The sequence below is a fragment of the Dendropsophus ebraccatus genome, chromosome 14, assembly GCF_027789765.1.
Source record: "Dendropsophus ebraccatus isolate aDenEbr1 chromosome 14, aDenEbr1.pat, whole genome shotgun sequence".
Taxonomy (NCBI): Eukaryota; Metazoa; Chordata; class Amphibia; order Anura; family Hylidae; genus Dendropsophus; species Dendropsophus ebraccatus.
This window is the reverse complement of record NC_091467.1, coordinates 31,249,850-31,812,119: the sequence shown is the minus strand read 5'-3', so window position 1 is coordinate 31,812,119 and position 562,270 is coordinate 31,249,850. Positions and strand designations below refer to the sequence as shown.

Sequence of the window (562,270 nt, the reverse complement as noted above, 5' to 3'; positions counted from 1 at the left end):
AACCCCCATTAAAGGTCTTGTACTGCACTTGTGATTTTTAACCTCTTCAGGACACAGTAACATTTTTATTTTTATTTTGGCCTCCTCTCATTCTAAGATCCATGACTTTATCAATTCTCCCAATTTTATTATCTTTATCTCTGTGTCAGGCTGGAAAGAATACACCACTTCCTGCAGGAGATACAGCAGCTGGTAAGTACAGGAAGACTTGAGATTTTTGAACATTTGCAGTCCCCCTATGGGCAGTGGCTCTGAGATGATATTCATAGATTGCAAAACTTACCCTCCACGCCGTCCTTGCTGCTGCTGTCCTGCATTAGGAAACACAGAGTAAGTAGAGAACAGAGACGTGTCACTTGGAATATTGTTATAGAACAGTCAGTTTACCTCGAAGTAACTGGTCATGTTTAAATCCTTGATGTATCCGGATGTCACAATCTAAGAAATAAAGTAATAAAAAGCATGTTATCTTCTGAGCATTAAATGTCCTCCATACATTTCATCTATTAGGAGGGGTGAAGAAGAATCAGTAACATTTCCTGGACTATTTCTTATTTTAGTTTCTGGATTTTCCTCATATGTTTTTTCATTTTCATCGTATTTGTAACTAGAGTAGTATTTTTCTACTAATAACTTCCGTAGCTGTATAGATACTTGGTATTGTGAATGAGCTGTGTGATTGTCTTGGACAGAAGAATATACAGTGGTCCCTCATGTACAATACTGATTGGCTCCAGAACGACCATTGTATGGTGAGTATATCGCATCTTGAGACCAAAACTCTATGGAAAACTGGTAATTGGTTCTTTTTTTTTTAAACAATATTTTTATTAAACATTTTTTCAATAATACATTAACAAAGAAGGTAAAACAACATGTCGCATATGTAACTTCCATGAATTTTACAAAAGAATCCAAGTGACATGTCGAGTGTAGGGTTACATATGAATAAGAAAACAGTAATAAACATAGGAAATAACAAAAAACGGTAATTGGTTCTGAAGCCCCCAAAATGTCATTCCAAAATGAGAAATAAGAAAGATTTACATAAACTAAGCAGGTAACTAAAATGAATAAAGCAAGTCCTTATATACAATAGTCAGAAAGAGCTACTAGAGACTTTCTATGTAGAGGACCGGAGTGTTTTCAGGGTCCTGTACAGATCACACAGGGTCCCAGAAAAATAAAATTAAGCCGCCCTCACCTGGTGCCCAAAGGAGCAGCTCATCCTGGCAAAGGTAAAGGGCAACACAGGACATGTAGTATCACACTGTACTGTAGGGAGGCGCTACTAGAGCCCCAATCCAGCCGGCCGGGGGCAGATCAGTGTTCTGGGAGCCGTAGTCCCAGCTCCAGTGCTCAAAAGTGCCCGATTAGCCTGAGTATATAACTATTAAATACACAGATATGGCACTGAGGATGAGGGTAAGAGACCTCCCTTCATCCTCAATGCCCCATTCATAGAAGGGAGATATCAGCAGGTTAGATTAGTCTAACCTTCTCATAGTTTCCCCTTAATACAGTAACTCTTTATTCATTCTCTACCTTTAAGTCTAAAATGGGAAAACTGTCTTAACCCCTTAAAGCGAATGTACCACATTGCATAATAAAAACTTTTTAATAAAACCTATTTGGCGCTTACGTGTAGATCCTGGTAGAATCGTCCATTTTTTAACCCCTTAAGGTCAAAGCCAATTTTCGTTTTTGCGCTTTTGCTTTTTCCATTTTATGTTTAAAAGTCTATAGCGCTTGCATTTTTTCACCTAGAGACTTATATGAGTGCTTATTTTTTGCAAAACCAATTTTACTTTGCAATTACAGGCATAATTTTTCCATAAAATATGTTGTGAAACCGGGAAAAAATCATTTGCGCTGTCAAATTGCAAAAAAAACCGAATTTGTTTTGATTTCGGGGAGTTTTGCATTTATGCCGTTCGCCCTATGGTAAAACTGACTTGTTATGCATGTTCCTCAAGTCGTTACGATTACAACGATATATAACATGTATAACTTATATTGTATCTGATGGCCTGTAAAAAATTCAAACCATTGTTAACAAATATATGTCACTTAAAATCGCTCCATTCCCAGGCTTATAGCGCTTTTATCCTTTGGTCTATGGGGCTGTGTGAGGTGTCAGTTTTTGCGCCATGATGCGTTCTTTCTACCGGTACCTTGATTGCGCATATACGACTTTTTGATCGCTTTTTATTACATTTTTTCGGGATTTGATGTGACCAAAAATGCGCAATTTTGCACTTTGGGATTTTTTTGCGCTTACGCCGTTTACCGTGCGAGATCAGGAATGTGATTAATTAATAGTTCGGGCGATTACGTGTGCGGTGATACTAAATATGTTTATTAATTAATTAATTTATTTATTAATTTATATTTATAAAATGGGAAAAGGGGGGTGATTTGGACTTTTATTAGGGGAGGGGATTTTTTATTAATAAAAACACTTTTTAACTTTTTTTTTTACATACACTAGAAGCCCCCCTGGGGGGCTTGTATATACATAGCACTGATCTCTCATAGAGATCAATGCTGTGTATATACACAGCAAAGATCCATTAGATCGGTCATAGATTGCTATGGCCTGCTGCAGGCCACAGCAATCTATTGCCGAGCCGGGATCAGCGTCATTCCGACGCTGAGGCCCGGCACGGGCAGAAGAACGGATCTCCCCCCCGCGCGATCGCATCGCGGGGGGGAGATCCGTCCCACTAGACACCAGGGATGCACGGAGGAAAGCACTTCAATGCTGCTGTCAGGTTTGACAGCTGCATTGAAGGGCTTAATTAGCCGGCGCGGCAACGGGACCCGCGCCGGCTAATAGAGGCACTGCCCGGCTGCAGATTGCAGCCGGGATCGGTGCCGTTCAGAGCGGGGTCCTCTGAACACCCCCTGCGGCACCATGACGTATCAGATACGTCATGGGTCGCTAAGGGGTTAAACTGCCGCCCAGTTCCCACCAGTTTCTTGATATGCAATTAGGGCTGCTTGGTGCACTGGGGGCGAGCCCAGCACCCCCAGTTCACCATTATACTTCCCCTCAGTGACACGGCCAGACGCGGTCCTGAAGGAGGCGCGTCACCCGGGGAAGGAGATAATGATTGTTTGCCTTTATTTTTTTCCTTCTCGTGTTTAAAGGCCATACTGCTTTCATTTTTTACCTACAGACCCACATGAGCTCTTAATTTTTGCGACACCAATTGTACTTTATAATGACACACTTAAACTTAATGACACACTGTGAAATTGGCCTACAGGGACATATCAGCAGGTTAGATTCGTCTAACCTGCTAATAGTTTCCCTACAAAAGGTTAAGTAACCACGTATGTACAGGCTTCTCTCCATTCACTTCTAGGAGAGTTAAAGAAATAGTGGGTATAAACCTCGGCATATAAGAGCAGGGTACAGGGACTCACTTCCTAACATATGTGGTTCTCAGAGGTGAAGAGAATACAAAAGGAAATATCCCTTTAAAGGGGTCATCCAGGATTAGAAAAATACATCTCCTTTCTTGCAAAAACAGAAATCCCTGTCCCATGGTTGTACGTGGTATTACAATTCAGCTCCATTTACTTCAATGGAATTGAGTTGCAAAACCAACACCCAAACTGAGGACAAGAGTGGTGCTGTTTCTGGAAGAGTGCAGCAGTGTTTTTGTAACCCTGGGTAACCTATTTAAAGCTAATATTTCCCTTAAGAATGTTTACTTTCTCAATAAGCCATTGAAATGTGTAGAACATGTCCTGTATCAGTGTTTCCATACCTTTTCAAGTCAAGCACCCCATGAGATGGGATATTTCAACCGAGTAACCCCAAAATTGGGGGTGGTTATAAATGTTGACTAAATAAGGCCGAGATGAGACTGCCGCCATAGGCTCTGTATACATTCCCAGATCAGATCCCCAAAACAATGTGACTGACCTGTCCCAGCCATAATGCTCAAATACAGTGGCGTAGCTACCGCGACGCCCTCCCGATCAATCACTCTTGTGACCGCAAGCATTGTTTTGCTTGCGGTCACAAGAGTCCGGCTCCGTCTTCCCCCGGCTGCTGCGCGGCTGCCGGGGGGTGTCGTGTCTTATCCCCGGCAGCGCGCGCATCCCAGAGCTACCTGTGCGCCTTGGGCCCTCACTTCCGGTTCCGTGGGAGCGCGTTGTCAGGTGAGTTAAGTTTTGTTTTTTGTTTTTTTATCAGCCTGCACACGGGGGGGGGGACCATCTATGAGGGTGGGGGGAAAGAGGGGACCATCTATGAGGGTGGGGGGAAAGAGGGGGGCATCTATGAGGGTGGGGGGAAGGAGGGGGCATCTATGTGGGTGGGGGGAAAGAGGGGACCATCTATGAGGGTGGGGGGAAAGAGGGGGGCATCTATGAGGGTGGGGGGAAGGAGGGGGAATCTATGAGGGTGGGGGGAAAGAGGGGGGCATCTATGAGGGTGGGGGGAAAGAGGGGGGCATCTATGAGGGTGGGGGGAAAGAGGGGGGCATCTATGAGGGTGGGGGGGAAAGAGGGAGCCATCTATGAGGGTGGGGGGGAAAGATGGGGCCATCTATGAGGGTGGGGGGGAAGGGGACCATCTATAAGGGAGGGGGGGGAAGGGGACCATCTATAAGGGAGGGGGGGAAGGGGACCATCTATACGGGAGGGTGGGGGGAGAGGGGGCCATCTATAAGGGAGGGTGGGGGGAAAGGGGGCCATCTATAAGGGAGGGTGGGGGAAAGGGGGCCATCTATAAGGGAGGGTGGGGGGAGAGAGGGCCATCTATAAGGGAGGGTGAGGAGAGAAGGGGCCATCTATAAGGGAGGGGGTAGAGGGGGCCATCTATAAGGGAGGGTGAGGAGAGAGGGGGCCATCTATAAGGGAGGGGGTAGAGGGGGACATCTATAAGGAGGGGGGAGAGGAGGTCATCTATAAGGGAGGGGGTAGAGGGGGCAATCTATAAGGAGGGGGAGAGGAGGCCATCTATAAGGGAGGGGGTAGAGGGGGCCATCTATAAGGAGGGGGAGAGGAGGCCATCTATAAGGGAGGGGGTAGAGGGGGCCATCTATAAGGAGGGGGGAGAGGAGGCCATCTATAAGGGAGGGGGTAGAGGGGGCCATCTATAAGGAGGGGGAGAGGAGGCCATCTGTAAGGGAGGGGGTAGAGGGGGCCATCTATATGGAGGGGGGAGAGGAGCCCATCTATAAGGGAGGGTGGGGGGAGAGGGGGCCATCTATAAGGAGGGGGAGAGGAGGCCATCTATAAGGGAGGGGGTAGAGGGGGCCATCTATAAGGGAGGGGGTAGAGGGGGCCATCTATATGGAGGGGGGAGAGGAGCCCATCTATAAGGGAGGGTGGGGGGAGAGGAGCCCATCTATAAGGAGAAGGAGAGGAGGCCATCTATAAGGGAGGGGGTAGAGGGGGCCATCTATATGGAGGGGGGAGAGGAGGCCATCTATAAGGGAGGGGGTAGAGGAGGTAACCTATATGGAGGGGGGAGAGGGGGCTATCTATAAGTAGGGCAACATGGGGGGAGAGGGGCCATCTATTTGGGGGGCAACATAGTGGGAGAGGGAATACACAGAGGGGGGCATATACTATTAGGGGGTCACATAGAGTCAGGGCTACCCACTAAATGAGGGTGTAAAGGGGCCAATACAGATGTGCAGTGTGTATAGAGATGAGGATGGTGCCAGAGTGAGGAGACTAATATGTCTGTCTGGCAGATTCTGTGGATTCGTGGCTCGGAGAAGTTCTCATAACGGCCCAGGACGGATGGAGAAGATGGAAAGGAAAGAACTCCGATCAGAAAAGACGTCTCCTGTGAGTCACCTGATATAACTGCACTGTAATGTATATGGTGTATAGAGCCTGTGTAGAGCTGGGGCCACCTCTATATGACTGGATGAGGTGATTTAGTATACTGGATTTGGTCAGTAACAATATGGTGGTGATGGTAGTGGTTGTGGTGTGGCAGTAATGTTTCCTTCCTATATACTGGTATTGCTGGTAATATTGGTCTCAGTATACAGAATTTGGTCGGTAACAGTATGGCAGTAATATGTACGGTGATAATACTTTCTCTTCCAATATGCTGGTGTTATTGGTAATATCTGTCTTGCTGTATATATATATATATATATATATATATATATATATATACACACCAAAAGCATCACTTGGTCGTGAAAGGAGGAGGGTGGGGGGCCCAAGTTGGCCTCTCGCACCAGGGCCCAGGAGACATTAGCTACGCCCCTGCTCAAATAAATATATATCAAATAATAATGCCACAACCTGTAGCCAGGTATAGTGCCCCCTGTAGACTGAGAGAAGAAAAAACTACCTGGGTAGGTATCCTGTCGAAGCCAACAATTCCTTGACAACGAGTAGAGTATAAAACATAAAGTGGCTGATATATTGGATAAAATCAGTAAAAATGTACATAAAATAAGCAATTACACGTTTCGGGAGTTGCATCTCTCTTCATCAGATTGAATAAAGGGAGATCTCATCAGCGACCCCAAAGTTGGCAAATACGCATAAAGCTCAAGGGGCTTAAAGGTGAGAGTCCCCCTATACTTTCATTTCCCACATTTTCATGTAACAGAATTACACGAGGCGCCATCCTTCTGGCTCCTTTTTCCTCGTCTTATCTCTGTAGACTGAAACAATGTCCCCAGTGTCCACTAACAATCTCCCCTTCCCCAGTAGGATTGCCTTCTGTAGCCATTAAATATGCCCCCTTCCCCAATAATAATGCCCCATGTAGCCAGCTACAATGCTCTCTGTAACCAGACATAACAACTGTAGTGAACTGCAATCCTTCCTATAGCCAGATATGCCCCCAGTAGCTGGATATAATGCTTCCTATAGCCAGATATGCCCTCAGTATCTAGATATAATGCTTCCTATATCCAGATATGCCCCCAGTAGCTGGATATAATGCTTCCTATAGCCAGATATGCCCCCAGTAGCTGGATATAATGCTTCCTATAGCCAGATATGCCCTCAGTAGCTAGATATAATGTTTCCTATAGCCAGATATGCCCTCAGTAGGTAGATATAATGCTTCCCTATAGCCAGATATACCCCCAGTAGCTAGATATAATGCTTCCTATAGCCAGATATACCCCCAGTAGCTAGATATAATGCTTCCTATAGCCAGGTATACCCCAGTAGGTAGATATAATGCTTCCTATAGACAGATATGCCCCCAGTAGGTAGATATAATGCTTCCTATAGCCAGGTATACCCCAGTAGCTAGATATAATGCTTCCTATAGCCAGATATGCCCCCCCCCAGTAGCTAGATATAATGCTTCCCTATAGCCAGATATAACCCCAGTAGCTAGATATAATGCTTCCTATAGCCAGATATGCCCCCAGTAGCTAGATATAATGCTTCCTATAGCCTGATATACCCCCAGTAGCTAGATATAATGCTTCATATAGCCAGATATGCCCCCAGTAGCTAGATATAATGCTTCTTATAGCCAGATATGCCCCTAGTAGGTAGATATAATGCTTCCTATAGTCAGATATGCCCCCAGTAGCTAGATATAATCCTTCCTATAGCCATATATGCCCCCAGTAGCTGGATATTATGCTTCCTGTAGCCAGATATGCCCCAGTAGCTAGATATAATCCTTCCTGTAGCCAGATATACCCCCAGTAGCTAGATATAATGCTTCCTATAGCCAGATATGCCCCCAGTAGCTAGATATAATGCTTCCTATAGCCAGATATGCCCCAGTAGGTAGATATAATGCTTCCTATAGCCAGGTATACCCCAGTAGCTAGATATAATTCTTCCCTATAGCCAGATATACCCCCAGTAGCTAGATATAATGCTTCCTATAGCCAGATATACCCCCAGTAGCTAGATATAATGCTTCCTATAGCCAGATATACCCCCAGTAGGTAGATATAATGCTTCCTATAGCCAGGTATGCCCCCCAGTAGCTAGATATAATGCTTCCCTATAGCCAGATATACCCCCAGTAGCTAGATATAATGCTTCCCTATAGCCAGATATACCCCCAGTAGCTAGATATAATGCTTCCCTATAGCCAGATATACCCCCAGTAGGTAGATATAATGCTTCTTATAGCCAGATATGCCCCCAGTAGCTGGATATAATGCTTCCTATAGTCAGATATGCCCCCAGTAGGTAGATATAATGCTTCGTATACCCAGATATGCCCCCAGTAGCTGGATATAATGCTTCTTATAGCCAGATATGCCCCCAGTAGCTGGATATAATGCTTCCTATAGTCAGATATGCCCCCAGTAGCTGGATATAATGCTTCTTATAGCCAGATATGCCCCCAGTAGCTGGATATAATGCTTCCTATAGTCAGATATGCCCCCAGTAGCTGGATATAATGCTTCCTATAGCCAGATATACCCCCAGTAGGTAGATATAATGCTTCCTATAGCCAGATATGCCCCCTGTAGGTACATATAATGCTTCCCTATAGCCAGATATGCCCCCAGTAGCTAGATATAATGCTTCTTATAGCCAGATATGCCCCAGTAGCTAGATATAATGCTTCCTATAGCCAGATATACCCCCAGTAGCTAGATATAATGCTTCCTATAGCCAGATATACCCCCAGTAGCTAGATATAATGCTTCCTATAGCCAGATATGCCCCCAGTATCTAGATATAATGCTTCCTATAGTCAGATATGTCCCCAGTAGGTAGATATAATGCTTCCTATAGCCAGATATACCCCCAGTAGCTGGATATAATGCTTCCTATAGCCAGATATACCCCGGTAGGTAGATATAATGCTTCCTATAGCCAGATATGCCCCCTGTAGGTACATATAATGCTTCCTATAGTCAGATATGTCCCCAGTAGCTAGATATAATGCTTCACTATAGCCAGATATACCCCCAGTAGCTGGATATAATCCTTCCTGTAGCCAGATATGCCCCCAGTAGCTGGATATAATGCTTCCTATAGCCAGATATGCCCCCAGTAGCTGGATATAATGCTTCCCTATAGCCAGATATACCCCCAGTAGCTGGATATAATCCTTCCTGTAGCCAGATATGCCCCCAGTAGCTGGATATAATGCTTCCTATAGCCAGATATGCCCCCAGTAGGTAGATATAATGCTTCCTATAGCCAGATATACCCCAGTAGGTAGATATAATGCTTCCTATAGCCATGTCCCCCCAGTGCACTGATCTGCACCACGCCAGTCAATCCCTGATCAGCACTCTAGGGCAAAGGCAGTGCTCCAACCAGCCTTACCAGACACATTCCTACATTAAAATTGCACAGGAACTGCCCTGAGGATGAAGGTAAGAAACATATGCTCATCATCAGCTCCCTGTGCACAATAGAGAGATATCAGGAGGTTAGATTTCTCTAACCTGCTGATAGTTCCCTTTTAGGCCATGTTCACACACTGTATAATAACGGCTGCCATTTGATTTTAAAATAATAGCTGTTGTTTTCATTCTTCAATGATTAACATTGAAGTCTATGGAAACAACGGCCATTGGTTCACACAGTATATTAAGTAACGGCCTCTGTTTGCAGCAGCTGTCAAATTAATGACAGCTCTTAGGGCAGATGAAACACACCAGAGACATTTGGTCGATAGCCTTTAAAGGGGTAGTGCAGCGCTAAGAAATGATTCACAAAATAACACACATTACAAAGTTATACAACTTTGTAATGTATGTTATGTCTGTGAATCGCCTCCTTCCCCGTGTCCCACCACCCCTGCATGTGTACCCGGAAGTGTGGTGCATCATACATACCTGATCCGTGCGCACCCGTCCGCCATCTTGTGCCAATGATGTCATCCCACCCGTACACGTGCGGGGGTGGTGGGACACGGGGAAGGAGGCGATTCACAGACATAACATACATTACAAAGTTGTATAACATAGGGGGAGATTTATCAAACTCAGCCCCTTGCCCCTAGCAACCAATCAGATTCCACCTTTCATTTTTCAAAAAATCTGTGAGAAATAAAAAGTGGAATCTGATTGGTTGCTAGGGGCAACTAAGACAATTCTACAAACATACATGCTGGATCCGCAGTGAATTTCACACACCGAATTCACAGTGAAAATCTGCGGATCCCTTGCCTGTGATTCTCAATGAGAAGACATACTCGCATTAGAATTGACATCCCGCTGTGATTACGTGAGTGACAGCAATGCCGTCCTATCTTGGGAGTATGCATGCGTCGTTTTGGTACTTGTGTCATATCTCCAAATATAAACATCATTTTCTTTAACGCATGCACTATTATCGCCGTAGAAGTGTATGATTGCATGCGTGATTGTGTGGATGTAACTTCCCTTTAGTGCTGAATCAGGCATGTGACTATGAACACTTATTTACATGGGAATACTCTCCTTGGGTGTGCGCATGCGCTGTTCCAATATTGTGTGATATATCTTAATTGTTCTCTTATCCCCTTTGTACATACGATCTATAAACTGGAGACACATATGATATATGGTGATTTTGTGTATATTATGCCTTTTTAAATCCTATATATGTGACTATTAAGTACTCTATGGGTATATAATAACCTGGTAATATGCTATTATGCATGCGCCTGCGCAATGTATTTGGCTGGTATCGCGGGCGCCATCTTGCAAGTGGACACAGACTTTCCCCAATACATAACCTGTAAGGGCGGATATTATGTCATTGGCGCATGTGCAGTAGATGTTATAGGACGCGATCGGCGCCATCTCTGAGTAATCTATGAGGACGGATATTATGTTATTGGCACATGTGCAGTTGATATTATAGGACGCGATCGGCACCATCTTTTGAGACCGGCTTGGAGCCATACACCACTCCTCTTGGTATGTAATTATCAAGTTCACATGTATTTTTTGTGTATCCATGATATAAATATATGGTCCCTCTAGACTCACATTACCCCTGAGGAAGTCCGAGTGTACGGACGGAACGCGTGGGGCTCTTCAGACGACACCCCCATCTATCCCTACCACTTTGGTGATATACAGCTTTGGTCATTTTCTCTTACAGCTACTCTATTATCCTTATGTTGTATGCACATTTTTTGCTTTTCAAATATTTTTAGTTTCCTTTGATTTGATGTCTGTTTTGTGCTTTGACCTTTATATTTATATGTATATATTGCTTTACATGATAGGGATCAGATATATCATTCATGGGGTTGTTTGTCTTGGATTGCATTAGACCTTATGCTCTCCTTGGAGTTTGGGACTTTTAAGTGTTTTTAATTGGGACCTTGTTCTTATTGTATTGTGTACCTGATAAATAAAGTATGTTTATATTTTCATTATTTGGTGTGCCAATCTTGCCATTATAGCACATACCTCTTCTTTTTCTTACATTTAGCCATGTTAACCCCCCGCTGGCCGAAGCATATATTACCTGCTCCATGCTCCGGCTTGCTTATCACTGAATACTGGGGTATATTATAACTATAGGGGTGCATATTGCTACAAGGGGGCATATTATTGGCTAAAGAGGGTAATAGTACTTGCTTTGTGTGTAATCATGGCCGAGTGGTTAAGGCGATGGACTGGAATATTACTTGCTTCAGGGGGGAATATTACTGATGGCAGGAGGGCAGATCACTGGCTACCAAGTGGTGATATTAAAGGGGTTATCAAGCAAAACTCTTTTCTTTCAAATCAACTGGTTTCAGAAAGTTAGGTAGACTTGTAATTTAGTTCTATTAAAAAATCTCAAGTCTTCCCATACTTATCGGTTGCTGTATGTCCTGCAGGAAGTGGTGTATTCTTTCCAGTCCGACACAGTGCTCTCTGCTGCCACCTCTGTCCGAAACAGGAACTGTCCAGAGCAGTAGCAAATCCTTATAGAAAACAACTCCAGCTCTGGAAAGTTCCTGTCTCAGACAGAGATGAGAGCACTGTGTCAGACTGAAAAGAGAACAACTTTCCTGAAGAACATACAGCAGCAGATTTTTAAATGGAAGTAAAACCATTTCTGAAACCAGTTAATTTGAAAGATTTTCACTGGATTACCCCTTTAATGCAACATTTCTGTCTGTAGGGAGAAATATTACAGGCTGCAGACGTCTTATTTATTCCTGGTTCCATGGGGGGAGGGGTAATTACTAGCTGTATTGGGAAATTTTTTAGCTAGTTTTCGTTGTGTATTTGTGACAGATCTGCGTGAAAACAACTGTAATGCTTGTGGAATCACCGTATTGGAATATATTTAGTCCAAGTGCTTAGGGAAGCACCAGTTGATAACTGGTGATGCAAAATATATAGCAACGCATTGGCCATTAGAAAAATAAGCTCTGACCAGTTGTCCAAAATCACACATAGGAGGTGTGCCCATGGGCTAGACATAACACTGGGGGGGGGGAGGTTTATCAAAGTAAAGTAGAATTGTCTCAGTTGCCCCTAGCAACCAATCAGATTGCACCTTTTATTTTTCAAAGAGTCTGTGAGGAATGAAAGGTGGAATCTGATTGGTTGCTAGGGGCAACTGAGCCAATTCTACTTTACACCAGTTTGATATATCTCCTCCTAGTTGTTGTATAACTTTGGCTTTAAATGGAACAACCAGAAAGGGGTGTGTGTAATGGCCGCACATCAGCCACATCAGGCACATCAGCACGTCAGAGTAACGGAGCTTCTTCCATTCTGCTGCCAGCAAATGTCCTATGTGAGTGTTCTATTCTCCATGCAGTGTGGTGCACACAGCTTATTATGTCAGGACAAGCACAACCTGCATAGGCCGATTTATAAATGAATGATGAGAAATCCACAGAAACATTTCCCCATGTCTGACACTGACCGCACACTTTATTTTTATTTCATTTCCGATCACTTTATTAGGTTTTCTTTATATAAAACAAATGTAAATGACATAATACACCCATCATAATAAGAGTACATATACTAGACATAGGAAAGATAAAACAACTAATATGTATACTTGTACTTCACATACTGTACAAAATATACTCGGTGCAAATACCGGTAATGGTGGTTGCAGATTGTGATGAAAGCTACATGTTCCCACACCGCCTCCCATGTTCCCACACCGCCTCCCATGTTCCCACACCTCCTCCCATGTTCCCACACCTCCTCCCATGTTCCCACACCGCCTCCCATGTTCCCACACCGCCTCCCATGTTCCCACACCGCCTCCCATGTTCCCACACCGCCTCCCATGTTCCCACACCGCATCCCATGTTCCCACACCTCCTCCCATGTTCCCACACCTCCTCCCATGTTCCCACACCTCCTCCCATGTTCCCACACCTCCTCCCATGTTCCCACACCGCATCCCATGTTCCCACACCTCCTCCCATGTTCCCACACCTCCTCCCATGTTCCCACACCTCCTCCCATGTTCCCACACCGCCTCCCATATTCCCACACCTCCTCCTATGTTCCCACAGCGCCTCCCATGTTCCCACACCGCCTCCTTTGTTCCCACACCTCCTCCCATGTTCCCACACCGCCTCCCATATTCCCACACCTCCTCCTATGTTCCCACACCTCCTCCCATGTTCCCACACCTCCTCCCATGTTCCCACACCGCCTCCCATATTCCCACACCTCCTCCTATGTTCCCACACCTCCTCCCATGTTCCCACACCTCCTCCCATGTTCCCACACCGCCTCCCATATTCCCACACCGCCTCCCATATTCCCACACCTCCTCCTATGTTCCCACAGCGCCTCCCATGTTCCCACACCGCCTCCTTTGTTCCCCCATACCTCCCATGTTCCCACACCTCCTCCCATGTTCTCACACCGCCTCCCATGTTCTTACACCGCCTCCTATGTTCCCACACCACCTCCCATGTTCCCACACCTCCTCTTTGGACGTCATTTTGGGGCCAAATTCCAGGCGTATTATACAGATTATGGCCATAATTTCCATAACACGGCTGCTACTTTGCCCCAAAATGACAGCCGTCCAAAAGACAGCTGTCAAGCAGCCAAGAAAAGACTTTGTGGGAACATAGTCTCAGGCTGGGTTCACACTATGTTTTTGCAATTCGTTTCTTTTATGTGTTTTTGCAAAAAACAGATGGAAAAACTGATGCATTTTTTACAATGGAATTCAATGGAAAACAGATCAAAATGGACGCACACAAATGCATCAGTTTTTCCATCTGTTTTTTGCAAAAATGGGTGAAAAAAACAATTGCAAAAACGTAGTGTGAACCCAGCCTTAGGATTTTTTACCATAAGCTGCAAAACACACTGCAAATACTAAAAATGCCAAAATCAAAGGCAGACACAATGAGGGAGATTTATCAAACTGGTGTAAAGTAGAATTGTCTCAGTTGCCCCTAGCAACCAATCAGATTCCACTTTTTATTTCTCACAGATGCTTTGAAAAAATGAAAGGTGGAATCTGATTGGTTACTAGGAGCAACTAAGACAATTCTACTTTACACCAGTTTGATAAATCTCCCCCAGTAAGTACAGACTTAAAATCTAGATGCAGAAATAAAAGCCATTATGTGACATCCACCTTACCCGTTTTGTGGATACGTTAGTTAAAGGGTTTCTCCAGAGGAAAAAATGTTTTTAAATCAACTAGTGTAAAAAAAATTATAAAGATTTGTAAATTTCTTCTATTTAAAAGTCTTCCAGTCTTATCAGCTGCTGTATGCCCTGCAGGAAGTAGTGTATTCCTTCCAATCTGACACCGCGTTCTCTGCTGCGACCTCTGCCTGCGACAGGAACTGCACAGAGAAAACTTCGCCTGCTTGGACAGTTCCTGACATGGACAGAGGTGGCAGCATAGAGCATTGTGGCAGACTGGAAGGAATACACCACTTCCTGCAGGACATACAGCAGCTGATAGGTACTGGAAGACTTTTAAATAGAAGAAGATTTTTAAATGGAAATACCTTACAAATCTGCATAACTTTCTGACATTAGTTGATTTGAAAAAGAACAATTTTCTCTGGAGTACTCCTTTAAAGGGGCACTCCAGCAATTCTGTTTTTCTTTCAAATTAGCTGGTGTCAGAAAGTTATATAGGTATAATTTACTTCTAATTAAAAATCTCAAGTCTTCCAGTTTCTTATCAGTTGCTGTTTTGCCTTAAGGAAGTGGTGTATCCTTTCCAGTCTGACACCATGCTCTCTGCTGCCACCTCTGTCCATGTCAGGAACTGTCTAGAGCAGCAGCAATTCCGGTCACAGACAGAGGTGGCAGCAGAGAGCACGGTGTCAGAGTGGAAACACACCACTTCCTGTAGGGCAAATAGCAGGTGATCAGTGCTGGAAGACTGGAGATATTTAAACACAAGTTAATCACAAATAAATATATCTTTCTGACACCAGTGTATTAGAATTTTTCTACCGGAGTACCCCTTTAATTTATCAGATCGTTGTTGGCTTTTTTCTGTCACACAATTTTGGAAATGGAGAAAAAAAGCTTCAAATTATAGCACAGATTTAGCACGCAGCATCATTGTAACTGGGTGATTTTTTCTTCTTCTTTCAAATCCATGGTTGTCAGAAAGTTATATAGATTTGTAACTTACTTCTACTTAAAAATGTGTGTTTTCCAGTACTTATCAGCTGCTGTATGTCCTGCAGGAGGTGATGAATTCTTTCCAATCTAAAACAGTGCTGTCTGCTGCCACCGCTGTCCGAGCCAGGAACTGCCCAGAGCAGCAGAAAATCCTCATAGAAAACCTCTCCAGCTCTGGACAGTTCCTGTCTTGGACAGAGGTGGCAGCAGAGAGCACTGTGTCAGACTGAAAAGAAAACGCCTCTTCCTGTAGGACATTCAGCAGCTGATAGGTACTGGAAGACTTGAGATTTTTAAATAGAAGTCAATTACAAATCTATATACCTTTCTGAAACCAGTTGATTTGTAGGAAAAATATTTTCGCTGAATAACCCCTTTAAGGACAAACCAAAATGTGCCAGAATTAGGGGATTACAGTTTTGTGTAGAAATTCAGCTGAATGAAAACCTGCTACAAAATCTGTGCGTGACCCCCTCCCCCCCCCCTCAACAGACCAAACACATGACCATCTAACCTTACAGTATAGCTACTACATTATAGTAGCTATTTCCCATTATTTGTATATTAGACCTTACAACATATTAGTGTGCACTGTAATAAATACTTTATTCTTCACCATGAGAGATTATACAGCAGATCCTGATGCAGTGATAGGAGCCAATATCAGTGCAGTGTAGATCTGGATAGTCCTAGACCAGGCTCATGGCTTATGTGTGCTATGTGCTCTCCCTCTTAGATATATATATATATATATATATATATATATATATATATATATATATATATATATATATATATCAGAGGCAGTGCAGATCACATAGCACACACAGTGCATGAGCCCAGCCATAGAGCACACTGAGCACACAGCAGTTACCATGCCAACTAAGCCCCGCCCCCTACAGGGAAGATGGCAGAATGGCAGTTGGGAAATGGCTGAACATGGGGCCTGAGTGACACAGGGAGAGATTTATCAAACATGGTGTAAAGTGAAACTGGCCCAGTTGCCCCAGGCAACCAATCAGATTCCACCTTTCATTTTCTGAAGAGTCTGTGAGTAATGAAAGGTGGAATCTGATTGGTTGCTAGGGGCAACGGAGCCAGTTTCACTTTACACCATGATTGATAAATCTCCCCCAACAATGTAAGGTATTTATATATCCCTATTCTATCCATCTCCTCCCCATCACCACTGTCTCCTATGGGGGAGGGGGAGGGGCACCCATGTAGCATCACTCCCTGCACATAATAACTATTTATTACATTAGTAATATTCTATCTAACCCCTATCCTCTCCTAACTCTGTGTTGTATGGGGAATTGTAACTCACATCATCGGGGAAGAACGGCTGGTCGTCCATGTCCACTCGGTGGGGCTGGTCCGAATCCACGCCGACGGTCTTCTCCTCGATGGTCGTCCGCTGTCTGTCTCCAAAACCTCACAATCTCTCACAAAAACACCTAAAAACAAGAGAATGGGAAAAGTTAATGAAAATAATGAGGATAATACATGAAAAAAAACAAAAATCTGCAGGAGCCAATGAAGGAGCATACTTACAGTTCAAATCTCCAACTCCTACTGAAGCCTCTGTGTATGTCGCTGTGATGTCATCTTAAAGTCAATGTCACTTTGAATAAACTTTATAGATATAGGAAATTGACAAAATAAAAAAACAGCATTGTAATCTTTAATTACTATTTTATTACATAGTAAACAGTTGCCAGTTGCCGTGGAATCAGTATTTTTCAATCGGATGATTAAAATCTAGGTCTGTGCTGTCAGTATTTTATATGGTTTATACTGATATTGTTACTGGTGCATAAACAATAAAAAAATACATTGATCAAAAGAGTCAGAGCCCCTTCCCATAAGGATAGTGTCTCCCATATACTAACTAGAATGACGATTTTTAGGATTTTTTCTGAATACATTTCTTTATTGACAATAAGTAAAGGGGGAAACTACTCACATTAAAGGGGAACCACAGTGAAATGTTTTTTCTTTCAAATCAACTGGTGTCAGAAAATTATATAGACTTGTAATGTACTTCTATTTAAAAGTCTTAACTCTTCAAGTACTTATGAGCTGCTGTATGTCCTGCAGGAAATGTTTTTTTATTTTCAGTCTGACATAGTGTTATCTACTGCCATCTATGTTCATGACAGGAAATGTCCAGAGCAGGAGAGGTTTTCTATGGGGATCTGCTACTACTATAGACAGTCCCTGACATGAAAAGAGAAGTCAGCAGAGAGCACTGAGTCTGACTGGAAAGAATGCGCCACTTACTGCAGGACATACAGCTGCTGATAAGTACTGGAAGACTTGAGATTTTTTTTTTTAATAGAAGTAAATTACAAATCTATATAACTTTCTAAAACCAGTTGATTTAAAAAAAATGCCAGAGATCCCCTTTAATATTACATCTCCTACTCCTTTTCCCATCTGCTCTCGCTAAAGGGGACATTGTACCTGGCTACAGAGGTCATATCATGACTGCAGCACATCGTGAGGGACGTTGGAGAGGGCACAGAGGCAGCATCCAGACCCGGGATCCGGCCATGACAAGAGAAGAGGCAGACAGGGGAGCGGTGACGGACAGCTGGAGATTGAAGATGGCGCCAACACACCAGTACACAGCACTAGCAGAGAGAGGATAAGCCAGCAGGCAGCAATCCGGTTATAGTGTTTTGCCCAACACCCCAGGATCTACAATGCAGTTGGGGTCCCGGTTCTGAGCGCTGGAGACTGCAGAGGATATGGAGGGAGAAGGGGCAAAGATTGAAGCGGCCATAGAGGAAGACACTCAGCCTTGAACTAGCAAAGCACTGACACAGTATGGGCAGCATAAAGGAGGACATTTGTTTTTATATGCCATGACATGCAGAACATTTCTGAGCATACCCAGGCCTGTATTTAGAGTTCATGACCTGGGCCCTTTGCATGCTGAGCCCCCCCCCCCCCCAGGTTATATGCATGGTATATACTATATGCACTTATTTGTAACTCCCCCTCCCATACCTAAACCTGCTGTGCTGTGACACCTTCCAAGTGTCAGTTAAGGAGGGAGGGAGGATAGAGGAGACCTTCTAGCTATTAAGGAGCTTAGAGGAGCCTCTTTGACTCTTTGTACCAGAGAATAAAAGCATTTTCTATGCTGTGGAAGACAAATAATTTTAAGGTACAATAAGGGTACATTCACACGTACCGCGAGTTTGCAGCAAGATCCCCGGCAGATCAAGTAGTGTGAAGGTAAATGGGTCCCATACACGCAGCAGATCCGCTGCGTGTATGGAACCCGGCCCCTTTAACCCTGCCGGCTAGCCGCCCGCAACCGCTGCCCTGGCCACTTTAAACCCCGGCCGCCCGCCTGCAGCCCCGGCCCCGGCCCCGTGTATGTATTACCAGCTTGGCACCGCGGCTTGATTCGGGCTCCCGACTCCCCTCGCTCCTCTTCAGCCAATCAGTGCTGCCATACACTGATTGGCTGAAGAGGAGCGAGGGGAGCCGGGAGCCTGAATCAAGCCGTGACGCCGAGCTGGTAATTCATGCTCGGGGCTGGGACTGCGGGCGGGCGGCCAGCGGGGTTAAGGGGGCCGGGTCCCATACACGCAGCGGATCCGCTGCGTGTATGGGACCCATTCACCTTCACACTACTGGATCCGCAGCAGATCTCGCTGCAAACTCGCAGCAAGAAATCCACTGCGGATCCGGTACGTGTGAATGTACCCTAAGGGAGATTTATCAAACTGGTGTAAAATAGAATTGTCTTAGTTGCCCCTAGCAACCAATCAGATTCCTCTCTTCATTCATCACATGTCCTCTGGAAATGAAAGGAGGAATCTGGTTGCTAGGGGCAACTAAGACAATTCTTCTTTACACCAGTTTGATAAATCTCCCCCCATGTGTCTTTGTGTCTTCTTGACCTAACAGCATCTAACAGCGTCAGCAGTTTGGAATATGAATTACTGCTGACAGATTCCTTTTGTGAAACTAAGGCAGGCAAGGGGGTGCGGGAAGATAATAAAGAAAGTATACTTACCAGTCCCTGTAGCGCCACTCTCTGTTCTCTCCCCCAGCCGCTGAAAGTTTTTTTTGGCTGTGTTGTGCGTACATAACAGCCCCGGCTCCTCCAGCTGCCATGTCATGGACCGGCTGATGGATTGCCCGCTCAGCCAGTCAGTGACTACAGTGGTGTCCCGCCCCAGTGACTAATTGGCTGAGCAGGTGATCCATCATTGCAGCTGGAGGAGCAGCAGGAGGCTGGAGGCTGTCAGATATAATTAGGGAAGCACTATGGGGGTCACGGAGACTGGTAAGTATACTTTCTTCATTATGTTCCCGCTTCTCCTGCCTGCCTGAGATTTGTTTCATGGGACTTTTCCTTTCAAGAAACTTAAGTGGCACACTATGCTGTTTTCATAGAGTGACTGACAAGTTAGTAGCTGTGAGGTAGCATCGCTAGTCACATACAACTCTGTGCAAAGTCGCTATAATAATATACAATGTAATGTGGTTATATTTGGTGTATGTAGGGTGGGCCCCTAGAATCTAATTCCCTGGTGGCCCAAAGTACCCCAAGTGTTTTCATCTGCTATAGTGATGGTTTCCTCAGGGGATACATGCTGCTGGGAATAACTTGCAGCAGACAAATAGGATCATTGGCGCGCTATTTAATATGTTAGCACAGGACACGTGCCGACCACTTAAAGGGAACCAATCACGCTAAAAACAGCCATAAAGCTAAGGAAACGTGCTGGTACATCACCCAGCACGCTTCCCAAACATACCCTTGTAGCCTGGTTCGCATGTACACATAAACCGCAAACTTAGTTTAATAATCTCCCGTGCTGTATTTAAATTACCAGCTACGTAGTCATCTGGGCTTATGGCTGGGTCAGCTAGTCACGGTCCTGGGCGGGTTCCGGTTCTGTAATCACGCCCCTCTGGGCGTGTTAGAAAGCGCGGCAAGCTGAGGTCACCCGGGGGCCGGCATCGCACGCTGACCACGCCGACGCCCTTAATATGCTGCGCATGCGCAGTACAGGGGGAGAAGGCGCTGCTGTACTGCGCTTGTGTGGTGTAGTACAGCAGTGGCTTCTCGCGCTGTACTGCGCTTGCATGGCGTAGCAAAGACATCGGCACGGCGTGCTGGGTGATGTACCAGCATGTTTACTTAGCTTTATGGCCGTTTTTAGCGTGATTGGTTCCCTTTAAGACAATAAAACAAGAGTAATAAATGCAGGAATTACAGTCCAAAGAGTGACTGGAGAAGAAATGGCAATAAGCCATCAGGATTTACATGTATGATGTTTATTCGGTGGTAACTACATGTATATGATATAAGACTGGGTCTGCGGCCGGTGTGTATCCTAATCCTATCTGCAGCACAGACACGATGACCTCCTGCGGATTTTTCTTCTTTTTCCTTGTTTTCTTTCTTATTTTCTCCCTCCTCCTTTCTCTTATTAGATCACTGCTGGTCCGGCACTTTTCTTCTTTTCTTTTTTCTTTTTCTTTTTTTGAACAAGAAGCCAAATCTCCAGAATCGTTTTTTTCTCGCTACATCTTTCTTTTTTTCATAGAGGCCTATTGCCGCAGGATCCTTATTCTTTCTGTGGACATCAATAACTTCTGTTTTTTCCTATCAGCCTCCTCCGTTGTCTTTTCCAGGACTGTGAGGACTGCTACCGGTATTGGCATTTCTTCCTGGTCATTGGTCCGTTCCTCCTCACTAGGTACCTCCTCCACCGTGATAATAATGTCTGGTAGATCTGCAATGTAAGGGAAGGGAAAACATAAGAATCAGCTATACCTGCTGCTCCATAGACAGAATACAGGCCGCCATAAACAGCACCCAGAATTCTACTAACAGATTTACAGGGTAAAAGGAGGCACCCCCCCATTGTCCAATTCCAAAGCCAATTCCAGTATATGAGGTAAATGACAGCTATACAATTCCCTGTAATCCAAGTGTATGGCCACCATTCAGAATCTACATCTTAGGACCCCCTCTCCTTTATGATATAGTCATTATTTCCTGGTATACGGACAAATACTTCCTCTAAATCCTCCTCCTGTGGCCTCTGGCGGTGCCGGTGCCGACACCAATACATGGCGCTGTGAAACAAAATAAAATCCTTAGATAAACCTATATTAATTGGCACAATTCCTTTATCTCTTCATATATCACCCTCCCCCTATTATCTATATATAGCCCTTGCCTGGCTGCAGTAGTTGCTGCGCCCCCTATAGTTCTGATAGTAAATTACATGTCACCTCTGTTTCCCAGAAAATTGAGCAAGATAATCCATATTATATCTATATTAAGCTGCAATTGCCAAAATGCCTAAATGTTTCCTTGCCTACTCCCCCTCAGGGCTTCATGTACGGCTTTATAGTAGAGATCCTATAACCTCAGAGCCGCCTATAACCATCAAAGAACATAACCAGCAGGAACTTACCAGAAAATGATGACCAAAAAAGCCAGGATCAATCCAATAATCCCACCGATGAGACCTCCGCTTGGTAATAAACATAGACAGGGATTATTATGTGTTATTACTATTAGGAGAATATATATATATATATATATATATATATATATATATATATATTCACTGTTATGGCCTCCGTTATTCTCTATCCCCAAATCCCTGATCACTGTCAAGAAAGGAAAATACAGATATTAAATAAATTTCCCAGCTACATAGATTTAATGTCCTTTTGAGAATAATAAACTTCCTCTAATATGAGGCCATTACCAGATGACTCTATGATCTCCCCTTTTTCAATGTACAATGTGAAAAGTGATAGTATCACCAGAACTCTCTGCAGAGCCATCCTCTCCATCCAACTGCCAACTGCAGAGTAACCCCAGTGCATCCTGGACGCATAGAACCTGTCACATATCAGTGTGATGTCATCATAGAACCTTAAAATAGGTGCACCCATAAATTATCAAAATAAGTGTAAAATTTTATTCAACAATAATTCATTATATACAAAAAACTGGACAAAAACATCTAAAAACGCTTAAAGGGAACCTGTCACTGCACAGAGCCCGCCCGACCCCCCAGTGCAGCCCCCGGATACTTACCCTTTCCAGCGAGTCCTGCTCCTGGAGGCAGTACCGGGATGAAGATATCAGCGCCCAAAGCCGTGCGCGCGCTGTATGCAAATTACCTGAGATGAGTCCGATGACCCAAGAGAATTAATGGCGTCATCATTCCCTATGGGCGTCGGACTCATCTCTGAAGAGCGTGCGCACGGCTTTGGGCGCTGATATCTTCGTCCCGGGATCGTCTCCAGGAGTGGGACTGACTGGAAAGGGTAAGTATCTGGGGGCTGCATCGGGGGGGTCGGGCGGGCTCTGTGCCCGCATCCGCGGTGACAGGTTCCCTTTAAAAACCATAAAGGGTAAAATGTAAAAAGAAGCAGACATGATTAGCTTACTTCCACACCAGAGCGCTACTATTTTACAATTTCGGATCAAAACCCTGGGATCCAGAGTAGCCTACAGGGTCCTGGGTGATATTCTCATTATGTGATATTCTGTGATGTTGTTCTTTTCTACCTTTTCTTTCCCTAAAATTTTTTTTTTTTTAGGACATTACTTTGATTATAGGTATTGGTGATTAATATTTTAGTTCACACTACTATAGTTGGTTTATATTGGGCACTAGCACTACTTCATTTGTTGGTGTATATAATAATTTTTTTTTTTGTGATTTTCATTATATGAATTATTGGTTTCATGCATGTGCATTTTATTGAGGGAAAATTAGGATTTGCATCTTTTTTTTTGGACCTCGCAACAATATAATAGTAGCTCTCTGGTGTGGAGGTCAGCTAATCATGTCTCATTCTGTGGTGTGTCACCCCCGGTGTGGTATGGAGGTGATACGGCCAGTCACTTGCTAGATGGTAGGGTGTTACGCCACTCCGGTGGTGGTTGGCTGGGATACAGCCGGACCTTAAGATGTTATGTCGTGACGCCAGTGCCGGTTGGGCACACAGATGTGGGGGCACACCTGCTTTTAGTTTAGAAGGCCGGTTGTACCTTGTTTCCCTGTGGACAGCGTCCTGCCGAGCTTCTACGGGGTCCCTTGGGATGAGTGGTGTAGCCTAAGTGGTTGGCCTGAGTGGTGTAGTGACCCTCCCGGACTATTGGAACTGCCACCCACAGAAAGGGGAAATGTCCCAAGGCTGTAGTTTATACTGTGTTGGTGAGATAAAGAATCAGAGTCTCTTTATCATAAAAAAAAAAGCTTTTGTTTACTTGAAAAGTACTTGTGTGCAGCAAGTTATATAGCTTTTCCTTGACAGGGTATGATACACTTGACAGTTCCCTTGATAAAACACTTGATAATACAGCAACCAGATCTGTGATAGAAATACAGTGAAGGGTACAGTCGTGCTGACTAAGTAGCATGCTGAGAACGATTCAAAGAAGCAGAGTAGCAGAGAGGAGGATGTTGTGAGAGTCTCAACCCAAGTAGTACTGTGCTCTGCCGGGATGTTAGAGGATGAGGTAGAAGAATACTTGGAAGAAGAAGAGAATACCTGTGCCCGTGTTTTGACCTTTAGGTCTTCGCACCACCTTATGCCTACTTGATTTGGGGGACCCATCCTAGAGGGTGACACAGGCCCCAGACCTTGTTACCTGGGATGAGCGGAATGCTGAGGGTTCCCTGCTGACAACCGCACTGTGAGATAGAGTTCCTAGGCTTAGCACAACTTTGCTCTATCAGGATCAGTTCCTAGCTTACTGCTGTCTGTGGATACTGTCCTGTCCACTGTGACTCTCCTTGTCCACGGCATAGGCTGGGGTTAGCTCTGACTTGTCCTCTCCTGTGAGGGTTGTGTAGAGTAGACTGAGAAGAAACTGTTAGCTGTGTCTTGTCTTGCTTCCTACCCATACGAGGTTCTGACTAAGACTGACCCTGGAAAGCAGGGGACCTGGAAGAGGGCCAGGGCCCAGAGAGAAACACTGTAGAGAGCTGTCAAGCTTGCGTCCTGTCTCTATGATGTCCAACACAAAAGACTCCTGCACTTCCTCCAACCATGTGACTTTCTTCCCCAGCGTATTTAAGGTGCGCTGTGAGTGGGTGAAGAGTGCAATAGAAGACGAGAGAGGTGATAGGACAGAAGAAGGAAAGATTCTTATAGGTTCAGTGACATCTAGAGGTGAAACTTTATCATTACCTTCATTAGTATTTAAACAATAAGTACAGGCTTTTACAAAGGGTGTAACCAACAGCAACACCCATGGTGGGACACCACACTTCTTTGTACATTTTACTCTTTATGGTTTTTTTTTTTTAAAGTGTTTTTAGAAGTTTTTGTCCAGTTTTTGTATAGGATGTGGGTGCACCTATTTTGTGTTTACTCTGTTTCTGGTCTGTGTATGTGGTTTCTTGTTAAACAGAGGTAGCATCCCATTGTGCAATTGAAGGGGTTAGCTACCTGATTATAATGTTTGAGTAGAACTTTCAAGTAACTATGCACTGCTAAGCCTAAAGGTGGGGTAACTGTTACCTGGGTTCAACCTTGCCTACATCTGGGATCCTTCTAAGTCAGGACAATCTATAAAGTCAAGGATTGATCCTGTATTCCACTGGTATCTGCTCAGCCTTTTCGGGTAATCCTAGGGGATAGCTTCGCCCAGTAGTTCAAGCTTGGGACTCATGCTGACAGTCTCTGGACTCATTTGGCAAAATGCGGTATTCTATTCTGTTTACTTTCTCCTAAACATTTGTTTTTACGCCGTTCGTCCTGGGGTAAAACTGACTTGTTATTTATGTTCCTCAAGTCGTTACGATTACAACGATATATAACATGTATAACTTTTATATATTATCTGATGGCTTGTAAAAAATTTAAACCATTGTTAACAAATATACAGTTTGTTCCTTAAAATCGCTCTATTCCCAGGCTTATAGCGCTTTTATCCTTTGGTATATGTGTTCTTTCTATCGGTAACTTGATTGTGTATATGCAACTTTTTAATCACTTTTTATTACAATTTTTCTGGATTTGATGTGACCAAAAATGCGCAATTTTCCACTTTGGAATTTTTTTGGGCTTACGCTATTTACCGTGCGAGATCAGGAATGAAATAATTTAATAGTTTGGGCGATTACGCACGCGGCGATACCAAACATGTTTATTTATTTATTTTTACTTATAACATGGGAAAAGGGGGGTGATTCAAACTTTTATTAGGGGAGGGGGCTTTTTATTAATGATAACACTTTTTTTTTTTACACATATACTAGAAGCCCCCCTGGGGTTAGGGTTATTCCCCCTGGGGTTCTTCTAGTATAAGCACACTGATTTCTCTTTGAAATCTATGCAGTAAAATTATACTGCTAGATCAATGAGATAGGCACTGGATTGCTTTCGGCTGCTGCAGCCAAAGGTAATCGAGTGCCGAGCCGGGATCAGCGCCATTACAGCGCTGACCTTGGCCGGTGAGAGATGTGTGGATCGTCTAGTGGGGGCGATCCACCCCACTAGACACCAGGGATCGGGCTGCATAAAGGATTCAGATGCAGCTGTCAACTTTGGCGGACCATGCCTGCTAATTGCCGCAATCCCGGGCTACATGCGGCACCCAGGCCCGCGGCGGTTCAGAGCGAGGCGGCCGCAGGGCGTAGATATACGCCTGCGGTCGTTAAGTGGTTAAGTCAAGCAACACTTCTACCTTCTACTCTCAGTTACTACCTCAAGCACTAGCAACACCTGTACCTTCACCTATCAATTTTTTTTTTATATTTGTTTTCAACAGACAATAATACATAACAATCAATGGGACAGGAAAGAGAGGGAGTGGGGACCTATCAAGTTATTTAACCTGCCTTGCACTGGAGTTTTCAAGTAAAGTTATTCCATATTTAAGTGCTGGACTCAGCGATCATTTTTCTCCGCCGCACCTGCACCCTCACATTGTGCTACCCTTTGTAAGGCCCAGTGCCATCGTGACAAGTGCCCCAGTGAAAACACCAGAGCCCACTTGCTGTTGCTATCTTAGCACCCTGGAACATGGCACCAACTACTTTTTAAAAAATAAAATCAACTGGTTTAAGAAAGTTTACAGATTTGTAATTTACATCTAATTAAAATCTTCCAGCACTTATCAGATGCTGTATGTCCTGCAGGAAGTTGTGTATTCTTTCCAGACTGACATGTTGCTCCACGACAAGAACGATCCGAAGCAGGAAAGGTTCTCTAAGGGGATTTTTTGCTGCTCTGCACAGTTTCAACTTTCTGACACCAGTTGATTTAAAAAGAAAACTATTTCACTAGAGTACCCCTTTAACTGCAATTATTAAAGCCAAAGCCAGGAACTGGTTATACATAGAGTACAGGTCATAACGCAAATACAGATAATAACCTCAGCTACAGCCAAACCTCATAATGAACAATCCTGCTGCCAGACTCATAATACATACCTCAGCTGCTGCAGAACTTCATAATACATACCTCAGCTGCTGCAGAACTTCATAATACATACCTCAGCTGCTGCAGAACTTCATAATATTGCTATAATTCACAGTAGGAGGGACAATATTCTATTTAGGGTAGGATATTAATCTGAAGATGGGGCATTGTAGACCAAAAGCAACAAAAATATTCCGTTTCCTGTTGTCATTTCCTTAAGATAGCAACGTGAAGGTTTTGCTGATTTTTTTCCTTTTACCGTCTGGTTTGTTAAGCTCGGACTGAATATATTGAGGACATTGCTTAGCAACCTATGCAGTCAGGGAAGATAACATAGCCTGACCCCCATGATGCTGTGAACATCCTGCTGTGTCACCCACATTACATAAAGGTTTCCTGATACATATCAATACACAACACAGCACACGAGAGGGGTTAGACGTATGCGGGGCCACCGTGCTGGTACAGGTGTTTCTAGGAGGGAGGATGAGGGGAGCACCAAAGGTCAATAGACTGGTTGGAAGTCTCTATAGATATGATGGCAATGGAGTAATGCCACTCACCAACGTTTACCAACCTACTCCATTGTGAAGAGCCATAAGAGGAGCTGGGATGGGAGACAAGGTAAATACTAGTATTTTAACCCCCACCAATCCTTTCGAATTTGGGTGAGAGAGAATGACTGTGCAGTTAGGGGATTGGTATGTTTCCGGTACCCATGACTATTATGAATTATAACAATATCCATGATGGCAGGTTGCTTAGCGTGGACCAACACCTCCCCCCCCCTCCAAATAATCTTGTACTATATCCAATATATACATATTGGGAAAATAAAGGTAATCGTTGGGGTCAGAATATGGCTTTTTTTTCTTTCACTGCTTTAAAAAAACACTACATAAATTTGGTATAGCTGTAATTTTACTGAAAAGAAGAATAACAATTAGTACGGTTGGAAATAAAACACGTCCTTCAACCAAGGAGCGTTTTTTTTTTTCACCCTACAATTATAATTTATTTCTCATTACGATTTATAGTAAAATGAAAGAAGTCTTTAAAAAAGTATAGTTTCTTCACAATTTAAACAGTGTTTGGGCATTTTATATTCTTTGTATGTACTGATACTTTACTTTTCACACTGCTACACACTACTTAACAGCATACACTAAAATATATTGTGAGTGCAAGGGCTAACATTACTACCATACCCAGTGGTCACATGTACGGAAGTAAGATGCTTTGGTCGCATGTCATCTCTCAATTAGTCCAGCCCCTGTAAATCAAATGAAAAAATGTTCATCCTTGGCTCCAGTAGAGATAAAACTTTAATATTTTATTGATTCATATAAAACAAAATTTGGACATCAAAATCTATTTTAAAAAATGTGCAAACGCCAACGTGTTTCAGAGACACGCTGCTTAATCACAGCATAATATAGTAACACACATCTTACTTATATATACACTATACAAGACAAATCAAATTCACAAGACCTGCCCAAAAAGTGGGAGGAGCAAAAGCAATCAATACAAGGATACACAAGGTACAATATGTTAAAAAAAATCCATCCTTAAACTCATGCCAGTCTGATATTAATACACGGAGAGATTTATCTGACAGATCTATGAAGCCAAAGCCAGGAATGGATTTGGAATTAGGAGAAATCCCAGTCTTTCCTTTATGACCTGTTCTCTGTTTATAGTCTGTTCCTGGATTTGGCTTCAAAAATCTGTCAGATAAATCTCTCCGTGTAAACGCACCCTAAGTCAGACCATTTAGTCAGCTGTCCAGCTGTAACTTTTCTTAGTATCATGTGTAACAGCGTATACAGGGAGAGACAAGGAAATAGGAGATAATCCAAGACAAGCCATGGACCCCTGAAGTGTCCTATGAGCTCAACCTTATTGTCTGTAAAGGTCAAACCAAAGAAGAAGAATTTTTCTCCTCTTCGAGGCACGAACGTGTATTTCAAGCAAAGAGATGTTTTTCCTCTTGAAGATTTCTGCGTTCCAAGTAAAATCAAATGTTCCAAAAGTGTCTGTGAGAAGAGGAAGCAGAGTTCTTGCCGCGGGTAGCTTCAGTATCTGTGAATAGAACAAGACATATTGTGTCTGGGAGCCTCCGAGTGGAGCCCAGCTCTTCTCAACACTACTACATGGTAAGTCCACACTGCAAAGTTCTATGTTCTACAGCCTTCTTCTAGTCCAGGGTTGGATAATATTCTGTTTAAAGGCCCCTCGGCATTTACCAACACTGCTGAAAGTCTTCCATGTAAGTAATCACACTCGGGGTACAGTGCTGCAGATTTTCTGTGAGTAAGATTATTTCTCTCAGAGTATGTTACTCTGTAATATAACTATTTTTTTTTTTTTTTTAAAGTATAGTATTGTATGTACATTTTTGCTTCTGTTGACTGGCAGAAGTAAGGCGTGACGCAGTCCCCTTTGCTGCCACCAATGTTTGGGTCGGGAACTGCAGGGCTCAAAGCCCTTCATTTCCTGATGCCCTACTTACAATCTATAAGATGTATTATATAGTACACATGGGTTGGGGAAGGCTGCCCAACATGATCCCTGTGTCCAGAAGCTGTGTCTCAGATGCTGCATGGCTGAAGTATGTAAAGGGTTATTGTTTATTTGTGTGTCACATGGATCTGTGGACCTACGGGAGTATCTTCTTCTTCTGTTCTATCATCTCTCACTTTACTTCTCCTTTATGCACTCTTCACCCACTCACAGCGCACCTTAGATACATTGAGGATAGGAGGTCACATGGGTAAAGGAAGTGTAGGAGTCTTTTGTGTTGGACGTTGTAGGGGAAGGATGCAAGCTATAATGCTCCCTACAGTGGTCCCTTTGGGCCCGTGCCCTCTGCCAGGTCCCCAACCTAAAGTGTAGTCTTAGTCAGGTTCCTGTATGAGTAGAAAGCAAGACCAGACGTAGCTAACCGTTTCTCCTCAGTTTACTCTACACAACACAATGCAGTGTTAGACCTCTTACAGGAGAGGACAAGTCAGAGATCATCTCAACCCACGCCGTGAACAAGGACAGCCACAGTTTAGGACAGTATCCACAACAAAGCCAAAGAAGCTAGGAACTGATCCAGATAGAGCAAAGTTGCTAAGAACCTAGGAACTCTATCTCACAGCGTGTTTGTCAGCAGGAAACCCTCAGCATTCCGCTCATCCCAGGTAACAAGGTCTGGGGTCTTGTGTCACCCTCATAGGACGGGTCACCCGACACTGGTGGGCGTTAAGTGGTGCAAAGACCCGAAGGTCAAAACACGGGCACAAGTATTATCTTCTTCTAAAGTATTCTCTACCTTATCCTCCAACATCCCGGCAGAGCACAGTACTACTTGGGTTGGGACTCTTACAACATCCTCCTCTCTGCTCCTCTGATTCTTTGTACCTCTCAACACGCCACTCAGTCAGCACGACTAAAGTTTACAACATTTGATAAGAGTGTGGACAGAATTTTATCTGCCTCAGGGTCAATTAAACGGATATTACAATCAAAAATATTTAGCATTAATACGTTGCCCACCCAGCGACTCCCTCCCCCCAGGTCACTTGTGTACCCCTGAGCTCACCTATGGCCCCCACACTGTGCCCCCCCCCCCCCCCCCGCAGCTCAACCGCAGCGCCCCCCCGGGACGTTCCGTTTGCCCCCTCGGCTTCCTGCAGTAGTCCTGGTCTTTCCGACCATCAGTCCCAGTGATCGGTGCAGAGAGCTACTGCCAGCAGAGCCAGGGCGCACAGGGCAGGGCACAGACCGGCACTGGCCAGCAGCCTCATAGCGTCGCTGGGGGACTCTCACCCACGGCACAGCCCCCCACTGCCACTCACTCACCCCCGACACCCCCCTCCCCGTGCGCGACTCGCCCACGGCACCCATCCGCGACTCACTGGCGGCCCCCGGCAATCCCCCCCATTCGCCGCCCACTGGTGGCCCCCGGCAATCCCCCCCGTCCGCAACTCGCCCGTGGTACACGCGACTCACCCGCAGCACGCGCCACCCCCCCACCCGGGAATCTTCTGCAGGGGCAAACATCCCCCCCCCTCCCTCCCCGTGCAACTCACCTCACAAGTCACTCACTTAACTCTGCTATGCCGCTCACTCCACTCTGCTATGCAACCCAACTCTCCTCTACTATATCGTATGGATATCAGCTCTGCTACATCATGTACTAATCAGGCATAAGCATTTCACGACAGGAGATGTAGTTTTCTGGCCAGTGCCATGTTGGATATAGTTCGGCTTTTTAAAAAACTGTTAACTATGGAACGGCTAGCTTCACACGTAGCAGAATCAGAGCTAATTTCATGCTGTGATTCCCAATACAGTCAGTTTCTATGGGTTTACATACTTGCAGTATTACATAGGAGTAGAATAAGTGGTGGACCACCACTTATTCTACTCCTATGTAATACTGTTCTGTCTCTATATAATAAGTGGGGACAACAATCATCTATGATATATATCCACCTGGGACAACGCTTTATTTATTCATTGTTGATATTTACATACTCGCAACAGAATCTTCATACTGCTGCCAGTATGTAAAGCGCCATCTCCCCTAATCCACTGCTCCCTGGTGAATACTTTACCTGTCCACGCTCCGGTCTGCTTCTGTGGCTCCCGGCTCCCTGACATCCCACTCAGCCAATCAGGACAGCGCACTGATTCGCTGAGCAGGACGTCATTTAATGGCAAATAATGGCCATTATTTCAAAACAACATACATACAACAATAACAGCAATTGTTTGTGGCAGATAGCAATATATTTTAACACTACACAAAAGCTGCGATCAGCCGAGGATCGGGCATTTTCCTGCTCATTGGTTGATCGGCCCGTGTAAAAGGCTGCTTACATCTGACACAGTGACTAGTCCTTAATCAGTGATTACAGCCAGATGCTGATACAAGCATTTATTGTAAGATAACATAATCCAGCACTATGCAGCAAGACTGGTATCTGGTCAAGCGATCATGTAGGGTCACGTCTGACACACAAGAGCAGCAGATAAGATTGCGTGTTCACTTTATGTATCTCATGGTGAATAAGCCACACATGTCGTTTAAGCATTTAGAGAATAACATCTAACACAGACACATTCCAAATAAAATGTTTCCTCTGCAATACAGCATCAAGAGTCCATTCACTAGCTACAGGCTAAAATTAAAGGGGTATTCCACTCAAACATAACTTTTTATATGTTGCTGCCCATTAAGAGATACTAATAATTCCTTCCATACTTATTATTATCTATTCAGTCTCCTTCTCCCAGTTCTCAGATGCTGCTTTCTGCTGAAGACACAAAAACAAGTCCCTATCTAAAACATTGTAACTTCTTTGTAGTGGGAGGGTTATTGTTGCTAATGAACTCACTGTGATTATTCCTACCAGCATTACAAAGATGCTGCAATGTTGTAGCCAGTCAGGGACTTGTTTACATCAGTCTCAGAAGGGAGGGGAGGAGGAGAGAAATGCTCACACACAGATTTTTGTGTCTTCAGCAGAAAGCAGCAGCTGAGAACTGGGGGAAGGAGGCTGAATAGATAACGGTGTCATAAGAAAGAGGAACGGCACTCACCAGTTTGAGTTTTCAAAGCAGTCCAACTTTATTGTGACATCAGAGTAGGGAGAAAGGAATCGGGTGACCACAGATTGCTTTGAAAACTCAAGCTGGTGAGTGCTGTTCCTCTTTCTTATGACACTGTAATATACTTACTTACATAGACATCTAAGTTGGAACAGGAGCAGTGCCGTCTGCTATCTTTCTTCTATTGCTATACTGAATTAATAATAACAAGTATGGAGAAATTGTTAGTTTCACCATGGGCAGCAGCATATCAGAAGTTATGTTTCAGTGAAATACCCCTTTAGGCTACGTTCACACTGCGTATGTTTCCGTCCGTAGTGCGAACTGCGAATATACGCACATAGTTTTGAGGTTGATGCGTTTGCTGGGAAGTATACGATATACGCCCGCACAGTGCACACTACGTATGAGCTTACGGCCGGATCGTATACGGCGCAGTGAAAAATTAACAAGACCATTGTTTGAGGACGGAAATGTTGAAACTCACGGCCGTGGATTTCAGTGCGGTCCCGTACGGAGTACTTATTTCAGTCAAATTGAACTTGATTTTTCGATCCAAAATGTTCTGTGTGTTTTATTGGGCTGGGCGAAGATTTCCAAGTAAATGACCTGTTTCAGATCGCTACGAAAAAAGCTAGGGAAGCATAACTGTACTACGGGCGTATGTTCGCGGTGCGTACGCATCCGGCCGCATGTCTACTTTTCCCACGCCCGTAGTTTCAGCCGCACATGTACGGCGGCGTACGAACTACGGCCGGATTCATACGCAGTGTGAACATAGCCTTAAATGGAAATGTTTTTGATAAAATGACTTGCCTAAATTTTTGTTGAGTTTTTTTTTTTTCATCTTTCTATCTATATTATAAAATAATCCGGAGATTTAGCAGTTTTCATTCTCACCGCTAGGGCTAAAACTAAGCTAAGACTTCCTGTTCTGTCTGTAGTTAGAGGAGGCTGCTGTAAAGTAAACTGTACAGCATTGCAGCGACCAGTAAGTAGATGGCATCAATACAAAACAATGGCAGCTCCCTGTGGAATGACTCTTCAAAGGGTCACAGAGTACCCTCAATCTCATCTCAAGGTGACAGAGTCTATTGTTGTCTGTGTCCATGAGTTATGCTGAAAAGCATGTCACTAAATGCTGTTAACAGCAGCCTAGGCAAGATAGCAGCCCACATAATGTACAAAAAGTGAAATAAAAAATCTTACAGTCAGAAAATAGAAAGAGACTACAATATAAGAACAAGTTTTTAAATCGAACTTTAAATCAGTAAAATAAAATTTAGGTGACACATCCCCTATAACTTACATGCATGATACCCATTTACTGACCTTTAGGAAAATTTTAAAAAGCTGGCATGGAGGAAAGAAAGCTTCTCCTCCAGTTTCTCCTAGTGACCAGATAATAGTGCTCATTTCTGGGGTTAGCTGTCATTGACTTAATGTCCAGCATTTTTGCGAATGACCTGAAATCCTTCCCCATACTACACAGAGGGATAGTCGTTGGTTACAATCGCAATTGGGATTGTAATTACGATTGTTCATGTACTCTAGCATACAGGACAAATGATCGTAATAATGAATGAACGATGTGTACATACAACAAAAGATTTGCGAACAATTAACAGGGATTTTATGGTCAGCACAGAAAGTGCGATCAACGACGTACATACAAATTTTCGTTGGTTGATTGTTACCTGCATACCAGTTACCTTGCATTCGCAAGATAATCTTTCCATGTAATCATCAGCTGATTGGTGATTTAGGTTTGGACCTAGAATCGTTGGGCGCCATCCGCCCATCAATATGTGTAACAGCGATGCTCGGCCGGCAGCTGGCGATTTGCAAACAGTATACATTACCCATCCATGCTCCAGGGCTCCTCTTGCGGTCTGCTTCTTTTCGCACGTTGCAGCTCCAGAGCGGCCTGTCACCCGGTGGTCCTTGCATTTATTCTTCAATAATGTGGGAAGGCGTCCCCCTTAACTTGTCTTGGGTGTATAAGCAGCCCTGGGGACAGGCAGAAAGTAAATATTGTCATGCCCATAGAGAAGAGCATTAGTCATATATAAGTTGTACACCTAATACTGTAGGTTCTAGGATATTAGTTGGGGCTGATCCTGCTCACATAACCACGTATGGCAGAGTGACACTTAAATGTCCCAGCCTAGACATCATCTAGAATAAAAATATAATCCAACCCTATAACAATAGGTAGAATGAAAAGAATAAAGTAGTGAGAAGCATATTTCACCAAAAATAACTATACAAAAAAAAAAAAAATAATAATACTTAATACTTTAGTCTTTCTAAATATCTTCCCCAACTACTAGGTAAGTGTCTTTTTACATGGCCTGAAATGGGACCATGCAAGGACACAAGCCAGCACAGATGAGCGAGATCAGAACTTGTTAGCATTAGTGATGAGAAATCTAGTTCATTTTGGGAATTAGTTCACTATAAACTAGTTCATTTAAAAGATTAGTTCAAAAGATCGGCTCATTTAGTTCATATAGCTCATTATATCATTGGCTCTGGGATACTGATAAGAAGTCACTAGAAACAGATCTTCTCTATTACACACAGAGCCTTCAGTGCCAACTTCTCGGATGAGATATTATTGTGGTAAAATGATGACATTTCATTAGTTATTATTTTTGTTAATGTAGTCACTTATATAACAAGCTTCTAGTGTCAACTCTGCAAAATTATCATTTTATGCCCTATATAATTTACAAATGACTTCCGTGTTTTTTCAGCCTTTAAAACTTTATTGCATTTTTTTGTCTGAAAACTCTGCAGCTATAAATGATGTGGAAGTCAGTATAGTAATATGAGATACCATACCCACATTCATACCCCTCATACCCACTATACCCACATTCATACCCACTATACTCACATTCACTATATTAGTATATTCTGGCATGTGCTTTGTTTTATTACTTTCATTTTCCAGCATGGGGGATTGAAAAACAAATGGCAGCATGACAGTGATAGAGCTGGAGCTGCGCTGTGCTGGACTCTGTTACGTCCTTTGCTATAGTTCATTTCAAACTAATCTTTGCAAGAAAAGTTAAGTAAATCATTTAGGTCACTTTGAAGATTAGTTCATTTTGAACTGATCATTCCTGAACTACCCATGACAAGTTTGCATTGCCTTCAGAAATGCAGGCAGTAGCCGTGTAAAGGCTATGTAAATGATTGCCAAACTACAAGATCTGCACTTATTTACTGTGTGGGATCAGGGGGTGTAATAAGACCCTTAGGGCCTTTTAGACAGTCCAATATGGGTCTGTTTACAGAAGCAAACGGTTGCCGATCAGCAAGATCGGTGCTCATTTGCACTACCTTCAGTAGGCACGATCAATTGCGCCATCGGGCCACACAAATAATCACTGTATTGTTTGTGCAGAAATTTTAATAAATTGCTATTGGCCGCACATCCCCTGTTTACACAGGGAGATGTGTAGCTGTTAGTGATAAATTTTACCACCGCGTAAAAGATGCCATCAGCCAGTTACTGGATCTGCAATCTGTGAACCTAAACTCTAAAGATATATATATATGTATATGACAGGGAGATGGTAATATAGAATGTAGTGACTGGCCACAGGTGATGACAGGCTTGAGCTTAGACACAGGAGGCATGGCAAGATCTTTGGTTATTACTTGGGTGGTATTTTTAATACTGCTTATATCATTATCAGGCCTCTCTGCCTGTCAATCATCCCCTCAGAGCACACCGACAGGCTGAGACTGACGGTACACCATTGCCCCTTCACTCTGGTGAACTTATACTTATAACTAAATTAACTATGAAAAATGAGACATGACGCCATTACTACTTCAAGTGCGTGGGGGTAGGCCACAGCTATTTATTTATTTATTTTAAACCAAACAAGGTAAATGTAACCTGAGGGGTAGGACCTTGCTCGAACACCTTCGTGGCGAGGTCACCGGAATGCCAAAGCCACCGCCGATGCGGTGGGTATGTCCTTGTAGATCTGCCGGGTGGCCTCGCCGCTCCTTCTCCTTCCCCCTCAGCAAGGTCCTTCCCCCGCGCCAAGCTGTGACAAATGTAAACAGAAAAAACCAATCAGCAACTCAAAACCAACATAGCAGAAAATTAGGGCGGGTGGGTGGGAAAGCTGTTCCTCTCTCAGCCGACACGCTGGTGTGGTGACACGTGCTACTAGCCAGCTCCCTATATCAACTTCTGCCCTCCCCCTGCCCTCCCCTTCTCACATGACACCCACGTGCTAGGGACTTGCTGCGCTCCCTGTTCCCCTCAGTCACAAGCAGTGCCTCTTAATCAGAGCCACTGCTCCAGAGTGGTGACTAGGCACGGGCGGAGAGCTGCCCAGATGACTACCTCCCCGCCTCTGCCAGCAACGCACCCAGGTAATAAGACTTCTTTTTCTCCTGTATAAAGCTTCTGTTGCAGCCACGAAGGTACAGCGCTCCAGGGAACCATATCAGCTCAATTGGGCTGATTAGTTCCCTTTAAGGGTAGCTTCACACGTACCATATCGCAGCGGATTTTCTGCTGCAGATCTGCAGCAGATTTGACTAAATGAATGAACACAGCATCAAATCAGGGCCGTTTCTAGCACCGTGCAGGCCGGGCCACTGCACGGGGCGCTGACAGCTAGGGGGCGCCCTCCCTCACCACACACACCATCAGTGACGTTCTGCACAGGCAGCAGGCTTGGACTTCACAGCGCCCCCTCACACAGCACCTAGCTCCTGTGGCCTCCTTTGTGGCCTGTAAGTAAAGAGAAGAGGAAAATGGAGGCAGCAGGCACTTCCCACGTTCCCCTGCGGCTCTGCAGAGCATTCAGCACACAGGCAGCAGCTCCTCCCCCGACCCGGCCTGCACACAGCTGAAGAGAGCGTGTAAGTGCTGCTGATGCTGCTGTCTGCAGGGGGAGAGGGGAGTCACTGTGGGGGATCAGCAGTGTAGTGTTGGGGTGGAGGGTGATGGGCAGCTTCTTACCCCACAGTCTATACTTTATCTTCCCTCTAACTTCCCATCATCCTTTTCCCTTAGCTCAGGAGCCTCTGCAGCTTCAGTCGGGAGGAGGGGGTGGGGGAGGGTTATTAGCATAGGACCTCTGCCGATGGTTAAACCCTTCCTAGACTGCACCCAGCTACAAAAAGTTACCCCACTATATTTGTGTGTAAAGAGTTCAATGTGCAAAGGTATGTGTGATGTCCTATGGTATGTATAGTGTGCTGCTAATGCTCTATGTATGTGTGATGTCTTATGTTATGTATAGTGTGCTGCTAATGCTCTATGTATGTGTGATGTCTTATGTTATGTATAGTGTGCTGCTAATGCTCTGTGTATGTGTGATGTCCTATGGTATGTATAGTGTGCTGCTAATGCTCTATGTATGTGTGATGTCCTATGGTATGTATAGTGTGCTGCTAATGCTCTGTGTATGTGTGATGTCTTATGTTATGTATAGTGTGCTGCTAATGCTCTATGTATGTGTGATGTCTTGTTATGTATAGTGTGCTGCTAATGCTCTGTGTATGTGTGATGTCTTATGTTATGTATAGTGTGCTGCTAATGCTCTATGTATGTGTGATGTCTTATGTTATGTATAGTGTGCTGCTAATGCTCTGTGTATGTGTGATGTCCTATGGTATGTATAGTGTGCTGCTAATGCTCTATGTATGTGTGATGTCTTATGTTATGTATAGTGTGCTGCTAATGCTCTATGTATGTGTGATGTCTTATGTTATGTATAGTGTGCTGCTAATGCTCTATGTATGTGTGATGTCCTATGGTATGTATAGTGTGCTGCTAATGCTCTATGTATGTGTGATGTCTTATGTTATGTATAGTGTGCTGCTAATGCTCTGTGTATGTGTGATGTCCTATGGTATGTATAGTGTGCTGCTAATGCTCTATGTATGTGTGATGTCTTATGTTAGGTATAGTGTGCTGCTAATGCTCTGTATGTGTGATGTCCTATGGTATGTATAGTGTGCTGCTAATGCTCTATGTATGTGTGATGTCTTATGTTAGGTATAGTGTGCTGCTAATGCTCTATGTATGTGTGATGTTTTATGTTAGGTATAGTGTGCTGCTAATGCTCTGTGTATGTGTGATGTCCTATGGTATGTATAGTGTGCTGCTAATGCTCTATGTATGTGTGATGTCCTATGGTATGTATAGTGTGCTGCTAATGCTCTATGTATGTGTGATGTCTTATGTTATGTATAGTGTGCTGCTAATGCTCTGTGTATGTGTGATGTCCTATGGTATGTATAGTGTGCTGCTAATGCTCTATGTATGTGTGATGTCTTATGTTAGGTATAGTGTGCTGCTAATGCTCTGTGTATGTGTGATGTCCTATGGTATGTATAGTTTGCTGCTAATGCTCTATGTATGTGTGATGTCTTATGTTAGGTATAGTGTGCTGCTAATGCTCTGTGTATGTGTGATGTCCTATGGTATGTATAGTGTGCTGCTAATGCTCTATGTATGTGTGATGTCTTATGTTAGGTATAGTGTGCTGCTAATGCTCTATGTATGTGTGATGTCCTATGGTATGTATAGTGTGTTGTTTATGCTCTATGTATGTGTGATGTCCTATGGTATGTATAGTTTGCTGCTAATGCTCTATGTATGTGTGATGTCTTATGTTAGGTATAGTGTGCTGCTAATGCTCTGTGTATGTGTGATGTCCTATGGTATGTATAGTGTGCTGCTAATGCTCTATGTATGTGTGATGTCTTATGTTAGGTATAGTGTGCTGCTAATGCTCTATGTATGTGTGATGTCCTATGGTATGTATAGTGTGTTGTTTCTGCTCTATGTATGTGTGATATCCTATGTTATGTATAGTGTGCTGCTATGCTCTATGTACTGTATGTGTGATGTCTTATGGTATGTATAGTGTGCTGCTAATGCTCTATGTATGTGTGATGTCTTGTTATGTATAGTGTGCTGCTAATGCTCTGTGTATGTGTGATGTCTTATGTTATGTATAGTGTGCTGCTAATGCTCTATGTATGTGTGATGTCTTATGTTATGTATAGTGTGCTGCTAATGCTCTGTGTATGTGTGATGTCCTATGGTATGTATAGTGTGCTGCTAATGCTCTATGTATGTGTGATGTCTTATGTTATGTATAGTGTGCTGCTAATGCTCTATGTATGTGTGATGTCTTATGTTATGTATAGTGTGCTGCTAATGCTCTATGTATGTGTGATGTCCTATGGTATGTATAGTGTGCTGCTAATGCTTTATGTATGTGTGATGTCTTATGTTATGTATAGTGTGCTGCTAATGCTCTGTGTATGTGTGATGTCCTATGGTATGTATAGTGTGCTGCTAATGCTCTATGTATGTGTGATGTCTTATGTTAGGTATAGTGTGCTGCTAATGCTCTGTATGTGTGATGTCCTATGGTATGTATAGTGTGCTGCTAATGCTCTATGTATGTGTGATGTCTTATGTTAGGTATAGTGTGCTGCTAATGCTCTATGTATGTGTGATGTTTTATGTTAGGTATAGTGTGCTGCTAATGCTCTGTGTATGTGTGATGTCCTATGGTATGTATAGTGTGCTGCTAATGCTCTATGTATGTGTGATGTCCTATGGTATGTATAGTGTGCTGCTAATGCTCTATGTATGTGTGATGTCTTATGTTATGTATAGTGTGCTGCTAATGCTCTGTGTATGTGTGATGTCCTATGGTATGTATAGTGTGCTGCTAATGCTCTATGTATGTGTGATGTCTTATGTTAGGTATAGTGTGCTGCTAATGCTCTGTGTATGTGTGATGTCCTATGGTATGTATAGTTTGCTGCTAATGCTCTATGTATGTGTGATGTCTTATGTTAGGTATAGTGTGCTGCTAATGCTCTGTGTATGTGTGATGTCCTATGGTATGTATAGTGTGCTGCTAATGCTCTATGTATGTGTGATGTCTTATGTTAGGTATAGTGTGCTGCTAATGCTCTATGTATGTGTGATGTCCTATGGTATGTATAGTGTGTTGTTTATGCTCTATGTATGTGTGATGTCCTATGGTATGTATAGTTTGCTGCTAATGCTCTATGTATGTGTGATGTCTTATGTTAGGTATAGTGTGCTGCTAATGCTCTGTGTATGTGTGATGTCCTATGGTATGTATAGTGTGCTGCTAATGCTCTATGTATGTGTGATGTCTTATGTTAGGTATAGTGTGCTGCTAATGCTCTATGTATGTGTGATGTCCTATGGTATGTATAGTGTGTTGTTTCTGCTCTATGTATGTGTGATATCCTATGTTATGTATAGTGTGCTGCTATGCTCTATGTACTGTATGTGTGATGTCTTATGGTATGTATAGTGTGCTGCTAATGTTCTATGTATGTGTGATGTCCTATGGTATGTATAGTGTGTTGTTTATGCTCTATGTATGTGTGATATCCTATGTTATGTATAGTGTGCTGCTAATGCTCTATGTATGTGTGATGTCCTATGTTATGTATAGTGTGCTGCTATGCTCTATGTATGTGTGATGTTACATATAGTGTTCAATGCATATTGTGATATCCATACTGTGTAGTATACTAGTGTGTGTGTGTGTGTGTGTGTGTTTATATATATATACACACACATAGTATATATAAATGTATGTAAGTACATATCTATCAATCTGTCTGTATATACTAGAGTTGAGAGAACTTAGGGTAGCTTCACATGTACCAGATTCGCAGCGGATTTCATGATGCGAATTTGGTAGTGTGATTTTTAATGGGGTTACATATCCGCAGCAGAACTTACATTCCCCTACGAGTATGTAACCCAACCCCTTTAACCCCCTGTTGCCCGCAGCATACATTAGCTCGGTCCGTCCCAATCAGTGTACAGCCCCACTGCAGTCACTGATTGGCTGAGCAAGACTGACGGGAGCCTCACATGCAGCCGCGGCACTAAGCAGGTAACGTATGCTGGGTGGCGGCGGGGGCGGTTAAAGGGGCTGTGTTACATACTTGCAGCGGGATGTAAATTCTGCTGCGGATATGTAACCCCATTGAAAATCACACTACAAGGATCCGCTGCGCATTTTGCTGCAAACTCACAGCGTGAAATCCACTGTGAATGAGAGATAAGTGTGAAGCTACCCTTACAGTAAGTTCCAGAACCAGAACTGGATGGTGCAGCTGTTGATTAAGGCAGCCTGGAAAAGAAAAAAGATACAGCTACAGCATCCGGTTCTGGTTCAAACTTACCATGGGTACATCCACCTGTACCACATTTGCAGTAGATTTCACACTGCAAGTTTCACAGTGAAATCTGCTGCAATGCTGATTTCTATTACAGTCTATGGCACTCCATTCTTCCATTCTTGAGGCAGATTTTCATTCTGCTGGAAGAATGTATAGTGCCATAGTGGAAGTGTGTGTGTGTGTGTGGGGGGGGGGGGGGTATGCGCTTTTTTCAGAGTCGCCCTGTTGCCAAAATGGCCTAGAAACTGCCCTGCATCAAATCTGCACCATCAAATCTGCTGCGGATCTGCAGCAGATTTGATGGTGCAGTGTTCATTTATTTAGTGCAGTGTTCAATCATTTAGTCAAATCTGCTGCGGATCCATGGCAGAAAATCTGCTGCGATATGGTATGTGTGAAGCTACCCTTACAATGATTTTGAGGTCATCACAAAAGATGCGAGTGACATTTTGTTTGTAGTTTAATTGTTAATTTTTAATTTTTTGCACTATAATCGGCCTGTGTAGAAGGCCCTTAAAGGGGTTATCCAGCGCTACAAAAACATGGCCACTTTCCCCCTACTGTTGTCTCCAGATTGGGTGGGGTTTTGAAACTCAGTTCCATTGAAGTAAATGGAGCTTAAAGTGTCACTGTCGTGAATTTTTTTTTTGCAGAAATCAATAGTCCAGGCGATTTTAAGAAACTTTGTAATTGGGTTTATTATCCGAAAAATGCATTTTTATCATGAAAAAGCAGTTTGAAGCTCTCCCCCCTGTCTTCATTGTTCTCCTATGGAGAGAGATAAAGAAAAGACCAAAACAGGACAACAAAGAGTTAATCTACAAATCCCTCACGGGATATCTCCTGTGACAGTCACCAGTGACCTGTCTGAGCTCGGATTACAGCTGTCACCCAGCTCGTGCCTGTAATCCTCTGTTATCTGCTTTCTGCTGCCGGCTAACTCCCTCCTTCCTCCTCCCCCCTCCCCTCTCCCTAGAGCAGACAGGGGACGTCTCCTGCAACAAGTCACAATTTTCAGATTTTTCAGAGTGGATGAAAAAGAGGAAGGAGGAGGGGACCTGGGAAAAGGCTTTTTACATGCAGATAATGGCAGATTTGGCTAATAAACCCAATTACAAAGTTTCTTAAAATCGCCTGGACTATTGATTTCTGCAAAAAAAAAAAAAAAAAAAATACGACAGTGACTCTTTAATTGCAAACTGCACCTGAACTGGAGACAACAGTAGGGGGAAAAGTGGCCATGTTCTTGTAGCACTGGATAACCCCTTTAACTGTCTTACTTCATTACAGGTGTTCAGCAAAGGGGGGACAGTGTATGATAAAATAGTGATGGCCTATACTGAGAAAAGGCTATCTATATATTGAATAATAAAACCCCTCTAAAGCTCCTTGGCCACAATGCAAGATACACATCTGTGTAAGGTCCCTCACATACTATGTGCCATGTGTCTTCTTATGTGACAGGGAGCCTGTGTATAATTGCTACCTCTGCATCTTTTAAAGCTACTTCCATGACATAACTAGTGCTGTCAGCAGGTGGCAGCATTACAGCAAGAGAACCAGGATCCTGAAGAAGTGACCCTGCCACCTGCTCAAGAGGCCTCAGAGCAGGAGTATAGAGGAAGGGAACTACTTGGTCCAGGGTTCTGTGGCTGAAACTGTATAAAGGTGGCCATCTACGTTATGGGTGCATGTGCACATAGTGATACCTGTGCATTGTAGCCAGTTCTCAAAGAGCGTCCTCTTCACAAAGAAACAAACATACATTAAAACAATATAAAGATAATCTGAAAGATGTAAGGAAATGTCAGCATGGACATTTTGGTTGGGCATGTCCTCTAGTAGAGAAATTATGTCTAGCATCACTGTACTTAAAGGGGAACTCCGACAAAAAATCTTTCAAATGAGCTGGTTTCAGAAAGTTATATAGTTATGTAATTTCTATTCAAAATTCTCCAAAAGTCTTCCAGTGCTTATCGGCTGCTGTATGTCCTGCAGGAAGTGGTGTATTCTCTCCAGTCTGACATGGTGCTTTCTGCTGCCACCTCTGTCTGTCACAGGAATTGTTGGTGATTTGCTACTGCTATGGACAGTTCCTGTCATGGAAAGAGGTGTCAGCAGAGAGCAACGTGTCAGACTGGAAAGAATGCAGCACTTCCTGTAGGGCATACAGCCGCTGATAAGTACTGGAAGACTGGAGATTTCTTTTAATAGAAATAAATGACAAATCTACATAACTTTCTGATGCCAAATGATCTAAATAAAACCCTTTTTCTTTCCCAGAGTATTCCCTTAAAGCAACTCTGTACTCACAATCTGTCCCCCCCAAACCGCTTGTACCTTCAGATAGCTGCTTTTAATCCAAGATCTGTCCTGCGGTCCGTTCGCCAGGTGATGCAGTTATTGTCCTTTTAAATTTGCAGCCCCGTGCCAAACGGGAGTATCTGTGCCCTAACTTTGCATCACCCCTCAGTCCCTCCTCCCCACCCTGTTCATCATTAGGAATGCCACTGGAACATTTTCTCCATGCTGAACATTGCACAGGTGGCCTAACGATGCAGCCCATGTGCCGGGCTGACACAGGTGGGGAATAGGAGACAATCTGCCTGGAGCATTCCTAATGATGAGGAGGGTGGGGAGGAGGGACAGAGTGGGTGTGCCAGACTAATGCATACACAATCTAAGCCCCGGCCATTGGGCATGGGGCTGCCAGTTTAAATTAATTAATTAATTCGGACTAAAAGCAGCTATCCGAAGGTACAAGTGGTTTCGCCAGGTGCGGAATCGCCCAAACTATGAAATCACATTCCTGATCTGGCGCAGTAAATGGCGTAAGCATAAAAACCTGCCAAAATTGCAGGGTTTTTTTGGTAAATCACACCCAGAACAGATGTTATAAAAAGTGATCAAGTGAGGTAACGATTAAAAAGAACACTCAGCTAGCCCCACAGATCAAAAGATAATAACGTTTATAAGGATCAGAATAGAGCAATTTTAAGAACATTTATTCATTCTTAAAAACTTTTTAAAAGTAGTACAGTAAAATAAAATTATATAAATTAGGTATTACAATGGCAAACAGCATAAAGACAACGTATGGGTCTCTGCCTAACACAGAGCAAAAAAGACGTCTGACAGATTTAAGAGAGGTAAAAGAGAAGAAGAAGAAAAAAGATTGTCTAGAAAGTGACATCATTTTGTCCAGAGCCTTTTTACTGTGATGGTCGTACCCACTGTGCTAGTTACAGGTCTGCTGTGAGAAGAACATTGTGTAATATACAGGGAGGCCACTAGATGTCGATAGAGCAGCAGAGTATAAGTAACCTGCCCTGTCCATGGATGATCAGTGGTGCCAGGTATTAAGAGTAATGTAAGAAAAGTATAGGACAGAGGGAATAAAATTGTAGACAGATGAAAAAGATAAAACACTTCTCAAAGAATATAGCGTATATATAATCTCATTATGTATTCCCACAGATGATATCCCTATGACAGTGGAGAGGTGATGGAGATTATTAACATGGTTTTTAAATCTCTCTCTGGGATTTTCCATTTCTATAAAACCTTTTGCAATCAACTGTTTTCCTCTAAAGCATCTAAAATGCTAACCAGCTCTTTCAGCAAGGTCACAAATAGACTTCAGTAAAAATCTCCAAATTGTTGAGTATACAATTTAAAAACATGCATATGAGCGCACGCACACACAGTACTTTCCAAATGTTATGATGCCCAGACTTCTATATTAATCAGGTTCTACTATACCGATCTTCCAGATATATTCCTGTAGACACATTTAAAGGAGAAGTCCAGTGAAAATTTTTATTAAAGTAATGTATTGCGCCCCAAAAGTTATACAAATCACCAATATACACTTATTACAGGAGATGCTTATTAAGTGTTTTTTTTTCCCCTGCACTTACTACTGCTTCAAGGTTTCACTTCCTGGATAACATAGTGATGTCACTTCCTGGATAAAATGGTGATGTCACGACCCGACTCCCAGAGCTGTGCGGGCTGTGGCTGCTGGAGAGGATGATGGCAGAGGGATGCTCAGTATCCCTCCAGTGCCCTGTGTCCCTCAGTCTCCCTCTGCCATCATCCTCTCCAGCAGCCACAGCCCGCACAGCTCTTGCAGTCAGGTCGTGACATCACCATTTTATCCAGGAAGTGAAACCTTGATGCAGTAGTAAGTGCAGGGAAAAAAACACTTTATAAGCATTTTCCCGTAATAAGTGTATATTGGGAATTTGTATAACTTTTGGGGGCAATACAATACTTTAACCCCTAGACGACCCAGGACGTAGAGTTACGTCATGGAAGTCTGTCACCAGACGACCCTGGACGTAACTGTACGTCCTGGGTGTTTCTCCCGCTATGAAGCGCGCTCCGAAGCGGAGCACGCTTCATAGGAGGTGGGGGCCGGCTGCAGTGAGCAGCCGGGACCTCACCGGTAATGACACGCTGCAGCGATCGCGTTGCCACGTGTCATTAACCCCTTAAACCGGCGTGACCGCAGCATTTAAGTGTAAGTGACAGGGGGAGTCCCCTGTCACTTACAGATCGGGTCCCGATCGTTGAAACGGGCCTCCGGAGGTCTCTCACCTGCCTCCGGCGATCTGCTGCACTAAGCCTGCACAGGCAGGCTCAATGAGCAGATCGCCGATAACACTGATCAATGCTATGCCTATGGCATAGCATTCATCAGTGTAGAAATCAAACTAGTGTATGTACAAGTCCCCCAAAGGGACTTCAAATGTGTAAAAAAAAACAGTTCAAAACACTATTACACTAGCCCAAAACCCCTCCCCAATAAAAGTTGAAATAACCCCCCCATCCCATTATATAAATAAAACATATAAAAATAAATAAATAGATAAACATATAATATACCGTAGCGTGCGTAATTGTCCAATCTATTAAAGTATAACAAGCGTCATTGTGATCGGTGAACGGCGTACACGGAAAGAGGGAAAAAAGTGTGCGGATTACCGATTTTATGTTACATTATATATTTTAAAAAATCAATAAAAAGTGATCAAAACGTCCGATCTTCACAAATATGGCATTAATAAAAACTAGAGATCATGACGGAAAAAATGACACCCCATACAGCCCCGTAGGTGAAAAAATAAAACTGTTATAAGCGTCACAATAGGCCCATTTTATTAATATTTAATTGCCAAAAAAAAGGATTTCATAAAAAAATATATATATATAACACTAGAGAATCTGTGTAACCTGCATATGGTTGTGTTCGGACTGACCTATAGAATAATTGTATCATGTCGCTGTTACCATATAGTGCATTACGTAGACACAGGAACCCCCCAAACATTACCATATTGCATTCTTTTTTACGATTTCACCTATTTATATCTTCATAAATAATATATTTGGAATTCCATCATACATGTTATGGTAAAATGAAAGACGCCATTACAAAGTACAACTATTCCTGTAAAAAACAAGCACTTACATGGCTTGTAGATAGAAAACTGAGAGTGCTAGAGCTCTTAGAAGGGGAGGAGGGAAAAACGAAAACACTAAGATCAAAATTTGCGCGGTCCACTGGGTCATTTTGGGCCTGGTCCTCAAAGGGTTAATAAAAATTTTCTCCTTTAATGACTGGTCTACCATTCCTTTCCAGCAGGTGGCGATATTGTACATGCTCATTTGATGTATGTGTATGTTTATGAACTCTTTCTTATCATACCCTAAATACCGTATATCTGTGGATATGCAGGGAGACAGTGTCTTTCTGGACATTCCTTGTCTCGACCCTCTACCCAAGAAAAGCTAACAAAAGAAAAAAAAAATCGGGCTTCCGTCATCATCACCTTTATGTGCATTGTACGGGCCAGAATGCATCATTGTATTGTGCTACCATACAACTATACCTCAGGTAAAGTTGTGTGACCAGCAGGAAAAGTGGACAAGAGAGACACAATTATATCTCTGCCATATGTCAAAATTTAAAAGGAGAACTCCAGTGAACATAAAAAACTTGGCTGTAGGCAGGGGCAGGGGTTAACTCCGTCCAAAACGAAAACGTGGCAGCAGGCGGATGTGAGGGGGTAGGCACATAATAAAGAAGCTCTACTTACCTATCCCCTTGCCCCCATAGCACTAGCTTACCGCTCCTGAGCCCCTGTTGTGTTCCTGGATCTCATGCTCCAGCAACGTTGCGACCCAGCTGATGAATTAGCCAGTCAGTGACTGTGATGGGACACTGCTGCCGTCACTAAGCAGGAAATCCATCAGCTGGGTCAGGTACTTTCTCCTGAGTCATGGTGACAATGAAACCCAGGGTAAAAGGAGTTCCAGCAGGGTCCGGGAGTCTGTGACGTGGCGCTGCGTGGGCACAGGGACAAGTAAGTAGAGCTTATTATGTCCCCAACTACACCCCCCCCCCCCCCCTCCTCCTGATGGCACATTTTTATTTTGTCCCCCTTTAAAGTTAGTAAAACATGGCCACTTTCTTCCAGAGACAGCACAACTCTTGTCTCCAGTTTGGGTTGGGTTTTCCAAGTCAGTTCTACTGAAGCAAAAAAAAATTAATAAATAAAAATAAATAAATCATTGGAATCAACTGCTGCTCGAAAGTGCCAGGGATTTGTAAATTACTGCTCTTAAAAATCTAAAGTATTCCGGTACTTATCAGCTGCTGTATATCCTGCAGGAAGTGGTGTATTCTTTTCATTCTGACACAGCGCTCTCTGCTGCCACCTCTGTTTGTAAGAACCAGAAAACCTCTCCTGTTATCCAGGCTGGGAAGAATACACCACTTCCCTCAGGACATACAGTAGCTGATGAGTACTGGAACACTTGAGATTTTGTAATAGAAGTAAATTACAACTCTGGCACCAGTTGATTTGAAAGAAATTTTTTATTTTTTTTTGCTACCCCTTTAGTTGTAAACCATACCTGAACTGGAGACAAGAGTCTTGCTGTTTCTGGAAGGCCATATTTTTTCTTACACTGGATAACCCCTTTAAGGATCTGCTGCTGATTTATTGTTGACATTGTTCACATTGTTGTTGACATTGGGATTGTTCCACAGGACTGGCGCATAGCTAATGTGGTACCAATATTCAAGAAGGGGTCAAAGAGCGATCCTGAAAACTACAGGCCCGTAAGTCTAACATCTATAGTAGGTAAAGTATTTGAGGGGTTTGTAAGAGATGCTATACTGGAGTATCTTAATGAAAATAATCTTATGACGCAGCACCAGCATGGATTTATGAGGGATCGGTCCTGTCAGACTAATCTGATCGGCTTCTATGAAGAGGTAAGTTATAGACTGGACCTGGGGGAGGCTGTGGATGTTGTGTATCTGGACTTTTTAAAGGCATTTGATACTGTGCCGCACGAAAGGTTGGTCTATACAATGAGGATGCTGGGACTGGGGGAAAACGTATGCAAATGGGTAAGTAACTGGTTGTGTGATAGAAAACAGAGGGTGGTCATTGATGGAACATATTCAGATACAGTTATGTGCTAAATAATAAAACACTGGGTAAAACTACTTCCGAAAAGGACCTGGGGGTATTGGTGGACAGTAAACTCAACTTTAGTGATCAGTGCCAGGCAGCAGCTGCCAAGGCTAATAAAATAATGGGATGCATCAAAAGAGGTATAGATGCTAAAGATGAGAACATAGTTTTGCCTCTTTATAAATCACTAGTCAGACCACATATGGAATACTGTGTACAGTTTTGGGCACCGGTATATAAGAAGGACATAGGTGAACTGGAGCGGGTGCAGAGGAGGGCAACAAAGGTCATTAAGGGAATGGGTGGGTTACAGTACCAGGACAGGTTATCACGCTTGGGGTTATTTACGCTAGAAAAAAGACGTCTTAGGGGCGATCTGATCACAATGTACAAATATATGAACGGACAGTACAGAGATCTTTGTAGTGGTCTTTTTACTCTGAGGTCTGTAACCATGACAAGGGGGCATCCTCTACGTCTAGAGGAAAGAAGATTTTATCATCAGCATCGACGCGGGTTCTTTACTGTACGAGCGGTAAGACTGTGGAACTCTCTGCCACATGATGTTGTCATGGCCGATTCATTAAATAAGTTCAAGGGAGGCCTGGATGCTTTTCTTGAACAATATAATATTACAAGTTATGGGCATTAGATTTCCGGTGATACGTTGATCCAGGGATTGTTCTGGTTGCCATTGGATTCGGGGGGGGAGTTTTCTCCCTGTGGTGGGGTGGTTGTCGTCTCCCTAGTGGGGTTTTTTGCCTTCCCTGGATCAACACAGTAGGGTTTCACTAGGTTGAACCTGATGGACTCTAGTCTTCTTTCAACCTTATTTACTATGTTACTATATTGCTATGTTACTATGACATATACCACAGGACACCTTCAAGGATCTTGTGTGGCCTGTCCCCCCACAGGCCAGCACTAGGGGAGCCTACACAATATTAGGCAGCTGGTGATGATGTTATAGCTAGTTGGTCTTTGTATATACTGTATACACAATATTCATGAGGAGCTATGCAGTGTTTCTTCTCCTGATACACTATAATGTAACTACAAGCTACCTCTGTATACACAGGCCATGAGGAGATTTAGTTCACCCCCAATATCAAGGGCCAGCCGGAATATCCTGTTGGTTTGTGTATTTCTCTATAAAATCCTCATACACAATGGATAGAATGAACACATCACAGCAGCGGCAGATAGTGAAGGTAACAATATGAATGACTGTCAGGTGTATTATATCACCCAGATGACGGTAAAGGCAATAAGTGACAAAGCAAATTACACAAGAAACCCTTCTGCCATCTCTTACAATTACGGTTTGTACCTTCTGGCACAGCCGACGCTCTTCATTGTACTTTCCGGCCATTGTAAAGGCTGCAGCAATTTCTTGCTCATAAAGGTGTAGAAAGCCATTCATCTTTTCAAAGAACACTTTCAGCTTCCTCCTGTGTAACATAAATGAAGTCATTATAAGAGAAACCATTTGATAGAAGATGCTCTCAACAATAGAAATACAGGGTGAACTAGATTTGCTCTGGTTAGTAAAGTGGTGTTCAGGGGCTGGCTGGCAAATTTTAGCCCGGGGGGCAAGCACACAGCACTGGCCCATAAGTAGCAGGCTGGCGGCCCATCCTTTAAGGACCACTCTGGCCCTTACCTATAACATCTTCCTCATTTGTGACCAAATATCCTACTGTGCCCTGTGAAGGGATCAGAAGTCACTTTCCTGTATAAGTCTATGGGGCGGCTCAGCGATGACACGGAACGTACCCATAGACAGATGCTAGGAATGCTGGGTGACCTCTATCGTACTGAGTATATGATGCTGGAAAGCTGGTTGACCTTCATCAAACTGAGTATAAGATGCTGTGAAAGCTGGGTGATCTCCATCATACTGAGTATAAGATGCTGGAAAGCTGGGTGACCTCCATCCTACTGACTATAAGATGCTGGGAAAGCTGGGTGACCTCCATCATACTGAGTATAGGATGGTGAGAAAGCTGGGTGACCTCCATCCTACTGACTATAAGATGCTGGGAAAGCTGGGTGACCTCCATCATACTGAGTATAAGATGGTGGAAAAGCTGGGTGACCTCTATTATACTGACTACAAATACAAGATGCTGGGAAAGCTGGGGTTTCTGTATTTATTTTTACAATAGTTTATATCACTTCTGTGGTCCTGTGGGTATAGGCATTCCTCTTTTTAGAACACCCCCCTCGTGTGTGCACCCCCCATTAGTAAAAATAATAAACAAAACAACAAACACACATACTTATATGTATCCTCTATGTACTCCTGTATATATGTATCCTCTATGTACTCCTGTATATGTCTCCTCCTGTATATATGTATCCTCTATGTACTGCTGTGTATGTCTCCTCCTGTATATATGTATCCTCTATGTACTGCTGTGTATGTCTACTCCTGTATATATGTATCCTCTATGTACTGCTGTGTAGGTCTCCTCCTGTGTGTGCGTGTATATATATATATATATATATATATATATATATATATATATATATATATTCATGAGGGAATATGCAATGCAGGAAAATTTGGATCAGTGTAAATATATATATATATATATATACAGGAGGAGACCTACACAGCAGTACATAGAGGATGCATATATACAGGAGTACATAGAGGAGACATATATACAGCAGTACATAGAGGAGACATATATACAGCAGTACAGAGGAGACATATATACAGCAGTACATAGAGGATGCATATATACAGGAGTACATAGAGGATATATGATGTATCCTCTATGTACTCCTGTATATATGTATCATCTATATACTTCTGTATATATGTCTCCTCTATGTACTACTGTATATACTGTATGTATCATCTATATACTTCTGTATATATGTCTTCTCTATGTACTCCTGTATATATGCATACCCCCCAACTTTTGCTGGGGTGAAAGAGGGACATAGCCACGCCCATAACTGCGCTGTATGACCCCATAGCCACATCATCTATTACCATTATATAAGTAACAAATATTATCACCACTCCTTCACCACATAGTTACTTATACCACCATACCACTGGTGCCTCCATCTAGGTAGGGTGTAGTAGTGGAGGTATAGTGAATAAGGGGTGTAGTAGTACAGGTAAAGATGAGGGGTGAGGTAGTACAGGTATAGATATGGGGGGGTATTAGTATATATGTATCCTCCTGTGTAGGACTCCTGTATATATGTATCCTCTATGTCAGGGATAGGGAACCTTGGCTCTTCAGCTGTTGCAAAACTACAACTCCCATCATGCACGGACAGCCTATGGCTGCCCAGGTATGATGGGAGTAGTAGTTTTGCAACAGCTGGAGGGCCTTGGTCCCCTCCCCCTGCCCTATGGCCTGCTGTGTAGATGTCCTGCTGTGTAGGTACCTGGCTTCCTGCAGACACCATCTTCTCTGTCTTCAGGCTCTTCTAGCCCAGACACAGGAGAACCAGCTGGAAGGAGAGAGCGCACTCTGGTGGCCGGAGGAAGATACAGCAGTTTGCTTTTTACCATAAGCCTCATAGGCTTATAGAAAGCATAATGGCCATAAAGGGGGCGGGGCTTACCGTCATGGGGGCGGGGCTTTAGCGGCCGCTTCCAGCACAGACCGGATCCACAGCACAGCCACAGGTAAATATGACTGAAGAGGGCTGGGGCTGTAAGCAGGGGAAGCACTGAGGACTCCAGCCAGCTGTCAGCAGCCATGCGGCCCTGACAACTGGGGGAAGGCCGGCCCGGGGGGCATGTGCCCCCCGGCCCAGCCCGCCCCTGGTGGTGTTGCTCTTTTCCTATTCATGGACAGACGTTTCAGGGAGGGCGAAAGTGGGCATAGCATAGCAGCAGCCGTACATGAAGGGGTGGGCAGCAGGGGGTTAAAGGTTTTAGGCTGAGGAGAGCCACGTGGAGAGCAAGGGACAGGGAGCAGGTAGCCAGGGACACTGGGTTAGGCCAATCAGGGGATAGTTTGAGGAGTGGGTAGGCGTGTTTTGGGGGGTCAGATATAGGGGAAGGGGGGAGGGGCTTACTCACTCGCTCCTAGTGTCCGGACCTGGAAGCGCCCGCCCGCCCTGGTTTTTTGGCCGGTGGGGTGGTTGGCTGTTTGTACTACTGTTTGTTACGGCAGTTGGCGGAGGGGTGGTCGTGGATGGCACTGTGTGAGGAGGTGTTGGAAGTTTTAGTTAAAGGTGGTAACCCCTCTCCTTTATATCGTAAGGAGGTCGGGGACCTGGTTAGTGGATTACCGCTTAAGCGGTGTGCTTGGAGATTCCTTAAGAATCGGTGGAAGCAGTGTGGGCAGATTTGCCACCCCCGAGTCGGCGCAATGCGACGGGGGGGATCTAAGGTTTTACACTGCTGATGGGCCATCCATGACCTCCCTGTTTAAGTATACTGGGTTATATGCTGGTTATGTTTAGGGGGGGTTGTTTATATAAAGGATTGTTATATATTTATTGTTATTTAATTTTCAATAAAAGGCTGCTGTGGTTGTTAATCTCCAACGTTAAAGGGAACCTGTCACCCCCCGTGCCGGGGTGACAGGCTCCCGACCCCCGTTAGAGCCCCCTATACTCACCTAATCCCGCCGGGTCCCGCTTCTGGATGCGGTCGGGTGATGAAGATCTCAGCCGCTGCAGCCCAGTGCGCACGCTGAGAGATGAGTCCAATGCTCATAGAGAATGACGGAGCGCTGGACTCTCCTGTCATTCTCTATGGGTGTTGGACTCATCTCTCAGCGCGCGCGCCGGGCTGCAGCGGCTGAGATCTTCATCACCCGACCGCATCCAGAAGCGGGACCCGGCGGGATTAGGTGAGTATAGTAGGCTCTAACGGGGGGTCGGGAGCCTGTCACCCCGGCACGGGTTCCCTTTAAGCAGGTGTCGTGTCTTTATTTTAGGTAAGTGGGGTGCGGGGGGGTTGTAGTCTTGGGAAAGGTTACATGCACCCCCATAGTATGCCAAACCCCTAATCATGCTTTGGAGACCAAATGGCTCACTACAAGTGTGTGTACAGCCAGATGTAGGGCTCCTGCGGCCGCCATCCACACCAGGAGCCGACACGCTTGCATTTTTACCACCCGCCTGAGCACATACTGTACACCCTAATGTACATGAAAGACTCCTATCACAAACGCGTTAGTCAGATTGCTGGCAACAAGGATACCAGACACGACAGAAACCTCACATATCACAAAATGTAGCACATCTTGGAACGCTACTTTTATTACATTCAGTTAAAAGGATAAAAAAAAAAACAACCACAAAAGTTTAACAAAACCCCTGGTCCAAAAACAATGTCCATACAGGACACCAGTTACTCAGTATTAGCACTTCCCATCAAGTCATACACTGACCCTTCCCAATGCATTTCTCCATGAAACTCTAGCACAATTCATCAGGGGATTAATGGTCACAGTCACACTCATTTAACAGACTAAATAATGGACGTTATTTGCATAATGACGTCCGTTATTATGAAAAATGGACATTATTTTTATATAGTGGGAACCTAGCCATAAGGTACAATTTCACACTGGTAAAGTGGATAAATTCGTGTGGACACAGGTATGTAAGTGGGAAATTATGATATAAACAATGGTTCAGTACAGGTAAAACTAGTATCAGCGTGGGCTATCACAATATTAGCATTATCAGTGTATCATACTAGTCACAATTGCCAAAGAGTTATTGATAGGGTAAAAGATGGCTCATTCGAGCCTCTTACTGTGCCCCTAAGGCATGTGTAGTTACCAGCCAGGTCATCTTCAGCTCTACAGTATATCTTTTTTTTTTTTTTTTTTTACAGAGAAACATGTTGGGAAGGGTCAATGTATGATGTGCTTTCCATATTGTGCCAATACTTAGTAACTGGTGTCCTTTATGGACATTGTTTTGGACCCTGACACTACCAAACATAAAGGGGCTTTGTCATACATTTGTTGTGTAGCGTTTTTATCCTTCTAAACAAATATACTAAAAATGATATATTATGATGCGATACGCCTCGATGATATGTACATGAGAGGTTCCAAAGAGCTTACAATCTTATATACAACAGATACCCTGCTCCTAATAAACATTAGATATTGGTAAAACTGTCTGCATGTCTAATGTGCATAGAGGCCTCCCTACTCCCGAATAACAGATGATGTTGAGAAAGTGAAGGATCTGGTACGTTGATCAGATTAGAATGTGTACAGCTTCCTATAAATAAAATGTCATCTCTGTTCTCTAATTTCCCATCATTTACACATTATTACTTTTCTTTCACCGAGTAAGAACCCTATTATGGCTCCAATGCTGACAGTTGTGGGGGCCACCGGTTATCACTGACACCTCGGACCCACCACGGATGACACAGGCATAGATTCTCTGTGCCTGTGTCATCCATTGGACGCTAAATACCAGGGAAGTAGGGGCACCATCTGGGGAAGCTGCTCCCCGCACAGTACCACAAGGCAACTGTGGGTGCTGTTCCTGGACGCTATGGCACTCCTCCTTCCTCCTCCCAGATCAGCCACACTTCCTCCATCCACCTTCCACCCTCTCTCATCTTGCTCATGCACTACTTCCTCCTGAGGGAGTCAGGGGGCACAGACGATACACTTGGGGCTCTTCTCGGATGGCACCCCCACTCTATCCCTCTGACTACCTACTGTGATGATATTCAGCCTTGGATCATGCACATTACTTACATGTTGCCTTTTTTTGCACAGTTCTATGTCTTTAATGTTTTTAATTGGCACTGTCTTATTTTTTGTTTTGTACCTGTCTAAATAAGGTACTTTTATTCTTACACTTCATTGGGGTGCCAGTTATCCCTTATAGTCTATTGTATGTCTTATAGTCTATGCACTTATGTCTTTTTTCTTTCTTTGATATGTTCATACAATACCTGCATTGGCATTGTGCATCCACCTTTAATACATATTGGTAGTGCATTCCTCGCATCATGGATTAGGGGCCCCAGTTATCACTACTGACATCCAGGACCCACCAGGGATGACACAGACACAGATTTTCTGTAGAGAAACAGTGGCGGCACTCTCCCATAGGTACAAATAGTTTATTTCATAGGCAGAAACAAAGGACAGACAGTGCAATCCACAGGAAGAGCTCTTCCTGTGGATTGCACTGTCTGTCCTTTGTTTCTGCCTATGAAATAAACTATTTGTACCTATGGGAGAGTGCCGCCACTGTTTCTCTACATAAGAAGGTATGAATCTTGTTCCCGGCAGAGCACCCCCCGATGGTGTAACAGCGGTATGAATTACAGTACATAGCCCGGGCTTGCACTACGCAGGGACTGGTGTGCCAGCCGATACCTTTGGTTTGTCTGGACAGATTTTCTGTGCCTGTGTGATCGGAGGGGGGTCAGTCTGGGGGGGGGGGGGGGGGGGGGGGTCCGGGTAGCTGCTGGAGCTGCTCCCCGCACAGTGCCACAAGGCCACTGTGGGTGCTGTTCCTTAACACTTTGGCACTCCTTCCTCCTTCTCCCAGCTCAGCCACTTCTTCTCCATGCACCCGCCACCCTCTCTTGGTCGCACGCTGCTTCCTGTCAGTTCTGTCGGGTAGCAATTTTAACATGCAAGTCCTGCTTCTTGTCTTTTTATGGGGTTCTTCATCAACAAGTGGTCTTTGGTCAGATCAGGGGTGGTCCTCTAAAAGAGAGGCATTGTCCTTAGAAAATGGTTAAAGGGGTGTATATATAGGTAGTATATAATCTTTTTTTATCCTGGTATAATGTGAAATAGAGCCTAATAAGGAACTATTAATATTTTTTCAATCCCAACCTATAACCATATATTTCACCTGCTGACAGAAGCTCATGAGATACTGGGATGATTATTAACAGTTCAGTGTATTTACCAGATTTTCCCCCGGGATCAAAGGCTGAAGTGTTTGCTGACACCATAACTTCATTATCATAATGTACAAATTAATGATCTTCTGCTTTGTTGACTTCAGCAATTACACACAAGATATCAACATTCTGTTAATATTTCTGCTGATTTCCTCTTCTAATAAATAATCGAACATGACAGATTGGTTTTTAATTGCTAAACCTCGTGGGAGTTTCCAGACTTATGATATAATAGGCAACACTGAATAATCCATGCTATTCGGATTGGACCTAGTTGTACCAGTGGTTATGCCCAGACCTTTGAAGGGCCCCACTATGGCAGTAAAGTGAGTTCTCCCTTCCTCACAATCAGCTACACAACACAACCTACTTGGTAATCCGCAAAGGTTTCCTGGACTGTGCAAGCAGACGCAGGTGGGGTCACTTCCTTCACCACCCCTGGCCAGTGGTCACAAAAATATCCAGTACCTAAGTTAATTTTATTCTCATTGTGTTGATGGTCGTGGTCGTCGCTTAGGTTTATGTAACTAAATGCACTAATTTAATTTTACAATGCAACTCCCAACCTAACTGCAGGTCTAATAGTTACTATACACATAATAAATACATCTTACAAGAGGAAAATTGGATTCACGGGTCAATGTATATCCGCTGTAACAGAGGGCTCTAAAACATGATAGCTGGATGCCATAGCTTCAGTATAATATCAGCCTTTTATTATTATTATTCACATTAATTTTTGTATTTACTCAAAGCTCGAACTCACTCGATCCCGTAGTGGAGTAATGTATGAATGTGACACGCAAGCTTCAAACAGCGGAAACCAGATTTTCTACATGTTCACTTTCTTGGCCTGACAGATATATCCTTTTTATAAGGCTAAACATTTCCAGAAGTTAGCTCTAGAACAAGACATTACTCTGCTATCTTTGACATGTATTGTTAAGTTGTTGAACTTCCCACTACAAACCTCTGCTATTCATCACAAGTCCACTGGGAAGAATAATGGGCTAAAAACGAACAACAGTCTGTTAACACGTTTTGTTACTCCAACACAGCGATTATATCTTGCAAGAAGTGAATGCATTTTATCTACCACATCTATTTCCAAAAGGGACAACATTTCCAGCAAGTTTCTCACAGTCCATTAGATGCCTTTTTTTAGATAATCTGGGTGTTTTTTAAAAAACAAACAAAAAAAAAACAATGAAGATAATAGGTGAGAGTTTCCCTTCTGCCAGTTACACACTGAGTAAGCAGCAAGACTGCCCATTCTTTTTTTCTTGTTGTAAGAGGCTGTAATGCTTTTTATGCCACGCTTAAGTGTCATGGAGGTGTGGCCTGAGCACTTTAATGCTGTATGCTGAGAACTGTCTAAATATCTTCAGTTCTGGTATTTGTGAGATCCATCAAATCTTGTTGTAGAGCAATGAACATGTTTTTTTCCCTATCATTGGGCCCCCAAGAAAACCAAGTCCTCAAGAGGAAAATGAACATTCAGTCCCTAAATGAACAAGTAGCAGATGACATCTGGATGCCAGGCTCCGCTTATTTGCTTGGTTGGCAGTAAAGCTTTTGCCATTAAGAGAATGGGGGAACTTTATAGACTTATTAGCGGCACAGCCTTGTCAGCTTCAGTCAGTGGCATTAACGTGTCATTTGGGCATAGGAATAATAGGAGAAGGAAAACCAACACAAACAATTTATAAGGAAATTCAGCATTTTTCTGCACAATAGAAATATGAGGAGGCATGGCTCTGAACCTGGTGCAAACCATTAACGTAACCTGTTTCTTAGGCCGTTATCCCCTGGGACTTAAAGGGTTATTCCCGTCTCAACTAACACAGTTACATTTGTGCAAATATATTCATTTAGCAAACTTGCCTCCTTCTCCTGATATGCTGCTTTACCCCTCCCCATTGTTCTCAAGATTATTGATCACCACTCTGCTCTTAAAGCACTGGGCTGGCACTCCATGCCGCATTAGGGAAAGTGCCCTCACATCTCAGTGAGGCTACTAATGCAGAAGCATACCCCTCCGTTGGAATGCATTTATATAGCTTTATCCCATTCTACCTGTGTCCCTTGTATACACTGTGGGGGAAATTTATTAAAAGGCTAAAATGCCTTTTTTAGGCACAGATGGGCCCGATCAGCGTAAAAATATTCGAAAATGGTCTAGTTGCGAATATTTTATTTGCATCGGGCAGATCTGCGTCTCCTTTGCTAGTGGGGCAGAGAGGGGGCATTAAGGGGGGGGGGTGCGGCAGCACGCAGAGGGGCCATGGAGCACCCCTTTCTTCACACAGCGATAGGATTACTAATGCAGGAGCAACCAGTCTACTGATGAAGGTCTACATCAGGTCACATACTTTTGAATTTAAATGCATATTAAATAAACAAATCAGGTGCGGAGTACCTCTTTTTCATTGGGACACCTACTGCTGGGTTATTACTGCGGTGAAGCACGATAGGTAAAGTGTAGCTGTATAGAAATCTAGTGTAATATATATATAATATATATATATATGTGTGTGTATATGAATATATATATATATATATATATATATATATATACACACACACAAACAAATACAGTGGTGCCTTGGATTACGAGCATAATTCGTTCCGGGACTGCGCTTGTAATCCAAATCCACTCTTAAACCAAAGCAAATTTTCCCATAAGAAATCATAGAAATGCAGACAATTGGTTCCACACCCCAAAAATAATGATTTATTATTCTGAATAACATGTAAAAGAAATGAAACAAACAATGAGAAGCAGCAGAATATGTGATATTATAAGTTACTGTACAGGAATGGAGAGGATGGGAAACACAAGGGCTGACAGACTGCAGGGAGTAAGAAGGAATGAGCAGGACAGATGTGGGCACATATATGCAGCACTCTCTGTCCGGGGAGAGAGGGGTTACAGCTATGGAGAGATTACCTCCACAGTCCTGTCCCCTGATGTAAGCCCCAGCCTGAAGTGGATCTGCTATGATTTGGAAGGTGAGGGAGACTTCTTGGGTCAGAGTACAGGGCAGTAGACCCCGCTATGCAGACCATGCCCCTCCTCCACTCGCGCTCCCACCTAGTACAGAGAGCTCTTACACCAAATTAATGCTCTTAAACCAAGTCACAATTCTGAAAAACTGTAAGCTCTTAAAAACAAAAATGCTCTTAAACCAAGTTACTCTTAAACCAAGGTACCACTGTATATATTATTCAGGGGCATATAATCAAGGCATTATGGGAATCATAGTTTTGCAACAGTTGCAGGGCTAAAGGTTGTGCACCACTTCTAAAGGAGAGCTAAATCCCATACTGAAGGACTGTGTATCTATCTAGAGCCAAAATGAAGACACAAGAGCACTGAAAAAGAGGGTTGACTTATAGGAGAGAAAGGGCCCTATTATAAGGAGCAATAATCATTATCACACCGTGTAATAAAGACAATGATTAGCCGATGAAACGGTCATTAGCTAACTGTTTTTTGTTTAAACCTGCTTAAAAATCATAGGGCACTGGTCCTGCATCGCTATGCGTAGAGGTGTGCGGCCATTGGCTGATGACACTGCAAAAATAATAAAGTTCATACTTACCTATTCTCCCCTGTTGTCCTGCAGCTTTCCCCACTCACCGCTGACATTCTGGCCCGGTCTCTTCAGTGACTAGCCACTCAGCCAATTAATAGCTGCATTGGGTTTGGTCTCAGTCAGTGATTGGTTGAGCAGCCTGTCACTGAAGAGACCAGGCCAGAAGCTTCAGTGGAGAGCAGGGAAAGTCAGCAGGTCATCAGGAGATAATAGGTAAATGTGAACTTTACTATTTTTTTTTTTAGCAGATTGGTGCTCACTTGGAAATGTTGGGCCTTACTTGGAAATATGGGTGTGGTGTTCTAGCATGGGTGTTACAGTTCTATTCACCCTTTGTAAAAGTCTGTACTTATTGTACTTGTGTGGTGATGAAAGTAGTACTAAAGTTTGCCATTAGATGTCGCTCTGTTAGTTATGTGTATTTGGAAGCTGCACAGCTGAAGTTTATAACAGGTTATTGTTTCTTTATGTGTCACATGAATCTGCAGACCAGTAGGAATCTGTTATTCTTCTCTCCTATCAGCTCTCTCTTTGCTTCTTCTGTTTGCACTCTTCACCCACTCACAGTGCACGTTACATGCTGGGAGATAGTAAGTCACATGGGTGGAGGAAGTGTGAAGGTCTTTTGTGTTAGACATTGTGGAGGAAGGACGCAAGCTACAAAGCTCTCCACTAGGGATGAGCGAACCGAACTGGTACGAACCAGATTCATTACGAACTTTGCAAAAAGTTCGGTTCGGTACCGAACCGAACTTTCAAAAGGTTTGTTACGAAGTTCGTTAAAACCGCAACGGCGTCGCAAAACTGTATTGTTTTCACAGAATGGAAGAGGATATAAGGAATTATTACTCCTATAATCCCTTTTATCCTGTTATTATGTGAATATAACAGGAAGTGCCTGAGCGTCCATGCTCTTTCTCATTGTGTGTCTAGACTGCAGAGAGAGAGGAGCTCTGTGCTAGTTAGGGAGGGAAGTAGGGAGTAGATAGCTACAGGGAGGTAGAGAGAGGGAGAGATAGGCAGAGATAGGAAGTAAAAAACTTGTGATATCCAGGCAGAGATAGGGATATAAAAAAAAAAAAAACAGAGAAAAGTGAGAAGAGTCAGAACCAGCTACCGTTCTGTGACTGAGAGGAGACGCTAGTTGTTGCTGCTGTGGTGGGTGCCGTCAACCCCCGTATAGCTGCAACCGAAAAACTTCATTAAAAAAAAAAAAAAAAAAAAAAGTTTGTTTGTTTGTTTGTGATACCCTGTACATTGCTGCTTTGTTGGGTGCTGTCAACGCCGTATAGCTGCAACCCACAAAGTTGTTAAAAAAACCCCTAAAAAACTAAAAAAAAAAGGTTGTTTGTTCGTTTGTGCTAACCTGTACATTGCTGCTTTGTTGGGTGCTGTCAACCCCGTATAGCTGCAACCCACAAAGTTGTTAAAAAAAACCCTAAAAAAGTAAAAAAGAAAGGGTTGTTTGTTTGTTCGTTTGTGATAACTGCTGCTTTGCTGGGTGCTGTCAACCCCGTATAGCTGGCTGCAACCACAAAAGTTCATTAAAAAAAAGGTTTTTTTTTCCAACTTTTTTCATTGTTATATAAACTGCAACTAAACAAAACTATATCCTATCACACTCCCACTATTGTAGCTGCAATTATTCAGCTGTTAGAGCAAGGTTCGTTTTCGGTTCGGAAGAATCCGAACTTCACGAAAGTTCGCCGGATCAAACCGAACCGAACTTTTCAAAAGTTCGCTCATCCCTACTCTCCACAGTCGTCCTATCTGGGCCCTGGGGCTCTGCCAGGTCCCCTACCCAAGTCAGTCTTAGCTAGAACCTCGTATGAGTAGGAAGCAAGACAGTACACCTCTAACAACTTTCTTCTTAGTAACGCTGCTCAGCACTATGCACTGTTAAAACACTCTTAAGAGAGGATAAGTCAGAGACAAGCTCAATCCACGCTGTGGACAAGAAGAGTAACAGAGCAGGACAGTATCCACAACAAAAGCCAAAGAGCTACGAACTGATCCGGATAAAGCAAAGTTGCAGTAAGCCTATGAACTCTATATCGCAGTGCAGGTGTCAGCAGGGAACCCTCAGCATTCAGCTCATCCCAGGTAACAAGGTCTGGGGCCTGTGTCACCCATTAGGAAGGTTCAGCCGAGTCTAGTGGGCATAAGGTGGTGTGAAGACTAGTCAAGGTCAATACACGGGCACAGGTGTTATTCTTCTTCTTCTAAGTATTCTACCTCATCCTCCAACATCCCGGCAGAGCACAGTACTACATGGGTTAAGACTCTCACGACATCCTCATCTCTGCTTCTTTGTATTACTTAGCACACTACTCAGTCGACATGACTATACCCTATACTGCATTCCTACTACAGATTCGGTTGCTGTATTGTCAAGTATATGTCTGGGATTATTGTCAAGTGTATTACCCCATGCTTTATCAAGAGAAACCTCATAATCGTGTAACCTTGCCTCAAGCATGTATCTTCTCAGTAAAACAAGATTATTCAAGTTAAAGAGACTCTATGATCTTTCGCCTTCCTCCGACACAGCACACACCGCAACCTTGGGACACTTCCCCTTTCTGTGGGTGGCAGTTCCGATAGTCTGGGAGGGTCACTACACCACTCTGGCCATCCGTGATCACACTATGGCAAGGGACCCCGTAGCAACCCGGCAAGACACTGACCACAGAGGAAAAAGGTACATCCGGCCTTGTCAAATAAAAGCAGGCGTGCCATCACACCTGTGTGCCTACTCGGCACTGGCGTCACAAAGTAACACTCCAAGGTCCGGCTGTATCTCGGCCAACCACCTCCGACATGGAGTCACACATCACCACCTAGCAAGTGACCGGCTTCTCCTCCGATATAACATCACCCAAGGGGTACACCATAGGAGCCCTTAGTTACCTATAGGGGGGTACATTTAAATATGGTTTAAACAGGCAGCATAACCTGTAATATCCCTACGAGGTGAACCATCACCGTTCCAAAAGTGATGGGCACATGTTGAATGATCGTTCAGTTGACTGCCATGTTTAAACTTCCCAAACAAATCAGCAGTCCCACACCATTGTCTATGTAAGCAGTGTGATGGCCATCAAAAATCACCTGTGGTTTCATTGCTTCTAAGTTAAAAACATTATATCCTTGTTTAAATGTAAATTATGTCTGATGCAGAGACCTTCAGCTCTAGCCAACAAATCTGGTTGGGAAGCAATCCCAGGCCAGCAATCTACTTTTTTTTTCTGTTAATGTTATCGTCAGCAATTCTCCAGCTATAAAGTTCAGTTTCTCCAGCAAAATTATTGGAAAAAGTGACAAGTTGAATTTTGCAATAATTTACAACACTATAACATTGAATTGCTTCGCAGATAACACATCATGATACTCCTGTTCTATCTTTGTTGAGACTCAAAAGAATTATAAACAGCAGCGGAATGAGCTCCCTTAACCCCTTCAGGACCGGGCTAATTTTCCTTTTTTCCACTTTCATTTTTTCCTCCTCGTGTTTAAAAGCCCATAGCACGTGCATTTTTTTTTCACTTACAGACCCACATGAGCCCTTTTTTTTTTTTTGCGCCATTTTTTATGCTCTGAAATAATAAAAAAAATATTTGTGCAGTGAAATTGAAAAAAAAAGAATTTGTTTTCATTTTGGGGGTTTCGTGTGTACGCCATTCGTTTGATAGTAAAACTAACATGTTTTATATGTTCCTCAAGTCGGCTATGTTCACAGTAAGTTCCGTGGGAATCACAGCCGTTGTTACAACAGCCGTGATTCCCACGGAACTTCCATAGTGCTGCCTTCTGAGGGAATCCCGGCCAGAGTGTATACACATAATATACATTCCGGCCGGGATTTAAATATGTATATAGTATATAGTTAATACGGTTGAAAAAAGACACATGTCCATCAAGTTCAACCAAGGAGGGGATGGATACAGGGAAGGGGGAGGGGTGATAGGTTCTATACATATGCATTTATATTATTTTGCTCTAAGAACTTGTCTAGGCCGGTTTTGAAGCCCTCTACTGTTTTTGCTGTGACCAGATCCTGTGGTAGACTGTTCCACAGATTCACAGTTCTCATGGTAAAGAAGGCTTGTCGCCTCCGGAGATTGAACCTTTTTTTCTCCAGGCGGAGGCAGTGGCCTCTTGTCCTTTGAGGGGGTTTTACCTGGAAGATCTTTTCCCCATATTTCTTGTAGGGGCCATTTATATATTTAAATAAGTTAATCATATCTCCCCTTAAACGTCTCTTCTCCAGACTAAACAAATGTAATTCTTTTAATCTCTCCTCATAACTAAGATGCTCCATTCCCCTTATTAGTTTAGTTGCCCGTCTTTGTACCCTCTCCAGCTCTAGAACATCCTTTTTATGAATCGGGTTCCAAAACTGGACGGCATACTCCAGATGAGGCCGCACCAAAGCTTTATAAAGCGGTAATATTATATCCCTGTCCCGAGAGTCCATGCCTGTTTTAATGCATGACAATATCCTGCTGGCCTTAGAAGCAGCTGACTGACATTGTGTGCTGTTCTGTAGTCTATTATCTACAAGTACACCCAGATCCTTCTCCATCAGTGACTCTCCCAGAATAACTCCCCCCAGGACATATGATGCATGTGGGTTATTAGTACCCAGGTGCATAACTTTACATTTATCCACATTGAACCTCATTTGCCAAGTGGACGCCCAAACACTCAGTGTGTCTAAGTCATCCTGTAACATCTGCACATCCTCCATAGACTGTACTGTACTACAAAGCTTGGTGTCATCTGCAAAGATAGAAACATTGCTGTTAATTCCATTCTCAATATCATTAATAAACAAGTTAAACAGAAGAGGGCCCAGTACTGACCCTTGGGGTACACCACTTATTACCGGGGACCATTCGGAGTAGGAATCATTGACCACCACTCTCTGGGTACGATTATTAAGCCAGTTTTCAATCCAGTTACACATTAAATTTTCCAAACCAATAGACTTTAACTTACCCATCAGACGTCCATGAGGAACTGTGTCAAACGCTTTTGCAAAATCCAGGTACACTATATCCACAGCCGCGCCGCCATCCAGGCTTCTACTTACCTCTTCATAGAAACATATTAGGTTGGTTTGACAGCTTCTGTCCTTAGTAAAACCATGCTGGTTATCACTTATAATACTATTAGCCACTACATATTCCTGGATGTAGTCCCTTATAAGCCCCTCAAATAGTTTCCCCACAATGGACGTTAAGCTTACGGGTCTATAGTTACCTGGGGAAGTTCGAGAGCCCTTTTTGAAGATCGGCACTACATTTGCCTTACGCCAGTCCCTCGGCACAATACCAGTAAGCAAAGAATCACGGAATATTTCATACAAGGGTAGTGAAATTACAGAACTGAGTTCCCTAAGAACTCTGGGGTGCAATCCATCAGGCCCTGGAGCTTTGGTTACATTGAGTTTGTTTAATTTATCTTGGACCATATCTATAGTAAACCAGTTCAGTACATTACATGTGTTAGCAGCACTGGCCCCACCCACCTCAGTACTGGCCCCACCCACCACAGCTCCATCCTCTTTTGTATATACAGAACTGAAGAACCCATTAAGTAACTCAGCTTTCTCCTGATCCCCAGTTATTAATTCCCCGTCGCCATTATTTAGGGGTCCTACATGCTCTGACCTTGGTTTTTTTGCATTAATATATTTGAAGAATTTTTTGGGGTTTCTTTTGCTATCTATAGCTACCTGCCTTTCATTGTGAATTTTTGCTGCTTTTATTACATTTTTACAGGTTTTGTTGACTTCTTTGTAATGTTTAAATGCTACAGCTGACCCCTCTGATTTATATTTTTTGAATGCCCCTTTTTTCTCATTTATAGCCCTTCTAACCTCGGTTGTAAGCCATGTGGGATTGGATTTTAACCGTTTATATTTGTTACCCATAGGAATATATTTGGCAGTACAGTTATTTAATGTGGATTTGAAGATTTCCCATTTATTAGCTGTATCCGTATGTGACAGCAGCCGCTCCCAGTCTATGCCCTGAAGTTCTGCCCTTAACCCAGGAAAATTGGCCCTTTTAAAATTAAGAGTTTTTGCCCTCCCAACATGCTTTTCTTTTCTACACTTTAAGCTAAAAGTCACTATATTGTGGTCACTATTACCCAGGTGTTCATGGACAGTGACATCCCCAACCAGCTCAGCGTTGTTAGAAATAACCAGATCCAACAAGGCATCACTTCTAGTTGGCTCCTCCACAAACTGGCCCAGAAAATTATCCTGCAGGAGGTTAAAAAATTCCCTCCCCTTTGTGGTTTTAGCTGAACCGTGACCCCAATCTATATCTGGGTAGTTGAGGTCCCCCATTATCACTACTGTTCCCTCCCGGGCAGCCCGCTCTATTTGTCTATTCAACTGGCCATCTACCTCCTCAGTAATGTTGGGGGGTCTATAGATTACACCAAGAATAATTTTTTCCCTCTTTTCCTCCTTCTGTAGTTCTACCCACAATGCTTCCACATCATCACAGTCATCTCCCACTATTGCATCTATTACACTCACTTTAATATCATTTCTGACATACAGACATACTCCTCCTCCCCTTCTGCCCACCCGGTCCCTTCTGAACAACGTAAATCCCTGAATATTGACAGCCCAGTCATGTGAGGAGTCCAGCCATGTCTCAGTCACACCAACCACATCAATGGACTCCTCCAGAACCAAGGCCTCCAGCTCCCCCATCTTGCTGGCTAGACTTCTGGCATTAGTAACCATACACTTTATATTACCATCGAGTTTAACCGCTTCATTATAAGAAATGGGATTTATTACTGTGCTGTGGCTACAATCATCCTCACTGTTCATCCGCAACATATGGATCTCCCTATCCACTGGTCTTATCCTCCCCCCACAGGACCCTTCTCCTCCCTCCTCATTGTTCTGTCCCCTCTCTAACCTATCTGCCACTATATTACACACTACATTGTCCTCCCTCCACATCCCTAGTTTAAAAACCCCTCCACCCCTTCTAGGATTCTCTCCCCCAGCACAGCGGACCCCCTTCCATTAAGGTGCAAATTATCTGCGGAAAACAGATTGTACCCCAATGAAAAGTCAGCCCAGTGCTCTAAAAACCCAAACCCTTCTCCTCTACACCATGACTTGAGCCATGCATTTAACTCCCTAAGCTCCCGCTGTCTTTCCTGCGATGCGCATGGCACAGGCAGTATTCCAGAGAATACCACCTTGGAGGTCCTTCCCTTCAACTTAGCACCTAGTTCTCTAAAATTATTTTTAATAGACCTCCACCTACCTTGTATCCTGTCATTGGTTCCCACATGGACCACGACAGCTGGGTCATCCCCAGCCCCCCCAAGTAATTTATCCACCCTTTCCACCACATGCCGAACCCTGGCACCAGGGAGACAGCAAACCATTCGGTTGAGGCGGTCTTGGCGACAAATTATTCTATCCGTCTTCCTGATTATAGAATCCCCTACAACCACTAGCTGTCTAGGCCTACCTACAATACCATCCCGCCCACTACTAGTTGGACTGTTCCCCCGGCTGTTAGGGAGAACAGGTTCCACTAGAGCTGCCATTTCTGACACGGATGCCCTTGCATCATCACCTAACTTGGCAATTTTGCTTGGGCATATAGTAGGAGAAGTGGCCTTCCTTTTCTTGGATCCCTTACTGGTCCCTCTAACTACATTAACCCAGCTACTTACTTGGGCCTCCTGATCTATATCACCACCCTCCATCTCTAACCCACTAACTTCCTGCTCAGTGAGCCGAAGTTCCCTCTCAAGGTGGCCAAGTTCCCTCAGTGTTGCAATATGCTTCTCCAGATCTCTAACTTGAGCTTCTAGATGGGCAACATGCTCACATCTGTCACAGCGGTACTCACCCTGGAACACCTGCTCCAGTTGTGCGTACATGCGGCAGACTGCGCACTGAATGAATCCTTCCATCCTGCTAGCCATCATCCTCAGTGCAACAAAAACAGTGAAAAAGAAAGAGATTTAGCACTTACCAGAACTTGTAACTCCTTCTTTCAACTCCTTTTTTAAACTCCACTTATTTTCAACCACTTGTCAGCAAGCACACACAGTGAGTGCTGAGCCTTGATTTAAGCACCTGAGATCAATTAACCCCACCCCCAGGTGCAGAGCAGACCAGAGAAAAAAAAAACTGTTTGGACCTGTTTAACTAAGCAACTATGGCACTAGCTATCTATGCACTGCAGCAATGCACACCACACAATTGCACAAAAACAACAATATATCAGTCACTCCAAACCCACAGAATCCCTAGCGGCACCGTAAAAAACTGACATGTCAGTTTTCTGCGGCCGCTATTCATTGAATAGCGGCTGCAGAAAACCCACTCGCTCCATTGTGTGCAGTAGGGATTTCTGATGCGGGCGCGCACGGATGCTAAAGATAATCTGTTCAGTACTGCAGTACTGGCCGGGATGATCTTTTCAGAGACCAGCCGGGTCACGGAAAGGCTGGTCTCATACGTAGTAGGAACATAGCCTTATAACGTTTTTATCCTTTGGTCTATGGTGTCATTTTTTGCGCCATGATCTGTACTTTTTATGGTACCTTACTTGCATATATGCAACTCTGGATTTGATGTGACAAAAATGCGGAATTTTGCACTTTGGCGGGGTTTTGCGCTTACGCTGCTTACTGTGCGAGATCCAGAATGTAATTTCATACCAAATATGTATGTTTATTTATTTTTATTTATAAAATGGGAAAAGGGGGGTGGTTTTTTTATTAATAAAAACACTTTTTTTTTTTACAGTATACATTAACTTTTAGTCCTCCTGGGGGACTTTCAGTATTACTGCAGTGATCTCCCATAGAGATTACTGCAGTATACATAATACATCAATGAGTGATCAGATCATTGCTGTATTGCTTTGGTCTGCAGCAGACCAGATGAATGGACTGCCGAGCCGGGATCCCCCCACTAGACACCATGGATAGGGGGAAATGATACATTTAAATGCAGATGTCAGTTTTGACATACGCCCCTCCCGCATCAGGACTTACAGTTATGCTCTGATGTGGGAAGGGGTTAAAGGCATTTCCACAATATAAATACCATTGGGGGGTGCCCGCAATTCAATTAACCATTAACCACCTTTTCAAAAAATACATTCCTGCAGCTGTCACTATGGTACTGGTTTTTATGTAAAAAATGTGCGTAAAAATTGATCCTACACCTTTCAGTGAATTCTTTCACCTTCGTCAGGGATGGACCTGTACCACGCTGTCAAAAAAGTTCAGTAAATAGCAGGTGCCAGTGGTCTTGGCTATTACAACATTATAAAGTTGTCAGAGCAGCCACTGTCCTTATAATTGGCCATCGTCCCAGCCCTTCTAGAAGCTGAATCAATTCATGGAAACAAAAGTATCGTAAGGGTCCGTTTACACAGAAAGATTATCTGACAGATTATCTGCCAAAGATCTGAAGGCAAAGCCAGAAACAGACTATAAACAGAGATCATGTCATAAAGGAAAGCCTGAGACAGGGCAGTTTCTAGGTCATTTTGGCAACAGGGCGAATTTTGATAAAAGTGCCCCCCCACCTCACTCAGTTCCGCTCTGGGGAAGAAAGGGGGGCTTTTATCAAGATCCAGGATACTAGGAAGAAGCAGTGTGTGTATTGCGGCATAGAGCAGTGCAGCGCTCCTAACAGATAACGTTCTACTCAATACAAATTCATCATACAGTGACTCACAGGTGACGTCTTCTTTGATCTGAGGCGTCACTTTCACTTTTTCTCTCCATCCGGCTCAGACCACCATGACGGTTTCTTGCAGCTACAATTCATCTCTAATGAACCTGCCAGACAAACATCTGCACTTCCAGAAACTTCCTTCCCCTTTCCCACCTATAAGTTCCCAAACTGTATGCTGGGAGAGCTGGGTGACCTCCATTACACTGACATACAGGATGCTGGGAGAGCTGGGTGACCTCCATTATACACTGACATACAGGATTAGGGGAGAGCTGGGTGATCTCCATTATACTGACATACAGGATTAGGGGAAAGCTGGGTGACCTCCATTATACTCACATACAGGATGCTGGGAGAGCTGGGTGACCTCCATTATACACTCACATACAGGATTAGGGGAAAGCTGTGTGACCTCCATTACACTGACATACAGGATGCTGGGAGAGCTGGGTGATCTCCATTATACTGACATACAGGATTAGGGGAGAGCTGGGTGATCTCCATTATACACTGCCATACAGGATTAGGGGAGAGCTGGGTGACCTCCATTATACTGACATACAGGATTAGGGGACAGCTGGGTGATCTCCATTATACACTGCCATACAGGAATAGGGGAGAGCTGGGTGATCTCCATTATACACTGCCATACAGGAATAGGGGAGAGCTGGGTGATCTCCATTATACACTGCCATACAGGATTAGGGGAGAGCTGGGTGACCTCCATTATACACTGACAGACAGGATTAGGGGAGAGCTGGGTGACCTCCATTATACACTGACATACAGGATTAGGGGAGAGCTGGGTGACCTCCATTATACTGACATACAGGATTAGGAGACAGCTGGGTGATCTCCATTATACACTGCCATACAGGAATAGGGGAGAGCTGGGTGATCTCCATTATACACTGCCATACAAGAATAGGGGAGAGCTGGGTGATCTCCATTATACACTGCCATACAGGATTAGGGGAGAGCTGGGTGACCTCCATTATACACTGCCATACAGGATTAGGGGAGAGCTGGGTGACCTCCATTATACTCACATACAGGATGCTGGGAGAGCTGGGTGACCTCCATTATACACTCACATACAGGATTAGGGGAAAGCTGTGTGACCTCCATTACACTGACATACAGGATGCTGGGAGAGCTGGGTGATCTCCATTATACTGACATACAGGATTAGGGGAGAGCTGGGTGATCTCCATTATACACTGCCATACAGGAATAGGGGAGAGCTGGGTGACCTCCATTATACTGACATACAGGATTAGGGGACAGCTGGGTGATCTCCATTATACACTGCCATACAGGAATAGGGGAGAGCTGGGTGATCTCCATTATACACTGCCATACAGGAATAGGAGAGAGCTGGGTGATCTCCATTATACACTGCCATACAGGATTAGGGGAGAGCTGGGTGACCTCCATTATACACTGACAGACAGGATTAGGGGAGAGCTGGGTGACCTCCATTATACACTGACAGACAGGATTAGGGGAGAGCTGGGTGACCTTCATTATACACTGACATACAGGATTAGGGGAGAGCTGGGTGACCTCCATTATACACTGCCATACAGGAATAGGGGAGAGCTGGGTGATCTCCATTATACACTGCCATACAGGATTAGGGGAGAGCTAGGTGTCCTCCATTATACACTGACAGACAGGATTAGGGGAGAGCTGGGTGACCTCCATTATACACTGCCATACAGGAATAGGGGAGAGCTGGGTGACCTCCATTATACTGCCATACAGGATTAGGGGAGAGCTGGGTGATCTCCATTATACACTGCCATACAGGAATAGGGGAGAGCTGGGTGACCTCCATTATACTGACATACAGGATTAGGGGAGAGCTGGGTGATCTCCATTATACACTGCCATACAGGAATAGGGGAGAGCTGGGTGATCTCCATTATACACTGCCATACAGGATTAGGGGAGAGCTAGGTGTCCTCCATTATACACTGACAGACAGGATTAGGGGAGAGCTGGGTGACCTCCATTATACACTGACAGACAGGATTAGGGGAGAGCTGGGTGACCTTCATTATACACTGACATACAGGATTAGGGGAGAGCTGGGTGACCTCCATTATACACTGACATACAGGATTAGGGGAGAGCTGGGTGACCTCCATTATACACTGACATACAGGATTAGGGGAGAGCTGGGTGACCTCCATTATACTGACATACAGGATTAGGAGACAGCTGGGTGATCTCCATTATACACTGCCATACAGGAATAGGGGAGAGCTGGGTGATCTCCATTATACACTGCCATACAGGAATAGGGGAGAGCTGGGTGATCTCCATTATACACTGCCATACAGGATTAGGGGAGAGCTGGGTGACCTCCATTATACACTGCCATACAGGATTAGGGGAGAGCTGGGTGACCTCCATTATACACTGACAGACAGGATTAGGGGAGAGCTGGGTGACCTCCATTATACTGACATACAGGATTAGGGGAGAGCTGGGTGACCTCTATTATACACTGCCATACAGGAATAGGGGACAGCTGGGTGACCTCCATTATACACTGACATACAGGATTAGGGGAGAGCTGAGTGACCTCCATTATACACTGACATACAGGATTAGGGGAGAGCTGGGTGACCTCCATTATACACTGACATACAGGATTAGGGGAGAGCTGGGTGACCTCCATTATACACTGACATACAGGATTAGGGGAGAGCTGGGTGACCTCCATTATACACTGACATACAGGATGCTGGGAGAGCTGGATGACCTCCATTACACTGACATACAGGATTAGTGGAGAGCTGGGTGACCTCCATTACACACTGACATACAGGATGCTGGGAAAGCTGTGTGACCTCCATTACACTGACATATAGGATGCTGGGAGAGCTGGATGACCTCCATTACACACTGACATACAGGATGCTGAGAAAGCTGGGTGATCTCCATTACACTGACATACAGGATGCTGTGAGAGCTGGGTGACCTCCATTATACACTGACATACAGGATTAGGGGAGAGCTGGGTGATCTCCATTATACTGACATGCAGGATTAGGGGAGAGCTGGGTGATTTCCATTATACACTGACATACAGGATTAGGGGAGAGCTGGGTGACCTCCATTATACACTGACATACAGGATTAGGGGAGAGCTGGGTGACCTCCATTATACACTGACATACAGGATTAGGGGAGAGCTGGGTGACCTCCATTATACACTGACATACAGGATTAGGGGAGAGCTGGGTGACCTCCATTAAACACTGCCAAACAGGATTAGGGGAGAGCTGGGTGACCTCCATTATACACTGACATACAGGATACTGGGAGAGCTGGGTGACCTCCATTACACTGACATACAGGATTAGGGGAGAGCTGGGTGACCTCCATTATACACTGACATACAGGACTAGGGGAGAGCTGGGTGACCTCCATAATACTCACATACAGGATGCTCGGAGAGCTGGGTGATCTCCATTATACACTGACATACAGGATTAGGGGAGAGCTGGGTGACCTCCATTATACACTGACATACAGGAATAGGGGAGAGCTGGGTGACCTCCATTATACACTGACATACAGGATGCTGGGAGAGCTGGGTGACCTCCATTACACTGACATACAGGATTAGGGGAGAGCTGGGTGACCTCCATTACACTGACATACAGGATTAGGGGAGAGCTGGGTGACCTCCATTATACTGACATACAGGATTAGGGGAGAGCTGGGTGACAGGCGGTCCGTACGGAGTACTTCAAAAATAGCCGGCAATGATGCCGAATGCCGATGCCTCTAATAGTTAATATATTAAATTAATCAAACACATTTTCTTTGTAATAAAGTCCCTTTCGTTGGTCAATAATTTATTTCTAACGAATCCATCATTTTGCAATTAAATATACTGTTAAAAAAAATAGATATATAAATAAATGTATATTTATCTATATATTTATTTTTTGACAGTATATTGAATTGCACAATGATGGATTCGTTAGAATTAAATTATTGACCAACGAAACTGAATTTATTTAAACGAAAATGTGTTTTCTTAATTAAATATTAATTAGTACAGGAAGCTCTATAAGCCGTTAATTCATATGCCGGCAATAGAGCATTCTGTACTAATCATCACTTTACTTTAATGAAAACATCAAATGTTTCTTCTAATTATGTTATGACAATAGCATTATTAGAAGAAACATTTAGAATTATATGTGCGCTCAGCTGATTGGCTGTTCGGCTGAGCGCACATATAATGAGCCGGTCCGCAGTACAGTGACTTCATTGTGCTGCGGACCAGCGAAGAGGACACATCGGGGAGAGTATAGAGCTCTCCCCACCCCCTCCCCAGCACTGCACCCCTCCCAGCAAGGAAGGGGGGTCACTTAACCCCTTCCTTGCTGGGATGGGTGCAGTCTGACATCAGTCTGGCCCCCAGGGGGTTAAGGGGGATGCAATACATCCTCCCTTAACCCCTTGGGGGTCAGACTGTAAGCAGCGATCTGTAAAGATGCTGCATACTGTAAGGAGCACAACACCGCTCACAATGATGGGTGTTGTGCTCCTGTTTGTGTGTTTTTTGTGTGTTTCTCCCTTTTTGTTTTTCAGATATCGGTATCCTGGGGATTACGTCGGATTCCATGGACTACGTCGATAACCAGCGGTTGTTCTTTGAATTTTTTTTAATAAAATGGTTAATGAGGGGTGTGGGGGTGTTTTAATTTGAATAAAAAAATTTGTAAACTTGTGTCTTGTCTTTATTTCTTTACTTTATAGACTTAGTAGTGGAAGCCGTCTAATAGACGGAATCCATTACTAAGTTGGGGCCTAGTGTTAGCCGGTATAAAATGGCTAACACTAACCCCCTATTATTACCCCAGTACCCAATGCCACCAGGGGTACTGGGAAGAGCCGGGTGCCAGTGGTCCCGGAGCGTCAATATTGACCCTATGCGTTTTTTTTAAATTATTTATTTATTTAAAAAAAAAAACGCATAGGGTCCCCCCTATTTTTATAACCAGCCCGGTTAAAAACCAAACGACAGCAGCCTGGTAACACCAGGGTGGGAAGAGCCATTGGTTTAGGCCCTCCCCAGCCTAAATCTTACCAGCCTGCTGCCGCCCGGTCCAGGAGCGCCAATTTTGACGCTCCGGGACCACTGGCACCCGGCTCTTCCCAGTACCCCTGGTGGCATTGGGTACTGGGGTAATAATAGGGGGTTAGTGTTAGCCATTTTATACCGGCTAACACTAGGCCCCAACTTAGTAATGGATTCCGTCTATTAGACGGCTTCCACTACTAAGTCTATAAAGTAAAGAAATAAAGACAAGACACAAGTTTACAAATTTTTTTATTCAAATAAAAACACCCCCACACCCCTCATTGACCATTTTATTAAAAAAAATTCAAAGAACAACCGCTGGTCATCGACGTAGTCCACGGAATCCGACGTAATCCCCAGGATACCGATATCTGAAAAACAAAAAGGGAGAAACACACAAAAAACACACAAACAGGAGCACAACACCCATCATTGTGAGCGGTGTTGTGCTCCTTACAGTATGCAGCATCTTTACAGATCGCTGCTTACAGTCTGGCCCCCAAGGGGTTAAGGGAGGATGTATCGTATCCCCCTTAACCCCCTGGGGGCCAGACTGATGTCAGACTGCACCCATCCCAGCAAGGAAGGGGTTAAGTGACCCCCCTTCCTTGCTGGGAGGGGTGCAGTGCCGGGGAGGGGGTGGGGAGAGCTCTACACTCACCCCGATGTGTCCTCTTCGCTGGTCCGCAGCACAATGAAGTCACTGTACTGCGGACCGGCTCATTATATGTGCGCTCAGCCGAACAGCCAATCAGCTGAGCGCACATATAATTCTAAATGTTTCTTCTAATAATGCTATTGTCATAACATAATTAGAAGAAACATTTGATGTTTTCATTAAAGTTAAGTGATGATTAGTACAGAATGCTCTATTGCCGGCATATGAATTAACGGCTTATAGAGCTTCCTGTACTAATTAATATTTAATTAAGAAAACACATTTTCGTTTAAATAAATTCAGTTTCGTTGGTCAATAATTTAATTCTAACGAATCCATCATTGTGCAATTAAATATACTGTCAAAAAATAAATATATATATAAATATACATTTATTTATATATATATTTATTTTAACAGTATATTTAATTGCAAAATGATGGAATCATTTACATTTAATTATTGAACAATAAAAGGGACTTTATTACAAAGAAAATGTGTTTTATTAATTCAATATATTAACCATGAGAGACATCGGCTATAGTGCAGAGGATCGCAAACCCCGGTAATAGCGATTCATGTAAACTGTTTCCCTGCTTTCCCAGATGCATCCAGAGGTGTTTGCATCACTTTCTTAACATTTTATTTGTTATTTTTAGTTGAACCAGATTTCCAAGTAAATGACCGTATGTTTTGAGCCGCATGTCTATTTTTTCCCACGGCAGTAGTTTCACCCGCACATTTACAGCCGCATAAAAAATACAGCCGCACAGTTACAGCGTGTGAACCCAGCCTTATAACGCGAATCTGATAAATTAATGTTTTAAATAGTTTCCTACATTTAATTTATGACCAGATTATCTTTTAAAAGGGTATTCCTATTATCAAATGTTATTCCCCATGCACAAGATATGGGATAACTGTCAGATCGGTGGAAGTCCAACTACTGGGATGATCTTGACAATGGAGGACAAATATCCTCCAAATGGATCCAGATGCATCACTTCCAGTGTTTCATTCCTTGGGGCCTTCCCAGACATTATTGAGCTCAGCATGCGTGCTGTCCCTTCAATCATTTTGAGAACATGTGGATAGTAGATAACTTTTGATAGTGAGAGTACCCCTTTAAGGAGGAACTTATACAACGGTCTGTATTTAAGGGAGAAATCCGGGCTGGGGTGATTTTTGGCAAAGTGTTGGGGAGGAGGAAAGTAGTAACATGCACTCACCTCCCCTGCTCCAGTGCTGATACCGGCTACTTCTGGGTCTGAGTGGGGACCTGGGACGTGAGGTGTCAGGCCCGCTCAGCCAATCAGCATCTGAGGCAGGACCACACTACAGTTGTAGACTGGCTGAGCGGGACTGGCAGGCTACATCCCAGGTCCTCTCTTTTACAAGAAAACGGCCAGGGATCAGAGCTGCTGGCATCAGCACTGGAGCAGGGATGGTGAGAACATGTTATTTCTTCCATCCTCTCCCTCCCCAGTACATTGCCAAAAATAACCCCAGCACGGAATTCTCCTTTAAAGCGACTCTGTATCCACATTCTGCCCCCTCTTAACTGCTTGTACCTTCTTATAGCTGCTTTTAATCCAGGATCTGTCCTGGGGTCTGTTCAGCAGGTGATGCAGTTATTGTCCTAAAAAACAACTTTTAAACTTGCAGCCCTGTGTCATATTGGCGTGGCCTAGAGTGTCTGTGCCCTAGGCTTGCACCGCCTCTCTGTCCCTCCTCCCCACCCTCTTCACCATTAGGAATGCCACTGGGCAGGATTTTTACTGTTCATCACTTGTCTGAACACTGCACAGGTGCCTTAAAGATCAAGCACATGGTGAAGAGGGCGGGGAGGAGGGACGGAAAGTACAAGTAGTTTGTGGGGTGCAGATTGTGGGTACAGAGCCGCTTTAAGGGATATAAAAATCAGGTGTAAAAAAGCCAAGCTACAGGCATTAAGGAATGGTTCCTGCAGCCCAGTAATGGAGCACATTAGTGTGAGGTCTCTAATACTATGTGTGTAAAGTTCCCAATCTCTGAAGAACAGCCTCTTTAGTAGGGACAGATCTAAATCCCAATAAATATTGTCACTAAATTTCATCACCCTCCAATATTGTAGAAATCCAAAGTAATACACAATTCAAGTCCGTAAATCAGTATCAAGGGCGTAACTAGAAATGGCTGGGCCCCATAGCAAACTTTTCATTGCCCCCCCCCCCCCCCCGACTGACCACTAAAAGGTCAAGTGAAGTCATAACTACATAACTGCTAGCTCTGGTCAGGAGTGCTTGCAGTTAAAGGGACATTTGCAAAACCCAAAAGACCAGCAGGGCCACCCGGTGCTGCAAATGATGACGGCTCAGGGGGCCCAGTGTATTGCAGGAGCAGGCCATGGGGCCCCCTGATGCGGCGGGCTGCTATAGTGGTAGTTACGCCCCTGATCAGTATATACTGTAGTTTAACATGTGTCCTATATATTCATGTGTTATCAGGAGCCCATGCAGATGATTTACAGTTGAGATATGCTTCTCCTATATTGTGATATCAGACACAATTCATACAAAGAAGGATCCATAATCCTGAGGCTAAGTTGTTATCATATGGACACATTCACATTAAGCAATCTAAAGTTTTCACATGAGAAGGTATGTGGACAAGGGGTCACATCTAGATATGAATACTGTATCTCATATAATGTAGATTTCCCTAGCCCATAGAGTAACATTGTATTCTAAAGATAAAAGTGATGGCCTGTAGTTACCTATAAATAAACAGCTGCCATAAATAGACAACTGTATTTTCTGGCATATAAGGCGACTGGGCGTATAAGATGACCCCCGACTTTTAAGATGATTGTCAGGTCCGCCTTATACGCCGGAAAATGTTAACTGCAGCTAAATTTAAAAAAATAAATAAAAAATAAAAAAAAGAAAACATTTAACTCACCTGGGACCTGTTCCCGGCATTGGCACTCGGAGATGCTTGGCTGCCGGGAGAGCTTCGGGAGAATGAGAGAGGCGACAGAAGTTCCTGAAGGTTCATCAATCTCCGTCTCCAGCGCAGGCAGTGTACATCACAGTGCCTGCACCGGGAATGGTACGTGAGACGCACCGATGCTAAGAATGGGCCCTAGGTGAGTTAAATGTTTTTTTTTTTTTATAGTGGTAGCCCCATACAGTGGAAATGTGGCCATATTTGAGCCCCCTCACAGTATGGGGCGACCATACCCGGCGTATAAGATGACACCCGACTTCTAAGAAGATTTTTTCGGGGTTAAAGAGTTGTCTTATACAATGAAAAATACGGTATGTAATGGAGCCAGGGATCATCCAACGAACAAATGCAAATCGCTTATCGCTCAATTCTGACATGACAAAGATGCAGAGGTTACCACCTCAAAGAAAATGTGTTTTTCTTAAAAATTTAAAGAAGCATTCAGGGTCTAAGGGGGACATTTATTAAGTCCAACGTTTTTTACGCCGGACTTAAAAAATGTACCCGCATCTCCGGCGCTACGGAGATTTATGCGTACTGCCTCTACATAAATCCCGTGCGCGTCGGTGCGCACGGCAGAAAACCTACGCCACCTAAAAGGTGGAGTAGGTTTTCGGCGTATCTTTTGCCCCGTAACGCCCCCTCCACACCCCCACCCCGCCCCCCCTGGCGTACCCGGCGGAAAGTGCCGATATGCGAATATTTTATGGGCAAATCGGCCATTTGCGAATAAAATAATACGCAATTCGGCACTTTCCGCCAATACGCACCTTAATACATGTCCCCCTAAGTGTGTAAATAGGCGTTTCAGGGGTTATGCAGTTTTACTGTACCTATATGTTTTCCATATTGATTTCCATTTAAAGTAGTGGTGGGCAATTCATTTTCCCACATGAGAAATTGGAATGGTTTAAGAGGGCAGACTAGTATACTAGAAGGGGTATTCCACTCATGATGGAAAAAATAAGAGAGTATTTTGAGCCATCTCACTAGGGATGAGCGAACCGAACCGTTACGAACCAGATTCGTAACGAACTTTGCAAAAAGTTTGTTATGAATCTGGTAAAAATAACAACGTCGACGCAAAATTGTACTGTTTTTACAGAATAGGCCAGGATACAAGGGATTATTACTCCTATAATGCCTTGTATCCTGGTTTTCTGTGAATATCAAGATGTGTGCCGTCACCCCTGTTAGGGTGAGACCTTAAAGGGGTATTTCCCCAAAAATTATTTTGGCATTATTATGTTGCCCACCCGTAGCTTTCCATCTTTCCATTATAAACTTATTATGGATTATGCACAGTTTGGCTGTTATCTAGATGCATTCACCCCCACCAAATGCATAGAATCATCAAATCTGAGTCCAACCCAACACCGCTCCCTGCTCCTGGCTTTACAACCCCCCCTCCCACATCTCACCCGCCCTCATCAACCTCCTCCGCATCTAACCCGGCCCCCCGCATCACCCCCCGCATCTCACCCGGCCGCCCGCATCAACCCCCCCTCCACATCACAACTCCCCCTCCCCCCCGCATCTCACCCGGCCGTCCGCATAACACCCCCGCCCCCCCCCCCCCCCCAAATCTCACCCGGCCGCTCGCATCAAACACCCCCCACCCCACATCTCTCCCAGCTGGCCGCTCTCAGCTCTGCTACATCCTTAGCATTACAATCCTCTCAGCTCTGCTATATCATCAGCTTCACCATCTCAGCTCAGGGAAAATCAGTTAATATCTTTACGATAAGGTTCAAAAAAAGAAAAAAAGTTGAACCCTGTTTAGCCACAACAACAAAAAGTTTTAAAAAAAAACAGTAAAAAAAAAAAGTCCCATCACTGTCCGAGAAAAAAGTCCCATCTGCTGTCCCATCGCTGCACAGTTGTGTAGAAAAATGTTGGCGACTCATTGGGATTCTTGGTGTCCAAGATCGTGCACCCCAGTGCTGATGTCTGGTCCTTTAATTATGGGCAAGGGCAGTACATGTCTGTTACTGCCCATTGGATCAACATTCCCCCAGAAGACCACCAGAAAGTTAGCCCATTCTTGCCACTGTCACGTCCCCGGTGCTTTAGGGGGCCAGTTCTGCACAAGTTCTGCCTCCACCAGCTTGCAACCATCCACCGCTTTGACTGCAGTCCAACCTGCCCCGGTGTCTTACCAACGATGTCAGGCCCGGCACTCTCAAGCTGTCCTCCATTTTGTGAGCCTAGGTGAATGGAGCCACAGTGGGCAGGAGCTCCTCCGGACCATCAAGGAGGAGGAGATATATGAATGGCTGACCCAAGGTCAACTAAGGGTGGGAAGTGTTGTAGCCCACAAAGGGAGGAACCTTTTCTCTGCAGTGCAGCAGGGAGGGCTGCGTCATACACCTTGTATGGCACATGTGATAAACCTCATAGTGCACAGGTTTCTTCGAACCTCTTGTGCCAATTGTTGATCCCTTTTGAGGACGCGACTCTCTGAGTAGGCATCAACGACATCATCCCACTCGTCTATGTTCTTGAAAGTGTGGTGAACAGCATCATCAGCGAGGATTCCCAGGCCACCACTCAAAGGCTGAACATCCTCCTCCTCCATGAATAGTCTGTTCTCAATCATACTGGCCTGGGTGCAATTAGGTACTGCCTCCTCCTCCTCAAATAGTCTCTTTTCAACCATACTGGGCTGGGTGCAATCAAGTGGTGCTGCCTCCTCCTCCTCCGTCAATAGTCTGTTCTCCACCACACTGGGTCCAATACAGTACTATTACTGCTGGTTCCACTGTCAAATGTCTGTTTTCCACCCTACTGGGTTAAAGGAACTTTGTGCCCTATGTCCCGTGTAATTACTTACACCTTGGCAAATTTTTTTTCACTATTTTTGCACTTTGATTTTCTCCACTTTTTTCATTGTAATAGCAACTGCAACTAAACAAAGCTATACCCTATCAGACTCCTACTATTATAGCTGCAATTATTCAGCCGTTATAGCAAGGTTTGTTTTAGGTTCAGTTCATACGAATCCGAACTTCACGAAAGTTCGCCGGATCGAACCGAACCAAACTTTTCAAAAATTTGCTCATCCCTACATCTCACACCATTTTTTGTTTTTAAACTTTTTTGTATATATGCTTCCATATAGCCAAGATGGCGCCGGATGGAAAACTACATTTCCCATCATGCAACACGACACCTTCATTGGTCCGTATGGGCACAGACAGTAGATGGCCGGCAGTTTGACCCTGAGCCACCCTACAAATGGGGCTCGTACAGGATTCGTGGGGGCCCCATAGTAATGTGCAGAGTACAGCTGACACTCTGAGCGATTATCCTGTCGGGAAATCTCATGCAGGCTGGTCAGAGCTAGTTCGAGGGCCCGATGTGGCCCGCGGGCTGTACAATGCCCAGGTCTAATTTAAAGTGTACCTTTCACTAAAACTGACTCTTGACGTGTAATCAGACATTTTTTTTCTACTTTTGCATATCATTGGTGGGTAGTGGAAACTACCTGCATCCCAGGGTGCATCCTACACAGCTACAGTGGGGTACCATTGGTGCTGATGGACGCTCTTCTCTTGTTATGAATAGAGATGAGCGAATCACTCATCCAAATGAAGCAAAGCGCTTTGTTTGATCAGCGGCAGCAAGATGCAATAACTGCAATCCCAGTAAGAGCTATCTTGCAAAATTGTATCACTGAATCGCCTCACCTTCCAAAAATGTATAAATTCAAAGTATCAAACAAGTCAAGTCCATAAATCTGTATATATAGTTAAATATGTGTAATATATTTCTTCATACGCTATCAGGAGGCCACACAGATCACTCATAGTTGAGATATGCTCTCCCTGTATAGAGACATCTCACAATTCATAACAAGAAGTTTATCACAGGATCCATAATTTTCAGGTTGTTATCATAAGGACACATTACACATTCACCTTTATACAATCTAAAGTTTTCACATCAAAAGGTGCATCATATGGACAAGGGTCACTCCTAGATATGCAACTCCTACATGGTGTTAAGACAGAAAAGACGGCATGCTAGAAGGCATTGACCTCTGTTAGTCAGCTAGCCTGGTTTCAGCAATATGTCCACCAGGTCACTCCTCCATGACAGTGTCTAGTTGCTAGATAACAGAATGCCAATTCTTCTTCCACCATGGTTCTCATGCAGTAGCATTAAGGGGTAAAGCAACCGATAACCAATAATAATAGTAGTAAGAAGCAACGCAGTAAATCAAATAGCATCAATTAGATACCACTAATGGTGCATTTACATGGAACGATTATCGTTAGAATTTTTGCAATAACGATCACATTTGAGTGATAATTGGCTCATGTAAACACAGCGAACGATCAAGCGGCGAGCGAGAAATCGTTCATTGAGATCTTTCAACATGTTCTCAAATCGTCGTTGATCGTTCGCTAAAAATTAGCAGATCGCTTTCTGTAAACAGTCTCTCACCGATTCACACTGTGTAAGAGATAGGCTTAAGCGGTCTTAAAACAATCACAATAAGGATTTTTCCAAACGATATATCGTTCCGTCTAAACACTGATTGTTATAAAAAACACATTGTTACGTTCGATTGGGGGAATTATCGGCAGATAATCATTTCATGTAATAGCTCATGTTGAAAGGCAACGGTCGGTTGTCTTTCGGCATGTTTTAAAATCCTGATTACAATAGTGACATCTGCTGGCCGCTGCTCCATGCAGACCTCTGTTTTTTTCTATGGGCCACGCAGACAATCTAAAGATCGTCCAGGCAGCCCCTTCCTCAGCTCTGCATGGCCCCTTCACTCAATATCAGTGTGTGAACCTCTAGACCACAGCTCACACACATTTGGGGTCAGAGATTCAACTATATCTGAATGTTTCTTTCAAACATGACCTGCCTACAGAGGACTGATCTGCAATCAGAGACACTGGCTGACAGCTGAGTGAGCAGGAGGCCGGGCAGCATTGATTATTCATGAAGAAGAGGGAGGAGGAAGAAGTGGTGAGGCGGCCAGAGTGCGGCACAAACAGCTCCTCTTTGACACTTCATTACAGTAGGAGAACTGAGATTGTGTGATGATCCACTCCATGGAAAAACCACCAAAAGGCACCATGCTCACTAGGGGACTGCCAACTACAGCACGCTATCAGCACCTCAAGTAAGGCCGGGGTGCTGACAGATTCCCTTTAAGTCTATATTCACATGTCTGTAGTGCTGTCTGCAATTGCCACTGTACTGTAGTGCCCAATAGGGAAGCGCATGATTCGCAATGTCCGTTATCCTCTGCATAGGGAGCAGTTATTGCCATCAGCACTCTGTGTGCTAGATGCTCGAAGCAGAGCAAACGGTAATAGTGCCTGGTAGCCCACCCCCAGATCTTGTACTGTACATAAGAATATACAGTACAGGGGGGGGGGGCTGCTCTCTATAGCGCTGTTTGACACAGATGAAAAAAATATTCATGTCATACGCAACTGGTGTTGGATAGAATCAAGTGCATAGGGAGAGGGATGGATAGGGGCTTGGACTAAACAGGGAAGGGTCAGACACTGTGGGTGGCAGAAAATACAGTACTGTAAGAATTTAAATGCCTGGCACCGATAGTTGTCAGGCAGCTACTTGCTACTGACCTAGAAACCTCTCCATGATTCTCCTATAAGGACTGCACACAATTATTCCAGACATTTTATGGCTGGAGAAACAATGATAGCATTATCAAGTCAAAGACCACATGGGAGAGATGTAAATAGTGAAGGTTTCCCAAGGTTACTTACATAATCCGACTTCAGCCCTGATTGCAATCTTACCATCTCTATCACCATTTCCATAACAATGGAAATTTAACAGTGGAAAGTTAATTACAGAAAAAGACCGCAGAGCAGCTCTGCTTCCTGTACCAACCCCTAGATAATGCCCTGGTATACAGCTGTTATTCAGAGATTACGTATCATATCTCTCTATCAAATACGTCAAAACAGGAATCTAAAAAAGAAAATATGTTATTCTAGTAGCACTGCAGCCAATGCATCGCTATCAACCAGCAGCACTGAATATTCTGGCAAGTCAAGGTGCTATGGCTTGGCTTTTTTATAACCTCCGTTATGTTTGTCCCTCATCTTTCTCCCTTTGCCGTGTCCTTAGGGGCTACAGAGTTACCAGCCGATGACATTGCCCATTTAGAATCCTCGAGGCTGTAACATTTCATAGACTGTCGCAGCCAATTTATTGTGCTTTGAATTCTATTACCTGACCCTGCTTTTAGCCTGTGGCTCTATGCTCTATTTCATTGTTGTACACTTTTCGTTCCAGGCTGTTGATTTTACATTGTGTTATTTGCTCCATTATAAGCTGTTCACCACCATTATCCTCCTAGCATTCTTCACAGTCCTACATGCCACCTGTTTACAAAGAGTCGTTTTCTGCCAATTACCAAAGACAAACACTTTGAGGGAATTTATTAAGGCTTCTATGCTAGTTTTCTAGTGTACAAAAGTCACAAATATTTACACACCAGGAATTTGCATAAATTATGCCTGAAGTCTATGACAGCCTGTGGGGAAAGTTAGGATCCGACTTGATTGACACCTGGTAAGAGGTTGCCTACTGTTGTACACTGTGTATCTCAGCATCACATTGGGTCTCAGTCGTGAGACCTGGTACAATTAGTAACTTTTGACATTTCTGATGATGGGGCCAATGCAAAATGACAACAGCAGCTAGAACCAGTGCACCGGGCAATGCACTAATAGACAGGCTAGTTCTATTGCAGATAAAGCTCCTTGTCTTACAGTGACATGATGCTATAGTATATTATTGATGATTATATCTAGCTCTGTTTCTTATAGAATGTCTTTTTCGACAGACATTCACAGAAATGCTTTAACATACTAGGGACCGAGTGTCCTTCTCCACATGTTCCTAAATTCGAGAGCTGTTAAACGTCTTTCACTTCACTTGAGTTGTTGAAAGGAGGAATATGTATACTATACCTAAGCTTTTGTATGCCTAAAGGCCCCATTACACCAAGCGATTATCGTCCGTATTTGGCCGATAATGGCTTTGTGTAATAGCTACGGTTAAAAGGCAATGATCAGTCGACATGCACAATGTCTGATAATCCTTGTCTTTCAACATGTTAAAAATGCTTAAAGATAGCGAAGATCTGTTGGCCGCCACTATCACCTATGGGCTTCTGCACCTTCCCGTGACCCCCCCCACTCGCTGTGGCCGCGTTTACTAGCGCTGGCAGCGAGCGGGGAATAAGGAGCAAGTGAGCGCTGTTCTGACAGGTCGGCACTCGCATGCTCCTCCTGATTGTCCCGTGTAATAGGGCCTTTAGTGTGCAATACATAGTATTAGAGTATTGTATGCCACTTCACAATTGTATCTTCAGATACAGCTTCTCCAGCTTTTCCATACTGCCTTCACCAGAAGGAACTCTTTTGTGGGGACTCATCAGTTTTCATCTCTTCAATGAGTACATTACTATAAGATATGCTTTTGGTAGTTCAATTCTAAGGGTCCTATTCAACAGGCCGATGGGGGCCCGATCAATGATGTAAACAAGCGTTGATCTGCTAGTTCGGCACTCGTTTACTGGGCCTATTCCATGGCCCGATAATCGTTTAGCGAGGGCTGCAGGGACATCGTTACTGATGTCCTTGCAGCCCTTGTTTTAAACACCATGCATTACCTACAAATGTTGCAGGGCTTCTCCTGCGCTCCCGCAGTCACGGCCAGTGATTGGCTGAGCGGTCTGTCAGCTAAGACAGGCCGCACCGAAGCTGCTGCTGCGTGCGGGACCGAGAGGAGGAAGGAACGCAAGAAAAGACCTGCAACATGCTTAGGTAAAATATTGTGCTTGTGAGATCGTCGGTCGCGCACGCGCATTGCTATTCAACGCAGCGATGCGCAGTGGGTGCCCGATGATTTTAGACTTGCACCTAAATAAACGATCAGCCGATCATTGGCTGATCGCTGTTTCTGTTCCAATTCGGATTCATCAATAATCGCTCCGTGGAATAGGCCCCCCTTGTAGATATTTAGACATGGGTGTTGTCAATATGAAGATGCATAGATAAATAAATCCCATTGTGACTGTTGCATACTGTGCTTCTTTGAATTATGATTTGAAGCTACAAATTGGCCAAATAAGTTTTCCAAAAGGAGACAGGGAGCTGTTTCCACTGTTGTAAATATTTTCTTTACTTGTTGTAGCAACCAATAAATACCAAAATCATTAATATAAAATGGAACCAATGACCTTCCTTCGGGAGTGTGACTTGGCCCCAGTACCTTACAGCACTGGCCTTAGCATTAAGTTCCCAGTGTTCAGGCTGCCAATGAAGCATGATTTGCTGGGAATATGCACAAGCCAAAGAGACAGAAATGGCTGCACATCGCACCCATGGCTGACACGAAAGCACATTTAAAACCAACATCAGAAGTTAGTATATAATTTGGCCAAACCATATTGCCTCATGTACCACGTGCAGGTCTTCTGATACACATGAGTCCCTAACCAAAAAACATCACTGTGCTGGTCAGCTACCAGAATCCCCGCAAAACGTGCGCAAGCAGAGAAGGGGGGCCACGGAATGGCCCCGAAACCCCATTGTCACAGGACCAGACCCTAAAAGGCCCCCCCAGACCCCACAGGCGCCACCGGCAGAAAAAGTGGACGCCAAGCAACACAAGTGTGAACAAGCTCTTACCTCTCTCTCCATTCCTCTGCAGGTAGAATGGGAGAATACTAGGAGATCCTCCCCTTATGTACACAGGTGCTTCCTGCTAATTTGGATCACATGGGTCTTACAAAGCACGAGTGCTAGCCACAATGAAAAAAGGGACAGAATACATAAAATATGCACAAGCCAAAGAGACAGAAATGGCTGCACATCGCACCCATGGCTGACACGAAAGCTTATTCAGCTACATTTAAAACCAACATCAGAAGTTAGTATATAATTTGGCCAAACCATATTGCCTCATGTACCACGTGCAGGTCTTCTGATACACATGAGTCCCTAACCAAAAAACATCACTGTGCTGGTCAGCGACCACAATCCCCGCAAAACGTGCGCAAGCAGAGAAGGGGGGCCACAGAATGATTGCTGGGAAGAGGGCAGAGGCAGCGCGACTACTGCTACGGCGGCCCCTCCCTTATGTCTAGTTACTGGGCCCCTGCAACGGAGGATTAAACTTTGATATTTTGAAATTGTCACCCCATCAGTGTCTGCAGGGTACAGCATTGGAGAGCTGGTGATTTTTTCATGTTTTATTGTCCTGCCCCAGTCACTGACTGGCTGAGCGGCCAGTCCATCAACCGGGTCATGACCTAGACACCCCGGAGATCCCAGAGCCTGGCAGGGGTCCCGCAGCTGCTCACCGCCACTAACCGCGCACACAAGGAGAAATAAGTGCCTACTTGCAATCAATTTCCCCCCTCCCCCTGCAGGCTTCAGGATTTTAGCATTTGCCAGACTTCTCCTTTAAGTAAGGCATCAGGTCTTTGTATTCCTGGATGATCCGTTTAATACTATCTGCCTGCATGTTGTGTGGTTCTATGTATCAGGCTCCTAACTGCCCCATTCACTAGTCACAAAGGCTTAGATGGAACACTGCCAGCAATGTGCCCCAAGCTAAACTTTTGCAGCAGGGCCCATGAGCCCCTTGCTACGTATAAAAAAAAAATATTGCCTGATAGGTAGTGCATATAGTCTCCATTGCATGTGGTAAGGATGATGTCCAGGCCTCGTGCATTTTGCACTCAGTACACAGAGATATACTTAGAGTAAACACATACTTGATGTTACGGTGTATGGCTAATCTGCAGGTGATAACCTTTCTTATACCACTCATTAGCGGGTTCATTATACTGTGCTTCATCACATGGCTGATAATAGTATCGATCCAGTACTAGGAATAGTTTGAGTGATACTGACTTTGTACACTTCATTATCATGATTTACCTGTTTTATTCCATAGAGATAGCCAGTACATGTGCATGGAAGGACTGCATCTGATTCACTGAAATCATGAACATGTGCAGGAGATGATTCGTGACACTGTTAGGTCAGATTCACACACAGCTTTTTTGAGGAGTTTGATGGCGCTATTTTACCTTCATTTGTGTAATTGTACTAAAATTAGTCAGTTTTGTCAAAATCAATGCAAAAATGCATTATGCACGCAACAGGTTAAGACAGCCAATAGGCTACATTCACATGCTGTAAAAACAACGTCCATTTCACTAAACTAAGGTACCATATGTCAGAAAAAAATGTCAGAATCGCTTTAATAAGTTAAAGCATCCCAGAGCTATAATCACATAAAGGGAGACTAGTCATATTTGAAAAATGGGCTCTGGTCTTTAGGTTAGGCCCAGTTGTTTTTTTAGGACCGCATATTATGTAAAAAAGGGTTCCATGGCATCCATCCACAGACAGCTGTTTCGGGGTATTTGCCCCTCCTCAGTGTGGAGCAGGATTCTGGCTAACGGGGGCAATGAACTGCATATTATGTCCTTAATCGTCACCTGCAGTGCATTTTTTTTTTGCGAATCCGTAAAAAGTAGTAAGGTGGGAATGATCAAAATGACACAGATCAATAATTTTTGCAGACATTACAGACGTTATTTCAGTAATGTCTGCAAATTACAGATGCTCCCAACAACTTCAATGGGTGAGTCCATGTCGCAATTACGGCCTGCGATAGGATTACAGATCTGTAAAAGTATGCAGGCCGTAAAAACAAACTTATGGAACTTATGTGTGAATAAGGCCTTAAAGAGTTCCCGCAGAGGTTTCTGCTGTCCTATCTAAGGGCAGCATAAATTAGTGACAGAGAAGCTAAACAGAATGATATATGTAAAAGAGAACGGGTGCTACTGTTTGCCACCAAAAGCTTCTCCTGCCAAGTTCCTGTTATTATTTGACACTGTATTTGTATTGATTTTACTGTAATGCGCTTGATTTCACCATGCTCGGGCCTTTGTTCCCTGGAAGATAAGAGTTGTTAGAGGTATTTAGAGGGGGCAGAGGTCTCTGGCAATGGATTATCACTTCTCCCTACTGAAATAAACAAGCAGGTCTGGCAAACTAGAGCGTAGAGCGTGCGTTTGGGGGAGTCAGCAGAGATTGCAGTCAGCCAAACACAAAGATTACATGATTCATATTTTCAGGCTTCACTAAAATCTTTGGGGAGGATACAACTATAAGGAGGACTATACAAATTATTAAGATGTGAGGCAATGTCAAAGAGGCCTAAAAATACCAGTCTACTTTACCTTAATATATCTGGAATACAGCAGAAAATGCTACTTACAGGTTAAATGAATAACCAGTCTGTAATTTGTACCTGTATCTGTATTTTACATGTACCTCAATATGATGATGGGAGTATGGCCTAAGATACCCCAAGGATTGCTCTTTTATCCAAAAAGTCAGACAGTCCTAATTTACCACCACACACAATCATCTGCAAAAGGCTGCAGCACTGTAATTTACTTTTATTTAAAAATCACAAGTCTTTCAGTACTTATCAGCTGCTGTATGTCCTGCAGGAAGTGGTGTATTCTTTCCAATCTGACAGTGTTATCTGCTGCCACCTCTGTTGATGTCAGGAAGTTTTCTATGGGGATTTTCCACTGCTCTAGACAGTTCTTCACACGGACAGAGGTGGCAGCAGAGAGCACTGTGTCAGACTGAAAAGAAGACACCACTTTTTGCAAGACATTCAGCAGCTGGTAAATACTGGAAGGCTTGAGTTTTTTTTTTAAATAGAAGTAAATTACAAATATAACTTTCTGACACCAGTTGATTTAAAGAAAACTAGTACCCCTTTTAATAATAATAATAATAATAATAATAATAATAATAATAAATAAGAATAATAATAAGAATAATAATAATAAATAATACTAATACAAATAATAATACTACTAATAATAATACTACTACTAATAATAATAATAATAATAATACTAATTATTATTATTATTATTATTATTATTATTATACTCCTTCAACGCATGTATATGGTATTTATGAGAAACATACCTATACATTTATATAAAGGGGTTATCTGGGTAACAAAAACAATATTGTAAACAATCCCCCTTCCCAATACCACCCTATGTCTAATATACATATATAACCTAGCTTGCACCCTTTTCTTGTTTTTTTTCTCATTTTTCTCAGTTTTTGACATGTAAAATCCTCTACTCTAGATCCACTCAGACCACGCTCAGATCCCTCTTCCCCCCTCCCTTTGTGGTCTGACGACATGTGATCTCCTCTCTGGGGGCTGGGTTAGCCGTCTATTGACTTGGTAACTTGACCCCCAGGAGACATTATTTCCATCATCTCCATGCACCTGTGCTGCTTCCATCGACTTACGCTGCATTTACACGGAGCGATAATTCGCCCGATCGTACGATTAACGATTTCGAAGTAACAATTTTTTTTTATAACGATCAGCATTTAGACGGAACAATATATCGTACGGAAAAATCATTTTGCGATCGTTTTTCGATCGCTTAAGCCTATCTCGCACATAGGTTAAATCGGTGAACGACTGTTTACACGGAACGATCTGCAAATTTTTTGCAAACGACCAACGACGATTTGAGAACATGTTCAAAGATCAAAATGAACAATTTCTCGCTAGTCGCTTGATCGTTCGCTGCGTTTACACGTACGATTATCGTTCGAATTCGATCATTATTGTGCGAATTTGCACGATAATCGTTCCGTGTAAACGCAGCATAGTATGTGTCCCTGAGCCTAGGTTTCTTTAATATGAAATGTTATAGTTCTATCTCTGCTTGTTGTCAGTGAATGTCGGCATATGTACCTGTCTTTGTGTCACAGCTTTGTACACTGTAAGTGTTACAGTCTGGATGGAACTAGAACTCTTAGAGTCTGGATGGAACTAGAATGTTTTCATTCACAGTCAACAAGCAGAGGAGGCATTCTGTATGTGCACAGTCTATAGGAGGCATACTGTATGTGCACAGTCTATAGGAGGCATACTGTAGGTGCACAATCTATAGGAGGCATACTGTATGTGCACAGTCTATAGGAGGCATACTGTATGTGCACAGTCTATAGGAGGCATTCTGTATGTGCACAGTCTATAGGAGGCATACTGTATGTGCACAGTCTATAGGAGGCATTCTGTATGTGCACAGTCTATAGGAGGCATACTGTATGTGCACAGTCTATAGGAGGCATACTGTAGGTGCACAATCTATAGGAGGCATTCTGTATGTGCACAGTCTGTAGGAGGCATACTGTATGTGCACAGTCTATAGGAGGCATACTGTATGTGCACAGTCTATAGGAGGCATACTGTATGTGCACAGTCTATAGGAGGCATTCTGTAGGTGCACAGTCTATAGGAGGCATTCTGTATGTGCACAGTCTATAGGAGGCATACTGTATATGCACAGTCTATAGGAGGCATACTGTAGGTGCACAATCTATAGGAGGCATTCTGTATGTGCACAGTCTATAGGAGGCATTCTGTATGTGCACAGTCTATAGGAGGCATACTGTATGTGCACAGTCTATAGGAGGCATACTGTAGGTGCACAATCTATAGGAGGCATACTGTAGGTGCACAATCTATAGGAGGCATACTGTATGTGCACAGTCTATAGGAGGCATACTGTATGTGCACAGTCTATAGGAGGCATACTGTATGTGCACAGTCTATAGGAGGCATACTGTATATGCACAGTCTATAGGAGGCATACTGTAGGTGCACAATCTATAGGAGGCATACTGTATGTGCACAGTCTATAGGAGGCATACTGTATGTGCACAGTCTATAGGAGGCATACTGTATGTGCACAGTCTATAGGAGGCATACTGTATGTGCACAGTCTATAGGAGGCATACTGTTGGTGCACAGTCTGTAGGAGGCATACTGTATGTGCACAGTCTATAGGAGGCATACTGTATGTGCACAGTCTATAGGAGGCATACTGTAGGTGCACAATCTATAGGAGGCATTCTGTATGTGCACAGTCTATAGGAGGCATACTGTATGTGCACAGTCTATAGGAGGCATACTGTATGTGCACAGTCTATAGGAGGCATACTGTATGTGCACAGTCTATAGGAGGCATACTGTATATGCACAGTCTATAGGAGGCATACTGTAGGTGCACAATCTATAGGAGGCATACTGTATGTGCACAGTCTATAGGAGGCATACTGTATGTGCACAGTCTATAGGAGGCATACTGTATGTGCACAGTCTATAGGAGGCATACTGTATGTGCACAGTCTATAGGAGGCATACTGTATGTGCACAGTCTATAGGAGGCATACTGTATGTGCACAGTCTATAGGAGGCATACTGTTGGTGCACAGTCTATAGGAGGCATACTGTATGTGCACAGTCTATAGGAGGCATACTGTATGTGCACAGTCTATAGGAGGCATACTGTTGGTGCACAGTCTATAGGAGGCATACTGTATGTGCACAGTCTATAGGAGGCATACTGTTGGTGCACAGTCTATAGGAGGCATACTGTATGTGCATTCTGTTTGGACAGATGTTCATTCTTATTGTAATCCAAACTTGATTTTTAATGCAACAGAACTGCAGGTAAGATGCAGAAGTTATGAGAGGAGACAAGTCATGCTTCACTTCTTATCCTGCCTTCAACCTCAGAAATAGTGGAAAGATCAGCGCGGCTTTTGCTCCCCTCTTCCTCCCTCTTCTGGACGCACCAATATAGGCGACAGCAATGCGTGTCGGAAACTGGCCTTTGCCATGGGCTCAGGAGAGGAGGGGGCTGAACGGGGGGAGGTGGGTTATAGGAGGGGGATGGATGAGAAGATACTGCTTTAATTTGGCCAGAGGACATTAAATAATGCTGGCGACCTTTTCCAGAAAGAGTACTACAGCTGCTGGAGACACAGGGGGGCGACTGGAGTGGAGGGGGCACGGCAGCTCCCTGTTAATTTGTATCAGCGTTAAAATGATTATAATGTGTGCTGGAGGGCAGACCATCCCCCCCCTGCATACAGTGAGCATCAAAATGATATTTTAATGAGCATGCCGGCCTTCTCCAATCATTTCTCCTATGATTTTATCATGGCAACCTCCCTTGGCATTTCCAACAAGCATTTTATTAGGCCCTAATGAGAAGTTAAAGAAAGGGATGTAAAAGGTTACATTGCCTGAATAGAAGGAACACAGGAAGGAGAAAGGATTTCGCTGCCCCGCATTAACATTCTTCTACATATTGGTGACTTCTGGGTAAACACATTTTTACGTCTTTTGGCAGGTTGGTCGTGGCAGCTTTGTCAGTCATGTCATACCCACAATAACTTGTTGCTTGAAAACAGATTTATGCAGATGGCTCCCATCTAAGGTAATTCATCTCTAAGAGTCACATTACACGGAGCGATAATTAGCCAATTCAGCCGATTATCGCTCTGTGTAATGGAGACAACGATCAGCCGATGAAACGATCATTGTCTGATCATTTCTTTAAGCTAACTGAACATGCTACGTGTAATAGAGATGCATGGCTGACGGATGATGATTGTCCAAACAGTTAATAATTTACTTGTCCATGTCCCGGTCTTCTGTGCTCTGTATGCGTCCCGGCTCTGTGCGCTGCAGCATCAGAGCAACCGGCGGCTCAGCTAACGGCCAGTGTTTATCAGCTCAGACAGACTGCTCTGAAGCTGCAGCACATGGTGCCGGAACGCATACAGAGCACAGGAGAACAGCGGTAATGTGGACAGGTAAAGTATAAACTGTTTTAGCAAGGGCTCCATGGACCATATCCCAATCGTTAAGTAAACGAGCACTCGTTTACAATATTGATTGGGCCTTCATCGCCAGTGTAATAGGACCCTAAGTGGTTACCTAGAGCTCAGTGTCCCAGCACCAAGCAGAAGTGGACACCCCCCTCCTGTTTGCGCTATAAACACACAGAATGGGAAAGTTAGTTTGTTTACTGTTGTTGTTGTTTTTTTTTAAGAAACCTCATCCACCTCTGAAGTGTCAAGGAGGCGTGGCCAGGGCACTTTTACACTTGGTATTTTAATTTAAAGTGGTGTAAGTGCTGCTATTGATAAATCCCCCCCTCTATTTTTAGCTGAAACAACTGCCTAAGGGCAGGGACCTTACAGGACAGAACATAGGAAGACTCCATCCATTTATTCCCTGGTTTATTTTAGGATAAGATCTTGGAGTTGCTAAATAAAAATCTATATATTTTCTATGGATGAAAGGATTCTTTTAATTCCTTATTCCATATTCCCAGAGACTTTACAGGAAGGATTTTTCATCCCTTTGTGGCTTCCTCTCTTTGTAGTGAACTTACATGAGTTTGTGGAACAAAGCTCTTTGTACTTGTGATGTCTGACAAGTATATAAAGATTTATTGTATGCTTTCCTGTGTTGGGAACATACCACCATTCAAAACATCAGAATAGCTGTCAGTATAGGAATCTTTCCTTATGTATTTACACAGTGGGGTCACATTGTTATGACCACCAGATAATATCCAGAGTAACCAGCATTGACCGCAGCTAAAGATGCCGGAGTGACTAGTAGGTGTCACATGCTGACTGCAACAGCTGCTGGAGGGGGCACAGGGGAGGCTGGTCCCACAGATGCTCAATTGGGTTCAAGTCAGGGGAATTGGGTGGGTAAGTTAGTACTGGGAAGTCTTGGTCATGTTCTTCCAACCAATGTCAGACATTTCTAACTTTGTGACATGTAGCATTGTCTGACTGTCTTTCCTGGGGCGGACGGGATCAGCATATATGGGTGTACATGAAAGGATGGATTCATACCTAAATTGGCTGAGAGAGCCTCCACATGGATAAGTGCACAAGAGAATGCTAGATAAACACCCCACAGACCATGGGTCTCCAAACTGCGGCCCTCCAGCTGTTGCAAAACCACAATTCCCATCATGCCCGGCCAGCTAAAGCTTTGGATTTGGCTCTCCAGGCATGATGGGAAATGTAGTATTGTAACAGCTGGACGGCCGCAATTTGGAATCCCATGCCCCAGACCAAAATCCTGCGCCCACCAGCTTGTGTTCTTCCAGTAGGGTGTTCTCTGATATTTGTTGCATGATATGCCAATGTCCATTATATGAAGCATAAAACATGATTCATCAGAGAGGGCAACCCTTAGCCATCCTTGGCCAGATGGCTGTGGCCATCTATCTGCTTCAGAGCCCCATGCACAGTAGGGTTCGCTGAGCTGTGTTTTTTCATTTTGGCAGCGATCTGCTCCACTACAGTATGTTGGTGCACCCTCACACAACTTTGTAGCCAATGTTCACCATCCACATCAATGGCATGTGGCGCTCTGCAGTTTCCACATCACCTATTTACAACAGTCCACTCATGATATACTTTCACCACAGCAAAACACAAAACCGTTTACAAACCGCGCAGTTTCAGAAGCACGACCACCCTCGTCACAAAAGCTAATAATAACATTTCTGCAACATTGATAAATTACTCCTTTCATCAATCAGCAATGATAGATATTCATGCAGACAGCACACTTCTCATATCCCCACTAAGCCAGCGCACCACATGTGACAGCCTTCACGAGCTATGGGTTTCCGATGTCAGAAGTAGAAAGCGGTCATATTAATGTGACTGTAACGCCTGGAGTAGTGGATCCACATGGACCGTCACTAGCGATGGCACTAACCTCACTAGGGAGCGGAGTCTAAGGGGCTGCTGGTTTTCACCAGAGCCCGCCGCAAGGCGGGATGGACTTGCTGCGGCAGGCGACCCCCAGGTCGCTACCCCTGGCTTGGTTGCTAGTGACGGCAGGCGAGACGTGGCAGGAGCAGTGGGCAGGAGATGGTGCTGGCAGAGGTCTGTAGGCGTAACCGCAGGTGACAGGCTGAACACAGGAGCAATAGTGTAACAGAGGAGCAGGAACCAGGAACAAGGACTAGGGACCAGGTAGCGGACAGGAATCAGGAACAAGGACTAGGGACCAGGTAGCGGACAGGAATCAGGAACAACAGGGAGCTAGGCCAAATGCTATGGGAAGCATGTAGAGGCTCCAACACCTGAAGTGGGGCAGGGCTGGAATATATAAGAGAGTGTGATGTGCAGCAACCAATTAAGGGCGGAACTGGCCCTTTAAATCTGAGACAGCCGGCGCGTGCGCGACCTAGGAGGTGGGGACGCGCGCGCCGGCCGGCACAGTGAGAGACAGGAGCGGAGGAAGGTGAGGTGCCCCCAGGGGTCGAACTAGCAGCAGCGCCGGGTCCCTGCACAAGGACCCCGGCGGCTGCATGGGGCAGGAGGAGGTTGCGGCGGCGGCCCGGAACATGGGACGCCGCCGCGGCCGTGACAGTACCCCCCCCCTTTAGCCTCCCCCTCTTTCTTGCCTGCAGATGGAGGCAAATCAGTGATGAAGTCCATCCCTATGTGGTGCCAGGGAAGGTCTGGAACTGGCAAGAGCTGTAATAGGCCGGCAGGCCTTAGTTGGGAGGACTTGTTTTTGGCACAGATGGTACAGGAAGCCACAAAGTCCTTGACATCTTGGAATAGACTGGACCACCAGTAGTGGCGGGAGATCCGTTGCCCGGTCTTTTGGACTCCAGGGTGCCCGGCCACCAATGAGAAATGTCCCCACTTCAAAATCCTTCTTCGAAGCGCAGGGCGAACATAGGTCTTTCCGGGGGTACTCTCTGAAGAGTAGAGGTGGCGACTGGCACTAGGCGATCGGGAGGTATAATGTGGCGAGGGGATGTGGATTTGTGGATGAAATCCTTCTGTAAGTTCTCCCGGATGTAGGAGGACATGGCCTCAGTCACGGGTACGGAGAGAGGGTACACCCGACCTCGTGGAGAAGAAGTACCAGGAAGGAGGTCTATGGTACAATCGTACGCCCGGTGAGATGGTAGAGAGTCCGCCTCCTCGGCAGAGAAGGCATCCGCCAAGTATTGGTCTTCCGCCGGTAGGCCGGATAGAGGCTTGGCGGGGTCAGGTGATGACATAGAGTACTTGGTCTGAGGTGACTTCAGACACTGGTTGGAACAGTCCTGACCCCAACTGAGAATCTCCCCGGTTCTCCAGTCCAGCTTAGGGGCATGTAATTGCAGCCAAGGGAGTCCCAGGAGGATGGCGGGAGAAGAATGGGGCAGGACGTAGAAAGATATCTTTTCCTGATGTAAAGGGCCCACCTGGAGGACTAGAGGTGCGGTCTGGTAGTACACATGGTCGGTAAGAATCTCGCCCGTGACCGAGGAGATAGTCAGGGGTCTGGCTAGTTGGGTCACGGGTAGCCGCCATCTTTGGACCAATGTTGCCGCAATAAAACTGCCTGCTGACCCAGAATCGAGAAAGGCAGTAGTCTGGTGATTTTGTCCTGAGGGTGTCTGGATGGAAACTGGCATAGACAATCTTGGAGAGGTGGCATTCACACCTAGGGAGACCTGTCCCAGCGGACCTAGGTGCTGGCATTTCCCGGACGCTTGAGGACGTTGGGGACATCTCTGCCGAAAGTGATCAGGGCCACCGCAGTAGAGGCAGAGATTCAGCTCCAGACGACGAATTCTCTCATCAGGCGTCAAGCGGGCTCGTTCCGCCTGCATAGGAACCTCAGGAGACGGCTGGGACACCAGAATGTCAGGATTCTGGAAGACCGGCGCCAGCTGGTGATGGCGACGGGACAGGCTTAGTCGTTGTTCATGCCGAACCTCCTCCTCCCTCTCCGAAAAACGAGTATCAACCCTGGTGGCCAGTAGGATGAGTTCGTTCAGGGAGGTAGGTAGGTCTCGGGCGGAAAGCACGTCTCTCACCCGACTGGACAGGCCCGTCTTGAAGGTGGCTACTAGAGCGGCCTCATTCCAGTCTAGCTCTGCTGCCAGGGTGCGAAATTGGATGGCATAGTCGCCAACGGAGGAATTCCCTTGTGAGAGATTAAGTAGAGCAGTCTCAGCCGAAGACGCACGGGCAGGTTCCTCAAAGACGGAGCGAAACTCGGCCAGAAAGGTTCGGAGATTGGCAGCAGTAGGGTCATCTCGGTCCCAGAGAGGCGTGGCCCAAGCCAGAGCTCTACCCTCCAATTGGCTGATGATGAAAGCCACTTTAGAGCGCTCGGTGGGAAACTGACTACTTAAAAGTTCAATATGCATGGTGCACTGAGTCAGGAATCCCCTGCACAACTTGGGTTCACCACCGTATTTGCTCGGGAGAGCCAGTTGTAGTTTCGAAGAGGCAGCAGTAGGTGGTGAGCACTGAGCAGTAGTATGCTGCTGTAAGGCGGCAGTCAGTTGCTGGATCTGCTGCGACTGTTGCTGGATCTGTAGGGCCTGTTGAGCGACCACTCTGGCTACGTCACGGATGTCAGGCACCTCACCGGGATCCATGGTTGGAGCCTACTGTAACGCCTGGAGTAGTGGATCCACTGGACCGTCACTAGCGATGGCACTAACCTCACCAGGGAGCGGGGTCTAAGGGGCCGCTGGTTTTCACCAGAGCCCGCCGCAAGGCGGGATGGACTTGCTGCGGCAGGCGACCCCCAGGTCGCTACCCCTGGCTTGGTTGCTAGTGACGGCAGGTGAGGTGTGGCAGGAGCAGTAGGCAGGAGATGGTGCTGGCAGAGGTCTGTAGGCGTAACCGCAGGTGACAGGCTGAACACAGGAGCAATAGTGTAACAGAGGAGCAGGAACCAGGAACAAGGACTAGGGACCAGGTAGCGGACAGGAATCAGGAACAAGGACTAGGGACCAGGTAGCGGACAGGAATCAGGAACAACAGGGAGCTAGGCCAAACGCTATGGGAAGCATGTAGAGGCTCCAACACCTGAAGTGGGGCAGGGCTGGAATATATAAGAGAGTGTGATGTGCAGCAACCAATTAGGGGCGAAACTGGCCCTTTAAATCTGAGACAGCCGGCGCGCGCACGCCCTAGCAGGCGGGGAGGCGCGCTCCAGCCGGCACAGTGAGAGACAGGAGCGGAGGAAGGTGAGGCGCCCCCAGAGGTCGAACTAGCAGCAGCGCCGGGTCCCTGCACAAGGACCCCGGCGGCTGCATGGGGCAGGAGGAGGTTGCGGCGGCGGCCCGGAACAGTGACAGTGACTAGAGTGTGTACTATTGCAGGCTAACTAACATTAGCTTCCTAAAAAGTGTGGTCCCATCAGATCAACAGATTGGGAAAGTGTCCATCTTTTCTAATGTCTCTAGAATCAGCTGTTATAGTCTTCGTGAAGTTTACAAAGCTTAATATAGCAAAATAGATCAACGAGCACACTGCAGTGTTTGCAGATACAGTACTTCAGGTTTAATGGGAAGAATAGTGCAATTTTGTTCTTCCTGTCAAAATAATGGACATTATACGTCATTGGGCTTAATGTCCATCTATGTCCATCTGATCATGAAAGCATTTGAATTACAAATTGTACATATGACCTGTTTCAATAAATTCCTAAATGGTAAAGGACCACACACCAGAGCACTAAAATACAGATATAGACCCCAGGCTAGATTTCCCTTTATACAGGCCCCCCTTTTGTCCGCACATGCACCAATTTTACCAAATACAGTGACAATAAAGTTGTAGAGTCAAACATTACACAGGGTTCTTAGACAATGATTATAGTACAGTTACATCCAGTGATTCACAGGAGGCCTCTTTTCTGATGAAGTCATTCACCTTTCCCATCTTTCCCAACTAGCCCTCCCATGAAGATTACTTCAAGCCACAATAATTTCTTCAGAATTGACCAACAATTGACTTAGGCTTCTTGCTTTTTCAGCATGCTCCTCAGCTATAGTGTCTGAACACAGTAATGCATCTTTTTGCACCCCCTCCACCATACACATAGCAGTTAGACTCCTTTGTGCCCCCACATAGTAGTTAGGCCCCCCTCGTGGTCCCTCATATTTTCCATATTCTATAAAGGTAATGCATCTTATTGTTCTCAGGGAAAATAAGCTGTTGGCAAAATAAATGTTGAGCTGAGAGAAATCTAAAAAGTGTTTGGCCAGTGTAATGGATGGACCTGGCACAAGAAGGTGGATCCCCTGAATCACTGAGGAGTGCTCACTTACCTTCTCCAAAGAGCGGAGTCTAAGGAGCTCCTGGTTTTCACCGGAGCCCAGCGCAATGGGCAGGATGGGCTTCGCTGTGGGAAACTCCCACGTCACTACCCTCAAGGATGGTCCCTGGTGACCAGCAACTGATGGTAGTAAACGATTACAGGAGCCTGGAACTAGATGCTCTTCTTCTACGGTCACACTGCAAAATATGATAAGAAGGCGCTGTTCAGACTAGAGCTGAGCTGAGAATCAGAAATGAAACAAGATCCAAATGGCTATAAGGATGGTAGGAAGACAGGAAATAGCAAATAGTCAGGGAGCACAAACGTGGTATACTGACCAAAAACAACTGAGCACAGGTGTGGAGGTGGCAGCTATATATGTCCTCAGGTGAACAGGTTAGAATTCTCCAGAACCTGTGGACTGAGCTGCAAATACAGGTGAACAGGCTAACACCTGTCACTAGAGGGAGCCCAATCCTCCTATGAAGCTATGAAGCAAGCTCCGCTCCTGAGCTCACTTTATTGCTACGGAGACTGTACTTACTTCCCTGCAGCCTACGTTATCCTGGCGCCCTCCACACCCTTGATCATAGGTCAACATGGGCAGACACGCTTTGAATTTTCTTCACTGAATTTCCAAGTTGAAAATTACAGTAGCAGAAAGTGGATTAGGCTTTAACTTGTTCACCCAAATGAACATAAAGTTACATCTGTGGATAAAATGGGCACCTGTGCCAAGCAAAGAGGGTCCCGGCTGTCAATCATAACTGGACACCCGCCACAACTATTGTGGCCGGGATAGTCGGGGCAACCACAGCATCTATAGAGAGAACAGGGAAATCCCCCTCTGTTTTCCATCGGGACTCTGCGAAGCCATCAAAGAGTCCCAGATGATAACTGGAGCAGGGGCGTAGCTAATGTCTCTTGGGCCCTAGTGCAAGAGGTTATTTTGGACCCCCCTTCCACGACCAAGCGATGCTATTGGTATATATATATATATCTCAAGACTGATATTACCAATAATACGAGTATATAGGAAATATAATCCCCATACATATTACCGCCATACTGTTACTAACCAAATCCCGTATACTGAGACAATAATACCAGTATACAAGGGGCAAATATTACTGCCGCACCACAACCATCACCACCATATTGTTACTGACCGAATCCAGTATACTAAATCCAATAAAACACTGTACCAGATTACAAGTAACAAATTCCACCACATACTAACTAACACCACTGCTGCTACTAACTTATACCACCATATACTGACTAATACCACCACATACTGACTAATACCACCGCTGCTACAGAATAATACCACCGCTGCTACTGAATAACATCCACTGTACAAAGACCAATATCACCAATATCTGTACACCATATACATTACAGTGCAGTTATATCCGGTGACTCACAGGGGACATATTCTGATCAGAGTTCTTCCCTTTTCATTTTCTTCTCCATCCGTCCTGGGCCATTATGAGAACTTCTCTGAGCCACGAATCCACAGAATCTGCCAGACAGACATATTAGGCTCCTCACTCTGTCACCATCCTCATCTCTATACAAACTGCACATGTGTATTGTCCCCTTTGTGCCCTCATTAGGTGGGTAGACTGGCGTTATGTGATCCCCCTTATAGTTTATGCCCCCTCTGTGTAGTCCACTATAGTACATGCATACACCCTCCATGGAGCCCCCCTTATAGATGCCCCCCTATGTTATTTCCCTTTAAGATGCTCCCCTATGTTATCCCCCTTATAGATGGTCCCCACTGGCGGAACTACCGCCGTAGCAGCCGTAGCGGCTGCTACGGGCCCCGCCGCATCAGGGGGCCCGTGACGCGGGCCCTGGAGCTGACATATCCTGCAGCACCCGGCGGCTGAGCATGCCTCCCGGGTGCTGTAGCCGGGGGCCGTTCCCGTGCTCCTCCCGACCCGGAGACTCCTTTCCCCAACCATAGGGAAAAGGAGTCACTGGGCCAGGAGGAGCACGGGACCGGTCCACAGCGCTCCTGTCACCCACCGTCTGATGCGCGGCTGCCGTCTGATGCCGCGTCCTAGCCCCGGCAGCGCGCGTATCATAGAGTTCTGTGTGGGCTTGTGCTGCGGCCGCGACTTCCGGCACAGAGACGTGTGCCGGAAGTCGCGGCCACAGGCCCACACAGAACTCTATGATACGCGCGCTGCCGGGGCTAGGACGCGGCATCAGACGGCAGCCGCGCATCAGACGGGGTGACAGGAAAAAGGCTCGACGGGGGAGCGTGTTGTTAGGTGAGTTTTCTTTCTTTTTTTTTAAACTTGCTTTCCTGGGTGGGGTGGGGTGGTGTGGGGGGGAGAAGGGGGCATCTATAGGGGGGGGCATCTATAAGGAAGGGGGCATCTATAGGGGGGCATCTATAAGGAAGGGGGGGAGAAGGGGGCATCTATAAGGAAGGGGGGAGAAGGGGGCATCTATAGGGGGGGAGAAGGGGGCATCTATAGGGGGCATCTATAAGGAAGGGGGGGGGAGAAGGGGGCATCTATAAGGAAGGGGGAGGGAGAAGGGGGCATCTATAAGGAAGGGGGGGGGAGAAGGGGGCTTCTATAAGGAAGGGGGGGGAGAAGAGAAGGGGGCATCTATAAGGAAGGGGGGGGGAGAAGGGGGCATCTATAAGGAAGGGGGGGGAGAAGAGAAGGGGGCATCTATAAGGGGCGGGGGGGGGGCCCAATCAAAAGTTTGCTATGGGGCCCAGCCATTTCTAGTTACGCCCCTGATGGTCCCCCTATGTTATCCCCCTTATAGATGCCCCCTAGTTATACCCCTTATAGATTCCCCCTAGTTATTCCCCTTATAGATGCCCCCTAGTTATCCCCCTTATAGATGTCCCCTAGTTATCCCCCTTATAGATGCCCCCTGGTTATCCCCCTTATAGATACCCCTGGTTATCCCCCTTATACATGCCCCATGCCCCTCCTGTTATCCCCCTTATAGATGCCCCCTCCGTTATCCCCCTTATAGATGCCCCCTCCTTTATGCCCCTTATAGATGCCCCCCTTTTTATGCCCCTTATAGATGCCCCCCTTTTTATCCCCCTTATAGATGCCCCCCCTGTTATCCCCCTTATAGATTCCCCCCGGTTATCCCCCTTATAGATGCCCCCCCTGTTATCCCCCTTATAGATGCCCCCCGTTATCCCCCTTATAGATGCCCCCTCCGTTATCCCCTTTATAGATGCTCCCTCTGTTATCCCCCTTATAGATGCCCCCATGACCCCCCTTATAGATGCCCCCCGTTATCCCCCTTATAGATGCCCCCCGTTATCCCCCTTATAGATGCCCCCTCGTTATCCCCCTTATAGATGCCCCCCCGTTATCCCCCTTATAGATGCCCCCTCCGCTATCCCCCTTATAGATGCCCCCTCAGTTATCCCCCTTATAGATGCCCCCTCCATTATCCCTCTTATAGATGCCCCCTAGTCTGTGCAACGCAGATAAAAAAAACAAAAAAAAAAACAACAACAACTCACCTGACAACTCGCTCCCCCGTCGTGGCTCTTCTCTCCTGCAGGCTGGAACTGCCCTCGGCTGACGCTCAGCTCACGGCTCTGTCCCGTCCCAGCCCCGGCAGCACACGCACCACGGAGCTCTGTGTGCGCCAGAGCTGTTACTTCCGACACAGGGGGCGCGTATTAGTGATGTGCTGCCGGGGAGCCGAGCGTTAGCCACGGGTCAGTTCCAGCCTCCCTCTTGTGACCGCAAGCGAAACACTGCTTGCGGTCACAAGAGGGAGTGGGAGGGGGGCAGCGTGGTGGCAAGGGGGGGCCCTGCGGGTGGTCGCTACGCCACTGACTGGAGGCTTTGCTACGGGTACCCTCACAAACAGTTTACTTTTGGGTGTGCATGGCGTTTTTTTCTAGCTTTTTGTCTTTGTATTTGAAAGTCTCTTTGAGATTTTGGGGGTCAGCGTTTTTTCCCAAACATGGACTTCAATGCTTAAGTCCGTGTTCAGGTCAAAATGCAGCCCTGAATGCACCCACTCCAGAAAGGAAGGGGTTAAGTGACCTCTTCCTTGCTGGAGCGGTTGGTAGACATGGCACACAGAGTTTTCTTGCTGGGGGATGGGTGCAGTGCTGGGGGAGAAGGTGGGCCCTATTGATACTCACCCCGACGTCTTCTTGCTTAAGCAGAGCCTGGCACACTGAGCTACAAGTGTGCCAGGCTTTGCCTCTTCAATTATGGAGCCTGGGAATCAGCGGCTGCAGCCGCTGATTTGCTGAGATGACAATGCTCCAGCATCATCTCAGCCACTCAGCCGCTGATTACAAGAAGACAGAGAGAAGACTGGATGGTAAGTTAACCCTCCCCCTCCCGAACGGAGCACAGTCTGGTCCACAGGGGGTTTGTTTAACCCCCAGTGGACCAGACTGTTACCCACAGGATCAAACTCTGGCCCACAGGGGTTAAGTTAAAGCGACTCTGTACCCACAATCTGACCCCCCCCAAACCTCTTGTACCTTCAGATAGCTGCTTTTAATCCAAGATCTGTCCTGGGGTCCGTTCGGCAGGTAATGCAGTTATTGTTTAACCCCCTGGGGACAAGACAGTGGCGTTCTTCTCACAGAAAAGCGCCATATGCATAGGCCATGCCGTTTTTTTAGTGGAGCTGAAGACTTCCAAAGTAGTGTATGGGAGGAAAAAAAACGCCACCTCCTAAGCCTGCTGCATTTTGCAAAAACTGCCACAGAGTCGTAAAAATGCCAGAGAGGAGAGAATAACGGCAAAAAAAACTACTGGGTTTTTGTATGCCTTGTTTTATGCACAGCTGAAGGAAACACTGTGTTAAACTGTTATGTCACATGGTTGTTTTCCCTCTTTTTTCTATCCTATAGACACTCTCCTTTCTTTTGCACTACACACTCCCACCAATTACTGGAAGACTTAGTTTGCCTCTCTAAAGGGAGGTTAGTTCCTGGTGGGAGGAGTTCGGGTCATTCTTTAGGCAGTTCTGTAAGAGAGAGCAACAACAAGGCCATGACCCTTGTCAAGGACCAAGAGACTAAACTTTATTTCTTATGCAAGTAACAACAGCTAGCATGCAGTTCTAGACCCCTCAGGAAAAAGGACGATCTCTGAGAATCACCTTGTCCACGCCAGGGATACTCTCAACACAGTACAGTGCAGTGACCCAAGTAGAACAAAGTTGCAACTAGCCTACGTATTCTACTGCGTAATGCATGGCTCTTCTGAAAAGTTGTGGGAAGTCTGCTTCCCCCAGCGCAGGGATTTGGGGCCTCATACAAAGCTAAATTGGACAGGGCCATAAAGACGCTCCTCTACTCTCACTTCCATTGATCCAGCTACTTCTACCTCTCACCCTACCTTGCACCTGCAGTTACGAAAGCTTTGTTTTATATTGCACTGAAAAAGTACCTCAGTAAACGGACGCTATTTTGGTTAAGCTACTGAACTCTGTCAGTCATTTTGCACCTACACACCAAATTACACTTTGGCTATCTGAACCTCCAGAAAAACAGCGCCTGTCTGACTGGGGGTGGGTACCAACACCACTCCAGGCTACCGTGACAAGTGCCCAAGTGACCCACACCCACCTAGCAGCCACAACACTGCTGAAGCTACCCCAACCAACAGGCACAACGCTGCCAGCCTGCCACACAGTTCCCTAGTGGGACAGTAAAATAAGTGAAATAAAAATTTTTTTTAAAAATTAAAAAAAACAAAAAAACAATCCCCATGCCCCCAATGCAAATGATGAGATGTTTTTTTTGTTTTTTTTTCCTGCCACTAGAAAAAGACACAGTGTGCACATCAATAACTTAGTTGAGTATAAGAAATTTGGATATTGTATATAAGGAAACATTCCTGAAAACACTATGAAAAAACATGGAGCCATAACAATAATCACAACCGTAAACAAATGAAATAAACTGAAAAGACTGCCAGATGTCTATTGGCAACTCCAATCTCTGGGTTCCCAGGTTACCTCATTGGCACTTGAGCCAGTGACATTTTTACACAAAAGGTTATTGGTTGCCTGGAATAAACACTATTGTAGATGTCAGTACGCCTGGCCAGGCAGGTCTGCTCAGCTGGCAGATGCATATGCGTTACATATAATTTTAAGACTACAGCTTGGTGCTTTATGTCAAGCCAGGCCAACAGAGCACAAAATGTGACCCTGCCCAGAAGCCTGAACATCAGTCACCAAAATCCCGGAGAAGACCTGCAGCAACGGCGATATAGTAGGTAAGCAAAGTCGTGTTTTATATCATGCCCGCACTATTGCTGAAGGCATCAGATTAGAAAGACATACATGTGAATGAAGTATTCTCTTTGCTCCAATACCCAAACACAATGGGTTCAAAGAATTTCTAGCAATAACATTCCTATTGTCCTTTCACACAAATAACTATGAAAACGCCAATGGAAAAATGGAGAAGGAAGCAAAATCAGCATGGCACAATTAACCAATTATGTTACTGAGGGCAGAGTCATATAATACGTACTGTAGGTTAGGTAAGGAAAAGAGGAAATAAAGGATTAAGTCACAATTTCTCTTTTACTAGGGGTATCAGCCACAGGATATTATAAGAAAAAAAATTCTACTGTAATAAGATCAGTTTACCCACAGATGTAGCAGAGCTTAGTGTGTCATCCAAATGTTTAGTTACTTATTTCCTGAAATATTACAATGTATTGCACCAGACTCGCTCACGCAGCATTGACAAACTTAGCTTTACTATGTGTTTAAGGCTGCGTTCACACTACATATATTTCAGTCAGTATACGTATATTTCAGTCAGTATATTTCAGTCAGTATTGCAACCAAAACCAGGAGTGGATTAAATACACAGAAAGGCTCTGTTCACACAATGTTGAATTTGAGTGGATGGCCGCCATTTAATGGCAAATATTTGCTGTTATTTTAGAACAACGGCTGTTGTATTGAAATAATGGCCGTTATTTACTGTTATATGGCGGCCATCCACTCAATTTCACCATTGTGTGAACAGATTCTTTCTGTGTTTTTAATCCACTCCTGGTTTTGGTTGCAATACTGACTGAAATATACGTAGTGTGAACGCAGCCTAAACATAATTTCACTTATTTTATAAACTACTGAATGTGACTTTCTTAGTTGCCATTTTATAACCTGTCTGTCTATGGAGCTGTATGAGGATTTTTTTTTTTGTGTGTGTGTTTTTAATGTTGTGTTTTTGCCAAGATTTTGATGCTACTTTTCTGCAAATTGCTGTAAAATAGCACATTTTTGGTACGATTTTGATGGAATCACTGCAAACATTGCGCTATTTCAGCTCAATTTAGCTGGAAAAATTAACCATTGACAAAAAATAAACACAGACTAGACAGTTACAGAGAAAGGGAACTCCCTGTATACACCCATCAGCCCCTCTAGGATGTGGCAGAGTGAAGCCTAATAATGGCCTCCATGTAGGGAAACTTATTAGGGTGCCTTTACACAGAGAGATTTGTCTGGCAGATTTTTGAAGCCAAAGCCAGGAACAATCTATAAACAGACAACAGGTCATAAAGGAAAGACTGAGATTTCTCCTCTTTTCAAATCCATTCCTGGCTTTGGCTTCAAAAATCTGTCAGATAAATCTCTCTGTGTAAAGGCACCCGTACGGTGCGTTTACACAGACAGATTTATCTGACAGATTTTTAAAACCCAGGATAGGAACAGACTATAGACTGGGAACAGGTCATAAAGGAATGACTGAGGTATCTCCTCTTTTCCAATCTATTCCTGGCTTTGGCTTCAGAAATCTGTCAGATAAATCTATGTGTGTAAACGCACCATTAGGCTATGCCAGAGGCAAAGGCTAATAGCATAATCTCTAACATTTGAGCCTAAGGTGGAGATTTATCAAACATAGTGTAAAGTGAAACTAGCCCAGTTGCCCCTAGCAACCAATCAGATTCCTCCTTTCATTTTCCAAAGAGTCTGTGAGGAATGAAAGGTGAATTCTGATTGGTTGCTAGGGGCAACTGAGCCAGTTTCACTTTACACCATGTTTGATAAATCTCCCCATATATTTTTAAAGGGCATAGCCAATATTTGAGTATGCCCACTAGCAGCCTTAGTTAACGCATTCTATTGGATACTGTCAGTAGGTTTATACTGTGCTATCTGAAGGTTGCGTTCACACTACAGAATTGGGGCGGATAACCTGCCACGGATTCCTCCACTGGCGCGCATCTCCGCACGCTGTCCGCCCAAAAAATTAACATGTCAGCAGGAATCCCGGTGGTGTGGACAGTGTTTTGAAATGCCTCCCAGTTCCCACGCTCTGCAACATTCTTTGGCCATGCGCCGGCCGGGCTCTCTTGATTCTAACGGAGCCGCTTCAGAGAGGGGAGGGCATATGGTCAAACCAGGGGGCGGCCCCAGCACATAGAGTCACTGGGCCAGTGCATGGTGCTGAGTGTGGGAATTGGGCGGCATTTAAAAAAAAAAAAAAAAAACGTGCCACCTGGATCCCCGAACCAGCGTCGATCTGCTACTGTAAAAATAATAATAATAATAATAATGATGATGATTTTAAAAAAAGTATGTACCTAATGGTACATTCACATTAGGGATATACAATTATTGATTAGGAGTTTGTACAGAGAGATGGAAAGTTATATATTCATATAATACCCAATTTAATTAGCATAAAAAATAGTGTGATGTGTATGAGCGGTGCATATATAAACATTTTTAGGAGGTGTTATGCATATAACTTGGCTTGGGTCACACTTATCTATATAATTATTTTTAGGTTGTCTGTTTCTATAAAGAGCAGAGAGGCTATGGCTATGTTCACACACCGTCAAAGTGATGGGCATTTTTAGTGGACGGCCATGACGTAACTGCAAATATTATTATAATAATGTCTAGTGTTATAAAATAATCACTGCTTGAGAAAGGCTATACACATAGAGCCGAAACGTTGCATTGGTGTGAATAAAATGGATTTTTCTTCTTTGGAAGTGCGGTCTCCTCCATCTTCTTGAACTATTCATACGAACCTGGGTCCGGTTTGGTGAGACTTGCACCCATAACTTCTTTTTTCTCACTGTGCTGCTGAATTTTTGTTTTTTTGCATTGATAAAATAATGGCCGTTATTTGCTGTTAAATGACAGCAGGCCAATATCAAACGTGCCTACTTTCAGAAAATATGGGTACGTTCCCACATTGTGTTTACCCCATGTGGCCAAAACCACATCCCAATGGAGTCACCAGTAGCCATGCAATATTGCTATCATTGATTGGCAACATCACACAGCTATTGGTGACTGCACTTTTTGTATGTGTCAAAAGTTTGAAAACTGTCCAGGCTACCAGAGGTGCGAATAGTCCAAACACGCCCGGCAGCAAAAGGGTTCTTCATTAACCACCACCAATGAGAAACTACGTCCGTTTTAGGAACTTTACATAACTGCCTGTATACATGTGTATGCCTCACTGAGGAAGTTGTGACTCAGACAAGCATGTGCGTTAAGCAACCACTGTGGTTTTAGGAAAAAATAAATCACAGTCGTACAACTAAAAATGAGACATAAAATACATGCTGATAACTCACATTTTTTCTGTTTAAAAAAATCTAGTTTAATAAGCTAAAATACTGGATAGATAGAAATATACTGGATGGAGTCAAAAAGACAGATGAGGGATACCATGGATCCTTGGGCCATCCACAATCATGGAAGGAGGCCTAAAGTCTGTCAGCACAGACCACAATCTGGACCATGCTTTGGGAAAATGCATGAATTGTGGAACCCATGGTCATATGGATTGGCCCATACACTAGAATGGGTCACATACTGCCTGCAATTGCGTATACTGCACAGACCGTAATGTACGACCATGTAAAAGAGGCCTTAGGTTGTGCGGAATCATATGCTAGCATTGAGATTGTGTCAAGCTGCATTGCATTTCTAACATTTCTCCAGTTTATAAGTGTTTTATTTTTCTTAAAGAGAACCTGTCACCAAGAAACTTCTATCTAATCTATTGGCACCATGTTGTAGAACAGGTAAAGCTGAGTGGATTTATATACACTCACCGGCCACTTTATTAGGTACACCATGCTAGTAACGGGTGGTCTTCTGCTGCTGTAGCCCATTTGCCTCAAAGTTGGACGTACTGTGCGTTCAGAGATGCTCTTCTGCCTACCTTGGTTGTAACGGTTGGCTATTTGAGTCACCGTTGCCTTTCTATCAGCTCGAACCAGTCTGCCCATTCTCCTCTGACCTCTGGCATCAACAAGGCATTTCCGCCCACAGAACTGCCGCTCACTGGATGTTTTTTCTTTTCCGGACCATTCTCTGTAAACCCTAGAGATGGTTGTGCGTGAAAATCCCAGTAGATCAGCAGTTTCTGAAATACTCAGACCAGCCCTTCTGGCACCGACAACCACGCCACGTTCAAAGGCACTCAAATCACCTTTCTTCCCCATACTGATGCTCGGTTTGAACTGCAGGATATTGTCTTGACCATGTCTACATGCCTAAATGCACTGAGTTGCCGCCATATGATTGGCTGATTAGAAATTAAGTGGTAACGTGCAGTTGGACAGGTGTACCTAATAAAGTGGCCGGTGAGTGTATATATATATATATATATATATATATATATATATATCTTTATGGGAAAAGATTGAGTAGAACTTGTGATCTATTAATTGACATCCATGATGTTTTCATGCTAAGGAGTCCAGTCCATTGAGTAACACAGCCCACTGGACTCCTCAACACAGAATGGATTTTACTGAACAAGTTATGGTTATACCAAACCTTTTCCCACAAAATATATATCTATTTTCTCAGTTCTTCTTGCTCTATAACATGATGCTATGATGCTGATAGTATTGTCTTAGTGAAAGATTTATTTTAAGCCCTAAGGGTACAAACACACACACACACCGTATACGCAGCATATCTGCTGCAGATTTGATGGTGCAGATTTGATGCTGTGTTCAGTTATTTAAATCTAATCTGCTGCGTATCTGCTGCGTATCACAGCAGGAAATATGCTGTGTATACGGTGTGTGTGTTTGTACCCTAAAAGTTTTTTTTTTTGTGGTTGTGTCTTGTAATGCTTACAGTTTTTATCTTATGAAGGAAAATTCCAGTTAAAAAAAACAACTGAATATACAAAAAATCCCAAAAGATCTTATTTAATCAGTTTGTGTTTTTCTGTATCCCCACAAATATTTCTGGTAACTTCATAGACATTGCCTGCTCTCTGTTCTCGCCCCTCCTCCTGCCTCATCTTTTGCGAGGCACAGTTTGCCCTGAGCTACCTCGGAGACCTTCAGAGCATCCACAGGTCTCTTTGGCAACCAAGTGCTTAATGACTCCCTAGCTTTTCCTTGCTCTAATTCAGATGGAGAGTAGTCTAGTCCCCCGCCCTCCCAGTCCTTCATTACCCAGATACATAATGATTGCATCTTTACATGCACAATGCTCTTGGCAATAGCTATAAAACTATTCCATTACACACATAGGATAGAAACAAGTCAAAGACTGCTCATCACTTTGTAAATGGCAAGGGCTAACTTGAAGTCTCTTGATCCCAAAGCAAAATCTGGAACAGGGCAGCCGAATTTACATGCAGATTATAGTACAGAGGAACAAGCACCTGACCTGGTCCAACTTCTGAACACCAAATTACCCCCTTGGAAATACACAATGTAATGTCACTGCACAGGGATAATGCTAACAGTGATGTCACCGAGCCTGCATAATAAACAGAAAAAGCAACAGATAATAACCACAGTATGCTCAAAGTAGAGGTATAATAAAAAACAACATGGTCCCATTCAGAGATAATGATGAGCAGTTCTATCTCTGCAAACGGATAAAAAAGAGCAATATCAAAGGACAGGCAATAAAAAAGTAAAGTGACGGCACATAGAATAGCGAGGTCACAGGGAAAACATGATGCACAAAGTATTATCACCAAAGAGAAACAGCAATGATAGTACATGCATCATAAATACCGTGACGTCATACAAAAAGGGCCCAGTGACGTCACGGTGTGGAAATAAAACACACAGCTATCTCACAGAAGAAATTGAGTGAATGGCCGCCATTTAATGGCAAATATTTGCTGTTATTTTTAAACAAAGGCTGTTATATTGAAATAATGGCCGTTATTTACTGTTATATGGCGGCCATCCACTCAATTTCAACATTGTGTGGACAGAGCCTTTCTGTGTTTTTAATCCACTCCTGGTTTTGGTTGCAATATGAGGACCACAATACTGACTGAAATATACGTAGTGTGAATATAGCCTTAGACTAAAAAGAAAAAAACTTCATGCAAGATATGCAGCAGCTCATAAATACTGGAAAAATTATGATTTTTAAATAGAAGTAATTTACAAATTCGCATAACTTTCTGACACCAGTTGATTTGAAAAAGAAACAAAATTCTCTGGAGAACCCCTTTAAGTTGTTCTGTTGTACAACCACATAGAAATAGGCGTCTGTTTTTATACATAGTTACATTGTTAAAATGAATCTATGTTTATTATTTACCACTTGCATTGAGTGGATAGAGTTATAGAACATGTGAATAAGGCCCAAGAGTCCTATTAGGCAAAGCAATTTTTCGTTTTCGCGGCTTAACGATAAACGCTTGTAAATGAGAGCTTTTGGGAACCACCTGAAATAGTTCACCATAACACAGAGAACCATAGTTATTAATTATTACAATGGTTATTATGGTAGGTTACTCGTTCCGATCCCAGCAACAGAACGAACAATGTGCACATACACCGAGCGATTAATAATCATTTTATAGTCAGCCTAAAAGATGCAATCAACAACACAAAAGCAATTATTCATTGCCTGCACACGCACGGAAAGATTATAGTTTGAATTTAAACGATATAACAATGCCCCCCCCCCCCCATTTAATCAGGCCCTTAAAGGGAACCAATCAGGGATGATTGACAGGCAGAGAGGCCAGTAAAGGACCTCTCTGCCTGTCATTTATCCCCTCAGAGCGCGCCGACAGGCAGAGAGCGGTGAATAGATACGGACAGGGAGCCGGCCAGATGACTACCTCCCCGCCGCTGCCTGTCACGCGTCCGGGGCATTAAAGTCCTTTTTCCGGGAATACAGCTACTGCTGCAGCTTCGGAGGGTATGTGCCGCGACTGCTGCAGGAGCTGTATACAGCGGTTCAGGGAACCATATCAACCCGATTGGGCTGATTGGTTCCCTTTAAGCCCCTATTACATGGAGCGACAAGAAGGAACAAACGAGCGCCGACCTGTCAAGTCAGCACTCGCTTGCTTCTTGTTCCCAGCTATTACCTGCGTTGGCAGGGTAAGTGCAGGGGGGGCTGCCTGCGTGATCGCTAGATCATCAGGACAGCCAATAGGAGATAGCGGAGGTCTGCTGCCGCTGCTCCTATTCCATGGACCGACAGCAACAGATCGCTGATCGTATCCTGATCGTTGATTTTTCAACGTGTTGAAAGACAACGAGCAGCTGACAGCTTGTGCATGTTGGAAGATCGTTGTCCTTTATTATGCGGTGTTTACACGGAACGATTATCGTTCGTATTTGCACGATAACGATAATCGTACATGTAAATGCAGCGAACGATCAAACGATGAGCGAGAAATCGTTCATTTTGATCTTACAACATGTTCTTAAATCGTCATTCGCAAAAAAAAATCGCAGATCATTCCGTGTAAACAGTCGCTCACCGATTTAACCTATGTGCGAGATAGGCTTAAGCGATCGCAAAACGATCGTAAAACGATTTTTCCGTACGATATATCATTCCGTCTAAATGCTGATCGTTATTAAAAAAAAAATGTTACTTCGAAATCGTTAATCGTACGATCAGGCGAATTATCGCTCCGTGTAAACCCAGCATTACACTAAGCAATTAACGGCTGTAACGGTCGGTATCGGACAAATATGGCCAATAATCGCTTCACCTTTTCTCTCTTAATTTACGGTCCATGAATTGCTTCAGATTTCCTGCTGCCTTCTGTGCTTCAGGCTGTTTATTCTGTGTTATTATTGTGGATGCTGCCTCTCCACCCTCCAGCCATTGTCTATTGCATTCCAGGGTAATAAAATATCAACACCAACCTCTCGCATGTAAAGTTACGATTGAAACACATAAAATGCTGGCAGAGGGTCGTATTGAAGCGATAAACTAAATGTCTTATAAAGGTGGGAATATAGCAGGCCTCATTTATCAAAACTGTCAAACAGAACCATCTATAGACCAGAAGAAGGTTTCAATATGTAAAGTAGCGCTGTCAAAAAACAAAGGATTCAGTTTTTTTTTATGCATTTTATGTTTATTACTGCATCATACATATTGAATTATGGAGCAAAACTATTTTTTTATATACTTTTATAACAAATGTTGCCTAATGTTTGCCTGTACTTCTGCATTCCCTCACATATAGAATAGTGATGAGCGAATACTGTTCGATTGAATAGTGAGATATTCGATATTCGTACGAATATCCCACGAATATTCGATAAATATTCGATAAGCGTTTAAATCCTCCAGCTTCCGATTTCACCCTCCAAATGGTCAAATAGATGTTTTTCACTAATCGAATACTTGTTCCCATAGACTTTAATGGATCGAATATTTGATCGAATATTCGAATATTCACTATATCCATGTTTTCCAGGTAGTCTTAAGCAGCAAGCTGACTGTATATCACAGACCACTGCACTCTTGACCTTAATTTATTATGATGTCGGGAGCTCTGAAACAGCTAAAGTTCTATGCTGCTGAACTGACACGGCTATATTATTACAGGAGCACAGAGCTTTAACTGTTTCAGAGCTCCTGGCATCATCATAAATCAAAGTCAAGAGTGCAGTCCGTGGTATACAGTCAGCTTGCAGACCATATATCATGGACATTTGATTGGTAATCAAATGCAGCGTGCTCGAGGTTCTCTCATCTCTAATGGAGAGCAACATGTCAGGCAGCAGCCTGTTCTGTATGCGAGGACTACAGAATAGAATTATGCTAATTATGCTTGAACACATTATGCATTGGTAATATGTGGCTTTTTTATCTTGTAAGTAATGTGATTCTTTGACCTTGGCCCTCCAGCTGTTGCAAAACTACGATTCCCATTATACCTGGCAGCCAAAGCCATATTTTCGGCTTTCTAGGCATGATGGGAATTGTAGTTTTGCAAAAGCTGGAGGGCCAAGGTTCACTATTATTTGTCTAGGATTTCTATTGAAGAATGTGGGGAAAACACACAAAAACAAACCCCACATATTTACAGATAGCATTTTTCTATGCATGTGAGAAACAAAAGGCCACAAGCTAGGTGATAAATGTCCTTGCTACAGAATGCTGCATATAAAAAAAATTCTAGTTTATTTTACTATGGACCACCAGGTAACACTAGGAAGACATTTTTTTTTAATGCGGAATATAGCTTACTGTTTTTCTTATTTGTTCTCTTTTTTGTTCCGTATTTTAGGTTATACATATGTTGTCTGGTTTCCATCTCTATTTGTTCAGATTTCTTTTTTGATTAAAGTTCATAAAGCCATAAATACGAACATGTGACCATAATGCACGTAACACTTAGGCTATGGTCACACATAGTATTTCGGTCAGTCTTTGTATCAGTATTATGGTCAGTATTTGTAGCCAAAACCAAGTGTAAAACTTATAGGGCAAATTTATAATTGATATGATATTAAGATTAGGGGCATAGTTTCTGTGTTTTTAAACCACTCCTGGCTAAATACTGACTAAAAGACTGACAGAAATACTGTGTGATCATAGCCTAATAGTACTTTTACACGGAGCGATAATTCGCCCAATCGCACAATTAATGATTTTGAGTGAACAATGTTTTTTTTTATAACGATCAGCGTTTAGACGGAACGATACATCGTACGGAAAAACCGTTATGCGATCGTTTTGCGATCGCTTAAGCCTATCTCGCACATAGGTGAAATCGTTGAAAGAATGTTTACACGGAACGATCTGCGAATTTTTTGTGAACGACCAACGATAATTTGAGAACATGTTAAAAGATCAAAATGAACGATTTCTCGCTCGTCGTTTGATCGTTCGCTGCGTTTACACGTACGATTATCATTCGAATTCGATCGTTATCGTGCAAAAACAAACGATAAATCGTTCCGTGTAAGAGGACCATAAGACTGCAGTGCCAGTTTTCTAAAAAATGTGTGAAACCAGCCTTATTTAATCCAATGGGGATCATGACAGGTACACATTAACTATATTTTTTGCTGTGATATTACTGTTTTTTTTTTTTTATTGAAGAGAAAAAACAAATATGGACATGTGAGCTGTGCAAAATTAGAACATGCCGTCGCTCCCCATCAGCCAATTAGTGCACGGCAGCCTCATATGCAGCCGCGGCGCAGAGCAGGTAATGCATGCTCCGGGTGCGGGCTGTGGAGAGTTAAAGGGGCCAGGTTACATATCCGCAGCAGAATGAAAATTCTGTAACCCCATTCAACTTCACACTACATGGATTCGCAGCGGATTTCGCTGCAAACTTGCAGCGGGAAATTCCGCTGCGAATCCAATACGTGTGGAGGTATCCTAATGTGTTAAAGTGATAGGATCCACTGCTGTGCGCCACAGTATCTCACATCGATGGGATGTACAGCATTAGTGCTGTGTGAACCCAGCCATACTTTGCTGCGACACAATTCTGGCTGTTTGGCACACACAAAAATGTAGTTGACCATGTATGTTATGGCAGTATGTACCGAGCTTCAGGAAAGCATCACACAAAGCCCCCCCAGTGGGGCAGCATGGAGTTCAAAACCCACCACCAGGCCTAGCAAAGCACTTCACTAGTACTGTAATTTCACAACCATACTAGATATACAACTGTTCCTGCAAAACCCCATATCTATATATGTATATATTACTATGACACAATTTACTACGCTGTACTATTTACTGTACACTGTACACAATATGTACCATTTCATCTTTTATGGGGATTCTTTGGAATTTTAGTCATTAATGTTCCCGCTATCTCCAGCTATAATCTTAGGATGCCTAACATTTCATGTAGTTCCAGAGATATCGCTGTCTGATGATCATGTAAAGAGAGCCCATCTGGAGACATATATCTGTTCAGTACCAACGTCTTCATGCACATATGTACACTCTCTGTAGTACTTTCCACTCCAGTTCCAGGAGGAGGAGTGAGCCCAGGTGGTCCCATCAGTCACCCCACAGGTGAGTAATCCATGACGGTTCCATGTGGGGCACTAGAGGAAGAACCAGTGGTTTACCCCCTGAGATGAGGATGGGACTCCATAGCATTATGCATATTAGGTATGTGCACACTAGGGAATCCAGGCGGATAACCCGCCGCAGATTCTGTCGCTCGCTACCACTTGAATTTTTGCCGGCCCCATAGACTCCATTCTGTGGTCAGGTGGATACCACCATCCGCTCGAAGAATGAACCTGTTCATTCTTTGGGTGGAAAGCGAAATCTAGTGTATACAATGGAGTCTACGGCACGGACGGAGATGTGTGTGGGGGCCAGCGGCAAATTTGCAGTGGATGATTTGCCCTGATTCTGTAGTTTACATATACCCAGGCTGAGCATTTGGGCATTTTATCACAGAAAAACTGTCATTCCCCCTGCCCCCCCCCCCTCGGAGTCTTCTTTAGGGGAGTACATTTTAGTGGCCCTGTTCACCCATCCTTACGTGTGTATGGGACTGTGATCCATGCAGCAATAAGAAGAGGTCCTAGTTTGAACCTGCAATTGTGATCACTATGTTCAATGCAGAGGTCCGTTAAAGGGGTTATCCCACTCTACAAAAACATGGCCACTTTCCCCCTACTGTTGTCTCCAGTTTGGGTGGGGTTTTGAAACTCAGTTCCATTGAAGTAAATGGAGCTTAATTGCAAACTGCACCTGAACTGGAGACAACAGTGGGGGGAAAAGTGGCCATGTTTTTGTAGCGCTGGATAACCCCTTTAAGTGTGAACCACTACGGATACACATCTGTTGTGCGCAGGCTCGGAATGGCCCACAGGGGAGCAGGGGAATCCCCCGGTGGGCCCTACCCCATAGTGGGCCCCTGACCAAGAGGTGGGCCTCCCTGTTTAGCAGCTCCAGGATAACATATGATCCTCTAGCACTGCTGCACACGCCTGTGAGCTATGTACAATCATTTGTAACTCCCCCTCTAGCACTGCTGACAAGTTACTAGCAGTGAGCTAGCATTGCTGGTCACATACACAGCTCTGTGCAAAGTCGCTATAATAACGTGAAAGGTTTGGCGCTGGCTATATCTGGTGTATATTGGGGGGCCCCTAGAATCAAATTCCCTGGTGGGCCAAAGGTAACCCAGTCCGCACTGCGGATATGTGAATGAGGCCTAAGGCTCCATACGCTCAACTCAGATATAGTTTAGGGCTATGTTACCACTTCAGGAACATATTGGGCACACACGGCCGTCTGGTTAAACAGTCCGCTAATAATGACCATGATTATTATTAGCGGCCATCTATATTACAAGATGGCCGTCTTCCCTGATATTTTCTTGAATTGGGAACAAAGCCCTGAGCTGTAATACCACTGTGTGTGTGAGCCATGAGACATTTTTGTTTTCAATTTTTGTAACTGCTGCAAAATAATTACATTTTATTAACACATGTTTAATTCCAATTCAAAAGATGTGACAAAAATTGTTTGAGAAATACCTTTTTGTAGCACTTGATGTCCTGTTTCTTGCTGCACCAAGAACATATACTCACAATGGTATTAACCTTGAATTCAGAATTTATTAGGCTTTTTATACAGGACAACTGTCAGGATCAGCGGTTACAGACAAGAAAAGAGACAGTGGGCCCTGGATCTGAATCCCTTCCACTGACCCTACCTATTTGCCTCAGCCGACCCTAGGCGGTCGCGGACAACCACAAAGACGTTCCTTTCGCTACATAAGTGACAACACAGAACAATACGGACAGAGAAAACACAATAAGAATGGTGGAACAAGCCGGGTCAAACCACACGAGCAACGAGGTACAAATACAGCAATACAATGGATAGTCAAAAGTCAGGCGGAGGTCAGAATAACGAGTAGTCAGGCAGGAAGGAATTAGGACGCGGTTCGCAGGAGTAGACAAGGGGAGCTGGGACCAGGAGTGAACCTAATAGCCAGCGATTACAAGCTGGCTCTGATACTTACTTATACTGGATCTGGAGCCCGGACCAAAGGCTGATTGGTCCGGCCTCCTGAATCCAGCCATGAAACAGCTGCGGTACTGCAGGCTGAGTGGCCAAGCGATCCGTCACTCAGCCTGCAAGAACGCCGCTCAGCTGTTGTGCCGGCCGGCTGACAGTCACGTGACAGCGGCGTCCCTGGTTATCAGGGACGCCGTCGGGTCTCCGTGACGTCACTCGGCTCCAGCGGGCGGATCGACGGACCGCTCCTGAGCCGGCCACCGGAGCCAAGCAAGAAGAGAACGCCGCAGGACCCTGGTAAGGTAAGTTCCTGACAACAACAGGACATGCAGGACTAGCAGAAGAGGACACTTTTGCGTGCATAATTTGCCAGCATTGTAACATCATTAAGGGTGATGTGATATATCAACCAATGAAAGGAACCAAGTTTGAGGTACGAGGATTCTATATGTGTAATGACAAAAATCTAATTTATCTCCTGAAATGCCCATGTGGCCTATGTTATGTGGGTCAGGCTAGCAGACAAATCAAAACACGGCTTAATGAACACAAGTCAGCTATTAGGAAGTATAATAGCAATAAGAAAAATAAGGAGAAAAAGGAATCCAGGGAGACTACAGTAGCGCATCATTTTCATGAAAACCGGCACAGTGTGTGTGATCTTAGGTGGCAAGTATTGGAGCAGCTCGGGTTTTGTAATGATGTGGAGGAGAGTCACAAGCGATTGGTCCGGAAAGAATCATGGTGGATCATGAAATTAGATACAGTCAGTACCCATGGGCTAAAGGAAGTGTGTAGCTTCAAAGCCTATTTCTAGTATGTATGTGTAAGAGTTATTGGTTATATTCTCTTCCTAGATGGATCATGCGTCTATTTCTACTATAAATATAATTGTATAATATAATTAAGTAAAATGTAACCTTTTGTAACCTGGGTCATTAAGGGTTACTACATGGACTGCGGCAGATATTTAAGACGTTCCCAACCTGTACGTCCTCGCGCATGAGGAAGGAGAAGCCTATCCTCTGAAATGTCCTCCGTGAGAGGTCAGATGGTTTGGACTGTGGGAAGTTAACACATCAGCCTGTAAGCATGTCCTGTTGTCCTTTATGAGAAGCCTAATAAATTCTGAATTCAAGGTTAATACCATTGTGAGTATATGTTCTTGGTGCAGCAAAAAACAAGACATCAAGTGCTACAAAAAGGTATTTCTCGTACATTATTTGTCCCATCTTTTGAATTGGAATATACAGGGTAAGCGGACTTGGTCTTGGAGTCTGATTAGATGTGGGTGGACTTTCCATTATCATTGGCTAAGTGCGGTGTTGGTATTTTATTGATTAACACATGTTTTACCATGATTATAAAACTCCCCAGAAAACAACAGCTTATGTAAATATACCTATACCTATCCAATCTATTTACAATGTATGGCTATATTCACACACTGTTTTTATTCTTTGGGCCAATTGATGGCCGTCTTTTAGGATGATTATTGTTTAATGGCCGTTATTTCAAAATGACAGACGTTTTTATACATGGATGGGAACATAGCCTATATATGGAAACAGCTATCTGGAAATTACAGTGAGAGTCCTAGTACTATAACTATACTCGTACATTCCTTTGCATCTGCCAAAATGAATCCCAAGTGAGCGCCTTACAATTGTTATGAACAAATACCGCTCACAATGATTTAATTAAAAGCAGGCATTAGAAAACATAAACTAGAGACAGTAACATCATGTGTATAAATCACCCAGAGACTGTGTTCACTCATAGTATTTCCATTATTCTTGTTTCAACCAAGATTGGGAGTGGAACTGACAAGGGCAAAATTATAATGGAAAGATTTGTACAGTTTCTGTGTTTTTAACTCACTCCGGGTTTTGGTTGAAAGACTGATGGAAATACTGTGTGAACATAGACTTAGGATATGTTCCCACAAAGTAAAAATAACAGCAAACAAGAGACATTGTTTGCCGTCATTGTGTGAACATAGCCATGTCATTACAGTGCCGCGGCGATTCAAAGAGTTTCCCCGCTGCCGGTGTGATATTGATACATGATGCCGGTCGGGGAACAAATCCATTAGTTGCCTTCCTCGTACGTCTGCAAAATTGCGGATGTGTGAATGCCCACTAAGCCCTTCAGTTTCAGATCCCCTGCTCTGATCTGGTGATGAATAACAGTGATATACAGAACAGGGTCCCACCCCCCTATTCCCCCCATGTACCATATATTCTTATACAGAGGCTGCTGTGCTGTGTGATAGTGACAGGCAACCTCTGAACAGAGCAGGGGATCGGGAACTGCAGAACTTAGATAACACAAACAAACAGTTATAAAATTTAAGTTATATTGAAAAGTAATATAATTTTATTAAAGCAACATATTAGCAAAAAAAAAAAAAGAAGAAAAAGAAAGGGAAACTGCTCTGGTTTTGGCTTATCCCTCTTAGAACAAAAGGATCCGGAAGTGAAAATCCGAACCTTGTCTCCACCAACATCATCTGTGGGAGCAGAGTTGGGGGGCTTCCTTAGGCTATGTTCACACGTTGTAAGAGACCGGCTGTTCCGTGACCCGGCCATTCAGTGACAGGGAATAGCAGAAAACTGACATGGCGTAGGTTTCAGAATTTTCGCACGGACTCGATCGAGATCGAGATTTATGTAGAGGCAGTGCACCTCTACATAAATCCCCTGAGCTCCGAAGCTGCGGGGACATTTGTAAGCCCTGCGTGAAAAACGGCTGACTTCATAAATGTCCCTCTGTGTATACACTCCAGCCGGGATCCCATAGAAGGAAAGGTAACATATATTTTTGTAGATATACGTTGTGTGAACTTAGCCTAACTCTTTAAACTGTTGACCGAACCTGTCACCAGTGGCCGACTTCAGTATGAAGTGTGTAGGCTTTTTGACCACTGTCTTTAAAATGGCCGTCATTTTGGGACCAAATGATGGCCGTGATTATCTAAATAATGTGCATGTCCAATATTTGGATGCTCGTAATCAATTATGGCTGCTATTATTTATGGTGCCTTCATACCTACCGGATCCGCAGCCTATCTCGCTTCTGTGGATTCGCAGCGAGATCAGCTGCGGATCCAGTATCAATTCACCCCTATGATAGCACATACTCGCAGCGGGATTGACATCCCGCTGTGAATATGTGCTTTAACCCCCCGCTGTCCGCAGTCCTGCCATCGCATCCCCCATCCCTGGCTGCATCCAGCAGCCCGGGGATGACCCGCATCCCCCCATCCCCGGCCACATCCTGCAGCCAGCCGCCGAGAGCATACAGTACCTGCTCGGCGGCGCGGCTGCAGCGAGGCTGCCGGCTCCGGTCCCGCTCAGCTGATCTGAGCGGGACCGGAGCCGGGAGCCTCACTGCAGCCGCACCGCCAAGCAGATAATGTATGCTCTCGGCGGCAGGCTGCAGGATGCGGCCGGGGATGGGGGATGCGGCCAGGGATGGGTTATGCGATGGCGGGGCTGCGGACAGTGGGGGGTTAAAGCACATATTCACAGCGGTATGTCAATCCCGCTGCGAGTATGTGCTATCATAGGCGTGAATGGTACCGGATCCACAGCGGTTCTCGCTACGAATCTGCAGAAGTGAGACCCGCTGCGGATCCGGTAGGTGTGAAGGCACCCTTACAGTGTGTGAACATCTCATACATCCACAATGCAGTAATTACATAAAACCAATTTAGACCCCCCTGACTACAAACTGGGAAGCCCTGTAATAGAGTGTCCCCGCCTGACATGATGTATTGTTATTATGCTGGGAGTGAGGAAACTGTTTGAATCTCCACACTGCCACTGGATTTTTTGTGCCAAGACCAGATGTGGATTCACATGGGATTGAATATATAAAGGAAGGACTTGTACTTCTCTTTCCTGTTGGATCCACTTCTGGTTTTGGCACAAACGTTGAACCTACGGGAGTCGGGAGCCTTAGATGCAGCTGGAGTGTGGACCAGGTAAAGTATGCTCCAGACGGTGGCTGGTTAAGGGGGCCAGCATTTACATACTTGCAGTGGAAAGAAAATTTCGTTTGTGAGTATGCAGCCCCATTCAAACTGTATCAGGAATCGCAGCAGATTTTTCTGCGGAACCCGCAGTGTAAGATCCACTACGATTCGCTATGTGTGAAACTATCCTAAGGCTATGTTTCCACAATGGGATTTTACCACGAAATGTCAATAGACGGCTGCAATTAATAATCATGATCATTATTTGCGTCCGTCCTTATGAAAAAGCGGTTGCCATTAATTGATGCCCCTTTCCTGTATTGGGAACACAGCCTCATAATGTTTAACTCACTTTGGAATAGAAAAAGAAATAGCAAAGCTGCCGAATAGAAAAATGATGGTCGGCTATACGTGTGGGAAAGGATGGTAGTAAATTAATCTTGGAATAATTTATGGATTCCAGTTTTAATACTTCCCTTCTGCTGTTGAAAGTTGAAATCTCTCCTAGAAACCTCTTCACTTCCTCCTAATATAAAAAGCTTTGTTGTTCCCAAAATGTGGATCTACAGCTTTGTTGGGCAATATCTATGTAATGAAGAGCGTTTGATGTGTTCTCACCCAACCACATACAACGAATCATCTTTTACGTCAGTTTCCTGTTTTACCAACACCAATACATAATTGTAAGCCAGAACCGTCATTTGTGCAAAAAAGATTTCACATAGGTGCAAATGCAAATCCACTCATGCAACAACAGGTACTAAACTTGAGCAACTGTTCTGACACTTTCCTTCACTGTACTGAGAGATGCACAAAGTGGTAAAATGTCACATGTATGTGAACTGTGACTTTATTCACACCATGCACGTGATAAAAACTCCTCCTTAAGGGTATAAACCCACACACTGTATAAGCAGCGTATTTACTGCTGCGATACGCAGCAAACACGCAGCAAACACGCAGCAAATACGCAGCAGATTAGATCTAAATAACTGAACACAGCATCAAATCTGCACCACCAAATCTGCTGCGTATTTGTTGCGTATCTGCTGTGTATACGGTGTGTGGGTTTGTACACTTAAGCATTGTTGTTGCCAAAACACTGCATGTGGTATAAATAAAGTCACGCTTCACATTAGTGCTATCTCCATTGTTGTGTTGGAGGAAAGCTAAAGCTTCGTCTGTCCAGGCATGATGGGAGATGTAGTTTTGCAACAGCTGGAGGGCCGAAGGTTCCCCATCTCTGACTTACAGCCTCAGGCTAGGTTCCCACTATGTAAAAATGACAGCTGTGGTTTTCATTTTATTTTTTTCCCCAAAATGCGCAGAGGGAGGGGGGGAGGGACTATGATAAAAGTACAGAATAAATGTATACTGTATGCATAATTTATGTTGACAAATGTTTTCAAATAAAAAGTTTTTTTGAATGTTAAAATTATTATGTGAGACGGAACTCATTTTTATTAAAGAGGTCCTGTCACCCCCGTGTCGGGGTGACAGGCTCCCGACCCCCCGTTACAGCCCCTATACTCACCTGATATCGCCGGGTCCCGCTTCCTGATCCCGGAGGGTCACGGAGATACAGTATGAGCGCCTGAAGCCCGGCGCGCGCGCTCACAGGAGAGTCCGATGCCCATAGAGAACGACGGAGCATCGGACTCCCCATTCAGTCTCTATGAGCGTCGGACTCTCCTGTGAGCGCGCGCGCCGTCTCATATCTCCGTGACCCGACCCGATCAGGAAGCAGGACCCGGCGGGATCAGGTGAGTATAGGGGGCTGTAACGGGGGGTCTTTTCCCCCCAATGTGTAGAGTCGTTCATAGATAGATAGATAATATATATGAGATAGATAGATATGATAGATAATATAGATAAGAGATATGCTGCGTTTACATAGAGTGATAATTCGATAAATCGTACGATTAACAATTTTGAAATAACGATTTGTTTTTGATAACGATCAGCGTTAAGACGGAACGATATATCGTATGGAAAAATCGTATTGTGATCGCTTTGCTGTCTCACACATTTAAATCGGTGAAAGACAGTTTACACGAAATGATCTGCGAATTTTTTGCGAACGACCAACGGCAATTTGAGAACTTGTTCAAAGATGAAAATGAACGATTTCTTGCTCGTCGCTTGATCATTCGCTGTGTTTACACGGAACGATTATCGCTCAAATGCGATCGTTATCGTGCAAATTCGAACGATAATCGTTCCGTGTAAACGCAGCAATAGATAGATAGATAGATAGATAGATAATATAGGCAGAGATAGATAGATAGATAGATAGATATGAGATGGCGAGATAGATATAAATAGATAGATATATAGACAGGTAGATGTGTTTTTTCTGCAAATCGCACCTATTCTGGGTTTATTAATAAAAAAAATTTCTGCATTAAAAATAGCTTTTTTTTAATACAAAAGTGCAAATTACAATGAGTAACCTGATAAGAATCAAACTATGAATAATTATTTGAGTTTCTTCTCCCACCAACGCAATGTGTAAGAATTTAAAGTGTCCCTGTCATTATAAAAATAAAAACAACTTTTGACATATTGCAGAGAATCTCTAGATTTCTATCTATCTATCTCTAGATATAGCTGGGAGAAGAGTGTTGCCGAGGGCTTCTCTCCCCATGATCCCCAGCTCGCTGCATGAGACAAGCTCTATTATAAGTCTATGGGGCTCATCTCCTGCAGAGAGACAGAGTTCACAGGGAGGTGGCAATGAAGCAATCCGCCATGTTACTTCCACCAGGAACTGGCTGGGATGTGAACACTCAGCTTCCAACTGATAAAACCTCTTAACATGTCTTTTTGACATGTCAGTAGTTTTTCACGGCGAGAGGGACACTTTAAATAAACAAGTTCTGAGGAAGATTTGGGTCTTATAAATGCTGCTATAAGCCCATAGGGGGAGATTTATCAAACATGGTGTAAAGTGAAACTGGCTCAGTTGCCCCTAGCAACCAATCAGATTCAATCTTTCATCTTCCAAAGAGTCTGTAAGGAATGAAAGGTGGAATCTGATTGGCTGCTAGGGGCAACTGAGCCAGTTTCACTTTACACCATGTTTGATAAATCTCTCCAATAGTGTTCATTGCGGCTCCCAGTGGTTTTATTTATACATTCACCATAAATGGATTGACCCCTAGGAACTCTGTGTGCCAATGTACAGGCTCCGTGTACTGTACAGGCCTTTGCTGTGTCACAGTAGGAGCAGTGCTGGAAGTTATGAATGGCACACAGTGGCAGCTACACGGATGGTGTACACTGCACATCTAGTCAGACAAGACCACAAAATATCCTTATTAAGCCCCTTAGGGTATGTGAACAATTTGGAAAAGCGACGTAAAATCAGTTGGGGAATTCCACGAGAGGCGGATTCCACAACGGATTTTACGTTGTTTTTTCGAAGTGTGCACATACCCTGACAGGAGTTGGAGAAAGTAAATAGGCACATAGGTTTAGAAGTGGAAATGTTAAGACACTATTACACAAAGCGATTATTGGCCGTATTCGGCCGTTACGGCCAATAATCGTCTTGTGTAATAGAGGGCAATGATCAGCCGACATGAACGATGTCGGCTGATCATTGAAGTCATTTGTCTTTCAACATGTTGAAAGACAAACAACTAATATATATCAGCGATCTGCTTCTGTCGCTCCGTGGAATGGGAGCGGTGGCAGCAGACCGCTGCTACCTGCTATGGGCTGCCCGGACAATCTAGCTGGGCAGCCCCCCCACAGCTCCTCCCCCCCCCATCGGCTCTCACCCGCTCGCTGTTGACGCATGTGATAGCAGGGAACGATGAGCTAACGGGCACTGATAGCGCTCGTTTGCTCCTCAATATCGACCCGTGTGGGCAAGGAACACAACAACTGTAAAACATTTAAAAAAAAGTAAAAATCTGCTGGTCCTGTTCACACTCTACACATATGTTTTTGTACAATGTTAGGGTATATTGCCACGACGGAATATGCACAGAAATTCTTTAACCGGACAGCAGAACTGAACAGGTGGAACGTCAAGCAGAGTCTGCCGCGTGGCCTCCGCTTGGAATTTCAGCACATATTTCTTAGGCTGGGTTCACACTGCGTTTTTGCAATCCGTTTTTGCAATCCATTTTTTGAAAAAAAAACGGATGAAAAACGGATTGCAAAAACAGATGCATTTGTGTGCATTCGTTTTGATCCGTTTTTCCATTGACTTCCATTATAAAAAAAACCAATCAAAACGGATCAGTTTTTTTTTTTGACGGACACAAAAACGTTGCTGACACTATTTTTTTTGTCCGTTAAATAAAACGGATCCGTTAAACGTATGCTAAAATCGCAGTGTGTACCCAGCCTTAGTGGGAACATACGCTTAAAGATATACATTTAGGGTATAAACCCACACACCGTATATGCAGCGTATTTACTGCTGCGATACGCAGCAAACTCGCAGCAGATTAGATCTAAATAACTGAACACAGCATCAAATCTGCACCACCAAATCTGCTGCGTATTTGTTGCATATCTGCTGCGTATACGGTGTGTGGGTTTATACCCTTAGGGTGCCTTCACACGTACCGTATCGCTGCGTATGTATCACTGCAAGTTTCTCCTACATAAATCCACAGTAATACTGATTGCTATCAAGTCAATGTATGTGTATTACTACATGCGAGTTTGGTGCAATTTTTACATGCGAGTTTTGATTTGCACATGATTTTCACAGGCGAGTTTAACACCACAAAAATTGCAGCTACTTTCATGCGAGTTTTGTGCGAGTTGTGTGCGATAAATACGCAGCGATATGGTACGTGTGAAGGCACCCTTAATAGGTGAACAAAACGTTTATTACCATAACCCAGTGATGGCTAACCTTGGCTCTCCAGCTGTGGCAAAACTACAGCTCCCATCATGCCTGGGCAGCCAAAGCCAAATCTTTGGTTGTTCAGGCATGATGGGAATTGTAGTTTTGCAACAGCTGGAGTGTCAGGGTTAGCCATCATTGCCAAAACCACTAACTAGAACTAGGATGCTCTGCATTTGATTCCCTGCAGCTGCAGAACTTGGATGCCACCCTAGGGCTGCAAGGAAAACATGGATACAGCCTATGGACTCCCTAGGGTGGCATCCAACTTCGGCAGCTGCGGGGAATTAAATGCCGAGTTTGACAGGTCCGCTAAACACCAGTGCTAACATACTTTATACTGTTTGTTAACATATATTACACAGTTATCCATTTTTTTTCACATAATCTTGCAGGATCCCAAAGCGCGGCACACAAATAGTGCACATTTCAAAGGCAGCACAAAAACACTAAACACTAAACACAAACACTAAACACAAAAACACTGTAAGCACTAACCGACATGGCAAATAATTGCTGTTATTTTAAAACAATGGCCATTTATTATATTGCCATCCACTAAGACAGCATTCACACGTTCCGTGTTCCACAAGGTACACGGGCGTGAAATGCTTTTCAACGGCTTCCCCCTGGCCCGCGCAGCATCTATGATAAGCTGGGAGTGGGGGAACTGTACAGATATGCACTGCACTGTAATGACAATGCCGTGCGGCTGATTCATTCCAGTGTGGCGCATATGCATACAGTTCCCCCGCTCCCAGAATCTTATCATATATGCTACCCTGGTGGGGAGAATCCGTTACAGACATTACACTTCAGTGGAACACGGAACATGTAAACGCAGCCTTAATTTCAACAGCCTTTCTGTGTTTTAAATCCACTCTGGTTTTGCTTGCAAAATACCAAGCAAAAATACTGTGTGGGAACATAGCCTAATGGTGTCTGTCTGGTTTCCTGCTAGTTTTTTTACATCTGAACGCGACGCCTGAAGTTTGTCCAGGCAGTGCACAGGTTAATTCATGTAATCACTTGCTTCAGGTGTATATAGAGACAGCCATAGACAATGTGGTGTTTAGACAAATGAAGCTGCCATGTCCATAGTGCTCAGGTCTGCTGCATGAGTCCCCTGTAATATCTCATAGATGCAGTTACAGGACTGACTTTATATATAGTTTCATTATTTATTTATTATTTTATTGGCTGCGGGGATATCTACACATTGTAACCTGTGCAGGTAAGACATAAGCTGTATAGAAGACTAATTTAGCCTACTAACAAAAGAGTGCGGATAGCACCGTCTGCGGACAAGACTTGATGAAAATGAGTCTTCTGGTCTCCAGCTTTGTGGCTTGGAAATATCGCACCTGTTGAATATGCAGAATTATCAGTCATTCTTGTCAACAGTTTATACCAGTTACCATCTGTCTCTTTAGAAAGATGGGTGAAAAACACATCAGGCAGTAGACAGTAAGCTTTCCCTGCATCCTGAATGGCATCTGTGTTTACACCTATTAAAATGGAAACTCTGAATAATGCATTATTAGCCAAACATAAGGCTATTAATATATAACCAGGGAAGGAAACTGGTCATTATTGATGTTGCTCGGGGTATACAGAGTATTAAAGGGAACCGTTATCTAAAAAAACATGTCCCAAGCTGCTTACATGGCTACATAACTAGGCTACATAACTACAGTATGTTCTGTAAGTAGTGAGACCTGTAGTTGCAATCACCTTTTATAATAACTTTTTATTGCTGCTCTAAAGTGTCACGGAGGCGTGGTCAGGCAGACTGTATCAGTAGAATTAACATGGTGAGCGAATTTACAGTAATAGCAAAGCGCTTGTCAGCCTGCTGACTTTGACGTCCGCTCTGGGTGCCTGGAAAAGCTGGATCCAGTCCTGGAAAACTGGGAGAATAAATCTCCTATAGAGGGTGCATTTACATTGAGGAATCCCTGCGGATTCCGCCGCTGACATCTCTGCCCATGACATAGGCTCCATTGTATGGTCGGTTGGATTCCGCCATCTGGCCAAAGAATTGACATGTCAATTATTTGTGCAGACGGAAGAATTTGCCTGACCATAGAATGGAGCATATGGGACGGTCGGAGATGCGAACGGCGGAATCCGCAGGGATCTTCTCTGTGCGGATTCCTTAATGTGAACGCACCATAATGTTCTGACAGAGTGGTTACCTGTGTGATCCCTGTTATTGGTCTTTAGCGGGAGGTGTCAGCCGCTCCATACACCCCTTGTAAATGTGAGGTGGTAATACCCCTTTAAGATGGATATACTTCTACCCCAAAGTGTCATTATAATCCCTTTAAGATAAAATATGCATTAACAGTCTAGTGGCATGGTTCCATAAAATGAATGATCATGTATGCATTATACACTCAGGGTGAGGTGTGAGACTTCCACCCACTTGTCAGAAACATTGGTGTGATGTGCAGAGTTATTTGTATGACAAAAAATTGCTGTTTACTCTAGTTTAGAGTAAACTAGATTTCTCTAGTCTCTGCTTTCTAGGCTAGGGCTACACTTTTTGTCTTTTTGTAGCACTACAAGATTAATTTTTAAGAGGTAAAACCGTTTCTATATTGCTGCCCTTATATATAACATAATAGCCTAGTCTAAAGGCCCTATTCCACGGGTCGTTTAGAGGAGCAATATCGTTCGTATTCGGCCGATATCGACTGCTACGAACGATATTCGTCCCGTGGAATAGAGTGCAACGATCAGCCGACATCGTTCATGTCGGCTGATCGTTGCAGTCGCTTGTTTTTCAACATGTTGAAAAACAAGCGACTGATATAGCAGCGATCTGCTGCCGTCGCTCCGTTGAATAGGACCGTCGGCAGCAGATGCTGCTATATCCTATGGGCTGCCCGGACGATCAGCGATCCCCCGGGCAGCCCCCCCAGCAGCTCCCCGCTGCCCCTCCCGCACTCACCCGCTCGCTGACGCCGCGTTGAATAGCGGCGGCAGCGAGCGGGGAACGAGGAGCAAACGAGCGCTAATAGCGCTCGTTTGCTCCTACAAACGACTGGTGGAATAGGGGCATTAGGGCCCTACTCCACCGGACGATTAGCGTTTGCATAATCGTTAACGATTAACGATCTCAAACGACCGCTATTGCAAAAGACCTGAAAACGTTCACTCATTTCCATGGAACGATAATCGTTACTTATGATCGTAATTGCGATCGTTTTTCTTCGCTATTTATTCGCTATTGCGTTCGTATCTATTGCGAACGACCAAACAACGTCTTATTCAATGCGAACGATTTGTGAACGAGCAACGATAAAAATAGGTCCAGGTCTTAAGGCCCTATTTCACGGGTCGTTTAGAGGAGCAATATCGTTCGTATTCGGCCGATAACGGCCGCTACGAACGATATTCGTCCCGTGGAATAGAGTGCAACGATCAGCCGACATCGTTCATGTCGGCTGATCGTTGCAGTCGCTTGTTTTTCAACATGTTGAAAAACAAGCGACTGATATAGCAGCGATCTGCTGCCGTCGCTCCGTTGAATAGGACCGTCGGCAGCAGATGCTGCTATATCCTATGGGCTGCCCGGACGATCAGCGATCCCCCGGGCAGCCCCCCCAGCAGCTCCCCGCTGCCCCTCCCGCACTCACCCGCTCGCTGACGCCGCGTTGAATAGCGGCGGCAGCGAGCGGGGAACGAGGAGCAAACGAGCGCTAATAGCGCTCGTTTGCTCCTACAAACGACTCGTGGAATAGGGGCATTATAAAGCGATCAACGATTTCTCGTTCGGTCGTTAATCGTTAACTGCATTTCAACCGAACGATTATCGTTTAGATTCGAACGATTTAACGATAATCTGAACGATAATCGTCCGGTGGAATAGGGCCCTTACATCCCCATGCTCTCCGGTGTCCACCTGCAGTGTCTGCACGTTCCCTGCTTTATGTTCTTGTTGACCATTCCAATGGACTTGTTTCTGCAATAACAGCCTGCTCAGCCAATCACTGACTGAGAAGGGACAGCGCAGCGACCAGAGACTGGCTGAGCGGTCTGTTATTGCCGAGACTAATCCGTCTCAGAAGTCTCAGCGGGGGATTGGAAGACGCAGCAGGGAGCATGGCAAAGTAGTTGAGTTTTAGCATAAAACGGGGGAGGCTGAGATGCTTAACAGCTTTAATGCAGTCAGTTACACCATAAACGGAAACAAGTTAAAGCTGGAGCACACTAAGGCAATGTTCACACACCGTATAATAAAAGAAAAACGCGGCAATGTTTTCAATATAATAATGCGCTCCATTAAAGTCAATGGAAAATTAGCCGGCAGTGCACACACCATAAAAAATAACAGCTGTAATGGATTGCCATCATGCAAATAACAAACATTCTCATTCTTTACCATTTGCTTTGGCAAAATACGGCTGTTTTTTCTTTTTCCTGTTCACACATTGTTTTATTTTCACTCAAATTGACAACTGTATTTTGGCTGAGAAATTGCACCCAAACTTACATGAAACGGATGATGAGATTTTCTCGAGTATCGCGAGATGCTCATCCGAGTAACAAGTACCATCAAGTACCCTAATACTCGGTCGAGTACCAAGCTCGGACGAGCATGCTCGCTCATCACTAGTAATGAACATTATTTTCCCTTGTGCAAACAACGGCTGTTGTTATGAAACATGGCTGTTGTTTTTACATTATGATAAAATGGGCTAATTATTATCTGACATGCCCCATTGTACGTATTGGGGGGAAATGTGATCACTTTGGCACCATAAAGTGTTGCAAGGCATGTTCATGAAGTTGACTGATGGTGTGGTTTAGACAGAGATTTATCTGACAGATTTTGGAAGCCAAAGCCAGGAATGGATTTGAAAAGAGGGTAAAATCTCAGTCTTTCCTTAATGATCTGTTCCCTGTTTATAGTCTGTTTCTGGCTTTGGCTTCAATTAGAATTTAGGGTAACAAATAAAGATAATACCTGATGAAAGCAAAGCAACACCTTCAATTGGGTAATTAGCAGTGCAAGGTGCGTGTCCCAGTAAGAACTGGTGAGACTAATGGTACTTTTACAAGGAGCGATAATTCACCCGATCGCACGAGTAACGATTTTGAATGAATGATGTTTTTTTTTATAACTATCAGCGTTTAGACGGAACGATACATCATACGGAAAAATAGTTAGGCTTAAGCGATCGCAAAAATGATTGCATATCTCACACATAGGTGAAATTGTTGAAAGACTGTTTACACGGAACGATCTGCGTTTTTTTTTGCGAACGATCAACGACTATTTGAGAACATGTTGAATGATCAAAATGAATGATTTCTCGCTCGTTGCTTGATCGTTCGCTGCGTTTACACGTACGATTATCGTTCGAATTCGATCGTTATCGTGCAAAAACGAACGATCAATCGTTCCGTGTAAAAGGACCATTACATGTATTTGCCCCGATTGTGTATTATATAGGATGTCACCCTGTACATATAGTGTATGATATAGGATGTCACCCTGTACATATAGTGTATGATATAGGATGTCGCCCTGTACATATAGTGTATGATATAGGATGCCATGCAGCAGAGGGGCAGGGTGCTGCTGGCCATGCAGCAGAGGGGCAGGGTGCTGCTGGCCATGCAGCAGGGGGGCAGGGTGCTGCTGGCCATGCAGCAGAGGGGCAGGGTGCTGCTGGCCATGCAGCAGAGGGGCAGGGTGCTGCTGGCCATGCAGCAGAGGGGCAGGGTGCTGCTGGCCATGCAGCAGAGGGGCAGGGTGCTGCTGGCCATGCAGCAGAGGGGCAGGGTGCTGCTGGCCATGCAGCAGAGGGGCAGGGTGCTGCTGGCCATGCAGCAGAGGGGCAGGGTGCTGCTGGCCATGCAGCAGAGGGGCAGGGTGCTGCTGGCCATGCAGCAGAGGGGCAGGGTGCTGCTGGCCATGCAGCAGAGGGGCAGGGTGCTGCTGGCCATGCAGCAGAGGGGCAGGGTGCTGCTGGCCATGCAGCAGAGGGGCAGGGTGCTGCTGGCCATGCAGCAGAGGGGCAGGGTGCTGCTGGCCATGCAGCAGAGGGGCAGGGTGCTGCTGGCCATGCAGCAGGGGGGCAGGGTGCTGCTGGCCATGCAGCAGAGGGGCAGGGTGCTGCTGGCCATGTAGCAGGGGGGCAGGGTGCTGCTGGCCATGTAGCAGGGGGGCAGGGTGCTGCTGGCCATGCAGCAGAGGGGCAGGGTGTTGTAGCACATGCAGTAAGCAGAAGGAGTTAAGCTGTGTTCCTCGGGAGGAGGGGGAGAGGCTGAGCAGCGTCTCGGGAGGTGGCTGAGGTGTTGGAAGGACTTTGGCTTCCTCCCTGTCCCCGTGCATGGTGCCATTCCCCAGGATGGAGAGGGGCAGCCTGTGTCTCCTTATCTCTGGCAGGAGGTAGCACCAGAGGGCTGGCGTTCTCCTGATTCTTTATAAAGACCTTGTAACCAGCCAGTGTCTTGCTCTACCCACAGGGGATGAGGGGGATGAAGGTGACTCGGGGACCCCCGGGGATGGTCAGGACTCTCCTCCTGGGGCTGCTCCTGGTGGGCAGCACCACAGCACTGGACGCCGCCTTGCTGCCAACTAAAAGCTATGGAAGCAGCGAAAGTGATGCCCGAGACTTTGCCAGTGACTTCAACAGCTCCGCGGAGATCGTGTTCTTCAGCAGTGTGGAAGCCAGCTGGACCTACAACACCAACATAACGGAGTACAACTCTGCCCAGCAGGTAAGGGGGGCACACATCACCACCTGGCAGCTTACCATATACCCAGCAGGTAAGGGGGGCACACACCATCACCAGGTGCCTGCCAGCTTACCATATGCCCAGCAGGTAAGGGGGGCACACACAATCACCAGGTGCCTGCCAGCTTACCATATGCCCAGCAGGTAAGGGGGGCACACACAATCACCAGGTGCCTGCCAGCTTACCATATGCCCAGCAGGTAAGGGGGGCACACAATCACCAGGTGCCTGCCAGCTTACCATATACCATATGCCCAGCATTGGTACAGGCTGTGCAGGGTATATACTGACAATAAGGACACCATAGTAGCGCTATCACTAGCAGCCACATGCTGTATGAATGTGCTCTGGCACCAGCAGGCATCCAGCTGCTATTAGGAGTGTATCTGTCAGGTCAGGGGGTGCTCCTCCACTCCTGCTTCTGGGGGTGCTCCTCCACTCTGTTTGTAGTATAAGAAGCAAATAGGATCTATTCATCCCATCTGACCCAGTGTGTAGCATTACAACACTGTGTCTCCAAATGTGATGCCAGTCTCTATACCAGCTTCCAGTTGTGGCATTGTGTCAGTGTAACTTGCATTCAGCAGAGGCAGACATAGCAAACAACTATTAGGTGTATTATGGCCAAGTCATGATGTTTTGTATCATGGGGTTGGGAATGTGTCAATCATCAAATCTCAGGGTCTGTAAACTGAATGACAGAATGTAAGCTGCCCTAAAATCATCCCTTCTATTATTTCTTATACTAACATGGGGGAATGATAAATGGAAAATATGACTTCCATGCAGGTCAGTAGTTTGTCATACAGATTAAACAAAAACTTCTCACCACTAGAACTAGCGCCCCTCCGGTCCATGGGATGAGGCTGGTACTGCACATTAGCTTCATTCACTTGAATGCAATACCAGGGGTAACCCAAGAACAGGAGTGGTGCTGTTTCATTCTTTCTTTTTTTCTTTTATAAGAGTAATTTACAGATAGTCCCTCATGTAATAAAGTATAATTATAGAGCTTATTACCCTTCTATATTGACATGAAACCAATTAGCCATCACCTAGATATTCAGTCTCATTCAGTCTCTCTCTCTCTCTCTCTCTCTCTCTCTCTCTCTCTCTCTCTCTCTCTCTCTCTCTCTCTCTCTCTCTCTCTCTCTCTCTCTCTCTCTCTCTCTCTCTCTCTCTCTCTCTCTCTCTCTCTCTCTCTCTCTCTCTCTCTCTCTCTCTCATAAAAATATATATATATATATATATATATATATATATTTGTGACTTAATAAAGACTCTTTCAGCACTCACATCCTGTACCCCTTTTAATGCCTGACCCCCGCCATGTTGGAATAACTTCCAATCAGGCGTATCACCATCCATGCTGTGCATATGTTTACAAACACATCCTCCTCAAACCGCAGGGTTGTATCCAGCATGCGTGATCCAGTTTTTCTGTGAGTCGGAGAATTCTAAAATTAACTTGTAAATAAGGGGGGGGGGGGGGAATTAAAAAAAATTGCCTGTACCGAAAGTACATAGAATATTAAAATAAAGTGAATTACAAGCAGAGCCTCAGTTGTCAAGTATAGAACAATAGTGTCAGTGTTAGCTGGATAATCTGTTTTATAAAGTTTTTAGTTTTTATGAAGTCTTCTAATGTGCAAGGACTAGGAGTATGAAACTGAGAGTCTTTGACACAATGAAACATCCATACAACTCTCTCTCAGCTTGTATAGAGAAGCATTTTGTAAATTCATTAGAATCTGTGCTGGTGAGTTAGCCAAGAAATTAGTAACTTTGTCCATTGGGGTCTACAAAGCTCTGGTCTCTGATCATAATGACAGAACTATCTATGTCCGCACATAATCCGGCATGTGGCTTCAGATACAAACTACATTTTCTGATGTATCTGTGCTACGAACCCCATATGGAGCATTGCCTGGTCTATAAGATTCTCTACGCCAGCATCTCTAGGCAACATATTGCCTCCTCAAACGTTAGTATCTAGGAACAGAAATTGGAGCGGACAGAGCATGGTACACCAAAGGGCGCACCACTACTGTATACAGTCCCATCAGGCCCTGCACTAGGTATAATAAGGTGTAATAGGAATATTACCAACATGTTTTTGACACAGGGCTAGGTTTATTTCACACTGAAGAATTGGATGTGAAGCTTAATTATATCAACTATGAAATTATTTAAAGGGTTAGTTTACCCCCAAAAAATTTCTTTCAAATCAACTGGTCCCAGCAATTGCTAGAGATTTTTACTTCACTTCTATTAAGAAATCTCAAGTCTTCCAGTACTTATCAGCTGTGGTGTGTCCTGCAGGTAGTGGTGTATTCTTTTCAGAATGACAGTGTTCTCTGCTGCCACCTCTGTCCATATCAGGAACTGACAAGAGCAGTAGCAAATTCTCATAGAACACCTCTCCTGCTCTCCAGACTGGAAAGAATATCACTTCCTGCAGGACACACACCAGTTGATTTGAGGAATATTTATTTTTTATTTTTTTTTGTGAATTACTGTTTTAAAGTGATGCTGTGCGTCCATACAGTTGTATGATTTCCGTAATAAGAGATTAATAGTAGGTGACCTCATTGGGAGCTGCAGTGTCTGCCTTGGTGGTTCATTTCTTCTCTAGAATATGTTCTCCCTTTCTCCCCCCCCCCCCCCCCATGCCATTGCACTCCTGCCAATCATACTGAAGCCAAGTCCATGCATTCTGTGTCCTCAGACCACACTGCCCAGAAATGTATGCCCCAAGAAATTCAGCAGTACATAAGTAATATAGTAGACAGAAGGGCACTCCCTCTCTTTGCTCTTCTAATTTTAGCAATGGAATGTGCCAGAGGGGCAAGACAATAAGGAAAATGCAAGTTTAACCCTTGCGTAGTTAACAAAGCAATGGCGAATCCTATGCTGTTTACAGTTACCGAGACGGCTCTTAATGCAAAGTTAAATTGCATGTCCATTACATTACAAAACTCAATCTGTTTTTTTTTTTTTTTTTTTTATTCATTGAAACAATGTTTATTTGTCAAGAATGGGACCATAAAGGGGAGAAATAAGTGCAATAAGTCCCCATAGCTGTCCAATGCTGATAGGCATTCCAGAGATGCCAGTAACACAGACGTTTACATAGATAAAGAAAGCAATTAAGCGTTAAATGCTCCTAGTGCATCCAGCTGTACGAAAAATGGGACAAACAGCACAAATAAAGATCAGCGAAGACGGAAACAAGCCGATCTGCCTAAGTAGTGAGTGCCGAGCCGTAATCAGCAGAACGCAACGGCGATTAGGCGCTAATTGGATGGGAGAATGAGCGCTGCTGCTGGAGAGGAGATAGCACTGTGCTGCGCTATGACTTACAGATGTTTGTAGGCACATAGAATACATGTGGAGGATTAGTATGGGGACATAGAAATGTGTAAACCTGCGGCCCTCTACCTGTGTAAAAAAAAAAAAAAAAATCATGCCTGGACAGCCAAAGCAACAGAAAATATAAAGGAAGGACTTAAAGGGATTATCCAGCGCTACAAAAACATGGCCACTTTCTTCCAGAGACAGCCCCACTCTTGTCTCCAGCTTGGGTGGGGGTTTGCTGCTCAGTTCCATTGAAATGAATGGAGCTTAATTGCAAACCACACCTGAACTGGAGACAAGAGTCGTGTTGTCTGAAAGTGGGCATGTTTTTGTAGTACTGGATAACCCCCTTTGACAAATTTTGCAGTATGGAATTAAATATAAAAAAAATTCTCGCTCACAATCCAGCGCCACTAAAGCTCCAGACTGCCAGACAGAATTGCCCCGATGACTTCTCCATAAACTCTGCATGGGACATGGCAACATTATCTGAACGCTCGGGGCTTGATTCCCTGTGGCTTCAGAAGATGGATGCTGCCTAGAAAACATGGACACAGCCTGTGGCTGTCTCCATGTTTCCCAGGACTCCCTTGGGTAACATCCAACTTCTGAATCTTCAGGGAATCAAATGCTGAGCGCTCAATTAATGTTGCCGAACCCAAACATTTTGCCAGGTTGGCTCAACAACCTTCTGCATTTATACTGGTCGAGGATTCGTTGTCTTGTTCTTGCTGTGTTGGTGATGAGGCAAGACTCTAGTGGATGTAGGGCTGTTGGTGCATATATTTAATATTATAATTATTATTTAAAATGGCTTTAATTAAAGGGGTTATCCAGCGCTACAAAAACATTGGCCACTCTCTTCCAGAGACAGCCCCACTCTTGTCTCCAGCTTGGGTGGGGTTTTGCTGCTTAGTTCCATTGAAGTGAATGGAGCTTAATTGCAAACCACATCTGAACTGGGGACAAGAGTCATGTTGTCGCTAAAAGAAAGTGGGCAAGTTTTTGTAGCACTGGATAACCCCTTTAAAGTGAATCTGAGCCCCTGGCCACTTGCCAAGCTGATGGCACCACTGGATGCATATCAATAAAAGCCTTCAGAACATAGCTTTATTACCTGTGTGTCTTTATTTTTATTTAAAAAAAAAAGTGTCAGAGACTGGGTTCTAGCACCTCATTGTTTTGTATGCACAGTGAATATCGCTGATTATGCAAGGGGCGGGCATACAGCACAAGTGAGGCATAGCAGGGCTAGTGCCCAGGAAACAATAGGCTCCACCTCTTTGACACTATTCATGTCATGTGTTTTTTTAATATGAAAATTAAAACATACATAGACAACAAAGGTATGTTCTGAATTATTTAAGTCATATCTGTCTAGTGTTGCCATCATCTCAGTAGGCAGACATAGGGTCCAAGATTTGACTTTAAGGCTTCGTTCCCACTGAGGAAAACTAGCGGAATTCACAGCGGAATGCCGTTAGCCTCCCTCTCATAATGGGAGTATATGGGAGGCGCACGCTCATGCTCTGTCCGTTAATTCTTCAGCGCGGACAAAACAGGAGCGTGCGCCTCCCATAGACTCCCATTATGAGAGGGAGGCTAACTGCATTCCGCGACGGACAATTCCGCCAGTTTTCCTCAGTGGGAACGAAGCCTAAAGTAATAAAAGTTCAAAAAGGATACAGAAAGAGAAAAAAAAGGGGGTTGGATGCCTAGTACATTTGACAAAGGCAGTTATGTATTGTCTAAGACCTCTATTTGCAGTACACTGCATAAAAGCTTAATAAATTGTTGGGGGGGGGTCCCTTTATTCAGACGTTGAGTACATCGATCTTCAGACTATACGGTAATATAACCAGGAACAAACATTAGCCTCTAGTCCAGATCAGATAACTTTTAATAAATCTGCCTCTTGTCCAATCGAGTCAGCCAGGTATACATAGATCTTGAAGTAAGTCACTTTTAAGTTGTGTTTTTTGTGTCCTTTTGTTTTCAATGTGAAAATATTAAATGGATTTAACTATAGATGTGCAGGTTGCAGAAACCTATATATGCCCTATGGCTTCCACCCTTCTGTTGTCTATGTTGAAGTTGCGTTTGTGTGTGTGTGTATATATAATAACAATAATATATATAATGTGTGTGTGTGTGTATTTTATTTTTTTTTCTTTACAAATGGCCTCTTTACTGTATAATGACTGTCATGTATTACTGTATTTTAGGTACTTGCTGCTGGAGAAGAACAGACATTTAATGCAGCTTGGGGAGAAAGAGCCAAGGAACTTTTCAATGAAACCTTTCACACATTTACAGACCCTCAGCTAAAAAAAGTAATCGAGTCCATTTGGACCTTGGGAGTCGCTAATCTAAATGTAACGCAACGTGATCGGGTGAGTGTACTCTACCACATACTTCTCTCTATGTATTTTAGTTATGCTCCAAAATCTAGAAATTGAAATAACCTTTCCTATTGTAGCCTTTGTGTGGGCCCCCCCCCCCTTAGCCTAGTCATCCACTAACCTAGTTACACCTACTACTATCTTGCCTCCTGTCAACTTGCAAATAGATCTCTTGTAGCACAAAGAGGTGGCTGTCCACATCTTCATGTCTCCAGCAGCCATATAATGGTTCTTTCATAAGTATCCAGGGTCAGCAATATCCCCAACAGCATCTAAATCTGTCTATACACACAAGATATTAGTTTTCTGAAGTTAATAATTTTGGACAAGACCTTAGAATTTCTATTGGCTGCTATATTTAAGCTATTTGCATATGTGCTGTGATTGGCTGTTAGCGTTTACAGTGTACCCATTATTTTCAATAGGACATTATTTTCTATAGGAAATTAGGGGTTTTTAAACGTAAATTTCTTAAACGGCAAATTCGATCGAAACCAAAAATAGATAGCACACCTGTCACCGCCGAGGGCTTCGAAATGGAGCCATACAGCTAATAAATTTAAATTACAAAAAGGAGGTGGGGGGGGACAGGGGGAAACTGGGAGGGTGGATTGATGAGGATTACCTTCATCATGGCTGGAATACCCCTTTAAAATCTATGGAAAAATCTGTTCTTTTTTTTTTTTTTTTTACTATGGGTGAATACAGGGATATTCCAGGGAGGTTTTTTTTTTTTTTAAATCCATCTCAGGACTTCTCTACTCACCTGCCGCCACCATTCTTGTGCAGTACTTCTTGGTACTTTTTTTTTCCCCCTGGTACTTCTTGTTTTTCAGCAGCAAAGACTGTCCATGACTTGAGGGTAAAGTACATAATCACATTCCACCCTCTTACATGGAAAAAGCTTGAAATATGTACAAGCTGGCAGAACATGAGATATATATATATAGATTTTTGAATGAAACATTAATATTCCCTTTCCCTGCCGACATTAGTACATGTACTTATTTCATGTTGAATATTCTATGTTGTCTTTCTGAATAGTATGTCATACAATTTTTGCTGAGTGTCTATGAAAATAATTGCCAAGAGATATTGGGGGGAGGGGGGGGGGGGGTAGCTTCTTGAGTATTCAGGCATATAATGCCTGCACGACTTCTCTCCCTTCATCCCGTCAGTTGCGGTTGTTGTAGGGCTGTAGCATGTTCTGACCTTGAGCAAGCTGTAAGAAGCATGGAGAGAAATGTCAGCAATTGTCAGAGCCGTTCAGAGGGAAATGATTCAAGCATTTAATGAGTTTAAACTCCGTCAGCCGACCGGCTATGAATAGCAGGAAAAAAGGATGTATGTGTATATTACATATTACCATTTATTCTATGTGACCTGCACCAAATGTTCATGAAAACTGCAATGAGAAAAATAGTTTTCAGCTGGCTGAGCTGCTCTGATGGATATATGTAGCATTAATGAAAGCCTAATGGTCCTTTGAGCAATTATCGTTTGAATTTTCACGATAACTATCGCATTTGAGCGATTAATCTGCTCATGTGAATGATCAAGTAATGAGCGAGAAATCGTTCTTCTTGGTCTTTCAACATGTTCTCAAATCATTGTTGGTCGTTTGCTGAAAATTCTCAGATCACTTTGTGTAAACAGTCTTTCACATATTTATCCCATGTGTGATGGGCTTAAGCGATCTTAAAACGATTGCAATAACGATTTCTCTTTTCGTCTAAACGCTAATCTTTATAAAAATAAAATCGCAGAGATAACTTCCAGTGGATTCTGTCGTAGGTCAGTTTCCCCCACCCCCCTATGCTTCTGCTTGAAGTTCCACCGGTCCCATAGATTCTATGGGCCGGTGGATTCCGCCGTCCACCCAAAGAATTGTCATGTCAATTCCTTGGGCAGACGGCAGAATCTGCCTGAGCATATAATGGAATCTGAGTTGGGTGGAACTTCAAGCAGGAGTGTGCGCAGAATTCGCTGGAAGCAATACAGAACTTATTCTGGTGTATTTGAAATGCAAGAGCAAAAAAAATTGGATTCGGCGTCTTCAGCTCTGTGTTTAGCACCACAGACAACACATTGAGCACATCAAATAGCTTTGGATCACAGCGAATGTTCCGTTTTGTTGTAGTAGTTTTTTGTTTTTGTTTTTTTTTTGCAAGTTGGCGGAAAAAACCCCCCCACCTAATGCCAGAATTGCAAATTGTCTTTTTTTTTTTTTTTTAGTTCTATCACATTCTAGAAAAAAGGAATAAAAAGTGATGAAAAAGTCCCATCTACTCCAAAATGATACTGATAAAATTGCAGATCCTTACATAGATCTGTAGATATGTATATGTAGATTTCTCCTAATTTCAAAAATCCTAATTGCCTGGGCAATTGCCTTAAATTGGTATGTTATAGTGACACACATAATGTATAATATACATATAAGTTATTGTTTAGGGTCCAAATGTTAAGACCTGACTGATTAGCAGACTGATTTAGGAGAAGAATGTGCTCGGCACAATCTCGCCTTGCTCTGTGTCATGTGATCAAGACTTTACTAATGCTGGTCTATGGGGCCATCTTGCTTACACAGACACGGGGGGAAATTTATCAAATATGGTGTAAAGTGAAACTGGCTCAGTTGCCTCTAGCAACCAATCAGATTCCACCTTTCATTCCTCGCAGACTCTTTGAAAAATGAAAGTAGAATCTGATTGGTTGCTAGGGGCAACTGAGCCAGTTTCACTTTACACCATGTTTGATAAATCTCTCCCACAAAGCATAAAAAGAGGGTTGTTGACGTGTAAGTCTCTTCCCACTCATTCAACTGATTGATCAGAGTCAGAATATTCAGACCCTGACTGATAAAAAAAACACTTTGAAAAAGGTTGTTTGCCGAAACGTGCGTCGGGGTGGGGGCAGCTGTCTGGCCAGCGTACTGTGTCCACTAGGGTAAAGTATAGCGTTCTAAACGTCCATTTATCTTTCTATATTATTGCTGGTTTTGTGATAGAGTTCTTTTATTTATTTTGGTTTCCTTATGGTATTTCACCATTGATACGTGCATCTATTATATCTATTTATCTCTATCTTGTCTGACAGCAGCACCCCTCGCTTGTATGTTTTCTGTTTTTAATGTATTTTTCAGTCGCAGTTCACTGTTTTCTATATTAATTGTATGTTCCTTTTATGAAATAAAGATTTTTTTTTTGTATTTTCAGACTTTAAGGAGGTTCAGTTGTTTCTGTATAGGTATATATGACCCTCTCAGCTGCCCTCTCAGCCAGTCAGAGACTGGGGCGCTGGACAGGCAATCACTCAGCCCAGGAGTGGCAGTACGGAGGCGAGATCACTTGTTTTTTTTCTCACCCACCCACCCCTGCCTGCCGTTTTTACAGTCTGTTGGACTTCTCCTTTAAATACTTTTTCTCACAACTGAATCAATAGATTTGGTGATCAAAATCCACAGGTTCTCCAGGACAACCATGTACCAGACTAAAGTCCCTTCTGCTAGATCATATTTAGGCAGGGTTGCTATGATAAGGTCATGCTAGTGAGGATGGTTTCTAGAACTATTCATACAATGATAAATAACTTACTTTATGGCTGTTATTGCTACTTTTGGACAGAAAGTTCACATTCAGTGGACTACACGTTGCGTGTCGCCAGGGTTACTTGGCTCGTATTGCGTGTTGTTAGGATTACGTGACTAAGTTCATACTACATATGCTCATTAATGCTGCCATAAACACCATATTACTGCAGATAAATAGTAGTTTCTAGTCCGTCTCATGGCCTTGCTACATATTTCACATTGGTGAGAAGCAGTTACCTAACTTTAGACTTTTGCAGCACAGTGATCCCTCAACTTACAATGGCCTCAGGTTACAATATTTTCAACATACAATGGTCCTTTCTGGACCACACTCGACAGTCAGGATCTGTGGAAAATGTGAATAACTAGATGATGGACCAATAAAAGTGGCCATTTTACTGCTAAAAACTATAGTATTGTAGTGTATGCAGTGATTGGCTGTTTAGTGTCTCATCTCTACAGTACAGTGTGATACTACATGTCCTGTACTACTGTGTGTCTAGTATCTCCTCCCTACAGTATAGTGTGATACTACATGTCCTGTACTACTGTGCGTCTAGTATCTCCTCCCTACAGTTCAGTGTGATACTACATGTCCTGTAATTCTGTGTATCTAGTATCTCCTCCCTACAGTATAGTGTAATACTACATGTTGCTCTTTACCTGTGCCAGGTTGAGCTGCTTCTTTGGGAACCAAGTGATGGCGGCTTAATTTTACTTCTCTAGGACCCTGTATGAGCTGTACAGGACCCTAAAAATCCTCTGGTCTCCTACATACTGTATAAAGTAATGTACAGTCTCCAGTAGCTCTGACTGCTCAATGTAAGGACTTGCTTTATCCATATTAGTTATCTACTTATTTTTCTTTAAATATTAATTTCCTTTCATTTTGGAATGACATTTTGGGGGCTTCAGAACCAATTACCAGTTTTCCATAGAGTTTTAGTCTTGGTACAATATTTTCAACATACAGTACAATGGTCGTCCTGGAACCAACTGATATTGTTATTTGAGGGACCACTGTGCATGCAGTTTATCCATAGAAAGAGGGATTTAGGGGTCCCTCCACACCTTGCATTTTTTGTGTGGTTTTCCATGGACTCTTTACTAAGGTTACATTGTGAGTGGTTACAAGCTGGTGTTCATGGCAGGGGTTTCTGGATAATAGTGGTTGGGAAAAAACTGTCCATATGCCAGCTCTAAGCCAGGTTTCAGCCAATAAAGAGTATACGTTTAGCCAGAAAGGTTGCTGCTATTATTATTGACTGACTTGACTGATCTTCCTTTTTCTGAAGTTTAAGGTTGCATGTTTGGTTAATATTGTACAAGTAAAAATTCTTTTTATTTTTTTATTTTTTACACTCGTAGAATTGATATCAACCAAACACGCAACCTAAAACTTTAGAAAGGAAGATCAGTCAAGGCATTCCGATAAGACATGACTTCTGTTCAAGAGTTGTAACACATACAAACCTATCTAGACCCCCATATTGTTAATGCATGCTCTGATGTGGTAGAATCTCTTATAGCAGCCTGGCTGCATATGGATTAACTTTGAATTTGACTCGCTTTAATGTTCTGCCTATTGATGATACTTTTACTTCTCACAGATCAACAACATTCTCAGCCAGATGGAAGAAATCTATTCCACAGCAAAGGTCTGTCCGCCCGGGCAAAGCACAAACTGCTGGTCTCTTGAACCAGGTAGGAGACCTTTCTGTAATAAAATCTCATCAAACTTTATATTTGGCTTCTTCTAGTGCTCAATGTGCTGATTTTACATCTATTGGAAATGACTAGAGATGAGCGAAACCGGGTTCGAGTCGATCAGAACCCGAATGTTCGGCATTTCATTAGCTGGGGCTGCTGAACTTGGATAAAGCTCAAAGGTTGTCTAGAAAACATGGATACAGCCAATGACTATATCCATGATTTCCACATAGCCTTAGGGCTTTATCCAACTTCAGCAGCCACCGCTAATCAAATGCTGAAAGTTCGGGTTCGGATGGACTCCAGCATGCTCGCGGTTCGCTCATCTCTAGAAATGACGCACATTTCAAATCCATATCTGGGCCCTCTTTGTTTAAGATCCTACTGAACCTAAACTTTTTTTTTTTTTTGTTCTTAGATCTGTCTGAAATCCTGGCCACTTCAAGAAGCTATAAGAAGTTGCTGTATGCATGGCAGGGATGGCACAACGCTGCTGGAGTGCCTCTACGAGAGAAATACCAAGAATTTGTAGGACTCAGCAACCAGGCATATAGGTTGGATGGTAAGTAAATAAGATGTAGGAGGAATATCTTTAACTCTGCAAAACTTTGGTGCCATAATGTGAATTTTTCCTAAGATGGGATGACACCATAACAAAAGAAATGTATGTGTTTGGAACTTTTTTAAAACTAAATTCAGCAGTTTTTTTTGAGGCTCAAAATGAGTCCAAAACACAGAGCGGGCACACAGCCTTAGGAGAAATTAGGATTAGGGGTTATTTAAATGTGCAGCAGTCTAAGTCTGTCTAACAAAAGTCTAGCAAAATTTGTAAGAAACCAGACTTTTTGTGACTGTTTTGTCCCTTCTCCTGTACACTACACTAGGGGCAGCCCCAGCGGTAAGTTGTGATACTGCATGTGTCTTACACAGGTCGATTATTGGCCAGGAGCGTTGCCAAAAACTCTCCTAGGGCCGATAATAGTCTGTGTAAAAGTGACAGCGTTCAGTGGAGGAGCAGGGAAATGCCCCAGCCTCGGCCGATTAGGTCTTTAGAGCAGGCTTTAAAACTTATCAGGGCTATGTGCAACTAATATTGATAAAAAAAAAACCAAATATAACAAAACAGATATACACATCTCTGCTGTCAGTTTATATATCACAAACAGCAGTGTATACTTACATCTGCGCTGCTTGTTATCTGGTACGTCTTCTCTGGTCCGCCAGCTGCTGACTGTACCTTCAGTCTCCTCCAGAATCAGTAATTGGTCATGAATAGTGATGAGCGAATAGTGAGATATTCGAATATTCGATCGAATATTCGATCCCATTAAAGTCTATGGGAACAAGTATTCGATTAGTGAAAACATCTATTTGACCATTTGGATGGTAAAACCGGAAGCTGGGGGATTTGAACGCTTATCGAATATTTAACGGTATATTTGTACGAATATCGAATATTTAACGCGGGATATTCGTATGAATATCGAATATTCGAATATCTCATTATTCGATCGAATATCTATTTGATCGAACAGTATTCGCTCATCACTAGTCATGAAGTTACAGTTGGCGGCCAGAAGACTGGACCTGTATGCCAGGTCACAAGCAGCACGGATGTAAGTGTATACTGCTTCCTGTGATCTTTAAACTGATCTTTAAATTTGTCGGCCAGTGGGGACGCAAATGAGCTTCGATCAGCCAAAACCGCACTTGTTAGCTGTGCTTTTACACGACAAAACAAATCGAGGGGCCCATGAAACTGACAGCACAGATATAAATATATATGTGCTGTCACTTTAAAGATCACCAGCAGCAGTGTATACTTACCATCCGGGCTTCTTGTGATCCGGCATACAGGTCTCCTGTCTTCCAGCTGTATCTTCAGGCCCCATCTCCACCGACTGTTAATCATTTTGAAGGAGTTGGGACCTGAAGATACAGAGGGATGATGGGAGACCTGGATGACAGTTCACAAGAAGCACGGATGGTAAGTACTCACTGCTGCTTATGATCTTTAAATAAAAGGATAGATATACATACTGTACATATCTACATACTGTACATCTGTGCTGTCTGTTTTTATTTTATTGCTATCAGCCTCACATCCCGTTCCCACAGTAAGATATGTGACTGGCAACAATAAATTTTAAAGCCTATTCTAAAGCCCCGATCAGGCGTTTTCCTGCTCCTCCGCTGATCTGAGGACCTTTTTGTGACCATCTGTGTTTTTCTCAGCGATCACTGTGTGCTTTACCTTTGCTTTATTGCTGAATGCTGTAATTGTTATCTAGGGCCGTCCTCATTGCGGTTCATCCTTGTGCACAAACTTGCAGTTATTTTGAAAAATCATTTACTAGGACTTTGTCCAAATCCTTTATCTGACTGTACTTTGTTGCAGTCCAAATGAATAATCTCAGAATGTGATTTGTCCTTATGGGCAAACTGCACAATTGCCCTTATGGTTACCATTGGGCAGCCATTTTACACGTCTGGAAGCTGTATTGTAGTAATTTATAGAGGTAGGGACCACATCCTTTATAAACAAGGCATAAATAATGGAAGCATAGTGACCAGAGAACCCAATAACCCTCTTAGTTTATTGTAGTGTGTTTTTTTTTTTTGTTTTTTGTTTTTTTTTTTCAAATCAAGTTTTTGTTTGTAAAAGGGAAGCACAGGATACAACCATCTGCAACAATGATCATACATAGGTCAGACAGAAGCATTTTACAGTACATATGCATAGACAATATGAAAAGACCACAGCAATGGCATTTAAACCACTGCCAATCCACCAAGGTGGTTAGCCTGTTATAGGCAAAGTACGAATGGAGGGGGGGGGGGGGGGGGGGGGGAGTTGTGAATCCCCTTTTTCCCAACAAACTTGACCACTTTGGCAGCAAGTTCTCATGGGTTTTCATGCTGTGTTAAGATGCAAGAGAGCTCATATAAGCTTTCCCTGAGGTGGTTCAAGACCCCATCTTTCCTCTTCAAGGCAGGTATACAACCACGGACACCTGCTGGAGATGTCATCAAGCTGCGGGTTCCTTTAGTCATATTTGGTGGGATTGCAGACTTATTAAAGACTATTGGGACAAGGTTAGGGGAATTCCAGAACAAACTTACTGTCATTTGTTAATCCTTATTTCTTGTTTTTGCTAACTGCTGCCCTCTAGTGAAGCTGACCCCATAAATCACATTAGTAGTTAATAATTTAAATTTGCTGGAATCCATGTTCTTGAATGCAGAAACACTTGTCACCTCCACGTTCTTCATCTCAATACAGACAGAGATCTGCACTGGAGAATCCAGTTGGGGTAGTAATGTATATATGATGAGTCAAAGCTTACATTTAGCATACCTCCCAACTTTTGCAAAGAGGGACATGTGCGCTGTGGTCCCCATAGCCACGCCCCCATAGCGACCCTCCATAGCCACACCCCCATAGCAACCCTCCATAGCCATGCCCCCATAGCAACCCTCCATAGCCGCTCCCCTACAGTCACCACATGCTGCTGACGGAAGAGTGCCCTACACAGTATCCAATCCCCCCAAAAATGCCCTATATAGTATCCAATCCCCCATTATAGTGCCCCACATAGTATCCAATCCCCCATATAGTGCCCCACATAGTATCCAATCCCCCACATAGTGCCCCACATAGTATCCAATGCCCCATATAGTGCCCCACATAGTAGCCAATCTTCATATAGTGCCCCACATAGTAGCCAATGCCCATATAGTACCCCACATAGTAGCCAATCTCCCCATATAGTGTCCCACATAGTAGCCAATCTCCCCATATAGTGCCCCACATAGTAGCCAATCCCCATATAGTGCCCCACATAGTAGCCAATCCCTCCATATAGTGCCCACATAGTAGCCAATGCCCGCTATAGTGCCCACATAGTAGCCAATCCCCATATAGTGCCCCACATAGTAGCCAATCCCCATATAGTGTCCCACATAGTAGCCAATCCCCATATAGTGCCCACATAGTAGCCAATGCCCCACATAGTAGCCAATCCCTCCATATAGTGCCCCACATAGTAGCCAATGCCCCCATATAGTGCCCACATAGTAGCCAATGCCCCCATATGTGCCCCACATAGTAGCCAATGCCCCACATAGTAGCCAATCCCCCATATATGCCCCACATAGTAGCCAATCCCCATATAGTGCCCCTCATAGTAGCCAATCCCCCATATAGTGCCTCCCATTGTACCCAATGCCCCACATAGTAGCCAATGCCCCTATATAGCGCCCCAGAGAGTAGCCAATCCCCCCCATTAGTGTGGCCCCAGCGAAAAAAAACTATATAAACTAGTAACTCACCTGTCCGCCGGTCCCAGCAGCTCCTCTCCCGGCAGAGCGCGCACTCCCGTCATCCTCCGGGGCGGGCAGCGGGGTATACAGACACTGACTGTGCCGGAAGTGACCTGCAGCCTCCATCATAACTCACTTCCGGCACAGTCGGTGTCTGTATACCCCGCTGCCCGCCCTGGAGGATGACTGGAGTGCACGCTCTGCCGGGAGAGGAGCTGCTGGGACCGGCGGACAGGTGAGTTACTGGTTTGTTTTTTTTTCGCTGGGGCCACATATAATGCGGGACACGGGGGGGGGGGCGTTCCGGGATCGCGGGACAGCACCCCGAAAACGGGACTGTCCCGTGGAATCCGGGACAGTTGGGAGGTATGCGTTTAGTAATTTATTATGTATTTTCCAATTTTTTATGGTACTCTGCTGCTACCGTAGTGTACTTTAGTAGCCAAACGTTCGCAATGCCAAAAACAGTTTTTAAATATATCAATTTTTTTTTTTCCCCTTGTGCAATGTAGGATTCAAAGACACTGGAGAGTACTGGCGATCTTGGTATACTTCAAGCACATTTGAGGATGACCTAGAGCAGTTATACATCCAGCTCGAGCCTCTGTACCTTAACCTTCATGCCTTTGTGCGCAGAAAACTGTATGAACGATATGGAGCAAAGTACATAAACCTGAAAGGGCCAATTCCTGCGCATCTACTGGGTGAGTCTCTATCTATATTTTATTTTAAAAAACCTGCATTACCTTGGGCAAAATGTAACCCAGAGAAAGGGTTTGTCCAGTCTTAGAAAAACATGGCAACTTAAAGAAACAGCACCTCTCCTGTCCTCAGTTTGGGTGTGACTTTTGCAGCGAAGCTCCGTTCCATTGAAGTTAATAGAGGTGAATTTTAGAATACCATACACAACCTGAGGACAGGGGTGGTGCTGTTTCTGTAGGAAAGTACCTGTATTTCTCTAATCCTGTATAACCCCTTTTAAGGTTAGAAACCCTTTAAGGAGTGGTGTAAGATTAATAGGGGCTCATTGGCTTCTCTACCGCATTAAACAGTGCAGATACACTCATGTGATCTAGAAGCCCCAATAGACAGTAATATATTGCAAATAAATACTTTCAGTACAGACTTTGTCATTGTCTGTCTCTTATCATGTCCCTCAAGGCCCAATGTTCTGTACAGATTCATTTTATAAGATATTGTTATAGAGAAAAGCACTATATAGAGAGAAAAGCACTATATATCGAATACAGAGAAAACAGCTCTGCAGGAATGGTTTATTCTTTCCAGTCTGACAGTGCACTCTGCTGCCACCTCTGGACAGTTCCTGACATGGACAGAGCAGTAGCAAATCCCCATAGTAAACATCTGCTTTGAGCAATTCATGACATGGACATACGGGACATACGGCAGCTCATAAGTACTGTTTATAATTAATTACATTTTTTTTTCTTTGTATTCTGCAGGTAATATGTGGTCACAACAGTGGAATAATATCTATGATCTGATGATCCCTTTCCCGAACAAGACTAACGTGGATGTCACGAATACCATGGTTGCATTGGTAAGTGGCCCTATGCAAGGATCCTTGATAATTGTTTGGCTTTATACAGGGGCCACCAGCATGCTTATTGCACTGTTCGGTCTACCTTTTAGGGCTGGAACGCAACTCATATGTTTCGTGTTTCCGAGGAATTTTTCACCTCACTGGGTCTCCTTGAGATGCCCCAAGAGTTCTGGGACAAGTCCATGTTAGAGAAGCCAACTGATGGGCGAGAAGTAGTATGTCATGCATCTGCATGGGACTTTTACAACAGGAAAGATTTCAGGTGGGTTGTTGTGTAAAGAGCGTTGCATTTGCTATGTTAAAGGGGTTGGCCAATTTATAGTAAAATAGTTCAGTGTACAGTATTAGTAAGTGTAATCAATGTATATAGTGACAGCAGCTCCCTGTGTACCTCATAGAGCTAAAATTAGACTTCCCTTCTCTAGGCTGTGCTGTCCTGCTTTGTGGTGAGTCTGTCCATAAAATGGCCGACATGGAGGATCATGTGATCATGCTCTGCCCCCCCCCTCCAGTGACCACCACTGAGCCTGTATATGTCTATGGAGGACACTGGGGGCGGTGCATGGTCACATGTTCCTCTGTCTGCCATCTTACAGACACTCCCCAAGTGCATTTTAGGCCTCAATGACCAGTTCAATGTTATATTCTTTTTCAATTTCCTCCCCTGATAGCAAATGGGTTTTCAGTAGTATTGGAATTTTAACATTTAAAAAAAAACAACTTTTTTTTCCCCCCCTCCCCTAAAATGACAGCTATGACTGGTCACAACTAGACCCTGCACAGCCCTGACAGTCACCTGCATATTTCATGATCATGTGAGCCCTGCGTATATACTGTATATAGCTATTCAGAAGGCAGAAACTGGTAAAATCCACAATCTGCTTTATCTGATGGGTGCCTGGCACCAAACCTACAGCTGTGCGGCTTCCCATACGACTGCTATTATATAGCGCCATAAAAACACTGTGCTGTAGTATAAAACTACCTAATCACCACCATAAAAAGTCATCTAACCGATAAAGAGATGAAGAATAGATTAGAGATACTGCAGGTAAACCATAAAAACTAAGCTGCTCTATAGCATTGGTAATAATTGGTTTATGAAAATGATGTCTGGAAATGCCAGCTATACACTGCCACCACTGCCGACCAAGATTACCGACAGCAATTCACCAGTGCTTTTTTGGGACTGACAGCAATAGCAAATTGCTATTTCTTGCAGTCTTATGTCAGCAAATAAAAAGCAGTGTCCACAGTCTTTAATGTTTCTTAGGCTAGGTTCACACTGCGTTATTGCAATAAGTTTTTTTTCATCCGTTTTTTGCAAAAAAAACGGATGAAAAAAACGGATGCATTTGTGTGCATCCGTTTTGATCCGTTTTGACTTCTATTGTAAAAAAAACGGATCAAAACGGATCCGTTTTTTTTTTTTTTTTTTTTATGGACACAAAAACATAGCTGACCCTACTTTTGTGTCCGTTTGAAAAAAAAAAGGATCCGTTTTTTTTTTTACAATGGAAGTCAATGGAAAAACTGATCAAAACGGATGCACACAAATGCATCAGTTTTTTTTCGTCTGTTTTTTTTGCAAAAAAACGTATTGCAAAAACGCAGTGTGAACCCAGCCTTACACTTCTATGCTTCATAGGATAAAACAGTGTACCACCGTTACCATGGAGCAGTTGTTCACTGTCCACCATGAAATGGGCCATGTGGAGTATTACTTGCAATATAAAGATCTTCCAGTCTCTTTGCGCCGAGGAGCAAATCCAGGATTCCATGAAGCCATAGGAGATGTGCTTTCCCTCTCTGTGTCCACCCCCGGCCACTTGCAGAAGATTGGACTGTTAGCGAATGTCGACAATGATGATGGTAGGTTACTTACTACTTACAAAGTAGAGCTAGGTAATGACTTTGCTAATGTCATGCAGGAACCTAAACTAAATCTACTCATAGCAGATCCATTAGATCGCCCACCATATGAGCAGTGCGATCGCCCACCATATGAGCAGTGCGATCGCCCACCATATGAGCAGTGCGATCGCCCACCATATGAGCAGTGCGATCGCCCACCATATGAGCAGTGCGATCGCCCACCATATGAGCAGTGCGATCGCCCACCATATGAGCAGTGCGATCGCCCACCATATGAGCAGTGCGATCGCCCCCATATGAGATTGTCCAGCTGATATCTAGGAGAAACTTTACATTTCAAAGCCCTTTAAGGCTTTCCTCAGACACAAACTATGTGCATGGTGTTTTTTTTTTTTTTTTTTTTGAGTCTAGAACTGCCAGCAGTTGTTCCTGATTTTTGCCTTTTCAGGTGTTATTCCCTGTTGTTTCATCATGTGATACAGAATTTCTTTAGAAGAATTGCAGGAAAAAAAACAGAAAATACACCAATATGCATATAGACGTGACACTTTTTTTTCCTGGCATTCCCCTGCTAACATGTGGTTGAAGCATTTTTGAGCCCAAAAAGCCATATGCCAACTTTGGTGTTTGTTGGTATTTTTATTTTTTGCAAAAAACCCTGGTATGATGCCACCCTTACAATATTCTGCAAATGTGAAGAAAAGGGGAGGGCAGAGGTGACTAGTCAAAGTAACCATTGTTAACAATCTCCTTCCTTCTATTGCAGAGAGTGATATTAATTACCTCCTTAAGATGGCCCTAGAGAAGATTGCTTTCCTGCCATTTGGCTACCTGATTGACCAATGGAGATGGAATGTATTCAGCGGTCGCACGCCTCCAAATCGATACAACTATGATTGGTGGAATCTCAGGTAAACTTTGGGAGATGATAGTCAAGATTAATACAATACATAAGAGAGAGGATTTGTTATAATTAAGAATGGGCTTTACTATGGTAACTCTTACTCTAATAGGGTACATTTTAGAATGGGCTTTACTATGGTAACTCTTACTCTATTTGGGTACATTTTACACTTTGGAAAAGAGGAGGAAATTCCAAGCGGAATCCAAAATTCCACCTGCCTCACTGTCTCAATGTTAAGGATAGGGTGTCTTCTCCTGCCGCGGCTCACTGCTAAAAGAATTGACATGTCAATTCTTTGAGCGGAGGCCCCCTATACTTAAAATTGAAACAGTGAGGCAGGCAAAATTCTAAATGTAGTCTGCAGTGGAAATTCCACTTGGAATCTTTTCCGCAGTGTGAACGTACCCTTACAATGAAGGTAATACAGGGGTGTGCTGCCTTCAGTGCTGTATGTATGGCGGTATGATAAAATATAGAGCTCCATGCATTGCTGCACAAGGTTTGTGTCGACTGCTCTGCAGTGTGCATTAACTTTTAATATAAATGGGGCCCTACAAGTTTAACTTGTAGGACTATGTGCCCTCCCCCCCATCAGTTTTTGCAAAAAAAAAACATGCATTTGGGTGCATCCATTTTTCCATTGACTTCCAATCAAAATGCATCTTTGTTTTCTGTTTTGTTTTTTTAACATACACAAAAATGTCAATCACATTGCATTTAGATTTTTTTTTTTTTTTTTTTATTGAAGTCAATGGAAAAACGGATCAAAACTTGTGCTCTCAGGTGCATCCATTTTTTCATCCGTATTTTGCAAAAACAGATAACATAGACGTAGTGTGAACCCAGCTTTACTTGATATAAATTACCATTTTTTAATATAAAATACCATTTTTTTAAGCCAATTGCTCTACAAAGGTAAATATACAAAACGTGGAAACAAAATGCTTTAACAATCCTAGTGGTGCAGGTAGAATGCAGACTCCTGCTTTCCAGCTGCTTGTGTTTCCATAATGTTAGTGTAGAGCCATCTGCTGGCCAATACGAGAATTACCAAGATATTTAGAAAATTGCCGAAGAGCTGGAACTGAAACAACATAGAAAATATACCAAAAAAACCCAGAAGCCTCCAGTGCTGCTGCGAGGTCTGCAGTGATGATGTGCTGCAGCCGGTGACTGACCTTAGCAGCTGTGTGCCGGATGTGCAGGCAGAGACTGCAGAGGACATTGGTTGCAGTGCCACCTGAACTTGCCATCACTGCAGACCCAGTGAAGAACATAAAGGGGGACATTTATGAAGTCTGGCGTTTTTTACGCTGGGCTTACAAATGTCCCCGCAGCTCCGGAGCTCAGGGGATTTATGTAGAGGTGCATTGCCTCTACATAAATCCCCATCACACGGAGCCTCTCCATGCATAAAATTTTGAAACCTACGCCAGCTCAGAGCATTTTCGCCTTCTAATACATGGCCCCCAAAGTGTTATGTAGTAATAAGACAAGCAATTGGGGGGGGAGGCCATTATGTAACGTTAAGGCTATGTTTTCTATTTCAGAACAAAGTATCAAGGGATCTGTCCACCAATATCCCGCGATGAAACCCAATTTGACCCTGGAGCAAAATATCACATCCCAGGCAACACCCCCTATATCAGGTGATTTATTTTCATTTTGATGTATTAAGTGTTGTATAGGAGATTTGTTAAAGGGTTTTAAAAGTTTAGAAAAACATTCTTTCCAGAAACTACACCGCACCTATCCAAGGGCCTTTTACTGCTCCGCTGGATAAGGCTGAGCTGCAGTACCCTACATGTGCAATTTTGAGGGGGGATGGGAGTATCATGATCTGATCCTTTACAACCCCCTTCAAGTAACACTATTTTCTGGTTGGGTTTACCTCAATGTTTCCTGCACGCAGTCTAATACACTCATCTACCAATTCTTCTGTGTTTCAGATACTTTGTAAGTTTTGTGCTGCAATTCCAGTTCCATAAGGCGCTTTGTGCAGCGGCCAAACAAACTGGCCCCCTCCATAAGTGTGATATTTATCAGTCCCTTGAAGCAGGCACTTTACTTGGGTGAGTATGAATCAGTCCATAGTCACTGCCTTACTGATTTACTGTCACAGGGCGACTTACTAACTAGTTCAATTAAAGTTTATCTATGGGGGCCTTTACAGCCATTAAAGCAATTGCCCCTACAGTGCAACTTAAAGGTGTATTCCGATTACATAAACTTTTGTTAGGTGATGGGAAATGCAAAAGAAGGTAGTTTTGCTAATGCATTGTATTAGCAAAAATGCTTTCTTTTTAAGTTCAGTCCCTTGGTGTCCCTGTTGTCAGCTTGTTGCCTAGGATCCTCACCACCACTATCAGCTATGAGAGCGGTGGCTGGGCTGAGCTCCCAGTTGGGTTGTTGGGACCTCACGGTGAGGGACGTATACTTCCTCTCGCTTCCTCCCAGTGAGGTCACACAGATCTCCAGGAGTTGAATTGTCCCTGGAGATGTGTACTGGGAGACAAAGCATAGGTGGGCTGATTCAGCTTAGCACTGCTCAGGGGCATAACTACATAGAAATGGCTGGGACCCATAGCAAATATTTGATTGGGTCCCCCCTTCCCGACTGACCACTAAGCCATCAAGTGTAGTCATAACTGCAAGCGTTCATCAGGAGTGCTTTCAGTTAAAGGGACATTTGCTGATCCCGGGTGGCCTGCTTGGCCACCTGGTGCTGTAAATAATGAAAGCTCAGAGGCCCAGTGTATTGGAGGAGCAGGCCACAGGGCCCCTACAGTGGTACTTATGCCCCTGGCACTGCTGTGTCCTAAGCAGCAGTGCCAATCTGAAATATTGGCAAATGCGACAACCTTTTTAAAGGGGTATTCCGCTCATCATAACTCTTTATATGTTGCTGCCCATTATGAGACTAACAATTAATTCCATACTTGTTGTCTATTCAGTCACCTGCTCCCAGTTCTGATCCTGCTGCTTTGTGCTGAAGAAAAAGAAATCTGTGTATGAGCTTTTTTCTGTCTCCTACCCCTCCTTTTCGAGACAAAAAGTACAAGGCAGGCTGTATGTGCAACTTTTTATTGAATTCATCAGCAACTTCACCTCAGATTAACCCTCCCAGCATTACAGAGTTGTTATAAAGTTGCAGATACAGCCTGAGAGGGACTTGTTTACATGAGCTATCTCTGAAAGTAGGGGGTTCATAGCAGATACAGAGAAAACAGCTCTGGCACAGAGTACTTTGTCTTCAGCAGAAAGCAGCAGGATCAGAACTGGGGAAGAAAACTGAATAGATAACAAGTATGGAATTAATTATTAGTCTCACCGTGGGCAGCAACATATGAACAGTTATGTTTGAGTGGAATACCCCTTTAAGGGAAAGTTAAAAATATTACACAGTCACTCATATAACTTAGTTGTAAATGTAATGCATGCTCCTCACCCAGACATTGTAAAACATGCGTCTCTTTGATATATTACACATTACATTGCTGAACTATTAGAATTCTATCCATTGGGATGATGTGAGATTAACAGAAAACATGCATAAAAAAGGATGGTAAAATGAAGGTAACATAGCTGCTTGCTTTAAAAAAAAAAACACCACTTTTATCATCAAATGGTGTGTGTGTGGTATTAAAACCACGCTGGGTCAGTACTGTGCACAAGCGCTATTGGATCAGAATAGGGGTGGTTTCATGTATCCGTGTACCTAAACGGGTCAGAGTTGTAATACCACACACCTGAATGGATCAGAGTTGTAATACTGCACACCATAGTAGGTAGGACAGGAATGATGCTGATTTTGGAAGAAAGCATACTTTTTTTTTTTTTTTTTTTTTAAATCTTGGCTAATACTTTGTGTTCCTAGGAATGCTCTGAGAGCTGGTTCTTCACGGACTTGGCAGGAGGTTCTTAAGGAAATGACTGGAACAGACAAAATGGATGTTGGGCCCCTCTTGGAATACTTTGCACCAGTCACTAAGTGGTTGGAAGAACAAAACCAAAAAAATGGAGAAACACTTGGCTGGCCAGATTTTGCATGGACACCACCTGTTCCCGATGGCTATCCTGGTGATATTGGTAAGACCAGACATGAAATGGTCATGGAGAAATCCATCCACAGGGAAAGCCAGCTTGGCCACTTTACGGATGGTGGGAGATCCAAACTGCTACTGCTGTATGTGCTAAAATGTGTCTATAGGCTTACATTTACCCAATGTAACATATTTTTTTTTTTTTTTTTTTTTGAGCCTCTGTTGGGTTGGTATACTTTTATAGCCATTGGAGGCGTAACACCTGCTTTGGCTGTTTACTGCGTCCTGTCCACCTCCGGTGGCTGTAAATGGGCTGAAGGGTAACAGGATCATAACAAGGTCGGAATTCCCCTTCTAAGGCCACCATCAGATTGGTCTCATCATTCATGATGGATGTCACCTGTCGGGTATGGAGTAGTGATGAGCGAATAGTGAGATATTCGAATATTCGATATTCGTACGAATATCACGCAAATATTCGAATATTCGATCTAATATTCGATCCCATTAAAGTCTATGGTAACAAGTATTCGATTAGTGAAAAACATCTATTTGACCATTTGGAGGGTGAAACCGGAAGCTGGGGGATATGAACGCTTGTACGAATATCCCGCGAATATTCTATAAATATTCGATGACTATCGAATATTCGAATATCTCACTATTCGATCGAATATCTATTCGATCGAACAGTATTCGCTCATCACTAGTATGGAGGGCTTGACTGTGTATTCTGCCTGTCCATTGTCCATGATGTCCTTTCACTAGAGAAAACATAAGCGCTACTATGCCTCCATGACTTCTCCAGCAGCCACTGAAAAGACTGTTGCAGGAGGGGCACACTCAGCTGTTAGAGCAGATGTGTGCTTTTTATTTCTACATGTACATTTTTGGCTAGCAGGAATGGTCCCCAACTGCTTCTACTTTAATACATGAAGCTGGAAGTTATCAGTGGCCAATTCCATGTATTTGATACTAAACTTGCTTTAAAAATGTCTGTTTTTGCAATGAAGAAGGAGAAGGCTGGCACTTGGTGGGTCGGTGTTGCTTGTGGTGGGGAAACCAGTAATGTGTAGAGAAAATTTCAGCACTCACCAATAAGTTTCTTTTTTATTTAGTGCAGATGCACCAATAGTTACTATCAGTATGCGTTTCGGCCAGGCGTGGCCTTCATCGGCTTTGGTACGATACCTAAACTGATAAGACCATGCCTGGCTGAAACGTTACCGATCGTAACAGTATCCTTGTGTGGAAGAAGCACTCCACCTGAGAACCAGACTGGTAACACTCAGTTGTTGAGTTAGGAGGCATTCACATGTGCTTGTACAGTATTCTGTGAACCGGACCTCTGCACATCCTGATCTGGCTCTGTCAGTACAGTAGCGCCAAGATATAAACAGTTTGGGTTCATTATGATGTCGTGCACTCTGAGGTCCGGTCTGTAGCATACTGTAGACACTATTTTGCACTATATTCTTACAACTCTGTGCCCATTTACAAGAAATTATTGTCTATTTATTCTTAAAATTAAACTAGTCACTAGGACGTGTCCTACAGTCTTGTCACTAAATAATTTTCTGGCAATGTGCCCACTTTGACACCTGATCGCAGAGGTTTTATAAATATCCACTGAATTCTGTATTCTCCTTTCAGAGAAAAATGCCAATGAGAGGCAAGCAGAGGATTTCTTAAGCACCTACAACAATACGGCGGAGGAGGTGTGGAACGCATACACCGAAGCTTCATGGACCTATAACACCAACATCACCGATTACAACAACAAAATCATGGTGAGGGGCTAAAGTTTACTGTCAGGAAAAATTCTGCATTTATATGGATCAAAATGTGTATACTGATGATGCATCCCTTTAACAGCTTTAACCATTGCCTTCAAATCCCGTCCCCAATATCACACTGTAGGCATATAACATAACCAAACTTACTGCAACAGCGTAAAGTCATGTATAATATAGATGCAGTATTCTTCTTAGACTCCATACAATAAATAACGTAACTCTGAAAAGGCAGAAACTTTCCTCTTCCTCTCAGCTGGGTCCTACTGCAAACCTTTTCGGCAGTGTTCACACCGCATCATACATGTGTCAAGGGGGAAGTACCAGAGGCACGTGTTTTTTGTTTTTGGGATCCAGCTGAATGGGATGATGCAGATGCAGAAGTCCATATAATAACCCATGACTGATGATGGGCACAATTCTGGCCTCCATGAAGTACATAGGAGTCTATTTAATAGGACCTGTTCCAGTACACACGTTAAAAGGGGTACTCCGGCAATAAAAACTTTTTTCTTTCAAATCAACTGGTGCCAGAAAGTTATATAGATTTGTAAATTCTATTTAAAAATCTCACCTCTTCCAAATTCAACAAAAACACAGGGATGACAAGTAATGGAACAGTCAAGCTGTACCTGATATTTATGTATAGAAATGTCTAAAATGGGTTGAAGTGATGTATTAATATTACTTGAAATGCACCAGTTTGCAGTGTTTGGGTTGGAAAAATACTATACACGCTATACATATTATTTAAAAATGGTCATTCTTGCTCCTTTTCAGCTGGAGAAGAACCTAGCGATGTCTAACCACACTCTACAGTACGGAAAGCTTGCAAGGAACTTTGATTACAGTGATTTCCAGAACGTAGAGGTCCAGCGGCTATTAAAAAAGCTCAGTGATATTGATAAGGCTGCTCTGCCAGAGGAGGAACAGAAACAGGTGAGCATCGATGTGTATGTTGATGATTTGCTCTTTTGTATTTTTATGGTGCGTTCACACCTATAGGATCTGCAGCTGATTTCATTTAAATAACTGAACACAGCATCAAATCTGCTGCAGATCTGCTGCAGATCCTGTAGGTGTGAACGCACCCATACACAGACAATACAAGGTTAGGTTGTAGAATGGTGATAGATTATAGAGACATTTTGCTGCTCTAAGGACCCTATTACACGGGACGATTATCGTGCAAAAATGGTTATATAGTTCGAATGTAAACGATAATCTGTGTAATTGCAGGCAACGATCAGAAAATCATTCATGTGTCCTTGATTTTGATCTGAACTTAAAATTATCGCTAATCGTTCGCTGTAATTCCACATTCATTCGCTCAAGTACCGCATTTGTTCACTAATCGTTTAGTGTAATAGCACATTGTTCATTGTTTTGCTGGGATCAGAAGGAATAAAGTATTATAGTAAAGATCGTAGTACCAATCGTAACTAACGACCATTGTTTCGTGTAGTATGGTGAACTATTTTAGTTAACAATAAACAATCTCGTTTGCGATCGTTTATCGTTAGTTGTGTAATAGGACCCTAATGGTGCGTTTACACAGGCAAATTTATCTGACAGATTTTGGAAGCCAAAGACAGCAATGGATTTGAAAAGAGGAGAAATCTCAGTCTTTTCTTTATGACCTGTTCCCTGTTTATAGTCTGTTCCTGGCTTTGGCTTCAAAAATCTGTCAGATAAATCTGCCTGTGTAAACACACCATTAGGCTATGTTCACACTACGTATCTTTCCGGCCGTAGTGCGAACCGCGAATATACGCACGTAGTTTTTGAGGTTGATGCGTTCGCTTGAAAGTATACGATATACGCCCGCACAGTGCACACTACGTATGAGCTTACGGCCAGATCGTATACGGCGCCGTGAAAAATGAACAAGACCATTGTTTGAGGACGGAAATGTTCCAACTCACTGCCGTGGATTTCCATGCGGTCCCATACGGAGTACTTATTTCAGCCAAATTGAACTTGATTTTTAGATCCAAAAGGTTCTGTGAGTTTTATTGGGCTGGGTAAAGATTTCCAAGTAAATGACCTGTTTCAGATCGCTTCGAAACAAGCTAGGGAAGCATAACTGTACTACGGGCGTATGTTCGCGGTTCGCCGCATATTCGCAATCCGGCCACATGTCTATTTTTCCAATGGCCGTACTTTCAGCCGCATATGTACGGCTGCGTACGAATTACGGCCGGACTCATACGTAGTGTAAACATAGCCTTACACTGCATTTAAATAGATAGCCAAAGCATAATGGCTTCCTGCCCCTTCCCCTTCAGCAGTAACTCTTATTTCATAAACTGGGTTCAGAATTTGTTGTCCTATTATTAGGACCTGGAGAACAATACAGTTACTAGTAGCTAATGTTATTACTATATTTAGACAATTGGTGCTATGAAACATTTAAGAGTAGCTCCAATACTCTTGAAGGAAGGTTCCATCTATGAATTACATAGTTAGCCTTTTATTTTAAGGGCCGCTGTGTAATACTACATTCCATCTATGGGGATTTCAGTGGGTTATAGAATACAGCAGGAATGTGGATAGTACAGTAGGATTCATATGCATGGGCTCCACTTATAAGAAATAAGACTGTAATCCAGCATTAAAAAGCACCGTTCACACTAGATGAAAATTAAAATTTACCATAAAAAAAGACATGGGATTTGGTCACGAAGCTGTAATATTTTCTGTACCTTTTTTAGATGGTGGATTTTATTTCCTTTTTTAAAATCTGAATGATGTTTTCTAATGTAGCAGCGTTCCCTATTAGGACTCTTCCTTATTCTTGGTGGCAGGTTACATAGGATTTATAGTCCATCTCGGTCTTCTTTCATTTCAGTATAATGAAATAGTCTCTAACATGGAAACCATCTATAGCAAGGCCACTGTATGCAGAGGAGACAAGTGTATGCCCCTTGACCCAGGTGAGATTTTGTGATGCAGTCACTTACTATATACACTATAGGGATCATGGCTAGTGATGAGCGAATACTGTTCGATCGAATAGATATTCGATCGAATAGTAAGGTATTCGATCTATCGAATAGTTCGATAAATATTCAATAAGCGTTCAAATCCCCCAGCTTCCGGTTTTTACCTCCAAGTGGTCGAATAGATGTTTTTCAATAATCGAATACTTGTTCCCATTGACTGTAATGGGATCAAATATTCGAATATTCAGGAGATATTCGTACGAATATCGTATATTTGAATATTTCACTATTCGCTCATCACTAATCATGGCTTTTAAAGGAGAAGTTCGGTCAAGTACAGTAACTGACTGGTTGAGCGGCCTGTACAGTCTGAGGGACCGGCCAATCAGTGACTGCAGTGGTGTCCTGCTCACTGTATATTAACATACACATTAATTAGAAGTCACCCTGGGGAACTTCTAATACAACTACACTGATCTCCCATAGAGATCAGTGTAATAAACTTAATACCGCACCGATCCATCAGATCTGTGCTGTATTGCTCTGGTCTGCAGCAGACCAGATGCATGGATTGACAAGCCAGGATTAGCGTCATTCTGAAACTGAGCCCCTGCCGGCTGAGAAGGGACCTCCCCTTCATGATCACATCACGGAGGTGAGATCCTCACACTAGACACCAGGGATGGCGCTCTGCAGGGCATTTAAATGCAGCTGTCGTGTCTGACAGCTGCATTTAAATGTACTAATTAGCGGGTGCCGTGATCGGCCGCGTTCACCAATAGCCGCGGCCCCTCTCTGAACCCCCCCTAACGGTGCCATGATGTATGAGATAAGTCATGGGTCGTAAAGGGGTTATGGAGCGAAAATCTTTGTTCAAATCAACTAGTTTCAGAAACTTATATATATTTGTAAGTTACTTCTATTTAAAAATATCAAGTCTTCCAGTACTTATCAGCTGCTGTATGTCCTACAGGAAGTGTTGTATTCTTTCCTGTTTGACAGTGCTCTCTGCTGCCGAATTTGTCCATGACTGGAACTGTCCAGAGCAGCAGCAAATCCCCATAGAAAACCTCTCCTGCTTGGGACAGTTCTTGTCTCGGACAGAGGTGACAGCAGGGAGTACAGTCTTAGACTGGAAAGAAAACACCACCTCCTGTATTGTACCCGACTCCCGTCTCCAGTAATCTATAAGAGACCTTAACCTGGTATTCTCTAATTGTAATAGATCCAGTGGCCATGTATCATATATACATAGTGTAATAAAAATTGCTCCCTAACATCCTATTGTACGTTTTTAAGATCTGACGGAACTTATGGCCAAATCCAGAGACTATGATGAACTGCTGTTTGCTTGGAAAGGCTGGAGAGATGTTTCTGGCAAACAAATGCGCAACCATTACACAGAATATGTGAAGCTTGGGAACAAGGCGGCACAACTGAATGGTAAGAGACGGATTATAGTGAAGGTAAACCTTTTTATTAGTTTTGTTTTATTTTAAGATTATATCTTTACTGTAGCAATTTTTTCTGATGGAGAGCTCCAAATCCCCTCACATAGCTAAAGCTAAAAGTCTAGCTGCCTCTTGGCACCAATAGGCGTTCAGTAGGACTTATATAAACCTGTCTTTAATTGTTTCTGGACTGCGGAACGACTAAAAACATCTGGCTGGTTCACATAATTCTGCAGGGTTGTTGTTGTTGTACGACCTAACAGAGTCTCGGGAGAGAAGGCAGATGTTAGATTTATTACCATTGCTGTCTATATGAGAGCTGCGTATACTGTTCAGGCAGCAGCCCTTTTCCTGCTCCTGTCCCACCGATCACATGATCGCCAGGTAATGCAGGGGTTGCAACCAGGCAGTCATTTTAGTTTTTTTCCCCAGATCAATTAAAGGAACCGAAGTTCATTGTTTTTTGCGCCACCAGCTGACTTTAGAAGTGTCTGATTTAACTTCTGAATGATGTTCTCTTCTAGGTCATGCAGACAATGGAGCGTACTGGAGATCCTGGTATGAGACCCCAACTTTGGAAAGTGACGTTGAAAGGCTTTACAATGAATTACAGCCTCTCTACCTCAAACTCCATGCCTACGTGCGTCGGGCCCTCTACAAGAAATATGGAGACAAGAAAATTAACCTGAGGGGGCCCATTCCTGCCCACCTGCTTGGTGAGATGGCAACTATTAGCATTGGGCCAATTCACTTGCCTATCGTATGGAAGTGGACCGGAGTGTAGTGTCTAATAGAGTAGGGTTGAGAAAATAATCATCTGGACTTATGTCATACATACTTTTTCAGCTAATATTGGTCACAAAATACAAGCTGACAGATTTTTACCCATAAGTGACCCTTACCTAAAATTAGTCAAAATCAACCAGTCTGGTCGACGTTTACCTTATATGTTTGGGTAGCTTAAGGCTACATTCACACGTTCAGCATAATTGGTCCGTGGACTGTATGCTATGGAACGGACTATCGTAACTCCCATCAGCCATAGACTGGGCTTTTCCCATCCACACAGAACATCACTAAAACTAGTAAAAGGGAGTGATCTAGTTATGTATACTGCTTTATGTTCAATACAGCCTGGGCCACATATATTAAAAAATAGAAAGAAAAAAAAAGCCCTGCCTGGACAACTCTACAACTTTAATTGGTGCCTGCTAATTCCTCTGTGGATCCCTTGCCTGTAGTTTCTACGAGAAGACATACTCATCCCACTACGAGTATGTAAGGAGACCACCCCATTAATCCCCCGCCGGCCAGAGCATACTGTACCTGCTCCATGATCCAGCTCGGTTCAGGGGCTCCCGGCGTCTGGACAACCTGCTTGGCCAACCAGTGGCTGCGGCGGGGCAGCGCACGGATTGGCTGATCGGGACGTCCAGCTGGAGACTTCTGAAGCAAGATGGAGCGTGGAGCAGGTACAGTATGCTCCGGCCGGCGGTGGGTTAATGGGGCGGTCACCTTACATACTCGCAGTGGGATGTCAATCGAGTATGTGCGAGTATGTCTTTTCATAGAAACTACAGGCAAGGGATCCACTTTGGATCTGGCCTGTGTCGTACAATTAAAGATAATTTCTCAAATACATGTGTACAATACGGGTGAATGTGAAATGTTCATTATTTTCTGAATTTATCTATGAATGTTATTTTACAGGGAACATGTGGGCACAGTCCTGGTCCAACATATATGAGCTTCTTGTCCCATATCCTAATGCAGCACAGGTTGACGCTACCCCTGCAATGATTGCCCAGGTAGGTGGCAAATAGTTTACAGCTAATAGAGATTTGAGAACAGTGCGGAGATACTGTATAAAGTATGTACTGCAGTTTTCTTGCATATCACTTTACAATGAATGAGCTTGTCCTTCCCTCTTTTTCCAGAAATGGACCCCTAAGAGGATGTTTGAAGAATCGGACCATTTCTTTCAGTCTCTAGGTCTTATCCCCATGCCAGATGAATTCTGGGAAAAATCCATGATTGAAAAGCCTTCTGATAGAGATGTGGTCTGTCATGCATCTGCCTGGGATTTCTATAACAGGAAAGACTTTAGGTACTGGCCTGATATTAAATAATACAGTGGATCTATTGTTGTTTTGTATCTAGGTGCATTGGTTCAGTAAAAAAAACTATGCAACATGGTTACAGAGGGATAGCAGCAATATTGGCATCTGGACATCAGCAAATCCTCCACAGCTTCTGGGGTAGAGAAGGGTGGGGGATAATATATTAAGATTCGCACTTTGTTGTAAAGATAGGAAAGGGAGCGAAAGGTTGAAAGAGTATTTGGATGGATGGGTTTGGGGGTAATTGGACAAAATAAGATATTGTGAATTAGAGAAGATATTTTTTTTTTCTTTGGACTGTATGTTGCTGTGAATGGAGGGGTACCTTGAATGACCTAGCCAGATAGAGATAATTAGGTAGAGATAATTAGGTGGAGAAGTAATACAATAGAGGTCCTAGATGTCTCTGTTCTTCAGTATCAATGAAAAGTAATAAAAGGAAGAAGAGATATAACAAGTAGTGTATATTCAAGAGTCGCATACAGAGAATCTTTATGCAAAAAGTATTTTCAGCAAAGTGAAATATAGTTGTGCACTGGTCACAGGCCAGCCAACCTGGTAACTTTTTTGCCTTTCTTTTCTTTTAGGATTAAACAGTGCACAGTAGTTAACATGGATGACCTCATCACTGTGCATCATGAGATGGGACATGTCCAGTATTTCCTACAATACAAGGATCAACCAGTGACGTTTAGGGAGGGAGCTAATCCCGGGTTCCATGAGGCTATTGGAGACGTGCTGGCCTTATCCGTTTCCACACCAAAACATCTTTATTCTATTAAACTTTTAGATAAACTGGAGGAAAATAGAGGTATGAAAAAACCACAGGGGTGTCTGCATGGTGATGACTTTATGTAGTCTGCTATGCTTCAAGAAGTGGACATTATAGTAAAATGTACAGTGGAGCCTGGCTCTGTGTTATGTCTGGCCTAATGATTCTAAAGAGCCTCTTTCATTTTGCTGGATGGGGAAGCTATCAGATCTGTTCGTGCTTTATCTGTTTCCTACACCTGCCTTCAAGGAACCAAAACTGGCATCTTCTCCCTTTAAGGGTATATGCACATGGGAGTAATTCTCATTAAAATCTCTGTGCAGAATCCGCCACTCACTCCCACTTGAAGTTCCGCCCGTCACATGGACTCCATTATATGTTTGGGGGGATTCCATCGTCCGCCCCCAAAAAATGACATGTCAATTCTTTGAGGGGACGGTGAAATCCGCCCGATCATAGAGTGGAGTCTATGGAGCCGGAGGAGAGGAATTCGGGAGACTGCAGGGACGAGCGGCAGACTCTGTACTGAGTTTTCTGTGAGAATTACTCCATGCGCATATAACTTTTTAGTGTGTGGTTTTTTGTTTTTTTTTCTCACATCAGTGGCACATTCTAGCTATCAAGTTGTTTCCACTAAGTTTATGGAATTTTTATTCCCACAAACTTCCATTAGCCATAGGCTGTATCCATCTTTTCTAGGACTGCATCCAACAACTTCAGCCACCAGTAATTAAATCAAAGACTGACTCGAGCATGCTTGAGTTGCGCTCCACTCTAGTACACGGTTTTTGTGTGTGTGTGTGTATATATATATATATATATATATATATATATATATATATATATATATATATATATATATATATATATATATATATATATATTTAATATATAATCTATTTTTAATTTTTATTATTCAGTAAAAAATAAAATAAAAGTATGTGTGGAGGATGCCTAATAAAGTGCGGGATAGATCTTCGACAGCCACTGATCCTAAACAGTAGACCTACATTTATTTAGAATTCTCCTATGGTGTACTATATACAGTATTAGAATGATTTTAAAAAGGGTTTATAGCTTAGAGAAAGTATTATAAAGTTGGAAGTTTTAACTTTTGTCCTCACCTTAAAAAAATAAAAATGTGGCTGTTAATCACCCAACCCCCCCCCCCCCCCCCCCAATATTGAAAGGGCCCCTAATAACATATTAATATTTTGAAAAGTGTGACACTGAATGCAAGGTTAGAAGGTTGTCTGATAAATTAAATAAATAAGTACCTACTCAAATCAGCTGGTGTCAGCAAGTGTCATTACTTCCGAGTTTGGTTCCTAATTGGATTTTTTTGTTTCCTCATAGAAAGTGACATCAACTACCTTATGAGCATTGCCCTAGATAAGATAGCCTTCCTACCTTTTGGATACCTGATGGATCAGTGGCGGTGGAAGGTGTTTGATGGAAGAATCCCAGAATCTGAGTATAACCAGCAGTGGTGGAACCTCAGGTCAGTTTTATTTAAATGGCTTGTATAAATAAAGGTTTTCATGAGCCTTCAAAGTTTCATATAAATGCCTAACAAATCTATCTCTAGGCTGAAATATCAGGGGCTGTGCCCTCCAGTGCTCAGATCTGAAGAGGATTTTGATCCTGGAGCAAAGTTCCACATCCCAGCCAGTGTTCCATACATCAGGTTAGAAGACTGAAGTCCATATATTATTTTTTTTCTTCCACCTGTTCACTAGTGATGAGCGAACATGTTCGTATGAACATGACTTTAGTTGTTTGTGTTCGCCAATTACAAACAATTTGTTCGATCGTCGGAATGGTTATAACGATCATTTTTTAACATGCGTACGTTTATCTTGTGATATGCGCAACTGTGTAAGTTTCCACCGATTGGAAGGAGCTAATGAACGAGTGGGGAAGGAAGGGCACATCAGGTAATGTAGTAGCCATGTTCACTACTGGCGTTACTGTGATTGGCTGTACGATTAACGTCATTACGTACGTTACGCTGGCCTCGCTGAGACACCTTGACTTGCTGACTGTACGCTACGGCCTAGCATTCCTCATGTGTATTGCGTCATACATGTATCCACATCATTGTGTATATACGCACGGGTGAATAAAAGATACGCTAATGCTATTCGCCTCCTAATTGCTCCGCTATTACGTATTTCGTTCTTTGCGCCTCATAATCTGTACGCACCAAAATGTACGTTTCTACTGTACATTCGTTATTTGTTCGTGAATGTTTGGTGAACACAAATCGAACAGTATTATATATAATATATATAATATATATATATATATATAATATATAAAATATGGGATTCGAACCGAACATCGGGATGTTTGCTCATCACTACTGTTCACTTTTTGATACCCCCATGTATATTTTCCTCAGTGGAATAATGTCATGTCAATATTGGCCACAAAACTAGCACATGTGAATTGTCAACTGGTTTCTGTATCTTTGTCCTAATGTAACCTCCAGTATATTTCTTGCTTTAAGGTACTTCATCAGCTTTGTGATTCAGTTCCAGTTCCATAAGGCTTTATGTGCAGCTGCAGGTCAGACCGGTCCCCTTCATACATGTGACATCTACAATTCCATGGCGGCCGGAAAATTACTCGGGTGAGCCAGAAAAGCTTCATACTTCATATACTTTAGATGTATTATCTAAAATCTTACATTCGGCTGGATTTTATTCTATTTAGTTTTACTGGTAATCTCTTGATCATACTTGACTTTGTATTTACTATCTCCTATTTGCAGAGATGCCATGAAGCTGGGTAACAGCAAACCTTGGCCTGAGGTTATGATGGCTATCACTGGAAATACTACCATGTCTGCTGAGCCTCTTGTTGAATACTTCCAACCACTTATTGATTGGTTGGATGCAGAAAATCAGAAAAACGGTGAAATTCTTGGCTGGCCAGAGTACAACTGGAGTCCAGGTGAGTGTACTAATGTTGCTGCTAATGTTACAAAATGCACCGGCACCATTCTGCATACTTTTTCCCACCTACTCATAATCCATCCACGCTGAAAAATCAGGTAGCAGGACATGCTTGGTAGATGCTCTTATAAGTGCTGATATCTGCTTTACTTTTCTATCAAAGTATGCCCTGGTGCTTGAATGGTTTTCAACCATATAGTAAAATTATTTTCATAGTAAAGGCCATATTCCCACATGGAACCATACTCGTTTTCGATGGTTCACGTATTACAAATCAACCATTATGATTTCCTCATTCCAGCTATGGAGGCAGCTGAGGCAGCAACACAGGCACCACCCACATCCGACAATGTCGACTTCTTGGGAATGTCGTTGAGCAATGGGCAAGCATCAGCAGGGGCCTGGGTCCTCTTGGCAATTGGTATAGTCCTGGTTGTCACCACCATTGTGTTGGGTTTCCAGTTCTCAAAAGTGAAACGTAGGGCAAAGAAATCCTCTTCTGAACTGGAGCTAAAATAACTTGGAGCGCCTACAACTAGCAGAGTGCCCTCTTTTGGTTAAAGGGCCACTGCCAGCAATCTGGAACTTGGGGACACTCTGTGTGAATTCCATCAGGGGAAACCTTTTGACTATGCAAAATACTTCATCCGTAAAAGATCAATCCACTAGCGCCTTCAAAACCAAAATTTAGAGGATGAACTTTTCCACAGGTGCTGATGGGAAGGGAGGTTTAGCGTCACTGGGTAAAAATTAAATTCTATTATTGGGATTATGATCATGTTGGATCTCTTCTCCATAAATGGGAGCAATAAATATTGTAAGTGAAAACTTAATATTTTGCCAGTTTGAATTATTTACAGAATAATATTTGTTGTCTTATTTGTCTTACTTACCCTCATCCTCAGCACCCCATGAACAAAAGGGGGCTATCAGCAGGTTAGATTAGTCTTGCCTGCTGACAGTTCCCCTTAAAGGCCTGAGCTACAAAACTGACAGCATAACATCCAACCTAATGGTAAAATCATGAATATTCACAGATAATATGTATAATGTTACCCACCAGTTGGGCTGAAACTTATGTTGTCAATTTTTGTAGCTCAGGCCTTAAAGGGGAACTGTCGCTGAGGAAGAGGGTAAGCCTCTTGCCTTTATTCTCAGTGCTGTTTCTGTGCAGTGTGAAGTGTAATCCTGTGTCCTGCAAGGCAGTTAGGAGCACTGGGGGTGGGGCAATGACCCCTGGCTGGCCCGCCCCTTCTAATGATTATCAGTAAAGCAGGCTAGCTGGGGGCAGGCCGGATTGGTGCTCTGGGGGCAGTAACCCCACCACCAGTCTGCAAAAGGGCCTTACCACACACAGGATTACACTACAAAGTACAAACTGTGTGGAAATGGTGCTGAGGATGAAGGTAAAAGACTTTCCTTCTTCCTCAGTACTCCATGTGCAATAGGGGGCTATCAGCGGGTTAGATTCTTCTAACCTGCTGATAGTTCCCCTTTAACATCTAAAGTATTAGTACAAATGGTGGCTACCTCTGTAGTGCTATAATTTTTCCTTTCCTTTTATTTTTTTTTAACTTGTGTGACATTATACCAATGCATTCAACTTTCATACCCATATTTTAAATCCTTTATAAACTTTTTGAGTCTGAGCCCAGCCTTAGGGAGAGATGAACCCATCTGTCCTGACATCTGTGATGGAGAGAACTTTGCAAGTGATGAAGTGGACTGTCTGTCGTGGGGGGTTCACGGGAGCTTTCTAATTGTAATACTAGAAATGTGTCGCTGACATTTAATTGGGTCAGGGGTAGTGTTCAGTGCCAACTCTTATTATGAACGCAGTTGGAGCAAGTGGCCAACAATCCCAGCGATCTGTAATGATGAGCAGACAGCTGCTAGCTTTACCACCAAATCCCAGGCTACCATATAAAACACATGCTTCTGCTAAATGAGCAAATCAATTATTCACAGAACCTGCCAAAAATACATTTGTCTTCTCTTTTAATCTTCATTTTGTTCTGTATATTTGTTTGAGACAGTAGCAAATAACTAAGAAGGTTTACTCTTGGTAATAATGGATTTACTTGGACTTCCTAAAGGTTTCAGAACTTTTTCATAAAATGTCAACGTTGCTACGTCGGTGCGTCTCTGAGATAAAACCTGAATGATCATGCCTTTATGCTAGTTGTTGGCCCCTATCCACACCAATAATCTTTCCACCTATAAATATAAACATGGCAAATGTTTTCCATTATGGCCACAACTGACAAGTTGATTACAGTAAAGCCATCTAAGAAAATATTGTTCATGCCCACAATCCTGTTTATCTGTAGCAAAAGAGTAAGAGTGACATTTATGTTTTAAAGGGGTTGTCCGGCGCTCCCACTTTTTTTAAATCTTGCTTCCATATAGGAAAAAAAAAAAAAAAAACATTATATGCTTATCTCTCCGCACTCCCCCGGTGTGTCCCGATAGAGTTGCTGGTGTCCCCGCTGTCTGTAGCTGCCTTTACTTCTGAGATGTGCATATCTTGGGAGTGACAGCCCAGTCAGCCAATCACTGGGGGCTGTGCTGTCCCATCTCAGTGAGTGGGTGGCCAAGCAGGCTGTCACTCACAAGATGAGCTTGTCCTGGAAGTAATTGAAAGTAACTGTGGCTACAGATAGCGGGAGATACTAGCAACCACATCAGGACACCAGGGGAGCGCAGATAGGTATGCATATAATTATTTTCCTATACGGGAGCAACATGTAAAAAATGTGGGAGCACCAGATAACCTTTCAGTTGAGTTCTTAAAGGGGTTATCCAGCGCTACAAAAACATGGCCACTTTCCCCCCTACTGTTTTCACTTCATGTGCAGTTTGCAATTAAGCTCCATTTACTTCAATGGAACTGAGTTTTAAAACCCCACCCAAACTGGAGACAACAGTAGGGGGAAAGTGGCCATGTTTTTGTAGCGCTGGATAACCCCTTTAACTAGAGACAAAAGGATCTCAAGCATGCATGGCTTTGTCTGAACTTGAACGCTTGGCATTTGATTACCGATGGCCATAGGGCTGCCTGGAAAGCATGGATACAGCCAGACGCTGCATCCAACTTCTTTAGCCACTGGTAACCAAATGCAGAGGTCTTGAACAAACCCGAGCCTGCCCGAGATTCACTCATCTTTATTCTAAACTTGATAAATTTTGCGCAAAAAAAACTGGCACAGAGAAGAAAATGCAAGGTTAAAAAATTGTATGAAAGTCACAAACTATGAAATGTTGGTGCAGTTAGACCACGTTTTAATAAGTATTCTAGTCCTTAGTTGAAGTCAAAATTTTGCTGTTTGTACGGACACCATACAGCAGGGGTCCGTATTTGGGTAGAGAGCTAAATAAGGATGAATCCCATTCTGATGGACTTTGCCATGTAAATTACAGTCATATTAAGATGTAGACAATGAATAGTGCCAGAATGGTAAACCTTTCCATAGGATTTGTATGGAAATCTCAATAGGTAAAACCAGAAGAAGGATAAAGGACCTGCTACACATCAATGTCTATAAAGGGCTAACCTATTGCTGTTTGCACAAATGTAACTTTCAGGGGTCAGACACACAGTGTCACAGTTTAAGGATTTTGGTAACAGTCAGGGAACTCAGCAGGTGGCGCTGCCTACCATTCTAAGTGATAGTATTGTCCAACCACACAAAACAAATACCTGTAGCGATCTGTTCGCTTTACATTAAACACCAAGGTAAAATCAGCAATTCTGGAATAAACATTGTGTGTAACTAGTGGTCATGGACATTGCCTCTCTGACCATTTTTCTTTTAACAAAGTAATGTTCAAATAGCAGGGATATGTAGAGAAAGATTTATCAAAACTAGAGATGAGAGGACCTTGAGCATATTCGTATCCTGCCAAATTCCAAATCATGGATACAACCTATGGCATGTCTTCCAGAACTTCCTAGTTCCAATCTGCATCCAAGTTCTTCAGCCACCAATATTCAAATTCTGTGAGTTTGGATTTGGAGAAAGCCGAACTTGAGGTTTGCTCATTTCTAATCCAAATTATTATAAGGCAAGTGTGAGAGTTGCTTTTGAAACCATATTCTTGCTTTTGTTTTACTTATGTCCTTTGGTATATTAGATAAAAATAATACTAAAAATAATACTCCAGTGTCAATGGAGAAACTGAATTCATGGAATGTGAAAATGATCAAATGCTAGGATTTCCTTATACTGCATCTGGTTATATTATTTTTCCCACCTGGACTGGTCTAGAATATATATCCAAACTTATATGCAGCAACCACCTTTTTCCACATCTATGCAGCATCTTCTCCTGATGAAAAGAAAAAAAAAACTTGTAAACTACAGTGTTTTAATATACAAAAAAGTGTCTCCCCCCAAAAGATGCAGTATACTGTTACTTTGCCTTACACCCCTATAGTCAAGAGGGAACTTGTCAGCCGACCCACTGGCAGCATGACATGATCGCCCTCAACACAATGAACCATTATTTCTCTGAAATGGTGCCAGGTTTCAAGGATCAGCTAGGTATATAGTCAAGGAGGCAGTGCTTCACCACTGTTCCGCATGTCTTTAAGCTTCATTGATAGGTCTATAGAGGTAGAGAGCCTCCTTTGAATGTATATTCAGTTCTTAGCTCATCTTAAAACCTTTCTCTGAAATACTGATGCATTTCAAAGAAATCAAAGTGCATCATAGTGAGCGTAGCTGTTCCTGTTTGATATTGCCGCTTAATTGTATAGCACAAAAGACCGAATAATGCAATTTCCCCTGTGCAAACATTAAAGGGATAGGCCACTTTAAAGTAAAATTGTTCAATATACAGTATTAGTAAGTGTACTCGCTGCACTTACTGACAGCAGCTTCCTGTGTACCTCATAGAGCTAAAATCACACTGCCCTCCTTTAGGTTGTGCTGTCCTACCTCATGGTGATTCTGTCCATAGGATGGCCAGCATGGGGGAGCATGTGAAATTTAGCAGTATTTAAATATGCGCCAGATCATTGGTACTCGCTTACATATACAACCCTGAGTCCCCATTTACAGTTCTCATTAACAGAGGCTCAAAGAGTCAATTACCTGATCACTCATGTAACCCCTTCCTGCTGCACATCCCCTATTGCAAAGAAAAATGTGCAGAAGATGGTTCATCATTATTCAGCAGGTCACTCATTCATTAACTGATCTTTAGCCCTATTACACACCTCTTTTGGACAATAATTGCCATGTAATAGTGCCCTCATTGTACATTTTGCAGTGTGTATTATGTGAATGTGGACCTGCCCTAAATGTAAATTTTAGAGATGAGCAAATCTCGTACGTCTGAGTGTACTTGAGATTCGCTTATCTCTAAAAAAAAAAAAATGCGTAATTTGACTACTGTTGGATGCAGCCCTAGGGAGCCCTGGAAAAGATATAGCCTATGGCTGTAGCCATGTTTTCAGGGGGCCTTAGGGCTGCATCCAACTTTTGAAGCCACTGGTAATCAAATGCAGCGTGCTTGAGATTTGCTCATTTCTAGTCATTTGTACACTTAACAAATTTTTACTCCATGACTTAAGCAGTTTAAAGTCTAGAGCAGTCATGTCAAACTCTGGCCCGCAGGCCAAATCTGGCCCGTGGTGCCATGATTTTTGGCCCGCCAGACAATTCAGAGTTTTCATTACATCTGGCCCGCCATGGCTACTATAGAAGAGACAATGGGGGAAGGCTGGCTACTATATGAGACTACTGGGGAGGGCTGGCTACTATATGAGACTATGGGGAGGGCTGGCTACTATATGAGACTATGGGGAGGGCTGGCTACTATATGAGACTACTGGGGAGGGCTGGCTTCTAGATGAGATTGTTGGGGAGGGCTGGCTACTATGAGACTACTGGGGAAGGCTGGCTACTATATGAGACTACTGGGGAGGGCTGGCTACTATATAAGAGACTATGGGGGAGGGCTGGCTACTATATGAGACTACTGGGGAGGGCTGGCTACTATATGAGACTACTGGGGAGGGCTGGTTACTATATAAGACTATGGGGAGGGCTGGCTACTATATGAGACTACTGGGGAGGGCTGGCTACTATGAGTCTATTGGGGAGGGCTGGCTACTATATGAGACTATGGGGAGGGCTGGCTACTATATGAGACTACTGGGGAGGGCTGGCTACTATATGAGACTACTGGGGAGGGCTGGCTACTATGAGACTACTGGGGAGGGCTGGCTACTATATGAGACTACTGGGGAGGGCTGGCTACTATATGAGACTACTGGGGAGGGCTGGCTACTATATGAGACTATTGGGGAGGGCTGGCTACTATATGGGAAACTTGGGAGGGAGGGCTACTATTTGGGCACTATTGGAAGGGCTGGCTAATATGTGGGGCAATTTTTGGGGGATTGGCTATTATATGGGTTGGGGTTTAATCATGTCATAGCAATTTATCATGTCATTTATCATCATGCACAGGGCTGGGAGATGCACACCACTGACAGTGCCAGGAACAATTCACGCTGCTTCAATAATTATCAAGGTTGGCCTACGACTTTGTCCAATTTTTTATTTTGGCCCACTGTGTATTTAAGTTTGACACCTCTGGTCTAGAGTATCATAAATGTATATTACATATACAATACACTTACTGTATTGCATCTTCAATCTTCCCGTTTTATTCACCCACATGCTCGGTTCTACATCACTTTTTAGATATATAGTATAGACAGGCTTTTCACCCATGCTACAAGATTGAGTGAGCACGTACTAGTGTGATCTGTGCTCTTACTGCATTGACAAATGGCACTAAATATACTTCCTTGTAAACCTCAAAACTGTCCAGTTCGAATAAATTGCGGCGTCACTATGTACGTTACAGAAAACTGAGGTCCCTGAGCTATAACCAGTTGCCATTTCCCCGTTCACAGTACAGGACCCAAGTGACAAGATAATGGATGGGCTGCTTTAAACTCTTACTGCTGCAAGCCCTCTGTTAGGAAGAATAGAGTTTGCCGTTACTGGTACGGAATATAGAATACCAGACTAACCTTCTACTGATCTGTGATACCAGCCCATAATAAAGAGGGCATAGTCCACGTTATCCTGCATCTGGGCCCACCAACCTACTGTATCATGTGTCCTCTATAACCCCAGCTTAAAGAGACTGTCACTAAGGTTAGCATAAAATAGTGACTGAGAAGCCGATGAGAATGTATCACCTACATTGTTCTGTGCAGATGATGTGAAGATATCCTCCTGAATAACATGGACAATAAGTTGTCCTCTCCATTCTGTGCATGAGCTAAGTAGTCCAGGATATTTATGAGAAGCAGAAAACTCCGCCCACCAGCTGCTGGTTGGCAGTTATCTATCCATGCTGTGTATCAGCAGCTGGAGGGTGGGGGAGGGGTGTGGCAAGAATCCTATTCTCCTACATATTAGAAGAACGGCTGAACAAAATTATGTAAGTAGTACACTGATCTGTTCCACATTTCTGTCGCTAGTTTATGCTGCCCTCATTTAAGGTGGAAAAAAAAGACTCGTTTTAGATTCCATTTAAAGTGTCCCCCTCAACAACTAAACCCCCTGTTATTGCTATCATTGTAAGAGTTGTATCCCAAATAGCCTGGTGCCTGGATGTAGACAGTCTGGACTACGCACTGTATAATGTTAATGGTCTGTACGTGTGATCATCTTGAAGATGGGAACTGACCTGCGTTAGGGGAGTTCTTTTAAGGGTAAGTAGCTGTTCTCTTGGTGTCTCCCAACATTTAATTCTTTTGCAATGGCATCTGAATGATCTGAATAAGTAAGCAATCCCTGGGGGAGAGGGGGGGGGGGGTAATTGTTCTCAGTGATTCACATTCTACATGTTAAATCAGAATACATAAACTGCATGCTGATGTGAATACCTTAAGTCAATTGTACAGAAATTATGCAAAATACCATGACACAAATTGACAGGTTTTATCCATTTCCTCTTGCAGATTGTTTAAAGAACCTATGTGATCACTGTTCCCATCCCAACAAAGACCTTTGCTCCAAGAAGTCAGATTCACAATCGAATAGTGGAGAAGAAAAGCATCAGGGAGACGCTTCATGATTACAATGTCCCCATGGAGAACGCTTTCCATTGCTCTTTAGTAACCAGGATTCTACTACAACACGCAAGTCTACAGGGAATACTGCTAAGCAGATTCTTGTTTCTCTGTGATGATTTACGCAGGTCCTTTATATAGTTAACACAGATACAGTTGTGTGTACGCCACTACTCTATATGATATTCTAGTAGCCCATTCATGAGATAAAATGGCAATCTGAAAGTGTGAATTTACACGGGGAGAATAACCTTAACATTAGAGGGGTTGTCCAGGATTGGGAGAAACACAGCTACTTTTTTGCAAAAACAGTGCCACCCTGTATTCAAGTTGTGTGTGGTGGTACAATTCAGCTCCATTCACTTCAATGAAACAGAACTGCAAAACTACACCTGAACTGAGGACAAGAGCAGTGCTGTTTCTGGAAGAAAGCAGCCATTTTTTTTCTGTGCGTGGACAACCCCTTTAAGAAGGTGTTAAAGGGGGTTATCCAGCACTACAAAACACGGCCACTTTCTTCCAGAGACACACAACATAGGTATTGGCCAATTTTGGTGTTTTTAGTGGAGTATAGTGTGAGTCCAGACTTGGGGCTTTCAGTATTTAAGTCACCTTGATATATTATTACATCAAGGTGATCAGCTCGCCGATGCCACTGTGCCCATATGACCATTGGCAGGTTAACAGCTATAAAAGAGAGCTGCACTCTGTCTGGAACTGCAAAAAAAAAATAAAATTAAAATTAAAATTAAATAAGGAATGATTCTGTTACAAAAAAATTTTTTAACTCAAGGATTTTTTTTTTTTAAGCAGTATTTGTTTTTGTTACAATGTGTGTATCTAGTCTGCCCACTCTTTTAAAAATTAAAAAAAAACTATTTTACTAAATTAGCTTTTTTTCCCCAGCTAAACTCACATTATGCCCCCTTGTTCTGTCATGGGCAACAATCATGAAATTAAGATGATGCTCGATTGATTGAGCCCTGCAAATGATGTAGCATTTGTAGCGCTACATCAGGCCATGTAAAAGGGCACTTAGGTCTAGTGGCAAGAATGAAAACTGCAAAATGTTATGATTTTAAAATGGAGTAAGGGAAATTTGAATAAATGTTACAAAAAAACTCTTAAATATTTAATATAATCTTTGATTTAATTTAAAGGGGAACTCCAGGTAAGAGGTTAAAAAAAATGAAACTTCTGCAAAAGCATAAAGCATTACTTACCTATCTATTCCAGTTTTGAAACTACCAAAATCCATTTGTTTTTGTTTTCTTTGGGGGGAAGGGGGGGTGTTCTGTTTTGTGTTTCTGCACTTCCTGGTTAAGCAGTTGTACTCAGTACTACAGGTTCCAGAATGCAATGCTTTCCCTCAGCTGTTCATCACAGTCCTCCACCCTGCCTATTCCCTGCCCAAAGCTGTTGCAGAACATCTAGGCTGTGTTCACACATTGCGGTTTCATTGTGTTACTGAATTATTTGCAGTAATTTATGATTTAATTGTGGTCCCACCTGCACAGAACCCTGTATTCTCTACCTGTAACACTACACAGCACACTGTATTCTCTACCTGTAATATACCGCTAATATTGGAATAAACTAAAGAACTTTTTAACTTTTTTTTCTTTTCCTTTCTGCGCACATATTATGATCAAGCATCTGTTATCTTTGAAGTTGAGCACCACAATAAGGCTCTGATCCTCTCTGCTATTTGGCATCATTTACTTGTGTTACTGCATCATTTTTGTGACTACGCTGCAGTACTGCAATGGCACTCCATGTGTGAACACAGCCCTAATTTCACTGCACAATTAAAGGAATCAGTGCAACAGCTGCCTCTGGCCGATCAGAGATGGTAAATCACTGGATTGGGGGATCCAGCCAAGCCTCCTGGGAGATCACGCCCTGCCCCCTGTCTGCATCATCAGCCTGATCTCAGCAAACACACACAATATGAGACACAGGCATGGAAGATTTGTCTCCTAAGGGGGGATAGCAGAAGGAGCAGGAGACAATGTGGATTTGCACAGGGGCCATTTATTTTCAGCTACCAGTGTGGCAGAACCGCACAGATACGGTAATACATTGTATAGACACACATTTAACTTTTAATGTACTTTTAGAAAACACATTTTTCTTATCCGGAGTTCCCCTTTAAAGAAAATCCTCTCTGCAGTAATTTGTGGATTGACTTTTAAAGCGTACCTGTCATAATGTTTCCTCACCTGATCATCATGCCATTGCTCCTGCCGCCAGAAGTTTGGGTAAATATGGATGCAACCACACCTGGTCAGTTCTGTGCACAAGCCTTATAGATTCAGAACACTGCTAATGCACGGAACCAATCTGGAATGGTTGTATCCATGGTTTCCCAAACTTCCTGCGGCCGAAGCAACTGCATGCCGATCAAGTATGGAAACATTATGACCCTTTCAAAGGGAAAAATAATGTGCATCATAAAGGGCCTTTTACATGGGCCGATCAGCCAAGGAGTGTGAAAATGCTCAATCTTCGTCTGATCGTGCGTTTTGAGTAAGCTTTAAAATGTATTATCAGACATCTTGCCTTGTAAACAGGGTTATGTGTGATTGATAAAGGGAAACTGACAGCACAGATATGTATATGTCTATGCTGTCAGTTACCAGATGATCACAAGCAGTGTATAGTTACTTTCTGCGCTGCTTGTGATCTAGCATCCTCTTCTCCATCTCTGCAGTCCACCGGCCGCTGCTGCAACTTCACACCATTGCCTCCCCCAGAATGATTGACAGCCAGAGGACGGGAGAGCAGTACAAGAGGATGCTGTTAGATTCCATGGCTGCATGAGCGATACATAGATTGTCCGTGCCGCCCGGCCGTTTGATTTGTTGTGCTGTGTAAAGATACTGCAAATGAGCACTGATCTTGCTAATCAGCACTCGTTGAAAATGTAAAAAGACCTTAAAGGTGTTGTCCAGCGAAAATCTTCTTCTTTCATATCAACTATCAGAAAGTTATATAGATTTGTAATTTACTTCTATTAAAAAAATATCAAGTCTTCCCATACTTAGCTCATGTAGGAATTGTTTTATTTTCTGTCTGACACAGTGCTCTCTGTTGACATCTCTGGCCGAGACAGGAACTGTCAAGAGCAGGAGAGGTTTTCTATGGGGATTCATTGAAAACTAAGACAGAGTTCCTGTTTCGGCCAGAGATGTCAGCAGAGAGCAGTGTGTCAGACTGGAAACAAAACAACATTTCCTGCATGGCATATAGTAGCTAATAAGTATGGGAAGACGAGGTTTTTTAATAGAAGTAAACTACAAATCTATATAACTTTCTGATATCAGTTAAAATGAAAGAAAAGATTTTAACTGGATAACCCCTTTAAGTCATTGGACAGCTTCACCCCGCCCTGCTAGACTTATTTAAACTTTTCTTATGTCCAAACAAAAAAAGATCAATCAAGGTTAGTGGGGTGGGGACAAAACTTTCTGTGGCCATCCTTATGACTTGGGGTTTAGGCATCATGAAAGTAGTGACAGCTTCCCTTCTAATTACATATTATAGTGACACATCTCTTGTTCAAATGTTAAAGAATCATTGTGATGGAAGTGGCCATCACAAGTTAAAAAACTGGGTTCAATACATAAAACTACACAATATTAAAGGGGTTATCCGGAGAGCAGAAAATATCCTACCCCTTCTGCTGTGGTGCTCCACCTCCTCCCTATGACCATCTCTGCTGAGGTGAGAAGGAGGCAGAAGCGTGTTGCGGCTATTGCAGACACTGCATGCGGGCAAAACCATGCCTGCCTGCAGTGTCCAATTGCTGTCTGATGTTACTGCCACATCTGTAACAGTGAGCAGCTCTTGATCATTGCCTGCTACATGCCCTTGCCCTCCTCTCATCTGCGGAAGTTGTAAGCAAAGGTGGTCAGAGGGAGGAAGGGAGCACTGGGGAGCAGAAGAGGTGGGACCTATTCTGCTCTCTGGATAACCAATAAAAGGTTCATGGAAAGAGATGTAGACTAGAGATGAGCGAATCGGGTTCGAGTCGATCTGAACCCGAGCGTTCAGTATTTGATTAGCGGGGGCTGCTGAACTTGGATAAAGCTCTAAGGTTGTTTGGAAAACATGGATACAGCCAATGACTATATCCATGTTTTCCACATAGCCTTAGGGCTTTATCCAACTTCAGCAGCCGCCGCTAATCAAATGCCGAAAGTTCGGGTTTGGATCGACTCGAGCATGCTCCAGGTTCGCTCATCTCTAATCTAGACTTATGCACCTAAGATTTTACACAAAAAGTCTGACACATTTTTGGGCAAGAACATAAGGAGCAAGTACTACAGTATATGTATATGGAGTTCTGTGTCTGATCCTTTGGCTTTGTACTGCTGTGAGAAGTGTTTTGTGTTTTCCTCTCTACATTGAATCAGCACATTTACATTGGAGTCAGTCAGGGGCAGACTGATGATGTGGTTGAAATCTTACGGCTGAGTAGATGACAGAGAAAAGGGTGCCGAGTGGCTGTCACCATTGCAGTGGATCAGCCATAGAGCAGGAGCCGGGGCTCAGTTCTGTATGCACCTTCCAATTGTTACAATGAACTTGTGAAGGATGACCTGATAATATGGTTCACAGATCATTAGTGTCTATTTATAAAGCGTTACTAAAGGGTTTTTATATCCGCACAATGTCTCATAGGCTAAAATTAGAATTAGAATGTAGATTTCAAGTGGGTGCTTTAACCCTTTAAGAGCATTTTTTCTTTTTTCCAAAAACAGCGTAAATTGTTGGCAAAAATTTTTTTTCTTAGAAAAGAGAATAATTTTATAAACTGTTCATTTCCCTTAGTTGCTTCTTCTAACATTTTTTTCCCCTCTGTGCCCTTGGGCCTTCTCCCCTTTTGCTGCTATTTGGATTAGTGTTTGTTTACATAGGGAACTTCCAGGTCACAGGGGTCAGCAGTGACATCACAGCGCTGCAGGCCTGTAGCTCCACCCCCTTCTCTCTGAATCTAGCTCCACCCACTCTACCTATAGGCAGGAAACTGCTGCCTTACTACAAGTGTCTATTGAGCAGCATGGCGGCTCAGTGTTTGCCAATTACTTATATTATCAACTTCTGTTGTAGGACTACAAACATTAGCACACATGTACATGTTAGGAGTTGTAGTCCTGGATTACATATACACTACAGTAGCCATCCTATAGGTGTTGGTGGGGTTGGGGTTTAATAAGCCAGCATACTGTTACAAGTTTACCTCTGAAATAGAATGGTGACTGATATGAGGTGAAGTATCCTTCCTCTCCTCTCCATATTACAGACAGAAGCAGCACTGCCCTAATACTGTACAGCTTTACACTACAATAGTAACAATATAGGGGAAGGTTTATCAAAGCCTGTGTAGAGGAACAGGGGAGTAGTTGCCCAAAGCAACCAATCAGATTGCTTTCTTCATTTTTAAACAGGCCTCTAAAAATGAAACCTAGAATCTGACTGGTTGCTATGGGCAACTTTTTTCCTGTTCCTCTGCACAAGTTTTGATAAATCACCCCCATAGTTCCTTTATTGATATAGCCCCAACCTATTCTGCAGCGCTGTACAGAGATTGTAGTCACTCACCTTGGTCCCTGCCCCCAAAGGAGCTCCCTATGTTTTGGTGTGCTAAAATCCATGCAGACATTGGGGGACATACATGCAGCTGTTATCCCAGGACTCCAACTCTACAAAGCAACATGGCTAACCTCTGTGCCCCCCACAACATGGCTAACCTCTGTGCCCCCCACAATATGGTTACCTCTGTGCCCCTCACCCCCAAATGTGGCTATCAGCTCCTGCTCTCAATGTCCTGCTGCCCTTACTGCTGCAGTTTCAGATGTTAGCTCCTCCTACAGGGGTGGGGCTGCATAACCCCACCCACCTGATGACTCACTGTTCCCTCACTGGCAGGAACAGGAAACTGAAAGGGAACGTGACATCACAGGAAGTAAAGAAAACACAGGCAGAGTGGTCATGTGACTGAGCCTGAGAACACAATAACTCCTCTAAATAAAAAATAGAAGTGTATGCAAAACATACAGTCCCACAGAAGTTAATGTAGTGCTAGTTTATTGAAAAATCCCAGCCAACCCCTTTAAGGTTATGTTCACACTCAGTAAAATACCTAAATATGGCTTTCATTTTGAGTGACAATAAGACAGCTCAATGTGTAAACAAAAACGGGTGAAAAAAAAAGGTTTTTTTCCACATCCATACTCTAGATGGAATTTTTATCTACGGTGGGTGCACTGATGGTTGAGTCCACATTAAAAACAAACAAAAAAAAACTTTAACATCACGTGGACCCCCACAGACCAGGAGAACAAGTGATTCAACGCAGGGGACTACAGAGTTACCAGGAGTTTGAAACTGTATCTTGCTGCCGCAAAGGAATAAAGACCTATCCTTTAGGGCTAAGGTAACAGAATAGAAATTCTATGGATTTTCTACCTGGATGTGCAGTTGGAAAATCTGCAGCAAAATACCATAGCAGCAAAGTGGATGAGATTTTTAGAATATTATTCACACACTTGAAGAATCTTCAATGTAGAAACTGACCTGCTGTGCCGGCTTTGTAATCCTTAGCATGTCAATTTCTGCAGGGGAAGGAGCAAGGATTTTCCCAAGTGACTTTAATGGGAAAGATCACAGCCAATTACTACAGATCTTGCTGTGGACCCATGGAAGAATCTGTACGTTTAGCCCAGGGATGGGGAACCTTCAGCCCTCCTGCTGCTGCTAAACTAATTCCCATCATGCCTTGACAGTCAGAGCTTTAGCTTTGGTTGTCTAGGTATGATGGGGAATTGTAGTTTTGCATCAGCTGAAGGGCCACAGGTCCCCTAACCCTGGTCTCGTTAAAAGTTTAAAATAAAATAAAGCATGGCAGTTCTTCTCCAGTCTACCATCACTCCCTGTACACCTCACTTCAGTGTTGACATATGACAACTCCAGCCAATTTAGGCTGTAGCAGTCTCATGGGTCAAATGTCAATCTTGGCGTGTGGGTGTACAAAGCGCAGTGACTAACCGGGGAGGCCCTGCCACAAGAGCACAAGGAAAGAAGAGCTGGATTTGTTTTTGTATTTTGGACAATGGCCTTTTTTGAAGAAAAGTCCACTTAAAAAAAAATTACATCTGATTCATTTGGTATCATGCTGATTTCCCTGTGGATTTTCTGTAGAAAATTTTCACAGCAAATTAACTACATGGAATTGGCCTAAAACTTCACCTAACACAACAGTGCTGCGGGTGAAAGAGAAAGTTAAATAAAAAGTAATGATTGTTATAACCAGCCAGTCCTCCACTGATGTATAGTATCTGTATTAACAAATGTTGTTTTTTTTTGTCAATAAACTATATTGTAAGATTTTCTTAGTTATCTGTATTAAGCTGTACGCCTTTGTCAATAAAAAGTCGACAAGTACAGAAGGTGATAAGAAGCTGCGGTTTATAGTTGTGTACAGTGTCATATGGTGAGAAGTACGTGAGTAATTATTCATGGTGTTTCCAAGGCAATAAAAGGATTAACCCAACTTTAGCATTCTCCTCTTTAGTTCATTTATTATTCATACTTTTATTTGCTAGTCCGGCATTCATTATACATTTAAAGATTTATATTGAAAAGAAATTGTGGCCAAAAGATTCCCGTAGTGTCTAAAGTTGACTGACCAAGATGCATAAGTAATATGCTGTATTACATCTGAGTTATCTAGACCAGTCCTGTCAAACTCTGGCCCGCGGGCGAAATCTGGCCCGTGGTGCCATTATTTTTGGCCCGCCATGCTTTTCCATTGCTGTGTTAAATTTGGCCCACCTGATGTTGCAGCAGATAATAATATGGCCGCAGGCAGTTTTTAGCCCGTGGCCTAGAAGTATCTCAGTAGTGCCCCAACGCTGACAATGTGGTGAAGTCATCGCACGCATCCTCTGACGGGCGCCTCCTGCAGCCTCTGGAGCCGCAGGAAGGGTGAGTCCAAGCTAAGGGGGCAGTCATGAACAACTACATTAGCGGCCGGCTTCTATTTTAGAGACTATTCTTGAGGACTGGCTTCTACATAAGAGACTATTGGGGTGGGCTGTCTACTATATAAGAGACTATTTTAGGGACTGGCTTCTATATAAGACACTATTGGGAGGGCTGGCTACTATATGGGACACTATTGGGAAGGCTGGCTACTATGTAGGTCTCTAATAGTAGGCCTGGCTAGTATATGGGGCACTATTTGGGGTGGCTACTACATGGGGCACAATCAGTGGCGGCCTGACAAGAGGGGGGGATGGCGAGGGCCCCCCCTTGCCACTGCACTGCTCCCCCTTAAATCACTCTTGTGACCGCAAGCATTTTTTTTGCTTGCTGTCACAAGAGCGGGCTCAACCGGACCTATGGCTGATGCGCTGCTGCCAGGGGTGTCCCATCCTATCCCGGCAGCGCCGCACATCAGTGACCTCCCTGTGCCGCCCGGGGCCCTTACTTCCGGCACAGGAAGCGCACATCAGAGACGCTTCCTGTCCCGGAAGTCCCAGCCCCGGCGTACAGGGAGCTCACTGATGGGCGGCAGTGCCGGGGAAAGGACGGGACACCACCGGCAGCCGCGCATCAGACGGAGCGTGAAGAAGGAAAGGATCGCCGGGGGAGCGGGTTGTTAGGTGAGTTTGTGTGTGTGTGTGTTTTTTTTTTTTATTCTGCTTAGCATAGAGGAAAGGGGGGGGGGAGAGGGGGCCATCTATAATGAAGGGGGCATCTATAAAGGGGGAAGAAGAGGGGGCCATCTATAATGGAGGGAGAGGGGGGCATCTATAAGGGGGGGGAGAGGAGGGAATCTATAATGAGGGGGGGCATCTATAAGGGGTGGAGAAGAGGGGGCCATCTATAATGGGGGAGAGGGGGGAATCTATAAGGGGGGGGGAATAGGGGGCCATCTATAAGGGGAGGGGGGAGAGAGGGGGCCATCTATAGGGGGAGAGGGGGTCATCTATAAGGGGAGGGGGGAGAGCGGGCCGTCTATAAGGGGGTCAACATGCAGTGGGGGCCATCTATAAGGGGGGCCATCTTTAAGGGGGGGAGGGGGCCAACTATAAGGGTGGGAGAAGGGGGGGAGAAGAGGGGGCCATCTATAAGGGGTGGGGGAGAGAGGGGGCAACATGCAGTGGGTGCCATCTATATATATACTATAAGGGGGTCACATAGTGTCAGGGCTACCCACTAAATGAGGGTGTAAAGGAGCCAATACAGATGTGCAGTGTGTAAAGAGATGAGGATGGTGCCAGAGTGAGGAGCCTAATATGTCTGTCTGGCAGATTCTATGGAATCGTGGCTCGGAGAAGTTCTCATAACGGCCCAGGGCAGATGGAGAAGAAGAAAATTAAAAGGGAAGAACTCCGATCAGAGAAGATGTCCCCTGTGAGTCACCTGATATAACTGCACTGTAATGTATATGGTGTATACGACCTGTGTGGAGCTGCGTCCACCTCTATATGACTGAATGAGATGATAGTGATCTGTTCACAGTGAATCTTATTCAGTAGCAGCGGTGGTGTTAGTCAGTATGTGGTGGTATTAGTCAGTATGTGGTGGTAATATTTGTTACGTGTTATCTGGTACTGTGTTTTATTGGTCTCAGTATACTGGATTTGGTCAGTAACAATATGGTGGTGATGGTAGGGGTTGTGGTGTGGCGGTAATATTTGCCCCTTGTATACTCGTATTATTGCCAATATTGGTCTTAGTGTACAGTAACAGTATGGCGGTAATATATATATGGTGATAATATTTTCTCTTCCTATATGCTGGTGTTATTGGTAATATCTGTCTTGGAGTGTGTGTGTATATATATATATATATATATATATATAATATGAAAGGGGGGGGGGGCCCAAGTTGACCTCTTGCACCAGGGCCCAGGAGACATTAGCTACGCCCCTGGACACAATTATGGGATTACCTACTGCTTGAGGGATATAATGGGTAATTTTCATGTTGGGAAAATTACTTTAGGATAGGCAGTGCCAGAAACGCCGCACGCTGCTCTGACAGTGCCAGAAAGCTGCATGCAATCTTCATTAAATATCATGGTTGGCCCGCGACTTTGTCAAATTTTTTAATTTCGGCCCACTGTGTATTTGCGTTTGACATCCCTTATCTAGACCATAAAGTTTGCCTCCTACAACTTTCATAGATCCGACTGCAAAGATATAAGTTTAATGAACGACCTTGGATCTGTGAAAGTTGTAGGGGACAAAGCTTGTGGGCACCTGTCCTGCTGAGACTGGCACAAAGTTAGTATCCTGTTCACTTATCTTAAAGTTTGGGCTCAGCTTTATATGACCGGTTAGATTTGTACATTATAGCAGTTGACTGTTTAAATTGTCAATATGTTTTTATTAGGGATGGTCCGAACCTGCCGAGGTTCGGGTTCGTATGAACCCGAACGCTCTGCATCAGATTCCCGCTGTCTGCCCGCTCCATGGAGCGGGCGGATCCAGTGGGAGGAACGCCTGGAAAACTGAGATACAGCCTATGGCTATGGCTGTATCCCAGTTTTCCAGGCGGTCCTCCTGATGGATCCATCCGCTGCACGGAGGGCAGACAGCGGGAATCATTACCGAGGGCTCGGGTTCGTACTCTGTTCGGACCATCCCTACTTTTTATATAATTAAAATATTTTTTTTATTTTTTAAGTTTCATGTTAGACAATATTTAGTGAGTAGTTTGATAGTATCCAAGGATGTAATTGTATATTCCTAAGCGGCAATGAACCGCAAATATGGATGTACAGTTACATCCTTGGTCGTGACTGGGTTAAGGGAGATAACTCTTGGCCAGAGAGATCTGGCAGCAACTTATTCTTCTCTACCCATTGAGAATACACTCAGCTATTCTGTGCTTGTTGAGGGAAGTTAGGCTGGGATGCACAGGGGACGGGTCACGTGATGAAAAATCGATATGTCGCAGCAGTAAGTTAATGAGTAAATCCATCTTGTAAGGATTTCACCAGGTTGCTCTTGTGGCCCCTTTTGAGTCTGAGCGTGACCCCTGTCTTGGCCAAAATTACTGTGTATCCACAGCCTTACCATTGTCTGATACCTATGGGAAGATGTATGGCAGGGATGGGGAACCTTTGGCCCTCCAGCTGTTGCAAAACTACAATTCCCATCATGCCAAAGCTGAAGGCTGTCCAGGCATGATGGTAATTGTAGTTTTGCAACAGCTGGAAGGCCGAAGTTTCCCCATTCCTGATGTATGGCCAAAACCAGTGGAATGTAGCCAGAGTAAACAAATGCAATAATCCCCCAGTGGTGACTTATTTCCATGAGAATAAAAGGATTGAAAAATACTATAACAGCTTGACCGGTCGGCAGTTTCAACTGACCTGTGTATAGCCACATTAGAAAGCTATTCTTAGTGCAGCACGATGTAGAACATGGTGTGAATTAAAATTCGTTAATGAAACCACAATCATATCAAGTTTTTTAATGTTCATTTTTCAAAGTTTTTCAGCCATGAAATTGCTTTCAGAATGATTTAAGGAGCAGAGTAATTGTCGATACTTTGGTAGTCTTGTGTAATTGCATTGTACACTGATCATCTAATCACTCATTGCTATCTGCAGTTGTTTGTTTGGAGGTATTTGGTCTAGTTCCAGCAAAGAGATGAAATACAAACGGAGTAACATACAATTAATTTATGTTTAATGCTCAGAAGCAAAAAATGAAAAAATTTATATATAATATAATATATATATATATATATATATATATATATATATATATAAAAAATTTCTTTCCTTCAAGTTAATACACTTAAGCAAGGATGGGGAACCTTTGGCCCTCCAGCTGTTGCAAAGCTACTATTGTAGTTTTGCAACGGCAGGAGAGCTGAAAGTTCCCCACCCCTGCAGTAAAAGAACATAATCCTCCACTCCAAAAAGCACAGGTGTATGAAGTGCAGGTGACACACAGGAGAACAGTGTAGCATGAAACTAATAAAATGTATTTAAAAAAGACAAATTACTACGCATTTTAAAATCCAACTAGCTTCTTCCTTCATAAGAAATGAACAGGTATAGTGACCTGATGTAATCTCACTACTCTAGGTTGCAATGAAGCAATGTTCTCCTCCTCAACTTCTAAGAAACAGAACATTTTTATTTTCCCACCTATAGGGCTGGTTGGGGGCTAATTTTTTATTTTTTATTTTTTTGCACCATGATCTATAGTTTTTATTGGAAACACATCGGTGTTGATTGCTTTTAATTCATTTTTATTATATATTAGGAGGAAAAAAGATCTGCATCCTGGTGTTTGGTTTTTAAATTTTTCACTGCACTGTTCTCCATGCAGAAACTGTATTGTTATATTTTAATAGATCAGACAATTCTGCCCACTACGATATCAAATGTTTGTTTGTTTTTTTCTATTTTTTATTATTATTTTTATTTGTAAAATGGAAAGGGGAGTGATTTAAACTTTTATTTAGGGAGGGGTTTTGACTTTTTTTTTTTTTAATTTGTTTACACTTTTTAAGTCCCCCTAGGGGACTATTACATGCAAAAGTAGTTGTGCTCCTTTTTTATGTTGTGGTTGTCTGTTTCTCTTCACCTCTCTTTCCCTCTCTCAGTCCATATCTTGCCTATATAGTGATACACAAACTTTAAAATGGTGAGAATATTAGTGTGGAATCTGAGAGGGAATAAGGATAGGTTAAAGAGGTTTGCAATATCTATAGAAATATTTTTACCTGCTATAGAGTGCTTACTCGAGACCCACTTAGGGTGGTATTACATGGGCCGATTGGGACCCGATAATACCTGTAAACAAGCGCCGATCTGCTAGATAATCAGCCTGATAAACGGCCTGATAATCATTTAACAGGGCTACAGGGACATTGTTACCGATGTTTTTGCAGCCCTTGCTTAAACTATTTACTTTACCTTGCTCCAGGGCTGCTCCTGCGGTCCACTTTTCCCCGGGTCCCGCGCGCTCTAGCTTCAGAGTGGCCTGTCAGCTAACAGGCCGCTCAGCCAATCACAGGCTAATTGGCTGAGCGGCCTGTCAGCTGACAAGCCGCTGTGAAGCTAGGGCGCGCGGGACCCGGGGAGAAGCAGACTGCAGGAGCAGCCCTGGAGCGTGGATAGGTAAAGTATATCGTCAGTCGCCAGCAGCGCACCGCTATTACACGTAGCGGTGAGCGGTTGGCACCCGACAATTATAGGTTCTAACCTATATCAGCTATCAGCGATCAGCCGATGATCGTTGTCATCGGCTGATCGTTATATTTATTACACGGAGCGATTATCGGCCGAATCGGCTGAATCGGCCAATTATCGTTCCGTGTAATAGTACCCATAGATTCAGAACAGGCTAAAGTATTACCGCGTGGATGGGTGACATACCAATATCATTCTACTTTTTCAGCATATGCAGGAGGGGTCAGTGTGCTGGTGCATCAGAATGTCAAATTCAAGCCGCATTAATTTAGGCTTGATCCAAGAGGTAGAATTATTGTTATGTACGCGGAGCTTGATAAACAGAATATAGTCCTGGTGTTTAGGTATATTCCCCCCTTGCTAGTGAGGTGTTGGTGGAGTGTTACCAGTTTGCGCAGAAATTCGAGAACTGTATGGTGTGTTAGGGTGACCTTAATGCGGTGGTAGATGAAGTACAAGATCGTAAAAGAGAACAACCAAGGTTGTATGGTCAGACTGGATCCTCATTGGTTAAGATAATGAATGAGTATGGGCGGAAGGATGCTTGGAGGCAGTTAAACCCGCAGAGCCAGGAATTTACGAGCTAAGGTCCTTTCTAGGATCAATTTGGCCCTAGTAAATGACTTTGCTATGATGAAGATAGTCAAAGTGGTACACAAAAGCAGAAGTGTATCCGATCACGTATTGGTTAGGGTTGAGTTAAAGTTGGACAGTCCCAGAGGGAGGATTAGAGAATTTAAATGTAACCAGCATTGGTTAAAATTATTAACGACACATGAACAGGTTAAGAACGAACTTGCAGAGTTCTTTGAGATTAACAATGGAACAGCTAGCCCAAGTATAGTATGGGACACTGCTAAGGCGTTTTTAAGGGGATTGTTATATAGGGAAGTCGGGAGGCAGAAGAAAAGGTATCCATGTTGTGGTGTGGTACACCCCCAGTGTGGAGGCGACACAGACGGTCACTTGCCAGATGGTGGTGTGACGCCAGTTCTATGGTGGTTGGCTGAGATACAGCCAAAGCCAGTGGTATTATGTCATCCATGTCGGTTGGACACACAGGTATGGTGGCATACCTGCTTTTATTTTAAAGGGTCGGCTATACCTTATTTCCCCTGTGGACAGTGTCCTGCTGGGTTGTTGCGGGGTCTCTTGGGTACTTATCACGGTGGTTCGGAGTGGAATAGTGACCCACCCAGACTATTGGCACTGCCACCCATAGAAAGAGGAGATGACCCAAGGAGTGTGTGTTGTGTTGATGCTTGAGGAGGAATCACAGAGTCTCTTTATCACAAATAAAATCTGGTTCTGTCACGATCGGCAGGTGAAGACAAGACACTCGACAGTGGGCCCTAAATCTGACCCCACCCACTGTCACCTGCCTACTTGCCTCAGTCGACCCTAGGCGGTCGCGGACAACCACGAAGACAATCCCTATGCTGTATACGTGCAGAACATAAAACGCAGACAGACAGACAAACAAAATGCGGAGAGTCAACTAGCCGAGTCAGGAACCAAACGAGCAACGCAGTACAAAATCAGAACCGAGCGGAGAGTCAGGGGACAGGCAAAAAGGTCAGAATCCAGGCAAGACAAAATGGAAAAGGATAGGACAGAATACAAGGGACTGGGGAGCTGGGATCAGAAACAACTAATAGCCAGCGATTAGAGGCTGACACTGAAAACACTTTATACTGGATCAGGAGCCCGGACCAAAGACTGATTGGTCCGGCCTCCTGAATCCAGACACATAGCAGCTGGTGCGCTGCAGGCTGAGTGGCAGAGAGATCCGTCACTCAGCCTGAGCTCAACAGCACTCAGCTGCTTGGCCGGGCGACGTACACTAACGCGAGACCCGCGGCTTCCCTGGTTACTAGGGACGCCGTCGGGTCTCCGTGACGTCACCCGGCTCGGCCGAGGAGGGCGGCGCTGCGCTCCAGCCGGACCAGACGACGCTGGAGCGCGGTCAGGTAAGTTACTGACATTACCCCCCCCTTCAGGAGGGGCCTCCGGACCTCTACCTAAGGGACCAGGCTTAGATGGATTTTGCAGATGAAACTGTCTAACTAGACGTGATGCATGCAAATCTCTACTAGCTACCCAAGTGCGCTCCTCTGGTCCAAATCCTTTCCAATGAACTAAATATTGCAAAGAACTCTGAACCCGACGAGAATCCAGAATTCTCTCCACCTCATATTCCAGTTCACCTTGAATGACCAACGGAGCGGGAGGAGCAGACGGAATCACTGGATTAACAAATTTTTTCAATAGAGATTTATGAAAAACATCGTGAATTCTAAGACTCCTAGGCAACAGCAGCTTAAATGAAACTGGATTTATGATTTCTACTATAGGATAAGGACCAATGTATTTTGGAGACAATTTACCAGATGGTGTCTTTAATTTCAAATTTCTAGTGGAGAGCCACACCTTGTCACCTACCCTGTACTCAGGGCCAGATATGCGTCTTTTATTAGATTGTTTTTTACAATTCTCTTGAGCTTTAACCAGGTTCTGCAGAGCCTGGGCCCAAACTGTGCACAGTTTTCTGTAAATTCTTTCGGCGGATGGATTAGTGGATTCGGACGCATGTACAGAAGAACAACGAGGATTAAACCCAAAATTACAAAAGAACGGCGACATTTTGAGAGACTGACTTTCACGATTGTTCAGGGCAAATTCAGCCAATGGTAAGTATTCTCTCCATTTCTCCTGTGAGCCTGCAACGAAACACCTTAAGAATTGCTCCAGTGACTGATTTACCCTCTCCGTTTGTCCATTGGATTGTGGATGAAAGGCTGAAGAAAATGACAAAGATATACCTAGGCGACCACAAAACTCTTTCCAGAATCTAGATATAAACTGTACTCCCCGGTCAGACACGATATTCTCTGGTACCCCATGCAACCGTAAGACATGACTAATAAAAAGAGAGGCCAAAGTACGAGCATTGGGAAGTTTGTTGAGAGGAATTAAATGACACATCTTCGAGAACCTGTCAACAACCACCCAAATCACTGTTTTACCCTTAGAGGGTGGTAAATCAGTTATAAAATCCATGGAGATGTGGGTCCAAGGTCTAGCAGGCAGAGGCAGGGGTTGAAGAAGTCCCTCCGGTAACCTGCGAGGAACCTTGGACCTGGCGCAAATCTCACAAGCTTCTACAAACAGTTTAGTATCCGTAGCCCAGGATGGCCACCAATAATGACGAGACAGTAGATATTTGGTACCAGCAATACCTGGATGACCTGCCAGTACTGAACAATGTGTTTCTTCCAACACTTTCAACCGAAGATTAGGGGGAACAAATAGTTTATTTTCCGGGGTGTTTCTAGGCGCCATGGACTGAGACTGAACCACCTGAGCAGCCAGATCGGGCTGCAGAATTGCCACCACCACCCCAGGAGATAAGATGGTTTCGGATTCTCTTACAGGGACCTCTTTAACACTGAAACTACGAGATAAAGCATCTGCCTTTACATTCTTGGAACCTGGTCTGAAGGTGATTTCAAAATCAAACCGTGCAAAAAACAATGCCCATCTGGCTTGCCGTGGAGTAAGGCGCTTGGCTTTATCTAAATAAACAAGGTTTTTATGATCGGTAAGAACCTTAATTTTGTGTTTAGCCCCCTCTAAAAAATGTCTCCACTCATCAAATGCCCACTTAATGGCAAGGAGCTCTCTATTGCCAATGTCATAGTTGCATTCGGTCTTGGAGAACTTTCTAGAGAAGTAGGCAACGGGTCGGAGGTTAGTGAGTGTTACGGGACCTTGTGAGAGGACAGCCCCTACACTCACCTCTGATGCATCTACCTCAACAATAAAAGGTAATTCAAAGTTAGGTTGAATCAACACCGGAGCGACAGAAAAACATGTCTTGAGTTTGTCGAAGGCCAGAATGGCTTCAGGAGTCCAGTTATCCATATCGGAACCCCTTCTGGTGAGATCAGTTAAGGGTTTAGCAATTACTGAGAATCCTTTAATAAATTTTCTGTAGTAGTTGGCAAAACCCAGAAATCTTTGAAGAGCTTTAAGATTCCTGGGGCGTTCCCACTTTTCAATAGCTGCCACCTTAAGGGGATCCATACCAAAAGAACTAGGGGTGATTTTATATCCCAGAAAAGAGACCTCCTGAACACCAAACTGGCACTTCGACAACTTCGCAAATAACTGATTGTGTCTTAACAATTCCATAACTCTGCGAACATGATTGACATGTGAAGACCAATCTGGAGAAAAAACCAAGATATCGTCCAAGTACACCACTACAAAACGACCCAGGTACTCACGAAACACATCATTGACGAAGCGTTGGAAAACTGCAGGCGCATTACACAACCCGAAGGGCATGACTAGGTATTCAAAGTGTCCCTCGGGGGTATTGAATTCAGTTTTCCACTCGTCACCCTCCCTTATTCGAATCAAATTATAGGCCCCCCGGAGGTCGATCTTAGAAAACCACCGGGCCCCCACAATCTGATCAAACAAATCTGGAATCAAAGGGAGCGGGTGTTGATTCTTAATGGTGATTTTATTTAGCTCCCGATAATCAATGCAGGGACGTAATCCACCATCTTTTTTGCCTACGAAGAAAAATCCGGCCCCAAGGGGAGAACAGGAGGGACGGATGTGACCCTTATGTAAGCTTTCCTTAATATAATCCCGCATAGCTTCCCTTTCTGGTCTAGACAAATTAAAGATACGCCCTTTCGGGTATTTAGATTCAGGAACCAAATCGATAGCACAATCGTATGGACGATGAGGGGGTAGTTCATCCACCGATTTTTCATCAAAAACATCACGAAAATCATACAGAAACTCGGGGATCTCCCCTTCTAATGAAGAACATCCTGTTAAATTTAAAGAAAGACAGTGAGCAGCACACCCGGGCCCCCATTGGACGAGTTCTCTGCTTGCCCAATCAAAAACAGGGTTATGCTGGGTCAACCAGGGCAAACCAAAAATAACATTGGAAGACAAATTGTCCATAACCAGAAAATCAAGACACTCCGAATGGATCGACCCCACTTTTACTTCTAGAGGAGGAGTGATATATTTCACTCTACCTTGAGCCAGTGGTGTAAAGTCCGCCCCAGTAATACTCAGCGGGCATTTAAGCTGAAGTGGACATACCTCCAGACTGGACCAAAACCCGAAATTAATAAAATTAGCGGATGCCCCTGAATCAACATGGGCCATTCCCGAAATACACTTCTCACCCAAACATAGTGAGATGGGGACCATTAATTTATTCTTATCGAGTGGTACCTGTGCGCCTGAGTGACCCCCTCGTTAGTCACTCAGGCGCTGGAGTTTTCCGGCGATGATCCAGGCTTGGAAGTACATTCCCGAACACGGTGTCCAGCTTTGCCACAGTACAGACACAGATTATGTTGCATACGATGGGCCCGTCTAGTTTTCGCATCAGTAGCCCCGATCTGCATGGGTTCCTCCGGAGGTGGTAGCGGGGAAGGAGGAGGTTTAGAAGGAGACAGAAAAGAGGTAGGGGTTTTACAGAGTTCAACGATTCCTTTCTCCCTACGTCTGTCCCGCGTACGACGATCCACCCTGATGGCTAACGTCATGGTCTCTTCTAACGTTTCAGGGGGAGGATAAGCTACCAACCAGTCCTTTAGCTGCTCAGATAGGCCCACCCGAAACTGATAGCGCAGAGCAGAGTCGTTCCAACCGGATGGGATACACCACTGGCGGAACTCTGCGCAATAGTCCTCAACTGGCCTTTTACTTTGTTTTAAAGATGTCAATTGTCGCTCGGCTACAGCAGTCCTGTCAGGGTCGTCATACAATAATCCCAAAGCTGAAAAGAAATAATCAACCGAGGTTAACTCTATGGCGTTGGGAGGAAGAGAAAATGCCCACTCCTGTGGTGGCCCCTGCAACAGTGACATGATAATCCCCACTCTTTGGGACTCGTCCCCTGAGGAGCGGGGACGTAGTCGAAAGAACAGTCTGCACCCCTCTCTGAAGGTCCGGAAATTCCTTCTATCGCCCTTAAATTTTTCTGGGAGTTGTACCGGTGGTTCAGGGGGGGAAGGGGTGGTCATAGTAACTTGTCGGGGAGCAGCCTCCTGCTCCTGAACCCGTTCAGCAAGGCTCTGTACCATTGAGTTTAGGTTCTGCATTTGCTCCAACAATGCTTTCATAGGATCCATAATAGAAATCCTGGTGCACGTCACGAAACTGTACAGGCTGGCTATTCTGTCACGATCGGCAGGTGAAGACAAGACACTCGACAGTGGGCCCTAAATCTGACCCCACCCACTGTCACCTGCCTACTTGCCTCAGTCGACCCTAGGCGGTCGCGGACAACCACGAAGACAATCCCTATGCTGTATACGTGCAGAACATAAAACGCCGACAGACAGACAAACACAATGCGGGGAGTAAACTAGCCGAGTCAGGAACCAAATGAGCAACGCAGTACAAAATCAGAACCGAGCGGAGAGTCAGGGGACAGGCAAAAAGGTCAGAATCCAGGCAAGACAAAATGGAAAAGGATAGGACAGAATACAAGGGACTGGGGAGCTGGGATCAGAAACAACTAATAGCCAGCGATTAGAGGCTGACACTGAAAACACTTTATACTGGATCAGGAGCCCGGACCAAAGACTGATTGGTCCGGCCTCCTGAATCCAGACACATAGCAGCTGGTGCGCTGCAGGCTGAGTGGCAGAGAGATCCGTCACTCAGCCTGAGCTCAACAGCACTCAGCTGCTTGGCCGGGCGACGTACACTAACGCGAGACCCGCGGCTTCCCTGGTTACTAGGGACGCCGTCGGGTCTCCGTGACGTCACCCGGCTCGGCCGAGGAGGGCGGCGCTGCGCTCCAGCCAGACCAGACGACGCTGGAGCGCGGTCAGGTAAGTTACTGACAGGTTCACTCTGAAGATACTTGTATGCAGCAAATCATATAGCTTTGCATTGATATAATACTTTACACTTGATAAGACACTTGATACTTTAGGATTCAGATCTATAGTGAGAGTATAGACAGTGGTACAGTCATGTTGACTGGGTTGCGTGCTGAGAAGTATCAAAAAGGAGCACAAGAGTAGAGAGGAGGATGTCGTTAGAGTCTCAACCCAAGTAGTACTGTGCTCTGCCGTGACTTCGGAGGTAGAAATAGAAGAATACTTGAGAAGAGAGAGAGTACTTGTGCCTGTGTTTTGACTCTTTGGTCTTTGCACCACCTATTGCCCACCAGTGTCGAGTGACCCGTCCTAGAGGGTGACACAAGCCCTAAACCTTGTTACCTGGGAAGAGCGAAATGCTGAGGGTTTCCTGCTTATACCCGCGCTGCGAGCAAAGTTGCTAGAAGTCTATGAACTCTATCTGGATCAGTTCCTTTACTTTCTTATAGATACAGTCCTGCACTGTGTCTCTCGTGGTTCACAGTGTGTGGGTTGAGATGATTCCTGACTTTTCCTCTCTAGTGGGAGCTTAACACTGCATAGTGTTGAATATGGTTACTTGAGAGAAAACTGTGTCTAGGTACATGTGTTCCGCATCTAGACCACAACTTACACTGGGGAACCGGCAGGGGACAGGGCACAACTGGATCGCTGTAGAGAGTGTTCTGGCTTGTGTCCTTCCTCTACAGAATCTAAAGACAAAAGACCCTACACCTTCTCTACCCATGTGACTTCCTACAGCCCCTGTAAGGTGTTCTGTGAGTGGGTGAGGAGAGAGTATGTGTGAAGTAAAGCGATAGATGATAGGACAGAAGTACTCTCATTGGCACACAGATCCATGTGACAAACAAACAAACAATAACCCCTTTAGGTACTACAGCTGTGCAACAACTGAACATAAACACTTGTAATGGCGACATCTTGTGGCGAAACTCTGGTACTTGTACATCACCACTCAAAATGTACAGGCTTTTACGAAGGGTGTAACCAATAGCAACACCCGTGGTGGGACACCACGATGTGAAAATCTTAAAGCCAATGGTTGGTTTATACATCAATTCCTAGTCCTGTAATAGGAGCCATAGATCACCCAATTACTACAGAGCCAAGAGACAGATAACCTATAGATAGCCTAGTGAAGTGACTGTTACAATAATGCATATAAGGTGCTCTGTATGTGCAGTACACAGCGAGAGGTAAAGTCAGACTTCCTAACTGAGATCCACACACTCCTGAGATGTCCACACAGTCACAATCTCTACTATATATAGCGCATGTAGGATCAATAAGACAATTGTTCCTGATTGATCCTCTGGGAAAGTGATAGCGTCACTTGTGTTCTTAAAGGGATATTCCTTTTACAGCGTGAAATGATAATAATGTAAAACAATGCCTGTACAATCAGAGACACAGTGAAGTATGGGACCACAACAGCCTGAAAGCTTTAGGGTTGTTGCCTTGCAGTTCTGGGGTCCTAGGTTCTAAATCTGGCCAAGGCCAAACCTGCATGCATTTGCATATATAAAATTTAAAGGAGTTATGCAGCGAAAATCTTTTTCTTTCAAATCAAATTGTTTCAGAAAGTTATATAGATTTGTAATTTACTTCTAAAAATCCTAAGTCTTCCAGTACTTATCAGCTGCTGTATGCCCTGCAGGAAATGTTTTCTTTTTTCAGTCCGACGCAGTGCTCTCTGCTGGCACCTGTGTCTGAGACAGGAACTGTCAAGAGCAGCAGCAAATTCCCATAGAAACCTCTCCTGCTCCGGACAGTTCCTGTTTCGGACAGAGATGTCAGCAGAGAGCACTGTGTCAGACTGGAAAGAATACACCACTTCCTGAAGGACATCCAGCAGCTGATAAGTACTGGAAGACCGGAGATTTTAAATAGAAATAAATTACAAATCTATATAACTTTCTGAAACCAGTTGATTTTAAAGAAAAAGATTTTTGCTGAATAACTCCTTTAAGGTTGCTGCTGTTCCTCCACGCACCTCCCCCAATCCACCACAATACTGTTCCCAATCTGTGGCTTTCTAGCTGTTATGAAACTACAACTCTCAGCATGCCATGTAGCCATAGAGAGCAACAGGCTGGGAAACACTGTTTTAGAATGTAGCTCCGCTTGTTGCTCATAATAAATTCGCTACAACCTCACCAGGGCTGATTTCAATGACAATAGGAAAAATACAAAAAGAACAAAGATTATAAAGCAACAACCTTACACATTCTGATAAATCGCCCTCCGTGATAGTCCCTCCTATAGATCTTCTCTTGTCATATAAGCTACAGTAGCTGCTATTGCCGTATATCAGCCATTTCTAAAGCAGAGTGAATGGCAACAAGAGGTTAAAAAGCAATTCATCAAATATCATGACTTTTTCCACTGGTTATGGAGCAGGGTTGCAGCTCTCTCCTCTTCTCCCCAGAGGACTCTTTCATCTTCAATAAGCAGATCATACACTTTACCTAAACCACTCTCTTACAGTGTGAACTTGTGCTATCTTGCACTTTATGCCATTTCCTGGACAGCCTTTCTTTCTAAATTGCTGATATATTCCATTATATGGTACGGAAATATTCAGTGTAATAATAAAAATGTATTCATGTTTTATATCTCCTTTTAGCATTACCAAATGGAAGATTTTCAACCCCCCCCATTAATGGCAGCCTGTCCCCTGTTATAATAAGCCTCTGTCATAGGTTATTATCCACTGATGGTGACTGCGAGGCAATAGTGACGGCTGTAATATAACTGCAGCCCAGCTGGGATATGGTCAGGACTGTAAAGATGCAAGCCCACAAATGACAATGCACGATATCTGCAGAAAGGGCCGGCGTCAGCACAGGGCTTACCCAGGCAAGTGCCGGGGCCCACATCACCTCTAGGGGCCCAGAAAACCGAGAAATATCAGGACCTTCCAGCCTCCTGCAGAGAGAGCGATGAAGGACCTGATCACATGATCGGAAGGTCCTCAACCATTACAGTGTGGAGGGAGGAGAGAGGGACAGACACGGCAATGTGCCATGCCCCATAGCCACACCCCTATAGCCACGCCCCCTATCTGCATCACCTATTACCATTATATAGGAAACAAATATTATCACCAGATCTTCACCACATAGTGACTTATCCTCCCCCATAGCATTACTACATAACATCCACTATACACAGAGCAGTCCTCTCCCTCAGCACTGACCATATAGCGGTAGATGAGGCTGTACACCTGCAGACCTTATAGGTGATTGTATTGCAGGTATTTAGTGACTCACAGGGGACGTATTCTCTTTTTGATCACTTTTGTGTTTCATTGCCATCATGCACGGCCATCTTGAAAACCTCTCCGGCCATCTGCGAGACAAACATTATAGGCTCCTCTCTCCAGTATCATCCTCATCTGCTTCACAGTAACTCTCTGTGCCCCATATGGTACAGACCCCTCTGTGCCTCCATATCCCATTGTAGTACCCCCCCTCCCCCTAGTTAATTTCACTTTAGTAACCCCCCTCTCCCCATAGAACACACTGTAGTAACCCCCTCTCCCCACAGAACACACTGTAGTAACCCCCCCCTATAGTACTGTAGGTCCCACTGTAGTACCCCCACCCCCACATAGTACTGTAGGTCCCACTGTAGTACCCCCCACCCCCTATAGTACTGTAGGTCCCACTCCTCCCTCTCCTCTAGGCAGACCCATCCCCAGTGGCGTAGCTATAGGGGTCGCCGGGGTCGCCATGGCGACCGGGCCCCTACGCTAGGGGGGCCCGCACGGCCCCCCTTTGCCACTTGTGACAGTGTCACTTTAAGCATCCCGAGAAGCTGCGGCCGCGCAGCTTCTCGGGATGCACAGATCGCTTTGATGTTCCGCCCGCACAGTGAGCGGGCGGAACATTAAAGCGATCAAAATACAGGAGAAGGGCCTGTCAGCGTCCTCCTCCTGTATTCTCTCCCATAGGCTGCCGGCACTTCATACCAGCAGCCTATGGGAGGCCGGGACGTGACCTCTCCGGCAGGCGTGAGGATGTGACGTCATCACGTCTGCCGGAAGTCCCGTCCCTGCGGCTCGCAAGATGGAGCCCGAAGAGGAGGAGGAGAGCTGCTGCCTGCACAGTGCGGATTAGGTGAGTAGGATGTTTGTTTTTTTAGGGGCACCTCTGGGGGCATTATTAGTATATGGGGGCACCTCTGAGGGCATTATTAGTTCTTGGGGGCACCTCTGGGGGCATCATTATTGTATGGGGGCACCTCTGGGGGCATTATTATTGTATGGGGGCACCTCTGCGGGCATTATTATTGTATGGGGGCACCTCTGGGGGCATTATTAGTTCTTGGGGGCACCTCTGGGGGCACTATTAGCTCATGTGGGCACCTCTGGGGGCATCATTATTGTATGGGGGCACCTCTGGGGGCATTATTAGTATATGGGGGCACCTCTGGGGGCATTATTATTGTATGGGGGCACCTCTGGGGGCATTATTAGCTCATGGGGGCACCTCTGGGGGCATTATTAGTTGATGGGGGCAACTCTGGGGGCATTATTAGCTCATGGGGGCACCTCTGGGGGCATTATTAGCATATGGGGCACCTCTGGGGGCATTATTAGTTCATGGGGGCACCTCTGGGGGCACTATTAGTTCATGGGGGCACTATTAGCTCATGGGGGCACCTCTGGGGGCGTTATTAGTTCATAGGGGGCAACTCTGGGGCCATTATTAGTTCATGGGGCCACCTCTGGGGGCATTATTAGCTCATGGGGCCACCTCTGGGGGCATTATTAGTTGATGGGGGCACCTCTGGGGGCATTATTAGTTCATGGGGGCACCTCTGGGGGGCATTATTAGCTCATGGGGGCACCTCTGGGGGCATTATTAGTTGATGGGGGCACCTCTGGGGGCATTATTAGTTCATGGGGGCACCTCTGGGGGCATTATTAGTTCATGGGGGCACCTCTGGGGGCATTATTAGCTCATAAGGGCACCTCTGGGGGCATTATTAGCTCATAAGGGCACCTCTGGGGCCATTATTTGTTCATGGGGGCACCTCTGGGGGCATAATTAGCTCATGAGGGCACCTCTGGGGGGCATTATTATTGTATAGGGGCACCTCTGGGGGCATTATGAGCTCATGGGGGCACAGCAGGGAATCCTACATACAGGGGGCATCCCACACAGCGCAGTTACTATGGGAGCCTACAGGAGGGAGAAAGGGAAGGAAGTTGCTAGAAATGTGCGGAGCCTAAATTGTTTGTCTCGCAGGTTCTAAGGGGATGAAACGTATCTGGAAGGAATCATCTTGGAGGACTGGGCCGGATGAAGAGGAAAAGGGAAAGTGACGCCTCAGATCAAAGAAGACATCACCGGTGAGTCACTGTATGACGGTTTTCTTATTTTGTAGAACATCATTTAGTAGGGGTGCCCCGAGGTGGAAAAGGTTGGGAAGCACTGCGCTAATCTGTCCCGCTGCGCCCGCTGGCACATGCTGTCATCTGATTGGGCCTCTTACCTAATCAGATGACAGCAAGTACCAGCGCCCCCTCCTCCAGACATCTGCCTTGGCGGCCCAAGCTGTGTCCTATGGCCGTATCTTTACCGTGTTGAGCTCCAGCTTGTGCTGCATCTACATTATCTGTACTCAGAGATATCACTGTGTTATCTGTGGTGTTACATAGGACTGCAGGGGACATCTACTACATGATCTGTACTCAGAGATATCACTGTGTTATCTGTGGTGTTACATAGGACTGCAGGTGACATCTACTACATTATCTGTACTCAGAGATATCACTGCGTTATCTGTGGTGTTACATAGGACTGCAGAAGACTACTACATTATCTGTACTCAGAATGATATCACTGTTATCTGTGGTGTTACATAGGACTGCAGGTGATATCAGGTGACTTCTCCAGGTTGCAGAAGTTCAAACTTCATCATGCCCTGCTGACAGTTTATAATGGGAGTTGTAGTTTTGCAGCATGTGGCTCTTCAGGTTGCAGCACTACAACCCCCATCGTTTCCAACTGGCAGGTCATAATGAGAGTTGTAGTTTTGCAGCTGTAGAGTCAAAGATTGGAATACAATGGTTAGACAATGACACAGTACAGTCCATTAATTATAGGGGGCAGTAGTGCAGTACATGAGGTGGAGGCAGTGACAGGGCATTAGAACATGGTGGCACATTAGAGTAATTAGATATAACGTTAGATAGGACTTTGCCTGATCGGAGGGAGATGGGGGGCCCCAAGCTAACATTTTGCACCAGGGCCCATCAGCCTTTAGCTACGCCCCTGCCCATCCCTGTCAGAAAATAATAAAGATATATACTCACCTAGTCAGGGATCAGTCACAGAGCTTCTCCAGCTGCTGCTGAGGTCACAGGTCAGGGACAGAGCAGAAGAGAGCAGACAGCCCGACACACAGCTCAGCCCCTGCCCCCGCAGCTCACAGCTCCAGCCCCGCGGTATCTGCTTTCATCTTCTCTCTGTCTGTCCCTGACCTCTGACGTCATCAGCAGCGTGTAGGGGACAGACAGGAGAGAGGAGACAGAGTGCAGGTACCGCGGGGCTGGAGCAGAGAGCTTCCGGGGCAGCAGCTGAGCGGAAGCTCCCTGAAGCCATTTGACACTGTCAGCAGCCGCAGGAGCCGCCGACACTGTCAGATGGCTTCAGTGAGGCATGACGGGGGGCGGCGGGACACAGGGGGGGGCGTTCTGGGACCGCGGGACATCACCCCAAAATCGGGACCGTCCCGCGGGAGCCGGGACGGTTGGGAGGTATGGTGTATGTGTCAGTAATGTGTGTTTGTGTATGTTAGCTGTCCACACCTCCTCCTCGCCTTGCCGCACCCCCCCCCAACCTGCTCATTAGGCGAACAGGGGATGTGGCAGGCCTACACCAGGGAGAAGGGGTAAATCCGTGCCCTCTCCCTGGTGTATGCCAGGGCCACAACATTGATAGGACACATCGGGGTGAGTATAGAGCTCCCCCCACCCCCTCCCCAGCACTGCACCCCTCCCAGTAAGGAAGGGGGGTCACTTAACCCCTTCCTTGCTGGGATGGGTGCAGTCTGACATCAGTCTGGCCCCCAAGGGGTTAAGGGGGATGCAATACATCCTCCCTTAACCCCTTGGGGGTCAGACTGTAAGCAGCGATCTGTAAAGATGCTGCATACTGTAAGGAGCACAACACCGCTCACAATGATGGGTGTTGTGCTCCTGTTTGTGTGTTTTTTGTGTGTTTCTCCCTTTTTGTTTTTCAGATATTGGTATCCTGTGGATTACGTCGGATTCGGTGGACTACGTCGATGACCAGCGGTTGTTTGGTGTTTTTTTTTTTTTTATAAATTGGTCAATGAGGGGTGTGGGGGTGTTTTTATTTGAATAAAAAAAAAATTTCACTTGTGTCTTGTCTTTATTTCTTTACTTTATAGACTTAGTAGTGGAAGCCGTCTAATAGACGGAATCCATTACTAAGTCGGGGCCTAGTATTAGCCGGTATAAAATGGCTAACACTAACCCCCCATTATTACCCCAGTACCCAATGCCACCAGGGGTACTGGGAAGAGCCGGGTGCCAGTGGTCCCAAAGCATCAAAATTGGCGCTCCTGGACCGGGCGGCAGCAGGCTGGTAAGATTTAGGCTGGGGAGGGCCTAAAACAATGGCTCTTCCCACCCTGGTGTTACCAGGCTGCTGTCGTTTGGTTTTTAACCCGGCTGGTTATAAAAATAGGGGGGACCCTAGGCGTTTTTTTTTTAAATAAATAAATAATTTAAAAAAAACGCATAGGGTCCCCCCTATTTTTATAACCTACCGGGTTAAAAACCAAACGACAGCAGCCTGGTAACACCAGGGTGGGAAGAGCGATTGTTTTAGGCCCTCCCCAGCCTAAATCTTACCAGCCTGCTGCTGCCCAGTCCAGGAGCGCCAATTTTGATGCTTCGGGACCACTGGCACCCGGCTCTTCCCAGTACCCCTGGTGGCATTGGGTAATGGGGTAATAATGGGGGGTTAGTGTTAGCCATTTTATACCGGCTAACACTAGGCCCCAACTTAGTAATGGATTCTGTCTATTAGACGGCTTCCACTACTAAGTCTATAAAGTAAAGAAATAAAGACAACACACAAGTGAAAAAAATTTTTTATTCAAATAAAAACACCCCCACACCCCTCATTGACCATTTTATAAAAAAAAAACACCAAACAACCGCTGGTCATCGACGTAGTCCACCGAATCCGACGTAATCCCCAGGATAACGATATCTGAAAAACAAAAAGGGAGAAACACACAAAAAACACACAAACAGGAGCACAACACCCATCATTGTGAGCGGTGTTGTGCACCTTACAGTATGCAGCATCTTTACAGATCGCTGCTTACAGTCTGGCCCCTAAGGGGTTAAGGGAGGATGTATTGCATCCCCCTTAACCCCTTGTTGGCCAGACTGATGTCAGACTGCACCCATCCCAGCAAGTAAGGGGTTAAGTGACCCCCCCTTCCTTGCTGGGAGGGGTGCAGTGCTGGGGAGGGGGTGGGGAGAGCTTTATACTCACCCCGATGTGTCCTCTTTGCTGGTCCGCAGCACAATGAAGTCACTGTGCTGCGGACCCGCTAATTATATGTGCGCTCAGCCGATCAGCCAATCAGCTGAGCGCACATATAATTCTAAATGTTTCTTCTAATATTGCTATTGTGATAACATAATTAGAAGAAACATTTGATGTTTTCATTAAAGTAAAGTGATGATTAGTACAGAATGCTCTATTGCCGGGAATATGAATTAACGGCTTACTGGAGCTTCCTGTACTAATTAATATTTAATGAATAAAACACATTTTCGTTGTAATAAAATCAGTTTCGTTGTTCAATAATTTAATTTAAACGAATCCATTTATATATATTTATATATATATTTATATATATATTTATTTTAACAGTATATTTAATTGCACAATGATGGATTAGTTAGAATTAAATTATTGAACAACGAAAGGGACTTTATTACAAAGAAAATGTGTTTTATTAATTTAAAATATTAACTATTAGAGGCATTGGCATTCGGCATTATTGCCGGCTATTTTTGAAGTACTCCGTACAGACCGCCTGTCAATCCACGGCCGTGAATTTGCACAGTTCCAGCCGCAAACAATGGTCTTGTTCATTTTTTACGGGTCCGTTTACGATCGGGCCGTAGGCTCATACATAGTGTGCACTATATCGTATACTTTCCAGCGTAGTACGCATGAACCGGAAAAATCCGGCCGATGATTTACCGCCCGCAATACAGCCGCACAGATACATAGTGTGAACCTAGCCTTAAACTGTAACCATGTTTTCCAGGGCTCCCTAGGGCTGCATCCTACAACTTCAGCCACCAGTAATAAAATGCAGAGCTTTTGGGTCCGGGCGAAGCCGAGCATGCTGCAGGTTTTCTCATCTCTAATGGCCACCCATACACCTTACACCAGGACTGAGAAACTTGCAGCTCCCCCCTCCTGAACTGTTGCAAAGCTTTGGCTGTCAAGGCATGACAGGAATTTAAAATTTTCAGCAGCTGGAGAGCTGCACATTCCCTATCCCCACCTTAGATGTTAGACTGAGCCTCACATAACGTTTTTGGGGACAAAAGACAAATTTTTCCTTTTCCTGGCATTTTTACCAGCACTCCCTTTGCAGAAAAACACTGAGACCACATAATAGCTGAAGGAGAACTAAAGTGGATGAAAAGAGACTGGTTCAACCACAAGAAAACATTGATCAGATAAGCCATTACAATGAAATAACATTTTAGCTGACAATTCATCATTACCTGGAGAGTGTTCGGCCATGTTTCATATTTTTGCCTTCAAAGTTCTTTGTGCACAGAAAATTAATATCAGTCAAATTCGCTGGCCATTTCATCTATATGGGGTATCCCAACTCACTTTTGAGGGGGGGAGACAATTATGATGTCGCACATGCTAGTCTGAGACCAGAACTACACTACTGCAACTTTTTGTAGTGCTGCAAGATTAGTTTTTTTACTCCTGAGTGGCAGCTGTTGTCCACAAGAACTCACTGAATTGCTTTGTGCTGCTAGAGATGAGCAAAGCGCTTCATGATTACTGTAAATTTGCTCATCTCTAGTTATTTAATAAATCTTGTAGCACTACAAATCGTCTAAGGCTGTGTTCATACATGTTGGCGCTTCATTGCAGTACTGGTGCGATACTGCAGCATCGTCACAGAAATACAGACATGGAAAGAAAGGAGTTGCTGTACCTCATGCCTATGGCTGACACTAATGCCCCTCGGCTACATTTAAAAACCAACGCCAGGATGTTGGTATACAATTTGATCAAACCATATTGCCTCATGTACCGCTTGCAGGTCTCCTGGTTCACATGAGTCCCTACACTAACTCTACACTGTGTCGCAAAGCGAGCTCAAGCAGGGAAGGGAGGCCACGGAATGGCCCTGCAACCCCACTGTCACAGGACCAAACCCCAAAGGGCCCCCCCAAACCCAGCAGGTGCCACCGGCAGAAAAGGCTGCCACCAAGCAACACAAGTGTGAACAAGGTCTTACCACTCCCACTGCACCGCAGGTAGAATGGGAGGTACTTACCATGTGTGCACAGGTGCTTCCTGCTAATTGTGGTCACATGGGTCTTACAAGGGGAGTGCTAGCACGCAGAAAAGGGAGAAAAGTAAAATACGTGTTAAAAAACATTCCGTGGCCTCCCTTCCCTGCTTGCGCTCGCTTTGCGGGGTTGGCGGTCACTGACCAACACAGTGTGGAGTTAGTGTAGGGACTCATGTGAACCAGGAGACCTGCACCCGGTACATGAGGCAATATGGTTTGATCAAATTGTATACCAACATCCTGCGTTGGTTTTTAAATATAGCCGAGAGGCATTAGTGTCAGCCATAGGTGTGAGGTGCAGCTGCTCCTTTCTCTCCATGTCCGTATCTTCACAGAAATGATGCACTACTTTAAAAAAAAAAACTGCAATGTGTGAACAGAGCTTTAAAGGGGTAGTGCGGCGCTCAGAAATTATTCACAGAATAACACACATTACAAAGTTATACAACTTTGTAATGTATGTTATGTCTGTGAATCGCCCCGTTCCCCGTGTCCCACCAACCCCACCCGTGTACCCGGAAGTGTGGTGCGCTATACATACCTGTCACGTGCCGACACCAGTCTTCTATCTTCATTCAGCGACGTCTTCTTCGGGCAGACGGCGAACAGCTCCGACTGTTCCGAATGCCGTCCGCCCTCTGCAGCGTCATCCGATGCTCAGCCGCGATTGGCTGAGCATAACTGTGCTCAGCCAATCGCGGCTGTGCACAGTTGTGACGCGGCGGAGGGGGGACGGGCGTCAGCGACTCGGCCGTCCGTCCGAAGATGACGTTTGGCACAAGATGGCGGACGGCCCTCGACAAGGATCAGGTAATGTATAATGCACCACACTTCCGGGTACACGGGCGGGGGTGGGGGGACACGGGGAACGGGGCGATTCACAGACATAACATACATTACAAAGTTGTATAACTTTGTAATGTGTGTTATTCTGTGAATAATTTCTGAGCGCCGCACTACCCCTTTAAAGGGGTAGTCCACCAAAAAAAATTTCTTTCAAATCAACTGCTGCCATGAAGTGCCAGAGATTTGTAATTTACTTCTATTAAAAAATCTCAAGCCTTCCACTACTTTTCAGCTGCTGTATGCCCAACAGGAAGTTGTATTATTTCCAGTCTAGAGAGCAGGAGGGGTTGTCTATGGGCATTTGCTGCTGCTCTGGACAGTTCCTGACATGGACAGAGGTGGCAGCAAAGAGCACTGTGTCAGACTGGAAAGAAAACACCACTTCCTGCTGGACACACAGCAGCTGATAAGTACTGGAAGACTTAAGATTTTTTAATAGAAGTGAATTACAAATCTCTGGCACTTTATGGCACCAATTGATTTGAAAGAAAAATTTTTTTGGTGGACTACCCCTTTAAGTAAAAGTTCACCACTAGTAGATGCACTGAATATATTAAAGTGATACTGTCACCACCACCCCCACCCCCACCCTTACTATCGCTTCATTTCACCTAGGTGGGACTTAATGGCAACTGAGCCCTATCTTTTGGCTGTGAAGGGGGCTCACCTGCCGCAAAGCCCCACCTAGGTGATACTGCTCACTGTTGAAATGAAGCGATTTTCCAGCAGACAGAAGACACGGACAAGTGTTATACAGGTATACATCAAATGTGCAGCATCCAAGCTTGTGAATGGTGCGGAAAACAACACATTCAGTAAAGGAGATGGCAGTATCACTTTAAGAGGCACATCCCTCTTGATAAATCTGGCATGTCTGTAGCTTCCCATGCTGCAACCTTTTAGAATGTGCTCCAGCTCATAGGGGAGAATAATAATTCCCGGCACTAGCGGAAAAAGTGGTAATGGTGTGCGTTTATGTGTGCAAATTCTTATTTGTGCAAAGTGGGAGTTTCATTTTTCATAAACAGAAGTTGCACAAAATTTTTTTGCTCTTTTGCCACTGTGCAGGGAACAATCAATTCTTCCCAAAGGTTTTTGCTATAATTCATTGACATAAACTATAGTAAATATGTGCAGCATGGTGGGCCTTCCCCCATTTCCCGAGAAGCCCTGACCACTTTTTTTTTTTTTTTTTTTTTTTTTTAAAGAAGCAGCGGCAGGCACAGCGTAAGTCCAGGAAAAAGTTGTGGATTTTTTTTATGCATATGTGCCTTGCTCAAAATTTTGGAACTTTTTATGCAAAACAGGCATAAATACAACAGTAACATTTTAATCACTTTTCTTCTTTTAGAGCGCTGGAACCTCCACTACTTATTTGCCCTCTTATGAACTAAATGGCCGGTCACCGTTGGATCCATGCACCCCCCGTCAACACATTTTAACTGAGAAACTGCACCAAGGTGAGCTGATTTTCACTTTACATCATATCTAGCGCCTGAATAAAGTTGAGAAATTGCTCATAACAACCAAGAGTCTTGTCCCTGAAAAAAAAAAGGTAAAACAGCATTGATTTGTGTGGACAAAAATCACTCTACACTAGCTGTTGCCTAACTCTCCTCCAAAGTGTATTGGTAAGTTGCAGAGTCAATGGATTTTCTGTCTGTCTCTCTCTCTCTCTCTAATATATATATATATATGTGTGTGTGTGTGTGTGTGGTGTGTGTGTATATATATATATTATATATATATATATATATATATATAGAGAGAGAGAGAGAGAGAGAGAGAGAGAGAGAGAGAGAGCATCTCTTCCTCCTTAGGGACATGTTATCAGCCCTCATCTATTTACATAAACTCATATAGATTGGTTTCACATGGAAAAAGAAAGCATGACACCGACATCCCCTACTATAAAGCACACAAAGCCATTAGAGAGAGGCATAGTAACAATATTTTGCCGGGAAACTATTGTGCTACTATTTTAAGGTGCAGCGTTGCCTTGTGCGTATCTGTCCTGCTGTGTTTGCCTCGGCAGCTCCGCTCTTTGTGATTCCACTAAGGTAAAGCAATACAATGTAAGAAGGCAGCAGGAAGGGCTCGGGTGTAACGCAGGCTGTTTGCATTCGGGTGCTATTGATACAGCTTTATCTCAGACGTAAGAACGTGATAATGTTTCCAGGAGCTGACCACCTCCTCCGGCTTCTATGGACACGAGAAGAAATCTGCCCGGCAACTAAAGAGTGAGCAGAAGGGATTTCCTTGCGAACTGTCTTATAGACACGGAGAATAAGACTTGTCTGTACATGCAACGTGAGTCTGGATTTAATAGAGAGCGGCCCCACTCCACCCCCAGCCGCGGATTACTAGCAGCACGTTCAGCACCACACAGAGAGGACAGCTCCCACTATCTGCCCATTGATCTGGATGCTGGCTCTGGCTGGGCAGGCACCTGTGATCTCTGACCTCCCCGGGCACTTGGTCAGGGACTATTTTAAGACGACATGGAGGTGGGGCTGGATTGAAGTTGTCATCCTAACAGTTGTGGCTGTTGACAACTCCTCTCTCCTGGCACATGTGTAGTTTGGAGGGGGTGGGGGGAGAGGACAGGCTCAATGCACTGCTCTTCCCATCCCTGCAAATCCCTAATCCTCCCATCATCGTTCGCTGGATACACTGGAATAACTGGTTTGCGCTTCCAGAAAGGGGTTAAACTGAACCGCAAGATGTTATTGCCATGAAGCTAGAAGATCGGATATCTATACCGAGATTTCATTTGGAAAAAGATCCAAACACAGGAGTCGCCTAGGAGGGTTGGGAACTTTCTTCTGCACTTACTGAGAGGCGACACCCTATTCCAAGATGCCGGTGAGGAGGGGGCATGTGGCCCCCCAGAATACCTACCTTGACACCATCATCAGGAAGTTTGAAGGACAGAGTAAGTACTTGTCTGAAGTCTGCATTAACACATACACATACAATAGTGATCCCCTGTGGCTTTCCAGCTGTTGCAAAACTACAAACTCCAGCATGCCGTTGGCCGTCCAAGCATGCTGGGAGTTGTAGTTTTGCTCTAACCGCTGTACAATAAGCAATGTGAGATTCCTCCAAAACAAGTGATTAGTGAGTGCAAGGGATACACAATAAGCAGAGCAGACAGATGCTGCACCATGCACACCAGGCAGAGATAATGCCTACATGAAGGGCACAAGCTGTCATAAACACTCACATGGCTGACGCTGGCTCTAGTTAAAAAGTCTATTTGATCAGTCTGTTAGTCAAACACAAGGATCAGGATGCCCAGGAATGATAGACTTTAGCAGTGATTGTACCTTGATGTGTAACACAGCCCTGGGATCACATATCTGCCATGGCTGGTGTGTAGGGGGATCTGTAATGTGTCCTGGCCTGAGGCATAAGTCATCCTCATGATGATTCCACTCCATAAGGCTATCATTGTGAAGGAAGAGGGCAGCATATGTATGATTTATTGGAGCAATTGTATATTCACTTTGTACTGGTATTTACTTTCTACTGGTTATATTATTATCAAAATAATTTATCCCAACCATGATCTGAAAGTTTGTCCATTGCCCTGATGATTTGTAGACAGCAATGTCAGCTTATGTCAGCTCCAAGCAAACATTGCCGAGAAGTTATATTATAAAGGGGTGAGACTTTGTATCCAATGCTACAGAATCCCATATATATATATATATATATATATATATATATATATATATATATTTATATATATATGTGTGTGTGTGTGTGTATATGAAGCCCAGCTTAAGGGTCCAGCACATATAAAGGAAACCTGCTTCCAGGGAGAAATTGTCCCTTCACCTCTCACCCCCTTTAGAATTCAAATTGTATGGGTGGGGGCATGAATTGATCTTACAAGGTGGTGGTAAAGATACCTGTATACCACAGAATCAACTATACCTCCTGGTTATGGGACCTGAACTTCTTTATTCACTTTGCCAAGCCAGCGGTGTGAAGCCTATGAATACTCACAGTAACAAACTCGCCGTTCTCACCTTTCCTCCTTACATCAGATTTGTGATATACATAAAATTGAGCATAGTTATAAGCACTAAGGCAAGATATGGGCAGTATTAGTTACAATACTGCCCAATTCTACTCTATAATACTATAAAAAGTCCAGTGTCTGTCACATGCCCATTCCACAAGGTGTAACTTATTCCAGTTTAGGTACTACAATACTGTGTATGGCGTTTATCTACTATGTACGGAATGTAGTGATAAGACAAGACAACGTAATACTGATGTATGTTAACTATTAGCTTATTTTTCTGCACCCCGGTGAGACTTGTCCCTTATAAGTTGTAACAAACTGTAATAGCATTGTCAATGTTGCCATAATGAGACTGTTTTATGATAAAGTGAGGAGCCGGCCTGGCATTTCCCGCCACCGCGCTTATCACCGGATATAAGAGAGCTCATTACTGTAACTAATGCCTGCTATCAAACGGGAGGTCGCAATAGACATGCACATCATGTGGGGCACAAAGCAGACTCGCATTAAATGCCATCAAAGCAATATTATATGTCTTCACGTATCATCAGACTGGTTAACAAATACAAATCTTATTAAACTGATTTTTCTACCTAGCTAATGAAGAGATATTGGCAGAAAATATTATCAATGTCTTATAGGTGAGGATCCAATCTCTAGTGCCATCCTCTGCCCTGAAAAAATGCCCCTGGCCCCTTAGCTTCTCTATGACACAGTACCACATCTGACTATAGGAACCCTTAAGTAAATGGGGCTTTGTTGCAGCTCTTAAAGAAAAACTAACAACAGGGGCGCTGAGGATGAAAGTAGTTTTCTTACCTTGATCCTCATTTTGTAGGTTAGTCCATAAGGTGAGTCAGTTTGGTGCACTGGGGGAAGGATTACCACCAGGTGTACCAATCTACCCAAGTGTACCAATCCGCCCCAGCCAGCCCGCCCCTCCTAATAAATAATTCACTGCAGAGCGCCCCCCCCCCCACCCAATATTCACTAGAAGGGGTGGTGTGGTCGGGGCAGATCGGTGCACTGGGGGTGGTAGCCAAGCCCCCTGTGTACCAAACTCATTAGCATATGGATTAAACTACAAAACTAATGAGAATGGTGCTGATGATCACGTAAGGAAGCTACCTATCAGGAAGTATCAGCAGGTTAGATGCGTGTAATCTGCTGTTGGTTTCCCTTTAAAGCCTTGGGTTGGAGTGGATTATGTAGGGCAAAAGGCCAAATAACGTTCCTTACTAAAAGTTTCTTTATTCCATGGATTGGTGGTGGGCCTTCAGTTCAAACTTTACCAGTCAGGCAGTAAGGGTATTTCTTAGCAATGCTCCTTCATGGTGTATGATCTGAAAACCCCTTATACCTATTTTTGCAGTCTGGGCTCAGGGCATATGCATGGAACATGGCATCCACAGTCATGTGCATAGGTGAATTAAATGTAAGCTGGGCCTCCTCCTTCAGATAGTCCCCTGACTGCTCTGGGTGCTGCCCCTTCCCCCTTGCTGCCCCCATGATAGTAGATGGCACCCTGCTGCCCTCAGATTAGTAGATGGGCCCCTTGCTGCCCCCTACTATAGTAGATGGCCCCTTGCTGCCCCCCACTATAGTAGATGGCCACTTACTGCCCCCACTATAGTAGATGGCCACTTGATGCCCCCACTATAGATGGCCTTAGGAAGCTGCCCAAGCTGCTTGCATTCCAATCCATCACTGGTCATGTGTATTGGCCCATAGAATGGGTCCAATTCTATCTGCAATTGCAGATACTATTCAGACTACACTTACAGCTGAGTGAAGGAGTACTAACACCTTGCCTAAAGTATCAGAAAGCTCTTTCAGGAATTTACAATAATCCTAGCCCTATCCTTAGACTAGGCAACCAGTTTGTCGTAAGCAGAGTTCAGCCACCAACCCCCCCCCCCCCATAACAAGAAAAACGTAAGAATTGTGGTGCACGATAGAGCATGGCGGTCACCCTACACTTATCAGTAAATGCAAAGTACAATAGACATATTCCGACACACCTGACTCATTCACAGGTGTTGGGTCAGTCAATATGATAGCAACATGCAGCGAACTTATCGTGGACAAACCGGTACAACCTTGTTGCGGTGCTCTGCCTCATAAGGCGATCAAAGAGTATAACTGCAAGGTAGTGAATAGGCAGCGCTCAGCCATTTCACGTTATTGACATATTGTCTGGCCTATCAGGACCATATCAGCTCCTGATAGGTAGAGATGATCGAACAGCGGGAATTTTCAGGTTCAAAAATTTTCAGGAATCACAACCTGATGGTTCAAGTTCGAACAAACCTGAAAATTCGATCATCTCTACTGACAGGCCAGAAGATGCATGAATAGCGTGAAAAGAGTGTTGCCTTTGGAGTGCCCTTGCTATGTCTTGTCTTGCACTTATGTTGTAATCGGTGATTCTTTCGTCCAATAAAATAACCATTCAAGATTATATGGTGAGTGCCGCCTATTCACTCCCTTTAATTTATACTCATCAGTAAATGCAACTGTGCTTGGTACTGTAGGTTGACCTGAGCTCAGACATTTTTTTGCTTAGAGGTCAGACCTCTATCGATCACATACTGATGACCTATACTAAAGCTGCCCATGCACATTAAATCTGATGACAATGTTTTACACTAAAGCAATCGTTTATTGGGTGAACTCTAACAATAATCACTTTAGTTGGCCGATGACTGTCATTGGTTGTGTTTGAAATTGTCAGTCAACAGGTGGGCGAAATGAGAGTGTTCTCAAAATGTTCACACATCATTCCCAGAAAGATCATTAATCACATATGACCCATGTGAAAAACTGTAATGGCCTTTATAGACCAAAATGTTTATGACTGTGTCTAAAAAAATCTGTTCAGATGATTATTGTCAACCATCAGCCCACTTCTAGCTAATGTGTATGGCTGCCTTTCTGTGAGCCCATCAATGGGAGTTTGTTAAACACCTGTGGAAAAGTCAATAATGTAAAAATAAAAGGATGTACATACAGTACCTTGATATATAAGTTAACCCTTAGAATTCACATACAGTGGTAGCAGGAGGTTAGTGTGACCCCGCAAGCCAAGATCTCATTGACTACACTACATGCACAATCTCATTGCACTATCCTACACTTAATCAGAGTCCGTAATGAGAGTCATCAGTATAGGGCCGGGTGTGCACAGCAGTATAATACAACTACAATCCAACGTATTGTCGAATAAAGAGGATGAATCAGCATTCTCACAAACAATACAACAGAACCAATAAGAACAAGTTATTATAAGGGGTTAAGAAAACCTACAAGTTACTTCTCACAGAGCGACTAAAGATGCATAAAAACTCAGTGACATCTTTGTGAGGATACCAGATCAGAGCAAACATGGCCTAAAATGTCATATGAGCTGTCACCAAGCGAGTGGATTCTCAATTGTACCCTTGGGCTATCATTACAAGAGTACTGCTAACATCATGCACAATGGAGGAATTTATTAAGGCTGGCGTTTTCTACTTCATAATACCAAGTATGCTGTAGTTTGTGCCAAATGTACTAAGAGCGGCGGGTCTCCTAATGGATTTGGTGCATCAGTTGGTTGTCTTTGTGCCAGAAAGGCAAATCAGTGTCGACTATAAGCTGGCACAGATATGTACCATGATTTTTGGAGGCAACGCTCTACCACTAAGCACTTACTTTCAAAAAGTATCAAGAGAAGCGGAAGGTGCCAAATGGGAATTAAAATGAGGATTTTAAAGGGGTTGTCCAGGGTTAGAAAAACATGTTTTTTTCCAGAATCAGCACCTCTGTCCTCAGTTTGGGTGTAGGTTTTGCAGCTCATTTCCAATAAAGTTAATAGAGCTAAATTGTAATACCACATACAACCTGAGGACTGGGATAGCACTGTTTTTGCAAGAAAATAGCTGTGCTTTTCCTATTCCTGGATAACCCCTTTAATAGGAACAATGGTTTGCAATTTTTGGAAAAGTGCTTTTCAAAAAATTTAATTGGTCTTTACCCCCAAAACACTATGTAAAACCAATCTTATCAAGCATAATTCCGATAAGGTTTTCGGCAATAACAATGTCTGACGATCTCACTTGTTCTGTGCTTTTTGATTGTGGCTGTTGCCCATCTCTATGTATTCCTATGGGCTGTAATTGTCATGCAACACAGTGATGTATTCCTGCATGTGTATGTTTGATATTAATAAATTACAAACTGCCTTGGGCACAAGTAACTTTTTGGTCATCCACTTGGAAAATGTGTTTTATAGAAGACAACTGTTCACTGTTTTTTCAGGACAGGACTTAGCAGGAAAGGATACGGCCTTCCGCAGCCTAGTGGATTTAACATAACCAAGGGGCATATACACATTCTGCAATTACAGTTTATGCACAGACTTTGTGCTACAAATCGGAATTAGGGAACTCCCGGCATCATATATCATTATATCATGCCGGGATCGCCTAATCAATTAAAATCTTTGCGCTACAGTACTGACACAGCTGTCCGGCTATGTCAGTACAGTAGCACAAAGATTCTAACTGATTTGGATTTCCCGGCATCATATTGATTGCGGTACGTAGCTCATCTTCCCATCAGCTCATAGCGGTGATTTGCTTCTTGTGATCCAGTCTAAATCACCACATGTGGGCAAGAATGATTTTCTTTCCCCTGCAATTGCGTTTTCACAGCAAACTGCACAATTCAGGCAAAATAGCGCCATTGCATGCATAAAATATGCATCAAAGAGGCCAGGTGTGGACACAGTCTAAGGCTGCATTCACACGTCCTGTATTCTGTCCATGAAACACAGACAACACGGGCGTTGAATGCAAGTCCTGGCACTGTAATGCCACGGTGATTCAAAGAGTTTCCCTGTTGCTGGCATGATGTTGATACACCATGACGTCTGAGGAAACAGTCCAGGACTTGCATTCAACTTCTGTGTTATTCGTGTTTCAGGGGCAAAACACGGGACGTGTGAATGCAGCCTTAGGCTATGTTCACACACAGTATTTTTGCTCAGTATTTTGGTCCTCATATTGCAACCAAAACCAGGAGTGGATTGAAAACACAGATAGGCTATGTTCACACACTGTTGAAATTTAGCGGATGACCATCATTTAATGGCAAATAATTGGCATTATTTTAAAACATCGGCCGTTGTTATGAAATAACGGCCATTATTTGTCATAAAATGATGGCCATCCGCTAAATTTCAAACTTTCAAATGTGATAATGCATACTGCCCAAAAATATACCAAAAAGGCACTCCAGGCACTCCACTCTTGGGCGAACATTTACGAAGTTTCCGCTTGAGGCATATGCCAGGGGGAAGGTTCAGATTGGCCTCCTTCTCCCTGGCGTACGCCTCCCGTACACCCCGCTCGCCTGGTGGGTGGACTGGGGGAGCTTGGGGAGGCGTGATGAGGTGGGGAGAAGGCGTGGCCTCCTCCCAAGTCTCATTTATCATGATTTTCGCCTGTGTAGGCGTAAATCTTGATCCAAATCTACACCTGCTGAGAAGCAGGTGTAGATTTCGTAAGCTGGGCGCAGATTCAGGCCCCCCCCCCCTCCTTGGTGTCTATGATGCATATGATGAGGAATACACCTGACATATACCTCCAACATACAAATATTAGATGTAAACATAATACATAGTCAATGCATGTTCGTGTTTTGCGGCTGTCAGATGTCTGAGTGTGATTCTACGCACTTTGCACATTTTAGAGGATTTCTATATGTGTTATCTGCACAGGAAGTAAGCCGTTCCCAAATATCCCAGATAGCAAAAATACATTTACTATAGAAATTTAGTCACAATTTTGTCAATCTGTGGCTGATAATTAAACACCATAAATAAAGCTATGGCAGGAGAATCCCATTTAGTCGAGGACATGGAGCGCTGGTTCGTCTGCCAAGCCTTCCCATCTCCCTAAGAGGCCCTGGGGCACACAGTCTCGTCTGGACACCTTACAAATTATTCAGCAAGTTTGGGTGAGATGCGTTTGGTAGTCTGTCGCCGTGAAACTCAGAACATATGCAGAAAAGTATCTGATTTATGGGAGATGTCCTGTTCGACAGGAAGATTGATTCGGCACGCTACGGTTCATACGGAAAAGAAGTTGTGATGACGTGATTGTGGTCGGGGAAAGAATTCACAGAGATAAAAATAATACTGGTATTAAAGCAGTCTTTGTACAAAGTATTGTATAGCACTCGCCACCTTAGATCACTCAGTCATTCACCATCTCTTTCATACATCATATCAGTCTCTTTCCTCACACTATGGGGGAGATTTATCAAACATGGAGTAAAGTGAAACTGGCTCAGTTGCCCCTAGCAACCAATCAGATTCCACTTTTTATTCCTCTCAGACTCTTTGGAAAATGAAAGGTGGAATCTGATTGGTTGCTAGGGGCAACTGAGCCAGTTTCACTTTACCCCACGTTTGATAAATCTCCCCCTATGAGTTTGATAAATTAACTATTTGCCTATAATGGCTATAAAGGGACAATTCCGCTTGATTAGAAGAAAGTAACGTTTAAAAGTTGTGTTTATATTATGATAATGGAGCTGTGTTTTCCTGATACGGGACTCACAATCCCTTTTCCACAGAGTAACGGCAGCAGATCGTTGCTGTCCTGGTCGTTTGTCTTTCAACGTGTTGAAATAAAAATTACAGCAATGATCAGTCGACATCGTTCATGTCGGCTGATCGTTATCTTCTATTACACAAGGCGACTATCGGTCGTAACAGCTGATGCCGGCCAAATACGTCCGATAATCGTTTAGTGTAATATGGCTTTTAAATGTAAAAAATGTATTAACATTTCTATGAAGCGCATAAAAACACATAGTAGCATTCTGTACATCTCACCCAGGCTGCTTGCTGGGATGAGGTTGTAAACTCCAGGAAAGATATATAGTTCAGCAGAGATATTCTGCTGAACTGTTGCTTATTATTTCTGGGCCTGGATTTTATTGGAATGGCAGGTAGGTTTGGTAGTGGGACCTGCCATTCCCTCCCCACTCCAGTACACAATTCATAGAAAATGGAATGGGACAATGCTGCACTTCCTTACACAGCCTGTACAAATGGTATGATGTCTGCAAGTACGGATTAGCCTGCAGCCAGTGTAAACATGAAAGTGTATGTAGTGCTCACATAGGCGCTGCGGACACTTCAAGCAGCTGATCAATAAGTGTGTCAGACCCACACCAATCCAATATTGGTTGTGCATCACAGTTGAACCCCTTTAAGCCTGGAGGTTTTTTTCTGCAATCTTAGTCTTAGACTGTTTCCGTTATAATCGGAGGGGATAGACTAATTTTTATTTGGGAAATATTAAAAAAAAAAAAGTATATATATATTTGAGGTGAGCGAACTTCTCAAAAGTTGTAATGCAAAGTTCGGGTTCGTGATGAGCCCCATTAAAACAACTGAACGACTGAAGGTTTTCAGCTGTTTTAATGTGGTTTATAAAGGCTGCTCCTTATACTTACATGTTAATGCTCTCTCAGGGTCTTTCTTCTCCAGTCCCAGCATTTTCTATGGTGAAGGCCTGCTCAGCCAATCACAGGCTGACTCAGATGGGGCAGCACCTCGGCCCATGATCAGCTGAGCGGGCTGTCACTCTTGTCTCAGGAGTGACAGCCCACTCAGCCAATCACAGGCTGTGGTGCTGTCCCGTCCCAGTCAGCCTGTGAATGTCCCTCCTGTCACTTCTGAGAATCTGGGTTCGGTTCACTCATCTCATACACACATATCTATATACTAATTGTGACATACAGTACTGACATTGTGATTATTTCTCCCAAGTAGTAGGCATAATGCCTCGTCAGAATCTGTATATGATGCAGTATGTGGCCACAGGCCATCTACATATGCAATCATCATCTACAATTACAATGACTTGGAGCAGATTCAAACCATTCCTAAACAGTTTTGCAGCCCAGATGACCTGTTGTTTTGGAGTTTAACAAGCAATTTGGTCCTTGTAAATACAGTGGTACCTTGGTTTAAGAGTAACTTGGTTTAAGAGCATTTTGGAAGAAGAGCTCACAGTTTTTCAAAATTGTGACTTGTTTTAAGAGCATTGCTTTGGTGTAAGAGCTCCCTGTACTGGGTGGGAGGGCGAGTAGAGGAGGGGCATGGACTGCGCAGGGTGGTCTACAGCACTGTACTCTGACCCAGGAAATCTCCCTCACCTTCCAAATCATAGCAGATCCACTTCAGGCTGGGGCTTACATCAGGGGACAGGACTGTGGAGGTCTCTCCATAGCTGTAACAACTCTCTCTCCAGACAGAGAGAGTGCTACATTTATGTGCCCACATCTGTCCTGATCATTGCTGTCATGTGACCACACAGACCTCTAACAGCAGCTCTGCCTCTCTATTCTAGCCTGTTGTACTACAAGGATATGTTCACACGTCGTATGAGACCGGCCATTCCATTACCCCAGCCGGGCCACGGAACGGCCGGTCTCTGGCCGGATGATCTGTCCCGCCGTGGAGCTCTGAGCCGCTCGCTTCGCTGTGTGAACTGACAGGTCTTTCTGCCACCGGAATTCACTGAATTCCGGGCGCAGAAAAGTGACATGTCAGTTTTTTGCAGCCCCGTATGGGATCCCGGCCGGAGCAAATACGATGTGTATACGCTCCGGCCGGGATCCCGTTGAAAGTAAGGCATTGTTCCACCCCGCAAAAACAACAGCCGTTGTTGCCATCGGCAACAACGGCCGTAGTTTTATGTAGTGTGAACATAGCCCAATACTGCATTATGGGGATCTGCAGCTCCATCCTGTATCTACAAACTGCTGCTGTGTTATCAGGTTTCTGCACTTACTATACATTATACTCCACATGCTGATTGCTATACTGTACAGTAACTTATAATATCACATATTCAGCTGTTTCTAAATGTTTGTTTCATTTGTTTTACATGTTATTCAGAATATATAATTATTATTTTTGGGGTGTGGAACCAATTGTCTGCATATCAATAATTTCTTATGGGAAAATTTGCTTTGGTTTAAGAAAGGATTTGGATTACAAGCACGGTCCCAGAACGAATTATGCTTGTAATCCAAGGCACCACTGTAATTGCTGAGATCTTTGCTTTGTCCAGTTTTTATTTATACCTGTCAGTAGTTTTAATGTTCTGCCTCATCCTTGTATGTATATTCAGCCCACAAAATAGGTAAAGATTATAGAGTGTGTCAAAATCTTTAAAAGTTGGCCAGTATGAAAACCAGTTCTTATGTTGGCCAGTCATAAAACTCTTAAAATCTATAAGATAATTTTAGAGACGTAATGTACATGAATACATTCATTGGTAAAAAGAGAACACACAAACACTGTGCATAAAATCCAGACTATTTGCATTGGATACTGTGGAAATGCTGACTTGTGACCTATAAATGTCTCTCTCATTTGACCACATGATTTCTTATGAACTGACGCACAATGGTAACTTGCAGGTGTGATGTGCAAAATCTGGATGCACTTAAAAAAATGCACTTAAAGGACGCCTAATGTACATAAAAACGTGGTCAACCACATTTTTATATGCGCTAGGAAAAACAAAACAAAAAACCTGATCCGCTTTCTTCTCTAATGTAAGCCAATGGAAAACTGATCCTGATGGACTGCATAGAACTGCAGTGTGGCCCTAGCCTTACTATCTGCATAGTAGCTACCTTGAGGTGCAGTGACTAAGCTCGACATTTGCTGTAAGCCAGGTCCGATCTGCTAGATTGGCACTTGCTTACTGGGCCTATTACACGGCTTGATAATCCTGCATGGACATTGTTGGCGATCTCTGTGCAGCCCTCACCTCTTCATAGTTTCCGGTGTCCTCCTGGCTTCTCCTCACTCTACGCAGCCACCTCTGAAGCTTCTAAACTTGTCTGTGCAGTGATTGGCTGAGTGGCCTGTCACTTCAGAGATGGCTTTATAAGTTTCAGTGGCAGCTGCAGTCAGCAGGAAACAGGCAGGGGGAAACCGGGGGAGTGTGGAGAGGTAAGTAATAACTTTATTACTTTTTACATACTTTCATGAGCCATCGGCTGCACACCTCCTATTACACAGAGTGATGCATGGTTGACAGCAAATGATTCTTAAACTAGCAGAAAGACAATGATTAGTCGATGACTGGTTCCTCAGCTGATGACTGGTTCCTCAGATAATCACCCCGTGTAATAGAGCCCTCAGCGGGGAAGTGATTGACAGGAGAGAGGAACAGGAAACGGTTAGCAGCGAGTAGCTGGGAGGAATTGGGAGGGACAAGGTGATTGTCAAACAGTAGATTCCCAGATCTCAGCAGGTTGAAGGGCTTAGCTGTTACCACCATACAGGAATATTGCCCTGCCATAGTATCAGGGAGACAAGCAACAAGCACACTGCCAAAACACAATGCTTTGTTCTACTTGCAGGTACTGAAGTAATTGTTCCCATACAGAGACACTTCTTTTTCAACAGGTTCCATACATGCTTTATATAGATAGTACAGTGGTGCCTTGGATTACGAGCATAATTCGTCCCAGGACCATGCTTGTAATCCAAATCCAAAACCTGCTCTCAGAGGTCTGTGTGGTCACATGATAGCAATGGGAAGGGGGGTGTGTGTTCAGCATGGACCAATCAGGAAGTGAGAATCACAGAGCTGTGCAGGAGGACAGAGACAGAAACTTTTCTATACAGCAGTGTGAATGGCTGAGTGTGAGAGCAGGCAAGTTATAGCAGCAATGTGTATGTGCGAGTGCAAGCACGTTATAGCAGCAGTGTGTATAGCTGAGTGTAAGTGCAGGCACATTATAGCAAGAATGGAGAGGATGGGAAACACAAGCTGACAGAGACCACAGGGAGTATGAAGGAATGAGCAGGACATATGTGGGCACAGACATGCAGCACTCTGTCCGGGGAAAGAGGGGTAACAGCTATGATGAGATGATGAGGGAGCTCTTAAACCAAGGCAATGCTCTTAAACCAAGTTACAATTTTGAAAAACTGTGAACTCTACTTGCAAAACGCTCTTGATCTAAGTTACCCTTAAACCAAGGTACTACTATATTTGGGTTCTCACAATTACAAAGTCTCTCACCTATGATAGTACCTTTTGTGGTTTGATATAGTCGCTGTACACCTTCTGTACTCTTACAGCATGTGGTCTGGTCTGCATGCTGACACAGAGGCAGCCTCCACAGTACAGCATTGCAGCGCCACTCTCCCCAGCAGTCTCTCTCTATGTCTCTCTGTCACATGCTATCAGTGGCCAGCCTCACACTTGAGGGCTCTCCTTCACTCCTTCACACTCAGATGCATGTGGTGACAGGAGCCTAGACAGACGACTAACAACTATTTGGTTACAATCCTCAACCCCTGCTTGAGCCACAAATATAAACTCACAAGGGATCCAGTCATCTGGCGGTCAGGGTAGGAAAGTCCCTGCTGACAAAATGCCTGGAAAGCAACCTAAGCGCCAGCCTAACATTAAACATAGTAAAACAAACGTAATGGTAACTACCCACCAGGATTCTAGTAGTGGTATTTGTTTTATTCCAGCTACCTGCATTCATACATCTTGAAACCTTAGCTAAGTCATGTGATTGACAGTCTCTGACAACCAGTCCAGTACATACTCTACTGTATAGACAGGATGTCAGTCTCTCCTGTATGGCTCACATTCAGTAAACTATAATAATAGATCATCACCTATCAAGTCCCTTCCTGGTAGTTTTCAGACCCCTTTTCACCAGGCTCTGCCCTTCCTGCTCCACTGAATGACCCTCCAAATACGGAGTTCTGCTGAATATTTCTATGCTGCCTTATAATAATGAGACCAGGAGTTCAGAGATATAGTAGATGAAGCTCCCCTGACCCTCACTGCCAGTCTCTTCTCTAGTGAGATGCGGCATGACACTGCTATAGTGTAAGAGCTGACAAGGAAAAGCCCTGCTGTAATGACAATGATGCAGTCACAGGGCTGCAACACTACACTTCACCTATGGCAGTAATCTTTCCTGGGCCCTAACAATAACTCCCAATATTCTGACACTACAGGAGTTATAGTAGGTCAGAAAAGGGTGGCCAGTCACATGGGGAAATCATACAAGAACAAATGAATGTCAAAAGCAAGAATGCAAAATATTAACTCACCAATGGTACCAGTATGCAGGATAGTTCAGATACAAGACAAACAATAGACAAGAGAGGGACACAGTATCCTAACAGAAACAGGAACAGTACTTAGAAACAAGCAGAAAGCATCAAAAAGTTTATAACAGTCAAAAGTTAGGCAAATCTGCCCATAGTATCAAGCTTTGGAATTGCTAAAACTGATGACAGAAGACAGAAAGTCAAGACGAAAACACAGAAGAAACTAGGCAGAAATAAACAGCAATGATGCTAATTACTGGATCCCTAAATAGCTGAGAAACAGGGCGGCATGCTGTCAAGAAGGCATTCTGATGTGCTGCCAATGACCCATAAACTGCAATGGGCTGCACATAGTCTAACTGTGACTATGTCTGGTCCATTTGCCAAATGTATATGTTGTGTGCATGGCACCCTGTCAGGCTGCACGTCGGCATCCCTTTTACAGCAAGAGGTCAAGAGTTCAACCTGGGGTCCTCAATTGTTTCAAAACAAAACCTCCCAGAAATGGTAGAACCCCCATTAGAATGCACATAAACTAACACTATACCACTGCGGCTCTCCTAACGGCCGATAATTTCCCCTTACAATAAATAATATCCTTAATTAAAAAAAACAATACTTCTTGGAGATTACATGGCAAGTGGCAGAAATGTTAGAACATTTAGCAATAAGACATAATGGTGTGGTTCCAAGTCAATATCCAGAATATAAAGCGAAGGCAAACAATTACAGTAGCAACCACAAAGAGCTAAGGCGTCCAGGACGGGACAGGAAATCCTTTTGTCCACTGTAATTACTTTTAGAGTAATTATATTGCTATATAAATGGATTTTAAAGTAATGAGGTCTGAGGTCTGCTGATCGGGATTGATTTGTTCCTTAGCACTTTGGAGAATATGAACCAAGAATGTATCGCCCAGCAGCGCAGTGATAAGGCTGAGCAGGTGCCAGCTTCTGGGTGTGTGACCTCTCTAATAGCTGATAACAGGCTGCTTGTCATAGGATGTATATAAAATTGCCAAAGGTTAACCCCAGCATCATATATAAGTGGTGCCTAGGGAATCTATAGCATTCTCTACTGGGTAATTTCCAACAGGGAAACCCTGATGCTAATAGGAATTTTATTGCGGGTCTCTTGATGTTATGTTCACAGCAGAGATGGAAAACTGACGACAGGTTATTTACACACTCCTTGTCTGTGTTTATTGACTCACTATGGTCATATAGAGTTGCCGTGAATTACCAAAATCACAGCATGTCCACTACATGGGAATACAATCACAAGATGAAGTAGTTAAGGGTCCTTTAACACAGGCCGATCAGTGAGATCGGTGCTCATTTGCAGTGTCTTTAGAAGGCTGGACCACACAAATGAATACAGTGATTGTTTGTGCGGCCATTTACATGCATTGTTATCGGCTGCGTCTCAGAGAGAAGTGCAGCTGATAGCGATAAATTTTACCACCTGCACAAATGATATGATCAGCCACTGAGCGGGCACTTTCTAGCTCCTCGGATGATCACTGACTGGCTGATTATCGGCCAAAGGAGCATTTCTAGCAACAATCCTTGCTGACAATCGGCCTGTGTAAGGGTACAAACACACACACCGTATACGCAGCGTATTTTCTGCTGCGATACGCAGAAGATACGCAGCGGATTAGATCTAAATAACTGAACACAGTATCACATCTGCACCATCAAATCTGCTGCATATCTGCTGCATATCTGCTGCGTTTACGGTGTGTGTGTTTGTACCCTTAGGGTGCGTTCACACGTACAGGATCTGCAGCAGATTTGATGGCACAGATTTGAATCTGCAAAAGATCTGCTGCAGATCCTGTACGTGTGAACGCACCCTTAAGGGGTCTTAGGCCTAAAGCCAGTCATACATTGTCAGAAGGCAGTTTTTGCATGACTTTTTGTTCATTTCAGGGGTCGGCCAATTTTGCATAATTGTATGACAAGGCTCTCTAATGAGGACAATAAGGACAGTAATGTATTGCTATGGAACAGGTACAGTGACATTTTCCATAGTCAGTCACATATATATTAGGGAGCTGCCCAGCCACGCTCAGGGATGGGGGTTAGTGGGGGAAAGTGCTCCTGAATGGGGCTTCACTGTAGAATCCTTATAAGTGAATGTTTCACTCTGTCCGCATTAAAGGCATTGTCATAAAGTTGTACAAAGGTAGCCAACCCCATTACAGTTCATGTTTAGGTTGAAAATGACACAAGTCATTGATATTTGCCATGATGTGTGCATTGGTCATGGATTCCATTGATAGGATGTAGATCTCTCATTTGTACCCAGCAACAGCTAAAAAAAAAAAATCCAACAAGATTAACTCAGCAACAGATACCTGTCATCAGCCGGCAGCTGTCATGGAAAACACCAATTGTCATCAGAAATTTGTGTAAATTAGGATTTTTAGCCATCCAGCCTCCGGAGTGGTGTAGTCTCTAGTGACCTTTAGTCAATGTATGAGGAAGAGCATGCGTATATAAATTGTTAACAGGCAATAGGAATGAGCAGGGCAGATGTCTAAGAAGTACAGGTTCCTGTCACTTGATGTCAACATATTAGCAGCCGAAAGCTTTGCCTGCTCTTCCAACTTAAATGATGGGTATGTGTAACGCCCGGAGTAGTGGATCCACTGGACCGGCACCAGCGATGGCACAAACCTCACCAGGGAGCGGAGTCTAAGGGGCCGCTGGTTTTCACCAGAGCCCGCCGCAAGGCGGGATGGACTTGCTGCGGCAGGCGACCCCCAGGTCGCTACCCCTGGCTTGGTTGCTGGTGTCGGCAGGCGAGGCGTGGCAGGAGATGGCACAGGCAATAGTCTGCAGATGAGAGAGCACGTGACAGGCTGGACACAGGAACAGGTGGAGTGACAGGGGAACAGGAACCAGGAACAGGGACTAGGGACCAGGTAACGGACAGGACACAGGAACAACAGGGAGCTGGGCCAAACGCTATGGGAAGCATGTAGAGGCTCCAACACAGGGGACAGGGCATGCTGGGATTTATAGGGGAGTGATTGGTGCAACTACCAATTAGGAGCGCACTGCCCCTTTAAATCTGAGACAGCCGGCGCGCGCGCGCCCGAGGAGGCGGGGACGCGCGCGCCGGCCGGCACAGCGAGAGACAGGAGCGTGGAGAGGTGAGGCGCCCCCCGGGGCCGAACGTGTAGCAGCGCCGGGTCCCTGCACCGGGACCCCGGCAGCCGCATGAGATGGGGGGAGGTCGCGGCGGCGGCCCGGAGCATGGGACGCCGCCGCGGCCGTGACAGTACCCCCCCCCTTTGGCCTCCCCCTCTTTCTAACCTGCAGGAACCTTTTGATGAGATCTTGGTCCAGGATGTTAGCCTCGGGTTCCCAGGACCTCTCCTCAGGACCAAATCCTTTCCAGTCCACCAGGAAGAACCTTCTCCCTCTGACAGTCTTCATAGCCAGAATGTCCTTAACAGCGTAGACGTCATCAGAGACGGCTTGAGGAGCAGAGAACGAAGACCTATCGGAGAACCGGTTCAGGACCACTGGTTTTAAGAGGGAAACATGGAAGGAGTTCGGAATCCGCATAGTGGGAGGTAGGCGGAGTTTGTAGGTGACAGGGTTGATGCGTCTTAGCACCGAGAAAGGACCGAGGAATCGAGGGCCCAACTTGTAGCTGGGGATCTTGAGTCGGACATATTTGGCCGAGAGCCAGACTTTGTCACCTGGGAGAAAATTCGTGGCAGGTCTCCTCTTCTTATCAGCCTGATCCTTCATGCGTTCAGAGGCTTTGAGTAAGGACTGTCGAGTTTGTTCCCAGATAGATTGCAGGTCAGATAACAACTCCTCCACGGCTGGGACTTCAGAGGATGGAGAGAGAGGCAGAGGAGGACGAGGATGATGCCCGTAGACCACATAGAAAGGGGACTTGCCTGTGGAAGTCGAGTCCAAGTGGTTATAAGAGAATTCTGCCCATGGGAGTAGATCGGACCAGTTGTCTTGGCGGCTTGAAACAAAATGGCGTAGGTAGTTGCCCAGAATCTGATTGACTCTCTCCACTTGCCCGTTGGTTTGAGGATGATAGGCCGATGAGAAGTCCAGCTTCACTTGGAGTTGCGAGCATAGGGCACGCCAAAATTTAGAGACAAATTGAGAGCCTCGGTCGGACACAATATGAAGAGGAAGTCCATGCAGGCGAAAGATGTGTCGGAAGAACAACTGAGCCAGACGAGGAGCAGAGGGCAGACCAGGAAGGGCCACGAAGTGAGCCATTTTAGAAAAGCGGTCCGTCACCACCCAAATAACTGTATTGCCCGCAGATGGCGGCAGGTCAGTGATGAAATCCATCCCAATGTGGTGCCAGGGATGATCCGGGACTGGCAAGGGCAATAGTAGGCCGGCAGGTCTTAGACGGGGAGATTTATTCCTGGCACAGACTGCACAAGAAGCCACAAAATCCTTGACATCCTGGAGGAGATTGGGCCACCAGTAATGACGGGAGATCAATTGCCCGGTCTTTTGGGCTCCTGGATGCCCGGCTACCAAAGAGGAATGCCCCCACTTCAAGATGCGTTTACGGAGTGCGGGGCGCACATAAGTCTTCCCGGGAGGCAGTCTCTGCAGAGCAGAAGTGGCAACTGGTACTAGGCGGTCGGGAGGTATTATGTGACGAGGAGATTCCTCTTGCCCCATGACATCGGATGCTCGGGATAATGCATCGGCCTTTAGATTCTTCTCGGCTGGACGGAAGTGGATGGTATAGTTGAACCGAGAGAAGAAGAGGGACCACCGAGCCTGCCTGGGATTGAGGCGTTGAGCCGATTGGAGGTAGAGGAGGTTCTTGTGGTCCGTGTAGATGTTAACCGGGTGTTTAGCCCCCTCTAATAGATGACGCCACTCCTCCAGTGCCAACTTAATGGCCAGGAGTTCACGGTCCCCAATGGTATAGTTCCTCTCGGCAGGGGAGAAAGTCTTAGAGAAGAACCCACAGGTTCTGGTCTTGCCTGATGTGTCCCTTTGCGAGAGAACGGCTCCTGCGCCCACAGAAGAAGCATCGACCTCGAGAGAAAACGGCCTGGAGACATCCGGGCGGACTAGGGCAGGAGCGGAGGCAAAGGCAGACTTGAGGCTATTGAAGGCTTGTTCGGCCTCTGGAGGCCAACGTCTGGGGTCCGCCTTCTTTTTAGTGAGAGCCACAATGGGTGCGACCAGGGTAGAGAAGTGAGGGATGAATTGCCGGTAATAGTTGGCGAAGCCCAGGAAACGTTGGATAGCTCTAAGTCCCACAGGGCGTGGCCATTGAAGAACAGCTGCGAGCTTGGCTGGATCCATTTGTAGGCCCTGATCGGAGACGATATAGCCAAGAAATGGAAGACTGCGCTGATGGAAAACGCACTTCTCAAGCTTGGCGTATAGATGATTGGCCCGTAGTCTTCGTAGAACCTGACGCACTTGTGCCACATGAGTCTGCTGGTCCGGGGAGAAGACCAAAATGTCGTCCAAATAAACAATGACGCAGACATAGAGGAGGTCTCGGAAGATATCGTTCACGAATTCCTGGAAGACCGCTGGGGCATTGCATAGGCCGAATGGCATGACCAGATATTCGTAGTGCCCATCCCTGGTGTTGAAAGCGGTCTTCCATTCGTCTCCCTTACGAATTCGGACCAAGTTATACGCTCCCCTGAGATCCAGCTTGGAGAAGATCTTTGCTCCACGAAGACGGTCGAATAGTTCCGGAATAAGCGGAAGAGGATAGCGGTTCTTAACGGTCACCTTATTTAAACCCCGATAGTCTATGCATGGGCGGAGGGAACCGTCCTTCTTCTGAACAAAGAAAAATCCGGCGCCAGCTGGAGACGTGGATTTGCGGATGAAGCCCTTTTGTAAGTTCTCCTGGATGTAGGAGGACATGGCTTCAGTCTCGGGCACAGAGAGAGGGTATACTCGACCACGTGGAGGAGAAGACCCAGGAAGGAGGTCTATAGGGCAATCATAGGCCCGATGGGGTGGTAGTGAGTCCGCCTCCTTGGCCGAGAAAACATCGACAAAGTCTTGGTAGTCCTCCGGTAGCCCGGATAGAGGCTTGACACAAGCAGGTGACCTTGTAGAGCACTTGGGTTGAGGAGATCTTAGACACCGGTTATGACAGTCCTGACCCCAGCTGAGAACCTCCCCAGTTCTCCAGTCCAGCTTAGGGGTATGGAGTTGCAGCCAAGGAAGCCCCAGCAGGAGGTTGGAAGAGGAATGGCGCAAGACATAGAAGGAGATCTTCTCCTGATGTAAGGCTCCCACCTGGAGGACTAGGGGTGCCGTCTGGCTGTACACCGCTTCGGTAAGAACCTCCCCCGTAACCGAAGAGATAGACCGGGGTTGGGCTAGCTGGATCACGGGTAGCCGCCATCTTTGGACCAACGAAGCAGAGATGAAACTGCCAGCAGAGCCAGAGTCGATGAGGGCAGTAGTCTGGAAAACTTGCCCAGAGGGTGTCTGGATGGAGACGGGCATAGTCAACCTTGGAGAGGTGGCATTCACACCTAGGGAGGCCTCTCCCACCGGACCTAGGTGCGGGCGTTTCCCGGACGCTGAGGGCGTTGGGGACATCTCTGTCGATAGTGATCCGCGCCACCGCAATAGAGGCAGAGATTCTGGTCCAGTCGACGGTTCCTCTCATCAGTCGTCAGGCGAACAGGTTCCACCTGCATAGGAACCTCTGGAAGCGACTGGGACATAGGAGCAACAGGATTCTGGAACACCGGTGCCAGCCGAGGATGGCGACGGGGCAGACTCAGACGCCGTCCTTGCCGGACCTCCTCCTCTCTCTCGGAAAACCTGGTGTAGACTCTGGTAGCCAGTAGAATAAGATCGTTCAAGGAGGTAGGCAGATCCCGGGCAGCGAGCACATCCTTCACTTGGCTGGACAGGCCCTTTTTAAAGGTGGCAATCAGAGCGGCCTCATTCCAGTCTAGTTCCGCAGCCAGGGTGCGGAACTGGATGGCGTAATCACCAACGGAGGAAGTCCCTTGGGATAAATTGAGGAGAGCAGTCTCAGCCGAAGACGCACGGGCAGGTTCCTCAAAGACAGAGCGGAACTCGTCCAGGAAGATTCGAAAATTGGCAGCAACCGGATCATTACGGTCCCATAGTGGCGTGGCCCAGGCCAGAGCTCTTCCCTCCAATAGGCTGATAATGAAAGCCACTTTAGAGCGCTCGGTGGCAAACTGACTGCTTAAAAGTTCGATGTACATAGTGCATTGGGTCAGGAACCCTCTGCACAACTTGGGGTCACCTCCATATTTACTTGGGAGAGCCAGTCGTAGTTTTGAAGAGGCTGCCGGAGGTGATGACTGCTGAGCTGTGGTATGCTGCTGTACGGCTGCAGTCAGTTGTTGAATCAGCTGTGACTGTTGCTGAATCTGTTGAGCCTGTAGGGCGACCACTCGGGCTACCTCGCGGATATCAGGCACCTCGCCGGGATCCATGGTTGGAGCCTACTGTAACGCCCGGAGTAGTGGATCCACTGGACCGGCACCAGCGATGGCACAAACCTCACCAGGGAGCGGAGTCTAAGGGGCCGCTGGTTTTCACCAGAGCCCGCCGCAAGGCGGGATGGACTTGCTGCGGCAGGCGACCCCCAGGTCGCTACCCCTGGCTTGGTTGCTGGTGTCGGCAGGCGAGGCGTGGCAGGAGATGGCACAGGCAATAGTCTGCAGATGAGAGAGCACGTGACAGGCTGGACACAGGAACAGGTGGAGTGACAGGGGAACAGGAACCAGGAACAGGGACTAGGGACCAGGTAACGGACAGGACACAGGAACAACAGGGAGCTGGGCCAAACGCTATGGGAAGCATGTAGAGGCTCCAACACAGGGGACAGGGCATGCTGGGATTTATAGGGGAGTGATTGGTGCAACTACCAATTAGGAGCGCACTGCCCCTTTAAATCTGAGACAGCCGGCGCGCGCGCGCCCGAGGAGGCGGGGACGCGCGCGCCGGCCGGCACAGCGAGAGACAGGAGCGTGGAGAGGTGAGGCGCCCCCCGGGGCCGAACGTGTAGCAGCGCCGGGTCCCTGCACCGGGACCCCGGCAGCCGCATGAGATGGGGGGAGGTCGCGGCGGCGGCCCGGAGCATGGGACGCCGCCGCGGCCGTGACAGTATGAACAATGTCTGAGGGCATTAAGCTTCATTAAAACACACCGGTTTACAATGATGAGCTATTTTCAGTAATGGATCCTTTCATTTTATGGAGGTGAAGATTTTACGACCTCATGAGTGAATCTAACCTGCATTAATATTGATAAATTAGAAGTAAAGATGTAATTTACTAGCTCACTCTGTCTCTCTTTGTATTCCTTATGGGTTCGGGGATATAAGCATATCCTATAATTGCTCAGGGACTGTATGGTGACCAGAGGCTAATGTCTATTTTTATATCTATGTACCTTTTTAAATCTCGCTTTAACCCAAAAAACATACAGAATTTTCATTGACAGTAATAGATTATATTAATGAACCTCTTGGATATCATGAACCTCTTGGATATTCCAAGCTTTGGCTTCACCAGACATACGACTACTGCAGCTTTAGGCTGGGGTCACACATTTTACAGTTTACTTGTTCCCACTACGTAAAAAGGACAGGCATCTATCGGTAAAGGTGACCACAACTAATAATAATATTTACAGACTTCACTTGGTGCTAAGATGGCGGCCGTCTGAAAAGTCAACAGCCATTTTTACATAGTGGGAACATAGCCTTTGTCTGGCTTGGCTAAATATACTGACCATATACTGACCAAAATACTACATGTGACCCCAACCTACGAGAACAGTCAGCAAATATTACCAATGGGAAGTATGAAGGTTCGTCAGGTTCCCTGACTACACAAAGCTATGTGCAGCTGGTAGAAACATTTACATTAAAAATATATACAGTATATATATGCCTGAGTGGCACTATGCTGGGTTCTCACCTACTAGTTGAGGTGTGATTTTTATGTTTTTGACTACATCTGTCTAAGGATGAGAAAACTGTTTTGTCCCTATAGGACACAGGGACAGGTAACTTTTGCATCTGTATATATTATTTTGTGTTTGATATTACACTTAGACCGGAGGGTCTGTGTGGGGAAGTGCTATAGTGTACAACTTTTTTACACTCTCTATGCCTGTCACTCATCCCGCCGAGCACGTTGGCAGGCAGAGAGTGGTGACCACAGACGGGTGGGGAGCGGCCCAGATGACTACCTGCCCGCTTCTGCCTGCCACACGCCTGAGGATAATAACTTCACTTTCTCCCGTATAAAGCTGCTGTTGCAAATCAATCTGCACAGGAGCTTTATACAAATATTATATTTGTGTATAGTTTATTAATATGTTATAGTTAGCAAAAATTTTTATATTGTGTGTATATATTGTATATAGGTATATGGGTTATTTGTGTGGAAGAATGAGTGTGGGGATGGACTGTTGGTTTATGTTATGGTGTGTTTCATTTTGTTTTGGTAATTTTTCAATTTATTGTTTTGTTCATGACAATGGAAAAGAACAACAAACACAAACACACAGGGGCGCTAATATAATGTACTAGGCGCAGTATGGATACGCATTAGAGCAGATATCGGTCAGACTAACCTGACTGTGTTGCGCACAGAATAGGTACAACACTATTGATCGCATGTAGCATTGGAATCTTGTCCGCTGCCTGGCTCGTGGTCTCATCCGCAGATATCATCCGTCACAATGGATTTGCCAATAGTAGTAATCTCCAACCCGACAATGAAACCACTTGAAAAGCCTTGGCGCAGGACGCGCAAAAAATCATCTGGATACTGAAGATATATTTCTGGATGTTTATACACACACATAAAATTGTATGCGTGTAAATAAATGTCCAGAAATATATCTTTCATGACCAAACTGGCCAAACAGCAAAAATTCTTCAGGAAAAAGTTTTATGACAAAGAGATCCAGGTATTGATTTGGCCTCCTACATTCCCCAGATCTCAATCTGATCGAGTATCTGTCGGATGCACTAGAAAAAAAAAAGTCAGATCATTTTGCCCCCCCCCCCCCCCCCTGCCCTTCCGTCAAGCCCCGCTTTTTGCAGTATTGAGTTGTTGGTAATAAAATATATGTGAAAATACCTTTCAAATTGGCCTCCACTGGTCTATATGCCGGTAGAGTGTCACAGAGACAGGGCTTTTTCAGGCTTTGTGCCCCCTCGCCCCGCCTCAGTGCCTGTTCAAACTAAGGCTATTTTAAAAGGTATTTTAACATATATTTTTATTACCAGCAACTCGATCCTGCAAAAAGCGAGGCTTGCCCCCCAGGTGGGATGATTTTAAGGGATCTGCTGCCAACATCCTGGTGCCAGATACCACAGGACACCTAAAGAGGTCTCATGTAGTCAGTGCCTTAAGATGGCAACCCCAACCTGGACATGTCGAAAGTTTTTTAAAGTAATAGTAACAGTGCACATTTAAGGAAAAGACGTTCTTGCCAATTGTTAATTCTATCACGTATGATCGAGAGAGAAAAAAAAATGGACTATTAGAGCGATAGTGAGACAAAGAAACCGGGATAGATGCAGAGAATCATAGACTGAGAAAAGTACAAAAAGATAGCTTATGGAGAGATAGCTAAAAGTTCTTCCTATTGTGATTGTTTGGTTCCAAGCTTGTGATGCTTAGTAACAACAGATAGAGGCCATACCCTCTACAACAGGGATGGAGAACCTTCAGTCCTCCAGCTGTGGCAAAACTACAATTCCCATCATGTCTGGACAGCCAAAGCCAAGCTTTGGCTGTCCAGGCATGATGGGAATTGTAGTTTTGCAACAGCTGGAGAGCTGAATATTCCCTTTCTCTGCTATATAATTTAGAACAATACAATCTCACTGCTTTACTATACTGGTCTTTTGGGGTGCTGTACAAAGACCACCATATAGGCAGCGTGTTATGGAGTGTGCCACATTTTTTTTCTTCTGTAGATCTGTATTGAATTTCAGCTTGGTTCTGTATAGGACAGCTGGATACATGTACTGAATTATTTTACAGCAAAGCGTTATTGTGGCGTAGAACAGAAAGGGTTTAATGACAGGTCGGCAATATATTTCCCTCCAGCTAAACCATTCAACAAATGGAAACTCTAAGGCCACCCATCAGTCTCAAAATAGGCAATATTCATCACTTCAGCTGCTGCTAGACCCAAACTTACTCGCTGATCAGCCAGCTGGTAGATGATGACTGGCTAGGCCTCATGGGAAATGCTCTTCACAGCAGCTGGAGTGCAGAAGATTGCTCAGTGTTGCTCTGGCCCTGAGCATGTCCTTGTATAAATCCCTCTCTTCTGAAAGATGCTATTGGTTAGTTCAGGGATGAATTCTTCCATTATTGCAAAAGGCTGTATGTAACATGCCCTAAATTTACCTTTGAATGAATTGCATAAGAGAGAGTGAGAAGTGGGTTAGCATGATGGTTATGGCTAAGATACTTGTGTCACAATGACATCAGTCACCAGGATAGAGTTATTTGTGTACACCACGGAATATCTAGGATGATCTGGAGCAGGAAAATCCTGCAGGGTATCTGTTTGTAATTTGATCTTCTGAATGGGGAGCTAAATCCTCTGCTCTCCCTCCTCCCTCCGCCTCTACAGATTTAGCAATAGGCTTCCATGGAAAGGAAGGATTTGTATAAAGAGATAGTTATATCAGTGACCGGCACGACTGGTAACTGAGGTCCTATGTTCTTCTAAGCCCCCATCAGTGCAATGAACTAAGGGTCCTAATAGACAAAGCTTTTTTCTTGTTTTCTACGATTAAAAATAACCGATTGCTCTTGCGAACGACCTGAAATAATTCCCTATAATACATGGAACGACAGTCGTTAGTTATTATATAAATGTAGGAATATTGCGGCACTCACCACGTTTGTTGCAAATCCAAAGTTCCTTTATTGATAAAAACGAACCATAAAAGTAGCAGGTAAGACGCCAGTGAAAAAGCAAAGTGAGTTGCCGGTTACAGCTGTTTCACTCTCTCTTAGCACTTCTACAAGGTTTGACAATAACAAGAATATTGTTAGTCTGAAAAGTTAAAGGAGTTATCCAGCTCTACAAAAACATGGCCACTTTTCCCCCTACTGTTGTCTCCAGTTCAGGTGCAGTTTGCAATTAAGCTCCATTTACTTCAATGGAACGGAGTTTCAAAACCCCACCCAAACTGGAGACAACAGTAGGGGGAAAGTAGCCATGTTTTTGTAGCGCTGGATAACCCCTTTAAGTTTGAGCGGAATACCCCTTTAAGAGTTTTTAGCAAATCCATGCTTCAGTTAGTCAGAGCTTTTTGTCAGCATGATGAGGGATACACAAACTTATGTTATGGCTGATCCGTGTACACAGGTAGCATAAAAGCACTATATCTGGACGCTAGTACATGTGAATAATGCACTGTTAAGTTTTTCTACTATAAGTCTGTCACCTCATATTCCATTCGGTAACTAAACCTACTGGCTGTAACTCTGCATAATCTCCACCACTTTCATACATATTAAAACATGGAAAATGAAAAGCAATTAACAAATAAACTATATGTGAGAAAAAACACAGGCAGCTGGGGCAGGTGCTCTCAGAGAGCTCGGAGAGGGTGGGTTATAAATAACCCGGAGGAGTGCTTTATGTATGCATAGTTGTGATCAGGGCGGGATTTTTTTTTTTAATCTTTTTGCCTTGATTCTACATTTGACTGAATTCTTCTTCCATATTTCACAGTTTAGAAAACAACAACTGCTGTAACACTGTTTATGCTGATTAATGCAGCCCCATTCATATCCAGCCAGCAGAAGTCTATTGCAGCCAAGCCCAATCCTGAAGAGCAAATTTATGCTGACTCTGTAATGGATGTTTCATTGTGTACGTAATGTGTGTCTTAATAAGGCTCTAATAGGACAAGCTCTAATACTGAGAATGAGAAGCACACATAAAAAGTCCTGTCTCAGTCTTATTTATTTGAGTCACATTTGTTTAGTAATAATATATTATCTATAATTATGTGTTTATATGTGTCTATTTACAGTATATATATATATATGTCTCGTATATCATTCTGTCTGAATATCTGTCTTTCTACAGTACTATCTATCATCTATCTATCTATCTATCTATCTATCTATCTATCTATCTATCTATCATCTTTATCTATCTCCTATCTACATTGGTTTGCAATAAATTAGTATATTAACAAAAAGTTATTTTTTTTCCCAGTAATTCAATTCAAAAAGTGACCTCATATATTCTATAGAGTCATTACATACAGAGTGAACTTTTTCAAGCGTTTATTTCTGTTAAAGTTAATGATTATGGATTACAGCCAAGAAAAACCCAAAAGTCAGTATTTCAGAAAATTTGAATATTATATAAAACCAACTAAAAAAAATGTTGCTGCAGTGCTGATGGCACTGCAGAGATGTTATTGAAGCCCAGGTTGCTTTGATAGCGGCCTTCAGCTCGTCTGCATTGTTGGCTCTGGTGCCTTTCATCTTCCTCTTGACAATACTCCATATATTATCTATGGGGTTAAAGTCTGGCGAGTTTGCTGGCCAATCAAGCCCAGTGATGCTGTGGTTAGTAAGCCAAGTACTGGTACTTTTGGCAGTGTGGACAGGTGCCAAATCCTGCTGGAAGATGAAAATTCCATCTCCAAAAATCTTTTCAGCAGAGGGAGGCATGAAGTGCTCTAAAATTTCCTGGTAGACGGCAGCATTGACTTTGGTGTTGATGAAACACAGTGAACTTACACCAACAGATGACATGGCTCCCCAAACCATCACTGATCGTGGAAACTTCACACTAGACCTCAAGCAGCTTGGATTGTGCCTCTCCACTCTTCCTCCAGACTCTGGGACCTTGATTTCCAAATGAAATGCAAAATTTACTTTCATCTGAAATCAGCACCTTGGACCACTGTCCAGTTCCTCTTTTCCTTGGCCCAGATAAGACGCTTCTGGCCTTGTTTATTGGTCAGGAGTGACACATGGAATGCAACACTTGTAGCCCATGTCCTGCAGACGTCTGTATGTGGTAGCTTTTGAAGCACTGACTCCCGCAGGAGTCCACTCTTTGTGAATCTCTCCCAAATTTTTGAATGGCATTTTCTTTACAATCCTGTTAAGACTGCGGTTCTCCCGGTTGCTTGTGCACCTTTTTCTACCACACTTTTTCCTTCCACTCAACTTTCCATTAACCCCTTAACGACAAAGGGCGTATAGGTACGCCCTATTGCCGGTAAGGGCGTTCAGAGCGGGGCCGCACGGCTTGTTGCCCGGGACCGTAGGTATTAGCGGGCACAGTCCGATCGCCGTGCCCCCGGGGGCTGGGTTCACACTATGTATATTTCAGGCAGTATTTGGTCCTCATGTCAGGTCCTCATAGCAACCAAAACCAGGAGTGGATTGAAAACACAGAAAGGATCTGTTCACACAATGTTGAAATTGAGTGGATGGCCGCCATATAACAGTAAATAACGGCCATTATTTCAATACCACAGCCGTTGTTTTAAAATAACAGCAAATATTTGCCATTAAATGATGGCCATCCACTCAATTACAACATTATGTGAACAGAGCCTTTCTGTGTTTTCAATCCACTCCTGGTTTTGGTTGCTATACAGCCTCACAAATACAGCCTCAAATATACATAGTGTGAACCCAGCCTAATACTGTAATCAGATGCAGCTGTCAAACATGACAGCTGCATCCGATTACCGGATCCAGCGTCTCCCTGGTGTCTAGTGGGGGAGATCGCTCCTCCGGGATGTTATCCCGGAGGAGCGATCTCCGTTTCTGAAGCCGGCCGGGGACCGCTCCAAGATGGCGCCGTCCCCGGCTCGGCACTCATTTACTTCCGGCTGCAGAAGCCAGAAGTAAACGAGTGCCTATCTCATGGATCTCTGCAGCATATCTATGCTGCAGAGATCTCAATGAGAGATCAAAGTGTATATACTAGAAGTCCCCTCCCCTAATAAAAGTCAGAATCACCCCCCTTTTCCCAGGTTATAAATAAAAGTAAACAAATAAATAAACAAACATGTTTGCTATCGCCGCGTGCGTAATCGCCCGAACTATTAATTAATCACATTCCTGATCTCGTACGGTAAACCGTGTAGGCGCAAAAAAATCCCAAAGTGCAAAATTGTGCATTTTTGGTCGCATCAAATCCAGAAAAATTGTAATAAAAAGCGATCAAAAAGTCGTATATGCGCAATCAAGGTACCAATAGAAAGAACACAACATGGCGCAAAAAATGACACCTCACACAGCCCCATAGACCAAAGGATAAAAGCGCTATAAGCCTGGGAATGGAGCGATTTTAAGGAACGTATATTTGTTGACAATGGTTTGAATTTTTTACAGGCCATCCGATACAATATAAGTTATACATGTTACATATCGTTTTAATCGTAACGACTTGAGGAACGTGCATAACAAGTCAATTTTACCCCAGGGCGTATGGCGTAAAAACACATTTTTTTCAATTTCACCACACTTTGAATTTTTTTCTGGTTTCGCAGTATACTTTATGCAAAAATTCAGCCTGTCATTGCAAAGTACAATTAGTGACGCAAAAAATAAGGGCTCATGTGGGTTTCTAGGTGGAAAAATGCAAGTGCTATGGCCTTTGATGCACAAGGAGGAAAAAACGAAAACGCAAAAATCGAAATTGGCTCTGTCCTTAAGGGGTTAATATGCTTTGATCCAGCACTCTGAGAACAGCCAGCTTCTTTAGCAATGAAGTTTTGTGGCTTACCCTCCTTGTGGAGTGTGTGAATGACTTCCTTCTGGACATCTGTCATGTCAGCAGTCTTCCCCATGATTGTGTTGCATACTGAACCAGACTAAGGGACCTTTTATAACACTTAGGAAGCCACTGCAGGTGTTTTGGGTAATTATTCTAATTTTATGAAGTACTGACTTTTGGGTTTTTCTTGGCTGTAATACATAATCATCAACTTTACAAAAAAAAAACGCTTGAAAAAGTTCACTCTGTATGTAATGACTGTGTAATAGAATGTAATAGAATATATGAGGTCATTTTTTGAATTGAATTACTAAAAAAAAAAATAACTTTTTGTTGATATTCTAATTTATTGCAAACTATCTCATGTCTATCTATCTTTCTGTCTGTCGGTCTATCTATCTGTGGTGTCCCACCACAGGTGTTACTGTTCTATACACCCCTCGCAAAAGCCTGCACTCAAAGTAAAAGTGGTGATAAACTTATGCCTACATTTTACCACTAGATGTTGCTATTGTTTGTATATGCACTTGTATATTGCACAGATGTAGTAAACATAGGGTTATTGTTTGTTGGTAATCTGTGCACCAATAAGAGCTCTTTTCTGTTCTCCACCTATCTCTATTCTCCTTTCTTTCTCTGCACTTTCTTCTCCACCACTCACAGGAGGTATTACACACCCTGTAGGAAGTTGTCACATGGGGAGAGGAAGTGTTAGGGAGCCTTAGTCAAATCTTTGTAGAGAGAAGAAGCATGACAAGACAGTCCCTGCTGTAGTTCGGCTGGGCCCTGGCTCTGCTAGGTCCCCCCACCAGTAGTCTAGTCTAGTGTTTGGTAGTGGACAGACGCATGGGAAGCATGGAGACTCTTTTCTTCTGCAAAGCAACACTTAGCCTTATTATGCAGTGCTAAACTACTCAGGAGAGGACAAGTCACAGTTCACCCCAACCCACGCTATTGAACGTCTCTAACAGTGCAGTATCCTGAAACAAGAGGAACTGATCCGGATAGAGCAAAGTTGCTACAAGCCTACTTACTCTATCTCGCAGCGTAGGTGTAACTAGGTAAATTTGGCCACCTTGCTCAACCCAGGTAACAAGGTTACCTGGGGCTTGTGTCACCCTAGAAGGACGGGTCACCCAACACTGTAGGGCAACAGGTGGTACAGGGACAGCAAAGGTCGAAACACGGGCACAAGTATTCTTCAACTCTGAAGTATTCTTCAATATTCTACTTCTTCTTCTTCTTAAGTTACCGCAGAGCACACTTCTACCCTGGGTTGGGACTCTCAGCACAAACTCCTCTCTACTACTCTGAACTCTCAGCACAAACGTCTCTCTACTGCTCTAAACTCAGTCTACTTCACAGCACGCAGCCAAGTCATCTTCTGCTTCAAAAGCTCTTAACGCAGATTGTGTCTAGTCAAGTCAGAAGTCTATTATCAGCGACTGTATTAAGTATTCCTGAAGTAAAGAAGCTTTTATTTATGGTAACAGGACTCAGTGGTTATTGTTACGGCACCTACACAGCCATTACATTATCCTTGGGTCATCTCCCCTTTCTGTGGGTGGCGGTACAGATAGTCCGGGTGGGTGACAACTCCACTCCGGACCACCGTAATAAGTACCCAAGGGACCTCCTCACAGCCTGGCAGGTCACCGACCGCAAGGAAAAGGGTACAGCCAGCCTTTCTAAAATAAAAGCAGGTGTGCCCCCACATCTGTGTGCCCAACCAGCACTGGCATCACGACAACCTACCATCTGGCTGAGCTATACTCGGACCAACCACTACAGTAGTGGCGTCACACAATACCATCTGGCAAGTGACCATTCATCCATAGGGCTACACCACATATCTATCTGTCTGTTATTCTAATATGAATATGAAGAAGTATCCTGCCTTTAATAAAATTATGTCTTTAATATTAGCCACACAAGGGTTGGTTTTTTTATGGGAAGAGTTGTATTTATGACGGAAGATACACAATTCTGTCTCCATAAGTTATTTTTTGACACAGTGGTCAGTGTATGATATAACTCAGCAACAAGTACAGCAATGCCTATGGTATGTTTGTAGTTTTTTCCATATCCAGTGGTACTTCAGTTCTCAATCATGCTCTGAACTGTTCAGTTCTCAAACAATATTTTCAAGGAAAGTTTGCTTCAGTTCTCAAACTCCTGCTTTTTTCTGAAAAACTTTTTGGCAGTCTTGAAGTACAGTAATACCTCGGTGTTCGAATTCTGAATTTGACCTTTGCTTCGTATGCAAATGTTTTTGCGAGCATGGACCATTGATTGTTCGTAGTGAGTTTAGCACTGGAGAGGCTTCACATACAGTAGAGTACTGAATAAGATTGCTGAAGTGCATATACAGTACAGTAGTAGTACAGTCAGTTCGCCACCATCTCCCATCCTTTACAGTGCTGGGGGGGCACCATACAGTAAAGGATGAGTGAGGAGTTGGTGACTACTATACTATAATTGCTAGTTTTGTTGAATGTTTCTTGTGTATAATGTACTGTACAGTAAATAGTGCTGTTCTGTACTGTAATGATTAAACTGAGCACTTTTCAATATAATGTATGGGCATTGTAGGTAATTATTGGTGGGTGCTGGAGCCACTTAAACACATTACATTATTTGTAGAGATGAGCGAACCTCGAGCATGCACGAGTCGATCTGAACCCGAACTTTCGGCATTTGATTCCACTAAGGCTATGTGGAAAACATGGATATAGTCATTGGCTGTATCCATGTTTTCCAGACAACCTTAGAGCTTTATCCAAGTTCAGCAGCCCCAGCTAATCAAATGCCAAACGTTCGGGTTCGGATCGACTTGAACCCGGTTCACTCATCTCTAATTATTCCCTATGGGAAGACACTGCTTGGTTCTCAGACTGCTCGGTTCTGAAATCTGCCCTCCTGAACCAATTAAGTTCGAGAACAAAGGTAACACTATTGTTGTAACGCTGAGTGGCAAATGTTCCCCCCCCCTAAACATAACCATATATATTTTTTGTTCTATTGTGGGGTACACTTAATTGGGCAAAAATGCTAATCTAATGCTTTTTTTCTCTTTTGGCCCTCTAGAGGTCTAAATGCAGTAACCATATGATCTCTTTTTCAATACATAGTTGTTGCCTTTCAGTGTTAGGGCCCTCTTCCCTGGAACGATTATCATTCGCATAATCGTTAACGATAAATGATCCAAACGACCGCTATTGCGAAGGACCTGAAAAAGCTCACCCATTTACATGGAACGATAATCGTTACTTATGATTGTTCTTGCGGTCGTCTTGTTGTCGCTATTGCATTCGTCACTACTGCGAATGACCGAACGACATCTTATTCAATGCGAACGATTTGCGAATGAGCAAGATAAAAATAGGTCCAGGTTAAACGATCAACGATTTCTCGTTCGGTCGTTAATCGTTAACTGCTATTCAAACGAACGATTATTGTTTAAATTCGAACAATTTAACGATAATCTGAACAATAATCGTCCCGTGGAATAGGGCCCTTACTCTAATATGGTAGCCTATTAGGTCATGCCATGGGCCCCCTGCTGCCATGATAATCACCCAAACTCTACAGTCACATTGTAGAATGCCTAATGCCAGAGAGAGGAAGCTCCATGATACAGTATGTATGCAGTCGATATCAACTGCATCATGTAATGGATAATTAGGTAATTGCCTCTGTGTTGTCCCACTAGGGGTGTTGCCGTTGTATTACACAATTCGCAAAAGTTTGTACTTATTGTTATTATTGTGATGAAAGTAGTATCGTATCAAAGTTCACCATTAGATGTCGCTGTATTATGTATATGGATATGGAAACAGCACAGCTGAAGGATTGCACAGGTTTATTGTTTTTGTGTGTGGCCAGAATCTGTAGACCAGTAGGAGTTCCATTTTCTTCTGTCCTATCATCTCACTCCTTTCTTCTTCTATTGCAATCTTTCACCCACTCACAGCGCACCATACACGCTGCGGAGGAAGTGAGTCACAGAGGAGACAAGAAGGGAAGAGTCTTTAGTTATGAACATTGTGGAGGAAGGGCACGCGACAGATATCTTTCCACAGTGGTCCTATTTGGGCCCTGGCCCTCTGCCAGGTCCCCGTACCCAAGGGCAGTTTTAGTCAGTACCCCGCATGGGAAGGACGCAAGACCCTCACAACTTCTTCACTAGTAACACTCCAAAGCACTATGCACTGTTAAACTCCTCTTAAGAGAGGACTAGCCAGAGACAACCTCAACCCACGCCGTGGACAAGGAAAAGTCACAGTGCAGGACAGTATCCATACTAGAACTACAGAGCCAGGAACTGATCCGGACAGAGCAGAATTGCAGTAGCCTATTAACTCTGTTTCGCAGCGCGTGTGTCAGCAGGGAACCCTTAGCATTCTGCTCATCCCAGGTAACAAGGTCTGGGGCCAGTGTCACCCATTAGGAAGGTTTAGCCGAGTCTAGTGGGCATAAGGTGGTGTGATTGTGAAGACTAAAGTCAAAGGTCAATACACGGGCACTGGTGTTCTTCTTGTTCTTTTGATTCTTCTTATTCTACCTCATCCTCCAACATCCCGGCAGAGCACAGTACTACATGGGTTGAGACTCTCACGGCATCCTCCTCTCTGCTACTCTACTTCTTGTGTTACTCAGCACAACTCAACCAACACGACTATATCCTACCCTGCACTTATACTACAGATCTGGTCGTTATTATGTCAAGTGTTTATTGGAACTTTGTCAAGTGTGTTTCAAAGACTTTATCCAAGGAAACCCTATATTGTCTATTCTGTATTATCTGCTGCACATTTACAAGTAGTAAACCAACTCAACTTTATCTTCAGCCTCTGTGATTATTCACCACCACCGACACAGCACACACCGCAACCTTGGGACATTCTCCCCTTTCTGTAGGTAGCGGGTCCTACTATCCGGGAGGGTCACTACATCACTCTGGCTATGATATAACCCCAAGGGACCCAGAAGCAACCCAGCAGGACACTGACCACTGGGGAAAAGGGTACAGCCGACCTGATGATATAAAAGCAGGCGTGCCATTATACCTGTGTGCCCACCAGGCACTGGCATCACGTGCCAACATCCCAAGGTCCGGCTGTATCTCGGCCATCCACCATAGAAATGGTGTCAGTCTACAACACCTAGCAAGTGACCGGACACTCCTCCGATATAACATCACACAGGGGGTACACCACACCTCTATCAACAACAATAAATGTAATGATAGTAGCCATGTACCCCTTAAGCAGTTTGGGACATCGTTTCAAAAGGGAACTCGAGCAAGCCCATAAAAAATAAAATACACAAAAAACATATAGGTGAACTCACCGATGCCCCAGTGATTGGTTGACACCTTTCTTAGGCCCCATTCACACATTACGTGTTCTGGATGTGGAAGGCCTGTACTGGAGTCTGTCCCCCGCAGGGCAGCATCTCTGATATGCTGCTGGGAGTGGGGGAACTGTACAGATATGTGCCGCGCTGTACGCTGTAAGCAGCGCGGCTCGGCCATTACAGCGTGACGCATATCTGTACAGTTCCCCCGATCCCAGCAGCATATCAGAGATGCTGCCGTGTGTGGGACAGACTGCGTGGAACAGACTGCGGAACACAGAATGTGTGAATGCGGGCTTACTTGTCTACACTGCTCCTAGCCCCAGACTCAAACTTTAACAAATGATCCCAGTTTTGCATCATGGCACCCGGCATGTAGTACATGCGATCAGTGTACAAAATATCAATAAGGGGGTATACACCCCATAAAATGTGCATATAGTTCTCTGTGAATATCAAGGTTAATATTGTACAATCATATGATGAAAATAAAACAGCTCTCACCACAATCAAAGATCCAAGGTTGATGTAAACAATGACCATGTGCCAGATCAAACAATGTCTCAGTGGAACGTATGCCAACATGGAGCGCAATGTGCAGGCCAATAACCAACCACATTGTTTAACCACTAATGGTGTGGACATGTGACCGAGGCAGAGTCTCTTGTTTTGTATCTTTCTGTCTATCTATTCATGTACATAGATTAGAGAAAGATAGAGATGAAACAACAGTGTCTTTTTTCCCCTATATTACTCAGGAAAGGCTGCTGTTCCCAGGTGATCATTGTGTGATGTCAATGGTGGGCGGGGTTACAGATGAGGTGTTACAGCTTGCCTGGTAATGGAAGAGATGGACAGGGCCGCTTCTGCCATGAGGCAGAGGGAGCATTCTTCCTCAGGCCGCAGATTCTGCGGTCCTGCAGAGGGCGGCATAATGTTCCACCTGCTATCAAAATGACAGCAGCCCTAAGCCGCCACCTGTCCCGCTGCAGCCAGCCCGCCGCCCATGCTGACCGCTGTCCCCACTCCCGCCGGGCTCCTGCGACATCACCCAGCAGCTCTCATTAACCTCCTGGCTGTGGTGAGAGCCCAGGGTCAGAGGGGGTTGCGATGTGGCGATCGGGTCTCTGGGGTGGTGCAGGGGGTTTCGGGGGTTAGGCTTGCTGCGAACGCAAGGGGGGGGGTTCGGGCGCTAGTGAGGGGGTGGCCGCCTGAGGTTTACCTCAGGCAGCAGAGACCCCAGAATCGGCTCTGGAGATGGAGATCATATGACCTCTGTCTCACAAGGGAGGGGGAGGACAGAGGAGTGGAGACAGAGTGGACCAGACAGTGAGGATTTTCAGCAGCTTCATGGTGTGAGTTAGGATGCGCAGCAGACAATCGGACCAATTCATGTATAAAAACCTATTACAAACAAGCTTAAATTATGGGTGGGGTTTGACCAGGGTTACAATCTTTCTTAAATGGAGTCCCCTTTAAAGGAAAATACTTGCTACAACTATGTTGTTGTTGGACATGTGTCAGTTCATGTCACGTCAAATCATGAATGCACAGATGTAGCCAGGAAGAGTTTTCCATAATTCCTGCCATTCAATGCTCAGCAGAACATGTAGTCATGAATGATAAAAGACCGTGTATTTGGTATCACCCATTAATGACATCATGGGCCCAGGCGGAACTGAGAACAATGGAATTTGACAAGTCATAGATCTCTGCTATTTATAATTCATTAAACCTAACTATAGATGATATATTAATTTCAATAAAAGATATAAATGGTATGAATAAAAAGGAAAATTCATTATAGTATCTGCAAGGTCTATTACTACCTAAAGATTTGTCTGCCTTGGCCATTACATACATCTCTGTGTTAAAAAAAAAAAAAAAAAAAGTTGCATGAAATGTATATTACTGGAAGCGACATATTTATAAAAACATAAAATTCCACATTTTATTAATTCAAATTTGCCTATAGAACCAAAGCTCAATTAAGTGATGTATGAACACTGTTCTAATTAAAATCATAATGATGACAAGGCAATACAAGAATGAAGCTTACCATTAACCCTTAGCAGCACAGAGACATTACTGTACAGCTTGGTGCGGCACAGCCAGTGTAACAACAGATCGGAAGTCGACCACCCATTATACTGGGCATGCCTTTGTTACTATGTGTAGCAGAAGGCCACAGCTTCATGCTGGCATGGCCTCATCACCAAGTTGGCATGAATTAACTGTTTAGATCCCATTTTCAAGTGTAAGGCAAAAAACGGGCTCTAAGGCTGCATTCACACGTCCCTTAAAATCATAGATCTGCGGCCACGGACAGTTTTAGGGACCATTAAAACGAATGAAGCCATTCACATGATCTGCGAAAAAATAGGACATGTCCTAGTGCGGATGGCGGCACAATGACTGATAGAGGCTTCTCCCTCAGCCACTATCAGTCAATGACAGATAATACTAATACCCTTTTTCAAAATAATAAGGTGTAAATAAATAATCAAATAAACAAATGTGATATCGCCGCATGCGTAATTGCCCGAACTATTAAGTAAAAAAAAAGTAAAATACTGTAAGCAAAGGAGATCGAAAAGTTTGATCCAGGCCAAAGTGATATCAGTGTAAAGTACTGACCATGGCGCAAAAATATTTACTCCATAGGTAGAAAAATAAAAGGAAAACAGTCTGCCATATAATCGACTTATGAGCCAATCAGCTTTCTATCAGCAGGCTCAAGAAACAAGTTCTCTTTATGCTGTCCCACTGCCACCATCATCATCATCCTCCTTCTGTACAGGTTGGTTAAATATTTATGGGGAAGCTGATTTTAAGGGGTCGGTACATATAGGGGAGCGTTTATATAGACAGGGTGGCTAGTCTGGGGTCTGTGTACAGGGTGATATGGCCTCAGGTTAAATTGTGGGAGGTATTTGTATGGCATTATTAATATTTTATTGTTTTTTCTAAATCAATAAAGATGCTTTGTAGTCCAGGTTGCACAATTGAGACATGTTCAAAGAAAACTATATTTCCTAAATCGATGAAAGAAAAAATGGAAAGCGCATAACTTCCAGAAAAGAAAGGGATGTGACTTGTGATATGTCTAGCAGCCCGGGGCTCCGATGACTGACGCCTCTGGGAGTTTTCACAGACGGAGGTGCTGAGTACTAATGTAACAGTGGCTGAGGGCCCGATTCTATTTCAGTTGTCCATTTAATTATATCCAGTGGCGGAGGTAACAGATGGCTTACTCTACGCCTGCAGAGATCCCTGCAGGATCAAACAGGTCGCTTTACCCTGCATGGATGACAGAGCTTGTCAGCTAGATTTCAGCATTAACCTCTTAAACACCTACTAGAAAGGCCTAACTCTTACTCTGACAATCCCAAGATATTTAATGAAGTGACAACTATCTGAATTAGTTTTTGGGGCTCCAAGTGAGAAGAGCAGCCTGACAAAAGTGAGCCAAAGCTTTCTAGTCTGCTGTCTGGTTATCAGTGTGCACAGGGCCTTATGGCAGCAGCGCTGAATGGCATAGTATTTCCCCCAAAGAAATCCTCTGCAATAAGTCATCCAGTGAAAGATGCAGATATTTTCTCTTACACACCTTTTTTTCAACGTCCTTTCAGCATCTTTACCACTAAACTCAACGGATCTCCAAAAGTATAGTGTGTATGCCAGTGTGTATACCAGGGAGAAGGCACAGATTCACCCTTTCTCCTGCAGTATCCCACGCTCGGCCGGTGGGTGGGCAGGGGGGTCTTGGGGGGGTCTCGAGGGCAGCAAGGTGGGGATGAGGTGTGTCCTCCTCCCGCACCTCATTTATCATGATTCAAATCTACACCTTGAAGCAGATGTAGATTTTGTACACTAGACACAGGGTCAGGCGCACAGCCAGCCTAATTGACTCAGATGCGTGCGCCTCTAAAGGTCCTATTCCACGGGCCGAGGAGGGCCCGATCAACGATGTATTCCACGGGCCTATTCCACGGCCCGATGATCGTTGAGCGAGGGCTGCAGGGACATAGTTACCAATGTCCTTGCAGCATCATACATTACCTGTCCAGGCTTCTTCTCCGCGCTGTCTTCCTCCCCGGGTCCCGCGTGCTCTATCTTCAGAATGGCCGCTCAGGTGACAGGCCACACTCAGCCAATCACAGGCCGCGGCGGCCCCGGCCTGTGATTGGCTGAGCGCTCCGTCAGCTGACCGGCCATTCTGAAGATAGAATGCGTGGGACCCGGGGATGAAGACAGCGCGGAAAAGAAGCCTGGACAGGTAATGTATGCTGCTGCTGCTTGTCAAATCGTCGGTCGCCCACTGCGCACCGCTATTCAACCATAGCCATGCGCGGTGGGGGAACGATGATTTTAGGCCTGGCCCTAAATGAACAATCAGCCGATGACACGATCATCGGCTGATCGTTCTCTCTATTTCACCGAACGATAATCGGCCGAATCGGGCCAAATGGGGCTGATCCGGCCGATTATCGTTACTGTGGAATTTGGCCGGTGAAAAGGGGCAGGACCTCATTTGAGATGGGTGTATGAGTACACCGGTCTTGATAAATTCCCCCCAAGAAATCTGTCCTCAAAAATCCAGGCTCAGAGTCTCGATAGTTGGACGGCATTAACTTGTTATATACAGGTTCCGTGTCACTTGACAGGTTTGATAATTAAGCCGGACATTTACCAAACCTGTCAAGCAACACAGAAGCTGTATATAACAAATTAATAATGTCCAATTATTGAGACTCTGAGCCTGGATGTTATTTTATTCTATTAGGTTTTACCTACTCTGTTCCATTGCAATTAGTTTTAGTACTGTTTGTATGGTATTTATGCAGTCCTCCCCACATGGGCCCTGGGGAACTGTTTGTGGAACTTCTATTTTATTCATCTATTTTATCAGTGTGTGGATTTATGTGCATTTAATTTTATTTTAAATTTTTTGCATACCTTAAACTATCAGATATATTTGAGATATTCAGTGGGTTGTTCCTAACTATATTTACCCATTTTGCAAGACTTAGCTAAGGCTTAGTTAAACCAGAGCACTTTGAAGACAAACTTCTTTTGTATACCTTTCTAAGTTAAAATTTCATATTAATCACCGCCGTTGTTGCCGATTTACTTACATTGTGCTGCTGTCTATGAAATCACGGCCGGAGTGTATACACATGGGATCGCTAGCAGCCTCGCAAAAAACTGACATGTCAGTTTTCTGCGTCCGCTATTCATTGACAGGTGCCAAAAACGTGAAATGACGGACATCATTTTTAGGAAAAAAAATTAACAGAAAAAAAGTCATGTGAATTTAGGCATAGATTGAGAGCCATAAAACACAGATCAAAAATACAGCCACACGATATATGAATTTGCAGAGATGTGAGATGAATATGAATCACATGGCATCAATTCAGCAGAAATGTCATAAATCCACCATGCTATGTAATCATGTAATAGTGCCCTGCCCTATACACCAGTATATTGTATACATGTCTTTCCAGTAGCGGTGGCACTGAACATGTTCTCATTTGCAGTACATTATGTTCAGCCAGGATTAGGCACATACATCATGCTCAGAAATCCACACTTTGCAAGCGATCTATCCCATCCACAGGCCATTACAGGAATAATATTATTGTAACAGTGCCTGCAGCTTTTCCCGAGTGTCACCTGCTCATCGGTATAGTCAGATACAGTATGTGTTGGTTTTATTTAGACATGTTCTCTTTGCCAAAGTACTTTTCCCCCTGGAAGAACGATGTCTATTAGCGTAAAATGGAAACAAATATAATCGCATTATGATAAAAATAAATAGGTTGGGAGGACAAGCTCTAAGTAGCAATTACAGGGCTCATGTTTCTCCATTAAGGGCTCAGCCCACTATTGGGTATAGATTGCAGGCCTTAGTAAACATCGCTAGATGCTAAAAGTCATTAGTAGCAGTGAAAAGTACAAACTAGTAACGCAACTTGCAGTTCATTCAGCTAAACTCCCTATTACTTAAAAACCGGTGTCACCCAAATGCAGCCGTTCCTGATCAATGCAAGTAAAGATCCAGGGACTAAAAGGTATGGATCCTTACTGGCTTTAGTGGAGGTAGGGGGGGGGGGGAGGATTGGCTCCAGATTGAGGGCTTTGTACAATGGCTACAATTCTTTGAAAGGTAAAGCATACTTACAGCATAAAAAAAAAAAAACTTCATACTTTACGGCTAACATTGTCAGCCATGATAGCTCTTACATGGTTAAAGGGGGCTCTGGCAAAAAAAAATCAACTAGTTGCAGAAAGTTATATGGATTTGTAAGTTACTTTTATTGAAAAATCAGCAGTCTTTCAGTAAAAATATCCCCTCTGTGATGTGCCTCCAATAGAATCAAGCCTGGCTGAGTGCAGGGGATATCATTACACTGGGGGCCCCAGGCTTACCTCCAGGGCTTAGAGTAGCGCTCTGTACATGAAGAAACTGGTGCCAAACGCAAGAACCGGGCGGCGTTTTGAAAAAAGGACCGGACCACTAATATCTCTGCGACAGTGCCAAAAAGGTAGTGGGGGAAACAATCACTTATTTAAAAGATTTATCCAGCAAAAGATCAACTGGTTTCAGAAAAGTATATAGATTTGTAATTTACTACAAATAATAATATATCAAGCCTGCTGCTAATCTGCTACTTATCTGCTGCTGTATGTCCTGCAGGAAGAGCTGTATTCTTTCCAGTCTGACACAGTTCTCTCTGCTGCCACCTCTGTCTGAGACAGGAACTGTCCAGAGCAGCAGCAAACCCTTATGGAAAACCTCTCCTGCTCAGGACAGTTCCTGTCTCGGGCAGGGGTGGCAGCAGAGAGCACTGTGTCAGACAAAAAAAAAAGAAAACATTTCCTGCAGGACATACAGCAGCTGATAAGTATGGAAAGACTTAAGATTTTTAAATAGCAGTAAATTACAAATCTACATAACTTTCTGAAACCAGTTGATTTGAAAGAAAAAGATTTTGGCTGGAGTACCCCTTTGCTTCATTGCCTGACCTGCCCTATGCTTTTTTTGTGTTGAATTATGATGATTTTGAGGACCATGTTTTTTTAAACACTATTTATGACATACCTACACATACACAGTTCTGCAGAAGGCATATCATACATACCTAACACCTCTGCACATACATTATATATGTACACAGCTCTGCTGCACCTACACACACAGCTCTGTTACACACACAGTTGTGCAGCACCAACTATGCAAGACATACACATTGCACTGCACCTGTTTAGTAGCTATTGATTAGTACTGTTCTTCCCAATCCCTCTCAGGCTTGTGATCAAATGTTTTGTGTTTAATTAAAAAAAAAGGTAAAAAAATAAAGCTATTAAGACTTTAAATCTGTTACACGTTTTTTTTTTCTTCCTTTCTTTTACTTTTTAATCAATGCCCCCAATCAGGGCATAGCTAAAGACTGATGGGCCCTGGTGCAGAATTTTAGCTTGCCCCCCCCCCCCCCAATGAAATTAAGGTGACGCCCTTTAATGTGCCACCATGTCTTTATGAACTGTCACTGCCTCCACCTTATGTACTGTACCACTGTCCCCTATACTTAATGGACTGTACTGTGTCATTCTCTAATTATTGTTTACCAATCTTTGACTCTCCAGCTAAAAACCTACAACTCCCATCATGAACTGGCAGCAGGAGATGATGAGGTTGTAGTGCCGCAACCTGGAGACAGAAGACTGCAAAACTACAACTCCCATCATGAGCTGCCGGTAGGACATGATTGAGGTTGTAATGCTGCAATCTGAAGAGACACTGACTGCAAAACTACAACTCCCATCATGAGCTGCCAGTAGGACATGATGGAGATTGTAGTGCTGCAATCTGGAGAGACAGAGACTGCATAAATACAACTCGCATCATGAATTGTCAGCAGGGCATGATGGAGGTTGTAGTTCTAGGGATAACCTGTCCATGTTTCTGCTCTTCTCTGGGGCTCACATCTACACATATACTGTACATACATACACCATATACATACATCGTATACACATATACTGTGCATGCATACATACACCATATACATACTGTGCATGCATACACACACATTCTGTAATGCATACACATATACATACATCATATACACACATACTGTACATGCATACATACACCAAATACATACTGTACATGCATACACATGCATCATATACACACATACTGTACATACTTACACCATATACATACATCGTATACACATATACTGTGCATGCATACACATATACATATCACCTACACACATACTGTACATGCGTACATACACCATATACATACTGTGCATGCATACACATGCATCATATACACACATACTGTAATGCATACACATATACATCATATACACACACTGTACATGCATACACATATACATCATATACACACATACTGTACATGCATACAGTACACCATATATACGATATTCATAAGAAACATACAATACTTCTTTTCTAATGCTCAAATCTTCATTATTAGTAAATTCCTGCAGCACATACACACTTACATTAGTAATAACATCTATGTATATCACCCAGTGCATACAACAAGAACATCTATTCTTCCAAGTTCGGTCTTTGACATCTCAAGCGTTGTTTACACAGGAGAGATGAATGGTTCCATGATACCTGTGCAACGTTTCAAGCCGTGACAAAGAGAGCGTTTGCTCTTGAAACGTTGCACATGTATCATGGAACCTTTCATCTCGCCTCTGTGAACAACGCCTGAGATGTCAGAGACCGAACTTGGAGGAATAGATGTTCTGTGAAGCCGTATCGGACGCACGGGGGGATATACATGGATGTTATTATTAATGAACATTTGTATGTGCTGCAGGAATTTACTAATAATGAAGATTTGAGCATTAGAAAAGAAGTATTGTATGTGTTTCTTTATGGATTGGTATGTGACTGACAGCTGTGGAGCGGCTATAGTGAAACACACCCAACATCCGTATGCAACATAGGATCCTGTTCACACTGTTATACTGTTGGATCCTGTTCACACTGTTGCATATATATCACCCTCACACTTGCTCAGTTGCCCCTAGCAACCAATCAGATTCCACCTTTCATTTTTTTTCAAAGAGTCTGTGAGGAATGAAAGGTGGAAGCTGATTGGTTGCTAGGGGAAACTGAGCCAGTTCCACTTTACACCATGTTTGATAAATCTCCCCTATAATGTACCTACATCATCTACACACATACTGTACATTCATATACATATATAGATACTGTACATGCATACACAAATACATACATCATATACACACATACTGCACATGCATACATACATGCTTTAAACACACATAGTAAATTTACTGAGCACATTATATACAGAAACACACTTTATACACATACACTTCCACAAGTTTACATCCACAGTTCTCATACACAGACAGGCAGGCAGGCAGGCAGACACACACTTACTTATTATTAAGAAACTCCTGGTTGCAAGCAGCCCCTTGCCTCCCTCCTCCATCTTCCTCCTGGTCCTGGCACCGGGTTTTTCCGCCCCTCCCCCTCCTCCAATGCACCGACAGCAGAGGAGAGCAGATAGGGGAGGAAACAGGACCCCAGGCTACTAACTCAGTGCAGTTTTCCCAAATCAACTATCACAGCTGATTCAGGATAACTGCAGAGAGGCAGGAAGTGGTGAGGGAGCCCAGCGGGCCCCCAGTAGCTAGGGGCCCAGTCGCCCATGGCGACCGGTGCGACCCCTATAGCTACACCACTGCCCCCAATTATATCCTAAGCTACTACAGCTCCTTGGATAATTATAGTACACTCCAGGGGGCAATATCACCCACGTTGGGAAACACTAATCTACAGACTTTTTGGAGGGATAAGGAGGGATACCTATGTAAATCTGAGGACTGCCAGTTTGCATATCTTTTCCTATAGATCATTGCCCTGTAGACATCCTAACTACTACATGACCTCCCAAAGAATCAGTTCTTTTCTGTTGAAGACAGGGGATAAAAACATAGGAGCGGACTCTTTACAGTTCAAACTTTTCTTTTTTCAGGGCCAGTTTACACTGAGCAAGATCGTCGGAATCTCCGCCGCGGAATCCCGCTGTGCTCAGTGTGCTGCTGTAAGTAAATCAGAGGGTGCACGTTCTCCATTCACTTACAGTAGCACACGGAAATCTCCGCCCCGGAATTTCGACGATCTTGCTCAGTGTGAACTGGCCCTCACAGTGGCACAATTATTCATAACAGTTTAGTGCTAAATCCTTGAGGCCTACATGCTAAGTGAACCCTCAGCAGGCCCCTCTGACACTACCAAATACTGTAGTTACTCTTCATACAACACTTCTGGCACCAAAACTTCAGCCCTACAAGAAAAGCTGTTTATGTAAGTCCTAAGGCTACATAAACAGCGTAGCTCATGGGGCTACATTGTTTGTGCAACTCTCAGTACAGTCAATGGGGGTCACACAAAATGCGTACCTCCACCGCTTCTGCTGAGTAATCTATGAGTAACGTATTTGTGGTGGTTGCACTGCTCAGCCAGTAGTTGATGTTATTTGTCGTGACGCCAATGCTAGTCAAGCACACAGGTGTGATGTTGGTACCTGTTGGTATATGGCCGGTAGTGTCCCCAAATGGTCAGTAACCTCCCGGGTTTGCTGCGGGTCCCTTGGGCTGTTGTCATGGCAACCTTGAGTGGCAACTGACCCACCCGGGATGTAGGTATCGCCACCCACAGAGAAGGGGAAACATAACTCAAGGTGTGTGGTGGTGTGTGTATAAGTGCAGGTGTAGACAGAGGTAGACAGAGTCCCGAGCGTTTGATAGAAAAATATAACACTAAACTGTATAACTGTATCACTGTAGACATGACAACAGACTTGAGTGCTGACTTAGTGCTTGAAGTAGGTACTCGTACTCACATTTAGACAATGTCTGACCGCCTTCTGCCCCCTGGTATCGTAAGACACATCCCAGGTGGTTAGCACGAGCCCTAGTTGTCGGTTATCTGGGTGTAGCTAGGTGTCAAAACTACTGTTGTCAGAAAGCTATATAGATTTGTAATTTACTTCTATTTAAAAATCTCTTCTTTTGGTACTTATCAGCTGCTGTGTGTTCTGTAGGAAGTGGTGTATTCTTTCCAGTCTGACACAATGCTCTCTTCTAACACCTCTGTCCAAGATAGGAACTGTCCAGAACAGTAGCAAATCCCCATAGAAAATCTCTGCTGCTCTGGATATACTGCAACACTTTAGATTTTTAAATAGAATTAAATAACAAAACGTTATAACTTTCTGACACAGCTGATTTGAAAGGAAAACTTTTCACTGGAGTACCCCTTTACACTTTACTGATCGGCACAAGTCATGCTGCCCTAAGCACGGACAGTTTAATCAGCCTAAAAGGTTCCCTTTAATATTTTATGAGTTCAGCATGAGGGCATATTAAAAAGTTAACAAACAAAAGAAGTCGGGGAAAGTCAGAACTACATTTATCCGAGATACTTCAAGGACAGTAAGACTGAGAAAAAAAAGACTGACTGGGGTGGGGTTATTCTTATAATGCTGAAACTTTAAGACATGAAATATTGTACACTTTCCCTGCCTCCAAACTCAACATAGCAACTTAGGCTGGGTTCACACTACGTTTTTGCAATCCGTCTTTTTTTGCAAAAACGGATGGAAAACGGATGCAATTGTGTGGATTCATTTTCATTTGTTTTTCCATTGACTCCCATTATAGAAAAAAACTGATCAAAAAGCATCCATTGTTTTAAAATACACAAAACATACCTGACCTTATTTTTGTGTACATAAAAAAAAAAAACATGCGTTTTGATCCTTCTTTTATAATGGAAGTCAATGGAAAAATTGGATCAAAACGGATGCACAAAATTGCATCCATTTTTCCATCCATTTTTGTGTGTTTCGGGAAAAAAAAGATTGTAGCACATTATATTATCTCACTACTGGACATATATATTACAGATATACTTGGGCATTAGTACAATCCAGATGAAAGAAAGGTAATTACCCTGTTTGTGTCGCTACCATAACCCCTAGACCAGGGGTAGGGAACCTTGGCTTTCCAGTTGTTGCAAAACTACAAATCCCGAGGTTCCCTACCCCGACCCTAGACAAAAGAGTGCCTCCAATCTCCCACCTGCAACTGAGAAGCATCTCTAGAATGGGTTAATTCCTCGGCTAAGACGATTATTGTTGCCGATCACAAACAATTTGTTGGATCATAAGAATGGTTATGACAATCATTTTCGGACATATTTGAACATGTGAACGTTTACCTGCGCAAGTTTCCTCCCACCAAATTGAAACAGCCAATAAACGTGTGAGGAAGGAAGGGCACATCAGGTAATGTAGTAGCCATGTTCACTACTGGCATTACTGTGATTGGCTGTACCATTAGCGTCTTTACGTACGCTACGTACATGCTATAAAAACGCAACGCTGAGGCAAATTTTCTCAGTCTTTCCTGATTCTTGTGCCGTTCAGTAGGGAGAGTGTAATGAGCAGGGACAGCATCTGAATTTAGTTAGGTAGCAATATTCACAGTGGTAGTTAGTCAGTGTAGGGAGGAGAGCTGACCGAGTAGGGCTTAAAACGTTGTAAAATTGTCAGTGTAGGGAGGGTGACAGAATCTAGCGTTTTAGCACTAAAAGGGTTTATTTCTTAACCCTGTAGTGACCAGGCATCCATCATGGTCCATCCTGTTCATTATCTTCACAATGTATTTGAGTTCTCCGAGGCCAAAAGGGGAGGCTCGCTGGGACATCTTGACGGGTATGACGTGATACATGTATGCACATCATTGTGTATATACGCGCAGTCAAATAAGGCTGGGTTCACACTGCATTTCTGCAATCCGTCTTTTTCATCCGTTTTTTGCAAAAAACAGATCAAAAAAACGGATGCATTTGTGTGCATCTGTTTTTCCATTGACTTCCATTGTAAAAAAAAAACGTAGCTGACACTACTTTTGTGTCCGTTTTGATCCGTTTTTTTTTACAATGGAAGTCGGAAAAACGGATCAAAACGGATGCACACAAATGCATCCATTTTTTTCATCAGTTTTTCATCCGTTTTTTGCAAAAAAGGATGAAAAAAATGGATTGCAAAAACGCAGTGTGAACCCAGCCTTAAAGTTACACTAATGCTACGCACCCTGTACTTGCTCCGCTATTACGTATTTTATGCTTTGCTCCTGATAATCTGTACGCACCGAAACATATGCTTCTACTGTATGTTCGTTATTTGTTCATGAATGTTCGTTGAACATGAACTGAACCGATCATTTTTTTTAATGTTTGTGTTCGGGATCTGAACCAAACATCGGGATGTTCGCTCATCACTACTCTTCCTCTCTGTGAACTCTTACCTCTTGTGACCATCCTAAATGCAGCAGCCAGACTTATCTCTGTCCAGCCACTACACCAGTGCCCCCTCCTGTGCCAGTCACTGCACTGGCTGAACATACAGCACAGATACAATATAAAGTCTTTTTGCCAACCCTCAACCTACCAACCTACCTGTGCCTAAAGGCTGTTTTACATGGCCTGAGCCATGCTGTAAGGGTATATGCACACAGATTAATTGTCGCTAAAAACTCTGTACGGAATCTGCCAAATTACTCTGTGTGCATATACCCTAAGCGAGCGCCGATTGGCTATGCTACCTACTATCTGTCCACTATTTCTTCTAAACATACATTTGGTAGGTTACCATGCAGACTGAAATCTAACATATGTATAATCAGATTACACGCAGAGTTTCTAAACACCGTGGACAAAGGTCCACATAGGAGTTGTAAAAATCAAGGGATTTTATCACTATCATTAAACTGAATTTCAGGCTGCTTAGAAACACAAGTCCCTGCCAAGTGTCCACAGACTTAAAATCAAAGCACACGTTCACACAGTTTTCCGGTCTGTAATTTTTGCCACAAAAAAAACAGAGAATTTCATCCGTGCTTCCATTTGGTCCATATTTAGGCAATTTTTTTTTTTTTTTTAACGTTTGTTCCCCTTTTTTTTGCTATAGCAAATTCTATTACACAATGTGCAAATCATGGCATCAACTTTTTAGGAAGAAGTCAGGCCACAGAAGTGGGGGGGAGGGGAGAGGAAGTCCTTAAAGGGGTTATCCAGTGCTACAAAAACATGCCCACTTTTTTTCAGAGACAACATGACTACAGTTCAGGTGCGGTTTGCAATTAAGTTCCATTCACTTCAATGGAATTGAGCAGCAAAACCCCGCCCAAGCTGGAGACAAGAGTGGGGCTGTCTCTGGAAGAAAGTGACCATGATTTTGTAGCGCAGGATAACTCCTTTAAGCTCCATTCACTTCAATGGAATGAAGGTTAAAAAAAATGAAACTTCTGCAGAAGCATAACGCATTAATTACCTGTCTATCCCAGTTTCGAAACTACCAAAAATCCATTTGTTTGGAGGTTTTTGCTCTGTTTTGTGTTTCTGTTCTTCCTGTTTTGGCATTTCCCAGAATGCAATGCTTTTCCTCATGTGATCATCACAGCCCCAACCCATTACAATCAGTAAAATTAGTGCAGCAGCTGCTTCTGGCCGGTTAGAGATGGTGAATACGTCAGGGGATTGGGTTATCCAGCCAAGCCTCCTGTGACATCACGCCCTGCCCCCTGTCTGCATCATCAGTAAACACACACAATGTGAGACAGAGGCCTGGAAGATTTGTCTCCTAAGGGGGGAGAGCAGTGGGAGCAGGAGACAATGTGAATTGGCACAGGGGCCTTTTTTTCACTTCCTGGATTTCTATCAGCTACCAGTGTGGCAGAACTGTACAGATACAGTAATACATTGTATAGACACATCTATATAACTTTTAATGTACTTTTAATAGAAAACAAGTTTTTCTTATCCGGAGTTCCCCTTTAAGCTCTATTCACTTCAATGGAATAGAGTTACAGAACCCCAGACAAGAGTGGTGCTTTTGCAACGCTGGATAACCCACTGTTATGTTCCCACTATGTCTTATTAGATAAAATAACTGCCATTATTTTACAATGACGGCTGTCAATAATGATCATGACCATTATTTACGTCTGTGACAATCAAACAACGGCCGTATCTTCCCTAAAAAAGACATGTGAACATAGCCACTATAGCTCTTTTGAGCAGTAAACGGCAATTTACAGCTGAGCATGGCCTCGGGGTGCTTTACTCACTATGTTTTGAAGTGTTTGCTGTCCATATTTCTTTTGTACAGGACAGAGACCTAACAAGTGTTCTCTTGCCCTCTGTCTGGCTTTTCATAATATATAAAACAATGTAGTCTGGTACAATGGTCCATAAGAAGGCATCCTGTAATAAAATGTATGCTGCATGATCTATATTTTTAATAACGTGGGGGTCTATGGGGGACAGATGTCTCTATATAATATAGGTATAGAATAGCATGTTTCAGAGATATACCTTAGGAAATACCCCCCAGAACGCAACGTGAAAGCTGCCTAAAGGAAATGACTAGGAAATAGTTGCCACAACAGAACACTGTACTAATATGCAGTTCAATTCATCTCTATTTACAAAGCCCCCTCCTCATTCATGATGTCATGTCTTAATTAGCATGCTGTGCCGGCTTAATTACCATGCTGCGCCTCTGGCATTTATTAATTATTTATACCATAAAGATGAAAGTATCATTGTAGACCTTAAACCACCCTTTCTTCTCTTAGCTAGGATAAAATAAAAGTACCTGGATATACGTTTTTAGGCCAGGTTCACACTACATATAACACGTAACACATATGTTACGGATGATCCTCATTTCTGCTGAATTCGGATGCAGGCATACCCATGTGTGCCCGCATCCAAATTCACCGCTGCACACAATGAAGCATGCGGCCAGAGCCACACGCTCCATTGTGTGAGCTGACAGGTTCTCTGCGGCTGCTATTCAATGAATAGCGGCGGCAGAAAACTGACATGTCAGTTTGTCGTGCGGCTGGATGGAATCACTGCTGAAGCATATACTATGTGTATACGCTCCGGCCAGGATTCCCTCTACTTGCAGCACAATGTAAGTTTAGTATTCATCACGGCCGTTGTTGCCGATTTGCAACAATGGCCGTGATGAATACTAAACTCACATTGTGTAAACATGGCCATAGGCTCTGTTCACACAACGTTTTTTTTTTTTTTTTTTTGGCTGTTTGATGGCCATCATTTTGGGTCCAAATAACGGCCATTATTTTATAATAGCGGCCATTATTTGGCCTCAAAATGATGATTGTCCTAAAAGACGGCCATCAAACAGCCAAAAAATTCTTGTATAGGATTAAAAAAAATGAGAAGTGCAGAGAAAAAGAGTGTGGATTTATGCCTTTATTATGAGTGAGTGGTAGTGTATATAAACTTTGGAGTTATGTATTTACAAGGTTAGATAAAAAATATGGGTCTAATTCTGCCCCCTCAGTTGGCTTTACCGGGGGAAACATCCAGTTTAAAAATTTCCCAGAAGAAATATCAAGATTAATTTGAGATGGCTTTTTTATGTTAAATTGGTTAAAGTTCATAATTAATGTTTCTTTTATTTATTTTTTTATATACCAATAGCTTGACCTCTGTTTTTTAGGTGTTTGCTATTATATAGGTGAAAACGGACAGAAACTGGAAAATTCCAACTTTCCTTAGATAAATGTTACTCGTAGTTTGTTTAACTAAAGTTAAATAAAGTTTAAAATAATAGTTTAGTTTTCTCAAGTACAGATGTGTAGCTATAGGGGGTGCATAGGTATCAGTTGCTCCCATGCCCTGGTGTCTGAGTGAATGGGCATAGTCCTCATTGCCACGTAAGAAGACATGAGTATTCCCATATTGAATCCTCTTTTGATCCATCTAGCCAACACCACTAGTTATAATTGGATCATAATTGGATATCATGCTCAAGCACAGCCAATTTAAAGATATGCAATATAATTTATCAGAAGCATTATAATGTAGAATGGACTTTTTTTTGTCCCTACTCAGTGGCTAGGGTGGATAGGAGGGGATGTTTAGGAAATCTTTACATGTTATGTTAAATTTGGCCATGTATTCATTCATGGTTTTACATAATGGTTTCACAAATTTTACAAAATTACAAAATTTAATAATAAAAAAAAATTATAAAAAAATAAGGCGGCGTGTGAACAAACCTGTTGCAGTGATATAATAGCACACTACTTCTATTTTATAACATAATTCTGCATTAAATTAAAAAATATATATATACTATATTTTCACTTGTTCTCTTTGCCTGCAGGTCGGAAGTTCCTGATAGCCAACGCCCAGATGGACAACTGTGCTATAATCTATTGTAATGACGGTTTCTGTGACATGTTTGGCTACTCCAGGGTGGAGGTCATGCAAAGACCTTGCACTTGTGACTTTCTTACGGGTCCAGAAACCACCCACAGCAGCATTACGCAGCTTACTCAGGCCCTTCTAGGATCCGAAGAGCGAAAGCTAGAGATCTTATACTACAGAAAGGAAGGTAAGGGAAATGTATACCTAAGACACTACAAAAACCATTACCATCATCCTTGGAACAGTAGATGTCAGAAATCAAACCATTGAATGGAAAATAACTAAGTTTTGCCTTGTTGGAGAACGAAAAAAAACATAACACTAATTTCCAATGCTGAAGTGTAACTGTATACAAGTGAAGCCTGCATGAATAGAACGCTGATGATATATTTGGTTTAGTAGAGCAGCAGGGGGTCCGTATGTTTCAGCCATCAAACAGACACTAAAATGCCTATGTATGATGGTCATGAGAGACCTTCCTCATACTAAGGATTTGGGGTCAATATCCCACCTTCTTAATTCTACCACCAGCTATAAAAATTATTATGGTTAAAGAAATTAAAGAGAAAGAAAGATTCTGTAAGTTAAAGGGAACCTGTCACCCCCCGTGCCAGGTTGAAGACAGCCCGACCCCCCGCTAGAGCCCTGGATACTTACCCTATCTCGCCAAGCCCTGCTCCTGCAGACGGAGATATCCTTGTCAGAAGCCCGGTGCACACACTGCAGAGATGAGTCCGATGCCCATAGAGAATGACGGCTCCATTCATTCTCTATGGGCATTGGAGTCACCTATGCATCGTGCGCGCCGGGCTCCTGGCAAGGATATCTCCATCCCGGGACTTGCTCCAGGAGCGGGACTTGGCGAGATAGGGTAAGTATCCAGGGCTCTAGCGGGGGGTCGGCTGGCCTTCAACCTGGCACCGGGGGTGATAGGTTCCCTTTAAGGTTAACTCCCTAGATGCTGCAGTCGCTATTAACCTTGGCGTCTCAGGGTTAACATAGGTTATAATTAACCTTGGTTCTAATCTTGGCCATTGCACACATACTATAAAAGCTGATGAATATATTATTGGTATGACCACATTTTACTGCTCTTTGCATCTATTATTTTTTAATTGTTTAATTGTAGTATGTTTTCTTAAAGGAAGAATTAAGGCTAAACTGATGCATTATGTTCAATTAAACATATTTCAAGCATTTCTGAAAATGTACCACTAGAGAGATATAGACTCACTAATCCCCCATGTGCCTGCTTCGTTTTAATGACCTGCTGCCCTTTTTGATGACCTACTAAGATGTTTAGACATCCTGAAGTTTCCTTAAAGTACTGGCGGTTGGTCTCCACTGTGCATGTAAGCAAGTGGGATAGTGTCTGCACTGTTGAATGGCAACAATATTGCCATAGTTTAGAAGGAAACCAGGAAGTGATCAGATCCATGGGGGAAAAGAACTGTGCAAAGATGAAAGTTGCCTTACCCCAAACAGTATATTGTACTAATGTAAACATATGTGTTTGTTTCATATCTGATTTTACCAATGCCGGTTCATAGGGCAACCCCTTTAATGAATAAAGGGTGACAAAAAAGGTATGTGTCCAAGCTTGAGCTAGACTAAAAATCAGTGTAGGGAAAATATAAGTAAAATCAGTCTGCAGTCTTGGCTGTTTTGCTCATAGAAAACTGTCTACACTGGGTACATTATAGGGCTGGGGAAGATTTGCATGAATTTCCAGGTTGTGAATATGAACAAGTGTTTTTATCCTCCGATAGCAAGTAGAAATATTAAAGAAATAAAACAAAATATTCCAGAAAGTCTTAAGAGCCTCCTGCACTATACAAACTCTATTTCCTTCAGTTTGGGAGCTCTGATATCATATATCGTATAATTGAAACCATAAAGGCAAATAAGCAAAGTACTAATACATTTGGGATGGCAATTTAGCATAAATACATTCACAATAGCAGCAGTTATACTGACATATCTGTGCAGATTTCTGACTGAAAGCTCCCTTCTGACCTTGACTATCTACAGAAAAAAATTAGATTTTTAGCTCTTCAGGGCAGAAAATCTGTAGGGCTTATAAAGTCACAGATTAGCACCATCTAACTTGCTGATATGTCCCTGTAGCCCACAGGGTGCTGAGGATGAAGGTAATTGTCGTGTACATTGTAGTTTAATGAGCTGGTTTGGTGCACTAGGGGCGGAACTACTTAGGATGCATTGAGGGTGGTAGTCCCACCCCTACTGCACCAAACCGCTTCATTACCATATGCATTAAACTACAAAGTATACAAAAACGGCACCAAGGATCAAAGTAGGAAGTTTACCTTCATCCTCAGCATCCCATGTGCTATAAGGACATATCAGCAGGTAAGATGCTTCTAACCTGCTTACAGTTTCCCTTAAAAGGGGTATTCCACTCAAACATAATTTTCCATATGTTGCTGCCCATGGTGAGACTAACAATTCATTCCATACTTGTTATTATCTATTCAGTCTCCTTCTCCCAGTTCTGAGCTGCTGCTTTCTGCTGAAGACACAAAAATCTGGGGGGGGAGCCTTTCTCTGTCTCCCCCTTCTCCACCCTCCCTTCTGAGACGGCTGATGTAAACAAATCCCTGGTAGGCTTTATCTGCAACATTGTAGCTTCTCTGTAATGCTGGGAGGATTAATTACAGTGATAACACAAAATAACCCTCCCAGCATTACAAAGAAGCTACAAAACCTGCCAGCCTTGTTTACATCCGCGGTCCCGGAAGCGAGGGGGGGGGGGGGGATGGTGAGACAGAGAAAAAGTCTTACACACAGATGTTTGTGCCTTCAGCAGAAAGCAGCAGCTCAGAACTGGGGGTAGGAGACTAAATAGATGGTAACAAGTATGAATTGTTGTTCTCACCATGGACAGCAACATATCAAAAGTTTGAGTGGAATACCCCTTTAATGACTTATTTCAGGTCCTGTTAGAACATTCATAGGACTTTCCATTAAAAGCCATCTTGACCAGTAAATGGAGCATTAACCAGTCCTTCCATCGCACACCATTGGGACTCCCACAACGACAAGGACTCTAGCTGGTTTTAGCATCAGGAGGAACTGTAAATGCAGCCCGAGGGAGGCTTCTGTCTGACGGGATCTGGGAATATATTATTACAATGGCAGGACGTCCCACTAGAGCTCTGCTTACTATTTAGGGCACTCAAAGAGAAAGTCACGGTAATTGTTCATGCTATATTAGGAGCTAGAATAAAAGGACAACGAACAAGAAAGAGACGGAAGGATATGAATGTTACATAGCTGGGATAAACTTCATCTCCAGGGAGGTGACAGATCTTCAACCTGTAATATCAGAAAGCAATATACTGCTGCGTAAGGTAACGGCATGAGGAAAGAATGGCGCCTATACTGCGACCTACACTATTTTACTTGAGATTTCATACAATTTATTTTACACATGAATGTTCAACTTAATATACTGCTCTTTCCACATCGAGTTGGTAGATCCCAGTGATCACACAGATATTTAAAGCCTGTAGCCTGTCATGCCAAGGTCGTGCCTGCTCTTAGCACACCTCCCAGGGGACATCTATCCCACAATGCATCTGGAAACATACTATAAGAGGTGGTAATACTTTGTGTGCATTCTGCTACTGCAAGGTGTGAAAAGAGCTGCTGGTCATAGTGGTTATGAAAATTCATACTCATTCTACTGATATCCTGCTGCTATACTATACAGAATTTGCTTTCTGTTACCTAGCCTTGGTTTATCCCTTGTCATTACATTGACTTATAGGGCCACTTAATATGGTGGTTTTGGTGGTTTCCTAACAGGAGCTACCCCTTGGCTGGGTCCTTCCCAGAGGGATATCTGGCTAGTCCTGTGTTTAAGACTCTTCAATGAGGCTCCATGGGCTCCTCTTTTGCATATTTATGTTTCCCAGGGGGCAATGCACCTAGGACTTCACTGCATTGAGCGCTTTCACTAGCAGCCGGCAGTGTTGTCGTTTGGCTGGTCTCCCTGAGTTCAGCAATCTGTTTCTAAATTTACAAAGGGAAATACGACACCTTAATAAATCTAAGAAAAGCAAAACATAGATGGGCACCACCACAATTTACCGAGTGCTTATAATAATATACTATGTCTCAGAGAGAAAAAGCATTTGCACACAAAATTAGCTTTATTGAAAATAGTTCCTAAAAAATACTAAAAGGAGCAGATAGAAGAGAGACAAGCCTCCTACAAGCCATTTTAAAATCAGTTAAAATGTCCAATAACATATCCCTCTTGCGTTTATCCCAGAAACATGAATAGCCAGCCTCAGCTATTGATACAGCCTGCCTACAGAAGGCTATACTAATACAGCACAGATCCAATGGATAAAGGCAGCACATACTTAGTGCATACTGTACTTACTGCACATTGAGTGAATGCTCATTGAAGTTCCCTACTGCAAAAGTGTATAAAAAATAAAAAATATATACATAAAAATCCATCCTAAAATAAATTTTAAAAAATCCAATCCCTAACCCCCCCCTTAAGTTTTTCAAATGAAAGGCGTAACAAACATAAGCACGTTTGTTATGTAAACTACACGGTCAGTGGCATAAATGTAATTAAATGCCAAATGCCAGAATGAATTTTTCAGTCCCATCAAATTCCCCAAAAATTATGTAAAATGTTATCAAAAGGTCTGATTTACCCAAACAAACTACAGATTGTGGAACACAAAATGAGACTCTATGCAGATTCATAGAACAAAAAAATTGTTATAGGGGTCAGAAAAAGGCAATTTATTTATTTTTTAAAAGGTTGACTTAAAAAAAAAAGGAATAAAACATGATTGAAAGTATACAGATATATGATCTGAAAGTTACAGATTCACAAAGTTAAAAGGTATAAAAACATCCCCACCCCCCCACCCCCCCAGTTTTCATTTAGTCCAGCAAAATACAAGCCCTTATACGACTGTAAATGGAAAAATAAAAAAGTTATGGCTCTTAGAGGGAAAAGAGAAAAAAAGGAACATTTAAAAATGGAAATTTCCTTAAATTTGATACATGGGCAACATCAGTTTTTTAAAACCCTTGAGCTCAACCCTTACAGCTAGAGGCAATGCTATGTCCAAGCATATTTAAAAACAAAAGTACCTATGGATCTTAGGATCCTATAAGACAAAGCAATTTTTAACGATAAATTATTGCAAACGAGATTGTTTATAGTTAACCTGAGATCTTTCACCATATTACACAGAACGATAGTCATTAGATACACTCGTTATAACGATCGTTAACTCCATCTGATCCCAGCAAAAGAATGAACGATGGGCAATTACACTGAACGATTACTGAATGAATGTGGAATTACATCGAACTAATGCGGAACTACAGCGAACAATTAACAATGATTTTAGGGTAAGATCTAAATCAACGATCAACGACACATGAGCGATTTTTGGATCATTGCCGGCAGTTATGCTGCGTTTACACGAAAAGATAATAGGCCCGATCGTACAATTCACGATGTCGGAGTAACGGGTTTCTTTTCATAACGGTCAGCGTTTAGACGTTTTGCGATCGCTTATGCCTATGTCGCACATAGGAAAAATCGGTGAACGACTGTTTTCGTCGTTTGATCGTTCGCAGCGTTTACACGTACGATTATCGTTCGAATTCAATCGTTATCATGCAAATTCGCACGATAATCGTTCCGTGTAAACGCAGCGTTACACAAGACTATTATTGTTTAAATTCAAATTATATAACGATTTTCCGCATGATAATCATCCCGTGCCCTTAGACTTGTTTTAATAGGTGCTACAGCACTTGTAAAAAAAACAACCATTAGATCAAATAGTGTGTTCCATCTCACCATGGTAAGGTGACCTCAGAGGGATGGACCCTACACTGCACATTAGCCTCTCCTGGGCTCATATTAAGCGTACACACTGGGCATGTAGGATCCAGCTAATCTCGCTTAAATCACCCTTGGGATGGGATAAGGGAGTATATGAGATAAATGGAGGCAGCCACTCCTTCTACAGCATAACATTTCTATATAGTATCCATCTATAAATGAGAGGAGCTCATCTTCCATAGTAGAAGAACATCTTCCCCTTTTGGTCTAGGGTGGGGGAGGAAACCGATTCTAGTGGTGCCTATTCTCATTATAGAAAAAGAAGGCAATCCGACTGATTTCATCTGATGTATATGGATGTCCTGACTCTCCCCTATAGCAGATGTCTGGAGAAAGGAGAATCAGACATGATGGATTTCTACATGCTCAATTCTTTGTTCTCACAGCAGATAAGCTGACAGAGTTGCCTGGCAGTGGCTTATTCCTGTAAAAACACTTGCACGCTGGCTCGTTGGCTTAGCAGGCGGTCAGAAAACATCTATTCGGTGTATATTATGCACATCTTAAGAACATTTCACACACACAGATCGGCCGTTGTTACTTTGTCAGCATTGTTCTAGGGGGGGGTTGCGGCCTGTCATTCATACTGCACCTACATGTCAGTCTGAAGCACCTTGTGGATTGGACATAGTACAGTGGATCGTTGTATTAATGATCTGTAGCAAACACATTCATTCTGCTCACGTTTAGATTGAACATGCTCATGTACATAGCAAGGAGGCATCAGAAGCAAATTAACATATAAAACGGCAACTTTGGGTAAATCTATCTCATAGGCAAGACAGTCAGTAAATAACAGGATAACATTTTTTTGAAATATAGAAGGAAAAATAAAGGGCAATAGAAGCCTATGCATAGGCATAAACAATGAAACGGCATAAACAGCATCTGAATATTGTTGCCTAGAATATACCACAGATGGACAATGCAAACAGCAGTGTGAGAATGCACATTGTCCTGTCGGGAGATAAAAAAAAAAAAATAATAAAAGGACAATCTCAGAACTATGCATAAAAAGAGCCTGTGAAGCCTCATCTAAGAGCCTCAAAACACAGTACTAGCCAGATATCCCTCCGGGAAGGACCCAGCCAAGGGGTGGCTCCTGTAAGGAAACCACCATAACCACCATATTAAGTGGCCCTATAAGTCAATGTAATGACAAGGGATAAACCAAGGCCAGGTATCCATCCACATACAGCTGTTTCAGGGTGTTGCCCCTCATCAGTGTGGAGCAGAATTCTTGCTAGGTGAGAGCTATGCCTAGTAGAGCCATAAGAGAAACAGATTGCTGATCAGGGAGACCGGCCAAAGATCTTTAGGGAGCAATGTATTGAGCGCTTTAGCCGTCAGACAACTCCCACATGGAAAACATTTTAAAGGAGTACTCTGGTCACTAAAAGTTGTTTTCAAATCAACTGGTGTCAGAAAGTTATACAGATTTGTAAATTACTTTTATTTAAAAATCTCTTAGTTTCCAGTACTTATCAGCTGCTGTATGTCCCGTAGAAAGTGGTGTTTTCATTCCAATTTGACACCTTGTTCTCTGCTGCCACCCCTATCCAAACCCAGAGGTTTTCTATGGGGATTTGCTTTCAGTTCCTGTCATGAACAGAGGTGGCAGCAGAGAGCACTGTGTCAGACTGGAAAGAAAACACCACATCCTGCAGGACATACAGCAGCTGATAAATACTGAAAGATGACATTTTTAGATAGACATAATTTACAAATCTGAATAACTTTCTGACACCAGTTTATGTGAATTTGTTTTCCACTGGATAACTCCTTTAAGCCATTATACATGTTAGGTTGTGGTTGTGCACACCAGTGACTATAGCATTGGTACTAAATAGTACAACTGCAGAAATCTTGGTAAGTTTATAAACTTTAATAACAGGCTATGGGAATTGCGCCAATTTCTGTTTTACTATAAACTAACATTCTTACATCTTGGTGAAAATACATATGAGTATGAAAGGGATCTGCCCATACACATACCCGATTGTGTCCTCAGCCCTGCCACCTCTATCTACACCATCTGGCCGGGTACCTTGACATCCGTTACCTATGTCAACACTTCTCTTTATTTACACCCTCTCTTGTATGGTATAACACCTGTGCTGATGTCAGCGCAGATACAAGGCTTATGAATAGAGATTGAGGCTTCATGGCATGAAATCAAAGGTACCTTGCTGAATTATATTTTTATAATTAACTGTATATATCAACTCTGCTTTGTTAAAACCCTGTGGAGCATATTGAATCCACATACGGAAAAAGAGGGTACATCTATCAATATTGTTGCAGGGATGCGTTTAGCATTAAGGTATAAAAAAAAAAAAAAAAAGGAAGTAATTACTGGCTGCTCCATATAGAAAATGACACTCCGCTCATGATGATAAATCCACAACATTGTAAGCGCTGCTTTCATTTACCCTCGTGGACATGTAAATGCAGCTTCAGAAGAATACCCCTGCTGTTTCATAGATAGTATCCAGCATATTATCCAGGTTCTCTATCCTGACTATTACAGCCGTGGCACATTGATACATTTGTCACAGCAGGCAATGTAGGTGACAAAATGGAAATATATCTACCCCGGAAGTCTGTTATGTCTCATCAGCAGAAATGACTGCTGCCTCAGAATTCTTTGTGACTCAACATCTAAGAAATCCTCCCGCATTTGCCAGGAATCCCTGCAAAGAAGGTTAAAGCTATTTTTTTGCAGGGGAATCAGTTTCTCATCCTCTATGAAATCTATCTTATTGATGGCTTAAGTGTACGGGAACAAGTATATAGTTTAGCTTAAATAAATCCAGAAGAACCTGGAGCAAAATGAACGGCGAGGAACGAAAACTAAACACGACTGTCACAGTGAGATTTCAGGTTATGGGGGAATTTGGTATATACACAGCAGTAAGGCCTCCTTCACGTTAATCCGATAGTCCGCCTCTGGCTTGGCCACTGGACTGGACGTGAACTGACTTTTGAATTGATCCTATTATTTTCAATGGGACAGTTCAAACCACCCTGAAGGACAGTTCAAACCGACATGAAGGACGGAAGAAAGTATCTTGCAGCGTTCAGTAAGCCGTCTCCAATGACACTGCTTCAGCCCGGGGCCGGTGCTCAGTAATAGACCCGTGCAGTGTGCAGGAACTGGGCCCAGGTTAAAATTTAAAAAAAGAACCACGTCACCGGCTCCCCTGCGCCGATGCTGTTCTGTTCATATGCAACATTTGAAGTGAATGTATATTTGTTTTTTGAGCATGGCAAGCTATTTGCTCCAGTCTACCTCTGACAATGAAGTACCTAATTCCCTTTCCCAGGGTCCAATGCAATTTGGTTTGTCGGAACAGGTCAGGTCAGGCAGATTACGATTGAGAGCATGGACCTGACTAAATTAGAGGACTGTACCTATCTTTAGTTTTGGTGTACTGTTTTGTAAAACAACATATACTAGATACATGGTGGATTTATTAATAGTGTGTGTTTTTTTTAATACTTAAGGATTTGGGAACTCCACTCTGTGTTCTCTGTCTTATTTAGTATTGTGGGGCACGTTTAATTTGACACAGTAGGAAAAATTACAAAAACGACATCATATACTGAACTTTGACTCCCAATAGGGGTTTGACTTGTGAGTGACAATAGAGACGTGTTTCCCTTAGCCTAAAGAGCCTAGGAAAGCAATAGAAGGAATTTTATTTCGTTTGAAGGGTTTTTGAACCATCAATTCCCAACCCAAGTTTCAACCGCACCAACGAGTGAGATGAAAACATGAAAACAGGACATAAACATAAAAATCAAGACAAAAAAGGAATAAATAAAAAATAAACCAAGTTCAAGAAATGACCCATAATCTTCCAATTCTGTAAAGAACATTTTCTTTACAAAATCTGACCTGTTTAACCCAACTTTTTGGGTGAAAACCGACACTTCACTGTAGGGTAAGATGATAAATTTATTGGTTTATAAAAACCATCAACATAACCTCCTTTGGCACACATCAGAAAAAATATTGACATCTTGTTAAAAGACTCTGTCACTAAGTTTAACATTTAACATTCTTCCTATATCCCATTCTCTCAATATCTTTATAAATATAAGGGATGCCAAGTGCTCGAATGTAGTACTCCCTAATATGTGTGTGGCTCAGAAGTCCTTGATATTCATGAGGACCTGCTCCCTTTACTCACCAGCCGATGATTGGTAGCTATATGTTAGGGTGCAGAAAATTATGTAAGACTGATCATGGATCTGAAATTAGGAAGCTGATCTGGCATCTAGCACAAAAAATAGGTAGCGGAAGGGGGACCTAGGAATGGGGATGGGCCATGGCCTATGATCTATGAAATCTGCCACTGCTTTTAACTATTAGGGATGATCCAAAGCAGACAACCCTTTTAACAGCAACTGTTAAGTGGTTTCCACAGAGAATATACACACAGTCTTCAAAGACAGCCTATGCACTTGTCTGAAAAGACCTTTCCACTACATAAATGCAGGATCCCTTCCACAGATGTGTAAAGTGGTCTACCAATCAACCCATCCCTTAGAACACAATTTGTAAAAATGTATCTCTTATTATCTTCAATTTACCAAAAACAAAGCTCAAAAAATGTAAAAATCCATTCCTTAATATCTCCCCAATTCAGGAAATCGTTTTTTTTCTAGTTTCTTTGATGTCGAGTGGGGAAGTCACTTAAAGGAGATACTTAGGATACCAAGGTGACTCTTTTCATCTGCTACAATGACTTTTTCCTACCTATCACTTGTGCCCACAATTCTTGTTGGTACTGTTTCCACTTAAATTAGCAACCTGAAGATGTTAAGAAAACCATCATTACGAAAATACCACTCCGCTTGAGTTATGAGAAACAGTAGGTTCTCCATTCAAATTATTAGAGTGGATAACTCATCATTAGAATAAGACTTTAACATCTTAAAGTCTAGCTTAATGGATAGGATTTAAGCTATGTTTACACTACGTAAAACTACGGCCGTAGTTCTCGCCGCAGAACTACGGCCGTAGTTTTGCGGTGTGTGACATACCCTTATGTGCAATGGGATCCCGGCCGGAGCATATACACATCGTATACGCTCCGGCCGGGATCTATGCGGTGCCGGAAAAAACTGACAGGACCTGTCAGTTCACACAGAGAAGCGAGCGGCTCCGGCCGCTTGCTTCACTGTGTGCTATGGTAAGCTCTGATGGGGGCGCACGCTGATGATCCGGCCTAATACGTAGTGTGAACATAGCCTAAAGATGAGTGCAACTTAAAGGGGTTGGCCCCTTTATAGTAAAATAGTTCACAATCCTTCACAATAATCTTGGCACATTCTCAGCTTTTGTTTATTAGAAGGTATAAAAAGGAATAGTAATTACTGTAAATTCAGCACAGCTAAAAAGTGAGTATAATAACCCCCCAAAAATAAAAAATAAACAACAAAGGTGCCATCACAATGCAAGAAGTCATGTAACAAAAATCAATTTCAAAGTAGAATGAATATTTTAAGGCTCAGTTTTCTCTAGATCAGGGGTGGGGAACCTTTTCCATGTTGAGGGCTGGTCGGGCATTAATAAAATAATTCGAGGGCCGCATACCATGCGCTGCAGTTAGTAGCGTGTTTGCAGCACCCGGGGCAAGGAAAAGTATTGTTCCCCTAGTGCCCCTGCTATTGTAGTTAACCCCCAGTGCCTGTCCCTTGTAGTCTAGTTAACCCCCCAGTCATGTCCCTGGTAGCCTAGTTAACCCCCAGTGATGCCTCTGGTAGGCCTAGTTAACCCCCCCAGGCATGTCCCTGGTAGCTTAATTAACCCCCCAGGCATGTTCCTGGTAGCTTAATTAACCCCCCAGGCATGTCCCTGGTAGCTTTAACCCCCCAGGCATGTCCCTGGTAGCCTAGTTAACCCCCCAGTCATGTCCCTGGTAGCCTAGTTAACCCCCACAGTCATGTCCCTGGTAGCCTAGTTAACCCCCACAGTCATGTCCCTGGTAGCCTAGTTAACCCCCCCCCAGTCATGTCCCTGGTAGCCTAGTTAACCTCCCCCCCAGTCATGCCCCTTGTAGCCTAGTTAACCCCCAAATAAAAAAAATAAACATCCCACTCTCCTTTTCTCCGCTTCCACGCTGTCCAGGTCCTCTTCTCTCCCCTCTAGCCTGTGCCTGTCTTCTATAGTGGGGAAGGAGCCGGCACAGACAGCATCCTCCTGGCAGCTGTCACAGACACTGGAGGATGCTGTGTGCGCTGGCTCCTTCCCCACCAGTGCGGCGTGTGTCACAGGGGAGCCACGGGTTCCCCACCCCTGCTCTAGACTTTGGGGAATCCATCCCCTACTTTTATTCCAAACATGGAGGCTTACCTACCCTTTTAAGACGTCCTCTGAAAATAAGGTATAGTGGAGGATTTACAAACATTTGATTTAAGTATTACCCATGTATAGAATGGTGCCGGCGCGAGGAAGCCGGTGGCTGCCCGTCAGTACAAGTGGTCCCGATAACTCAGTGACAGATGCTTGTTCTGTCACTGAGTACTTTAAACGCCATGATCGCCATAGATCGCGGCTTTTAAGGGGTTAATGAGACGCAGCTGCAGGATTGCAGCTGCCTCTCATTACCTCTGGCCCTGGACACACTGATGTGTGCAGGACCGCTCTCGCTGCAGCGGTCCCACACACATCAGTAGGCCCCTCAGTCAGGAACGTATATATACATTCCTACTGCACGGGGTATGTCCAGTAGTAACGTATATATACGTATTACTGACGGGAAGGGGTTAAAGCAAAGGCAAAGGTAGAATATGTCCACATGGCATAAAAAAATCCACCACAAGGCTATGTTCACACACAGTATTTTTGCTCAGTATTTTGGTCGGTATTTTGCAACCAAAACCAGGAGTGGATTAAAAACACAGAAAGGCTATGTTCACACAATGTTGAAATTTAGTGGATGGCCGCCATTTGGCAAATAATATTGGGTATATGTTGGATTACACTTCTTATGGCATTCATTGCAGCTGAACCTACACCAAATGTCAACCATTTGTACCATCTTAGGCCTAAATCTGAACTTTAGCTGATGGATGATCTTTGTTGAATAGGTGTTCCAGGAAAAATCCACAGGATAGGGGAAAAGTAGGAGAATCGCGGGGGTCCGACCTCTGTACCCCCCGCCGATCTCCACATCAGGCCCTGCTGGCTCTGTTATGAATAGAACTGCGGGTACAATACATGACCTGCGGCTCTATTCATTCTTATGGGGCCAATGGAAAGAGCCGAGTATATTGCTCTTTCAGGGTACTTGGCTCTTTCTGTCGCTCCATAGGAATGAATAGAGCCGTGGGTCAGGTGCCTTACCTGTGTCTATTTATAACAGAGATGGCGGCATTTGGTAAGCAAATGTCAAGACAGGACTTTTTGGTTTTGGAACCACAATTGTAGAGACCCATGGAGTTGGACCAGTGACAGTTTCTAAAGGCTAGGTTCACACTATGTAAAAATGACGTCTTTCATAAAAACATTTGTCATTGTGCAGATATTTCAAAAATAACAGATGTAATTTGCACAATTTGTTCTAAATGACAACCATTATTTTTATATAGTGTGAACCTAGCCAAAGACTGGAATTCCTTTTTCACTTTTGTTAAGATGAAATGGAATGCACCTGTGGGATTGTGCCACTGGGCAAACATTTTCATCCACATGAAGGTGTATTTGAAAATTCTTTAGTTTTCCAAGTCCACTGACTTAGGTGCCTTCACACGTACCGAATCCGCAGCAGATTTCATGCTGAGAGTTTGCAGCGAAATCCTGCGGATCCTGGTATAATGAGGGCCTGGGGTCACATACCTGCAGCGGAAAATTCATTCTGCTGCAGATATGCGACCCGGCCCCTTTAATCCCCGACTGCCTGCAGCCCTGGCCCGAAGCATACATTACCTGCTCGGTGCCTCGGCTGTGTGAGACTCCCGGCTCCCCTCGCTCCTCATTAGCCAATCAGTGCACAGCAGCACTTCCATTGTGAATATGTAAGCCGGCCCCTTTAACCCCCTGCTGCACGCCGCCCACAGCACCCGGCTCGGAGCATACATTACCCACTCAGCACCGCAACTGCAGTGAAGCTCCCGACTCCCCTTGCTGCCCATCAGCCAATCAGTGCTGCCGTGCACTAAGGGCCACATGTATCATCCGGCGAACGGATGATTTTTTGCGGAAAGTGCAGATTTGCGTATTTTTTTATTCGCAAATGGCCAATTTGCAAATAAAATATTCGCAAATCGGCACTTTCCGGCGAGTACGCCAGGGGGGGGCGGAAAGGGGGTGTGTAGTGGGCGGAACGGAGGGGCGCGGACTCAGAGTCCGCGCAATTTACCATCCGTTCCACCCAAATGTACGCCGAAAACCTACTCCAGTCCTCAGCTGGCGTAGGTTTTCGGCGGTGCGCACCGGCGCGCACGGGATTTATGTAGAGGCAGTCCGCCTCTACATAAATCTCCGTAGCGCCGGAGCTGCGGGGGCATTTATAAGTCCGGCGTAAAAAACGCCGGACTTAATAAATGCCCCCCTAAGTGTCTGATGGTGAACAAGGGGTGCCGGGAGCCTCACAGATGGCCGCGGCGCAGAGCAGGTAATGTATGCTGCTGGTCGGGAGTGAGGGCGGCAGTATGCGGTGGGGTAAAGGGGCCGGATCACATACAGGCAGCGAAAGGAAAATTCTGCTGCGTGAATGTCACCCATTCAGCTTCACACTACCAGGGTCCGCAGCGGATTTCGCTGCAAACTCGCATTCACGCTGCAGATCCGGTACGTGTGAAGCTACTCTTAAAGAGGTTGGCCATTTTATAGTAAAACAGTTCAGTGTACAGTATTAGTAACTGCACCCACTGCACTTACTGACAGCCGTACTGTCATGTTAACATTCTTGCCTTGTATCATTCCTGCAGTGATACTCCAGGAACACTGAATACTTTGCTGCTGGATTGTCTCATAGGTTACAGGTGTCATTGAATGGGTTTTCTCTAGCCTACCAACCCTTTCTCCATGTGGCCTACTATCAATCTACCCAAGCCTGCTTCTTTAAAGGGGTTATCCAGCGCTACAAAACATGGCCACTTTTTCCCCTCTCTTGTCTCCAGATTGGGTGGGGTTTGGGACTCAATTAAAGTAAATGGAGCTTAATTGCAAACCGCACCTGACCTGGAGACAAGAGAGGGGGAAAAGTGGGCATGTTTTTGTAGCGCTGGATAACCCCTTTAATAGCCTTAGCTTGGCTAGTACTACCTCAACACATAATCCCACCACTTCATTCATCATTGCAGCCTTGAGAAACCACTAGACAATGTGGACCAGCTATGCTCATAGGGACAGTAGGGACTAGAGGTGAATAATGCAGCAACATTCTATTGTTCCATTGCTAATAAGAGCTGACTTGAATGCTGTATACAGTTTTCGTGCCTAGATATAACAACAAAGTGTAAAGTCATTCATTTTCCAATGTAAGGCTTGGCCCGTGTCCTGTGTATTAAACAGTTTCTGAAGATTTGTTCCATGAAGCTATAACACAAGACTAAAGGGTAATAGCTTCAATGCCTTATCTGCTTTCTTTTTGTTTGGATTATTATAGTGAAGTATTAGCTTGTCATTTTCTTGATTTGTGATTTTTTTTATTTTTTTTTATTTATTTCAGCCAGTGTTGTGCAGCAAAATTCACCCACAAACCACAGCCCAATTTAATGGGAAATCCATGTTGCTGTTCAACAGGGGTACAGCCATAGGCCATTTCCCATTGACTTCAATAGAGCGTATTATTATGTTTAAAATACGGCTGTATTCTTACCTTGAAATTCAGGTTGTATTTTTTGTATTATTTTACTGTGTGTGAACAAAGGCCTAATATGTTTATAACTGCAACTCTGGTATCATTTTCATTAGTGCATAGTACTTTGTATTGAGGAAAATGTCAAAAAGAAAAATTGGTGCACTATTCACACGTCCGTTTTAGAAATGTTCCCCAATATTTTAACCACTTTGTTTATGTCTTCTGGAACCTTCATCTATTGTGAAAGCAGAAAATAGCTCATCTACAAAGAATATTTGTCTCTGGAGGGACCAGAATGTTCTTGCTTTGTATCAATGGGCACTGTATAATAGTTTATTCTTGCAGTGGTACTCCGGGGACACTGAATACTTTGCTGTTGGATTGTCTCATAGGTTACAGGTGATTCTATTATTAACATATCGAAGAAGGGATGAATGAAACAAGTGGGAAATTCATTTTGCGAGCTTCACGAATTTTGGGAGTTGAGTACGACCGCGGATTATGTAAGGTGCACACTCAGTTCAGTAATGAAACCAAATTTGTTTAACACAGTAGGAGTGGAGTGCAAGCACTGATTATGTAAGGCACACACTCAATTCACTGATAAATTCCAGTGGCTTGGTATAACTCAATAGGAGCTTACAGGAGTTTACAGTGCCCAGTGAGTGAGTAATATGGACTGTGTTTTCACTGGTCCCAGTGAATTCCTATAGGCACCCAGTTACTTGGTAAACTGGACACTTGGTTGACAGCTACAACAAACAATCACCCACAATCAGCCCTACTATCTTATCCTCTCCTCTCTGTCCCTATATCACTGTTAGTTTTTCCCTGCTCTGCTCTATCTGCCTGCTGCCATCCTGCTCTCTCCTCCACGCACAGCCGACTGGCCGACTCCTTAACGAACCGCCTTATAGAGAGGGTGAGGATGAGGTGCTGACATCACAGAGGGGCCTGCAGCTGATTGGACAGGCGCTAGCAATTATGGTTAATCTCTTTCTCCCGCCCAGTGACGCTCTAGACAGCATGTGCCATCGCCATTTTGTTTTTTTGCAAGCTTCCTTAACGAATAGACGGAAATTCCCTTCGTAGAACAAAGTAAATTGACTGCTCGTTTCACAGCGAATTTGAATTCGCCAGATTCACTTCGCTCATCTCTATATTGAAGCACTCCTGGATTTTTTCCGCTTATAAAGTGATTTTGAGATGCTGAGTAGTGAGGAGTTAGTGAACTGCCTGCAGGCATCTGAGTAACCTGTATTTTACAGGAAGTCAGCTGGCCCAGGGCAGACCATTTAAACACTGATTTTCTGTGGATCAGACTGATGATCACCAGTTACAATAATGAAACCGGCAGAAGTTCATGTGTTGGAATGAAACAAATTAATTTATAGGACTTGTGATGTCGATTGTACAGCATATAGGCAATGTCCCCTTGTAGTCTATAGGAAGTCAGCTGACCCTGGGGAGACCACTTCCTCTGACACATTAAACACTATGATTTTCTGTGGGTCAGACTGGTGATCACCAATTACAGTAATAAAACCCTCAGATACTTATGTTTCGGAATGAAACAAATAGACTTATATGACTAGTGATGGTAATTGTACATCACAAATTGATTGTCCTATGCACATATACAATAGTATGGTATTTCCTGAATGTGGAATTTTAATATTGCTTATACATACAGGGGCTGCCTTGACATGCGTTCTGCCATGGGCAAGAAATAAATATTAATACAATAATGATTATGATGGCATTGACTGCTGACTAACCAGACCGCATGACAGTATAAATTGAGGGTATTTATTCCCACTTTAAAGGGGAGCATTATTTACTAGAACCTGTTATTCTGCAGCAGCCAATGAGAATTTTAGAGGTATAGTATCTATAGAGACCTTGTTATCCTCTTTTGCTCATTATTATGCATTGAAGTAGTTATATTTAGCCCACTACCTAGATAGAATTTAAATAAAATGCATAGAAAGCAGAAAGAAGTGACAAACAATAGCAACATTAGCATCCACGGTAGCGGAAGACTTTTTTTTTAGCTATAAAGAAACAACTATGGAACAGCTGTTATGATGGGACACCATACTTGCTTGAGAAGATCTCAAGCAAATACATCTATTTTTATTAGCAGTCATTTCCAGGATAATGTTCTTTACACTTCCTAGAATTCGGCAGCCTATATTCCATATTTCCTCGCCTCATTGCTTATTTATTCGAAGTCATCTGAAGCAATAACTCCCTTGTTTCTTTGGTCTCTTCTCCTATCTAGAAGAAAGCCATTAATCATATCTGGTGGCTTCAGACTGTCCTAAATGCATTATTTTACACTTGCCTGGGTGGCAGTGCAATTTCACATTCTCATAAATTGTTCCTATTCTTGCTAATATCCATTCATTCTGTTTGGATTGTGGTAGAGCTTACAAATACTAGGTCATCTTTAAAACAGGACTTTGTGGCATCTCTTATCATCCGGTGTAAAGGAGGAATATTGATATTCTTACATAAGCCTGCTTATGGGAAATGAAATTACTGTAATTCTCTTAAAAAAAAAAAAAAAAAAGACTAAAGTATTTAATACTATATGACTGGACAAAAAAAATGTCCAGAGATTTTTAAATTTAAAACTGGATCCATACACCTCATATTCCATCATTATATATTAAATAAAGTAATACGGGAGATGCACAGTGAATTGACAACCACGAAATACAACACCTGCAGGGCCCTTGCGGAGTGTACCTGTAAAATGACAAGAACACCTGTACAATGACAAAAACACACACACATATATATATATATATATATATATATATATATATATATATATTCCTGTATATATGTTGCTGGATCGTTCTTTCTTGTACAAATTTTGCATATATGAGAGCAAGTGGGGAGATTTATCAAACATGGTGTAAAGAGAAACTGGCTCACTTGCCTCTAGCAACCAATCAGATTCCACATTTCATTTTTCAAAGACTCTTTGGAAAATAAAAGGTGGAATCTGATTGGTTGCTAGAGGCAAGTGAGCCAGTTTCACTTTATTTATAACATGTTTGATAAATCTCCCCTATTTAAATAATCTTTATAGAGAATGTTCAAATATTGCTTGGTGGAATCCACCTCTCATCCCTTGCACATGTTTAACAGAATGCGCTGTCCTGGATGTGATGGTCACTGTCTCTATTCAGTGTCACAGTTAGTGCAGTTAAATGCTGTGCTGTTAAAGGGGAACTCCAGGTAGAGGTTAAAAAAATGAAACTTCTGCAGAAGCATAATTCATTACTTACCTATCTATTCCAGTTTTTAAACTACCAAAAATCCATATTTTTTTTGGGAGGTTTTGTTCTGTTTTGTGTTTCTGCACTTCCTGGTTTATCAGTTGTACACCGTACTACAGGTTCCAGAATGCAATGCTTTCCCTCAGCTGTTCATCACAGTTTCCCACCCTGCCTATTCCCCGCCCAAAGCTGTTGCAGAACATTTAGGCTGTGTTCACACATTGCAGTTTCATTGAGTTACTGAATTATTTGCAGCACTTTATCATTTCATTGTGGTCCCACCCACACAGCACACAGTTACTACCTGTAACACCACACAGCACTGTATTCTCTACCTGTAACACCACACAGCACGCTGTATTCTCTACCTGTAACACCACAGAGCACGCTGTATTCTCTACCTGTAACACCACACAGCACGCTGTATTCTCTACCTGTAACACCACAGAGCACGCTGTATTCTCTACCTGTAACACCCCACAGCGCACTGTTACTACCTATAACACCACACAGCACTGTATTCTCTACCTGTAACACCACACAGCACGCTGTATTCTCTACCTGTAACACCACACAGCACGCTGTATTCTCTACCTGTAACACCACGCTGTATTCTCTACCTGTAACACCACACAGCACACTGTATTCTCTACCTGTAACACCACAGAACACGCTGTATTCTCTACCTGTAACACCACACAGCACACTGTATTCTCTACCTGTAACACCACACAGTATGCTGTATTCTCTACCTGTAACACCACACAGCACGCTGTATTCTCTACCTGTAACACCACACAGCACGCTGTATTCTCTACCTGTAACACCACACAGCAGGCTGTATTCTCTACCTGTAACACCACACAGCACTGTATTCTCTACCTGTAACACCACACAGCACGCTATATTCTCTACCTGTAACACCACACAGCACGCTGTATTCTCTACCTGTAACACCACACAGCACGCTGTATTCTCTACCTGTAACACCACACAGCACTGTATTCTCTACCTGTAACACCACACAGAGCAGGCTGTATTCTCTACCTGTAACACCACACAGCACGCTGTATTCTCTACCTGTAACACCACACAGCACGCTGTATTCTCTACCTGTAACACCACACAGCACGCTGTATTCTCTACCTGTAACACCACACAGCACTGTATTCTCTACCTGTAACACCACACAGCACGCTGTATTCTCTACCTGTAACACCACACAGCACTGTATTCTCTACCTGTAACACCACACAGCACCCTGTATTCTCTACCTGTAACACCACACAGCACCCTGTATTCTCTACCTGTAACATCACACAGCACACTGTATTCTCTACCTGTAACACCACACAGCACGCTGTATTCTCTACCTGTAACACCACACAGCACACTGTATTCTCTACCTGTAACACCACACAGCACGCTGTATTCTCTACCTGTAACACCACACAGCACACTGTATTCTCTACCTGTAACACCACAGAGCACGCTGTATTCTCTACCTGTAACACCACACAGCATGCTGTATTCTCTACCTGTAACACCACACAGCACACTGTATTCTCTACCTGTAGTTTCATTTTCACGCACATATTATGATCAAGCATCTGTTATCTTTGAAGTTGAGCCTCACAATAAGGCTTTGATCCTCTCTGTCGTTTAGCATCATTTACTTGTGTTACTGCATGATTTTTGTGAATACGCTGCAGTACTGCAATGACACTCCAACATGTGTGAACACAGCCCTAATTTCACTGCACACTTCTGCACAATTAGAGAAATCAGTGCAACACCTGCTTCTGCCCCCTGTCTGCATCATCAGCCTGTCCACAGCAAACACACACAATGTGAGACAGAGGCATGGAAGATTTGTCTCTTAAGGTGGGAGAGCAGAAGGAGCAGGAGACAATGTGGATTTGCACAGGGGCCAATATTCTTCACTTCCTGGATTTCTATCTATCAGCTACCAGTGTGGCAGAACTGCATAGATATAGTAATACATTATATAGACACATATATTTAATTTTTAATGTACTTTTAATAGCAAACAAGTTTTTCTTATCCGGAGTTCCCCTTTAACTCCAACCACTAGGTTTCAGACTCTCCCAGAGCACAGCTGCAGTCAAAGTCCGGTTTAGCTACACACACACACACCTTCTCTTTTACACCACACTTCCTTTAGTTAGTAAGTTAGTCAGTGCCTGGCTTCAGGCCAGGCAGGACATGTATAACCTTTTCTCCAGAGCTAGTAACCTCATCTATGCGTTGCTAGACATAACCCCCAGGGAAGCTGAAGATAAGGGACCAACTCCCCTTAACAATGCCGTGGATTCTTAAAGTTGTTGTCCAGCGAAAAATTTACTTCTATTTAAAAATCTCCAGTGTTCCCATACTTATACACTGTTGTATGTCCTGCAAGAAGTGTTGTTTATTTACATTCAGACAGTGCTCTTTGCTGACACCTCTGGCCGAGTCAGGAACTGTCCAGACCAGCAGCAAATCCTCATGGAAAACCTCTCCTGCTCTGGACAGTTCCTGACTCTGCCAGAGATGGCAGCAAAGAGCACTGTTTTGAATGTAAATAAACACCACTTCCTTTAGGATATATAGTAGCTTATAGGTATAGGAAGACTTGAGATTATTAATTAGAAGTAAGTTACAAACCTATATAACTTTCTGACACCAGTTGATTTTAAAGAAATTTTTTTCCGCTAGACAACCCCTTTAAACTCAGGACAGTCAACCCCCTAAAGAGAGGAGAGGAACACTAAGACTGTAACACAGTACAGTGTAACTGTAGAGCACAGTGCAAGATAGCCACTATCTACTGACTTTTGCTTGGCTGAGTAGAAAGGAAACGACTAGCTAGCTACCCCCAGAGACAGAGGCCTGGGATTTGTACTACCAATCAGGATGGAAACCCGACACTGAGCGGTAGAAGGCTGTCAGTTGAGATAACTGAAACTCATCTATACGAAGTACGATTAGTTCTTTGAGACTCTATAGATATACACTTCACCACATCCTGGCAGAGTACTCACTACATTAGGCAAGGGGCCCTCCTATCTGCCACTATGACAAGTAGCCCCCAAAACACCAAAGCCCACCAGCAGGTTCAATACCAGTCCCAGCAACCCAGGCAATAGCACAGGCTTCTCTGTTGGAGCCTCTACATGCTTCCCATAGTGTGTGGCCCCAGCTGTCCCATAATTCCTGCCCTGTGTCTGCTGTTCGTGGTTCCATGATCGCTGTCCTGGGTCCTGCTGTGTTCCTGCCTGCCTTCCTGCTTACGTGTCACCAGTTGCACCTTAGCTGCTGCCACTAGAAGGCCAAGCCAGGGGTAGCAACCTGAATATGGGTGGTTCAGCCCATGACCTTGACTGCAGGTTCTGGGCTGGGGGCCCACTGGAGCATCCTCAGGTCCTCCAATGGGCCAGTGTGACACTGGCCACAAGGGTCCCCATAATTGGTCTGTTGCCTTCATTTGACTTCATTTAGGAAGTGCCCCAAAATGTTTGCATTCATATTTGTATCTGCCTGTTTAAATAAATAAATAAATAAATATAAATAAATAAAAAAGATGAGAGCCAGAGGTATTTCTTAGTGAATAATAACATCAGCTAGGCTTTTCTATAAAGCATAAAAAGTTAACCATGTGAATATGATAGCTATCAATCCTGATCCTTCCATAGACATGCTCGTTGTTAGAGGCAAATCATTAAGCCCAATTACACATTAGACGGTTGGGAATTGTGGCTTTGGTAGACTTTTCTTGAATGTGTGTGAGTTGACTTCTCTCTAATGTGTAAATGGTTTTTAAGCATTTTCTGCTATTAAAGGATGCCCCTTTAGCCCATTTCTTGCTATGTTTCTATTATACAGTACAGTAAGGCTGTTTACATATATACAGGGCCGTATTAACAGCTGCTGCTGCCTAGGCACTAAACCTGCAGACCCCCCATGCTCACTTACTAATTAGCATCGTGATTTTCTAGTTTCTGAACATCATATTAATATCTAATCAGTCTTGTTCACACTACGGAAAACTATGGCCGTAGATCTCGCCGCAGAACTACGGCCGTACTTTTGCGTGGTGGAACATAACCTTACTTTCAATGGAATCCCGGCCGGAGCGTACACACATCGTATACGCTCCGGCCGGGATCTATGCGGCGCCGCAAATAACTTACAGGTCAGTTTTCTGCGGCCGGAATTCACTAAATTCCGGCCGCAGAAAGACCTGTCAGTTCACACAGTGAAGCGAGCGGCTCCGGCCGCTTGCTTCACTGTGGGCTATGGAAAGCTCTGATGCGGGCGCGCACTGATGCGCCCACATCAGAGCTCCGCGGCCGAAAGAGCATCCGGCCACAGACCTGCCGTTCCGTGACCCGGCCGGGGTCACGGAACGGCCGGTCTCTTGCGTAGTGTGAACATAGCCTCAGGCCGCTTTCCCACATTTCCTGTATGTCACCACATGATGCTGAAACCAATAGGCGTATGGCCACTAATCCTGGTAATAATAATAATACTGGTAATAATAATAATAATATTTATTTGTATAGCGCCAACAGATTCCGCAGCGCTTAACAGCACATGACTACTGGGGAAGAAATGGGAGCAAGGTGCAGCCACATGCATTGCTGTACATGTAGAAACATTGTATGAATCACATTTTTCATGGTTTTTAACTGCTTAAAACATAAACAAATTTCACACTGTGACTGGATAACACCACCACACCAGACCTAACCAATACCACCATACTGTGACTGGATAACACCACCACACCAGACCTAACCAATACCACCATACTGTGACTGGATAACACCACCATACCAGACCTGACAAATACCGCCATACTGTGACTGGATAACACCACCATACCAGACCTAACCAATACCACCATACTGTGACTGGATAACACCACCACACCAGACCTAACCAATACCACCATACTGTGACTGGATAACACCACCATACCAGACCTGACAAATACCGCCATACTGTGACTGGATAACACCACCATACAAGACCTAACCAATACCACCATACTGTGACTGGATAACACCACCACACCAGACCTAACCAATACCACCATACTGTGACTGGATAACACCACCATACCAGACCTGACAAATACCGCCATACTGTGACTGGATAACACCACCATACAAGACCTAACCAATACCACCACACTGTGACTGGATAACACCAACATACAAGACCTAACCAATACCACCATACTGTGACTGGATAACACTGCCATACCAGACCTGACCAATACCGCCATACTGTGAATGGATAACACCACCATACCAGACCTGAACAATACTACCATACTGTGACTGGATAACACCACCACACCAGACCTGAACAATACCACCAGACACCAGATTTACTGGAAGGTCCGAATGGGAGGTGGGAGACTGAAAAATAAAAAAACACAAAAAAGAGTTGTTTCCCTCCCCCTGCTCCCTGGTGCTTCCCCGTTAAAAGGTGCTGCCCTAGGCACCGAACCACGAGTGTCTAGTGGTAAATACGGCCCTGTATATATATATATATATATATATATATATATATGTGTGTATATATATATATGTATATATATATATATATATATATATATATGTATATATATATATATATATATATATAATATATATATATATATATATATATATGTGTGTGTGAATATATGAAGACACACTTAGAAAATCAGGCACAACTTACTGGCATTACTGCAGCAGTTGAGCAAAAATGGAAATAGAAAGCCTAGGTTGTTTAAGTGCCGGCACTGAACTTCAGCCCCTTTAATGTTTTTTCCTTTTCTTCTTTTTGCCACTAAACTCTGGGCTGATGGAAGCTCTGCTATCACAGTTATCACCAACAAAGGAAATTTACAGTAATTAAATAGAAAAATGTAACAGAAAGGAAGTGTAGCCAGGAAGCCGATGATCGATACGGCTTACAATCTCACTAATTACATGATGAATATTCCATGTACTGGGGATTTTAGAAAAAACGTTAAAACCCCATCCGCATGTGGCAGGAAAATAAAAATTCGAAGCATGCTTCAGATTTTCAGACACATTGTCAGGCTTTGTGCATGGATTGTTCTTTTCATATTCAACCATGTTATATTTATACAGTTTAAATGAGTTGGGGGGGGGTATATATATAATTTTTTTATTATTATTTTTTTCCTGTATCACCGTATAATTGCCAATGGTAGCATTAAAAAGGTATTCCAACATAAAAATAACTTGTCCCCTATCCACAGGCGACAAGTAAGAGATCAAGGGGGCTCTATACAAAACAAAGGAGCCGCGGGCCTATACAGAGATCATCGGGTACAGAGGTCAGACGCCCCTTGATCTCTCACTTGTTCCCTATCCTGTAGAAAGGGAACAAGTTATTTTATCTAGGCATACCCTATTTACAATGCAGTAAAATAAAGACCTTTGCTTTGTTGTATGGGTTGCATGGTGCTGATGGGAGCTGACTCTCTTGGTCAAAGACCTTAGATGCCATGGTCATTACTACTTACTAACGCATCTCAGGGGTCAAAGGTGTATTCAGGGAATAACTTTTTTTTTTTAAATTGGTTATCAAGCCTTAGAAAAACATGGGCACTTTCTTCCAGGGACAACATCACTCTTGTTTGACCTTTAAGTATGGTTTGCAATTAAGCTTCATCCACTTCAATGGAACTTAGTTATAAAACCAGCACCCAAACTGTAGAAAAGAGATGTGCTGTCTCTGGAAGAAAGTACTAGAAACAAAATATAAGACAGCACTCCATAGCGTAATTCAGACAGGGCTGAAGTGGTGAAAGTAAGCACATAGAACTCTTACCTGAGTAGGTTGTGCTGGTGTAAGGCACAACTCTTACTGATAGCATGTGAATGAACCGCAGCCACTCTTGACTGATCCCCAAAAAATTTATTAAAAGAATTATGCCAGTGACACAACGCGTTTCGAGACCGGTCCAGTCTCGATAAAGAGATCGGACCGGTCTTCGAAATGCGTTGTGTTGCTGGCATAATTATTTTAATAAATTTTATGATATTTTATATCACTATTACCCTTTGGACCTGCTCCTGTTTTACCCGCCTTGGAGTGGAGGAGGATACTGACTGTCTTTAATCCCTGTGGGGATCAGTCGGGAGTGCCCGCCTTGGAGTGGAGAAGGATACTGTCTGGAAGAAAGTGACCATGTTTTTTTTATTGTCGGATAACCCTCTTAATTACTTTGTAATAAAACTTAATTAAGGTATATATATATATATATATATATATATATATATATATATATATATATATATATATAACTGCAGGACTGCTCAAGCTCTGGTCCTGGTGCAAAAAAAGATTTTGTTAGTGCTGCATGTAGCATGAATGATACTGAGCCTCTCAGAGTTAGTTAGGGAAGCAGCCTGTGTTAGTAGAGCTAAAGCCACCACAATGAAGCGAGCTGCAGTGCTCCTGAAACAGGTTGTTTCCCTATTTCTTCCCTGGTTATGTCTATTCTAATGCTAATATGTATTAGACTAGACATAAGGGGAGGCTTTATAGCCCTGGAGTTCCCGACACAGCCACTAGTGGCAGCAGAGGGGCGATGTTATCCCTTACTGCTGTTATCACCTGTTCCCAGAAATAGGGTTTAAAAAAATAAAGAAAAATATTTAAAAGTTCCTAACACCCTGAAAGCAATACTACTATTTTCGGCATGGTCCGGTCTTCCTATAAAGAATCATTGTCTCAGCAATTATTATCAGTTGCAAAACTAATAATGTCCCAAACGGTGTACAGAAATCTTTCACCATTGGGGGAATAGAATGAGGAGATTTCTCTGACCGAGTATATGAAGAGGCTTACAGTAACTACAGTGATACCTGGTTCCACTGGTTATCTTTTTAGCCCTCTTCCACCTATTGCAACACTGGGTTAAGAGGAACATCTAAACTAGAGTTGAGCGAATATACAGTCGCAGCCCGATGAGCGGAATACAGATACGCTTTGCTTCGTCCTTACTGTATATTCGCTCATCTCTAATCTAAACCTTTGTAAGATGAATGTATGCTATACTCTTTCCTATATACAGTGCCCCGTAGCAATTGCTGAGAAGAATAGGATAGTCACGTCTGCACAGCAGTGGACTGGGATTTGATAGTGCCGACAGCATCCCGGGCAACCATTCCGGGCCAGAGCGGGGTTCAGTTGTTGCTGCGGCTGGGGAATCACCTCGAACGGTTTAAGTGTTTTCGATTAAAGCAAATGTGACTAGCAGCTGTCACCGCCAGTCAACTACGATTAGGGGTTGGGGGCTGGGGTCTCTGTCCCAATCACTGTATGGGGCTAGGACTCCATCCTCCATAAGACTACTCCCCACATCATCCTCCTTGCCTGCAATTGACCTCTTGACCTAGAGTTTGTTCCTGCTTTGAATTACTGGAGTCTTGACTTTCTAGCTTTTGACTCTTGACTGCTCTTTTGGATTACGTTTTTGTGCTGCACTGCCCACTAGTTACTGACCCGAACTACTGACCCTGATATATTGTGTTTTGTATTGTCTTGTCTTCGTTCTGTGTAACACCTACATAGGCTAGGGGCAGTCGACCAGTGTCAATTTTTTCCAAAACACCCTAGGGCTGCACCCAACTCCTTCAGCCACTGGTAATCAAATCAAGCTGAGACTTCCTGTTCTGTCTGTGGTGATAAGAAGCAGGCTTCTGTACAGAATTATAGCGACAGTTGACCCTAATAGATAGACAATAGCAGCTCCCTGTGGAATGACCTCTTTAAAGGTCAGAGTTCATTCAGTAATGTATCAAATTCATTTCCATGATACAGGTCATGTCTATTGTTGTCTATGTCCGTGGGGTTGCTGTAAAGCATATAACTAAATGCTGTTAAAAACTGTTTAGGCAAGATGGCAGCCCCCATAACAATGTACGAAAAGTTCAAAAAATAAAACCAAAAAATAGAGACAGATTAGAGTAAAAGAACATGTTTCAGTATCTGGCTCTTATCAGAAAAAGAAAATCTCAAGAATACATTCCCTTTAAGGTTACAATCAAGTGGAAACAGTGCTGTTGCAGAGTGCATATTAGCCACATCTCTTTTTACTGACACTACAGTAGTTAAACCTTTAAAAGTAGAGATTTTTTTTGAATTTTTACAAAAATTACCAACCTGTGACATAGTTATGCTAAGAATGTCCTCAATATTCACCTGATGTAAGTGTAAACTATATGGATCCATGGAACTCATTCTAGAAACATTTTTTGAAGCGGGCCGTAGGTTGAAATGCTTAAAACAAGCCCATATTTCTCAGGTGCAGGGCTAACATTTCTCATATGTACCCGCAGTTTCCTTTAATTTGGATATGTCGTATGACATGAATAGACACAATTTAGAGGCGTTATCAAGTGAAGATTTGAAATTTACTTCTTTTTAAAAATCTCAATTCTTTCCATACCCATCAGCTGCTGTATGTCCTGCAGGAAGTGGTGTTTTCTTTCCAGTCTGACACACAGTGCTCTCTACTGCCACCTCTGTCCAAAACAGCAACGGTCAAGAGTAGGAGAGGTTTACTATGGGGATTTGCTACTACTCTGGACAATCCCAGACATGGACAGAGGTGGCAGCAGAGAGCACTGTGTCAGACTGGAAAGAATACACCACTTCTTGCAGAACATACAGCAGCTGATAGGTACTAGAGGACTTTAGATTTTTAAATAGAAGTAAATTACAAATCTATATAACTTGATTTAAAAGAAAAAGATTTTTGCTGGATAACCCCTCTAAATTGTGTGTGTTCATGTTATACAACATATCCAAACTAAAGGAAATTGCAGGTACATATGAGAAATGTTAGCCCTGTACCTGATGAACAGTGAACAAAGAAATATGGGCTTGTATTATGCATTTCCACCTCCAGCCCGCTACAGCAAATGTTTCTGGAATGAGTGCTTATTTAAGGATAATGTGCTTGCTTACTGTTGTATAAAAAAGCTATAACCACTTTACTGCGTTTCTGACATCTCAAAATAAATGGTATTAATAAGAGGAAACTTATGTTCATCCCTCGCATCTCCAGGTAGCAAGAAAAATGTCTGCGGAATTAATTAAAAGCAGAATAAATTGGTGGCAAAATCCCAGCACTACCGTTTATCCCCAGCTGTGCCCAATAGCTTTATAATATATAGTTTAATATATGATTCCATATGAATACCAAACTCTGATTTTATAAGGTGTTTTATTAACTGTCCATACCTGTCCTATGTCTACTATCTGAAATCTGCTATCCTGCAGCTATCACATAGACACAGGGCAGTATTAACAGCTGCTGCCCTAGGTGCTAAACCTGAAGACGCCCCATCTTCACTCCTGACCAGGGGCGTAGCTAATAACTCCTGGGCCCTGGTGCGAGAGGTCAACTTGGGCCCCCCCCTTCCTTTCACGACCAAGTGATGCTATTGGTATATATATACACATACACACACCAAGACAGATATTACCAATAACACCAGCATATAGGAAAAGAAAATATTATCACCATACATATTACCGCCATACTGTTACTGACCAAATCCTGTATACTGAGACCAATATTACCAGTATATAGGAACCAGTAGTGGACCATAATAGGGGCGTTCCGGGCAGCAGCCCGGGGCCCTGAGCTCCTGGGGGGCCCATGACCACCCAAAAAGACTTATACTTTCAGTGGTGTACTGTCTCCTGGCTACACTTCCGCCATGATTTGCAAAAAATCACAGTTTTTTTTTTTAATGGCAATTTTGCACAAATCAGGACATCATGACATTATCTGTCCTGTACTATGAACGCCAGGTTAGTGCTGCCATAGTTACAGTGGGCTGGGGGGCCCAGGCTTGGTGAACAGCCCGGGGCCCCTGATAGGAACAAATAATTCCACCACATACTGACTAACACCACCGCTGCTACTGACTAACACCGCCACATACTGACTAACACCAACGCTGCTACTAACACTACCACATACTGACTAACACCACCGCTGCTACTGACTATTACCACCACATACTAACGCCACCGCTGGTACTGAGTAATACCACCACATACTGACTAACACCACCGCTGCTACTAACACCACCGCTGCTACTGAATAACATCCACTGTACACATATCACCGCATATAGAGGTGGACGCAGCTCCACACAGGTTCTGTACACCATATACATCACAGTGCAGTTACATCAGGTGACTCACAGAGGGCGTCTTCTCTGATTGGAGTTCTTCCCTTTTCATCTTCTTCTCCATTCCTCCTGGATCATCATAAGAACTTCTCCGAGCCACGAATCCACAGAATCTGCCAGACAGACATATTAGGCTCCTCATTCTGGCAGCATCCTCATTTTTCTACACAATGCACATTTGTATTGGCCCCTTTATGCCCTCATTTAGTGGGTAGGCTGACTCTATGTGACCCCCTTATAGTGTATGCCCCCCTATATGTAGCCTCCTTATAGATGGTCCCCCTCTGTGTACCCCCCCTTATAGTATATGCCCCCTACTATGTAGCCTCCTTATAGATGCCCCCTCTGTGTATCCCCCCTTATAGATGGCCCCCTCTCCCCCTATGTTACCCCCCTTATAGATTGCCCCCTCTTCCCCCCTTTTGGATGCCAGCCCTTATAGATAGCCCCCTCTCCCCCTCCTATAGATGCTAGATGCCCCACTCCCCCCCTTATAGATGCCCCCCTCTCCCACCCTCCTATAGAAAACCCCCTCTCCTTTAGATGGCCCCTCCCCCCCTTATAGATGGCCCCCTCTGCCATAGATGGCCCCTTCCCCCCCTATAGATGGCCCCCTCCTATAGATGGCCCCCCTCCCCCCCCTTATAGATGGTCCCCTCACCCCCTTCCCTTATAGATGGTCCCCTCTCAGCCCTCCCCCTTATAGATGGTCCCCTCTCGCCCCCCCCTATGGATGGTCCCCTCTCGGCCCCACCCCCTTTATAGATGGTCCCCTTTTAACTCCCCCTCCCTTCTATAGATTTCCTTCATGAAAACAAATTGAAAAGGTAAAAAAAAACACACACACAACTCACCTAACAACGCGCTCCCCCAGCGATCCTCCCCTTCTTGAGCCTCCATCTGCCCCCGGATGATGCGCTGCTGCCGGGGGTGTCGCGTCCTATCTCCGGCAGCGCGCGCATCATAGAGTTCCCTGTGCGCCGAGGCTGGGACCTTCAGCACAGGGAGCGTCTCTAATGTGCGCTCCCTGTGCCGGAGGTAACAGGCACACAGGGAACTCTATGATGCGCGCGCTGCCGGGGATAGGACCCGACACCCCCGGCAGCAGTGCATGATCCGGGGGCAGACGAAGGCGGCCTCTTGTGACCGCAAGCAAAACAATGTTTGCGGTCACAAGAGTGATTGATGATGGGGGCCTCAGGGGCCCTGAGGGCCCTGCGGCCCCCCCTTGTGGCGGGCCGGGTCGCAGCAGCGACCGCTGCAACCCTGGTAGTTACACCACTGCTCCTGACCAATACCGCCATACTGTGACTGGATAACACCGCCACACCAGACCAACAAAAAAAGTTGTTCCCTTACCCCTGCTCCCTGGTGCTACCCTAGGCACTGGACCACGGGTGCCTATTGGTAAATACAGTCTAGCATAGGCACACAGATCATCTCACCAACAGATCACTAGGATTTCAGTTCAGGTTTTATACCCAGGCCAGGCCAGGAGTTGCAGCCATAATCCATCCTTGGAGAAGGTTATTAAATTATACTGTGCTTCTTAACCCCTTCACGTCAGTAATCTGTATATATACGATCCTACTGCACATATCCCATGCAGTAGGAATGTATATATACGTTCCTACACTGACGGGGGCTTTGTGATGTGAGCAGGAGCGCTGCAGAGATAGCAATCCCACTCACATCTGTGTCCAGCGCCGGAGAAAATGAGAGTCAGCTGCGATCCTACAGCCAACTCTCATTAACCCCTTAAAGACCGCAATCTACAGTGATAGCGGCGTTTAAGGTGCTCAGTGACAGATCAAGCATCTGTCACTGAGTGATCGGCTGCGGGGGTCCCGATCGCATGTGCCGGCAGGTGGGGGTAATCTCCTTACCTCCGTCCTGTCGGTTCGTCTGCTCTCAGACAGACTCTATACATAGATTGCCGATAACACTGATCTATGCTATGCTATGGCATAGCATAGACAAGTCTATGCAATCTAATGATTGCATATTTTACGTTAAATAAAATGTTAAAAAAAAAAAAGTGTAATAAAAAAGTTTCGAAAAGTATTACAAAACCACTTATAAACCTCCTACCAATAAAAGTTTAAAAGACCCCCTTGCCCATTATAAAAAAAAAAAATTAAATAAATGAATAAATAAACATATTACATGTCGTAGCGTGTGGAATTGTCCGATCTATTAAAATTTAACATTATTGTTCCCGCACGTTGAACGGCGTAAACAAAACAAAAAAAAAAACGCACCAGGATTGCTGATTTTATTAGAGATCATGGCGCAAAAAATGACACCCCAACCAGCCCTGTAGGTGGAAAAATAAAAGCGCTATGGCTCTTAGAAGGCGGGAAGGAACATTGCATTAATTTGACTCAGACTTTTGTGCATCAAAGGGCCCTGTCTTGAAGGGGTTAAAGAAACCTTAAAGGAACCCATCATCATAAAAATGCTACCTATGCTATTGGCATCATGTTATAGAGCAGAAGGAGCTAAGTGGAGTGATATATATATATATATATATATATATATATATATCTTTATGGGAAAATATTCAGTATAACTTGTAATTTATTGATTGAAATCTTTGATCTTTCCATGCCAAAGAGTCCAGTTCATTGAGTGACACCGCCCACTGGACTCCTTACCACAGAATGATCAGGGATTTCAATCAACATGTTACAAGTTATACAGAATCTTTTCTAACAAAGATATATATCAATCTGCTCAGCTCTTCCTGCTCTATAACATGATTGTGGTAGCATAGATAGCATTGTCTTGGTGAAAGGTTCCTTTAATGTTCTCCCACCTTTTTTTGTTTTTCTTATGTATTTTTGACACAAAATACAGCTGTAATTATGGCTGTAAATAATGATTATGCTCTTTATTTACAGCTGTTATTGAGGTACACTACCGTTCAAAAGTTTGGGGTCACCCAAACAATTTTGTTTTTCATGAAAAGTCACACTTATTCACCACCATACGTTGTGAAATGAATGGAAAATAGAGTCAAGACATTGACAACGTTAGAAATAATTATTTGTATTTAAAATAACATTGTTTTTACATCAAACTTTGCTTTCGTCAAAGAATCCACCTTTTGCAGCAATTCCAGCATTGCACACCTTTGGCATTCTAGCTATTAATCTGTTGAGGTAAGCTGGAGAAATTGCACCCCACGCTTCTAGAAGCAGCTCCAACAAGTTGGATTGGTTGGATGGGCACTTCTGGCGTACCATATGGTCAAGCTGCTCCCACAACAGCTCAATGGGGTTCAGATCTGGTGACTGCGCTGGCCACTCCATTACCGATAGAATACCAGCTGCCTGCTTCTGCTATAAATAGTTCTTGCTCAATTTGGAGGTGTGTTTAGGGTCATTGTCCTGTTGTAGGATAAAATTGGCTCCAATCAAGCGCTGTCCACTGGGTATGGCATAGCATTGCAGAATTGAGTGATAGCCTTCCTTATTCAGAATCGCTTTTACCCTGTACAAATCTCCCACCTTACCAGCACCAAAGCAACCCCAGACCATCACATTACCTCCACCATGCTTAACAGATGGCGTCAGGCATTCTTCCAGCATCTTTTCATTTGTTCTGCGTCTCACAAACGTTTTTCTTTGTGATCCAAACACCTCAAACTTGGATTCATCCATCCACAACACTTTTTTCCAGTCTTCCTCTGTCCAATGTCTGTGTTCTTTTGCCCATCTTAATCTTTTTCTTTTATTGGCCAGTCTCAGATATGGCTTTTTCTTTGCCACTCTGCCCTGAAGCCCAAAATCCCGCAGCTGCCTCTTCACTGTAGATGTTGACACTGGTGTTTTGCGGGTACTATTTAATGAAGATGCCATTTGGGGACCTGTGAGGCGTCTGTTTCTCAAACTAGAGACTCTAATGTGCTTATCTTCTTGCTTAGTTGTGCAACACGGCCTCCCACTTCTTTTTCTACTCTGGTTAGAGCCTGTTTGTGCTGTCCTCTGAAGGGAGTAGTACACACCATTGTAGGAAATCTTCAATTTCTTAGCAATTTCTCACATGGAATAGCCTTCATTTCTAAGAACAAGAATAGATTGTCGAGTTTCGGATGAAAGTTCTCTTTTTCTGGCCATTTTGAGCGTTTAATTCACCGCACAAATGTGATGCTCCAGAAACTCAATCTGCTCAAAGGAAGGTCAGTTTTGTAGCTTCTGTAACGAGCTAGACTGTTTTCAGATGTGTGAACATGATTGCACAAGGATTTTCTAATCATAAATTAGTCTTCTGAGCCAATGAGCAAACACATTGTACCATTAGAACACTGGAGTGATAGTTGCTGGAAATGGGCCTCTATACACCTGATATTGCACCAAAAACCAGACATTTGCAGCTAGAATAGTCATTTACCACATTAGCAATGTATAGAGTGGATTTGTTTAAAGTTAGGACTAGTTTAAAGTTATCTTCATTGAAAAGTGCAGTGCTTTTCCTTCAAAAATAAGGACATTTCAATGTGACCCCAAACTTTTGAACGGTAGTGTATATGTAAGTGCAAAATCTGGAGCAGCATTCATTTTAGTAACAATGGGGGAGATTTATCAAACATGGTGTAAATTAAAACTGGCTCAGTTGCCCCTAGCAACCAATCAGATTCCACCTTTCATTTCCCAAAGAGTCTGTGAGGGATGAAAGGTGGAATCAGACATAGCTGGAATACACCCATGATACATGGAGGCACTATTTAACAACACTAAAATGTATTTGTATCAGCATGTGGCACTGTAACTGACAGCCATGTGCATGGGGCCTAAGGACTTTTTCCACATGCTGTACTTTCTCAGTGTTTTTAGCTATGGACTTTATTTGGCCAAGTGTAGTCTAAAGCATGGTCAACTTTATGATCGAGACATACTCGTGCACCGACTGGTGAGGACCCCATTTACTTTTATGGTTTGACTGTTGTCAGCTAGTGACAAGCTTCAGGTAATTTCCAGCATGTATACAAATTTTCATCCAGACTCAAAAGCTAAGAAAACTTTACTTTTGATTCAGAGTAAAAATTCATATATGTGCAGAAAATGACCTGAACATAGTCCTTAGCTATCTACATTCGGACCATAGAAGTAAAAGGAGTCTGTGCCAGTCCCTCCACAAATAAGTTGGCATCCGATTTTGACGGTGCTAATGTACCCTAACTCTGGTTGCTAGGTGGTAACAGCAGTGGGCTAGGGGGCGTTTTGAATAGACACTTGTCACAGTGGCCAGGAGTGATGATGCCCACCACCAGGTACACTAGCACTATGCTTTGTAAGGGTAGCACTGGGTGTGTGTGGGAGCAGGTGTGGAATAAGGACAGAGTCCAACACCTAACCAGGATATAGTTTTACTTGTAAACTCTTCAGTGCAATACAATAAAGTCAAAGGAGTGCAAAAAATAATCCAAAAAATAATGCCAATAATGTCCTTTCTCCTGATGGACAACACAGAAGGTTTAGGTTTAGGTGCCCCTTGTAGGGAGGTAGTAAACAGAAAATGGTAGATAGGAAGTAGGTGTTACTTGAGACTGGAAAGGTTTAGAGGCTGCCTTGGGGCCTCGCCTAATAAGTGCAGAACTGTGCCAGGATAACTTGTAGTGTGACTTGTGAAGAAGAAGATTGTACTCACGGTTTAGACTGCCTTTTGCCAGAAGAGCCCACAGAGTGTTAGGTCTGGTAGTATGAGTCCCAGGTTTGAACAACTGGGTTTAGCTAACCCCTCAAGGTTTGCCAAATAGGTTGAGCAGGTTGCAATGGAGTACTTCAGCTTATGCTCTTTGCCCCATTGTGGATCAATTCTAGACAAATGGATTGTCCTAACAATATAGACTATCCCAGGTGTAGGCAGGGTTTACCCAGATGACAGTCACCCCACCTCTGGGTTTAGAACTGCATGGCTTTTATCTCACAGACTCTCACAAACTATCCTCTCTTTTCAAACTCCAACTAACGGAGAAGGACCGAAAGACACAGGGCCCTGGCCTTGGCCAGGCCCGGCTGTAACTGGAAGCAGGAACACTCTCACTGTCTTGTTCTCCTTCTCAACAACAACTAGAAAAGACCCTACCACCATGAACTAAGTAACTTATATAGGGGTGACCGGGAATAACCTCCTATTGGTGGGGAAAGTGCTAGGAAAAAGTGGTGTGAGCATTGTCATGGAGTTGTGAGAGAGTGTGAGGCACCTAAACTAGTGATTGAGCAACAACAAAACACAGTGAAACACCAAGTTAACCCTTTAACCTTCAGCTGTTCAGTTAGGATAGGGGAGAGTGAGACACCAAGTGGTGACAGTGCAGAAAGGCCCTCATCATCCCACAGTGTGACACCTGACAGTGTTCTGATAATTACTATCTAGACAATCCGATGATTATACCTACTATCTGATAAGTGTATTAATAATTACCATCTATGCCATCCGATGATTACACTTACTAACTGACAATTAGATTGATTATTTCCATCCGATGACTATATTTACCTTACATTATAATATATCTGTTATCACACACATGAGTGTTTACTAGGCTACAGTATATGAGATGCTGGTGGAGGATCAGTTGATAATGATAGAGGATGCTATTGGATTATTATTCATAACGGCGATTATATAATAGCTAATTGTAGTGTAGCTGATTGATTGTCAGATAACTGTTGTTTACGTAGGAAAGAATCATGTGACCGCAAAGGGATTGGGTGATATATGCATCCATTTACAATACTGTTTACAAACAGCGATCATGTGACATTTTGTGTGAGGACTAGCGAGCATGTGACTCGGTCATGTGACAAATGATCATGTGACCGGCCGTCTGAGGACATGTGACGGGGAAACGTGGCGTCGTCGGATGACGTACCCGGAAGTGATCTCTAGTCTGGATGGGGTAAGTTCAGAGGGGCTGAATGGATTGGTCCTAGGTGTATTACAATATAACTGAGCGCCAGAGGGGTTGGACCGCACTATTTTGGCGCCAATGTGGCGTCTGATGTGGCGACATGTGATTGGTCCTTGGTAGTAAATGTTATCCTATTGGATGAAAAAGGTCGCCCAGAGATCATGCTAATGGGGAGTACTATAAATAAGACCCTAGATGGGCGCCGCCTCCTTATAAGCCCTCCTCCTGATGAAGCCCATGTATGGGTGAAACTAGTTGAGGGGCTTGCGGCTGTAATTTATTTTCACTGCACTATTAGTTCAGTTAGACAGTTATAACTTTGAGATAGTGAGTAGTCTGCAGCTACAAACACTATGTGTATTATGAAGTGAATACTTTGATGACTACTAGTAGCAGTGGGTTTTTAAGTGTCACAACAACTACTTTGTTTACATTTTAATAAGAGAGCCAATAAAAGCTACGTTTTACTTTAGTGGAAGGTACTACTGGATGAGATTTGGGCTTTTGGCCCTTGTTAGTTTGTTACAGATATTGACCATCCAGATTACCTTCTTGTAGGCACTTTAGGTTTTTTGTCCTGGTCTTGGCCAGGCCCGGCTGTAACTGGAAGCAGGAACACTCTCACTGTCTTGTTCTCCTTCTCAACAACAACTAGAAAAGACCCTACCACCATGAACTAAGTAACTTATATAGGGGTGACCGGGAATAACCTCCTATTGGTGGGGAAAGTGCTAGGAAAAAGTGGTGTGAGCATTGTCATGGAGTGGTGAGAGAGTGTGAGGCACCTAAACTAGTGATTGAGCAACAACAAAACACAGTGAAACACCAAGTTAACCCTTTAACCTTCAGCTGTTCAGTTAGGATAGGGGAGAGTGAGACACCAAGTGGTGACAGTGCAGAAAGGCTCTCATCATCCCACAGTGTGACACCTGACAGGGTTACCTTTTGACAGGTGGAAAAGGGACTTAGTGAAATACCTGTACTGGGACACACAAACCTTCTTTATATGCTAAACTCACAACTGTTCTAAAGTTATTCACGTTCTATGTCAGATAGAATGTGGATAGCTTTAGTAGCATTGCAATAACTGAGAATAATGGCTCTCCAAGTAAGGCAGTAGTACGCATATAAAAGATTTATACAGAACAAATCTTCCGACAAAGCAATCATCAAGACATGAATGGCACCTGTGCGGTTTGGTCTCTGATTTAAAACCCTAAAACTTTCAAGTGGTAAAATGCAAACTCAAAATAAGAAAATCATGAATTCCTGTACAAGGCTATATAGAAAGTGTCATTTTTATGCAAGCAGCCATGTATACATTTATTGTTCACGACATTAGCATATGATCATTGCTTGTAGTACAGGGAACTATGAGACATAAATAGTCTCCTGAATTCTTACCTGCCCAGAAACTCATCTGAAAAGATCAAATGCCAGGGAAACATTTGACATCCATGTCAGTCACTGGCCTAAATACTTCAGCTAAGCTTATTATATGTGACTAAGTACACTTTATACATCAACCAGTGAAGGAAGGTAGTACCACTGTAGTTTTGGATTTGGCCTTATACTGTATATGAGCTGAAGAAGTCAGGGGTATACAGCCACAAGCTGATGCAATCCTAGTGTTTTCTATATAGTGAATATCACTATTTACCAGGATACATTGGCATCATTGTAAAGGTTGAGCCTAGAGTATGGATATTCTTGTAAACTTCTTCTTTTTTCCTTGATTATTAGATGAAGCAAAGTTAGAGAAAGTATTAAAAGACTCAAATAATAACTTTTAACCTCTTTTAGAGTTGGCCACTGGCATGGATATGTGGATATGTACGTAAAGACTTTCTTGCAAAGCAGACACAGCAGCTTGCAACAAAGAACAGACAGCTAGATAGACAACTGGCAAACATACAGTGGATCCTGTGAAGGGGTGGATTTCCTCTCTCTATATATATACCTTCTCCATGAGCACCTGTCCCGCTTTCCCCTTACTGTACTCACTAGATGGGAGAGGGATCTTGGCTGTCTTTCTGATGATAAATAGCGATACGTTCTCTCCATGACCCCTGGGGTGTCCCTATGTGAGTGTATAAGACTCTATAAAACTCTATTGGCTTACGTCCTATATCAAATTGCCCAAGATGTCATGCAAACGAGGCTACTCATGCATGACATTTGATGTGGGAATGTGGAGAACTAGGAGACTACTGAGAAGGAGTATTACAGATGATATCTTGGGCCTACACAATAACCATACCACTTAATTCAAAATCATGGCTGCTGGGCATTCTATATAATAATATAGCCATATTCTATATATGGCTTATATTCCATATAAGCCAGTTAGGATAAGTTGACTTTAAGAGACTATATAAAAAAGATATTACAGCTAAATAGATTCAACCTAATCTTACGAAGGTTTAAGGCCTTTTTCCCATTCCGTAAAAGGTCTGACGGCGTCCCTGGTAACCAGCCTGGCTTGTTGCTAGGGGCGCGTCGGCGGCTTCCTTAGCACCACACCGGGGCTGTGCTGCTTCCTGGCCGGGCGCTCAGCTGTCTCTGCCTTCAGTAATGCTGACTGGCAGGTGCAGCTGCCAGCCAGCTTGTTTTGGAGGCTGAAGTCGTAGGCCCCAATCAGTTCTGGGGCTGGGACTTCACCTCCCATATAAGCCTGTCTATTCCCCTCCCTCCTTGCCTACAATAGAGCCTAGTTTACTAGTGTATCTTGACCTAGCTTTCTTCCCTGCATTTGTGTATTTGGTTTTATGACTTCTGGACTTTGGCTATTCTCCTGGACTACGTTTTGTACTGCGCTGCCCTCCTGTTGTTGACTTGAACCTCTGACCTTGCTATATTCTGTTGTGTTTATCTGTTTTTCTGTGTTCACACTATATAGAATAGGGACCGTTGACCAGTTGTCCACAGTCATTTAGGACTGTTGCTGCAAGTAGGCAGGGAGAGCGGGGCGGGTGCAAGTGTTAGGGCTGCACCTGTCCTTTGTCTTACTGGTCCCATATATCCTAACATTGACTAGTTTGCTTTGATATAATCCATGTTTTTCACAGAAGTCACAGATGTGACACCTGTGACGTCCGTGAAAAATACCATAGGCGGATTGTCTGAATAGACTCATAGGATTTAATGGCCCCTACAATTGTCCGTGGTCACGGATCCACGATCACAGAACAATTTCACAGAACGTTTGAATGCCGCCTAAAAGTTTGTCTAAAATGAATAACGTCATTAGACTAGAGGGGGTGTATAGAAATTTGAGTGTATATGGGGTAAATGGATAGATACTTCAGGCCTTCCGACTAGGGTCCTAGGGGAAGCTTGTAGAAAATCCAAGATTCATAGAGAATCAGTTCCTTGAGTAATTGGGATTAGCCTATATATGACTCCCATGACTGCTGCCTAAAGTGTCTGTGCTTTTTGCTGCCCACCTTATGTTTTGTCGACTTTCCTGCTCAGAACGCTGTAAATTCTCATGTACCACTAACCCTCATGGCATGATAAATTTTCCTTTGCTGTACAAAAAAAATAAGCTACAATAAAAATGATCTGATTTAACAGAAGAAAATCATGCAGTGGGAGCAATAGCATATGTTATAATGATACATCATTTGGTAAACTAATTAAAGAGAAATTGACGCTTTAATAAGCCCATATTTACTGTATAACTAACGTAGATCAGCAGGAAGAAGATCCTCTGTCTATGCATTATTGCACACTAAATTGTCATGGAGCCTTTGACATTTTCATTGGTATATTCTATTGATATGCCATAACTTAATTTGCAAAGCAAATTTACAGCGTTGTGAACCACATTCGCTAAACATGGTGGCCGAACATCCAATGTTCACATCCTTGACACATCTGTTGCAAAAATTTTTACTCTGTAATAATCCCACTCATTGTAGCTATTATAGTTTGGCTGTTTTAATGAGAATCATTTGCATGTGATTTGCGAATAGTATGAATCTGACCCAAAATTCACGAACCTCACGGAACATATTTTCAACTGCTTCGCTCTTTTCTAATGGTGATCTCAAGAAGTTTTGCAATATACTCTTTTTCTTGTTTTGTTTTCTATGTTTAAATCAATGTTATATACATATGGCAACTTGGTGTCTGCGTATGTGTACAGCTACTGCACATCCACATTCAGTAGCAGAGACTCCTCGGGGTGCTCGCATTATATGGTCAGCTCTCCTGTGACAAAGCACCAAAACCTCGGTAACCACATTATATTGACTAAACTGGTGCATAACAAAGAGCATTTGTTAAGTTAATTGCCCTAGTTGATATACACCATGCATGATGAACACACAAAGGATCGGCACTTCCTGTGTTTAGTCTCTTTTTTGAATGGAGAAAAGACCAAATATTAGTACAGAGGGAGCATGGATGGATCACAGTCGACTTAAAGCAAATGTACCATCAGGTACATCATTTTAAGTTCTTTTTCATAAATGGATCGGCACTAATGCTGAGATGCTGGTGCTGCTGTCCTTTTTGCGCACCATGGTCTGTTTCCCAAGCACGTCGCTTGTCTATTCCCAAGCACTAGCCCGGCATGAAGCACTGGGGGCAGGCCCACCAAACCCATGTGTGAAAAAAAAACTCCCCTCTGGGATGTGGCGCCATTGATTCTAATGGAGCCGTGTCACAGAGGAGAAATCGTCACACTGAGGGCCAGTGCTTCATGCCGGGTTGGTGCTCGGGAATAGACCAGCACTGTGCAGGAACAGTTAAAAAAAAAGACAGCGGCACCAACATCCCCACACCGGCGCCAATCCATTCATATAAGTAACTTAAAGAGTTACTGTGTTTTTTTTTTTTTTTTCAGAAATCAATAGTCCAGGCGATTTTAAGAAACTTTGTAATTGGGTTTATTAGCCAAATATGCCATTATCTGCATTTAAAACGCCTTTTCCCAGGTCCCCCCCTCCCTTCTCTTTTCCATTCACTGCTAAATATCAGGAAATTAGAACTTGTTGCATCAAACACAACCCTGTCTGTTCTATAGAGAGGGGAGGGGGGAGAAGGGACATGAGTCGGCAGCAGAGAACAAAGGATTAGAGGCACAGAGCTGGGTGACAGCTAAATTTAGAGGTCAGAAAGGTCAGTGCTGACTGCAGAGGAGATAGCTGGGTCATGTTTTTGTAAATTAACTATTTGTCCTGTTTTGGTGTCTCATTTCCCTTTCTTCATAGGAGAACAATGAAGACAGGGGGGAGAGCTTCAAACTGCTTTAAATATAAATATAAATTTTTCGGCTAATAAACGCAATTACAAAGTTTCTTAAAATCGCCTGGACTATTGATTTCTGCAATTTTAATGACAGTGACACTTTAAAGTAATGTACCTGACGGTACATTCGCTTTAAAAATAGAAACCTAAAAATAAATAGATAAATAAAGCAAGTACATTGCAAAACTACGTGCACCCGGCAGCCCTGTTGATTTCTTTAAAAAAAATCTTGCAACAGGTATGTTTTAAATGGATTGTCTCACAGAGATGTCAATTTGCCCTACTGGGCCTAGAGGGGTTCTCTTTCCAGTATCCCCTTCTGTAAGTAAGAACAGAGAGTCATTATATCAGAATGGCTAATGCTCTTGCAGACATGATGCATCTATGCATTACACTGCCGGGGCTGACTTTCACGGGATGTCCCTTTTCATATCTATCTGAATACATAAATCTATATGTTTAACATAGTTAAAGTGGAGCACATGTTAGACTTTAGTTCTTTATGAACATTTTTTTGTATTGTCCCTATATTTTTTAACAGTACAATAAAATCTAAAAGTTTATGTTTTTGTCTGAATTTAGTGAAATTTTAATTCACACTACTAATATCCATGTTTGTAACTAGGAACCAGGTCTAAATGGTAAAGAACTGAGACTGACATTTGAACTGGCTTCATTATGTAATTTAATGATAGGACTGGAAGTATAAATGCACGCCTGTTAATTCTCACTAGCCTCATTGTAATCATTGCCATCTATTACAGTGTGATAAGGCAACTTAACACTAAAAAGGTGAACACCTGGCAAAAAAAAAATCTTCCCTTCTCCCTCTAGTGAGATTATAAATTCAAAGCCTCATTATATTTAATATTATTTCAGCCTGAACTTGCCTTTAATTGATTTAACAGAAGAAAACAGCAGGATGTGCTTTGTTCTCTACGTCTAATGAGGCCGCTGATCTGCGGGAACAGGAATGTGTGTAGAAGGGGGAATCTTCATGAATAAGAATTCATAGGGAAATGGGGATAATAGACTATAATCCCAGTCAGCATATGTATAGTCAGTTATCTTATATGGGGCTCGGAAAATTTGATGTTAACTCTTCATATATCCTTGGCAACGTTTGGTGCCTAGGGACCTGAACAGCTCACTTGCTCGCTGCACCATTGTCAAAAGCATATCCATGTAGAAAAAAGAAACCTCTTTGACATTCTTCAGAAAAGCTACCACTTAAGGGCTTCTTAGAGGACAATACGGCTTAGCGACAATGACGGTGGAGCACATTTACTCAGCACCTTTAATCTCTTTGTCATTTTAATGACAAGTCCTTGCATGCTTTAAATATTGCAAGGAGAGTCTTTCAGATGGTGGCATAACTGAGGCTGCATCCAAACACCTTTCCATGCCAACAACAAAAACCAAGGCTGGAAACCATAGGGTAAGGATTAGAGTCAAGTGACCATGCTCTATCGTGCATAGGGCTTGATGTAGTATTAAGTGCTCAGCAAAACTCAATCGAACAAGTCTACACCACCACCACCACCACCACCAAGTGTTTGGCAGCTTTAATTAGCCAATAAACATGCAGGGAAGACCTGGCACATCCTGTTATGCTGCACCCATGTTGGCTACTGGCATGGCAGTGATTGGCTAGCTGCATTAGGTGATGGGCCCGGGTCACCTGGTGCACGGCTCAGACACTGTCACTTAGCAGACGGGAGAGATGCTGGAGGAGGGGATGCGTTAGTGTAGGGAATAGTGTAAGTAGGTACACAGAAAGTCATTTTCAGGACTAGTAATCTTCCTGTGTGACACTAAAAAAACAGCCATCTAACATACACTATACCAGTACCACAGACATACACTATAAAGGTACCACAGACATACACTATAAGGGTGCGTTCACACCTACAGGATCTGCAGCAGATCTGCAGCAGATTTGATGCTGTGTTCAGTTATTTAAATGAAATCTGCTGCAGAAAATCAGCTGCAGATCCTGTAGGTGTGAACACACCATAAAGGTACCACAGGCATATGCTATACCAGTGCCAAAATACCACTGCACCACCTTCAATAACTGATGGATTGTTTGGCCTGCTACCTGCCCACCCCTCACACAAGAACGTTCATTACAAGCGAGCGTACCTGTGTTGTCTATGGGGAGCAGAGGGGAAGGACAGTGTCCCGAATGATTGTTCTGCTGTTTCCTTATTATTTTTGTGGTGTTTCCATCACTTTCTGAGATTTTCAGGTGCTGACCAGGGGCCACCTGGGTAAATGCTCAAGTCTCCCATTGACTTTAATGGTGTTCATTACTCAAGTAACAAGCATTTTAGTGTTTGCTCAACACTAGCAAGAATCCTTTTAGATGGGCACAGCCTTGCCCAATAGCACCACTATTCTAGCCTGACGAGCCTTTTTACATGGCTCAATTGTGTGGCCAGGACCACACGAATGATTGCTGGATTGTTCATGCAGCCCTTTGACTGACATTGACTTATTAATGGAAAGAACTAGCAGAGAGAGCCAGCTAGGCCAGTAACAGTCAACAGCAGTAATAAATATTCAGTAAAACACATATTACTATATCCCGGCATTGTTTGGAGATTGGAGTTTGTATGTCCCTGTCATGTTTAGGCTGGGTCCCTGCTGAGTACACTGGTATCCTTCCACATTCCAAAATCATACCAATAAGATTACAATGAAGCTTTATCTAGGAAGTTTCGGACATAGGGAAAGTATAAGTATGGATAGGGCCTTACATGAATAGTGATAATCTCTGCTGCAAATAATAAGCAACAGCAAATAAACACCATATATATTAATGGCCAATAACTGGGAAGTAGGACAGTGTGTAGCTATATGCTATGCTGGTTAGGGAATACATTATTTGCACATTTTTCCTTACATTGTATTTTATGAATGTCAGGTCAGCTTATGCAATAATAATGTGCGTGTCACTGCATTAGCCAAGTGGATAAAGTGCCCATATAACCTGACTGCTTTTATAAGCCCTAATGGCATCAATATAGAGGGTGCCCTGATCCTTCCTTACATATCGGAGAGGTCTATGACAGAAATTAGACACATAAATCTGAACAATGTAATATATGTAGCAGGTGGATGTTCACATTTCTCCATTACAGCTGCCGGGAAATACCTTGTTCCTGGCATCAGTATCTATATAAACTTTCTTATTGTAATTTAAATGGATGTCGGTGGGTTTAATCTGGCAGCTAGGCTCTGACAGGAAGGTATTCTGACAGATAGTTAATTACAGAAGAAGAAACTGCAGATGCAGCAGTCAGAAGCTGTACCGTCATGTGCGAGGGATATGTGACCAGAATGGAGGTGGGGGGGGGGGGGTGCACTGAAAGAATAGGCAGAGGATGTGGAGAGAATAAGTCGAGCAGACAGTTATTTATCACTGAAAGAGGAATACTGGACACAATGTCAGAAATGCAGGTCACATAAGAAACTAAGGCATCATCTGTGAAGGAGGACTTCAAAAATTCAGGTGCTATCCATTTTTAGGCAGCAGATGTGAGAATGAACTGGAACCAGGCCTCTCATGTTGTACATCATTGGAGTATCATCCATCTGGTCATCTAAATCCAGGCACATATCTGTCTTGCTTTTCTGTTACTGTCTGCATCCCCTTCCTGTTCTGCTGCCTAGTAATTATTCCTTTACTTCAACTTCATTTATTATTATTGGAAAATTCTGGACTATGACTATGGACTATATTTCAAACGTCAATAAATGTCCACTGTATTAGAGACCCCCCTATAGTTGCACATTGGACCTCCTTTGGCTTTTAGAACTACAACAGTTTGTTGCAGCATAGTTTCCATTAGGTGATAAAATTGTCCTGAAGGAATATTGGCCCTTGCGGACAGGATGGCTGCTCCTAGTTGGCACACATTCGATGGAGGTGTTGACATGTCCTGAACATGCCCTAATAAATTGCCTCTACAGTGTGGTCAAGAGGTACTGTATGTTGTGTTTGCAGGAGCCGGTGAAAGCTGCTATTTCTGCTATGCAATCTGACTGAGCTACCACCAAATCCCATTGTTAATCAAGTGGCTTAGTCAGGCACCTCCAAAGCCATGGAACTATAGACAGGGTGAAGTCAAGTCAGTGGCGCTACAAAAAAAGGAAATGCATGAAACACAAAGAAAAAAAAAGGCACATAAAGAATATGAAGAAGGCCTTAGGGTACTCGTACGCCACTCTTAAATAAAGCCCCGCTGCCTTTCCCGGATGGATTTACGCATGCCTTTTAGAACAGCCAGGCACAGGCATTGAGCAAGAATCTATACCCGCTCTGGAGCAGGTGTACATTTTTGCCTGGTATACGCCTGTTTCCTAATGGAAACCTTGATAAATTAAGTGCATGAAGAGGCCATGTCTCCTCCCCACCTTGTCGTATTACACGGCCCAATAGCACAGACATGGAGGGGGGGGGGGGTTGCCCATAGAAGATAACAACCTGTTCTGCCAGTCACTGAGTCTTCATTATATACAGGAGAGACAGACAGACATGTAAGTACATACATGTTATATTTTACACAAAGAGCCACACTCTTTACCTCACAGAACTCCCCAGAGGATAAATCCACACAGGCAATGCCTCACAATACATTATACATTTCTACACAATACGGCCTTGTTTTCCCTTCACAACTTTTACTAGAACTTTCATCTCGTATTTCCTTCACACAACTCAGCAGGAGCAACACAAAGCCCGGCGCTATGTATACGCACGTCACCACATGGCAATCACTGTGCTGCTGCCGTCACCTACAGTTTTACAAAATGGCAGGAAGAATCTCTTGGTTCTCAAGCTGCACTAAAATCCCAACAAGCCCTGACAGCCTTTGGATTCAGCCACAGATTACTGTTATAGAGTTGGGCTGTTGCCTAGCAACAGGTGCTTCAGTCATTGGGTGACTACCCTAGATCTATTTGCTCTCGTGAAGGCCAGTGTAGGTGTAAGCTGGTCGGCCATTGCATATTGCCATTGCCATATCCTGTTTACTGACAGTTTTAGAAGGTAACAATTATACTTTCCACATGCTTTTTGTGGTGTTTTTTCAACTATTTTTTTTATTTTTTTTTTGGGGGGGGGGGGGGGGGCGGAAAAAAGAGGCATGTCCACATGACGACTGATACAATAAAAGGAGTAAAGCAGTCACCCTAGCAACCAATCAGATTCCAGCTTTCATTTTAGTGGAATCTGGCTGGGTAGTCAGGGTATTGCAAAAAGCTGATCTTGCCTTGAAGAAGCCACAGCCAGCCATACACATAGTATTACACAGTGGCTATTCAGATGTATAGCAGGTGCTCTCCATTCTTGTAAGGGGTCCACAAAGCCAGAAGACCCCTATATTATACCCTTATGGATAGGAATTGTCATCTTAAAGGGGTAGATCACCCAAATAAAAATTCTTTCCAAACAACTGGTGCCAGAGATTTGTAATTTACTTCTATTAAAATTCTCCAGTATTCCAGTACTTATCAGCTGCTGTTTGTCCTGCAGTAAGTGGTTTATTCTTTCCAGTCTGACACAGTGCTCTCTGCTGCCACCTATGTCCATGTCAGGAACTATCTAGAGTATTAGATCCCCATAGAAATCCCCATAGAAAACCTCTCCAGCTCTGGACAGTTCCTGACATTGACAGAGGTGGCAGCAGGAAGCACTGTGTCAGACTGAAAATAATACACCACTTCCTGCAGAACATACCACAGCTGATAAGTATGGGAAGGCTTGAGATTTTTTAGTACAAGTAAATTACAAATTCCGGGCACTTTTTGGCACAAGTTGATTTAAAAGAAAAAAAAATTTGGGGCGAACAACCCCTTTAAGACAACATCTTTACCGATACTATACCTACTTAACACATCCTGCAGCTTTAGCAGTCTTTGCTGACAGCATGTCATCGCCGCTATCTGTGTAGTTACTAAATAGGATATAGGCAGACGCAGGGATTATCGGTGACTTTTGCGTTATCTCTGAGCACTTCTGAAGTCAGTCACTTAGCCAGTGAATTGTCGCGCAGAGCCGTGCCCGGCAGTCTTGCATCGCGTGTCATGGTTGCTGTTTCAGTGACATCTGTTATGTTATAGTCACTGGATAATTCCATGTTCATAACGATTACAATAACATGCTAGCATGGAGACAGACGGGAATTAAACGTGACACACGCAGTAGTGAGAGATGTCTGTGGATTTTCCTTCTCGCAGCGACAGGAGGTGGTGTCTGCCTCTCACCCTGTACGGAGGACCTTAGAATAATCAGAGTATTCCCTTATTCATTCTGGCACTCACTGAAGAAGAACAGATAAGACCATAAACCTGTGGCTGGTGCGGACTTGCTGGGAGTTGTAGCTTCACAGCAGTCGGAAAGTTGATCAATCTTAGGAGCTGATGCCAACTGGCTGGTGCTGCCTATTAATAAATGCCATGAGCACTTCAGATCCGAGGCTGGCAAGAGAGCAAAAATGCCATCTCTCTACAATACCAGAACAAGGATATTACACTGGTGAACTAGGGTAGTAAGGTATACTGAAATTCACTAAAAACTATCATACGCTGTACAATGCAATGGAAATTCCTTACTAGTTCTAAAAGGGTTCACATACCATAGAGGGCCCCATAGGAAGAAACCAGTATTGTAAATGGCACAGGGTAGATATAGGGGACTGATGCAACAAGTCATGATTCTGGCACCATAACTTCACAGATCTGCTAGGGGAGGGTACTATTATTATTGGAGAAATCGTCCTATATTTACATATGTATGGACCATCAAAATAGTCCCAACAAATATGAACAAGGCCTAATTCACACATTGTGCTGCGGAGTTCTTTCACACAACAGACACCAAAATCGATAGTGAGACCAAACAAACTTAGGTTTCATCAGGTTCCATTGAGCTGGTCTCCTTGAGCTCAGTGATTGCTGTGTTTTGTTGGTTGATTTGTCATTGCCCCAACTAGCCAGAATCCTGCTCCACACTGATGAGGGGCAAATGCCCCGAAACAGCTGTCTGTGGATGGATGCCTACCTTGGCAAGGCCTTGTCATGTCACAATACTCACATCTTAAGTTAGATTTTGATACAAATGAGGCCATCCTGTTGTTTGCCTATTTTTGTTCCAATACTCGCAACCGAGTGGGACTTAAGGGGCTATCTATCAGGGTGGTGTGGTGCTCTCCCCATCTGGGGGCACCCTGTGGCACCAGGCTAGGGATATCTGGCTTTTCTCGTGTTTTGAGACTCGCAACCGAGGGTCCACGGACTCCTTTTTTGCATATTTAAATTTTGGGGGCATCGCTGGAGACTCTTGATTGAGTACATCATTGCAATTTTTTCGCTGGTCTCCTTGAGCTTAGTGATTGCTGTGTTTTGTTGGTCCATTGTGGTGACCAGGGTTTTCATGGCACAATTACTAATACATGATGAATTATTCTTCCCATCAAATATGATGTCATTTGCAATGGGGCTCCAATGTACACTCACCGGCCACTTTATTAGGTACACCATGCTAGTAACGGGTTGGATCCCCTTTTGCCTTCAGAACTGCCTCAATTCTTCGTGGCATAGATACAACAAGGTGCTGGAAGCATTCCTCAGAGATTTTGGTCCATATTGACATGATGGCATCACACAGTTGCCGCAGATTTGTCGGCTGCACATCCATGATGCGAATCTCCCGTTCCACCACATCCCAAAGATGCTCTATTGGATTGAGATCTGGTGACTGTGGAGGCCATTTGAGTACAGTGAACTCATTGTCATGTTCAAGAAACCAGTCTGAGATGATTCTAGCTTTATGACATGGCGCATTATCCTGCTGAAAGTAGCCATCAGATGTTGGGTACATTGTGGTCATAAAGGGATGGACATGGTCAGCAACAATACTCAGGTAGGCTGTGGCGTTGCAACGATGCTCAATTGGTACCAAGGGGCCCAAAGAGTGCCAAGAAAATATTCCCCACACCATGACACCACCACCACCAGCCTGAACCGTTGATACAAGGCAGGATGGATCCATGCTTTCATGTTATTGACGCCAAATTCTGACCCTACCATCCGAATGTCGCAGCAGAAATCGAGACTCATCAGACCAGGCAACGTTTTTCCAATCTTCTACTGTCCAATTTCGATGAGCTTGTGCAAATTGTAGCCTCAGTTTCCTGTTCTTAGCTGAAAGGAGTAGCACCCGGTGTGGTCTTCTGCTGCTGTAGCCCATCTGCCTCAAAGTTCGACGTACTGTGCGTTCAGAGATGCTCTTCTGCCTACCTTGGTTGTAACGGTTGGCTATTTGAGTCACTGTTGCCTTTCTATCAGCTCGAACCAGTCTGCCCATTCTCCTCTGACCTCTGGCATTAACAAGGCATTTCCGCCCACAGAACTGCAGCTCACTGGATGTTTTTTCTTTTTCGGACCATTCTCTGTAAACCCTAGAGATGGTTGTGCGTGAAAATCCCAGTAGATCAGCAGTTTCTGAAATACTCAGACCAGCCCTTCTGGCACCAACAACCATGCCACGGTCAAAGGCACTCAAATCACCTTTCTTCCCCATACTGATGCTCGGTTTGAACTGCAGGAGATTGTCTTGACCATGTCTACATGCCTAAATGCACTGAGTTGCCGCCATGTGATTGGCTGATTAGAAATTAAGTGGTAACGTGCAGTTGGACAGGTGTACCAAATAAAGTGGCCGGTGAGTGTAAGTGAACGAAGCCAATGTTCTTCATGCTGTTTTTTCATCTGGACAAATCTTTTTATTTATATTCTATAATGAAATCTGCAAGAAATCCAACAGGATTCTGGGCATGTGAATGTCGCTATTGCATCTCTGTTCACAAAATTTCCATGACTGCTTTTTGCCGACACTGTGAAAAAACTGTAGCGGAAATAGGTGACATGTCTCTTATTTGGTCAGAAATGCTGAGGATTAGCCTATCTGAATGACACCTCAGCCCTGGATGTCTGCCACAAATCTTTTCTTTTGGAGTTTCAGTGTATTTGACTGCAAGAATATCAGAAGGTATGGCTGAACATTGCATAAATCATTCTGCTGCAGCAAATCCACACTGAACCATGCAGATTGTGGTGCAGATCTGCAGACAAGGGATGAACCAATGCAGATTGTGGTGTAGATCTGCAGACAAGGGGTGGACCATGCAGATTGTGATGCAGATCTGCAGAAAAGGGGTGAACCAATGCAGATTGTGATGCAGATCTGCAGACAAGGGGTGAACCAATGCATATTGTGATGCAGATCTGCAGACAAGGGGTGAAGCATGCAGATTGTGATGCAGATCTGCAGACAAGGGGTGAAGCATGCAGATTGTGATGCAGATCTGCAGAAAAGGGGTGAACCAATGCATATTGTGGTGCAGATCTGCAGACAAGGGGTGAACCATGCAGATTGTGATGCAGATCTGCAGACAAGGGGTGGACCATGCAGATTGTGATACAGATCTGCAGAAAAGGGGTGAACCAATGCAGATTGTGATGCAGATCTGCAGACAAGGGGTGAACCATGCAGATTGTGATGCAGATCTGCAGACAAGGGGTGAACCATGCAGATTGTGATGCAGATCTGCAGAAAAGGGGTGAACCAATGCAGATTGTGATGCAGATCTGCAGACAAGGGGTGAAACATGCAGATTGTGATGCAGATCTGCAGACAAGGGGTGAACCATGCAGATTGTGGTGCAGATCTGCAGACAAGGGGTGAACCATGCAGATTGTGGTGCAGATCTGCAGACAAGGGGTGAACCAATGCAGATTGTGATGCAGATCTGCAGACAAGGGGTGAACCAATGCAGATTGTGATGCAGATCTGCAGACAAGGGGTGAACCAATGCAGATTGTGATGCAGACAAGCAGGTTAAGGGGGGTACTACGGAGAAACAAAATTCTCTTTTAAATCATTTGGTGTCAGAAAGTTATACAGATTTGCAAATTACTTTTATTTAAAAATATCAAGTCTTTCAGTACTTATCAGCTGCTGCATGTCCTGCAGGAAGTGGTGTTTTCTTTCCAGCCTGGCCTAATGCTCTCTGCTGCCACCTCTGTCCTTGACAGGAAATGTCTAGAGCAGTAACAGTTCCTGTCACTGAAAGAGGTGGCAGCAGAGAGCACTCTGTCAGACTGAAAAAAATACAACACTTCCTGTTTTTTAAGTAATTTGCAAATCTTTATTTCTTTCTGACATCAGATGCTCTTTTCTTTGAAACACCCCTTTAATGTTTTCAGAACAAAATGTCAGTGTACACTAATAGCACACTTTTGCGTTGCATTCGCAGCATATTAGAAGATTTAATGCAATACTGAAATTTCAATGGAAATATCACAGGCCCTCTTAGAAGTTATTGTGATGTGTAAGGATACATTGGGATTCCATTATATTGGTTATGGCTCAATTAAAAAGGGAATCTGTGACGATAATGTGATTAAACATATATAATGTGATTTTACATATATGTAAAAAAACATAAAGGTGCCTATAGTAGTATAGAGGGATATGACAGCATATTTGTTGTTTTTTTTATTGCCGCTAGTCGTCAGGCTTCTGTGGGTGACCCTCCCCATCTCCACTATGCTGCCTCCATGTCTCTCTCCCTCCCTGTACGACAAACACTTGTAGTTGACCTTTTAGACTGCACTGTGTCCAGTCATCTCCTGCCCTCTTCTGTGTTATATAACACTGGTACAGATTTAACTACTGCAAGGATTAATTCTGCTGGACGCTGTCACGCAGAATGGAGGAGGGGAAGCTGGCAGCACCCAGAGTGGAGCTCATGAATGGATTTCATTATCCAGTAATGTATCCCAACAGTCGGGAGCTATGCTCGGTACGCTCAGGACTGCTGGGATCTCCACCTGATGCTGAGCAGAACAGGTTTTCCCATGTTCCCTCACTGCTCACATTAATATGCACAGCAGTCATTAGGAGGCGAGCGCTGTGAATCCAGATCATTTACATTTATTTAGATTCCCCCCATGTACTGCCCGTATGTCACTCATGGCAGCGAACAAGGTTGGTGTGCCAGGAACACATCTTTCTTTTTGCCTTAGGGCCCTATTCCACCGGACGATTATCGTTCAGATTATCGTTAAATCGTTCGAATCTAAACGATAATCGTTCGGTTAAAATGCAGTTAACGATTAACGACCGAACGAGAAATCGTTGATCGCTTTATAAGACCTGGACCTATTTTTATCGTTCGCAAATCGTTCGCATTGAATAAGATATCGTTTGGTCGTTCGCAATAGATACGAACGCATCAGCGAATAAATAGCGAAGAAAAACGATCGCAATTACGATCATAAAGCCCGTATTCCACGGGTCGTTGGAGGAGCAAACGAGCGCTGTCAGCGCTCGTTTGCTCCTCGTTCGCCGCTATTCAACGCGGCTGCAGCGAGCGGGTGAGTGCGGGAGGGGGCGGCGGGGAGCTGCGGGGGGGCTGCCCGGGGGATCGCTAGATAGTCCGGGCAGCCCATAGGATATAGCAGCATCTGCTGCCGATGCTCCTATTCAACGGAGCGACGGCAGCAGATCGCTGCTATATCAGTCGCTTGTTTTTCAACATGTTGAAAAACAAGCGACTGCAACGATCAGCCGACATGAACGATGTCGGCTGATCGTTGCACTCTATTCCACGGAACGATTATCGTCCGTAGCGGTCGATATCGTCCGAAAACGAACGATAATCGTTCCGTGGAATAGGGCCATAAGTAACGATTATCGTTCCGTGGAAATGAGTGAACGTTTTCAGGTCTTTCGCAATAGCAGTCGTTTGAGATCGTTAATCGTTAACGATTATGCGAACGATAATCGGCCTGTAGAATAGGAATAAGCAGATGCTGTAATAAATGTAAGTGTTCTTTGGGTAGGGTAACACAACTTTACCTTTGGGTAGGGTGTTAAAAACTGGGACCCTGTCTTCCCCAGAGTATATTAGGATGTACCAGTCATGTCTCTCTTTTACAGCACCTACCACAAAATCCCAGCACAATGATATGGTTTAGCCAAAAAGAAAAATAGATTTTGCAGTAGATGAGGCTGGAATTACATGTGCAGTTTTTGTGTTTTTCATAAATTTTTTTAGCAAAATTGATGATGTTCCATGTCCATTACAGTGACTGATGCTGCGTTTACACAGAACGATTATCGTTTGAATTTTCGCCATAACGATCGCATTTAAGCGATAATCGTTCAGTTTAAACACAACAAACGATCAAGCGACGAGTGAAAAATCATTCATTTTAATCTTTCAACATGTTCTCAAATTGTCGTTGGTCGTTCGCTAAAAGTTCGCAGATCGCTTCGTGTAAACAATCTTTCAAAGATTCACCCTATGTGAAAGATGGGCTTAAGCTATCTTAAAAACGATCGCAATAACGATTTTTCTTACGAATTTTCTAATGATTTTTCTAACGATTTATTCGTCTAAACGCTGATCGTTATAAAAGCCAAATCGTTGCTTCAAAAACGTTAAACGATCGATTGGGCGAATTATTGCTCCATGTAAATGCAGCATGTCTCATCTAATGGGTTTTAGATTATTTGGAATATCTAAGTAGCTAAAGGCCCTATTCCACGGAACGATTATCGTCCCGTGGAATAGAGTGCAACGATCAGCCGACATCGTGCTGATCGTTGCAGTCGCTTGTTTTTCAACATGTTGAAAAACAAGCGACTGATATAGCAGCGATCTGCTGCCGCCGCTTCGTTGAATAGGAGCATCGGCAGCAGACGCTGCTGTATCCTATGGGCTGCCCGGACGATCAGCAATCCTCCGAGCAGCCCCCCCCCCCCCCCGCAGCTCCCCGCCGCCCCTCCCGCACTCGCCCGCTCGCTGCAGCCGCGATGAATAGCGGCGGCAGCCAGCGGGGAACGAGGAACAAACGAGCGCTGAGAGCGCTCGTTTGCTCCTCTAAACGACCCGTGTAATAGGCCCTTAAGCAGCCAAGATCAGAGTTATCACAGATTTCAGCTGTTGATGGTGGGTGTAGGCTGGAATTAATGGAAGTGTCTAATGCTACGTTTACACGGAACGATAATTCGCCCGATCGTACGATTAACGATGTCGGAGTAACAATTTTTTTTTTCATAACGATCAGCATTTAGACGGTACAATATATCGTACGGAAATTCGTTTTGTGATCATTTTGCGATCGCTTAAGCCTATCTCACACATAAATCAGGTTAAATCAGCGAACGACTGTTCACACGGAACAATCTGCAAATTTTTTGCGAACGATCAACGACGATTTGATTGTTTGTTGAAAGATCAAAATGAACGATGTCTCACTCGTCGTTTGATCGTTTGCTGCGTTTACACGTACAATTATCGTTCCAATTCGATCGTTATCGTGCGAATTCGCACGATAATCGTTCCGTGTAAACGCAGCATAATTTTTAGACTAGGCAGTCTAAGGCCCTATTACACACACAGATTTAGCTGTCAGATTTTTGAGACCAAAGTCAGGAATGGATTTGGAAAGAGGAGAAATCTCAGTGTTTCCTTTATGACCTGTTCTCTGTTTATAGTCTGTTCCTGGGTTTGGCTTCAAAAATCTGTCAGATAAATCTGTGTGTGTAATAGAGACGGTATGCTAGATTTATTAGTTAGGTTCAGGCTCTTTAAAAAAAAAATCAGTTTCGTTCTTAGGGCACTATTGCACGGAGCATACCTCTGCCGATTCAGCAGATTGTTGCCCAGAGTAATAAAGACAACAATCAGCCGAAGAAACGATCATCAGCTGATCGTTGTTATTTAAAGTAGCTTAAAAATCGTTCGCCACCCACACATTCTTATGTGTAATTGTGGCACAGCCATCGGCTGAAGAATGTGAAAAGAAAATAATCTTTATGCTTACCTCTCAACCCTGTGTCCTTAACTCCATAAGGACCCATGACATACCAGTATGTCATGGAAGCCTGTCATTTAAGGACCCTTGACATACTGGTAGGCCATTGCGGCACTCAGGACCTGAGCTCACTTCATAGCATGTGGGGACTGGCTGCTATAAGCAGGCAGGTCCTCACTATTAATGATTGTCATGGCCGCGGCGGCGTCCCGTGCTCCGGGCCGCCGCCGCGACCGCCCTCTATCCCACGCAGCTGCCGGGGTCCCGGTGCAGGGACCCGGCGCTGCGGTCTGTTCGGCCCCGGGGGGCGCCTCACCTCGTCCCGCTCCGCTCTCCGTCTGTGCCGGCCGGCGCGCGCGTCCCCGCCTCCTAGGGCGCGCGCGCGCCGGCTGTCTCAGATTTAAAGGGCCAGTCCGTCCCTAATTGGTAGTTGCACCCAATCACTCCCTATAAATCCCAGCATGCCCTGTCCCTCGTGTTGGAGCCTCTACATGCTTCCCATAGCGTTTGGCCCAGCTCCCTGTTGTTCCTGACCTTAGTCCCTGTCCCTTGTTCCTGTCTTCAGTCCTTGTCCCTAATCCTTGCCCGCTGCCTTCCCATTGTTCCTGAGTCCTGTCCGCCACCTGCGAGCACGTCTTCAGTCCTCTGCCTGTACGATCTCCTGCCTACTGCTCCTGCCACGCCTCGCCTGCCGTCACTAGCAACCAAGCCAGGGGTAGCGACCTGGGGGTCGCCTGCCGCAACAAGTCCATCCCGCCTTGCGGCGGGCTCTGGTGAAAACCAGCGGCCCCTTAGACTCCGCTCCCTGGTGAGGTTAGTGCTATCGCTAGTGACGGTCCAGTGGATCCACTACTCCAGGCGTTACAGTAGGCTCCAACCATGGATCCCGGCGAGGTGCCTGATATCTGCGAAGTAGCCCGAGTGGTTGCCCTACAGGCTCAACAGATCCAGCAACAGTCGCAGCTGATCCAACAACTGACTGCAGCCGTACAGCAGCATACCACAGCTCAGCAGGCATCACCTCCTGCAGCCTCTTCAAAACTACGACTGGCTCTCCCAAGTAAATATAGAGGTGACCACAAGTTGTGCAGAGGATTCCTGACCCAATGCACTATGTATATCGAACTTCTAAGCAGTCAGTTTGCCACCGAGCGCTCTAAAGTGGCTTTCATCATCGGCCTATTGGAAGGTAGAGCTCTGGCCTGGGCCACACCACTATGGAACCGTAATGATCCGGTTGCTGCCAATCTCCGAATCTTCCTGGACGAGTTCCGCTCTGTCTTTGAGGAACCTGCCCGTGCGTCTTCGGCTGAGACTGCTCTCCTCAATCTATCCCAAGGTACTTCCTCCGTTGGTGACTACGCCATCCAGTTCCGCACCCTGGCTGCGGAACTAGACTGAAATGAGGCCGCTCTGATTGCCACCTTTAAAAAGGGCCTGTCCAGTCAAGTGAAGGATGTGCTCGCTGCCCGAGACCTGCCTACCTCTTTGAACGAACTCATCCTACTGGCTAATAGAGTCTATACCAGGTTTTCCGAAAGAGTGGAGGAGGTCCGGCAAGAACGGCGTCTGAGTCTACCCCGTCGCCATCCTCAGCTGGCACCGGTGTTCCAGAATCCCGTTGCTCCTATGTCCCAGTCGTCTCCAGAGGTTCCTATGCAGGTGGAACGTGCTCGCCTGACGACTGAGGAGAGGACCCGTCGACTGAACCTGAATCTCTGCCTCTATTGCGGTGGCGCTGATCACTATCCGCAGAGATGTCCCCAACGTCCTCAGCGTCCGGGAAACGCTCGCACCTAGGTCCGGTGGGAGAGGCCTCCCTAGGTGTCAATGCCACCTCTCCAAGGTTGATTATGCCCGTCTCCATCCAGACACCCTCAGGGCAAGTTTTCCAGACTACTGCCCTCATCGACTCTGGCGCTGCTGGCAGTTTCATTTCTGCTTCGTTGGTCCAAAGATGGCGGCTACCCGTGATCCAGCTAGCCCAACCCCGGTCTATCTCTTCGGTTACGGGGGAGATTCTTACCGAAGCTGTGCACTGCCAGACGGCACCCCTAGTCCTCCAGGTGGGCGCCTTACATCAGGAGAAGATCTCCTTCTATGTCTTGCGCCATTCCTCTTCTAACATCCTGCTGGGTCTTCCTTGGCTGCAATTACATACTCCTAAGCTGGACTGGAGAACTGGGGAGGTTCTCAGCTGGGGCCAGGACTGTCATAACCTTGTCTGAGATCTCCTCAACCCAAGTGCTCTACGAGGTCACCTGCTTATGTCAAGCCTCTATCCGGACTACCGGAGGACTACCAAGACTTTGTTGATGTTTTCTCGGCCAAGGAGGCGGACTCTCTACCACCACATTGGGCCTATGATTGCCCTATAGACCTTCTTCCAGGGGCTTCTCCTCCACGTGGTCGAGTATACCCTCTCTCTGTGCCCGAGACTGAAGCCATGTCCTCCTACATCCGGGAGAACTTACAGAAGGGCTTCATCCGTAAATCCACGTCTCCCGCTGGCGCTGGATTTTTCTTTGTTCAGAAGAAGGACGGTTCCCTCCGCCCATGCATAGACTACCGGGGCTTGAATAAGGTGACTGTTAAGAACCGCTATCCTCTTCCGCTTATTCCTGAACTATTCGACCGTCTTCGTGGAGCTAGGATCTTCTCCAAGCTGGATCTCAGGGGAGCGTATAACTTGATCCGTATTCGTAAAGGAGACGAATGGAAGACCGCTTTCAACACCAGAGATGGGCACTACGAATATCTGGTCATGCCATTCGGCCTATGCAATGCCCCAGCGGTCTTCCAGGAATTCGTGAACGATATCTTCCGAGACCTCCTCTATGTCTGCGTCATTGTCTATTTGGACGACATTTTGGTCTTCTCCCCGGACCAGCAGACTCATGTGGCGCAAGTGCGTCAGGTCCTACGAAGACTACGGGCCAATCATCTATACGCCAAGCTTGAGAAGTGTGTTTTCCATCAGCGCAGTCTTCCATTTCTTGGCTATATCGTCTCCGACCAGGGTCTACAAATGGGACGGCCAAGCTCTCTGCTGTCCTCCAATGGCCACGCCCTGTGGGACTTAGAGCTATTCAACGTTTCCTTGGATTCGCCAACTATTATCGGCAATTCATCCCTCACTTCTCTACCCTGGTCGCACCCATTGTGGCCCTCACTAAGAAGAGGGCGGACCCCAGACATTGGCCTCCAGAGGCCGAACAAGCCTTCAATAGCCTTAAGTCTGCCTTTGCCTCTGCTCCTGCTCTAGTCCGCCCGGATGTCTTCAGGCCGTTTTCTCTCGAGGTCGATGCTTCTTCTGTGGGCGCAGGAGCCGTTCTCTCGCAAAGGGACACATCAGGCAAGACCAGAACCTGCGGGTTCTTTTCTAAGACTTTCTCCCCTGCCGAGAGGAACTATACTATTGGGGACCGTGAACTCCTGGCCATTAAGTTGGCACTGGAGGAGTGGCGTCATCTACTAGAGGGGGCTAAACACCCCGTTAACATCTACACGGACCACAAGAACCTCCTCTACCTTCAATCGGCTCAACGCCTCAATCCCCGGCAGGCCAGGTGGTCCCTCTTCTTCTCCCGGTTCAACTTTACCATCCATTTCCGTCCAGCCGAGAAGAATTTAAAGGCCGATGCATTATCCCGAGCATCCGAAGTCATGGGGCAAGAGGAATCTCCTCGTCACATAATACCTCCCGACCGCCTAGTACCAGTTGCCACTTCTGCTCTGCAGAGACTGCCCCCCGGGAAGACTTATGTGCGCCCCGCACTCCGTAAACGCATCAACCCTGTCACCTACAAACTCCGCCTGCCCCCTACTATGCGGATTCCGAACGCCTTCCATGTCTCCCTCTTGAAGCCAGTGGTCCTCAACCAGTTCTCCGATCAGTCTCCGTTCTCTGTTCCACAAGCCGTCTCTGACGACGTCTACGTTGTTAAAGACATTCTGGCCATGAAAACTGTCAGAGGGAGACAATTCTTCCTGGTGGACTGGAGAGGATTTGGTCCTGAGGAGAGGTCCTGGGAACCCGAGGCTAACATCCTGGATAAAGATCTCATCAAGGGGTTCCTGCAGGCCAGAAAGAGGGGGAGGCCAAAGGGGGGGGGGGTACTGTCATGGCCGCGGCGGCGTCCCGTGCTCCGGGCCGCCGCCGCGACCGCCCTCTATCCCACGCAGCTGCCGGGGGCCCGGTGCAGGGACCCGGCGCTGCGGTCTGTTCGGCCCCGGGGGGCGCCTCACCTCGTCCCGCTCCGCTCTCCGTCTGTGCCGGCCGGCGCGCGCGTCCCCGCCTCCTAGGGCGCGCGCGCGCCGGCTGTCTCAGATTTAGAGGGCCAGTCCGTCCCTAATTGGTAGTTGCACCCAATCCCTCCCTATAAATCCCAGCATGCCCTGTCCCTCGTGTTGGAGCCTCTACATGCTTCCCATAGCGTTTGGCCCAGCTCCCTGTTGTTCCTGACCTTAGTCCCTGTCCCTTGTTCCTGTCTTCAGTCCTTGTCCCTAATCCTTGCCCGCTGCCTTCCCATTGTTCCTGAGTCCTGTCCGCCACCTGCGAGCACGTCTTCAGTCCTCTGCCTGTACGATCTCCTGCCTACTGCTCCTGCCACGCCTCGCCTGCCGTCACTAGCAACCAAGCCAGGGGTAGCGACCTGGGGGTCGCCTGCCGCAACAAGTCCATCCCGCCTTGCGGCGGGCTCTGGTGAAAACCAGCGGCCCCTTAGACTCCGCTCCCTGGTGAGGTTAGTGCTATCGCTAGTGACGGTCCAGTGGATCCACTACTCCAGGCGTTACAATGATGGGCCGCCACGATCGCACGGAGGCCCCCCATTAACCCCTGCAGTTAAGGGATTGCGGCATTTAAAGCGACTCTGTACCCATAATCTGTCCCCCCCAAACCACTTGTACCTTCGGATAGCTGCTTTTAATCCAAGATCTGCCTGGGTTCCGTTCGGCAGGTGATGCAGTTATTGTTCTAAAAACAACTTTTAATCCTGCAGCGCTGAATGGCCGGGCATACATTTGTATATGCATTAGGCTGGCACCACCTCTCCGTCCTTCCTCCCCACCCTCCTCATCATTAGGAATGATCCACGAACATTTACTGCTGTTTGAGCTTTGCACAGGTGTATTAACGATCCAGCCCATGTTCATTATACACACAGGTGGGGAATAGGAAGCAATCTGCCTGGAGCATTCCTAATGATGAGGAGGTTGGGAAGGAAGGACAGAGAGGGTGTGCCAGCCTAATGCATATACAAATGTAATGCTGCGTTTACATGGAATGATTATCGTGTGAATTTGTACGATAACGAATTCCAACGATAATCGTACGTGTAAACGCATCGACGACGAGCGAGAAATCATTCATTTTGATCTTACAACATGTTCTAAAATCGTCGTTCGCAAAAAATTCGCAGATCGTTCCGTGTAAACAGTCGTTCACCTATTTTTTCCTATGTGCGAGATAGGCTTAAGCGATCGCAAAACGATTGCAAAATGAATTTTCCGTATGATATATCGTTCCGTCTTAACGCTGATCATTATAAAAAAAAATTGTTACTTTGAAATCGTTAATCGTACGATCAGGCGAATTATTGTTCCGTGTAAACGCAGCATAAGCCCCGGCCGTTAGACACAGCGCTGCCGGATTAAAAGTTGTTTTTATGACAATAACTGCATATCCCGCCGAACGGACCCCAGGACAGATCTTGGATTAAAAGCAGCTATCTGAAGGTACAAGTGGTTTGGGGGTCAGATTGTGGGTACAGAGTTGCTTTAAAAGACAGTGACAGGAGCTTCATTCCTGTCACCATCCAATCAGGACCCCTGCAGTGTAATGCGGGTGTTCCGATCGTTGTAACTGACTGCCAAGGTCTCTTACCTTCCTCCCGGCAGTCAGCTGGCGATTCATGCATAAAGTCTGCCACAGGCAGGCTCTATGCAATGATCACAGATAACACTGATCAATGTTATGCTATGGCATAGCAATTATCAGAGTTAGTAATCCAATGTAAAAGTCCCCTAGTGGGACTTAAAAAGTGTAAAATTAGAAATTAAAAAAAGTTTTAAAAACATGACCTAGCCCCTCCCCCAATAATAACATAAACATAAATATATAAAAAACATAATATACCGTAGCATGTGTAATTGTCCGATCTATTAAAATAAAACAATATTATTCCTGCACTGTGAATGGCGTAGACAAAAATCACTAAAAAAACACCAGGATTGCTGTTTTTTTTATTACATTTTAAATGTAAAAAAATGTTAAGAGTCACAATAGGACCATTTTAATCACACCTATTTGCAAAAAAAAAAAGGTTTAGCGTTAAAAAAACTGTAAGACATTAGAAAAGCTATATAAACATAAATATCGCTGTATCCAGACTGACCTATAGAATAATGTTATCATGTCGGTTTTACCATAAAGTGCATTACGTAAACACAGAACCCAATTTCACCCCATAAATGATATTTTGGGGATTTTGTCATTAATTGTATGATAGATTGAAAGGTGCCATTACAAAGTACACCTGTCCCTGACAAAAACAAGCCCTTACATGGCCCTGTAGATAGAAAAATAACAGAGGTATAGCTCTTAGAAGGTGATGAGGATAAAACAAAAACACAAAACTGAAAATTGGCCCGGTCCTTAAGGTCATTTTGAGCTTGGTCCTAAAGAGGTTAAAGCTTCTGCGAGTTCTTCAGTGAAATCTGCAGTGACCCTGTGTCCTCTCATTTTCTATGGCTTTACATACTTGCAGTGGATTTTCCATTCCACTGCAGGTATGTAAATGTACTAGCAGGTAAAGTACTAGCGGGCAGCGGTGGGTCTGGGAAGGGTCTTTACATACTCCCAGGGGGGAACAGGTCATAAAGGAAAGACTGAGGTTTCTCCTCTTTTCAAGTCCATTCCTGGCTTTGGCTTAAAAAATCTGTCTGTGTAAACACATCATTAGGCTATGTTCCCACTACATGAGAGACCTCTGCAAAGATCATTCCGGCATGATCTTTCCGGACGCAGTGTTCTGATGCGGGCGCATCAGCGCGCGCCTGCATCAGAACCTCCCATAGCACACAATGAAGCAAGCTCGCCGCTCGCTTTATTGTGTAGACTGAATTGCGGCCGCAGAAAACTGACATGTCAGTTCTTTGTGGCACTGCATGGGATCCCGGCTGGACCGTATACTATGTGTATACGCTCCGGCCGGGATCCCATAGCAGTAAAGGCAGTGTTCCACACCGTACAAAGTACTTTTACCTAGTGTGAACATAGCCTTAAACTGCACTATTATTTACATTTTTATTGATGTGTATCCTAATCAATTAGTATTGTGGAAGTTCACTACTATCCCATAGAGATGAGCCTATGGATGTATCCATGTTTTCTCAGCCTCCCTAGGGCTGCATCCAACTTCTTCAGCCACCGGTAGTGAAATACCGAACAATCAGACTCGAGCATGTTAGAGTTGCCCTCATCTCGACTATCCCAAATCAGTTTTCTAGAACTTTGATAATCCAGGTGCCATTAATGCAGAATGAAAGGACTTTTTATATATTAAACTACAAACTAAAACGCCAGCCTTCCCTTCTAGCGGTAGGTATTTTATAGGTCTCATCCTGCTGAGTGAGACTTCCACGTCTGGGGTTTAATGAAAGGTCACTACCTGCTAATGTCAAGAAAACGCCCCCCAATTTTAGTAATAATTTGGGCAGCGTCTTGAACGATCTTTTGACATAGTTTGCAGGGAAAAGCACTTTTCTAATTATATTAAATTAAAATGAGAAAGCAGAAAAAAATAGTTCTCTCTGTATAATGGTGTTCATTGGTAAAGTGCTCTCTGTAGGACCTTAGTATTGAAAGCTTATGTTATTACTGGAGCCGTCAGGTGGAATCTCAATGCCTGGGGTCCCTCAGCTGACACAACCATGGCACAGGTGAATATAGTGGCAAATCCTGTTTACAACTAATGGCTGAGTCCATTTATTTTCATGCCATAGCATTAGCTGTAATAGACAGGCAGCATAGTAACACTGTGGTAAGGTACTTGAGAACAGCACTAGCATACAAAGAAGACTGGCACAGCTTGTGAACGTGCTATGAGGACATTGCGTATTCATCAAGCGCAATTGTGTAATGTGCATCTCTGCCCCGGCTGGGTTACCACTCAGCTGGAGACTATCAAGAATAGGACAGTGCTCGTAACACAGCCATTAGAAGGCATTCTTGATTTTTTTTTCTTCCGTAGCTATATAAATATAAATTGTGGATGTAAGAAGGGTGAAGCAAGAAACGCAGCGAACTGCAGGGAATTCTTTAAGTGAAAACTTAAGCTTGAATAACATTGCACTTAGAAACTTAAAGGAAAACTCTAAACAAGTTAGAAGAATCTAATCTGCTCATATGTCCTTATTGCGCACAGGGTCCTGAGGATGAAAGTACGTTTTTTATCTTCATCCTCAGTGCTTTCCTGCTATTAGGAGTTTAAACCCTATGCTAACACAGAGAGCAGTTCCTGCTGCAGTGAAGCCAGGGCCTGACTCAGGCCAGGACCAAGAGACCTAAACTTTCTTTATGCAGGTAACTTCAGCTAGCATGCAGTGCTAGACCCGTCAGGAGGAAGGACGTTCTCTGAGGATCACCTTGTTGATACTCTCTACACTACACTGTGCAGTATACCTGAGTTAGGTACTGACCCCAGTAGGACAAAGCTACATTTAACGCCTATGTATACTACTGTAACACACGGCTATTTTGGGAAACCCTGGAAAGTCTGTTCAACCCAGGGCAGGGACCTTGGACCTCGTACTACCCTAGCAGGACAAGTACCCCGATACTATAGGGCATAAGGTAGTAAGATCGAAAAGGGATCTATACGTGAGTACGAGTATCTTCTCCTCTCTTCTACTTCTACACTTGGGTTATCCTAACCTTGACTGCAGTGCCCGTTTGTCCAGGGGTGGGTTCCAACACCGTGCTACCAGGCTACCGTGACATGTGCCCAAGAGACCCTACACCCACAGAGCTGCACAACACCGCACAAGCTACTCACCTATCTTGGGATAGGTTTCCAGATTGGAGACACCGCTTCCCACCAGCCACTAATGATCAGCTTATTGAACAGGCAGCAGACTCACACCAGCAGACGCTTCCAGACACACCATACATTTTTGTAGTGGTTGTGTCTGGTACTGCAGTTCAGTCTTTCTCTCTTGAAAAGAACTGAGCTACTGAGAGCTGTAGAACTAAGAACAGTCATTACAAAATGTATGGAGCTTTGCCTGGACCCCATTGAAAAGAACAATACACCCCTTTTGCTGATCAATGAGGGTTCTGGGAGTCAAACTCTCACCAGTCTGATATATAGTACCTGTCTTAAAGGGTTGTTCACCAAAAAAAATTTCTGTTCAAATCAACTGGTTCCCTAAAGTGCCAGAGATTTGTAATTCACTTCTATTAAAAAATCTTAAGTCTTCCAGTACTTATCAGCTGCTGTGTGTCCTGCAGGAAGTGGTGTTTTCTTTCCTGTCTGACACAGTGCTCTCTGTTGCCTCCTCTGTCCATGTCAGGAACTGTCCAGAGCAGTAGAAAATCCCCATAGAAAACCTCTCCTGCTCTCCAGACTGGGCATACAGCAGCTGATAAGTACTGGAAGGCTTGAGATTTTTTTATAGAAGTAAATTACAAATCTCTGGCACTTTATAGCAGCAGTTGATTTGAAAGGAAAAAATTTTTGGTGTACAAACCCTTTAAGATATAGGACATCAATATCAAAGTCTTGGAAAAACCCATTCAAATGGGTATTAGGGTGATAAAAACTTAACACTTATTTACTGGATATTGGACAAGTGTCTGTGTGACCTGTGAGACCCACCAAGATTTGCCAGAAAGGGACCTTACTGCTAAATGGAGTGGTGGGTCGGCACACACGCCATTCCTTCTCTACAAAGCCCTCAAACATAGCCGAATACATCATTTGGCTATCTTCATGGCTTTATAGAATGGAATGGAATGGTTGGGTGAGTATGCTGACTTATCACTCCATTTAGTGTGGAGAGGGGGGTCCCCAATCTTATGATTGTGGGGTACCAGAGGTCAGACTCTTGTCCCCTACCCTCCTTTATCGCTGACATATCATTTACGGCAAAAAATGGCTCTGATTTAACTACTTTCTTTGCTTATCTCTTACTGATTTTTGGTTATATGTGTTCTTCATATAAAAGTCAGATTTCAGATTTCAGACAGTGACACAAACCTAAGCTGTAAGGTCACACAATGCAGAATGATGTTAAATTGCTGTTTGTTCCTATGGGAGGCAGTAAAAGCCTGATATATAAATTACACAGAACTGACATAAAAATTCTGCAAGTAAATTTAATTAATAAAATGGTAACAGTGGGATTTGCCGCTTTCCTGTAAAATATATATACAGTGGTACCTTGGTTTAAGATTAACTTGGATTAAGAGCGTTTTACAAGAAGAGCTCAAAGTTTTTCAAAATTGTGACTTGGTTTAAGAGCATTGCTTTGATTTAAGAGCTCCCTGTACTGGGTGGGAGCGCGAGTGGAGGAGGGGCATGTTCTGCATAGCGGGGTCTACAGCACTGTACTCTGACCCAGGAAGTCTCCCTCACCTTTAAAATCATAGCATATCCACTTGAGGCTGGGGCTTGCATTAGGGGACAGGACGGTGGAGGTAATTCTAGCCTGTTGTACAACGCTACTGAATTTTGGGGATCTGCAGCTCCATCCTGTATCTACAAACTGCTGCTGTTTTTTTCATGCACTTACTGCACATTATACACCACATGCTGATTGCTATACTGTACAGTAACTTATAATGACATATTCAGCTGTTTCTAAATGTTTGTTTCATCTGTTTTACATATTAATCAGAATAAATAATGATAATTTTTGGGGTGTTGGAACTTTTGTCTGTATTTCAGTGATTTCTTATGGGAAAATTTGCTTTGGTTTAAGAGTGGATTTGAATTACAAGCACGGTCCCGGAACGAATTATGCTCCACTGTATTTTATTGATGGTGCCTTGCTATGAAGGATGCAGCCTGACATGTATGTCACATGCTTCTCCGTGTGCAGCCATCCTATGGATCGCCATCTGAGCTGCGTTGTAGGATGAGAAAGCTAGCCGGTGGGCCTTCACAAGTATGAACACTGTGGGACGTCAGGCATAATGTAACTCTGCAGAACCCATGAGAACCCATGACCCTGATGTCCACACAACCTGCACCCAGAAACATCTAACATATTAGAGAGACTCTGGCCAGGTCTCCAGAAATCATAATTTGGTCAGATCCTCCATATGCTTGCCCATTTATCCTGTTTCCAACAAATCCATATATATTTAACTAGCAGTTGTCACATTACTGCCCAGAAGTTGGTTGTTGGCTTTGTAAAATATACCTCAACTAAAAAAAACATGTGTAGAGAGTACTGCATTACAGCAAGGGCTGAGAAAAAGTACAATATATAAAAAGCGACACCCCCACCCCCAAATTCTGTTTAGGTCTTTGTATTTGCTGCCTTATTTATCAGGTATCACTGTCACCAGATAATCCATGTTATCCACGTCGTCTGTCTGGTTTTTATGTTATGGCTGATCGGTATAATATATGAAGAACAGACCTTCTCTCTCCATTGCGAGGTTAAAAAAATCCTGTCATTAATCTTTTTTTTATTTTATCATTAACATAATTTGCCTGTAGGAAGGAAAGCTGCTCCTGAATGAGACAGAGCAGCTCAGAAATAGGAGTATAAAAAATGCATGGGTTATACTGGCCTTACAGTATCCCAAAGCAGCGCACAGGGTAATCTAGTTACATATCATTATGGATGGGCCCCAAAGATAATTTATATATAGAAGGTTTTTCCATCTCTGCTGAGTGTACAGGTTGTGCTGAATGGATGGGAGAGGTATAGTAACCAGGATAGTCAGACTGTGCTGGATGTAAAGGTAGAGCTGTAGTATAGCGATGGGGATATTAGGGCCATACAGGCGACTATAGTACAATTAAGATCATGTGAATGTTGAAGAATTTAGTAAGGAGGATTATGAGAGTAATAGATCATATTAGTTATGTCCCTGGTGCCCAGCAAGGTACTCTTCATTTGGAGTAGGAGGCAACCTTTATTGCCTGGTGCTAAATGGGGAATAACAGAATTAAAGGGGTTTTCCAATTTAAACATATTTGTCTCCTATCCACAGGATAGATGGGGGGGGGGTTCAATCTCCAGATCGATGCCCCAAGTGCTTTGTTATGAATGGTGACCTGCAGCTCCATTCATTCTCTAGGAGCCACCAGAAAGAGCTGAGTGCTGTACTCGACTTTCGCCGGCGGCTCCATAGAGAATGAATAGAGCTATGGCACATGCTTCAACCCACAGCTCCATTCATAAGAAAGGAGCCATGGTAGCCATCTAGAGATCTCCAGGGCAGGACGGAGGTTGGACCCTTTGCATAGAGGACCAGTGAGTTTAAATCCGAAAACCTCTTTTCCATTTCCCTCATTTAATAGAAATAATTTTTAGACTTTAGTATGTGGTGTTCTGGAAAATAAAATAGAATAGCAGTAGTAGCTCTGTGCCTGTCCATGCCCTACAGAGTTATGGTTTTGTGGACCGCAAAACCACTATGGCCATGTGAAGGAGGCATAAGTTTGCATTGCTTTTCCAACCTTCATAGATCTATAGCTATAAAAGAAAATGAGGATCTTAGCAAACCATTTGATCAAACAGAGTGTACCATGTCACCACATTAAGGTGTCTTTAGAGACATGGTCCTGCTCTAGCATTCCCACACTAGAAATGGCCTCTCCTGGGCTAACATTAAGCCCACAAACTGGTCAGATAGGATCCAACTAATCTCTATTTTAAGCACCCACTGGACATGGGTGGAGTGCAAGCCAACAGGAGGCAGCCACACCCCCACATATAACAGAAGAAAACTCCAATACCTCTGTTCACACTGTAGGTTGCACACCACATGTGGCTAAAGTACAGACAAAAGACAAAAAGTGCAACAGCAACCTTCAGTTACAAGTGCTTATCGTACATACCCCCCCCCCCCCCTCCCTCGCGTACATACAATATATCCAGGAGAGGCCATTGCTAGTCTGGGAATGCTAGAGTAGGTCACCATGTCACTGAGGACACCTTAACGTGGTGACTTGGTACACTGTTTGATCAAATGGTTTGCTAAGATCCTCATTTTTTAATATCTATAGAGCAGTTTTTTATCGTGTGTACACGGGGGGAGTATGTATGGTAAGGCCCTGCACCTGCAGGTTGCTGTTGCACTTTTAGTTTTTTGTCAGTACTTTAGCCACATGCGGTGTGCAGCCTACAGTGTAAACAGAGGGATTGAAGTACCGCCAATTTAATTTTTATTCTGTTATTTGTGGGGTGAGTGGCTACCTCCTGTTGGCCTGTACTCCACCCATGTCCAGTGGGTGCTTAAAATAGAGATTAGTTGGATCCTATCTGCCCAGTTTTTAACCTTTAACCCATTAACCACAAAGGGTGTAAATGTACGCCCTGGCGTCGTTAAGGGCGTTCAGAGGGGGGCTGTGTGGCGACCCCGCTCTGAATTGCCGCAATCCTAGGTGCTATCTGCGGCCTGGGACCGCGGCAAGTAGCGGCCACACTCCAATCCCCCGCCCACTAATTAGCCTTTTAAATGCAGCTGTCAAACTTGACAGCTGCATTTAAAAGACTTCTTTTTCCCCATCCCTGGTGGTCTAGTGAGGGGATCGCCCCCCCCCCCCCGCGCGACACGATCGCAGAGGAGCAATCCCCTCATCTGCACGGGCCAGGGGTCTGCCCGTAATGCCGCTGATCCCGGCTTGGCAACCTATTGCTCTCGGCTGCAGCAGCAATAGAACATAGATCTCATTGATCTATACTGCATAGATCTCAATGAGACATCAGAGCAGTAATACTAGAAGTCCCCCAGGGAGAATAACCCTAAGCCTAGGGGGAATAACCCTAACCCCACAGGGGGACTTGTATTGTGTAAAAAAAATATATATTTTTTATTAATAAAAAATGCCCCCCCCCAATAAAAGTCTGAATCACCCCCCTTTCCCCATTTTATGAATAAAAATAAATAAGTAAACAAACATATTTGTCATCGCCACGTGCGTTATCGCCTATTAATTTATTTAATTCCTGATCTCTCACAATAAATGGCTTAAGGGCAAAAAATTCCAAAGTGCAAAATTGCACATTTTTGGTCGCATCAAATCCAGAAAAATTATAATAAAAATTGATCAAAAAGTTGCATATGCGCAAACAATAGATAGAACCGATAGAAAGTAGAGATCATGGCGCAAAAAAAATGACACCTTACACGGCCCCATAGACCAAAGGATAAAAGCGCTATAAGCATGGTCATAGAGCAACTTTAAAGAACATTTATTTTTAAAAAAAGGTTTAAAGCAGTCAAGCAGTAGTAATCCAACATACCCAACCCTTGTCTTTCCCAACACAATCAGCTGCCATTACAGTCAGACAAACCTGCTGAATTAGTGAGTTTGGTAGTGTTTTGTCTTTAGTGTGTAGGCACCTTAAAGGAGTTATCCAGAGCTACAAAACATGGCCACTTTCCCCCTACTGTTGTCTCCAGTTTGGGTGGGATTTTGAAACTCAGTTCCATTGAAGTAAATGGAGCTTAATTGCAAACCACACCTGAACTGGAGACAACAGTAGGGGGAAAAGTGGCCATGTTTTTGTAGCCCTGGATAACCCTTTTAAGCCTTTATAACTTAACTCCTGGCCACTACAATGGAAAGCAGTACCCCTCAAGAGCTATGGCATGGGTACAGATTTGTTCTAGGAGAATGAGAGAGCATAGAAGGCAGTACATGGTGCACATGCACACCTAATGCATACGCTGTTATAAAAGAATAGGAGGCTAGAAGAATGCTACTAGACATAATAAGAAAAGTTGGTGAGAGAACTACATATCTCGCTATAGTGGATACAAAAAGAAGGAAATAGTGAGGATGGTAAGAGCAAGACGTAGAGGGCAGTGTTATTAGAGGTTACAATAGGTTAGAAATTCCTTTGTCTCCAGATATACATACGCTTTGTTGGGGAAATAATATAGGCATGGCTTTTTCCTGTTACATTGGTATTTACAATAATGCACAATGTTCCTTCCATTGCCTCAGAATCCGAGTCCAGCTGAGTGGGTATAAAGCCACCGTTCACTCTTGGGAACTCATTATAGGATTTTAAGCCTCAGGACGTCACCAAATACTCAGAATTAATAAGGTTCTTTAGACATTAGTATGTTAACTCTTCCACTGTCAACAAGTCCTAATCTCCAGTAACTTGGTAAGGGTTAACATCATACCACATACATCTTGTCTGCCCTTGTGCCACGTTTGCAACTACATGAATGTCATATCTCTATTTCTCTTTAATTTTTAGATTTTAATATTCTTTTTTATCATTTTTATATTTGACCTATTCTCTTTCTAGCTGGAGTTCGTGTCTTTGCAGACCAGCAGGTGAAGGGTTAAAGCCATAACACGGCAAGGAGACCCCCGCCCCCAGGTTTAACTCTGCCGCACTGTGACGGGAATGCGAGTCTGTGTTCTGCTAAATCCCTACCTTCCTTTTAATCTCAGTCCCATCTGTTTTGGTTTAATATGAAAAATTAATCAGATGAAGAGGTAGAGAGAGGGAAAGACCTTGCCAGCATCATGACCAGATTGTCCAGGAGGTGGGTCTTGCTTAAGTTGTGGTCTCCCACAGCTATGTGTCAGCCTGTCCTTCCAGGAGAGGTCAAAAGGCAGAAGTCAGTGAACAACACCAGCAAATCTCTTTATACATTCTGTATAAGCAGCCATGATGTGGCAGATCTAGTCGGGGAAATACGAGGCGGCAGTGTAAGCAGCGGTCATTAATGATTAAGCACATTCTTGAGAACAGGACCTATACTAGATTCATGGTGGATCAATGGGGAGGGGTAGTTTCTGTGGGATACTGCTTCTTATTGAAGAGACCCAGAGGGCAATGCTCCATGGGAAAGACGTATGCAAATTAGCTGTTTTCTAAAAAGAAGAAAATTATAAGTCAATGTCCAACCCATGAAAGATCCTGATAACATGGCTAGGAAAATAAGCAAATTCAGGATCTCCAAAAGGCTGATATATTCACCCGTAGAAATGTATTTAAGGGGTTCCTGCCCCTGGTCAATAGAGGGGAGGTTACTGGTTGGCTAGAGCAGTGATTTTCAACCAGTGTGCCGCGACACATGGTCGGGTGTGCCGCGGGGAAAGTTCCCCAAACTATGAAACAGGAGAAAACAATGGGGGAGAGAAACCTGGGGATGGTGGAGAAGCAGGGGAGAGAAGCAGGGGGGAGAGAAACATGGGGATGGGGAAGAGAAACAGCGGAGAGAAGCAGGGGGGAGAGAAGTTTGGTGGAGAGAAGCACAGGAGAAAAGTATGGGGGAGAGAAGCATGGGTGAGAGAAGCACAGGAGAGAAGCAGGGAGGAGAAGTATGGTGGATAGAAGCACAGGAGAGAAGCATGGTGGAGAGAAGCATGGGGGAGAAGTATGGTGGAGAGAAGCATGGGGGAGAGAAGCACAGGTGAGAAGTAGGGGGGAGAAGTATGGTGGAGAGCACAGGAGAGAAGCATGTGGGAGAGAAGCACAGGAGAGAAGCATGTGGGAGAGAAGCATGGGGGAGAGAAGCACAGGAGAGAAGCAGGGGGAGAAGAAAACAGGCCCAGGTTTAACACTGAGTGAGCATAAATACATTTAGAATCTATATTATTAACTATATGTATAATATGTACTGTTTTAGTGTCATTTTGTGCCATTTTGGTTGGTGGTGTGCCCCGGGATTTTTTAAGTATAAAAAGTGTGCCGCGGCTCAAAAAAGGTTAAAAATCACTGGGCTAGAGTGAAGCCTTTGATGTGGTTCCGGGAGGGTACCGCTTCTCATTGAAGAGATCTAGCTGGAGACATAATGCTTCTTGGGAAAAAATATGCAAATTATCTAGCTGTCTCTAGCGCTACCTGTTGGTAGCTACCTTGAAAGTCAATGTCTGATCCATAAAAGAGCCTTGAAACATGACCAGGGATATGGTTAAAAATGTGAATAGGTGTTTTGGGGTGCTTGTCCTTGCCAGGGCAGAGGCATATAAGGGATGGTTGGATGCCTTTGATGATGCCCAGGAAATAAACTGTTTCTCATTGAAGAGACCCAGCTGGTACGCAGAGATAGAAATAGTCCCATAATCTACTGGAAAGGTATGCCAATTAGTACCTCTTAAAAGGTAGCTACAGTACATAAACTGTAAGTCAATGTTTGCCTATAAAGGACCCTTGAAATATGACAAAAGATATTAGTGAGATCAGAAACCAGGGGTGTTCCAATGAAATGACATTTGTGATACGTTGCTAGGCATGATGCAAAAATAACATACAATGGTTACCTACCACAGTCCCCCTGTAGCTCCTTTCCCATTGGCTTCCCAGCTCATCCAATCACTGGCCTCCCTTCTTAGCCAGCGACTGGCAGGGTCTGCTCTGCCCCCTCGCCTGGGAAGCACAAAGAAGAGACGAGCAGGAAGGACCAAAAGTCCAAGGAATAGGAGCTGTTTGGAACCAGGCTAGATAAGTGTGGCCATTTTATACATCATGCCCTGTGTTATAACAAAGTGTTTATTTCACCGGAACACCCCTTTTGGGACAGTGGGGGGGGGGGGGGAGAGAAAATAAGAAAAGAAAATAGACTGGCAATTTGGGACAAAGAGGTCGTCCACTTTTCACTTGAATGATTGGAGAACACCCACCACATTTTCTTAATCTTAAAATATACTTTATTATTGATGTTTTATTCTCACATTGCAAAAGAGTATGTTACTTTACTGAAGCTGCATTTGCCATTGACTTGAACAATATAACAAAACCATTGGCAGCTTTTAAGTGTTGACATTGAGATCCCTAGAACAGAACTGAGTGTCACCTGAAGTTGTAAGATGAGCACATCAGGGATTCGGAGGTGCAAAGTCACTTCTTATAAGTGCAGACAGGAGGACATGCTTGCCCTGCCTTTCCCCGGGGAACTTGTTATATGAATATTGGCCTTCTCTGGGCCTCTCATTATGTTCAATGAAGAGTGAATTTAGTTAGGCAGCTCTATTCTCTCCTAGACCGAGTTAACCCCTTATTGTAATTTAGGGAAGGTAGCTAAAAAACGTGTTTAGAATTTTCAGATGAGCGCTCCATGAAGCATCTCTACAAACGCATTCAACCAACAGTTGTCCCTTTCCTGCCAAGAAATTGGATGTTGACTGAGTAGACAAGGCCTGAACTCACCAGATGAATGACTTCTGATTTTTTAACAGTTCACTAAAGTCTCTTACAGTCATCAGATTATGAGTTTTACTCCTTTATTCTACTTTTGTTATAGCACTTAAAGGGGTTATCCAGCATTAGAAGAACATGGTCACTTTCTTCCAGAGACAACACCCCTCTTGTCTCCAGTTCAGGTGTTGTTTGCAATTAAGCTCCATTCACTTCAATGGAGACAAAACTGGAGACAAGAGGGGTGCTGTCTATGGAAAAGAGTGGCAATGTTTTTCTAATGTTGGATAACCCCTTTAAAGAGTCTTCTGAGCCTACCAGCACTCATATTGATAGTGCTGCTGTCTCTTCATTATTTATGAGACCTCTACATATACTAGTGGCTATGTATGGTACTGCAGCTCAGCTCCATTTGTGTGACTAGAAATGGGCAACAGCCACTACAAGCTGTACAGAGCTAAGCCTGGCTAATAATCAAGGGCTGCAGCACTTGCGAGAGCCTCATTAATGAACCGACCACCACCAATCCAATAGGTCACAAATTAATTCAATTTTCAGCTGAATAATAAATGAACATGTACTGGCAAATACTACCTTTAATACTTTCATTCTGCTTTTTTCTTCAGCCCAATGTCCCTTCTGGTGTACATCGTTTAACTTTCTGTTCCTATGTACAGGACACTCTAGCCAGGAAATCAGCCAATCCTTTCTCCCTCCCATAGTGGGAGGGATTTTAGTGAAGTAACGTGTAGTGGGAGGAAGATTTAGCTGGCTAAATTCCTGGCTAAATTTGCAACAGGAGCATTTATTGAATTCCATTACAGGATGAACACCAGACAGGTTACTGAACTGAAGACAACAGAGTAGACAGTTTGCCTAAAAAAAACATAGTTTACCAATATATGTTCATTTATTATGTTAGACAATTTCTTTAAAGGGGGTATGCAGCGCTCCAAACTTGTTAACATTTTGCTGCCATATTAGTAAACATAACAGAAGAGACCCAGCTGGTATGCAGAAACAGAAATAGTCCCATGAAAAAGTAAGCAACTTAGGGCCCTCAAAAGGGCGAAACCTGTAACACTGTAAGTCAATGTTTGCCTACCTCATGTTATACTTACCTCTCCACGCTCCCTTGGTGTCCCAATGCAGTTGCCAGAGTCCCCCACTGTCGGTAGCCACTTCCAAGACGAGCTCATCTCGGGAGTGACAGCCCACTCAGCTAAACGGTGGTCACGGCGCTGTCCTGCCTTATTCAGTTATTGGGTGAGTGGGATGTAACCATTAAGACAGGCTAGTCTCAGAAATAATGGTGACAGCAGACAGCAGGGGACACCGGGGGAGCGTGGAGAGGTAAGCATAGCATGTTTGTTTTGTTTACTAATATGGCAGCAACATTAAAAATGTAAAAAATTTTGGGACACTGCATAACCCCTTTAAGAAGCAACCTCTCTTTTTATCATTCAGTACAAAAAGAAAAACATAGAACTATGCAATTAACCTATTATATATAGAAGGAAAAAAAACAAAACCTGTTTCTTCCAAACACACAAACAACGACTGTTCTATACCCCAGCTATATCTCACTGAAAAAAAATCTCTTTGGCTTAATCTTGTGGATGGAATCCACAAATCTTGATCAAAGCATCTTAAGAGAACTGTGAAATTTGCATCATAGATCATCTATTGGATTAAGCCTGGTTAGACCGACAGCCGCTCCTGAAGGCTCCGCTCACCAGAGAATATACATCCTGTTTGTAGCAGAACTTCTGATTTGTAATGAGATGCCGATAGATTCAGAACGACTCAGGTCAGGTAATAAGAGCCTATCGATCCTGAGCTGTTTGAAGTTCTGACATGTTTAGCTGCTCAGAGATCTCAGGTGTTGTTACAGTACCAACCTCTAGGAGGTGCTCTGACACTGAAGCTAAAGGAAGTAGAGAATGTTTCCAGTCTGTGACCAGAATAAAACAATTACAATTATTGAATCTTGGAGAGTTACTGTCTATAGCACACAATGTACTTTCACAGGGAGAATCTGAGATTTTGCCCAAAAATGTATCAAGCTTGGGGCTGGACCACCGGTATAACATATGGCGCTTGTCGACGTATAATCTGGCCATCACTTGATACATATAGTTCTGTACGCTACAGAACACAAACCCTTATGGCAATTAGCTTATAGAAACATATCCAAAAGTCTTCAAGAGGACTCCAGACTGGCTGTCATTGTAAAGCTGCGCCAACCAGTCTTTTATATGCTGATCTAAAGCCAAATAGGATATGGCTTGACAACCGCATTGCGAACCACTATCTTCTTAAGTGTATGTAAAGTTTGCATAACTTTCAATTTAATTCAATTTGAGTACATGCAAGACTTGTTTCTCATTAGGATGGAGAAATCTTTCTCTCTTATAAAGTATAGGACGTGTCTCAAGAGCCTTTCATTCAGAATCCCTCTCATCTCTCTAGCTCAGTTCTCTATGTGCCATAAGTCTAGGAGGATCATCTTGTTTCCCACTAGAAAGCTGAGCTGAAATGTTATTCTGCCTTAACTGCTCTTATAAATTTGTTAGTTGCCTCCACTAGAAACGAAAATGTTGGCTTAGAAGTATCTGCTCAATAATCCGTACATCATCTCCTGGAGAAACAGAGCTCCCAAACTACTCTCCAAAAGGGCTATTAAAGCCTGGCTGTGCAACGTAGATTCATCTTAAGTCTCCTTCATAGAACAGTACAATCTACCCCTTACTACAGATAATAACTCCTTGTGGTTGAGGAGCTGAAGCTCTTCTCTTCTCTCAAACCATAGATTGCTGTATAATGGTGTCCGTAGCATCCTGGGGGATTTACAGAAAGAAATCTAGCTCATCAACCATGCTCTATAGCAGGGGTACTCAACAACATATAGTGAAGGTCCACTTACTGGGGTCTATTGTCAGGTGAAGGTACAAGCTGAACATCATTAGTAAATGTGTTGCGCTCCCCCAGTAGTATATAGCCCCCTTGTTGCTCCCCCAGTAGTATATAGTCCCCCTTTGCGCTCCCCCAGTAGTATATAGCCCCCCTGTGCGCTCCACCAGTAGTATATAGCCCCCCTGTGTGCTCCCCAGTGGTTTATAGTCCCCCTGTGTGCTCCCCCAAAAGTATTTAGTCACCCTGTGTACCCCACAGTAGTACACAGCCCCCCTGTGCGCTCCCCAGTTGTATATAGCCCCCTGTGTGCTCCCCCAGTAGTATATAGACCCCCCACTTTGTGCTCCCCAGTAGTATATAGACCCCTATGTGCTCCCACTCCCATATAGCCCCCTGTGCGCTCCCCCAGTAGTATATAGACCCCCGCTTTGTGCTCCCCAGTAGTAAATAGCCCCCACTGTGTGCTCCCCCAGTAGTATATAGACCCCCGCTTTGTGCTCCCCAGCAGTATATAGACCCCCTGTGCGCTCCCCCAGTAGTATATAGACCCCCGCTTTGTGCTCCCCAGTAGTATATAGCCCCCCTGTGTGCTCCCCCTCCCATATAGCCCCCCTGTGCACTACCCCAGTAGTATATAGACCCCCGCTTTGTACTCCCCAGTAGTATATAGCCCCCGCTGTGTGCTCTTCCAGTAGTATATAGACCCCCACTTTGTGGTCCCCAGTAGTATATAGACCCCCTGTGCACTCCCCCAGTAGTATATAGACCCCCGCTTTGTGCTCCCCAGTAGTATATAGCCCCCTGTGCAATCCGCCAGTAGTATATTGTCCTCCTGTACTCCCCCAGTAGTATATAGCACTACTGCTGTGTGCTCCCCCTCCCATATAGTATATAACATTAAAAAAAAAAAAACACTTATACTCACCTGGGTCCAAGTGTCTCCTCTTCTCTTCCCCTCTTGTGGCCACACTGCAGTGGTCACAAGAGGCCGCTCTCCCCTTGTCCTGGCACCAGCGCTCCAGTGACGTCACTCAAGCGCCGAAACCAGAGACAGGACAGAGCGGCCTCTTGTGACCGCTGCGGCCACAAGAGTGACTGACAGGGAGGGAGCCGATGTCAGTGCTGACTTCAGAGGAGAGCCGGTGATATAGCTTTAACTTGACTCTTTGTTGTCCTGTTTTGGTGCCTCATCTCCCTCCATCCCTCCCCTCTCCATAGAAAATCATTAAAACAAGGTTTCTTAAAATCGCCTGTACTATTAATTTCTGCAAAAAAAAAAGAAACAGGTGTCTGTCTGTCTGTTTATCCCAGGCAGGTTTACATTCAGTTACTGAGGATTTATAAACCACATCTTATAAAAGTTTGTTACAAGCATCTACTACTCTTTCAGCAAACTAATATTCTCTCTTTTCCTAATATTTTCTCTTTTTCTCACCTAACCTCACATTCTTCTCCCTTGTTCTTTTGTTTAGTTTCTAACACTTTCCTCCTAAACCTTAAAGCGAATGTAACAGCAGGTCCATCCTTTTTTTTGAACAGCGGCCCGCCTCCAGTGCTTCAGGCCAGGCTGCTGACTGGAAATAGACTGTCGCCGTGCACGGGAACCGGGCCGCAGTTCAAAAAAAGGATCACGGCATGGAAAATTCAGCACCAGTGCCGGTCTATTGATGTAAAAAAGCTTAAAGCGATGTACCTGCTGCTACATTCACTTTAACCACCCCTTCCCCACATCATCAGCATTGTTCCACACCCCAGATGACAGCAGAAATGTTCCCCTTCCCTTTCCTCAAACAATGACAGCAGTATGGTCCCTATTCCCATAGGCCCCCAGCCACCTCTTTTCCTACAGCACCATTTCTCAATTGGCCACAACATTTGCTACCACTCACTCTTTTGGCGGCAGTGTTTACAGAAGTAATGCAGAGAAAAAAAATGTTTTCAAATCAGCTGGTTCCAGAAAGTTATATAGATTTGTAAATCACTTCTATTTAAAAATCGGAACTCTTCCATTACTTATCAGCTGCTGTATGCCCTGCAGGAAGTGTTGTATTCTTTCCAGTCTGACACAGTGCTCTCTGCTGCCACTTCTGTCCGTGACTGAATCTGTCCAGACAAAGCCGTTGTGTGGGACGGGTGACCGCACAAGGCGCCAACAGCTAATGGGCGCTATTAGGGCTGACTAACTTGTTAATGTTCCTTTACGTGCCCCTGGTGTGTGCAGAGGGGCAGGTGCCACCCTATACATGTGCCGTTCTTTCTCCCTATTAAATCCACCCGTGCACTTAGAAAAAAGATTGGGGTGGAGTGGATGTTAGGGAGTTGTTAGGGTAGGTAATGGGGCCCAGCATGGTGATATGGAGAGAAAGTGAGGTACAGTCGTGCCTTAGATTACGAGCATAATTTGTTCTAGGACCGTACTTGTAATCCAAATCCACTCTTAAACCCCAAAAATAATGATTAAATGTAAAACAAATGAAACAAACACTTAGAAACAGCTTAATAATATTCTAAGTTACTGTACAGTATAGCAAACATCATGTGGTGTATAATGTTTGCAGATAAAGTTTGTAGATACAGAATGTAACTGCAGATCCCCATAATGCAGTAGCGAAGTACAACAGGCTATAATAGAGAAGCAGGACTGCTGTCAGAGATCTGTGTGGTCACATGACAGCAATGGGGAAGGGGTGTGTGTTCAGCATGGACCAATCAGGAAGTTAGAATCAGAGAGCTGTGCAGGAGGACAGTGACAGAAACTTTATATACAGCAATTTGAATGGCTAAGTGTAAGTGCAGGCACATTATAGCAGCAGTGTGTATAGCTCCGTGTGAATGCAGGCAGATTATAGCAGCAGTGTGTATAGCTGAGTGTGAGTGCAGCCACATTATAGCAGGAATGGAGAGGATGGGAAACACAAGGACTGACAGAGACTGCAGGGAGCATGAAGGAATGAGTAGGACATATGTGGGCACATACATGCAGCACTATCTGTCCGGGGAGAGAGGGGTTACAGCTATGGAGAGATTACCTCCACAGTCCTGTCCCCTGATGAAAGGCCCAGCCTGAAGTGGATCTGCTATGATTTGGAAGGTGATGGAGACTTCCTGGGTTATAGTACAGGGCTGTAGACCTCACTATGCAGACCATCCCCTCCCGCACTCCCGCTTCCAACCAATGCAGGGAGCTTTTAAACCAAAGCAATGCTCTTAAACCAAGTAACAATTTAAAAAAAACTGTGAGCTCTTCTTGCAAAATGCTCTCAATCCAAGTTACTCTTAAACCAAGGTAGTACTGTATAGGTAAAATGGCTGCTGGACAAGAGACGGGGGAAGGAAATATACAGCTGGGGTCTTTGTGTGGGGATTAGCTATGTGGAGGGAATACCTGGGGGAGGTATTAAGTGATCAAAGGGGTTGGGATTTAAAGGTATAAAAGGGGCTAGGTAAGTCTGGTCAGAGAACAAAAAGTTTGCAGATCCCACCCACCCTGTGTTTTGTAATGTGTGCGTTTGCAATGTGTGTTTGAATTGCTTCAAAAATTATTCATTTACTTTTTGAGATGGATCCCTCATCCAAGGATATAACGGTAGGACTGGAGGCCCCTTGGCAGGGACAACTCTGCTAGGTGTCAGGCCGCTGTCGAGGGGGAGGGCAAATCATCAGAATAGAGTTTTTAGTTTGAACTGACTTTGGTTCCTGGGGCTTGTGATTTCTGTCAATTTTCTGCCAAGAATGTTGACTGTGTTTATCGGGGTTGGCATTGGGAATAGGAGTTGGGTCGTTTTCGGAATGGAATTAGCAAGTTTATCCCTTATCAAATTCAGTCTGTGAAGTGAAAGAGTCACACACATGTCCTGAACCTGATTTCTTTTTGGAAACGGGGAACTGTGTTTTCTGGGCTTGCTGGTCCGGCTCCTGATGGTTCAGGACGTTCTTCAGAGTGCAGAGTGGTTTCCCCCTCCCCCCAGGTCGCTACCCTCGGAGAAGGTCCCCAGTGACCACTGAGTGATTGAAGAGAAAAAGTACAGGCGCCTGGAACTACATGCTCTTCTTCTGCGGTCACACTTCAAAATATGAGAAGGTGCTGTTCAGACCTGAGTTAAGAATTATGTTTAGGGGTAAAAAGTTTCTACACCAACACAGAAGGGGATTCTTTACTGTAAGAGCATTGACAGAATGAAACTCTCTACCAGTTGTCATGGTGAATTTACTACAAAAGTTCAGACGGGGGCTAGATGCATTTCTGGAGTGTAATACTATTACTGGTTAGAGTTAATAGATTGTAGAAAAGGGGTTTTGATCAGGGATTCTGGGCTGCTCACTTACAGCCTAGTGGACTACTGTTGTTGTGAGCTCGGCCGGTGATGTTATTTGTCGTGATGTCGTGTCAGTGCTGGGTTAGCATACAGGTGTGATATTGGTACCTGTTTTGTATATGGACAGTCCACGTCACCAAATGGCTGGTAACCTCCGTGTTCGTTGCAGGGCTCTTGGGCTCTTGTCACGGCAACCTGGAGTGGCAACTGTCCCACCGGGATGTCGGTACAGCCACCCACAAAAAAGGAGAAAAATAACCCAAGGTGTATAGTGGTCTGTGTATAGGTGCAGGTGCAGACAGAGGAAGCAGAGTCTTGGGCGTTTAGTATAAAAATATAACAATTTACTGTAGAACTTGGCAAATACACAGTACTCTGTAGACAGTACTATCTTCAAACACACTTAAGTGCTGACTTAGTGCTGTAGGAGTAGTAGTAGTGCTTTGTAGTAGTAGTAGTAGTAGTAGTCCTTTGCAGAGGTAGAGAGAAGAGGAGTTTGCCAGAGGAGCCCTTGTCCAGTGTAGATCCTGTACTCTGCCGGAACTATAGTGAACATATATAAGTAGTGAAGTGATACTCGTACTCACGTTTAGACCTATGTCTGACTGCCTTCTGCCCCCTGGTATCGTAGAGCCCACCCCAGGTGGCTAGCACGAGCCCCAGTTGTTGGTTATCTGGGTGTAGCGAGGTGCTCGTGTTTTCTCAGTCAACCTGCACTGCGCAGTAGGATACATAGACATTTTTAATACCAGTAGCTTTGTCCTACTGGGACATTTGTTAATAGGATATCGCCCTGCACGTTTTGAGGCTATGTTCACACTACGTATATTTCCGGCCGTAGTGCGAACCGCGAATATACGCACGTAGTTTTGAGGTTGATACGTTCACTTGAAAGTATACGATATACGGCCGCACAATGCACACTACGTATGAGCTTACGGACGGATCGTATACGGCGCCGTGAAAAATGAACAAGACCATTGTTTGAGGACGGAAATGTTCCAACTCACGGCCGTGGATTTACATGCGGTCCCGTACGGAGTACTTATTTCAGCCAAACTGAACGTGGTTTTTAGATCCAAAAGGTTCTATGTGTTTTATTGGGCTGGGCGAAGATTTCCAAGTAAATGACCTGTTTCAGATCGCTTCGAAACAAGCTAAGGAAGCATGACTCTACTACGGGCGTATGTTCGCGGTTCGCCCGCATGTTCGCAATCCGGCCGCATGTCTATTTTTCCCACGGCACATGTACGGCTGCGTATGAACTACGGCCGGAAAGATACGTAGTGTGAACATAGCCTTAAGGAGTTCCTGGCATGGGCTAGGGTATTCCTCAGTGACTGCTCTCACCTTCTGTAGCTTAGCGCTGCATATTGAAGGTAGTTGCTTGTACTAATAAAAAGGTCTTTTGCTGCACCTGTCTTTGGTTCCTGTCAGGGGTCCTGGCAAAAGCCAGGCCCTGGCTTAACTTCAGCAGAAACTTAGTTTTTTTGTCCTTTCTCACTACAGTCATGACCAAAAATTTTGAGAATGACACAAATATTATATTTTCACATAATCTGCTGCCCTCTGGTTTTTATGTGTGTTTGTCAGATGTTTTTATCACATAGAGAAATATAATTGCAATCATATTATGAGTAACAATAGCGTATATTGACAGAATGAGTTAATGCAGCAAGTCAATATTTGCAGTGTTGACTCTTGTTCTTCAGGACCTCTGCAAATTATTATTATTTATTTATTATTTATTACAAATCTCCTTGACATGCTCTCAATCAACTTCTGGACCAAATCCTGACTGATAGCAGTCCATTCTTGCACAATCAATGCTTGCATTTTGTCAGAATTTGTTGGTTTTTGTTTGTCCACCCATCTCTTGATGATTGACCACAAGTTCTCAATGGGATTAAGATCTGGGAAGTTTCCAAGCCATGGACCCAAAATCTCTATGTTTTGTTCCCTAGGCCATTTAGTTATCACGTTTGCTTTATGGCAAGGTGCTCCATCAGGCTGGAAAATTCATCATTGTTGATCACCAAACTGCTCTTGGACGGTTGGGAGAAGTTGCTCTTGGAGGACATTCTGGTACCATTCTTTATTCATGGCTGTGTTTTTAGGCAAGACTGTGAGAGAGCCGATTCCCTTGGCTGAGAAGCAACCCCACACATGAATGGTTTCAGGATGCTTTACAGTTGGCATGAGACAAGACTGGTGGTAGCGCTCACCTCGTCTTCTCCAAATAAGCTGTTTTCCAGATGTCCCAAACAATCAGAAAGGGGATTCATCAGAAAAAAATTATTTTACCCCAGTCCTCAGCAGTCCACTCCCTGTATCTTTTGAAGAATATCAGTCTGTCCCTGATGTTTTTTCTGGAGAGAAGTGGCTTCTTTGCTGCCCTCATTGAGACCAGGCCTTGCTCCAAGAGACCCACAGTGCGTGCAGATGCACTCACACCTGCCTGCTGCTATTCCTGAGCAAGCTCTGCACTGCTGGTAGCCTGATCCCGCAGCTGAAACACTTTTATGAGACGGTTCTGGCGCTTGTTGGTTTTTCTTGGGCGCCCTGGAGCCTTTTTGGCAACAGTGGAACCTCTCTCCTTGAAGTTCTTGATGATGCGATAGATTGTTGACTGAGGAACAATCTTTCTAGCTGCGATACTCTTCCCTGTTAGGCCATTTTTGTGCAGTGCAATGATGACTGCACGTGTTTCTTTAGAGATAACCATGGTTAACAGAAGAGAAACAATGATGCCTCCTTTTAAAGTGTCCAGTGGTGTCATTTTTACTTAATCATGACAGATTGATCTCTAGCCCTGTCCTCATCAACACCCACACCTGTGTTAATGGAGAAATCACTGAAACGATGTTAGCTGGTCCTTTTAAGGCAGGGCTGCAATGATGTTGAAATGTGTTTTGGGGGATAAAGTTCATTTTCTAGGCAAAGATTGACTTTGCAAGTAATTGCTGTTAAGCTGAGTATGGAGTATATGCAAATTGCCATTTTAAAAACTGAAGCAGTAGACTTTGTAAAAATTAATATTTGTATCATTCTTAAAACTTTTAGCCATGACTGTAGAACCTAAGTGAAGACTGCCCACTCACTTCCTCCACCAGCGTAACGCCTCCTACAGGGGATTTTGTGTACCCTCCTGTAAGTGGTGGGGATGAGTGTGGGTAAGAGAGAGAAGGAGAGGATAGGGAAGGAAGGGAAATTAAGCTCCATTCACTTCAATAGAACTGACTTACAAAACAACACCCAAACTGGAGACGAGTGGTGCTGTCTCTGGAAGAAAATGGCCACATTTTTGTAGCACTGGATAACTCCTTTAATAAACAAAGCCAAAGGAACCAGCAAAGGCCCCTTGTGAGGGCCAATACTTGCTTAAAGGGGTTGTTTAATCAAAGATTGCAGATTACCATGGATACTGCACTCAGCCCCCTCGGGGTTAGTACTTAAATACAGCAGCTGGACATATATGATTATATGTCGGCTATTCAGATTGATAACAGCTCAAGTTCACCAGAACAGAAGCTACTTGTACAGAGCAAGGGACTGAGGGGATGTTGAGGAAGAAACCTATAACGAAAATAAACATACATTAATAAGAAGGCAATTACACAACTTGTGTATCAATTGTAAAACAGAGAACAATGCATTTCATGTAGCACAATTGCACATGCATTGAATAATGATTAACCCTTCAAGAGTTTAGACTTTCTTCTCCAGTACAGCTGGTATGGCATCACAGGAGATCAGCAGCTGGAAAGATCAAAGATTGTTTCATATTCCTTGGAGAAGACCATCTATTTGAGCATACATTGGCAACAAAATGGTACAGTGACATATGGTAGTTTAATAAGAAATCAAAGCAAAAATGTGAATGCAGTCTTCACGGCAATATACATCTTTATACTCATTTTTTTTTCTTATTCCTTTAATTCCTAAATGCTAAATTTAAAAAAAAAAGTCTTCATTAGAAATTTCTACCATTTAGCTGCTGCTCAGAGAATGATCAGCCAGGCAAAGACAGCGGAAAGAGAGGAAGGAGGTTGTAAAAAACGGCTCTGTAAACAGAAGGGAGAGAATACATGAAAGGCTGTAGATAGGAAGGAAAACACACATAAGGTAGTATTCAGAGGAAGGATCAGAGTAGACTCCTGAACACACAGACACACACACACAGCATGTACTACAACAAGAACACAGGGTCAGGCTGGGCAGCAAACTAAAGGTCTCACAATTAATAAGGGAACGAATCAAATTTGCTGCAACATTTTTAATTCAGTGTAATTAATATCTGTAAAAAGATACCGCATTTTCCAGCGTATAAGACGACCCCCAACTTTTCCAGTTAAAATATAGAGTTTGGGATATACTCACTGTATAAGACTATCCCTCTTCCAACTCACACCAAATAAAAATTAATAAAAAAAACATCAGACAGCAGCGAGATCTGAGAGGCAGAGAAGGTGGTATAGTAATACAGGTAGGATACAAGGGTGGCCGGACGGGTGAAAGAGTTGGGCCACTCTACCATATTTTTTTTTTTCCATACCCTGGACGCCTGCAGCTTGCTCTACCCTTCATACAGTCACCACATATAGTGGGGATGCGGACTTTATCTGCCCTCACCATATACAGTGACTGCAGATTCTTAGGTATGATTCCAAAGTTTTTCAGCCCCTGCCCTATAAGATGACACATGGAGTATAAGATAACCCCTGACTTATGTGAAGATTTTTCTGGGTTAAAAAGTAGTCTCATACGCAGGAAAATACTGTATATATTTTTATTTTAAAGGTGTTTATAGCCCTTTAAGAGGTTTTACTGCCATACACATTTGAGGAGTCCATATCAAGCTGCGTGGAGCAGCTTTATTTATTGTCTATGGCAGTGATGGTTAACCTTGATACTCCAGCTGTTGCAACCAAACAACCAAAGATATGGCTTTGGCTGCCCAGGCATGATGGGAGTTGTAGTTTTGCAACAGCTGGAGTGTCAAGGTTAGCCATCACTGGTCTATGGAATATAATTAGAGATGAGCGAATCTCAAGCACACTCAGGTTCATCCGAACCCAAAAGCTCTGCATAGGATTATTGGTGCCTCAAGTTGGATGCACCCGAGCCTGTTCGAGATTCGCTCATCTTTAGATATGATATGATTGGCTATTTTCAGTACTCCCTTATGCAATCAATGGAGTGGTGGTCAAGTCTAGGAGCCTGCACCCCACCCCATTCAGCAGGCATATTCCATACAATGTAGCTAGGGGCCAAGTGTCTATGGTGAGAGAGCTCCTTTAAGGGTGGATCCTTCCTTTATATTACCCATTCCTTTTAAATCACCTTCTAGCTTTGGTTTATAAAACAGCTTCAAAAATCCTGTGCATCAAACCACCGTACTGAAGAATTTTAAAAATTAAAAATTAAAAAAAAAAAACCTGTTCGCCAGTCATCCCCCGAAGCCATAGACATTTGCTGTGTCATATAATTGATGCTTTTCAGGCCAGCGATTAGGGACCATGGGCAGTGCCCTCCGGCAATTCCTGCCACTTACCAAACCATTAATTAAATCAACTGCACTGAAACACAGCCGTGCCGAAAGTACATGTTAAAGCTGCTGTAATGAATGATTTGGGTAGAGGAATACCACACTGTATGTTATTACCATTAGACCCATTGTACATGCCTGGCTGGATAAGTACTTACCACATCATTTTAATTTTTATTTTTTTTCGTGTGGAAATATATCAGATGGAAGGGCGGCACACTTCCTGCAAACTTCATCAATTACAATTAGAATAGTTACTGGCACTGTAAACCCATCAGCAAACACATAGCAACTAGTTAGACTTTGCCTTCCATTGTATAAGCACCGGGAAGATAAATGTGTTTGCTGATGGGTTGCTGTGCTTTTGCTTCATATTTCCTTCTGTAATTCTGTATGACTAATGAACTCATTTCCCTTTTTAGCAGCGGCATAACAAGAGTCCTATGAGCCCGAGAGCAGCCTCTGGTCTTAACCCTCAGCCTCTGGTCTAAACCAGCCTCTGGTATAACCCTCACAGCATACAGTCATCCAGAGATGTGCCCAACTAGCATACATTATTATGGCTCCTTTGGTGCAGCATGCAGTTATCCAGAGATGTGCCCAACTAGCATACATTGTTATGGTTCCCTGGCACAGCATACAGTCATCCAGAGATGTGCCCAACTAGCATACTCTATTATGGCACCCTGGCACAGCATGCAGTTATCCAGAGATGTGCACAACTAGCATACATTATTATGGCACCCTGGCGCAGCATACAGTCATGCAGAGATGTGCCCAACTAACTTACATTATGATGGCACCCGGCAAAGCATACAGTCACCCAGCTTGTTCAGGCACCTGCATACTTTGTAGAAAACAGACTAAAGTCTGTGGTTGGTTCTTGCCAACAGATCTGTACTCATAGTTCTTTTGTGACTTTGCCTAACCTTCCTGTGACTACCCTTTACAGGTTCCTGCCTGCGGTGCCTGGTGGATGTCGTCCCAGTAAAGAACGAGGAAGGAGAAGTCATTATGTTCATCTTAAACTTCGAGGATCTGGCGCTGCTGCTGGCCAGGAAAGCTAACAAGACTCTTCATCAAAGGTTGACACGAGCTGCCTTCAATTCAGGTTAGCATCTTGTGTTCTGTAATATCCTTGAGCAAAGGATTTTATATGATTTTCCTCTTTTTCTTCATGACACAATATAGACCTATAGATTATGCCAACACCTAGGACTTCTTAGCCCAGCAGCTTGCTGCCCTTATAGCCCATGTAGCCAGAAATGTAAATGACGTTTAAGGGTCCATACTTGGGACTAGTGCAATATAGTGGTGTCCTGGTGCTTTCAATCTCTTTTCTGTTTTTCAATAGAGGGGTCAAAGGTGAAGCCAAACTTTTTGAATTCCTCCGCTGATGCCGACCTCATGAGGTACAGAACCATCAGTCAGATCCCCCAGTTTACTCTCAACTTTGTGGAATTCAACCTAGAAAAGCACCGGTCTGCTTCCACCACAGAGATTGAGATTGTAGCCCCCAGCAATGCCTTTGAGAGGACGCAAAATGTCACCGAGAAGGTGACCCAGGTAAGATCATTCAGTACACATTATAATACTATATTTCTGTAGCCATAAAAGTACATAGATCGGAGTACAGAGCCTAAAGAGATGGGTGCTGCTCCCAGCCATGTGCATTTATTTAAGCACACCATATTGTGGATAGTATTGGTCTATTGTTAGACCAATACTATCCACTCCAAATAGTTAGGCAAAACATATACATCGCTGCAGTAAGTTACATGCTTAACAATGGCTCAATGAAAGAGTTAAAACATAGGGGGTATAAATATTCCATTTTATAGCATTAATTCTTTCTTTGGAATTGATAGTTATAAATTGGTTTATGTATATTACAGCATTAAATGATCTGTTCAAGGATGATTTTTTTTTTTTTTTTACAAAGGGCTGTGAACTAACTAAAAAAATAAAGCATTCTCACTAATGATGCGTTTACACAGAGAGATTTATCTGACAGATTTTTTAAGCCAAAGCCAGGAAAAGACAATAAACAGGGTGCAGGTCATAAAGGAAAGACTGAAATTCCATTCTTGACTTTGGCTTCCAAAATTGGTCAGATAAATCTGCCTGTTTAAACGCACCTTTACCCTGATCCCCTTTCACTGTTGTTCTGACAGCACCTGCTGGTCCCAGGCACCCTTAGCTTATTCCTTTGTCCAGAGTAAGAACTGCCTGCTTATCCAGTCACCAGCTACAGCAGTGACCCATTGGCTGAGCAGGAAGCCCCCGCAAGGTTGGCACATCATTGGAAGCAGGAAGAAACTGTCATAACAACGCCAGCAGGGCTAGCCAATCCACATTGTCTCCTGCTCCCATCTTAGGAGACATGCCTCTGTCTCACATTGTGAGTGTTTGCTGAGCACAGGCTGATGATGTAGACAGGGGGCAGGGCATAATGTCACAGGAGGCTTGGCTGGATCCCCCAATCCTCTGAGTGATTCACCATCTCTGACCGTCCAGAAGTAGCTGCTGCACTGATTTCACTGATTGTGCAAAACTCTGCAGTGAAATTAGGGCTATGTTCACACATGTTGGAGTTTCATTGTAGTACTGCAGCGTCTTTACAAAAATGATGCAGTAACACAATTAACTGATGCTAAACGGCAGAGAGGATCAGAGCTGGCACTGCCAATCCCACCTGGAGAAAAAACAAGGCGTAAACAGTATATCCCATGTAAAATAATATCGGATAAACTCCTTATTGTGGGGCTCAACTTCAAAGATAAAAGATGCTCCATTATAATATGTGCAATTTTTTTTTTTAATTGAATTCAAAAAGTTCTTTACTTTATTCCAATATTAGGGTTACAGGTAGAGAATACAGTGTGCTGTGTGGTGTTACAGGTAGAGAATACAGCGTGCTCTGGTGTTACAGGTAGAGAATACAGTGTGCTGTGTGGTGTTACAGGTAGAGAATACAGTGTGCTGTGTGGTGTTACAGGTAGAGAATACAGCGTGCTGTGTGGTGTTACAGGTAGAGAATACAGTGTGCTGTGTGGTGTTACAGGTAGAGAATACAGTGTGCTGTGTGGTGTTACAGGTAGAGAATACAGCGTGCTGTGTGGTGTTACAGGTAGAATATACAGCGTGCTGTGTGGTGGTACAGGTAGAGAATACAGTGTGCTGTGTGGTGTTACAGGTAGAGAATACAGCGTGCTCTGGTGTTACAGGTAGAGAATACAGCGTGCTGTGTGGTGTTACAGGTAAAGGATACAGCGCGCTGTGTGGTGTTACAGGTAGAGAATACAGTGTGCTGTGTGGTGTTACAGGTAGAGAATACAGTGTGCTGTGTGGTGTTACAGGTAGAGAATACAGGGTGCTGTGTGGTGTTATAGGTAGTAACAGTGTGCTGTGTAGTGTTACAGGTAGAGAATACAGGGTGCTGTGTGGTGTTACAGGTAGAATATACAGCGTGCTGTGTGGTGTTACAGGTAGAGAATACAGCGTGCTCTGGTGTTACAGGTAGAGAATACAGGGTGCTGTGTGGTGTTACAGGTAGAGAATACAGGGTGCTGTGTGGTGTTACAGGTAGAGAATACAGCGTGCTGTGTGGTGTTACAGGTAGAGAATACAGCGTGCTGTGTGGTGTTACAGGCAGAGAATACAGTGTGCTGTGTGGTGTTACAGGTAGAGAATACAGCGTGCTGTGTGGTGTTACAGGTAGAGAATACAGTGTGCTGTGTGGTGTTACAGGTAGTAATAGTGTGCTGTGTGGTGTTACAGGTAGAGAATACAGAGTGCCGTGTGGTGTTACAGATAGAGAATACAGTGTGCTGTGTGGTGTTACAGGTAGTAATAGTGTGCTGTGTGGTGTTACAGGCAGAGAATACAGCGTGCCGTGTGGTGTTACAGGTAGAGAATACAGCATGCTGTGTGGTGTTACAGGTAGAGAATGCAGTGTGCTGTGTGGTGTTACAGGTAGAGAATACAGAGTGCCGTGTGGTGTTACAGATGGAGAACACAGTGTGCTGTGCGGTGTTACAGGTAGAGAATACAGCGTGCTGTGTGGTGTTACAGGTAGTAATAGTGTGCTGTGTGGTGTTACAGGTAGAGAATACAGTGTGCTGTGTGGTGTTACAGGTAGAGAATACAGTGTGCTGTGTGGTGTTACAGGTAGAGAGTACAGCGTGCTGTGTGGTGTTACAGGTAGAGAGTACAGCGTGCTGTGTGGTGTTACAGGTAGAGAGTACAGTGTGCTGTGTGGTGTTACAGGTAGAGAATACAGGGTGCTGTGTGGTGTTACAGGTAGTAATAGTGTGCTGTGTGGTGTTACAGGTAGAGAATACAGTGTGCTGTGTGGTGTTACAGGTAGAGAATACAGCGTGGTGTGTGGTGTTACAGGTAGAGAATACAGCGTGCTGTGTGGTGTTACAGGTAGAGAGTACAGTGTGCTGTGTGGTGTTACAGGTAGAGAATACAGGGTGCTGTGTGGTGTTACAGGTAGTAATAGTGTGCTGTGTGGTGTTACAGGTAGAGAATACAGTGTGCTGTGTGGTGTTACAGGTAGAGAATACAGTGTGCTGTGTGGTGTTACAGGTAGAGAATACAGTGTGCTGTGTGGTGTTACAGGTAGAGAATACAGTGTGCTGTGTGGTGTTACAGGTAGAGAGTACAGCGTGCTATGTGGTGTTACAGGTAGAGAATACAGCGTGGTGTGTGGTGTTACAGGTAGAGAATACAGCGTGCTGTGTGGTGTTACAGGTAGAGAGTACAGTGTGCTGTGTGGTGTTACAGGTAGAGAATACAGGGTGCTGTGTGGTGTTACAGGTAGAATATACAGCGTGCTGTGTGGTGGTACAGGTAGAGAATACAGTGTGCTGTGTGGTGTTACAGGTAGAGAATACAGCGTGCTCTGGTGTTACAGGTAGAGAATACAGCGTGCTGTGTGGTGTTACAGGTAAAGGATACAGCGCGCTGTGTGGTGTTACAGGTAGAGAATACAGGGTGCTGTGTGGTGTTATAGGTAGTAACAGTGTGCTGTGTAGTGTTACAGGTAGAGAATACAGGGTGCTGTGTGGTGTTACAGGTAGAATATACAGCGTGCTGTGTGGTGTTACAGGTAGAGAATACAGCGTGCTCTGGTGTTACAGGTAGAGAATACAGGGTGCTGTGTGGTGTTACAGGTAGAGAATACAGGGTGCTGTGTGGTGTTACAGGTAGAGAATACAGCGTGCTGTGTGGTGTTACAGGTAGAGAATACAGCGTGCTGTGTGGTGTTACAGGTAGAGAATACAGCGTGCTGTGTGGTGTTACAGGCAGAGAATACAGTGTGCTGTGTGGTGTTACAGGTAGAGAATACAGCGTGCTGTGTGGTGTTACAGGTAGAGAATACAGTGTGCTGTGTGGTGTTACAGGTAGTAATAGTGTGCTGTGTGGTGTTACAGGTAGAGAATACAGAGTGCCGTGTGGTGTTACAGGTAGAGAATACAGCGTGCTGTGTGGTGTTACAGGTAGTAATAGTGTGCTGTGTGGTGTTACAGGTAGAGAATACAGTGTGCTGTGTGGTGTTACAGGTAGAGAATACAGTGTGCTGTGTGGTGTTACAGGTAGAGAGTACAGCGTGCTGTGTGGTGTTACAGGTAGAGAGTACAGCGTGCTGTGTGGTGTTACAGGTAGAGAGTACAGTGTGCTGTGTGGTGTTACAGGTAGAGAATACAGGGTGCTGTGTGGTGTTACAGGTAGTAATAGTGTGCTGTGTGGTGTTACAGGTAGAGAATACAGTGTGCTGTGTGGTGTTACAGGTAGAGAATACAGCGTGGTGTGTGGTGTTACAGGTAGAGAATACAGCGTGCTGTGTGGTGTTACAGGTAGAGAGTACAGTGTGCTGTGTGGTGTTACAGGTAGAGAATACAGGGTGCTGTGTGGTGTTACAGGTAGTAATAGTGTGCTGTGTGGTGTTACAGGTAGAGAATACAGTGTGCTGTGTGGTGTTACAGGTAGAGAATACAGTGTGCTGTGTGGTGTTACAGGTAGAGAATACAGTGTGCTGTGTGGTGTTACAGGTAGAGAATACAGTGTGCTGTGTGGTGTTACAGGTAGAGAGTACAGCGTGCTATGTGGTGTTACAGGTAGAGAATACAGCGTGGTGTGTGGTGTTACAGGTAGAGAATACAGCGTGCTGTGTGGTGTTACAGGTAGAGAGTACAGTGTGCTGTGTGGTGTTACAGGTAGAGAATACAGTGTGCTGTGTGGTGTTACAGGTAGAGAATACAGTGTGCTGTGTGGTGTTACAGGTAGAGAGTACAGCGTGCTATGTGGTGTTACAGGTAGAGAATACAGTTTGCTGTGTGGGTGGGTGGGAACACAACTAAATGATAAAGTACTGCAAATAATTCAGTAACACAATAAAACTGCAATGTGTGAATACGGCCTAGATGTTCTGCAACAAATTTGGGTGGGGAATGGGCAGGGTGGAGGACTGTGATGAACAGTGAGGTAAAGCATTGCATTCTGGAACCTGTAGTACTGAGTACAACTTCTCAACCAGGAACTACAGCCACACAATAAAGAACAAAAAACCCCAAACAAATGAATTTTTGGTAGTTTCAAAACTGGCATAGATAGGTAAGTAATGCTATATGCTTCTAAAGAAGGTTCATTTTTTGTTTTACTCCTACCTGGAGTTCCCCTTTAAGATCATTCCCAAGGACCTCTGTACCTGAAACATCTTGCTGGGATACATGTGATACATTTAATCACTTTAAACTGAATTTGTCCACATCTTTCAGTGTTCTAGCTGAAGAATCCCACTTGTCTGGTACATCATTTCCAATGAGTTCCTTGAAGAATCTCACCATGATTCTGGTTACACATTTCTTCTACATCACACAAGTGCCACCTAGTGGTTACCTCTTGTCACTGAGGAAGATTTCTAGAAGTATGGTTTTATACAGTAAAGGGAACAGAGCACTGCTTATTTGTAAGCTCAGAAACGCACTACCCTTTTTTTTACTTAGTAATACTCAGCAGAAAGCAAAGCTCTCAACAATTTGTTAGCGTTAATACTGACAGCAGGAATTGATAGAATATCCCTAGGACGCCTTGTAAATACCTGTTAGGTGGAGTACGCTGCATGTCCCAAAATCATTGCTGATTGTTTGCTGACAAGTAGAGGCTTTTAGGGGCTTATTCAGTATTATTGCACTTTCCTTTTTAAGAAAAAAATTGCAAATTTCTCTGATGTCTAAACAATTACAAAGGGTATACTTACAATTAAGCCCAATTTAAGTGCATCACATTGAAAAAAGGCACTGACATAAAAACCCAAAAGGTTTTATTGGCGTAACGGTGTCCTGCTGACAGTGAATTAACAGGTCTGTGCAATTTCCATCATTGGAAGATTATAGAAATACCAGACACTTAAAAATAAGATCTCAGAAGTGAAAGCAGATAATCAGAATTCAAAGCATTGCCGCAGTTATTTCTCATTAAGCAGGGAACATCTTGATCACTCTTGTTCTTCCATTAAGAAGGAGCACAATTTGACATAGCTGAAATAGCAGCGGCTTTGATAAGTCTCGCCTTTAATATCATAGGAAAAACATTCCCATCCCATTCCAATAGTATATAGTGTAAGAATTTAGGAGTGCTGCTCCTTTATGTGTATTGAATCCCCCTGATATGTTAGATTTCAGTAACTATACGTCCTTAGTGGGGTAGGGAAGTTCAGAGCGGGGCCGCACCTGCTAATGAGCAGTTAAGATGCAGCTGTCATGGCTGACAGCTGCATCTAAACTGCTATTTATCCCCCTTCATTGTGGTCTAGTGGGCAGATCGCCCACCAGCAATGCGATCGTGGAGGGGCGATCTGTTTAACTTACCTTGCCGGGCGTCAGCATTGGAACGACGCTGATCCCGGCTCGGTATTCTGCTGATCTGGTCTGCAGCAGACCAGACCAACAGAGCACCGATCTAATGGATTGGTGCCCTATTATATACGCAGCATTAATCTCAATGGGAGATCAATGCTGTGTACATAGAAGTCCCCCAGGGGACTTCTAATTACTGTGTAAGAAAAATAATAACGTTTTTTCATTAATAAAAAATCCCCTCCCCTAATAAAAATTTTAATCAGCATCCTTTTCCCATTTTAGAAATAAAAACAAACAAATAAATAAACACATTTGGTATCGCCGCGTGCGTAATCATCCAAACTATTAAATTCCTGATCTTGCACAGTAAATGTCATAAGTGCAAAAATCCGCCAATTTTTGGTTGCATCAATTCCAGAAAAATTGAAATAAAAAGCGATCAAAAAGTCGCATATATGCAGTCAAGGTACCAATAGAAGGTACAGATCATGGCGCAAAAAATGACACCTCAACCAGCCCCATAGACCAAAGGTATAAGCGGGACAAACAACACCCCCCCCCCCCCCCCATAAAAAAAAATGCGTTTTATTTTCAATTTCACTGCACATATATTTTTTTTCTGGTTTCGCAGAATATTTTATGTGCAAATTAAGTCTGTTATTGCAAAGTACAATTAGTGGTGCAACATATAAGGGTTCGAGTGCACAATCCTGAAGTGGTTACGATTAACAGCCTAGACAGGAGACTGATACATTTTGCCTAAACTACTATAGTCTACAGTTATAAAGATAAAATAGAGATTGGTCTCTTTGAAGTATTAGTTAATAGAAAATAGTATAAACTGGATACAGAATTAGCAAAGAAAAGTGACTAGTAAATAATAATGTTTTCAAACGCTGCAAGCAAGAAGAAACTTAGACAAAGGGCTTATCCCTTTAATGTAAATATCATATAAATATATTTTCTGCTTTTTTTAGTGTCAAGAAACCAATCCAGTGTTATAAATCTTTTCTATAGGGCAGCAGGAGAAACACTTTTACGCCCTCTTGTGGCAAGACTCAGTGCCTAATCAGATCACACTTGTAATCATTACATACCTACCTGTAACAGAAGTGCTGAGCTGAACAGCAATCTAACTATATTTCTATCTGTGTGCAATATTTTTTGTCTAGATAGAGATGAGCACAACACGATCCCAGAAGTATCAACATTTAATTACCGGTGGCTTAAAGGAGTTATCCATTGCTACAAAAACATGGCCACTTTCTTCCAGAGACAGCACCACTCTTGTCTCTAGTTCAGGTGTGGTTTGCAATCAAGCTCCATTCCCTTCAATAGAACTGAATTACAAAACCCCGACCAAACTGGAGACAAGAGCGGTGCTGTCTCTGGAAGAAAGTAGCCATGTTTAATTAGCACTGGATAACCCCTTTAAGAAGTTGGATGCAACTTCAACAGCCACCGGTAATCAAATGCTGAGACCTCTGGGTTCGGACGAACTTTAGCATGCTTGAGTAGCGTTCATTTCTATTGATGAGTGTACAATATATCAGCTATATGTACATAAAAACAGTGAAACTATAATAATAATATAATATAATAATTGCATCGGCCATGCTCCTGCACTATAATAAATTGTGTGTGTGAGTCCCTTTAAGGCATTGGCATTGGTGTCCTTAATGGCCTTTCAGGCATGGCTCCAACATTGAAGGAAACTCCAGGTGCTGATCTCATGGGTACTGAGTAAACCTCTTCAGGCTGATTCTGGAGTTTGTCAGAGTTTACTTTAACTGCAAACATACAACATGGTGGCACAGAACCTGGATATTAACTGGCCCATATTTCTGACTACTTAATCCCTAAATGACAACCTAGACCTCTCATAGATTTTTCTATTCACATAAACTATGACTTCTCTGTCAGCCATGTATGCAGCGGGGTTTCTGGGAAGCGTTACTTCTCTTCTTACGAGTCTCTGCGCTGTTCCTTTAAGTTACTGATTTAGATGAGCATTCTTTCCAGCGGCAGAGCCATTCCTATATATTGCATATCACAAATCACAGTATTTCCCAGTCTGTTTTATGTCCTGTGCCTACACGTGTCTGTTGTATGATGTGTGAATGCGATCCTGCAGCCATGCCTCTACGAGGATTTTACTACTGACTCTTGTTTTCATTAGATACTTTCCAGTGTTTAAAGGGATTTTCCAGGATTAGAATAAACATAGCTGCTTTATTCTAGAAATAGTGCCCCTGCTGTGCTCAGTTTGTATGTGATATTGCAAGTGAGATCCCTTGGAATGAATAGAGCTTAGTTTTAATACCACACAGAACCTAAGGACAGGGGTGGTGCTATTTCTAGAAGAAAGCAACAACATTTTTGTAATCCTAGATATGTACGTTAAAATATGACTATGTTACTATATGTACGTTAAAATGCATGTCCTCTTTTGAAGTCTGCAGTAAGACTTGGTGAGTTTGGTAACATGACGGTAAAGGTAGAATCACCATGTGACCTCAAAGTTTGACAAACACGTGACAGATGCTAGGACTCTCTAATTCTTGCGAATCTATATTTTTCCCCTACAGGAACACCCAGACCCTGACCAATATAAACTTTTGAAATGTCTCTCCAATACGTCAAAAGTTTTTTTTTTTTAATGACAGGTACTCTTTAAAGGAGAAGTCCGGCATATTATAAAAGCCAGCCTCAGGCAGAGGCAGGGGGAACACTGATTACAAGTACTAACTCACCTCCCTCCGTGCCGGCGGTGAGCAGTAGGCATTTTTCCTTGAGTTGTGATGACGTCACGACTGGAGGAAAAAAGACCTGTCCCACCCCAGTCACTGACTGGCTGAGCGGGGGGGGGGAGGGGCTGAGGCCAGACCCGCCGATCACCGGCATGGGGAAAGGTTAGTACTTGTAAGAAAGCTGGGTGACCACTAATATAACCACTAATGTTAACCCCACCTTGTAATTTATCTATACAGAATCAAAGTCTGCAGACCCTGATTGGTAACAACCCCTAACACAGCCATTCGGGTCATCGCCCAACTTTCCCAGGAGCACCAGTATTTATAGTTTCAGCTGACTATAAGGGGGAAATCCTGAAATTATTAAAGGTCCCCCCCCAGCAGGGTGCAGTGGTGGCACACAGATCCTGGTGGGTTCAGTAAAGAGAGGCAGAGTTGCTGATGCAAACATAGATAGAGCCAGGGCTGTGAGTGTTTGGAGAAGTGATGTCACATAGGGCAGAGCTGCAAAAGTGTCTCCCAAACCCACGAAGCATGAGCCTAAAAACACAGCTAAAGCCGGTAAGTGTGGGCTACTTTGACAGCTTTGCAGCCTGCCACCTTCCCTATGTTACCACCATCCTCTGCTCTGCCTGTCTCCTCACTTATCCGTGTCTTGTCTTTAGGACTTTGGTGCCCAGGGAGTGTGAAGTATTCTTGCACGCCCATAAGCTCAATAGTTAATACAGTCGGTTCACTCTTTCAGTCCTCTGTCAGGCACAGTCCATTCTCCCCCCTTTTGACTTGGGCGAATATGACAACAGAGCTATATTGAGCCAGTAGGAGGGGTTCTGGGAAAAGCTGGAAGGGGGGGTGTTGTGGAAAGCATAAGATCATACAAGCATCTCTGAATAGTGACAACTCATCCTGGCTCTGATCTGTAGCAGAACGCACTAAACCTACCTGTGTGTGTGTGGGAGGTAGGTGACACCCTACTCCTCCTGATCCTCGGTGTGCACCCCAAACTTCCCTTGTCGTTCCTACTCCCTGAGGCAAGAAAGGGGGGAAACCCAATCCTTCTCGTTTTTTACAGCTCAGTTAGTGATTCTTATCTGTAGCATAAAAGAGACATGTCTGAGAGAAACAGTCCCCAGTCCTCTCCCTACCTCCTCCAATCCAGGTCATGGCTCCGCAGTCCACGTATCCGCTATATTTTATGTTTTCTATGATTTAACAACTTTAATGGTGAGAATGAGTGATACTGTCACCATCCAGCTGCTATCAGACCTTACGTAACGGTTCGCAGCAAACACTCCATTGTTTCATTATTATTTGATTGTTATAAGGTGGAGCAGTAGCCATTGCAACAAACACAGTGCCGTACCTCTGTGTGTATTGAGAAATAGTCTGAGGGTACATGCAATGGACACGGAGAACAGATGAATTATGTATGGAGACTTTAGTAACAATACACAGAGGAGAACAACTGCACTGTACTGTAATAATGGGGGCAGTGTATCCATGCGTTATTATTATCATCACCGCCTAGCGAACTAATAGTAATGTAATAGGGTCGCTTTAGGCCTTTGTTTTACATTGTAGCTTTATACATTGCTAAAGCAAATAATAGCATTATTGTGTTTCTCACAACCTGTCCTGTGATAATAAAACATGAGATATAAATGTTATACGCATTTCTGTGGAAAATATATTACACTAGTGGAAGCTATATAGCAGCATTAACACACAGCATTGGTCATGAACCATATTTTGCATTTTAGATAAATTTCTTTTTTATGGGTTTATAAATTAAAAAAAAAAAGTATGATTTTGTAATTTTACCTATGAGAATTATTTTCTATATGATGAAAAGTTCTGCGTGTCTCTATGTGTTTCCTGTTTGTAACCATTTTTAAAAACCGTACAGTTGTTCAGCTAAGGCCCCGTTCCCACTGAGCAAAACTAGCGGAATTCTGCGGCGGAATTGTCCGCCGCGGAATGCCGTTAGCCTCCCGCTCATAATGGGAGTCTATGGGAGGTGCGCGTTCATTCTTCAGCGCGGACAGGGCAGGAGCGCGCGCCTCCCATAGACTCCCATTATGAGCGGGAGGCTAACGGCATTCCGCGGCGGACAATTCCGCCGCGGTATTCCGCTAGTTTTGCTCAGTGGGAACAGAGCCTAATTCAAAAGCTTAAAATCTGTCTTGATCATTTCCATCAGATGCAGGTACTCCTTTAGCTCTTATACGTCTGAAGGCGTTGTGTAGTTACAAAAAACTATTTTTGTATGTTCTATTAGTAAATGCAGGGTAAGGCTATGTTCCCACTACAGGATTTTATCAGGAAAATGCGGCCATCTATTGATAATGGCCGCAAATAACGATCATCATCTTTATTTGTTGCCGTCATTATCCATAGACGGATGCCTATTCCCGCAGTGGGAACATACGCTGAAACTCGTTTTACATGGTCAGTATTTGGAGGCTATGTTCACACACTGTCATGGATGGCTGTCATTTAACAGCAAATAATGGCCGTCGTTTTGTGAGAACATAGCTGAAAACTGTAATGGAAAGGTTTGCAACTTTTTCAGTGTTTTGGACTAACTCATAATTTTGGTTAAAAATACTGACTAACAACTGCGTATGAACTTGTATATTGAGAGAAGTCCTCTCCTCAGGATTTATAACCAAAATAGAGATGTAATGCAAAGGGGGAGATTTATCAAACATGGTGTAAAGTGAAACTGGCTCAGTTGCCCCTAGCAACCAATCAGATTCCACCTTTCATTTCTCAAAGACTTTTTGGAAAATGAAAGGTGGAATCTGATTGGTTGCAACTGAGCCAGTTTCACTTTACACCATGTTTGATGATAAATCTCCCCTAAAGAGTGTCTCTCACCCTGGAGGACTTGTCCCGTTCTATTGTTTTGAATTCCTGTGTAATACTCACTTTCCCCTGTGGTGGCGCTGCAAGGGAATTAAATGTTAACTGTCAGACTTTTACATAGACTACAGCTGATTGCGGGAGGTCCTTGCATCAATGGTTTGTTTGCTGACAGGTCCTGAAAATTTGTTACATTTTAGAAATAAAAATAGATAGATAGATAGATAGATAGATAGATAGATAGATAGATAGAGAGAGAGATAGTTGTGTTCAGTGGCTGTATTACAATAACTTCTATCAATCAATTGTCCAGTTATATAACGGCATTATATAACAGCAGTGTGCTGACCAGGCATCCATTCACTGCATCCTCTGCATCACTGGAGCTTATAATGTAATTTCTGTAATCATACACAGTAGGGTTTCTTACATGGAAGGATGGTTCTTCTGAACTGGAGGAAACGCAGCAAAAACTAATCTATTCAAATGATAACACAGCCCCAGGTTTGCATCAGTGACTGCTGAAATATAACTGTGACATATTGTAGCTAGAATGAGTATGTCAGGCATTGCAGAGGGAAGTTTGACACTAGGTACGACTTATATCATTGTATTTTATCAGTCAGAGCACACTGCAATCCCTAAAACAGTTAAATGACAAATTCCACTCAACTACACCAGAAAACTATTCTCCAACACATAGGGGTAATGTATTGAATTTTGTACAATATTTCATTGTAGTCCATATATATATATATGTGTGTGTGTGTGTGTGTGTATATATATATATATATATATATATATATATATATATATAAATAAAATTCTTCTCAGAAGCTGCCTCTTAGGCTTTGTAATGTATAGCAACATATTACAGAGGTATGAATATCTCCTTAATATGACAGATAATGTAAGATAACACAATTTTTAATCTTTGCCGCCCAAGGTCCTGGCCCCTTCATCATTGAACTGGTCTCTTAATTTTTATGGTAGTTCGATGCTTTCAAACTCAAGGGTGAATAGGGGTTAATCACAGGCCGTAGGGGTTGGGGGAAGGGATCTTCTGCCTGGATGACAATACTCATGCACCCTGCTGGCACCCACATTGATTGGGATTAATTAGCATCCAGTCGCCTTTCCGATGCCCTTTGCAGACTCGTGCACTGTGTCCATAAGAATTAGCGTCTCTTTGTCCTGGATAGGAAAGAGGAAGACCACCCTTGATTTCCCAGTCGCGGCGCCTAATGACGAAACCAGATCATATTGACATGTTGGTACTTAGTATTTTTAATACTTTCTTAGATTCTTTGGTTGGAATTTTTATAGCAGCTACATCTCCCACAGATTTGCTAAGTCACACTTAAAGCGACTCTTAACCCACAATCTGCCCCCCCCCCCCCCCCCCAAAACCACTTGTACCTTCGGATAGCTGCTTTTAATCCAAGATCTGTCCTGCGGTCTGTTTGGCAGGTGATGCAGTTATTGTCCTAAAAAAATACTTTTAAACTTGAAGCCCGCGCCAAACGGGAGTATCTGTGTCCTAACTTTGCACCATCCCTCTGTCCCTCCTCCCCACCCTCTTCATCATTAGGAATGCTCCAGGCAGATTGCCTCCTATTCCTCACCTGTGGCAGCCTGGCACATGGGCTGGATCGTTAAGGACCTGTGCAATGTTCAGCATGGAGAAAATGTTTCAGTGGCATTCCTAATGATGAAGAGGGTGGGGAGGAGGGACGGAGGGGTGATGCAAAGTTAGGGCACAGATACTCCCGTTTGCCACAGGCTTCAAGTTTAAAAGTATTTTTTTAGGACAATAACTGCATTACCTGCCGAATGGACCGCAGGACAGATCTTGGATTAAAAGCAGCTATCCGAAGGTACAAGTGGTTTGGGGGTCAGATTGTGGGTACAGAGTCACTTTAATGTAGAGCCTGCAACTTTGGTCCAAGACTAGATAAAAGAATCTGCTTTATTCCACAAGTAGCATTGCTATGCCTGGTATTGCAGTGCATCCTCATTTAAGGGAATTGGGCTTAGCTGCAGTATCAGACACAGCTCATTGGTAGAAGTGGTGCTAAGCAGCTATGCTTTCTGGTCCCACACAACCCCTGGAAAGCAAAGCCTGTACTTATTAATGGCTTGCTCTAGTATTTAAATCATCTCTTCTCATAAACTTTTCCAACAGATCATCTCAGTTTAGACCACATTATTTTTTGACGATTTTACAGGGGTTATCTGGGGTTAGAAATATCACAGCAAAAACAGCACCACCTCTGTCACCAGGTTGTGTGTGGTATTGCTATTTAGCTGCATTCACTTTAGTGGAACTGAGCTGCAAAACTACACCGAAACTCAAGACAAGGGTGGTACTGTTTCTGGGGAAAAAGTGGTCATGTTTTTCTAAGCCTAGATAACCCCTTTAGGTTCCCCTGTTTTCTATATACAGTATATTGGTCCTCTGATTTAGGATGTCCACCTCAGCTCTCCGCTTAGTAAGGCTAGCTGGACATGCGCCTGTTGCAGGGACTGCACAAAAATCTATACCCGAGCAGGTGGTTTACGCTTGTTTGAATGATAAATTAGGAGCAGCAGGAGGCCTTAACGCATCCCCTTCCCCTTGCCCACTTATCACCATCAAGCAAGTGGGGGTTATGGCTGGTGTACACTATTAAAAATGTAAGAACCCGTGCCTGGCTCATGGCGTAAGCCAGGGGCGCATTGTTCATAAATGTCCAAAAATCTTTCCTTTGGTGTGGATTTTCTATCGTTAAAGGGGTTATCCAGCGCTACAAATACATGGCCACTTTCTTCCAGAGACAGCCCCACTCTTGTCTCCAGCTTGCCGGGGTTTTGCTGCTCAGTTCCATTGAAGTGAATGAAGCTAATTGCAAACCGCACCTGAACTGGAGACAAAAGTCGTGTTGTCTCTGAAAGAAAGTGCCCATGTTTTTGTAGCACTGGATGGTATCAGTAATACTGTACCTTGATTTTGATTAGCAGTGGCAAACAAAGCTGGCCGCTCCTCTACGTGCCAGACTCCAATAGAACCTGATGCATGCTTGGCACCAACCGAATCCAACAGATTCTACCAGCTTTAATCAGGTCCTTCGAGTTTCCATTGATGGTGTCCACAGGGGCCGCAAATAAGCTTGTTTGAAGTGCCTTTACATGAAGAACGGCCTGTAATGCAGCCCAAGTAACTGACAGGACGGATGTACATAATACCTTGGTTTCCGTCTCTGTTCGAACCCCTTAGGTATTCAAACTACATTTTCCCCTAAGGTTTTGTTCGGTACTTGAACATTGTTCATAAGAGACAAGGGGAGATATTGGTCAGCTGACAGTTATTGATGTGTTAAGACACCAAAGTTATAGGAAATCCCTGTTCTAAACAGGTGGGCATCAGCCAGAGAGGGGTTCCCTGCTGGGCATCTCTGGGTGACCTCGGGGAAAAGTGACCCAGAGCTCCTGCACAGTGATGTCCTCCCTCTCCAGGCAGCCGGAGTGCTCAGCTGCATAGGAAACACATTGCGTGCCTAGGGAGGGAGGATGTCACCGGCACAGAGCTCAGGTCACCCCAATACACTGGCCAACAGCCTCCTCAACACCTAACAGATCTTCATACTACTGTACCAGCAGTCCATTCAGTGCAGAAGGTGGCAGAGAGCAACCATAGAGCTCCTGCACTGTGACGCCCTCCCTCTCCAGGTGGCTGGCGTGCTCAGGTGCACACATGCAATCCAGCATCCTGTTCCTCCAGCTCTTCTGTCAAAACGCAGTATCTTCAGGCCCTGCCTCCTCCAGAGATTGACAGTGGAGGAGGCATGGCCTGAACACAGCGGCTGAACAGGAGAGCCAGACAATAGGATTCCGGATCGCAGCACTATTAAGTTTGTACTGCTGTGTAAAATGAAAACTGACAGCACAGATATATGTATATCCATGTTGTCAGCTTCTCTTTATAGCTATCTACACAGGAAGATGTGTGACCGATGGCGATAAATTTTAAAGCCTGCTCTAAACAGATGATCAGCCGAAGATGCCCATTTTAATAAGCGTTTCTTGCAATGCTCCTGGCCAATAATCAGCCAGTGTAAAAGGCCCTTTAGATTGTGAGGCCTAATGGGGCCTGGGACCAATTCAAGTGATGACAAGCTATGTAAATTGACACTATATAAACAAATAGATAAAAATAGACAGCAGTCAATGGTACAAAAACCTAACACAAAGACTCTCACCTTCTAATGTACAAAGATAGAGGCACAGCACTCCTAAGCACATCTGTCACAGGTCGCATTGGGCAGTGGTCACAAGGATAGGAGATCCGATAGAAAGATTTAACAGTTCATGCCATAAAAATTGTGCCATAAACACAACGCATACCGGCTTTTTTTTTTCGGATGTTCTATCATTTTGACCTTGTGAACTGTAAGGGGGCCATACACAAGAAAAGCACTGAGTAGTGATTGCCTGAATGATTGTTAATTTCATAGTTTGTATAGTCGATTACGCCAATCAACAAAGAAAGACGGCTGAGAATCCCAAATATTAAAAAAATTGGTTCAAATATTGTGATTACAAAAGTAATCAAAAAGTAATTGTAATATAATACAGTTTCTACTGTCTACAAAGGAAATGCTACACTTGGTATGCTAAGGTGGTGGAATTGAGAAAAAACGGGAAAAAAAAAGTGTTTGTCAGTAGTTTTACAGACTCTCAACTATTTATAGCTATGGTACTGTTATAATCCTACATCTCAGAGAAGAGTCTCAGTATTACTCTCACAGCTATGCATGTGCTAAGTGATGAGTCACGATGGAACATTAGGTTGCATTAGATATGCTCAATAATTGTCCTCTTACCACCCACAGGTCCTTTCCCTGGGGGCAGACGTGTTGCCAGAGTACAAGCTGCAGGCACCGCGGATACACCGATGGACCATCCTCCATTACAGCCCTTTCAAAGCAGTGTGGGACTGGTTAATCCTACTGCTGGTCATCTACACCGCTATCTTTACCCCATACTCAGCAGCCTTTTTGCTGAACGACCAGGAGGAAGAAAGAACTTGGGAATGTGGCTATTCCTGCAACCCCCTCGATATCGTGGACCTGATTGTGGACATTATGTTCATTGTAGACATTATCATCAACTTCCGTACCACCTACGTCAACACAAATGATGAGGTAGTAAGCCACCCGGCCAAGATCGCCATCCATTATTTCAAAGGCTGGTTCCTTATAGACATGGTGGCGGCCATTCCCTTTGATCTGCTTATCTATAGGACGGGCTCAGATGAGGTGAGCAGGTGACAATAGAAATCCATATTAGAGGCTCATAGGACAATCTTGAGAAATTGTAGCTAGACACAGAAAAGATTTGATGTTGTAGCTGTACTTTTCGACCATAGATCAAGGTCTATAAACCTGGATTTGCCATAGTGCAAATCCAAAAAACCAGGGAGACCAATCATACATTTTCCTTGGCATGGGAAATGTTGTTTTTACATGGGAGCGAGCATTCATGTTTATATCAATAGACAACCTTATCCCGACATCTCTGTATCACACACAACAGTAAAGGATTGAGTTCATTGAAATCTGATCCTTATTCCAACCAACGTCTGGTACCGAGAATGATAAGGAGACCTAATACACTTTAGATCATCATCTATTTCTGCTGAGACTGGCAGGTTTGGCTGACATTTATCAAATGCGTATGGCCATCTTTATAGAGGAGGCACCCAACAGGTGGACCACTTTTATGATGTTTATAGGCCATATAGACCTGGATTCTCCTTGGTCCTTTGAACTACGGAATAAGTTATAGGAAAATAAATACTATATATACTATCAGTATCAGCTATGATTCCCTAGTCTAAATCTTTTGGTTAGCTACAGTCCTTTTTCGATAAGGACAGATGAAATGCTGGTTGATTTTACCCACACGTTGTTATTTTACCCTACAGACGACCACTCTGATTGGCCTTCTGAAGACAGCTCGTTTGCTACGTCTAGTACGCGTTGCCCGAAAGCTGGACCGATATTCTGAATATGGAGCTGCCGTCTTATTCCTTCTCATGTGCACCTTTGCCCTCATAGCCCACTGGCTTGCCTGCATCTGGTATGCCATTGGCAATGTAGAGAGACCCTACATGGAGCACAAAATTGGTTGGCTAGATAACTTGGCCAACCAGATTGGAAAGAGCTACAATGACACTGATCTTGGATCGGGGCCCTCCATCAAGGACAAGTATGTGACAGCTCTGTACTTCACCTTCAGCAGCCTAACCAGTGTTGGATTTGGAAATGTCTCCCCAAACACCAATTCAGAGAAGATCTTCTCCATTTGTGTCATGCTGATTGGATGTAAGTAACTAATAGAAAACATTACTTCCAGTTGGAGTCTCGAATGTAGCTACCAAATCTACAGCCACTGGGTGGTATTTCACAGTGAACACCTAGTTTACCTTGGTTCTGACCTATGGATATTTGTTCAATCAGTCTTAGCACATTGTTCAATATACGTCTTTCAACCAATATGCACAATTTATTACTCCAAGAATACTTGTGTGCTACCTTCTTTATTGCCCAGACATAGAATTGATAGGTAATGTGTAGCGCTATTCCTGGCACTTATACAACCCCCTCAATATCCCTAGCATATAACAGCATTTTTCACTAGTTTTCCCTCTCCAGTTTGCATTCCTAATTTTAATTGTCCCTTACTGGTTGTAGACTAGCAGCTATGATGTCTCCCATACATTGCACACACAGAAAAGGGTACACTGTCAGAAACATAAGCCTAGTTACAATGATGTCTCTTATACACTCAACACACAGAAGATGGGACCCTGCTCCCTTAAATGTCTGCACCATACCCTCATACCCCATACACTACACCCACACATAGAGGAGGGAATTCTGCTCCCCTGTATATTTGTACTACACCATCATAATCAGCAACAGCATTGAGGACCTTATAGAGTAGTACTGACCACTCAGCACTGCATAAGTGTAACACTTACTAGAGCTTACAACCCAGTGCCTGAGTCTCTCTCTGCCTCCCTCTCACTTTGCAGCTCCCTCCTCCCTCCATAGATTTCTATGAGCAGTTGTAACATGACACTTCAGAAGCTGATCCGTCATGGGATATACTTGATAAGTTTAGGATAGTGGGGAGTAGAAAAGTAGCTTAATAAGTGGAGAAATGCATTTTTCCCTAATAAAATATATTATATGCTCCACCAAGTGTTGGCTGCAGGCAGACAGATTTTTTTCTTTTAACTCTATGACCATATGGGTATTTAGAGCTCTGTTCCAAACAATATAAAAATATATGAATTTTATTTGTGACCAACTGTACTTGTGAATGGTACTAATCCATCTTCTATTTGCTAGCCTACATCCTGGAGCAGAAACATTCATCATGGTCTGTCTATTGTATGGTGTATATGTATTTGCTGTATATAGACTGTAGTCCACCAGGAAAGTCCTATAGTTTTTCTGTATAGTGACACGTATAGCCTGTATATTTGAGAATAGAAAGTTGGCAGATGTGTGTTTCCAGATCAGTGGTTTGTTTAGAAGAGTTTGCTCAACTTTTATTGCCACTCAAAAAAGTTTTCTTTATTCAAATAACCAGAAGGGACACAAGGCACCAGTCTATCCTGTTTTTAATGCATTTGTAATCTCAAACGCAGCAGTTCTTAATGCGACTCTGTACCCACAATCTGTCCCCCCAAACTGCTTGTACCTTTGGATAGCTGCTTTTAATCCAAGATCTGTCCTGGGGTCCGTTTGGCAGGTAATGCAGTTGTTGTCCTAAAAAAAATAATGTTTAAACTTGCAGCCCTGTGTCAAATTGGCGTGGTCTGGAGTGTCTGTGCCCTTAGGCCTGTGGCACCTCCGCATTCCTCCTCCTCATCATTAGGAATGCCCCAGGCAGGATTTCTCCTATTCATCACCTGTCTGAATGTGGTGTCCCATCACGGGGGTTACTAGTTTGAACACCCCTCGCAAAAGCCTTGTACTGTAAGAAACAATGTGGTAATGAAGGTGTATATTTGAGTTTTACCACAAGAGGTCACTGTCTATACATTTGTAACTGTTGCACAGCTGTGATCATGTAAGGGTTATTGTTTTGTTTGTGATCTGCACACCAATGAGAGTTACTCTTCTCTTCCACCTTACTCTATCCTCCTTTCTTCTCGCACTCTCTTCTCTACCACTCACAGGAGTTGTTACATACATCCTGTATGAAGTTGTCACATGGGGAGAGGAAGTGTAGACCCACACTTAGTCAGTTCTTTTCTGTTTCTCAGTGGAGCAGGACACACAGATCAGGCATCCCTGCTGAGTTAGACAGGAGCCTGGCTCTGCCAGGTTCCCTGTCCCGGACAGACCAGCTGTAGTGTACCTCTATGGAGAACACAGAGACTTTCTCTAAAGTAACACTTATCCTCAAGATGCAGTGCTAAACACCCAAAGAGAGGAAAAGTCAGAGATCACCCCAGAGATCACACAGTGCAGGACAGTATCCTAAGGTAGAGGAACTGATCCGGATAGAGAAAAGCAGCTAAGAGCCTACGTACTCTATCTTGCTCAGACACTTTGCTCAACTCAGGTAACTAGGACTGGGGCTTGTGTCACCCTGATAGGAACTCGACACTGCAAGGCAAAAGGTGACATAGCGACAAAGGTTCGAAACAAGGGCACGGGTATTTTTCTTCTTCTAAGTATTTTCTTCAAGTCTTCTTCTAAAGTACCAGCAGAGCACAGTACTATTGGGTTGGGACTCTGAGGACCTTCTCCTCTCCACTACTCTAAACTCTCTCTACTCTTCTCAGCAGGCAACCAAGTTTGCACTGCTACTCTTCTCTCTACCTCAACCAACTCTCGGTGCAGATCTGGTGAAGTCAAGCCTGTATTAGATGATTCACTTGTATAACAGCAGATTTCTCAGTAAAGAAAGAGTTTATATATTTTATTGGGACTTAGTGATTATTGCACCAGCACCTACACACAAGCCACACCATCCTTGGGTCATTTCCGCTTTCTGTGGGTGGCGGTACCGACAGTCCGGATGGGTTATAACTCCACTCCGAACCACTGTGACTGGTCGCGCACATACCACATAAACACTCCACAGGTGCAGCACATCCAGCACATGTGCACAGTTAACTATCCAGCACATGTGCAGTGTTCAGACAGGTGATGAGCCTAGGTTACTGACACTCTAGGTTATGCCAATTTGACACAGGGCTGCAAGTTTGTTTCGTAGGACAATAACTGCATCACCTGCCGAACAAACCCCAGTATGGATCTTGGATTAAAAGCAGCTATCCGACGCTAAAGCGGATTGGGGGGGGGGCAGATTCTGGGTACAGAGGACTCCCAAGAATTAAAATTTAAAAAAATAAATAAATGAAGCTGCCTAACCCTTTTTCCTGTATATTCTCTGCTACTGTGTTTCAATAGAAGCGTTGGGAAAAAAAAAGAAAAATTGGCACCACTCTTTCCCATGGGTGGTATTACAGCTCACATCAATGGCTGTACCATCCTAGGAGCAGCCAGCTAGGTCCTTGTGTGCTCTACTTTTGGTCAGCCAGTGAAGTATAGGTAGATATGATTTCTGTACCCTTCCTGCTATGCTGTAAATGTTTCACCTCTTATTTGTCTCCCTCAGCCCTCATGTATGCCAGTATCTTTGGCAATGTCTCCGCCATCATCCAGAGATTGTACTCCGGCACGGCACGATACCACACCCAGATGCTGCGTGTAAAAGAGTTTATCCGCTTCCATCAGATTCCCAACCCTTTGAGGCAGCGACTGGAAGAGTATTTCCAGCATGCTTGGTCCTACACCAATGGTATCGATATGAACGCGGTGAGTATATTATCAGCACTAACATTTTATAAAAAGTCCCTGCAGCATACTTCATACCTGGAAGAAGAAACTGCGACTAGAGAAAGATATGCACACAAGTTCTAGGACTGGACTAAAGGCATCTGCCTCCCCCATATTCACAGAGATTTATATGACTGGCTTGGAGATAGTGGAAGGTTTGAGTAAAGGGGAGTTCTTATATCATTAAAGGATGGCATATTGCTAGAATATGACATCACCTTTATCTAGGTGCCAATTGGCATTTGGGACCACCACCAATCCTGAGAATAAAGGCCAGCGCTGCAACCCAATCACCATTTTTTCCTGCACAGCAGCACTTCAAGCCGCATGACTGTGCAGGGAAATGCATCCAGCCCCATTTACTTGATGAGTGAAGTACCCCTTCATTCTTTTTTTCAAATCTATGTTTTTTTTTATAGTACCCCTTCATTCTCATGATGATGTTGGTCCCAGAGGTCAGACACATACTTCCTATAGGCCATTAGTTTATAAAATAGGAACACTCCTTAATTAGGCTGTATTACACTGAATGATTATCGGTCTCACTTGTCCAATTACCAACCGTTCAGACCAATAATCGTCCATTGTAATTGGTGTTACCAATTGGGGACAAGTCCTTACACTATCTATCCAATCAGAGCTGACACTACCAGTCCACATAGGGACATGCCTACACCTGGTAACACCCAGTTGGTTATTCAGTCATAGATTCCTAGAAGGGATAACAAAGGAACAGCACAAAAAGGGGTATTCCTATCTCAGCATGTGATCACCTATCCACAGGATATATGGAAACATTATGATTGCTGGGGGTCCGACCACTGTTCAGCGGTCAGAGCTGGGAAATGTTTATTGGCTCTATAGAGAATAAGTATAGCCCTGTTCATTCCAGGGGTAATATTGTCTCTGTTCTCAGGATCGGTGGTGCACCACTCTCAACCCTACAATGAGCAGGTTATCTCCTGTATCCTGTTTATAAAGGATAACGTGCACATATGGCAATACTCCTTTAAAGTGTACCTGTCGTCATAACTTTCAAAACCTAAATCAGCAGCAGATGTGATATAAAGCAGGTTTGCAATTTACTTCCTGTATTTATCACTTTTTTCCAAACAGTCTAAACACAGGAAGTCCCATGTTTCCCAGGTCATCTGTGCGCTCACAGAGAAGGAAGTCATTTGTTTGATAGATATATAGAGCCGTGACTCTCTTTACAGGTCAGACTTGTTTTTAGTCTCTTTTTTTAACCAGCACAAAATCTTCAGGGGACTGGACCTGGATTTCTGGTAAGTACAGCTTTGTTTTACAGCATGATAACAACAAAAAAATAATGAATGTAAATTGCAAACTTGCTTTATATCATATCACTGCTGATTTAGATTTTAAAAGTTATACTGATGGGTACATTTTAAGACAATAGTAATATCCATTCACAGTGCATTTGTTACTACTTTAGTTCTATCTATGTATAGTCTATCTACAGATCTATATACATGGCTGCTGCATTTCACCAACAGTATACATCCCAGGTTGGATTATATACTGGTTGATTACTATTCAAGTCATTACTCCAGCAGAGAAAACAACCTCACTGTATCTGAATTATTCCCACAAAGAATATAGCGGGTGTATATTTCCTTGCTCCGCAGCTCCTAGATGCTAGTAAATAATCCTACATTTTATACAGTGTCTGACAGATGACATGCCAAGCAGAAATATGGCAGCAAATAAAATAGGCTGAGATGTAATCATCTTTATAATGATTGTGCTACCATCAGTGCCGGGAGAACATAACACAACGTAAACACATCACTCTCTCTTTCTTTATCTTGTGGTTTCCTTGTGTGACTTTGTACCCGTGCAACTTTATCGAGAGACAGAGCCGCTTTATTTCCTGGCCTGTACGATAAAACATTTATCTTCCTTGCTGATTCTATTAGATAGAAATTAATCTTTGCTGCATATTGTTTGTAGCTTAGAAAAACAGCAGCAACAACCAGAACTATAAGAGGGTAGAAGAAGCACAACATGGTTAGTTAGGGACTGTTCACATCATATATGTGGTGTATGTTTGGGGTATATGGGCAAAAAGGTATACCTATCTATACTGTGGCATACTCCTAACAGACACATTGAGACAAATGTGTTCTGTTCAGATCCCTATATCAGATTCGGTTACGGGACAAGAAATGGAGCTGGACAGCCTGTTGCACAATGGACTCCAATGGATCCCAACCGATCCCATTGACTATATTGGAGTTTTTCAAGTGTCTGTTCATTTGGTTGGGCAACAAATATGGCTTGTAGGGGTTTTTTTGCCAGTCAAAACCCGCTCTCTAAGAACAGAATGTGAAAACAGAGCTCAGACGCACATGTAGACACGGCCCTAGCAAAGGTCCATGTATTTCATTAGTTCTTACAGAACTCTCTGAGCAGTGCCATAGGGGTTTATGTGCTCTCTCATTCTGGGTTTCAGTCCAGTTTCATTGATTTACGCCCCTATTATGTGGGGCAATTAGTGGGAGCAAGCGAGTGCCGACATGTCAGGTCAACACTAGCTTGCTCCTCGTTCCATAAGTGCGGGGAGGGGGGGGGGGCTGCGGGGTTAGCATCTGCTAACTATAACAATAGAGATGCTGAATTAGCTTTTTATTGCTTTATTGCTGTGCATGTTGCAGGCCGTGCATTATTCAACAGACAATATTAAATGCTTATCACTTTTCAGCATACTGCACCGATGTGTATTTAATATCAAACTCTTTGCCAACCTATGGGCTAAACTGGAGAGTAAACCATAGCAGCATAAAGGTTCCCATACACATTAGTGAAAAATTGGTTGAACCCACTAATGTGTATGGCGGCCTCTCATCTCAGCAGATGTTCCTGGGGATTGGGTGTGTTATCCAAAGATTTCGATTAGGCAGTGACTTCCCTTCTTCTCTCCATCGAGAACACATGAACAATCGGCTGAGCTGAACTATTATGTGTATGGGGTGAACAAGGAGTTTGGCCGATTAAAATTAAAATTACTTGACTACAACCGTAACCCACCCAAATATTTTACAACAATCTACAGCTACTTTTTTTTTGCCATGATAGTATAGTTATTTGGCTCCAGAGATCTATAAAGGAATTATCAGCTGGCTATAGTATCTGGCAGTGGCTGCTCCTCTGTGGCACTCCAGCTGTTTTTAGTACAGCATGTGGCTGCCAGGGCATGCTGGGAGTTGTAGTTTCACAGATTGGAGACCACTGATCGAACCCTGTCAGTGCTGACCATACAGATGTTCGGTTGGAAGTGACATCTCGACATCCGGCAGCTGTTGAGACTGTGGCCCCATCTTCAGGAATCCTGTCTGTGTGTAGTACTCGTGTTAGTTTGTAGCCCTCGTGCTCCCGTGTATGTGTCGTGTCTAGTGTCGTGTTTGGGGGGTTTGTCTGCATGCGGGGAATGTATTTACATATATGACTATAATATATGGATAACCATTACTGTGTTTTCTTTTGTGCCAGAAAGGTGAGTGTCATTTTTATGTGTTTGTATGGAATATTGTATGTGCAGGTAAAACCTGACCCTAGATTATACATGTACCTTAGAATTTTGTCATCCTCTGACACTTTATAGGATCATGTAAGGAGATCTGTGGGGGTGTAAATACTGTGACTCCCATTGATCACAAGGACAAAGGTGCCTGCAGCGGCCTTCTGAGCGCCATACCCCTTCAGCACCCATCAGGTTCACTTGGCAGCAAGGCTGTCCAGCCATTTCCTGACATTCACTGCCGAGTGATGCTAAGCACAGCTGACAGGAGCCTAAGGCGCGCAGTTCTTGAAAGGATGCTACAAGCCCCTTAGTTCCTGCAATTGATGGTGGTCCCAGCATCATGACCCCTGACCCCTCTCTTACCATCTCCTAACATGTCTTTATAACATCAAAAGATAGCAAATTTTTACCTTTTTAAGCATATAGCATAATAAATATGAATCATTTTTTTAAATTAACTTCTTTGGTCAAGTTGTTGCCTATAGGAACAAGTTGTCACCCAGTCTGCATGTTAAATCTGTCTAGTGCAGTAGTTCTAGAGTATTAGTCAATAACATAACAGGTTTATCATACAGGAGTCTGGGAAAGCTGGGTGACAAAATTTTTATGAGTTCTAGTGACAACATATAGGTTGTCAAGCAACACATATGACTAATAAAGAGTTAAAAAGAATTCTAAAAGGGAACCTGCCATCACTTTCATGCTGCCTGAACCACAAGTGACTGGGGCGGTTCCTGGCAGCTTCTCCCCACCCTGTCAGCCTTGATAGATAGATCGCTCCCTGTTTGGGTATAGGAAGAAATCTATCAATCAAGGCTGGTGGAGAAGAGAGAGGCCACCCCAATGACTCGTGGTTCAGGCAGCATGGAAGTGATAACAGGTTCCCTTTAACAACTTGACTTTTACTGAATGTTGGTATTATAGCAGGTGTGAGTGTGATAGGGCTCCTGTGTGTGTGTGTTGTGATCTTGTCTTTACAGGATTCCTGTGTTCATTGAATCCATACAGTATGCCTAGGATTATATTGGGATGGTGTTGGATGTTGTACTCTGCCAGGGCCTCATGGTTTCTCTTCCCTTTGAAAGGCTAATATTCATCCAGCGGCTGGATCTCAAGCAAAGATCATCTGCCAGGCAAGGGCATAAACTTTCCTTCCTGCTCCGTGTCACTCAGTTGGTAGCATGGAACTGCGGTGCGTCTTACATGATGGCGCAGGAGTGGTGACTTATGGACAGGGAGATTCTTCATGGAGAATTTATGCTAGGTCGCTCCACAGCCTCAGGCCTAGAGCCTTCCATGACATAACATGCACTGACAATGACTTACTTAATCATTTAAAAGACACATAGATGAGATCGCCAGAGATAACCCTCAAAGTGTATGACAAACACCATTACATACAACATTTACCGCGGAAAGGCCAATCCTCCCTGGCTGATCAGCAGATTATGAGGCTATGCATTGCTCTGGGTAGAAAATGGTGACACAAAGGACACATGGAAATGTCAGCATTACTAATCATGTACTAAGACCAGTATATGTGTTACTGAATCACAATAAAATCCAATATTGCCGCAAAGGCTTAATATCTGCTAGTCATGAAAGGAGGAAGACTGTACAGATCACATAGAAAAACAAAAGGGAAGAACTAAATTTATCTATCTAATATATATATATATATATATATATATATATATATATATATACAGTCGATAGATAAATTTAGCTCTTCCCTATTATATATATATATATATATATATATATATATATATATATATATTCTATTGATATTTATATAATCTGTCTATTTATCTATTTCATCTACAGTATATCTTCTTCAATTTATCACATATATCATCTATCTTACATTTATAAAGTTTTCACATTGTTTCACTTTTTTTTAGATTGTCCTGTTGCGTCTCTTTGTGCTCAAATAAAATATAAAAAAAATCATGTTTTCCTCATCTTTCAGCACTCAGTACCCCGTAATAAGAAAATTTAAAAAAGGAAAAACTAAAGTGTTGGCTGGATATATTTTTTAGAGCCTTTGCTATATAAGTATTTAGAGCCTTTGCTATATAAGTATTTAGAGCCTTTGCTATGACACTTGTATATTAGCTCTGGCACCTCAGTTTTCTCTCAATCACTTTTGATGTTTCTGCACCTTCACTGGAGTCATCTGTGGTAAATCCAGCTGATTAGTGACCAAGAAACCAATGGTCACTCTGGCTGAGCACCAAATATCTTGTGTACAGATGGGAGAAACTTCCAGAAGGTCATCAATCGCTGCAGCCTTCACCAATCCGGGCTTTACTGCAGAGTGGTCGGAAAGAAGACGTTCCTCAGTAAGAGACACATGAAAGGTGCCTGCAAAAAAGCAGGTAAAGGACTCTCAAACTGAAGGAAGCAGGATTTACTGGTCTGATGAAACCAAGATTTAACTTTCTGGCACAAAATTTTAAGCATCAAGTCTGAAGGAAACTAGGCGCTGCTCAACTGCCCAATACTATCCCTACAGTGAAGCATGGGAGCGAACCTGCCAAAAGTTTGAGTTTGCACAAACCCGAACGATCTGCCTTTGAATTCCACTACCTGGAGAAGGTGGATGCAGCCTGGAAAACATGGATACAGCCTTGAGTTGCATTAACCTTCAGTCAGCGGGATTAAAATAGCAAAAGTTCAGGTTTATGTGAACCCAAACTTTCAGCAAGTCCACTCATCTTTACTCAGGACCTAAAAGGGTCTGAACTTTTAGCAAGACTGGACTGGAAAACAAGGACTGCCTGGAAAACATGGATACAGCCTCAGGCTGCATTTACTTTCTTCAGGCAGTGGGATTCAACTGGCAAATGTTCGGGTTTAGGGTCAGAAGGGTCTGACCTTCCAGCAAGACAACGACTTTCAGCACACAGCCAAGACAACACAGGAGCAGCTTAGGGACAACTCTAAATGTCCTGAGTCGTGCTGCCAGAGCCCTGACCTGACCACAATGGGACATCTCTGAAGAGACCACAAAATGGTTCCATGAGAACCCCATCCAACCTGACAGAGAGTGAGAGGATTTGCAGAGAGATCCCAAATCCAAATGACAACCTTGTGGCCTCATAGCTAAGAAGGCTGGAATTACTGCCAGAAGGACTTCCCCTGAGTGCTGAGTAAAGGCTCTGAATACATATGGAAATCCAAGAGTATAGTTCTTCCTTTACAACGTATAAGCAAAGATCACTACCATTCTGTTTTCTCATTATGGGGTATTGAGAGAGGAATGGAAGAAAACGTGATTTTATTTTTGCTCAAGGCCTCAACATTAAATAAAAAAAGACACAGTCTGAAGATTTTCTAAATGCACTGTATATTATCTATCTAACTCATATATATCATCTATCTATTGCATATTTCTCTATGGATCTATAGCTGATTGTCATAATATAGATAGCTATCTGAAGTCAGTTAAGACTGAGCTTAAACTAGGAAGATCCGTTGATGATGATGTATAGACATCACAACAGTTATTCTATTGGATATCAGCTATTTTAATTTAATATTGACTGGGTTCCACAATGGAGGGACATCCTCTCCTGTCTGTAAAATGACTATGGCCACAAGCAGTGATAGGGCTAGCAGTGGCAAAAGTTATCATGAATAGTTACAGCATGTTATTTAGATGCAGCCAGCATTAAAAACTCCAATTGAAAGTAGTTGAATTGCATAAAAATTACACCCCGTTCCAAGTCTTTTACACAGCGAAATTGGATGGTAGTGACAATCGCTAAATGCATGTTCAGAGTAACTCCTGAACGCATCAGTACTGTGATATGTAAGTTGTATTTTCTGCTAGTAAGGAATAATCTGCTGTACAGATCTATGCATATTTAATATCTTTCCTGCACTGGTTTAAAGTTTCACTGTCGTTATAACTTTTAAAATCGAAATCAACAGTAGATGTGATATAAAGCAAATTTGCCATATACATTCATTATTATTTTTGTTATCATGCTGTAAACAAAGCTGTACTTACCAGAAATCCAGGTCCAGTCTCCTGAAGGCAGATCTTCTGACTTGTGCTGGTTGAGAAAACTAGACTAAACACAGGATTTCCGGCAGGTACAGAGAGTCGCTGCTCAATGTGTCCGTCAATCCCATGACTGCCTTCTCTGTGAGCGCTCAGATGGCCTGGGATACACAGGACTTCCTGTTTTCTGACAGTTTCCTGTTTTTTGGGGGGGTTTTTTTAGAAAAAAAAGAGTAAGAAAACAGGAAGTGCCGTGTTCTCCATGATAACTAAAAAACCTTAGATTTTGAAAGTTATAACGACAGTGACACTATAATTTGTTGGTTTAGCTCTTAATAAAAAAAAACAACAACTTAAATCTAGTACCCCTGGTAGTGCCCCATAAATTAGGCAGCCATAGTCCTTTCATAGTCAAGAACACTGTCTACTCCAATATCCTTATATAGATGCCAGCCACAGTGCCCCAACTCTAGCACCAGAACCAGTGACAACATAGTATTGCCAGAGTATTGCCAATCAATAAATTGCCTGACATAATATTCCCAGAGTATTGCCAGCCACAAATCCCCATGTTCAGTACCAACTGCAGTTTCTTGTAACATTGCCACAATGCGCCAAGTACATCAGCTTCAAGTCCAACTTTTTGTTAAAATGTTCCCCGTACATTGCAAACCACTATGATCGCACTGCATTACCTGCCACAGACCTACGCCCTTCTGGGACCAAAATGCCACAGAGTTGAAGGCTTCTGCTATATTTCTATACCACACAGTGTTGCTCTGGCAGGACCATGTCTGCCATGAGGCCCAATCTCACCTACAGGTGGTAGACCGCAGTGCTACTCCATGGAGGGACCCTCAATCATACAGCCTACCCCTCATCTGTCACAGGCTATATTTTGGCTCCACTTACCCTATGTTAGTGGAGCCAGTTGGTGACTATGTGACTATTTTATAGAAGTATACAGTACACTTTGAAGGTACTGTTATATGCTGCAGCCTTTCTTCACCCAAACCCTTTTTTTTACTGATGATTTTCAGTGGGTGGGTGGTTACTGTGAGCACTTAATACATAATATATTCCCCTGATTTAGAATTTAGATCAGGAAATTAGTATATGAGAAGCCTCTCTTTACCATTTTCAGGGTTCATATTTCTAAGGTCAACTTGAACTCTTGAAGGAAGTGATTCAGCACTTAGTGGGTTAACAGAACAGGATGAATTCCCATTTTCTCAGCCATCAGGTTTAATATCCTGCTGAAAAATTGAGTCCGTCATGAAGACGTACAGGTCTGTTCATCATCAGTCATCTCCTATTATAAATGAATGACCCATATGATGATGTGATACTCAACAATATACCAGCTGACAAGGTAATAGGTTTTACACAGGCCTCGGGGACTTATGAACATATATACATATTACCAGATCATTAAGGAAACAACCAGTAAAGGAAATATAAATATCATGATGGCTGTAGGTCATGGATATTATACCATTCATACCGATTGCTTGCAATCAGACTATTCCCAGGACACAGATCCATGTCGAGGGTAAAATGCAATTGTTTTTTCTTTGTCTTTTACAGATCCAAGCAATATATCACCTACAGACAAAGCACCTTCTTGGGTTTTCTGCCTCAATAGATTTCCTACTAGTCATCCCCCAGTACTGATTCATAGACCAAGTCTCAATTCTACAATTCCATTATTCACATCCCTCCCTGCAAATGTCACCCCCACTGACCAGTTTTCCACCCTAAGTCCCACATCTCATCTTTTTAACATGTCTAGCTTTTGTCATCTTTCGTGTACAATTCATATTTGCATTTCCTTACAATCTATATATTATCTGTGTTTTTCTCGCCTATATACTCTAACCTGAACACATTGTAAACACAGACCTCCCCTTTTCTTTCCATTCACGTTAATTATTTAGTTTACTTAAAGCAAATGTACCACATGATGTGCGGAAATATTTTATTTATATCACGTGGTCGGCTTCGGCGTAGCACGGTCCATTTTTCAAACCGCCACCCAGTTCCTGTGATTTACGCTGTTTTCTCCACCTGCAATTTGGTGCACTGGAGGCAGAGCTAATGCCACAAGTTCACTGATATCGGTGCACTGGGTCCGCCTCCAGTGCACCGAGTGGGCCTAAATGCAGATGGAGTCAGTGCAGATGGCAGGAACCAGGTGGCGGTTTTAAAAACAGACCACGCCAGGATCTACCTGCCGGCGCCGACCAGATGATATAAGAAAAATTTCCGTACATCAAGAGGTACATTTGCTTCAAATTTCATTCACACATCTTGCTACAGTTATGTGCATAATCCTACTATTATGTTTTTTTTCCCTTAAAGGGGGTAGTCTGTTATGTTCATTACTAGAGATAAGCGAACTTCGAGCATGCTCGAGTGGATCCGAACCCAAACTTTCGGCATTTGATTAGCGGTGGCTGCTGAACTTGGATAAAACCCTAAGGCTATCTGGAAAACATGGATATAGTAATTGGCTGTATCCATATTTTCCAGACAACCTTAGAGCTTTATCCAAGTTCTGCAGCCCCAGCTAATCAAATACCGAACCTTCGGGATCGGATCGACTCGAACCCGAACCCGGTTTGCTCATCTCTAGTCATTACACGTTGTCCATTAAAGTCAGTGGATTGTCTGTGTAGTGCTGAACAGGACAGGTCTTTCAGAGTGAGAGACACTCTTACTAGCCACTTTCCAATCCCCTGTGTGTGTATATAATGTCCACATCAATGCCCACTGGATTTTATTTTCTGGTCCATGTTAAATAGACCAAAACCAACAAGAATTTTCTCCATCAATGTTCCCCTTTCAGTGTCCAATCTCTTTATTAATATCTGCATACTATTCAAATAGCCCCTCTTTAATTTCGTATGGCTTCATTCTGCCTCATTCTCGCTTTCCTTCTGTCTCTGTCCTACATAGGTGCTGAAAGGATTCCCGGAGTGCCTACAGGCAGACATATGTTTGCATCTCAATCGCACACTGCTTCAGAACTGCAAAGCTTTCAGGGGAGCAACCAAAGGATGTCTGAGGGCACTGGCCATGAAGTTCAAGACTACGCATGCTCCCCCGGGGGACACCTTGGTTCACTATGGGGATGTGCTCACCACCCTCTACTTCATCTCCCGTGGGTCCATTGAGATTCTCAGGGATGACATTGTGGTGGCTATTTTAGGTAATAATAGACATATTTTTCATACGGAAAACCTTTAACACATCACATATAAAGCAGAGTATGTAGTTTATATTGCTGTCTTCAGCACACATTCAGCTTGCTCATAACTACACTCATATATATATATATATATATATATATATATATATATATATGCGAAGAGAAAAGTCGAGCACCAGTGTAGCGGATAATAAAACGTCCTTCTTTATTTAGGCAAACTTCACATAACGAGAAACAAACATGCGATTTGTTGACGCGTTTCGGCGTCTCTCACGCCTTGTTAACAACATAGTATACCGTATACTATTTTCCCACAACCTTATATGGGCGGTATCAAACATCACATGACACTTAATTAAAAATCACAAACACATGATTTAAAAACAGACACAAGTGTATACAAAATACAAACCAAGTGAATTGGGAAAAAATATATATATATGACAAAACCATCCTTGGACATACATTTATGACATAAACAAAAATAATGCATAAACAGTATTTTTTAGAATTTTTTAGTAGGTCATAATAAGATCATGTCTGGAGTTTAGGCCACCAGGAAATCTACTCCCTAACCTAAAAATCCAAAATGACTCTCTATTTAATAGTTTTCTTCTTAGTGAACCCCCTCTTTTAGATGGATAGATTTTTTCAATGCCCATAATTTTAAGATATTGCACATTGCCCCCGTGCACCTCTCTAAAGTGTTTAGTTAGGGATGATACATTTACCACCTCATTCCTACAATCAGAAATGTGTTTGCGTATTCTAGCCTTGAGGCTGGTAGATGTGCATCCCACATACTGCAGGTTGCACTGTGTGCACATGGCCACATATACCACATAAGTAGTGTTGCAGTTAATGTAGCTATGTATCTTGAAAGCGTTCCCGTTTGTACAAGACTTAATCTCCTTGGAAACCGCAACATGTGAACAAGTTACACATCTTTGGTGACCACACCTGTAAGATCCCTTAATGTCCAACCATGTTTTTTCTTGGTCTTTGCCTCCTGTGTGCAAAGATGGAGATAGTATCGATCCCAGAGTGGGGGCTCTTCTGGATACGACCCTGACTCCATCTTTGGTCATACTATGTAACACCTCATCTTGCCACAATAGTGGCAGATGTTTGTTAATAATGTTTCTGATCTGTGAAAACTGTTTACTATATGATGTAACAAATACTATGTCATTAGTGCCATGTTTATTACGTTTTTTATACTGTCTCCTAGTGTACGTATGTTCGGCCAGTAGTTCTTCTCTATTAACCCTAGAGATTTTGTATGCTGCCTGATCCAAAAGCTCCTGTTTAAATCCTCTCTCTCTGAATCTTAACTGTAATTTATCCATTTCTGCAATATAAACATCCTCTCTACTACAATTACGTTTTAGTCTAAGGCATTCACCATAGGGTATATTATTGACCACATGCGGTGGATGGCAAGATGTGGCCATGAGAATACTGTTACCAGCACACTCCTTCCTATATGGTAATACCTCTATACATCCTTGATTAACATTGGATACAAATTTTACGTCCAGAAAGGTAATTTCATTGTTGCCAAAATGTGCAGTGAACTTGAGCCCAAATTGATTGCTGTTAAGGTAATCCACAAAGTTATTGAAGCAACTCTCACCATCTCTCCATATGATAACCAAATCATCTATGTACCTTCCTATCCATTGTATAGATCCAAAGAAGGGGTTATCCTCCGAGAATATGTATTTAAGCTCCAAAACTGACATGACAATATTGGCGAGAGATGGTGAGAATTTAGCTCCCATACTTACTCCCTGTATTTGTAAAAAAAACTCATCACTGAAGACAAAATAATTATGATTTACCAAAAAATCTGTGGCCATGATTAGAAACTCAATCTCTGCAGCTGAATATAAGCTGAATTTAGTCAGATAGTATTCTAATGAAGAGATGGCAACTTCCTTGGGGATTGACGGATACAACGCTACAACGTCCAGTGTTCCCAATTTCCAATCTTTATTCCATCCCATATTGTTTACAATGTTGAGAACATGTTTGGTGTCCCTGATGTGAGAGGGAGTTATGCTCACTAGGGGTTGGAGAAAATGATCCACCCAAGCCCCCAATCTTTCCCCCATGGAACCGATCCCGGCCACTATAGGTCTTAAAGGGGGAGGAAAAATACCTTTATGAACCTTTGGTAGAGAATGGTATACAGGAGTCACAGGATCATCAACGTATAAATAATCTGCTGTTTTTTGATCCAAAACTCCCAAAGCAACACCATCCTCCAACAAACGTTTCAATTTGGAGAGAAACACTTTCTTTGGGTCAGATGGGAGCTTACGGTATGTATTGATATCAGATAACATTTCATGATTCATTTTTTCATAAAGGCCTGTATCTAACAGAACCACTGCGCCACCTTTGTCCGCATTGCGGATAACCAGGTTTTTATTATTTTGTAATTCCCGCAAAGCGGTTTTTTTCCTGTACGGTTATATTACCAGAGCCATGGCGCCGGGGTTCTGCTGATTCAAGAGCAGTGAGGTCTCTTTCCACCAGCTCCTGGAATCTATCGAGAGCCTCGCACCTGGAGGATAATGGATAGAAACCAGGATTGCTGGTCTTGAAAGACGCCCCATGGGAACTATCCCCTAAAGCCGATTCAGAGGCAAGATCTTGCAAATGCAGTGCTGACATTTGTTCTGGAAAGCTAGTGCACACATGTACAGACTCAGCATGACTATTCCCAATGCTACATTCTGGTTTATGTACATTAAAAAAATGTTTTTTGACTGTTAGGTTCCGTGAAAATTTATTAACATCAAGAATGGTTTTATATAGATCAAAATCACAAGTGGGAGAAAAATTAAGCCCTTTCTGCAACACAGACAGTTGACTATCAGAAATAATGAAACTGGACATGTTAATAACAGAAAGTTCATGTGTTAGTTGCATTATCAGAATGCTCCACTAAGATAATGAATCTAATCATAGACAGAGAAAAGAAATACCTTGTATCCCTGGCAAATGAAATAGAAGAGACTCGGACTTTGGTCGGTCAGTTCAAGGATGTAACGGGCTACAACGACCTAAATAAGTCTCTCAAAGATAACGTGGAGAAACTGGAAATTGAAATTATTGCATACAAACGGAACAAATTTCAACGTGATGTCAGTGACTATGAGAGAAAAGAAGTATACGATTGGAGGAACCTCCAGGAAAGTGGCGACCAAGATTTTGGTATGAACACACCACGATCCATTTTGAAAAAACGTGTGTATAAAAAACGTCGCCACAACAGGAACACGGGCGACAAGCCACATGTAAGTTTCTCGGACTCTGAGGATCAGCGGGGTCATTCTTCAGAGTCGGATTCATCTGTTGCGGGACCATCCACAGTGAGCAAAAACAAGAAGACGCCTGCAAAAAAAGCCAAGGCGTCAAAAAACGAAGGAGAAGAGCCGGCCGCAAACATGGCGGCAAGAAGGTACCCAAAACAGCAACTAACACATGAACTTTCTGTTATTAACATGTCCAGTTTCATTATTTCTGATAGTCAACTGTCTGTGTTGCAGAAAGGGCTTAATTTTTCTCCCACTTGTGATTTTGATCTATATAAAACCATTCTTGATGTTAATAAATTATCACGGAACCTAACAGTCAAAAAACATTTTTTTAATGTACATAAACCAGAATGTAGCATTGGGAATAGTCATGCTGAGTCTGTACATGTGTGCACTAGCTTTCCAGAACAAATGTCAGCACTGCATTTGCAAGATCTTGCCTCTGAATCGGCTTTAGGGGATAGTTCCCATGGGGCGTCTTTCAAGACCAGCAATCCTGGTTTCTATCCATTATCCTCCAGGTGCGAGGCTCTCGATAGATTCCAGGAGCTGGTGGAAAGAGACCTCACTGCTCTTGAATCAGCAGAACCCCGGCGCCATGGCTCTGGTAATATAACCGTACAGGAAAAAACCGCTTTGCGGGAATTACAAAATAATAAAAACCTGGTTATCCGCAATGCGGACAAAGGTGGCGCAGTGGTTCTGTTAGATACAGGCCTTTATGAAAAAATGAATCATGAAATGTTATCTGATATCAATACATACCGTAAGCTCCCATCTGACCCAAAGAAAGTGTTTCTCTCCAAATTGAAACGTTTGTTGGAGGATGGTGTTGCTTTGGGAGTTTTGGATCAAAAAACAGCAGATTATTTATACGTTGATGATCCTGTGACTCCTGTATACCATTCTCTACCAAAGGTTCATAAAGGTATTTTTCCTCCCCCTTTAAGACCTATAGTGGCCGGGATCGGTTCCATGGGGGAAAGATTGGGGGCTTGGGTGGATCATTTTCTCCAACCCCTAGTGAGCATAACTCCCTCTCACATCAGGGACACCAAACATGTTCTCAACATTGTAAACAATATGGGATGGAATAAAGATTGGAAATTGGGAACACTGGACGTTGTAGCGTTGTATCCGTCAATCCCCAAGGAAGTTGCCATCTCTTCATTAGAATACTATCTGACTAAATTCAGCTTATATTCAGCTGCAGAGATTGAGTTTCTAATCATGGCCACAGATTTTTTGGTAAATCATAATTATTTTGTCTTCAGTGATGAGTTTTTTTTACAAATACAGGGAGTAAGTATGGGAGCTAAATTCTCACCATCTCTCGCCAATATTGTCATGTCAGTTTTGGAGCTTAAATACATATTCTCGGAGGATAACCCCTTCTTTGGATCTATACAATGGATAGGAAGGTACATAGATGATTTGGTTATCATATGGAGAGATGGTGAGAGTTGCTTCAATAACTTTGTGGATTACCTTAACAGCAATCAATTTGGGCTCAAGTTCACTGCACATTTTGGCAACAATGAAATTACCTTTCTGGACGTAAAATTTGTATCCAATGTTAATCAAGGATGTATAGAGGTATTACCATATAGGAAGGAGTGTGCTGGTAACAGTATTCTCATGGCCACATCTTGCCATCCACCGCATGTGGTCAATAATATACCCTATGGTGAATGCCTTAGACTAAAACGTAATTGTAGTAGAGAGGATGTTTATATTGCAGAAATGGATAAATTACAGTTAAGATTCAGAGAGAGAGGATTTAAACAGGAGCTTTTGGATCAGGCAGCATACAAAATCTCTAGGGTTAATAGAGAAGAACTACTGGCCGAACATACGTACACTAGGAGACAGTATAAAAAACGTAATAAACATGGCACTAATGACATAGGGCCACATGTATCATCCGGCGGACGGATGATTTTTGGCGGAAAGTGCCGATTTGCGTATTATTTTATACGCAAATGGCCGATTTGCGAATAAAATAATCGCAAATCGGCACTTTCCGCCGAGTACGCCAGGGGGCGGAAAGGGGGCGGAAAGTAGGCGGGAAGTGGGCGGAACGGAGGGCGCGGACTCAGAGTCCGCGCGATTTATCATCCGTTCCGCCCAAATGTACGCCGAAAACCTACTCCAGTCCTCAGCTGGCGTAGGTTTTCGGCGGTGCGCACCGGCGCGCACAGGATTTATGTACAGGCAGGCCGCCTCTACATAAATCCACGTACCGCCGGAGCTGCGGGGGCATTTTTAAGTCCGGCGTAAAAAACGCCGGACTTAATAAATGCCTCCCATAGTATTTGTTACATCATATAGTAAACAGTTTTCACAGATCAGAAACATTATTAACAAACATCTGCCACTATTGTGGCAAGATGAGGTGTTACATAGTATGACCAAAGATGGAGTCAGGGTCGTATCCAGAAGAGCCCCCACTCTGGGATCGATACTATCTCCATCTTTGCACACAGGAGGCAAAGACCAAGAAAAAACATGGTTGGACATTAAGGGATCTTACAGGTGTGGTCACCAAAGATGTGTAACTTGTTCACATGTTGCGGTTTCCAAGGAGATTAAGTCTTGTACAAACGGGAACGCTTTCAAGATACATAGCTACATTAACTGCAACACTACTTATGTGGTATATGTGGTCATGTGCACACAGTGCAACCTGCAGTATGTGGGATGCACATCTACCAGCCTCAAGGCTAGAATACGCAAACACATTTCTGATTGTAGGAATGAGGTGGTAAATGTATCATCCCTAACTAAACACTTTAGAGAGGTGCACGGGGGCAATGTGCAATATCTTAAAATTATGGGCATTGAAAAAATCTATCCATCTAAAAGAGGGGGTTCACTAAGAAGAAAACTATTAAATAGAGAGTCATTTTGGATTTTTAGGTTAGGGAGTAGATTTCCTGGTGGCCTAAACTCCAGACATGATCTTATTATGACCTACTAAAAAATTCTAAAAAATACTGTTTATGCATTATTTTTGTTTATGTCATAAATGTATGTCCAAGGATGGTTTTGTCATATATATATATTTTTTCCCAATTCACTTGGTTTGTATTTTGTATACACTTGTGTCTGTTTTTAAATCATGTGTTTGTGATTTTTAATTAAGTGTCATGTGATGTTTGATACCGCCCATATAAGGTTGTGGGAAAATAGTATACGGTATACTATGTTGTGAACAAGGCGTGAGAGACGCCGAAACGCGTCAACAAATCGCATGTTTGTTCCTCGTTATGTGAAGTTTGCCTAAATAAAGAAGGACGTTTTATTATCCGCTACACTGGTGCTGGACTTTTCTCTTCGCATATGCTGCCCTGGCTCCGGGCTTTGCCGTGCACCGTGAGCGGATCTAGCAGGTGAGCTGACCCCAAATCAGCATTTGTCTATATATATATATATATATATATATATATATATATATATATATATAATATTTATATCTATATCTATATATATGAATGTATATTTCTGTTATCTTTTAAAAGGAAAAAATGACATCTTCGGAGAGCCCATCAGTCTGTACGCTCGTCCTGGAAAGTCAAATGCAGACGTGAGAGCTCTGACTTATTGTGATCTTCACAAGATCCAAAGAGAAGATCTTCTCGAGGTGCTGGACATGTACCCAACGTTTTCCGACTGCTTCTGGAGCAACCTGGAGATAACATTCAACCTAAGAGACGTGAGGAGTTTACATAAGGGGTAGAATATTGTAGACTGAAAGTCTATAGCGTTAGTTGTCATGTGGGTAAGGCTGGGAATATATGATATTTTGCACTGGGGAAGAATTTTACCTAGTGTATGTTGTCATTGTGTTGTCTATAACCTGCTGTCTCTCTTCTCTGCCCACTTCAGGCAGACAGCATTCCCCGTTCCCCCGGGAGTGAAGAGTTTAACTGCAGTTACCGTAAGCCACGTCGATGTAAACAATCGGGGCGTCGTCGGAAAAAACATGGTAAGTCAAAGGGCTGATAACAATGAGTATATATATATATATATATATATACGTCTTGTATACAATTTGTACTCAGACTCAGTGTGTGTTTCTATTAAGTGGACGGCATTGATGACGTGAATTCAGATGTCGAACAATATCACACGTACTCTGAGCTGACCAATCTCCAGCGACCGCTGAGTAGAGAACAATGGGATGAAATGGCAAGCAGCACCACTCCCTGCTCCCAGACCAGTGATGATGAAACCAAACCGCTAAACTCAGCGCGTATGGAAAGGATAACATCTGCGGACAAGCAAGAATTCATCCCAGCTGTGGTAAACTTGGTCACGGCCAACATCAGCAGTTGTGAAGGAGGCAGAAAGATGTTGGAGACAGTGGAGACGTATTCAGGTGACTAATATATGAATAGTCAGGCCATACTGTCAAATACCAGTATTTAACACTGACGATCACTACGCTTTATTTTTTACTTGCAGTGGTCTTAGAACTGTCAGACATGGGTAGATGGGCATAATTTTAAGAAGGTTGAGGATGCTGTAACATTTGTGACTCTGGTACCTAGTGGGTCCAAAAACAGCAGTTCCCATAATTTGGATATGGGGGGTCCTGTCATGGATTTACATTTATGCCTGACAACATCCAAAAACATTTTAGCCCAGGTGCTAGTTCTTAAGCCAGTCTGTTAAGGTTAAATTTAGATGTTGACACGTCTCTATGGATAAAAAGTCAAAAACCCAGGTACAGGATGGTTTTTAAATATATCTAGAGCTGTAACCTGCAGTATTACCAACTCGTCACTTATAAATCACGGACACAGATAAGACATTGTATCATGATTATAAGCCTGGATAAAATGGCCCAAGTTTTATTATGGTAATCACATTTTATAGACAGATAAAATATAGGGTGGTAACAAATGCTAATAAGGCATAGATGAGGCGGTGCTAGTGATTTAGATATTCAGTCATGCGCAATGGCATCTATATTAGTATTCATTATTATTATTCAAAAAGGTCAAAAAGGTTAGAACAATACATTCTGTGCAATGATACTTTCACATTATTCCCACTGTAACAGACAGTCAACTTTCCTCCCAGAATGTCCTTGAACGCTGATAAAGATGTCTCTGAGGGAAATAGTTCTTGAGACATAACATTCTTTCTAGTGTCCATATCAGAAGTTTTCCAAGGTAAGAAATGTCCCAACTATAAGTTAACCCTATCAGGGACTCTCTAATGTGCTGGAGCTTCTAAGCAAGAGGCCTATATATATATGTAGTCATACAGGTACGCTGCAAGCAGGTAAGATCACATCCCTGACCTTGTCAGTCCCCCATTTGACATCCATGAAGCTTGGACTGGGATCACTGGAGTTGGTGAATAGCCAGATGGTTCCTCAGATGCTCTCCCAAGCCGACGAGTGTTGCTTGAGGGGCCACATCTTCTCCAGGGGTGGACCCATCCTCCAAGTACTAGTCTAGCATCCAACCTCCAGAAATGTCCAGGCAACACAGATTTCAAGAGAACCGGAAAAGGAAGGGAAAACACAGTTAGTTACTCTTTATCTAAGAATTGATCTTCTCCTCTTTCGAGGTTTTATGCGAAAGAAAATACACATAAACACTTTTACTGACTAACAGATCAGTATTTTGCATAAGACCACCTGGAAGAGACCCTGAAGGACTCCCATTAGTTTATAGGCATCACCATAGGATAGTCGAAAATAGTACTATACGTTTTATTAAAAGTTATAGATGGCGGAACAAACTTTCTGTAGATGTGGTAGGTAGATCTGCAATAACCGAAAGAAAATACTAAACAATGGCTGAGTCTGTACAGTATACATCAATATACAGCTTAGTTACAACAAAACAAATAAAAGCTTATTATCAATACCCAAACTAATATATGTATATGACAAATACCTCTCTGGATTTTATCAAAATAACCAAACCTTATTGTATATAACAGACTTGACTCTATCACAAGGACTTTACCACGTCGGCATCATGTGGATATTGGAAAGTCACAACAACTAACTTTAAAAAATTTCTGAAAAAGAAAAGTTTAGATGTGAGCAAATCCTATCTCATGGCAAAAGCAAAAATGAAAAGTTCGTTGATACATAAACCAAAAATAGCATAACAGGTAAATGCAATAAAATCTCCACAATGTGACCTACTATGTAACCACTGGATTCACTTATAATAACCAGATAGTGAATTCACACTCTTCAGTAAGGGATTCTCAAAATTTCCCACTTTTTAGTCTTTTTACTTCATTTTGTACCTAGAAAACGTCTTTATGATTAGATCACACAGGTCTAATGACTGGTCACATGGTCACATCTCTTCCTGTACATAATCCTATACTGTAATACATAGACCAATAATATGAAGTAACTGGGCGCTTATTACCGATATAATATTTGGATCCTACTGAATTATCTCTTGTCTCACTGAGATCATCACATATTATACATAAAATAACCACCATAGAAATAAAAGCAAAGTGTAAACGATACATCACCTAAGGTTTCAAAGCCTTTTTATGAGAATAATATATATCATATGATCCTTTTTGTAATAGTAGCATTGGTATGGATCCTTTATCCTTAAACCCATCTTTTGACTGACAGGCCTCTTTACAGACACTTGGACTCTTGGCCTCAGTTATATATAGGCCACTAGTATCACCTCAGACATTGGCTTTGTTCTCTCCCATAGCTTTGGCTGACCTGTAAAGAAGACACCAGTACAGACAAGGACATACCTATATGGACCACCTGTAGCAGGTGCATGACGTCCACTTACATTCCCTGAAACAGGCAGGAAGATGACAGACTATGCAGACAGGCACTTTACGGTGTTACTTACAGTAGGTTATGACAGGTGTAGATAATACAGCCCTACACAACCCTCTCTGCTATATTTGTTGTCCCCTGGGCCGCCCAATGTGAGGATACTACATCACATTACACATGGCTTCCTTGTGCTGGTTTTGTCAGATAACTTACAGTGAGATACGAGGCGGTTTGCAAACACAGTGCGTTACTTACTTACTGTCTGCATGCCATCTTTACCCTGTACCTCCTCTCCATCCGCTGGTCTCTCAGCTTGTTGCTGATTGTCTCTGGAAAAGACTTAAAAACAAACAGATCCACATCTCCCATCCACCTGTACACTATGTACGGTTACCTCAGGAAGAGACTGGAAACATCTCCCCATTCCCTTGTACGCTTTGTACGGTTAGCTTGGGAAGAGCACAGAAACCACAGCATCGGCAGCTTCATCCATCATCCATCACTCTTTTGGCTTCAGGGTTTGTCTGCGTGAACGTTGCATCAGCCGCTCTATGGCAGTTTTTCTTCTTTGAACAGTGTTTTGGGTTTTTTTTGTTTTTTTTTCCTACAAGTGTTTTTGGTAAGCCCAGGGACCAAACAAATCTCTCATTTGCCAATTAACCCATAATAGTGGGCTTCATATAGACATCTGCACAGTTACCTTCAACCATCTTACATGTCTCAGTGATTGTCCTCACCTCCAGCTTATGGCAGGAGCGGTTTCTGTAGTGGAACATCACTCTGCATGGCGGTCACCATATATCCTTGCGTATTGTGTCATCCATCTATTAAAAGTCTGGGATAATCTACAATGAAAACTTTTAAACTTTCATTAATATTTGGGCTTTCAATTACATTTTCATCTTTCACAATTTAAAATATCAAACACAATAAGTAACAAAAACATCCTTATTCAAAAATAAAAAATTTGTACGGTGTTTAAAAAAATTTTTAAAACATCAAAATATTCACCTCTATCCCCTTCCCCATTTGAATCTACATCAAGAGGCAACAGAGATGCTGGATTCAATGCACTTAGCACAAGATATATATTGGGGGGCATAAGGCGTGCAGGCTGGAGCCATGGATATGGGTTTGGCTTTACTAGGGATTATCAATATAGTTTGCTATAATCATCACAAAACTGAGTTTCCAGGTATTGGTCAGAGAGCCAGAGGCTGGTGGGGCTAAGGCATGTATCTGCCTTCATGTCAAACCTCCTAAAGATCTGTTCTAGGTCTTGCACTGCATCTTCTCATGCCTGTCGCTAACTATATCTTCCTTAGCTTCACATCAGCTTCACATAAACTTCTTGTGGAGACTGGGGATCCCTTCTTTTAGTGAATAACTGTCTCATCCTTGCTCAGCTAATCCCTAGGTAGCGTATTGGGGACTAAAACCTAAACCTTAGGTCTTGGCAAGTACAGCTACTATAGACCCAGACGCTTATAGTGACACACTATAGCGACGCTTTATAGCAACCTACTGTCCCTCGTTGCTAATTCCTCCTAGGGGGCAAGGGGGTATTTCACAGATCTTCTGACCTGCTCTCTACCACAGTACAAGCACAAATAATGGGATCAATACAAGTATTGTTCCCGCTGCTCGAGACAGATATCACTTATCAGGAACCCGTTCACTCCAAAAGTTATGTGCCTGCTGTCTGTGACAGTGCAGCTGTTCTCGATGCCATGCTGTATTACAAAGGTTAAGCAATAATCACAGCCTCCCCGTAGGGACGTAGAAGTGATCATGTTCGGCAATCCCTTTCCTTAATTCAGCATAAATACAGCAACAGCTTATCTCAATCACACCACAGTTTGCGACGGCAATGCAGCACTTTAACCTTGTCCTATCCTGGGTTACAGAGTTCTTAGTCTAACAATTAGACTCAGCATTACAGACATATAGAGAACGCAAGTGACAGGAATCTAATTCGATCCGCTCCGCGGAGGCACAGATAGTACGTAAGAAAGGAACTGTTTCTTACCTGGCCAGTTATATCTGCGTGTCCGATGACGGATAAATCACCGCATCCCGTCAGTCTGCATTCTGGTTTGCAAGAGGCTGAGTCCCTGCCAGAGGCGCCAAATGTTAAGGTTAAATTTAGATGTTGACCACTCTCTATGAAGAAAAAGTTAAAAACCCAGGTACAGGATGGTTTTTAAATATATCTAGAGCTGTAACCTGCAGTATTACCAACTCGTCACTTATAAATCACGGACACAGACAAGACATTGTATCATGATTATAAGCCTGGAGAAAATGGCCCAAGTTTTATTATGGTAATCACATTTTATAGACAGATAAAATATAGGGTGGTAACAAATGCTAATAAGGCATAGATGAGGCGGTGCTAGTGATTTAGATATTTAGTCATGCGCAATGGCATCTATATTAGTATTCATTATTATTATTCAAAAAGGTCAAAAAGGTTAGAACAATACATTCTGTGCAATGATACTTTCACATTATTCCCACTGTAACAGACAGGCAACTTTCCTCTGAGAATGGCCTTGAACGCTGATAAAGATGTCTCTGAGTGAAATAGTTCTTGAGACATAACATTCTTTCTAGTGTCCGTATCAGAAGTTTTCCAAGGTAAAAAATGTCCCAACTAAGTTAACCCTATCAGGGACTCTCTAATGTGCTGGAGCTTCTAAGCAAGAGGCCTATATATATGTAGTCATACAGGTACGCTGCAAGCAGGTAAGATCACATCCCTGACCTTGTCACAGTCTAAGAGAAAAGAGAGCTGACATTACATGGATCACATTTATTTAGAGGCCCTTACCTCTGACTAGATGTGAAGCATTTGGGAAATCAGAAAATTAAATCTACACCTAAATAGCTAATGTCATTCCTATTGTCATACTGAATGCCAGAGACAAAGGGCATTGAGTAAAACATTTGGCAAAGCTATTAAAAGATGCAGAAAGCAACAGAAACAGCCTTCTACTGCCTTTACTCAGCAGGAGCACCTCCAATGCACGCTCTTCTGTTCTGGCACTGTCTTTCCTTTTACCTTTAAATAGCATTACCCGGTGCTATACCTTAGGGCCCTATTCCACGGGCCGAGCAACGATGTAATTGAGCGCCAATCTGCTAGATCGGCGCTCGTTTACTGGGCCTATTCCACGGCCCAGATGATCGTTAAGCAAGGGCTGCAAGGACATCGGTAACGATGTCCCTGCAGCCCTTGCAGCAATACATTACCTGTCCGGGCTTCTCCTGCACTCCGTCTTCCTCCCCGGGTCCCGCGGTGTAGCATCAGCAGCTCCGTAGCAGCCTGACTGAGCTGTCAGACCGCTCAGCCGATCACTGGCCGCGGTGGTCCTGGCCTGTGATTGGCTGAGCGGTCTGACAGCTCAGTCAGGCTGCTACGGAGTTTATGCTGCGCCGCGGGACCCGGGGAGAAAGACGGAGTGCAGGAGAAGTCTGGACAGGTAAAGTATGGTGCTGCTTCGCAAATCGTCGTTCGCCCGCCACGCACCGCTATTCCACCGTAGCAATGCGCGGTGGGGGAACAATGATTTTAGGTCTGTCCCTAAATGAACAATCAGCCGATGACACGGTCATCGGCTGATCGTTCTCTCTATTCCACCGAGCGATAATCGGCCGAATAGGGCCGATTCGGCCGATTATCGCTCCCGGGGAATAGGGCCCTTAGTCTCTCTCTCTCTGGAATTAAGTATCTTCTGTAGGCTTCAGGAAAAGCTAATTAGAGAGACAAGCACCAGTAGGAACAAGGGACAGAACAACTCTGTTACTGGCCGTACACAACTACTGTTTACAGGCACAGTGCACCAACTACACTTTAGGAATAAGGGGGTGGTCACTGGTTCTAACACAGAAGGGGCCAGAATAAGCTAATACAATAAATTCCAAAAAATGTCATTACAAAAAACTTTTAAAATGTCACAGTGCAAGTTCAACAGCAACCTGCATACTATAGCTATTTAGAATGGTAAAATCCCTATAGAAATAAGAAAAAACCCACGTTTAAGTGACCTCAGAGGGACGGACCCTACCCTAACACTAGGCTCTCTTGGGCTAATACTAAGCCTGCACACTGAACATGGAGGATCCATCTACTTATTGCTTAAAACACCCACAGGAGATGGGTGGAGTGCACAACCAAATGGAGGTAGCCACTCCCCCCACATGTAGCAAAGAAAAACAAAAAATGGCCAGCACAACCAATACCACTATAAAACATGGGGGCGCAGTGTCAAGGCTAAAATACAGACAAAAACAGATGAGTGCAACAGCAACCTGCACAAACATAATAAAGCCATATATAATAGTAAAACTGCTATAGGTAAATTTGGAAAAAAATTAGGTTCTTAGCAAACCATTTGATCAAAAAATATGTACCATCTTGGGCAGAAAAAGGGCTGCGCTGCTGTGTGTTCCTCTCCCCGTCCTTTGTCCATCCAACCTGGATGATTCCATAAATTTACATTATGTGGCCTCCAGGTCACATAACACAAAGCTGGGATAGAATGCGCTGTGCACAGACTTGTCTCGACTCTGGACACTGACCACTTAGACCCAACTGATCAAAACTTTTGACATGTCTTTGTGACATGTCAAAAGTTTTTCTAATGGCAGGTACTCTTTTAAATCACCTATACTTTGTAATAAAAAAAAAATGCCAATTACAACTTCCAACTTGGAAACAATGCGTCGCAAATTTTTTCAAAAATATGGAGTGTGCCATGATTTGTGACTTTTAGCATGATAACCGTGTGCTTTTTTATTCAGATAACTGAACTCATCTTACATACTACTCTTTTATTCTTTATTTGCTGTATCTGAATGCATCTACATTTCCCTATCAGCTTCTCCTATTGAGGTTCCCAACTTATTCAGTTTCTGGGGTGACAGACGACAAGCTGCATGTCCGGAATCCCCTCAAAACATTTCTATGGTGCACAATTCCCTGGATCCCCCGCTCAGCCCTGATGACCGGTCAGGTGAGGTAGAGTCACGACTGGAGCTCCTCCAGGCTCAGCTCGACAGGTGAGTTATGGCTTTCTTATCCCGGGGTTATTTTGATGCCTATCATGCAGAATTGAAGTAGCTTACCTTGCTTTCTTCCAGGTTGGAGTCCAGAATGTCTTCAGATATCAATATAATCCTGCAGTTATTGCAGAGACAACTCTCTCAGATCCCTCCTGCATATAGCCCCATCTCTCCCAGCTCCCATACTCTAGGACTCTATCACTCAGCATCCAAGAGCCTGGAGCCCATACTGAGTAACCCCTCTCTCCCTACAGACTCTCCCATCTCTCCTCTTCAGGTGAGTAAACTTCCCATTGTAGGTACATTTATATACATCTGTTTCCATGATTAACTTTTTTCTTTTCCTTTTTTTTTCTTCTCAGAGTCCAGAACTGACTGACTACAATGACTTAGAGCCTCTTACCTTTAAGCCTAACGTTCTGCATCTCACCACTAGTCCCCAAGAACCTGTTGGCATAATACCAGGACCTGGATATCCTCAGATCCACCCTATCCCACCTCCAGAACCCCCCTCCCAAGCAATCCTAGGAAGCTTCCGCTTTCCATCTCTCCCTGACCACCTGGAGTGTCCTTCTCCACCGGACCTGGAATTTCAAAGACACCTTTCAGACCCAGGTCTTCCAGGGAGTTAGGGCCATGGAAAAGGATTCAGAAGAAGATTACCCGTTTTCATTGCACAGTTGAGGAGGGGCGAAAGATGTTTTAGCCTGAGCTTCCCCTCCTTTTTATGCATAGAATAGATTTACTGTGGGCCATTTCTACTGGAAGAAAAGGTTAGATGGAAATGCACTTCCAAGAAGTCAGACCCTTTAAGGTGGTGGCACTTACAGAACGAGTCTCCATTTCTTCACATCTCATAATTCTTAATAATATGTGCTAGTGAGATTCTCTTCTACAGGGAGAGACTAAGCTATGGAGAGTGACACCAGCAGAGACTCTAAGAAAACCTGCCTGATGTCTGAGAATGTGAGTGGTGCCATGATGGAAAAGATGCAAAAGCCGAAGAAATAATTTGTTCTTCCATCCTGGAACATAGGCAGTGCATGCAATCTTATATTGAGCATGATCCAGGTGGCAGATGAATTGTAGGAAGGAGATTACAACTATCAGGGTCCCAGCGAGAGAGTTACACTAGTAATGCAATGAAGCAATGTATTCCTTAATGATAGCTTCACAGACTTACGTATTTAATATCGTTATATAGAGCAACAGTTCTGACTTAGCATCATGATATATTGATCCCTGTTCTGGAATATATTACTGCACATAATTCGTTGAAGACATACTGTATTTTACTATAAACATGAGTGTCGGTACGTACTCTGCAAAACGTCATAGGACCTTGGCTGGACAGTTCAATCTCCCCTATGCACTTTCACTATGTTTCCCTGATCCCGTTTTGTAATGTTCTCATGATTTTGAACTTGGACTTACGTCCTGCTTCCAGTGACTACATTTTGCACATATTAACTATATATTTAAAGAAAAGCCATAAAATTAGGATATGATACTGTTATAAGGCTGTTCAGTTCCCATTCCTTTCGTAGAAGTAGAATAGCAGCATAGAGGGAAATACAAAATATCTTACCCTATATCTGACCCTTGGGCTCCTCATCATTTCCAAAACTGACAATGGTGTGGAGGTGCAAAGAATAAGTATAGGTTACATTCTTTGGGTAAGGACTCTTGTTTGAAGGAGGTTTTCTAGGCAAAATTAATTGGTGGTCTACCCTGAGGTTAGGCCATCAATGGGTGATTGGGAGGGTCCTGACATTGGACCACCCTGACTAATCAACTGTTTGGGTGCACCATGGCCCCCCCGATATAAACTCAGTATAGAGAGTCTGGACCCTCAGCTCTAAACATTGTGTAGTGGCTGTGACACTAAGATGAATGGAAGTTAGGATGAAGTAACCCAAAACCACCACTACACAATTCACAGAGCCGATCTGATCAGCAGGTGTGCCAGGTGTCAACTCTCCACTAGAGATGAGGGAACCTCAACCACATTTGGGTTCATCTGAACCAAGGCGTGCAACATTTGATTTGAAGTTGGATGCAGTCCTGGGGAGTCCTGGAAAACATGGATACAGCCTATGGTTGTATCCATGTTTTTCAGGCAGCCTTAGGGCTTCATCTAACTTCCTTAGCCACTGGTACTCTACACTCTACCCTCCACTGATCACCTATTGATGGGCTATCTTGAGTAGGGATGGTCCGAACCTGCCGAGGTTCGGGTTCGTACGAACCCGAACGCTCGGCAGCAGATTCCCGCTGTCTGCCCGCTCCGTGGAGCGGGCGGATCCAGCGGGAGGAATGCCTGGAAAACTGGGATACAGCCTTTGGCTATGGCTGTATCCCAGTTTTCCAGGCGGTACTCCCGCTGGATCCGCCCGCTCCACGGAGCGGGCAGACAGCGGGGATCATTACCGAGTACGAACCCGAACCGAACTCGGCTCGGACCATCCCTAATCTTGAGGATAGGCGATCTATAAGTTTTACCTGGAAAGCACCTTTAAACTCTAAAATGGTTGATATCTGTAGTTACCCAATTTCTCTATATTAATAAAAAAAAAGCCCTTGAGCCCTGTATCTATAGTGACCATCTACTTATATTAGTATTTTATGATTTATTTGCCATAAGGTTTATAAATGATATAATTACAGGGTTAATATAAACCCTTTAAGGCCAAGTCCTTTTGATCATGATTATTTTTTTAAAGGGGTATTCCGGTTTAAAGCAACTACAACCCATCCATGGATAGGTCCAAGTGCTAGAATCCCCCGCTGAGGGGCAGAATGAGGGCCATCTGCTAGGAGAACTTGGGATGGAGCAGCAAAGTGTATAACCCTGCAAATAGCTGTTTACAGTGCTCAGACTTGTCAGTGCCATAGACTTTAAAAGGAGCAGCAGTCCAGTATGTTCCCCATCAATAGCTGAGCAATGTGCTCGGCCATTATCGGCGGTGCCGTAATGGATAGGGATGCAGTGACTGCAAATCTATTCAAACCTCTCTAAGACGCAGTCTTGAGACTTAGGAGGATATCAACAGTTGTACCCCCATTGAGTGGATAGGTGATTATTGTTTCTAACCAGAATACCTTTAGGGCCGAAAAAGGTCTGAATTTTCCAATTCAGAGCTCAAAATTCCCTACACGGACAAATAGGTAATCCTCCTGCAAAAGTCACCGCAAATCCACAGCAAGATTCATGTACATTAAACAATGTGAGATGCAGTAAAAGTCCGCAGCAAACTTTGGCAGCTATAAAAATCTACATCTTAGGCCCATTTCCATAAAGAACAAATCTCCTGTATATGGGTGAGATTTGTATATTGCCTGGTAATCTGCACATTTACTTCACAGACTCATTTACCCTTGGCTTACATGCAGTTGTAGAGTACCAGGCACCTGATAAAAAAAAAATGGGCACACTTTTTGCACTACATTGACACGGTATTGGTTTTCTGCCGTGTGGTAGTGGGGAAAACACAGTAAAAAGAGGAAGCAAAAAACATACAGTAAAATTGGTGATACAATATGTTCCGTTGTATTATGCTGCGTTTACACGGAGCGATATTTCTCCCAATCGAACGATTAACGATTTCAAAGTAACAATGTGTTTTTTATAATGATCAGCGTTTAGACAGAACGATATATCGTTTGGAAAAATCGTTATTGTGGTCGTTTTTAAGATAGCTTAAGCCCATCTCACACATAGGGTAATTAGGTGTTTACACGAAGCGATTTGCACATTTTTTGCAAACGACCAACGACGATTTGAGAACATGTTGAAAGATCAAAATGAACGATTTCTCAATCGTCACTTGATCGTTTGCTGTGTTTACACGTACGATTGTCGCTCAAATCGTTATCGCGAAAATTCCAACGATAATCGTTCCGTGTAAACGCAGCATTAGACAGCCCGCTAAGTAGGGTAAGTGAGCGCCAATCTGCTAGATTGCCACTCACTTATGCTGTGTTTACACGGAACGATTAGTGTTAAAATTTTCGTGATAACAATAGCATTTGAGTGATAATCGGCTCGTGTAAACACAGCAAACGATCAAGTGACGATCGAGAAATTGTTCATTTTGATCTTTCAACATGTTCTCAAATCGTCGTTGGTCGTTCGCAAAAAATTTGCTAGTCGCTTCGTGTAAACAGTCTTTTTACGATTTACCCTATGTGTGAGATGGGCTTAAGCGATCTTAAAAAGATCACAATAACGATTTTTCCAAACGATATATCATTCCGTCTAAACGCTGATCGTTATAAAAAACACATCGTTACTTTGAAATCGTTAATCGTTCGATTGGGCGAATAATCGCTCCGTGTAAACGCAGCATTACAGAGCCCATTACACAGAGTGATGCCCAGCTGGTGGCCAATGACTGAAAGACAACAATCAGGCAATGAGCAAACGATTGCTAGCTCCTTGGCTGATTATTCTCAGCAGATAATATCCCTGTATATTTAGAGCCCCATAGAATACGGCATGTAAGTAGCTCCCCCTAGTGGTCACTGCTGGCAGACTTTGCACCTATTTCGAAAAGCAAGTATTGTCATATTCTAGACTAGTAAATCCAGAGTGTGTTAAAAGGATTTTCAGGATTTTTTTCAGGAAAGACCATTTATATCTGATTATTGGGGGTCCGACACCCCAGCAGGAGCTATTCTGCAGTACTACTTCATGACCACTACACAATGTATGAAGCTTAAAACAAACTGTAGGATCCCTGTAGAAAAGAGAGAAAAACTTTCTTTCCTCTGCCCTTTTCACTGTAATTGTGTGTCACCCTCAGCTTTTTGACAGTCTTTAACAGGTACTTTAAACTTGGAGGGGCACATAACTCGGCTAAGCTCTTTTACTCCTACTTAGTGACTGGTGGGGGTCTCACAACTCTGACCTCTACATGTCACTAGGTCAGAAGTTTTTTTTAAAACTTATAAGTACAATTTACCAATATAGTGAAAGCTGCCTCATACAGTCATGCAGTGTCACACACATGGGGATGGTCTGACAGGTTTTAAGGACCCTCCCGTCTTCTATGAGCTATCTTCAATGCTCCTGGATCCTGCCACCATTGCTGTGCTGGGTCCAGATAGCAAAGAGTGCCCAGGACTGGATCAGGACTTCAAAGTGGTAAGAGAATTATGCCACCAACCCCAGACCACCCCTCCAAGTACAATTTCTGTATGCGCCTCTGCAGTCATGTGACATTGGGGTCTAATCATAATATCTGACTCTTATACTAGCAATGGAGGAAGTAGAATGGTAAAAAAATCTTATTGGGGGGGCTTTGTCTCTGGCCAAGACCCATGCAGATCACTCAAAAAAGGGTGTGCCCTTACAATTGATAAATCTCCCCCATAATGTTTATGGTCATTCTCCCCGCCAGCTATTAAAGTGGAGGGTACCTGCTTACGGTATTTTTATTGATGCACCTTTTCTGCCCACATATTACCTCCAACGATTCAGTGGTCACATGACCAGGTTGGTTCTCTTCATCGCCTTGCCCCAGCTTCTAAGGGACTACAGCACTCATCATCCTTTGTCTTATCCCTGTAATGTGCTTTACCTCCCCTTATTACACTGCAATGACTCGGAGGAGTTTACAAGGAGTCAGGTCAGTAGCCGCCATCCTCCGCTGAGTGCCAGACCACAAGTCGGAGTAAATTGTGGTGACATCTCTGGATTTCACTCACCAAATACCCAGACATTAGAGAAAACTGTGAACGTTTTTATTATTCAGTTTTAGCAATTATTATGAAAAAAAAAAAAACTTTAATAAATATGCATTTTTGCCAACAATTGGTGTTTGTACTGTTTTTAACCCCTTTATCTCAGTGAACCGACATTGCATGACCTGATTTATGACAATACTTTTGTCTGCTGTGCCACAGAATGTCATACAAGAGTGAGCGAAGAAAAATTATATATTGTAAAGGTTGAAAATTGCTTTTACATTTGTTATAAAAATTCTATGAAGGGATGAAGGAAAAAAAAATAAATAATGATTACCAACATTGACCACTGTAGGATATTACAACAACATCATAAATTACAAGCATAAGTATTACAATATGAGATTATGGCCTGATCGTTGTAGTAATAATCACGTGGTGATCTGCTAGATCGGCGCCAACTTACTGGACCTATTACACGTCCCGATAATCGGGCAGTAAGGACTGCAAACACCTGATACTTGCGGTGCACAGGAGAGAAGACCGGAAGCTGGATGAGGTAAGGGATCAGGTGTTCGGGCAATCATCAGCCGCCCATTGCTATTACACCTAGCGATGCGCGGTCAGAGCCTGGCTATTTTAGGTCCAAACCTTAACCAACGATCAGCTGATGATCGTTGTCATCGGCTGATCATTGTCTCCATTATACGGAGCGATAATCAGCCGTGTAATAGGGCCCTTACCCCATACGTCTCCATGTACAGCTGGCCATACACCTTCATTAACTGACGGTTATCTCCTATCTGCTGCACATCATCTACATACAAAGGAACGCTCGGTTTGGTCAACGATCTTCACCGATATTATCTGATACCTGTTCGGAGGTTTAACATATATCTTATACCGACAAAATGGCAGAGGAAAGTATAAGGTGCATCCCTTTCCTGCCATCTCCATTTAGTCTCCCCTCATGTCCTATTTGAGTTTTCCCATGTCTTTTTTGAATTTGTATAACCTATCCTGTAAGCTCTCCTCCTTCATTAGCAAAGAACCCATTACCCATGGCAGGGGCAGTCTGGCCACCCTCATTTTGCATATGTAAGCAATATACCTGTGACACCTGGTAATCTTTTGATGTAAGAATAATGGCAAAAAATGGGCATTTTGCATCCTGATAAATGTATGGAATGCAGACATGCAGCTATAATGATGATTCTCCATCTTTAATTCACCTTATATTATATCAAATATACCATGCTATATAAGCCATTCATTTTCTAAGGTTCATATTTCTTACACTGGGTCCTAGTTTTATATAAAATGCAAAGTGTTGTGCCACATGTTACAAGGGAACAGATAGGCGCAGATTTATTAAAGGGTGTAAATACATTGGTGTAAACTGTCCACAGCAACCAATCACAGCTCAGCTTTCATTTTACCAGAGCTGAAAGCTGAGCTGTGATTGGTTGCTATGAACACTTTACACCCATTGATAAATCTCCCCCATGGTTACTACTATAATGTCTGGCTATGCAAATCACCCCTTGGAGCCTTTTTAGGGGCTAAATTGACAAACTTTGTATAGTGCTGCAAAATCAGTTGGCACTATACAAATAAAAGCATTATTATTAATAAGAAAAAGACTGAACGTTAACATAACTTCAAACATAACTTTTCTTTTCATATGTTGCTGCCCATGGTGAGACTTACAATTCCTTCCATACATGTTATCGTCTATTCAGTCCCTTTTCCCCAGTTCTGAGCTGCTGCGTTCTGCTGAAGACACAAAAATCTGTGTGTGAGCTTTTCTCTCTGTCCTCCCCCCCCCCCCCTTCTGATACAGCTGATGTAAACAAGTTCCTGGCAGGCTTTATCTGCAACTTTGTAGCTTCTGAACTCTGTTGCTATGGGGGCAAGGCAGTGCTCCTAACGGTGCCCCAGTGCTCAAAACTTTCTTACCCCACTGAGGAGTAAAAGACTAACTGCACGGGAATGGCGCACAGCATGAAGGTAAGAGACACACCTTCATCCTCTGCACCTTCTGCGCAATAAGGGGCTATCAGCAGGTTAGATTTGTCTAACCTGCTGATTGTTCCCAATTAAACATGTCATGAAATAATCCGCCATCGGCCACACATCTCTCTGTGTAAAGAGAAATGTGCGGCCGATAGATATACTATATCTCTCATCCCATCAACAACTGCAGCAGCAGCTAGCCTCATGTAGTCCAAGGGAAGAAAACTGGTGACAGGATCTTGGGTGCCTAAGGATCACTGATGTGTATGAGGAGTGAAGGCTAGCCTGTCTGATGCAGTCCCACAGAAGAGCTGCTCCAAAGCAAACTGCTGAAAAATTCCCTGCTGTCTATGATAGAAAGGTGTCAGATCATACAAGGAATCACAGCTCTCTGTGTAAGGGGGGCTTGCAGGCCGGTCAGTGTCCCCGTGGTGACCCCTGTCTGCTGCTGAAAGTGTCTACACTGGGCACATGAGCAACAGAACAGGACCATGGAAGGAGATGCCAGGTCTGATGGATCCTGTTTTCTTTTTACATAGAAGACTGTCAGCAGAAAGAGACAAAGGGGGAGATTTATCAAACATGGTGTAAAGTGAAACTGGCTCAGTTGCCCGTAGCAACCAATCAGATTCCTCCTTTCATTCCTCACAGACTCTTTGGAAAATGAAAGGTGGAATCTGATTGGTTGCTAGGGGCAACTGAGCCAGTTTCACTTTACACCATGTTTGATAAATCTCCCCCCACATCCATCCTGCATGACCTTATATTCCCTTTTTTTATTGTTGTCTATTGAAAGTTTTATGATTATCCCAGGCAGGTTTACACTCGGCTATTGTATATTTATGTACCACATCTGCTGGAAGTCTGTTACAAGCATCTACTACTCTTTCAGTAAAGTAATATTTTCTCATATTGCTTCTAATCTTCTTTCCCCCAACTAACCTGAGATTGTGTCCCCTTGTACTAGGGTTCAGTTTCTTCCCTCCTGAACCTTATTTAGGCCTTTAACATATTTAAAGGGACATTTCCATCAATATAATTACACTTGTAAGCCTCATCCTCACCAAGGAACCCAGACTTAGCATTAAATATGGATTGTCCCCATGGCAGACACTGTTGGCAGCTATATGGTGCCAGGGCCGGTTTGCTCTTCCTCAGGGAGGTGATTGGTTCCCTTTAGGTCTTTCTTGATCGGTTTTATACTTCAGACCGTCCACCATTTTTATAGCCCATCCTTGGACGTTTATCAATATTGATTTGGGGGAATGTGACAAAGATCACGGTGGGACTCCGCCTCCCTTGATCTCAATGATTATGTGTGGGATAAGCTGGATTCATGGAGGCCGCACCTCACAGGATCTACAAATATATATATAAATATATATATATATATATATATATATATATATATATATATATATATATATATATATATATACATTAGATAGGTAGAAGTAATGTTATAATCATTGACCATTGCTTCTTGTACAGAGCACCCCATGTTATGCTATGTAATGATGAACCACAACATTTTTATCTAAAAAATTCCTATTTCTCCATAGTAATTGCAGGGACACAGTGGTCCAGTGCTGCCCATAGTGTGTATTGTTTATTACAGATTATTTAGTATAATATTTGTATAAATAGAAAAAAAATCAGAGCCCTAAACAACCGAATCCTTTAGCGCACCCCTCCCCCCATAGTCTCCTCGCACCAATCACGAAGGAGAATGTGAAAGAGAGGCTTGACACGCAATCGAAGCCAATCAGCAACCACTTTAACAGGCCTCGCCTACTACAACAGCGCGTCGAATCAGCAGCACGGAATCTTCCCTTCTCCATCCAATCAGCGTTGTCTCTATCTCTAGGAATGTTTCCGTTTGTGCCCGCCCCTTTCTTTTGATTGGCTGTCCGCGTAAGCGAGTCTGGGGTTTTCGCGCATGCGTCCTGCTGTTCTACGGTGCTTTCGGTAATTGTATTTTCGGTAACGGTCTGTGCTCTCCGCCAACATGTCCCTGCACGGGAAACGGAAGGAAATATACAAGTACGAGGCGCCATGGACCGTGTACGCCATGAACTGGAGCGTGAGGCCGGACAAGAGGTTTCGCCTGGCCCTGGGGAGTTTTGTGGAGGAGTATAACAATAAGGTAACCGGGTGACTCCCGGGGCTGCAGCCTCTATACATCCCTATGGGCTACACTAGGGACGGCTCCAAGGCCATTGTGTGTTGTAGTAGATTGGTGAAAAATGGCTGTTACCCGTAGCAACCAATCACAGCACAGCTCTCACTTCTTATGCTGCACTTGAAAATGAAAGCTGTGCTGTGATTGGTTGGGGACAGTTTCATAAGTCTTAACCATTTCTAAGAGCTTGTTCACACAATGTTCAGGGTGTAGACATGAATAGGGCGACTGTAATGGAATCTCTCTCAGTATACCTACTAGATGCAGTGTGCGCCATTAAAGGGGCCTGTTCATGCTATACGGAGCTTTTTGCAGATCTATGCCCCAACAACTATTCCTCCTGACTTCCATCCCCACACACTTGCATGCTTGGTGCTCTCTGTAGGGATAGGAGGTTTGTCTGAGGTTGCTCCTTAAAGGAGAAGTCCGGCAACATTTTTTATGAAAGTATTGTATTGCCCACCAAACTTATACAAATCACCAATATACACTTATTAGCGGAAATGCTTATAAAGTGCTTTTTTTCCTTGCACTTACTACTGCATCAAGGCTTCACTTCCTGGATAACATGGTGATGTCACAACCTGACTCCCAGAGCTGTGTGGACACTGAGCATCCCTCTGCCATCATCCTCTCCAGCAGCCACAGCCCGCACAGCTCTGGGAGTCGGGTCGTGACATCACCATTTTATCCAGGAAGTGACATCACTATGTTATCCAGGAAGTGACATCACCATGTTATCCATGAAGTGACATCACCATGTTATCCAGGAAGTGAAGCCTTGATGCAGTAGTAAGTGCAGGGTAAAAAGCACTTTATAAACATTTCCCGTAATAAGTGTATATTGGGGATTTGTATAAGTTTGGGGGTCAATACAATACTTTTAATAAAAATTTTCGACAGACTTCTCCTTTAAATACACATCGGAAATCTTTTGACAGTGGGGAAGAAAAAGAACAGGCATAATAGATTTCAGCTGCCCAATCCATTTGTTCTCAGAGAAGGCTGGCAGTAGCTTGTCACTCTACTCCACTGTCTTCCATTCCTCCACTGGATTGCATTAGATAGCTGCTGTCCCATGTGTATGTGCAAGGTTAGCATTGCCATCAGCGTCTGATCACTGAGGGCCTCACAGCAAGGACTGCCACTAATGCCTATAGTGATGGGCCTGTGTAACCATGTCTATTCCAACCATTCACTGCACTGGGTCCTCCATCAGTGCCATTAGTTGGTATGTCACAGCTGCACTCTTAAGGAGCAATCTCATTGTTCACCGCTTGCTTAAAGGGGTATTCCGAGTTGTAAAAATTTGCTCAGCCTGGTGCATTGTGACTAGAAATGAGCGAATCGCTTTGTTTGATCAACGCTCCGCTCAACAAGCCAACTGCCTGTCAGCGCTGCTCTGCTCCCTGCCGCTCCTCCCAGGATGCCAGGAAAAGCTGGATCCAATCCTGGGAATCTTCTCCGAATCTCTCAGCATTGGATGCAGCTTTTCCCCAGCACACGGGATGAAGCAGCAGGGAGTGGAGCAGTGCTGACAGGCCAGGAGCTTGATGAGCGGAGCGCTGATCAAATGAAGCACTTTACTTCGTTTAGATGAACGATTCCCTCATCTCTAATCACGACTATATTTACCTTCCTTCCAGCGCTGATCCTGTCCCATTCTGTTTGGGGTTGGTGTGTGCACTCCCTGCTCGGCCTATCAGCAGCTGAAGTTAGACAGTGCAAGTGCCCAACCCAAACAGAAGTAGTGCTGTGGAATGGGACTGGTGGTGGAGGCAAGGATTATAGTTGTGATGCACCAGGCTGAGCACGTGTACAATAATAAGACAACTCCGAGTACCCCTTTAATAGCCATCACGTGGCTCAATCACCTGCCGATAATCAGCTATGTAAAAAGGATTTCACATGTGCATTTTTGTTTGAGGATGGGAACTGAAAAAATAAAATTGACAATGTGAGATCTGTCCCAACCCCTAATGGACTCCATTGGGTTACCATAACAATGTCTGTCATTTTGCTAAAAATAAATAATAGCCATGTATGCTGCGATGTTGTGTCTACCAGATTTTTCAGACTCTGTAATAGAGGCTCCCTCCAATGCAGATGTGAGTCTTATTGAGAGCTCAGCCTATGCGCAAAGGGAGCATCTTACCCAGGTAATGCCTGATTCCAATATGGATCCACCATGGGAAAACTCCTTAAGGCCGGGTTCACACTGAGAAAAACTAGCAGAATTCCACGGCGGAATTGTCCGCCACGGAATGCCATTAGCCTCCCTCTCATAATGGGAGTCTATGGGAGGCGCGCGCTCCTGCTCTGTCCGCGCTGAAGAATGAACATGTTTATTCTTCAGCGCGGAGAGACGCTGTGAGAACAGCAGCGCGCGCCTCCCATAGACTCACATTATGAGAGGGAGGCTAACTGCATTCCGCGGCGGACAATTCCCCTAGTTTTGCTCAGTGTGAACCCGGCCTAAGGGTGCGTTCACACGTACAGGATCCGCAGCAGATTTGATGGTGCAGATTTGATGCTGTTTTCAATTAATTAGATGAAATCTGCTGCGGATACGCAGCAGAAAATCCGCTGCGGATCCGGTACGTGTGAACGTACCCTTAGGGTAGATTCACACGTACCGGATCCGCAGCAGATTTCACACTGCAAGTCTCACAGTGAAATCTGCTGTGATACTCTGTACTGTTATGGCCTATAGCTCTGCATTCTCGCAACGGATTTTCATTCCACTTACGAATGTTGTTGCAACTTTCTTTATTTCTGTGCTGCGCTTGTAAAAATAAGACACCATGCTTGCCCTCTCCTGTTCCTCCAGCACGCTCCTGTCTGCTCCTTTGGGTCCCAGCTCACTCGGTGGGACAGAGCAGTGATTGGCTAAGCGGGCTGTCATCAAGTTGTTATCAGAAGAAGGAGCGGTGTCTTTTGTTATTTTTACCCGTCTGGCATAGAAGTAGTTAAAAAAAAGTTGCCAGTACATGCCAGTAGTTAAAAAAAAGTTGCCAGTACCACCAGTTACATCCTCTTTAATCTGAACCGACAGATCGAACGGCGGCGTCACTGGAAAGCCGGTGCCGCAGTCCGTTTTTCGGACCATGCACAGCGCCGTTCTATGCACCGGAACCGGCCGGTGCTCAAGCACTGGAGGTAGGCCGGGCCGCCCCCAGTGGGAAGGAATTCCCTCTCCTGTATGACGCAGCTCCGTTAGAATGAATGGGGCCGCGTCATATAGGGGAGGGAATTCCCTCCCATTGGGGGCGGCCCGGCCTACCTCCAGTGCTTGAGCACCGGCCGGTTCCGGTGCATAGAACAGCGCCGTGCAGGGAACCGGGCCCCAGTCCAAAAAATGGACCACGGCACCGGCTTCCCCGTGACGGCGCCGTTTGATCCGTCTGTTCAGATTAAAGAGGATGTACCTGGTGGTACATCGTCTTTTAGCAATTCACAAAGAATTATTATTGGGAACCCCCCCCCCCCCCCCCCCCCCCCCCCCCGGTATGCGCTGGCACGTATACTCACTGCAGCTGATCGGTGTCCCGCGACGCGGCTTCATTTCGCTCCTGCGGCGCTGTTGTTTAAATCCAGCGCACGCGCTCACGTCAGCCTCTGCTGTGACTCCTGTCTCCTGTGATTGAATGCTGGAAGTCACGCACTTACAGAGAGAATGCATTAAAGCGTGTGAATTCTGGCATGCAATGACAAGAGACAGAAGAGGAGTCACAGCAGAGGCTGACGTGCGCGTGCCCCCGATTTAAACTGCGCTACAGGACACCGATCAGCTGCCGTGAGCATACGTGCCAGCGCCTAGCGCGGGGGCCAATAACAATTTTTTTGATGTGAACTGCTTCTTTAAGGAGTTTCTGTGGTGGCCACACATTTACTGGGACATCTGTTGCTGGTTCTTTGGAACGTTGGGGCATGCCACTAATATTGTTATGTAGTTGGTGCCCAAATGATGGAGGGTATGTATGGTGCGACATTCACAAGTGCCAACCTACTGTCTCTTTAAAGTCAGCAGAGGTGATGTCCTGTGGCGTTCAGCCATTAAATAACGGACAGAAACAGTAGTGTGATATTATAAAAGTTCAATCTCGGCACTCACCATCATGCTTCATAATTTTTATTGTAGAAAAAAGTCCATCACAAAGATACAACGGTAACCAGACATTTCGGCTCCAAGCCTTCATAGTTGAGGAAGGCTTGACGCTGAAACATCCTGTTACCGTTGTATTTTTGTGATGGACTTTTTTCTACAATAAAAATTATGAAGCATGATGGTGAGTGCCGAGATTGAACGTTTATAATACTGCTGGGATTTTATTCTTACTACGACCACCACCCGTAGACACAGAAGTGTCGTCCAAAAGACTTTTCTATTAGAAACAGTAGTGTGGACTTGCAGCACACTGTGCTCCATATAGTCCAAGAAGGTTATGTAGTGGGGGTTTATGCAGTTTGCTGTGCTTTTTGGATTACAATCAGGTTTCATACTGTTGGAGGTGTGTTGTCCCTCTCAAGGCTGACCTCTGGGCTCATCTTTTATACCAGCAGTTTCTATGCATAATTTACAAATCTGTTAAAGCTATTTCGAGTTGTTCTATGCCCTTATGACTGTATACAGTATATTTCTCCATACAGGTGCAGCTGGTCGGTCTGGATGAGGAGAGCTCTGAATTTATCTGCAGAAACACCTTTGACCACCCGTACCCCACCACAAAGCTCATGTGGATTCCTGATACCAAGGGAGTGTATCCAGATCTGCTGGCCACAAGTGGGGACTATCTGCGCGTCTGGAGGGTGCGTACATCTCCCACACAGGCCATAGAAGTTAGTTTATTTTACTTATGATATGGTCCATTAAATTAAAACCATTGTGGTTTGTGCTCTAGGTTGGAGAGACAGAGACGCGCCTGGAGTGTTTACTGAACAATAACAAGAACTCGGACTTCTGCGCACCTCTCACATCCTTCGATTGGAATGAAGTAGATCCCAATTTACTTGGTGAGAGTTGCGAATCTGCACACTGTAAGATAAAAGGGGCTCCATTTACATTAGGCCCTTGTTTATGCTAAAATATGCGCCTTCCTGCAACTTAAAGGGGTACTCCGGCAAAAAAAAATTCTTTCAAATCAACTGATGTAAGAAAGTTATACAGATTTGTAATTTACTTCTATTTAAAAATAGAATGTCCTGCATGAATTGCATTTTTTTTTTTGCCAGAGTACCCCTTTAAACTTTGCTATGATAGTTGTGTTTCTCTCCCTTTTAAAGAAAGACCACCCTAAGGTAGTTTCTTACTGTTTTTAGGAACTTCCAGCATTGACACAACATGTACCATCTGGGGGCTGGAGACCGGGCAAGTTCTTGGCAGAGTCAACTTGGTCTCTGGTCATGTGAAAACACAGCTCATTGCTCATGACAAAGAGGTGAGACCAGCTTGTTGCAGTAGAAATTCTGTGGATAGGGTAGGTGTGAATTAAGTGGACATATGGGTATGCCTTGATGTAAATTTGTATTCCTGGAACCAGTACACCATGCAGTGATCCCTTGGCCTGGGGAGATTAAAGGATATTTTCTCCATCAATTGTGTGATAGAATTGTCTGCCCTCTTATATTTCATGGGTTGCAGTATTGATCCCTTAACTGTGAATGCAATATCAAATTCCTTTTTTCCCCATGTATTACAGGTTTACGACATTGCATTTAGCCGCGCAGGTGGTGGTCGAGACATGTTTGCATCAGTGGGAGCAGACGGCTCGGTGCGGATGTTTGACTTGCGTCACTTAGAGCACAGCACCATTATCTATGAAGACCCACAGCACCATCCTCTGCTCAGACTGTGCTGGAACAAGCAGGACCCCAACTATCTAGCAACCATGGCCATGGATGGAATGGAGGTAAGAAACCTTGCTAGTCCTCCATAAACTGAGTGTGAAGAGACACCACTACACACTGGTCATTGTGGTTTGTGGAGGCAGCCATATGATGTCCAGCAGGATTCTTGTATGATTCCTGTTTTTTAGAATAGGATCTGTATGGGTTTTCTCAGCAACCTGACTGCCCTGCTTGAGTCTGTGTCTCTCCACACATGTTGTGAAGATCTGGTGGGAATGTAGCGTTGGAAGGGACACTTAAAGGACTGTCACAAACAAAACAAAAAATTATTATTGATTGGGTGACCTATGATAAGAACTAGCCAGGAGAAGTCTTTGTTACACGTCATGTCACAAAATCAGATACATGTAAGTCTGTGGGCCCATCACTCTCATAGGCACGCAGTGGGGAGGCACACAACTGACAAATGTTCTGCTGATCAGTTGCGGTGGCAGCGCACTGATTGGCTGAGCGCCGGAAGCCCCTGAAGCAGACCCGATGTATGTAGCGGGCGGCGGGGGGGTTAAGGGAGCTGACTTTTACATAATCACAGAGGGATAACTATACTGCTGCAAGCATGGAATCTCATTGAAGTGACAGCGAAGGTATCCTCAGTGGATTTCGCTGCAAACTCGCAGCGTGAAATCTGCTGCGGATATGATATGTGTGAACTCACCTTATAGTGTATATAAGATATGTTTTGTAGGGCTCCCAGACACCAAGTTGAAATATCACCCTAAAAGCATCCACACTTCTTTTGTTAATCCACAGGTTGTGATTCTGGATGTACGAGTGCCCTGCACCCCTGTGGCCAGGCTGAATAACCACCGTGCATGTGTGAATGGCATTGCCTGGGCTCCGCATTCCTCATGTCACATCTGTACAGCAGGTAAGTTACACCATGAAGTTAAAAGGTAACATCTAATGTGCTGATATGTCCCTTTTGCGCATGGGGAGCTGACTCTGTACCATATCAATGATATTAGCAGTTTATCTCCTATGCTAGTGAGGCGTTTTGGTGCACTGGGAGTGATACTACTGCCCCCAATGCACAGATCCGCCCCTGGCCAGCCAGTATTGCTTGTATTCATCAGGAGAGGCAGACCAGCTGAGGGCAGATTGGTGCACTGGTGGCATTAGTCCCTCCCCCAGTGCACCAAATGCCTCACTAGCATAGGAGATAAACTGCTAATATCATGGAAACGGTGCAGAGGAAGAAGGTAAAAAAACATACCTTCATCCTCATCGCCCTGTGCGTAGTAGGGACATATCAGCAGGCTAGATGCTTCTTCGCCAGTGAGTAGATATATCATTGTGATAGGGAATCCTGGCAGTGTTCCTTGGGTGGTGTTGCCTAATTGTGTCAGAATTCTCTAGCGATGTGTTCTGTAATCAAGATAACCACTTTAATTTTGTTAACCCCTTAATACACTCTGCACATTATGTGTACGAATGGTGGGGGCAGTATGATGTAAGCTCAGAGTCTGAGCTTGACATACCCTGTGAGTAACGGCTGCCATAACCTGGACAGCGGGAATGGTTGTAGTAATAACATCCGTTACATGATGTACTAATGTAGTTGTGTTCCATGTCCTGTTTCAGCTGATGACCACCAGGCACTGATCTGGGACATCCAGCAGATGCCAAGAGCCATTGAAGACCCGATCCTGGCATACACAGCGGAAGGAGAGATCAACAACGTCCAGTGGGCGAGCACCCAACCAGACTGGATCGCCATCTGCTACAACAACTGCCTGGAGATCCTCAGAGTCTGACTTTATTTATTCCCATCTCCCCCTCCCCTCCTCCTCCCCTGCCACAATCTGGGGTTTTTGTACATTGTCAGTGTCTCTTCCTTTACTCTCAGTATAATCCTGTTGGATTTTGGGCCACAATAAATTCAGTGCTGTTCACATCCAAATGCCCGATGGGTAATGCAGTTACTGTTTAATTTATTGGCATATGGTGACTCATCCCAAACTATAGTTATAATAAACCACAGCCCAAAACAGGAGCTAGAGAAGCGTAATACACTCCCCCGGAGTCATTGATCTAATTTTATTCTGTGTAGATGACTTATTAGCCATCAGTATATACTTGCTGTGTTTTAATACTATTATTTTGAAGGCAATACTTTTTTTCTGTTGAACACTTTTACCTGTGATACTGCTTTTGTAGAAACAGTAGCATATATGTGTTTGTGGACTTGATATTTTATTATAAGATTTTGCCAGTGCCGATTTACGTCATTATTTAAAGGGGTTGTACAAGATTAGGAAAAACATAGCTGCTTTCTGTGAAAAACAGTGCCACACCTGTCTACAGGTTATGTGTGGTATTGCATCTGAACGCACTTTAACTTCTTGGCAACCTTTATGCACACCAAGGGTTTATAAAGGGGGCTCAGGTGCTGAGCTTGCGTCGTACATGGTAGATGCCTGTTGATGTTACTCACTGTCACTGACCATGATTGGTGATTACACAGATGTTGGACATTTAATTCAATATGAGCCCCCTCTAATTGATAAGTGCAGTTCTCAGCACTTGGAAGTTTACATGCTGAACAGTTCATATTTACCTGTATAAAACATGTTTGCTGTTGTTCTGGTCAAAATTATTTAACCATTAGTGGAGAGTGTCATCTGGGCGGGGCTTCACAGGCAGTGTCCCCTGTCCTGCCGCCTACATTGGCACTGTAGTCCCCACCCCCTATGTTACTTTATGAAAGTGAGCCAGTCCTACAGCAGTGGAGGCTGAAATTCATCTTCTGTGGCATAGGCACAGTCAGGCTCTTACCGTGCCTGTACCATGGAAGATAAATCCCGGCCTCCACTGCAGAAGGAGTGACTCATTCTGATGATGTCATGTAGGGGGCGAGGACTACAGCGCCAATGTAGGCGGGAAGACAGGTACACTGCCTATGAAGCACTGCCCAGATGACACTATCCACCAATGATGAAAAGCATTTTTAACCTAACACGTTTTATACAGGTAAGTAAACTGTACAGCATGTAAACTTGTAAATTGTGCTGAGAACAAAGCTGCAGCACACAGAAGGCCACCTCACAAAAACACAGAAAAGCTCACCGCTAATGGCAACATGCAGACCCAATATAAATATAAAAATCGCTAAAAGCACTCCCCCAACTTTGAAAAGAATTGTTACAATGTTAGGACTCTGACAGACGTCTTCAGAATGCATCTGAGGGGCTCCATTGAAAGCCTCTGTGACTGCCATGTTAACTCTACCATTACACCCTGTCACAGGAAGGCTCGACCCCAGGAGCGCCAATCTGATTACAGCACGACATATGTGTTTTCATGTGCTGTATAAGCAATCAAATTAAATAGGTTGTAGGGGCCAGAAGGGGCGGAATCTGAAGCGGGTTTTCCGTTGGGATTCTGTAGTGTGCACGTACCCTTAGAAGGTGAGGAGGAAAAAATTACAATTGGCTACATCCTAAACTGAGCTGCAATACTGCACATGACCTGTAGACTGGTGTGGCACTGTTCCTGGAAAGAAACAGATGTGCTTTTCTAATGCCCCTTTAAAAGAGCCCTTTTTTGCTATGTATTATTGGATATAGAAGTGTGTCAATCTCTTTTATTACTTTAAAAAAAAACAAAAAAAACTATGAAATCTGGTGGACGTAAAGTGTGGTTAGGATGCTTGGGGGAAATCCACAGTACCCAATCACTTTCTATACTTGATGTCTAGCACCATGAAATGTAAATAGCAGCAGAACGGTTCCTCCAATAAATTCCATTTGACCTATCTGTGATCCCATCGTCTTTTTATTGCATATTGTATAGTTATCATTATCTGCTGGTTGTTGGAAATGGTTGACTTTAGGGGGACCCAATGGATATAAATCAGCAATGAATGAAAGATGTTCAGCTCCCCAATATAATGTGCAGGTTATGTAACTAGGAAATGTGAGTTGCTGCCTAATGGGAATATTATATGATTAATGCTGTGCTGTCTGATCCCCTTAAAGGGAACCTGTCACCAAGACAATACTATCTAAGCTATCAGCATCATGTTATAGTGCAGGAAGAGCTGAGCAGATTGATATATATCTTTGTGGGAAAAGATGGAGTATAACTTGTAACATGTGGTTTGAAGTCCCTGATCATTCTGTGGTAAGGAGTCCAGTGGGCGGTGTCACTCAATGGACAGGACTCTTTGGCATGGAATCATCAGAGATTTCATTCAATAAATTATACTGAATTTTTTCCCTATATATCTAAGATAGATGTATATCCGCTCAGCTGCTACTGCTCTACAACATGATGCTGATAGCTGAGGTAGGAATTTCATGGTGACGGGTTCCCTTTAAGTTCCCCACCAGCAGATAAAGCAATATGGGTTGTCATTGGGTGTCTGCACATCTGCCTTGTGTGTTCAGGATGACTGGTGTATGGTGCAGATGCAGTTTTACTGTTGCAGCTGGAGCCTGACAGTACCCCTGTGTCCCAACAGTCCCTTGCTTGTACCACTGCAAGGATAAGGAGGTACAGTCAGCACTGGATAGATACCATGTATTATTGAAATAACGGAAATACAAGGGGCAGATATTGTGACCACGACTGCACCCTCTGTTTCCTGACGTTTTCTCTGCATTAGGCAATGTGGCCATGGGCTGGCTGTATGTGCTCGCAAGACCCAAACCACAAATGGTTCTACTGAACTTACAGCATTGTACAGTCCCACTAACTTCAGGAAAATCTGTCCCTTTTTCTTATCAGGAATTCCTGTCAGGATTTTCTCACCCATAGGGTTTCTTTGAACACTGACAGTCTTTAGGATTTTTCCTAAAGGGTGTCCGTTCAGGAAATTATAGAACCTGGCCTATTTTCATCAGGATTTCCTAAATGGGAGCTCCCATAGAAGTCTATGGGAGCTCAGGAAACCCTGATGCACATCAGGAAATCCTGAAGACACTACTAATGGTTTCCTGAACATAAAAACTGATTACTGCTAGGAAATCCTGAAGGTTTCCTGAAGCCTCCTGACATAAAACAGACACTGACGTGTGAATGGGGCCTAGTTATTTCAATGGCACAGCCCTGGGACCCCCACCAGTGACTAAAAAAGGGTCCTAAGCTCAGTGTCCATGGTCAGTGCAGAGCTGGAACAGAGCAGCGCTCAGCTTTACCTTGCCACCCAATTCATTGTTGTGTGGTCCTAGAAGTCAGCCCCCACCCTTCATCTATCCTATAGATAACCCCCTCTAAAACATACGTAGTGAGACAGTCTATCCGGTAGATGAGCAGTTTCCTGTACTGAGTCACGTCCAGCCCATGATTATTCCAGTAATGTGCATGTATAGATGGGGTGACTGTCTCCTAATCCCGAGTAAGCAGCTGCCAACCAGTCCTGCTACTCATCCCAGAGATGGGAAACAAGGGATTTAACCCTTGTCAGTCAAGGTCCCAAAGACTGTGTATTCTATTGTACTGTGAAATGATTGGCGTAAGCAAAGAACTCAAAACATCAGGGTTTTTGTTAAAAGATTCTTAGAATGTGAGGATAAAAAAATATATATATTAAAAAGGGGTTAATCCTGTGATTGCTGGGGGGGGGGGGGGGTGGACGCCCTGTTGATGTAGAAGATAGAGGTCACCTGACTCCTGATAAAAGAATATGACTGTGTGTACAGTAGTGTGTATAGCGCCCCCAGGGCTGAAAGGTCATTTTAGGAACTGTAATGTCACACAACGTGGTGGCCGACTATAAACCCCTTAAAGGGGCATACTTGTCTCCTTTCCACAGGATCGGAGATGAGCGATATGGCTTCTTGAATACAGCCACGGGTCGGCACATGAGTTTGTTATCACCGTCATACAACCTGAACTAAGTGTTAGTGGCAGCTTCTTCCACCCCAGTTTGTGTATAGGAAAAGCGCTATCAGTCAAGGCTGGTGAGGTGGCGAGGAGTCTCTGAGGTCCACCCTGATGTCACATGGTTGAAGCTGCATGAAAGGGGTGAGGGACCCCCCTTAAAATAATTCACCCCAAGATTTTTAGCTATTCCCTATCCACAGATTGAGTAATATGTGGGCGGCTTAATATTGGATCTTATCAATGTTAATTGTCACCCAAAGTAATAGAGTGGTAGCACACATGTTCAGCCACTGCTCAGTTCACTATGTGACTTGCACCCATTGAAGAATTCAGTGCTTGGCAATGTTTATAAGCCCCATAGGGAACTAATAACATAGTGCTGCATTATCATGGAGGTGCAAGCAATCAGCTGTCTTGTGGATAAGACATAACTTTAAATCTTGAGATAATCCCTTTAAGGTGTTATCAGTCAGCATCCATGTTGTCTGCAATTACGGTTAAGACAGCCCATCACACTATAGACCACTGTCCCCAATAGCCCCGATACGTCACCCAGTAGCCCCGCCTTTATATTCCTTTATCAAGGCTAAAAACTACATTTCCCAGGAGCGCTCTGCGCCCTCCCCCGGAACAGGCTCAGGCTGAGGGGCGGGGCGGAGGTGAACTTCCGGTACCGCTACTTCCGGCCCGGAAGAGCTGTGTCAGGGTGCAGGAATAGGGCAAGATGGCGACAGCGGCTGTGATCGAGTTCCAGAGAGCGCAGGAGATGCTGGTGACGGACCGGGCGGCGAGTATAGACATCCTGCAGTCTATAGGTGAGGGCGGCGGCCGGGGGAGCCGGGCCCGGGAGGGAGGGAGCCGGCCGCCGGTGTGTGGGGGAGCCCTGAGGGCTGACACTGTGCCATTGTTATAGCTGTGTGTATGGCTGAGGCTGGCAGGCCGGGGGCACACGTGATCACTGCATAGCCTGCATCTATGGACACATGTATATATATATGTATGTGGGGACAGGTTATATACTATACACTGTACAGGTTGCAGAACTACAACTCCCAGCATGCAACTACAGGATTTACACCAGCTCTATAGCCTGTGCAGAACTACAACTCCCAGCATGCAACTGCAGGATTTACACCAGCTCTATGGCCTGTGCAGAACTACAACTCCCAGCATGCATCAGGACATATTGGAGCTGTAGATTGGCCACAGTTGGGGCATTTAGACTTATAGAGCTCAGGTCTGATGTGTCCGTATGTGGGAGAGCCGGATGGCACCCAGCTTTCCTATGGCCGTTATATCAGAGCAGGGTTACGAATCACTACGCAGAATATCAGAAAGGTGGGTGACAACCCGTGGGATAGTGGAGACGGTGGCCACGGGTTGTCAGATATAACGAGTCACTTATATTGTACTGGAATAAATAAAACCTTATCGTTATGTATTGTAGAAGCTAGATTCTCTCTCATGTATGAGGAGTCAGGTCCTGGCTCAGATCTCTGCTTGCTGTCAGTGAATGAGGACAATTTGATTTACCACCAGATACAAGTCTGATGCTTCTCATACAGTGGGATCCAGTCTAGATCATCTCCTGTGACTCCTTACCTGCACTAGTACATGTTGATGGGTTTGGTTTACAGAGCAATGTTTACACAAGCTGTTACTTTCCTGTTGTTATTCAACTACAACTCCCATCATGCCCTCACAGCCTTTGGTTATTAGGCCTTAGTCCCAGACCAGTGTTTCCCCAGCCTCCTGATATCCAGCAGTTGCACAGATAGATCTCCCATCATGCCTTGAGTCTTCCTGTTATTCAGCCAGTGTTTCCCAACCTGTCACACCCTTCTGTTGCAGGACTACAACTCCTATCATGCTGTGGGACAGGCTTCAGTTACCTAGCTCAGTGCTCCCCCGACATGCAGCCCTTTTGCGAGTTCAAAACTACAACTCCCATCATGCTGTAATAGCCTTTGGTTGTCAGGCCAGAGTCAACTGTTTCACACGGGCATCTCCCATCATTGACGTGTGTCAGTACATGGCGGGGGTTGTAGTTTTGCCGCAGTTGTGGGAGACATCAGACTGGATACAGTTGTGGGGACGTTGTGTTTGGTCTGGGCTGATCAATATCTCCAGAGATCTTTATAATGGTGAGGAATAGAAACAACCAACAGTCTCTATTATAGAAAGATCAGAAAATATTGACTGATAATATATGACACCTCTGGGTTACATTGTATCATTATCAGAACACTGGTGACGCTGATACATGGTGTCATGCCTTGTGCTGGGCCGACTCAGTCCTACATCTACAAAGAGAGAATCCATGTGTCATGCTCCACCCCCTGAGTTTTGGAGGGTTTCTTAAAGGGCTTATCGAGGATTGGAAAAAATGTACCCACTTTCTTCCAAAAACAACACCACCCCTTCTTCTCAGGTTGCGTGTGGTATTACGGTTGTGCTCCATTGACTTCAGTAGAACTGAGCTGCAAAACCAGCTGGGGACAGGAGTGGTGCTGTTTCTATAAGAAAGCAACTATGTTTTTCTGATCCTGGATAACCTCTTTAACATAACAGAGACAGCCCCACTCTTGTCTCCAGTTTGGGTGCAGGTTTTGTAACTAGGTTCCATTGAAGTGAATGGAGCTTAATTGCAAACCGCACCAGGAGAAAAGAGTGGTGCTGTCTCTGGAAGAAAGTGACCATGTTTTTGTAGCCCTGGAATTTGCTTCTAGGATCATAGACATCCATCACTTCCATCCTTTCATTGTAAGTGATACATAGTAGCCAAGGAGCTGGAGGTATTGGGACAGAACCCTGGAGGCCATAGTTGTCACTTGGTGACCAGCCAATCATTTTAGCTTTTATTCATTGAGATGTTTTACTAGTTTTTGTTGCTATAGGTAACAAGTTAATTTATAACATTCTTAGAGCAAATGTTAGGATGGCTGTAACCCATAGCAACTAATGGGCTACCAGCTTTTTTTGTTCCGGGGCTGTTACGGAATAAAGGCAGCGATGTGATTGGCTGCTGGGAGCCACTAGACGTTGTTGGGCTTGGAATTCAGCGACACAAAAACAGATGTGTTCTAAAAAAAAATGTTTTATTGAAACCCTTTAAATTCCTATACCGTACACAGCTACATAAAACAAGCAATGGTGTAGGATACAGTTATGGCTGGATAAAAGAAGAAAACTATATTATTGCAGTCATTATCCAGGGTTGGAAAAATATGGCAAAAACAGCACCACACCTGTCCACAGGATGTATGTGGTATTGCAACTCGGTCACATTCACTTTTAGTGGATGTGGAGCTGCAGTTCAATACGTGTAACCTGTGGACTGCTGTGATGCTACCGTGGAGCTCCTTAAAGGGATTTTCCCAAGAATATAAGTTATCACCTTTCCACAGGATAAAGTGTTACTCACCGGGACCTCCACCAGTCCGGACAATGAAGTGATTGGAGTGGCAGTCCAGCATGTGTGCAGCTGCTCCAGCTAATTTTCAGAAGCCCCATAGAGATTGAATGGAGCTGTAGCCGAGCATGTGTGCTGCTGCTCTATTTACTTAGGGGGCAGTTGGTCTCTGTTCTTGGCTGTCTACCCTATTAGAGATTATATATAGTGTCACACACCGGGGACCCCCCTGTAAGCCATAGAGGAGAGTGACAACACTTTGAGTGGCAGCCTGACTCCATGTTTTCCCTCATCCCTCACAGTATTGGAGCTTTTATATCCGTCTGTGTTTTCCTTCTATCCACAGTGAAGTATCTCTCTTCCCCCCCCCTTCATTCTCGGGGGTGCCACCTCCATTAAAAGATGGGAATCCCCCTCTAATGTATATCCAGTGTGATTTGGTCCACATGATAGCTGGACGCCATGGCTTGAAGCTGTCTTTTGTTTGCTTTGCAGTAAAGCGAGACATTCAGGAAAGCGATGAAGAAGCCGTACGCGTCAAGGAGCAGAGCATCTTGGAGTTGGGTGGGCTCCTGGCCAAAACCGGACAGGCAGCAGGTGGGTTCACATGAGGACGACATCATGTTTCCTCGCTATTATGTGTCCTTGCAAATAATAATCTACATGTGGGGCCAGAGTATAATCCACTACTTATAGGGGTTAGAGACCTGCTTTTTATATCCTCTTTTCTTCATAGGCATTATATTCCATCCTCATTCACTTGAAGGGGGCTGAATGCCAGGTACACATGCAGGGGGGATGTCCGTGTGGATGGTATATATCTGTAAGGACTAGTAATTGAGTATGTGGAGTAGAACCTGCTAGGCTTCTCAGCAATGAGTAGGGATACTGTTAAGCTGATGGTCGGACCTGTTACCATGTAATGTGCTAGGAGGAGGTTTCATCAATCTAATGTAATCTATACCCCATATAAATAGCATCATGTGGGGGGCTCACCCCAGGCTCCCGGCAGAGATTGCATCACATCCTTCTGCAAGGACAAGTGTGCGCCTCCCGTGCCGAGTCATTGTCATACATGTCAGGGTTCTCGACCTGTTATCTTAGGAGTGTAGATCTTATAATGCTCTTTATAAAGGAGATGGAAATACAGTGTAAGTAATTCTTGTAGTTCACCATTAGAGGGTATTTGCAGGATATTGAGAAATATTACTTGTAGTGGTTAGGTATTCTTAAAGGGGTTATTTCCTTTGCACAAGATAGCAGATAATTTATTGTACAACTGCTGGGACCCCCACTGATCATAAGTATGGAGGTCAGATGTCCCCCAAGTAAATTGAACAGCAGCGCATATATTCATCTGCCGCTCCAGTCACTGTCAGCAATGTTCGTAATCCCGATATAGAATAAGTGGGGCAGTGGTCAAGCGTGTTCACTGCCGCTCCATTCTGTTGCTTCACCATTGATCTCCATTCTCAGAATCAATAGGGGTCTCAGTAGGTGGCCCTCCACAATCGGCTAGGTCTTCTCTAGCATGTGGATAGCTTTTAATCTTGCGATAACCCCTTTAAACAAATTAAGATGTTTTTTGTTTTGTTTTTTTCCCACCAAGTGGTTTACATGAGGGCAGCGTAGGATAGATGGAGGGGAGCACTGACCTAATGGGGCTTGCTGTCATCTAAGCTCCCACAATGCACTGGTGTCTGGTAGCAGAGGTTTGCTGCAGGGTCACTTGTAGTATACTTGACACTATATGCCTGTCATTACCATTACTAGTCGTGAACCCAAACTGAGAGAGAATGGAGTGAGCCGCTTATCCATCATCTGCCCTTCTGTCCTCATCATTGACTTTACTAACACGTTCTTGCCCTTTTGTGTTGCAGAACTTGGCGGTCTTCTGAAATATGTGCGCCCCTTCCTGAACTCAATCAGTAAGGCAAAAGCCGCGCGCCTCGTGAGATCCCTCCTGGACCTTTTTCTGGACATGGAAGCTGCAACCGGACAGGAGGTGAGGGGGAGGGTATTCTAGGCTTTACTTTGTGCCTGGATAATACTGCCATTATTATTATTATTATTATTATTAAAGGGGTTATCCAGCGCTACAAAAACATGGTCACTTTTCCCCCTACTGTTGTCCAGTTCAGGTGCGGTTTGCAATTAAGCTCCATTTACTTCAATGGAACTGAGTTTCAAAACCCCACCCAAACTGGAGACAACAGTAGGGGGAAAGTGGCCATGTTTTTGTAGCGCTGGATAACCCCTTTAATAATAATAATAATAATAGATTATTATAGAGTGCCCTTAATTCCAAAGCGCTATACAAGAGATAGGAGGTAACAGACAGGAACAATTCAAGATCAAAAACACATTATATGAAGGCAAATGGCAGACTGGTACATGGGGGAATAATATACTTTAAATAACCATACATGCTTATTGCCTTAGGGGATAGGTGGCTAGCAGACACATCAGGCATGATACAATGCAGACAGTCAGGCTGCTTCCATACACATCATCTCATTGTGACAGTCCCTATTTATACTTGTAGAAACCCCCAGTAGAGCTTCACATGACTGCCCATTGGTTGGTGCAAGGGAAATGTGGCATTACAAGCAGAGTATTGAAATGAATGGCTGCTGTTAGATCTTCTACTCCACTGATTCCTTTCAGGTGCCCCATGCAGATCTTTTCCTAGTGATCAGGCAGAGTGCCACTGAATTGCTCAGCCCAATCATATACAGATCTGTCCAGCAGCACAGTTCTCTCTATTGGCTTCCTTCACTCATCCCAATGCATAGAGGAACGTGGGATGCTGAACCATTGATGGAGGATAACACTGCAGATAGTAGTGACCACTACAGAAGAGCAGGGACAACAAGCACATATGCTTTGGTGTGCCCATTTATACATGTGTGCTTTCTCGCCTTTAGCTGTAGTTTTTTGGGCAGGTTGCACCACAATGCTTCTAGTTTAAGTGATATTGGTGATGCCAATGTCTTCCTCTCTGTCTAGTAACCATTGGACCCCATCGTCCTCAACCACAGCTGTTACCAGCATCAGCAGTACTTGCATTACCCCCTTATTCTCCAAGACCTCCAGAGAAATTAACATTACAACTTTCATAGCCCTGCCTTAATTTTTTAGAAAGAAATGTTAGTACTATTTGTCTGGGTTCTGTGTGTCCGTATATCTGGCTGTGTTATATCTTATTATTAAAGGGAACCTGTCACCCCCAGTGCCGGGGTGACAGGCTCCCGACCCCCCGCTAGAGCACCTTATACGCACCTGATCGTGCCGGGTCCCGCTTCTTGACACGGTCGGGTGACAGAGATTTCAGCGCCCGAAGTCTGGCGCGCTCGCTCCTGAGATGAGTGCACCGCTCATAGATAATGGCGGAGCGTCAGACTCACCAGTCATTCTCTATGAGAGTTGGACTCATCTCAGGAGCGCGTGTGCCAGGCTTTGGGCGCTCAAATCTCCGTCACCTGACCGTCTCAAGAAGCGGGACCCCGTGCGATAATGTATGTATATGGTGCTCTAGCGGGGGATTGGGAGCCTGTCACCCCGGCACGGGGGGTGACAGGTCCTCTTTAAGGTGCTGAAGAGTTATAGTCATTGTGATGCTGTTCTGTATTGCCTGATTGATAGGCAGCCTTCTGCAATGCCCTCTAGCTACAGGGGCTTAGAGGGGACATCTTTATTTATTATGAGATAGGAGAATGGCAAATGACAAACACAGAACCTCATCACTACTATAGTTCCTGTGGCTCCTCACATACAGTAGTGGATTTGTAGTGGCAGCCAGACTTCTACCCTGTATGTTTGATGTGGATGATAATGTTGCAGGATGAGGTGATCTGTATTATATAGATAACCAATGATGTCTTTCAGGTGGAGCTGTGCTTGGAATGCATTGAATGGGCCAAGGCTGAGAAGAGGACTTTCCTGCGCCAGGCACTGGAGGTAAGCATGACACATGTAGACAGCCTGCAAGCACCAGTATCTAATAGGAAGTCTTTATTTAAAGAAAATTTTATTTATAACGAGCAAAGTGTTCTTGATTATTACAGTCTTTCCCCATGCCTGTTTCCCCCTAGGCTCGGCTTGTGTCGCTCTACTTTGACACTAAACGTTACCAAGAGGCATTGCAGTTAGGTAAGTGTACAGCAGGTGGCAGCCTTTCTCTGATTATAATCTATTCTCAAATTCTCTTCATTCTCCCAAGTCTCCAGCGCGCTCTGTTTACAATTTTTGAAAGAACTGAGGATGCTGGGTCCTTTAGGATATGTATAAATGAAAAGTTTGTCTTGACATTTTGAGAAATTCACATTAACCTCAAAAAGGTTTAGTATTCTAGTAGATTGGGGCTATAAATGTTAGGGGCGGGGGGGGGGGGGGTTACAGAACCTTCATATTGATAGCCTTTTGATCGCTTTACCACTGCTGATCATCTTGTGCAAGATTCTTCATCATGTACATTTATTCCTCACATTCAGTAATGTGATACAACGGCACATCTAGTAAGTGATACACAGGCCATGACAGTCATACATGTGCTGTAGGTTAGATTGTCATAGGTGCCATGTGTTGGCACCCACCAATGACCTACGCTAAGGATAAGAAAAGTCCCTTTAAATAAAAGTTGAATCAAAGTCCCTTTTAGCTGCAGAAGCAAAACTAAAATGGCTGATATCAGGTAGTAGATATTAAAGACAATTCCTAATATAACCTATGCAGTATCTTCTACAGCACCACTTACAGCTTGGAGTAACTTTACAGACCTTTTACCAAGCCTTGTACAACATCTATAAGGTTCACTTGTAAGGCCTTACTAATGCATTTCTATCGTATTAGGTTCACAGCTTCTAAGAGAACTGAAAAAGATGGATGACAAAGCCCTTTTGGTGGAGGTTCAACTCCTGGAGAGCAAAACCTACCATGCCCTTAGCAACTTACCGAAAGCCAGAGCCGCCCTAACGTCTGCCCGTACTACAGCCAACGCCATCTATTGCCCACCCAAGCTCCAGGCTGCATTGGACATGCAATCAGGTCAGTTACTGGCCCTCATTCCTAATGCCACCTTTGCTTTTTATGTCTTTATATACCGGTGTCCATTCTTCCACCTGCAGACCGTCAGGACCAGTGATATTCCTGATTCCTGTGACGCCCAAATGCTTTCAGGGATTTCACCGCTGCAGAGAGAGTTTCCCGCTTTCCATCTCTTCTCACTCTGATTTGCTTTGACGTTTCAGGTATAATCCATGCAGCAGAGGAGAAGGACTGGAAAACGGCTTACTCCTATTTCTATGAGGCTTTTGAGGGGTATGATTCCATTGACAGTCCCAGAGCTATAACAGCCCTGAAGTACATGCTGCTTTGCAAGATCATGTTGAACGCGTAAGTCTCGCCTTTAAGAACTTTTATGAGTTTAGAAATTGAGCCTTCCACTTTTCTGTGCTTGGTAAGTGCTGGATTATGATACGGATACAAAGCCTGGGGCTCCTCATCACAACACTTGCTGACCTGTGCTGTGGCTCAGATACCAAATCACAATTTATCATGGGTAGGGCTGGGCAATTAAATAAAAATTAAACCTTTTTTTTAACAACATGTATTATTTCTCAACTTTCATTTCTCCTCCCCCCCCCCCCCCCCCCCCCCTAATAAACAATGTGTTTCTATGTGCAGGTGTCTTACATACCATTTTATTGGTGTTTGAGGTAGAAACTGTGCTGCTTTACACTGTACTCCCCCTCCCCCCCCCCCCCCCCCCCCCCCCCCCCCTGATATATTATGGAAATACTGGCTATTATGAGGGCACTTAGTGTGGCTGCCACTATTATGGCAATACTGGCTGTCATTATGGGTGCACATGGCTGGCATTATTATGGGAATACTGGCTGCCGTTATGGGGCACTACATTAGGGTCACCTCGTCCTCCACACAGGATCCCCGCATTTATTCATTTGTTGTTTTTTTGGGTTTTTTTTTTTTTTTTTTTTTTATAAAATCAGTGACTTAAAAAAGAAAACAAAACTATATGTACAGCTATCTCTGTGCAGGCCTATACTGATGTGCATGATGATAATTTGCACAGTGTGTCCTCATTACGGCTTGTATGAAGTAAGAAGAGTTGTCATTAGGACCTGGAAGTGTTTTGCTAGAAATAGTTGCACAGATCCTCTAAACAAATAAGTGGACAGAAAAGTGTGGGTGGGAATGAGGATACAGAAGAGCATTTGTATAATTTGCTGGTCAGTAAGCCCAGATCCTGAATACAAGGATGTTCTGCTTTTGCAGCCGCGTCTGTGCTAGAAATGACCGGATTTTCTATCATTTAGTGATTATCTTGTGCTAATTGTTCAGTCGTAGGATCTTGTACTTCAGGATCATAGAAAAGCATGACTTCTCCTATTGGTTCTCTTACAGGCCAGAAGACGTGCAGGCCCTGGTGAGCGGGAAGCTGGCACTCCGTTACGCTGGACGACAGGTTGGTGATTGGCCTCTTTACCCTGTGAAAAAAACATTTAGCAAGTATCCACTAATGGGAATGGCTATGGATAAACCATAAATGTTGTATAGGTAGAGGTTCCAATCACACCTCGCAGACACTAATAGGGTGTGGTAGCCGCCCTTCACCTCTTCTTTCTAACCTGGTTTTCAGGAACAATTGGGAACACTCCTTCATCCCCCTAATTGTTTTCACAGTAACCACTACCAATCAAACATTTCCACTATTCATGGAGAATAGCCTTGTTACCCCCAGCAGCTGTGTTTTAAATAAAGTTACAATAAAATCATATACTTGCCTTGCAGACAGAAGCATTGAAGTGTGTGGCCCAGGCCAGCAAGAACCGCTCCCTTGCCAATTTTGAGAAGGTAAGCGTTTCTATAGGTTTTAGTGCCTGGGTATAAGGTTTGGATTAGTAATGTTCTTCCTCTGTGACCATGATGTCTGTGCACGTCCCATGATTCTTACCCCTGCCTTCCTCCTTTAGGCACTGACAGACTACAAGGCAGAGTTGCGGGAGGACCCCATTATTAGCACTCACCTGGCTAAACTCTATGACAACCTGTTGGAACAGAATCTTATTCGAGTCATAGAGCCTTTCTCTAGAGTACAGGTAAGTGAATACGCCTGTTTCAGGCTAAATAAGTTTGTAATTTTTATAGTGGTTATAGGAATAAGCAGAAAACTCAAACTGCTTATCTGGGAGAAACTCTAGGATTAGATCCAGCCCGTTCTTACTCCACTTCTAGACTTCTGGAGTTGGTCTGCTGGATGATCATGTCTCTCTATCTACAATATTACAGATGATCATTGGGGCACTTGCCACAAGCTTATTTTCAGACTAATATTCTAACAAAGAGTTTGTGACGTGCTCTTCATAGAACAGCCCTGTATCATCTATCGTCTCATCGACTTTTGGGTGTAACATTGGTTCTATGTTTCCTTGTAGATTGATCACATATCCAGTCTCATCAAACTGTCAAAGGTAAGTAGTATGTAATGTAATCAATATGTATTATGGTCTGTAGTTTATGTATGATTCTCCCATATAGGTTTCTGTTACCCTTGTGTATTAGCTTGGTCTGTGGAGATCTTACTACTGTTCTGTGATAGGTCCAGACTAGAATACTTCTTGCCTGTATTTTATAGGTGGGAGGATGGTAATTGTTTTAACCCCTACCCGCATTTAGATGTTCCGCCATGTTCATTTTAAACCCTTATTCCTGCATGTAGACGTGCGGCACGTCAATATATGTAACAGGCATAGAAGCTGTGCCCATGCCAGCTGCAGTGGGTCCTGGCTTTTAGCCATAGCCAGGCACCCACATCGACTGTCAGCACCGGAATGCCGTTCTGAGGCCAGCAGTTAACCCTATAGATGCTGCGGTCAGTGTGACTGCAGCATCTATCGTGGATATCAGAGGGAGAAATCTCCCTCTATTCACTAATTTTAGAATCATGGAGCTATAACCACATAAAGTGAGACAGGTCAGATTAGCAAAATGGCCTCTGGTTCTTAAGGCCAAAATAAGCCTGGACCTGAAGAGGTTAAGTACTTTGATGAAGTAATGGTCCTGTGTAGAGAAGAGTGAGCGGCTTCACCTACATTTTCATAGAATACAGAAAACGGACAATTATGACGTGTGTAGGGAGGCCAGCTGATGCTGTTTCTGCCTTCACAGCATTGAGATGGATGCAAAAACAGCTGGTCACTAACACTTCCTATACCTTATAATGGAGAGTGAACTTAGATATGCACCCACTTCACTTCCAGCAGGGGGCACTGCACATTTTTTCTTGTTTTTTGATGTTTCAGTTTGTGTGTTAAACAGCACTCCTATTCTTTCATTTGTTTTTATGACACAGGACTGTAAGGGTATGTTTCCATAATGTTCTCTGAGACAAAAATACAGCCATATTTTCGCCTCCAAAAACATTGTGCAATCAAGTGTTGCAAAAGAATCCACCATATTGTGGTAGCTTGAGCACTACTGATACAGGCAGACGCAGGGCCTCAGTAGCTGCATGCACCCATGTAGGAGTTTTTAAGAGCAACCAGTACAGCCAGAAAGATCCACAGATACCAGTTGACTCATTAGCACCTATCCAGAGGTTATGCACCTTGCGATTAGTCAAATGTCACACACTATGTTCATACATTGTTTTTTGGGACTTATTTTGAGACTTAAAGTAGAATATAGGCCAAGGCAACATAGAAAATTTTCATGGAAACATAGTCACTTTCTTCAATTAACAGCACCCCTCTTGTCCTTGTGTGTAGTATTGCACCTTAGTTCTATTGAAGTGAATAAAACTCCTTTGTGATACCACTCACAACCTGAGGATGGGTGTAACGCTATTTCTTGGGGGGGGAGCATCTGTTTGTTTTTTTTGTGTGTGTTTTTTTAAAATTTCTTATCCTGAAAGAATAGCTAACACTGTCGGGGAGATGTGTTACTTAAAGGGGCACTCGAGCGGGGGGGGGCACTTTTGTTCTGGGACCAGGGAGGAGGTAGCCTAGGGAAAAGATGTCCACTCACCTCCCCAGTTCCAGCGGTGGGGTCCGCGGCGCTCCGGTGCCCGGTTCCTGGCCACTTCCGGGTGTCTGACGCGGGCCCGAGACGTGACATCTCATGTCCACTCAGCCACTCAGTAAAGGAGGCGGGATCTGAGCGAACTTGAAACGGATCCCGCCTCCTTCACTGGGCATTGGAGCTGCGCGATGCGGGAGCCGCCACTGGAACCGGGGAGGTGAGTGGACGTCTTTTCCCTAGGCTACCTCCTCCCTGGTCCCAGAACAAAAGTGCCCCCCGCTGGAGTACCCCTTTAACTTACCATTAACTTAAAGAGTCACTGTCGTTAAATTTTTTTTTTTTTTTTTTTTTTTTTTTTTTTTTTGCAGAAATCAATAGTCCAGGCGATTTTAAGAAACTTTGTAATTGGGTTTATTAGGCAAATATGCTATTATCTGCATTTAAAAAGTCTTTTCTCAGGTCCCCCCCCCCCCTCCTCTCCTTTCTGTCATCCAGTGCTCAGAATCAGGAAATCTGTACTGTTTTTTTTTTTATCAGTCGGATCTGTCTGAGCTATGGAGAGGGGAGGGGGGAGGAGAAATGCGGGCAGCAGAGAACAAAGGATTACTGGGGGAGCTATTCAGAGGTCAGTGGTGACTGTCAGAGGAGAGAGTCTGTGATGTTGCTGTAAATTAACTTTGTTGTCCTGTTTTGGTGCCTTGTTTCCCTCTCTCCATAGGGAAACAATGAAGACAGGGGGGAGAGCTTCAAACTGCTTTTTCATGATAAAAATTCATTTTTCGGCTAATAAACCCAATTACAAAGTTTCTTAAAATCGCCTGTACTATTGATTTCTACAAAAAATTTAAACGACAGACTCTTAAATAGTTCAATGCCAAGGCTTTCTTGGTCCCCCAATATTGTGAATGACCTGTCAGGCAGTATTACTGCTGCATTGATGTCTTTGCTGCAGCCTGGCGACCAGACACTGTAGCAGCAGCAGGTATAGGCAGGGGGGGTTTGTATTGTGCTCCTTAATTTAACCATTTATCTGCATTTGCAGATTTTGCAGTGGATCCATAGGTAATCCAATTCAACACGAGTATTTGTGGATTTTCCACACTATTGAAGTCAGTAGAGAAAATCCGAAACAAATCCTTAAAAAAAAAAAAAAAAAAATCTCTGCCGCTACATATGAACCAGTTATGTATGAACACATAAGTCATCTTTCCCCTTTTGTGTAAATTCCTTGTCTTCTTTCCTTTTCAGCCGGAGGTAGAACGCAAACTCTCCCAGATGATCCTAGACAAGAAATTTCACGGTGAGCCTCACAAAATACATCCAGGCTGGAATAGCGTTCCCAAGTGCCGATCCTGGCCTGGCGAGGAAAGCTTTAATGTGTCGGTACATTTAGTCTAAGTGAGACGTTCCCAGCCATCTGGGCAGAATTTATTAGCACATCAGCGCGGCGGATTAGCGGAGCTCAGAAAGCGGCCTGCATCCTCCAGATAAGGGATCAAGACGACGGGCGCTCCCCGGAGGCTGCATAAAGACGTGTTATATAAAGAGCTTAGATGCTTTCTAATTGTACACTCACTTTTCTTGGTAAAAAAAATCCTGTTTAACTACAGTATATTTTACACCATCAGAATATGGCACTTACAGCATTGCTGCGGTTATGAGATCCGGACTATGGAGACGCTTGTCAGGGATAAGGAGTTAATATATAAACTTCTTAGAGGGTAATAGAGCAGAACTATCTCTTTATAGGAGAGTGTAGAATGCCCTGGTTGAGTGTAATGACTCCTCATCCTGCTAGGGATCTCTTACAGATCACTTATAAGAGGCTGATGTTTATACATTGATGCTGATGGTAACCCCTTAGCCCTTAAAGGAGAAATATCAGCAGGTTAGAAGAATCTAACCCTATGATAGCTCCCTATAGTGCATGGGGCTATGTTGATGACGGTATGTCTCCTACCTTTATCCTTAATGCCGTTCCTGTGCAGAGCGCTGATCCAGCCCGCACTTGGCCGGCCCACTAAATTGATAATCATAGGCGGGCCGGCCTGGGGCCAATCAGAGCTCTAGGCGTGGAGCACTTCTCTAACTGGAACTACCTTAAAACTGCACAGGAACAGTGCTGAGGATAAAGGTAAGAGACTTACCTTCATGCTCAGCAACTGTGCACAATAGTAAGCTACCAGTAGGTTAGATTTCTCTAATCTGATGATAGTTTGCTTCTAAAGGGTTTTTGTTTTTAAGTTCTGAAACTTCATTTTTATACAACCTGTTAAGGAATTCCAATTTAGGGAATGATGGTTCTCTGGTCAGGTTCAGGAGAGAAGTCACAGAACATCTCACTCTGGAGGACCTGCATTACCAAGACATCCCATTGATTCAGATTGACTTGGTGTAATGTCTAATTCCCCCTGTGGGGGCGCTTCTACAATTGTATCAGGCCCAGACATGAGATCTGATACAACTGTAGCCAACTCTCGCCAATAATGTGCGTCAGGTCAGGGTTTCCAGTATATCATATCATGTGTCTAAACCTGTTCTTCTTCCTCCCATACAGGTATCCTAGATCAGGGAGAGGGGGTCTTGATCATTTTTGATGAACCGCCTGTAGATAAAACATACGAAGCTGCTCTGGAAACCATTCAGAACATGAGCAAAGTGGTGGATTCTCTGTATAACAAGGCCAAGAAGCTCACATAGGTGAGTGGTAGTGGGTGGATCAGTAGAGCTGTGTCAGTGCTCAGGAAGGGCAAGATGTGATCAATGTCTGATCAGTGGGCTACTGTCACTCCAGGGAAACCTCCTTTAAAACCTTATACAGAGCCATTTCAGTCCTGCAGGATGAAGTGGTGTGGCCAGTGTACATTACACGGCAGATGTTCACAGTTCCCTTATTTTGAGGCTGTAACCACATTACACGAGGACAGGACGATCTTTTATTTTTGGTAAGCGGAGATTACACAACCTCCGCCAATGTCAGACACGGCTGTGGTGGTGACGGTTCCTACAGATAATGACACGTTACAATGGGCAGCGACAACATCCGAGCCGTCTGTGGAACAATGTAACCAGCTGCTTCTGCTTTGTACACGGCATGTGCTTGACTGGTTTATTAAAACTGGGTTTACTTGGTCTCGTTAAATGAAGTTCATTGAGACAAGTACAGATTGTTCTCTTACGAGTGCATGCAGGGTATGGTAGTAATTCATAGTGCTCTGTGTACTGTAAGGTGATGGCTATTTCTATGATTCAAGGAACTGTGCTGAGCTCGGCAATGTAAAGAAGCCCAGAAAGAATGAGGGGAGCACTGGCCGTACATGCACGTTCATGCTCGGTGACGTTTTCTCACGTTGGGTGTCCACGTTCTCAGACTCCCACCAATCGGCTATTTATCCCATGTCCTGTCGTTTTGATTGCAATGCAAAATCTTTAAAGCAGCTGTGTAAAATTTGAAAGTGTTATCCAGAACTAGAAAAACATTTCTTTCTTTCCCGAAATAGCGCCACGTTTGTCTTGAGTTTGTGTGTGGTATTGCAGCTCACTTCCATTGAAGTGTATGAAGCAGAGTTGTAATACCACACACAGCCTGACAGAAGTGATGCTGTATTTTTCTAATCCTCGATAACCCCTTTAAAAAAAAATGGCTGGAACAGCTACATTCTTTTAAATAGAGCTGAATTAAAATGTTGCCTTAGGCTATGTTCCCACACAGTAGTTATGCTCAGTATTTTGCATCCAAAACTGAGAGTGGATTCAAAATACAGAAAGGCTGTGTTCACTTTTACTGAGACTTCTATAAGGCCAGGTTCACACAGTTGCAGTTTGTGAAAAAGTTACTACAACGTTTGTGCCTGTGTCTGTAAGCTGATCCTAACGTTTCTCATGTTCACTTCCAGACCATTGAAAATCATCAGCCATTGAGAAATCAGAGCGGCAGGAGCAGCGGACACCTCTCCTCCTCATGTGGGATGGTGGAAAAGGGGCAGGGGGTGCTGAAGGGAATCCTTTTTTTTTTTTTTTTCCTCCCCCCCCCCCCTCCATCTTTCTTAGAACATCTTTTTGTTTTGAATGAGTAATTTTAATATCTCAATGAATGGTGCAGCCTCAGCACAGGCCTCCGTAAGGTCCTGGGTGTTATGTCCATGCTCTTCACTCTTTCCACTCTTCCATCCCACGTCCGGGGGGGCAGGGTTAGAACACTTGCTTGTTTTATAGGTTTTTCTGTGTACTTACCTGAAGCAGTGCTTGTGGGGGAGGGTCTCATTGAGCTTATCCATGGTCCCCCAGAATCTTTGTTCCGTGGGCATATATGTGCTCGATAGGGAAAAGACTCGCCCGGGCTCACGGCTCAGCTCCGATAGGGATCCCTCACTTTTTCATAAATTAAACGGGTTTGCTGCTTGCAGGGATTTAACGAAACAAAAAATTGCCATTGCCGCTCCTGTTACCACTCCTTTAAGACATACCCCCCTCGTCCCTGCTGATGTCCTTTGGGTTTCGATGTCCCACAAGAGGTGCACAATTTCCACCCAGCTGAAACCAGAGTATATCTGATGTTCAGATGTGTTCCAATAAAGATCTTTTTTTTTTTTTTTTCCTTTTTTTCCTTGTCTTTGGTGTGCAAAACTTTTATGGCATGAGTGTATTGTAATACTAATGACTGGTTACCCTATATGTACAAGATGAAAACCATACATGGAATGTCGTCATAAGCCTTCATGACATATGCAGTGCGTATGATTTATCATTCAGCCGACTTTGGCATAGTGTTCTCCAACCTATAGCTGATAAGCTCTTGCAAAACTTTACTTTCCATCATGTCCTTCTGTCAAGCTTAGACTCTTTGTCTTTCTTTCGGCTGTCTGGGCAGGATGGGAATTGTAGTTTTGCACCATTGGTCTAGTTGATCTTTTCATTAAATATCATTGTATAAACTTTTTGAAAAACTTTAAAAAAAAAAACTTAGTGTTTCTTACCATGTTGGCTCAGCCCAAGGGGTCGTGCACATAGCTGTGTCTGGACTCTTCTGTACATATGAATGGAACTGTAATATGTGCATATACCTCTCATATGGAGATAAAACAAATGATACCGGTCTCTTAGCTAATGCAGTCATGTTTTTATAATGGAAGTTAATGAAAAACTGAGCTAAACTGCTGGCACACAATTTTGTAAAATTTTTATAAAAGAGATATGTTAAACGGGTTGCAAAAACACATTGTGAACCCATCGGTCCTTAGGTGCTGCCTTAAAGGGGTTCTACATGATTAAAAAAAAAAAAAAAAAAGCACCACCCCTGGCCCCAGGTTGTGTGCAGTATCACAATTCAACTATATTCATTTCAATGAAACAACTGTGGAACCAAAACAGAAGAGTGGTGCTGTTTCTGTAATAAAACCGCAATGTTTTTCTAAGCCTAGATGTACAAAATGGTTCGAAAGCCGAACAAGAAATAATTACCAACTTTATAAAAAATGTAAAGCAACTCACCCTTAATGTGATGGCTGGAATTGATTTTCCTTGGCGATGCATTTTGCGTGGGCTGGTAGTGATGATGTTGCTACTCGCAACTGGTTTTCTAGGTTTGCGTCAATCAGTCTGGTACGCAATTGACTCTGAGCTTCGAAAAAGCTGCTCACATGTGGCAGCATTATATCCAAGGGCACGGCATGTGGCAGCATTACAGTCAGGAACATAGAGTAATGCTGCCACACCCCATGCCCCTAATGCTGGCACAGCTGTGCCCCCTAATACCCCACACTCCCACTTCTGACAGCTCCCCAACCATCAAACAAGCCAGCACAGTTCACCCCTGCTACAGAACTCGCCCTGCTAGTGTGGGCGGATGTGTGTGTAGCACCGCAGTGGTAGCCACGGAATATGCACCCAATCAGGAGGGCCTTCAGGGGGGGGCGCAGTACGTGACAACAGCGATGTGCCTGCCCCCTCTACAATCATAGAAGGAAGGAGTATCACTGGTGGAGCGGATCCGGGTATGCTGATGGCTAAACACACTGGGTTTGGGGAATAAAGCACCGGATGGCAGAAACCAGGTGGCAGTCCAAGGAGCGTGGCTGGAGGTCTGGCGAAGCTGCGTACCAGTGGATTACTGTCTATACTAGATGCCCCCTCTACACCACGCTCCCTAACTGCTAAGGTGCGTGCTAAAGAATCCTGACCGGATGTTTCCTACCCCTGACTTAGATAAACCCATTAAGAGTTTATTATGTATAGAACACAATGGAGGCCTATGGGGACTTTAAAGGTCCCTCTTTAGCACAAACTTTTTCAGACAAGGAAGTGTGTCAGCCATATGCAAAGTAGCCGGCTTTACAAAAGTAGCAGTTGTCCGGTGCACACGGCGCACAAGTTCCTCCCATATATCGCTATTTTGGTCAAAAAAGCATCATGAGACATGAAAAAAGGTATCGTAACCATGTGCCGTTCACAGTGGTGTCCTAATCTAGTGTACAATGCAGATGTATATGGGAAGAAGTGCTGAATGGATATACACTCAGTCTGATCCAGAAGGTCACCAATCAGTCATCTGGCTGATACTGTACTTAGCAGCTTCTTTGGCTGCTGCTAGGAAAGCGAGGTAACAACCAACTAAGGCCTCCTGCAGGAAGGTTACCCATCCTTTCCAGTCTACTAGGAGGTGAATCTACTTGTCACTGAAGTGATTGTGTTTTTAAGCTTTTAATGTCACCCAGCTTTCCTAGAAACAAATGCAACTTGGAGCTGAATAGAATGTGGAACAATTGGATATACATAGCACGGACAGTAGACAAGGCTAAATGCTAGCTGTTGCACAACTACATCTCCTAGTATGCTCTGACAGCCATCGGCAATAAAGAGACACACAAAAGAAGGGGCAGGTGGCCAGATAAGAAGCATAGCCCTCGAGAAGGCTGGCACAGGAAACATGCTTGGTCTCCCTAAGCATTTGGGGAAAGTTCTGCTATCGTACCCCAAGGTCCCTTGTTGGGAACCGGGTTGTGGCAAACACTGGACCTTCAGGTTCACGAGTCATGTGGGTTTTTCTGAAAAACAATCCGGTCAGGCCAGTTCTGTGAAAGTCTAGTCCTGTCATTTCTTAGGGGGAATTATTGGTGTTTTTTTCTTTCCTTGTCTCATTGCCTCGGGCCACCTCTTGTTATACTGGCCGGGCCGCGCCGATGAAAAGAAAACAAACCTTTCCTCTGTATACAGTGAATTACTCTGCTTTACGGGAACGGGACTTCCTTCCTGAACAACACCTGATGACATAATAATAACCCCAGAGTGTCACTGTATGTAAATCTCTAAGGGGGTGTATGTATCTAGTCCTTTTAGAGCTGCCGTTGTTCTGACCTCCACGTTCGCATCCAGACTATACTATGACTGTATCCGTGTTTTTCCGAACTCCTTAGGGCTGCATCCAACTTCTTCAGCTACCCATAATTAAAGGGGTTATCGAGCATTAGAAAACCATGGCCACTTCCAAAGATGACATGACTTCAGTTCAGGTGTTCTTTGCAATTAAGCGCCATTCACTTTAATGGAACTGACCTGCAAAACCTGCATCCAAACTGGAGACAAGTGGTGCTGTCTCTGGGAGAAAGTGGCCATGTTTTTCTAAGGGTTTATCTACACAGAAAGATTATCTCCCAAAGATTTGAAGCCAAAGCCAGGAATGGATTTGAAAAGAGAAATCTCAGGCTTTCCTTTATGACCTGATCTCTGTTTATAGTCTGTTTCTGGCTTTGGCTTCAAATCTTTCTGTGTAAATGAATCCTAACACTGCATAACCCCTTTAAATGCTGAACGATTGGTGGTGCTGATCTCTAATCCTGACTGATAACATTAATTCATAACAGGCTCTAAGACCCCATTCAGACGTCCACATCAATGATGCCTTATCGTTCCCATGTTACAACCACAATCAGACAGAATCCTCTGCAATTCACGTAAATTAAGCCATGATGTGTTTGTGAAAATGCAGTCATATACTTAGACCAGGGGCGGACACAGACTGCAGAGGGCCCTTGTGCAAAAAATGTTTTTGGGCCCCCATAACCTATTTGTATCTCCGCCTTTCTGCCTTGAAGGCGCACACATATGTACGCCCGGGTATCTGGTACATGTGTCCTGGTTTCTCAGGAGGGCCCTACAGCGCAGCACAGATGCCAGGGCCCACTGAAGGACTGTACTGTATTCTGTGCAGGCCCCAGTGTGGGACTGGGGTACCTGTGGCCCACCCATAGAACTGATCATGGGTGGCACCCAAATAAAGAACCTGTCAGAAGCGACATGCAGACCTGGTTCCATCCAGCACTGATGTATCTGTGACCACAACTCCCGGAATAACAATAACTACAACTCTCAATGCCTTACACTTATAAAGCTCTCAGAGAATGCTGGGAGTTGTAGTGTTTGCAGTTATTGTACTTGGAGGGTCCTGGATGCATTATACACTGGATGCTGTGTGGGGGATGAGCGTATATAGCTCAGAGTGTGGAGGAGACCCCAGAACAGCACTAATAGGGGATAGAATCGCGGAGATAGGGCGGTTATGTGGTTGGTGGAGGTATTGAGCCGTGGCACTCTGTGCTGGCCAGGGTTCCTGTGTTTGATCTGTTTTTTTTCAGCCAGCCGGAGGGTCTGCCTTCGGGAGACTGGGCATGGGTTTTTGGTGGGTTCAGCGTTGTTTTGCTGCATGATGGTGACACAAGAAAGGTAATGGATGTTCATTGCAGGCTTGCTGTGTCTCACATCTGCTGATGATTTGGATTTTGAGAGTTGTTACGACAGCGACACTTTGAGCTAAAGTGGAAGATAGTTTTGCTAATGTTTCAGACATATTGATTCCTACTCCCCCACTGAAATGATTTCTTAATATATAAAAAAAATAGGGGATAGAACAAATGGGCCCTTAATCACTGCTGGGGCACAGGTGGGAGACATGTACTGTATGAGGCTGCACAGGTGGGAGACATGTACTGTATGTGGCTGCACAGGGGGATACATGTACTTTATGTGGCTGCACAGGTGGGAGACATGTACTGTATGAGGCTGCACAGGTGGGAGACATGTACTGTATGTGGCTGCACAGGGGGATACATGTGCTGTATGTGGCTGCACAGGGGGGGTACATGTACTGTATGTGGCTGCACAGGTGGGAAACATGTACTGTATGAGGCTGCACAGGTGGGAGACATGTACTGTATGTGGCTGCACAGGGGGATACATGTGCTGTATGTGGCTGCACAGGGGGGGTACATGTACTGTATGTGGCTGCACAGGTGGGAGACATGTACTGTATGAGGCTGCACAGGTGGGAGACATGTACTGTATGTGGCTGCACAGGTGGGAGACATGTACTGTATGTGGCTGCACAGGGGGATACATGTGCTGTATGTGGCTGCACAGGTGGGAAACATGTACTGTATGTGGCTGCACAGGTGGGAAACATGTACTGTATGTGGCTGCACAGGGGGATACATGTACTGTATGTGGCTGCACAGGGGGGATACATGTACTGTATGTGGCTGCACAGGGGGGAAACATGTACTGTATGTGGCTGCACAGGTGGGAGACATGTACTGTATGTGGCTGCACAGGTGGGAGACATGTACTGTATGTGGCTGCACAGGTGGTAGACATTCACTGTATGTGGCTGCACAGGTGGGAGACATGTATTGTATGTGGCTGCACAGGTGGGAGACATTCACTGTATGTGGCTGCACAGGTGGGAGACATGTACTGTATGTGGCTGCACAGGTGGGAGACATGTACTGTATGTGGCTGCACAGGTGGGAGACATGTACTGTATCACCATTCAGGGGGGGGCAGGCTCTGTGCTTTCTCTTAGGGTCCATTTACACAGAGAGATTATCTGACAGATTATCTGCCAAAGATGTGAAGCCAAAGCCATTGATAAAGGATAATTCTGGTTTGTGGATCTTAGTCCCTTTGGTCCGCTCCTAGTCTGGTACCTTTGTTTCCTGTACAGGCCACTTACTCTGTATTATATATAGTATGCACACCCACCGTTCCTTCTCTCACCACTGGAGTAACATACAACCCTCGCAGATATAAATAAAACTACTTTACTAACAACATAAATATGACAAGGACATTATACATTATATACAAATACAACACATTACATAGAGATCACAACCACACACAGCTGCCTCCTTTCCTACCCCCACCATGTGTATGTATATACAGTATAACATATATCCAGATCCTACACCGTATCCTGGATCTATACTTACTAACAAAGCCACATCCAGCAGCCAACCACTATAACATGTACATATAGAAACTCATGCATAAACAGCATATATATCTATAGCAACACACACTTATACCTAAAATATCTATATGTACACGTATACAGTCTACTGTGATGCTATTATACTTATATTGCTATATACACACACAGAAGGCCCACATATATTATACCTGTTCCTAAGTGCTTGTTCGTCCAGGGCCGCAGGAAAGAGAGAGAAATATCAGGCTTTCCTTTATGACCTGATCTCTGTTTATAGTCTGCTTTGGCTTCAAATCTTTGTCAGATAATCTGTCAGATAATCTTTCTGTGTAAATGGATCCTAATGGTGCGTTTACACTGACAGATTTATCTGACAGATTTTGGAAGCCAAACCCAGGAATGGATTAGAAAAGAGGCAAAATTTCAGTCTTTCCTTTATGACCTGTTCCCTGTTTAAAGTCTGCTCCTGGCTTTGGCTTCACAAATCTGTCAGATAAATCTCTCTGTGTAAACGCACCATAACACAGTCCACCATCTATCTTACAACTTACAGCAGCCTGAGAGACACACTGATAATACTCACTGTCAGACCTGTCACCACATGCTCTCTCCTCTCCTCCTCACACAAGGTATGCTGGACAGTGGAGTGCAGGAGGGGGAAGGGCTGTCAGCAGCAGTGTGCAATAGGAAAGGAGGAGAGAGGAGAACCAGCCCTGGCCGGTCACAGCATCCAGTAACTAAGTGGGCCCCCCAGGAGCAGGGGGCCCGCACTTCCCGGGTGCTGATGCCGCCTGGGGGGCCCACTACAGACATGTGCCTTGCTGAGCTGACACTTTAGAGTCTGAGCCTGGCGGGCCCCTCTATTGGCCTGGGCCCCTGTGCAGCTGAACAGGCTGCACAAGTGATAGGTCCGCCACAGGGTCTGTTCAGATGTCCTATTGCAGATCTAAGCAATCCCTCTGATTTTTGGCCACAACTGTACCTCCTGCAGTTCTGGATACAGGTTAACCCCATTCCATGGAGTATTGCCCCTTGTATGGAAACAGAAAGCTATTACCCAAGAACCTATAGAGATCATCAATGTGACGTATCTGTATTGACTCTGTGTATAATGTGACGTATCTGTATTAGAGGCGCGTGGCATATAATATGACTGTAGTGGACCATGTCGGCATCAGAGGTACAGTATAGGCCCATAGCAGTTCCCTGTTATGGATCTGTACGGTTATCCGCATGGACCCCGTCATTTCTATATAATATCTGCTAACATTATATGTATTTGTGCTGACAGTAAAGTTTTTTATTTTTTAGCTTTTTGTTAATGTGTGGGAGAATAGTATTAGTAGATGCTAGACAAGCAGATCTTTATCATTATACACCTGGTTTAGCTATATTGAGGGGGGCCTTAGTAGCGTATTACCCTATTAAAGTAGGTGATCCTCTAACATTATTGTTTACGGTAAAAAAAATTAAAACCGTCCTTGTAACCAGAGCTATACACAAGGTTGTGTTTTCCGGTATAACCCTGTGTGCTCGGTCACGGGAGGGATGAATGAGAAGACTGGAGCTTGCAATGGGCTGTGCTGGGAAGTGCAGCTGTTTCCTGGGAGGAGCAGAGAAGCCTGTGCTGAATGTGTCAGTCAGTCAGATGCTGGCTGCATACAGTCCTGCTGAGGACAGCTCAGCCTCTATACATTATTACTATTAGTGCCAGACAGCATGCAATAACATGGGCACTGGGCCTCTGCGGCAGGGCATGCACTGTGCTGACAGACAAGGAATTGTTCACACATGAGAGAGCCGCTAATCAAGCTGGAACAGGCTGCTCACAACTGGAAATCAGGGGCATGTTACCAGCTACAGGGCACAGGGGCTCCAACAAATTGCAGATATAGAAGGGTCAACAAGAACCAGCCTGCTGCAATTATTATCAACCTGCATGAGCGAAAGCGACTATCCTCCAAGATCCCAGCCATAGAGAATAAGATCTGAATACGGATAATCTAGTGGATCCCGCACTCCTGATACCTGCAGTATATTGGATAGACCCATCACAGGTAAGGTGTTTGGGGGGCTAGAGGTGCTGGTGTTTTATTAACATTGTGTACATCCAGAAAGCTCTTGTGATTCCCTGGGGGCTTTCACAAGGTTCCCATCCCCCTCCCTCCATATAATTAACTGTAACATGCCATAGAACCGCTGCAAGTGGGAGGGAGGAACAATGGAGATCTCATAATAATCAGGTTACTCTGTTATTGCTGATGTCTACCCAGCTGTGGCCATACGTTTAACGAACAATGGCCGCCAGTAAAGGTAAGGGCTCCATGTGTAGGGATAAGCCCAATAGACGATGCTATTATGGTATTCATATATATATATGATTGTCAGTGTTGGGATCATTTGGGAAGCAGATGTCGGAGAGGATATGGTATTGGAATGGTCTGTATAGAGCTTTTCCTATGATTTAACGTTCCAGATTCTGTGACTATTACTTGGAACCAATCGCTTTTCCTCTCTGGATGCTTTGATTACGTTCTCGTGCACTATGCATGGCTTCCTTCATTGTTAACCCCCACACGTCATGTGATTGCATGAAAATTGGCTGTATTGGATTATTGAGCTGTGCATTGATCTCTTCTACTATCACTACTACCATTACTGTGTATATATAAACTGTATTCTATTACACCCCACATCAACACAGGCGTACATTACTCATTAACGTATTTCGGCGTACACCTTCTCCTTATCAATATCCGCTCAGAAGACGGCTCCGCATTTTCCCTTTTACTGTGATCCATCATCTCCCCACCCCCACCATAATATTCTGCGCTGTATGATGTGCCAGTCCAGAGCTGTCATGGCAGCTGGTGCCCCTGGCTGTACGATGGCTTCTCTGTGCATAAAGTCCCATCCATTCCACAACATCACACTGGCATCCTCTGCGTTTCTCAGCGACGTCTTGTACGCCCTCCTTGTCGGCCATTGTTTTTGTTTATTATAGCAATACTGAGCTCCCATGATGCCCTTTGTCTGTATTTTCTACAGTCTATATAGAACCAGTTAGGCCTCATTCAGTGCACAATGTGGACGGTCTAATGCCCAAGGCCCTTAAAGGGGGTGTTTGTATCTGTAATAGAGGAGGAAATATGCACAAGCTTATAAACCACACAAATGTACTGAAACCCATGTATCTGTATTTGGATATGTTGTGCCCATGGACAGACAGACACTATTTCTATCTGTAAAAACATTGTTTATATATTGTATTGGGAAAAAAAAGCATAAAAACACACAATATCTTTAAGTCTAAAATGCATGTGCATTTTTCTGTCTCCTTTGTTTTTACGTAAGTTGTATAAAAAAAAAAAAACATGGCTGCTTCCTTCCAACCACACTTGTCTATGGGTTATATCTAGTAATGCAGTTCAGCTCAATTAAGGAGGCAGAGCTGCAATGCCACATATAGGCCATGGGCAAGGGTGGCGCTGTTTCAGATTGAAAAAAAAAGGACGTATCTTTCTAATCCTGGAAATTCCCTTTATTAACCTTCTAGCTCCAGGATATTTCCATACACATAATCATAATTGCAAAGTAACGCCTAACAATCAATAGTTACTATATGTTCCTTAGATAATAGCGCTGGAGTCCTAATATATGGATTCCAGACCAGGCTATGTTCCACACAGTATTTTTGCTCAGTATTTGGCAACCAAAACCAGGAGTGGATTGAAAACACAGAAAGGCTATGTTCACACACTGTTAAAATTTAGTGGATGGCCGTCATTTAATGGGAAATAATTGCAGTTATTTTAAAAAAACAACGGCCATTTTGAAATAACGGCTGATATTTGCAGTTAAACGGCGGCCATCAACTAAATTTAAACGTTGTGTGAACATAACCTTTCTGTGTTTTCAACCCACTCCTTTTTTGGTTGCAAAATACTGAGCAAAAATATTGTCTGTAAACCTAGCCTTAAAGGGGTTATCCAGGATTAGAAAAAGCATGTATTTTATCTTGCAAAAACAGCACTAGCCCTGTCCTTAGATTGTGTGTGGTATTGCAACTTGGCTCGTTCAATGGAATTGAGCTGCAGTAGCACACACAACCTGAGGAAAGGGGTGGTGCTGTTTCTAGAAGATAGCAGCTATGTTTTTTGAAATCCTGGACAACCCCTTTAAGACAGCGCAGTTACTGTCTGAAATTGCTGTCTCCATGGCGATGGGAGTTATAGTTTTGCAACAGCTGGAGGACCACAGGTTGGAAAACACTGGTCTAGAAGCAATGATAATATAAATGTAGTTGGCCCATAGGTTTGATTCTTAATGGGAAATATCTGTACGGAGTAGATTTTCCTACTGTGGTCTAAAATCTTGGATTGCTCTAAAAAAAAAAAAAATTGTGTGTGGAAAAAGAATGCAACTATGATTTTAAAACTGGACAACCCCTTTAAGAGACATGAATTATCTGAACAACCCCACAAGACAATCCAGTCCTCCGGTAAAAGTTGAGCAGAACACAGCCCCATTTGGAGGTGACTGGAGGCAGTTGCTTACCACTAGAGTAATCACATGTATCCTATTAGACCTCATCGATAATAAATTCAGTGTGTATAAGTTTTATGTGTTCTGTATAGACAGAGAGTGGCCCAGAGTCATCAACTCTGGTGGGTCCAATGATCTCAGTCCAGTGATGGCTGGAAATAACCTAAGTGCAGGCCTTAGGAGCGCCTTCCCTCCCCCATATTATTGGAGAATAAGGCTATTGTCAGTGAAGATTGATGGACGTCAGTGAAAGAAGGTTGGGGGGAGGGAGGGCAATATACTCCTTGTGCTCTGCTGGCCACACCGAGAGGATAAACTGGTTTGAAAAGCTAATATTGGCTGAATTTGCAAAGAAGTGAAGAAAACACAGGTGACTGCTTTCTACGACAACAACTTTACTGCACACTGCCCTTTGTTATAGGCGTCAAAGCTAGTCAATAACACTGAGACGTCACAATAAGGTCCAGGTGGTATTCCGGCACCTGTCGAGATACAGTGCCACGCATGTTCACAGCTTGTGTCTGATATTGCAGCTCAGACCTATTCATTTCAATGAAGCTGAGCTGCAACACCATCCTCAACCTGTGGACCAGTGTGGCGCCTTTTTGGAGGAAAGCAGTCATGTTTTTCTAACTTTTTTTTCTATTTCCAGTAACAGAAATTTCAAAGTGGTTTAAAGGGGTTTCTGGATCCCCGTGAGCGCACTCTCGGCTTTGTGTTGTCTCAGACCTACAACTTTCTCTCTAATTGAAGGGGGGGCCAAGTCGAGATGGTGGGGCAGGTACAATGTTGTGATGGTCACACACAGATGACACCATGCCCACGTGCAGTCGCCACTTGCGGACTTTTGCATGTAGTAATTGCATCATCACCATCCCAGTCCGTTCACTTAAAGTGGAGAGGAAGTTATAGAGCTGAGGAAGCACAAAGCTGCAAGTCGGCCACCAGGGAAAAGGGAATGGTAAGCCCTTTAATCTAGAAACCCATTTTAAAAATAAGTGATGGTTCAAGATAATGTATCTATGACCTATTGGGTAATTTTAACTAGATTTTTTTTTTTTGCTCCCTATAAAATCCAAACAATCTTAAGGATTAGAGATGAGCGAACCGGGTTCGGGTTTGAGTCCATCCGAACCCGATCGTTCGGTATTTGATTAGTGGTGGCTGCTGAACTTGGATAAAGCTCTAAGGTTGTCTGGAAAACATGGATACAGCCAATGACTATTTCCATGTTTTCCACATAGCCTTAGGGCTTTATCCAACTTCAGCAGCCACCGCTAATCAAATGCCGAAAGTTCGGGTTCGGGTGGACTCAAGCATGCTTGAGGTTCGCTCATCTCTATTAAGGATACATCCTCCCGTTGACACGCAACTTGGGTACCCTTATAATTAAATGTATCATGCGGAACATGATCAAATCCTTTAACCATGCCAGGTGGCCGCCATTGCTTTGAGTTGTTCCTCCCTTGGTCCAGAAGCTGAGCGCATTGCATAATCCTTAACCCCGTGTCAGGTGTGATTTACTTTGTTGCTATAGGATGTACCATTACCATACGGGAGACTTTATGCAAATGATAATCCTAATGATTGGTTAGTCACCTCCCCTTTTGTATGAGGAGCAGTGCGGTCATGCAATCCCGTATTGTTTGGAGCAGGGCTGTCCCTCACCGGTTATGATAACTGATTATTACGGTATTTGTTCAGCAGTGAATATGCATTTTCCATCCAACTTCTGGCAGCTATAAATATAAAGCCGTCAGCTGCGCCCAGACCAGATGCAGTTGGATCACAAACCAGGAGATGGGACAATGCAAAAGATGGCAATTTGCAGCTGACTCATTGTTGTTTTCACTTCTAAAACAGGAGCAATTAAAGAGTCATTGATGCACAAACACAAAGGAATGCGGATGACTCTCGACATAAGTACTAATGCACAGCAGAGTTTATATATAGATCGTTGGGGTGTTAGTATATACAGCACAGTTGGTACATATTGGTGGTTGGCATTGTTGCAGTGATGGGGTGAAATTTGGGGTTTGCGTGTCCTCCCCATTTACTATTCTATCTGACTTGATATGCATATACAAGAGATAGGAAAATGAAATTGTGTCCCAGTGGGAATGGAACCAACTGTTCACCTACTGGGCAGCACATATTTTACATTTATATAATATTCCACTGCAAAAATCTTTTGTAAAATTTTGGTTTTCAGAAATTTTGGGTTATTCAAATTTTGATTTTTTTTTTTTCTTTCTCTCCTCTTGTTTCCCAGGTGTCTTCGTTCAATCGATCAGAAATGAAATAAAATCTGAAGTTTTCTGAGTATCACATTGTATCCTCTTACAACTGCGAGCAATCATGGGGACTGTCCTCTCGGTGTCCCCAAGCTACCGCAAGGCAGGACTCTTTGAAGGGAGCTCCTCAAGTGTGGCCCATTACACTGCCGTCCAGAATAGCAAGAATGGAAAATCCCTGAAGAGACATTCTTTTATCTCCGTCTTGCCCTGGAAGAGACTTGTGGCGGTCTCGTCTAAGAAGAGACAGCCGAAGAAGGGTCAAACCAATGGTAGTTACCAGAGTAATGTTACTCATCTCAATAGTGAGAATCTGAAAAAGTCTTTGTCTCCTTCAAACCTTTCGAGCTTCACGCAAGACTCGAAAGATTCCATCACTAAAGACTCTGTGTCCTCTGGTAGCAAGTCTGCTCAACAGCAGCAAGTACACTCATCTCCAAAGCGAGTGGTGGTGCAGGCATCCACCAGTGAGCTGCTGCGGTGTCTAGGGGAGTTCCTATGTCGAAGGTGTTACAAACTCAAGCATCTTTCCCCGACAGAGCCTGTTCTATGGCTAAGAAGTGTTGACAGATCTCTTCTCCTCCAAGGGTGGCAGGATCAGGGCTTCATCACCCCAGCCAACGTGGTCTTTCTTTACATGCTTTGTCGAGACGTCATATCTTCTGAACTAAACAGTGAACAGGAACTCCAGGCTTCTTTGTTAACTTGTGTCTATCTATCCTATTCCTATATGGGAAATGAGATCTCCTACCCACTCAAGCCCTTCCTTGTGGAGAGCTCAAAGGAGGCCTTCTGGGACCGTTGCCTTTCTGTCATTGGACTTATGAGCCCAAAGATGCTGCGCATCAATGCTGACCCCCAATATTTCACTCAGATCTTTGCCGACCTTAAAGCTGAAGGTGGACAAGAGGAGAAGAGCCGGCTGCTGATTGGGTTGGATCGGTGAACTACCAAGGACTGGTGTAGATGGAGAAAGGACTATGTTGGGGTGTGACTGAGAAGAAGACTCCTTAGCTTAGTTTTGTATTTCAAGAGACAAAAGAGTATTTGCTGTATGAATTATAGCGCAGGTTTAAAGTGTTAGATTTTCTTGGGGTCCCTACTAAAACGGTCTCTTATATGGTGTTATCGCTTGACAGGTCTCAAGCAGTAATAGGTCTTCACATTGCAATGTTTTGCTCTTAGTGTTGCAATGCTCTGCAAGTTTCTGATAAAGAAGATGGATTAGTGCTGCTGATAGATTAGAGGTACAATGAGTCTTGTCACAGATACTGCTGTGTTCCTGTGCTCCTGAATCCACCAGCTTTGCTTCGGGTCGTATTGCTAAGTCTCCATATATCACCTTATTGAACCCGATAGTGAAACTGTATTCACAGGTCATTGGCATGAAAACTCCAGACCAGTTGTTTTAAGTCCATAATGCCATGCAGCCCAGGGCCGGATTAGCATGAACTCTAGAACTATTTAGGTCACAGATGGAACTGTAAATGGTTGCACTCACACAACAGTAAAACAGCTTAGCACTTTTCTCCCCCTCCCCAAAGCTGGCAGACAGGAAGACACTTCGAAACCCTACACCTACCATATCCCGTAGATGTATCTATATACTGTGTCCTGGAAAAAGAGGGGGGTTACAATTGGTGTAGGAAATAATAAACTGGGTTACGAGAACTTAGGCAAAACTTTAGCTATTGTAGCTTTGACAAGAAGAAAGAAATAGCAACTGGAATTCATGCCAAGACTATGTGAGAAACTGGTGTAAGGAGATAGTTGCTGTTTACTTGAGGTTTTCTTGGCTTTGGAGCTTCAGGAACCTCCAACTTATGGTTTCCTATCGGTTGGAGATTACTGTCCTATACCAATTCAACATAGTCATAAAACTCATTTCGGTTCAACCGTAAATACTTGACAGTCCTGTTTTCTGGTTGATCCAAGGCCTGCCTTGGATACAAATGGACATTGGTGATGATGTCACTATTACCTTGTAAATTTTGTAGGCGGCATTCTTATTCGATTGAACACACAATGCTTTGTGTATGCATGAGATACAGTAAGTAGTAGCTCAACATAGGATCTGGTCTTAGATGGTCTTGAAGGAGCCTGGTCTAGACACTATGCTGTCACTAGAATTGGGTGACAGGCACTGAATATAATGGATGTGCTTAAACTCTCTATCCCTGAAATGTGAACTGACCTGATCGTAAGATGCTGAAATAGAAATTTTATCACTGTGAAGTGGCTCAGGCTGGGCAGTAGAGTGACTTTCCTGAGCCACGTCTTTAAGTCTATTACTTGTCCTGTACTTACATGAGGTAGCCTTCTATTACGGCACTCCATAATTGATGTTATTATATGGATACACTGCCTCTACTATGTGCAGGTATGACCCTGCCATTCTTGTGTAACTACTAAAGATATGTTGCTCCTTACTGGTAACCAGAGCCCTGGACCAAACTAATAACACGGTGGGAAATGGTATAAACCACTATAGTGCACATGCACCGAAGGGAACTTCCTCATAAAAGAGTGTTGTAAGAAACAATTTCCAGAAGTAGCGCCACTCCAGTCCTATGGTTGTCTGGTTTTGCCACTGAGCCTCTTTCACAAAGCCAAGAGCGGCACTATATGTCTTGTACAACCCCTTTAATGGTGTTCACTATCCCATAAACTTACCTAGAAATGATATGGAAAATGATGCACTTTGACAATGTAATGGGTAGCACACCTTGATCACTCTGATCAATTGATTGCTCCAATTGACTGATCTATACTTCTATAATAGACATGTGCCATTAACTACTTGTTTTCCTACTTTTGCATTTGCGGAAACAGGGAGGGTTCCCAGTTTATGTTACAAGTACAGTGTTATAAAAGTTGTGCTCACTTGTAAGTTCATGTATTTTCTTTGCTGTTCGGATGCAGGTTCCTGATCCAGGTATATACACTGGGGTTGTAAAGTTACACTGTTTTCATATAGGACACATGAAAACAGTATCTGCCTGAGGAATGCAATAAGGGGTCAATGGTGACCAGATCGCATTGACACTTTTGGGTTAGAAATTAAGAAGTTTGGGTACCATGCATACAGCCCTTATCAGCAGTAATGTCAGTAGTGCTGGGGCAAATAAGTGGCCCTTGTTACTATAGGTGCATGCATCCAATCCTGTGGTTGGATTGGACCTCCTCGTCCTGACATAGGACCACCTTTGAAAAGCTGGCAGTAGTGCAGGTCACTTGCTGCTGGAAACATGGATAGAGGGTGGGCCCTTGGTTATGTCAGCTCCAGGAGTATGTGGGCCCATGAGCACCAAGTCATAGTTGGCCTCTTGTCTACCTCAGCAAAGAGCATGTTCATCTAGAGTGACATGGGCCAACCCAAGGCCTGTTGTCCTTGGTCCGTAGAATAATTTCCCTCATTGCATCACGTTACTCCGCCGCTCCAGGCCACATTTGTAATACTCTTAAGTACAGCTATATCTAAGACATTCTAGAATGCCAATACACCATGAGCGGTCCTCAGTTCCCCCGGCTATTAGATTTGGCACAGATCTCCATTATGTTATGACATACTGGAACCCACTCTTGCTCATCCTGTATACAGTGAATGATGGCACTTAGTGGATGCAACGTATGACCATGTGTAGTATTCCCGACCTAGGGTATCCCTGTTGCTTGAACACTGTAACCCCCCAATATACCACTGCCATGATGTGCACACAGAGCTGGCATCACTGCAGATAAGCAGCTAAAGCATGGTAACCTGGGCTGAGTATATATTTATGTGGGTAGACTGTGGACTGGAATTTTACCTGGTATCTGCCTGTGTAATATATGTATATAATCTATGTATTTGTGTGAGTGAGTGCATGACCACCAATCCCAGCCCACACATGTATGCAGGGTACGCATGTTTCCTGTACAGGAGTTTAGGCATGAACATGGCAGAGTACATGTGTGGGCCTCTCCCACTTGTAGCATTGCCCTGTTTACATGAAGTAGTCATGTAGTTTACGTGTGAATGACACTAATGCAGGCCGTGGAGGTGACAACTTCCGGCTCTCGTCTAACTCTGTGTTTTTATTTATTTTTGTACGGTGAGGATAAAATAAAGACTCACAATCTGTGTCGTGTGTCATAATTTTTCTGATGTATTCCATGGGTTAAACAATCTGTCAGCAATACTGTATATATCATCTATCGGTATATATGAGCAGCTGGGATCTTCCAGGAGAGGGCTGGATAGAGAAAAGAAAATGTGGGTTCTCTCATATCAGGTCTGTGGGACTTATGGAAATCACCAAGCCAACAAAACTAATGGTGGGTAATGTCTGCACCTCGAGGTTAGTGAGGATTCCTTTCTGGAAAAAACACCACAATTGTCCTCGACCTGTGTGTGGCATTATAAGGTTCCACTGAAATGAAGTAGGACAGGGTAGCGCTAAGTCTTTCTAATTCCAGATACCCCCTTTAACACTATTCAGGATATTTTTAACAAGGTTATCTTTGTTTGGCATAAAAAACACTTCTGACATCTGTCTGGGTGTTCAGACCCTGACCAATAGGTAACAAGCCCGGAGAAGCTGAACAGTTCACTCGTTGTTTTCATACTATAGAGTAGGCCCTGGGCTGTGGCTCTCCGGCTAGAACTCCCATCATGTCCTGATAGCCAAGCTGTTTTCCAATAGCCGGTGAGCCACAGCTTGGGGAATTCTGATATAGACCAAATAGTGCATTGCTTCCCCCATTTTGGTGAGAGAATGTCGATGTAGGAATCTCACCTGAAGACAATGGGGGAGATTTATCAAACTGGTGTAAAGTAGGAATTGTGTTAGTTGCCCCTAGCAACCAATCAGATTCATGCCTCACAGACTCTTTGAAAAGTGGAATCTGATTGGTTGCTAGGGGCAACTAACACAATTCCTACTTTACACCAGTATGATAAATCTCCCCCATTGTCGTCACCTTTAGTGCTATAGGAAAAGTGTTAACAGTAACAGATCTGCAGAGCTCTAGGAGTTATGATGCTCTGCAGGTTGGAAGGTGGATTAGGGCCCTATTCCACCGGACGATTATCGTTCGCATAATCATTAATGATCTCAAACGACCGCTATTGCAAAAGACCTGAAAACGTTCACTCCTTTCCATGGAACGATAATCGTTACTTATGATCGTATTTGCGATCGTTTTTTCTTTGCTATTACGTTCGTATCTACTGCGACCGAACTATGTCTTATTCAATGCAAACGTTTTGCGAACGAATAACCATAAAATTAAATCCAGGTCTTATAAAGCGATCAACGATTTCTCGTTCGGTCGTTAATCGTTAACTGCATTTCAACCGAACGATTATAGTTTAGATTTGAACGATTTAACGATAATCTGATCGATAATCGTCCGGTGGAATAGGGCCCTTAGCGCTGTTAGTCACTTTGAGGTGACACTATCTTGGTAATGGCTGTGTACTTGGATTTGCCTCGTGTTCCTCTCATGTCTGCACCTGTCCTGGTAAATCCCCAGGTATCACCTCAAATAACCTGATAGTCCACAGATCTCTCGCCAGCGACAGGTGAATATTTTACCAACTGTTCTACTTACATAATACACTTTTTTCATACACTTTTTTCATGAGCTTTAACTATTTAGGAGTTCAATAGATATACACACGGCTTAGCAGCTATTCTTCACCGTCCGTGCACCATGCTGTATCTTCATGCCACACTTACTATGGGCACACCATTTACTATTATGGCACAACACTGGGGCACAGAACATGGGTAAAGCTAGTACTTAACCTGTGGCCCGCTTGCTGCTGGAAAACTACAATTCCCAGCATGACATGAGAGACACACAAGTCAGGGCATGCAGGGAGTTGTAGTTTAAAAGCCGGATGTTGGGGGGAACAGTTTTCTCTAGATTACTAAGGTAAAATCATGCTCTTTTGGAATGAAGCTGCCCAATCGTACAAAGTTGAAGTGTATTATTTGCATTGCACCTATTCGAATGTGCTGTTAAATGGGGAATGGGGAATGTCCGTCCCTTCAGCTGTTGCAAAACTACAATTCCCATCATTCCTGGACAGCCAAAACAAAGCTTTGGCTGTCCAGGCATGATGGGAATGGTAGTTTTGCAACAGCTGGAGGGCCGAACATTTCCCATCCCTGTAATAGAGGGAATCCAAGCAGGCTCTTCTCTATATGTCCTGATATAACATGCATGGCAGAGGGTACCCCCCCCCCCTTTAATATGGGTAGCACATATGAAACATGTCTATAAAGATGATATAAATAGTTTATTATGCTAAGGGTTTTGTTGTTGTTTTTTTTGCAGGATTTTCTTGCAGTATATAAATCATTTAGCACAGAGATTCATACATTCTTAAATAATTTACATGTATTGGAAGGAGATGCCACCCTGGTAGCATTATATAGCATTGTTTGCATTGATAAACATGTGTCCAGTACCTATCAAAAGTATCATGAAAATAACTGAATGCTAAATACATAGACAAGCAGAAAAACCATGTATAAAAGACACCGTCACACTGTACTCGTCCCCATAGACCTGTTTACATAGGAATCGCATGAGACAGAAAGATATCCGCTGCTTCCAGAGATGGATGCCTTGTGCTACTTGTTTCATACATGCATTGTTCTGAAGTGGGAGTAGCATCCTTTCATACCGGCAGGTGATCTAGACCTACCTGCACTACATAGACGTACACGGCCATTGCTTTAGCTACATAGGGCATGGGTGTCACATAATGGTCCATTCGGGCTGCGATATTCTGAGTCAACGCAATTGCATAGAAGTTATTAATCTTTGGATATCATGCTCCAGCACGTGTCCAAAGCTGTCGTCATCTCCGGGTCCAATAAATGACATGTACACCGACAATCAAAAAAATCAACAATGATTTGGCGCCACAGAATTTGACATCCTACATGCGGTATTTATTATTACTAGAAATATTACCCTGTAGGATGGAATTAGAGAGAGATTTATTTTTAAGAGGCGGTTCCAGGCTGAAGAACCTGGGTTAAAATTGTACTGAGGGATCCGGTCCCCCAAAGTAGTTGGCTATGTAAGGCATGGAGCAGAGATACTTGGTATCACTATATGTCGCTTAGTTGGCTGACACACTTAGGGTGAAGCCGGAGCGGCTCTTGTTGAAGTGAGGCTGTGCTTGGTTTATCTTGGTTTCCACAGTAATGGAGCAGGACTTGCCATGCTGGCTACACTGGACTGGGTGCGACACTGTGACCTGGAGACGCCTCTTCTCACTGTCAGGATAGAAGAATGACAATTAATGAGATCCTCCAGGAATAACTCCTCCCATTATTCTGTAATCATGAATATCAATGACAAGCATTACATAGAGTCTACGCACCTGCTCCCTTTGTATAACTAACCAAGCTTTACCTAAAGGGGTTATGCAGAATTAGAAAAACATGGCTGCTTTCATCCAGAAACAAGTGTCTTATACCTCAGCTCAGTTCCATTATAGTGAATGGAGCTGAAATGTAATACCAAACACAACCTGAGGACAAATGTGGCACAGTTTTGGAGTAAAGCAACTGTTTTTGAAATCCTGGATAACCCCTTTAGGGTAGTCTCACAGCAAATACAACATTAGGGCCTACTGATATTATAGAGATGGGTCTTCCAATTGGCCCAGTTGTCTATGTAGGTCACGCAAGCTTTGGGCAACTTTCTTAGAGCGTGTCTCACAATCCAGACCCTTCTTCACTTTATGGTTTATCATAAATCTGCATAGTTTTGTACATTAATAAATGCTTACGGTTAGGCCGCGTTTACATCACGATTGTGGGAAAATCTGTCAAAATGGGTAGCCAACATATCTGTGCACAGTCCCCATTGACTGCAAAGGCCTGAATGTAGTCAACTAGGGATTATGATCTGATTGTATGCACTAGCCGACTATGTTCAGGGCATTTAAGTCAATAGGGACCATGCACATACAAAGGTTGGTATCTAGAGATGAGCGAACCAGGTTCGGGTTTGAGTCCATCTGACCCCGAACGTTCGGCATTTGATTAGCTGAACTTGGATAAAGCTCTAAGGTTGTCTGGAAAACATGGATACAGTGACTATATCTATGTTTTCCACATGTCAGAAACATGACACCCCCTTTTTTTTACCACCTCTTGCATCCATATAAATACTGCAGTACAGAAAAGTGCTACCTTCCATGTTAGTAGCCTGTGTAATAGAGAATATTTGTGCTGCTGAGTAACATGGAGAAAATGGAATGCACCATGTTTTTTTTTTTTTTGTTTTTTTTATTAACCTTAAAAATGCATTGAATGGATGGTATCACATCAATGACCTACATACTGGAAGCTCTCTGGTCCTGTCTCCACTCAGGATGACACAGTGATGTGACACACAGGATGTTTGGTCTGTGTCCCAACATCCCTTTACATCAGAGCAGACACAAGAGCTACAGGAACAGATCACATCAGCTATGTTTGCTTTACCAAATGCAGAACCCATACTCGAGGTTGCAACTCGTCCATTATCATCATTACAGATGCTTGTGTAACACACTGACCCTGTGATAACACGTCTAGGCCTACACGTGTGACACTGTCCCCTGGAATAAGCACAACTATTTTCTTGCAAAAACCGCACCACCCCTGTCCTCAGGTTGTGTGTGGTATCACAGTTCAGCCTTAGGGCCCTATTCCACTGGACGATTATCGTTCAGATTATCGTTAAATCGTTCGAATCTAAACGATAATCGTTCGGTTGAAATGCAGTTAACGATTAACGACCGAACGAGAAATCGTTGATCGCTTTAAAAGACCTGGACCTATTTTTATCGTTGCTCGTTCGCAAATCGTTCGCGTTGAATAAGACATCGTTCGGTCGTTCGCAATAGATACGAATGCAATAGCGAATAAATAGCGAAGAAAAAACGATCGCAATTACGATCATAAGTAACGATTATCGTTCAATGGAAATGAGTGAACGTTTTCAGGTCTTTCGCAATAGTGGTCGTTTGAGATCGTTAATCGTTAATGATATGCAAACGATAATCGTTTGGTGGAATAGGGCCCTTATTCACTTTAATGGAACTGAGTTGCAAAACCCACACCTAAACTGAGGACAGGTGTGGTGCTGTTTCTGGAAGAAAGTGGACATGTTTTCCTAAGATTGGATAACCCCTTTAAATTAAGAATCTTCGAGACAATAAACATTGCCACCATTTCTGCAATGGCCAGTGACTACTTTAGCCTCCACAGAAGAATAGAGATTAGGTGTAGTCACCAGCCACCAAGCCCACATACACCATAGTAAAAAAATTCCCAAAGAGTATGTCCATCTGCAACCAATTTTCCTTTTTTCAAACAAAACATATACAAATCACTGAGCTCAGGGAGATCAGTGAAAAAAATCCTATGGAGTACCCATTTAAAAGTCTCTATTGATACATTGCCCCGGGAATTAAGGGGCTACGTATCAGGGTAGTTTGGTGCCTTCCTTACTGGGAGGCACCCCTTGGCAACAGGTTTCCTTCTCTGGAGTGAGGGATATCTGGCTATTCCCAGGTTTGGAGTATCGCAACTGAGGCTCCATGGCCCCTTTTTTTGCATATTCTAATTTTATAGGGGGCAATGTATCAATGGAGACTCTTAAGTTAGTACTTTATTGGATTTTTTTTACTGATTTCACTGAGCTCAATGACTGCTGTGTTTTGATGGTCTACTTTTTATTGCCCCTGTTAGCCAGAATCCTGTTCCACACTGATGAGGGGCAAATACCCCGAAACAGCTGTCTGTGAATGGATGCCTGGCTTTGGTAATCCCTTGTCATGTTGCAATACTCACAACTAAGTTAAACATTGACACAAAAGGAGCCACCCTAGTATTTCCCTATTTGTGTCCCAATATTCGCAACTGAGTAGCACTTAGGGGGTAGGTATCAGGGTGGCTTGGTGATCTCCCCACTGGGAGGCACCCTTTGGCAACAGATTTTTTTTCTTTGAAGGGATATCTAGCTTTTCCAATGTATTGAGACTTGCAAATGAGACTTCACAGACCCCTTTTGTGCATATTGAATTTTTCCAATATAGTCTGTCGGAGCCGCCTTCCATGTCTGTCTGCGGCCACCACGCCCCCTGCTTACGCTCTTTCAGTCCGCGTCCTGAGTCCTCTTCTCGGCTTTGGCCATTGTGCGCCGTAGCGAATGTATCCCGCGCAGGCGCAATGACGCTTTAGACTGGCCGGAGAAGACTGGTCGCGTCACTGCGTCTGCGCGAGATACGTTTGCTACGGCGAAGGGAAGAGGACTCAGGACGTGGACGGAAAGAGCGTAAGCGGGGGGCGTGGTGGCCGCAGACATACATGGGAGGTGGTGCAGGGACAATGGGAGGTGGCTCAGAAAAACATGGGAGGCGGGGCAGGCACAAGCGCATCGCTAACAAAGGGCGTGGACGATGTAAAGCTTGACCCGCAATGTCACGGCAACGGTGCAGGCGCAATAACAACGTGTCCTGTGAGGGCAGACAGAGGGCGGAACAAGAGGAGGGGGAGACGCAGACCAAGACCACACAGGCGGCTTCACCTGGGCACGAACGCTCTCGGCTCCGCCTCTTAGACACACCATCTCCTCAGCTAAAGTTTGGTTTTCAGCCAAACGAAAGCTCAACCAGCGTGGACAAACATAACAGAAGAATGGACTTCACATAAGCTACAAACAGGTATAAGTAGTTGGGGGGGGGGGGGGACAGTAGGTACAGAGTCGCTTTAAAAATTATCGATTTTTAAATCAAGATTTTGTTAAATTGCTTAATTAAAAATTTTTTAAAAAAGGATTGTAAGTAAAAAGGTTACAAACATGAACATCTTCTTTAGGGTGTGTTCACACGTATAGGATCCACAGCAGATTTGATGCTGTGTTCAGTTATTTAGTTACATTGATATCTATGCCATCAAATCTGCTGCAGATTCTGTACGTGTGAATGCACCCTTAAACTAGTTATCAAACATAACAGGGAGGATGGTGCCTGTTGCGGAAGGTTCACACCGGTGTCTGAGCCTGTGCTTGTGGCTCCTGTCGCAGAGTACATAGCCGGATAGTTCACTGCATGATGGACACCAATGGATCCCAAGAGACACCATTGATTTTAATGGGGTCTATTGTGTTTCCATATGGTGTCTGTCATTCTGTTGGATTGCAGATGTGAATGAGTCCCTACCCTGCAGAAGGGAGAGGATTTTTTTTGTCATGTTACACACAGAGCTTTTAATACAGACCATGCTCAATAAGCGCTATTTAACCATTAGTTCTCCAGTGACTACTGTGCTAAACCGGGTGTGTGCTAAATGATTTTGTTATGAGCGGCCTAAGATAAATCATGTGAGCAATGCCGGAATGTGATTTCACTCACGGGCTGGATGAAAGGTGAATGTGAGAATGACTAATACCATGTAATCACACTGTACATTATATAGGCCAAGATCTAGTTAGTCACTTATTGTGGAAAGGATAAGGGTCTATTGTGCTTTTATATTCCCTCCTAACAAAGGAGTTAATGGGAATGTAATACAGGAAGCGAAAAATATTTAAGACGACATTCTGCTCTATGTAAAAGCCGAGACCTGAGAGGCTGGCGTATTGAAGAATGGCTATAATTGCTGTAGAGATTCTGGGAAATTCTTTCCTGAGCGCCCCTTGTGTCCAGCCTTCATCGGTCTCATAGGAGAGAAAGAAGGAAAGCGAGAGGGGAGGAGGGAGGAGGAGGATGAAAGGATGGAGAGAGGAGGGGGTGCAGAAGAGACAGAATGGGGCAGGGAAGCTGATGGCTACAAAGAGCTTGGCTGGCTGCCTGGTGCTGACCGGGGTTTTTTTTAGCGGAGCTCATTAAGCTCTCCATCCTCTCCATAGATCTATTCAGATACTGATGCAGCTGCCATGGAAACAATCAGACCCCCTCTCCTAAGAATGACCCCCTTTCCTTAAAGGTTAGGAAAAGAAGAGGTCAATAAATACACATCACCATTGCACACGATGCGATTGCACATAGGAACCTCAAAATCATGATGGAGGAAAGGAGAGGGAGGAAGCGGGAGGGAGACACAAGAGGTAATGAAGACAGCTGAAAGCCAAGCATGAATGCATCGAAGTGACAGGGAGATGCACTGAGCCCCCCTCCAGCTGTATGTGTCACTCATGATATTACTTAGCAGCCCTGAGCGGGATGATGGAGGACCGGAATGAGCACGGAGAACCACAGAAATGCGTAAAATGAGGAAATATCGCAGGAAGGACTCGAATATTATGTGCTTGTTAGTTAACCCTACCATCTTTGTGTATCCCCCCTCAAAGCTTTGCTGGGTTGGGAATATCTACCAACCCTGATCTGGTGCTTGAAGTCTCAAAAATAAATATATATATATATATATATATATATATATGCATACACACCCCATATTAATGCATTAAAGACTGAGGACATTACCAAAGCGGAAGGCGGTCTATGATATGCATACAAGAAGGGCATTTGTAGGCCGAATCAATGGATTTGAGCCCTCAAGGGCAGATGGAGCCGGCAGCATTCAGCACATTTATGGGGTCTAATGGTGAGTAATGGTCCAGCGCACAAATCGACTGTTTTCTGTGAGTGTCAGGCAAGGGCAGAGTCAATTTACAGGCTGTATTCTCACAAATACTGGAGAAGCCCAAACATTTCCACCTCTAAAGCTGACAGCGCAATAGAATGTGTAGGGCGAGAGCAGAATCTATTGTCATCATTTAGAATATATATCTAAAAGAAGACAAATCTTTTATCAGAGGAATCTCCATCTGTTACAAAACTACAATTCCAACCATGCATGGAAAGCCAGAGGCATGATGGGATTTGTAGTTTTGCAGCAGCTGGAGAGCCGCAGGTTGGGGAACACTGGCTTATATGAAAAATGTGAGAGATATCATTAACTATGGACGTCTCCCTCAGCACATTTACCTCTTGAAGTGGTTGGCCAAGACTCCGACGACTTCTCCCACACGGCTGTCTTGAGGGGATTGTCCAGGAAAACACAGACATACAATAAGGTCTTTGCGGTCCTTTGTGTGGAAAACCACCAGCTGGTCCTTGCCGTCGGTCACACTGATACCAGATACCTTGTGGAAGAGAAATAAATAGATTTGTGGTTGAGACACTGGTTACAACTAGAAAAATAGCTGCATATCTAAGCTGAGAAGAAGCCACATGTGTAGAATACATCTCGGTACCTTCTGGCATCTTCTACTGAGCCACCTGCAGCCACCACACCATACATCAGGGGGGCAGAGGAATACAAGTCTCAGGTGGACTTCACATTGGTTCTGGAGTGAAATGAAGGCAACCTGTCAAGACATTTATGCTACCAAAAATAAGAGTCATCAGGGCGGTCCCTGGTGGCAACTCCCCACTCCTCCCAACTGGACTTGATCGACAGATCTCTCATTATACCCAAATGGGGAGAGATCTATCGATAGAGGTTGGTGAGTGGGTATGGGACACAGAGGACCACACTGAAGACTTGTTCTGGCAGAAAGAAAGTGTTGACAGGTTCCTCTTAAGAGGGATATTATATCTCAGAAAGTGATGGAACAAAGCAAAGATGTCATCACTTAATGTTCTGTAAGGGTGGGTTCACACTGAGGAATCCTCACAAAGAGGTTCTCGCGCATTCTGTCGCTTCCCCCCGCGCCATAGACACCATTCTACGCACAGGAGGATTCCGCCATCCGTCGAAAGTAATGACATGTCAATTCTTTCAGCGGATGGCGGAATTCGCCTGACCATAGAATGGAGTCTATGGGATGGGCAGAAATGCGCATGGGCGCGAGCGGGGAATCCGTAGGAACTTCTTTGTACGGATTCCACAGTGTGAACCCACCCTTAGGGGCTGACTTCTGACATCCCCACCGATCCTAAAACAAACGACCCCACTTAGTGCTTAGGTTCAGTGGGTGTCCCAGTGATATGCAATAACTATATAAACTCTCTCAAATGTCTTGTGTAAAAGGGTCTTGTCTGTGTGTGTGTGTGTGTGTGTTTTTTCAGGAACAGCGCCACTTTTGTTCAGGGTCTGTACCTGGTATTGCAGTTTGACCCTATTGAAGTGTATGATGCAAAACCACACACCCCCTATGGAAAAGACTGGCACTGTTGCTAAAAAAGTAAAAAATTGTAATCTCATACATCTCAGAAAAAAAGGTCTACCCCAAAATCCCCACTTTTGGCCATAGGCTGTGCCTGGGATTGCAGCTCAGCACTATTTGCGTGAAGGTATAATGCAGTTACGAGGCAGGGATCACCATGTTCTCCCTTTCTGCATGGTGCCATATAAACTGTACAACCTAGAGAAGCCCTTCATTACTATCATGTAATACGGACTTGTATGTTCTGTACGTGTCTGTCATATTGAGGATTACTGTGGAATAACAAGTGTCAGCAATGCACATTTATACTAAATCCCTACTATGAGTCAGTCAATAAATCCACAAATAGAACAGCAATTACCGGACCCAAACCCTGTAACCTCATAAACCTAACAAGCCAAACTTCCCTATACTGCCAGACACTAAAGGTGAGAGGAATGAGACAGTACACAAACATTTCGGGAGGTGTCTGACTATTATACATGACCATCGCAGAACAGGCAGCTTCTGTCTGCAGATTCCGGTTCTGATGCAGTTCCCTGTTTAGAATCTCTATAATGTTTATGATGTAGACGTGTCAGAAGACCCCCTACCACATTTCTGTGCAAAACCTTTTAGGTCACGCACATAACATTAGGGACTCAAACAACTTCCCTCCATGTGACATCCTATCTGATACCTAACCTATTTGTCAATCACTTTATTTACCAAAAATTATTCCTAACTCCACTGACAGCTCTAAAGTCCACTCTGTGTTTTACTGCCTGCAGTCCACTGCATGTTATGGTAAATCTATCTCTAGTAACAGGGAGACCAAGATGGAACACAGGAAGATGGATTGGGATTTAGTCTCTGTTATAAAGGAGATAGGAGAAAAAGTGAGCAACTCTGATCTATGTGCATGCAAGCTGAGGCTTTCTCAATGAAAGATAAATCAAGGATTCCCTCCAACCCTCTCAGCAGGTCGGGGCTCAGTGTAACCCCTTCCTTGCTATGCTGTCCTTGAAAGGTAGATCAAAGCTGCCTTCTCATCTTAGCAGCAACATTTCCGTGATTGCTTCTTCCATTTCAAAGCCAGTGCCTTAGTAACCCCTTCTCCCTCCACATGTCATCTATACTGCTGTACAGTAAATCATCCCCTAGCACAGTGCCAGCTTATTCAGTTCAGTGCACTTTCACCAGCACAATGACATGGCATAGCAGAGAGGAGTAGGTGATGTGCTGTAGCCAGAGAAGTAAGGGAAAGGGAAAAAAAAACTGTGTGCGCTACTGGCAAAGAGCCCAGATCTGGTCCCATGTCCTGCAATGTAGGGAATGAGAAATAGCTGTGCACCATAGAGGGGACTCTCAATACCAGCAGTGACCGCAGTAACATCACCTCGTCACCACTCTAAAGGATTTATCCAACAAATCCAGACATCTTTATATAAATCTTTTGCATTGACATGTATGCGTTGTGTTATGGTGCTATGTATGGTAAATAGTAAGGATGCATGATGCCACCAGAAGTACACAAATATTGGTTGCATAAACTGGTTAAACTGCAAACTTTGGGTGAAAATATATTTTCATAGAAAATAATGATTGCTAGTAGTAGGAGCCGACATCTCTGCAGCCCGAGCTGAATGAAGCCAGCTCTGGACCAGACATCGACTGATCCAATCTCCATGGAGATCTCCATGGTAACCCCATCCCCCCGGTAGTTGTCACAGTGATGGGATGCTTTTGCATGTTCCAAAGTGGATGAGTGCCGCCTCTTTACCCTGATTTACCCTCCTTCTTGTCTTCTTCCCATCATCTCCATTACTCTACTGCTCCCTGCAGATAGCATTGTGTTTCCTCTGACTTATACCACCAGTCTGCTGGCGCCAGGGTACCACTCTATCTATCGGGTTATGCCAGTCTAGTCTACACAGTTAGATGATAGGAAGAAGAATGCTTATAGTATAAGAGTAAATGGGACAAGGACGTTCTCTCTGCCCTTTCTATAGATGACCATGATGAATATTCATTATGTATAGTCCATAGAGAGCACAATGTACAGTCTATGAATTATTCATTGGATGTGATAGCAATAACTGCATTTAGTGTAGGTGTGCATATACAGCACAGTAGAAAGGCTTGGGCAACCCTTGTCATACTTCAAGCTACAAACTGCAAAAACTACAAAAGACATAAAAACTATAAGAAACATAAAAAACACACACCGATTGAATAGAAAAGGAGCTCACACACCTTTAATAGTCCATTGAAGAGCAAAAGGATGGGGCAATAAAATACAATATGCCCAATCCTTTGGTTGGGAAGTTGAAATAACAACAAACCTATAAGAGGTATCCAGTCCTACTAAAATTAGCAGGTTTGGCTGACTTTTATGTGTATGGCCGTCTTAATGGTGTATTGTATGGCTGACAGCATATGTCTGCTCTCCTGACAAATCAGCTTTGCTAAATTCCTGGGAATTTGGGATTATCTTTCCCTTGTCCATTACCTGACTCCAAGCAGCCTGAGGCTAAGTTCACACAACGTAAATTTTTTATTAATCACGACCGCTGTTGCCGAGGTGCAACAACGGCCCTGATTAATAGAAAATTTACGTTGCACTGCAGTCAATCAGATCCTGGACGGAGTGGATACACATAGTTTACACGCCGGCCGGGATCGCTAGCGGTCACAGCGAAAACTAACATGTCAGTTTTGTGCGGCCGCTATTCATTGAATAGCGGCCGCACAAAATTTTCTCTTCACACAATGTAAAATGCGGCTCCAGCCACACTTTCCATTGTGTGGTATGGTGAATTGGGATGCGGGCCCATCTGTGTGCACCCGCATCCCAATTCACCATACCACACAATGAAAAGTGCAGCAGTTCAGCACAAATGAAGTTCATCCGGCCGGTGCTGCAGTACCGACCGGGATGATCTTCACGGACACCAGCCGTTCTTTGAACCTGGCCTAATAATGTGAGCCCTTTATTAAGGCCCTAGTACAGAGAACAATTATCAGGAGAACAGTCAACCCTGTGCAATAGGGCCAGTGATCAGCAAACACTTGTTCCATGGCTATTCGGAACATTTTGACCTGTCAAAAAAAACCACTGCTTGCAATAGGTGATGTACATTCAATGAATTATTGAAACAAATATTAATGAGGATCCTCCCCACACAGGGATGGAGCCTTGTAAAGGGCTTTTTATACAAGCGCCCATCTACTTAGGGGCGGTCTTGGCATTTCTGGGGCCCCAAGCGAAGTTATGTCTGGGCCCCCCCCCCCTCAACACGCGCTCCACAACAGTAGACCACGGTGTGCTGCCCCCAGTAGTATATACCCCTTGTGCACTACCGCCAGTAATATATACTCCTCGTGTGCTGCCCCAATAGTATATACCCCTTGTGTCCTGCCCCCCAGTAGTATATACCCCTTGTGTGCTTCCCCCAGTAGTATATAGACCCCTGTGTGTTCCCCCAGTTATATATAGCCCCCCCGTGTGCTCCCCCAGAAGTATATAGACCTCCTGTGTGCTGCCCGAGTTGTATATAGACCCCCCGTGTGCTGCCCCCAGTCGTATATACCCACTGTGTGCTGCCCCCAGTTGTATATACCCCCTGTGTGCTCCCCCTCTAGTATATAGACCACCTGTGTGCCTCACCAGTAGTATATAGACCCCCTGTATGTTCCCCCAGTAGTATATAGACCCCTGTGTGCTCCACCAGTAGTATATAGACCCCCATTGTGCTCCCCCAGTAGTATATAGCCCCCCGTGTGCTCCCCCACTTGGATATAGACCTCCTGTGTGCTCTCCAAGTTGTATATAGACCCCATTCTGCTGCCCCAAGTAGTATATAGACCCCCTGTGTGCTGCCCCCAGTAGTATATAGACCCCTCTGTGAAGCCCCAGTAGTCTATAGCCCCCCTGTGTGCTCCCCCAGTTATATATAGCCCCCCCCCCTGTGTGCTCCACCTGTTATATAGTCCCCCTGTGTGCTCCCCCCATTTATATAGACCACCGATGTGCGCTCCCCCAGTTAAACAGACCCCTGTGTCCTCCCCCTCCCATATAGTATATAACACAATAAAACAAATACTTATATTCACCTGGGTCCGGGCGTCTCCTCTTCTCTTCACTCTTGTGGCCGCAGGAAGGGTTTTCCCTGCGATCACAAGAGGCCGCACTCCCCTTGTCCTGGCGCCGATGCTCCAGTGATGTCACTGGAGCACCGACACCACAAAGACAAAGCGGCCACTTGTGACCGCAGGGAAAACACTTTCTGCAGCCACAAGAGTAACTGACAGGAAGGGAGCCAATGGCTCCCGCCCTGTCAGTGCTGCTGCATGTAACTATGAGCGCTGATTACGAGTGCTCATAGTTACAGTTCAGATGGCAGCAGCGAGCGGGGCAGCAGCCCTGTCCAGCCGTCTTGAGCACAAGAGTGGGGCGTGGGGGCCCCTTTGGATGTTGGGGGCCCCAAGCGATCGCTTGGGGTGCTTGGTGCCAAAGACCGCCACTGCAAAGTAATAGAGCCCTTAGAGTTTGTAAGGAAATAATGCTCAGATACAAAACCAAATGCAATATCTACTCCATCCCTTCTATTACACACTCGGATAAATTATTCATGGCATATGTGCAGTCTTTATATGGGAGGAAGCAGACGGCTCTTAGCATGTCCTCTGGATACTCAGACAGACACTTTGATCGTCATACACTTCGGAGCAGTAATAGTAACCCATATGTGCCCAGTGTTTCTGGGAGGCAAATGGAGGAAATCTGATGCTAGAATGAAAGCAGCTTTACTGCATATATTTTTACTTCTTTTAATTCTGAACACTATAGTCAACCATATTACTGAGCGGGGCTTGTGGCTGTACGAGTATTACTTGAGTACAGGCTGCAGTGCGGTGTTATATGACTGGTAACAAAGCTCTGTACGGAATAGATCTGTTTTCACTATGGACATGATCAGACTTGTGGTCCGAGGACCCCGACAGCTGTAACAAAGCCATCAGCTGTCGTAAAGGTAATTCTGAACACAGGGGGAAATGGAAATGCTGCATGGTAGGGTCTGCTGCTGTTTATGCTAGAAGCACCATCACTTTTGCCCTTGGGCTACGTCTGGCACTGTTTTTGAGCCCCAGGCATGTAAGAACAGCTAAGCTCCAATTCCAGATAATGCCTAGAAACAAGGGTGGTGCTGTTTCTCGGACTGAAAAACAAAACACACCACTTGGGTAAAATGATCTGCACTCTCTAGCCACAAGCGGTGCTGTTGTGTTAAGTCTAGATCAGAGAAACAGATCACTAATCTCAGGGAGACCAGCCAAAGATAACACTGCCAGCTGCTTGTCAAAGCGCTCAATGCAGTGAAATCTTAGGTGCATTGTCCCCTGGGAAACACAAATATGCAAAAAAAAAATATAGAGCCAGTGGAGCCTTATTAAGAGTATCGAACACAGGACTAGCCAGATATCCCTCCAGGAAGGACTCAGCCAAGGGGTGGCTCCTGTAGGGAAACCACCATATTAAGTGGTCCTATAAGTCAATGTAATGACAAGGGAAAAACCAAGGCCAGGTATCCATTCACAGACAACTGTTTGCCCCTCATCAGTGTGGAACATGATTCCAGCTCGGTCCTAGCTAGTCCTGTGTTTTGAGACTCTTAAATGAGGCTCCATGGGCTCTTTTTTTTGCGAGTCTAGATCAGGGCATACACACAGATCCAATTATTATAAATGAGACACAAGATTTATGTATTTTTCTTCTTCTCAGATGAAACTTGGAAATCTAAGGCTAATTGTGTCACTCAACTTAAGGAGCATGAGGCCGGATATCTACTGAGTAACCATGCAGAATATTCATATTACCATAGAGAGTGCAACAAACCCCAGGCCTCCACCCTCTATCCTGCATGTATGCACGAACATACGCCTGAAACTGCAAACAGCAATAAGCTTCTCCCTACTAACTGCTTTACATGTTGTTAGGACAACCCTCAGATATGTAATGCATTCCCTGTGTTCTTGCTTGGGGCAACATCACATTGTCTTTGTTTAGTGTTGTTGATACAATAATGTGTGTTTTCCGACAATTAGACAACAAGTCATCTAGTTTAAGGGGATTTTCCCAGACTCAAAATAAAATACAAGGCGTTATATGATTAGGTGAGCATTACAGCCTCTTTATTGTTTACCGGGCAACCCTCCATACATTTGTTAGTGACTGTATCTAAAGCAACAGTTTCAGGCAGCTCAGTCCCATGCAAGTGAATGGGATCAGTTCTAGTGTACAGAGATGTGCCTGGTAAACAATAAAGAGGCCTGAGTGTTTGGTTGAACCAAAGTTCCTTCAGAAAGGTGATTGGTGGGGGAACTAGGTGACAGATCTCCACTGATCTAAAATAGATGGCTATCCAAGACAGTCAGTATTAAAGTCCTGGAAAACCACTTTAAAGTGTACCTATCGTTTGTAAAAACATTTGACATGTCATAGAGACTTCAGTCTGGGGCTGAGTGTTCAGACCCCTACCAATTGGGAGAACGAGGGGGAAGAGGATTGCACTAAAGCGAGTCTGCTCCCCACTGTGTGAGGAAAAAAACCCCAGTCTTGCTCCTCTTGCTCCATAGACTTACATTGTGAGCCCAATTCTTTTTTTTCTCTCTCTCTATGATAAATCAAAAGTTTTTACAAACGACAGGTACGCCTAAAAGGGTACCTATCATTGAACAAACTTCTCACATGTCATAGCAATATGTCAGAGGTTTGTTTCAGTCAGGGTGCGGGTGCTGAGACCCCGACAATCATTAGAATGAAGGGGCAGGCGTGCCTCTTCATCTCGGTCTCGATGCTAAACTAGCAGTAGACAGAATTATAATGGAGCCCTATGAAACCTCCAGTAGTCGCTGTACCAAAGTTTCATAGGGCTCCATTCTAATTCTGTCTACCACTACTTTAAGAGTGAGACGGAATCTGCCCATTCATTCTAATGATTGGCACCAGGACCCCGACCAATACAAACCTATGTCATGTGGCTATCACTATGTGGCTATGACATGTCAGAAGTTTGCTTAAATGCTTAAGCTGATGGGTAACTTGGCTAATGTCCAACTGGGTAGTGTTTATGACTTACATTATAAAGAGGAGTGCTGCTCATGACTTTATACTGCTTGCTGGGATCCATTTTATACAAGTGTCTATCGGTTATAAAGATGGCGCGGTCTTCTACTTTATTAAACCTGTTGACCTGTGTGAGGAAAAAGGGGAGACAGATAATAAGCCATAGCTCAATTACCAAAATAACAAATGCACAGAATCTGTAACATAGCAAGAAACACTCTGTAGAGATGGGTGTGGAGGAATGCAAGATGGACGCTGATATCATGATGCATCATGCAGACGAAACTCATTTGCTATAATTTACATTAAAAAAAATCTCATAACACAAGATACTATATAATCCACAGATCAAATTCTCATCAACATGTCAGCAGCTGCTCACGAGTGACACACACACACATATCTAGACGTGTACCTTGCGAACGTTACAGGAGAAAAGCGACTGCATGAACTTGTCTTTTCTCTGTAGTTCACTTGCCCGAGACACAAAGAATCCTGAATCTTGACTATTTTCTTGTTTCTATAAGAGAAAAGAATACAATTAAGGTTTTCTGATCCTCCTTCTGTATCCAGCAAGAAATGCTTACAGCTCTGAAGAATCCTAAATGCAGCGGCCATATAGCTTCGGACAGCCTACGGAAGTGTATGCGTAGGTTGTCCACAATGCACGGCCCTGTCTTGTTACAGGTCCGTACTAGCACCAGGCCGTTGTCATGATCTTGTCTAAACGGGGCCATTTCAATTAATGGGTCCGTAATGCTACAGAACGTTTAAAACGTATAAAAAAAGAAGGGGATGGTAAATAGTTGATGTGCACTTACAGATGACAAGTAGTTGCCTTCCCAGCTCCTCTGTAGGCCCATATCAGCTCTGTGTCCTTTGAGGTTTTCAAATGCAGCCACTTTAGCCTTGATCTTTGGTATGTCGGCAGGAGGTATGCTCTTTATAAGCTGGAACGCTCTCCATCTGTAGAAAAACAGATTGTAAGCTCTGTTGATTTAGTGACAACATCGTGGCAAACTGCTTGTTCCATGCCACTCGCCAAGTACCTGTTGAAGATATTCTGCATATATCCCTGGAATCGCCGCAGCACCTTTGGAGGCGTTGGCCATTTTACATTCTTTCCGTAATCTCTGCTGTTCCGCACTCCATTAAATCTACGGACCACCTCACGGATATAGGACTTTACTTTGTAGCGCCTATAGTAGGCCAGTATGGTGAGAGCTGCCTTTGTCCTCTTATATCTCCAGCGGGCCAGGGTTCCTCTCCACATCTGGAATATGATGGAGGGATAACATGAATGCACTTAGATTCTTAATATTGTATGTTGTATATTGTAATGTATATAAAAACACCATACCTTTTGCAGGAAGAGGATGATTCGTATCAACATCTCACTACGTTTTTCCTCCAGTGAGAACAACGTACGCGGGGTGCGAATAAACACCTTGGTTTTTCCATAGGCCGCATCTTGGTGAAAACCACACTCAGTCAAGAGTTTTTGTACAGCAATTTGGTCTGAGGGTAAGTCGTGGTTTGGCCACGTCAACTGGGAGATCATCTTGTACCTAGACAGTTGAACAAGTAAGATAGATCATTCAAAAATTAAGATAAAGAATCACGCCCTGCCCCTTCAATATGGTGGACAGAGGCATGTAGAAGAAAAGAAAAAACACCCACCTGTGGAGAAACTTCTCATAGTCCTGACGATATGCAAAACCTGCTCGCCGGACCCGGACATTCTCCAGTAATCCCAAATACTCCACCTGGTGTTTGCATCGTACCTCATCAAATAGAGATGGTGATTTTTTATCATTTGGCTTAATGCAGCGGACGTAATAAGGTTCCTGGGAAATCACCACAGATGACAGGGTTAAATAGAGCATAATGAAGGGGGCAGATTGTCGTACATTAGATGACTGTACAGTCCAGATTCTATAATGGAAATCACCAAAGCTCCAGTTCTCTGTGGTTATTACAGTGGTTCTCAAAAGCTGAACACATGAAAGACATGATTACATTTAGTATTCCAGTATAAATTGGGGTGCAGGAGCAACCAAGCGAATAATACATTATTTCATTAACACATATATATATATATATATATATATATCATATTTTAAAAGGTGAATGGAACAAGAAAACCCATCATGAGTACCGTATAAAAAACAACTTATTCTGCTTATAAGAATTAAGAAATGTATAGAAATAACTCAAAGTTCACAGACTGCAGTCATAGTTGCGTAGGGATAATAGCAAAGTCTGGTCATTACTCCAATAGTCAGACAGCCGTAAAGTATTGCAATCCTCTTCCTTATACCTTGGATGCCAGATTGTCCACAAGGGCGATCATGGAGTTTTTGAACAACGTTGCTGCGGTCAATGGGCGTTTGGTGACCTCGGTGATGCTCAGTTTCCCTTCTGGCCACATATTCTTCAGCACAGAATTAGTACTAAGAAAAATGAAAAAAAAAAAACCTTATATGAAAAAATATTATACATCAGGTTCTCACCAAAATAAAACTAGAGTAATATATGAGATATGTCGGTTGTAAAATTTAATAACTATCCAGCATTGAAATTAATTATATTGTGTTTTATTCTCTTTTCCGGTCTAAAGGTAATTTTATAATACTGTTGGCTTGTTATTACTAGAAAGCAGTGCACTGTGGGAGCACAGAAGGCTGCTAAATATTTAGGGCCAAGTTGTTGGGTCACATGACTGACAGTGGGGTGGAGATATGCTGTTGACTGCCACAAATGCATGGTGGATTTGCAGAAGACCTTGCATACATTACATGTGGATTTTGCTGCAGATTCACCACTAATTATAAGCAGTAAAATCCAATTCACAGCACAATGAGCATGGAGTGGGAAAATCTCACATTTCTGTATAGAAAAGCAGCATGTGGGTGAGATTGGTATTACAATTCCCAATGGATCTACCCTGTACAGGTCTGACCAATGTGAATTGACCCCTATAATCCACACATACTGTATAGCTGCCACTCCTTCCTCTCTTACCTGTTGTACATGAGCCTCTTGAAATCCTGGAATAACGTGTCTTTGTTCTTATCGATAAATCCCACCACGGAGTAACTGTTTGGAATAAGAAAAACATCTCAGTGCATCCACATATACGTCTTCTATACGTCTCAGAGCAACCACATATACGTCTTCAATACGTCTCAGTGCAACCACATATACGTCTTCAATACGTCTCAGTGCATCCACATATATGTCTCATATACGTCTCAGTGCATCCACATATGTCTCATATACGTCTCATATATATGTCGCCTATACGTCTCAGTGCATCCATATACGTCTCCTATACGTCTCAGTGCATCCACATATACGTTTCCTATACATCTCAGTGCATCCACATATACGTCTCATATCCATCTCAGTGCATCCACATATACGTCTCTTATACTTCTTAGTGCATCCACATATACGTCTCCTATACATCTCAGTGCATCCACATATACGTCTCCTATACATCTCAGTGCATCCACATATACGTCTCCTATATGTCTCAGTGCATCCACATATACGTCTCCTATACGTCTCAGTGCATCCACATATACGGATACACTATACACTATACACTACATGACTGAAAAGATGGCTACAAAAACAGCAACCACCACCACCACCCTACGAGAGCCAATACTCACACGACATCTCCGGCATAGTGGCGAATCCGGAAATCTCTGTCGTATTCCAAAGCTTTATCTGTTGCACATACCTAAAGAGACAGAAACGGGTTCTATAAAAGAGTAATGGTAAATTGTTCATACTGGAGAGACGCTATAGGAAACCACCATCATGCTGCTGCTGGCCTGGATGGAGTTATAATTATTAGTGTATATTTAATGGTTGTAATGAGCTAAATTAGACAAGCCCTAATTAAATAATCATAAAAACGTCATAGTGCGGTCTGCAGCTGCGCTCTGCTTGCTGATGGTTTCCATACAGCCATGTTGGAGTTTGCATTTGTTTACTGTGCATACAATGTCAGAGGTCAAGCTCTATTCCATTGCAACAGGTTTCCACAAGGTCATAACTAGAGGAGGTGCAGACGCTGGGATAATATACGGGGTCTGCTGTTGTGGTGGTCCCTCTGTTTTGTAATGTATGTACCAGGCTCATAAAGGCCTTTATGCGCTATACTACAATTTCCCTCATGCAGATGGATGTGTCCTTGATGTGCAGCACGTTGTCACATCATGGTCTGCATATACGTACAATTGCGGCTCATATATAAAAGCCTCCATACGGGTGACTAAGGTTGTTCTTAAATAGCAGGGGCTGACTAGCAACACTAGTTATCCACCTCCCGCTGCAATGAGTAAAATCCTTACAGGGATTACATACTTGAGAGGGTCTCTACAGACGATACTTAGAACCATTTTCTGTTTTGTTGACATTTAAGGGGGAAAGAAAATCCCAAAGATTCCACAGCAAAGTGTAAGGAGTCTGATGCTTCAAAGCCTGGAACACCAATAGGCCTGCAGACTGTGTAAATCAGGCGACAGCAGTGTACAATGTCCATTGGCTAGACATGACATCATCTTTTAAGGATTGATCTGTGCAAGGCCCTGGCAATGCAGTCAGCAGGGACTTTGGCTCCCTCTGCTGGGAAGCTTAAGAACTACTACAATGTTCTAGGAACAAATCAAAGGTTAGTCCAAGCCCAAAGTCAGCAATGCCCTAGTCATGCTGTTCCTGACAATTTCAAATCAATAAGTAAACGGCATTACATTTCAGAGGCCATGTATGTTTTGGCGTCTAGGAAGAATCTGGAAGCCTCCAGGGAGAACATACAGACCCCATGCAGATGTCAGGTCACAGTGTGAACCATTAACACACTGGAACACAAAAAGTGGTATAAAACCACACAACTTTATGACTGCAGATAAATGGCATCTGCTGCTGGTATCATAGATGGCCCTGGCTATGGTGAGCTCAAAGTCTGTGCACATGAATAATATCAGCAGCATAAAGAACCACATCTGTACATGTTATATTATACATGTTATAATTCTGCTGTCACGTAACCTGCCAGAAGGCAGCACTGAAGGGCAATAATAACACCAACAATGACGTGTAGATGCAAATGCAGAATGCAGAATATATTGCCACATTGTTCCAAGAGGATAAAGCGAGTGCCGTCAGTGATAAATGTGTCCGCAGAGACACGCAGTGATCATGTGAAGTGTTTGCCTTTCTTCTGCATTGCTTTACAAAGCTTGTCATCATTAAAATCGGTCCTGTCCCTATTAGGACTCTACATCTACATTCAAGATTCACCAAAATGTATTTTACCATTAAGACTACCAGTGCTTCCAGGAAGAAGCAGTGGTGGAAATGGAATTAAAGGGGTACTCCAGGAAAAATATTTTTCTTTCAAATCAACTAGTGTCAGAAAGTTATATCGATTAGTAATTTACTTCTATTTAAAAATATCCAGTCTTCCAGTGCTTGTCAGCTGCTTTATGTCCTGCAGTAAATGTTATTTTCTTTTCAGTCTGACACAGTGCTCTCTGCTGCCACCCCTGATCGAGACAGGAACTGTCCAAAACAGCAGTAAACCCCATAAAAAACATTCCCTTCTCTGGATAGTTCCTGTCTCGGTCAGGGGTAGCAGCAGAGAGCACTGTGTAAGGCCCCCTTCACACGTCCGGAAAAACCATCCGGATTTCCTATCAGGAAATCCGGACGGATTTCCGGACCCATACACTTTAATTAGTCACGGACACCCTTCCGGATTTCTCCGGAAGGGTGTCCGTTCCGGAAAATAGATCCGGAAAAAATAGGACATGTCCTATTTTTATCCGGAATTCCGGCCCGGACGCTCCCATAGAAGTCTATGGGAGCGCCGGAATCACGGGCACTTTCCTGAAGTACATCAGGAAAGTGCCCGTGATTCCGGATAAGTGAGAGCCGGCCGGCCCCCGCAGCCACTGGCACCCCTACGTCCCCACCGCACAGGCAGCGGCAGCACAGGCCTCCCTCCCGGCGCCACGACCCCCGCCCCCGGACAGCTTCCACCAACTCCGCCCCCTCCCCCCGGACCGGACAGCTTCCAACCCCCGCACCCCCCCCCCCCCGGACCGGACAGCTTCCAACCCCCGCCCCCCCCCCCCCCCCGGACCGGACAGCTCACAACCCCCGCACCCCCCCCCCCCCCCCGGACCGGACAGCATGCACCAACCCCCCCTCCCCCCCCCCCCGGACCGGACAGCTTCCCCCCCTCCCACGGACAGCATGCAGCCAACCCCCCCTCCCCCGGACCGCAGCCGCCGGATTGCCCGTACGCACAACGCCAGCGCCCCCCCCCCCCCCCCCAACTCTCCCCCCTCCCCCCCCCCAACTCCCCCCCCCCCCAACTCTCCCCCCCCCCCGGGACTCACCACTCTTCGCTGCACCGCCGGACCGGACAGCAGCCGCCCGATCACCCAGCTCGCCACTCTTCTCTGCATCTCCGCCGGCCCGCCCGGGACTCACCACCAGTCGCCGCCGACAGGTGAGATACAACATCCCCCCCCCCCGAACTAAAACTCCCATCATGCAGGCCATGATGGGAGTTGTACTCCTGCTGCCTGTGGCCATCCAGGTTGCAGAAGTACAACTCCCACCATGCCTCTGCTGACAGGCCATGATGGGAGTTGTAGTTCTGCTGCCTGTGGCCATCCAGGTTGCAGAAGTACAACTCCCATCATGCCTCTGCTGACAGGCCATGATGGGAGTTGTACTTCTGCTGCCTGTGGCCATCCAGGTTGCAGAAGTACAACTCTCATCATGCCTCTGCTGACAGGCCATGATGGGAGTTGTAGTTCTGCTGCCTGTGGCCATCCAGGTTGCAGAAGTACAACTCCCAACATGCCTCTGCTGACAGGCCATGATGGGAGTTGTACTTCTGCTGCCTGTGGCCATCCAGGTTGCAGAAGTACAACTCTCATCATGCCTCTGCTGACAGGCCATGATGGGAGTTGTACTTCTGCTGCCTGTGGCCATCCAGGTTGCAGAAGTACAACTCCCATCATGCCTCTGCTGACAGGCCATGATGGGAGTTGTAGTTCTGCAGCCTGTGGCCATCCAGGTTGCAGAAGTACAACTCTCATCATGCCTCTGCTGACAGGCCATGATGGGAGTTGTACTTCTGCTGCCTGTGGCCATCCAGGTTGCAGAAGTACAACTCCCACCATGCCTCTGCTGACAGGCCATGATGGGAGTTGTAGTTCTGCAGCCTGTGGCCATCCAGGTTGCAGAAGTACAACTCCCATCATGCCTCTGCTGACAGGCCATGATGGGAGTTGTACTTCTGCTGCCTGTGGCCATCCAGGTTGCAGAAGTACAACTCCCATCATCCCTTATGTTGGCATACTAGACCATATTAAGAACTATTTTTTTTTTTCTCATCAGGAAATCCTGAAGGTTTTTCCTGATGGTTTCCTGATGGTAAAAACGGATTACTGTCAGGAAATCCTGATACTATCCCGATGACATTTGAGGTCTCCTGATCAGGATTTCCTGACAGTAAAAACTGACACGGACGTGTGAATGGGGCCTAAGACTTAAGAGGAAACAAAATTTCCTGCAGTACATACGGCAGTTGATAAGTATGGGAAGACTTGAGAAGTAAATTACGAATCTATATAACTTTCTGAAACCAGTTTATTTAAAAGATTTTAGCTGTATAACCCCTTTAAAGTGTCATACAAGTGGTTTACCTTAACTGTCTACGTTTTCTCTGTACAATTTTTCAGCTACTTGTAAATGGCGGTTTCAAAACAAAACCCCATCCACTTGTATTATACTGTCATTTGCTATAGGTTTGTAGTGTGAAACCTGCACAACAAATCTACAGAAAATCCACCATGTCTGCATGCACCCATTAGATCATTCCAGCCCTATATCTGACTCTCATTACCTTCCTGCTGGAGTAGTGAGCATGTTTTCCCAGCTGCTTGTTTAGTGCATCCAGGAACATGGGGTCCGTCACTTTCCCAACATTCATACAGGCGTCGTCCAGAAGTGATATGATCCCACGATGCTGCTGCTCAACCAAATCTACAATGATCTGGTTGTTAAAATAATCTATCTGTGAGAAGCATAAAAGAGGAGACGTATAAGAAGCCATTGATCATCAGCAATACAGAATACAGATAGTATATGGATGGAGACACCTCTGCCCATTAGTGAGTGATAGGGCTACTTACATGCTTCCAGGGAATCCCTTCTCTCTTATATTCCTCTTGTTCTTGGGTCAGGACGAGCTGAATAAACAGCTGCTGTAGTTTCTCATTGCAATAATTGATACAGAATTGTTCAAAGCTGAAAAACACAGATGATGTAGAAGTCACCAAACAGAACTTAGGATATGACATGCCCCTGTACTATAATGTACTATAAATACCTTTAAGGGGCTGTTCACATCACTTTTTAGCTATACACCTCAGGTAATACCTTAGGATACCATCAAAAGCCATATTCTAAGGGCTAATGTACACGTCCGCAGAATTCCGTCCGTGCTTGGAGAGGACCTCGGAGCTCCCAGCATCATGATTAATTATGATGTAACATAGTTAATAAGGTGGAAAGAAGACAAGAGACCATCAGGTTCAACCTATAAAAACCCTACTGGGTTGATCCAGAGGAAGGCAAAACCCCCTATGGAGGAAGATGACAATTGACCCATCACAGGGAGAAAATTCCTTCCCGACTCCAATGGATATCAGAATAAATCCCTGGATCAACGTATCACCAGAAATCTAATGCCCATAACTTTTAATATTATATATTATATTATATTTAGGGAGTTACTTAAGTGCTTAAAAGTTCGCACTAGCGTACTGACACAGCAGTGCGGCTGTGTCAGTACATTAGCGCAAACTTTTAAATAGTTTCGGAGCTCCGGGTATCATAATTAATCATGATGGTGGTAGCTTCGCGGTCCACTCTGCAGGATACTGCCAAAGCACGGACGGAATTCTGCGGATGTGTGCATTAGCCCTTATGTGCCCTTAGCCTGGATGTGTGCATTAGCCCTTATGTGCCCTTAGCCCGAATGGGTGCATTAGGTATTCAGACATATACTATGGTATGCCTACAGGGTTTTAGACTATGTACGGTCTACTTGTGAGTGAGTCTGTTATAGTCTGGTGTGTCAGTACACAGTTAAACACTTACAGAACAGACTAAACCAGAACCAGGGACCCAATGAACAGGGACACACTCCCAAATGGTAGCACCCAGTTATCAATTTAGTCATGCATTTCCAGGAGAAATAACAGAGGGACAGCACAATGCAGAGTCCTAAGAAAAGGTTCTTCAGTTTTCTTATCTCATAATAAATACACAAATGGGTGAGGCTTTGCAGCTCACTGTAACACCACACACAACCTGAGGATAGGGTCAAGTGCTTTTGTTTAATCCTGCATTACCCTTTAAGAAGCTAAAGTACCTGTTATTGTCAAAAATCTCAAATCCGTAAATATCCAGCACACCGATAACTGTGTTTTTGTTGCCGTGTAGAGCGGCATCTTGCTTTTTAACATCGATGACGTCATTAATACGGCTCACAATCCAGCAAAATAGGCGTTCATAGATGGCCTGGAAACATACATATTTATATATTGATCAGTCCTCTCCACATCATAGTGACATATACAGCCAAGAGCTGCATCACCCTAGCAGTCAGTCCGTACCTTGGCGAAGGCATCTCGGCCATAGCTGGCTTCTTGCTCAGTGTGCTGTTTGTCGATAACATCTCTGCCGGTAGCCACGGTCCTGTACAGGAGCGCCTTCTCCAGAAGCTCAGATTTGGAGCCAAGCAAGTCGGCGGCTACAGACACAACTTTCCCGTTCTCAATCAGGGGTGTATCCCCATCCAATGTAAACTTGATGTTCCCCTAATAGGGAGAAACAAATGTAAGATTAGGCAGTGGGCAGGGGCGTAGCTACCATAGAGGCAGTTGCTATGGGGCCCATACAGCAGGGGGGCCCCGGGGGAGAAGGTAAGAGCGTGTGTCCTTCTGCTTAACCCCTTATGTACTGCAGTTTGTAAGTGACCCAGTGTTTACTTACATGCTGCAACACAAAAAAGGGTTAACAAGCAAAAGACAAGGAGATCTGCTCTGATAACCCCTGACCTCTGTTCTCCACCTGTGCCATCCAGTAGGAAAATGTGCAGAGTTCCCTGCAGAGGTCAGGGGTTATCAGTGCACAAGCAGTAAAGCAGATATAACCTTGTCTTCTGAACATTGGGTCACTTATACACTGCAGTACATAAGGGGTTAAGTAGAAGGTAGTCTGCTCCTGCACCTATGTATTTAACCTTAAGGGCTCCTAATGGGCCCTTATAGGTAAAAATAGTGGACTGTCAAAGCAAGCAGCCATTGGCTCTCTGCTTTGCCAGTCACTGTTGTGATTTTATTTTTTGGCCACATCACAGAGCATATACTGTATATATATATGCGCAGTGCTTTGTGTTGTGCGTAGGGGAGGGGGCCCCTTACATTTTTTTGCTATGGGGCCCCCGTGAATCGTAGCTACGCCACTGGCAGTGGGGTTATGCTAAGTTATGTTAACCATACACGTGAACCTGTAGGGGTAAGTACTGGCTCTAGTAGTTGGAGCGCTATTTGGGACTCTATGGGAGTGATTTATCAAACTGGTGTAAAGTAGAATTGTCTTAGTTGCCCCTAGCAACCAATCAGATTCAGCCTTTCATTTTTCAAAGAATCTGTGAGGAATGAAATCTGATTGGTTGCTAGGGGCAACTAAGACAATTCTACTTTACACCAGTTTGATAAATCTCCCCCTATGTGCAGAATTGTGCATAATACCAGACAGGTGAACTCCAATAGCGGGTACCACTACATGTTCATGTATAATAAATGTAAAAACTGATAATTTATATTCCTAACCAGCCCATTAAAACGAAAATCCAGCCAAAATGTTAAAATATGTCATTGGTAAAGCCTGATCTTTGAGCGCCATTGATTTCTTGGATTAAAAGTAGAACCAACTTGCCAAAGTTGGATGAGTGCTCCATAGTGTTAATTCATTCTGGACATGCATGTAGGCCCAAGGTTATAGACATCACCAATGTGATCTTCTCCCATGTTTCTATGGCATATAAGATGATCATATTGGATGAATTTCCCCTTTAAGAGGTGACTCAAAGACCAATGTGAATTTTCCCTGTGAACACAGGAAACTTATACAGTACTGTAGAGTACTTGTTGGGCCCTGTAAACAAGTGCGTGTATATGTTTTGGCTCTGGTATGGTGGACTCCTGTAATTCCTGCACTAGATATGTATATTGACACAGCTGGAGAGGAGTTCTGCCAATTTTCATACACTTCTTCTTCTTCACCAGTAGCAGCTGGTTCACCGCACTGTAACCCAACCGCTGACACGTTCGTCCCCACATACTCGCACCTACTCACCAGATGTAGAATAGCGGCCAAAACTTTGTAGACAGTCTGGATCTCTTCTGGTTTAAACCCAATCACTTTCATGGCTTCTGACACTTCCTTGAATTCTCCAGCGTCATTAACTGAAGACTGGAAGAGAAGAGAAGGAAATCACATTAGCTGGATATACTATATAACCATCAAAGCTACGGGCAAAATTTTAGGAACCTGGATTGACACTTGGCTCCCATGTTTAGCATGTAATATTTTCATAACCGGTACTCACCTTCATCTGAACCATGGATCTGGTATATGTGTAAGACGAGATATCCTTCTGGAGATGAAGGGAACGCAGGGTCTGCTCAGGTGCTCCCAAGATCAACTAGCAAGAGAAAAGTCCAAATCTGTAGTTATTTATTTCTGGATGTAGAAATAAAGGTTCAGAGAGTTAAACCGCACTTGTCAATTAGAAACATTTTCGAGATGTCACATTGACATGTTGAAAGTTTTCATTGGTTGGGGTGTCACTTCCCCCCCCCCCCCCCGCCAATCATCTCTATTGTGCTGCTCCATAGACTTATATTGGAACCCCAGAACAGAGATCACTGAGATTCGGGGAGTGAAATAGGCTACCGAGGGCTTCCCCTGGACCGTTCTCCAGATTGGAGAAGGTCAAAACTAGAATCGAAACTTCTGACATGTGGTTGTGACATAAGTAGCAAGTGAATTTATTCACATACCAGGGTACAGAGAAGACAGTGATGTTTCGAGCCTGAGGTCTTTATCATGCATGTACCTGTTATTTCCAAATGACAGTGCCCATTCAGTATTTACAAGGGACTGCTGCTAGGTTATTGATGGTCTAGCCTTTAGAGTAGGACTTCCATATCAGATTGGTAACGGTCTAAGGGCCTTATTACACGGGACAATATTGTGCGGAAAATCGTTATGTCGTTCTAATTTAATCAAAAATCGTCCCGTGTGCCGTTGATCGTTGATTTAGTTCTAACCTTAAAATCATCGTAATGGTTCGCTAATCGTTAAAGTGACACTGTCACCCCCTTTTTGCATTTTGACTTCTCTACACAGGTGTAAAGGGTAAATTTATGTTGTTCTAATTTAATCAAAAATCGTCCCGTGTGCCGTTGATTGTTGATTTAGTTCTAACCCTAAAATCATCGTAATGGTTCGCTAATCGTTAAAATGACACTGTCATCCCCTTTTTGCATTTTGACTTCTCTACACAGGTGTAAAGGGTAAATTTAGCAGTTTTCATACCTTATTTTACATCATACGTCATGGTGCTTGTTCAAGTAAAAAGTGATCTTTTATCATCTGTGGATTGTGTGGGGGCTTCACGGCAACTGTGCCACGTAGCCCCGCCCACAGTGACACCGTAGGCCCCAGCCTGTGACCTGTGGTCACCAGGTCACTCTTCCTGTTTGCCATCATGCCCTGACAGCCTTTATCTGGGCATAGCTGGTAGGGAAGAACTGCCATAGAGCGATGTGGTGTCAGTGACCATTTTGTACATTATATATCATGCCATAAGGGAGGAAGACGTAGACATAGACATAGAGAGGAGGAGAAATTTTTTTTACCAACCTGATAAAAGGAGTGGAAATTCCTTTCTCCAAGCTGCTGGACAATCACTCGAGACTGAGAGGAAAACACATAGAAACATGAATTCACTGCAAATACATATTTCATATAGTAGGGGTTATGGAAGCAACAGTCACATATATGCAGTGGCGTAGCTACCGCGGTCGCAGCAGTCGCCACTGCGACCGGGCCGCTACCAAGGGGGGGTCCGCAACGACCCCCCCTTGCCACTGCACTGCTCCCCTCCCATTCCCTCTTGTGACCACAAGCAGGGTTTTGCTTGCAGTCACAAGAGGGAGACTGGGACGGGCCCCCAGCTGCAGCGCGGCTCGCGGCTCCACGTCTGTCCCGTCCCCGGCCGCACACGCACCATAGAGCTCTGTGTACGCCAGGGATGGTACTTCCGGCGCAGTGACCTCTGTGCTGGAAGTAACATCCCCGGCGTACACAGAGCTCTATGGTGCGTGTGCGGCCGGGGACGGGACAGACATGGAGGCGGGAGCCGCACGGCAGCCAACAGACGGACCGAGGAGGACAGAGACACGGCGGGGGAGCGAGTTGTCAGGCGAGTTGTGTGTTTGTTTGTTTTTTTGCACAGACTGGGGGCCATTTTAATGGGCATCATAAAGGGGGAGTACAATGGGGGCCATCTATAAAGGGGGATTACAATGGGAGCCATCTATAAAGGGGGTTACAATGGGGGCCATCTATAAAGAGGAATTACAATGGGGGCCATCTATAAAGGGGGTTACAATGGGGGCCATCTATAAAGGGGAATTACAATGGGGGCCATCTATAAAGGGAGTTACAATGGGGGCCATCTATAAAGGGGGATTACAATGGGGGCCATCTATAAAGGGGGATTACAATGGGGGCCATCTATAAGGGGGTTACAATGGAGGGCATTATAAGGGGGTTACATGGGGGCCATTTATATGGGGGCCATTATAAGGGGCATCTATAAGGGGGAAACATTGGGGGGCCATCTATAAGGGGGACTACATGAGGAGTGTATGCAATAGGCCAGGTACTATAATGGACCACAGAGGGGGCATATAATATAAGGGGGTCACATAGAGTCAGCCTACCCACTAAATGAGGCTGTAAAGTAGCCAATACAGATGTGCAGTGTGGTGTTAGTCAGTATGTAGTGGTGTTGGTCAGTAGCAGCGGTGGTGTTGGTCAGTAGCAGCGGTGGTGTTGGTCAGTAGCAGCGGTGGTGTTGGTCAGTATGTAGTGGTGTTATTTGTTACTTGTTATCTGGTACTGTGTTTTATTGGATTTAGTATTCGGGATCTGGTAAGTAACAATATAGTGGTTGTGGTGTGGCGGTAATATTTCCTTCCCACATACTGGTATTATTGGCAATATTGGTCTCAGTATACAGGATTTGGTTAGTAACAGTATGGCGGTAATGTGTATGGTGATATTTCCTATATACTGGTATTAATGGTAATATCAGTCTTGAGATATATATATATTACACACACACACACACACACCAATAGCATCGCTTGGTTGAGGAAGGGGGGGGGGGGGCCAAGTTGACCTCTTGCACCAGGGCCCCAGAGACATTAGCTACGCCCCTGCATATAAGCAATATAATAACTACTATGCTACTACCTAGGTAATCTACGTAATCCTACAACTTTTCTTTTTCCGGTTTGAAAAATTATTGCTATGGGATCTTGTACGACTAAGACATAGCCTGTGCAGTTCTATGGCAATACTTGGGTACAGTCTTTAGAACTGCTACTTACCTTCTCCAGTAGGTAGTTACTGATGTGCCCTCCAATAGGATCTCCTTTGAAATCAAAGTTTATGTCCATGTATTTTCCGAACCGGCTGGAGTTGTCGTTGCGAGTAGTTTTAGCGTTCCCAAATGCTTCCAGGACACAGTTAGATTTGAGCAGCATATTCTTTACCCTGGGGAATTGTATAGGAGATGGTAGATCCGTAAGGTGTTAATGGAGCAATAAAACAAGAGGCAGATATTAGATATTAACATTCAACCACAGAGAATATTACCTTTCCACCTCAGCTCGCTGGCTGGGATTTGTAATGGCGGCTATGTACTGCATTATATATTTACTGGCTTCGGTCTTCCCAGCACCGCTTTCTCCTGCGACACAATAAATATATCATTATATTCCTGTATACAAAGGCCGGGGTCACATTGATTGTATATTTTGGCAAGCTAGGAGAGCATCATGCCAATCTTTATACTGAACTTAGACTATTTTTAAGTGTGGTTGATCAGACTACAGTGACTATGGCATGCATACCTGATATTACTATACATGTGTCTTTGCATCGCCTCTTCATAGCCTTGTAGGCTGCATCTGCGATGGAGAAGAGATGTGGAGGTCTTTCATATAGCTCTCGTCCCTTATACTGTTCTATAGTGTCTTTCCCGTAGATTGGGAGACTCTTGTAGGGGTTCACAGAGACTACTACCTCTCCGATAAATGTATAGATACGTCCTTTCTCAAACCTAAAAAAAGACAATGTTGAGAAAAAGTTATTTAAAGTATTTTATAACAAACTTTGTACTACATTTACTCGAAAGGGACGTTCTTATAAGACATCTTCCTAGAGCACAATACTAAATTACTCCATTTAATCAATCAATTCACCAATGTTCTCTACTTTGTCAGTGTATATGAATAAAGTAAACTTAACAAAAGTCAGTGTATGCACAAGTGGAATAAGGAGTTCTCAAGGATTATTTCAGGTAGTGAATGGCCTTACAGGGGTTATCTGGTAACTAAAACAATGTTCTAAACAATCCCCCTTCCCAATACCACCCACTATCTAATATACATGTATAACCAATATTGCACCCTTTCCAGGTTTTTTTTTCTCCTCATACTTACCCGCTCTGGATGTCTAAAATGATCTTCTCTGTGTCCTCTCTGACAACGCTCTGCTCCCTCCCCCCCCCCACCTTTGTAAACACAGGACATGTGATCTCCTCTCTGTGGGCCGGGTTAGCTGTCTATTGACTTGCACCTGTTCACTGGTAGTGAAAGTGCTGCTTCTATAGACTTATATGTGTCCCTGAGCCTAGGTTTCTTTAATATGAAAAGTTCTATCTCTGCTTGCTGTCAATGAATGCAGGCACATAGACCTGTCTTTGTGTCATAGCTCTGTATATTGTAAGTGTGATGGATGTTCTTAGAGTCTGGATGGAACTAAAATGTTTTCATTCACAGTCAGCAAGCAGAGATCCTAGACTATACCCCCCACCCCTGGTAAAGAGATGCTCATTATGCAGCACATAGCTACACCATGCGCACATCAGCTCTGCTACATCATAAGCTAGAATGGAATACATACTGGGGTGAAGTGATGAAAAATCAGTGAAAAAATAGTTCTATGTTTACTGTGCAATAGTAATGACAGCAGTGGGCAGGGAAGAAAGCTAAGGGGGCGAGTACACAAATAGACCAATCAGGGAGATGCATGATGGGAAATGTAGTTTCCTGGCCGGCGCCACCTTGAATATAGCTTGGCTTTTAGAAAAACTTGTAACTTAGGAATAGCAGCAGCTAGAAGATTAGGATTTGGGAGCATTTCATTTTTTAGCTTTTAGCCTTTAATACTCTGCCATCAGTACCCCGATAGAAATAGAGGAAGAAGAGGCAACATGTTACAAATTAAAAGTCGGGGTACAAGAGCTTCAAGCTCTATGTCTGGACACTAGTTTATATGCAACTTGCCCTGTAATGTATATCTGTGGATGAAATGCAGAAGTATTGTACACTAGGTAAGGGTCTGTAATACTACACAAACGTAAATAAGTTGTTGTGTTAGCTGAACACCCACTAGAGGGAGCTCTTCTGCAATCTATATACCAAAAACTGCCAAATATCCAAACTAGACTAGCCTGTATTGTAGTCTGTATGTAGGTACTACTCAGTAAGATGTACTTATTGGATTTAAAGGACATAGGGGGACACTACAATGTCCTCAGAACAGCTTCGACAGTAGACAGCCTTTAGGCTAACCTATATAGAATAACCAACATTTTTTTTTTTCTTGAAGAGATCAGGAGGTAAGTGAGGAAAGAGAAATAGGAATAAGTTTAAAGGGGTTATCCAGTGCTACAAGAACATGGCCACTTTCTTCCAGAGACAGCCTAACTCTTGTCTCCAGCTTGGGCTGGGTTTTGCTGCTCAGTTCTATTAAAGTGAATGGAGCTTAAAGTGACTCTGTACCCACAATCTGACCCCCCGAAAACTGCTTGTACCTTCGGATAGCTGCTTTTAATCCAAGATCTGTGCTGCGGTCCGTTTGGCAGGTGATGCAGTTGTTGTTCTAAAAAACAACTTTTAAACTGACAGCCTGTGCCCTATTCTAAGCCACGCCCGTAGGGTACAGGGCTGTAAGTTTAAAAGTTGTTTTTTAAGACAATAAATGCATCACCTGCCAAATGGACTGCAGGACAGATCTTGGATTAAAAGCAAGTGGTTTGGGTCCTCTGGGTCCAGAGTCACTTTAATTGCAAACCGCACCTGAACTGGAGACAAGAGTCGTGTTGTCTCTGAAAGAAAGTGGCCATGTTTTTTTGTAGCACTGGATAACCTCTTTAAAAAAAGAAAATCTGGAAAATGTACAAAAGAGTACCGAGAGACAGAACGGGAGTAGAACATGCAAAAAGCTGAGACTCTGGATGGTGCCATTGTAGAAAGTTCAGAGTTACGTATACAGGAAGCGTTACATCATCACTCATAATAATCCGAGCTGAATTCCTATAATACTGTGCCCTCTGGGATGGGCATAACCGATACCTGTTTACTATGGGATCTAATAGATCAAGCTGTGTAGTTCTTCTGAAGGTTATATGTAATTCTCATTCACCCATATGTGTTTCCTCTCTGCTGTAAACAATCTCTCTCTCTGCAGGGCACAATAGTGGAGGGTGACAGCTGCCTCTACCTGCACCCACAGGGACACAACAGGTGGCCTTATGTCTGTTCTTTCCATTACAATTATCTTCACACCACAATACACAGTGCACCACTAGTGTATAAGTATATATATAATATTTTCTCTGTGCTATAGAATCTTCACTGAAACTCAATGGATGGGAGACCTGGGCAGTAAATAACCAGGCAGACTGGCACACATATCTGATATGATATAAAAAAAAACAAAAAAAACAACAAAAAAACGCCCAATGATGGACGACTAATTCTACATATGGTGGGGCAAACACTATATGTACGATCTGTAGGAGTAAAACTAAACTTGATGGCAAACAAGAAGTTTAATCTTGCTACTAGCCCTTTAAAAGGGGTAACTCCAGCAAAAATGTTTTTCTTTCAAATCATTTGGGTTACAGAAACTTATACAGATTCGTCATTTCCTTCTATTTAAAAATCTCAAGTCTTCCCATACTTATCAGCTGATGTATGTCCTGCAGGAAATGTTGTTTTCTTTTCAGTCTGACACAGTGCTCTCTGTTGCCACCTCTGTCCATGTCAGGAATTGTCCAGAGCAGGAGAGGTTTTCTAAGGGAATTTGCTGCTGCTCTCGACAGTTCCTGACATGGACAGAGGTGGCAGCAGAGAGCAATGTGTCAGACTGAAAAGAAAACATTTTGTGCAGGACATACAGCAGCTGATAAGTACTGAAATACAGAAGATTTTTAAATAGTAGTAAATCACAAATCCATACAACTTTGTTAAACCAGTTGATTTGAAAGAAATAGATTTTCGCTGGAGTACCCCTTTAAGCAGACTTGACCCTGCTGACCAGTGACATCACTCTCTCATACACCAGTCACTGACCTAACATTTACAGGACTGATTGTGACTATTTCTTGCAGACAGCAAACAATGATCCAACCCTCCAGGCGGCTCTGGGGTTAAGCAGAGGAAAGCTGTAAATGGATTGGAATACAGGCTATAAATAGGTCCAGTTTCCTTTCCCAAATTTTATATAATGCCTCTTTATACCTCAAAGTCAGCAGGAGCAGAATGAGAGAGAGAGGGAGGGAGGCCCGGAGCCAGCGGGGAGGGTGGAAGCAGGCGGCAGTCATCTAGTAGGACAGTGTGGGTGAAAGGGTCAGTCTCACACCTCCCAGGTCACCATAGCTGGAATACAGGAAGCTGGATGACTAGACACGTCTACATCAAACAGTATGGGGAGTGCGGAAAGTCAGATATACTGACTCTATATCAGTCATCCTCAACCTGTTAGGTAACTACAACTCCTAGCATGCCCTGACAGTCCCATTCAAGTAAAGAAGCCTGAGGTGCTTAGGATGAGTTCAGTTTAGTATAGTTTTGCATACTTTTTACTATACTTCTATGCAGCGGCAGTACAAGACCTGTGACCACCTACCATACTAACATAAATCTTCGACACAATTGCGAAAACCCTGAATGTGACACAAGAATGAAAGGTTGAAGAAGAAATGTCACATGTCATATGTGACAGAGCGATGTTTGAAGACGCTCCCATCCTGTTCTGGGGTGCGGCAGCAGGAGAAGTCGTTCCTTCTAGGTTACCAAATACTTTATGATTTCCTATTCATCTCTTGTGTAGGGAGGAGAAGGTAGAGTGGGTGCCGTCTGTGCAAGTGTGTGATCTAATAGCCTGGAACACAGTGTGCCCTCTCAATCCCTATCACCAGTGCCTGAGGGGGTCATCATCTGGAGAGAGGAAGCTAAGGCATGTGGTGTGGTATAGGCCACATCTCTGACCGGGATAAGCAGCCAGAACGTAGACAAAGGGTAGGCGACTGCTTAAAGTGCAATCTTATATTAGGCAGAGGGAAGGGCATTAGTTATGAAATAAAATGGATGAACTGTTGCAGTGTTGCATTGCTAAACTCATTCCCATCCCTTTTCACCATTCACAGTGATAGGCTCTTTCTCCTTTAAACTGTGGGGCCGTGCAGCTTATCAAATCCTCTGCTTAGGGATAGTTTGACTCCATCAATAATTCCAGAGATCTTTCATGTGTGATCATACACAGCAGATGAAGCCCTTTGCCCAATCGTAGGGTAGCTGACAGTCATGTCTATAATGAGGGCAGGGAGGAAACAGGAAGCAGAACAGTCACTGTTCACCTTCCAGCTATAACTGAAAAGTACTGTGAGGGAGGTGGTATAGAGAGCAGTTTGTGTAATAGAGGGAGCTGTCTGTAGGAGGGGGGTAAAGGGAGCACTCTTTGTAATGGAGGGAGCTGACTGTAGGACGGGGGTATAGGGAACACTCTGTGTAATAGAGGGAGCTGTCTGTAAGAAGGGAGTATATAGAGAACAGTTTGTGTAATGGAGGGAAGTGTCTGTAGCAGGGGGTATAGGGAGCAGTTTGTGTAATGGAGGGAGCTGTCTGTAAGAAGGGAGTATATAGAAAACAGTTTGTGTAATGGAGGGAGGTGTCTGTAGGAGGGGGGTATAGGGAGCACTCTGTGTAATGGAGAGAGGTGTCTGTAGGAGGGGGGTATAGGGAGCAGTCTGTGTAATAGAGGGAGCTGTCTGTAGGAGGGGGGTATAGGGAGCAGTCTGTGTAATGGAGGGAGCTGTCTGTAAGAAGGTGGTATATAGAGAACAGTTTGTGTAATGGAGGGAGGTGTCTGTAGGAGGGGGTATAGGGAGCACTCTGTGTAATGGAGGGAGGTGTCTGTAGGAGGGGGGTATAGGGAGCACTCTGTGTAATGGAGGGAGCTGTCTGTAAGAAGGTGGTATATAGAGAACAGTTTGTGTAATGGAGGGAGGTGTCTGTAGGAGGGGGTATAGGGAGCACTTTGTATAATAAAGGGAGGTGTCTGTAGGAGGGGGGTATAGGGAGCAGTCTGTGTAATGGAGGGAGGTGTCTGTAGGAGGGGGTATAGGGAGCACTCTGTGTAATGGAGGTAGGTGTCTGTAGGAGGGGGTATAGGGAGCAGTCTGTGTAATGGAGGGAGCTGTCTGTAAGAAGGGAGTATATAGAGAACAGTTTGTGTAATGGAGGGAGCTGTCTGTAAGAAGGGAGTATATAGAGAACAGTTTGTGTAATGGAGGGAGGTGTCTGTAGCAGGGGGGTATAGGGAGCACTCTGTGCAATGGAGGGAGCTGTCTGTAAGAAGGGAGTATATAGAGAACAGTTTGTGTAATAGAGGGTGGTGTCTGTAGGAGGGGGGTATAGGGAGCACTCTGTGTAATGGAGGGAGGTGTCTGTAGGAGGGGGTATAGGGAGCACTCTGTGTAATGGAGGGAGGTGTCTGTAGGAGGGGGGTATAGGGAGCAGTCTGTGTAATAGAGGGAGCTGTCTGTAGGAGGGGGTATAGGGAGCAGTCTGTGTAATGGAGGGAGCTGTCTGTAAGAAGGTGGTATATAGAGAACAGTTTGTGTAATGGAGGGAGGTGTCTGTAGGAGGGGGTATAGGGAGCACTCTGTGTAATGGAGGGAGGTGTCTGTAGGAGGGGGGTATAGGGAGCACTCTGTGTAATGGAGGGAGCTGTCTGTAAGAAGGTGGTATATAGAGAACAGTTTGTGTAATGGAGGGAGGTGTCTGTAGGAGGGGGTATAGGGAGCACTTTGTATAATGGAGGGAGGTGTCTGTAGGAGGGGGGTATAGGGAGCAGTCTGTGTAATGGAGGGAGGTGTCTGTAGGAGGGGGTATAGGGAGCACTCTGTGTAATGGAGGTAGGTGTCTGTAGGAGGGGGTATAGGGAGCAGTCTGTGTAATGGAGGGAGCTGTCTGTAAGAAGGGAGTATATAGAGAACAGTTTGTGTAATGGAGGGAGGTGTCTGTAGCAGGGGGGTATAGGGAGCACTCTGTGCAATGGATGGAGCTGTCTGTAAGAAGGGAGTATATAGAGAACAGTTTGTGTAATGGAGGGAGGTGTCTGTAGGAGGGGGGTATAGGGAGCAGTCTGTAATGGAGGGAGCTGTCTGTAAGAAGGGAGCATATAGAGAACAGTTTGTGTAATAGAGGGTGGTGTCTGTAGGAGGGGGGTATAGGGAGCAGTCTGTGTAATAGAGGGAGCTGTCTGTAGGAGGGGGGTATAGGGAGCAGTCTGTGTAATGGAGGGAGCTGTCTGTAAGAAGGGAGTATATAGAGAACAGTTTGTGTAATGGAGGGAGGTGTCTGTAGGAGGGGGGTATAGGGAGCAGTCTGTAATGGAGGGAGCTGTCTGTAAGAAGGGAGCATATAGAGAACAGTTTGTGTAATAGAGGGTGGTGTCTGTAGGAGGGGGGTATAGGGAGCACTCTGTGTAATGGAGGGAGTTGTCTGTAGGAGGGGGGTATAGGGAGCACTCTGTGTAATGGAGGGAGGTGTCTGTAGGAGGGGGTATAGGGAGCAGTCTGTGTAATGGAGGGAGCTGTCTGTAAGAAGGGAGTATATAGAGAACAGTTTGTGTAATGGAGGGAGGTGTCTGTAGGAGGGGGGTATAGGGAGCAGTCTGTAATGGAGGGAGCTGTCTGTAAGAAGGGAGCATATAGAGAACAGTTTGTGTAATAGAGGGTGGTGTCTGTAGGAGGGGGGTATAGGGAGCACTCTGTGTAATGGAGGGAGGTGTCTGTAGGAGGGGGGTATAGGGAGCACTCTGTGTAATGGAGGGAGGTGTCTGTAGGAGGGGGTATAGGGAGCAGTCTGTGTAATGGAGGGAGCTGTCTGTAAGAAGGGAGTATATAGAGAACAGTTTGTGTTATGGGGGAGGTGTCTGTAGGAGGGGGGTATAGGGAGCACTTTGTGTAATGGAGGGAGCTGTCTGTAAGAAGGGGCATAGGGAACAGTCTGTGTAATGAAGGAACAAAAGGGTGCATGGGGCAATCTATAAAGGAAGAGGCTTGGGGAGCAGTATGCATGTAAGTGAGGATGCTGGTTCATTCTAATCTCACCCTTCCTGCTATAGGGAAAATGATGTTGCCTGGAGGGGTGAGAAATCTACCAGGAACAAGTATACATCAATAATCCCTAATTATTGTCTGTAGGGATTCAGACAAATAATTCCTTATTTCCCATAGACCCATTATGTTACAATAAACTCCTTACCTTTACTACTCAGGAGGGCACAATATTTGGTGCTATATGGCCCAATTAGAAGGAGCACATGTCCCTAATTTCCCTACTCGCTAGTTATATAGGCTTACAGCAAACACTGGTGACCATCCTCAATGCCAAGTAATTTCCCGTAATACACTTATTACGGGAAATGCACATAAAGTGCTTTTTTCCCTGCACTTTCTACTGCATCAAGGCTTCACTTCCTGGATAACATGGTGATGTCACTTCCTGGATAACATGGTGATGTCACTTCCTGGATAACATGGTGATGTCACTTCCTGGATAAAATGGTCACGACCCGACTCCCAGAGCTGTGCGGGCTGTGGCTGCTGGAGAGGATGATGGCAGAGGGATGCTCAGTGTCTCTACAGTACCCTGTGTCCCTCAGTGTCCCCCTGCCATCATCCTCTCCAGCTGCTGCCCGAGCCTTGGGGTGCATTTACACAGAGAGAATTATTTGACAGATCTTTGAAGCCAAAGCCAGGAATGGACTATAAACAGGAATGCACTATAAACAGGTCATAAAGGAAAGACAGAGATTTCTCCTCTTTCCAAATCCATTCCTGGCTTTGGCTTCAAAAATCTCTCCGTGTAAAGACTCCATTAGTCCTCATTGAGAACACATGAATGCTCAGCCGAGCCAAGTGACCATGTATATGGGGGGATTTAGGGTGCGTTTACACAGAGATTTATCTGACAGATTTTTTAAAACCAAAGCTAGGAATGGATTTGAAAAGAGGAGAAATCTCAGTCTTTCCTTTATGACCTGTTCTCTGTGAATAGTCTGTTCCTGGCTTTGGCTTAAAAGATCTGTCGGATAAATCTCTGTGTAAACGCACCATAAGATAACGGCCAGCTTACAGCTATTGCAGGTACATGGCCATCTTTATGCTATGTTACACACTCAGAATTTTTTGTTGCAATTATCAAAAACAAAGCCAGGAATGGATCTTAAAAGAGGAGTTTTTCCCTTATGACCTGTCCTCCATTTATAATCTGTTCCTGGTTTTGGCTTTAATAATTGCAATTAAAAACCTGACTGTGTAATCACACCCTTATGGTGATTCTACACAGAGAGATTTATCTGACAGATTTTTGAAGCCAAAGCCAGGAACAGACTATAAACAGAACAGGTCATGAAGGAAAGACTGCAATTTATCCTCTTTTTAAATCCATTCCTGACTTTGGCTTCCAAAATCTGTCAGATAAATCTCTGTGTAAAGGCACCTTTAGGATTAGTACAAGATAAGCAATGTGATCTATTAACAAAGTTACTCAACTTGAAAATGCTACAGATGATGGGTGTCTGATCAGGGTGTGGGGCAAGTGTCAATATTAAAGAGGTTATCCAGTGCTACAAAAACATGGCCACTTTCCCCCTACTGTTGTCTCCAGTTTGGGTGGGGTTTTGAAACTCAGTTCCATTTAAGTAAATGGAGCTTAATTGCAAACCGCACCTGAACTGGAGACAACAGTAGGGGGAAAGTGGCCATGTTTTTGTAGCGCTGGATAACCCCTTTAAGCATAATAACACACATATATATATGGCAGAGCATGTTACTGGGACATCTTGAGGCCTCACTCTCCGACGATCACATCAAGGCATGGTCAATCCTTCAGCATGACATGTATGTATTCATACACCGTGTTAGCTAGTTCTCCTGAGCCCAGGTGATTCATACTGATGATGTGGAAGGGCTTCTTCCTTCCTGTGCTATTTATACACACTTTTCTTGCCTTACAGGTAGTTTGTATATGACATAAACACTTCCTCCAGCCTCGCGTGCTCTCCATGTAACCACTCCCTGGCTGAACGGCTCTGCTCCAACTACTCAAACTATTCTCCTAAAGTCCATAATAAACCTATATAAACCCAACCCTGGAAATTACACCAATTAACCCATAGACCGCTGTTTGTTTCCTTAGGCCCGTAGGACTATAAAATATCCAGGGACACTTAAGTTACCCAAAAGAAATATCCCACCAATCACATCTCATGCTCGTAGTACAATCAATGCGTTCCTCCACCTTTTCTTCCCATTGTTAGTCCATGATATGTTAGGAAAGGGGGACATAAAGGCTGATTTGACCAGGTCGGGACTTCCGGCACAGGCAACATCTATAAAGGCCCAATACACAAAGCAATTATCGGTTGTATTCAGCCAATACCGACCATTATGGCCGATAATCGCTTTGTGTAATAGAAGACAACGATCAGTTGACATGCAGTATGTTGGCTGATGGTTGTCTTTCAACATGTTGAAAAATCTACGATCACGATAGGAGCGATATGCTGCCGTTGCTCCATGGAATAGGAGCGGTGGCAGCAGACTGCCGCCATCTTCTATGGGCTGCCCAGACGATCTGGCAATCACCCAGGCAGCCCTCTGCAGCTCCCCCCCCCCCCAGCTCTTACCCACTTGTTGACCACACCTGTAATGGCGCCGGTAGTGGATGGGGGAACAGGTTGGTGCTCGCTTGCTCCCTCTCGATGCCCTGTGTAATTGTGTAACACACTTATCATCATAGTGACCATCTCATTTAGGGGAACTGCACTGGCATCTTCGATTCTCAGGATGGCCCACATCACAAAGGGGCCCACCAGAGGATTCTCCAGTGGGTCAGTGACAATATCACATGTGGGCGGTTTGGATGGTGGTGGGCCCCCCAGGAGGCCACACAAATCACCCACATTATGATCTGCCCTTGGCCCTAATAACTGCATAGATCTGGCCCGCCAATCAGCCCGATGAGATGATAGGCCATCAATTATTTTTCTCCAGAAAACCCCACACACATTTTTTTTTTTTTTTTAATTAAAATTTTTATTCCGTTTTAAGCCTAGTCCAGAAGTGGATCCTGAAGGAGTGATAGAAAAGAATGACTACTAGAGATGACCGAACCGGGTTCGAGTCCAACCAAACCCGAACGTTCGGCATTTGATTAGCGGGGGCTGCTGAACTTGGATAAAGCTCTAAGGTTGTCTGGAAACCATTGATACAGCCAATGACTATATCCATGTTTTCCACATAGCCTAAGGGCTTTATCCAACTTTAGCAGCCACCGCTAATCAAATGCCAAAAGTTCGGGTTCGGATCGACTCGTTCATCACTACGCTTGCTGGATCCACTTATGGCTTTGGGTCAAAAAATAAGCAGTGCACTAGATGTGAACACTGGCCTTCGGTAAGGAGACTCATCTATCACATCTTGCACAATGTTAGTAGATAGTAGACAGTGACAAGATAGTCAATGCTGGGAACTGTAGTTCATAGAAGCCACAAGTTTGAGTAACAATTGAATACAGTACATGGTGCTCAGGATATAAATAGACATTTACAGTATCATGCATTATTTATGATGTCCAGAGAACAACAGGCTGCAGACACTTGGCAGACTATCACCACATGCAGATCCTCTAGTCTACAATGGTTGCACATGAGTCTCTTATGTCTAAGTGTAAACCTATTTACATGGATCCACGTGCACGGCTCCACCCGACCTCTCTGATCCTGCAATGTGTTTTTAGTTAGAAGGGACATTTTTGTGGTGCACTTGGCTTATTCCACAGGGGAAAAAAACATAAGAGACTTGAATTCCTGCTCAGGCCTTTGGCAGCAGGTTTTTAACTCATTGTGAGAAGCTGCTGCGGGGTTAAAAGATTAGGCCAAGTTAAAGTGGCATAGTTATAATAGGTTAGGGTGGTCAGTTTATTAGGCTGGGTTCACACTACATTTTTGCAATGTTTTTTTTCAAATGTTTTTGCAAAAAAAGGATAAAAAAAAACGAATGGGAAAACGGGTGCATCAGTTTTTTTTAATGTACACAAAAATGTGGTCGACCACATCCTTATTTTTATAATGGAAGTCAATGGTAAAACTAATCAAAATGAATGCACACCAATACATTGTTTTTGGTTTATGCAAAAAACAGATGAAAAAACGGATTGCCAAAACGTAGTGTGAACCCAGCCTTAGGGTGTCTTCACACGTACCGGATTTGCAGCAGATTTCACGCTTCAAATTCGCAGCGAAATCCGCTGTGGATGCAGTGCCATTCATTCCTATGGGAGTGCATGTGAGGCTCCCGACTCCCATCGGTCCTGCTCAGCCAATCAGTGCACAGCAGCACTGATTGGCTGAGCGGGACCGGAGCCGGGAGCCTCACATGCAGCCGCGGCGCCGAGCAGGTAATGTATGCTCTTGGCGGCGGGTAACTCACATACTCACAGCGGGATGTTAATCCCGCTGCAATTATGTACCCTCATAGGGATGAATGGCACTGGATCCGCAGTGCGAATTCTCAGCGTGAAATACTATGTGTATACCCTCCGGCCGGGATTTCATAGACGGCAAAACAACATATATTTTCGTAAAAAGTACGGCCATTGTTGCCGATTGCAACAATGGCCGTACTTTTACGAAAGTATACATTGAGTAAACGTAGCCTTGAAGTGTACTTGTCCCTTTAAAAAAAAGGTTTGCTTGGTGGGCACAGTGGAGACCCCACTGATTGCTAGAATGAGAGGGGAGATGCAGGGGGCTGTCCACTCTGTGCACGTTTCAGGAGACGGTCCTATAGGCTTCCTATACAAGTCAGTCTCCATCGCACGCACAGAGCTGGGAGAGAACGCACTTAGCGTGCACTTCTCTATATTTAGTGATCGACAGTGGTCTCAGCATTGGTCAAAATAGGTAACCCCACAGATTATATTGTAAACCCAGAGAAAAATGTAAGAATCCCTTTAGCTACTGAACGTCATACCCTCGTCTTTATAATACACTGGTAGCCTAAATCTCAAGCCAAGAATAAAAACTTGACTCTATTCCTGATGTGCAGACAGTTTTCTTGTGTCTTCAGTGTCTGGGACAGGAAGTAGCTGTTCCCCACCTAGCGCTGTCAGCCATATTAGCTATGATGATACCATGGCACAGAAAGATTCACTTGGAAGTGGAAAAATCCGTCATGTGTGGACCTTGATTTGCAGTCAATCATGCCGCTACACTGAATCCATGGTTGCACTACAAATATTTGGAAGCTGCAACCAAATGATTACTAGTCCATAGGGAAATGTTGGGACAGACCAGAGCATTCAGCCTCATGATGCTATTTACTGATATTACTGGAAACCTGTCATTAGCTTTAACCCACCTAAAGCGCCAACACTGCCTTATACTGTAGGTGAGTGTAAACGTGCCCCTGTAAGTATAAATAGTAGCGGCATAAGTTGCAATTACAGATGAGATATATCCTATTAGGGAATTTTGTTCAAGATCCTCATCTCTTGGCCAGAGTGCCGAATGGGTACAAAGAGCGCCTCTCGCTCTGGAGGACCTATCCTGTACTACATGGAAAATTCATCAATTTGAACCAGTGCCATGTAATGATTTATTCTTCTGTGGTGGCACCACAGGGGAACTTAAAGGGGTATTCCACTCATGAAAAAAAAAAATCCTCCAAAACTTTGCAGGTCATACTTACAAAGTCCTTGTGCATATTTTGCAAAAGGAGGCTGGTTGATGTCAAGGAGATCAACTAAAACACCGCAGAGACACCATCACGTGTCTCAACGTCAGTGTATTCTAGAACATTGCCCCCTGGAAAATCAAATATGCAAAAGAACACTGCAGAGACACCATCACGAGTCTCGACGTCAGTGAACTAGCCAGACCTTCCCTCCGGGAAGGAACAACCAAGCCAAGCAATGTCTCCAATCAAGGAAACGACCCCTCAAGCAAGGTATCCATCCACAGACAGCTGTTTCGGGTTTTTTCCCCTCATCAGTGTGGAGTAGGTTACTGGTTAGTGGGAGCAATGACTTGCGCATATTTCGAGCCATCTTATGTCTCTCTGTCTGCTGACGTTCTTTTTTAACTTTTTTTCTAATTCCCTGTATACAGCTAAGATGGTGCCGGCTGGGAAGCCATATTTCCCAGCATGCCATGTGCCTCCAGGAAGCAGGGCATGAAGGTGCCTGTAGTTCGATAATTGCTATTGGGTTTTGCTTGATTTGATCCTGTCGTATGGATACCAAGTGGGCTGACAGGGAGGGTCCAGGCTGACAGGGGAGATAATGTGTGGGCTGAGGGGGCACAGCTCCTGACTGGCACTTGGACTATAAACCCAGGATCAGGGAAAGGTGCTCATGCATTTACACAATTTGATAGACTGTGCTGTTACCAAGAGTGAACGGTTGTACGTGTCCTCCGTGTCTCCAGTGGACCAGATTAGCAGCAGTAACCCGGCCCACCACTGACATCAGCGCTCTAGATTGGTCCAGAGATGGAGGACACATGACCCACGTCTCAGAAAGGAGGGGGGAAAGAGGAATGAGTAAGACAGAGAGGACTCTGTGTAACCGTTTTTTAGCGCTAAGAGGGGGTCAATTACCTGGAAAAGCTTGCAAACAGCGCAGATGCTTTAATATCCTAAAATATATATATAATATATATCATGTGTAGTACTATTAAATGACGCAAGGAAGTTTTTCAGTAAAATACTCCTTTAATACATACTGCCAAGTTCGCCCACAGATTACAGCTGATCTCTGGGGGTTCCGGGAAGGGGATACTTTCTATTCAATTTATACTCAAGGAACTTTTCAAAACAGTACAGATTGTTCAAAGTAAAGGAATTCTGGTGTGTACAGAAGCCTATACTCACAGCAGAGACAGGAAATAATCTGAAACGTGATGATAGAGTAGGATTTGAGAATTTCTGCCATTCTCCCTATTGATGTGCTTCTGATAGTACTTGCTGAAGCAGCTGATCTTAGGTGGAGCTTTATGCCCTGTTTCCCAGTCTGGAGCAGAAACAGTTATTCGGCACACCCATCCTGGAGCACCGTCACCCCTGTCTATTTTAAGGGCTAGCTAATTGCAGACTAAGTGTGCGGTCACAACACCAGACACTGTGTGCTGCACAATGATTGCACATGAGGATGGAGGAGGAACTGGCACTGGTCTTTGAAGTGGGATAAGCCAACCCAAACTCCTAGTGCCATTCTGTAAACTCCCATCCACTGCCTTTATTATATGACGGGCTACTGGAAGAGTTGGCTGATCCGGGGCTTCAAACATAACTTACTGACATCATTTTATGATATTATTATAAGTGTTCTTGTGTTTAGTTCCTTATTACCGAGTCCCCCCCCACACACGTAATCAAACAAAAAGGAGTCCATGATGTATACAATTTCTTCTTCCTCTCGCACCATATATAAAACAGTTTTCATTATGTGCCCGCTTTCTCTTCCTTCCTCGTATAACAAATATAAAGGTTTCCATATTGTCTCCATATTGTTGTTTACATATTGCCTTCTCTGTCTCTTCGATTGTCTTACCTTTATTTTCATACAATAAAAAAGTTTTTTTTTTAAATAATTTCCTCTTTCCCTTCTTCCCTCTTGTAACAGGTATAAAAGGACTTTATTATGTCATCTTTTTTCCATCTTCTCCTATAACATATTTAAAAGGTACACTACTCACAAAGTTAGGGATATTTGGATTGTAGGTGAAATTTATGGAAACATAAAAAAGTTCACGCTCCAGTGATATTATATCATAAAAGTAGGGCATAAGTAGAAGCAGCAATGGTGACTTCCTCATCTTCAATTTATTGAAACAACAGCCAACTCCATTGGTGGGTACACCCCAACAAGACATGTCACTATCCTAATAACATGCCATGTGCCCTTGATTGTAGTATAGTAGCTGCCATGTAGTACTGTAGTCATGGTAGTCCGGGAACAGTGACTAGCTGAGGGAGAGACATGGCCCACATGACTAGTTAGTGCTTATTTGCATACAGCACAGGAAGGAACAAAACTACATTTTCGGGGAGACGGAGGCATCGGAAAACAAGCAAACAAACATGCTTTAGAACATCATTATTGTAACTCTGAATCCTTTATGATTGGTTCCCTTTAAGGATCTACTGTTAGAATTGGCCCTTCATCATTTGGAGTTGATATGCTAGCATGGGTGAGCATAAATAGCAGTAATACTAAGTTGTCATCCTGAGGAAGGTAGGCTACTACTGACCAGGTAAAGAGATGTAACTCTATATGGAACATGCTTTGTGTATGATGCTATTACCCTGAAATACTATATTCCAGTCATTCTACTATATATTGACTTACTGGAGTCTCATTGCACAATTTTAATGATGTATGTAATGTTTTAATGGGAATATTAAAATATTATTTTGAGACGACGTGTTATGTGTAATGTCAGTTATTTGATAGGCTCTTGGTTAGATGGTAATATGGACAATCATGATATATACTGGCGGTAAAAAGTGTCAGATCTTTTGCTTTTGCTCACTGTTGTGTTTAAACTGTCATACTTTGTGTGAACCTGGCCTTAATCTGCAGCAGCCAAGTCAATGAGGCGTGGCCTAGAGTGTCCGTGCCCTAGGCCTGTGACGCCTTCCTTTCCTTTCTCCTAATGATGAGGGGAACAGGAAGGAAGAAAGTAGAGGAGTCACAGGCCTAGGGCACGGGCATTCTAGGCCATGCCTCCTTGACTCAGCTGCTGTGGATTTAAAGATAATTTTTTACCCTAACAAAGGCACAAGGCGCATTTTAAAAGGCATGACCAGGAAGGACTTACCAGTGGTTTGGGGGGTTGGTGGATACAATATCGCTTTAATCATTTTGGAGTAGTAGTATTATATAAACATAAAAAAAAATTGGCTACTGTTATTGGCACTATATAGTAATATTTCAAACTTTCCAAAACATGGGAAGCCCTGAGCCCGGTCCCCTTGGAATTCCACTGGAGCCTGTAATCTGCTCCCATGCTATTGTGATATCCTAGTAAAATGTAACACTGCAGTGATATCAGGTTATCCCCAGAATAACTGAGTATAATGGTTCCAATGTGAAAATATCCCTTTAAAAAAAATCTGGGACAGGCCACTACCGGTGTAAGTGTATCACCTTTACAAAAGATCTGCACACATAAAGCCTTTGCATTCTTCCATAGTACCATATATCGAATGTATGGGTGTGTATGGCTGCGTACACAAAACGCCTGTGAGAGTCATGTGAAGATGAATGGATGTTATGCTGGGACAGAAGACCTAAGGGTTAACACTACAAAGAAGCAATGCTGAAATCGTTTTATTACGGCAATAAACACCATAATGCAGAGAAGGTGCACACCAGATGACTTCTGAGGAGTCTGGACTTTGGCTCTAAAAACCATAAAATGATCGTTTTGCTCTGTACAAATCTCTATTGACCAGATATGATTAACAATGTACTATATGCTATGTAGAAGATACAGACATCCCCCCCCCCCTATTACTATACACAGGTGTAGCAGAGCTGAGCTAATTTGTATAACAATTATAAATCTATATCTTATAAGGGGTTTTGTACATAGAAAGTAAAGGGGTTATCCCAACTTTTTAAACTTATAGATAGCTATCTGATTGGAGGAGATCCAAAGTGTGGGGAGCCAAAGTGTGGGGAGCCAAAGTGTGGGGAGCCAAAGTGTGGGACCCCCCCCCCCCCCCCCAACGATGGAAACTTCATGTATGTCAACCTTAAAGGCGTTATCCACCTGAATGCTAAATTTAAATTAAATGCGAGCTGGGTCTTACTCACCAGGTCCCCCTGAATATTTTGACCCATCTCCAGTCTTTCTAGCTGCTGCCATTCCTAAGTTACAGCCGATCTATAACCAATTATAATATAATAATTACATTTCCCATCATGCATCTCCCCGATTGGTCCATTTGAGTACTCTCCCCCTAAGCTGTCTTTCCTGCCCAATGCTGTCATTACTATTGCACAGTTAACACAGGACTGTGTCTTTCACTGATTTTGCATCACATCACTCCATTATGTATCCTATACTAGCCTATGATGTAGCAGAACTGACGCGCACATGGTGTAGCTATGTGCTGCATAACGGGCATCTGTTTGCCAGGAGTGGGGGTGTAGTGTAGGGTTAGATCTCTGCTTGCTGACTGTGAATGAAAACATTCTAGTTCCATCCAGACTCTAAGAACATCCATAGTATTTACAATATACAGAGCTGTAACCAAAGACAGCAAGGAGGGATAGAACTATATACTCTATATGGAGAACCCATTTAATTTGGGTAAAGTCCCAATTAAAGGTATATGTTCCTTAGATCTTCTGTCTATAGCTGTCACGATACTGAATTACATCTGCGTCCTCCACAGTGCCCCCATGTACGTTCACAGTCTACTAACACCCTTGAGGGGGTGTGAAAGGAATAGTCTTTCCTCCAAGGTGGTAGACGCCGTATCCTTCATGCTCTAAACATCTGTATCACACACAAGACACACAGATACAAGTAGGGGGATCTTTGTTTCTTGGAACAGAAAAGTGAGTACAGGTGTTTGGCAAGACTTGCATCAATCTCTTCAGAAACTCTCCCACCACCTTAGAGCTCATGATAATGATCAACCGAGAAACAAATACCTTCCCGCAATAAACCCGAAAGCTTTAGCGACAGCTTCAGAACATGAGATAAAAGCTCCATTTACTGTGCCCTCAATGGTGATAACACATCGTCAGGTACTGTGCAGTTACTTATTGCTAATTTCTTATCAATATCATAGATATATCTCTGCTTTCATCAGGGTGCAGGAGAATCCTTGAGAAGCCTTCCTATAGTAGTAAAGGATATAATGTCCGATCATGATGGATCAGGACTCTTCTCTCCCTGGCCAGAACATATGCACTCTGCGCTGAGCAGGACATGCATACATGTATAAGGGGGGTAGCTGTTGGCTGGACTATTTGGTCGACAGCTATCTTAGGGTAAAAACCCACACACACCGTATACGCAGCGTATTTACTGCTGCGATACACAGCAAACACGCAGCAAATACGCAGCAGATTAGATCTAAATAACAACACAGCATCAAATCTGCACCATCACATCTGCTGCATATTTGTTGCGTATACGGTGTGTGGGTTTGTATCCTTAAACTGAATCTGTCATCTGCAACTCAAGTTCCTGCTGACACTACTAAATAGCTGTTAGATCAATGAGACATACAGGACCTTTTATATATGCGTCTGTGCTTCCAGAATGTAAAAAACTAAATTTATTTTCATCTCCAGAGTCAAAAAGGCTCTCCGAAGCTGAGGGCTATAACGCCTCCTCGCCTCCCCTCTCATGCCCGTTTCCCTTTTCAGCTTTCTTTCCAACAAGCAGGGTTAGGAATAGGAGTTGGAGTTAAAGGGGTAGTGCGTCAGTAAAAAATTATTCACAGAATAACACACATTACAAAGTTATACAACTTTGTAATGTATGTTATGTCTGTGAATGGCCCCCTTGCCTGTGTCCCCCCACCCCCGCCCGTGTACCCGGAAGTGTAGTGCATTATACATTACCTGATCCGTGCCGACACGCGTCCGCCATCTTGTGCCAAACGTCATCTTCGGCCGGCCGGCCCGAACACCTCCGATCTTCCCGAGTGCCAATCGCGGCTGAGCAGCTGATGACGCGGCCGGCACTCGGGAAGATCGGAGGTGTTCGGGCCGGCCGGCCGAAGATGACGTTTGGCACAAGATGGCGGACGCGTGTCGGCACGGATCAGGTAATGTATAATGCACTACACTTCCGGGTACACGGGTGGGGGTGGTTGGACACGGGGAAGGGAGCCATTCACAGACATAACATACATTACAAAGTTGTATAACTTTGTAATGTGTGTTATTCTGTGAATAATTTTTTACCACCGCACTACCCCTTTAAGGAGCGTTACAGCCCTTCTGGGGTCTGGGAAAGTCTCTTTGACACTTGATATATGAAAGGTACCATGCATGCAGCCAGCACGCTTCCTAACCATCCCCCTGTCCCCTGTACATAGAGCCCGCAAAGTTAGTTTATTAGCTTCCCGGGCTCTATGCAAATTACTATCTAAGTAGTCACGGTGGGCGGGCGGCTTCTTCAAGTAGTCACGGTGGGCGGGTGTCTTCGTCAAGTAGTCACTGTCCTGGGCCGGCTCCGGCGCTGTAATCACGCCCCTCTAGGCGTGTGTAGAAAGCGCCGAATGGTGACGTCATTGGGGGGGGGGGGGGCGGCATTGCACGTCGGCCTGGCCGACGTCTTTACTAAGCTGCGCATGCGCAGTACTGTGGGTAAAGCCGCTGCTGTACTAGGCCGCGCAGGCGCAGTACTGCAGCGTCTTCTCCGGCTGCACTGCGCATGCGCAGCTTAGTAAAGACGTCGGTCAGGCCGACGTGCAATGCCGGCCCCCCCTAATAACGTCACCATGCGGCGCTTTCTACACACGCCCAAAGGGGCGTGATAACAGTGCCGGAGCCGGCCCAGGACAGTGACTACTTGACGAAGACACCCGCCCACCGTGATTACTTGAAGAAGCCGCCCGCCCACCATGACTGCTTAGATGGTAATTTGCATAGAGCCCGGGAAGCTAATAAACTAACTTTGCGGGCTCTATGTTCATGGGACGGAGGGGACAGGGGGATGGTTAGGAAGCGTGCTGGCTGATCTACCAGCACGTTTCCTTAGCTTTATAGCCTATTTTAGTGTGATTGGTTCCCTTTAAAGGGTTATCCAGGCAGCTGGAAAGGTATTGCCTCTCCTCATTTTGCAGCATCTTACTTTTGTCAATACCATATTAGGGTATGTTCACACTGAGTGAAACGGGGAATTCTGCGGCTCAACTTTCGGCCGCAGAATCCCGCCTGCCTCAGTGTGCCATAGCCTGTCTATGGGAGGGCTTGTGCGCCTCTGCTGCCACTGCTCTCCGCTCAAAGAATTCCCCCGGATTTACTTAAAGGAGAAGTCCAGTGAAAATTTTTATTAAAAAGTTATACAATCACCAATATACACTTATTACAGGAAATGCTTAGAAAGTGCTTTTTTTCCCTGCACTTACTACTGTATCAAGGCTTCACTTCCTAGATAACATGGTGATGTCACTTCCTAGATAACATGGTGATGTCACGCCCCGACTCCCAGAGCTGTGCGGGCTGTGGCTGCTGGAGAGGATGATGGCAGGGGGATGCTCAGTGTCCCTCCAGTGTCCTGTGTCCCTCAGTGTCCCCCTGCCATCATCCTCCCCGGCAGCCACAGCCCACACAGCTCTGAGAGTCGGGTCACAACATCACCATGTTATCCAGGAAGTGACATCTTGATTTTATCCAGGAAGTGACATCACCATGTTATCCAGGAAGTGACATCTTGATTTTATCCAGGAAGTGACATCACCATGTTATCCAGGAAGTGACATCACCATTTTATCCAGGAAGTGAAGCCTTAATGCAGTAGTAAGTGCAGGGAAAAAAAACACTTTATAAGCATTTCCCGTAATAAGTGTATATTGGGGATTTGTATATCTTTTGGGGGGCAATACAATACTTTAATAAAAATTTTCGCCGGACTTCTCCTTTAATGTGAACATACCCTCACCTGGCTTGAAGGGAACAGGCAGAAAAGGCGCGGCAGCACTTTATCATAATTGCTGCATGTAGGCAAGAACCATCAATACGCAACCACCACATTGGGGGTGTGGTTTTACCTGGATGTAACCATTGTAATATAGTACTATCCCAATGTCTCTCGACACTCCCTTGAAGCTGGTTAGGAAGGTATCGGACTAACATGGCAGCAAACCAGAAGTGAGCTGCTCTCCCTTTAGGTTTTTGGAGATAATAAGCATTGCCAGACAATGCGATCAGACAGTTTCTGGAAAGTCATCTCTATTCCTGGACAACCCCTTTAATGGTCCTATTAGACAAAGCGATTTTTTTTTTCTGATTAACAATCGCAGTGACTTGGGGAATGACTTGAAATCATTCACTATGATGGTGCGTTTACACAGACAGATATTTGGCAGATTTTGAAAGCCAAAGCCAGGAATAGATTTGAAAAGAGGAAAAATCTCAGTCTTTCCTTTATGACATGTTCCCTGTTTATAGTCTGTTCCTGGCTTTGGCTTCAAAAATCTGTCAGATAAATCTGTCTGTGTAAACACACCATTATAGCACGAAATGATAGTCATTAATTAAGATCATTATTACGATCATTTCTATAGGAGTACACGAACACTCGTAATAACGAACAATGTGTACGTACAACGAAAGATCTGCGATTTTGTGGTCAGCTCAAAAGATGCGATCAACGACACATAAACAAATTTTTGTACACACAAACAAATTATTCTTATTTGTTTTTTACCGTTGCCTGCATACACACAGAAAGATTATCGCTTAAAGGGGTAGGTCACCAAAATAAAAATTCTTTCAAATCAACTGGTACCAGAAAGTGCCAGAGATTTAGAATTTATTTTTATAAAAAAAATCTCGAGCCTTCCAGTACTTATCAGCTGCTGTATGTCCTGCAGGAAGTGGTGTATTCTTACTTATCTGGAGAGGTTTTCTATGGGAATTTGCTACTGCTCTGGACAGTTGCTGACATGGACAGAGGTGGCAGTAGAGAGCACTGTCTTAGACTGGAGAGAATCCACTACTTCTTGCAGGACAAACATCAGATAATAAGTACCGGAAGACAGGCGACATGCATTCAGTCTGCAGCCAAGAGTCAATGTTTTTCAGGTAAGTCACTGACTCTTGCTTGAACAAAAGATGAATTTCAACATCCCGATAGCCCACATTTATCTCAAGCCATTCTCCTGACTTCCCAATTCAGGTAAATTTTATATTAGTCACGCTGTGCTTCAATATGGGATCTCGCAACAACTATCTAAGGCTGGGTTCACACTGCGTTTTTGTAGTCCATATTTTTCATCCGTTTTATGCACACATAAAAAACTAAGAAAAAAAACATACATTTTTCCATTGAGTTACATTATAAAAAAGATCAAAAAACATAATAAAGCTTAAAATACAAAAACCACATTTTTGTGAACGCTAAAAAAAAAAAAGAAAAAGGATGAGTCTTTATATTTTTTTAATAGTGGAAATCAATCGACAAAAAACGTATCAAAATGAGGTTTTTTTTGGACAAAAAGGATGAAAAATATGGACTGCAAAAACGCAGTGTGAACCGAGCCTAATGTGTATGTCCCGGATATCTAATGTGCATGACTAATATTGGTTTGGATATGACAACAGTAATCTAAAGTTTATGGCTAGCATTGGTTTAGATCCAGCAACAGTGATCTTATGTGTATGATCATCATTAGTTTCAATCTGGCAACAGTGATCTATGTAAATGACCATCACTGGTTTGGATCTGGTGACGGTACTCTAGTCTAAAGCCTCTATTACACGGGATGACTGTGAGGAGCAAACAAGCGCTGTCACATGCGGCGGCAGTGAGCGGGTAAATGCATGGGGGCCGCGGGGAGGTGCGGGGAGGTGCGGGGAGGTGCGGGGGGGGGGGCTGCCCGAGTGAACACTAGATCGTCTGGGCAGCCCATCGAGGATAGCGGCGGTTGCGGTCCTATTCCATGCAGCGACGGCAGCAGATCGTTGCTGTACGACATTGTTCATGTCGGCTGACCACTGCCTTCTATTACACAGAATGATTATCAGCCAAATACGGCCAATAATCGTTCTGTGTAGTAGGGCCTTAAGTGTAAAAGTGATATTACACTGACCGATTTTTAACGATTAACGATAAACAATCGCAAACAAGATTGTTTATCGTTAACCTGAAATCGTTTACCATATTACACAGAAAAATAATCGTTAGATACGATTGTTATTGTTATTGATCGTTTATTCCTTCGTTAATTCCTTCTGATCTCAGGAAAACAATGGGCAATGTGCAATTACACTGAACGATTAGTGAAAAAATGCGGAACTTGAGCGAACGAATGAGGAATTACAGCGAGCGAATAACGATAATTTTAGGTTTAGATCTAAATCAACGATCAACGACATACGAGCGATTTTTCGATTGGTGCCTGCAATTACACAGAACGATTATCGTTTAAATTTGAACGATATTACGATTTTTCACACCATAATCGTCCCGTGTAATAGGGCCCTAAGACCTGCATTTGGTTTACCGGTCTTTGAAAAACCTCCGCCTTCTGCAATTGCTTTTAGAACGACACAGCTAGGAGACGTCACAATGGCGACCGTCAAAAAATATTAAAAAATCTACAATTTTCCATCTCCATTGCCTCAGACATGTTTTTCACTTCTACGTTTTAATATCACTTTAAGCACAAAGCATTTATATCCCCTTAGGAATAGTCTGGGTTTGGAACAGCACTTCCTGTGGTTTTGTTCCTACAATAATATAAAAAAAAAAAAAAAACACAAAAATATATCAAAAACGGATATTAGTAATCGCTACAGACTCATAAAAGGGACAATAAATAAAAAAATAGCATCTATGTGGAGGTATATTTGGGTTGTCTAACAATCAGCTGCCTGAGCGTTATGAAGGCGACCCCTCATTGGCCAATAGTAAGAATACTATGTTACATTATAGCTACTAGGAATGTTAGCATACGATTTATTCTTATCCTTTATGTGGACATGTTCGTGTTACTCTACAGCTTCTGAAAGTGAATATGCAAAACTGACAGTCATACAAGAACAGTCTACAGTGATGATAGAGACACCGTCTAGGAGGTATGCTTGGAGCTATGGTTTTTTTGCATTGCAAATATTTGGTATGATAATTAAAGGGGTTGTTTACAATTTTTTTTCCTTTAAATCAACTGGTGCCAGAAATTTGTAATTTAATTAAAAAATGTGCTGTCTTCCAGCACTTATCAGCTGCTGTATGTCCTGCAGGAAGTGGTATGCTTTCAGTCTGGAGAGCAGGAGAAGGTTTCTCTGGGGATTTTCTACTGCTCTAGACAGTTCCTGATAAGAACATAGGTGGCAGCAGAGAGCACTGTGTGGACTGCAAAGAACACACCCCTTCCTGCAGGACATACAGCAGCTGATAAGTACTGGAAGACTGGAGTTTATTTTAAATTACAGTAAATTACAAATATCTGTCGCTTTGTGGCACTAGTTGACTTAAAAAAATTTTTTTTTTGTGAAACTACCCCTTTAAGTACTTACATATGATGGGAAAGGAGGCAGTACATGGAAATGCAGCAAAATATGCCCATAAACAATATCAACCTAATATAAAAGATCATGTTTAGGTTGACCAGAATAGCATGGTGATTCTATGGTGGTGGTGCTGTAATTACCCACTGTGCTACTGAGAGACATTATCTGCTGCCCAGCATGGCAAACATGATCCCACTTAAGACAGGTGGAGAGGGGAACGCCAGAGAGCAGTCAAGAGATATGATGTACTTGGCGACCAGGGAAAGGTGAGATAACCAAATGTTAGGGGTACAAGACCTCATACAAGCAGGAGATAAACACAGGAAGCATGGACACATGTCTGAAGCATAGAACATCTCCAATACAGACTATGGCTAATATTATAGTTGGAAAATCCCTTTAAGTCTATAACATAGGACCAGACAGTAATCTATATCTATAGATTGTCCTATCAGGGTTGTCCTATTGCCTCATCTCTCTTTAGATTCAATGTGGAGCAGAGTTTCAACAAACTAACACGACATGCAGATTCATAACCGCAAAGGCATATAAGTGTATCCAGTAATATTACAGCCATATCATTTTCAGCTAATTAAGGAGACATCAAATACAACCACAAAAACAATTTTCAGTCCCGCAATGGTTAAAAATCACAACCTCCAACATGGTAATGAATACAAGATCCTGACAAATACAGGTTTGCAAACACAACCCAAGCTGCCACATCAAGGCTAAGTGCTGCTTATATGAGCTAAAATACAGCTTAATGCACTCTCCTTTACAACCATTAGCCAAGTCTATAAAAGGGTGAACAGGAGGGGTGGTGGTGGCTCAGATCACCTGGAAAGCCCTACAAATACATGACTTAAGGGCCTATACACAGGCCGAGTATTGGCTGAAAGAGCATTCATGGGCGAGCACATTCACGACAATTGGTTAACTAAATAGCCAGCGATAGAAGGAGAAAATGTTTGATTGTCGGCTGATCGGCAATGTAGTTATCACTATTAGCTGCACTGTGTTTTTGTAGTGTCCGGTAGAGGTATACGGTTGGGAACTCCCTGACATACAGTATATTACTTCCAATGTAGGTCTATGACAAATGCCACTTAGTGGCATCCATCATACATAGATCTCCCCCCAAAAATCATATCATAAGGTGTATACTTTTTAAGCAATGTTCTTATTCCATCCAGCAAATACCATGAAACCAAATAGAGGCCAAAATTACCCTCTTTCGGTCTCTTCGACGTGATATGGGGATTCCTGATGAATAAGGTAAATGTGTACCAAAAATATGTTGTGAAGATAACCTGGTCTAAGTGCCTCCATGCAATCTCATACAGCACAAGGGCTCCTGCACACCTACGAGTTGTGTGCCGTACATCCGCATTCACACTTAGGGCCATATTACAGAGCCATTCAAGTTGTATGAAGTCTTAATATTGTACTCAGAGGTCTATGGGCCCACACTGTACATGCGGTATGCTTCTTATGTAGTGTCCAGCTACCATATAGACTTAAAACTGACATGCCCCTGCTGTACGAATATAAAAATTAACAGCGCTCCATAATGTAGAAATCAGGCAGAAGGACATCAGGAATAAGAGAAAATGGAGATTCTCACCTGATGTTGTACAAATACAAGGCACAACACTCAACCACAGCAGGCATATGAACCGAAGCCAAAGCCAGGCAACCACAACAGTAACAGAATCCTCCACTCCACTAAAACGCGTTTCAGGATCGCACCGATCCCTTTCTCAAGTGTCTGTCATTTTTTGTACTTTATTTTGCCTTGCTTTTTTACCTGGACCTGCACCCATTGGACCCAGTTGTGGAGTGGAGGATTCAGTTGCTGCTGTATGAATGGCACTTTAGTCCAGTATTCAATGGAGAAACATGAATTGCTTATTCATCAGGGATCCTCAGCATCTTCACTTTGTGGCCATAGGCAGTGGTGTAGACCAAGCCTCTAAAGAGAACGGTCTATCCATTATACCACCATTTAAAGCCATTAGAGCGAAAATGTTTGCTGGGACATGTAAAGAGTTAACAGACTTGGAGCACGGCGAGAATAACACACCCATTTAGGAGCATTCGGAGAGGACTGTATACATGGGTCCTTACCCTCTGTCATGTCATAAAAGGTCCTTTACATAAGTTACATTATATATACACTCACCGGCCACTTTATTAGGTACACCATGCTAGTAACGGGTTGGACCCCCTTTTGCCTTCAGAACTGCCTCAATTCTTCGTGGCATAGATACAACAAGGTGCTGGAAGCATTCCTCAGAGATTTTGGTCCATATTGACATGATGGCATCACACAGTTGCCGCAGATTTGTCGGCTGCACATCCATGATGCGAATCTCCCGTTCCACCACATCCCAAAGATGCTCTATTGGATTGAGATCTGGCGACTGTGGAGGCCATTTGAGTACAGTGAACTCATTGTCATGTTCAAGCAGAAATCGAGACTCATCAGACCAGGCAACGTTTTTCCAATCTTCTACTGTCCAATTTCGATGAGCTTGTGCAAATTGTAGCACCAGTTTCCTGTTCTTAGCTGAAAGGAGTGGCACCCGGTGTGGTCTTCTGCTGCTGTAGCCCATATGCCTCAAAGTTGGACGTACTGTGCGTTCAGAGATGCTCTTCTGCCTACCTTGGTTGTAACGGTTGGCTATTTGAGTCACTGTTGCCTATCAGCTCGAACCAGTCTGCCCATTCTCCTCTGACCTCTGGCATCAACAAGGCATTTCCACCCACAGAACTGCCGCTCACTGGATGTTTTTTCTTTTTCGGACCATTCTCTGTAAACCCTAGAGATGGTTGTGCGTGAAAATCCCAGTAGATCAGCAGTTTCTAAAATACTCAGACCAGCCCTTCTGGCACCAACAACCATGCCACGTTCAAAGGCCCTCAAATCACCTTTCTTCCCCATACTGATGCTCGGTTTGAACTGCAGGAGATTGTCTTGACCATGTCTACATGCCTAAATGCACTGAGTTGCCGCCATGTGATTGGCTGATTAGAAATTAAGTGGTAACGTGCAGTTGGACAGGTGTACCTAATAAAGTGGCCGGTGAGTGTATATAGAGATTTAGTTGTAAATGCCACATTCCTTACATTATATTACATACATCATTCTGCTGACGCACATTTTTTCCCTCAAAGGCAGACATGATATTATAAGGGAAGAAGATGATGACACAGGAGGTGTCAGATAAACAATGGCGAGAGCGGCCTCCCATACGGTAAAATGTGTCAGCTGTGGAATGAGTAACACGACTGCATAGGGCTCCCTATTGTTTATGTGGGCGTTCAGTATTCAACGCATACAGATCCCAACAGGTTTTATATAAACCTTTACAGGCCTTATAAAATGATACAATGCCTGAGATTCAGCATCTCCAGTGTTTGCAGGAGATAAAGGAACCAATAAATGGGACCTTTGGATCCCTTCTAAGGAGCTGTGCACGTCTTTATGTTGTGAGGTGAGGAGAATGCAATAAAAATGTGGGAGAGAACTTCAGAGACACCGAAAACGTACACTTAGGCCTCAATTACACAATTACTCAATGTCGACTGTTAAGTTTGAATTTTGGTGCAAGATTTGAGTTAAAATCATTGCCATATCCATATCTATCATACAGGATTGTGGCACCATACAGTTTAATGGTTTCAGCTAGATAGGGAAATCTAAAACTCATAAATTGATGCCACAGCAATGTAAAGCAACTCCTGTAGTCTTTATGACCTATAGAACAAATGTCATTACACCTACAGCATACTCAGCTATAGAAACAGAAAGGGTAAACCGGTACATACTTCCTTATGGCGCCAACACCTTGCACAGAGAGTTTCTTGTGGTAAGATACTTACGTAGGAATCTAAGAAAGGTGTTAAACAGGATTAGAAAAACCTAACTGTTTCTGTCAGGACGGGACTAAGAGACAATGGACAGGTGAGGCCCTCGCACTTGCACCTGACCCGCTTTCCCTGCCTGCTTAACACAACTGCCCTAAGTGGCAGCAAATAACTGGGCGACAGTCTGAGCATGTGGAAACACAAGACAGGGACAAGACGAACAAACACAATAGGGGAGATTTATCAAACTGGTGTAAAGCAGAACTGGCTCAGTTGCCCCCAGCAACCAATCAGATTCCACCTTTCATTCCACACAGATTCTTTGAAAAATGAAATGTGAAAGCTGATTGGTTGCTAGGGGCAACTAAGACAATTCTACTTTACACCAGTTTGATAAATCTCCCCCAATTTGTCAAGGTCAGCTAGCAGGGTCAGTATGGTACAAAATTGGAAGTTAAGGGAAAGGTCGAGAAGCCAAAAGCAGAATCAGGAAACCAAGGAATAGAACCAGGATAAACGCTAGCTTAGTCACTCTCACAAGGAGGCTCTATCACAGGCAAAGAAGGACACATAAGGGAAGATACTTATGGAGGCTGAAGTCCCAGCCCCAAGGCATGATTGTGGTAGAGACTCCAGGCCCTAGCACCCTGACCGAGCTGATTGGCGGTGCTGGCCTCCAGTTAGCCAAATTATAATTCAATACACCTAAGCCGTTCGACCAGGGAGCGGTGAAGCCCCGGCCGCGGCAATAACTAATCAGCGCACCCATAACAACCAGCTGGGCAGGTCGTCAGGGACGTGGTCGGCCTGCCCCTAACGACTATCCGGGCCTGTTGTCAGGGACGTAGTTGGCGCTACCACAAAGCCGACCGTGCGCTCCTGTGGTGCAGAGAGCAGTGCGCACCACACTTGTTTTCAGTTTAGGCGTGGTATCGCAGCTCAGTTTCATTGAAGATAATGGAGCTCAGTTGTAATACAACAAATAACATGAGGACTGGTGTGGCTATGTTATTCTCATCCTGGATAACCCCTTTACGACTAACATCTCAGAAGCTGGTCTTCCTAAATGTGGGACGTCTTACTACACAAAATTAAGGCCTTATTCACATGATCAGTTCACAGTCCTTATATGCGTTCCGTGCATGAAAGATGTGCTACAGACCGGATACATGGACCTCCCAGCATCATGTATGATTATGATGTCGGGAGCTCTGACACTGTTTAAATCTTTGTGTTAGTGGCACAGCTGTGCAGCTGTGTCAGTACAGTGCTGCAAAGAATTAAACTGATTTGTAACTCCTGGCATCATAATTATACATGATACCGGGAAGTCTGTGTATCCGGTCTGTAGCACATCTTCCATGCACTGACTATTCACAGACACTGAGCGGGGGAACAAAAAAAATTGCTAATGTGGCTTGCAAAAAAACACAGGCATTTTATACACCAGAAAGCAAAAGTCCAGCAATGTTCAGCTTTTGCAGCAGAGGGTAATGCCCTGTGGGCTTTATCTACTAATTTGCATAAAACTTCTAAAGCTTATATGTCAGCGCTGGAGCGAAGGACTAAAATAAGAGTTATATCTTCTGATCTAGAGTAAGAAACTCTGCTGTACACTGCCAAAAAGCTGCTGAGAGGTCCACTTTAAGAAAACATGGTGAGAGTTTCGTTGAGGATTGGAAAGCGCATATTGAATGTGAACATAACCTAAAAGGTGAAGGGGTTTGTCATCTTCCCTAGAAACTGTGTCGATCTTGCTCCTGGGTTGTGTCTGGTATTGAAGCTCAGCTCTACACACTTCAGCTGCAATACCAGACACAGCCCACAGCTAAAGAGGGCGCTATGTCTGGAAAATAAAAGCAGATTTTTGTAGTGAATCTCTTTATGCTTACTCTATCCACCACAGTTACACAGGAAAAAATATTATGTACTTGGAAAATATTTCAAACATTATGGCTCTCCAGCATCCAAAACCAATACCCTGCTAACAAAGGATCAGGTTGATGATTTCCAAATACTGTCTATAGATTGTGCCATGGATTTAACACTGCCCCCCTTGTTCTCTCTCTCCTGAGAGGGCGTGCAATGAGTGTGTCGCTGCCATTTATACACTTTGGACTTGAGAGGAAGGTCGTACAAACATGTCACTGCCATCAGTCAACTTTGTATTGGAAGAAAAGAAACGCTGACTGCTCGTTTTAAGTAAACATCACACTTTTCTATGGCTTCACAGAGACTTTCGAACGTCTCATGGAGCTGCTCTCCTTTACTTGCAAGAATAAACAAAAAGTTAAGAAAAAAAAAGGCGAACGCTTTGCAGTGACAATATGAGGTTTGTGTTCTGGCATCGTCATTTCCTATCCGGTTCCTGAGCTCCCAGACGTTAAATCACAAGAATATGCCACTTGGCGTCCACTTATGACTCAGAGCCAAGACAGAGAAGGGGCAGGACGGGGAGGACTGAGTGGGAGGACCAAATCCTGCAGATAATTACTAAAAACAAGGCAAAACATGGAGATTATATTAGGATCTGCCATGGAAGTTTCCTGAGAAATGTGCTGAATATTTACTCTGTGGGATTGGAAAGCAAACAGTAATATAAAGTGATATGTGCAGGAGTAAAGAACGTCCGTGAGATGTGTTACTGCAATATGTGAGCTGAAGGAAGGAAGAAACATACACCTACCGGCCCATATCTAAGGACTTTGTTACAGGTTCCATTCACTTATTTCAGGATCCTGGTAAAATACATCAGGCCCACTGACGTTAACAGACAGAATGTGGTTTACTAGCGACAATGTTAGGTCCATTTCTTGAATGTATACTTAAAGGACTTAAAGGGGGTTATCTGGGTAACAAAAACAATATTCTAAACAATTCTCCTTCCCGATACCACACCATGCACGCGTCAGCTCTGCTACATCACCAGCTAGTATAGAATACATATTAGGGTGATGTGATGCAAAATCAGTGGTGAAAGAAACAGTCCTGTGTTTACTGTGCAATAGTAATGACAGCAGGGGGCAGGAAAGAAAGCTAAGGGGGTGAGTACTCAAATAGACCAATAAGGGAAAGGCATGATGGGAAATGTAGTTTCCTATCTCGGTTATAGATCAGCTTTTAGAAAAACTTGTAAGTCAGGAATGGCAGCAGCTAGAAAGACAGGATACGGCTCAAAGGTGGATAACTCCTTTAATAGCATAGTTCACTATACTGTGCAAGTATAGGAGTGTACAATAAATCATAAGTAGTAACCACTGGACTACATTCTGTCCAAAAAAAATCCATGGCCCTGCCTTGGTATATGTACCTCTTTGCCGATATCCCGATCTATACCGGAGCAAAAAATAGACGTGAATGGGGACTTAAACAGTTCAGCGTGCTCCGTAGTCATAAGGGTGGCATAATTGGTACTCTCTCCTGAAAATCTGCTATGGTTTTAGAAAAAGATCAGGTCTGCAAAATCCAAAACCAATCCTTAGCTTAAAGGGAACCTGTCACCCCCCGTGCCGGGGTGACAGGCTCCCGACCCCCCGTTAGAGCCCCATATACTTACCTAATCCCGCCGGGTCCCGCTTCTGGAGGTGGTCGGGTGACGGAGATCTCAGCCACTGCAGCCCGGCGCACGCGCTGAGAGATGAGTCCAACGCTCATAGAGAATGACGGAGCGCTGGACTCTCCTGTCATTCTCTATGGGTGTTGGACTCATCTCTCAGCACGCGCGTGGGGCTGCAGCGGCTGAGATCTCAGTCACCCGACCACCTCCAGAAGCGGGACCCGGCGGGATTAGGTAAGTATATGAGTATTATACTAGTATACTAGTATTAGGTAAGTATATGAGTATTATACTAGTATACTAGTAGTATATGAGTAAGTATACTGAGGTTTAAGACAGCGGGAACCATTGCAGAGAGTCCGGGTTCGTACGAACCAGAACCTCGGCATGTTCGGACCATCCCTACACACCAGCCAAATCACTGTCATTAGAGCAGAGTGGTGGTCTGTAACCTAGACAACATGCTGTCAACAATGGGAGGGAAAGAGCAGCATATCAGGATAAGGAGTCAAGTTTGCTAAATGATTGTATTTGCGAAAATATTAATTTCGGCAAGACCTTCAATTATTATTATAGTAGCTGAGATGGGAATACCCCTTTAACCTCTTGCTCTCCAGCTATTGCCAAACGTCGTCTATCAGAACATGATGGGAATTGTAGTTTTGCAGCAGCTATACAGCTACAAGTTGCAGAACACTGCTTTAGGGCAATCCTAATTTGCTCTCATTTGTCAGGACTAGATTGATCATTAAATAAATAAGGATGTCAGCTCTTCCCTAATTGGAAAAGTGGTATCATGATGAGCACCTATATGGTACTGCTCATAGGTACCAGGGGGGGCGCCTAGCGTAACTGATGACAATACCGATGTATAGAAGCAACAATAGTGCAGACAGAACACAACTCTATGACCTACCTCTAGGATCATAGCACTACAGCAGGCAAAGTCACTACTGAGGGAACTAAAAAATTACAATGGGCACTGTCCATTTACTCTCTCTTATCAACCATTGAACCTGAGATGCATCCCGTGTTTCTTTTCTGTATGTGGAAGACAGGAATTCTGCTGTGCACTGGAATATGTTTTCTACATCTACCAAGTGTATACCATCTGTCACATCTGTATAACAGACTGTCAGTAGGAGCCCCTGTATACCGGAACAGCCGTACATACATAACTCTCACATTGTGAACATACTTATTGTGCAATAAAATGGTATATGTCTGTTTATTCTACTGGTCTTCTGGATAATCTGATGCTGAATAATGATCCTGTGGCTTTTGTGTCTTTTGCGGTGGGAGTCGTATGATGCTACTGGAATGGGGCTAGCCAAACACAAGACACTGGGGGGAGATGTATGAATAGTGGTGCTAAGGAAAAGGCTGTGTTCATACTGCTTCACATGTACCGGATCCTCCGCAGATTTCACGCTGGGAGTTAGCAGTGAAATCCGCTGCGGATCCTGGTAGTGTGAAGTGCCAGTATGTGACCCGACCCCTTTAACCCCTGAATCCCGCCAAGCGCAGCATACATTACCTGTTCGTGCCGCGGCTGTGTGAGGCTCCCGGCTGCCCTCTCTCCCCATCAGCCAATCAGTGCTGCCGTGAACTGATTGGCTGATGGGGAGCTAGGGCAGTCGGGAGCCTCACACAGGCACGGCGCTGAGCAGGTAATGTATGCTGCGGGAGGTTAAAGGGGCCGGGTATGTGACCTCATAGACCGTCACTATACCAGGATCCAGTTTCGCCAAAAACTTGCATCGTGAAATCCGCTGCAGATCCGGTACGTGTAAAGTTACCCTAAAGGGGTTGTCCAGCGAAAAGCTTTTTCTTTCAAATCAACTGGTGTCTGAAAGTTATATAGATTTTTAATTTACTTCTATTTGAAAATTTCAAGTCTTCCCATACTTATCAGCTGCTGTATCTCTTGCAGGAAATGTTGTTCTCTTTTCTGTCTAACACACTATTCTCTGCTGCCGCCTCTGGCCGAGACAGGAACTGTCCAGAGCAGCAGCAAATTCCCATAGAAAACCTTTTAAGCTCTGGACAGTTCCTGTCTCGGACAGAGGTGTCAGCAGAGAGCACTGTGTCAGACTGAAAATAATACACCACTTCCTGCAGGCCATACAGCAGCTAATAAGTATGGGAAGAGTGGAGATTTTTAAATAGAAGTAAATTACAAATGTATATAACTTTCTGAAACCAGTCGATTTAAAAGAATTTTTTTTTTTTTTGCTGTAGTACCCCTTTAAGTCCTAATCTAACCACCTGAACTTCCAGTCTCAAAGTGATCTATGGTGCTGTCAGTCCCGGTCATTAGACCCACAGTCGGTAAAGTCAATGTATCTATATTATCTCTTTGTAAACCTCTTCTGCTGTGGACATTTTTCAGTGTGTGTAGTGCTACCTGGAAACCATCAACAAGCTGCAGGTAACTGGTTCATGTCGTACCTATTTTCGTAATGGAAAACCCTCAGTCTATTAGTGAAACATGTCTTAAAGGGCACGTTCCCACATTGCAGGTGCCGCATGTGGACGGTACCACACCCACACGCATGGGCAAAGGCTGCATGGTTTAATCAGCAAACACCTGAGGCCAAGGTATGTGGGCATGGTTTCCATATGCATCTTCTGCAACATGGTAATAGGTTATTAGGCTCCAATCACACGTACAGATTGTATGCCGTGTAACTAAACCTTAAAGCAAACACTGAATGTGTAAATGGAACCTTTTTTTAGTCTATTTTGGTCATCATCTTGGTTGGTATTTTTAGCCACTACCAGATGTGGGTCCAAAACACACAAAAATGTGCCAATCTTTCGACTGCAACGTGTGCTTTTTTTTTTTTTTTAGCTTTTTTACGTAGTCAAAAACGCTTTTATATAGAGCAGGGGTGTCAAACTCAGGCCCTAAAGCAGTGGCAAAACTACAATTCCCATCATGCCTGGACAGCCAAAGCTTTAGCTTTGGCTGTCCAGGCATGATGGGAATTGTAGTTTTGTAACAGACGAAGGACCTGATTTTGACACCTGTGATATAGAGTATGTTTCACAGTTTTATCAATTGTACACATAAAACACAGGTGTATTATACCTTAGTATACGCATCCGTATTATGATGCAAATCCCAGCCTGTCTGATAACCAGAACTGACAGCTCAGGCCAGGCTTGTGTCCGTAATAAGGACGCATATACTAATGGTCCGTTTACACGAAGAAATAATTCGCCCAATCGATCGTTTAACGATTTCGAGGCAACGATTTGGTTTTTAGAACAATCAGCGTTTAGACGAATAAATCGTTAGAAAAATCGTTATTGCGATCGTTTTTAAGATAGCTTAAGCCCATCTCACACATAGGGTAATTCTTTGAAAGGCTGTTAAGACAAAGCGATCTGTGAATTTTTAGCGAACGGCCAGCATCAATTTGAGAACGTGTTGAAAGATCACAATGAACGATTTCTCGCTCGTCGCTCGATCGTTTGCTGTGTTAACACGAGCTGATTATCGCTCAAATGCGATTGTTATTGTGAAAATTCGAACGATGATTGCTCCGTGTAAACGCACCATTAGGCTAGCTTATATCTACTCAGTTCACATTGCAACACCTGAAAAAAGTGACAGCTGGCAGCATCTGTATCTGATATTATATCTGTAACAATAAGGGTGGGTGGTCCCATTTCTCCATCACCAGACAGGTAAAAATGCGAATAAATAATGTATAATCCCACTGTAAGTGACCGGTCACACTCTGTGAAAACAATCGCTTACCTGAGTTTCAGATTATCCATGAATTCCGGTAAGGTGACAGAGTCCATAAGAACAAAGTCTGCTTTGCCATACTGCAAGCCTTCTTGGACCGCCATGATGGGCCGCCACAACCGACACAGGTGCTTGATGCAAGACTGTATCCGCCAGCTAGGCAATCAGTGCACAACTACACAAATGTAACACAAATAGACAATGACACAATATAGGACACTGTGGCACCCTGCCTGCAGGAGTACTGACACAGTCTCTGTCACACCCAGCCTGTATGAGATCCCTGGTCATCCCAGGTGGATGGTATGAAGGGCACAATGCCTCTGGGATGCAGATGTCTCTTAGCAGGTGAGGTTTCTTTCACCAGAATTAAAACACTTCTTGGAAGACTTACGAAACGTCTTCTAGTAATAGACTCTCAGAGGAATTTCTGGAGGATGGAAGTTTTCGGAGGATCACGAGAATGGTACAGATGGGACGTCTCCTTCATGAAATCTTCCCAGTGCAATATGGGGGTCTCCTTCATTAAAGGTCTCAGTGCAAGAAGGGATGTCTCAGTGCAGGTAGGAGCTCAGGTCACTTGTGAACAGCTGCTGTCACTTTGCTAAGGGATATGCAGTCTCTTGTGCCTCCCTGGTGTAAACTGCTGATCAAACTCCTGTTCATCCATAGAGAGTCCAGGAAGAGTGTGTGGGAGAGGTGATAGGAGGAGGAGAGAAGAGAGAGGTGGAGAGAAGGAAGGCTGAGAGGTAAGGGATGCAGGGAGGGGAAAGGGAAGAAGAGCCAGACCAAGCCAGAGGAAAGGTGAGGTGTAGGAAGGGCACATATGTGAGGGGAGGGCACATATGTGAGGGGAGGGGAGAGGAGAGGGGTGGGATACTATGACAGAGGCTATGGAGATGGAAGGGGGAGGTAAGGGGAGGAAGTGAGGGAGGGCCGCACAGCTCAGTAGGTTGGGAAGGAAGGAAAAGAAGTGCTAAAGTGGGTAGTGAGGGCGCTCAGGGATGAGAGCTTAGAGGAGCAGCAGCAGCAGGGCGTGGGTGACAACAACCTTTACATAGATAGAAAGATAGAAACAGGTGAGCACAAGTCTTCCTAAGGAGGTGGCCAATGCCCTGCTGTAAGCGCTCTGTGCACACCACTTCTTGCTTCACTCTACATTACTTTATTCATTTGTAGAAATAGCACCAACATATACCGTAGCACTGTACAGAGCTTGTCATCACTCGCCGGGGGTCTCTCAATCTAAATGACTGTTTAAAGTGTTATTCCCAGCTGGAAATTCCCAGCTGGATAATTTTCAGCAACATTATTGTACAATTTATTTATTTTTTTCACATTTTTACATTGACTGGCAGCAGTAAGGAGAGTCATGGCCCCTCTGCTGCCACCAATGGCTGTTTCAGAGACTCCACAGCTGCAAAAACAGCGAGCAGGGGGCAACAGCTATCCCCGCTCGCTGTGCTACACATGCAGCACCAGTCACACTAGTGACTACTGTAATGTCTATTCTAATACTAACATGCATTATATTAGACATTAGAAGAGACTGCTGCATGCAACTGTGCTGGAGCAGGGCTTGTGCAGCCATTGGTGGTACAGCTGCCAGTCATTGTGTAAGTGTAAAAAAAATTTTTTTATAAAGTTAGGTTACAAAACATAAAAAAAAAAAGAAATTTATTTGACGGATAACCCCTTTAGGCAATGTTCACATACTGTATTTTTGCCGTAAACAACGGCCATTGTTGCAGGTTTCAACAATGGCCATTGTATACTGATAGTGACAATTTACATTGAAGTGTATGGAACAACGTCTGTAGTGTATACTTCCTGTATACACTATGACCGTTGTTCTCTGTGGCCGCACAAAATAATTGACAGGTCTATTTTGTACGGCCACTGTTCGGTGAACAGCAGCCATACAAGATTGCCTGTGCCCACAGTGTAAAGTACAGCTCCCGGCCGTACTTTACACTGCAGTCTATGGCAAATTGGAGTGCGGGCACAACCAAATGTGCCTGCTCTCTAATTAAAATAAAGTGAAGTTCATACGGCCAATACTGCAATATCACCTGGGTGAACATATCAGACATCGGTCGTTATTTTACATGGCCGTGTCAAACAACGTGTCATTCAGTACTGCTAAAGAACAATGACCCTTTTAAGCGGTATATATTGCTGTCACCACAGCCAGTCACACCTGATACTGAAAGAAGAATATAGTCGTGGTAAGCCTGGAGGACCTCACTAAGCCCTTGGCTGCTATGACAACTCTACGGCACCCCACGAATGGGGGTATCTACCGAGATGCCACAGTTACCATTGACTATGACATCTAGGAGGTTAAATAGCTGGGATCACAGTTATCTCTGAACTTTGCCTTCGCTAGTGGGTGTCAACTACAATACCCAACCTGCATCTGCTTCATATGAAGTGGACTCAGCTCCTGCGCCAACTCCATATTCCCTTAATACATACCCAACATTTATGTATGGCGGAATGCATTTACGAGTGACCCCCGATTCCCCTCCGGTCATGTAGCTACATGTTTTCATTCATCCGTTGATATAATATTGAGTTTCATTTTCATTGTGTCTTATCTAATATTATTTTCCAGTACATGAATGGAGACAATCAGTGGTGTAAATCTGCCAACAATCAAAACTACGTAGGTAACAAGCCAAGGCGACAACAATGAAGGACATTTATATTCATTGCAAATACATTTAGTTAATGCTTATAAAGCTGGCTGGAAAACTTCTACCCAGGAGACCATATCCAGACAATTATACGTCTATTCAATCATGACAATGTTTGCCTTGTAGACCTTTTGCAGTATCCATGCCGTATGAGGGTGCATTTACACATGTCACCATTTTATGCCACAAGATACACATACACCACTCACAAAAAGTTAGGGATATGTGGCTTGGAGGTGGAATTTATGGAAACATATGAAGTCCAGTGATAATATATCATGAAAATAGGGCATAGCAAGTAGAAGCAGCAATGGTGATTTCCTCATTTCAATCAATTTATTGAAACAAAAGCCAAGACCAGTGGTGGGCACACCCTAATAAAAAATGGTAATGTCTCAGCAACTTGTCATGTGCCCTTGAGCATCAATTACAGCGTGACAACAATGTCTCAAGCTGCTTACTAGTCGCCTTATTGTTTGCTGAGACATGGCATCCCACTCTTCTTGAAGGACGGCCTCTTAGGTCATTGAGGTTCTGGGTACAGAGTTATCAGCCTTTATAATCCGTTGACCCCATAGGTTTTCTATGGGATTAAGGTCTGGAGAAAGTGCAGGCCAGTCCATGTGAGGTCTCCCAGTCTCAAGCAGCGGTTCCCTAATGATGCAACCTCTATGGACTGGAGAATTGTCGTCCATGAAGATGAAATTACTGTAGTTGTTCAGGCAGAGACACAATGACTGAACTAATGCTTGTCACTGTACCATTCACAAAGTATAGGGCAGATCTGTATTGACAGGCACCCCTGCCCGCACTATAACCACCACCACCAAAGGCAACAGTGACTGATGCATAGCGCTCTCCTTGACGTCTCTAACATGGTTGGTGGGATTTGAGCGGACTTGAAACGGATCCCGCCTCCTTCACTGACTGGCTGAGCGGACCTGAGACGTCACGTCTCGGGCCCGCCTCAGACACCAGAAAGCGGCTGGGAACCGGGCACCGGAGCGCTGCGATGCGGGACCCGCCACTGGAACCAGGGAGGTGAGTGGACGTCTTTTCCCTCAGCCACCTCGTCCCCGGTCGCAGCAAAAAAGTGCACCCCCCCCCGCTGGAGTATCCCTTTAACTGTGTCTAGGTATATGAAACTTGCTGTAAATCATGTCCCTTAAAGGGGTTAACCAGCCCTACAAAAAGGTGGCCACTTTTGCCCCACTCTTGTCTCCAGTTTGGGTGGGGTTTGGAAACTTCGTTCCATTGAAGTAAATGGAGCTTAATTGCAAACCACACCTGAACTGGAGACAAGAGTAGGGGGAAAAGTGGCCATGTTTTTGTAGAGCTGGATAACCCCTTTTAGGGTGCGTTCACACGTACCATATCCTCAGTGGATTTTACGTTGCAATTAGGCAGCAAAATCTTCTGCGGATACCTTCCCTGTCATTTTCAATAAGATGACATACATATATTGGCATCCCACTGCGAGTATGTAAATTCCGGCCCCCTAACCCCTGCTGCCCAGAACATACTTTACCTGGTCTGTGCTCCAGCTGGATCTAAGGCTCCTGGTCCAGGTAGGTCCCGCTCAGCCAATCAGAGCACGGCCCTGCCACAGGGTAAAGTATGTTACCGGCAGCAGGGGTTAGGGGGCCGGGTTAAGGGTGTATGTCATCTTACTAAAAATGACAGGGAAGGCATCTGCAGCAGATTTTGCTGATAAATTGCAGCGTGAAATCCACAGCGGATACGGTATGTGTGAACTCACCCTAATGCTGTTAAAAACAGCTCAGGCAAGATGGCTGCCCCCATAATAACGTAACACTAGCTAAATGTTTAATGTTATAGTCAGAAAATAAAAACAGATTAGAAAAAAAGAACATGTTACATTATCTGGTTTAAATCAGTAAAACAAATAAAGGTTATACAATCCCTGTAAGGTCCCTATTACACCAACAGTTTATCTGACAGATTTTTTTTTTAAGCCAAAGCCAGGAATGGATTTAAAAAGGGAAGAAATCTGAGTCTTTCCTCTATTTCCTGTTCTCAGTTTATAGTCCATTCCTGGCTTTATCTGTCAGATAATCTGTTGGTGTAATAGGACCCTAAAGGCTTTCTTTTGTGTTTTTTTTGTGTGTATTTGTGGCCTTTTCCACCTTCTAAATAGTGTCTATAAGTACAGGCATCGTTTTTTACACTTTTTAGTTGTATTTTTCTCATTATGTATTGTTTGCTCAAGCGATTCACAACTTTCTATTGATGAATGAGAAAATAAAAATTTGTATAGGGGAGAAAAATGCTACAAACCAGGTGAAAAAAGACCACCATAGCCAGAGCAAATGCCAAAGACAAAAAAGCGTTGTAGACAGATAGATAGACGCCCAGCTAATATCTAGATGCAGCATTCTTTATGGTGTTTTTCCTGTTTTTCCAGAAAATGACCTTGTGTGACACCGTCCTAATACAAATTAAAATGGGGTAGTCTGTGGCTTATTTTTTTAAATGCAGTTCACTTTTCTAGCATTAGAAAATCAGAACCCCGAAAAAAAAAAAGAAAAACTATGCAGTGCTAACCTAGGTTAAAGCACCATTGCTTGGAATATGCTTCGCTGCAAATGTTTGACCACTAGAGAGCGCTAGTTTACTATGGGACTATGAAAGGCTGACAGAGCACAGTAAGAAGATGAGGCTTCAATTCCATGTGCTATTGGTATGTAGATGTGATTGAGGCTAATGGTCCTTTTACACGGAACGATTGATCGTTCGTTTTTGCACGATAACGATCGAATTCGAACGATAATAGTACGTGCAAACGCAGCGAACGAGCGAGAAATCGTTCATTTTGATCTTTCAACATGTTCTCAAATCGTCGTTGATCGTTCGCAAAAAATTCGCAGATCGTTCCGTGTAAACATTCTTTCAACAATTTCACCCGTCTAAACGCTGATCGTTATAAAAAAAACAACATTGTTCATTCAAAATCGTTAATCGTGCGATCGGGTGAATTATCGCTCAGTGTAAAAGTACCATTACATGTTCTTTATCTTGTGTATATATATATATATATATATATATATATATATAGTCATTGAGAAATATAATACACGCACACCAATTCCATACATATTCTCAGTGGAAAAATCTCTCCTGCTGCTATGACTTTAAAGGGGGTGTCTGGCAAATGTTTCCTGTATAGCTGCAATCATATAGAAAACAATAAACATCCCAGGCTTACTTCTCCATGCTCCCCTGGTGTCCTGCTGGCGGTGTCTTCTGTGTCCCCCACAGACTGCAAATGACGGACTTGTCTTGGGAGTGACAGTCCGCTCAGCCATTTACTGACTGAGATGGGACAGCACCATAGCCTGTGATTGGCTGAGCGGGCTGTCATTCCTGAGACAAGTCTGTCTCGGAAATTAAGTATCTGCAGTCAGCAGGGGACACCAACGAAACCATCAGTGGGACACCAACAAAACCATCAGTAGGACATGGGGGGTGCACAGACAGGTAAGCATAGGATGTTTATTATTTTCTATATGACCGCATCTATATAGCAAATAGTTGCTAAAGGTGGACAACCCCTTTAAGGGAAATCTCTCAGCTCCTTATCGTGATTAGAGCTGCCGTCAAGGGCGATGTGAGATTGTTGGCAAAGTTATTAAATCATGTTTTTTTTCTACATTTAAACGCCATAGAGGCCAAGCTGAGCTGCAGCATGCATGCCTCCTCCCTCCCTCCCTCACCCTCTAGTTTGGCCCCCAGCAGTGATGCCACTGCAAAGCAGGAGGGGGTCGGGAAGGACTGATATTTGGTACAGGAATGACAATTTTCCCTTTAAAGTCTTGAAGCTTCCCTAGAGTTTGTGATCGTGCTGAATCAAATTTATGACCCCTCTATATAAAAGGAGGTTGTACAGTACTGAAATATAAATATATATTATATATATATATATATGTGTGTGTGTGAGTGAATAGTAGCATAGACCGGGTTCACTCTGCGTTTTGTGTTTGCATTTAACATTCATTTACGCTCTTGAACAGGAAGCAAACCTTTATGTAATAATAAACATTACTTCTATAGTAAAACATAGACAAACAGAATGTTTCATTTTGTCTTGTTTTTTGCCGTATAGTGTGGCAGTCTGTGCTATTGGATCCAGCAAAGAAAGAATAATGTTAGTTTCTGTTAAGTTTAGAACCTAATCCAATGGGATTTAAAAGGGTAGTGCGGCGTTTAACTTTTATTAACTAAAAAAACCCACATTACACAACTTTGTAATGTGGGTTACTTAAGTGAATGGCCCCCTTCCCCGTGTTCGACCCCACCCCACCCACCCCGGAAGTGTGGTGCATTATACTTACGTGTTCGCTGTCGCCCCCGGCCACCATCTTGTGTCGACGACGTCATCTTTGGGAGGCCGGCCAAACCGCTCCAGCCGTCCCTCATGCCCCCCCCCCTGCCACATCATCAGCTGCTCAGCCGCGATTGGCTGAGCACAGTTATAACGGCTGGGGTTGACAGCGAACACGTAAGTATAATGCACCAACACTTCCGGGGTGGGGGGAACATGGAGAAGGGGCCATTCACTTAAATAACACACATTACAAAGTTGTATAACTTTGTAATGTGTGTTATTTAGTTAATAAAAGTTAAACGCCGCACTACCCCTTCAATCAATTTTAAGCATCCATTTAGCATATGAATATTAAAAAGGCTAAGGTTTTTGCTGGAGTACCTCTTTAAGCTGTCCACGGCACTTTCGAGATGCCCGCAGTCCACCACTCTGGTCCCCATTCCCTTCCTGGTGGTGAGAAGGGACCTGGGATGTAACATGACAGGCCCACTTAGCCATTCAGCAGCAGAGGCGGGACACTGCCACAGCCACTGAATGGCCTAGCAGGCCTGCCACGTCACATCCCAGGTCTCTTCTCACCACCAGGTAGTGGATTGGGACCAGAGCGGCAAACTGTGGGTGTCAGCGCTGGAGCTTGGGAGGTAAGTGTATGTTATTGTACTCACCCACCCCCTCCCCAGGCATATTGAAAAAAGGGTCCTGCCCAGAGTTCTCATTTAAAAATATGTAAAAACAGACAATAATGAAAAATTCTACCCCAAAAGGTTACATTGTTGCAGGCGAGAAGTAAAGTAGATGTAAACTATACAGAATCCTGTGCTATTAGCTATAAGGCCACTTTCACAAGCCAGAACGCATCAAAATTGGATGGCAACATATACTGGTCACTGGTTGACTACGTTGTGATTGTGAATATATCTGTCTGTGCACAGGCAGGCTGTATACCTGCATATTTTTGTGATTTGAACCAGCCAAAGTCAAAACCAGAAGTGGCACCTACATAGCGAAACCCTATGGGGGAGATTTATGAAAGGGTGTAAATATACACCTGGTGTAAACTGCCCACAGCAGCCAATCACAGCTCAGCTTTCAGCTCTAGTAAAGTATAAAGTGTGTATTTTGGTTCACTACTTACAGCCAGTGTAATTCCACACTGTAGAGCATGGTGTCAGCACTAGTATATGTATTACGATGAGACATATCCCTAACAAACAACTATGGTCAGCCATGTATGCTAGAGAAGAGCAGGAAATGTGGGTGGATAAAATGTAGTCATATGATACAGAAGAATTCACTGTCACACCCAGGCCAACACTACACTGCTACATGCTTTGAATTATTGTTTTTTTCCATTCACTTTATCTTGAAAGGGAAACGACAGTGTAAAAAACTTGAAGGGCATGTACACACTGAGATAATCCACGGCTGTGTACAGTCCTGTGCTGTGGGGAGGCAGCCATGATTTCAACTGGAACTGCAGCATGTAACCGTATTAAGAAGAAGTGGCATGTCACTGCACAGTCCCCTTCTTACACTGAAGTCAATGGGATCAGAGATTTTAAAGCGAATGTGTACTGCCTAGACAGAGCCCCCCCCCCCTCCCCAAACCAGCGGTACCCTTTTTACGTCCTGTCTCAGGCATGTCCGTGTTCTGATTGACAGCCCAAGAAGCCATAGGCTTCCCACCCTGTCAATCACTCTTGTGACCGCAAGAAGTGTTTTGCTTGCGATCACAAGAGTGTCGGCCCCTACCGATGAGCAGCTCCCTGGTGGATTCCCGGGCAGCGCCATCACTGAGCTCAGTGTGTAGACTTTCTACACACGCTACCTGTACCGGAAGTCGTAGCCGCTGCAGCTCACATTGAGCTCAGTGATGGGGCTGCCCGGGACTCCACCAGGGAACTGCTCATCGGGCAAGGGAAGAGAGAAGAAGAGACCCGTGACGGTGGAGCGTGTTTTTAGGTGAGTTGTTTTTTTGTTTTTGTTTTTTTTTTTTTTCCAGAGGGGAACAACACTGAGGGCTACCTAAAGGGGGGTGGACAACACTGGGGGCTACCTATAGGGGGATGGACAACACTGGGGGCTACCTATAGGGGGATGGACAACACTGGGGGCTACCTATGGGGCTAGGGACAACACTGGGGGCTACCTAGATGGGGAAGGATGGACAACATTAAGGGGGGCTACCTAGATGGGGGATGGGGATGGACAACACTGGGGGCTACCCAAATGGGGGATGGACAACACTGGAAGCTACCTATATGGGGGATGGGGATGGACAACACTGGGGGCTACCTATATGGGGGATGGAAAACATAAGGGGGCTACTTATATGCGGGGTGGACAACATAAGGGGGCTACTTATATGGGGGATGGACAACATAAGGGGGCTACTTATATGGGGGATGGACAACATAAGGGGGCTACCTATATGGGGGATGGACAACACTAGGGGCTACCTATATGGGGGATGGACAACATAAGGGGGCTATCTATAGGGGGGGGCAACATAAGGGGGCTATCTATATGGGGGGATAGACAACATAAGGGGGCTGCCTATATGAGGAATGGACAACACTGGGGGCTATCTATATAGGGGATAAGCAACATAAGGGGGCTATCTATATGGGGGATGGATAACACAAGGGCGTCATTTGTAAGGGGGACAACACAGGGGAACAACACGGGGGTCATCTTTAAGGGGGGCAATCTATAAGGACAACACAGAGGAGGCAACTATAAGGGGCACTACACAGAGGGGGACAACAATAGTTGGAGAGCCAAGATTCCCTACCCCTGATATAGGGGATGCACAGAGGTTGTCATCTACTATAAAGGGACTACACAGAGGGGGGCTCTCTACTATAGGAGATGCACATGGGGCCATCTATATGGAAGACTGAACAAGGGACCATCTATAAGGTGTCTACCCATAGGGGATTACTATAAGGGATATACTGTGTGTATATATACAAGTTACAAAGAGTCAGGGCTACCTACTGAAAGAGGGCTTAAAGGGGCCAATACAGATGTGCAGTTTGTAGAGAGATGAGGATGGTGAGGAGTTTGCTATGAGGCCCAGCCATTTCTAGTTACACCCCTGACTGATACATGTGATATCAGTCAGATACTCCTTTGTACATAACATTACAACCCATACAGAACAAGTACATCAAACCTCCTTGCAGCAACCCATTAAGGACACAGGGATTCCATCATGTTGTCCTCACATCCTTAGAGCCATTCACGTTTATTTCTCTGGTCAGAGCTGTAGAAGGCTTATTTCTCCAAGGCAAATTGTATGGGTTATATAAGGGTGCAGAATGCAAACCGTTCTGCCATTGTTATTGTTGCATTGCACTGTTTACTATACTGTATCAATAACAAGTTAGGCTTGTGTCACAGCACATCAGGAAATCTGGTCTATACAGTAAACCTATCCATAGATCCCCATTATCCGACAAAGGCCAAAATGTCAAAAGGCCAATTCTTAGTGGGAACTTAAGGCGAATTGTCACTGACGAGCATTTTTAGAAACGATCATTCGGGCGGTAATCAACCCATGGAAAAGAGACCAACCCATGGAAAAGAGATCAGCCAACGAGCGAGAAAACATCCACTCATCTGCAGATTTGATTTTTATTTTTGCATGACGGTAAATTTGTGGCACATGTATGTCTGCCACATCATGCAGAGGTTCCCGGTGAGACAGCAGAGGTTCCCGGGGGCCGGACCACCCACAATCACTTAGTTATCCTCGATCCTGAGGCTACAGCAAAACTTGATTTCATGTGACAACCCTTTTAAAGGTCTTTGTATGAACCCCCTTTTCAATATACCCAATCAGAGCATATACCATAGATGTGTGCACTCTATTAGTCACAATTGCATATTCACAACCTGGTGTATTTACATGCAGTGCCTGTAGTGTTTTTTTCTGCAATTGTATTTACAGTAAGGGAATGTTATAGCTCGTCATTTATTCATGCAAATCCCTGCTCATTCTGGGCTAAGTAGTCAAGTGGGCGGTCATAGTGAGTGATTAATAGCTCTTTATATGCACACATACACAGGTAGCTGACAATCACTAGAACCACCCGATTGACTACTTAGTGCAGGTGGAAACTGATCTATTCACATGAATAAGCCGACCACATTTCCCTGAATCAGCAATGGCGTCCCTTCATTCTAAGGGCCATATTTCACTGAACGATTTTCGTTCAGATTATCGTTAAATCGTTCGACTCTAAACGATAATTGTTCGTTTGAAATGCAGTTAACGATTAACGACCGAACGAGAAATCGTTGATAGCTTTATAAGGGTCCTATTACACTGAGCAATTTTTAATGATTAACGACTACCGATAAACGATTGCAAACGAGATTGTTTATCATTAACCTGAAATGGTTCACTATATTACACAGAACAATAATTGTTAGTTACGATCGTTACTATGATCGTTTATTCCTTCTGATCCCAGAAAAACAATGAGCAATGTGCAATTACACCGAACGATTAGTAAAAAAAACGCGGAACTTGATCGAACGAATGTGGAATTACAGCGAACGATTAGCGAACGATTAATGATAATTTTAGGTTCAGATCTAAATCAACGATCAACGACATACGAACGATTTTTCGATCGTTGCCTGCAATTACACAGAACGATTATCGGTTAAATTCGAACGATTTAACGACTTTTCACACGATAATCGTCCCGTATAATAGGGCTCTAATGCCCCTATTCCACGAGTCTTTTGAAGGAGCAAACGAGCGCTATTAGGGGTGAGTGCGGGAGGGGCGGCGGGGAGCGTCTGCTGCCGATGCTCCTAGTCAACGGAGCGACGGCAGCAGATCGCTGCTATATCAGTCGCTTGTTTTTCAACATGTTGAAAAACAAGCGACTGCAACAATCAGCCGACATGAACGATGTCGGCTGATCGTTGCACTCTATTCCACGGGACGAATATCGTTCGTAGCGGTCGATATCGGCCGAATACGAATGATATTACTCCTCTAAACGACCCGTGGAATAGGGCCTTAATGCCCCTATTCCACGAGTCGTTTGTAGGAGCAAACGAGCGCTATTAGCGCTCGTTTGCTCCTCGCTCCCCGCTCGCTGCCGCCGCTATTCAACGCGGCGTCAGCGAGCGGGTGAGTGCGGGAGGGGCGGCGGGGAGCTGCTGGGGGGGCTGCCCGGGGGATCGCTGATCGTCCGGGCAGCCCATAGGATATAGCAGCATCTGCTGCCGACGGTCCTATTCAACGGAGTGACGGCAGCAGATCGCTGCTATATCAGTCGCTTGTTTTTCAACATGTTGAAAAACAAGCGACTGCAACGATCAGCCGACATGAACGATGTCGGCTGATCGTTGCACTCTATTCCACGGGACGAATATCGTTCGTAGCGGCCGTTATCGGCCGAATACGAACGATATTGCTCCTCTAAACGACCCGTGGAATAGGGCCTTAAGACCTGGACCTATTTTTATCGTTGCTCATTCGCAAAACATTCGCAAATCGTTCGCATTGAATAAGACGTCGGTTCGTCGTTCGCAGTAGATACGAACGCAATAGCGAAGAAATAGCAAAGAAAAAACGATCATAAGTAACGATTATCGTTCCATGGAAATGAGTGAACGTTTTCAGGTCTTTCGCAATAGCGTTCGTTTGAGATCGTTAATCGTTAAGGATTATGCGAGCGATAATCGTCCAGGTGGAATAGGGCCCTAAAGGCCCTATTCCACGGGTTGTTTAGAGGAGCAATATCGTTCGTATTCAGCCGATATCGGCAGCTACGAACGATATTCGTCCCGTGGAATAGAGTGCAACGATCAGCCGACATCGTTCATGTCGGCTGATCGTTGCAGTCGCTTGTTTTTCAACATGTTGAAAAACAAGCGACTGATATAGCAGCGATCTGCTGCCGTCGCTCCGTTGAATAGGAGCATCGGCAGCAGACGCTGCTATATCCTATGGGCTTCCCGGGTGATCAGTGATCCCCCGGGCAGCCCCCCCCAGCAGCTCCCCGCCGCCCCTCCCGCACTCACCCGCTCGCTGACGCCGCGTTAGCGGCGGCAGCGAGCGGGGAACGAGGAGCAAACGAGCGCTAATAGCGCTCGTTTGCTCCTCCAAACGAATCGTGGAATAGGGGCATTAGGGTCCTATTAAACAGAGCGATTTTTAATGACTAACGATAAACGATCGCAAACAAGATTGTTATTGTTAACCTGAAATTGTTCACCATATTCGATACTGCGATCGCTATTGGGATCGTTACTATGATCGTTTATTCCTTCTGATCCCAGCAAAACAATGAACAATGTGCAATTACACTGAACGATTAGTGAACAAATGCGGAACTTGAGCGTGCGAATGTGGAATTACAGTGAACGATTAGCGATGATTTTAGGTTCGGATCTAAATCAACGATCAACGACATACGAACATTTTTTTGATCGTTACACAGAACGATAATCGTTTAAATTAGAAAGATATAACGATTTTTTGCACGATAATCGTTCCGTGTAATAGGGCCCTAAAGGTCAGTGGGGTCTCAGGTGTTGGACCTTTATCAGTCATAAAGTGAGGGCACAACTGATCACTGTATGAGATGGGAACACCCTGTTAATTTTAATGGGTTTTTCACTAAGTGCTTTAGTGGGGGTGTCACTTTCCTGCAAATAAACGTGGCAGGGACCCCAGTGTTCAAGGTTTGTATGAGAGCAGCAGAAAACTGGTGTAAAGTATACACTGCTTACATTAGGTATACATAAGAATAACTTGTAGAGCTCTCCTTTCTGTGGTTACAGAATACACACTGTGCTGTAGACTCTGTATACCAATGGTGTTGTATTCCAGCCTAGTTCCTCATTCATTGCATTTCTGCCTGGACAAACATTAGCCCACACAATGCCCTTCACATAACTGTGGTGTACAGTTCCATACTTTCACACAGTAAATACTAGTACTGTCAGATAACTGCATAGTTTAGCACCTAGGATTATTTAACACTGATAAAATAAGTTCTGTCGGTGTCATAAATACATATTTTGGGTTAAATCTGACAATACTGTGTGGGTTTATTGATAGATTACTGTATGATGGCTAGGTGATGACAAGGTGACCTGCTGCTGGGATCCACAACTAGCAAGGAACCTGCCAGCAAAAAAAAAATTATTTTCCTGCAGGTCCTCCGCAGGTGAAGTGAAGCATTTCACAATTTGGACTATTTTAAAGGGGTTGTCTGGGGTTAGAAAAAAACAAAGCTACTTTTTGTCCCACACCTTCATAAAAACATAGAAGATTGCTGGGGTCATGTTTAGTTTAGTTTAGTTCTAACAGTTCTAGGATAATGTGTCATTTATTTATGTAACTCTGGCTAGTATGTGGGCGGTCCTGTTTAGTGATAGACAGCTCTCTCCATACGCACACCTATACACAGATAACTGTCAGTCACTCAGTAGTCCCACCCTCTTGTCTACTTAGCCCAGAATAAGCAGAAAATTACATGAAACAATGACAAGTTATCCTCAATTTTTTTAAACAAAACTACAAAAAAAAAAATAATAAATGCATAAAAAGTTGTTGTAATTGAATGAAACGTTCTATGTGTGACTGTAATGATGATATATGTAAGTGATTACAAAAATAGAGAAAGGATACCTTTATTGAAGAAACTTGTACATTATATAAGAGAAACAGATCACTGATCTCAGGGAGACCAGCCAAAGATAACACTGCCGGCTGTTGGTTAAAGCGCTCAATGCAGTGAAATCCTAGGTGCATTGTTCTCTTGGGAAACATGAATATGCAAAAAAAAAAGCCTGTGGAGCCTCATTTAGGAGTTTTGAAACAGGACCATTTAGATATCCCTCCAGGTAGGACCCAGCTGGGTCCTACCCGGAGGGATATCGAAATAGTCATGTGTTCCAAGACTCTTAAATGAGGCTCCCCTGGCTCTTTTTTCGCATATTTCTGTACATTATATAGTATACTTTAGTACCCTGTTGGGTATCTCTAGGCTGGATACAAGATGAGATACAGTTGGAGGATACAGGTTCTGTATGACGTCATGCAGCACATACACCACATGTTACAGATGGGCCTGTAGATCCTGTACACTTGTAGGCTGCCGATGCTGGCTTGCTAGAAAATAAACCTGGTGACAACAACAAGGAAGTGTAGCAATCTGGTGGAAAGACTCATAGGAAACCCTTGCTGTGTATAAGCATTATCCTGCTGAGGGATACCAGTTGGAAGCCATTAGAGACAACACATGTGGCTGCAGGATGTCCTGCACATATCGCTGCAATGTTAGTGTCCCTCACATCACTACTAGAGGTGACTGATTGCAGTATGTGATGGTTCCCCAGATCATCACACCAGCAGGGGGCAGTGTGTCCTCCACAGTAAATGGCAGGATTGAAGCACTCACCAAGTAGCCTTCATATTCCAACAAAACCTGATTCCTAGCAAAAGACCAAATGGTTCCAGTATGTGCAAAGAAAGACGACTGACTGTCAATGGAAGGACGAGCAACGGCACTAAATTTCCTGACATAGACAGGATGGTGTTATGGAGGGGCCACCTATCATCTGGATGGTGGACAAAGAAACCAGGAGCTGTTAGCAGATAAAACCATCCTCTCTACTAGTGATCTGTCTGGGTCATCCAGAGCCTGCTCACTGTGTGTGCATGCCATCATGTAACCACTGCTCTTAAAGGGGTTATCCAGCGCTACAAAAACATGAAAAAAGGTTTTTTTTTTGTATTTAGAAAGCGCTGCCTAAATTATATTGTTTGCACAATGGTCGGTGTTTAAAAATAATACGATATAGGTGTTCAAAGTTCTGCAGTGGGAGAGAGGAGCGTTACCGGCCGGAACGCGACACCCCCCCCCCCCCCCCTTATACTATATTTTCGAGGACTCAGACAGCCGAATACCACTCAAATATCCGGGAGCTGATTTCACCCAATGTGGAGAACATTAAGACAAACCACACCGCTGGGTGAGTGACACCTATATCCTATTATTTTTAAACACCGACCATCACTGCGTGGATACAAACAGTGCAGAGGAACGTTTTTGGACTGCTTGACAGTCCACTTGCAGAGGGCCAGCAGACATAGAGAGACATTAGTGTATACTAATACAACTGTTTGTTTCATCCGGCTAGACAGGGTATCCATCTAGCAGAGTAATCTATCCCTCTAGTTGCTGCACTCACACAGGAGCGCGATCAGCTACATTTTTACACAGATTAGCTACAAAAATATGGCCATTGGATTGAACAACAGTCAAAATCTTTATTCATAGTGAAATTTCTATCTTAGGGTGGTGTGTTCACATGTTGCAGTTTTGTAGTGGTACTGTGGTGGTTTTACTGCAATTCTAACCAGTTTTGCAATATACTTGCTCTATTTTTTTTTTAGTTTTCTCATGTTTAAATCATGCAGGTTGTATATCAACTGAGGGCAATTAACGTAGGCTAATTATATTAATATTGTTTGCAAATTATATCATCAACTATGCAGCTTAACAGGAGACAATGTGTGGTTACAGAGGTTTTGTTACTGTGTGACAGGAGAGCTGACCATGCAATGCAAGCACCCCCAGGATTCTCTGCTACTGAATGTGCACAGGCAATAGCTGTACACATGTGCAGTGAAGACTTATACCGTCCCATACGCATTCAGGAATGGCTCTCAGTCAATATCAAGCCATGTCTGTAAGCGCGCAAAGGACTGGGACTTCTTGTGTTTGGTCTCTTTTTTTGAACAGAGAAAAGGGCAAAAAAAAAACCTTTCTGTGACAGTCCCTCTTAAAGGCTGTATTTATACAAATGCGCCTTAATGCGCCTGAAACAACCTTGCATTCTTCAATGGTCGGACAGTGTTGACAAAAGTCCAAGCAGACACATATGGTCGCATGCAGGTGGGAACACAACCTTAAAGTTTTGTTCATACTATGTTTCAAAAACATTTAAAGTTACACCCCCATTTCTTCCCCAATGGCAACATCTAGAAACTATTGGGGAAGAAATAGATACATGGGGGGAGATTTATCAAAGGGTGTAAAATCTAGACTGGTGCAAACTGGCTCCAGCAACCAATCACAGCTCAGCTTTCATTTTACCAGAGATGAAAGCTGAGCTGTGATTGGTTGCTGTGGGCAGTTTGCACCAGTCAAAATTTTACACCTTTTGATAAATCTCCCCTATGATGTTGGCCATGTTCGGAAAGCATTCCAAATGCAAAAGTGGAAACACAGCTTTAGGGTACGTTCACACCTACCGGATCCGCAGCGGATTTGGTCCCCTTTAACCCCCGCGCCGCCGGCAGAAAGCCTGCCCACCCGCTGCCCAGCCCCCCCCCCCCCCCCCCCGTCCGCCAGCACTGGATGGGCAGGCTTTCGGCTGGCGGCGTGGGGGTTAAAAGGGCCGGGTCCCATAGGATCCGCTGAGTGTATGGGACCAAATTCACAGTACTGGATCCGCAGTGGATTTCGCTGCTAACTCGCAGCGTCAAATCCGCTGCGGATCCGGTAGGTGTGAAAGTACCCTTATTAGGTACAGGTTTTGCAGCAGATATGCAGCAGATTAGATGGCGCAGATTTGAATCTGCAGCAGATCCGCAACAGATTTTACGGTCTAGATTGGATTTGCCTTGAATCTGCAAATACTAATCTGAGCCATCAAATCTGCTGCAGATCCTGTACGTGTGAACGCACCCTAAGGCTGGGTTCACACTATGTATATTTGAGGCTGTATTTGGTCCTCATGTCAGGTCCTCATAGCAACCAAAACCAGGAGTGGATTGAAAACACAGAAAGGATCTGTTCACACAATGTTGAAATTGAGTGGATAGCCGCCATATAACAGTAAATAACGGCCATTATTTCAATACCACAGCCGTTGTTTTAAAATAACAGCAAATATTTGCCATTAAATGACGGCCATCCACTCAATTACAACATTATGTGAACATAGCCTTTCTGTGTTTTCAATCCACTCCTTGTTTTGGTTGCTATACAGCCTCAAACATACAGCCTCAAATATACGTAGTGTGAACCCAGCCTAAGGGTGCGTTCACACGTACAGGATCTGCAGCAGATCTGCAGTAGATTTGATGGCGCAGATTTGAAGTTGCAGATTCAATGCAAAGTAACTCTGGGCCATCAAATCTGCTGCGGATCTGCTGCAGATCTAGTACGTGTGAACGCACCCTAGCTGAACAAGTTTTAAGGGTCAATTTACACAGATTGATTATCTGACAGATTATCTGCCAAAGATTTGAAGCCAAAGCCAGGAATGGATTTGAAAAGAGGAGAAATCTCAGTCTTTCCTTTATGACCTGATCTCTGTTTATAGTCTGTTTCTGGTTTTGCCTTCAAATCTTTGTCAGATAATCTGTCAGATAATTGTTCTGTGTAAATGGACCCTAATGGAAGCCAGTCTTCCTATAGGTATAAAGTACCCCTAGGATGCCCAATGCAAGGACGGGGAGAACAAACAAACTCTGTGCAGGTGTTTGTACTGGTCAAATTCAGCCTCAGAAACCCAGCAGCCTAAGCCATTGTGCTATGAAACAAGGCAATACGTTGTTTAGTATATGTAAATATCTGCCTTCAGCAAGTGAATGAAGTCATCCTTGAAGGTGAGCGATCCGCATGGCTGACATTATGATCGGTCTCCTCAGCAACAGATGGCTCACTATCCGGCTATGTAGACTTAACCATAGACACATGATGCAACATTCAATAAGGCAGACCTATAAATGATAGAGGCATAGCTGTGCTATTGTACAATAAAGGGGAGTTTTGTGGCCACTTTATTGACTCCTTGTTATAGACCAAGAGAACAATACCAAGAGGAAAACATTATACAGATGAAATTGGAGCATGCATGCATGATGTGAGCACGATCAGCCATAACATTACAACCACCTCCCTGATACTGGGTAGGTTCCACAGCTGTGATCTGTCGATAGCTGGACTCCATAGACGTGTGATGTGTCCTGCGGTATCTGTACTAAGGTGTGAGCAGCAGATCCTGTAAGTCGTGAGGTGCAGCATCTGTGGATTGGACTTGGTTCTCCTGCAGCTCCTACAGATGATCAATTGTATTAACATTTGGGGAATTTGGAGGCCAAGTTACCACCTTCACCTCTTTGTCATGTTCCTCATTCCTGAACAGGTTTTGCAGTAAACATTATCCAGCAGAAAGAGACCTCTGCGGTTAGGGGATCCTGCTGCCATGGAAGGGATCTGACGTGGTCTGTAGAGTGTTTATGTGTAATCCACTAGAATAATAAACCAGAAACACAAAACAAATGTGATGCACAAAAGTGAAAGATTCCACAAGTTTGTGAATGCGGAAGATACAAATTGGTGTAGGCATTATAAACATAAACTCAGGTCCACGTATGTCCCAAGAAGACATGATGCCCCGTCAGCAGACCAGTCACAAAAAGAGACCCAGTAATAATAAACTGGGAATCTCACTACCTGACAGCTTGTAAACCTATATTCTCTCATGGGTAATGTGATAACGTACAAGAATAACAATCGGAACCAGGAGACTCAGCTGTTCTATTACACTACATGGTAGAAAAAGGAAAAGAGAGGGGGGGATGCCAGCACACTGTCCTGGTAAGGTACCAATGGGTAACTATTGCATCAGGACGCAAATTCTGGGCTAAAGACAAATTGTTGCCAGGGCATGATGTCCGGGTAAGGAGAAATAAATTTGTACATCTTGCAACAATCTTGTAATTTTTCTGTTTTGCTTGTAAATCTATTTTAAATCCGGAACTTTAATAGACTTCCTAATGCCTGTTTTCCCCTCTGCGTCTTACTCTTACCCACTTTATGACACAAGGTTCCCACTGCATCTTCATAGCTCCTTCCTTTAGCATAAGGCCAAGTGCCATAGCCAATATAAAAGCTTCTTTAGAGCCAAGGAGACCCTTCAAAAGTGGGGAGCGATAAGAGAGGACAAAGAAAGGAATAAAGCTGGGAAATTTTTCATCCTTAAAAAAGACAAATATTTGAGAGCACAATGGCCCAGTCTACTTTAAATCATGTTTCCTGACCCATCTGTCCCATATAAGAAGGGTATGTAATTCAAAAAGGCCCGAGAGGGAAGTGAGAGTCTATCCTTAGGGTCCTTTACAACACAAGGATTTCTTGGCTGCAAACAAGCGCTGATTAGCGGGAATGGTGTTCATTTGCAGTTTCTTTACATGCCATGAGAAATCTACCAGCCAGGCTACATGTACGATCCATGTATCATTTGTGCAGCCATGAAAACTGACAGCACAGATAAACATATACATGCAGCCAGTTTCTATATCACACAGCAGTACATACCTCTGCTTCTGTGATCCTGAATTATGTTCCTCCGGCTCTCTGGCCCAACCACTGTGTCTTCACAGTGGCTGGGTGGGAGAGTCGAAGAATAGGATGCCGGATCACAGCAGTATTGGTAAGTATGTACTGCTGTGTGATATGGAAACTGACAGCATGGATATATGAAAAGAAGTTAGCACTAGGCCAACTGGATGGTTGGCGTATGAGATCAGGAATGGGTGTTGCTGCTGTCTGGAATGGACCTGTTCCCCACAGTGTTGCCCTGTGGATTCTGGTATGGATGCAGATAGTAGGCAATTGATGCCAAAGATGCTTCTATCTTTACCCACAAGTCGAAAGAGTCACTATTATCCAAACCGGACCATGCCGCATTGGTGAAAGAAGCTTGATGCAGCCCTAAGGCTGCCTGGAAAACATGGACCAAATGCTGCATGCTGGGATTTGGATGAACCCGACCATGTGTCCAGTATTCTAGCTAAAACAGCTGAAAGATGTTGATGCTGACATTATGAAGTTCAGCTCCCCCAACCAATTCTGTTTAGGTAGGTGGTACATCCACATGAATTTAAGGACCCTCTGCCTCTGCAAGCTTGTCTCCTTTCCATACTACATCCTGGTGCCAATTAGCAGATCGGCGCTCGTTTACATCGTTTATCGGGCCCTGCTCGGCCCGTGGAATAAGTCATTTACTAAAGTATGTGACTTAAATTCCTAGATGCCCACAAGCCTGTTACCAATTGTCCTTTTCTTAAAGTGTACCTCCATTAACCAATGCATACTGGAAACACCTAAAAGGACCTGCTCTGACCTACTTGTTATTCCCTTTACCTGTCAGTTACTTTATTATTATTATGGTTGATTGGTATATATTATATACACTTCCCAAAATTGGAATTGCAACACCAAGAATGAAAAGTTGTGGAATTATGTAAATCATGGTATTGAAAGACAAGATAATGATATGCAAATGATGAAAAATGGAAACAAAATATTCAGAACACCCTGATTTATTCAGTATTGAGAATGATTACCACAGACATACATTTATCTGACAGATTTTTAAGGCCAAAGCCAGGAACAGACTATAAACAGGGAACAGGTCACTGGGGAAATACTGAGATTTCTCCTCTTTTCAAATCCATTCGGCAATGGAAAAAGAAGCTGCCAGCAGGGGATCTTGCGTCCCCAAGTGAATTCGGTATCGCAGAACATTCCTCATTCAACCAGAAATAACCTAACTGATAGCACGCCAAGGCGTGTGAGTGCTCAATCCAAATCACTCAAGATGTTTTAAATATTTGAGTTCCATTTTTCATCATTTGCATATCATCATTAATATCAATCAATTCTGTGATCTACATAATTCCATGAGTTTTCCTTCTTGGTGTTGGAATAATGTTGAGGGGAGTGTAATACATGCACAAGGACCACAATGTCACTCAAGGGGAGTAAAGCCTCTTCACTGTATCATGAAAGGTTTTGTAACTCATAAGTAATAGTCATTACTTTATGGCCTGTTCCAGGGGACACCCCTTTAAGCATGAGCAGTAAAAACAATGAAGCAATTGAACATATTTATGCAATATGTATACAATAACCACTTCTGCTTCATTATTTAAAACTACAGTCTCTGCCAGATCCAGATGTGGTCGGAGATGTTTCTTAGAGCCTTTGGACCCTGTTTCTTCTTACACAAAAATCATGGTAAGACCAGAGGTCCCCATTGCTATGTTCCCACTTAGAGAGTGTTTTGTTTGGTTTCCAGACAATAGATGGACGCTTTTGTGTTCTACCTTCCAGTACGATTGTAGGTTATGAAGCAAGATGATTGGTAGCGTTGGGTATGGCATGATGGTATTGACTTGAATAATATTCCAACCATGGGATAGATATTGCAGTTACTTTATTTCACCTTACCCTTTGCCGAATCCCACAAAAGAAGAAGCTAGCTTGCGATACATAGCTAGTTCCTAAAAATGAAATGTCAGCATGAAGTTACACTGAATGTCAGCACTTTTATATCTTCGAGTGACCTTTCTGGTGAATCTGAATAGCGGAAGGGAGAGAAACAACTGCACAAAATGGCCAAGATGTGATATAGAGCGAAACTTGTTTTTTTTCCCCAGTACATTCAATGGTCTTTAGAACTAAGGACCCAACTCACCATGAAAAATTTCAGGGTCTACCAAGCCAGGTATTTCTTTCAGAAACAGCATCTCACCTGGGTTGTGTATGGTGTTCCAACTCCATTGAAGTGAGTAGGGCCAAGCAGCAGTACCACACACAACATGTGCACAAGTATTGCGCAGTTTGTGGAAGAGGTCATGTTTTTTTTTGTCCTGTAGTTGAGGAGGGAAAGGGATAATTCAAAGATTGCGCTACTCTATAAAATTCTTTTGAGACTCTAATACCAACAGCTGCTGCTGTACAACCAGGAGGGAATGATAAGACAAGTGGTGGTGGACAACTGGGCGACATGCCCTTCCTGCTCCAAAGGTCAAAACACAAAATGCGGACAAGACACACAAACAAATACGGATGGTAAACAAGCCAAGGGTCAGAACCTGAAGTACAGAATCAGAACTGGGAGAAGGCCAGAGGTAACTCAGAAGGACCCCTTTTCATAGAGGGTTAGTATGTGCAAGTGATCTTTTCTACTTTCAGGATATTATTGGGGGTACAATCCATTGCTAAAGAGTCCACAACCAGTATGACATGACCTTGATTTCGAAACATTGACAACAGACATGGGTCAATAGCACATAGTCCACCTACTCACGCCAAGAGATGTGTCATTCCTGATAATCGTAACACTGGTACTTGTTTGTTTTCACACCAATTTCGGTGCTGAAATGGGACCAGTGGTTAACGTTATAAAAGGGCAGACTAGATGGCTCAAGAGGTCTTTTTCTGCCAACGATCTTCTGTGTTTCTATGTTATCATGCATGTAGCCAGCAAGGATATTATATCATTGACTGAGTATACCATTAATTTTACAACAATATGAATTATGTTAACCTTTACACAGCAAAACATGAAACTTCTTCAACTAATACAAAAAAGAGAAGTCACCAGCTTAATAAAGATTACACAGAATTGGGCAGCAAACACTTGCCATCTTTTTGTCATAACTAAAGATGAGTGCGACTCGACCATGCTCAAGTCCGAGTGCTCAGCATTTGAATACCAGTGGCTGAAGAAGTTGGATGTAGCCAAAGGGAGTCCTGGAAAACAAGGATACAGCCATGTAAAGCCTCTTTACATATAATAGTAGTGCACAACCAGTAGCTCTCCTGCTACTGCTGGAAGACCACAGGTTATGTACCACGGGTAGAGATCTTTCTACTTAGCATCAAAGACTGTGGAGGACATTTATGAAACGTCAGCCCGAGGCGTACACCAGGGAGAAGGTGCAGATCCACCCCTTCACCCTGGCGTACGCCTGCTGTATGCCCTGCTCGCCTGATGGGCAGGCTGGGTGAGCTTAGGGGGGAGGGACAAGGTGGGGAGGAGGCGTGGCCCCCTCCCGCGCCTCATTTATCATGATTTTTAGTGAATACTGCCAGGGAACAGGGGGCAGAGCCTAATATAAGACCGGTGTACTTGTACGCCGGTCTTCATAAATCCCCCCTGTGCTTATACTGTAAAATGTACAGTAATAATGGAATTCTCATAGCCTTGTGCCTATGGGAGCAGTATGTTGCTGGACTTATGGAAGGAGAAAGAAAAATCCACTGACATATTAGCACTGACAATGTTGGATATCATGAATAATACAGGATTTTATAACAAGTTAATGTATAGGGATTATCAGCTATCCCCAGACTTTTCCCCACTATACATAGTGGAAGATACCCTTTATTCACTTGTGAAAACTAACACAACAGAGTAAAAGGAATGCCTTATTATTATTATTATTATTATATGTAACAGTATTATATGTAAAAGGATAGGCTGCAAATTTCAAATTGGTAGGTGCTCTGACTCCAGATACCGTCATTTTAGCTAACCGATGGGGCTGTGCTGCTTTCATCTCTTCACTATTTACCAGCTCTGCACATTTAGTCGTGGCTGTGCCTGTTACTGCAGCTCAATCCTATGCACTTCATTAATACTGAGCTGCAGAGAGCTACAATAGCATATAAAACAACAAAAAAGGGCATAGCTGTGTTTGGCTAACAACAAAGAGGATAGGAAGCTGCAATTCCTTCATTTGGATTTGTTTGATTGATGTACAAGGCTCAGTGCTGGAAGCCAACATTAATCATGGAGGGCAGGAAGAGGTGGAGGAGAGAAAAGGCATGCATGCTGCAACTCAGCCTGTCTTCTATGACACAAGCTATGAAGGAAGACATGACTTTATAACAAAAAGCCATCAACTGATAGGTATTGTTTGTTTCCTCTCTCTCTAATAACTCTCTGTCTGTGTCTGTAGCTCTGAGTATGATATAGAGCTGACACGTTACCATTGACACACAACCTAAAGAACCAATGCATATTACAAATTGAATGAGAGCCTCTGACATGGCACTGTGCTGTCTAAATGCCCTGTTTTGGACAATCTTTGGGTTGGCACTAACTGTTAATGAGAAGTGCACTTTCATAGACATCATTCGCAAGCAATATACGTACAGAAGGGCTTGGTAGAAGGCTGTTAAATATATACGCCTCTTCATTATTATTTGATCTCTTTTTGTCATTGTATTGCAGCTACTGTATGTACCATATATGTAAACTAGACATGTGCACACATAACAAATGAAGTAGAGGCATATTGGCACGTAGCTGCTACTACAGGGTGTGTGCCAGGCAGTGCCAGTAATAAATCCAGCCCTGCCTATTACCTCTACAGAAAACACATGCAGAAATAAATTAGGAAAAGTTCACACTAATGTCAGTGGTTCGGAGTCTCCATCAGCACACATGGATTGCTATTCTTTCCATCAAAATGATGGACACCATAATGGAACCCCAAAACACAATGCAAACCACAGCTGAACTGGAGACAAGAGTGGTGCAAAAGAGAATGCTTTTGTAGTACTGGATAACCCCTTTAAATATCTGGCCATTATAATGGAAAATGGAAATATGAACTCGATTAATAAAATTTCTACAGCTCATGTGTACAACATCGATGTACTTCTTATGGCAGGAGTGTGACATAACAGACTTCTTTCCCAAACAATAACACTTGTCAGGTACAGAAGAGGCTTCTGCAGGTCAGAAGAAACATTTAATACGTCAATGGAAAATAGTATTTGTAAAAACATCACATTCTGATGTCAAAACCTGACAACCATACAATGATCCATCATAGATCACTTTCGTAGGAAATCCATAGGCTGACGTGATGAGGGTGTTTCATTTCAATGTTAAAGGATATCTAAACTTTTGAACAAACCTCTGACATGAGAAAAGTTTAGACTGCAATGAGACCCTCACAATCCCTAAAGCCGGTGGGGTGTGTAAGTCTGCGAGACTAAGGGTCCTATTACATGGAGTGATTTTTAACGATTAACGACTAACGATAAACGATAGCAAATGAGATTGTTTATCGTTAACCTGAAATTGTTCACCATATTACACAGAATTTTAATCGTTAGATACGATCGTTATTACGATCGTTATTGCGATCGTTTATTCCTTCTGATCTCAGGAAAACAATGGGCAATGTGCTATTACACTGAACGATTAGTGAAAAAATGCGGAACTTGAGCGAATGTGGAATTACAGCGAACGATTAGCAAACAATTAACAATAATTTTAGGTTCAGATCTAAATCAACGATCAACGACATACGAACGATTTTTCGATCATTGCCTGCAATTACACAGAACGATTAGCGTTTAAATTCGAACGATATAGCGATTTTTCACACGATAATCGTCCCGTGTAATAGGGCCCTAGGGGTCCATTTACACAGAAAGATTATCTGACAGATTATCTGCCAAAGATTTGAAGCCAATACCCGGAGCAGACTATAAGCAGAGATCAGGTCATAAAGGAAAGCCTAAGATTTCTCCTCTTTTCAAATCCATTCCTGGCTTTGGTTTCAAATCTTTGGCAGATAATCTGTCAGATAATCTTTCTGTGTAAATGGACCCTTAGGGTCCTATTTCACAGGCCGAGGAGGGCTCGATCAGCGATGTAAACGAGCACCGATCTTCTAGATCGCCGCTCGTTTACTGGGCCTATTCCACGGCCCGATGATCGTTGAGCGAGGGCTGCAGGGACATCGTTACCGATGTCCTTGCAGCCCTTGCAGCATCATACATTACCTGTCAGGTCTTCTGCTCTGCTCTGCTCCGCTCCGTCTTCCTCCCTGGGTCCTGCGTGCTCTATCTTCAGAATGGCCTGTCAGCTGACAGGCCACTCAGCCAATCACAGGCCGCAGGGGTCCCAGCCTGTGATTGGCTGAGCGCTCCGTCAGCTGACCGGCCATTCTGAAGCTAGAGCGCGCGGGACCCGGGGAGGAAGACAGAGCGGAGCAGAAGACCTGACAGGTAATGTATGCTGCTGCTGCTTCTCAAATCGTCGGTTGCCCGCCGTGCACCGCTATTCAACCGTAGCGATGCGCGGTGGGGGAACGATGATTTTAGGTCTGGCCCTAAATGAACGATCAGCCGATGACACGATCATCGGCCGATTATTCTCTCTATTTCACAGAGCGATAATCGGCCGAATAGGGCCGAATTGGGCCAATTCGCCGATTATAGTTACTGTGGAATAGGGCCCTTAGTCTACGAGACATTCATGGCTCACTTTGAGGAGAGTGGAGCAGAGACAAAGTGGCACATACAATTGCTGCCACCCCTTTATTCTAGCAATCGGTGGGGTCTCATAACCCATATCCCTATTGATCCAAACTTTTTACAGGTGTTTATGACATGTTAGAAGTTTCTTTACAAGTGGACTTTGGTGGACAGGAAATAGTGGAAAGCAAATGAAGCATGTATTATATGGCATGACGTATCTGACTCTATAATGTATGAGGATTATTAGGAGCCGTGTTAGAGCTCATTTGTGGGCATAATTGGAGACATGTATATGTAATACTTCACAATGCCATTACAGTGATAATGGGAATAGTAAGAGACACGTGGCTGCAGCTGGGATACATTATAAAGCCTGTGCAATTCTGTCTTGCAATTGGTTAACAGGAAATGCTGTGAAATTAAATCTCTCCGGCATCTCGCTTAACTCATGTTCCTCTTCTTGGTTTCTGTCGATCGCTGCTCCTCCCTCGTCCTCTTACTGCCTCTCCTTCAGCTGTCTTATTTCCTCCAACCTCTTGCCATCTCTTTATCTTTTATTGTCCACATATCCAGTTTCTTATCGTACCATTCACCCACGTTACTTTTTGCCTCTGCAGTCACTTTACACTTTTACAGCTCACAGACCAACACCCCTACTTTTAGGATTTATCACCGGTATCTAAAGTCCCCCCCTCCCCATCTCAGAAAGGAGAACAGACAGCTGTTATGTGGAAGTCCTTTTTATGGGCATGTCTGTAACTGTACGCCTACGGTTATTGACAGACAGCCAAAGCAAATCGACTATTCCAGTGTAAAGTCTTTGCTAGTGTCTTCTTAAAGGGTAACTAACATTTCACCAAACTTGTGACACATTAGAAGTTTCGATCAGAGGGAGTCCAGGTGCTGAGCTCCTTCTCCGCTGATCTCTAAAATATAAAAACATTGAAGATTGTTGGAAGAAAAAGACCACCTGGTCCATCTAGCCCACCAATTTAGTATTTCCTTTCTTATTATCTTACAAAGTGAAGTGGAGTGCAGGGCAAAGGATGTACAGGCTAAGGGCCCTATTCCACCAGACGATTATCGTTCAGATTATCGTTAAATCGCTCGAATCTAAACGTTCGGTTATAATCGGAATAATCGTTCGGTTGAAATGTAGTTAACGATTAACGACCGAACGAGAAATCGTTGATCGCTTTATAAGACCTGGAACTGATTTTAATGTTGCTCGTTCGCAAAATGTTTGCAAATTGTTCGCATTGAATAAGACATCATTCGGTCGTTTGCAGTAGATATGAATGCAATAGCGAAGAAATAGCGAAGAAAAACGATCACAAATACGATCAAAAGTAACGATTATCGTTCCATGGAAATGAGTGAACGTTTACAGGTCTTTCGCAATAGCGGTCATTTGAGATCATTAATCGTTAACGATTATGCGAACGATAATCGTCCGGTGGAATAGGGCCTCAAGAGAAAAACCATAACCAAGGAGAGATGAGCAGAGCCAATCAGCTTGGGGCACAGCATTTAGATGAGCAATTCTGCCTCATTTTGGCAATTGTTGGTGGTCTCAGAACCAGGACCCCCCACAGATGCAAACTTATGACATGTCACTATGAGAGTTTGTTCAGACTTTGTAAAAATGTGAAAATGGGGTGCCAACTTGCATGCATGCACGGAGAGACACAGGCCCCATTTCCTTTAGCTAGTGAGCACATTCAAGTCGTTCTCTGAGTGTACACAAATTTTGCCTTTGACCTAAAAGTGCTGCAGACAAAGCTCATGATTCGGAAAACAACCGATAAGTGCACTAGTTTTGAGTCAGTAAAAGTAATGTGACCAGAGCCTGGTTGTGAATGGATAGACTGGCAGAAAACGTAACATTTTTCTGACGTATACATGCCGCAAAGGACACAAACACGATCTGAATAAGCCATAAGGCTAGGTTCACACTGCGTTTTTGCTGTCTGTTTAATGTATTTGTTTTTTTTTAAAAAAAGGGAAGCAAAAAATGGATGGTAAACGCAGGTGCAGTTGAATGCCATCTGTCAGGATCCATTTTTCATTGACTTATAAAATAAAAGTATCGAAACGGATCTGATTTTTTTAGCATGCACAAAAACGTGGTTGAATACATTTTTTTAAATTGTCAAAATTGAACATTTAAGAGCAGATCTGTTAAACGTACAGCAAAAACGCAATATGAAACGAGCCTAACATGTCAAAAGTTTGATAAAATCATAGTTATGCTTTAAAGTCCCTACAAGATCCTGAAGAGGATGGAGAGGTGTGTGTCCAAATGGTGCCAGTGTGGTATTTATTATTTGTATAAGTGTGGTATTCATTATTTGTATAAGCCTATGTTCACACTACGTAAAAGTACGGCCGTTGTTGCCATCAGCAACATTGGCCGAACTTTGCAGTGTGGAACATTGCCTACATTTCTATGGGATTCAGTGAATTGCGGCCGTAGGAAACCCTGTCAGTTCACACAATGAAGCGAGCGGCTCCGGCATAAGAACCCTGCAGCCGGAAAGATCATCTGGCTGGTACTTAAGTGCCGGCCGGGATGATCCAGGCAGAGACCGGCTGTTCCGTGACACGGCCGGGTCACGGAACGGCCGGTCTCTTCCGGTGTGTGAACATGGCTATATACTATGAAACCTCTCTGAGAAGACCATCTGAAATTGTGTGTCTGTTGGGGGGGGGGGGGTTGTTTAAAAATAGCTCAGTCAAATAAGCATTGAGCCATTAAAACTATTAATGGTATGGAAACCAAAGCTCTTCTGAATACTCTTAATATCCTAAGGGCCAAGAAAAAAACACAGTCAGTTTCTTTACTTAGTTTGAAGTAAAGCGTTATTACTCATCTGCCTTCCTATCATAGATGATTTATGTATTTGATGTATAACCTTAAAGACTCAAATTAATGGAGAAGTCCAGGCAAGTCCATTTTTTAACAAGTGCTGGGGAGGGGGAGGATAAAAGAAATAACATGCTCTTACCTCCCCTGCTCCAGCGCTGGTGGCTGCATACCGCCGCTTCAGTCCCCTGCTGCCTCCTGGTCTGAGCGGGGACCCGGGTCATGACGCATGCAGTCCACTCAGCCAGTGAGCGGACATAGCAGGGTCCCGCCTGGGCCGCTGACTGGCTGAGCCCTCAGACCAGGAAGGATTGGTATGTGGCCACCAGCAATGGCGCGAGGGAGGTAATAGAATGTTATTTCTTTTGTAATCCCCAGCACTATTTGCCCAGACTTCTCCTTTAACAGTTTGCTAAACCAAAATTTTTCTTTGCTTCTTTCCTCTCACACTATGTAAAAACAACGTCCATATTTCACAACGGGCGTTGTGCAAACAACGTCCAATGATTTTAGGTCTGGACCTAAAGAAACAATCAGTCGATGATCATTTTATCAGCTGATCATTGTCTCTATTACAAAGAGCAAGAATTGGCCAAATCAGCCTGATCCGGTCGATTATTGCTCTGTGTAATAGGGCCCTTAGACTGCTTGTGCATGGTGAACAGGGAAGAGGGACTAGGAAAAGGTGTCTATACACCTTCAATAATTGTCGTTCATCTGACAGTTTTCTCACAATTGATGTATGGGGACTTTAAAACTAGCCTTTTTAAGGATCATGAATTTTAAAGGGGTACTCCGGGCCTGGGGGTATTTTTGAGGATTGAAGCCGGAAGTCACTTACCTTCCCGGTTCCAGCGCCGGTGCCCGGATCGCGCCGGCCGGTACTCCCGTCCCGCGGCCACTTCCTGGTCAGAGCTGCCGCATGAGACGTGACCTCCAGCTTCAATTTCCACCCCCTCCCCGGCGATCCTCAAAAATACCCCCCGGCCTGGAGTACCCCTTTAATTCTGTCATGTAGACTCTGCTAATAGAGTCTGTCTCATATATGCATTCTGAAATTCCCCCAGGAGAACTAAAAAAAGTGTGAAAAAAAGGTTAAAGAATGTTTTAAAAAATATATAAACAAATCCCCTATATAATAAAAACAACTCCCCTTATCTCACTTGTTAAATAAAAAAAAAGTACCAAATGTGGAATCACCTAAACTGTTAACATATAACTAGGTAAATCCTGTGAAAAAAATCAGATTTTTATGTCAAAAAATGTAAATAAAAAATGACCAAGAAATCACTGCTAAGTAAAAATGGTATAGATAAAAACTACATATCATGAGCCCTCGCACAGCTCTGCATACAGTAAAAAATGAAAAAAATATAGGTATCAAAAATAGAGCAATTATAGTTAACAGAATAAAGGTTTAGGCTATGTTCCCACACAGTATATTTTGCTTAGCATTTTGGCCAGTATTTTGCAACTAAAACCAGGAGTGGACTGAAAACACAGACAGGCTGTTGTTTTAAAATAACATCAATAACTCAATTTTAATAGTATGTGAATATAGCCTTTCTGTGTTTTTAATCCACTCCTTTTTTTGGTATACTGACCAAAATACTAAGTAAAAATGTTGTGTGGGAACATAGCCTTACCCACAATCTGCCCCCCCCCCCCCCCACACACACACCCCGCTTGTACTGTTGGCCGCTTTTAATCCAAGATCGGTCCTGGTTTCTGTTCGGCAGGTGATGCAGCTATTGTCCTAAATAACAACTTTTAAACTTGCAGCCCTGTGTCAACTTAACACACCAACACATGTGCAGTGTTCAGACAAGTTATGAATAGGAGAAATCCTGCCTGGGGCATTCCTAATCATGAAGAGGGCCGGGAGGAGGGAAGGAGAGGCGTCCCAGGCCTAGGGCACATAACTGTATCCCCTGCCCAATGCACCCCAAGACAGATCTTGGATTAAAAGCAGCTATCCAAAGGTACAAGCGATTTGGGGGGCAGATTGTGGGCACAGAGTCGCTATAAAGCTATGTTCACTAGTGATGAGCGAACATGTTCGTAAATGTTCATATGTTCTTACGAACATGACGTCAATTGTTCGTGTTTGCCAAATGGTTATAACGATCAGTTTCAAACATATTCGAGCTTGCGAACGTACGCTACTGTGTAATTTACGCTTTGCACTTGATGATCTGTGCGTATGTGCATAGACCACATTGTACGTTTTTACTTTACATTCATTATCTGTTAGTGAATGTTTGGCGAACACAAACATGAACCGATCACAATAATTTTTTTTATGTGTGTGTTTTACAACAATGTGTATTCATTATTTTTATCTCTACTGTGTGTGGACTGATGATAAATTCCCCTTAATAAAGCACATTATTACATAAAAAATTTGGCCATATTTTTTAATGAAAATTACAACGGTGCAAACATAGCTTTAAAGGGAACCTGTCATTCCCCGTCCCGGGGTGACAGGCTCCCGACCCCCCGCTACAGCCCCCTATACTCACCTGATCCCGCCGGGCCCCGCTTCTGGTGAGTCCAGCACTCCGTCATTCTCTATGAGCGTTGGACTCATCTCTCAACGCGCGCCGGGCTGCAGCGGCTGATATCTCCGTGACCCGACCGGATCCAGAAGCGGGACCCGGCGGGATCAGGTGAGTATAGGGGGCTGTAGCGGGGGGTCGGGAGCCTGTCACCCCGGCACGGGGGGGTGACAGGTTCCCTTGAAAGTGAAACATAAAAACTATTTTATTCTAAAGGCCCTATTCCACAGAACGATTATCATCCGTATTCGGCCGATATAGGCCGCTACGGACGATAATCGCCCGTGGAATAGAGTTCAACGATCAGCCGACATTGTTCATGTCGGCTGATCGTTGCAGTCGCTTGTTTTTCAACATGTTGAAAAACAAGCGACTGATATAGCAGCGATCTGCTGCCGCCGCTCCGTTGAATAGGAGCGTCGGCAGCCGACGCTGCTATATCCTGTGGGCTGCCCGGACGATCTAGCGATCACCTGGGCAGCCCCCCTGCAGCTCCCGCCGGCCCCTCCCGCACTCACCCGCTCGCTGCAGCAGCAAGCGGGGAACGAGGAGCAAACGAGTGCTTAGAGCACTCGTTTGCTCCTCTGACGACCCATGTAATAGGCCCTTAATTGTAGTTACCCAAACAATCAAGATAACATGTTAGTTTTATCCAGTGGTGAACAGTGTATTAATTAGCCCCCTGCCCCCCCAATTGTTGGTTCGGTTTATAGAAAAAATAAAAGAACTATGGCTTTCAGAAGGCAAGGAGGAAAAAATAAAAATGCAAAAATGTCTTGGTCACTAATGAGTTAAGTACTACTTACAGGGACATAATATTTGCCTTTGTGGCATAACTATTTGGCATTACTTTATAACTAGAGATGAGCGAACTTACGTGTGAACCCGAACTTATTGTAAGTTCACTCATCTCTATCGTACTCCGGCCCTTTACCATTTTTATATAGTGCTGCACTTACATAGAACATAATAAAGAGGCTATTCTTACGTCACCATGCTCCCCTGGGGCCCTCCTCCACTGACTCTTATATAATTATATTAGGCTCTTATGTTTTATACAAGGGCAACAATATATTAAAAATTTTTAAGGACTAGAGTACCCCTTTAAGGGTAGCTTTACACGTACCGGATCCGCAGCGGATATGGGACCCGGACCCTTTAACCCCACCACCACCGGCCGCCCTGGCCCTGAGCATACATTACCTGCTCGGTGCCGCAGCTGTGTGTGACGCTCCCAGCTACCCTCGCTCCTCATCAGCCAATCAGGAGCGAGGGGAGCTGGGAGCGTCACACACAGCTGCGGCGCAGAGCAGATCATGTATGCTTGGGGCTGCGGGTGGGTCGGCCCGCCTCCAGTGCTTTAGCCTGGGCCTGGTGGTACAGTAACTTTAAGAGGTTTTCCAGGGAAACCTTAAACGATGCATACAGCCTCTATATAGCATGAAACAACAAACGAGCCATACTCCCGCCTCACTTCCCCCCCCCCCTCTGTGCAATCCTTTGGTACCAGGTGTGTCCCTATTCTGCTGACTTCTGGAACAGGTAGAAAGTAGGTACCGGAAGACTGGGCAGCAGCAGCAGTAGGGGCAAGTATGGCTTTCATCCAGAGACAGCATCATTCTTTTCTCCAGTCCATAAATTCAATAGATCTGAGTTGTAAAACCCCATCCAAACTGAAGACAAGAGTGGTGCTGTCTCTAGAAGAAAGTGGCCATGTTTTTCTAATGCTGGATAACCCCTGGATAACTCAACACACTGCAAATACAGTGGAACCTTGGTTTAAGAGTAACTTGGATTGAGAGAGTTTTGCAAGAAGAGCTCACAGTTTTTCAAAATTGTAACTTGGTTTAAGAGCATTGCTTTGGTTTAAGAGTTCCCTGTACTGGGTGAGTGGGGGAGGGGCATGGTCTGCATAGCGGGGTCTACAGCACTGTACTTTGACCCAGAAAGTCTCCCTCACCTTCCAAATCATAGCAGATCCACTTCAGGCTGGGGCTTACATCAGGGGACAGGACTGTGGAGGTAATCTCTCCATAGCTGTAACCCCTCTTTCCCTGGACAGAGAGTGCTGCTATACTGTGCCCACATCTTCCCTGCTCCTTCCTTCATATTCCCTGCAGTCTCTGTCAGCCCTTGTGTTTCCCATCCTCTCCATTTCTGCTATAATGTGCCTGCACTCACACTCAGCTATACACACTGCTCCTATAATGTGCCTGCACTTACAGTCAGCCATTCAAACTGCTGTATAAAGTTTCTGTCACTGTCCTCATGCACAGCTCTGTGATTCTCACTTTCTGGTCCATGCTGAGCACACACCCCTTCCCCATTGCTGTCATGTGACCACACAGACCTCTGACAGCAGCCCTGCTTCTCTATTCTAGCCTGTTGTACTACGCTACTGCATTATAGGGATCTGCATTTCCATCCTGTATCTACAAAATGCTGCTGTGTTATCAGATTTATGCAGTTACTATACATTATACTCCACATGCTGATTGCTTTAATGTACAGTAACTTATAATATCACATGTTCAGCTGTTTCTCATTGTTTCATCTGTTCTACATGCTATTCAGAATAGAAAACAAAATCATTATTTTGGGGTGTGGAACCAATTGTCTGCATATCAGTGATTTCTTATGGGAAAATTTGCTTTGGTTTAAGAGTAGATATGGATTACAAGTACAGTCCCAGACTAAATTATGCTCGTAATCCAAGGCACCACTGTATATCAATTTCCTGTTATTGTTTGGGCAAACAGCTTGCCCGTAA

General features: G+C 43.9%; 6 protein-coding genes and 1 long non-coding RNA gene across 12 annotated transcripts; 5 read left to right on the top strand and 2 right to left on the bottom strand.

The window, feature by feature from the left end:
• Positions 1-135,777: 135,777 nt before the first annotated feature.
• Positions 135,778-172,819, top strand: ACE (angiotensin I converting enzyme). The gene is made up of 25 exons (XM_069952455.1): positions 135,778-136,158; positions 141,758-141,925; positions 147,137-147,230; positions 147,655-147,798; positions 152,072-152,263; positions 153,023-153,120; positions 153,213-153,385; positions 154,772-154,995; positions 155,765-155,909; positions 157,453-157,551; positions 157,852-157,974; positions 159,780-159,991; positions 161,599-161,735; positions 162,519-162,677; positions 164,590-164,674; positions 165,983-166,126; positions 166,659-166,850; positions 167,845-167,942; positions 168,072-168,241; positions 168,842-169,065; positions 170,383-170,527; positions 170,615-170,713; positions 171,539-171,661; positions 171,803-171,984; positions 172,288-172,819. Exons 1-25 carry the CDS (start codon positions 135,907-135,909, stop codon positions 172,503-172,505), a joined length of 3,900 nt encoding a protein of 1,299 aa, XP_069808556.1. The 5' UTR covers positions 135,778-135,906; the 3' UTR covers positions 172,506-172,819.
• On the bottom strand, positions 143,025-259,752 carry LOC138772215 (uncharacterized). The gene is made up of 3 exons (XR_011359723.1): positions 259,677-259,752; positions 176,241-176,315; positions 143,025-143,156 (listed from the first exon to the last, which is right to left on the bottom strand). It is a non-coding gene; the product is annotated as an uncharacterized lncRNA (long non-coding RNA).
• Positions 214,418-405,443, top strand: KCNH6 (potassium voltage-gated channel subfamily H member 6). Of its 5 annotated transcripts, none has more exons than XM_069952457.1 (14): positions 214,418-214,648; positions 266,364-266,594; positions 354,827-354,985; positions 355,229-355,440; positions 372,232-372,657; positions 373,326-373,725; positions 377,045-377,244; positions 387,780-388,032; positions 394,883-395,076; positions 395,250-395,349; positions 395,449-395,742; positions 403,038-403,218; positions 403,300-403,498; positions 403,584-405,443. In XM_069952457.1, exons 1-14 carry the CDS (start codon positions 214,573-214,575, stop codon positions 403,851-403,853), a joined length of 3,195 nt encoding a protein of 1,064 aa, XP_069808558.1. In that variant the 5' UTR covers positions 214,418-214,572; the 3' UTR covers positions 403,854-405,443. The 5 variants fall into 5 exon arrangements, with proteins under 5 accessions (XP_069808558.1, XP_069808562.1, XP_069808559.1 ...); XM_069952458.1 differs by lacking the exon at positions 214,418-214,648 and adding an exon at positions 259,803-259,832; XM_069952459.1 differs by lacking the exon at positions 214,418-214,648 and adding an exon at positions 259,888-259,976.
• Positions 405,444-412,758: 7,315 nt separating this feature from the next.
• Positions 412,759-422,768, top strand: DCAF7 (DDB1 and CUL4 associated factor 7). The gene is made up of 7 exons (XM_069953070.1): positions 412,759-413,071; positions 417,758-417,916; positions 418,009-418,120; positions 418,427-418,545; positions 418,807-419,016; positions 419,765-419,882; positions 420,596-422,768. The coding sequence occupies exons 1-7, from the start codon at positions 412,934-412,936 to the stop codon at positions 420,766-420,768; spliced, it is 1,029 nt and encodes a 342-aa protein (XP_069809171.1). The 5' UTR covers positions 412,759-412,933; the 3' UTR covers positions 420,769-422,768.
• Positions 422,769-425,509: 2,741 nt separating this feature from the next.
• On the top strand, positions 425,510-441,887 carry PSMD11 (proteasome 26S subunit, non-ATPase 11). The gene is made up of 14 exons (XM_069952994.1): positions 425,510-425,655; positions 428,748-428,849; positions 430,133-430,257; positions 432,141-432,212; positions 432,347-432,404; positions 433,104-433,298; positions 433,502-433,646; positions 434,679-434,739; positions 435,066-435,128; positions 435,248-435,373; positions 435,710-435,745; positions 438,543-438,594; positions 439,852-439,994; positions 441,191-441,887. The coding sequence occupies exons 1-13, from the start codon at positions 425,565-425,567 to the stop codon at positions 439,992-439,994; spliced, it is 1,269 nt and encodes a 422-aa protein (XP_069809095.1). The 5' UTR covers positions 425,510-425,564; the 3' UTR covers positions 441,191-441,887.
• A 7,329-nt stretch (positions 441,888-449,216) lies between these two features.
• Positions 449,217-458,499, top strand: LOC138772609 (cyclin-dependent kinase 5 activator 1-like). Of its 2 annotated transcripts, none has more exons than XM_069953128.1 (2): positions 449,217-449,612; positions 454,373-458,499. In XM_069953128.1, the coding sequence occupies exon 2, from the start codon at positions 454,459-454,461 to the stop codon at positions 455,338-455,340; it is 882 nt and encodes a 293-aa protein (XP_069809229.1). In that variant the 5' UTR covers positions 449,217-449,612; positions 454,373-454,458; the 3' UTR covers positions 455,341-458,499. The 2 variants fall into 2 exon arrangements, with proteins under 2 accessions (XP_069809229.1, XP_069809230.1); XM_069953129.1 differs by lacking the exon at positions 449,217-449,612 and adding an exon at positions 449,820-449,868.
• Positions 458,500-460,668: 2,169 nt separating this feature from the next.
• Positions 460,669-527,644, bottom strand: MYO1D (myosin ID). The gene is made up of 22 exons (XM_069953688.1): positions 526,913-527,644; positions 490,992-491,200; positions 490,735-490,828; positions 490,467-490,632; positions 488,710-488,763; positions 487,391-487,486; positions 487,138-487,254; positions 485,391-485,594; positions 485,147-485,295; positions 483,903-484,017; positions 483,614-483,784; positions 479,355-479,425; positions 478,699-478,773; positions 477,995-478,127; positions 477,355-477,521; positions 477,035-477,242; positions 476,724-476,947; positions 476,496-476,640; positions 476,090-476,194; positions 475,688-475,801; positions 467,383-467,540; positions 460,669-461,674 (listed from the first exon to the last, which is right to left on the bottom strand). Exons 1-22 carry the CDS (start codon positions 527,005-527,007, stop codon positions 461,518-461,520), a joined length of 3,027 nt encoding a protein of 1,008 aa, XP_069809789.1. The 5' UTR covers positions 527,008-527,644; the 3' UTR covers positions 460,669-461,517.
• Positions 527,645-562,270: the final 34,626 nt, after the last annotated feature.

Excerpts from the sequence above, each read along its gene's own strand:
- ACE (XM_069952455.1), top strand. The coding sequence starts at position 135,907 with ATGAGGGGGATGAAGGTGACTCGGGGACCCCCGGGGATGGTCAGGACT. Across the intron at positions 157,975-159,779 it reads GAAGCAGGCACTTTACTTGG|GAATGCTCTGAGAGCTGGTT; the intron begins GTGAGTATGAAT and ends TTGTGTTCCTAG. Across the intron at positions 171,662-171,802 it reads GCGGCCGGAAAATTACTCGG|AGATGCCATGAAGCTGGGTA; the intron begins GTGAGCCAGAAA and ends TCCTATTTGCAG.
- KCNH6 (XM_069952457.1), top strand. The coding sequence starts at position 214,573 with ATGCCGGTGAGGAGGGGGCATGTGGCCCCCCAGAATACCTACCTTGAC. Across the intron at positions 395,077-395,249 it reads TAACATTCAACCTAAGAGAC|GCAGACAGCATTCCCCGTTC; the intron begins GTGAGGAGTTTA and ends TGCCCACTTCAG. Across the intron at positions 395,350-395,448 it reads GCGTCGTCGGAAAAAACATG|TGGACGGCATTGATGACGTG; the intron begins GTAAGTCAAAGG and ends GTTTCTATTAAG.
- DCAF7 (XM_069953070.1), top strand. The coding sequence starts at position 412,934 with ATGTCCCTGCACGGGAAACGGAAGGAAATATACAAGTACGAGGCGCCA. Across the intron at positions 419,017-419,764 it reads TGGCCATGGATGGAATGGAG|GTTGTGATTCTGGATGTACG; the intron begins GTAAGAAACCTT and ends GTTAATCCACAG. Across the intron at positions 419,883-420,595 it reads ATGTCACATCTGTACAGCAG|CTGATGACCACCAGGCACTG; the intron begins GTAAGTTACACC and ends GTCCTGTTTCAG.
- PSMD11 (XM_069952994.1), top strand. The coding sequence starts at position 425,565 with ATGGCGACAGCGGCTGTGATCGAGTTCCAGAGAGCGCAGGAGATGCTG. Across the intron at positions 432,213-432,346 it reads TCCTGCGCCAGGCACTGGAG|GCTCGGCTTGTGTCGCTCTA; the intron begins GTAAGCATGACA and ends GTTTCCCCCTAG. Across the intron at positions 435,374-435,709 it reads AGCCTTTCTCTAGAGTACAG|ATTGATCACATATCCAGTCT; the intron begins GTAAGTGAATAC and ends GTTTCCTTGTAG.
- LOC138772609 (XM_069953128.1), top strand. The coding sequence starts at position 454,459 with ATGGGGACTGTCCTCTCGGTGTCCCCAAGCTACCGCAAGGCAGGACTC.
- MYO1D (XM_069953688.1), bottom strand. The coding sequence starts at position 527,007 with ATGGCGGTCCAAGAAGGCTTGCAGTATGGCAAAGCAGACTTTGTTCTT. Across the intron at positions 485,595-487,137 it reads TGGCCGCTATTCTACATCTG|GGGAACATCAAGTTTACATT; the intron begins GTGAGTAGGTGC and ends TCTCCCTATTAG. Across the intron at positions 476,195-476,495 it reads AAGGCAACTACTTGTCATCT|AAACAAGAAAATAGTCAAGA; the intron begins GTAAGTGCACAT and ends TTTCTCTTATAG.